Source organism: Myotis nattereri (genome assembly GCF_964212035.1).
Source record: "Myotis nattereri genome assembly, chromosome: X".
Lineage (NCBI taxonomy): Eukaryota > Metazoa > Chordata > Mammalia > Chiroptera > Vespertilionidae > Myotis > Myotis nattereri.
The window spans coordinates 146,342,687-146,919,402 of record NC_138078.1 but is presented as its reverse complement, the minus strand read 5'-3'; the positions used below and the strand labels follow the sequence as shown (position 1 = coordinate 146,919,402).

General features: G+C 41.8%; 7 protein-coding genes, 1 long non-coding RNA gene and 1 pseudogene across 10 annotated transcripts in view; 2 read left to right on the top strand and 7 right to left on the bottom strand.

Moving 5' to 3' along the window:
* The window catches only part of DGKK (diacylglycerol kinase kappa), a gene marked incomplete at both ends in the record, with an annotated part of 212,289 nt that extends 203,591 nt beyond the window's left edge, over positions 1–8,698 (bottom strand). Inside the window, one exon of the mRNA XM_081081872.1 lies at positions 8,108–8,698. Within this exon, the coding sequence (XP_080937998.1) occupies positions 8,108–8,698 (591 nt within the window). The remainder of the gene's footprint in view (positions 1–8,107) is intronic.
* A 50,135-nt stretch (positions 8,699–58,833) lies between these two features.
* Positions 58,834–59,470, bottom strand: LOC308511978 (large ribosomal subunit protein uL1-like; annotated as a pseudogene). Its single transcript has one exon. The product of its transcript is annotated as a large ribosomal subunit protein uL1-like (transcript).
* Positions 59,471–102,883: 43,413 nt separating this feature from the next.
* Positions 102,884–313,507, bottom strand: SHROOM4 (shroom family member 4; the record flags this gene model as incomplete). The annotated part of the gene is made up of 9 exons (XM_081081157.1): positions 313,277–313,507; positions 232,075–232,226; positions 147,724–147,858; positions 142,939–145,414; positions 136,705–136,766; positions 114,328–115,143; positions 109,987–110,167; positions 104,144–104,413; positions 102,884–103,153 (listed from the first exon to the last, which is right to left on the bottom strand). Exons 1-9 carry the CDS (start codon positions 313,391–313,393, stop codon positions 102,884–102,886), a joined length of 4,479 nt encoding a protein of 1,492 aa, XP_080937283.1. The 5' UTR covers positions 313,394–313,507.
* Positions 313,508–329,516: 16,009 nt separating this feature from the next.
* On the bottom strand, positions 329,517–465,727 carry LOC308510874. Of its 2 annotated transcripts, XR_013995445.1 has the most exons (5): positions 465,464–465,727; positions 465,025–465,131; positions 460,115–460,338; positions 459,595–459,680; positions 437,572–437,955 (listed from the first exon to the last, which is right to left on the bottom strand). It is a non-coding gene; the product is annotated as an uncharacterized lncRNA (long non-coding RNA). The 2 variants fall into 2 exon arrangements; XR_013995446.1 differs by lacking the exons at positions 437,572–437,955; positions 465,025–465,131; positions 465,464–465,727 and adding an exon at positions 329,517–329,646 and having other exon boundaries at positions 460,115–460,326.
* Positions 399,896–402,526, top strand: BMP15 (bone morphogenetic protein 15; the record flags this gene model as incomplete). Its single annotated transcript, XM_081081255.1, has 2 exons — positions 399,896–400,223; positions 401,667–402,526. 2 exons carry the CDS (start codon positions 399,896–399,898, stop codon positions 402,524–402,526), a joined length of 1,188 nt encoding a protein of 395 aa, XP_080937381.1.
* Positions 465,728–468,520: 2,793 nt separating the features above from the next.
* Positions 468,521–475,870, top strand: NUDT10 (nudix hydrolase 10). The gene has a single exon (XM_081081983.1). The coding sequence runs from the start codon at positions 468,838–468,840 to the stop codon at positions 469,318–469,320; it is 483 nt and encodes a 160-aa protein (XP_080938109.1). The 5' UTR covers positions 468,521–468,837; the 3' UTR covers positions 469,321–475,870.
* A 66,424-nt stretch (positions 475,871–542,294) lies between these two features.
* On the bottom strand, positions 542,295–543,504 carry LOC308511245 (diphosphoinositol polyphosphate phosphohydrolase 3-alpha). The gene has a single exon (XM_081081254.1). The coding sequence runs from the start codon at positions 543,380–543,382 to the stop codon at positions 542,900–542,902; it is 483 nt and encodes a 160-aa protein (XP_080937380.1). The 5' UTR covers positions 543,383–543,504; the 3' UTR covers positions 542,295–542,899.
* Positions 543,505–564,400: 20,896 nt separating this feature from the next.
* LOC308511977 (erythroid transcription factor-like) lies at positions 564,401–565,907 on the bottom strand (the record flags this gene model as incomplete). Its single annotated transcript, XM_081081788.1, has 3 exons — positions 564,401–564,769; positions 565,234–565,359; positions 565,875–565,907. The coding sequence occupies 3 exons, from the start codon at positions 565,905–565,907 to the stop codon at positions 564,401–564,403; spliced, it is 528 nt and encodes a 175-aa protein (XP_080937914.1).
* A 6,634-nt stretch (positions 565,908–572,541) lies between these two features.
* LOC308511975 (erythroid transcription factor-like) overlaps positions 572,542–576,716 on the bottom strand; it is a gene marked incomplete at both ends in the record, with an annotated part of 8,132 nt that continues 3,957 nt past the window's right edge. Inside the window, 2 exons of the mRNA XM_081081787.1 lie at positions 572,542–572,910; positions 573,379–573,504. Coding sequence (XP_080937913.1) covers positions 572,542–572,910; positions 573,379–573,504 — 495 coding nt within the window. The remainder of the gene's footprint in view (positions 572,911–573,378; positions 573,505–576,716) is intronic.

Sequence of the window (576,716 nt, the reverse complement as noted above, 5' to 3'; positions counted from 1 at the left end):
CTTTATTTTATGACATTAAATTTTTGTAAAAGAAGATGTATGCTGAGAGAATCTAGTAAAGCATCTGGTAAAACAAATAATCAATCCATGGATATCTGTTTTGGTATCTCATTTTCCAGAGTTGTTTAAAGGAACACTTTGCCCAATGTGGAATCTTTAATGCTAAACACATAGGACATACAGTGGGCACTCAATTTAATTTTTAAATAACTAAATGAAGTTTTAAAATGGAAAAACATTTCATTGTATTCACTGCTTATGAATATGACTTTCAAATTTTATGTACTTGCAAAAATTGAGCCCTTTATCACTCTACAGAACAGTGAGCACATGATTAGACAACCACTGTAAAACTTCATTATTGAACTGGCTAAGGGTCCTTCTCTGCTAGGTAGGGTTGTGCATCTGATTTGGAAGTTAATAGTAAGAGTGTCATTACTTTAGAGTTTATCCTCAACTCTTGAGCTTCTATAGTATTAGAGGAGAACAACAATGCAGGTAATCCCCAAATCATTTCTGTTTGGTTTGGAAAAGGGGTATGATTTTCCCCTAAAAGGTTAGCCATCATAGTTTTGCTTTCCATGGACAGGATTTGACTTTCCAGGGTGCACAGATTGACTGATGGGAAGGTAACCAGAAATGGTGTGGGGGACAAAAGAAAGCCAGGCTGGGATTAAAGTTTTACTACCCTTCAGCCTCAGGTACTGAATTTAAGGTGCACTGGCACCATTCTAGAATACTATTACCTTTTCTCTGTATAATACTTTCTAGTCTTTTGAGTGGGGTGGGTGGAGGGCACTTTTTCTTAAAAGACAAAGATTTTCTCTCTCTTTAAAAATCTTCTTAGGGGAATAAAGTTCAATGGTGTTGGTGAGATTATGGCCAACTTGCCTTCCATTAGGATTTCTGTTTTTTTTCTCTTAAAATTATTTTTTTCCCTTTTGGGTGCAGAGAAGAATAAAGCCTATTGATTTTAGTGAAGTTTAGTGAAGTTGATGGTATCTCGTTATGATAGGAGAATTTTTTCTGTAAAAAAATTGCTGGATGAAAAGATTGCTTGCTTTTGGTGAGATTGAGGAAACACCTTATTCGGTTTGGATAATTTCCATTTTTAAAACTAAGTTTTGTGGAAAAGCTATTAAGGGCCATTGGATTTAATAAAGTTAGAGAACCCTCCTTACGAGGATTTTTTTTTCTTTTTTAAAAAATAATAATTTGTTTGGAATAAATAAGATTGGGGGGATCTTCCCTTGTTGAAGCTTTAGAAGAGGATGTTGTGATTTGTTTTTCTTCTTTGGTGGGCAGGGGTGGAGTGGGTTGATCATCAGGAATAATATACATTATCTTCCGTAAGACATTGCTGCATCTTCCTTGAGAATTTCCCCCTTTTAGTCTTTTACAAATTATCCCCTATTTTACTTTTTTCTTTCTCCCTTTCCCTCCCTCTCTCCTTCTCTTCCTCTTTCTTTTTTAAATACTTTTTTTATTATTGATTTTTTTAGAAAGAGAGGAAGGAAAAAGGAGAGAGGGATAGAAACATCAATGATGAGAGATAATCATTGATCAGCTGCCTCCTGTACACCTCGTACTGGGAATCGAGCCCACAACCTGAGCATGTGCCCTGACCAGGAATCCAACTGGGGATCTCTTGGTTCATAGGTGGACACTCAACCACTGAGCTACACCAGCTGGACTCCCTGTTTCTTTGTGTTTGGAGAAAAATGTTCAGGGATGGTGGTGGAATCTTATTCTCAAAACAGGAGGTTTCTCTTTTAAAACAGCCTATTCATTTTTTTCCTTTGCTCACTCCCAAATACAAATGTGTTCACTTGTTTTGAGAGAAAAGGGGCTAGGGACATCTTTCCTTAAGAAGACTTTCTTGGTTTTGTTTCATTACCTTTTCTATTTATCTTTCCAATTTTAAAATTTCCTGTATTAAGAATAAAGCTTTTGGGTTTGGATGAATTTGGGTTAGCTGCCATTAGAAGGATTTCCTTTTATTATTTATTATTTTTAAAAATTGCATTTGTTTTTGTTGCATTTTGACAAAAAAAGTCCTTTGGACTTTGTGAGGCTGGAGCATTTCTCCTCTTTAAGAGGATTTTGTTTTTATTTCATTGGTAATATCCCCTCCACTTACATACATGCCTTTTTATTATTAATTCCCTTTCACATCTTAAGAAAAGTATATTTTAATAATAAGGTTAATGTGCTTTGGTGAGGATGGGGCATCTTCCCTTGAGGGGTGATTTATTTCTATTTCCCCCCCTTTCTGTCAATTAAAAATTCAGGAGATTTAAGATCAGGCAGCCCATCCTTTCATATTTATTTTTTGTTGTTGTTGTTAAATTAAAACATTTGTGTGTATCTAGGGTGGAGAGTTTAGTAAATTTCATTGACTGATAATTTTGAAAGAATCTTTCTGGTGGAGGGGGGCATAGGGGAGTGGGAAATGGGGGACATCTGTAATATTGTCAACAATAAAAAATATTTCCTGTTTTGTTTGTTCTTCTCAAAAGAAAAAAAATAAGAGGTGTGTGAGTGAGTGAAGGTTATTTCCTTTGTTGAGACTGGAGGCCCTAATCTTAAGAGGATTTCTCTTCCTTTTAGTTCCTTTAAAAAATTTTCCCTCTTATTTATTCATTTGTTCATTTATTTGTGGGAAGGTCGTAGGTTTATTATCTTGAAGGTGGAGAAATTATTTCTTTTACCTATTTTTAAAATTGAGATGTAACTCACACACCATAAAATTCACTATTTAAATGTGTACACATCAATGGTTTTTAGTATATTCACAAGGTTGTGCAACCATCACAACTATCTAATCTCAGGACATTTTAATCACCCCCAAATGAACCCTTGTATCCTTTAGCTATCACCCACACTTCCTCCCTCCTTCCCCCTCCACAACCCCCTGCCCCAGCCCCTGGCAACCACTAATCTACTTTCTGTCTCTAAGGATTTGCCTATCCTGGAAATTTCATATAATTGAAAGAAATAACATTAGGGAGCTTTGGTGAGATTGGTTTCCCCCCTCCCCCCGGAAGATTTATATTTGCCTCCATAATTTTTGTGAAGGATTAGACATGGGCTGTGAGGCACAAATAAAGTTTGTAAGTTTCATTATGTTTTTAAAGGTTAGAAATACTATTTACCTTGACATGATTTCTCTTCCTTTTAATTTTTAATTTTTCCCTGAAGGATATAACTTTCATGGGCTTTGATGAGGACCCGTTCCCTTTAGAAATTCTTTCTTTCTTTCTTTTTTCTTAAAATAATTCAGGAGAGGAATAAGTTCTATTATCTGGGGTCACTGTTCCCTTCTCTCATTTTTTTTTAATTCATAAATTTGTTTTTCTATTTTGAGGATAAGGTTTATTTGTTTTGCTGAGGGTGGGGGCATCTCTCTTTAGGAATGGATGCTTTCATTTTTTAATACTTAATTTATTTTTTCCACTGAGGAAATTACAGTCAGCAGGCTTTGGGAAGGTTAGACACCCTATCCCTAACAGAATTTCTATTTATTTTCTTTCCAAAAGAAAGGTCTTTTGGGGAAGTAATATGTTCAGGGTCTTGTGCAGCATCTCCTTCCTTCTCAGGCTCCTGTTCTATGATGGTCCTCTCTGGGAGCATCAGACAGGGATCAGCAGTCACTGCTTTGGAAAAAAGCAATACTGATAGCATGTCAGCTTAAAGATTGTCTTTAGACAAATGAAGATTTTTATGTATCACAGAAAGCCATATATTAAATATTTTAAAAAATTAAATATTTTAAATATTGTTAGGACAAATTGTTATATCTTATTTAGGTGTCAAATTTTATTTTTACCCTCTTCCACCCTGCTGCTTTCTTCAGGGGAATACAAGAGTTAATAATGCAGAATTAAGCAAACTGTAAATTGCCATACTAGCAGAAGGAATTATATAATCCTTATTATAATGCCCCTGAATGGTTTCCTGGGCTCTATGGATTTTCCCTTTTCCTTGGAAGCAGTCAGGGCAATGGCTCAGCTTTTCTTTTTGGGCTACAGATCTGCAGAAGCCCTAGTCATAAGCACTAAGAATTGTTCTCCCAGCAAAGAAAGACCACTGACCAAATATCTCATTATCTTTTCTAGAACATCCTGCTGCAAATGTTCAGGAGTTCCAGAATATACCAAGTAAGTCAGATGATATGATCAAAACCTAGTGAGGAAGGGGGAAAGAAACTAAGAGGAATGAAGGCAATTTCATCTTGATCTTCAACAGGTTGAACATCCACATCTACAATCCCTGCGGGTATTCTAGTCATTTAGGATAAAAATTTATTACCCCTGAAACAAACATCATCTTTGGTCTGTTGCTGCCAGGACTGCAGAGGATAAGGACAATTTCCAAAACATTTTCTGAAATTGTTAGTACTTTTTTTCTTAATTATGGTTCTAACATCCATTCTGAAAATGGAAAGATTGACTGCATTCCCCTGAGGTGTATAAATTCCAGGATATTTAAGAAAGCATTTACTTCTTACTCTGAAATCATTGAGAATGCATTTTTATTCATTTGCAGCAGCCATCTCTGCATCATTGCTGGAAATGGATTTGATAGGTTTCAAGCTTCAGCAAGTGTTTATTAAGCAAAAATAGAGAGGGTTGAATTGTACTAGGTGGTGGGAGGGAGACACAATATCTACCTTTGGGAAGCCCAGAAATAGGCAAGATAATGTATTCAGGTAAAAATTACAAGATATCATATAAACAAATGCTTGCTACTTTGAAAGAAAATGTGTGCAAAAAATACCAGGAACTAGTTCTGTTATGGTTTGGGGTATAATGGTAATTGCTGTGTAGTCATTAGGAGTGGTACACAGATGCCCTCTCTACCCCAGAAATACATGCCACAAAAAATGTATTCTCAGATTTTCATCAATCACCTGCATGATGTGATTATAATTTCCTAGCTGATCAAAATCCAATGAATTGAAATATAAACTGCTTAAACCATAGTTGAATGGAGAAAAACAAACATAGTCCCTATCTTGTAAGTTCCACTCCCCCCTAGAGAGTTATACCATTGTTAAAGAACCAATTCACACATCCTTACTTACACTTACTGCCACCAGGTGGGAGACAACGGTTCATTTCCTGGAAATCAAAATATTTTAGAAAGGAAGGAAATAGACAGGTTTAGTTCCCCGACTCTTATCCTGGTAGCTAATTCTGAAAGAAAGAAAACAAGAACCCCCTTTTATCAGTTTCTACCCTGACTCTTGGCATAGATTTGCAATTAGTATGTTCTCAAAACCCAAAAACAGACTACACTCCAGAAGATGCCGTGTATTTGTTTTTTACTGCAATACCAGTCAGCAAAATTATCTGGGATATCCTGCATTCACATTCAAACACTTGGTTTTGTTCATTTCATTCTTTGACTTATCAGGACAGTTGGATGCTACTGATACTGACTATGCTTGCCATGTAGGATTTTATTGTAAGATGAGAGCTGTATTTTGTTTTGGTCTCTGAATGTGTGTGTATGTGTATGTGTTTGTGTGTGTGTACACATGCACACACACACACACATACGTGTGGCTTGTGTGTTATTTTCCCCCAAGTTTGCCTTGAAGAGGCAGTGTCTGAGAACAATGCCACCCCAGGTAAGATGGCAACCTGTTTACCTTGAATGTTAAGATGCAAGTCAGCTGCTTTCAGGGTGTTATTTGCCTGAGGAGGATACAGCAGACAATGGTCCTATCACTGAAGAGATGTTCCCAACTATAGCAAGCAATTGCATAGCAACACCTAGAGTGCTGGAGAAGGGTTCAGGCAGACGCAATCTGTATCTTTCAAAATCGTTTAGAGCTACTGATGAGTTCATCTACATAAACCCCTTAGTGGATAGTCGAGATTCTTTTTTTAAAATATATTTTTATTGATTTCAGAGAAGAAGGGAGAGATAGAAACATCAATGATGAGAGGGCATCATTGATTGGCTGCTTCTTGCACGCCCCCTGCTGGGGACTGAGCCCACAATCCGGGCATGTGCCCTCGACTGGAATCAAACCCAGGGGCCCTTGAGTTTGCAGGCTGATGCTGTATACACTGAGCCAAACCAGCTAGGGAAAGATTCTTAACCTTATTTTGCAAGATAAGTGCCTGAATGCATGACCAGCTCTACCAAGGGCAAAGTCAAACTCTTGGAGCTCAGGGTCCTCTGCCAGGGCACCAAGTGCCCCTGAGCCAGTCACCTTAATGAGTACTATGTAGAGGAAGCTAACCTGATTACCTTTACCTTGATTCTCCTTATCTGTCTGGCAACAGACATTTTCTAGTCAAGCTGGTGAGAGATGCTTTCCCACTGCCACAGGGCTCATCCCGGAGTTCTGGCCTCCAGTCTGTCTTCTGGAGGCCAATGAGACCACACATTCGCTGGTCAGCCTGGTAATTAAGACCCCAGGTGTCAGTTTCTCAGCCACATTCCCAAAAATGTCACTTAAGAAGGCCACAGGCCAGGTGGACACTACTGGTTTCAAAAAGACAAGAGAAAGCACCATGTTAGAGTGCCCTCCCAGGTCTAGCTGCCCCGCCTTTTCCCTTCTGGAGATCACTGCAGGGAAGGGCCACTGCAAGAAGGGGAGAGACCCACCTCCTGGTGAGAGCAGGGTTGTTAGATTTTTAAAATTGTCTTAGTCTCCTGCAATCCTGTTTTATTTATTTTTAAACATCTGTATTTTTCCCCATTGAAACTTTTCCCTTTAGGTTTTCTCTTTTTTAAGTCATTTAATATTGCAATTATTTTGCAAAGTCAATCTTCCCCGCTCACAACTCAGAAAGCAACCAAGGCTGCTTTCATTTCTATTTTGCGCAATGCCAACCTGTGCCCCCTCCCCCTGCATTCTACAAGTGTGCTGTCCACAGCAGAAGAATTCCAGAGCCTTGTCCCTCCGCCCTGCTACGCAGCAGGAAGAATGGGCATTGTTGGTGTGGTATGTTATTTGTTTGTTTCTGTGTTTTGTTTTTCCTGCAGGGGAAGCTAAATGAAGGTGTATGTATGCATTACCATGATTTTCACAGTCTGGTGGAACGAAGTTTAGGGGAAGAGTAGGGGAAGCACAGAGAAAGCAAGAAAGACAGACAGACTCCGGCTGAAGAGCACTCATTTTTGGGGTCCAAGGCAAACATTGATAACCTTCACCCCCCCCCCCTGCCATCTCCCCCTGGGCCGGTGACGAGGATTCTCCACTTTAATTTTCCAGGCTAAGTGAAACGTTTATGAAGGCATCTCTAAAGAGTGGAAGAGATGAGGATTTCCACTTACACGCTCTCAAATAGCAACTTTTATTTTCACGCCGCTAAACTGGGGCTCCTGTACCATTTGAAGTGGTCTTGGTGCGGGATGCCAGTCATCTCGCTTGTGAAGGGACCCATCTCTATATCAGTGTGTTTGCACCTACCTGCTGGGAAATCCTTCAGACAGATGAACAGCGGCTTCGACATACGCATGCTCTCCCCCTCCTCCCAGGCGAACCCTTCCCTTCCCCTGCAGTGTGCGTGGGCACCGCCCATCCCTTCATCCCTACCCAGAGTACCAGCGCCCAGCAGCTGACACAGGCACAGGGCACCTCCCTGGAGAGCCACCAGTTATGCCCCAGCTGAGGACCCCCTCCCCAGTGATAGGGAGGGTGCCAAGCAGACGGCTGTGGCTCCGCAGCTTGGGCCTCTGCGGCAGTGACCACCACTAAGAGGTGTGTCCCGCTGTCCCCACTCAATCCCATCCCTGTGTATCCCGGGCCAGCTCCAAGCACCTCTTTAGGTCTCTTGCGCTCCCTGGGAGCATCTTCCTTCTCTTTTTCAAGATATAGGTGCTCGCCACACTGTCACTTCTCCCCTTGGGAAAAAAACTGTCCTGATTAACACCCCATGCTGTCACCCGTTTCTAGCCCCAAACAGCTCACTTTCGCTGCCACATGTTGCTTCCCGCCTCCCAACCCCTTCCCACTCCTCCATCCCCGCATCTTTCTGAGCATCTTTTCTGGTCCTTGGCAGCCAAATGGGATGCTAAGGGTACCCAGAGTCCTGAGAGCCCGAAAGCCATTGGCCTCGCCTGCCTCAGGGGGTCTTTTACTTACCTTTATACTAGACAAGGGCACTGGCGTTCGGGGCGATGCCGAGGTCTTTAGACCCGTCTTTGGAGTGATCACCGGACACTGCAGTAGATGAGGTGCTGGACTCGGCTCCGGACAGGACTCTGGAGCCGGCTCAGGGCAGGACTCTGTGGCTGGTTCTGGGACTGGTTCTGAGGCCGGCTCTGGAGCCGGTTCTGTGGCTGGTACTGGGATCGGCTCTGGGGCCGGTTCTGTGGCTGGTTCTGGGGCCGGCTTTGGGGCCGGTTCTGGGGCTGGTTCTGAGATTGGCTGTGTGTCTAGTTCTGTAGCTGGTTCTGGAGTCGGCTCGGGTGCCAGTTCTGTATCTGGTTCTGGCACCGGTTCTGGATCTGGTTCTGTGGCTGGTTCTGGGGTCGTCTCCGGACACGGTTCTGGAGCAAGCTCTGGACAGAACGGTGGTGCCGGCTCTGGCGAAGGCTCGTGGAGCGGTGGAAGAGCCGGCCGCAGCTGCGGTTGCGGCGGCGGCCACGGTGGCGGCGGTTCTGAAGATTCCGAGGGCTGCTCTCCATCCTGAGTCGGGGCAGTGCCCCGGGCCGCGGCTGCCCCGCGGTCCATGGCCTCACACTGCCTCAGGTCCGGTCAGCCTGTGCCCCTGAGCTTGGAGGGCTAAAGTACCCTTGGGCGCCCCGCCCCCTCTAGTTCGACAACCCCTTGCAGGGTGCCAAACTTTACCCCGCCCCACTCCATGGCTGGCTCTGCCCTGAGCTCTGAGTTCTAACCCGGGGCTCTCAGCGTCTCCCAGAGCTGGAACACGCCCCTCGGTGTGCGCACACCTCTTCGTAAGCAGCCACGGGCCAGATGGGCGGGAATCAGAGGGGCTTGCGAAAGCCGACTGGACAGAGCGCTTGATGACCTCCTAGCGACGAAGGGGAGGGGAGGGGAGGGGGAGACAATAGGGGAGGGGGAATAGAGAGCGGGAGTTGGAGCCCAGCCGCGCTTAACCCTTTAGTGACTTGAATGGAAAAAAAAAAAGCCAGAAGCGAACTTGAGGGTCTTTGCCATCCCCTTATCCACTCTGCTGTGAGCTGCTGCTCAGAACAGCTTCCTTCCTGTGTCTGCTCTCTCACCTCAGCAGCAGGTGAACCTAGCCTCGGACCAACCTCTTACCCCCCATCTCCAAACCTCTGTGGGCAAGTAATTCTTTTTGCTAATCCTGGAAAAAAAAATTAACCAGCACAGGTGTGTGTGTGTGTGTGTGTGTGTGTGTGTGTGTGTGTGTGTGTTTTCAATCCTTTCATCCTTTCCATCGAAGTAAAATTTGCCTCCCCGCCTTCATTTTTTGCATTTCTGAGCTTTGCCAGATCAGAGCGGTTTGCCTTTGGTTACGGGGTTTGAAGTGCTTTGGGAAAGGTATGTGACGAGGGAGGGCTGGAGCACTGGTTTTCCACAGCCTTCAGATAGAGCTCTGAGAGCTAGGCAAGAGTGCCCAGGAAGTGGCTGCAGGACTGCGCGCTCTGGCTGCCCAGGTCTCCGCAGTGATCCGGGTGTCTGTATGGCGCGCCTTTACCGTGGGATCCTGCCTTTTGCTTTTAGCTGGACTTCCCAGGCATCAGCAGGACTTTTTACTGAACTTGTTCCTGTGTAGTGTGTGTTTGCTTGTGTGTGTATCTTGGACTGGGGGCAATTCACTGCAACACCACACGTTTTTCACCTCCTGATTCCTAGGAAGCACTCTGACATTAGGGACCGGAAGATTATCTGGCGAAGAGAGCAGCGGTCCCTGCCGCAGCACCCTTCCCACTACATCGGGAGACTTTAGAAGCTCTCTCAATTTTTACGGACACATACATACAAAGCATCACCTCAGTCAGATCTAGACTTTAGGCACCAATATACTGCAAAATTGCGATTAAAAATTGAGAAGACCACCCATTAAACCATTGCTGTGTGGGAGTTGGGGGGAGGAGTACCTATAAACCTAATTTGAAAGATGACAAGTGAATTTATCTCTGACACATAATGCTGCAGTTGTGGATAGCAACCCTCCTTCTGCAGCCCCTCCTCTCACCCTTTCCTCCCAGACTATATCCTCCACTAATTCCTCTTCTTTTTCCTACTGACACTGACCCACCCAGGATTTTCTAAAGCCTGCAGCATTTTTCTGTTCCCTACACCACATCCCAGCAGTAAAAATAATACCAGAGAAGACAGTCTCATCTTGCCTCCTCCCAAGACCAGAATCTCTGATGAGATCTGTATTTCCCAGATCCTCACTGCAGCATCACAGCTTAAGCCCACCCTTTTGGAGAAGGGTTACATTGCTTGCAGCTACTAAGCTAGTGTGGGGACCATCCCTAACCTTTGGAGTAGGTGACACCCTGGGGAGGTGAACCCTATCAAGTTCCCTCACTGATGACAGGCCTCCCTTCAGGAAATCCACACAAAGAGCTCATCGTTTTTACCTTCCTTGGGCTTTTTCTCTTCTCTCCTATCCCACACTCAAGCAGCCAAGCTGCTTTTAACCCTAAGAATTCAGGACTGAAACATACAGATGCCAGATCTGACCAGCCAGTAAAGCTTTAATGGGAACTCACTTCTCACACTTTCAGACTTTGGTGAAATCTCTGTCTTTAGAAGGGACCAATATCTCACATTTAAATCTTGTTTTCACTAAAACCTGGCAGCATATAGTCAGAAGGGCTGAATGCGGAGGAGTCACTGAGTAGGATGGCCTCTTGGGTTAAAGTGATGGGGTGGGGTTTTGGCATAGATAGGGTGTCTTCAAGCAGGACACCAGTAGGGGACAACTTGGAGCTATTGCTTCATATATGTTCATTGGTACTCTTGTCTATAAATCTATGCTTAATCACAGAGTCCAAAATTTATGATGTAAACTCTTGCTGTAAGGTCAGTTTGAGGCTGAATACTAAAATGGTTGTTTGCACATAGCCTTTGTTCCATTAGGGTCGGTTGCTAGAGATATACTGCCTGGATTGTATTATGATTAATTTAATTAAAATTATCTGCACATCACAAGCTACCTTATTGCCTTATGTTATAACAAGGTTTTGCTTTGCTTTTTAGTCTCTCCTCAACCCAGCATTGAATACAATGCTTTATGGAAATATGGGTGGTGGGAATAGTTAGAATGGGTTAATTGATGCCTGACTTCCAGGCATCTTTGCTGTATCTTATTTACACCTTTTTCTCCCCCATAGTCTATGGGTCTCTTAACAGAGAAAACTTTACTTAGATGCTTGTGTATTTTCCTTAAAACCTAACCTGGGGCTGAGACCATAGTAAAGATTCAGGAAATGTCTGTTAAATAGATGATTCATTGCAGGTTACTGGTTAAGATGTCTTTTTTTTTTCTTTTAATGGTATTTTATATTTCAGCTGATTGTTGATCTCTTAAGAGGTTCTTTTCTAACTGAACAACACTGACCAAGAGCTACATATGAACATGAATGATGACCATCTCCACAGAGGCTTGAGTGGATATGGTTGTCCCAGGGCAGACATGGTCCCTAACCTGGGGCATTTGGACATGCTATATAAGTTATCTAATTGTGCTAGATGAAGGATAAATCAGTACAGTGGGGTCATATATTTGCCTATGTAATGTGTTACCTCACCTCCATCCCCAGCACAGAGATCCTTTGATTTCAGGCACACTAGGAGTGCTGGAAAGGAAAAGGAGAGAAAACCTGAAACATGTGCAAAATTAAAGCTTTTCTTCCTCTTTCTTTCATTTTCTTTTCATTATTAAATGAGAGAATGACACTGTAGAACTAGAGTGAAAGCCCCTTTCCCCTGACCAATAGCTTCAATTTCCCTTCCTGAGTCTTAGCAGCTGTCAAACTACTCCCCCAATCTCCTGCCATTTCTTAGAATATTATAAAAAAGATGGAATAAACAACAGTATTTATGGAGAAGGCTGAGGATTCAAACAATTAATTTAGATGTAATTAACATGCAAACCTGTTATTCTTCACTTGCTCTAATCTCCTAGGATTTGACTAAAACAGAAATGGGATTTTAAAAGTTAATAATTTGAATTTATAAATGCCATTTGATTTTAATATATTCTTTTATATATATTCTTGCGCTTCACAACAAATGTGTGAGGCAAAATAAGTCTGGACTTCCATCCTACACTCCACTCCCTAACCTTTTACAGTTGAGAAAACGCACGTCCAGTGAGATTAAGTGATATTGTCTTAGGTCATGGAGATAATTAGTGGCAGAACAGACATTTAGAACCTGTATCACTCAACGTCCAGCTGAGGAAGACCAGAACATAGTGCTGAGTTGGGGGTTGTGAGACAAAGACTGTATAAATCCTCTGGATTGCAAAGTGAAAAGTCTGTTTTAATGCCCTATTATTTCTTGGACCTATAAGAGGAGCCGTTATTCTTACATTTTTACCTTGAGGTTTCTCAGCTCTCTCTCTCTCACTGTCTCTCTCTGGATGGTAGTTAATGATCTGTAACCAAGCTCACTATAGGAAGTCCTGTTTAGGGGAACCTTTTTGAATACATATGTAATAAAATAATCCGCCCAGAATGTACTTGTTATATTTGTTCTGTTTTTATATTTTCTTGAAGTTATGCAGTCCACAGTTAAGATGCATTTGCTGCTACTCTTGAGTTATATGCAGTCCTTTAAGATGCCATGGGGAAGGAGATGAGGGGACAGAAATATTAGACATGATTTGTTCCCTCAATAATTATTATAACTTGGTGGTTGACATAAGCCAAATACAGGTGAAAAACAATCCAAATACAGATACCAGTTTATGGTCATGACACCACCTTTTGTACTTGTTTGTGGGGTGGGACAGTGGGGACAAAGTGTGACGGTGTGGAAAGGAAATTGCAAAGGAAGTCAGGAAATCTGTCCTCAGATTAAGTTTCTACCACTAAACTAACAGCATTATCTTATACAAATCATTTAATTGCTTTGGGCCTCAAGTTTTTTCATTTGAAAAATGGAGGTGGGGTAAAGTTAAACTTGATCAATTAGCTATAAAGTCTGCTTTTGCACAAAATATTAGTGATACTGTGAGTGAATCAAGGAAGGCTTCTTGAAAGGGGCATATCTTGAAGTGGGTCTTAAATGATGTAATTAATTAGATCAGCAAGGAGGAAGCTGATGAGCATTACAGGCAAGGAGAGAGGAAACTTGGTGGTGAAAATACTACAGTCTGGTTGAGGTAAAGGGACCATACCATGGATTGATGAGAAATGAGGTTAGAAGAGAGTAAGTGGTAGAAAGAAGGGGATATGTAAAAGGCTTTGAATGCCAGACTAAAAAGTTAAAACATTTGATTTAAAGGTAATTGGGAGCCAATAAAGATTGTTTTAGTATTGGTGTGACATGGTAAAACCAACCAGTGAGAAAAATCATCCTTGGCAGTGTACTTGGTACTGGAAGCATCTACAGATCTACTTTGTTCCCCTTAAGCAGGTATAGTTAATTTGAGGTCATTTGTGAAAACATAATTCTTGATTTTTGCTGCTACTGCTAGTTTCAGGCCTGCATTGCCAAGGCTTATGCCAAGGCTGTTGGCTGGACCTACTTAACCACCTGCCTATATATTTGGATTCAGTCCATAATGGGTCATTTGGCTTTCATGGATTCAAATGCTAATGGAATTCCTAATTTAAAATTCTAACTGATGATGAATGACCAGGGGAATGAAGGAAATGAGAGAAAGGTCTTCTTAGACAGGCAAGACTGGGATGTTTGTGGGCCCGAAAGCAGACTAAGTGATCGATGGCAATTTGAAGGAGGATTTAAAAAGGGGGGGGGTCTTTTTTGAATCTTTGACTTACTATGGCTTAGATACAGGGGATAGCTGATGAGAAACAGCCATTCAGTCCTGAACTGCCAAGGAGCTCGGATTAATGAGAGAAAACAGATCACTCTGATGCTATAGAGAAGATATAGGTAAAATTTGGTGTGACTTGTCACTGGCATTGATAGGGGTAGGGTAGGAGTTGGGGAGAGTAGAACTGATAGTACTTCTGAGATGATGGTGTTTAGAAAGAGTATAAAAGAATCTTAGAATCCTCATGGTGTGGTGTTAATACTGGAGGCAGGCAGACAGCTGCAATAATCATTATCAATATTTGAAAGTAAGTGTGTGTGTGTGTGTGTGTGTGTGTGTGTTCTGATCTGAAAAAGGAAAGGTGATTATTTTAATAAAAATGGTCCCTGCCCAAAATTACTTTACTACCCTTTCACTCTCAACAAATACTTTCTGGCACCAGCCAGGGGTAGGGGATAGTGATAGAGGAGGGAAAAACATGTAGGGAAAGGAAATTAAGAAAAAGAGAGGTTGACAGGTAGAATTGCTGTGATGAAGATAGTTGGGGAGAAAGGTAGCTTTCTTTTCCTCTGAAGAATCACCTGTTGTTTTCTTAGATGCCCCTTTACCTCTTTCCCTGTGCTAGTAATTTTCCTCCATTACTGAGAATTTGCTCAAAACGCACAATTAATTGGTTCTGTGGTAAGAGGAAATTTCAGGGAAGAGTCTATACACAATAGAAGTGACTTGCAAGGACAAGGTGACACATAATTCAGTTGTCTCGGATGAAAATTAAAGCATTCAGGAGCAATTGTCAGGATGTCCCTGTCATCATTTACCATGTAGTTTTAAGGCCCTATTCTCTGGTTGAAACTTCTGGGACTATTGCATTTCTGGTAGGTCTTAATCCCTTTAGCCACAATCCATATGCCAAAAGGAGGCTAAATTCCCCCTCTCTTTTCTCTCTCAGCTTCACAGACCTCTGCATTAACAAGGCCCTTTCCAATCTGGGTCTCAGAACCTTAACTTGGCCCTTGGGGGAAAATTGTACCTGCCTGAACATTGATTTTATCCAAGATTTCTTGGAATTGCTTTATTCATTCATCCCACAAGTAATTATTAAACATCTATTATGTGGTAGGTACTTGTTTGAATGCTGGGGATTCACCAGTAAATAAGGCAGTCACCATCTCTGCTCAATTAGCACTTATGGGACAGGGACTAGGGAAATACAGACATTAAAAAGACAAGCAAATACATAATTAAAAATGTTTATCTATTCATCCATAGAAGAATAGTACATTTAGACAATGGAATATTATGCAGCTGTGAAAAAAAGAATCTCTTACCCTTTGAGACACTATGGAGGGACCTGGAAAGTATTATGCAAAGTGAAATACTGCTGTCAGAGAAAGACAAGTATCACATGATCTCAGTTATATGTGGAATGTAATGAACAAAATAAACTGACAAACAAAAAAGATCCAGAGATATTGAAGCAGGCAACAAATAGACTAACATATTTCAGAGGGAAGGGTGGGGGTATGGGAAGAGATTAACCAAGAACTTATATGTATATATGCATATCCCATGGACACAGACAATAGTGTGGTGAAGGGGCAGGAGTCGGGTAGAGGGGGTCAATAGGGAAAAAGGGGGACATCTGTAATACTTTCAACAATAAATATTAATTTAAAAATGTTAACTGGAGAGCATTATGCTAAGTGAAATAAGCCAGTCAATGAAGGAAAAATACCACATGATCTCACTCATTCATGGATAATAGAGACCATTATAAACTTTTGAACAATAATAGATACAGAGGCAGAGCTGCCTCAAACAGATTGTCAAACTGCAGCGGGAAGGCCGGGGAGGGTTGGGGGACAGGAGGTAGGGGGGAAAGAGATCAACCAAAGGACTTGTATGCATGCATATAAGCATAACCAATGGACATAAGACACTGGGGGATAGGGGAGGCTAGGGAACTGTCTAGGGCGGGGGGGGGGGGAAATGGACACATATGTAATACCCTTTGTAATACTTTAAGCAATAAAATAAAATAAAAAATAATAATAAATTTAAAAAAATAAAAATGTTTTAGAGAATGATAAATACAATGAAGAAAACAAAACAGGATGATATGATAGGAAGTGCCTAAAAGGTTACTTTGGTCAATATATTTATTCATTCACTTAATCTTATAACATATTCAAAAGTCTGGAATTACTTTACCAATATTGCTATCATAAACCTAAATAAAGTTCAAGATTTTTTTTCCATCAACATTTGATTTGGAAAGTTTTCAACCCTATAGAAAAATTGTAAGAATAATATAGTGAATACATATGTAAGTATCCATTAATATTCACCATTTTTGTAAACATTTTGTGATATTTACTTGATATCTATAACTCTATAAATCTTCCTTCTTCTTCTTCTTCTTCTCTCTCTCTCTCTCTCTCTCTCTCTCTCTCTCTTTCTCTCTCAACCATTTGAAAGTTACCTTAAGCATTTAAGCATGTATCTCATAGGAACAAGAACATTCTTGTATATACACAATATAATTATCATATTTAGGAAGTTTAACAATGATATATTAATTTTCATCATATACACAATGCATAGTAAAGTTTCTCCAATCATCCCAATAATGCTTCATAAAGCTTTAAAAAATATGGTCAAATCATAGATTATATTCAGTTGTTATTGTCTCTTTAGTCTCCTTTAATCTAGAATATTTCCCAGCTTTTATATGTCTTTCATAACATTGACATTTTTGAAGAGTACAGGTCATTTGACTTTTAGACTATTCCTTGATTTGAATTTGCCTTGTGGAAGACACCTCTAAAGAGGCAATTTTTGTTGAGTTTTGAATGAAAAGAAGGATCTAGCCACAAAAAGAGCTGGAGAGAGTAGTTCCAGGCAGAGGGAACAGCAAGCACAAAATCTCTGAGATGGAAACAAGAGAAAGAAGACCAGAGCAGCTGGAGACTGGAGATGGGGAAGGAGCAGTTGTATGAGATGAAGTAAGATAGGTAGGATTTAGATCATCATGAGCCATGTAAATCATGAGAAAGTTAGGATTTTATTCTAATTGTAATGGTAAACCACTAGGAGTTTAAAGCAATTTGGTGATATATTTTAATTTACATTTTCTTTTTTTCCTCTTTAAAAAAATAAATTTATTGGGGTGACATTGGTCAACACGAACATATTTATTTCAGGTGGGGGTTTTTATGCTACAAGATCTGTATCTTGTACCATGTGCCCATCACCCAAATTAAAATCTTCTCCTGTCACCATATATTAGGACCCCCTTCTCCCCCCATGCTCTTCCCTCTGGCAACCACCACACTGCTATTTGTGTCCATGAGTTTCAGTTTTATATACCACATACGAGTGAAATCATAAGGTTCTTAGCTTTATCTGATGACCTCTTTCACTTAGCATGATGTTCTCAAGGTCCATCCATGTTGTCGCAAATGGCACTATTTCACCCTTTCTTATGGCTGAGTAGTATTCCATCGTGTATTGGTACCACATCTTCTTTATCCAGTCCGCTATTGCAGGGCACTTTGGTTGTTTCCATGTCTTGGCCACCATGAATAATGCTGCAATGAACATAGGGTGCATAAATTTTTGAGAATACATGATTGTGAGGTTTTCAGGTATATACCCAGGAGAGGAATTGCTGTGTCACATGGTAGCTCTATTTTCAGTTTTTTGAGGAATCACCAGACTGCTTTCCATAGTGGTTGTACTAGTCTACCTTCCCACCAGCAGTGGATAAGGGTTCCCTTTTCTCCACAACCTCTCCAACACTTATTATTGCTTGTCTTATTGATAATGGCCACTCTAACAGGTGTGAGATGGTATCTCATTGTAGTTTTGATTTGCATCCCCTATAAATTTTCTTTTATAAGTGGTTTTATTTTCTAAAATTTTTACTTTATAAGCAAAACAAATACTTATTTGTCACAGCTGGCACACCCCTTCCCATTAACTACTCCCCAGAGGCAATTCCTTTAGTTAAATGAAAAAACGGAATAAACTAGATAATTATCAGCTCCATTAAAAATAAACCGATGTGCAAGAAAGAAAAAGTAATTATAGTATGCTACATAACTCAATTGTGAATAGAATTTCCATAATTAGAATAGTAGTATAAACACTAAATATTGATACAAGCAAAATGATGACATAACTGTATTGGGAGAGTGGTAGCATTCTATGGAAGAGGAGAATTTAGCTCATTATCACCATCAGCCCCCATGCATACACAAACACAAACTTTCTATGCTACCACTCTCCCAATACAGTTATGTCATCATTTTGCTTGTATCAATATTTAGTGTTTATACTATTCTAATTATGGAAATTCTATTCACAATTGAGTTATGTAGCATACTATAATTACTTTTTCTTTCTTGCGCATCGGTTTATTTTTAATGGAGCTGATAATTATCTAGTTTATTCAGTTTTTTCATTTTCTATATACTTAGCATTCCTTCACCTATAACCTGTTCTCCAATTGCGTAAGCTTCTCCCAATATGAGAAGATGTATTGGCTTTTCTATCAACTTCATCTTCTAGGAGACATACTTTTGAATTGCTCCAAAATGGCCTAATTGCTGCCTAGATTTGTGGCATTGCTCTTATCCTGTGATATCCCTAATAATTTTGGAGTCATTGCTTTATTATCTTCTAGATCTTAACTTTTGAGAAGTCTAAAGCCATCTGATTCCTGAACCTTTAAGTTTTACCTTTAAGTTTTTTCTAGAAGTTGTTAGGGTTTTTTTGTTGTTGTTTTACCCTTAGTATGCAGTGTCACATTGATATCCCTTGGTGCATATCTATTTTCTTCCATTGTGGGCATTTTGTGGGGTGCTTTCAATCTTAAAACTGTCTTTTAATTGTAAGAAATTTTCTTGAATTATTTATTTGATGTTTTTCTCTCCAATTTTCCTGACCTCTTTTTCTGAAAATCATTGTTATCTTGTACTCCATACACTGATCCTGTAATTTGCTTATATTTTATCTATTTCTCTTCTTTTATCTGTTTGCTCTACTTCTGGGTGATCTCCTCAGTTTTATCTTCCAATTCTTCCTCAATGCTGCAATGCAATTCTTACACTACCCAGAGTTAGTGCAGCCTTCACTGGTTAAGTGCACAATTCCCAATATGATAGCCCTCTTTCAGATGATGGCCACAAGTTCAGGGGTCCCCAGACCACTCACACTTCTGACAAACTGGCTACAAATTCAGGGGTTCCCATGACCCCCTAAAGTTTGATAGTTCCTTAGAACAACTCATAAAACTCAAGAAAACACTGTGTTTACAATGACAGTTTTATATAAAGGATGCAAATGAGGAGACCTATAGGGTGAGGTTTGGGAGGATCCCCAAAGTGAAGTTTCTATTCCCTTGCCCTGAAATGGGATCAAGATTCATCATTGTCCTAGAAGAGTTTTTATTGTGGTTTAATTATGTAGACATGACTTATTGAATCATTGACCATGTAATTTAACACAATCTCTAATCCCCCCTTCTTCCCCAGAGGTTAAATTGGGTTGATACCATCTGGCTCAAAGCCCTAACCCTCTAATAACATGGATGTTATTTCCAGCATGAGACTCCCATCCTGAGACTATCTAGGGGCCCACCATGAGTCACCTCATTAACATTAATTCATAGATGATTCCAGAGACCCACCATGAATAACAAAGACACCCCTATCACTCAAGAAATTCCAAGGGTTTAGGAGCTCCATTCCAGGAATCTGGGAAAAAGACCAGACAAATTCCTTATTATACAACACTTACTAATAAGTGTTCAAGAGCAGGAATTTGTAAGAGTAAGTTTTGTTTTCTGAGTATCCTTCTAGAAAAAAAAAATCACTCTGTTCTTGTTTGGTGAATGCAATGTCTTCTCCAAGCTCTTTGAGAATAATAATGGTTATTTTTAATTTCTTTGTTTTTTTTCAGTTCCTGGTTTATTTGTTGGTTTAGATCTCTATCTTTGATATCAGGAGCTCTCCTCAGATATCAAATCATCCTTAGCTATCTGCTCAAATTTATGAATATGTTCCTAGAAAGCTTATTGAAAGGTCAGAGTATTGAGTGAGACTTGTAGACTATGAGTGCACTAGTCTTCAATTGCTGGGTAACAAAATTACCACAAAATTTGTGGCTTCAAATGACACACATTGATTATCTCACACTTTCTATGCATCAGAAGTTAAAGCCTGGTATAGTTGGGTCCTCTACTCAGGGTCTCACAGGTTGCAATGTAGGTGTCAGCCAGGATGCATTCTCATTTAGAGAACTAACTGGGAAAGAATTGCTTCCAAGCTCATTCAGGTTTATTGGTAGAATTTATTTCCTTGTGGCCATATTAATGAGGACCCTAGTCTTTGCTAGCTGTTGACTGAGGCCACCCTTAGATCCTAGAGGCCACACACAGTTCCTTAAGGTCACTGGAAGTTTCTTGCCATGTGGGCTTCTCCAGCATAGCCTCTTATTTCGTCAAGCTCACAAGAAGAGGACCTGGCTCCAGTCTGCCAAGGCAGAACCTCATATCACATAACCTAATCATAAGAATGAATCCCATCATCTTTGCCATATTCAACTGGTTAGGAATAAGTCACAGGTCCCAACAGCATTTAAGGAGAGAGAGAGAATTACACCAAGACATGAACACCAGGATGTGGGACTCACTGGGGATCAGCTTAGGTCTATCTACCACAATGGGTTTTACTGCAACCTTGTCTGGCTGCGTCATTTCATTGGACAACCCCTATATTAGCATTTTTAAATATTTCTTGTTTTTTTTCATAATACCCTGCCTGGAGGTTGTAAGTTTAACTGCCAGCATTCTGAGAATCAAATGGGGTAAGGGACTAGAAGTCTCAATAATCAATATGTAGTCCTAACCGGTTTGGCTCAGTGGATAGAGCGTCGGCCTGCAGACTCAATGGTCCCAGGTTCGATTCCTGTCAAGGGCATGTACCTTGGTTGCGGGCACATCCCCCCCCCCCCGGTAGGGAGTGTGCAGGAGGCAGCTGATCGATGTTTCTCTCTCATCAATGTTTCTAACTCTCTATCCCTCTCCCTTCTTCTCTGTAAAAAATCAATAAAATATATTTTTTAAAAATAATAATCAATATGTAAATTTCTTAATTTTCCTGTTTTCCATATATTATGGCTGTTTAAACTGTGCTCATTGTTAAGCCCAGTCTAGAGACCCTCTGTTTACTCTTAACAGAGAATAAACCTCACATCTTCCAGCTGGGAAGAGGACAGAGACAATCACTAAACTGTGTGAAGTTGTGGATGGGATCTGGGCTCTAACTGCTTAATAAAAATTCAATCAGTACTCTACTTTCAGTCTCACTTTCACCCCAAATTCTGAAAGTATTGGTACTACCAATTGCTGAGCCTTTGGAGATTCTTGCTGTGAATTGTGCTGGTTATCAACTTATCTCCACTGTCAGTTTTGGATTCAATTTCCTCAGGAAATTACCCTTGTATTTCTATTTTCTAGCTTCAAAAACTATATTGTTATAATCATTTCTCCCCAAATTACTGTCATTTTAGTGAGATTTGGCAAAGCAATGGAGGTAAAGGCATGTGTTCAAATTGTTATGGTCAATGGTATGTCTTAATTTATATGTTAAAAAGATTACACTGACCTTTTCTTTTTGAAGAATAGATTATGCAGGAGGAATAGAGAAGTTGGGAGAACAGTTAGGCAGTTAAGAGGGAAAATAGAGGTTGGCAGTAGATTGAGAATTGGGGGGAGGGAGGAGAGAGAGAGAGAGAGAGAGAGAGAGAGAGAGAGAGAGAGAGAGAGAGATGACGCTAATGGCTCCTAAGCTCATGTAGCAGGATGGATGGTGCATTTCACCTATTTTGTGATTCACTGCTTCTCAAGCTATTTTCCAGGGCTGCTATCAACCAACTTCCGTCACTACCACAATTGATGTCACCACAAAACTGACTCATAGCAAACCTAGCATTGTCAGGAACACAGTTACTATGATAAGGAAACCCTAATTTTTTAAAAAAATGTTTTTATTGATTTCAGAGAGAAGAAGGGAAAGGGAGAGAGAGAGAGATAGAAACATCAATGCTGAGAGGGAATCATTGATTGGCTGCCACCTGCATGCCCCCTACTGGGGATCAAGCCTGCAACCTGGGCATGTGCCCTGACCAGGAATCGAACCATGACCTCCTGAGAAAACCCCCAATTTAACCACCAACAGCAGCAGCAACAACAGCAGCAGCAGCAACTCCCATTTATGGAGTGATTAATATAAGCCAGGGTCCATGCCACTAGTAAACACTTTCCATATTATTTTATTTAATTTATTTAATGGTCCTGTGAGTTAGATATCCATCTGTAATTCATTACTATTGAATCTATAAAGTGGATACTTTCCAAATCAGTACCGTTCTGGGGAGAGTAGTTTTCCTAAAAATTGTTTCAGGGTCTCTAGAAGTGATAGAAGGGAACATTGCTCCAGCCATTGCCATTCCTACTTGTTTGGTGTCCACTCTAAACCTGTGGTAGGAGGCATCTGCTCTTTTTCCATACTGCTTCCGCTTTCATTAACCACTTCCTCCCATTCTTGTCTGAAAATATTGTTTCCTTTCAAAATCCTCTCTGGTGCTTGCAGTATTTCCCAAGAATTTTGACTCTTTTTTCAACAACAGCACAGAATAGCAGCATCATTGTACTCACAACTTCTTCATAGAAGAAATGGAGGCTTGGAGTAGAGATGAGAACTTTGCCCAATCTGCAAGCTCCGTGGAATTTCAGAAATAAAGGGCTTGAGGATGAAAATATCTTGAATTGTTCACATAAACATAGCTTAGAGGACAAACAAGAAGAGCAGGGAAAAGTGACTTCAATGCAATTTGAGACTTTTCTTGAGCTTCTTAAGGAATAGAAGAGTTGGAGGAACTGGGAGCAGACAGTATACACTAAAATAACTCATCACTAATTACTTGAGGTTGCCACTCATAGGGGGAAGTCTAGGATGTCTTAATCAGCTTAGGTTGCCATTACAAAATACCATAAACTGGGTGGCTTAAACAATAGAGATTTATTTATCATAGTTCTGGAGACTGGAAGTCTGACATCAGAATGGTTTAGTTCTAGTGAGAACTTTTTTTCCTGGTTTGCAAAGGTCTCCTTCCTGTTGTGTCCTCATAAGATGAAGAGAGAGTAAGACAGCAAGCTCTCTGGTATCTCTTTTTAAAAGGTACTAAGTGAAATAAGCCAGTCAGGGAAAGACAAATACCATATGATCTTACTAATATGTGAAATCTAATGTACAAAATAAACTGACGAACAAAATAGAATCAGGGGCATGAATACCTGGAACAGACTGACAAATGCCAGAGGGGAGTGGGTGGGGGAACTGGATAAAAGAAGTTGAAGGGATTAACTAACAAGCATAGATGCATACGTGGACACAGACAATAGTGTGGTGAGGGTGAAGGGAGGGAGGGTCAATAATAAAAAATTTTAAATTAAAAAAATAATCTCATAATGAAGGCCCACCCTCCTGACCTCACACAAACCTAATTACCTCCCAGAAGCTCTACTCATATAACATTACACTGGGGGTTATGGCTTCAACATATGAATTTTGGTGAAACACAAGTCAATCGATAGCAGAGTATCAAACTCTGCTTTGCTAGGTCCCCATTGAACCTTTCCCCTATCATTATTCAATTTAATGAAAAATATAGTTCTTTGACAACAAAGTCAGCAAACCTAGGTGAGATTTGCATGAATGTCCATGTTTTCCTTGGTATCATTAGCTATTGCAATACCTGAAAAGCTGACTCACTGTTTGCCTTTACTTTCTTTCTGCCGAGTTCTGTTTGAATTTTCACTCCTCTCATTCTTTTGTGCTATATTAAGTTTCAACAAGACATATTTTTGGTATGATGATAAAAGAGGCAACTAGATTGACTGACTACATACTGAAATATCATAGATTTTCCTCTTTTGATAAAAGTTCATTTTTGTGTGACTTGTGAAGGTGGGTGAGCATAAGTCAGAGGACAGAGTTCTTAAAAGAGGTTTGACTTCTTTGGAGACTGACAATTTTGTAGTCTTGACGACATCACAAATGTGCTCTCACTCTTCCATGGAAACCAAAATGTGTGAATGAGACCGTAGAAGTCAACTAATCATCACTCCCCCTTTTACTCCTACCTCTACCACTAGCTTAAGGGCTAAGGTTTTTTCCTTCAATGCCAAGAATGAACATACTAAAGAATAGAAAGGAACATTACAGTGCCATAAGTTAACTAAATAATGTAACTTCTTGGTTATTGTAGTTCCAGTTGCCGCTATAGAATCTTCCATCATTGCCGTAGGCATCTTTGGAATAGAGTTCATTTATTCACCGTGAACCCAGATGCTTGAGCTCCAACCAATCCATGGGTCTCAATTCATGCAGCACTGTTGGTTTTTTATTCAATTATGTTTGTTTTTGGTTTAGTGCCTTTCTAGGCAGCCAACCATATTCATCCTTTCACCAAAGGATATCTATTGAAAAGATAGATATCTATTGAATATCTATTGTGTGCCAAACACTGTAGTAGTATTGAAGGTATAAAGACACAAAAAATATAATTCCCTGCCTTTGGTAGACTTACAGCTCCACACACGATCTCTCTTCAAGATAAATCCACAAACAAATCACTGAAATACAGAGTAATATATGTGATGATTAGATGCCTGGATAAAATGCTAACTCAGAAGAGGAATAGTCTATCATTGCCTAGGGAACCATAAAATTGTTCACAGAGGAAGTGACATTTCAGATATGTTTGAAAAAGGGAAAAGTCATTCTCGGCCTAAGGAATAGCATTTGCGAAGATACAGAAATATAAAGGGAAATAGAATTTTCAAGAATCTGCAAGAAGTTCAGTTTTATTGAAGCAATGTCAGATGATGTTGCTAGCAAGTGAAATTAGTGATGACAAAGGACTTTCCTATGTTATGCTAAAGTACTTCCATTTAGTATTGAATATTTTGGGGCAAAATTACTAACAATTTTCAAAGTTCACTCTAATAACTACATGGAGGACAGTTTGAAAGGAGGCAAGGATGGATGCAGGGAGACTAATTAGAAGGCTGTTGCAAAAATGCAAGTGAGAGGTGATAAGAGTCCAATAAAAGAAGTGACAATATAAATAATGAGGAAGGAATATGATTAAAAGGAAATTCCAAAGACTATTATAATAGTATTTTATGGCTAATTGGATGTGGTTACTGGGAAGAAAGAAACATTTTATGTGACTACAGGATTTCTAGTTTAGGTGACTTGATAGATGATAGTGCCATTAACAGAGATCCATAGATAATTCAATATATGTGGAGGAGAGGAGTGTAGGTTGGATATAAAAATATATATATCATCAATGTGTTAGTTAAAGCCATGGAATGGAGATTTCCCTGGGAAAGTTTGCAGAAACATGAAAAGGGCATTATGAATAGGACCTCTAGAAATAGTAACCTTTAAGGGATAGACATAGGAAGATAAGTTGTTGAAGGAAGAGAATTCTATATAATAAAGAGGTAATATGCAAATTGATCCTCACACCCTCACAAGATGGCTGCCTACAACCAGGCCAGAAGGGGGGTGAGTGAGGGATGACCAAATGACTGAACAGCAGGCTGTGTGGGGCAACCAGGCTGGTGGGGAGGGGCATGAGGGGCGACCAGGCCAGCAGGGGGGGCAGTTGGGGGTGACCAGACCAGCAGGGAGGCAGTTGGGGGTGACCAGGCTGGCAGCAGGGAGAAGTTAGGGGTGACCAGACCAGCAGGGGGGGCAGAGAGGGGCGATCAGGTCAGCAGGGGGGGATGCAGTTAGGGGTGACCAGGCAGGCAGGCAGGTGAGCTATTAGGAACCAGAGGTGCAGGATTTTGAGTCGGACATCCCCAAAACGTCCCAGATTGGAGAGGGTGCAGCCTGGGCTGAGGGGACGCCCCATGCATGAATTTTGGGCATCAGGCCTCTAGTGAATAATAAGAGAGATAGGAAGAAAGCTTGGAGAGATGAGTGTCAAATACTTGGAGAGATGAGGTCAAGGAAGATAATGACAGGAGGAGGGATCACTTAATTCAGTACTTGGGGTATTGGTGACTTTAAAGAGAACATATTTAGTAGAATGGTGCAAGAAGCAGCTCAGGCAAAGTATGCTGAGACACAAATCAGATGAAAGGAAGTGAAGATTATCCCTTTTTTAACTTTGAAATAAGAATTTACAAAAAAAAAAAAGAATTTACAAATATTTCAATAACAGCAAACCTTGCCCTAAGGGTCTGTTGTACACTGAGGTAGGTACATAACCAAAATGATTAGCAGCAGATACTTTTTTAATCTATATCTAATATTGAGTGCTTTTTGTATATTGTGCTGTAGTTTTTATAACATATACATAAATAAAGACATAATAAGGGTATTCTTTGTTTCTGATAGGGTGAGCAATCAATTACAGTTTTGAAGATCCCTTCTGGAGAGTAAGGCCCACAGACCTACTGACTCCTTTGGTTCTAGAAAATCTTCCATCTGCCTAAAAACAGCCCCACTTCTAGGCCAGAGTGAATGTTATCCTGTAGGACATGAAGCCCTCTTGAAAGCATCTGAATTTACACATGCTGGGAACACTTCTTTCTGTGTGCCTTTACTGGGCTTGGCATAAAGACTACTATTCAAATCAAGGCTTGGGATCACTCCTGAGTTTATTAGGGATGTTTAAGGTAGTGATGAAAATTAAATTATGAAATCCATGCAGTGCCATCTCAGACAATGTTGCTCAATTTTTTTTTTTTTTTTTTACTCTGGCACATCTAGGGAGAGATGTCTGATTTGCACTATCAGTAATGGTAATTCATTGATAGTGAGCCAAGGAGTGAGATAATAATTATGGACCACTTTTATTAAATAGCCAGGCACTTTATACCAATTAAGTAAATTACTATATTTCCCAGGATAATAGGTATGGAAACTAATTCAGAGAAGTTGAGTGACTTGCCCTGACAGATTACTCTTTTAAGAAGTGTGATGTCCAGCTGGTGTGGCTCAGTGGTTGAGCATTGACCTATGAACCAGGAGGTCACAGTTTGATTCCTGGTCAGAGTACATGCCCAGGTTGTGGGCTCAATCCTCTGTGGGGGGCGTGCAGGAGGCAGCCAATCAATGATTCTCTCTCATCATTGATGTTTCTATCTCTCTCTCCCTCTCCCTTCCTCTCTGAAATCAATAAAAATATATTTAAAAAAAAGAAGAAATGTGATGGTGAAGGAAAAGGGGAAGGGAAAGAAATAGCTATGGAGAAGGCAGGTTTAATTTGTCATTCACCTAAATTCTTATCTGAACCTTGTCCCTAGAGATGTAGGCTGTGTGCCTGGCCTAATGTTGGGGAAACAATGGGGAGGGATAAGAGATGAAAATGACAGGTTCCCCTAACTTTGAGGTGCTTATGTGTTGTTTGATGAGACAAGAGACAAGCATATAGAAAAGTGAAGAATAGGTGGTGCTTTTAAAGCTGGATTGTAAGGCAGTTGCTTGGAACTAGGAATGCATTTTATATCAGGAACTTGCTAAAGATGGGTACTTTAATAGATGCATTCATAAATCCTATTTGCCTCATGATACAGTTGAAATGCTGTATATTTGTAATGACAACTAGTATGAGAATATTGTTGTACTAATAGTGAAGTAAAATGAACTATAATGTTGAAAAAGGTGTGGATTTTATGCTTGTACTTGAAGAGAAGCTGGTTTAATTAGGAATAGGATAAAGTAAAATGAAGGTTTTAGTTGAGATTCTGGTTAGGACTTCTGGCAGCTTAAAGGACATTAGAGGATACTGCACAGGTATTTTAAAAATCATGTTTCTCTTTTCTTGGGATATATTCCTAGAAGTGGGATCACAGGGTCAAATGGGAGTTCCATTTGTAGTTTTTTGAGGAAACTCCATACTGTCTTCCATAGTGGCTGCACCAGTCTGCATTCCCACCAGCAGTGCAAAAGGGCTCCTTTTTCTCCACATCCTCTCCAGCACTTGTCGTTTGTTGATCTGTTGATGATAGCCAGTCTGACAGGTGTGAGATGGTACCTCATTGTCATTTTGATTTGCATCTCTCAGATGATTAGTGACTTTGAGCATGTTTTCATATGTCTCTTGGCTTTCTGAATGTCCTCTTTAGAAAAGTGTCTATTTAGGTCCTTTGCTCATTTTTTGATTGGATTGTTTATCTTCCTTTTGTTAAGTTGAGTTCCCCTGTAAATGTTGGAGATTAAACTGTTATTGGAGATAACATTGGCAAATATGTTCTCCCATCCAGTGGGCTTTCTTGTTGTTTTGTTGTTTCTTTTGCTGTGCAGAAGCTTTTTATTTTGATGTAGTTCATTTGTTTATTTTCTTTTTATTTTCCATTGCCCTAGGAGCTGTATTGGGAAAGATGTTGCTATGACAAATGTCTGCTATTTTGCTGCCTATGGCTTCTAAGATTTTTATGGTTTCCTGTCTTTTGTCCATTTTGAGTTTATTTTTGTGTATGGTGTAAGTTGGTGGTCTAGTTTAATTATTTTACATGTATCATCTTTTACACACATCAACCATAATTAGAGTTTTTGGTTGAATCATGAATGGAACAAAGAAGAAAATGATAAAGCCACTATAAATTCTTGGCTGCCTGGGGGTGGTAATTTTTATACCTCCTGAACACCTGGTCCTTACTTTTCATTCAGACTATTTTCTCAATACAAGGATCTAGTCACATATTTGCCCCAATTTCTGCCTTGAAATTGTCCTCTCCCATACTTCCTAATCCTCTCTTTTTATCTGGAACTCCTGGGATAACTTCTACCCATTTTTATACCTAAACTAGAGGCCTGGTACATAAAAATTCATGCATTGGGGGGCGGGTGATGTCCCTCAGCCCAGCCTGTGCCTTCTCACAGTCCAGGAGCCCTCAGGGTGTGTCCTACTGATGACTTAGGCCCACTCATGGGCCTAAGCCACAGCCTGGCTTTCCTCTGTGGAAGGCAACCAGCCGGCCAATCAGGGGATGGCACCAGCCGGTACATCTCCCCCTCCCCCCATCACCTCTCCATTGCCGCTGGTTGCTGCCACCCCCCTCCCCGCCCCATTGCCGTCCCCTCCCTCTGCCTACTGGCATGTGCCTTGGCTGGCCTGGCGCTGCCTGCTCGCCTGCCCTTCCCTCCCCCGCCCCCCCACCACTGACCGATCCTTCCACCGTTCGGTTGATTTGCATATCACTCTTTTATTATATAGGATTCTGTTCTCTCTTATGAAATTCCCAACAGATGCCCAATGTGACCAGAAGATTTTTGCTGCTTCTGCTTTTCTTGAATTATCAACAGCTGTACTTGTTAACTCCCACCCTTACCCATTTTGATCCTGATTTTGGTAAGGAAAAATGAGAAGCTTTTGGGTCAGTGGATAAAGGCCAGAATTAAAAGAGCACCTGAGCTTGAGGATATGAGAATATTTATTAAAAAAATACCAAAAGGAGAAATATGAGTGGTGGAAGAGAGACATAGTACTCCTAAGTAGAAGGGGGGAAAGTGTATGGTAGAATATTTCAGATAGGAAAGCTGTGTTATTTTACAGAGAGGTCTTGATGTGGGTGATGGTGTGAAACTGATTGTTCTAAAATCTAAAGAGAGAGTATTCATGCATCAAAAGGAAATTAATAGTGCTAAAGAAATTTATAGATTTAGAGATTCCAGTGAGGCAAAATGATCAGAAATAGTTTCACAAAAAAGAGAGGCTATAATATTGGTCTTCAAGGATGAGTAGAACTCACTCAGAATAAGAGAGAAGGGGACTAAGAAAAAGCAGCATTGTGAATATAGGCAGCAATTTCAGATATAAGAAAAGGTACTTCTGATTGAAATGTAGTTTCTTCATGGAGATAGCTGATGGTAAAGTTGGCAAGGAAGAATGGAGCTAGATTGTGACCTTAAGTTTCAGTTCAAAGTGTTTATAATTTATCACATATGGAATGAAGAACTAGTGATCTTTTCTTAAGCAATAATAGTGACATAATAAAAGTGGAGGTTTATGAGACTTATATCAGCTGTGGTTGTGCAATTAGATTAGAGTGGATAGAGGATTGAGCAAGTGAGACCAGATATGAGGTAGAAGCCCTGACTGGAGTTAATATAAGGAGGTGGTAGAAAAAGGAGAAATGCAAGAGAAATTACCAAAACTTTGTAACTAATTAGATGGAGAAGAGGACAAAAAATGGGAGGAGTCAATAATGACAATGAGGTTTAAGCTAGAGCAAAGTATAAATTGTAAGAAAGGAATTTATCATAGGAAAACTACTGTACACATGCACAAGTTGTTCATTGTGGCATTGTGTGGAATAGCAAAAATTTGGAAACAATCTAAAGGTCGGTGTTAGTCAGGATAAGCAAGGATAGATGTTGCAATAAACAATTCTAAAATCTCAATGATTTAACACTATGAAGATATTGCTCACTTGGCAGTCCAATGTGGTCAATGAGGAGAGGGATCATCTGCTCCATACAGAGGTCCAGTTTCCCAAATCTTGTAATATCACCATTGTTCCCACATGCCCCCCACCCCCGATTACTATGGACAGGAAAGAAAGCAGAGGAATTTGTTGCATATTTTAGCACCCAGGCTTAGAAATAGAGCGTATCACTTACTTCTACTTTCCATAGTCCAGAAGTAGTTATATTGCCCCACTGTGATTTTTTTGTGTGTGTGCCCAGGAGGAAAATAGAATGGTTTGCTAAACATATAGAAGTGTTTCTAACACAAGGTCCTTAGATAGCAATGCCTAAATAAACTATGGGTGTCTTTTCTATGGACTACTATTCAGATAACAAATGAACTAAAAAAACACACCAAAAAAACAAAAAAGAAACTCATAGATACACGGACAACAGAATGGTCATTACCAGAGGGGAAGGGGGTGGGGGGAAGATGAAGTGGATAAAAGGTGTCTAATATATGGTAATGGAAGGAAACTAGATTTTTGTTGGTGAGCATGCAATAGAGTATACAGATTTCTAATTGTAATGTTATGCACCTGAAATTTATATAATTTTATAACCAACGTTACCTCAATAAATTTAATTTAAAAAGAATTAGATATATCTATATGTATTTACATGAAAAAAATCTACAGAATATTTTGTTGATTAAAAAGAACAATTTAACAATGATACATTACAATATGATAACACTCAGATGTGAAAAAATCAACAATGTCATGTTTTTTCTAAGTACATATTCTGTATATGTATGCAAATGTGTAGAAAATATCTAGAAGGATAGCAAAACTCAAACTGTCAACAATGATTATTTATGAGGAGGAGCAGAATGGACCTTGATTATTGGTGGTGTGCAAAATAGACCTTACCTGTAACTTTAAAAGTCTTCACAAGGAAAATGAATTCATACACTAGTGTATATTAAAATTTATATAAAATACATATTTGGAGGTATGTAAGTTTGTTTATTTCTTTCTAAAAAGGATTTGGGTGTGAATTTAGTTTTGACTTGTTGAATTTAAAGAGCTAATGGAATATAAAGGTTGTTGTTGGTGATTAGGGTCTAGCAGGCAGCTAGAGATGCAGGTTTGGAGCTCTGAAGAGAAGCTAGGTTTAGAGATGTTGGTTTGAATGAACTTTTTTCAAATAGAATTAAGTACTGATGCCATAAGAGTGTAAAGAACCTCAAAGGCAATGCTCCTCAAAGCACCAGTTCATACAAGAGGAGACACTTGTGGCAGAATGTAAATCAATGCACTGTTTTCTACATCAAGAAAGCTTTGTCTCCAAAAAGTGCCAGCAGAACTAATCTATGTACTTAGTGATTGACATTCTGTACAAACTTCTTATCTCAATGTGAACCAGGACTAAGAGTTTGCTGATGGGCACAGGTAGATGGAGTATGGTTTGAGTTGAAGTGATTTATGGGAGAGAGAATCTAGAAATATAAGGATGTCAGATGTGAAACTTGGGATATGACCACATTTAGAGGGGATAGGAGGAGGAAAAGAGAAAGAAGTAATAAGACAGTACACTAATATATAGTGTTTCTGAAGTGAAGTGAGAGGAACTTTCAGTGAAAAGAGAATGGTCAACAGTGTAACATGCCGCAAAGAAGTAAAAAATGAGAGAGGAAAAGCCATTGGAGTTGACTGTGTGTGTGTGTGTGTGTGTGTGTGTGTGTGTGTATGCACGCGCGCTTGCGCTCACACGTATGCGCCCGCATGGATACATACATGTGGTTACTTATGTTTGGTAAGACCTACAGTATTATTTTGTGTCAGAAACTGTCATATGCTCTAAAAGTATTATTTCATTTAATGGGTTTACTGATATGGATTTTAGTATTTGATGACATTAAAACTTATTAAAGTTAAAAAAAAAAGTAGAAGAGTATAGGAGAGTGGTGGGGATAGAAGCCAGAGTATAGGAGGTTAAAAAGGGGCAAGTAGATGAATATAGGAAGTTGTTGCAGAGAAGATAGACAGTTGATACAAAGAAGGAAATAGAATGTTGTGTAGAAATGTAGGGAGTAGGGAGCTTACTGTTGTCTTTAGTTTCAGTAAGGTGGGAGACAAGATTGAACAGAGAATGTATGTGACAGATACTATGGGGATGTAATGGGGGAGCCCAAAGTTATTCATAAAATGACTTTAGTGTAATTTTTTATCTCTTCTATCAAGGCTCAGAAGGACAGAAATCACAAATGCAGAAGGCAAGGATTACTTGTGTATTGGCAAAAGGTTAAGGTATTGAGAAATTGATGCTACCAACTCCTAGCCACTTTTTCTTAATCTTGAATTACAATAGGTTGGTTTCTTTCAAGATCCCATTTCAAACAGAAAATTGTGACAGTTAAAAATCCCTCCTCTAGATTGAGATGTCATTGATGTGTTGGTAGAAAAAGCTTTGGAGGTTTCCAGCTCTCCCCTCACCCCAAATAAATCTGAAAAGGGAACCAATTCATGAAGTAGGCCTATGAGTACATTGTCTCTGCCCCTCCATAAATTTCTTTTACACAGAAAGAATGGATGGGAGCCTGTCTGACCTGCAAAGAGACTGAAGATTGGGCAGGACTCAGTGTGGGGTAAAAGTATCACAGTACAAAGGACAATTGAAGAGATTATTCTGGAAAATGAAAGACCAAGCCTGGCTGATTATTAGCAATACAAAGATGGTAGCCACTGAGCTCAGGGATCATAAAATTCCCAATAGTGTTTGTAGTGTGACTTTCAAATAATTTCTATGCAGATAATGTTCAGCTAGTAAGTATTGGAAATTTCAGACCTTCACAGGTTCTTATCACCATTTAAATCCTTGAATAGTTTGAAATCCACTGTGCGTTCTTTTCCACCCCTCCCTGTTTTTCCTCTGTCCTTTTGCTCCCTTTCTTTTATATCTTTTTCTGGGTACATTTAAATTTGTAAGCCATACAGAGAAAGAGCACTTCTGGACAAAGCTGTGAGCAAAGGCAATGAATTGGCTATTTTAAGATGGACTAGGCTAGAGTCAGTTCTGCCACTTACTGGCTGTGTAACCTTGGACAAGTGCCTTCCCTCCTTGGACTTCAAGTTCTATGTCTTTAAAAGGAAGAGCTTGAACTAGATCAACTAAGAATGTACATTAGAAGCAACAGGAAGTATGTTTTCTGAAAATCTGAATGCCTAAGTCCCCTTGTTGTACCCTCAGTAGATATGGAGTAGGGCCCAGGTATCTGTGATCTTGAAAAGTGACCAAGCTGATTCTAATGCCGAACTCAAATTGAGAAGCACTAACAATAAGAGATTGTTCAAGGATTTTGAGCTCTAACATTATCTGAAAAGATGAGGATGGGGGAAGCAATCTTTCACTCCCTGGTAAGGAAGTGATCTATTGTTTACAAAATTCAGTACTGGGGACCTGGGACAGTAATATAAAATTTCCACATTTTCAATATACAAATGTGTTTTTGAAAGACTTAGAAGCTAATGCAGAGAGACACTCAACTGCCTTTCCCAAAGAAATATGGGAAATATGAGAAATGAACAGCAAAATATGAAAAGAAACTGGGCCAGAATAAAAGCAGGGTCTTCTTGAGGGGATAACTATAGAGATGTGTCACTTATAGGCCCAGCCCTCGAGAAGCTTGAGGTTTGTGTTCCATCTTTTTTTAGCTTGGTGACACTTGAAAAGGACTTTTAAATTCACTGACACTCAGGAATTGCTTTGAGGTATTATTGTAAAGGATATTTGCATTATGAGGAGCCTTTGCCAAAGAACCACATTTAAACCAATGTTTATGGGAAAATTTGTGGAAAGATTGCCTACCAGGATATTAAAATCTGGTTTTTGGAGTGCTTATGATAGTGTGGGAAGAACTAAATAATTGAGATCCTATAGTGGAAATGGATATCTGCTATGGGTATTAATCATAGGGCAGAGGGCGTTAAGAAGCAGTGGGGAGAGAGGCTTTGCATAAGCCCTATGTGATATACTGTTACCTTCAATGGTAGCTGGACTAGAGATAGGAGTTTAGGAAGGACAATATGAATGTTCCAGGGTGCAGAATTCTTAAGTATGGACTTTAGTCAGTGGGAAAACTCAGAAGGTTCATGTATTCAAGCTTCATATTTTTAAAAATAAATTGTTGATGAGGCAGTATTTTGTAGTTGTTCCACTGAAAGGAAAAGTCCATCCCAGACAAGTGGATTCACTGTTAAAACAGACATTCTCCATGTCTCTCGTTAGACCCCAAATCCCCAAGGTATAAACTCAGGCCTGAACTAGTGCCAACAATATGGTTTGGGCATGGCTAGAAAAACCAAAGCACCCTCCAGGGTTGGCTGTTTGCCATTATAGTCCCAGTGAGCAGTCAAGAGAAGATTCTTTTCTAGAGAAGATTCTCCCCTAGGGCCTTCTTGTGGTGCACACAGTAGCTGCATAGTCTCTGGATGAAGAGTGGCTTACAGCTTTTCATGACTGGAAGGATGAGTTTCTTGCTCTAAAAAAGGAACCCTACTTTGTGCTTTTCAGTAAGCAGAGCTGCAGTCTCTCAGCTTCCATACTCTCCTATTTAAAATGCAGTTGCTCTGCCCTAGCTGGTTTGGCTCAGTGGATAGAGCATCGGCCCAAGAACTGAAAGGTCCCAGGTTCTATTCTAGTCAAGGGCACATACCTGGGTTGCAGGCTCTACCCAGCCCTGGCCAGGGCACATGTGGGAGGCAACTAGTCCATGTGTCTCTCTCACATCCATGTTTCCCTCCCCTTCCCTTCCACTCTCTCTCTCTCAAAAAAAAAAATTCAATGGAAAATGTTATCAGGTGAGGATTAACAATTTTTTTCCCCTAAAATTAAATAAATAATAAAATAAAATGCAGTTGCTCTGGAAGTATTCGCACCTTATTATCATCTAAAATCTCTTGAGCTGCTTTTAGATGTTCTTTGAGAATCAACTCCTGTTTAGGGGTTTTGTGCAGTGATCCTTAGCAGGGTCCCCAGAGCAGCAACATTAGCATCACCTGGGAACTTGTTAGATATGCAAATTCTCAGGCTCCACACAGGCCTAAACTGTAGGGGTGAAATCTAGTAACCTGTGTCTTACCAACTGCTCTAGGTCATTCTTATGCATGTTAGGGTTTGAGTACCCCTAGTATAATAGAAGAAATTTGGGCTTTGAAGTCTGACAGGCTTGGGTTTGAACTGGACTCTGTACTATTTAAGTAACCTTGAGTAAGGAGAACAACTAATATTTATTGAGCAATGGAGTACTATTTGCCAGTTACTTTCAAGGAATTGTGTGTGTGTGTGTGTGTGTGTGTGTGTAATCCCTATGGAGTTATATATTATTTTTACCCTCACTTTAGAGATTGGGAAGCTAAGCCTCTGAAAGGTTGAGTTGCCTGAGATCTCACAGTCTGAGCTTTTAAAATTCTACTTAACTTGAGCCTCAGTTTTCTTATTTGTAAAATGGAGCTATACTATCCTACTTTGAAGAGTTTAGAGAAATAGAAGGAATATATCTTGGGACCAAGTCTTAATAGGTAGTTCCTCTCAGATGATGCTTTTAGAAAGAACCTTTCTGTAGAATCTACTGTATAGTTGCTGCTTTTCCATAATGGTGTCACCAACAGTGTAACCTGAGTAGCAGGAGACATATGCAACTGTAGGTAGAGCCCCAGAGGTGACACAGAGCCTGTGTCATGCCTCACAATTTGCAGCTTTAATCCAGGTTGAGCCTTTCCCTTACTATCCCCACCTTTCACCCAGGCCTAAAGAAGCTAAGGAAAGCAGCTCTCTCCATGAAAACCCCTCCCCTGCAGTGATTTAGGTAGGCCCCAAGAGATCATCTTATTGGGAAACTGGCACTGGGCTCCACTACTCCATCAGTGAGCCCTGGTAGAAACAAGATTGAAAGAGGCCTCTCCCCTAAATTTACCCAGCAAACAGTTTGGAGATCCATACTCTGCTGGTGGAAACAAGAGGTGACATGGGCTTTGGAAAAACAACACTCCTTTTTTCAGCTTCCTTATATCTTCTATTTGATCTGAGGAGAAGGTATAAGATAGATGCCTTCCTATGATTTCTAATGAAAGATTGCCATGGAGAACAGACCCGACTTCTGCCTATGGCCTGTTGGCTGTTAACAAATAGCTACTGGATTGCTCTCAACATTCTTGTGGCTCTTTTTCCCAGTTGCTGTCCCTATCTTAGTGTTGCACACAGTAGATACACAGTTCATTCATTCATTTAATCATTGTTAGTTGAGCATCTATATCATGCCAGGCCCTATTCCTAGGTTCTGGAGAATCAGAGGTAAACAAAACAAAACAAAACAAAAACTACCACACACACACACACACACACACACACACACACACACACACACACCACACCACACGCACGCTTGTTGAACTAAATTAAATCGAATCAGATTGAATTGCTCAGCCCTGGGCAAGACACTGAGCTAATTCAGCACTGAAAAGGATCCCAACTGATTTCCACAATAATTTATTTCATGAATATTTATTAAGCACTTACTCTGTATGAGGCACTATTCTACTTGCCTAGGGTATAGCAGTGTATAAGGCCTTTGCTTTAACAGAACTTACTTTCTTAAAGAGGAAGACACACAATAAGCAAGTCTATAAATAAGATAATGTAATGATTTTGAAAGTAACCAGTGTTGGGATGGAGGATTGCTTTAAATAAAGTAGATGCAGAAAGGTATTTGACTTCAGACCAGAAAGATAAGAAGGAACCAGCCCTGGAAAGATCTAAGGAAAGAACATTCCAGGCAAAGGGAATGGTATTTTCAAAGTCTTTAATCTGATGATAGCTTGGCTTATTGGGTTTCTTTCTCCGAAAGAAAATTGGAGCAAGGTGGAGAATACTTAAGAGAGGTAGGTAGAGGTTGAGTCATCCAGGACCTGCTAGGCCAGGGTAAGGATTTTGGATTTTTGGTTCTCATGTGATGTGAAGTCATTGGAGAGTTCTAAGCAGTGGACATACATGATATGATTTATGTTTTCATGAGAACCCTCTAGTAAGCTGTGTGGAAAGTACAAGGGAAAGTGTAGAGAAGCTGGGAGACCTGTGAAGTAGAGATGGCAATGTTCTATTTAAATTTTTAAAGTTGTAACAAGTACACAATATAAGCAACAAATTAGAACAACTTGAATATGCATGCTTTGAGTTTACATTAGTGGCTTGCAAAAGTGTCAGATTATGTTCATTTTGCTGCCTCACATCTCAATTAACTGGGACCCATTCAGGTTAGAGCTGAGACCAAAAAGATCTCTCTAATTTACAACTTTTTTCCTGTGTGTGTGTGTGTGTGCACGTGTGACATCTCAGTGTCTTCACATCTAGTTCTCTAAAATTAATTCTGGCCCTACCTAATTTAAATATATATATTTCAAGGAGCAAGAACAATAAACTTGTAAAATTTTAAGTAATCACCGAAACCGGTTTGGCTCAGTGGATAGAGCGTCGGCCTGCGGACTGAAAGGTCCCAGGTTTGATTCCGGTCAAGGGCATGTGCCTGGATTGTGGGCACATCCCCAGTAGGAGATGTGCAGGAGGCAGCTGATCGATGTTTCTTTCTCATCGATGTTTCTAACTCTCTATCTCTCTCCCTTCCTCTCTGTAAAAAATCAATAAAATATATTTTAAAAAAATTTTAAGTAATCATAAATATGTTTATGCTTGCAGAAAAAACTTCAAAACCTTATTTATGAAATCTTGGGTGCATGACCCACATAAACTAGGAGATAATTATTCACATTATCCTTTTTTCTTTTCCAAAACATTCCATAACCTGTTCTTCTAGATAGCAATTTCTCTAGTGTAGTTAAATTTTTGTTTACAGATCATGAACCAATCATTACTAATAATTAACTGTGTGACAGTGAGGCCAGAGGGCAGGGGAATTACATTAAATTTAAGAAATATCTACCTTGTACAAATAAGGAAGAAGTTATGTCCTAGGGAAAATACAAAGATAAATAAGGTTAATCCCTTGCCCCCTGGAAGCATGAAACATTGTGAGGGAAGACATCCAGTACACAACTAGTTATAACTAGAGGCCTCCTAGAATAGAGGTCTGTAAAAAAGTATGAAACATGGAAAGAGCAATTTCTTCTGACTAGGAGAGATGGGGAATTTTTATAGAAATGAATTTTCTTTCATTTATTCATCTAACAGCCTTCATCCAATATTCACTATATACTAGAAACTATGATAGAAGCTGGGACTACCTTGGTGAATAAAAACATGAACAAGCCATTATAATCTAGTATAATAGGGGCTATGAGAGGAATGGCATCATGTCTAGTCTGAATAGGTTTCTTGGAGGTGCCATCTAAGCTGATTAGAAGAAGAGTACAGGTTAGCCAAATAAGCACTGGGGTGGGATTAGGGACAGTGTACTAGGGAGAGGAATCAGCATGTGGTAAGGCTTCAAGGTGTGTACAAGTAGGGGAAGAAAGAGACAGAAAAAAATAGTGTGAATGAAAATAATAATGTCCTGATATTTCACCGGGTCAGCCATACTTTGAATCTGCAGTGAAAGTTTTTGTATATCTACTCCTTAGCAATCAGGTTCTTTTCCACTAGCCAATCTTTTTTAAAATTTATCTTTATTGTTGAAAGTATTACAGATATTCCCTTTTCCCCCTTAAGGGTCCCCCTCCACCCCTCACCCTCCATGCCTTCCCCATACTATTGTCTGTGCCATGGGTTATGTATATATGTATATAAGTTCTTTAGTTAATCTCATCCTGCCTATCCCCACACCTTTCCTCTGAGATTTGTCAGTCTGTTCCATGTTTTCATGCCTCTGGATTTATTTTGTATGCCAGTTTATTTTGTTCATTATATCCCACATATGAGTGATACTTATCTTTCTCTGACTGGCTTATTTCACTTAGCATAATACTCTCTAGGTTCCTCCATGCTGTTTCAAATGATAAGAGATCTTTCTTTTTTACTGCTGCATAGTATTCCATTGTGCAGGTTTTGTTTTTGTTTTTACCCACTCATCTACTGATGGGCACTAGGGCTGTTTCAAGGTCTTAACTATTGTAAATAGCGCTGCTATGAACACAGGAGTTCATATCTGCTTTCTGATTGGTGTTTTGGGATTCTTAGGTTATATTCCTATAAGTGAGATCACTGGGTCAAATGGAGAAAAAGGAACTCTAGTACACTGCTGGTGGGAATGCAGAATGGTGCAGCCACTGTGGAAAGCAGTATGGTGTTTCCTCAAAAAATTAAAAATGGAACTGCCATTTGACCCAGTGATCCCATTTCTGGGAATATATCCTAAGAATCCTGAAACACCAATCAGAAAGAATATATGCACTCCACTAGCCAATCTTAATGACTTGTCTTTGGTTAAGACAAAAGAATATCTATAACAAATAGTACAGTAGTTGTACCATCATTCTTATATTTCCAACTAGTCCTGAGTAGGATGGGAAAGAGGAGTGAGATGACCATTTTTGGGTGTTTGGTGTTTTTTATTTTCCACAGCAGCATCTTATTTTATTAGTTATTTGGCTTCTGGTAATGTCAATAGGATCCTAGAGGACAGTAACACAAATAAAATATTCTTTGAGGGATTTTCACCCCAAACCAATCTTTATGGGTCCGCTAGAGATGATTGCCTTCATTTGATACCAGTAAAGTAGGCTCTTTTATGGAGCTTTCAACATTAATGGAGATCTTATGACTTACAAATGTTGTTCCACAGATAATAAACAATCACTTTTACATATTTCAAAAACATTGTCTTATAACCATTTCTTACATTTTACTATTTCAAACAATCTTCACAAGTACATAGTTTACTATCAATTGGAAATAACAGAGTTTAAAAAACGTTTTTTGTGAAATATTACAGAAATATGCATGACACACAAATGTACAACTTAATAAATTATTTTGAAGTAAACAACTGGATAATCCCCACCCAGTAAGCCATTGGAAATATGGATTTGGAATGTGTGTGTGGGTGCAAATGAATGGATATGCATGTGTAAGCATGTGTTTCTGTGTGTACGTATTAAATGAAACATGGCTGATCACATAGTCTGAAAATGACTGTTGTCATTGTCAACACTATGCTGGACGATTGGCATGCACTGTCACACTTTATTCCAATTTCCCCATGGGGATGAAATGAGGTTCATAGTGATTGAATGGCTTGTGTTTATCCAGCTGGCCCTGACACAGGCCACTCAGCTACAGCCAGGAGAAAGACTGGGCCTTCCAAAAGAAGGCTAGTGTGTAAGGGCATAAACCAGGTTGTGGCTCAGACACCTCATGGAAGGTAGAACAGTTTCCGAAGGAAAGAACTTTAAGTCACATTTACCAAGAGAGCATGGCAAGCTGCTTTTGTAGGTGAGGCTGAGCAGCAAAAGTTTCTATGCAGAATTGATCCTTGCAAGATATGCAGGTTTACATATGGCGTGTACCATTTACCAGAAAATCACTTCAATTCTCTGAACCTCAGTTTTTAAATCTGTAAAATAGTAAACTGTAATCCACAGTGTTGCTGTGAGAACTAAATGTGACGATTGAAAGAGGAACTTTTGCAAACTAGATTGTGTTACGCATGTGTTAGATGTCATTATCATCTCCTAGTCCTATTTCTGTTAAAGCTCTTTTAAAGACCCTTTTTATTATGTGAAAGATGAGGTTCGTCCCTGCAAACTGTAGAGCATAATACACAAAGATATATTTCTTTTCTTGAAAAAATAATAATAAAAGAATGGATTAAAATTTGGCCTTTGTTCTAAAATATGAGGACACAATTTGCATGTAGCAAAGATGTCTTCATGTAGTAGAAATATATTAAGAGGTTTTTTTTCCCAAGAAAAATATGTTGACTAAGAACAGAGTATTCTGACTCCCAATATGACCTTTGGGGTCAGGACACTCTGTGAAGAAAGGTGGAGGGAGAGAACAAGCAACCCCATCTGCCTCCTTCTTCAAAGCAACAAGCAACTGTTAGCCATCTTGGCTGGGAAGTTGTCACTTTTTTATCTTAAGGCAGTTTCTTGAAGAATAAGATCAACCTGCTATTTATCTGATGAGCACTGGGATTTCCCACTTATTTAATTCACTCGGTCTGTATTTATTTTTTAGCCCCAACTATGTGGCTAACTCTGTTCCAGGCAGTACTGTGAGTGACTGCTCTCTACCCTCAATGAGTGCACAGAAAAGGCAAAAATCTATATAATCAGATGTCCAGAGCAAGATGGATGTCATAAACAGGGTAGTTGGGGTCCTGAGAAAGGGGGAATTGTTGGATATGACCTGGAGGACTAAGCATTAATGGAGATAGAGGCAGGAATAAACACTGCTAGGTTTGTCATGTCTCCGTAGATAATTTTATTTTTCAGTTCTCCCTCAACTTTCTATATTGAATGTGCATGTGTCCTCACATGCACACACGCATGCATACGTATCTTAACCATACAAAACCTTTGTGAACATTCACAATGTGTCAGGCACTAAAGTAAGCATTGAGAGCACAATGATGACTAAGGCTGTGTCTCGTTTGGCTCTCCACATCAGGCATTTCTTAAAATAGCTGAACCTCAAGTACTTTTTAGCTTGAATTTTCACCAGAGCCTGATCTCAGACTCTCTAGAGCTTCATTTTCTGGTTTTCCTTTTCCTCATTACTTCGTTTTACCATATTTCCCCCCTTTTGCCTGTGCTTTTTATTTTCAGCCTATTGAAAAATAAATGCAAATATCTACAGCTCATCCCTGTAGATATCACTGAGCTGACCCTTGCCAGCTACAGTTGCCCCAGACTGTAGCAGGTAGAAAATAAAAAATTGCTGATTTTCTTTTCCATTTTCATCATTGTTACCATCAAATATTGCCAGGTTGTCTACAAGTCCCTCACCCATCTCTTTTTCTTCTTTCCTTATTTTCCCTACCCTATTTGTTGCTTCTTTATCTTCCTACCCCCATCTCTTTAGCATCTAGAAATCTCTTATTTTTCAATGGTGAGCTTTAAAGTCATTCCATTCTTTTTTTTTCTGGGATTTTACCTAGTTATCTAATTTCTAGTCTTTTCTCAACCAGATAATTCAATGAGATCTACCTCTAGACAGCTAAAATATATATAATGCTTATTTTCACTGTATGGATTTCATCAGATTATATGTTGGTATGTGCCTCAGTGTCTTCAAAGAATCAAGCCCACTCTTAGTTATACACACTAAGTGAGGTTATCCCTGGTACTGATAAACTCGGAATTCTCTCCTTTTGACTTAGAGATGTATTTCAGAATTTGTTTTATAGCCACCTCTGTTTCTAATTCTGTTTTTCTTGGGCCAATATTAGGATGAGTTTGCATTTCTAAGCACATATGAATTGTTGGCAAAGGGAGGAGGGGTCCTGGTGGTTGAGAGTGGAGACGCCTGAATGCAGCCTCTGCATTTGGGAGGGGGGCAAACTAGGGCTTTAAGTGACCATAGATAATTCACTAAATAAATGATCCACAGGCTAATAATCAAGCATCGAATGTGCTTTAAACACTGCGGCAGGCTGCAAGCTATGATGAAGTGTTTTCTGTAGCTGCTTTTGTGGCGGCTGTGAGGCTGCTTTTCATACTGGAGCAGGGCAGTACTGCGGACATTAACTGGGCTGCAGAGGTCAGCCCTTGAGGGGCTACCAGTGGATCTAATACAGTGTCCAAAGGGTGGGGCAAGCCTCAGATCATTAGAAAAAGCTGGTTGAAAGTCAGAAGTGCAAAGGGTAAAGGGGTCTTGAAAGTCATGGACTTCTGGACAATTAAATTATTAACTAGCCATAGATTTCATTTGGGGACTGGAATGTTCAGAGATCTGGGTTCAGCCTCATCATCATGGACTAGGATTCAGAGTAGGGCCTTAGGGCCAGAGGAATAGAATCTTAAGAAGGAAATGGAGACAAACTCTATCTTGTGCTGCCTAGATTAACATTGAGAAGCAGGAAAAGGGGAATAGGTTTTAAGGAAATGCTGTCTCAGAGGTTATACAAAAGCTTTGTGTTTAGTCCTAGCATTGCCAATGGACAGCTAGCGGGACTAAGGTTGCAGATATTTATGTTTTATCAACTTTAAGATGCATGCTTTTCTTTTCTGTGAAGGCAGGATGGGTTTTGCAATCAATGGCATCTTACAATGGCTCTCAGCCATTTTCCTTTTTCTTTCTTTTTTTTTTTTTTAAAGAACAGATAAGAAACATCAAGAGGAAAAATACAGTGTTCACATTACAAAAAAAGGTTTGAAAAAAACAAGAATGTAGAAAGAATGAGGAACAATAATCCCAACCCTCTCATATTCCCATGACCAAAAGATAATCCCTATTAACATTTTTGTATGTTTTTCTCATCTTTTTCTTTAAGCCTAGATTTTGTCATTGCTGTTGTTGTTGTGACCATATTGTATATCCAATTTTGTCTTGAATTTTTTGTTCTTTTTCGCCGAGTGTCAGGCCGTCAACCATCCAGGCGCCCAAGGCCAGGACGCTGGGCGTAGGCGAGCCTCTTTGCTCTCTGCCACCTAATGACGCAGGCACTACTCGGCAGCCACACCTGCAACGCCTCTAGGGGCAGTTGTCTTGAATTTTTTACAGCCTGAGATAATGTAATAGGACTAAAAAGCTTTTTAAAAATAGCATCCATTGGTTTGGTATTCCATCATAGTCGTGTTTGTCACAAACCCAGTGATTCTAATTGAATCATTTCTAAAAGGAAACATGTAAATTTCCTATGTCATTATGTACATGCCACACACATATATGTTTATGTATGTGTGTGACACATTTTTCATTGTAATGTTTTTGAAATTTGAATTGAACTTCCACTTGATGCCATTTTAGAATTGAAATGCACTAAGTGCCATGCCTAAGTCAATAATAGTTCATTATGAGGACAGGGCTGAGCTGTTATGACTCTAACTGTGAGGGATTGACCTAATGAGGATTCCTATTCCTTTAGATTTTTGACAGCCACATCCCACTGTTGGCTGAAATGGGTGGCACTCTCAAACCACAAATCTAAATGGTTCTTACATATACTGGTGTGAAGGCGCAGCTCATCATCTTGCATTGTATAGCTGATTCCTCGATTCAAAGATAATCTCTTACTTTCATTCCTGTTAAATATAATTTTGTTTCAGTCAATCTACATCCCATTCAGTAGCTCGGCAAACATTTAATGACCCAGGTCCTGTGCTGGGGTCTGGGATACAAAGACAACTCCTGACCTCCATGTATTGTGGGGGGAATAGACAATGAAAAGGTTGATAACTTATAAGCATATATGCATAACCCATTGACACAGACAAGAGTGTGATGTAGGCCTGGGGAGGGGGAGGATGTGGTAAATGGGGAGAAAGGGAGACAAAAAATATAAATTTAAAAAATAAAATAAATTAAAAAATAAAAAGACTTTTAAATGCTAAGTTACAGGTATGTTTATAGTTAAGTAAAAGCACAAAAAATGGATACCCACTCTAACCTTGGGTTTGAAAAGAATGAGACTAAAGTGGTAGATTCACTTAGCCTTTTACTAGTTGTGTGATCCCTCTGTGTTTCATTCTATCAATAAAATGAAGATAATAATATCACCCCTGGAACTGTAAGAATAAAATGAGTTAATGCATGTAGAGATTTTTAGAATACTTCCTGGGGCATGGCACAGGTTGTGTAGGGTGAAGAAGGCATACTTTCCCCTATTCTGTTCACTAAATATAGTTAAAAACCCCAGTAATTATATGTAGAACAAAAATAAGACTGAAAGTTAGACAGAGGAAGGCAGACAAACTAGAGACTTTGGGTTCCAAGAAATGACACAAAAGAAGTCCTTTGGGTTTACTCTTGCCTCATATATCCCAGATTGGTTGCAGCAACGATAATGGGCACAACACCTTCTCCCAAAATAAAGCCTGCTGTCTCCAGACAAAAGATCAGAAAAGGGGAAAAGTAACAAGACAGAAAACTCCAACCAAACACCACAGAAAAAAAATCTGTGGTCCCACTCCCCAACACTGTCAGCAAAGATCAAATCAGAAGGCTAGACTTCCACTCTGGTCAAGCTGGAATGAGGCACCCAACCCCACACGAATCCCTGACAAGAAAATGTTAAAGAATGCTAAATGGAGAACTGGGATTTTTATCTTCATCAAGAGTTAACAAGAGCCCTGTTGCATGGTGTCAGTGAAAATCATGTGGGGAACTTGCACTTTCATTTCCAACTGAATGAGAGGCCTCACTCTAACATTGTTGGAGTAATGTTAGTGGAAGCCTTGTGGAAAGTGGAAACTTTCAACAATATTCCCCCAGAATATCAGTGGAAGTCTATGGAAAACTTAGATTTTAGTTTCAGCATGGCAGTAACAAGTCAACACCTCTAAAATAAAATAAACAGGATCCAGAGTCTCATAACAAAATACCCAAATGTTCAGGTTTCAATAAGAAATGACTTGCAACATCAAGAACCAAGATGATCTTCACTGGAATGACAAAAAACTATCAACCAACACCAGTAACAAGATGACACAGATGTTAGAATTATTTTAAAAATGTTTAAAATTAACTATTGTAAAAGTGCTTTAATAAGCTATTACAAACATATTTAAAACAAAAATAGAAAACCTCAGCAAAGAAATAAAAATTCTTATCAAAAATACAAAAACAAATTTAAAAACTCAGTGGATGGGCTCAAATCAGAATGGAGAAGCCAGAGAAAAAGAATCTGTGAACTTAAAAATAGAGCAAAAGAAAATACCCAATGTGAATAATAAACTAAAAAAAGAAAGTCAGAGAGAGCTCCACTAACTTCCATGTTATTGTAGTTCCAGAAGGAGAGGAAAATATGGGTGGAGTTAAAAAAGTATTTAGAAGGAAAATGGCCAAAATTTCCCCAAATTTGGCAAAAGACATAAGCCTACAGATTCAAGATGCTAACTGAATTCAAAACAATATAAATAAATCCATGCTAAGACATATCAGTCAAACTTCTGAAAATTAAGAACAAAAACAGTCTTGAATGCCACCATAGGTAAATGATGCATTTTAAAAATATTTAAATATTTGTATTGATTTTTTTTTAAAAGAGACAGAGAGAAACATGCATGTGAGAGTGGAACATGGATGGGCTGCCTCCTGCATGCCCACTACTGGGGATCAAGCCCACAACAAGGCATATACCCTGAACTGGGAATATAACCAGCAACCTTTTGGTAAACAGGATGACAACCAAGTGCCAACGAAGTCCAGGGTGTGGTTACAATTGGAGCAGAACAGAAACTCACCAAAATGAAAGAGAACAAGGAACTGTGGGACCACGTGTCTAAATGGACTAGTGACCTTTGAAATCCCCTAAGGATAACAGTGAGGCTTGCATGAGAATGGAATAGATTAGGAGTGGGTTCTAAAGTTTTTAATAAATGTGGAAGAATGACCAGAAGGTTTTCTACATGGTATTGAACACCTGTTGAATGTAAAATACTTAGAAGAGGATAATTTTTACAGGATGACTAAGTCTTTGGAAGCAACAGTAGAGAATCAGAAAGATAGTTGATAATGTTGCCTATGGCATATTTCAGAAGGACTTAAGGAGAAGTGATGCTCTTAGATGAGATTCATCCGTGTATTTGTTCATTCATTCATTCACTAAATAATTATAGATCAGGGACTGTCTGGGGACAGTGCTGGTTAATGCATATGTTACTGATCTAATTGTTAAAAAAAAATGACCCTGTCATTATCAAAATGTTTCAGTTTGGATAAATTACGTAGTCACTATAGTTATAGAGCACTTATGACCTGGTTGAGAAGAAGGATCTTTGTTGGTTCCTCATTCTGTATTCTACCATATTTGATATTTGGTCATTTGCGTGTTTGGGGTGGTCATTCATCTATTGAGCATCCATCAAATTCTAGTATCATCAGCATTATTTCTCTATTTGTTGAAAATATCAAGACCCTCAGATATGTTCTGATTATTCCATTTCCCTGAGTTAGTAATCCCATGAGTAAGGAAAAGAAACATCCTGGCATGGCTAACACTCTGTGAGCTCTGCTTTGTATTTTTTAATATGTTTTAAAAGAAGTCCTTAACAATACATTTAGAAATATGGAGCTGTATTAATATCAAACACACTACTCAATAGTTTGTAAAATACTTTAAAATTTTTTTGAAAGTTAAAATTATATTTGGCAGTTTCCAGTATTATGGAATTTCTTCCAGTTTTCATTCTCACTTACCCTCCTTCCACCTCTGCAAAAAAACAAACAAAACAGCAAAAAACTTCAGTTCCCCCCTTTCTGACCTTGTAATATACTTAATGTCTGCAACCTACAATTTAATTTATCTTTAGTAATTTCTATATTTTGTTTTCTTCCTTTGGGAATTTTGTACCTGCTATTTTCTTTGCCAGGAACATCCTTCCATCCCTTTCCTCACACTCTCTTTTTGCCTTGTGTTTTTTTAAAATATATTTTTATTGATTTTAGAGAGGGAAAGGGAGAGAGAGATAGAAACATCAATGATGAGAGAATCATCCATCGGCTGCCTCCTGCACGCCCCTTACTGGGGATTAAGCCCACAACCTGGGCATGTGCCCTGACAGGAATCGAACCCAGGACCCTTCAGTCCGCAGGCTGAGGCTCTATGCATTGAGACAGACTGGCTAGACTAGAGCAAGCTCTTACCATTTTAAAGTTAATCAGATTATTGAAGATCGGTAGATCAGACACTTATTTTTTAGTGGATTCCTGAGGATTTACTGTATATTAGATCATGTGATCTACAAATAGAGATAGTTTACTTTTTCTTTCCAATCCAGATGCTTTAAAATTTTTTATTGATTGATTTTATTTTTTAAAGTATATTTTTATTGATTTCAGGGAGGGAGAGGGAGAGAGAGATAGAAACATCAATGATGAGAGAATCATCCATCGGCTGCCTCCTGCACGCCCCTTACTGGGGATTAAGCCCACAACCTGGGCATGTGCCCTGACAGGAATCGAACCCAGGACCCTTCAGTCCGCAGGCTGAGGCTCTATGCATTGAGACAGACTGGCTAGACTAGAGCAAGCTCTTACCATTTTAAAGTTAATCAGATTATTGAAGATCGGTAGATCAGACACTTATTTTTTAGTGGATTCCTGAGGATTTACTGTATATTAGATCATGTGATCTACAAATAGAGATAGTTTACTTTTTCTTTCCAATCCAGATGCTTTAAAATTTTTTATTGATTGATTTTATTTTTTAAAGTATATTTTTATTGATTTCAGGGAGGGAGAGGGAGAGAGAGATAGAAACATCAATGATGAGAGAGAATCATGGATTGGCTGCCTACTGCACACCCCCTACTGAGGATCGAGCCTGCAACCTGGGCATGTGCTCTTGACCAGAATCGAACCCGTGACCCTTCAATCCAAAGGCTGACGCTCTATCCACTGAGCCAAACCAGCTAGGCCTCCTATTGCCTTGTTAATTCAGTCCTTACTTTAGCCCTCACCTTTGAGAAGTCCTTTCAGCCTCCAGGAGGCATAAAAGTGTCCTATCCTCGCCCTGGCCAGCTTGGCTCAGTGGATAGAGTATCAGCCTGCAGACTGAAGGGTCCCAGGTTCGATTCCGGCAAAGGACACATACCTGGGTTGCAGGCTCGATCCCCAGTAGGGGGGCGTGCAGGAGGCAGCTGACCAATGATTCTCTCTCATCATTGATGTTTCTATCTCTCTTCCCTTCCTTTCTGAAATCAATAAAGAAATATATTTTTAAAAAAGTGTCCCATCCTCTATGTTCCTATAACAGAATATGTTTCACTCCATGAAACCCTTTATCCTAATTGTGTGTTTAGTTGTCTGTGTCTCAGACTTCATGAAGCCAGGGACTGTGCTCATTTATAATTGTATCCCCAACACCATATACAGTGCTTGCTACAGAGCAGACGCTCAATAAATATATCTTGAATGAATGAGTGACCAAAATTTCTAAACCAAATGGTTTAAGACATTGCTTAGCAACTATGAATATACAAAGAGGATCATGGAGCTGAATATTTTAAATGAGAACTAACGTGGAAAATCCAAGCCTTTTGGTAGCCAAATTCACTTGCTGTAGCTGTTTTTCCCACCCACATGAACATCTCCTTTGAGAGAGCAAATTAAGTATCATGCTTCACTTACATCTATCACAGCCTCACGTAGCATGAAATACATAGAAGCATCTCAAAAAATACATTTCAATTTCTAGATGATGCCAGAGCATCATTTTGGCTGCATGTTATTTGATGCTTTTTCCATTTAATTAATTCAGATAATGAGACGAAAAACCCATTTCTCTTTTGCTGTGATGGCCCAGCCTTTCTTCCAGGCATCTATCTCTCTCTCTCTCTTTTTTAAATCACCCATTTCAGTATCTATCCGTTTCCCATTCCTGGAGATATAGGTGCAGGTGAGGAATTGCATTTGGTTCCAGTATCTCTTTGTTCCTATTCTCCTCAGTTCTGGACACACACAGAGAGTGACTGTATGAGAATGAGTACAGATTCCTGGTCTAAAAACCAAGATCCCACAGTACCAGTAATTTATTGGGCAAATGCCTCTCCTTTCTGAGCCAGTGTCTTTATCTGTCAAGGGGAGGATTCAATTAGTTGATTCCTTCGTTCTAAAATGTATCTGATTCTCTCCTTTGTAGCTTTATTTCTAATCACGCAATATGTAGCTGTCCCTTGGGCCTCCAACTTACATCAAATTCTGTCATGCCTCCAACTTGAATCATAGCAAATAGATCCATGGGAAGCATCCCAATGTATGAATTATTAATGTTCCCACCACACAGCCTCTGTGTGAATATTTACTTATATCACTGGGTATCTAATCCTGACAACAAATCATCATTTGAATGGTTTACTGCTGTTTTCTATTCTTCTCAGTGATTCTGTTCATGTCTTCATTTCACCTTGAGGATTGTGCAATTCGTTCTTCCCCTGAGACTGTGACACTGAAAGCAAATAAAATGTCAACATCTGAATCCAACCTTTAATGTTTTGCTACTGTTGCCTTACAAATTGTTGCATTTTTTCCTCTACTCTCAATCCTCCTGTGCCCCAGATCCCCTAGTCATTCCCACATCCAGTGGTTTGTCTTTTGTTCTCCCCACTCAATAGCTCCAGCAGCTATAGCCACAGTTCTGCTGAATGAGGTCTTTAATATGCTCACTGATCTAGTTATTTCTCAAAGGGGAAAAAACCCTTTCCAATATCTCAGCTCTGTACTAAGGATTTTGATCAGCAGCTATTGCATCCTTCACCTTCTCTCCAGTCTTGGCTATCCAGTATTGCACTCATTCTCACCCTTCCGTAAGTTCCTCTTATCTCCCCTTCCCTCCCTCATACTTCTCCCTCTTTCCTTTCCCACAACCATCACTGCAGGTTTGGTTTCAGCCAACACTTTTTTCTGCCTATAGGTTGGAATAGACATTTATTTCCTCAGAAATCCTGCCGGGAGCCGGTCCATGCTTGCTGTTTCAAGGGACCTGGCATATATGGCATACTGTTCTTAATATGTTTGCTCACCTTCTTGGCACTATGTGTTTTAACCAAGGTCTCTGAGAAAGGTTGTTTCCCCAGGTAGGGATTTTCCCCTGAAGTTAGGGAGGGAATAAAACCTCTTAACTAAGTGCCAGGCGGGTAATTAATCACTTTAACTATGAACAATCATGCTTAAGCTACATAATCTTTACTCCCTGGAATGGAGATAAGAAACGCCCTAACCTTTGTAATAGAGATTGATAGGATTGAATCAACTGGTATAAATACAGATGTAACAAGACAGCAAGAGACAGAGAGAGAGACAGAAATTGGCACAGAACCTACACAGAACGTTCTCTAGAGACAGAAGAACTTCGCTGGAGAGAACATGGCAAAAGATCCTGGACTGAACCTGACTACAGAAATTGGCAAGAGAACCTGACTAGAACCTGGTGACTGAACCTGGCTGGAGAACCTGGACAGAACCTGGCTGGAGAACCTAGCGAGGGAACATGGCTACAGAACCTGGCTGGAGAACCTAGCAAGAGACCATGGACACAGAACCTGGCTGGAGATTCTAAACAGAACTTCGCTGGAGATCCAGATCAGAACTTTGCTGGAGATCCTGGCTAGGCTGCTGATCAACTGAACGCTGTCTCCGTGTCATTCCTTCTTCGCCGACTCCGTCCACACCTTTGGGGACCCCTGGACCTGCTGGGGTTGGACCCCAGCAAAATCCTTTGAGCTAACCACTTTAAAAAATATATATTTTTACTGATTTCAGGGAGAAAGGAGAGGGATAGAGAGATAGAAACATAAATGATGAGAGAGAGAATCATGGATCAGCTGCCTCCTGCACACCCCACACTGGGGATCAAGCCCACAACCTGGGCATGTGCCTTGACCCGGAATGAAACTGTGACCTCCTGGTCCATAGGTCAATGCTCAACCACTGAGCTACGCTGGCTGAACTAGCCATCCACTCTTTATCACCTCAACTGGGGGTGAGTGCCACAACATTGATTTAGTTGAGGATGTAAAGATGATTTGACTTTGGGTGATGGACGCACATTCATATACAGATCATGTATCATGGAAATGCACACTTCAAACTCATATAATCTTATTAACCTTATGTCACCCCAATTAATTTAATTAAAATAAATAAATAATAAAGGTTTGATAAAGTCAAGCTGCAGGAAACACTTAGAATGGAAGTTCTCTGTCTTGTTACAAACCATTCTCTGTACTGCCTTCTAGATTGGAAACAGGGAGATTGAGTATATGCCTTATTTCTTATTCATGATAAGATGGAGGGTGCCAATTTCAACTAGTATTTGCTTTTCTGTAAGGAGGGGTGTCCCAGCCAGTTCAGGGGGGCCCTGGCATGATACATTCAATTCCAAATAATGTGGGGGAGCCTGAGTTGAATGTCGCTGAGTAGCATGCAGCTAGTTATTGGCATGTCAGATAGAAGTGCCCTTTTGAGATACAGTCTGGACCAGCCTTCTGTCTGCTCTACTTGGCTATCCATTTAAACCAACTAACAAGCATTACTCTTCACCAAAGTGACATGACAAATGTTGATGACATATAGTCATCTAATTTGTCATAAAAAAAAACCAAAACAACAAAACAGGCAGCAGCAGTGAAAGGTAAGTTGAATAGTAAAAGGGTAAGGGGTTATATTTCTTTTGACAACCCATATCAGGGCAAACCAGCAGATTTGTTGCTGTAAGGAATAGGAGTTTTCATGGAGCTTGCTTTGATCTAGAATATTCTTTCACTTTTTATCTTGGGTTCCTTCAGTTCAGAGACTGGAAAATGTCATGCTTCTCCTCCCCTAGCTTCTGCTCCACCACACACACACACACACACACACACACACACACACACACACACACACGTAAATGGGATCTATATAAGTTCAAATTTCCTTAAAGGGGAAAACCCCATCATGAGTTTACTCTGGCATTCCTCATTGGCATGGTACTCATTCTGGGCAGTAAAAGGTCAAACTGAAGAGAAATTTCAGGATCTTACACCAAACATTGTGCATTTCTCTAGGATAAGGTTGAGGGGATTAGTTGTGGGGTATCTCTGAGAAAACTGAGATACCCCACAACTTGTTAGATACATGTACAGGGGTGAGCAAGCAGTGTGTGATCTCTATGTCCCCAGGCTGCCCACCTCTCTGACCTTGGGGTAAAGAAGGGGAAGAAAAAATGTAGTCAGAAATGATGATTTCCTCTGCTAAGTCCAGATCTCTTTTTCTACTCTCTATCACACCTACTCCAATCAGTCACATTCACAGGAAAAAATTGTGCTAATGGCCTGGCAGAATTGGGAAGGCAATGCCTCCTTCTAATTAACTAGTTCTAACATAATGAAAGCAGCCTAGTGTACATGGTTTAAGAGACAGATGACTTGTGTTTAAATTCTGGTTCCATAATGTTCTTTGCTGTGTGATCTAGGTCAAATTGCTTAATTCCTTGTATCTCAATTTGATTATCTGTAAAATAATATGGTAATATTAGTACCAACCTCATTGGGGGTGTTGAGAGGGTTAAATAACATAATATATGTGACAACCTAAGAAACATGCTTTGTAATTCATAAGCACTATATGAGAGTTTGCTACTATTATTCCTGGAAAGAGCACTAAAACTGAAGTCAAACTGATCTTCATAATTTATAAGTCACTTCACCTTCCTGTCCTCAGCATTATTACCATAAAATAGGAGAAAGGACTTGTCTCACATCCTCTGACTGGGTTGTTTCACTTAGCATAATACTCTCCAGGTCCCTCCATGCTGTCTCAAAGGGTAATCCTTTTGGGAACTAAATGAAATAATATATATCAAACATCTGACAATTAAAAGGGTTTCAATACCTGGAGAGTTCTTTTTTTATTCACCTATCATTTACTTCTTACAAAAAACCCTATGCTTTAAGCCCTGACAAATCTCATGCCCTTAAACTTCAAGATCCTTTCACTAAGAATTCTAAAATCAAGTGATCTCTGCCAACTCTATTCCATTTCCGTTATTTATTTAGGTAATGCTATTATTGCTACCATTTACTATGCATCTATTGAAATGGTACTGCAGTGGCTGCTGAATGGGGCTATGCCACTTACTCTGAGAAATCTTCACCAACATCCTCTCCCACCCGCAGTGAGTTCTTTTCTCTGTACCCCACAATACCCTATGCCTGCTTCTACCTCTATTACAGTTTGTTGAATGAGTTAATGATGGAAGAAAGACAAAAAGAAGCTTATCTCAGATTCCAGAATATGCAGACATCACCCTGCCACTAATGACTAATGGAATTGATGATTAAGCCACACTACCTTGCCTAATTTTATCCATAAACATGATTCATGTTTGTTTCTGTTTGATTTTCAAGGTGAAATTGTGGATTAAGTTGGATGCTGATTCTTATTAAATAGATATTTATGATGCCCATTCCTTGCCAAGTTCTATGCTACCAGGCACACTGTAATTATAAAGATAAATAAGACATAATTGTTCCCCTCAATTAGCTTAGATTCAAGCTGGGGAGCTGAGAGAGACATGTGAAGAGAAGCCTAAAGATACCAGTCAGTGGAATGTTGTGGGGAAGAGTATAGTCTTGGGGATCACATGGAACCCTGTCTCCTCAACTTACTAGTAATAAACAAGTTACTTAGCCTTATTGAGCCTCATTTCCTCATCTATAAAATGAGGCTTCCAATAAAAGTACTTAGCGCTGGGCTTCTTGGGAGGATTAAATGAGATCATGCATTGCTTACATGATACTTAGGTACACAGTAGGCACTAAATAAGTGTTAGTCACTGGTGTCAAGGCCTGATTTAAACACTGAGAATTCCAGAGTTAAGAGGCAAATAGATCAATGTAGGCTGGAAATTAAGTCAGTGAGACTCAATTTTGCAAGGTGAAATTTCATTTAGGCCTTAATGAAGAGAGTTATAAAGGACTGGGAAAGGACATTCAAAGCAAAGGATACTGTGTGTGCAAAGGTGTGTTGACACAACGTCTATATTGGGGGTGAGTGAATATACTACAGTAAAGGAGGCAGCTCATACAAGGGAGAATTAGGCAACAGGAGGGAAAAAAACTCTAGGGAAAAACAGTATATTCTTAAGATGTTCAAATCCTCTGTCTACCTTTTCTAGCTGTAAGATTTTAGACAAGTTAGTTAACCTCTTTGTGTTCCAGTTTCCTCATCTTTAAAATGGACTTGTCGTGGCTTTCTTCAATCTTGTCCCAATCCTATTCAATCATGTTAGAAGTCATTGTTTTAAGGATTTTATGTGAAATAACCCATCTAATCCTCACAATGAACTGATCATAAAGATGCTACCAATATACTCTTTTTTTGTAAGTGAGGAAACTGAGACAGAGGTGTTACATAACTTAAGAATGTCACACAGATAGCTAAGTGGTAGAGACTATTTGCAGTCCATGCTATTGTTCTTTTATATTCTGTTTAAGAAGCTTGAAAGGACACAGCCCATGGAAGAGCAAATAAACTAAGATCTTAAGTTTATTAGTAACCTCAGGAAAGCTAAAAACTTTCTTTTAGTCCATTTTGGTTTTAGTTTCTGATGTTCGAACCCGACTTAGAGCCCCATAACACTGATTAGATGAATCCTACATGCCCCTCTTTTAGTGATGTGATTTATGAACATTGCTATAAATTTGTAAATTAGTCCCATTGTTTTCAGCAAGTTATTTTAGTTATGAAGTCCATTATCACTTGAATCCAATGAACAGAAGCTATAGTTCTTTTAACTATTCAGTCATGCATTGCTTAGTGACAAGGATATGTTCTGAAAACTGTCGTTAGGTGATTTTATTATTGTGTAAACATAGATTTTACTTATATAAACCTATATGGTATAGCCTACTACACACCTAGGCTATATGATACAACCGATTGCTCCTAGGCCACAAACCTATAGGGCACATTACTGTACTGAATACGGCAGGCAATTATAGCACAATGTATTTCTGTATCTAAACATATATAAACTTAAAAAAGTTATATTAAAAATATGCTATAAAAATAAAAAATGGTACACCTGTATAGGGCACTTATTAAAAAAAGATCTTGCATGATTGGGAGTTGCTCTGGGTGAGTCAGTGAGTGAGTGGTGAGTGAATGTGAAGGCCTAGGGGCATTACTATACACTATTATGTATAGACTTTATAAACACTATGCTTAGGCTACACTAAATTTATTTAAAATTTGTTTTCTTTTGGTGCATGAGATGATGCCCAACCAACTGAGCCACACCAGCCAGAGTTTTAAAATTTTATTTCTTTAATAATAAATTAACCTTAGCTTATTGTTACTGTTTTACTTTATAAACTTAAAAATTTTTAAACTTTTTGACACTTTTGTAATAATGTTTATCTTAAAACACAAACACATGTACAGCTGTACAAAAATATTTTTTCTTTATATACTTATTCTATATGATTTATTTTATTTAAAACAATTTTCTTTTTTACTTTTTGAGGTTTTTTTTTGTTAAAAGCTAAGATAAAAACACACATTAGCCTGGGTCTACACAGGGTCAGGATCATCAATATCAATATCTTTACATCTTGTCCCACTGGAAGGTATTTAGGGGCAAAAACAGACAGAACTGTCATCTCCTATGATAGCAATGCCTTCTTCTGGAATACCTCCTGAATGAATTGCCTGAGGCTCTTGAGTACATGTCACTCTTTTCAGAAGCATGTCCATGATGGTTTGCTTAATTTTTTTTTATCATAGATTTGCTTGTAAGCAGATAATGCACCATGACATTCCTCTCCATTAATGAAAACCTTTCAGTTTTTGAGTCAATGTTTTCAAATATTTTAAAGAGGTTGTTGAGGTCTGCCAAAAATTCTGCTAAGCCCATCACTGTGAATTTTCTTGAGGATTCTTCTTTTCCTTCTCCTGCAGTTTCCTTTTCTCTTCCGTCTTCTTCAGCCATGTGCTTCTGTTTCATTTCCAACAACTCATTAGTCAATTCCTCAGAAACCACATCTAGGAGCTCATCAATGTTATCCTCACCCACACCCAGGTTAAAGCTGTTTACCATCTCAACCATAGCTTTGTTGATGTTTGCAACTTCCTCATCCTTGGAATATCCTTTCAAGGAATGTATGAACCTCTTCAGTGTCTTCTTTCAGATGCCATTCATACATTCTTTGGTGACATCACCCCAAACCCAAGCAAGGTTCTTGATGCAGTCAGAGATGTTATTATTTCAGAATTGCATTTTTCTCAGTGTCTTCCTCAGTTGCAACAATAGCCTGGGCAAAGGTCCTCTTCAACTAGGAAGCCTTAAAATATGCTATAACTTCTTGATCCATTGGTTGAACAAAAGAGGCAGTTTTGGATAGAGGAACACTGCTTTGATGTTGGTATGTAGATCACCAATAAAAGGAGGATATCTGGGAGCATTATCAAAAACAAACAAAATTTTAAAAGATATGTTATTCTTCAAATAGTACATCTCCATTTCACTGGTATAGCAACTCAGGAGGATATCTTGGAAGAGGAGCTGGGCCATCCATGGCTTCTTATTGCTCCTATAGTACATTGGCAGTGTGTGTGAGAGATAATCATTGATCGCTGGGGACTGAGCCTACAACCCAGGCATGTGCCCCTGACTGGAATTGAACCTGGGACACTTCAGTCTGCAGGCCGACACTCTATCCAATGAGCCAAACCTACTAGGGCCCAAAATATCTTTAGCTGACTTCACATCAGCACTCACAGACTTACATTATGTGATGAATGATAATTCTTGAAAAATTTATACCACCCATAACAGTAAATTCAACACCATAATTTGGTCTAGCCTTTTCTTTCCACACCATAAAGGCTTTTTCTTTGGCTGTGATTATCATGATGCAGAGAGGGATATGCTTCTGTGTCTGGTCTTCAATTGAGGTCATTGGTAGTTTTTCCATGTCTAATACAGGCCCTTCTTGAATTTTTGTTAGTTTTGTTGCCTTCAATGAAGCAGAGGCTTTAATAGCTTCTGTCACTTTGTTCTTGTTCTTCAAGATCATAGCTATGGTGGCATGGGAAACGCCTGACTGGAGAGCAATAGCCATCACTGATTTTCCACTTTGTAGTCCTTAAACACCTTTAATTTTATTTCCAGGTCAATCACTTGATGTGGCCTCTTCCTGGCAACATTAGCAGTGGATTTTGTATGCTTAGGGACCATGATGAACAAAACAACAAGAGATTAAATCAAGCACAAGAGAAAATGTTGCAATCAAGAGATTCAGTAAACACAAGATGAATGGGGCTGCTGCCAGCATAACATGGTATACTGTTTTACTTTTTTTTAAAAAAATAAATAGAAAGGGTACACTCTAAAATAGTGATAAAAGTATAGAATTAAAAATACATAAACCAGCAACATAGACATTTATTATATATCATTATTAAGTGCTAGGTACTTATATACTTGTATAGCTATACTTTTATATGACTAGCAGTGAAGTAGGTTTGTTCACACCAGCGTCAACACAGACATGTAAGTAATGCATTGTGCTATAACATTACAATGGCTATAATATCACTGGGTGATAGGAAGTTTCAGCTCTATTATAATCAATGGAACCACTGTCATATATGGGGACTATCACAAATAAAACGTCATTATGCAGTGCATGTGTATTAAGAAATAGTATGTCTATTTTATTTCTCTAATATATGAATTTGCACATATGTGAAGAATAAAACACTATTTTTTTCATCAGAAATATATTCTTTTTTTAAAAAAATAGTAGCAGTCTGGTTTATTAAGCTGTGCCTTTGTACAGGTGCTGGGGCTTGCCCATGGATGTTTAAAGCTTGGACATTCTGCCAGTTCTTTTTGAGCAATGACACCAGGAAATTGACAGCTAAGTGGATATTGTACACAAGTTCATCATCTGTTATCTTCACCTGGCCAACAGTCATTGCCAGACACAGGACCTTCTTCATCTAGCACTTGATTGTGGATTTTACTTCATCAAGTTTGGCCAACATGTTCTCATTGTGGGTCAGCAAGGAAGGGAACTTGCCAGCCTTATTCAGGCCTGGGCTCAGGATTCCTGGGATCTGCTTGATCAGAGATTCTGAAGCCAAAAAGGCATCATACTTCTTGGCCAGCTTCTTGACCAGTTTCTTATTTTTGTTGAGTTTCTTTAACTCCTCGATGTCCATGTGGGGGATTTCCATGGCCTTGGCCTCATCACAGTGCTATTGGTCCCCCAGAACACATGGATTGAAGCCTGATGGTATCTGAGAAAAGTGTTTTTCCTTCTGAGGGTCATAGTTCTTTAAACTGATCTGCAGCTCCACCATTTCCAAAAACTTATCGAACTTTTGCTGGTTCCAGTGCAGGACTTTCTGCACCACCTCACAGAAGGTATCATAAGAGACTTTGCTGCTCATGGTTCCCAAAACTAGAAAAGAGTAAAAGATTATTTCTGTAGCAATTATCACAGCTTCATTCCTTCCTCCCTCTGACTTTCAGTATTTCTGGGGAAGGTGGGGAGGTAAAAGGATAGGGGAACACTGGAAAGCAATACAAATATAGTCTCTGCTTTCCCCTACCAGGAGCTTATCTATACTAATAAAAGGGTAATATGCTAATTAGACCAAACATCTTCTGGACATCTGGCTTCCTTCCAGACAAAGCCATGATGGAGGGAGCCAAGGCAGAGGCAGTTAGGGGTGATCAGACCAGCAGGGGAGCAATTAGGGGACAATCAGGCCAGCAGGGGAGCAATTAGGGGGCAGCCAGGCTAGCAAGTGAGCAGTTAGGGGCCAGCCAGGCCAGCAGGGGGGCAGTTAGGGGGCAGCCTGGCTGGCAGGGGACCAGTTAGGGGGTGATCAGGCCAGCAAGCAGAGGCAGTTAGGGGCAAGCAGGCAGGCAGGTAGAATGGTTAGGTGGGATCAGTTATACCTCAATAAATTTGAGGGAAAAGAATAAAAATATTGAATTTCAAAACCTATTGAAAGAAATAATAGTGTAAAATATTTTTGAATTATATATGTCTGTGGAAAAAAGAAAAAGAAAATCCTTTGTAAATGATCATTAGGTTCCAAGGGTAGCCAATCAAATCAATTTATATTATTTTATTAAATATATTTTTATTGATTTCAGAGAGGAATGGTGAGGGAGAGAGAGATAGAAACATCAATGATGAGAGAGAATCATTAATCGGCTGCTTCCTGCACACCCCACACTGAGGACTGAACCTGCAACCTGGGCATATGCCCTGACCAGGAATTGAATCATAACCTCCTAGTTCATACGCTGCTCAACCACTGAGCCACGCCAGCTGGGCTCAAATCAATCTACTTTATAATATAGCTGAAATATGGAGACACATGTGATGCAGAAGAAAAGAAAGTGATGGTCTAAAATGAGTAACTGAACAAACAATAAAATTGAATAAGAAATTATTTTATGTATTTGGAATGCTAACACTTGAGGATAATCAGATTTAATTAAAGGAAGATCAAGAAGTAGATTGAGAGTTTTATGAAAAATTTGGAAAGAACTTTAGAGCCTGATGATGCTAGTTTTAAACTAGAGGCCCGGTGCACAAAATTTGTGCACAGGTAGGGTCCCTAGGCCTGGCCAGCAATTAAGGCTGATCAGGGCCTTCTGGCTGCCGGCTGGGGCCTTCCTTCCCTGGCTGCTGGCTGCTGGCCGAGGGCCTTCCTTCATTCCATGCCACCCCCTGGTGGTCAGTGCACATCATAGCAAGTGATTGAACTCCCGGTCTCCCGGTCAAACTCCTGAGGGGACACTTTGCATATTAGCCATATATATATATATATATATATATATATATATATATATATATATACATATATTCACTTCAAAACTTATTAGAAAGTTATCCTAGTATAGCTCTGTTTTAACACTACACTTATGTGTATCAACTACAATTAGGATTGCTTTAGTTTCCAGTTTCAATTTTTTTCTTTGCTCACAAAAGCAGCAAATGCATGCAATTTTTTAAATGTAGGAAGTTATAATTTTTTTTAAATTCAGAAATTACAATTATTTACATTTTATCTCAGATTCTTTCTATCTGCCCCTGGTCTTTCATTGTTTATCTTTTTCTCACTACTCTTAGGCAATATTACATATTCTCAGCTTTATAGTCCCACAACAAGGTGTTTCTTAGGAGTAAGTAACTAATCAACCAGAGTGAGAATTCAGACCCATCTCTCACCCTCTGGCCTTCCTTCACACTCACTAGCTTTTTTTTTTATACATGGCATGACCTTCAGCCAGCAAATTGGGACACTCAGTACCTTCCTTTGGGATTAAAACAAGCTGAGGGGCCTATTCCATAGGTGGTGTCAACATTCATTTCTTAATGTATCCTGATCCCCAAAAGTCAGCCTCAGGGAGATGAAGGATGGAAAGTCAGGAGCTAAAGAAGAAAGGGAAAAATCTTGGATGTGGAGGTGGTTCCTGATGTTGATAAAGAGATGCCCATAAGGGAATTTAAATCACTGTTTAGGAGTCAGACACAGCTGTGCAAGTGAAATTACAGGCATCACTCACAAATGGATTTTGCTCTTACAACCATTTAAAAATTGTGCTTACTGCCATTTTTTTATTTAGTTACTAAAATGTAAATTCTGGGAGAGCAGATTCACTACTATACCCCCAGGACCTATAATGGGCATGACATGGAGTAGTAACCCAATAAATATGTTTTGAATAAATCAATGAATGCATACTACTTTTCATTTTAAACCAGAGATTTTTCTAACAGCTTTTCTGGCAAGTCAGTAAATAAGGCCCTTCTGTATAATTCTAAAGAGTGTAGGTCCTCACATGCTGCCTACAGAGTCACCTGGAACAAAGGCCCTTCCCTATGTATCCAACCCCTGAAGTAACTATACCTGAACTGGTCACTATTAAAAGTTTTTATCATTAATTTAAAACCTACATTTTTTCTAACGATTCTTATATCTCAGTGGCTTCCTTACAGGCTTTATTAGATGTCACTGAGGCAAGATTTTTTATTTCCATAGACATTAGTCTTCACATACAGGTATTTGCTTGAATCAGAACACATTTACATATTTATTGCATTTTTTGTAATTCTAATACAAGGTAAAAATGAGACTATTTTCAAACCACAGTTGATTGAATAAGAAGTAGAGTACGTTTTGCTGTCAAGAATCCATTTTCTCGCACCATCAACTCATGCTCAGTCCAACACCCACACCATCAAGGTATGAGACAGAAACTTTTCAATGACATCCCTTTGTGCACTTCTTTGGCTATTTATTTCAACAAGTAGTTTTTAGCAAAGATTTTTTTCAAAACCCCAAGTTTGGGATTTGTCTTGAAATTATTAAAGCATTTCTTCTCTCATTATGTTATTTCATAATAACCTCAGTCATACCTTAAATATGAATGTGGCTTTGATTTAGTTTATTTCTAATTTGGAGGGGAGATATAAATAACATTTGCTTATTAAGGCAGAAGTATTTATAATCAAGTTGTGACTATCTGTTACATTTATAAATAAAATTTGCACATATACATACATATACAGGGTGGAGCAAAAGTAGGTTTACAGTTGTATGTGAAACACAGAGTTTATTCTTGTATTGTTATTTATTATATTATTTTCCATATGAACAACTGTATATGTATATATACATACATTTTTACATGTACATTTATATGTACATATACAGAAGACTGCCACCAAAGTTGCTGGTTGACTGAATCTGAATAACTTGATGCACATTCTACAGATTGGATGGAAATGGATTTTCATTTGCTAATTTAATGGCAAGAGGTGTGCAGGTAAAGAAACTGAGTAAAAGGTGAAGATTCAAATTGGCAAGAGTCCTGTTAAGGTACTTAAATGTTTGCATTGGATTCTTCTCTCAATGCAGGGTTTCAACTGTTTCCAGAAATGCCCAGCCACTCTTTGCCCAAGTCCCCAAGTCTTCCAGCCTCTTTTACCTACATGATTTATTTTTCTCTATTATTGAATTTATTTCCTTGCTTAACTCCTTTCTACTTCAAGTCTCCAAATAAATGGAGAGGGTGCCTTTTATTCAACCTCTAACATGGCCTGCCTGGACTCATATGAGTCAGGAAGATACTTCACCAATACTGCACTAACTAGATGAAAAAGATGGTCCTCATTTGTGCAGTCAACAGAGAGTCAGCAAAGGGATCGTGTGGTCAGTCATCTACCAAGCTGACCACTCAAACCCCTGGCCAAGGCTATACCCAAATCATCTAGGAATGTTCCTACTTTTAAATTCTTACCATGTTTATGTTTTCTAATTATAAAGGCAATCACTGATGATTATAAAAGTAAAACGTTTGGAAACTAAAAACTAAATAAAAACCAAAAAGCATGGCCCTGACTAGTAGATCAGTTGGTTTGGGCATTGTCCTGTTGGGCATTGTCCTGATACTCCAAGGTTGCACGTTCAATCCCAATGAATGTATGAATAAGTGGAACAAAAAAGTTCTCTCTCTCTCTCTCTCTCTCTCTCTCTCTCTCTCTCTCTCTTCTCAATCTAATAAATAAATTTAAAAAGCACAAAGAAGATAATTTATGCAGCTTTGGCTTAACACATTATCTTACTTTTGGTCTTTCATTAGTATAAGCACTTCAGTTACCACTTCAACCTTTTATTGGTAACACAACAATGGTTTATTATTTTTCGTGATAGTGTGTATTGACTTGGCAGTTCTACTTCATGTGCTATTAGTTTTTCTGGTATGGCTGGAAGGTGTGAAATGCTCTCATTCATATGGCTAGTTGGTTGGTGCTAGCTGTTGGCTGGGAACTCAGCTGGACTGTTGGCTGAGTGCTTGGTTTTTCTTCATACAGGCCTCTTTACATTATTGCTTGGGCTTTCTCACAGCAAAATAGCTGGGTTCAGGAAGGAGTATACCAAGTGGTGAAACCAGACTCAACTTCAGAAATTATAAAGCATAATTTCTGCCACATACTATTGGTGAAAATTAGTCACAGGACCAGCCCAGATTCAATGTGGTAGGGGATTATAAAAGTGTATAAAAATGGGAAGTAATGATTTATTGGGGGTCATTTTTGGAGACTAGTTACCACAGAGCCCTTCCTATCCCCTTATCCCAGCAATCTTTGCTCCTCTGCAGCAATAACTGAGTTGATGGTGAGAACAGGATGATGGCAATGGTGGTATGATATATATATGGAAGTCAGGTTGATATGATCAGTTGACTATGCAGCTAAGATCCCCAACATTGAATGGCTCCGAATTTATATTGTTGGATCTGTTTCTAAGTAATTGGCTGTTGAGAAGGTTAAACATCAGTCTTAGCTTAAATACCACTTTCTCAAAGAATTCTTGAGGCATTCCCCCAATTATTTTCTACTTTTACTTCATCATGGTTTTCACAATTTCTAACTTATTATTTCTTTTACATACGTTCATGTGATTATTAGTTTTATGGTGTTTTATTCACAATGCCGTGCATCACATGAAGGCAGGGACTTTGTCTTCTTTAGACTAGCACCTAGCACAGAGTGTGGTAGAGAACAGGTACTTGCAGAATATTTGTTGAATGGATGGATGACTAAAAGGGAACGTGGATAATGTCCTCACCTCTCATTTACTCACACACATGCAATTACAGTAATTTAGTCGAGGATCATAAATAGGAAGCTCTTAATAACTATCTTTACCAAATCTATAGGAGGTAAGTAAAGTGATACAGGGAAATTTCAATCAAAATAAGTTATGTTGGGACATCTGTTTTCTATAAGAGAAGGCATCTCCAGGTTCTATATTGGAAACCCCAAGTTCATTCCCAAGTTTTGTGCCTCTGTTTTCAACAGCTCAAAATTGTTACCTGGACATCTCATTGTTACAGTCAATGAAACCAGTCCTATTTCAGCATTTTTACTTCAAGCCCATTAGCTTTCCATTCCCTGCCATTGATACCAATATCCCCAATAATCTTTGCTGCTTTGTTCATCTTCTCTTTCCCATACCTAGCCAAGGCCTATTCTCTCTTCTATTTTGTATTCATTATTCATTCATTCTTTAAGTTCAACATACATTCACTGAACACATATTATGTGCCAAGCAGGAGAATACAAAAATGTTTATGAGCCAGTTTCTGTCTTTGAGGAATTGATAGTCTCTTTGGGGCATATAATGATTGCTATTAGAGCCTATTAGTGCTACTAGAGGACTGTGATAAAATAGAGGGCAGAAAAATAAACTGTCTCAGGGATTTGAACTTGTGAACGCATTAGGAGTGGAGAGGTCGCAGGAAGGTGAGTCAAGGATCGTAGAACATAGGAGATTACATTTGAACTGAGTCTTGACAGAAGTTCAACCAGTGACCCTGGAGAAGAAATGTAAGAAACAGAGTTTACAAAGTGCGTGCAAAGGCATGAGAGTATGGGGTAGGGGGGCACTCAATATGTATGGAATACAGGTTGCACAAGAAGAAGAAGGGGGAAGATAAGGCTAAAGAAGGGCCATAAGTCTATAAGAACCATGTACAATATACTATGCAGCTGTGTATTTCAATTGAAGAATTTCAAACAGGGCGATAATATGGTTAGATTTACATTTTAAAAATATGTTTTTATTGATTTTAGAGAACGAGAAAGGGAGAGGGAGATAGAAATATTGATGAGAAGGAAACATCAACATTGATTGGCTGCCTCCTGCATGCCTCCGACCAGAGACCCAGCTCCCAACCCAGGCATGCCCCAATAATGAGGATCTGAAATAAAATAGTGGTGAGGAACTTGTGAATAGAGGACACAGTGGCAGAGGAACAAGGAGGAGAAGACTGGAAATAGACTAGGTAATATGAGGACTGAAATAGGATTTATCAATTTGGTGGCATTAGCAAAAACAATATCATGTAGTAGTATAGACTGAAAGCAGATTTCAGTGTGAGAAGTGAGGAAGTAGAGATGGGGTAGACAAATATTTAAAGACACATAATATAAAAAGTAGGAACTAGAATGCCGATCATACGGAAAATGATTAAAATTGAATCTGTTAGTTGAATGTTGTTTTTTAGTAAATGAGACTTCAGGGTCTATATTCACTAAGAAGAAAATGTCTATGAAAACAGAGAGGTTGATTTTACAGGAGAAAAACAAGGGATGCTTGCTAAAGAAGGACACCAAGGAGGTGGAAGGAGGTAGGTGGAATGGAACCCAAGAGGAGAATGGTACAGATACCTCTCACTCTCAGACTGTAGTAGTTATTAGGTGATCTTGAAATCAAACAGCCTTAGGTTAAAGTCCCAAATCTACCACTTGCTATTTGGGCAAAATTGACAAGCAGCCTCAATTTTCTGTTATAAATTGAGGATAACTAAACCTTTTCACAGTGTAGTTGAAAGGATCACATGAGACAGTAAGTGGATAAAATGGTAGCTATTATTACTAAGGAGAATAGAATGGGGGCAAGCTAGAGATAAATTTGACAGTGGAGAGTCAAGAATGGAAGGCATTTGTACCTAAGTCCTCTAACATTCTCATAAAGGTCAGTTGATGAAAGCACAAAAAATGGTGATGGGGAGTAAGGAGCTGAAGAAAAGTGTTATAAAGCTTGGAGAGGAAGGAGAGGATTTGCTGAGGTATAAGATTGCTGAGCAACATCAAGGGACTTGACTTGTCTCCTGTCCTTCAATCTCTTGGTCTCAAATCCATCTTGCATGGTGACACTTGATTAATATTCTCAAAAGGACACATTCATCATTTCACGTATTTGGCATTTTAGGCTCTCTGCATTCAGAGGTCTTTCTATTATACCAGCTTCTGCAACTCTACAAACCAGCTGAACTCTTTACTCTTTTCCTTATGTTTCCTATTTTCTTAATTTTGCATCTTTCTGTATGCTATTCCCTATACTCACAACCTGAGGCTCATTCCTGAAGTTTATAAAGTGCAGACTTCAGAGCCCTGAAAAACTGAGCTCCAATTTGAACTCTGTCACTGACAAGTTATTAATTTTAGGCAAAGTGCTTTGTCAGAGTGATAGAAAAAGTCAGAGTGGCATAAAAAAGGAATGTCAGGGTGGGTGCCAGCACACAAAAAATCATCAATGAATATTTGTTGAATGAATGAATGAGGCTCTCTCAAGCATCATCTTCTTTATGAAGCCTTCCAAGACAACTCCAGGTCACAGGGCTGTATTCTTTGTGCAACTTTTCATAGAATTATGTCTGAGCTTACTTGTTTAACAGCCAACTATTTCTCCTTAGGAAATATCTTGACTCATTTCTGTGATTTTCATTTCGTTTTACCATATGTCCTTCTTCCTTCTCCCTTCTACTTGAAATCAAAGTATTAATATGTGCTGATATTCTTTTTGTTGATTGGGGTTGATATTGGTATACATGAAATGAAGTTTCTGTTTGTTCTTACATTCCATCTTGGGAAACCAGCTGGAAGGATTGTCACTACATTTTAGAAGTATGCGTTTTAAATTTATTGAAAGTGTGATAGGTTGAGTGTAGGAGAGTGACATAATCTAATTTATGTTTAAAAAATTTTCCTCAAGGAGTTCTGATTCCAGTAAGGATGGAGTAAATATATGCCAGCCTTTCTCTCCCACAGAATATGAAAATAAAACCTGGAATGGATTCATGTGCAGCTATTTGAGAACTCTGAAAAGTAAATACCAACAGAGGAAGAACACCAGAAATCAAAGTATTACTGAACCAGCTGTAAATTTACCATATTTCCTCCTCTGGAATCCACTGGCCTAAAGTCAACGCAACTCAAAACATGAAAGTGAGTGCTGTAGTGCAGACAGAGAAATATATGAAAAACACTCTACTTCTGGATCAAAGGTCAAAGAAAGAAAAAAGGAACACTTAGAGCTCAGAGAAAGTAGAAGAAATCCCCTGGTTCTTTTCCCTGCCCCTTTTCTCTGTTCTCTCATGCCCCAGTCCCCAAGTGGCTCCTCACTGAGAGAGGAGGTAGCAGTGAATGTGATGGCAAAAGCAAACAGTAGGAGCCAAATCCAAGAGAAAGAGAAACTTTCCACTCTGTTTAGTGGAGCAATGGCTCTTAGATAGCCAGACCAAACTCCATTGATTATTTTACACTTTTCCTGATCCTGCTGTTGCTTGGACTCTGAATGCAACACAATTACAGAAGTGGTCAGTTTATGGACACGATAAAGGAGGCCTAGGGAACCAGAAAGTACCAGGGAGATATCAGAGATGGAGCATAGGAAAATAATCCCATAAGAAGTTGATGAATTCCTGGGCTCAATCTTCACTTGTGAAACTGTGGGTCTAATCTTCCTTAGCATAACAAATATTTTGAGAACTGAGAATGCACAGATCTCAGTCCAGGTCCTACACTGACCACTGGGTGGTGCACATACAGGATAGATCTAAACACCACTGCAAAGTCTTTGAAAACTAAACTGACATTAAAACCACAGCTTACAAAAAATGGGTTGGAACTTGTGGTTTGAACTAAACAAGGTCAGGTGTCTGCTAAAACAAAATACCAATCTTTCCCATAGGACTTAAACAAGATCCAGAATCCTATAACAGAATATTCGAAATGTCAAAGTTATAATCCAAAATCACCCACATACAAAGAACCATGAAAATTTCAACTTGCATAGGAAAAGAGGCAAACAAGATGGCACAGAGGTTGGAATATGTGACAAAGCACATATTATACAAATGCTTAAATGGAGAACTTCTGGTTTCAGTTCCAACATGTGAAGAGTTTACAATTTATTACTTTTGTACTCACAACATGAGAAGAATTGAACACGCTGAAAATAAATAATTTTTTCTTACATCTATCGTAGAATTGAGGTGACAGGACAATTTATCACCCCCAAAAATGGAGACACAGGGGAATACAGAAAATCACAGCTTACCAGGAGAAGTTTCTAGAGTAGAGCAATGGGAGGAACACTTAAATGCTAACTTCAATGAGATGTAATGGGCTCAGTGTAGAACATCTTTGTCAGGTCTGATCAAATAATCAAATAGATATCCCCTCCCCTGGGAAACTGACCTTGACATCATTTCACAACCAACATTCCCTTTCACTTAGACCACATTCCATTTGCTAACTTTCCCCTCTAGACTTTCCCAGGATCCAGACCCACCCAGAGAATTCCCCAACAAAAAAAAAAAGCCCACCTAGAGTCCTTTGAAACCTCTTACTCCCCATCTCTGGGTGCTGGTGCCATTTGGGGGCTCAGCCCATCTGGTTTCCAGATGGCCTAATAAATTTGTAATTATTTACCACTTTCAGCCTCATGTGTAACTCCTTCAGCGACCCTAACAATCTTGAGAGTTAAAACTTCTGGGGGATATCCAAAACATACAAAGTACTATTAAAACTCAGCAATGAAAAAACCAACTTGTATGAAATATGGGCTGAAAACCTTAACAGACACCTCACCAAAGATAAGCAGATAGCAAATAAGCACAGGAAAAAATGTTTCACATCATATGTGATCAGGGAGATGCAAATTAAAATAACAATGAGATACCAGTACATACCTGTTAGAATGCTCACAATCCATAGCACTGACAATACCAAATGCTAAAGAGTATGTGAAGCAACAGGAACTATCATTCATTGCAAAGTAGTACAGATGGAAGATGGCTTGGTTGTTTCTTACAAAATGAAACACACTTAACATATGATTCAGTAATTGTGCTTGTTGGTATTTTACTAAAGGAGTGGAAAAATTATGTCCACACCAAAACCTGCACATGAATGTTTATAGCAGATTTATCTGGGCAGGTATGGGATTTTTTTTACATTTAACCTGTTTAGTATTCTCTGAGAATCCCGGATCGTAGTTTGGCATCTGACATTAATTTGGGAGCAATTCTCAAAATTATTGTTTTACATATTTCTTTGGTCTCATTCTTTTTTCTCCTTCTGGTAGTCTCATTATGCACATGGTACACCTTTTGTAGTTGTCCCACAGTCCTTGGGTATTCTGTACTGTATTATTAGTATTTTTCTTTTCTTTTAGGTTTTTAAGAATTCTACTGATATATAATCTAGCTCAGTGATCCTTTCCTCAGCTGTGTCCAGTCTACTAATAAGCCCATCAAAGGCATTTTTCATTTATGTTAGTGTTTTCTTATCTCTAGAATTTATTTTTCCCCCTCCGGATTTCTATTTCCCTGCTTACATTGCCCATATGTTCTTGAATGTTGTCTACTTTATCCTTTAAAGCCCTCAGCATATTAATCATAGTTGTTTTAAATCCCCACTCTGAAAATTCCAACATCCCTTCGATGTGAGTTTCTGTTGTTTGCTCTGTTTCTTCAAAGAGTGTTTTATGCTTTTGGAATTTTCTCCTTGAAAGCTGAACATGATATACCAGGTAAAATAAACTGCTTTACCAGTAAATAGGTCTTTAGTAATGTGGTGATGAAGTGTGGGGGAAAGATAAGCATTCTATAGTTCTATGGTTAGGTCTCAGTTTTTTAGGTAGCTTATACCTCTGGACTTTACACTTCACAAGTGTTTTTCAGTCTTTTTCTATCTAGTTAGGTGGGAAAGGATGGTCAGAGGCAGCTAGATTTGGATAGTTCCCTTCCCCATGTCAGTTAAGCTCTGATAATGCTCCAGCAGGTTAGACTCTGGTTAACTAAGTTCACCTGATAGCAGGCCTTATTAAGAATAGAGTGTTCTGTCCTAGCCAGTTTGGCTCAGTGGATAGAGCATCAGCCGGCAGACTGAAGGGTCCCAGGTTTGATTCCGGTCAAGGGCATGTACCTTGGTTGTGGGCACATCCCCAGTGGGGAGTGTGAAGGAGGCAGCTGATCTATGTTTCTCTCTCATTGATGTTTCTAACTCTCTGTCCCTCTCCCTTCCTCTCTGTAAAAAAATCAATAAAATATATATTTTTTTTAAAAAAAGAATAGAGTGTTCTAATAGAGTGGTATATTTCAAAATGGTTCCTTCTCCTGTTGGAAGCCTGAGGGAATTTTTCTGATATTTACTATAGGACACTGGTTGAGCTCTTCCAATATTTTGGTACCCCTAACATAACTGGGTCCTCCTGGAGTTTTGAACTCTTAGAGTTTTTCATAATCAGATTCCAGCAATTCATCAATTGCAGTTCAGATTTTTTCTACACCAGCAGTGGTTTCTGCTTCTGAGTATCTGTTCTGATATGTTGTGATAATCTTATTTGCCTGTTTGTCTCTCTAATGTTGTGGTCAGCAGTTTGTCCTGTGTCCTCAATTCTCTTATAAATACAAGATTTGTTGAGTCTTAAGTCTGTTTAGCTTTTTACTTGTTGGGATGAAGTGGCATTTTTCCAGCTCCTTATAAGGAACTGGTTACCGGAAGTCCAGTTATTATACTTTCAAACTCTAGAATTTCCATTTTCTCAGGAACAATAGTTTCTGAGTTCAGTGTTTGATATTTGTTGTGACTCCCAGAGGACTCCTTCCAGCTGTCTTATCACCCAGTTTTCTTTTGCAAACTATTTTATGCACAGTCTAGAATTTACCTTTACTAAATCCATGAACCTCCTCCCAATTGTTTTTCACCACAATCACCAGTGTTCTAGAGAGTTCCTGTAGACCTGTTGCTCTTCAAGGTGTTCCAAATAAAGTCAGTTTCTTTAGTAAGAGATTAAGATCTGTCTGTTTATGGCTTGCTTTCCCCCACCCTCCCATCCCCAGGTCACATTTCTGAACCAATGCTCTGGAACTGGGGCTGAGAAATTGGCAAGTTTCTCTCTGAGTGACACTCACTCTAGGAGCTGATCCCTTGGAAGGTCTTCTCAGCTTTCCTCTCCTGCCTTGGAACTACCACATCATAAGGCAGGAAAATGTGATCAAGGCCCTAGTATTCTCAGCATGCCTCACTCAAGACAGTCTCCATTCCATAAGTGGGGGCTTGGTGAAAGATGAGAGACACCACCTCCTGCTCACAGTGACCCAGGATCTGGCCTCAGCAACAGGTAGCTTGAGGCAGGATGCAAAATGCTTTGCATGGGAAGAAAGCCTCTCACTGGGAGCTGGGAGAGCCGAAGCCCTGTGTTCTTTTTTTAAATTTTGTTTTATTGCTTAAAGTATTACAAAAAGTATTACATATGTCTCTTTTTTTTCTCCCCTTGACCTTCCCCCAGCCTCCCCTACCCCGCAGTGTCTTATGTCCATTGGTTATGCTCATATGCATGCATACAAGTCCTTCGGTTGATCTCTTACCCCGCCCCCCCAGGCTGGAGTAAAATATCCCCTCTTGCTGAGCTTGGAAGGGGAAAGAAGGGGCTGTTTTTAAATACTACAAACTTACATTTTAACTGATTTTTTTTGCAGATTTTCTTGAATAGATGTTGCTTCATTTTCTGTTTCCAGACATTTAACTGGTTGTTTTTAAAATATTTTCCACCAGTTTCACTGGGGAGGGTGTCAGTGGAGGCCCTCACACTGTCATACTGGAAGTTAATCTCCACTGAGAAGTTTTGAGCTTGATAATGACAGTGTGAGGTATGAATTTCATTTTAGTTACTTTCTATAGGATATATCAGTAGAGAGTTAGGAAGGAAATATTGGGAGAGCAGTTAGGAGTTTATTGTCATGTTCTAGGCATGAGGTGAAAAAGCCTAGGGAAAAGGGGCTGATAAGTTAGAATTGAAAAGGCTCAGGGGGTCCTACCTAGCTGGTTTTGCTCAGTGGATAGAGCAGCAACCTGCATACTGAAGGGTCCCACGTCTGATTCTGGTCAGGGGCACATGCCCAGGTTGTGGGCTTGATGCCCAGTAAGGCATCCAATCAATGATTCTCTCTCATCATTGATGTTTCTATCTCTCTCCCTCTCCCTTCCTCTCTGAAATCAATAACAATGTATTTTAGAAAAGAAAAGAAAATGCTCAGAGTTATTGGATAGTTTAAAAAGGAACAGAAGCCAAAGATGATTTCCAGGTTTCTGACATGTGTGACTAGATTACCAGTGGTGCCATTTACTGCGATAGGGAAGACAATGTGTTTAGTAGACTTCAGACAGTGGGATTGGATGGAAAATATAATTGTTGAAATGTGTTAGAGGTTCCTGTTGAACATCCAAGTAAAGTTAAATTGTCATCGTTCTGGTACATAGGTCTGGAATTTAGGAGAGCAATTTTTATACATGGGAGCAGTGGTATGCTAGGTCCTTCTTGGAATGGCTTATGAGAGACTGCTAAATTTTCAGAGATTTAAGTGAACTGGTTGTTAAGCATAGCAGTTATTAAAAACTAAATTATGTAAATTTATATAAGTAAATAATGTAAAATATATAAATTATAATTTAAAAAAGATAAATACTCAAAACTCATTGTTTCATATTTATTTTCTTATCTATGCTCTTGAGGTTAATTGCATGCATTGTATTTGTATGATGGAAATCTTATATAATGGTATGCTATTTTGCATCACTTCCCATCTTGTGTTCAGTGATTGCATGTTGGTAACTTGAAGTCTGCCATGGTGGAAGCATTTACACAAGGGAAAATAACAAACACTACATACAAACCAGTAAGTATTTTTCTTCAGCGAGCCAGTGGTTAAATACAGGGTGTGGCAAAAGTCATTTTACAGTTGTTCATGTGGCACATAATACAATAATGAATAAATAATAATGCAACAATAAACACTGTGTTTGCATACATAACAACTCTAAGCCTACTTTTGCCACAGCCTGCATTTGCCAGCATACCACTGCACGGGAGCCATTAACATACAGGTGGTGATTAAAACTATATGAGTGAATGTGCTACAGAATGGGATGAAAAGAGGATCCAGAAATTGGACTAGGAAGAGAAGCTTCAAAACTGCAAATCAGAATCTTTCAATGGTTTTCAGGCCAGTAAAAAGGAGGAAAATTATACTTTTCCCATTATATAAGTAAGGCATCTAGTCATGAAGGTAAAGTGTTAGCAAGTTAGGTTAATCTGTCTCCTGGAGATGAGTCAGAGAATGAAAAATGAGCAAGTTGCCTGGACAAAAAAATTCCATCGTGAAATCCAAGTCTTGTTAAGCTAAGCTATAAAAGAACAGGAATGTCTGCATTGCCTAATTGGGCAGGAGAGGGGAGGGCAGATGTTTTTCACATATTAAAAACAAGCTGGCAACATGGCTCTTTTGTTCACACATTTGTGCATTTCCATGAGAATTTATTGAGCACCTTCTAGGTCCCAAACATAGGCTAGGAGCTGTGAACACAGAGTGGATGATATAGTCAAACTGTAAGTACTCTAAGTTGTGGTCAGAGAAATCTCAGAGTACATGGGTTTAAGCTGGATTTTGAAGGTTATTTAAAAAGTACCTGGATGTAAGAGGGTGGGGACTGTTCTCCAAATAAAGTTTAACAGAAATAAGAAAGAGCTAGAGCTAGGAATAATAATACTTAACACTCAAAGAAGTCTTATTCTATCCCAAACACCATTCTAAGAGCTTTGTGTGCACTATCTCATTTAATCCTCAAAACAACCTTATGTGAGACTACTATTACCCCAATTTTACAGACAAGGAAACTAAGGCCGCATCACAAGGAAGTGGAAGAAATGGCATTATGAATCCAGACATTCTGGCTGCAGACCCTACAATTTTAACTAATACCCCACCTACCTCTTGAGTATGCAAGGCGTTTTCATGAGGGTTTGTACTGATAGAGGTCCAACTAGAGTACAGGCAATCCACGAGACAAGAGAATGTCATAGGTAAGAAGTGAGCCAACTTCAAAGGGTCTTAAATTTTGCAGACACTCCCACCAATTTAGAACAACATGACAAACCCAACATTGAATCCTGAATCTGACATTGATTAGTATTGTCCTATTGTCCTCTTGTATGTGACATAGGACAAAGTCAGTGGTGGCTTCCATTTCCCCATCTTTCAAATGGGTGTGTCAATGCCAATTCTGTAAGGTTGCAGTGAGGATTAAATGAATAAAAGTGTATAATATGTCTAGCACAGAGTACACCGTAAATGGAGATCATGACTATTACTTACTTTATGACTTGTAGAGTTCTTAGCATAATCTTTATATGAGGAATCTAATGAACAAAATAAACTGATGAACAAAATAGAACCAGAGGCATGGATACATGGAACAGACTGACAGATCTTAGTGGGGAGGGCGATGGGGGGGATTAGATAAAAGAAAGTGAAGAGATTAGCCAAAGAACATATACATAGCCATGGACAGAGACAACAGTGTGGTGAAGGCCTGAAGTCGGGGCTGGGTAGATGTGCGCAAAGGTGGGGGACATCTGTAATAGTGTCAATAATAAAAATTAAAAAATAAAACAATGGCAAGTTTGTTTATAGAACAAAAAAGAATTAATTTCATGTTCTTAGGCAGTGATTCCTCAGGCCCATCTAAGTGAAACCTCATTCATTTTTTTATGATTTATTCTCCTGGTAACTTGTAGTTCAGACTATTGTACATTCTACAACCTTGGGTTGTGGGTGCCTTCCAGTTGGCAAGTATGAACAAAGATTGGCTTGGGTTAGGGAAGTACCCTACATGTGTGCCCACCATTCCTAGGGGGTAGTGATTCCTTTGGGGTGCTACCATTGCGGTGAGAACAGCTAGAAAGGAAGGAGGCTGGATATCAACTTCTCATCTTGACGTTGGTCCACATGTCACAGCTAGGCTTTGGAGATATCTGCATTGCTCAATCCCTTTCATCTGTGCCTACCTGTCCAGTTCTGGGAAGATAGCAGTGAATAACTATGGAAACATAAGATCAAGGCACCCTGTAGGGACTCTGACCTCTCCCAATTTCCTAGTAAATTCTCTTTCTTCTCTAACAAAATGTCATTTTATTTTTCAAATGTGCGCTATGGAAAATCTTAATCTGTTTGATATCTTCCTGGAAAAACAGTTGTTAGAGGCACATAATGGAAAGCATGACTAGGATTAGCTGATGTCAAGAATCTTGAAACTGCAAATCCTAATAGTCAAGACTCTAAATCAAGGAAGGGAGGAGGAACAAAACGTTTTACTTTTCACATGCAAATATCTTAATGTACAGCTGTCACCCCAAATAGAAAAACAAAAAAAAGCCTCTTCTAGATTCTCAAAGTCTGCCATGGGATCTGTGTCACTTCAATATAAGGAGACTTATAGTGAAGTAGAGTGGATTCCTCTCCCTGGGGTTCTGTCTGCAGGCTGTCAAGTAGGTCTCTGCTGGCTGCTGTCTGCAGGAAGGGCCAGGGGAACCTTCTCAGGCCATAATGGCTGCCTCACCCAACAGGCAAACGAATACATATGGCCTCAAATTTCACAATATTCTGTTTTCTTGCAGTGTTCCCAGGGCAGGTAGTTGGATTGGGAGAGGGCACATCAGGTTAAGTTGCCTTACCTTCACTATGGTGGCTCACTACAGTGATTCTTCTGGCTTCGGTTCTTTCCCACAATTCCCTGAGGGCAGTAGATTCCAAGATTATTCTTGGAGTTGGATTAAAACCTGGACAAGAAGAGAAGATCATAATTAATGGCAACTACTTGGTCAAATCAATTCTTAGGCCCGACAAGGAGTGTGATGGAGGAGTCTGAACCAGACATTCTTGACTCTTCTCTTTCTCTCACATCTCACAACTGCTCTTCCCTTACAACTGGGTCTACCTTTTACATTTACTTAGAAATCGATCATTTTTTCATCCTTTTTATTCCTACCACTTGTTCTAAGCCAACATTCACTCACTATAGACTCTGTAATCATCTTCCTTTTTCTACCTTTACCCTCTATAGTCTGTTTTCCTTATAGCAGCCAGATATTTTAATTCTCAAGTCAGATTATATCACTCTTCTATTCCTAAACCTTCAATGACATTATCTCATTCAGAATAAAAGGCAAATATCTTACAATGACTTACAAATCCCTGCATAATTTGTCCTCTCTTTAGCTCTACAACATCAGGTCCTACTATTTTGCTTCATGCTCACTCTTTTCCAGACACACTGGTTTCCGTGCTGGTCCTTGGACATATCAAGCATACTCCTGCCACAAAAGCTTTGCACTAGCTGTTTCTCTGCCTGGAAAAATCTTCCCCCAAATCCTATCTAATAATAGAGAAACATGGTAATTAGCCATACCTCCACTACCCTTCCCATTGGCTAATCAGAGCGATATGCAAATTAACTGCCAACCAAGATGGCGGCTGGCAGCCAGGCTACTGACACGAACAGGAGGCTTGCTTGCTCCAGTGATGGAGGAAGCCAACCTTCCCCACCTGCTGCTGCTGGGCTCTGAGCTTGCAGCTTAAGAAACATTGTTACAAATATAGAAGCTAAACAAAACCCCAGAAACCTGCTTTCAGCCTGCGGGGATCTCAGAGCTGGAGTCGCAACAAAGTTTCAAATACAGAAAGTAAAAAAGCCCAGAGACCTGCTTTCAGCAGCCGAAGTCTCACAGCTAAAGCTGGCTCTCAGCTCCAGTGACAGCTATAGAAGGTAAATAAATCCAAGAATAGGAAAAAAGGAGAGGCTGGGAGCTTCAGTCACCCGCTAGCCTGAAAACGGCCCTCAGCCCCTCACCCAGACTGGCCAGGCACCCCAGTGGGGACCCCCACCCTGATCCAGGACACCCTTCAGGGCAAACCAGCCGGCCCCCACCCGTGCACCAGGCCTCTATCCTATGTAGTGAAAGGGTAATATGCCTCCCAGCACTGGGATCAGTGGAACAGCGAGGCCTCCTGGCCCCTGGAGCAGCGTGACAGGGGGCACCACCCAAACCCCCTGATCACCCTGCCACTCTGTGTGTGACAGGGGGCGGGGCCACAACCTCCCTATCTGCCCTGCTCTGTTCGTGACAGGGGAAGGCGCCCCAACCCCCTGATCGGCCCTGCTCTATGCCTGATAGGGGGGAGCTCCCCAACCCCAATTGGCCCTGCTCTGTGTGTGACAGGGTGCGGCGCCCCAACCCCCCCATGGGCCCTGCTCTGTGTGTGACGGGGTGGAGCCGCAACCTCCCCATCAGCCCTGCCCTGAGTGTGACGGGGGGAGTACCCCAAACCCCTGATCGGCCCTGCTCTGTGGGTGACAGGGGGGCGGTGCCCCAACCTCCCCATTGACCCTGCCTTGAGTGTGACAGGGGGAAGCGCCCCAACCCCCCAATCGGCCCTACCCTGATCGTGACTGAGGGTGGCATCACAACCTCCTGATCGGTCCTGCTCTGTGCATGACAAGGGGGAGCTCCCCAACCCCCTGATCAGCCCTGCTCTGTGCGTGACAGGGCAGAGCTCCCCAACCCCCTGATCAGCCCTGCTCTGTGTGTGACAGGATATGGATCCCCAACCCCCCTGATGGGCCCTGCTCTGTGCGTGACAGGGGGCAGCACCCCAACCCCCTGATCGGCCGGCTCTGTATGTGACAGGGGTGGCACCACAACCCCGTGATCGGCCCTGCTCTGTGCATGACAGGGATTGGCGCTGCAACCTCCCCATCGACCCTGCCTTGAATGTGACAGGGGGCAGCGCCCCAACCTCCCAATTGGCCCGACCCTGAGCGTGACTGAGGGTGGCATCGCAACCTCTGTACATGACAGGGGGCAGCGCCCCAACTCCCCAATCGGCCATGCTCTGAGCCCGACCAGGAGCTGCGGGGCAGGCACCTAGGGATTGGACCTGCCCTCTGCCACCCGGAGCAGGCCTAAGCCAGCAGGTCGTTATCTCCTGAGGGGTCCCAGACTGTGAGAGGGCACAAGTGGGGCTGAGGGACACCCTCCTCCCCCGGCCAGTGCACAAATTTTTGTGCACTGGGCCTCTAGTACTCAAATAATTCACTTCCTCACCCCTTCAATCTTAATTAAAATAATGCCCTCTTCAGTGAGATTTTCCCTGATATTGCTTTATTTAAAGTTGCAGCCACCCCTATACTCCTTTGGCCTCTTGTTTTTCTTCTTCTTATAGTATTTATCAACTTCTAGTATACCACTTTTATTTTTTTAATTTGTTTATAATCTGTCTCTCCCCTACTATATAAACTTCATTAGGATATAGATTTTTTTGATTTTTTTTTATTATTTTTTTTTTTGCTTTAAAAAACCACCTGTATATCTGCAACAGCTAGCAAAGGGCCCAGCATTAGTGGGTGCTCAATAAATATTTGTTAAGTGAATTTTCTTAAAAGATGCCCATGGTTCAGGAAAATGTTCCCTTTCTTAGTTGGGCCTCACTGATAGCATAAGGGGATTGGATTGGTCAAACTCTCATGTCTTTTGCATCTCTAGAATTAAGTCTGGAGATCTGGGTAAAAACACACAATCTCCAGAGCCAGATTTCTTGGGATCCTATACCTGCTACCATAAGACAAATTACTTTACCTCTCTGGGCCTCTCAGTCTTCTTATCTGAAAAAATGAAGATGATGAAAATAGGGCCTGTCTCCAAGGATTGCTTTGGGAGTTAAATAAGATCATCCATAAATAGGTGCTTTAACATAGTGCATGGCATTCAATAAACATTAACTGTTGCTTTTTGAATGATTATTAGCAAGTAGCCACATTAGCAGCCTTCCTTAGGCTCAAAAACAGCTTCAGTGACTGATAATATGAAAAAAAAGCAAAACACCCTCCATAACAGTGAATGCACCTGAGGTTTATATGCAGCTCATATGCGACTCATACGCATACAGCTGGACTGTTTCCCTCTCCCCACCCCATTAGTAAGACAGAAGAACAGCTTGTTCTCTTATAACCTGATGTCCCTGGATAAGAGGCAGGGAGAAAGAGGAACCATGTGATTGCCAGGACCACCAGCTGCATCTCAAATTCAACAGAGAAGCAGAACATGAGGTCTTATTCACAATCACCTGTAACCCTGGCTACAGGTGGCTTCAACCAGATATGTGGAGTACGTGTGTTCCCAGTGACAGGGGCTCATCACAGAGGTTCTGCTAGGAGGGCAAAAGATGAGGTTCAAAGCCATAAAACATGATTCACAAAACTGGCCTGGTCTTTGGGGCCAGAGATGCATGATATTGCCAGAGTAAGGCAAGTTACTATAGTGGAAACTAGAAAAGGTAACCAATGAATAAGCTTAATAGTAGATGATGATGATGATGATGATGATGATGATGATGATGACGATGATGATATTAATAATAGCTCATATTTCATGTGTATTTATTGTATATCAGGTATTTTATACATGCTTTCATTTAATTCTCTAATTAACTCAGTCATTATCAATGTTAGCTACACATTGAAGAACTTGAAAAACAATATCAGTGCCCAAGCTCCATTGCACCAATTAAGACAGAATTTCTGACAATTTTACAGATAAGGAAACGTAATTTCAGAAAATTTGCTCCTGGTCACCCAGTTAAGAATCAGCCCTGGGCTACAGTGCTTCATGTTCAGTACTACACATTATGTGCCACACTGGGAAGGCTTGAACTAAATACTTGGGGCCAGAACCCAATTTAAACAGAGCAGGTGCATTGTGATTGGACCAGGTATGGCTTAGGCTGAACACCTTGTAGCATGTAGGCATCCCGGGATCAAGTCTGGGATACCATATTCCAGAGACTGGTCAAGCAGTACCATGGGCAACTGCTGCTGTTTAGGGATTTCCTGCCTCAATCAAAATAGTCTCAGTATTAAGTCACCTGTCCTAGTGATAATTATTACAAAGAAATCCAGCTGCCATCTACCCTTCCCAGCTTCCTCTGCCCATCAGTTCCAAGCTTAGTGCAACAACATCAGTGACATTAGATGATTATTTCCTTAAGCATGATATGTGTGCCACTGAAGGTTTACAGGATGATTTAGTCAGTAAACAGGTGATCATTTTTAATTTCAATTATTATGTGTTCATTTTAATGTATATTAGAATATATGTATTTCCAATACATAGTCATGATTTCACAAATATTGCTTAGAACAAGGCTGAATTGATTTAAAATATTAAAAAATGGACTTGAGTTAAAGAAAATATTAAGTAAATAATAGCAGTAGAGGTGGTTGGTACAAGAATATGGTTCCAAAGTTCAGAATAGGATAGATGAATGGCTGAAGAGTAAAAACACTAGAGTCATTCATTTGTTCACTCAATTCTTTACTCATTCAACAATCATTTATTGGATAACAAGTATGTGCCAGAACTCATGTTAGATACAATATAGACGAATAGGAAATGGTTCTTATTTTCAATAAGCTTACATAAAAAGTAAAAATACCATGGCAATTCAGTATAAATAAGCATAATGGGGATATATGGGAGTGGACAAGTTATGGAGACAGGGATAGTTGGATTTGGGAAGATTTCCAAGAAAAGGTGACTTAGCCATGTAAATGGGAGAGGGAGAGGATGCCAAGGTGAGGGCAGTAGGAGCAAAGCATAGAAGTGAGTAACAGCAGATGTAAATGTGTAATGATTGAAAGGGAAGGGTGATAGAGGGAGTAAAATACAAGGTAAAGAAGTAGAGAGAGAAGTCTGGGAAGATCTGTGGGACTGGAGTATTGGACTTCATGAAAAGGGGTTTGAGCCTTATTATTTGGACATGGTTGGCTTTACTTCTGGGACAAAGGGTAGATAATTCAAACCCTAGTCCTTTTTTTTTTACTGTGTGACAGTGGGCAAGTTGCTCTAATCTTTCTGAGCTTCAGTTTTTTTTCATCTATCAAGTGGGAAAATTATTAGTACCTCTTTCTTAGCATTAATTGTAGATAGTTAGATGAGTTGTCATTTATAAATCACTTTTTATGGTACTTGGCACATTAAGTAAGTCCCATTCTTGACTGTTCTTCCCTGGTTTTATTTAGAGATGTTAGCAGCATGTTTATAATATGAATCAGTTTCTATGACCCCCTTATTTTATCTCATGTTCAACAGGTTGTTTGGGGGTTTTGGTTTTTTTAAAAAAATATATATATATCTTTACTGATTTCAGAGAGGAAAGGAGAGGGAAAGAGAGCCAGAAATATCAATGATGAGAGAGAATCATTGATTGGCTGCCTCCTGCATGTCCCTTACTGGGGATCAAGCCCACAACCCAGGCATGTGCCCCTGGTAGGAATTGAACCTGGGACCCTTCAGTCAGTAGGCCGGCATTCTATCCACTGAGCCAAACCAGCTAAGGCAACATGTTTTTAAAGAACATGTGCATATAGCAGACCTTTTACCTATTTTATTTCCCTTAATTTGCACAATGGTTCTGATGAGTGTGTATTGAAAAGTCAAGTGAAAAGGGCAGGGCTGCTACACTACTTGGACTTCAACCAGAGTAGCTATTATTTGCTTTGTTCATACACTTAAGGTGCAACAGGTATCACATTTCTTTATTTTTTTAATAGATGAAAAACCCAAATATGTGGGTTTCCCCAAATATGTGGGAGGAAAAAGAGCTGAAGACATAGAGTCTATATGCTAGGAATTTGCTCCAGTGACCTCTGCTAGCTTGTGAGTCTGGAGGTATTATTGATATTTTTCAAAATTTAGTAGTTTTGTCTCCCCAGATTCTTTTTTTTAATTTGGTAGAAAGCACATAACATGAAATTAGAATCTTAACCATTTTTAAGTGTGTAGTTCAGTAGTGTTAAGTATATTCTTATTTTTGTGAACTAGAGATACCAATTCTTCATTTATTTTTAATCAAAAGAAATACTATATGAATGTGTTCATTTTGTGATGATTTGCTGGTATGTAAACTTTAGATTTATTCACTTTCTGTATGTTACACATCAAAAAAAGAGATTTTTCTTTTTTAAAAGTGATAACATTGAATAAAAATACCAGTAACTGTCTCAGTTCATTTATTGGTGAGTAATCCAGTTAGCTGTAGAAATGAGAGACGATAAGTTTCTTAGATGTGAAGCAAGAACAATATTTTTTAAATCCTGTGTACAATTTTTAAAAAGAGAAGAGATTAGTTCAATACTAAGGCATCTTAACTATCATAAAAGAGAATAAAGAGGTCTTCTTGTCTAGCAAAGATGGCATAAACTCATTTATACCTTGCTCTCCCCTACTAAGTACGACTAGGACTCCTGGAAATAAATCCCTTTGTTCCTGTGGTTCTTGAGACTCCCCATCACCACTGACAGGCATTGGATGATCAAGGAGTTTCTTGCAAGTGGGATGCCTACAGAACTAGTGACCCAGCTTGGAAACTTCTTTGTGTCCATGGATCTGAGAATCCTCTCCCCAACAAAAACTGGCCACATCCTGGGAGGAGGGATCCTGCCACACGTGGCCAAATGCTGAAAGTGTTCTTCCTCATGGAGACTCCCATTCCCTAGCTAGAGGCATCACACAATCTAGCCTGAAAGAAGTAACTTCTGCCTTCATAGGTAGAATCAGCACAGACCAGTGGGAGCCACAGAGGCACCAGATACTCGAAGCAGATCGAAGCACAGTAAAGGCTCTGAAAATTGAACTGTTATTAGAACCAATGTACACAACAGTAGCCCAGGACCTATGTGCTAAAGTTAAATGAAAATGCCAGCTAAAGTAGAGGATTTACATGGGACTAGAGTTTCTAACACAACAGCCAAAATACCCAGAATACGTTAAAAAATCACCTGTCATACCAAGGGCCAGGAAAATAACTTGAATGAGAAAATACATTCAAATGACGCCAACACTGAGATGAATCATATGTTGGAATTATCTGACAAAGATTTTAAAGAAGCCATTATGAAAATGATTCAATGGGAAATTATGAACATGCTAGAAACAAATGATAGAAGATCATAGCAAAGAAACAGAAGTTATAGAAAGAACCAAGTGCAAAATGAAAAATATAATAGAAAAAATCTCCAGGGAATTATGATGAATGAAAAATAGCTAATCCCAAAAGTTATGTACTGTATAATTTTACTTATTTAAAATTTTTGAAATGACAAAATCATAGAAATTATGAACATTTAGTGGTTGTCAGGGTGGTTTTGGTTCAGGGAAGAGTTGCAGAAGGAAAGTGGGCGTGGTGATAAAAGGGCAAAACAAGAGATCCTTGGGGTGATGGAACTATTCTGTATCTTCACTATAGTGATGGATACACAATCCTACACAAGTGAATAAATTGTATAGAACTAAATACATAGATGAGTAAAAGTGATACTGGAAAAATTTGAATGAGATTAGTGGATTGTATCAATGCCAATATCACCATTGTGATATTTTATTATTGTCACCATTGGAGGAAACTGAATGAAGGGTCCACAAGATCTCTCTGGATTATTTCTTATAATTCCATATGATTCTATAATTATCTCAAATTAAACATTTAATTAAAAATTAAAATAAGCCCTAGCCAGTTTGACTCAGTGGATAGAGCATCAGCCTCCAGGCTGAAGGATTCCAGGTTTGATTCTGGTCAAGAGCATGTACCTCGGTTGCAGGCTCTCCCTGGCCCAGAACCTGGTCTGGACCCATGCAGGAGGCAACCAATAGATGTGTCTCTCTCACATCAATATTTCTGTCTTTCCCTCTGTCTCCAACTCTCTCTAAAAATCAATGGAAAAATATCCTCAGGTGAGAATTTTTAAAAAAAATAAGATAACCTATATTTTATTTTATTTGTTATTTTTAAGAGTTTGGTAGATATCTTTATAAATCATTTTTTAATATATTTTTTATTAATTAAGATATTACATATGTGTCCTTCTCCCCACGTTATCCCCTACGCCCCCCCCCCCCGCTTATGCCCTCACCCCCCCGTTGTCCATGTCCATTGGTTAGGCCTATATGCTTGCATATAAGTCCTTTGGTTGATCTTCCCACCTTACCCCCACCCTCCCCTACCTTCCATCCAAGGCCTGACAGTCCAATCAATGCCTCTCCGTCTCTGGATCGGTCCTTGTTCATCAGTTTATGTTGTTCATCATATTCCACAAATGAGTGAGATCATGTGGTATTTATCCGCTCTCCAGTTCCATCCATGCTGTGGCAAATGGTAAGAGTTCCTTTTTCTTCTTCCTCTTCTTAAAGAATACCTTTCGGCATTTCATATAATGCTGGTTTGGTGGTGATGAACTCCTTTAGCTTTTCCTTATCTGTGAAGCTCTTTATCTGACCTTCTATTCTGAATGATAGCTTTGCTGGATAAAGTAATCTTGGTTGTAGGTTCTTGGCATTCATCACTTTGAATATTTCTTGCCACTCTCTTCTGGCCTGCATGGTTTCTGTCGAGAAATCAGCTGACAGTCGTATGGGTACTCCCTTGTAGGTAACTGACTGTCTTTCTCTTGCTGCTTTTAAGATTCTCTCTTTGTCTTTTGCTCTTGGCATTTTAATTATGATGTGTCTTGGTGTGGTCCTCTTTGGGTTCCTTTTGTTTGGGGTTCTCTGCGCTTCCTGGACTTGTAAGTCTATTTCTTTGACCAGGTAGGGGAAGTTTTCTGCCATTATTTCTTCAAATAAGTTTTCAATATCTTGCCCTCTCTCTTCTTCTGGTACCCCTATAATTCTGATGTTGGTATGCTTGAAGTTGTCCCAGAGGCTCCTTACACTATCTTCATATTTTTGGAATCTTTTTTCTTTTTTCTTTTTCGGTTGGGTATTTTTTGTTTCTTCGTATTTCAAATCTTTGACTTATTCTTGGGATCCTCTTGTCTGCTGTTGGATCTCTGTATATTATTCTTTATTTCAGTCAGTGTATGCTTAATTTCTAGTTGGTCTTTTTTCATATCCTCCAGGGTCTCACTAAATTTATCGGTGGTTTCCACAAAATTCTTGAAAAACCTTATAAACGTGGTTTTGAATTCTCTGGTTTGTGAAATAGAGAAAATAGAATTTTATTGTAACTGTGATTTTGCTTTGTTTATGTTACTGCTAGTGTTGGGATAAACTTTGAATATAGTAGCTTTGTTAATATAACTATAATTTTGAAAGTTTCATTTTTGAGCAATTTTGAGGTATAGAACTGAAGATTTGTTGCAGAACTTAGGGTAGCTTCAGAGTTAGTATTATATTTAGCAGCTGAACAATATTGGTTTTTAACTCTATTTTAGGCTTACAAATGATTAGAAATTAAGTGTTTTGTAGATACAATTTTAAAAGTACAGTAAAAAAAATTAGAAAATAATCGGATTAAATTAGAAAAATAAATCCTATATGAGTTCCTACTCAACAGCATTGGCCAGAAGTCCAATATCAATTGTTTTGTGGGATCTTTGCACCTCACTTCAATTATAGAAGAATCTTGGGGTTTAGGCAGTCCAAGAAAAGAATAGGAGGAGTCTGGCAAGAAAGATCTCATTGCTCCTCTTCCAGCCAATATGATCTATTCAGAGATGAGCTCTGTCATTCCTTGTACCCCTTCCATACCAAGTTCTGCTATGAGACATTTCACTGAGGTTCTTAGGACTATGGTGCCTAATACCCAAATCTTCACATGGCTATAACCATCCAGGCCCTGTCACTACCTAAGTGTTCGGTGTGAACAGAGGTAGAAACTAGAAATCCAGTGGTTCTGATTCACTCCTTCCCCTGAAGGAAGCTGTACAACTTCCTCTCTGTCTTGGCAACTCATCCCATGTCCATGATGAGTTTATATGAAACTCTGGTGTGTATTGCAGCCGCCTAGGAGCTTGTTAAAGCCACTACAACCTGAGACCTGCTCCGAACATCCTGGTCCCTTGTTTTGTTTATTAATCCATTCTGCTGAAAAGGTAAAGAAGAAGGTATTTGGTCATTAACTTAGTAGTATATTACCCTCCCATGCACATAACAATTTTTGTTTTAAAAATTATTAGTATTTTTTCATTTTTTAAAATATATTTTTATTGATTTCAGAGAGGAAAGAAGAGGGAGAGAGAGATAGAAACATCAATTATGAGAGAGAATCATTGACCGGCTGCCTCCTTCATGCCCCCTATTGGGGATCGAGTCCGCAACCCAGGCATGTGCCCTTGACTGGAATCAAACCTGGGACCCTTCAGTTCACAGGCTGATGCTCTATCCACTGAGCAAAACAGGCTAGGGCTAAAAATTATTTTTTATGCTACAAGAACTTCCTTTAGGCGCAGGGTAGGTCTACCAATGGAAAATTATTTTAGTTTTTCCATCTGAGAATGTCTTGATTTCTGATTTATTCCTGAAGGGTATGTTTATTGGATATAGAGATTGGCCTATAATTTTCCTTTCTTGTCATTTCATTGCCTTCATTTGCCTTTGAAATAAGACCCAAAGTCTCTGCAAGGCTGCAGTATAGCACAACTAGAGCTATAATTTTAACCATGTTCCATGTTGTATTCTAGGACTGCCATTCACATATGAGAGGATGACTCTGGAGTTGTGTGAGGTGCTGTTTTTCAGCCCATTGCTGAGAAGAAGTGGGATTGGAGGGGCATGACAAGTATGGTGAAAATTTGAATGGCACTGAACAAATGGGAGAGGAAGCTAACAAATTAAGAGGTAGCTGAGTGGTGTTGAGGGCTTAGCTGAGAAAAGAAGTTTGTGGTGGCTTCAATCTGCATATCAGTGTGGTTTCCTTTAGCAGCCTGGACTAGAGGGTAGCTGGAGGCATCAGACAGAAGAAAAGTTTAAGGAAAGCTTTTGAAGTTTTTCTCTAGTGTTTCCTTCAATTTCCACTTCACTTCAGAAATCAGTGGAAACATCCCAAACCACGGTTATCAGTCACTGTGGATAAATCAGGATATATCAGGGCAGAAAAAAACAAACAAACAAACAATAATAACAACAACAACAAAAAAACCCCACCCAATCCATCTGCTTGGTTGACTGGTCAGAAGTTGTTGAAAACAGATGGGGATTACCTCATTGGACATTCATTCTTCCATCCCTTTCAAATCCCCAAGACTGATGTATTAGAACCTAGGACATGGACTCCTCACAGTGCTGCTTCTTTCAATGAATTTCAGGATAAAGCCTTCATCATAGCAGTTGCCTATAGAGTGGCAACAAATAGGAATGATCAACAGGTTCTATGGTACCTGGGGCTCTCTTCTCCCCATTTTTCAAACACAGATTAGGAAAGATAAGGTAAATGGAATTTTTAAATATCAAAGACTGACCTAGCTGGTTTGGCTCAGTGGATAGACCATTGGCCTGCAGACTGAAGGGTCCAGATTTGATTCCGGTCAAGGGCACATGCCTGGGTTGTGGGCTGTATCCCCAATAGGGGGAGTGCAAGAGGTAGCCAATCAAGGATTCTTTCTCATCATTGATGTTTCTATTTCTCTTTCCCTCTCCCTTCCTCTCTGAAATCAATTTATATAATAAAAGCGACCATTATGGCAGAACAACCAGAATGACTGGTCACTATGATGCACACTGACCACCAGGGGGCAGATGTTCAAAGCAGGAGCTACCCCCTGGTGGTCGGTGCGCTCCCACAGGGGGAGCGCTGCTCAGCCAGAAGGCAGGCTCCTGGCTGGCAAGTGCAGCAGTGGCGGGAGCCTCTCCTGCCTCTGCAGCAGCTCTAAAGAGCAGCAAGCCAAGCAGTAAGGAGCAGTGAGCAGGTGGGCGGTAAGGAGTGAGGGGTCCCATACTGTGAGAGGGATGTCTGACTGCTGGCAGGCAGACATCCCTTGAGGGCTCCCAGACTGCAAGAGGGCACAGGCTGGGCCCCCCCGCCCTTCCCACCCCAGTGCATGAATTTCATGAACTGGGCCTCTAGTAAAAATATATTTTTAAAAAATATCAAAGACTTCTCAAGGCTTCCAGATTGAAAAATAAAATATTCTACAAAGAAAATAATTAGTCTGATACTATACTTCTTATCAAATTTGAGTACAAGAAGACAATCAAGTAACCTTTTTAAAGGACTAGACTTGTAATGTTTAAAAGGACTTTGAGCATATAATTAATTTTTCATTTAAATGTACTAAACTAATAAAATATTCTGGGGCATACAATGTCTCAGAAGGCTTGCCACACAAAAATCCTCATTAACAGCAATTTTTGAGGTTTTCAAATTAGAAGAGAAAAAGAGATGCTGCAAGAGATATGGGAAGTAAGGGTGATAAATATCATGGTATAGTTTATTGCTGATATGAAAATTTAAAAAATACTGACCAAAACAGAAGAAAAAGCATATTCATAGTAACTCAAACCTCAGTTTTTAAACCTTATCAAAATGATAGGGAAGGTATGATGGTACCCAAAGGACATAAGAACATTTTCAAATACTTGTATTTTTTAAAGGAAGACATAGGTATTGATAAATTAACATGATTAAATAAACATGCATGTTAAGGGAAATCACAATAAGGACAAAGATAGAATGTATAACTTTTAAACCAGAAGAAGAAAATTCTATCTATTCTATAGAAGGCAGAAAAGAAGAAAAAGATAAACAAGTCAAAAAAGATTCCCAGCCCTGCGGCATTGCTCAGTGATTGAACGGCAGCCTATGAACCAAGAGGTTAAGGTTCGATTCCTGATCAGGGCACATGCCCAGGTTGCAGGCTTGATGCCCAGTGTGAATCCTGCAGGAAGCAGCCAATCAATGATTTTCTCTCATCTTTGATGTTCTCTATTTCTCTCTCCCATTCCATTCCTCTCTGAAATCAATAAAATATTTATATGTATGTAAAAGATTTCCAGTGTGGATTTCCTGAAGATGAAATTATCCACTGTGTAGTTATGGGTTACAGTGGCTGAAGTAAAATAGAATTGAGGCAACAGAACTGAGAAGCTAAGGTGCTATGTGACATGTCTGCATTGCCAGAGATGAGAAAAAATTTATCTTCCTTTGAGATTTCTGTTTTGGGGTTTTCCCATTCTCTGATATCTTTGTCAAATCCTATAATTTATGGAGAATAAGAAAAATAATGGATTTCACCAAAGAGAGCTGTATGGAAAGTAGAATATTCAGGGGACTACCAAATCTCAATTAAGGAAGGAGAAATAAAGAGGGGCAATCACAATATCTCTATGTTTCCATGGGTTGAGCTTGATTTACTGTGCAATGGGGTTCCAGGAACAACTTTGGAAAGGTCTTAAAAGAGGGAAATCAATGTTGGGAAGAGAATTGGATAAGGAACTCATGATTAGAGTACAAGGGTGGGAAGAGGGTAAGGTGATGGTGTGGGGTGGTGCTTGCTTTTGGGTGGTATCTAGGGATTATAAAGATGACAAGCATAGATGGAATTGGTTGCTCACAAACGCTCCAACATTTATGTACATTGCTTTATACCCATAATGAGTTGAATTGTTAGATGTTAAACAACCTGATACCAGTACCCCGAACACCATCATCCCTTCTTCCTTACCCAAGTTAACTTGTTGAGTTCAAAGCAGTGATAAAGCCCCCTCCAGCCATATTCCTCATTCCATCTCTTTCCTTACTTTTCCATCACCCACTTTTCTTTTCACATCCCTATATCACATTACCACTTACTGCCTTTTGGACAATTAGGTGACTAGAGCATATCCACTTACTGTAACCAGTGGTCAACTCATAGGACCTTAGGCAAAGGTTGCCACCTGGTGGTTGGAGACCAAAATGGGACTTGAGTAAAACCTCAGAGGGAAGGTAGGGGAGGGTCAGGGTAAGGGGGAGAGATCAACCAAAGGACTTTTATGCAAGCATATAGGCCTAACCAATGGACAGAGACAACAGGGGGTTGAGGGCATGAGTGGGGGTGATAGGGGGTAATGTGGGGATAAGGACACATATGTAATACCTTAATCAATAAAAATAAATTTAAAAAATAAAACAAAACAAAACAGACTGCTGGGCCCCATCTCCATAGATTTTGATTTAGTAGGTCTGGGTTGAGACTCAAAACTTGAATTTCTAACATGTTCCCAGATGCTGCTGCTATTGGTATTTCAAGGACCACAGTTTGAAAAAACACTGCTTTAGACAAACCTCATTCATATAGGCAGACCTCCATTTGCCCACACAAGATTGATAGAATTAGAGTTTGATTCCAAAGTACATTATTTTTTTTTTTGGCTACACTATTATTGTTGGGAAATGCAGGTGGTAATGCTTGGGTTGCAGTCTCATTTGTAGTCTGTGTCTCTGGCCAGGGTAATCACCTAACAAAGGAAGGAATGGTATCTATTCTTCCTGCATCGATTGTATATACCATGCAAAATTAATAATTCCCCTTCTGTTGGACATTAAGGTTGCTTCCAAATTTTCACATTTATTAAATATTTTAAAGTGAACTTTCTTTTTCATAAACCTCTCTCTTGCTATTTACTGATTATCTCTGGTAGAATAATTTTGATGCATTTTTATGATATTAACTTTTTCCCTTCCTATGTGAGGTGAGGATGCATAGAGGTAAGGGGGATGTGGGAGCCAAGAACTCTATTTGACCAAAACAACTACTATAAAGAAAACTGGACACAGGTTCTTGATCTTCTGGAGATTACAATCTAGCATAAGACTAAAACATTAATCAACAAGTCATACAGATAAATGTACAGTTGTGGTTATAAAAATGCTATTGAGGAGAAATCAATAGTATGGTAGGCAGTGTGACAGTGCTTGACAATTTTGTTCCAGATTATAATGATAAACTTTTAAAAATTGACTACTAACATTTTAAAAATCAATTTATTATTAATATTTTGATGTAGGACCACTCTAAGATGTCTGTCTTTCTTGGTTGGATAGGGGTTATTATTCATTAAAATATAAAGAACACTGTAGGGGACCAGGTTTTGGAGGGAAAGATCACATGTTCAATTTTGGACACATGTGGTTTAAAGTGTCATTGAGCATCCAAATAGATATAAAGCTTTGGAACTAAGAGAAGACCTGAACTGGAGATAAATTTTAGGAATCAACTACACATACATGAAAGAGAGAGAACAAGGAGAAGAGGAACTAGGACTAGACTTTAAGAGACCCCAATCTTATATAATAAAATCCAGTATGCAAATTATCCCCTCGACTGGGAGTTGGACCAGGAGTTTGACCACTCACTATGACGTGCGCTGACCACCAGGGGGTGGTGCGGAACATGGCGGGCATTGGTGATGCGGCTTTGGCAGCAGGCTGCAGTGGAGGCGCTGCCAGCCCCAATGGGCCCCAATGAGAGCAGGACCATGGCAGGATGGTAGAGCAGGTGAGTGGGTGACACCAGGCCAAGGCAGGTTAAGCAGGGGCACAATTGTGTGGGGCGGGGCTACTGCCTGACTCCCAGGCACTAAGGGAGCTGGGCAGGGGGCCTGTACCTGCTTGATCGCCCTATAGGTGAGATGGTAGAGCAGGTGAGGGGGCAGTGCCAGGCCACCCCACAGGCCACCCCAAGGCACTCCACCTGTGCACAAATTCGTGCATCAGGCCTCTAGTATTTAATAATTTTGTTGAGGAGAATAAGCCAGCACAAAATATCTCCAAAATATGAATCCTACAGCAAGAGCGTCATGAATGCATCTCTCTCATAAATATTACTGCCCTACATTTCTGAAGTGTTTAATATGAGCTAGGGCTACTGCGCTGTTAGTGGTATAAATTGGTGCCCTTGAGAAGCCCACAGCCTAAAGGGAGAGACAAAAAGCATAAAAAATTATCTTACCCAGACATCATATACTGTTATTAGTATAATAAAGGAATATTTCTGAAGGAAGTGAAATATGAGTTGTATCAAAGGACAAGCTGCAATTAGTTAAATGGAAGAAATCAGGGGAGGGAGATCAGGCAGAGGTATTTACTTCTGTGAAAGCACAGAGGGATGAGACTGTGTAACATGTTAGGAGAACTGGCAAGAACTAAGGATGAATGTGAGGAGGTGTCAGAAGTCATAGCTGGAGAAGTACATACAAGCTAGATCATGAAGGGCCTTGTATACAAGGAGTCTGGACTGTATCCTGTGGGCAGTAAGGCCAGGTAGAGGGAACTGGCCTTATATGCCATTTGGGGATCAGGCTTAAAGAGTGGTGTTATGTGTACTCTATACTCAGTGCCTGGAAGCAGGTAGGATGTTATTTCTTCACTTTAATAACTACAAAATACCCCCTTTGAAGAACTGATAAAGGAACACTTTATCAAAGTGGGGGTAGGTATAAGGGTTTTGAGTGCCATTCCAGCAAGGTCCAGGAGACACATGGTTTTCCTCATTTTCAGATTGTTTCAGGAACAGACATGGTTTAGGCTATGTTTTGTCAAAACTGGATTTGTTTACCAAAGGTTTTAGTAACTGATTCTTCCATCAGACTTAATAGCTACCAGGCTATGGGGAAGTGACCAAAATTGTGTTCTAAATGCTCAGCCATATCTAATTTATCCAGTCTCATTACTCTTCTCTATCTGCCCCTCTTCACTCTTACCACAATCTACTTTCCTAAAAGAAAATAAAGGTTTTATATTTGTAAAAGGTGTTTAAATATATAGTCATTTGTGAGACTTCTAAATGGTAGCTGTTTAAGCTTAGCCAATATAAGAGATTTCTCTCAATTAGAAGTTACCATTTGTTATATCTACTAACGGTTCTGCTATTTTACTTTTGTCAAACTAAAAAATGTGGACAAATCAAGGTACAAATTCTTATTTTTTTCAGCACTTTGACTTATTCACATTTAACCTCATACATTTTCAAGTTGGAAAGACTTTTCACTCATATGGCCTTTTCCCAAATTATTTACTCTGCAAAAAATATGACCAACACACCACCTGAGAAAGTGAGTTCCATTAATTATCCTTTTTAGGTAGAAAAATCAGTAGCTGGGAGAAAAATGGGAATTCAAAACCATGTTGTTTTACTCAGTTAATAGCAATGAGCAAATCCAGGATGAAGTGCCATATTTAAGAAACATAGTTTACAAATAGAGCATCTTCTCTAAGGTTTACATTGCCCAGTAGGAGAGAAGCTTTTGCCACAACCCTTTAGCCTGTGGCCATGTTTGAACCATGTACAAAATAGGCAAAATTTCCACGTGATATAGGTTGGTTGTCTTTATCAATAGTGGAATTCAACCTTTCTTTCTAAGCTAACTTTTAATCTGACTTCTTTAGTGCTAGAGGTTTGCCATCCTTTTGCTAGACATTTTTAAAAATCACAATACAAATTTTGTTTTGTGATAAAATAAGAATATCTCTGCTGAAAATTAATATGAAATATTTTATTTATTACAGTAGCAAAGAGATTCATGCATTTAGCTTATTAGTAATAGCTGTGGAATCAAGAAAAAATCTGTTTTGCCTCTGTATGGGGTAAAAATGATTATGTATGTATGTATATTTTATACATAAAATATCACATAATTGTGTATGTCCCTTTCATTAGGATAAAATGTGCTATGAATATGCACTTTGCCTATTTCGTTCACTTCTGATTCTCCTGAGCATAAACCAATACCTACCATATTAGTTGAATGAATGACATTAGAGTTACATACCTTTTGTTTAATTTACATACAGTAAAAATGCTGACAAGATTCTGAATTTCTAATTAAGTGTTTAAAAATCACAGAGCTCTTGTAAAGATTAAGTGAAGGTTTTTTTAAGTGTATATTTAGATAGAAAAAAATAGTGGAAGTAAAAATATGTGAAACTGCCTAACCTAGGGTAGGAAATTCAATAATATTTAAGTAGACTCCAAATCTAAAGAGAGGTTTGAAAAACGTAGAGGGTTTCCCTACACTATCCTCAAATTGGAGTCCAAGTAGTCCACATGTAACATCATTTGTACCCTACTGCTCTTGTTTTTTGTTTGTTTGTTTGTACATAGGTATTTATTATTAAAAACACTAGTAAAATTCAGGTAAGATTAACAAATACCTTATGTGGATCAGGAAATACTAGGGACATGTTGAGTATGAATTTATAAATGGGTGACATTATCTTTACTTATCTGTTTTTATTTTATTTTTAATATATTTTGATTGTTGATATATTACAGATATCTCCCATTTCATCCGTTTCCCCCCCTCCACCCAACCCCTACCTCCTCACCCAGGTCTTCACTACCCTATTACCCATGTCCATGGGTTACGCATATAAATATGTAAGTTCTTTAGTTCATCTCTTCTTGTCCCCTATTTTTATTTATTTTAATGTTGACATTATTGTAGGAGTCTCCTCTCCCTCCTTCCTCCATTTGCCCACCTCCAACCTTCCCCACTTCCCCCTTCTTTGGCTTTTACCAAATTAGTGTTCATGTCCATGAGTTATGCATATATGTTCTTTTTTTAAAAAAAATCTTTATTGTTCAGATTATTACAGTTGTTCATCTTTTTCCCACCCATAGCTCCCCTCCACCCGATTCCCACTCCACCCTCTGCCCTTACTCCTCTCCCCCACTATCCTCATCCATAGGTGCACGACTTTTGTCCAGTCTCTTCCCACACCCCCACACCCCTTTCCCCCCGAGAATTGTCAGTCCACTCCCTTTCTATGCTCCTGATTCTATTATATTCACCAGTTTATTCTGTTCATCATATTTTTTATTCACTTGATTTTTAGATTCACTTGTTGATAGATATGTATTTGTTGTTCATAATTTTTATCTTTACCTTTTTCTTCTTCCTCTTCTTAAAGAATACCTTTCAGCATTTCATATAATACTGGTTAGGTGGTGATGAACTCCTTTAGCTTTTTCTTATCTGTGAAGCTCGTTATCTGACCTTCATTTCTGAATGATAGCTTTGCTGGGTAAAGTAATCTTGGTTGTAGGTTCTTGCTATTCATCACTTTGAATATTTCTTGCCACTCCCTTCTGGCCTGCATAGTTTCTGTTGCAAAATCAGCTGACAATCATATGGGTACTCCCTTGTAGGTAACTAACTGTTTTTCTCTTGTTGCTTTTAAGATTCTCTCTTTGTCTTTTGCTCTTGGCATTTTAATTATGATGTGTCTTGGTGTGGTCCTCTTTGGATTCCTTTTGTTTAGGGTTCTCTGCGCTTCCTGGACTTGTAAGTCTATTTCTTTGAACAGGTAGGGGAAGTTTTCTGTCATTATTTCTTCAAATAGGTTTTCAATATCTTGCTCTCTTTCTTCTTCTGGCACCCCTATAATTTGGATGTTGGTATGCTTGAAGTTGTCCCAGAGGCTCCTTACACTATCTTCGTATTTTTGTATTCTTTTTTCATTTTGCTTTTCTGGTTGGGTGTTTTTTGCTTCTTCATATTTCAAATCTTGGACTTGATTTTTGCGATCCTCTGGTCTGCTGTTGGGAGTCTGTATAATATTCATTATTTCAGTCAGCGTATGCTTAATTTCTAGTTGGTCCTTTTTCATATCCTCGAGGGTCTCACTAGACTTATTGAGGGTCTTACTAAATTTATCGGCAGTTTCTAGAAAATTCTTGAAAAACCTTAAAATCGTGGTTTTGAACTCTATATCCAGTAGTTTGCTTTCCTCCATTTCTGTCATTTTTGACCTGTTTCTTTGTCTCCGCATTTTGGCTTCTTTCCTGTGTTGATAGAGTGGTTTTCTGTGCTAGGTGTCCTATAGGGCCCAGTGGCTCAGCCTCCCCAATTACCTGAGGTGGACACTCTTGGTGCACGCCTTTGTGGGCTGTGTGAGCAGTCTTGTTGTAGTTAAGCCTTGATTGTAGTCAGTATCACTGGGAGGAATTGACCTCCAGGCCAATTGGCAGTGAGAATCAGCTGTGTTTGCAGTGGGAGAACTTCTGTGCTGAAGACACCCTTATGAGGCAAGACTTGCTTCAGTGGAGCTTTGGTGCTCACTGAGTCTGCCCCCTGAGTGTGTCCCTTATGGATCTTAGGAGTTGTAATTGGATGGTCCCCCTCTGACCACTGGGTACACTGGCTCTTGGATCTAAGGAGGTGCTAATTTAGCCTCTGCCTGAGGCTACCCAGCAGGAGCTACGAGGAGATCTGCAGATTCCCCTTCCTTGTTTGGGGTTTGGAGGTGCCCATATGAGGCCCAGATGTGAAGCAATGCAAGCTGCTGTGGGGCCTTGGGCCTTCTCTTGGAAGTTCTGGGTCTGTCTGGCCCAGCTGCAGTTTGTTAGGTAATTTTCAGATTGTAAAGGGCCAGGCCATTCATATGCAGAAGCCTCTGAGCACAGCTTGGGTGGGGTGGGTTCACAGGGAATCAACAGGGTGGAGCAAACAGCTATGGCTGATCCTCAGTCCTGCCTTAAGTGGTCCCAGGTCTCAGTGTCCTGAGGTAATCGCTGCAAGCACCTCTGAGAGAAAGCTGCCCTCAAGTTCCACCTGCTATCAGACAGTTCAGTTTCTCCCTGTATGAGTCTGGGTCCCCAGAGACTCGCCCAGAACTGGAGTCGGGGCCATCAGAAGCTTGTGTCTCCCTCCCGATTAAAAAAGACAACCGCATCCTCAGTTGCCAGCCCTTTCCAAGTGTGCCTCCGTACCTCTGCACTTTACTTCTGCACCTCCTCTGAGTCTCAGTGTGCTTTTCTCTTTCCTTCTAGTTGTAGAATTTCCACTCAGCCAGCCTTCCTGTGGTTCTGGATGATGTCCGTTTTGTCTTTTAGTTGTATTTTTGAAGTGTTTGTGCGAGGCAGCAATTTCAGGTGTTTATCTATGCTGCCATCTTGGTTTCTTCCTACTGCTCTTAATGGGGTATTTTCTGGGAAATGGCGGTAGAGACAGCTAATAGATGACATTGTTCCCATTAAGATAAGCCTGCCAGAAAATGATACTTACTATGGTGACCTCCTTAGTCTGAAACACTTTCTCTGCAAGTCCAAGGAAATCCTGACTTGGGGCACAGATCAGATTGGGTAGGAAGGGAACCACCTCCTACTGAGGACCTACTGCATATCCAGCTCTACCAAGAATCTCATTTGTTTCCTACTTTAACTTTATAATAATGGTTAACATTAGTTGAGTACTTACTTTATTCAAGGCCCAGTTTTAAGCACTTTTCATGGATTAACTCAGTAATTCCTCACATCAAACCAATGAGGTATGTGTTTTTGTTACCTCTGTTCCACAGAAGAGGACATCCAGGTACAGAGGAAGTAAATATGCTCAAGAGCTGGTTGGTTCAATTTTTGGTCAGGGCACATACCTAGTTTGCAGGTTTAATCCCCAGATGGGGCCCAGGTGAGAAGCAACCAATTTATGTTTCTCTCTCTCTCTTCCTCTCTCTAAAAAAAAAGTTTTAAGAAAACTTTATATTTAATATTTTAAGGAACTGCCAAATTGTTTTCCACCAGCAATGTATGAGTGTTTTAATTTCTGCATATCCTCACCAACACTTGTTATTTTTGTCTTTTTGTTATAGCTATTGTAGTGGGTGAAAAGTAATTTTTCATTGTAGTTTTTTTTTTTTTTTAATCTTCACCTGAGGATATTTTCTATTGATTTTCTAGAGAGAGTGGAAGGGAGAGGGAAAAACAGAGAGAAAAATATTGATGTGAGAGAAACACATCAATTGGTTACCTCCTGCATGTACCCTGATCAGGGCCCGGGCCAGGAGGAGCCTGTAATCCAACCAATGTACTTGCCTTCCACTGGAATCAAACCAGGGACCCTTTGGTCCGCAGGCCGACGCTCTATCTACTGAGCCAAACCTGCTAGGGCTATAGTTTTTATTTGTAGGTCCTTAATGTTGAACATCTTTCCCTGTACTTATTGGCAATTTGTATATATTCTTTGGAGAAATGTCTATTATAATCCTTTGCCCCTTTTAGTTTTTTATTTTTATTATTGAATTTTAATAATTATTTATATATTCTAAATAAAGGTCTAATATTAGATATATGATATGTAAATATTTTTCCAATTATGTGGATTGTGATTTCACTTTGATAGTATTGTTTGCAGCACAAAGTTTTTAATATTTATGTACTTTAACTAATTTATTTATTTGTCACTTGTGCTTTTGGAGTTCTAAATAATCACTGCCTAACCCCGTGTCAGGAAGATTTACTACTGTTTTCTTCTAAGAGTTCTGTAATGTTAACTTTTACATTTCAGTTTATAATCCATTTCAAGTTAATTTTGCATGTGGTGTAAGGCAGGGGTCCAACGCCATTCTTTTCCATATGGTTTTTCAGTTGTCCCCACATAATTTGTTGAAAAATTATTCTTTCTCCATTTTATCTTGGTATTCTTATCAAAAATTAATTTACCATAAATGTGAGGGTTTCTGTACTCTCAATACTATTCCACTTATTTATGTGTCTAACCTTGTGCTTGTTATCACACTGTCTTGATTACTGTGGTTTTGTAGTAAGTTGTGAACTTGAGAAGTGTGAGCCTTTCAACTTTGCTCTTTTTAGAGATTCTTTTAACTATTCTGAGTTCCTTGCAATTACAAATGAATTTCAAGTTTGACTTTTCAAATTATGCAATGAAGCCAGCTAGGATTTTCATAAGGATTACAATGAATCTGTAGATGAATTTTGGGAGTACTGTCATTTAAACAATATTGTCTTCCCATCCATAAACATGGATGTCTTTATACTTTTGATTTTTAAAATTTTCTTTCAACAATATTTTGTAGTTTTCTGTGTATTTGCAATCCCTGAGGGGTCAGGTTAAGGATTTAGGAATGTGGATAAAGCTCTGGTCAAATGGTTACCTATGAAGAACTATGGATAGGTGATCAAATTCCTTTCCAATAGTTTTCAGCAGGATATTAGATTTCCATTACCTCAATCAAAACACATGAGATAATTTTTTTGTCCTTAGCACCTTTTATTGAAGTATAACCCTTGATGACAATCTGACAGGCATATCAATGTCAGCCAAGAAGGGAGTGGTGGAGGACACAAATGCAGAAACAATTAAGACTCAGAAAAATAATAGCTTCACATGGGATAGATGACCCCCAACAGTTGTACAACAAACACTGATTCTTTATCTATAGAAATTGCCCCCTGCCCACCCCCCTCTAAAGATCTACTAATCTTCAAAGAATATAATATGCTGTTACAGAAATATTATTGGCATAGATAACTCCTTTGGCAAACACAGAGGGAGTCACCAAGCTGCAGATCGGAGGAAGTGGCCAGAAATGTGCCTGACTTCCTCCATCTGAAACTTGCTACTGGCAGAGCAGCACCTTTAGGGAGGCTGGCATTATGACTCTAGTGCCCCTGGACAACTTTTTGGCACATGAGGTTAAATGGAAAACAGAACCTGAACCTGGTCTTGAAAGAGGCTTCTCATCTTTTCACCCTCTTTGTACCTCTGCTTCCAGTTTTTCCCTTGCGAGGACTTTGTTTTCAGTGTCTCTGTCTGTTTCTGTTGGATTCCCATTGAGCATTTACTGCTATACCCTGGCCGAGTCCGCAGCCAGTAGGATTCAAGGAGACTCGATTATCCAAGGATATGGGAGTAGGGAGTTAGAAGGGATGTGTCATAGTAGCTCTTGCACTGATTCCTCTCTATATGTCAACCACTGTACTTACCTATTACACACTGGGGCCTCTATGAGTATTTGAAGGGAGAGGGCAGACGTCAAGACCAATAATGTTTTGTGGAAATCCCTTTGACCTGCCTTCCAAACTTCTACCTTCTGGCAAGCCTTTGTGGAGAGCAGAGCCCAGGACATGAGAACAGAGGAGAGACTCAGCATTTGAAGTAATAGGGACAGATTTATAGCACTATCACTCACAGTTGGACTGCCAAGTCAGCAGTGCTGGGCATTAATTATATTGAGCAATATAATTTTGGGTTTATTTTATTAAGATCTTTGGAAACTGTCCCTCTGTGTATAAGTGAGCATCCTTTTGTTCTGATTCCAACTCTAAAATAATTTGAGGTGGGATGAGGGACAAAAATATGAGTCGATAGTACTTTTAGTGTGATAAAGTTAAGGTACAACCAATCTACCACTGAGTAGAAAAACTAAGACTATGGCCATAGTGTCCAGGTGAGTGATCACTCTTTTCTATGGGCCTATATTTGCAAAAATCTGTTCTACACACACACACACACACACACACACACACACACACACACACACACACTTATAATGATGGACTACATTGGCTTCATCTCAATCTTGCTCATTGTTTATTTTAGAGCCTGTGTTTTTAAAAACATGGCAGCCACAGCCTATATTAAAAGCACTCCTCCACCTTCCTCATCCTTGGCTTGGGTAAGCCTAGCCCTTTACAAGCCATCAGCCTTCCTGAATAAAGTAGATTTCTCCACTTATGGGGAGAATGGCAGGTTGACATTTTAACAGTAGTTCTGACAGCAGCAGTATACTGAGCATACTCATCCCCCTCCCCCATCAGGACACTCTGCTGGCCAAGATTCTTCCATTGTTTCCAAATACAATGAGGAGGAAACGGAAGTTAGGAACCAGTATTTGTAGCAGCAGCAAAATTCCTTGGCAAATTCTTTTGGTCAATTGAGGCACCCCTGCTGCTACAGTTAACCTCCAAAGATGGTGAGGAATTCAGAAATGACTAGAACAGATGTCAGGGATGCTGGGCAGGGCTGGGCAATACAAAGCATGGGCCAGTTAGTAAGGAATAGGGAACTAAGCTGTATAACAGGACAATTTGGCCACAGCTACCTTCCTGCCTTCGCCTGAAGGCTTTCCCAGAACAGAAACTGGCTACCAGTGCCAGGAACTAGGCAACAGCAGCAGCATCAGTTGTTTGTCTGCCTCAGATCCTGGCTGGTTCATGATTTGTACTGGGGGCTGGCCCTGACTGGAGCTTTCTGCTACCATGGATTTTGGTTCCCTGAGCCAGGCCACAAGCTGAGAAAGCAATTCGGTAGAGGAGTTACTCCTGAGCTTATCTCTCCCCTTTCCTTAGCTTGAAGACTTGGAGAAATAGGTGGACCTTGGTCAGTTTCAGATTTCTTTGGTTTCAAGGAAAAATAAGTAAGAAAAAAATGGGCCCTGTTGGTGAATGCTAAGCTCATGGTTATCCATACTTCAATGGAAGTATAGGACCAGGCCATAGTGGAGAAGCTCTGAATTCAAGGTGAGAACTTTCTTAAACACTTGTCAGCTATGGTGGTAATAATTCAAAGCCTTGACACCTGGTTACCTAGCCATGGTGAATTCAGGCTGATCTACAGAAAATGCTTTCCTTCTGGACTAACTTTTCCCTAACTCCCCTCTTCTCACCTTATTAGTTAAAAAAAGAAGAAAAAACAATAAAAATAAATAAAGTCAAAAGGACATTTAAAATATAACAATAAGAACCCCTTCCCCCCAGTAATGAAACATGTATGCAGAAGTCAGCTTTAGCAGAGCTATTCATGGCCCATAGTGTGAAGCCCTTAAGGTAGCCACCTGTAACCCCAGCAATACAAAGACAAGATGAAACAGGAAGTGGTAGGTCCAAAGTCTTAGGACAGGAGGAGAGTCACACTAGCCAGGGCTGACAGTGGGCCTCTTCCCCTTTATGCAGATGCTGGGGAAGGTGGGGATGAGGCCAATTTCATTAAGCCTAGCTCTACCCAGCAGGGCATCTGGGGATCCCAAATCTTTTGCTCACATTCTGTTAAGTAAAATTCCTCCTTCTTTGCTTCCCACTGCAAAGCTTGAGTAAAGCCCTGAAATTCCAGTAGGTTAATGCCCTCAAGACAGTCAAATTTCTGTGGGGAATGACTGGGCGGTGAGCCTTGGGGCAGAGTGGAGCTGCATCGCAGTTTCTCTCTGAGCCTTGAAAGGCTAATTATGGTGTGGGTGGGTGGTGAGTGCATGATGTCTCTGATATCCGAGTACAAAGAAGAATGAAGGCACTTTGCTGGTTCTGTGTGTGCTAAGTGCTTGCTGTGCAAACTGTGGGAAAGAGTGTGGTTGTATGATCACACTCTATTACAGTTTCTACTTCTTGCTTCTACTTCCTAGGGTAGAAGTTTGGGGTCTCCCCAGAGTCTCCTAGCTGGGTGGGTGCACTGCTTGGTAAGGGGCAGTGAGAGACATCCAGGGTAGAGGATATGGAACAAACTGCTAACTAACTGCTATCTATTTGCTAACAAACTGCTAACAAAGATTGAAAGCACTTCCCATTGTGGCTGGGCAGTGATGATGTTGACAGTCTGCTGGCAGAATTAGAAATTGCTAGGCCCCAGGAGTAGGCTCTCCCTGAGACATTTGAGCTGCTCTTCCCCAAGCTTGATCTTCTCTTCTAGCTCTCGCTGTTCAATGATGAGAGCTGATTTCATCTTCACAAAGTGCTGATAATCTTGGAGCTGGTCCTGAGGCAGGTAGCGGGAGACCATGCCAAACACCAACTTCTCCCTCCGGTCCATGTGCTCCTTCAGCTCCTTGGCATCTGCCAACTGCCCTGTCAGCTGCTGCTTCTTCTCTATCAGCACCAACTGGAGAAATACAAGACCAATTAAGGGTCATTTCAATTACCAGTCATCAGCCATTGCTCCACCGGCATGCTGCCACAAAGCAACTACGCATTCTGCTAACTAATCAATCGTAGATTTCCTGCCCTGAAGTCCACCTTCATGAAAAAGATTTTCTTTCCTGTAGCAGGGGGAGAATATACACGAAAGTGATTCTGGCCAGGGGGATATGCAATTCCCTTTTTCCATCTCTACGCTGTCTTTAATTAGTGGACCATCACTGAGGTAGGGGTGAGGGAAGGCTCTGACAAAGCTAGCTCAGGCCCCTTCTATCTGGTGAACAACCATCACTGTGAGAATGCTTTTAAAATGGTATCTGTCTCTGCGTGGGTGTATATCTACACCATGTGCGTAGGCACATGCCTATGCGCCTCTTATTGTAAAATCAAATTTTTATCTAACACCAATTGCATAGGGAAAGGCAGTGCAGTTTGGGTTCATGAATGTATGCAGATTGACCCAACCTGTGGAACTGACAGCCTCCCAATCTCAACTACTTGGTGAGACCTTGCCCTCTAATAGAGAGAGAGAGAGAGAGAGAGAGAGAGAGAGAGAGAGAGAGAGAGAGAGAGAGAGAGAGAAAGAAAGAAAGAGAGAGAGAAATTGCTGCTGCTACTATTACTACTAACAGCATTGATCCAGTGTTTACCCTGTTCCAGGCCCTGTTTTAAAACATTAACTGAATTATCTAATTTAATTTTCAAAGCTTATGTGGTAGGGAGTGTGTTCACCCCATTTTTAAGAGATTGAGACAGAGTGAGGTTAAGTAAGTTGCCTACAGTTACACAGCTAATTAGGGATAGAGCCAGAATTTCAAGACACTTAAAAGCCAGTGCTCACACTCATAGCACTATGCTCTCCTGCATCCCAGACTACCCAAACTTGAAAGAGGAAGCCCCAAGAAGACACATATGGTATTTCCCTCCATCTACACCCAAGAGACTCCAACTCTACCTTCTCCTGGTCAGCTTCTGAATCAATGCTATTGAGAGCATTTTCTACCCGGGCCAGCCGTCCAGAGAGTGACAGCAACAGGTTGACCACTTTATCCAGGTCCCCAATAAACAAACGGTATTTTTCAAACTCATTGGACTTGCAGACAGCTTTTAGGTTGGCCTCCACCTCTTCCCCAAGGGCAGAATTGGCATTGATGTCCTCCAGCAATCCTCGCTGGGCCTCCCGTAGGACAGAAAGTTTTCTGCCAATGCTTTCAATAAGCTGTATCTAGGAGAAACAAAGAGAAGAAAGCAAAGGATGAGGATGGGGACTAACAGAAACTGATAAATTCTTGTAACATATGTTTTTGGATCCAAGTAACAGATGGTGGGCTCTACCCTAGTCACTGGAAACAAAAGAAACCTGAGCAAGTCACATGAGCAATTTCTGTTTTCAGGAGAGTCTTCTCTCCCATCTCTTACAATATGGGAGGAATCTGTCACTATGAAATGTCTTGGCATTAGACAAGTGATACCCATGGGCTAATACCACATGTAACTTCATAAATACTTGCTGAAAAAAATGAAACTAGACTACCTTCTTATACTATATACAAGAATAAATTCAAAATGGATTAAAGACTAAAATTTAACACTCAAAACCATAAAAATACTAGAGAAAAATACTAGAGAAAATGTGTGAGCAGTAAAATCTCACACATTTCTTGTAGCAATATTTTTTCTTATATATCTCTCTGGGCAATGGATAAAAAAAGAAAAAATAAACAAATGGGACTATATCAAACTAAAAATGTTTTGCACAACAAAGGAAACCATCAAAAAAATAAAGACAACCCACTGAATGAAAGAACATATTCACCAATACATCTGATAAGAGGTTAATATCCAAAATTTATGAAGAACTCAGACAATTCAACACCAAACAAACAAACAAACAAAAAAAAACAACAACAGACAATCCAACCCAGTGGTCGAGTAGCGAGTGGCCTATGAAACAGGTCATGGTTTGACTCCCAATCAGGGCACATGCCCGGGTTGCAGGCTCAATGCCCAGTGTACAGTGCAGCCAATCAATGATTCTTTCTCATCATTGATCTCTCTCCCTCTCCCTTCCTCTCTTAAATCAATAAAAATATATTTAAAAAAAACAACACCAGACAATCATTTAAAAAATGCACAAAGGACTTGAACAGACACTTCTCCAAAGAGGACATAAAGACATATGAAAATATATATGGCCAATAGACATATGAAAAGATACTCAACATTGCCAATCATCAGAGAAATGCAAATTAAAACCAAAATGAGATACCACCTCACACCTTCAGATTGGCTATCATCAATAAATCAACAAACAAGTGTTGGGGAGGATGTAGAGAAAAGGAAACCCTCATGCACTGTTGGTGAAAATGCAGACTGGTGCAGACTGGTCACAGCATAGAGTGACCTCAGAAAATAAAAAAATGGAACTGCTTTTGGAACCAGCAATCCCACTTCTGGGATTAAGCAAAACAATCTCAGACACAGACAATAGTATGATGATTACTTGAGGGAAAGGGGTTGGAGGTATAAGAAGGTAAAGGGGGATAAATAGTGACAGAAGGAGACTTGACGTTGGGTGGTGAACACACAATACAATATAGAGACGATGAATTATACACCTGAAAACCTATATAATTTTATTGACTAATGTCACCCCAATAAATTAAATAATAAATACTGTTTAATAAACAGAAATTGGAATGCTTATGAGAACATGGGTTAAAAAAGCATTGTCATCAAGTATTTGCCTATTTCTTTATTCAGTCTCCTTCTATCCATTTAAGTACCTCTGATGTTCATGGCATTGTGCTAGATTTTTACCCCCTCAGCTTAGCTTTTCAGGCCTTTTCAATAAGAGTCTGAGTTCTGGAGTTGCAATAACTACGTTTGACTTATAATTCTGCCACTTCCTAGCTGTGTGACCTTAGGTAAATTTCTTTATGAAGTTTTATTTTCTTTATCTGAAGAATGGGGACAACTGCAATACCTACTTCATTGAATTGTAATAAGGATTCAATGAGATAATGAATGCTAAGGGTTTAGCACAGACTGAATGCTCAGTAAAAGCTGGTTGCTATTATTATTATTATTATTATTATTATTATTATTATTTATTCAGTTTGTCCCCACTCTATCATTCTAATTCCACTCCTCAGAACCTTTCAGGATTGGCTCCTCACCCTCCTCTGTGTTCACAACTCGAATTCTTATGTTCCTGATCTGCTTAGGCAGTTCTACCTGTTCTTTATCTCTTCCTTCACTTTGGCCAGTCCCATTCCTTTTTCAGAGCCCAGCTTTGTCCCTATCCTCCCTGCTGAAAACCCCTGTCCCCATAAGTCTTCTCTTAATAATCTTTTTCTTTTCTGAACTCTCCAGATTGGAGCATTATTATTAGAATTAGAAGCCTATTGTGTAATTTGAAGTTGTTCACTTTCTGTTTCCTGTGTGTACACCTGATTCCTCTCCTACCATTGATTGTAAGTTTCTTGAGGGAAGCACTGCCTGTATCTTCTAATTTGTCTCTCCTATAGTCAGTTCTGGGACTGCACTTACAGGAAAGTGGTGTGGTAGAGTGGAGTTGTGGAGTCAGAGATGCCTGGGTTCCAATTCTACCTCCTCAAAACTGTGTGACCTTGAGTGAGATATCCAGTCCCACTGAGACTTCTGTTTTCTCATCTGTAAATTGGAGAAGTGCCTCCTCTCTTCCTACTTCCTATTCTTGTGAGGGTTAAGTGATATCATAGAGGTAAAATACTTAGTAATTTGCCTGGAACATTAAGCACTAAATACATGTTCACTAATGCTGCTGCTGCTGCTATTGTTGTTATTATATTACTAGAGGCCTGGTGCACAAAATTTGTACACTTGGGGGGTCCCTAAGTCTGGCCTGTGCCCTCACGAAGTCCAGGAGCCCTTGGGGGATGTCTGAATGACAGCAGCAGTCAGACATCCTTAGCGCTGCCGCAGAGGCAGGAGAGGCTCCCACCACCGCCGCTGAGCTCACCAGTTGTGAGCCTGGCTTCTGGCTGAGCAGTGCTCCCCCTGTGGAATCAGGCCAAAACTGGCTCTCCAACATCCCCCAAGAGGTCTGGGATTGCAAGAGGGCACAGGCCGAGGGACCCCATTGGTGCACAGTCAGGGCTGGGGAGAGATGCCGGAGGTTGGTCAGCCAGGGAGGGGCCATGGGAGGGCTCCAAGGGCGTGTCCAGCCGGTCTTGCTCAGTACTGATCAGCTGGACCCCAGCAGCAAGCTAACCTACAGGTAGGAGCATCTGCCCCCTGGTGGTCAGTGCATGTCATAGCGAGAAGTTGAGTGGCCTTAGCATATCATTAGCATATTATGCTTTGATTGGTTGAATGGCTGACCGGTGGATTGGACATTTAGTATACTAGGCTTTTATTATATAGGATTACCTGGGTATTACTACTACTGCTATCTGAGTTTGAACCCCAGTTCTGCCACTAAGTAGTAGAGTGACTTTGAGCAAATAACTCAATCACTCTGCACCTCAATTTTCCCATCTGAAAATAGGGTAACAGTAATACTTATCTCATAATGCTATTATGATAATTAAATGAGTTTGTATATGTTATGTGCTTAGAACAGTATCTTGTATATAAGAAGTATGCTTTGATGTTTTTTTTTTATTATTCCTTCCCAGGAATAGTTTTCTAGATTGTGTTCTTTTCTAGTACTTTATTTAGAGATATCCAAGGTGACCAAGACCAAGAGACCCTGCTATGGGTTCAGAGACTATTGTCATATTTCAGAACTGGTCAATATTCAGGAGATCACTGTGATCTTAGTCTTAAGTAAAATAAGTTTACATTCAGGAAAAATTCCAAAATCCACTGGGAATGAGGGATCAATGATATGAATGAGGCAACACAATTAGATGCCAAGAGGTTCCCAGGTATTTCTTATCTTCTTTTCCTCAAAATAAAACTCAATGCCAAAGATAAAGGAGGGCTGGGGGCCAAATGATCAACCTGGAAAATCAACAACCCATCCCAGCTCTTAGGTTCCATAGGTCTGCCAGAATGAAAGTGGAGACAGCCCTTTCTTGGCATTTGGGCTTTGCAACCTGAACTTCAACCCTGGGGAGAGTGTAGTAGATAGAGTTGTGGAGTCATCACAGACCTAGCTAGAGCTGAGCTGCTTTTCTGGGATATTAAAAATCAATATCATTTCTCACCGTCTTCCTCAGAGACAAAAAATGTTCCAGCCCCCCAACAATCAATTCAAATCACTATTTCTATACTTCACCATTTATGATCATTTCTCTCTTCTTCTGGTCAGACTATTATTAGGTTTGCTCCTAATAAAAAGGTCCTAAGTAAGGCAGGAGAAGCCTGCCATGATCAGGGAACATGGAATCCAAGGAAACAGGCATCTGATCAAGAAATCTTTGATACCATCATGCTTCTAATTCCTTCTCTGACATTTTGTTTCAGATTGGAAAGTGGTGGGGGGGACTTTTGTAAATAGCCTTGAGCTTTCCTACAGGTCATATCCTGAATGAGAAACATGGGCAGATGACTAATTTACATTGAGTTCAGATGTCCACGAAGTGGTAAATTGGGCCTTTCAGGTTGGCATGGAAACCCAGTTGTTTATGAAATAAAATGGGTAAGTGCAGAGAGGGCAAAGGGATTCCAGGAATTAGATTAGACAACCAGACTAGTGGTACTTAGAGGAAAAAAGGGGAGGCTTTGCAATAGCAACAGCATTTCCATTTATCTATTTTTAACATTTTAAAGAGATTACTGCCTCTTTTTGCAAATAAACACTAAAGTTTACCAGCTTATAATTTCTCCTTTTCATTGTTAGTCTGTTCTCTCTCCCAGAAAGTTACACAGGTAATACAATCAATGATTACCATTGGTTAGAGTTCATTGGCTAAAACTCTGATGTGTCCTGGGCAGTGTGTTACTTAACAAGGCTGGCTTGCCCTGGTCGATGTTGCTCAGTGGTAGTGTCAGCCCGAATACCGAAGGGTCACAGGTTTGATTCCAGGTCAAGGGCATGTACCTGGGTTACATGTTCCTTCCCTGGCCCCGGTTGGGGTGTGTATGGAAGGCAACTAATTGATATGTCTCTCTCTCCTCTCCCCTCTCCTTTCCCCTCTCCTTTCCCCCCCTCCCCTCCCCCTCTCTACTCCTACTCCTCCTCCTCCTCCTCCTCCTCCTCCTCCTCCTCCTCCTCCTCCTCCTCTTCCTCCTCCTCCTCCTCCTCTTCCTCCTCCTCCTCCTCCTCCTCCTCCTCTTCCTCCTCCTCCTCCTCCTCCTCCTCCTCCTCCTCCTCCTCCTCTTCCTCCTCCTCCTCCTCCTCCTCCTCCTCCTCCTCCTCCTCCTCCTCCTTCTCCCTTACATTCTCTCTGAAAAAACAATGGGAAAAAATGTCCTCAGGTGAGGATTAACCAAAAAGAAAAACAAACAAACAAGGCTGGCTTATTTCAGAGGGACAGCCCAATAGAAAGACAGTCCTGAATCTACCACCTAGTCTATAACCCTGGGCAACTTAGTCTTCTCAATTGGCAAAAAGGGGACAGTAATGTCTATCTTGTAGAACTGTTTTAAGGATTAGATACTGCAGTGGTGACTATGATTACTACTACCATAATTACTATTATTGACCAGATCAAAGAGACTGGAGTTGTATTTGTGAGAAACCCAGAGAGGCTATTTGATTTTCAAACTGAAAATATAGGAATGTACCAAGATGTATAAAGAACTTAGAGGGCAGGGCAACCTACTCACTCAAGCTAAAATTTCTAAGGTATATAAAAAAAATGTCACCTTTTTTTGAGCCAGTTCATGGTCTACTTCCTCCTCTCCTAGGCCAATCTCTGCCATTTCGGGTTGGTCTTTCAACTTGTTCAACAGCTCTGCCTTGGCCACAGAAATATTGTAATAAGCTGAGTAAGAGGTAGAAATCCCTGGGGCCCCTTGAGGAGGAGAGAAGCGCTGAAATTCTTGCCTGTGGGAACAAAGGGTGACCATTTGAACACCTCTGTTGAGAAGCTGCTGACCTTTCTGCTTCTTAGTTTCCATATTTGTAATACAGTGGGATCCTGCTTTGCCAAGGAGTTGTAAAATAAGAAAATAATAGACCAGGTGGCACTATTCAAATATAAACAGACCACATAAAGGCCATCTAGAATTCAAGTCAAGGCCAATTTTAAGAACTTAAAAGGCTATTTCCTTGTCCCTGACTTCTGAAGCTACAGGGACTTCTTTAGAGATAATTTGGTTTGGTCATTGACAACTCAGCAAAATCCAGAAAAACTGACAGGCCCTTAAAGTTCTGGGCTTATCATCGATGATTCCCCTTGGTTCATGGCCCCAGTATATGAACCCCATGGGACGGTATAGGTGGTAGGGATGTATCTGAGACCTTAGCTATTTGTCTTCTAAGCCTGTTGGCATCCCTCCTACCCATCCTAGACATCACCCACCCCCAGCTCTATCTAGTCTGCTTGCTTACAAAGGCACCCTGTGGCTTTCCTGGACATTCCGATAATTTCTTCTTTCCTGGTGGTACAACTTCTGCTTGAGATGGCCCCTCCACTGCAGATCTCCCACAGCAAAGAGGTCACCCATGACCTCAGCAGTGGTCACCATGTTGGAGGCTGGGGTTAGCACCCCTGCCAGGGACTTGTCACGGCCCACCACATCTCTCATGAGCTCTTCTGAGACTGCCTGCTGTAGAGCAGGCCTTCTGCCTGAGAAGGAATAGCATCTCTCCACTTCTGATGTATCCCCAATGGCCCCAGCCTCCTCCATAGTTGCAGAATAATATGGGGGGAAAATGGAACCAGTGGCACCCAGGGGCTTGACAAGTGTAGCAGCAGACCCTGTTGTCTTGAGTTCACTGAAGCCCAAGGGACTGAGGTGCTGCTTCTCGGAGCGCCAGCCCATGAAGGACAACTGCTCTTCAGGAAACAAGTAGCTCTGGCTCCATGCTGGCTTGGGTTTGGAGTCTTCTGCCATCAAGGATTCTGGTCTGGCATTAGGAAAGAAAAAAAAAGTTGGGCTTCAGGGACAGATGAGCAAATAATTCCACCCATGATTTATGCAAGGGAGAGGCTCACCCCCTCTATATTCTTGTTGCCTACCAGCCGCCCCCACCCTCCACCTGTATGTGTCACTGCCTCTCTGCTAACCTCTAGCTATTTGAAAGGAAAAATAGGAAAAACTCATTAGTCATTTTTGCAGCTATTTGCAGCTCTTAAATAAAGGTCAAAAATAATGGTTAAAATGCTCCACAGCTTTTTACTGATTCATGTTATGCTGTCTCCTAATTCATCACACAAAAGAAATTTGAGCATGCCAGCATTCCTCATCCTAGGTATTCATTTACATGTAGGTTTTTAAGCTAATAACACTGACAAAGGAACACTACTCACTAACATCACACAGGGCTTACTATGTCCCAGAAACTGTCCTAAGATGCCTGTGTGTGAGGAGAGGGGTGTAGATACAGATATAAAATTCAATGCTCATGACAACCATTTTACAGATAAGGAACATGAGGCATTGAAAAGTAAAGTAACTTCCCCAAGGTCACCAGACAGTAAATAAAAGACCCGTGATTTATACCTAGGTGATTTAACTCCAGAATCTGTACTTTTTAAAATAAAGAATATATTCTTATTGATTTTTTAGAGGGAGAGAGAGGAAAAAAAACATCGATGTGACATCTATTGGTTGCGGGGATTGAACCCACAACCTGGGTATGTGCCTTGACCAGGAATCCAACCAGTGACTTTTTGGTGCATGGGACAATGCTCAACCAACTGAGCCACTCTGACCAGAGCCAGAATCTGTGCTTTTAGCCACTATGTTATACTTCCAAGGGGACAACTTGACAGCATATAAAACCCTGCATGTAAAAAATTTTCTGACTGAACAATATCTCTGTTAGCATAGAAAAGAGAACATTCTGAAGGGCATATAAAAGTATAAGATAGTGAATTCCTATGTACAAAAAATATTTAGGGCATATATGAGTGTTATGAGTCAGAAAGTGCTGCAAGAAAGTACGGAATATTTTTTTAAAGGATGTGGCTATATGTCAATAAAACTGGAAAAAATAAAAATAAATTTTAAAGTCATTTCCTTCTGGATAATCTGGAATAGGTTCTTCTTGATCAGTCTAGAGATCTTGGGATGATGTAATAGTCACAGTAAACCAGACTACTTAGGTTCTGGCTACCTGTGATATTCTGCAAGTTACTTCATCTCTCTGTGCCTCACTTTTCTCATCTAAAAAATGCAGGAGAGTAATGGTAATTACTATAGGTGTGTTGTGAAGATTAAATCAATCCATACATGAAAGTTTTAAAAACAATGTTTGGCACATGGTAAGCAAGCAAAAAATATTAGCTATGTTGGGAATGATGCTGTTCCTTTAATCGCTATCACTCAAAGAAGCATCTATAATTGGCTTTCTGTAGCCACAAGCCAGGGTTGTATGCAAACAGATGCTTTCACTCACATCCCATAGTCATTTAAAAAGATCTCTGGAACATATTACAAAAATCTCTAATAATAGCCATTTCCTTCTTTCTGTCCAAGGTGCCAAGGTGAATGGAAGTACATAAAGGAAGAAGAACTAGCAGACTGACAGAGGTACTGTAACTACTACCTCCGGTACACACTGCCCTACAGAAGACAGGAGGGCCTCGTAAAGGCCTGGTCTACCAAAAGAACAAAATCTATCTGAGACTAGAATAGTGAAATAAGCATGGATTTGGGAGGCAGACAAATCTGGTTTTGAATTTTTGCTGCACAATTCTGACTTATTTAGTCCTTTATTTTGCTCAGCTTTAGTTTTCTCATCTGTCAAATGGGAATAATAATGGTGCTTAGGGCTGTTGGGAGGTTTAATTGAAATGATGAATATAAAATGACTAGCAATGTCTGGCACATAGAAAATGCTCATTTGTTCATTTATTTATTCTTTCTTGTGAATATTAAGTGGTAGGTCACCTTCTCTTCACTTTGATAGGTAACAATCATAGTCATTTTCCACAAAATGTTTTCCGATTATAATAAGAATGCTCCCCAGCTAGATGGACAGCTTGAGAAGCAGCCACTAGGGATCTAATAAGAGATTCGCTCAGTGTCTGGGAGCCAGGCCCTGTAAGTGCTGTGCTTGTGGCACTTCGGGGTAGAAAACCTTGATTAGCTCCAGATAGCCAAGTAATGGATCTGCCTGTCAGTAAAAGACATGATAATAAGATACTTCTAATAGTAACAAGGCTCAGGCAGGTTCCTTCTGTAAAGGGATTTAATAAAGCACTTAGAGGAAAGACACCTGCCCCCCATCTTCACTCCCAGAAGAGAGTGGGCTGAGCTCTCCGTGGGAGGCCTGGCAGAGCTAAAAGCCAAAGCTCTTTTGCTTTGGAGCAAAGGGGAAAACCACACACTGTAGTGCATGCATATGAGCATTGGCACAGTGAAGGGAACAGACACTGGCAGTCCAGCAGCCAGGAAGCTCATCCTGTCTTCCTGCCCAGGCAGCTCATCCTGTCAACTACAGGTGTTACTTGATGAAGAAAATGCAAAGAGAGAGGTGAAAGTGGAAGAGGAAAAAAATGTTCTTAGCTATTGTAAAGAATGATCAGGGCATAAAGCACGCAACCCAAGTAACACCTTTGATGTTGGGATGTTAGGAAGAGCTTAGAAGCCCAGGTAGGTCATAGAACAAAGGCAAATCAGGTTTCAACCTGGCCTCTTGTTCTGAAAAGCAAGCATAAGACAAGGTAGAAGAGGGCAGGAGCCAGTCTTCTAGGAAAAGCCTTGTACAGGTAATAAGGGTTTAATGTCTTCTGTCTCAGGGGCCAGAAACTAATGCATACCTTAAAGACAAAATGGGAAATAATAAATATATTTTGATAGTGGTATTTAGGGATAAGAACATGAACAACTACAATTTGCTGAGCACCTACTATGTGATAAATTAACCTCACATTCATAACAACCATATGGAATAGGTATCATCAAGTCTATTTTCCAGTGAGAAACTGAGGCTGGGAACAGTCCAAGGTCATGCAACCAGTACATGGTGGAGGTGGAATTCAAACTTATGCTGCCTGTCTCTTCGGGGACCTAATATCTTTCATAAGCACTTACTTGGAGGGATCAGTGGTCTCCTGCTCCGATGTCCTCCAAAGCCCACCAATGCCATAATAGCAAGGGGGCTGAGCCTTCTCAGGTTGAGATCCCAAGTGGCCCCTTATTGGAGGCAGGTAATCACTGGAATGGAGAGTAAAAGACTCTTGCTCTGCTGGGAGGCTTTGTGTACCCTGCCTTGAGACCTCCAGGTGACCAAAGCCCAGGGTTTGTGGCTGCTCCAGGACTTCCTCAGTATTGAGAGCACAGGAACCAGTGGTTTCTGAACTGAAATACTGGGGTGGCAACTCCTCCTCCTCTCCTCTCTCCTCCTCTTCCTCCTCCTCTTCTACCCCCTCCTCCTCTTCTTCTTCTTCCTCCTCCTCCTCCTCTTCCTCTTGCTGCTGCTGTTGCTGCTTCTGCTGCTGTTGCTGCTGCTGGGCTGCACGGAAGAGCCTATACTTCTCCCAGTTGGGAGGAGGAGGACGAGGAGGAGGAAAGGCCTTCTTCCTGGTTCCCAAAGGATCTAGCTGGGTTTCATCAACTTTGGTAAAGAGCTCCCTCCTAGGCTGCCCCCAGGCCCGGGAGCTCTGGGGATCCAAGCTGATATGGCTCTCTGAGAAGGCACGGCTGCGCAGTGGGTGGGGCATGGAGGCCATGGAGCTCTCCTCCTCATAAACTGAAGTTTCCTCTGTTTTTTTCGAGGAGTGCTTGAAATCTCCAAGGAGGTCAAGAGAAGAGATTGCTCGGTAGCTTGATAAGTCCAATGCTGGGTTCTCAAGGCAAGGATGGAAGGGGGTTGCCCATGAAAAGTCAGCCTTGGAATGAGCCATTTCCCTGCAAAAGAGCAGATGGGGATTGTGTAAAACAAACAGGTTGCAGATGATGCCATATTTTTTAAAAAATATGTTTTTATTGAGTTCTTTATTTAGAGAGCGAGGAAGGGAGAGGGATAGAGAGATGGAAATATCAATGAGAGAGAAACATTGATCAGCTGCCTCCTGCACATCTCCTACTGGGAATCGAGCCCAAAACCCAGGCATGTGCCCTGACTGGGAATCAAACCAGGGACCTCTTGGTTCATGGGTTGACGCTCAACCACTGAGCCACACCAGTTGGGTTGATCCCATATTTTTCATGACATCATTTGTGTAAAATTTAAAATGGCCACAAAACAATGTAATCAATGTAATAAATGTGATAATTATAATAATATATATTATGGATAGCTAACACTGTGTATGTACTAAATACCAAGCACTGCTTTAAGTGTTTTCCATGTCTTAACATATTTAATCCTCATAATAACTATAGGAAGTTATTATTATCCTGATTTTATAGCTGGGGAAACTGAGGCATGGGCAGGATAAGTAACTTGCTTGGGGCCATAAAGCTAGTAAGTGGCAGAGTTTGAACCTGAACAATCTATCTCCAAAGACTGAATACACACACCACCTCAGTCTGTTTGTAGCACTCGGATTGAATGTACTATATCCTTTGGCTTATAAGTCTGGTTATCTTGCTTCATCTGCTGCTCTTGTTTGTTTTGTTTCTAATTATGAAAAATTCAAATATTTACAAACATACAGAGATTGCTAAAATAAATATTCATGTTCCCACCTACTGCTCAGAATAAACACATCTTAATACTGTGCCATTCATTGATGCTTCATGAATTTAGTTTTAAGAAATCAGAAAAGCCTCAGCCAGTTTTGCTCAGTGGAGAGAGCATCAGCCCGCAGACTGAAGGGTCAAGGGCATGTACCTCGGTTGCAGGGCATGTGTGGGAGTCAACCAATCAATGTGTCACTCTCACATCGATGTTTCTCTCTCTGTCTCTCCCCCTCCCTTCCACTCTAAAAATCAATGAGAAAATATGGTGCAGATTAACAAACAAACAAAAAAGAAATAAGAAAAAATACCCTTGTTTTACTCCCCATTTCCATTCACCTATTGCCTCTCTAGATGCAAGCTATATCATGAATTTGACATGTATACTTTCTGTCCATGTTATTATACTTGTAAGAAAAAACATAAAGCATGACATTTACAAATATCTGCTATTTTGGATTTAAAATATCTCCTCTAATGCAATTCCAGTCAGAATTCTCAATAGGAATTTTTAACAATAGAGTTATTAATAGCTTGTAAAATAAAGCAGGATATCATCTTAAAGAGTATTTGCTATAGAAAAAAATGGGGGGTGAGTAAGGGATTAAGCATATTATAAAGAAATTATAGTGAAAACAGTGTGTTACTGATTAGAGGAACAGACTGGAAAGTCCAAAATATATATAATTGACCTTCCATAACAATGAGTTAAAGATCATTTAATAAATCTTTCTTGAGATAACTGCAGAGCAGTATTATTTGGAGCTATACCATGTATTATATATCAAAATAAGTTCCAGATTCAAGAATTACAGGTATATGTGTACAGAATTTTAATATATGTTATATGCCTATGTATGTACTATCAAAATTAAAAAGACTATTGTGAGGAAAAATGAGATTGCTCACATTATAAGCAATAGGAAAAATATCCAAGGTAAATGAGTTCAGGTTTATTTAAATACTAGAAGCCCAGTGCACAAAGTTCGTGCACTCCGAGGTGGGGGGCTCCCTCAGCCCGGCCTGCACCCTCTTATAGTCCAGGAGCCCTCAGGGGATGTCCAACTGATGGCTTAGGCCCGCTCCCTGCAGTCAGACATCCTTAGCGCTGCCACAGAGGTGAGAGAGGCTCCCACCACCACCACTGCACTTGCCAGCTCTGAGCCCTGTAGGAGCACACTGACCACCAGGGGGCAGCTCCTGCATTGAGTGTCTGCCCTCTGGTGGTCAGTGCATGTCATAGCGACCAGTCATTCTGCCATTTGGTCGATTTGCATATTTTCTTTTATTATATAGGATATATATATAAAGTCAAAGTTCTATATAATAAGTCACCACAGTCAGAGGACATCTATTTAGCTCTATAGTATAAAGGGTTAAATCTGCTAAACCAAAAGATCTGGTTTTCTGCTGTAGCCTATAAGCAATCTGCATCATTCTAAGTATTGCCCAGTGACAGGAAATTCCAGCAGTTCAATAAAATCATCAGACAGAATATCCTTCAATAGTCATAATGAAGACCAAGAATATTTCTTTAATAATATTCATAATGGTAGGCAAGCTCAGGTAGAATGGAAAGCAAAATATCCTTCATTCCCCTCATCTCCAGTCCCCATCCTGGCTAGTTCATCACTCATATGGATCAGAAATTCATATCCACACATTCCCTATTCTCTTCTCATTTAGGCCTTAGCCCACCTAGAGCTCCTTTATTTTTTCTTCATTTTTTATTACCTAGATCTCCTTTAGATTAAAAGAATCCCTTGTGTGCAAACTGTTCCACCTGGCATTTTCCCCTCATGAAACAAACAAAAAAACCAAGGTGGTGAATGGAAAGTAAAAAGATGACAAATGCCATCAGGCAGAGAGGACTATCCTGAACACTTATCTAAAATGACTTATCCTTACTTTTTTTATTTTGTTCTTTCTCAGAGAATACATCACCACCTGGTATGTCACATACCTATTTTTACTTATTTATTTTGTGCCACCCTCTAACTATAATGTAAGATCCACATTGACAAGGATCTTGTATGTCTCCTTTATCTGATATCTAGTGCCTGGCACACAGTAGGCATTCAATAAATATTTGTTTAATACATGAATTAATGCCAAAATGGGAAAAAACAAGGGCCATGATACTAATATATTAAAAAGTTGAAGTAAAGGCAAAAATCAACTAACAAGGCAAAGAAGGGCACTATAATATTAATGATTAGAACACATGATGAATACCTAACTACTCCAAATCTTTATGTACCAAATAACAGAGCATCAAAATTTCTAAAGCACAAAAAAAAAATTAAATTTACTTCATTTAAATAGTTTTTTTATTTCTACAGTAAAAAAAAAATTTCTAAAGCAAGTCAAGGGGATGTAAAGTACAGTATAGGGAATATTAGTCAATAATATTATAATAACTATGTATGGTACCAGGAGGGTACTAGACTTTTCTGGGTGATCACTTCGTAAGTGATATAAATTTCTAATCACTATGTTGTACACCTGAAACTAATATAATATTGTATGCCATCTGTAACTAAAAAATAAAAATTTCTAAAACAAAATCTATAGGAAATATAAAGGTAGAAAAAAGCAGAAACAAAATATGACACTCAGCTGATGACAGATATGACAATCAACAACTAAGATAATGGAAAAATCTAAATTTATTTGTACACTAAAAACAGACTCTAATTTTTTAAGGGCCCATTGAACATTTTTTAAATTGACAATATCTTAAGCTAAAAAGTGGAAGTAGTACAGAGTACAGTATCTAATCACAATACAGCAACACTCTAAATCTATAATAATAAAAGCATAATATGCTAATTAGACTGGACAACCAAACAACCTTCTGGATTTCATTCCAGAGGACCTTCTGAATGAAGTCACCACGGCAGGGGGCTGAGGCAGAGGTGGTTAGGGGCGATCAGGCAGGCAGGCGAGTGGTTAGGGGCAATCAGGTAGGCAGGCAGAGGCGGTTAGGGATGATCAGGCAGGCAGGTGAGTGGTTAGGGGCGATTAGGCAGGAAGAGGTGGTTAGGGGCAATCAGGCAGGCAGACAGAGTGGTTAGGGGTGATCAGGCAGGCAGGTGAGTAGTTAGGGTTGATCAGGCAGGCAGGCGAGTGGTTAGGGGCAATCAGGCAGGCAGGCAAGTGGTTAGGGGCAATCAGGCAGGCAGAAGAGTGGTTAGGGTTGATCAGGCAGGCAGGCAGAGGGGTTGGGGCAATCAGGTAGGCAGGAGAGTGGTTATGGGTGATCAGGCAGGCAGGCAAGTGGTTAGGGGTGATAAGGAAGGCAGACAGAGTGGTTAGGGGTGATCAGGCAGGCAGGTGAGTGGTTAGGGGCGATTAGGCAGGAAGAGGTGGTTAGGGGCAATCAGGCAGGCAGACAGAGTGGTTAGGGGTGATCAGGCAGGCAGGTGAGTAGTTAGGGTTGATCAGGCAGGCAGGCGAGTGGTTAGGGGCAATCAGGCAGGCAGGCAAGTGGTTAGGGGCAATCAGGCAGGCAGAAGAGTGGTTAGGGTTGATCAGGCAGGCAGGCAGAGGGGTTGGGGCAATCAGGTAGGCAGGAGAGTGGTTATGGGTGATCAGGCAGGCAGGCAAGTGGTTAGGGGTGATAAGGAAGGCAGACAGAGTGGTTAGGGGTGATCAGGCCAGCAGGCGAGTGGTTAGGGTTGATCAGGCAGGCAGGCAGAGTGGTTAGGGGCAATCAGGCAGGCAGACAGAGTGGTTAGGGGTGATCAGGCAGGCAGGTGAGTAGTTAGGGTTGATCAGGCAGGCAGGCGAGTGGTTAGGGGCAATCAGGCAGGCAGGCAAGTGGTTAGGGGCAATCAGGCAGGCAGAAGAGTGGTTAGGGTTGATCAGGCAGGCAGGCAGAGGGGTTGGGGCAATCAGGTAGGCAGGAGAGTGGTTATGGGTGATCAGGCAGGCAGGCAAGTGGTTAGGGGTGATAAGGAAGGCAGACAGAGTGGTTAGGGGTGATCAGGCCAGCAGGCGAGTGGTTAGGGTTGATCAGGCAGGCAGGCAGAGTGGTTAGGGGCAATCAGGCAGGCAGGAGAAATTGTAGCCTTAAATACTTATAGCAATACATAATAATAAATTAAAATAAATGAATTAAGCATTCAGCAAAAGAAGTTAAGAAAACCACCATAAAAATAGACCTAAGGAAAGCAGAAAGAAAACTAATGGTACCAATCAATATACTAGAAAATAAATGATAGTACAAATAATTAAAGCTAAGAGCTAATTCTTTAAAAGAAAATTAAAATAAGACAGATAAGCCACTTGCAAATCTAATTTAAAAACCCAAGTGCACAAAATGAGAAGAATGCGACTATCTAAACCCACCAGTTACTATAGAAAAACATTGATAAATTTGACCAAAAATAAAAAGCACACTCACATGGTCTTGTGTTAATTCTAACCTTCAAGAAACAGACAACCCCAATGCTATTTATGTTTCCTAGACTCTGGAATCTAGAGAATAGAGGGATAAGAAAAGAATCTTGCACAGTGTCAATACCAAAACCCCAAAACTAGAAGATACATAAAGGAAAACTAGAAGCCATTCTCATATAAGAATATTAATGTATATTTTTGCATTTAAAAACACAAATATTAGGACATCAGTACATATAAGAATTTATTAATCAACTACCAGCATATACTAAAGGCACATTCTTAAAAAATTCTTTCTGAGAAGGGTGCATGATCCAAAAAGCTGGAAACCACTAGTTTGGGACAGCCATTCTTTTTGTTTTTTTTAATATATTTTATTGATTTTTTTTTACAGAGAGGAAAGGAGGGGAATAGAGTGTTAGAAACATTGATGAGGGAGAAACATCGATCAGCTGCCTCCCACAAACCCCCTACTGGGGATGTGCCCGCAACCAAGGTACATGCCCTTGACCTGAATCGAACCCGGGACCCTTCGGTCCACAGGCCAATGCCTTATCCACTGAGCCAAACCAACCAGGGCAGGACAGCCATTCTTAATTAAAGTAGCTTCTAATGTGAATTACTTGGAGAAGTTGTTTAAAATACAAATTCATGAGCCTCAGTCCCTGAAACTGGAACTTCGAACCTCTGGTGGGGGTTCAGGAATCTGTATTTTTAACAATTGGCCCAAGGGATTCTAATACAAGTGGCTCAGGGACCATACTATATAGAAAGAAAAGGCCAGGGTAAAAAAGGATGTATGAGTGTTGTGGTTTAGGGGTGGAGGTTTGAGGGCAGATTTATTTGTTCCAATTAGATTGGTTTCCAGTCTATACAGCCTGTCTTCCACCCGTCACACATACACTCCCACCTTCTATCCCTGTCTTTCTCCCCCTTCCCCATCTTAATCTCCAATCTTGATCTGATAAAATTCATGCAGTGACAACATCTCCAAAGGCTTCATTTGGGCCAATGTCCAGCAGTTGTGGCAAGAAAAACCCAGGCTCGTGATAGTAATCAAATTTACCACTCTTTTCTCTTACTAGCCAGGGTACAAGAAAAGCAATAGAGCAGAGCGGAAAGAACACATTGTCAGAAAGGCTTGAGTCTAAATTCCAGGAAAATTTTAAAATCTGGCTCTATAACCCTAAAGCTGTACAACCTTGAGCAAAGTATTTAATTTACCTCAGTTTTAATAAAATATCTATCTTACAAAGCTGTTGTGAGGGAGGATAAACTATATAAAAAGGACCTAGCAAAAGAGAACAGAATGATGGCTGTCAGAGGGTAAGGGGATTAAGAAAAAAAAAAAAAGCCTCATGGACACAAACAACCGTATAGTGATTACTAAAGGGAAAGAACAGTGGGGGAGAAAGAAGAGGGTATAGGGGGTATAAATGGTGACGGAAGGAGACTTAACTTTGTATGGTAAACACACAATACAGCATACAGATGATGTATTATAGAATTGTACATCTGAAACCTATATGATTTCATTAACCAACTAGAGGCCCGGTGCATGAAATTTGTGCATGGGGGTTGACCCTCAGCCCAGCCTGCACACTCTCCAATTCAAGACCCCTCAGGGGATGTCCGACTGCTGGTTTAGGCCCAATCCCACAGGCCCAATAGCCAGCAGGCAGAGGTGGTTGGGCCTAAACCAGCAGTCGGACATCCCTCTCACAATCCGGAACCACTGGCTCCTAACTGCTCGCCTGCTTGCCTGCTTGCCTGCTTGCCTGATCGCCCCTAACCGCCTCTGCTTGCCAGACTGATCGCCCCCTAACTGCTCCCCTGCTGGCCTGATTGCCCCTAACTGTCCTCCCCTGCCAGCCTTATTGCCCCTAACTGCCCTCTCCTGCCGGCCTGATTGCCCCTAACCGCCTCTGCCTGACTACCTGATTGCTCCTAACCACTTGCTTGCCTACCTGATGACCCCTAACCACCTCTGCCTCAGCCCCCACCACTGTGGCTTTGTCCGGAAGGACGTCCAGAAGATGTCCAGTCTAATTAGCATATTACACTTTTATTAGTATAGATGTCACCCCCAATAAATTCAATTTTAAAAATAAAATAAAAAGGGCCTAGCAATGATGCTGTATACATGAAAGGTGATTAATAAGTGAAAGGACTATGTTTATTGTTAGAGTGAAGTCCCTTACTCAGGGCACTGCATATGGTTGTACAAGTTGTTCAGTGTACAGCCTTCACTGCTGTATGCTTTAGCCTTAGTCCTTGTTCCCATCAAGGGAGCTGGACTGTACCCCCTATGGTTAATGTTCAGACCTGTTTAATAGCCAAGAGATCAGAAAACCTTGGGTCTCATCTCAGCCACATGGCTGCCTAGCCAGGAAGCCCTAGCTAACCAAGGATTTTAACCCTGGTCTCATTTACTCACTTATCCTATCTATTAAAAAGGAAAGATAATAAAAGACAAGTTTAAGAACAGAGATAAGATCAAAAGGACTACGTATTCTAAGTCGTCTTATTTAGGTACTAATCACTCTCAGTCTTACAGAATTTACCCCTGGTTAGCCAACTACAGAATCAGCTGGAAGAAAAGAGCATGCCTTCTAGGAACATTTGGTACACCAATTCATGGTACTGTGGCCCTATCTGAAGGCACTGGGCTCTAGCAAGGCAATCTGGAAGTTATTATTCTCCACATCAATTCTGATTTTAAAAGCACTGCCCTACCATTTACACAACTTATTTAGGGCCAGCCTGAGCCTTGCAGAGTCACTTATATCAGTGGAACAGAGTACATAGGATACCAGAAAGGGGAAGAACAGCCTTCAATATGGTCAGCTGAGCCAATGTGTATACAAGTCATTCCAAGCTCTCATTGAATATTACACTGTGCAAGGGGAATAAAACCAACATAGCCCTTGCCTTCCTGGCACTAATAGCTGAAGCAAACTGGTGAACAGAAGGCTTCTATTGAAGTGTGTCAGGTTCAAGCTGATGATATTGGCCCCCAGAGGTACTATTTTCTCTTTTTTTAATGTATTTTATTGATTTTTCACAGAGAGGAAGGGAGAGGGATAGAGAGTTAGAAACATCAATGAGAGAGAAACACCGATCAGCTGCCCCATGCACACCCCCCACTGGGGACGTGCCCGCAACCAAGGTGCATGCCCTTGACTGGAATCGAACCTGGGACCTCTCAGTCGAGAGGCCGACGCTCTATCCACTGAGCAAAACCAGCCAGGGCAAGAGGTATATTTTCAAAGGGCTCAAGGCTCCTATGTACACAGAAATCTACAACTCCATTTTGGGACCAAGTGGAGGATTCTTCCCTGATGTGGAGGACAAGGAGCTTTATTAAGGGAAAAGAACTATAGTTTCTTACTTCTTACTATGTGTTTGGCACTATTTTAGGCACTTCCATGTATGCATTTCTATTAATCTTTACAGCAACCCCTTGGAATAGGTTCCATTATTGCCAGTTTGTAGAAGAGGATCCTGAAGCTTAGAAAGGATATATCATTTTCCCAACTAATAAGAAGCAGTAGTGCCCAGACTGACACTTGCCTTATTTTCCTCCATGGGGCAATCTCGTTGAAGCAAGGACTCCTGGGGAGGGGCAAAGAGTACTTGCACTACATTCATCCCCAAGTGTCCATGAAGACTTTAGTTCCTTGCTGAAGAAAGGGGAGAAAGCATGAAGGCTCAGTATGGTGTTGACACCAGCAAGGAGACTACATCACAAAAACAAAAATAAATTGCCTGCCAAGTCCTGGGCTGTTCTTCTCTTTTCTTCTTGGCACAGGTTACCTATCTTCTAATGAATAGATTTTCCCCTTATGTTATTTTTTTTTTTTGCCTAATACTAATTGAAAATGAAAACCAATATTTGCAAATACTGAAAAAGCTCCTCCTTAGTTTTTTTTTTTGAAGTTTCTTATTTGGAAATGTTCTTTTTAAATTCCCCACAATAGCTGGGCATTCCAGGATCTCAGCAGTAAGAGTGCACAGGTCCAGCCCCTCTCCCCTTTCCCTTTCCTTAGCAGCCAAAAGATAAGACTGCTCCAAGAGAAACAGCCACTCTTGGGTTATTGCTGAAGGAAATATTTGCAAGATCCAGGAAGTGAGACACAAGGAGGCTGTATGGGGAGGGAGCAAGGGCTCAGAGTTTGTTGTTACCACCCTTCTCTGCCAATAGCTTCACAGAACTTCAAGTAAGGAACAATTAGCCTGGCAAAAGAAAAAAAATGCAAGTAGCAAGGATCCCCTTGAGGTTTCAATAGCACCTAGGAGGCTGATGCAGTGTCCTCTGAAGAGATCAGATAAGTCCTTGTTTTATATGTGCTGTCCTGGGAGAAGCTTAGCTTCCTCTCCCCAATGACCTCAACTTGGAATTTCCAAGAAGGTCTTGCCATTAGTCCCTGGACGTTACGTAGTGTCATACCCATGGTGATAAGGGATGATAATAATAATTCCTGTTTACTGCAATTCTGTCATATGTAAGATGCAGGGCTGCACACTTGACAGACTTGACATCATTCAATCTTTGAGACAATCTTCTGATTTAGGTATTCTCTTTCTCGTGTAAGAAATGAGGCTCAGAAAGGTTAAATAACTGAGGGAAAACAAAGAGAGTAAGTGGCCAGGAGAAGTTACAACTAAGGTCCATCAGACTCCAATGCCCATTCTTCGGCCAGCACGAATACTGCCTCTCCAATGTTCTCATCACCTTCTTAAGAGATTTAATAGTAGACATCTTAGGAGAACATAACACATTGCCAAGGGGCCAAGAAGGTTTGATATCCACAAGAACAATTTAGCTGAGTATCAGGCTGGCCATGATTATTAAGCCTCTTTTCTCTAATATCCAATGGTTCTGAAACTTAAGCATGCTTTAGAATCACCTGGAGGGCTTATTAAAACACAGGTTGCTGGGTCCAACCCCCCAAATTTTTTATTTAGCAGGTGTGGGATGAAGTGGAGAATTTTCATTTCTAACCATTTCCCAGGTGATGATGGAATTGTGGGTCCAGGATCACACTTTGAGATTGACTGCTGTAATCAGTCATTATCTATCAGGTTGCCAACTCACCAGGGTATCTTAAGAGGTATAAAGTCATTTAAAAACATGGGACAAGTGAGATAAAGATTTACAAAATAAAATAATGGGCCTACTGAAGTTCCAAAAAGCTCTGGGAATCCTGATACTATTTAAAGAAATTTGGTGCCCCACCATGGTTAAACAATAGACAGACCTGGTACAGGGGGAGGAGGTGGTGATAGGGGGAAAGCAAGTTTCGCAAGTTTTTTCTGTTTGAATCCTCTTGTATACAAATCATTAATGTACTGAATTTCAAAGATCAAGAATATAATGAATGGACTTAATACAAACATTATAAAGAACATAATTCTGTCTCAGATGGTTTATAAGGCATCCTGGCCATTATGAATTATGAATGACAATTATTATTATAGAGTAGTGCTTTGGCAGGCATATGTTAAACATTTGAGGTTTTAATGTTTTTGGAGTAACCCTAAAGATCCATGAAATGTAGTAATTGCTCAACGTGCAAAGGGTATGAATTTGACTTTGCAAAGTATCACATACTGGTTTGTAGGGCAAGTCACCTAGCAAAGGAGGAAGCCTAGTCAACTGCTTAGCAGTCCCATTTCAATGTGGCTTGATGGGTCTCTATTTGTTGTCAAAGTAGATATGTGAAGTAACCATGGTAAAGAGAAAATGTGCTTCTTTGTTAATAATGGCACTGAAATGCAAACTATTGTTGGTGATGGAAGTGAAAAGCAATGGAAAGGTCTTAAGAAAGTGATGTGTCTGAGCCACACAATGTTTATTGGCAGTGGTAGTGGTTACTGGGTTCTATGTTGTAGTGGTGATGACAAATTTGGAGATTCACTCACAAAGATCTGATGATATACCCCCTTAGAAATGTCAAGGTTTTCACAGATTTAGATAAGCAAAAGTAATGGTTGATGGAGAATTCTAGCAAACCAAATTCTAGCTAATAGTGAGGTCAAGCATGTATAGTAAGTAACACTGTTATTGGTATGGGGATTTTTCCAAAGCCCTTGATGTTGAACTTCCCAGGACTAAATCAAATCATTGTGGGTTGTCTCTTCCTCCGATTTTCTTTTTTTATTATAAATTCCAGCAACTTGACATGTATTCAGAGAACACCATGTGCATTCAACTCCAGCTATTTACATTTTACTAGATGCCTTTCTAATTTTCTTTGTGTAAGGCTAGTATCAGATTCAACATGTGATTTAGGATTTAGCCTTTTTGGTTAATGAGATTACAAATACCCATTTTTGTACATGACCCAGTATTTGTATACTTGCCACTGTTAATGGCTATTTTCTAGTCCACCATGATGATATATTAAATAGGTCAATCTTTTCCGTGATTATAAATAGCACTACTATAATACATTTATTATAATTTATTATAATCTTTAAAAAAATTACTTTTCCTTTTTGGGTTACTTCCTTGGGGGTATGCTGGGTCAAAGAGTATGAGCAGTTTTGTAACTCTTGTCACATATTTCTAGATTGCCCTCTAGGAAACTTAACTAATCTATACTACTCCCAGAACCATATACTGTTTTCTCACATCTTGCCAATAAAGGGCTTTGTAATTTCTATTTATCATTTATTAATTTCTATTTATTGTTTATAATTTAATAAGCAGGTTGTGATACCTTGAAGCTGTTTTTATTTGCTTTTCTTTAAATGGTAGAGAGGGTGTACTTTTCCATGCAGTGATTTTACTGCCTTTATTTCTTCATGTGTAAATTGCCTATTCATTTTCCTCACCCTTTTATGAAGCTGAATCTACAAGCAGACCTTCAATATCTGTATCCATTCTTTATATTTTTTGGACAGTCAACTGTTATCAGTGATACTGACCCCAGACAATTTCCTCATTCTGTTGTTTAGCTTTTTATTACATTTTTGTACAAAGTTTTCCCCCTAACTTTTATATATTTGAAACCATCCATCTTGTCTCTGACATCCTCCATTTAAAACAGACACTAATTTACCTTCCATTCATAGCTGAAATAAATATGCGATTCTACTTGTCTGCTTTCTAGAATTTATTACAAAGTATTGTATGAAATATTGATCTAATTATTCTCTGCACTGATACCTAGGATTCCCAACATCTTTTTAAAAGAAAGAGTGATTGCTTTCTCTAGTTCAGGGTTGCTTCCATTGTGCTCTATATTCTTAGTATAGCTTGAATCTGTTCCTAGAATCTCTCTTTTTTTAATTTCATTGACTTTTTTTCAACCCACTATCATATGGTTTTGATAATTGTCACTTTATGACCAGCTTTAAAATCTGATAGGGTAAATCTGCTATCATTACCTTTTTAAATAAATGTATTATTTGGTATGCTTGCCCACTTATTCTTCCAGATAAATTTCACTATCAATTTGACAAGTTCTATAAAGTATCCCATAATGACTCTAATTGGTAGTGCATTATATCTATATATGTATTCACTCAGGGAGTATTTCAATCATTACTATAGTTTTTCCAAACTGAAGCAGAGTATAGTTATGCACTCATTCATATCTTTATTTCTTTCATTGAGTTTTATAATTTTCCTTGAATAAGTTCTGTGTGCCCAGGATTAATTTAATACGCAAGAATTTAAATTCACTTTGTCATGCTTTTGACAAATCCTTCCATACTCCTGAAGGTTGCATTCTTCTTAGGTGGCAAAGTCTTTCTAAAAAATTTACTCTTCCTATGAAATGAAATTCAACTCTAAATTATTAATTTTCTTTCATTCAATCAGCACATAGGAAATGTGTACTGGATATTCCACACTCTGCTCATGATGTGGTATGACAAAGGGAAGGAAGAGAGTCAGATCTAGGCTAAGAATTCAAAAACCTGGGTAAGTTTTGTTATGTTCTTGCTATATAATCTCAGAAGTAATGGGTTCTGGGGTCAGATGCCTATTTGACCTTGGCCAAGTGACTTTATCTGTAAGTTTCCTCATCTTTAAAGTGAGTTAATAAATGGTAACTATCTCACAGGGTAATGATAAATAATAATGAAATAATTTCTGTGAATAAATGTTAACTATTATATTTTTGTTATTGTTATTAATAATAGTATAATACTTTTCCTGAGTCTCAGCTCCCTTCCATCCTCAGTCAAATGGGAACAATAATGCTTAACCACACAAGCACATGGATTGTTGTGAGGATTAACTGTGGCCATGTTCATAAGAACATCCTACATATTCTAAAGGTTTGTTCAAAATGGATAGGACCACAGGAGGCAATCATAGGTACAGAAACAAAAATAGATAATCCATAAAATACTTTCTTTTGAGTTTTAAATACATCACACTTATGTGGCTATTTATCCCAGCAGATCTACTCACTAATTTTTTTCCCTCCTGCTAATTTTAAAATGTGTTTGAATTCTCTGCACACAAAACAAATAACAGTAGAGGGGGACAGCCAAGAATGTAACTACATGGAATTAAAATTTGTTGTAGGCTTCCAGGAAAAGAGGGTGGCTTTAGAATATACATTTAATTTTCCCACCTACACCCATCCTTCCTGTTGTGACAGAAATGACATAAGAAATGTCAAAATGTGTATATGTAGTGTGAAGGAGTAGAAACTCCATCAGGATTTTACCTCTTAAATGTCATCTCTGCCCTTGAACTTTCCTAGGCCTTCTCATCTTCCCTCAGTTTATAAACTGTGAATCTGCCTCCTCCATCTTCAGTATCAATATTCCTTTCCTTTCCTTTCCACTGACCTCTCCTTTCTATTCTTAAGCTAAAACCAGTCTCCCAAATCCTGACCAAACCTTCATTTAAACCAATGGTTCTCATAGTTAGCTTATCAAATCCCAATTGCCTGGAAGGCTTGTTAAAACACAGATCACAGGGCCATATCCCAGTTTCTGATTAGAAAGAGGCATGCAAATTTGCATTTCTAACCAGTTCTTAGGTGACACTTAGGTTGCTGGTCCTAGGGCCACATTTTGAGAATCACTACCTTAAACCCTATTGCCCCCTCATCTATCATCCAATTTACTCCTACCTACCCCTAGCTAACTCCTTTTATAAAAACACTAGAGGCCTGGTGCACAAATTTGTGCAAAAGTGGGGTCTAACAGGCCCACCCCATTTGGGCCAATTGGACCAGGCTGGCCAGGGGGAGGGGCTGCGGGCAGTTGGTGGGCCAGCCCCGCCCTGACCCCGATCAGGGGTGGGTCTGGCCAAGGGGAAGGGCCACAGGCAGTTGGCCAGCTGGCCTGCCCCTGGTGGAACTCCCGGTTGAACTTCTGGTCAACCTCCCTGTTGAGGGGATAATTTGCATATTAGCCTTTTATTATATAGGACTAGAGGCCCAGTGCACGAAATTTGTACACAGGTAGGGTCCCTAGACCTAGCTGGTGATCAGGGCCGATCAGGGCCTTCCAGCTGCTGGCCAGGGCCTTCCTTCCTTGCCAGCTGGGGTTCTTACTTCATTCCGTGCCGCCCCCTGGTGGTCAGCGCACGTCATAGTGAGCAATCAAACTCCTGGTCTTCCAGTTGAACACCTGAGGGGACACTTTGCATCTTGGCTTTTTATATATATAGATGTTTAAATGTTTTTTTGAAACATTCTTTTTTTAAAGTATTTTTCAAATCACACAGTAACACTAACACACAATCACTGTATTCAAATTAATGAAAAGAAACAGAAACCCTTCTACATTGCTGGAAGAAATGTAAAATGGTATGGATGCATTGGAAAACAGGCAGTTCATCAGAAAGTCAGTAGAACTGCCATATGGTTCAGAAATCCCACTCCTAATTATATTCCCAAGAGAACTGAAAACATATGTCCACACAGAAATCTGTATATAAATGGTCATAGCAGCATTATTCACAACAGTTAAAAAGTGGAAAGAGCCCAAATGTTTACTAATGGATGAATGAATAAAATGTGGTATATCCATACAGTAGAATATTATTTGGCAAGAAGGAATGAAATACTGATACATGCTACAACATGATGAACTGCTAAAGAATGATAACTGAAAGAAGCCAGACCCAAAAGCCCACATATTGTATGATTCCATTTATATGAAATGTCCAGTATAAATCCATAGAGACAGAAAATAGATTAGTGATTGCTTGAAATTGAAGGTGGGAATGAGGAATAACTGCAAATGGGCACAGGGGATCTTTTTAAATTGGATTGTGGTGATGACTGCACCACATTGTAAATTTACTAAAACTTATTGAATCATATACTTAAAACAGATGAATTTATGATATGTAAAGCTGTGTGCACTTCTCCTCCAGGCATCTCCCTTATAGACTATCATGTCATCTATTTTCTAAGTTTGCTAATTTGAAGGTCACTTGTGATTCCAAACTGTCAAAGCCAGTAGCAGTGCTCTCCTTATCCTCGGTGATAGTGCTCTGGCATACTTCTCCTTCTACCACTCCAGCTGCTTGCCTGTTCAGTTTTGTTTGCTGGTTCTTCTTTCTCATCCTACCCCCTGATGGGTAATCCACAAGCATCCTTCAAAGAATCCATTTGTCTCCATCTATAACTTCAAATTCAACATATCCCAATTCAAACTTATCATCTCCACCAAACCAGCTCCCCTTCTCACCTGCCCCAGCTATGTTAGTAACTTTCTCCAAGTCATCAGGATTTGGAGTGATTTTTGACTTATCTCCTTTCTTTCCAAAATTCCAATCACCAAGTTTGCTCTACTTTTCTCTGAAAAGGTGTCACATATTTGTGAGCAAATAATCTGAACAGAACACATGAGAAAAAATGCAAATATCAAGTAAACACATGAAAAATTTTCAAACTAAAATAATCAAAGTAAGTAAATTAAAATTATAATAGGTATAATTTACACCTATTACATTAGAAAAAGAAAATTTTCCATCCAGGTGGCATGGCTCAGTGCTTGAGTGTCGACCTATGAACCTGGAGATCCCAGTTCGATTCCCTGTCAGGGCATATGACCGGGTTGCAGGCTCGATCCCCAGTATGGGGCATGTAGGAAGCAGCCGATCAATGATTCTCTCTCATCATTGATGTTTCTATCTCTCTCTTCTTCTCCCTTCCTCTATGAAATCAATAAAAATATATCTTAAATAAAGAAAATTTTCCATGATGGCAAGATTTTGGGCAACTGGCATACTTATAAATTGCTAACAGCAGTGTAAACCACCGCCTAGCAAAGTAGTTTGGTGAAATCTATCAAAAATAATAAGAATGTTCATTTTCCTTCAACTAGTAATCCCAACTCTGGATAACTGTTTTTAATGAGATAATTCAAAATGAGAAAAAGGTTATAGCTACACAAATTTTTTCTGCAGCATTACTTTATAATAGCAATAAATTGGAAAAAATCTAATTATCCAACAATTTGAGAATGATTAAGGAAATTAGAGCACATTAATCTAGTGAAATATTATGCAGCCATTAAAATTTATACCATTTGAAGAAGCCTGTACAGCAAAATGAAAAATTGCTCACTTAGTGGGGAAAAACAAAGCAGGACACACAAAATCACATCTACATAGTTATTTAATCATGCCAAAAAAAACCCCTCTATACCTGTAGATAAAGGCTGGCATAAAAATGAAAACAATTAGGGTGTTAAGGTGGTAGCACTAAAGCTACTTTTTCTTCTGGTTTTAATTTCTTATAACATTGTTTTTCACAATAAACCAACATTTTCTCCTAAATATCACACACATTTATCTATCCCTTCTACATCACCCCTCCTTCCCAGTGCAGGGCCACACTCTTTCATGCCTGGATCACTGCCCATAATTGGTCTCTCTTCAACCCATCTAGGCTGTAAATGCTGCCAAGTTGTCTAAAGTGCTAGCTACATTTACCATGTCATTTACCTGTTCTGTAACCTTCAATTGTTTCAATGTTTGTGATCCTATCTAGTTTTTAAGGCCTACCTCTCCTTGCCCAATACTTTGCTATTTGCTCTTTTTTTCTGTACTGTTACTGCTGCTGCTCTTCTTCCCTTTCCTCTTCCTACACCTCATTATCACAACTAACATTTAATGGGGGTTTATGGTGCCAAGTTGCATTCTAAATGCTTTACATATATTAACTCATGTATTAATCTTCATAATAATCACATGAGATAGCTACTTTTACCCCATATTATAAATAAGGAAACTGATGGGGCAGGGAGGAGGGGAAGAGGAGAGAGAGAGAGAGAGAGAGAGAGAGAGAGAGAGAGAGAGAGAGAGAGAGAGAGAGTTCCTAAGCCACCCTAACACAGCTAGAGAATGGAAGATACTAAATTTGAACCCAGGCCAACTGACTCCAAGGACAGAACCCTTAACCAATGGAGCTTATTCCTCCCACACACCCTGCTTAGTCTCTCTGCTGATCCTTTCCTCCTGTAGGTCCCAACCTTCAGTGTTCTTATTGTCCAATAAACTCAAGGCACAATAATACTTATCATGTGTTGTCCCTACAGTGTCCCAGGCGTTTCTTGTTTAAACATGTGTTTGACACTTCATCTTATAGCAACTCGCCTGAGTAAGCAACACTTAGCTTGTCCCTTTAGTACCTGTGAGACATTCAGTAAATTATTCAGTACCAGTATGTCTGAACCTCAGATTTTTTCTGAGTCAATGTTCTCAAAGTGTGATTCCAGGGCCAACTGCATCAGCATCACCTGGGGAGCTTGTCAGAAATGCAAATTCCGAGCCCCATTGCACACCTACTGAATCACACTCGCTGGAGGTGAGATTTGCCTATCTCTATTTTAACAAGCTTTTTGGGTGTTTCTAATGCATACTCAAGTTTGAGAACCATCACCCTAGCTAAAATAATTACCTACCTGACAGAGTTTTGGGGACAATAAAACATAACATGTGTATCTTAGCTGGTGGTATGTGGGTTGTTTTGCAAATGGTACTTCATTATTACTGCTACTTAACTCTGTGTGGGTTAGTCTTTCTTGCTCAAGCTGTGGGTGGGCAGGCTTTATGCTTCTTGCTGCTCTTTAATATTTCCCTGCTTGTGTAGAAAAAGGCATTACCTACACTACATTTTAAATAGTCTTCTTACTTCATTGGCTGATTGGTAAGAGAACCATTTTTGGAGAAGCACTGTAGGGTAGTACAGCAGGTCCCTGAGTAACATCACTTTGTTCAATGGCATCTTGTTATGAAGTTATAAAGTTGATTAGAAAAAGAAATGATTCCCAGCTAGGGCCACTATCTGTGTGGAGTTCACATGTTCTTCCTATATCTGTGTAGATTTTCTTCGGGGACTCCAGTTTCCTCCCACATCCTAAAGATGGATATGTGAGGTGAATTAGCATGTCTACCTTGTCCCCGTCTGAGTGAGTGTGAGTCTCTGTGTGTGAGTGGTCCTACAGTGGAAAGGTGTCCTGTCCAGGGTGGCTTCCCACCTTGCTCCCTGAGCTGCCAAGATCAACTCTGGCCACCTGTGACCCTGAACTGAAATAGGTAGGTTGGAAAAGAAGTTACTTTTTATTAATATTTTTTAAATGTATGTATAGCTCACATTTATTTCAATGGTGAATATTAGAAGTGTTTTGGGTCTTTATTGATAAATTTGGTGATGATTTTGTGACCAAAAAATGCCATAGGTATTTAATTCTTGTTTATATCAATTAGCCTATGGTAAAATTGGTTTCATTGCATTGTTTCACTTAAATTTGCAGTTTCCAAGAACCAACTGGTGATGTTAAGTGAAGTCTTACTGTGGAGTGTCTCTGAAGTAAGACTGTCTGGATCTAGTCAGCTTACTATTTGTGAAGCTTTAGGCAAGTGAATTTATCTGTGTGGGCGTCAGTTTCTTCTCTCTGGCAAATGGGGAGATTAACAGTGTCTATCCCTTAAGGTTACAGTGATAAATAAATTCTTTGAATGATGCTCAAGTAGAGAACTGTGCTCAAGTAATTTTAGTTAACATTATTTTTGTGTCATTTTACCTGTTCAGTGGTAAAGGCTCTGTTTCTTCATTTGGCAAGCAAATGACAATACCACTCAGCAACTTCTCTGTGCTAGTCATAGAGAGAAAATCTATGACTAAGGCATGGTCTCCTCTCTCAGTTTTCAGCCTAATATGGGAAACTCTGCAGACCCACTAGAGACTAGAAACAAGTTCTCAAAGGACATGGTACAACCCAGTTCACAGTGAGGAATCAAGACCAGTCATAGATGCCCTAACCAGTTTGGCTTAGTGGATAGAGTGTCGGCCTGCGGACTGAAAGGTCACAGGTTCGATTCCGGTCAAGGGCATGTACCTTGGTTGCGGGCACATCCTCAGTAAGATGTGTACAGGAGGCAGCTGATTGGTGTTTCTCTCTCATCGATGTTTCTAACTCTCTATCCCTCTCCCTTCCTCTCTGTAAAAGAAAATCAATAAAATATATTTTTAAAAAAAGACCAGTCATAGAATCCCATAGCATCCCTATCCAGGTCAGACTCCAGAGGCATGATGCTGAGTGATCAATTTGAAGGGTTCTTTAGGGATCTCAATTGAAGCAGTTATGATGGAAAATGCATGAACTTAGGGGCCAAACTTGGGTCTGAATCTGTTTCTATCACTTATACTAGGTGCATGACCTCAGCTATGTTATGAAACCTCTCTGGACCTCATCTATAGTAAAAAATGAACTGTTGTGGAGAATTAATGAAATCATGGGTGTAAAAACATCCAGACCAGTGATTAATACTTAGTAGACAATCAATAAATGTTGGGTTCTTTCATTTTTCCATTGCCAACCAGAAAACTGATAGGTTACCCAGACTTTAGAATCAAAAGAAAGCAAAAATTATTCCTGACTATACCAACAAATCACAGGGGATAATGTAGGAACGCCCTCCCCCCCAAACACACACACAAAGAACCCCAGTGGTCAGGAGACCCAGATTCTAGTCCTCTCCTTTGGTGTACTCTCCCTAAGTGCCCCTTCAGAGGCAAGGCTGACAGCCTTCTTCCCTATGCCACCTTCATTCTTTTTTTTAATTTTTTAAAAAATACAGCCTTCTATTTTATTTTTTAATATATTTTATTGATTTTTTACAGAGAGGAAGGGAGAGGGATAGAGAGTTAGAAACATTGATAGAGAGAAACATCGATCAGCTGCTTCCTGCACACCCCCTAACTGGGGATGTGCCTGCAACCAAGGTACATGCCCTTGACTGGAATCGAACCAGGGACCCTTGAGTCCGCAGGCTGACGCTCTAGCCACTGAGCCAAACCGGTTAGGGCGATTCTTATAGTTTGAGTTAAAGAATCACTATAATTTAGGAGCTTCTTGTACAATTAGGCCTGGAGAAGAACTGACTGAAAGAGTATATCAAGGAATTTCACAAAAGAGAGGTTCCAGCCAGGCTGATGTAGAGCAACACCGAGAAGGTAACTGCTACTCCTTATGGTCACCTATGACTGGTGGGCTCATCTCTGGGGAAGGTGAGTGCTTGGTGCCACGTTCCCACAGTATGGGAGCACACTCTCCATTTTGGGCATTTTCCCCCTTAAGGACTTTGCCCAAACAACTCTTTTTCCCCTAGCCCAATCCATAAATGCCATTTGTAAAAATGCTCCTTCTTTCAGGAATTTTAATCTATTGTTAGCATGATCTGCCCTTGGACTTTTAAAATATGTATATATTTATTTCAGAGAGGAAGGGAGAAGAGAAAGATAGAAACATCAATGATGAGATAGAATCATTGATCAACTGCCTCCTGCATGCCCCACACTGGGGATTGAGCGTGCAACCTGGGCATGTGCCCTGACCGGGAATTAAACCAGGATCTCCAGGTTCATAGGTCGACACTCAACCACTGAGCCATTCTGGCCGGGCTGCCCTTGGACTTTTAATGGGCAGACCTTAAGTTCTCAACAAGCCCTATAAAAATAAAGGTGGCAGAACCCAAGAAACAAGTACCTCCAACAACTCTGAGACAAAGGCACAGCAGTAGCAAGACAGTCTTACCTCCTCTCCACCCCCTCCAACTGCCTGATGACCATTGGAGGGGTAGGCATAATTTATGCCTTCTCATGTATTTCAGCACAGTCTGGTCCCATATGTCCTTGTGCCTGAGAAGGCCTGCCTCAGGTCCTTAAGACGATGGGCACAATGTTCCACAATCCTGCCTGACCACTGTGTATTACAAAATGTTCTAGCAATCAGTTTGGTCTGTAGCCCAGCTGCCTGGGGCCAGGCTGGATGACATCTTAGTAAACTCCAAACCAGGTTCCTCAAAGAAAACTGAGCAAATAGAAGACCTTACCATTTCTATAGAAAACTCAGAGGTAGCAACTCACCCCAACACCCTGAGCAGCCACTTACCTCCCTGACTGGCTGGTCTTCCTGTTTCCTGTTACTGGTTTCCATTTGTCCCCAGGAAATTCCTGCAAAGCAAAATTCTGATAAGTTAGGGAGCTCTGAGCAGTCAGGTATCTAGATGGCCTCAAAAATGTGAAGAGTTCAGAAACCTGTCCCTGGCCAGGTCCCCCGGATGGTTCCTTCTACTCTCCCATGCAGGTAGAGAAATATGTACCTGGAGGGCTGCCTTTCTATAAGGAGGCCTGCTGAGCTGCTGGGGGCATGCAGAGACCAAGAGAGCACTTAGGGATCTTGACAGTGTAGTCTAGAAACTCAGTGTTTCCCTCTCTTTCTTCACTCCCCTCCCAAACCACGTTTAAAACCAGTTTAGCATGTTTGCTGTTTGCTCTGGCTCTTGTAAAGGAGGTATTTTTGTTTGTTCTGCCTGGTGAACCTGCTCTCTCCTTTTTACTCTACCAACATAGAAAGCATCTTCTCGGAAGCCCTGACCCTTGAGGGGGCTTTGAGGCCTAAATTAGCTCTTGCTGCTGCAACCCTTTCCCAGAGTGAGGCAGAGGGAGATCATGCATTCCAGCGCACTGCAAGGGCCCTTCCTCCTCCCAGATCCACTGGCAGGGGATGAGGTGGGCTTACCTCTGGGGAGCCTGAATGCTGGGTGCCATGTTCCCCACATTACAGGAGTACATTCTTTACCCTGTGTATTTTTTTTTTCCTTAAGGGCTTTGCCAAAACAACTCTGTCCCTTCTCCATGTGTGCCATTTGTAAAAATGTCCCTTCCTTCCTATTCTAGCTCCAAACCTAATACAAATTTGCCTTTGACATTCTCCCTGGTTTTGCTTTCAGTACCTTCTATCTAGCAACCCAGACCTTAGCCCAATAGGAATGCACAGGTATTCCTAAACCTCAGTGATGTTCCAAATTCCCTTTTTCTCTAATGCTATTATTGGTCCCATTCCAAGTTTTATTACCTTTGACCCAGTAAAACAAAAAATTGCTCCCTTTTTGGACTAAGACATCTGGTGTCAGTCATACTGGCTAAGATACTTAATAATTGTGCTATTTGAGAGGAACTATGTCACTTCCCTAAACCTCAGATTCCCCTCTGGCAAACAAGGACTATGCTATCTAGCCTTGCTGGGTTCCCAGTAGTGGTAATAAAGTGGGATCTGCATAGATAACGCCTAGCACAGTGCTCAGCAAATAGGAAACCCTGGATGTTGAGTGCCATGGAGAGGATGAGGTTACTCAGCTTTTACAGGATCAGAGCAGTCCCTGCCTGGAGCGTCTCATGGTAGAGCAGCTCTAACCACTTGTTAGATTTCAGACTCTGCCTTGACACCCTTGTGAGATGTCCCTGCCCTCAAAGACATATTACTTGCTCAGCCACAGTGGGAGCCAGGATTTCCTGTCCATGCCCTGTCTGGCCCTATGGGAAGTGCTCAGTAAATAGCAGTGGCCAAACCAAACAAAGTCCTGTCCCAACTCCCAACCTCCCTCATAGATTTACTTTTTTTCCTGAGCCACTTAGGTTGCTATAAATTGCCCACATCCTTTGAACTAAAGAGGTAGTCACCCCATGGCTTGGTGCAGATGGGAATTGACTGTGGTGAGGACTTGCTGCTCCAATGGAAGATATATTACTAGAAGGTGTCCTGCCATACTGGAGAGAGCCTGGGCTTTGCAATCAGCCTATGGAGAAACAGTGTAATTCAATTAGGAATTTGGCCCTGAAGCTAAACTATATGGATTCAAGTCCCACACTTGCCCTTTACTAGCTATGTGACCTCAGGCAAAATACACAACTTTTAAAAATATCATTTCCCCCAGTTATTTAATGGTGTGATTGTGATAATAACATTACCTATTTCTTGATTACTTTGAGGACTGCATGAGTTGATACATGTAAAGTGCCTAAAGCCATACCTGGTGCACAGTAGACACTCAAATGTTAGTTATAATTGTTCAGATCCTGACTTTGCCACTTGCTAGATGTGTGATCCCTCTGAGCCTCAGTTTCCTCAGCTGTAAAATGGGATCCTATTATAACTTATCTCATACAATTGTTAAATGAAATAACCTGAGAATAGATGGAAAACTAACTGGCATGAAGTATGAGGGATGTGTGTACTGATTTTAGTTCCCTTAACAGCACAAAACAGGAGCCAATTACCTTTTGAACATCTTCCAGGGGCCATAAGGAGGACATCAGCCCTACTTCACACAGCCACCATCACAACTACCTTAGTCGTGTGAGCTGGGGTATTCTAATCCATGCTATAAGCTTACTCATGTCTGGGGGCAGGGTGTGTTCAGGTGGCTGGGGTAAAAATGAGCATGAAGTGGCTCTTAGATGGTTATACACATGTCTGAAAGGCTAGTGTATAAGCAGACCTGTTTAGCTAGTCTAACAAGCATTAGGAACTCAATGTGTCCCTCCCTCAGAGTGCAAAAGGAGGCCTGCATTGCTGCTGCCAATAGATACAACCTGCAAATTTCACCTCCTTCCTTTACAGAGTTATTGACCCTGGGCTGACATTTCTGTAGCTATCATCTTCTTAACCCCCTGCCACCCTCCAACTTCAGTCCCCTTTCTCTATTGTCTATTTGCAGGTTCTTCTTTTAGCAAACAGTTTCTCAAGCTAAGCCAATCTCTCCCTTTATTTTAAAAAATAATAACTCACACTTATGATTACTATCTGGCAGTTACTGTTCCAAGTGCCATACACAAGCTACATCATTTAACCCTCAAAACCAACTTGTGAAGTAGGTACTATTATTACCTCCATTTTTAAAATTGGAAAACTTAGAAATTTGAACCTTGGCAGTCTGATTCTAGCATCAGTGCCCCTAAACCATTATTTTATATTTCCTCTCCTTTTTTCAATATGTTATTATGGATATTTTCAAGCATACAGACAGTTGAACAAGTTTACAATTAACACACATGTATCTACCACCTAGATTCTACAATTAATATTTTACCATATTTGCCTTATCACAAATTTCTCTATTCACTCTTCTATCTATCCACCATCCTATCTTAAATTCTTTATGTATTTCAAATTCTTACAAACAACTTTATCTCCATAAAATTAAAAGCTTAAATGAAATAGACAAATTCCTTGAAAGACAAACTACCAAAACTCATATAAAAAGAAACAGACAACCTAATGACCCTATTAAAGACATTGAATTTGTAGTTTAAAAACCTTTCCACAAAGAAAACTCCAGATCCAGAAGGCTTTGATAATGAATTTTACCTAACATTTAAGGAAGAAATAATGCCAATTCTATACAAACTCTTCCTGAACATGGAAGAGGAAGGTATGCCTCCTAGCTCATTTGGTAAGGCCAGCACCTGGCATAAAAACCAGACAATGACATTATAAGATTACTACAGACTATAATCTTTGATAAACATAAACACAAAAATCCTGCCTTTGACCCAGTGATCCCACTTCTGGGAATATATCCGAAGCATCCCAAAACACCAATCAGAAAGAATATATGCATCCTCATGTAGCAGTATTATTTACAATAGTCAAAATATGTAAACAGCCCAAGCACCTATCAGTAGATGAGTGGATAAAAAAAGTTGTGGTACATTTACACAATTGTACCACATTGTAATGTAATGTAATGTAAATTCCATTACATTGTAATGTAATGTAATGTAAATTCCATTACATTGTAATGTAATGTAATGTAAAACCCATTTACACAATGGAATACTATGCAGCTGTAAAAAAGAAGGAAGTCTTACCGTTTGGAACAGCATGGAGGGACCTGGAGAGTATTATGCTAAGTGAAATAAGCCAGTCAGAGAGAGACAAATGTCATATAATCTCACTAATACGTGGACTCCAATGAACAAAATAAACAAACGAACAAAATGGAATCAGAAGCCTGAATACATGGAACAGACTGGCCTGTGCCCAAGGGGAGAAGGGTGCAGAGATAACTGAATAAAGAAGGTGAATGAAATAGCTAAAGAACAAATATACATACCCCATGGACACAGACAAAAATTTGGTGAAGGCCAAGGAAGGGGGAGACAGGAGAGGGTGGAAGTGGGCAAAGAGGGGAGGAGGGGAGCTCCTGTAATAATGTCAACATTAAAAATTTTAATTAAAAAATTCTTAAACTATGAAAAAATCAAATCTAGTAACAATGTGAATAATATGTCCTGACCAAGTGGGTAATACTAGGCTGTTTCTTATTTCAAAAATCAATGTAATTCACCATATCAGTAGACTCCTGATAAAAGCTCTCATTAAACTAGGAATAAAAAGGAACTTCCTCAACCTGATAAAGGACATTTACAAAAACCTACAGCTAGGCCCACCAGTGTGCCTCAGTGGTTGAGCATTGACCCAGGAACTAGGAGGTCAGGGTTTGATTCCTGGTCAGGGTACATGCCCAGGTTGCAGGCTCGATCCCCAGTAGGAGGCTTGCAGGACACAGCCCATCAATGATGTTCCTATCTCATGGATGTTTCTATTTCTCTACCCCTCTCCCTTCCTCTCTATCTAAAAATCAATAAAAACATATTTTAAAAAACTTGATAGCTAACATCACAACACTGAAAGACTGGAAACAAAGCAGCAATATCTACTCTCACCACCTCTATTAAACCATGTACTGGAGGTCCTAGACAGTGCAATAAGTTCCCCCTCTCCCCTAGAAAAGACATACACAGTGGGCATATTTAAAATTATTTCCACTTGCAGTGATATGACTATCTATGTAGAAAAATGTTTAAAAATTTACCATAGTACTAAAACCACTAAGTGAGTTTGAAAAGTTTACAGGATACAAGGCCAATACATAAGATTGAATTGTATTTCTATATAATAGTAACTAAGAATTTTAACTTGACATTAAGAAAACAATACTATTTACAATAGCATCAAAAACATAAAATCTTAGGGATAAATATAACAAAATATGTGCAACATTTGTATGCTGGAAACTTTAAAGTAAGAGAACCAATAGACTTCAAAAACTTCAGCATAAATACCATTAAATAAAGTTCCATATTTGTTTATAATATTTTAAGGGAAAATTTACTTCTAGTGAAGGGCACAAATATTAAGTGTACATTTGTTGAGTTCTTATGAATGTATACACCTGTGTAACTCAAACTCTTATCAAGATATAGAACATTATCGTCATCCAACAAAATTCCCTCATGCCTTTTCCCAGTCAATCTCTGTACCACCTCCCATAGGAAACCACTGTTTTGAATTATTTTCCATAGAATAGCTGTTTTAGTACTTTATATAAAAGGAATAACAGCGTATATATTCTTCTGTGTAAGGCTTCTTTCACATCTAAGGTTCCTTTATTCAAAGAATATGTATTGAGCAATTTCATAACCAAGTCATTCAGAAGCACTTGCCTATGCAACAACAGTTCAACACAGGAACTAACTTCTGGTTTGAATGCATCAGCCAAAAAGGTGGCACTAAGAAAGCCACAGAGAAGGAATCTGGCAGTGAGCTGGTAAAGACTTAGGGGATCCTCCCAGAAATACCTTGGGAGATGGTGGTAGCTTATGTTAGGGCGATAGGTCATAACCAGGTATAGCAACAGCCAGTCTAAACCTGGGTCTCTGACAGAGAAAGAAATTGGAGAAGAGGGGGAAGGATTTATCCTTTAGAAAACCAGACAGGTCAGATCCCTAAAAGCAAAGCCTGGGGGATCATTTGCACATTTTGGAGCTCCAAATAGTTTTAAAGCAGGAAATGGAATACATGCTGTTTTGTATCAAGTACTGTTCTGACACTCTATATACACAATCTCATTTGATCCTCACAACTGATTTATGAGGCAGCCATTAGGAAACTCCACTTTGGTGATGAGGTAATAAGACTTTATTTAGTACTTGGCATTTTATGAGATAAAAATTCATTTGTCCCTTTAAAAATCACATAACTGCCAATTTTGGTGGTTGAATGACTTGCTTAAGGTCACTCAAATACCAATTATACAGCCAGGGTATAAATCCAAGTTTGGTCCATTTCATGAAGCAAAAGTTATTTTATTCTAACTCTAAAGATGAGGTAATTGCAATTTTGATAGCTGAGTGTCATGCCCAAGGTTAGTAAACTACCATATGGTGGAGCCAAGACTATATCGTTTTAAGAAATTATAATTGTTTTCAAATGATTCACCTTGCTTTCTCCTTAGAAAGAGAATAGTGAAGCTCACCCATGCAAGTACCAAGTCCTCACCTGCACTGTTGGCTTCCTGGGTTTCCAAGCGTTGCCAGGTGCCAAGCTGCTGTCCTCGAGGGTACTGTGCTGGGGATTATGATAGCAAGCCGAACACCGAATGCATTGGTGGTGGTGGCACCGACAGTTGTAGCAGTTTGGCATCATATTTCTCTTTCGCAAAGCCGGGCAGATCTCTCCAGAACAATAAATGCAAGGGTCATGTACTACAGCTCCCTGGACACTGCAGGAGTAAGAGCAGGTCCTGTGGTAATCAAAATCACCACAGTGCAGTGGCTTACAACACATGGATTGTTCTAGTCCTTTGCTTGCAAAACATTCTGAGTAAGTAGGAGTTTCTGACTGAAGGGATGACATGAAATGATATGATTGGTCTGTGGCATGATATTGTTGGTCTGTGGGATGATATGATTGGTCCATGGGATGGCGCCTCAATTCCCTATAGCTGGAGCTCTTTGGCTGGAAATTTTGGTCTATAGGTTTTGGTCTCTGGGTAAAAGTTTTATTACTATGAGTGGTTAAACCTGGCAAATGAGATGTAGATAGGGATTTGCTATTCTCTTCAAAGAACTTTCTTCTGTCTGCAAAGGGCAAGAGGATGGCTTCCTCCCCAGCTTGGGCAGTAGAAGCCTTCAATTCCTTGTTATCTCCTGGGCTGGAAGAGCTTTCTGTGGCTAGTGCCACATGCGGCTGCAGGTTGTGCTCTGGAGACCATCTCCAATGACCTCCACAGACTCCACGGTGGACACTTGTTTTCTCAGAGTCTGAAGAGGATGAATCAGATGCTTTCCACCAGGTGTTCAGACCCAAAGAGGACTGGCCAGGCCTCTGGCTAGGGCTCATTCGGCCCTCCAAGCCTATCCTAGATTCATGGCTCTCAGGGGCTTGGCTAAGGCACTCTGAAGACCTAGCCCTAAGCATCATGTTCTTGTTAAAGAGCTTATCTCTGGGGCTAGGTGGTTTTTTATATGAAGGTAGCAAAGGTGAATTAGAGGCAGGAAGTAGAGGACTTTCTAGGGGCTCCTCGGCCTCTTCCACTTGCTCCTTAGTGTCACACAGCTGTGATAAGGGACTCTTGCTTTTATGGAGCTGGGCCTTCCTCCTCTGAATTTCATTCCGCAGGTTGGTAGCAAAACGCTCACTCTTGCGTCGGTTTTGGATTGAGCGTCCCCGGGTCCCTCCATTTCGCCTACCACCCACCCGGCTACACTCCTTGGGCTCATTGTCCCCTTCTTCAGTTGCCTCTGTGGTGCCAGCTACTTTAGTGGTTGAAGAACAGTCCCTGGTTTGTTGAACAAGAGATCCAGAGGCAGAGGGCTGCTGGCTGGGCAATTCATTGCCTGCTCTGTTTACTCTGTTTGGATCCTGAAAACGTCTTTCTGGAGGATGTCCATCAGCTTCTTCATGAGGGGAGCTGCTTGACCTCTGGTGCCCCGAACCCATAGGCCTATCATCCACTGGCCTGGTCTTTCTCTCTTTGCTGGGCTGGTCCTGAGTTCCTCCTATAGGGGGACATGGACTTTTATTTCCTGTATGGCTGCTATGCAATGGGGACAGAGTCCACTCATGCCCATCCTGTCCAGTTGGGAGCTCCATCCCCTGCCTACCCCTAGTATCAAGGTGCATATGCTGCAAGTGGGATGCAAGCAGCTGTTCAGGGGCACTATGGCGATGGCCTGTGGGTCCTGTGAGGTGTGGAGGGCTGCCAAAAGAAGAACTCTTAGCTATCTCTGCTGAAGCCTTGCTGGGTGGGCTGGAATCATATGATTTTTGAAATCCAACAGCTTTGCTTGAGGCCTCCATCAGTAAGTGCTCAGAGCCCTGTTGATTGGATTCAGGAGGTTGGCTGAGCTCACAATTCTGATGGCCCTCGTTTGTCACTTGGTCTTGTCCACTGAGGCAGCAGAACCTGTGAGGGTTCCTTGGGCATAGCTCAGTATCTAGGCTTGGTTTCTCCTTCTGTTGCAAAGAATCCATAGGCTCAGAAGCCCTGCGCTGCTCTCCATTAAGGAGCTGGGCTCTAGAGGCCTGAAGACTGTCTCGCCTCACTGGAGGTTGTGGTGGGCCCTTGGCGGCCTTGGCAGGCCCTGAGTGGTGAACCTCCTGTGGGCGGGATGACATCTGGGAGCTGGAAGTCAGCTGGCCCCCATTGGTGCGCCGACTACCTCCTGAGGACTCAGCCACATTAGGTCTGCTATTAGGGGTCTTAGTTAACGCTGGGCCTTGCATGATGCAGTCTGTAGAGGCTGGTTCCTCTGGCCTAAGGGGAAGGGCACAGTCAGAGGCATTTGAGCTGGCCGAGAAGGAGCTGTAGGCTGAGTCACGCTGATTAGGGTACATGTTCTGGTCAATAGGCAAGAGGTGACCCTCATAGGTGGCTTGGCCTGGTTGTTCCAGGCTCTCCATGCTGCCAATGGAGCTGCTTTTCTCAGTGCTGCAGTGCCGGGAGAGTGGACACCACTGCACACACACGTCACTGTAAGACACAGGGCATTAGTTAGCCAAATTACCAAATCCTTTTCCCACTGTGGCCAGACCTGCCATGGAAGAAGGCAAGACAACCCAGAGGCACCTATGCCACCAATGAAAGTGAGATACAGCAAGAAAGGAAGTAAGGGAAAGAGATGGACACTGGGGTACTACAGTGATGTGATAAAATGGGAGAGAAGCCAGCATATGGAAGAAGGATGGGGCAAGATCCCAAAGACTAAAAATGTGAGGTCTCCATTGGGGGTTATGTTCTGCTTGATGTCAGTGAATCTAGAATTGCTTCTGACCTGTCACTGTTCCCAGGGAGTCAGCATGGGGCTCTCTGCCAGGAGATACAATCATAGATTATTAACATTAGAGAGGGGCCTTAAAGGTCTGATTCAATTTCAGAAAGCCCATTTTGAAAATCAGTGGCTCTCAAATTTGAGCATGCATCAGAATCACGAGGAGGGAATGTCAAAACACAGGTTACTGGACCTCATCCCCAAAGTTTTAGGTCTGGATAAATCCTGAGAATTTTTGCTTCTAACAAGTTGCCAGATAATACTGGTGTTGTTGGTCCAGGGACCACACCTTTGAGAACCACTGGTATAAAGCAAGCCCTGCAAAGGAAGTGATTTTTTAGGAGGTTATTTTTCAGAAGATCACTCAGTTCTAGCATGTGGCCCAGACAGGGCTGGAATTGAGACATCTCTGTTTTCTTCTTGACAATAGTAATCCTGGCCATTTACCAAGGACCTACGATGTGCCAGGCACTTTAGAGTGTCACATTTCAAACTTAAGGCAAGAAATATCTGCATTTTACAATTAAGGAAACTGAAGCCTCAAGAGGTCAAGTAAACTGACAGCCTCACAAAGCTACTAAAGAAGCAGAGCTAGAATTGGAACCCAGGCCTTTGTAAGTCAATTGTCTTAGCTCTTCTACTTATACCATCTGTTAAATGGGACTATAGTAATATCTGAATCAGTAGGTTGCTTTGTGAGTAAAATTATATAGCAAATGTAAAGCTCTTGTCACAGCCTGGGCACCTAGCAAAAGTTCAATACATGGTAGCGGCTGCTCTCTTGATTGCTATTTCCATGACTATTGTTATCAGCATCCTCTTTACTACTAATATTGATAGTATAGTCGCCCCTGACCATGATGCCGCCCTAATTCTCCATGATAAAGGCAAACTGGGGAGACCAAGTAAAGGGACTAGGGTCAGACACAGTCTTGAATTTTAAATATGATTTCCCACACACAAAGCCAAATTGAGCCAAGTCATGCCAGTAACTCCTATGACTAGAACCACAAAGGTTGCAGGCTGCTCTCAGAAAGGCCACAGTTCAAAAAGCCAGAGCTGAGTAGTGGCAGGAGCTCATGAGACTTTCAGATCAGTCTCCCATAATTCTTGTTCCCTGCACTGCCCCTTAACCACTCTGTTCCCTTGACCTCTGGGCTAGAATCTTTTAATTCCTTGTTGGCAAGGTGACCTGCTACCCACCCCACCACCCTTCCTGCTCAAAACAACCACACCCCCACTCCAACAGGAACAAAGCTCAAAATGTGTTTCTGTGTATTCTTTTAGAACAAAATTGCCTCTGGCTCTGCACTAAGCCTATGGCTTCCAATGCCAAGTAAAGTCACTGAGTGGGAGCCAACTCAACCTTGAGCTTCCCTGAACCTCTTCAACAGAAATCCCTTCTTGGACGATCTTGTTGTGGGAGGGAAAAGGCAGCTAAGGCCAGCAGCTTTACTGGCTCCGAGCTTGCTGAAATAGTTGTCTACCTCTTATGGGAAGTTGTTTCAACAACAGACTATACCACACTCTCTGCATTGAGAGATACTCACTGCAGGTAGACCCTATTATTCAGGGAGATCACATTCTGAAGGTTTTTGGCTCAGTGACAGAGCTGATGAACACTGGATGAGATTGCCAGCGAGTCATGGTAAACAGGGAAGAGGAGCAGAACTGAGCCCTGGAGTCCTCCTCCACTAAGAAGAGGTGAGGAAGAACCATGGAAAGAGACTGCAAGGGAGCAGCCGGTGAAACATATGAAAAGCAGGGAAATGTGTCTCAAAAGCCAAGTGAGTTAAGTATTTCAAGGAAACATTTTCCAGAAAGAATGGGACTGACCCAAAGTTACAGAATTAGCAGCAGACTAGGACTAGAATGCAGATTGGACTCCCACTGCATTTTCCATTATAGCACTCTGGGCTCTATAACATCCAAAAGGTACTAGATCAGAGAAGAAGGAGTGATCACATTACCTACCCTCCAGACCACCTTGAGAGGAGAGTTCCAAACTCACCTTGTGTTGCAGCCGGAATGCCAGGACAAGCTGAAGGCTTCAGAAGGGACATGCATGGTGGTAGCCGCTTCAGGGCATCCCTCCAGCAGCTTGGCCACATGCCATGAGTGCGGCCTACTGACAGGGGCGTTTCTCCTACAGCAAGAAAGGGACAGGAAGTCAGCTTAGAGAACCAGAGCTGAAATCACTTCCCAAGCAGCTTCCGCCCCCACCCCTTTTTTCCCTAAAATGAAGTACAACATCTTGCAAGGAGTTGGCATAGGAATATTAATGGCCCTCTTCAGCTCCTAGTACTCAAATCTCTTTCATCCCAAAGGGTGATCCCTGGAGAAACAAAATGTTAGCTTCACACAGCTATTGTGTTCATAGGTGTATCCCAAGCATGTATAGCGATGCCAAACACATAGTAGATGCTCAGTAAATATTTGTGGAATAAATGAGTGTTGCCGACCAATGAACAGTGACTTTACCCTAAGTTGTCTTTGAGGAAAAAAATCAATCTGGCCAATCTTCCCAATTTTCTCTAAGAAAGGAATAAGCCAGTGATTGAGAAGTTAGAACAACACTGGGCTTCAAATTCTCCAACCTTTGCTTATTCATTTGATAAGAATTTGTTGTATGTTTACTGAATACCATCTGTTTATAGCTCTGGTGACACAGACATGAATCAAATATAGTCTTTGCCCTTGAGAGTTATAGATTAGTGAACAAGACAGAGTTATTCAAATAAAGAGTGGTTAAAGGCCTTGAGAGAGTGAAGGATAAGAGGTGAGATACCTGAGAATGTAGAAAAATGGTGCAAAGGAGCCCCAACTCCTGCCAGGCAAAATAGAATAATGTGGTGAAAGGTGCATGCTAGGCTGACAGGAGATTTCTGCTCAGCAGGTTAGGGGTGAATAAGAGAAACAGGTCTGAGGCCAAGGCTCTGGATGCAACCACAGGGACTGTCTGGTGCTGGAAGCTGAAGCAATAACTCCTGAACTCATTGACTTAAAAAGGACCAATCCCTGTCCTCTGATATATTTCATATGAATAAATTCCACACTTGGATGTGGATAAGAATAGTACGGAGAAGAGCACACGTGGGGCATGGGTAGTGCCAGAAGATAAAGATTGATGAGAGAGAGAATGAGAGAGGGACAAAGGGAGGAGGGGGAGGATAAGGAGAGGGAGAGAGGAACGAAGGGAGGGAGGGAGGGAGGGAGGGAGGGAGGGAGGGCAGGAAGGAAGGAAGGAAGAAAGGAAGGAAGAAAGGAAGGAAGGAAGGAAGGAAGGAAGGAAGGAAGGAAGGAAGGAAGGAAGGAATTGGAAGGGCCAGGTAGATGATAGAGATAAGAGGGAAAGATAATACAAAGAAAAACAAATGACAGAAAGGAGAAAATCATGAGAATGATTATAGAGAAATACATAGTTGAGAGAACTAGATGATAGAGATGAATGACAGGGGAGGAGAAACAGGTGGTAAGTTAGTAGATGACCGAGAGGTAAATGAATGATAGCTTATTTACTTGGTCTATAATTCTCTTCCACAGAACCATACTAGATACTAAGGGTTTAGAGTTGACTAAGGTAAGGGCCCCTGTTTTCAGACGCTTGTTACACAGTGGGATAATTCAGCGGAAACACAGAAAATCCAAGCAGTGCAAGGCTCTAGAGGGCTAAGGCCTAAAAATATAATTCTGAGGAGAATGGCCTTGCTGGGAAAAGCATGGGTTGAGTGGTAACATGCCAAACACAGACAAGGAGGTGTAAAAGGAAGGGCAGGGGAAGCTGTTTGTCAAAGGTCAGGAACCAGAGTCACACAGGTCAGCAGCAGTGACTAAGATTTATAGGGATGAAAGCCAGGTGAGGCTCCCACATTTAACCACATTGTTCTGTTATGGATTTCAGAGTGCACAGCAGGGAGGCTGAAGGCTCAAGAAAGCCCTGGGCAGGGGTTGGGAGGGAGAGCTGGGAACATGCTCATACACAAAGCCCTGATGCTAGAAATCTCCCCAGCATCTGTACCCAGTAATCATTCATTAATAACTATTTATAAGGTATCTCACAGAAATACTATGTACTAGTATGTATTGTGTACCAACTATGTACAGTACCACTAAGCACTGAGGACTCAGTGGAGAACAGGGAACCTCTCTCATTTTGGGCTCTTCATCCACATCTAAGATTCCTGAAGTTCTTTTGAGTCCAGGGTTTAAAAGATTAGCAGTCTTAAAACCACCTTCTCCCCAACTGTCAAATTACTTATTGAGTTCTACAGAGTCTTCTTTTTCTCTGGCTTTGAGCCTCTGTGTGTGTGTGTGTCTCTCTCTCTCCATTCTCACTGAGACTATTCCACATAATCACAATTCTCCTACACATAACCTACCATCAACATCTCCTGTTCTAGTCCAGGCCCTTAACAATTTACATTCAAAATATTATGTCAATCTGCCAGCCAGTCTCCCCATGTTTCACCTCCGGTCACTAGTTTTAGATCATATCATGTCAAACACCAACTGAATTCTAGCACTCTCATATTCAAGAATCTTCAATGGCTACCTATTTCTTACTCTATCCTGCATTAAATATAAACTGGATCAGACTTTCAAAGCTGTCTTTACCCACCCAATCCAATCTCTCATATCTCTGCTCCAGTCACACTCTGCAACCAGTTTTGTGCCTTTGCTGATGGTTTTCCAGTAGAACCTAGCACAAGCTCTGGACTTGAACCACCTTGGTTTGAGTCCTACTTTCAACACTTATTAGCTCTGTTGATTTAGCTATGTGACTTCATTTCTCAGAGCTCTAGTTGCCATGGCAGTAAAATGGGGATAATAGTATCTAATTAATGGGGTTTGTAAAGATCAAATGAGACAATGCATGCCAACTGCTTAGAACAGGGTCTGGTAAGCCCCCAACCAATTTTAGTTATTACTATGACTGTTCCCTTTGCCTAGAATGCCCCCTCCCATTTTGTTAATCTAAATTCCAACTGTTCTTCAAGATACTGCTCAAGTGCCATTTCCTTCAAGGAGCTTGCCCTTAGTAATTTAGTACTCACAATTTAGTCCCTAATAATAATCTGTTTTATATTGTTCATCATTATTTCATATATGTTAGTCTCATCCTACCAACTATACCGAGTCCATAGGCAATGAGGCAAAAATAAGTGAGACAGATCTAGGTTAATATCTTTTTTAAAAATTTATCTTTATTGTTGAATATATTATAGATGTGTCCTTTTTTTCTAGGTTCATATCTTAACTCGACCACTTTGGATGTGTGATTTCATGCAAGTCACGTAACCCATTTGAGCTTCAGAGCTCTTTTCTTATCTGAGAAAGGGAACAATAATCCTTACCTGGCTAGATTATTGTAGGGATTAGATAATATTCTCAAAGCATCTGGAACAGACTTTGATGCATAGCAAGTTGTCAATAAATATGTACTATAATAAAGGTTATCAGCTCAGACTTGTCTTAATGATTCAATAGTACTCCCACCCAGATTTGTCCATCCACTGTCAAAGTTCTGCTGTACCACTCCCTTGCTTCATTTGGAAAATAAAAGGCCCCTACTCTCTTTAGGGCTTTTCCAGCAATGGGGAAAAAAATCCCAACGTATACATAAACAAGGCAGTGGGGGCTTTGGGACCACTTGGGGGAAAATATAAGCTGGGGAAAGAAAATCCCAACAGAGGATCTGTAGCCACAGCTGGAATCTCCTAGCCATAGTTTGGGAAAGGAGAGGAAACTATATAGAGAATCGAATAATTGGTCTATAATTATTCCTGAAGAGTCTATATGGTCTACATTTACATTCCCATCCTAGCTGTCACTTTGGGCAAATCACTTCTCTGAGTTGTAGACTCTTTATCTGTAAAATGGGGAAGATAACCATCCCTTACTCAAGAGTTGTAGTGTGGATGAAGTCCCATATGTGAAATCACTCAGCATAGTACCTGAAATACTATGAAATTTAAAAAGTAACAACAGGGACGATTTATTGAATACTTAACACATTGTGGACCAGTAGTTTTATTGCTAGCTTTACCCAGTGGCCAGATAAGTTTTTATTGCACTAGTACAAAAAAACGTTTTACATAAATGTTAAAGGCACGCTTTAAAATTAAATACCCATTGCTTTTTGAAGTTATTTATTACATGTTCTTACAAGCTAACACCTTTTTAAATTATGATACTTTGTAAAACACTGTGTAATATGAAGCCAGAATTCTCGTGATCCGTCTGCCATGTTTAAGATATGCGCTTTGCATGCATTAGCTGATTCAATCCTCACTCCAACCTTATCTATAAGAGCTATTATTATCCCCTCTTTACAGATTAGAAAACAAAAACCCAGAGAGCTGAATTGCTTTTGCTAAGAGCACACAGCTAGTCACCAGCAGTTGTTAATGAGGCTCAGATACTTCAGCCCATTCTAGGATACCACACAACTACTCTTCCTCAAAGAGCAATCTGTCTCAAAAAGCTTGTATACCTGAGGCATCTCCTAGCCATTACCTCAAGAAGCAATCAAGCCAGGCAGGCCTAGCTCAGTGGTAGAGCATCGACCTATGAACCAGGAGGTCAAGGTTTGATTCCCGGTCAGTTGGGGCACATGCCTGGATTGCAGGCTCTATTCCCAGTGTGGGGCTTGCAGAAGGCAGCTGATCAGTGATTCTCATCATTGATGTTTCTATCTCTCTCACTCTTCTGTCCTCTCTGGAATCAATAAAAATATATATTTAAAACAAGAAGCAGATAGAAAAGGAAACCAGTAGTCCTAGAGTTTAAACCATACCTTCTTTAAGCAGTGGGGAAGTGGGATGAGGAGAAATAAGCAGAGAGGTAAGAAAATGCCAACCACTAGCCAGGTAGCTCTAGGTCTAGTTATGGAGGCAACTATCCCTTTCTTCTAAGGATGGCTCAGGACTAATATCAAACACACGCCCCCTCATTTATTACCCCAAAACTCCTTACTTAGAAGCAAAAAGTAAGGGATACTGAAGAAAGAAAGCAGAAGTAGGGAGAGAGACAGCAGCCATGGTAGCCATGGCTACTAGTTGTACCTACCAGGATAGTTGCCCAGGGTGGGGAGATGGCTTAGGAGAGAGCTGGGTATCCAATCAGCTCAGATGCTGATCAACAATCCTTCCAGCCAGCCCCTAGGACTTCTTTTAGCAAGTTGGATCCTCCCTTAGCTGAGAGCCATCTGCCTTCCAGTTAAGACCTCCTGAGTGTGATCCAAGGGGCCCAGGCACAGCCAGGTCCAGATTCCAAGAACAGAAAAGAGTGGTACTGAAGGCAAGGTATGACCAGTAGCCTGGTTGGCTCTAGATGTAGCCACAGCCTTAGTGAATGAAAGCCAGTGTCAAGAACTTAATAGGAGTGAAGACCCTGCTCAAGAAACCAGGCAGCACCCTGGTGGCAAGGGGAAGGATGAAGGGCAGTTCCAGTAGCATAAACAGCCCCCCTGTTCCTGATTCCAGCCTCCTCTGTGCCCTGGCCCGCCCCCTTCCACAGCTTAGAGGCCAATAAGGAAGCAGGCCCCCAGCCACTGCTAGAACTCAGGAAAGGAGCAAGGAAATGATGTTTGGGAAAGATAAAGCGGTGTCTAAAAAGAATTTTTAAAAATACACGTAACTGAGAGAGAAAAATACCCCAGACACATACACTTAAAAGAATTCCTGTACTTCCTGGACTGAGTTGACCCCACCCAGCCATCTCTGCAGGTCCTCTGGGCCCCCAAAAAAGCAAATCCCAGATCATCCAGGCCTAGTAGCTTCTAGGACAAGAAGAGCAAGTAGCATTACAGCTGATTTTACACAACTGGGGGTATGTGACCTAGAGATTTTCCCAAGGTGAAGGTCCTGTTGAGATATAAAGACTCATAAGCCATTCTGGGCCATATTTACAATGTCTGTGCTTCCTATGGGCACCTGAGCTGACCCAAAGAAAACTCTATTTCACACCAGAGACTCCACCTCCAGAAGAGTGGCACTCAGGGTTAGCATCCCTAGCTCTGCCATGAATTTGCTCTGACCTCTGGCAACCCACTCCCCCTCTCTGAGCTTCTATTTCCTCTCTGCAAAATAAAACGTTGGACTCCATCATCACCAACAACCCTTCTAGCTGTAGCATGACATGATGTAATAGTCCTAGGCCCAAGGCTGGAGCTTCAAATGATGTCCTCACTGACCTGTGCAATAGCCAGAACCCAGAATAGCCCCACATGAGTTTGTTGCACACTCTAAGCCCAACCTCAGGCATCAGAATTTAGTTTCTCTTGGGGATTTCCCTTCATAATCCTCCTGATTCCCACTCCAGTTTCCTTTGACCTCTGGTCCCAATTCCAGCAAATTCTGGCTCCTGAAGGGGCTTACGTGAGCTCCACAGGACAAGAAATATGCTAGGGCCTTTCCTCTCTGGGGAAATCATTCCTGGAGGTTAGAGGCCACTTCCCCTCTCCTCCCTCTGTACCTCCTAGGGAAGTCTGGGGTTGATGTTTATTCCACAAAAGGCAGATATCATTCAAGTAAGTCTATAGACACTCCTTCAGTAGTTATAAGTACTATATAGGTAAAGTTTGGAGATTTTTGTGGGCATATGGATCTGGTGTGGCCTTGACTAGTTTGACCTTGAGCATGTTGCAGAACCTCAATTTACTCATCTGTAGACATTTAGTAAACAGCATATTTTATTACTATTATCATCTACTCAAAATAATAATAGGCAAGATACCATTAGTAGCAAGAAGAATAACTTCTTTAATCCTAATGAAGATGAAAGAAAAAGAATTAGTTCAGAGAAGATACAAAAGCCAAACCTAGTACTCTAGAATAGAGCTTTTCAAACTTTAGTGGGCATACTTATCACCTGGGCATCTTTTAAAATGCAGATTCTAATTCAATAGGTCTAGAGTAGGCTCCAGATTCTGAACTTCTAACAAGCTCTACAGTATGCTAATGCTGCAGGTATTATAATCACACTTTGACAACACACTAAGGAATACAATACCATTAGCAGTACACTAGGGAATAAACCCTGCCCTGAAAAGACAAAGATCAGGATAAACAGTCTCTTCTAATGTCATTACTCAGTCCTGGGTGTCCAGTCTTCCCTAATCTTCTGGTCGCCAAGTACCTTCCCTCTTCCACTCAGTAACCCAGTCTATAAAAGCGCTTTTGATCCCCACTTCCTAACAAAATAAAAAGCAATGAGTTTTATAGCAGTCTGACCCTGTCAGTAGCCAGGGGAGGCTGAAGAAATTAGGACTAGTGGCACAAGCATGTTCACAGGACTGGCTGGGGTAGGGAGGTAGGGTGGGAGAATTATTTGGGTAGTCACCAGAAGAGGTGATAGGATAGGCAGGAGGGCATGAACAGCATATACTTGTGAAATTCTTTGACAAGGAAAGATAAGAGAAAAATGTGAGCAGTTTGGCCAGTATGGGATTTGGGAAAGAAGCTAGAAGACGGGGTGGGAATAAAAGGGGCACCCTCTCACTTAGCAGAGCTGAGATCCAGATAACATGACTAGGTATAGCCTCCTAGGTAGGTAAAGATGACTGCTTATTTTCTAAGAACTCAGAGGATAAGAAGTGGGCATGGGTGCACTGGGGGTAGGCACATGCAGGCTTAGAAGTAGCAGATACGCCAAAAGCTAGCTCCCAGAAGAGTCCTTATAAAGACTGTTGGGAGAGGTAAGAGGAGAGATGAGAACCAATTCTGGAAGGAGTCAATCTCTAACTGTGTTAGTAGGCTGTCAACTCAATATATTCAGATATCACTAACTATTTCTGAGCCTGGCTCCCAGCAGACCCCTCAGGAGAGACCTAGGAGGACAGGTAAGGAGCAAGCAGAAAGAGACTCATGACTCTGCCCTACTCTAGGGCAAGAGGAACAATATGGCCCCTGTTGCTTGAGGTTGTGCTTAGTCAGGATGTCTGGCCTATAACCTACTGCAGGGTCTTTCCTTTTTTGAAAGTGTTTAGAGCCCTGGCTTGTGTGGCTCAGTTGGTTGGAGCATAATCCCTATACTGAAAGGCGGCAGGTTCGATCCCTGGTTAAGGCACATTTGGGAGGCAACTGATTGATGTTTTTCTCTAACCTCTCTCTCTCTCTCTCTCTCTCTCTCTCTCTCTCTCTCTCTCTCTCTCCAATAAAAAAATAATATGTTCAGACAAGGGAAGCACAAAAGAGTGTCCTTGATTAGCTGTTTACTTTTTGTGGCTCTTTCAGTCTCCCCACAAACAGCACATTCCACCTGCCCCACTTGAAGGGATCCAAGCTGGTTCTGGCCAGCTCAGCAGGAAGGGAAGCGTGCACACCGTCCGGTGAACAGAACAATGCATGGCTTGTTTATCTGACAGAAGAGGGGAAACCTGCTTGATCACCATGGAGGGATACAGAGTTATAAAGGCCCACTCACTCCTCACTGTTAGCTAAGGGAACTTGAAGCCTGGTGATCTAGAGATCCTTACTACAAACCCAACCAAGGGGAAATATATATGTATATGTATACAAATGTGCATGTGTCTTTGTGCATGTATGTTTATGTATTTGTATATATATGTATGTATATGTATGTGTATCTCTGCATATGTGTAACCATGTGTATGTATATATAATTTTAAAGAGAACTTTTAGGACAATGGCTTTCTTTTCAGTCTGGAAAAGTTATAATCTGGGTCATCTCAGATATGAGTACTTTATGCAGATGGGGCTTTTGTTACCCAGCTCTGCCTTCCCACCTTTCCCACCTCTCCACGCAATCCTTTGAATAGCCAGGTCAAGATCTTTCATATAAATCTGCTGGATCCCCTTCTCTACCTTCCACCTCAGGATTCATACCTAACCAAAAGAAAGCCAGGGTAGTGAATAGGAAATGAAGGGAATGTTGGGGTGGAAATAAAGACTCCCCCAAATGCTGTGGTGTGTGTCAGGGTGTGCCTTTTGGCTTTGTAAATAGAGAGTGATAACTTCATCTAGTTAGTGCTTTTGCATTTAACCTTCTATTTTCATTTCTCCATTTTCACATTGGAATCTTTAAAACATGGAAGCACATCTTTTTCTAAAGAAGGTTGGAAGGAGGCAACCATATGAATGATGTGGGAGAGTTTTTCAAATATTAGGGGCTAGAAAATGTTTAGGAGTTTAGGAAAACGATACATGGAATTCCCTTTCAGAATGGGCTGGGGAGTATATTCTAGGTTTTCTATGCATAGTCTGATAAAACATACCCATCATGGACTATTTCTTATCAGTTATCCCAAAAGCAAGGAGGGGAATTTTGCACATTTTGCAGCTTCTAGGAGTAAGGGGAACAATCAAGAACTGAATAACTGAAGATAGTTTTTGTCTCTTTCTTGTATATACAAAAGCTAAGAGGGCTGACTGAGACTTCAGAGGAGCACACAGGGAAAATGACAGCAGGTTCATAGAGAACCATCCATAGAGTCAGATTTTGCTGTGATGCTCAATTTCCTACACCAATATCAAGAGCGATAAAGAAGATGGAGGATGTTTGCCCTCCAGCTCTGGTTTCTAGAAGACATATTTGTAGCATTCCTTGGGAAGAAGATTATGGGGATTGTAGATTTAATTTCTTCTCCCTTTAAGCCAAATATCACTAATCTCAAACTCATTATTGGAGATACCACTTTTCAGTGGAGAGATAGAATCCAGAAAGGTTTTTTGGTCAAGTCTCAAAGCCCTTGGAATTACTTCTGGCCATCTGCACTACTAAAGACACGAAGCTGTAGGACAATAACTAACAATAGCCAGGACTCAGATAGAACCAAGACTACCTACTCATTCTGCCTTGAACAAACATGACAATGAAGAAGGGCCAACGTTCAGCAGAGCTAGAGCACAGCGAGCAAGGTGGACAGTAGTAGGAGGTGAGATTGGGGAAGTGCCAAGGCCAGATCATGGAATTTTTCAAAGTCAAGGAAAGAAGTTTACATTTTATTCTCAGTATAGTTAACTACTAGAGGTTGTTAAGCAGGGGACTACCACGATCTAAGTTTCATGAAGATCTCACTTGGTTGATGAATTTAGGTAGGAGAAGAGCAGAATCTGGGGTTCCAGTTTAAAAAGCTCTTATAGATAAGAGATAATGGTGGTTTGTTCAAGGGAAGAAGCAGTAGGCATAAAGAAAAGAAATTTGATTAGGTATCTTGAAGAGGTAAAGCTGACGGTATTTTTTGATGGGTTGTATGTGGAGAATGAGGGAAAAGAATAAACCGTGATATTTGGGTCATCTGGCATTTGTTCCTTCTTAGCACACAATTCATTCCTGAAACTGAGTCATTAGCAGTTCTAAAAAAAAAAAAATGTTGGCAGTTTTCACCATTCTTTTATTCTAGCATTTATAAAGCTTCTATCTACATTTAAGGTGCTTGTAGTGTTACTATGAAACACACCAAAACCAAGAAAATATAATCAAGGTGCTCAAGGTATTTGCAGTGTGATAGGGGTAAATAAAAATACCTACATAACCATTAAACAGAACAGAATGTAATGTTATAAAGGAAATGCTAACAAAAGGAGAGTTAAATAAAAGAAAGCAAAGCTGGTTGAATCGAAGAAGACTTTATAGAGACTCCAAGCTAATTTTTGAAGACTCAGTACAATTTCAATTATAGAAAACTGGAGGAGAGGTTATGCCAGGTTTTGTTTAAACATGAGTGGGGAAAGCAGGAATATGCTGTAGGAAGGACACACAGTTTCTATAAGACACATAGGAAGCAAAATTAGAGTGATACAAGAACATGGTGGCCCTTAAGTGCCAGGTTAAAGCATTTATCTACACTAATAAAAGAGAAACATGGTAATTGGTGTACGACCGCTACCCTTTTCATTGGCTAATCAGCGAGATATGCAAATTAACTGTCAGCCAAGATGGCGGGTGGCAGCCAGGCAGCTTGAAACTAACATGAGGCTTGGTTGCCTCAGTGACGGAGGAAACCAACATTCCCTGGCTGCGGCTGCAGGCCTCTGAGCGGGCAGTTTAAGAAACTCTGTAACAAATACCACCGGGCTTCAGCCAGCAGGATGGCAACATTGTAAGCAAAGGCCAGAAACCTAAGAGCTGGAAAAAGCCTCAGAGCTAAAGCTGGCCCAGAATAAAAAAAAAAGAAAAAGGAAAAAAGGAGCGGTTGGGAGCTTCAGTCACCCCCAGCCTGAAAACAGCCCTCAGCCCCTCACCCAGACTGGCCAGGCACCCCAGTGGGGACCCCCACCCTGAAGGGTGTGTGACCAGCTGCAAACAGCCATCATCCCCTCACCCAGGCTGGCCAGGCACCCCAGTGGGGACCCCCACCCTGAAGGGTGTGTGACCAGCTGCAAACAGCCCTCAGGCCCTCACCAAGACTGGCCAGGCACCCCAGTGGGGACCCCTACCCTGAAGGGTGTGTGACAAGCTGCAAACAGCCATCATCCCCTCACCCAGGCTGGCCAGGCACCCCAGTGGGGACCCCCACCCTGATCCAGGACACCCTTCAGGACAAACCAGCAGGCCCACCCATGCACCAGGCCTCTACCCTATATAGTAAAAGGGTAATATGCCTCCTGGCACCGGGATCAGCGGAGCCACGAGGCCTCCCAGCACCGGGATCAGCGTGACAGGGGTCAGCGCCCAAACCCCCTGATCGCCCTGCGGCTCTGTGTGTGACAGGGGGTGGGGCCACAACCTCCCTATCCACCCTGCTCTGTTCATGACAGGGGAAAGCGCCCCAACCCCCTGATCAGCCCTGCTCTGTGCTTGATAGGGGGGAGCTCCCCAACCGCCCCCTGCAACGGGCCCTGCTCTGTGTGTGACGGGGTAGAGCCATAACCTCCCCATCAGCCCTGCCCTGAGTGTGACAGTGGCGGCGCCCCAACCCCCTGATCGGCCCTGCTCTGTGGGTGATAGAGGGTGGTGCCCCACCCCCTGATGGGCCCTGCTCTGTGAGTGACAGGGGGCAGAGCCCCAACCCCCCTGATTGGCCCTGCTCTGTGCATGACAGGGTGCAGAGCCCCAACCCCCCTAATGGGCCCTGCTCTGTGTGTGATAGGGGTTGGTGCCGCAACCTCCCTATCGACCCTGCCTTGAGTGTGACAGGGTATTGTGCCCCAACCCCCCAATCGGCCCTACCCTGATCGTGACTGAAGGTGGCATCACAACCTCCCAATCTCCCTGCTCTGTGCATGACAGGGGGCGGCGCCCCAACTCCCCAATCGGCCCTGCTCTGAGCCCGACCAGGGGCTGCACCTTGGGCCTGCCCTCTGCCACCCGGGAGCAGGCCTAAGCCAGCAGGTCGTTATCTCCTGAGGGGTCCCAGACTGCGAGAGGGCACAGGCCGGGCTGAGGGACACCCCTCCCCCCCGAGTGCACAAATTTTTGTGCACCGGGCCTCTAGTGTTACATAATCCAAAAGGCAAGAGAAAGCCTTTGGAGGTTCCAGGCTAGAATCTCTAGTATAATGTTGACTAGAAATGATGAGAGCAGACATCCTTGTCTTGTTCTTGAGCTTAAGGGAAAGTATTAAGTCTTTTACCGTTAAGTATGATTTTGGCTGTAGGTTTTTCATGAATGCCCCTTATCAAGTTGTAGCCAACTCTTTTTAATTAAAAAGGGTACATTTACTCAATGGAATACTATGCAGCTATAAAAAAGAAGGATCTCTTACCCTTTGAGACAGCATGGAGGGGCCTGTAGAGTATTATGTTAGTGAAATAAGCCAGAGAAAGACAAGTATCATATGATCTCACTTATATATGGAATCTAATGAACAAAATAATCTGACAAACAAAATAGATCCAGAGACATGGAAGCACACAACACATTATGGAATCTCAGAGGGAAGTGGGGGAGGGAAGAGATCAACAAAAAACTTATATGCATATATGTATAATCCATGGACACAGACATTAGCAGGGTGAAGGTCTGGGGAGGGGAGAGGAGTGGGGAGGAGGGGGTCAATGGGGAAAAAGGGGGACGGCTGTAATATTTTCAACAACATATTTTTTAAATTTAAAAAAACGTGAAAAAAGAATAAAATATTCAAAGAAGCAAAAATAGGAAGAGGAATGATGAACAGACAAAGAAATTATCTTAAAGTTAGGATGAGGGGTCAAAACAAGGTACCAGAAACAGATGACAGGACAGTTTAGAAGCTGGAGATGAGAATATCAAGCTGAAAATGAAATGAAAAACTATTATTTATTTTTCCCTAAGAGTGCTCTTTATCAAACTGTTGGGCAGCATGAGAAAATGAAATGGCATGCTATTATGATCTGACATCCTCTCTCAACTTGTAGACATGTCCTGAAAAAGTGTATCCCAGTAGCACTGCAACACAGTTAAATAAGTCAGAGCGAACTAAATTAATGTTCCTAAGCTTTACACCAAATGTCCATTAATCTGTTTCACAGTAAGGATTAAATGTATTAAATGCATGAAAATGTGATATTTAAAGCTGAAATTATAATAAATACTCAGTGAAACATAATCTCCAAATGAAAAAACAGCAGGTGGTTCATGATCACCAGAAAAAAGAGGCAACTCAAAGTAACATCAAATATAAAGCAGAAATGTTAAATATAAAACCAGATCTTATCCCCAAGGGGGCGGGGGGAGCATCTTCTTTTCCAAAACAACCAAATGAAGGATCAGTAAAGAAGAAATGTCCAAGTATAACATCTCACAAAACACTCCATAACTGATATCTTTATTAAAAAGATAATCTATTAAATATCAGAAAAGGGGAAAAAAGAAGGGAATAATGTGATAGAAAACATGCAAGACAGAATCAACAGGGTTGGACTACTAATTAAATATAAAGGAAAAAGAAGAGTTAAGATGACTGAAACACCTACGAGAATGGTGTTATCACTAATTTAGAAAGGGAAGTGGAAAGCAGGAGCTGGCTTCAGGATACATGTTTGATTTTAGACACAAGTTTGTTTATTGTGCTGTCAAATTATGTAGATAGGCATGCCCAGCAAAAACCTTGAGTCTGGGATGCAGTGCTGGAGAGAGGTTAGGACAGGGTATGGCCATGTAGTCATTATCCACAGAGGGGAGGCAAGCAGCCAAGGCTATTGTAGTAGATGTGATTGCCCACAGTACTGTATGCAAAGGAAAGATGGTGGGTGGCAGATCTCTACTGTACCGCTACAGTTCAGGTGGAAGAGGAAGAAGACGTAATCAAAGAGGCAAGACAATAAAAGAGGTGGGGATGGATACAGGTACACATTTGCTGGACAGAAATCTGTCATGTTATCAAGAGACATAAAAAATATTCTTGCTTCAGCCAATATATACTAAGATTGAATGATACAGAGAATATTGGCATGGCCCCCACACAAGGATGACATACAAATTTGTGAAGCACTCCACATTTTTTTTCCTGGAATTAGATAGCAGTATGGTGGCACAACCTTGTGACGATACTAAAACCCACTGAATTATGTATTTGAAAGTATTTAATTTATGTTATATGAATTATATCTTTTTTAAAAAGCTTGAACCAAATTTATTTGCTTCTAAATTTCTGGGAATCAGAAATTCTGGGGGGGGCAGCAATCTGAATTTTAACAAGCCCTCTCCAAGTGATTCTGATGTGTGCTCAAGTTTGCGACCCATCCCTTTGATTCAGTTTTTCCATTCTTAGGAACCTATCCTAAGAGAGCAATTAGAGATGCACACATTGATTTATGTACATGAAGTGTCATCCACTGCAGGGTTACTTACAATGGTAAAATTAAGAACAGCCTAACCATCCAACATTTAGGAAGAATTAGGTGAAGAACTATACATCTACATGAGACAATAATAGTCTGCTATTAAAAACCATGCTTTTTTAAAATTGTTTTATTGCTTAAAGTATTACAAAGGGTATTACATATGTGCCCTTTTTTTTTTCATAAAAACCATGCTTTTGAAGACTACTTAATGATCTCAGAAAAGGCTCATGATATAATCACAAGTGAAAGAAAAAGTGTATATAAACCTGTACATAGTACCAGCCCAATTTAAAAAATGTATATACATGTATTTATATACAAGCATATACATATTCAAAGTCTAGGATGGAATGTACTCTTACCAGTAGGTATTTATCTGTCTGTAGCAGAATTAAGGGTCATTTAAATTATTTTACACTTATTTAAATTTTTGAAATTTTTTATACTACACATGTATTACTTTTAAAAAGTATATATTTTTATTGATTTCAGAGAAGAAGGGAGAGGGAGAGAGAGAGAGAAACATCAGTAATGAGAGAGAATCATTGATCGGCTGCCTCCTGCACGCCCCCTACTGGGAATCAAGCCCGTAACCCGGGCATGTGCTCTGGCTGGGAATCGAACCATGGTTCATAGGTTGACACTCAACCACTGAGCCACACCGGTCGGGCCTTATGTATTACTCATGGAATACATGGAATGAGAAAAGGTTTCCAAAGAAAAGAACACCATTCTATATACACATATCATGTATCCTGGCAACTGTTTGTTAGAATTATCTGACATATTCCTCAGGAATCTGCAATTATACTTGAATTTCCACTTAACTATTTTAAACATGTGGATGTTGCCCTTAAGGAAATCAGCTCAGAGCCCACCAACTTAGCAAAATGCTTTCCCCGACAAATGCTTTCCTACTTAGCAGTGGCTTCCTCTGTTTATTCTACTAATTTTTTAAAAACTCCATCTGACACTTTTTACCTCAATATTAGCACTGGGAGCTGTTCTTTGCTGTGTGAGGCTGCCAGGGCTGGAAAAACAAGGAGCAAGTTTAGGGGACACAGGCAGAGGAAAAAGGAGGTCAAATCAAAGTCAGCATCAAGGCTGTGCCCATTGAATTGAAAACAAAATAATTTTTGCTCCTCAGGGCCTTTTTGGCTTTAGTTTCTTTCCGGGTGCCTGATGGACTTGGTTGGGACAAAGTTGGGTGGAGAGGGTACAAAGCACAGGGAAATCTGGTGGGTGGGGGTAGCAGCAAGTACCAATTGTGAAGCCATCTAACTGCTAATATTTGTATACCATGTTTACACTTCACAAAGAACTTTCACAGACATCATTCCATTTATTCCTTACTACAGCTTTATAAACTATACTTTACAAAAGAAGAAACTCAGGTCAGAGAAGTGAAGTAAATCACACAAGGCTTGAACCAAATTTATTTGCTTCTAAATTTCTGGGAATCAGAAATTCGGGGGGGGGGGCAGCAATCTGAATTTTAACAAGCCCTCTCCAAGTGATTCTGATGCGTGCTCAAGTTTGAGACCCATCCCTCTAAATGCTGCCATACATCTAAAAGATTTTCAAATTGTTTCTTTAAACTACTGACTGCTGCTTTGACTTATGTAGGGTCTTGTCTTCTAAGGCAGGCTGGGACCCTCCCTCCAACTGCCAGTGGCTTTGTATATAATAGAGAGAAACTGCTCAAATAGAATTTAGGCTCCAGGGGCAGGAACATACTACTTCATAGTGAGGAAGGTCCCAGAACAAAGAGAAAAATTCTCGGGTCACAGCTCCTCTTGTTGTGGGAATATATGAGCTGGCAAGCAGTTGCCCTATAGCTACCTCCCTTTCAGAGGTTCTTTTCACACATTTTCACACAGTTCCACAATACTCTGCATGAGCCCCTGAGAAATTTACTGCTCTGATATATTTATATTTACAAACCTCTAGTTCATAAAGCTTTCACTTCTTTGGTTTTCAATTCGGTTTTTCAAATGGTTTTAAAACAATTTACAAAAAATGCAGAATTGAAATTAAATTATTCTCCTTCTGGGGAACATGGACCGCTCTTCTCCCATCTTCCCAAACACACATGCGCGTGCACACGCACGCACACACACACACACACATACTCAATTATACACATTCTTTCCCCTTGGGATGGAGAACAAACTGATCAGCTATTTTTTTGAAACTTGGACTTGACTTAAATTGGATTTTAAATTTTATCAAGGTGATGTTTGTAAAGCTGAAACAAAACCTATACATGGATATAGATTTAACTTGAAAATGCTAAAGCTGAAAGACAGAATCATGGAATGAAAATTATGGAATATTCAAAATTCTAAGAGTGAACAGAATTTGCTGTATATCCCCTTCTGCACTGACTTCATTCATTTATTTAGTCGTTGAATGATTGATTCATTTGTTAGTCACTGAAAGCCAAGTAAGCACTGTTCAAGGTGCTGGGGCAAAGCAATGAACAAAACAGACAAGACCTCAGTTCTCATAGGTCTCAGTTCAATAAACATATGTCAGATAGTAATCAATGCTATGAAGACAGGGAAAGCAGGGCAAAGGATAGACTGACTGACAAGAGGAGCATGGAGCCAATGCTATTTTAGAGAATGAGGTCAGGAAAGGCCTCTGCTAGGAGGTGATATTTGAGCAGCAACCTAAGTGAACACAGGAAAGGAGCCAGGTGAATATCTGAAGGAAAAATATACTAGGCTGATGCATCAGCAAGGGTGATGGTCTGAAACAGAATTATCTGGCTATGGTGTAAGAACAGCATGAAAGTCAATGTGGCCAGAGTGAAATAAGCAAGACTAAGAAGAGTAGGAAATAAAGTTGGAGAAGAAGCCAGGAGCTAGGTGAGTGGATTATAAGAACTCTGGATTTAATTTTAAGAGTGATGGGAATAGACCCTGTGTCTAGTAGGTGCCAAGGAGTTTAATATGTCTGCACTATGATTATTGCCCTCAAGAAACTTACAATCTATCCATTTAGGTAAACAGACCAAATTTACAGGAGATTTGTTGTTTCACGTATACTTGTTCCCAATCTTAATAAGCCATTTTTAGTAGAAAAGAGTCCCAAAGGAGAAAAAGGTTTGCCTCCTATGCCAATTTGAGAAGGTTCTCCCACCTCACACTTCAGGCATTTTTATCTCAAAACGAGTGTTTTCTATATGTTACAAATATTAAAATATTTTTTAAAATATTTTTATTGATTTCAGAGATGGAAGGAGAGGGAGAGAGAAATAGAAACATCAATGATGAGAGAGAATCATTGATCAGCTGCCTTCTGCATGCCCCACACTGGGGATCAAATCCACGACCCAGGCATGTGTCTTGATTGGGAATCGAACCATGACCTCTTGGTTCAGAGGTTGACGCTCATCCTCTGAGCCATGCCAGCTGGGACAAATAATAAAATATGTAATACTCCATAACAACCCTATGAGGCAAGTGCTACCTTTGTCATCCCCATTTTGAAGAGGAGAAAATCAGAGGCTTGGAAAGGTTGAGTAACTTGCCCATGATCACAGAACTAAATAGTCATAGAGATGGTATTAGAACCTAGGCAGCCCGTGTTCTTAACCATTATTCTAACTGGCCTTGCCTAAAGATAGAGATAGAAGGATGGGGGCGGGGAGATGATGAATCTAAAATTGAAAATAAAAGGGAAAATCTCCCAGATGTTCTAGGTAAGCAAGAAGAGTGCTGGGGGCCCATGGTAGGCCTGGGGGGGAAAAGCCTGATCTAGCCATGGGGGAGAGCTAGAGAAGCAGGCTGAAGGATACTGCATCCACATTGGGGTCCATAAGGAGTGTGAATGCCTAGCATTCAGGCAGGAGTGCTTTGATAATGGAGACATTTCCTGTGGTACACTGAGAGAGCACGGAAAAGAATGCATAATTTCTTAGAGCTTGCAGCCAGAGAAATCTACATAAAGGAGATCATGCTTAAAGTCTGGTCTTTAAGGAAGGATAGGAATTTATCCAGATGAAAAGTATTTCTGTAGAAGGAATAGCATGTTAAAATTATGGAAATGTGAGGAAAAATTTATATCCTGAGGGTAAAATATATGAAGAGGGGTGGTGGGAAGTAAGGCTAGAGCGGCAGGCTGGGCTAGAATGTAAAAGATCTAGGTTGTTAATGAGTTTGGACTTTTCTCACAGGCACTGGAGAGCCAGTGATAGATTTTAAGCAACACTGGCAGAACCAGATTTGCATTTTGTAAAGATGTATACTAGTATGTTAGAATTTTGTAGGGAGAAAAGAAGCAAATGAACCAGTTAGGAAATAAATGTTATAATCCAAGTTCTATAATTCAGGGATAGAGTTAAGGGGGCAGATTTGAGAATTATCTTGTCTAGGAGATAGAACCAACAAATCTTGGTGCCTGATTAGACAGATGTGAGGGGTAAAGAAGAGGAAATCCAGGATGCCTGCCAGATTTCTCATTTCAATGAATGATTCTGTCTGTCACCAATGCCAGCAGAAGAGTAGAGGGGAATTAGTCCAATTTTGGACAAGTTGATTTTTAAGTATTTCTTATTTTTTAAGCAATACTTGCAGAAGGCAAACAATTCATATAGTACAAAGGCATGTATAATGAGAAAGACTCCAGGGGGAAACACAGTAAACAGTTTCTTGTTTTTGTTTACTCCTGAGCAGCAGTATAACATAGTGTTAAGAGAATAAGCCCTGGAAACCAGACTGTCTGAATCTAAATCCTCCATTGCTAGCTGTGTGGCCTTAAACTAGTTATTTAACATCTCTGCCTCACATTAACTATAAAATGGGCATTATAATAATACTGTTCAGAACCTTGCTGTTTCTGCTTAACAATACATCTGGAAGATAAGTTCCTATCTGCATGTACTTTTTCACAGATTTTTAATAACTGCACAGTATTGCACTGTCTGGATTTTTCATAGTTTATTTACCCTTTATCCAATTAAGGAACACTGAGGTTGTTTCTAATTTTTGCTAACACAAATATTGCTGCAATGAATACCTTTGTACATCTTTACATACATGCATGGCTATATCTGTTAGATAAATTCCTACAAACGGAATTTTGGTTCAAAGAGTATGCAAATGTTTAGTTGTTGTAAAGTCTCCTGAAATCCAAAGAGGTTATGCTAATTTGTACTTCCACTAACAATATATTAGAGCAGTGCTTTTCAAACTTTCATGTGCAAACAAATGACCTGGAGATCTCATTAAAATGCAGATTCTGATTCAATGGGTCTGGGATGGGGCTGCATTTCTAATAAGCTCTTGGTTGATACAGATACTGCTGGTCCTAGGATCACATTTTGAGTAGCAAGATATATAGAAAGGTAAAAGTATGTGTTTCTCAACATGCTTGCCAAAAAAATAGATATATTAAATGCTCTGTTTTTTTGCCATTCTGATAAGTGAAAGTTGTAATTTAAGGTGAAAGTTGTTGCTTAAATTAATTTATATTTCTTTAATTATTTGTGTTCTTGAGCATCTTTTCATTTATTTTTTTATAAACCAACTTTTTCTCCAGACTGCCTGCTTAGTTCCTTTTTTCCTCCTTCAAATGGTTTGTTGGTATATTCTTTAGAAATTTTCAATCTCACAATCTCTTTATATATTAAGAGAACCTTTTTCAACATGTAAGGTCCCTTTCTCCATTAATACTCTTCTTTTTTCAGCTCTTTCCTGAATCAGCTTATACATTTATATTTCCATATGTGTTTTAGAATCAGTTTGAGCATGTTGCATTATGATTTGTTTGGGAAACTACTTGATGGAGAAGTGTAATATGCAGTTGAAAATGATAATCTGAAATTTAGGAGTGTGGTCTTCTCTGGATATCGATATCTGGCAGTCATTAGTGATACCCAAAGTCTCAGAGAAATGTTTAAATGAGAAAGAAGGTCTAAGACAGAACTCTAGGTAGTGGTTGTCAAAGTTCAGTCCTCAGTCTAGTAGCACCAGCATTACCTGACAATTTATTGGTCAGAAACTCTCCAGAGGATTTAATGCACACTCAAGTTTGAGGACTACTGTTTTAGGATATATAAGTGGTTAAGAGATAAATTAAGGAAGAAGAGCTAAAAATAATTAGTAGGAATAAAACCCTGAAAAAAATTGTTTGATAATTAATCAAAGGGAAGAAATTTCCAGAAAGAAGAGCTCATCCAACTACTATTTCCAAAAGGGTTTTATACATATCACCTATTTACTCATATAAATCTGTAAAGTAGATATCATTATTCCCATCTTATAGATGAGGAAGTTATGATTAAGTAACTTATAAAAGGTCAGCCAGTGGATATGTTATTTGACACTAGTTCCGTTATATAACAAGGGCTATCTATGTTCTTTCCACTGTATTACACTACTGGAAACTACTATTGAAAAATGCCCACTGGAAAAAGATAAGGAAAGTTGCTCCTTGATATTTTTTTGCAGTCTGGAGGACATAATTCATTTTGGAACTATATAGAAAACAGTCGTGGTACAGGCAGAAGCCAGGTTGTAGTAAGGAGATGGGAGATAAGAGAACGGAGACAATGAATGTTAAGAATACTTTTTAAGAGCCTAAGAAGCCTGGCTGTGAAAGTAAAAAGACTGGTAGTTGGGGAGTGGGAAAAGATGGCAGCTGGTAGGACAGAGGTGAGGGATAGGAAGTGAGTGAGTGACGGGATGAAAGGAGAGAGTGTGGATGTGTGTGGTGTGTGTGTGTGAGTGAATGAGGGACAGTTAAATCCGACAGGAGTAGCAGGGGCTAGCAGACCAGGCTCTCTTGGACAGGGAGAGACTACCACCTCTGCGGGCACTCCCTGGACTGCGGGACTCGGGCACAGAGCCCACGCCATCTTGAAGGGGAGAGCGGCCTCTTCTAGGAACTCATCAACCCCACCACTCAGATAGGCCTTGGACACTGCCCACAACCCAGCAGCCACTCCAGCCAAAATCCTGCTGCCCCACCCACAGACCCACGGACCCTGGGACCTCCACCTCCAAAGGTGCACTGCTCCCACAGCAGTAAGTGCAACTTCCCCTCTCCCCAGTGGCAGAACTCTGGATGCCACATTCACGTGTTTCCAACATTCGTGCATTTCCAACATTCGCGCATTTCCAACATTTGCACGTTTCCAGCGTGCAGGCTTCAGGGCACACCACTCCATAGGCAGCTCTTGGATGCCGCTGTGAACCCCTGCTGGGTGTGATTTTGAACAGACAGGGGCACACTGCCCCACAGTAGAAATTCTGAATTCCCGCATCCTGAGTAACTGCCTACAGACAACCCAGCTGCGCATCTTTAGTGCCAGGGACCCTCAGAGTGCATCAGAGCTCTGCGCTGGCAAACTCACCACCACAGTCGCACATTTCCAATGAGCAAGCACCTAGACCCCATCTATCCACAAGGCGCTCATGGGAGCCGCTGCAAACTCCTGCTAGGTGCAATCTTGGACAAACATGGATGCACTTTCTCCGGCAGTAGAAATTCTGAATTCACTCACCCTGGATACCTGCCCACAGAAACCTCAATTACATGGTTTCAGTATCAGGGCCCTTCAGAGTGCTTCAGTATGCCACACTGGCAAACGCACCACTGGTGCCTCTGTAAACCTCCACTGGGAGCGCGCGCCTATCCACCACAGATGCAGCAGCAAAAACTGAGTCTGCCCAACCCACAGCTGCAGAACTCTGGACACTAGAGTTGCACGCTCTTCCAGTGCCACTGTGAGTCCCCGCTGGGCACGCGAGACTTCAACCAAGGGCATAAGACAGCAAAAATTGGTACACCCCCCTCCACGGCTGCTGCTGACATCTAGACACCACAGATGCACATTTCCAGCTCATAGGCCTACATCAAGACAACCCAAATAGCTCAAGTAGGAAGCTACGCTAGATTACCAAGCCCCAGAGACCTGAGAGATCACAACAGTAGCACCATCCCCAAAAGAATATGGGTAGCAAAGCAATCGGATCTACAGTTAAAACATTACAGCAAAACATTGGAAGACAAAAAAGCAATCCCCAAAGGAAAGAAAAAAAAAGAATCACCAGAAAGAGTTAAATGAAACTGAGGCTAGAAACATATCAGAGAAAGAATTCAGAGTAATGGTTATAAGGATGCTCAAACGGCTGGATGACAAATACATACAACTCAATGAGAATTATAAGGAGCTGAATGAGAATGTCACCAACATGAAAAGGAACCAAGAGATGAAGAATGACATAGTTGCAATAAAGAACACAATGGAAGGTTTAAACAGTAGACTACAAGAGGCTGAGGACTGCATCAGCAAATTAGAAGACAAGGTAGGAAAAAAACACACAAACACAGCAACAATTGGAAAGAAGATTTAAAAAGCAGGAGGAGAGCCTAAGGGAGCTTTGGAACAACACAAAACAAAACAATATTTGCATAATAGGGGTACCAGAAGGAGAGGAAGAGAAGCAAGGAATAGAAAACCTGTTTGAAGAAATAATGACAGAAAACTTCCCTGATATTGGCAAGAAAAAAACTATGCAAGTCCAAGAAGCACAGAATCCCAAACAAGATGAACCCCAAAAGACTGACACCAAGACACATCATAATTAAATTGGCAAACACCAACAACAAACTAAGAATCTTAAAGGTTGCCAGAGAGAGACAGAAAGTTACCTACAAGGGAGCTCCTATTAGAATATCAACTGACTTCTCAACAGAAACACACCAGGCAAGAAGGGAATGGAATGAAATATACAAAGTGATGCAAAGCAAGGGACTGAATCCAAGAATACTATACCCAGCAAGGCTATCATTCAAAATTAAAGGTGGAATCAGGAGCTTCACAGACAAAAAAGGGCTAAGAGAGTTTATTACTACCAAGCCAGCAATGCAAGAAATGCTAAAGGGACTGCTTTAAAAAGGAGAAACAGAAAGGCAAGAAGAAGCACAAACATTAAGGATAAAAATGACAACAAACACTTATCCTATCTAATAAAGAGAGAATATGCAAATTGACCATCACACATCACAAAGATGGTGGCACCTAGTCCCCTCAGCCCTGCTGGAGTCCCCCAGTCCTTTCAGCATTGCCGGGGGGCAGCAGGTGCACAGCGCAGCCGGACCCGCCCTCAGCCCCCCAGCCGCCCAGGGCCGGCCCAAGGCACAGGCAAGCCTTGAATGGCAGCTGCCCAGTCGACGCCCGAGGTGCAGGCAGGCCTCAGATGTCAGCTGCCCAGCAGCCGCCCAGGGTGGGCCTGAGGCACAGGCAAGCCTTGGATGGCCGGGCTGAGGAACCCCCCACCAATGCATGAATTTTCATGCACTGGGCCTCTAGTCAATAATAACATTAAACATAAATGGATTAAATGCACCAACCAAAAGAAATAGGGTAGGTGAATGGATAAGAAAACATGACACACATATTTGCTGTCTGCAAGAGACCCACCTCAGGACAAAGGATTCACACAGACTGAGAGTGAAGGGATAGAAAATTTTTTCAGGCAAAGGGAAATGAGAACAAAGCTGGGGTTGTGATACTTATATCTGACAAAATAGACCTCAAAGTAAAGGCCATAACAAGAGGTAAGGAAGGCCACTACATTATACTAAAGGAATCGATTCAACAAGAAGATATAACTCTGGTAAACATATATGCACCCAATCTAGGAACACCCACATACATAAAACAACTTCTGGAAGATATCAAGGGAGAGATCGATAGCAATACAATCATAGTAGGGGACTTTACTACCCCACTGACACCACTGGATAAATCCTCTAAACAAAAAATCAGCAAAGAACCAGCAATCCTAAATGACTCACTAGATCAGATGTACTTAATTGACATCTTCAGAATATTTCACCCCAAAGCTACAGAATATACATTCTTCTCCAGTGCACATGGGACATTTTCAAAGATAGACTACATATTAGGACACAGGAAAAGTCTCTTTAAATTCAAGAGGATAGAAATCATAACAAGCATCTTCTCAGATCACAATGGCATAAAACTAGAAATCAACTACAACAAAAACAATGAAAAAAAAATCAAACACTTGGAGGATAAACAACATGCTATTAAACAATGATTAGGTTACCAAAGAGATCAAAGACGAAATAAAAAGCATCCTGGAAACAAATGACAATGAAAACACAACAATCCAAAATCTATGGGACACAATGAAAGCAGTCCTGAGAGGGAAGTTCATAGCTCTACAGGTCTACCTCAAAAAAACAAGAAAAACTGGTAATAAATTATCTAACCTTACAGCTTAAAGAATTAGAGAGCAACAAGAAAAGCCCACAGTATCCAGAAGGAAGGAAATAATAAAGATCAGAGCAGAAATAAACGACATAGAGACCGCCCCCCCCCCCCAAAAAAAAAACCACAATACAAAAGATCAATGAAACCACAAGCTGGTACTTTCAAAGGCTAAACAAAATTGATGAACATCTCGCCAGGCTCACCAAGAAACAAAGAGAGAGGACCCAAATGAACAAAATCAGAAATGAAAGAGGTGAAGTAACAACTGACCCTACTGATATACAAAGGATTGTAAAAAAAAAAAAAAAAAAAATACTACAAACAACTCTACTCCAAAAAACTGGACAACCTCAATGAAATGGACACATTCCTAGAAAAATAAAAGCTTCCAAAACTCAATCAGGAAGAATCAAAAAACCTCAATAGGCAGATAACTACTGATGAAATTGAAACAGTAATCAAAAAGCTTCCAGCAAACAAAAGCCATGGACCAGATGGCTTCACAGGGAAGTTTTACCGAACATTCAAAGAAGCACTAAAACCAATCCTTCTCAGACTATTCCAAAAAATTCAAGAGGTAGGCACACTTCCAAGCTCTTTCTATGAAGCCAGCATTACCCTAATCCCAAAACCAGATAAAGACACCACAACAAAAGAGAATTACAGGCCAATATCCCTGATGAACAAAGATGCTAAAATCCTCAACAAAATTCTAGCAAACCGGATCCAGCATTACATTAGAAAAATTATACACAATGACCAAGTGGGATTTATTCCAGGGATGCAAGGCTGGTACAATATCTGCAAATCAATAAACGTGATACACCACATAAACAAACTGAGAGACAAAAATCACATAATCATATCGATTGATGCAGAAAAGGCATTTGACAAAGTCCAGCACCCTTTTCTGATAAAAATGCTCAGAAAAGTGGGAATAGAAGGATCATACCTCAACATAATAAAAGCCTTATATGACAAACCTACAGCAAACATCATACTTAATGGACAAAAACTAAAACCATTTCCCTTAAGAACAGGAAAAAAGACAGGGATGCCTGCTTTCACCACTCCTGTTCAACATAGTACTAGAAGTACTTGCCATAGTGATCAGACAAGAAGAAATAAAAGGCATCCAAATTGGAAAAGAAGTAAAATTGTCATTATTCACAGATGACATGACATTGTACATAGAAAACTCTAAAGACTCCATCAAAAAATTATTAGACTTAATAAACGAATTTGGCAATGTAGCAGGGTACAAAATTAACAACAGGAAATCTATGGCATTTTTATACAGCAATAGTGAACTTACAGAAAGATACATTTTTTAAAAATCCCATTTACCATTGCACAAAAAAATTAAGATACCTAGGAATAAACTTAACTAAGGAGGTAAAAGACCTGTAGTCAGAAAACTACAAGACATTGAAAAAAGAGATAGAGGAAGACATAAACAGATGGAAGAACATATCGTGCTCATGGATTGGTAGAATCAACATCATTAAAATGTCCATACTACCCAAAGCAATCTATAAATTCAATGCACTCCCCATTAAAATAACAACAGCATATTTCACAGATCTAGAAAGAACTCTCCAAAAATTCATCTGGAACAAAAAAAAAAAAAAAAACAAAAAACAAAAAAAGAAAACAAAAACAAAAAAAAAAAAACGAATAGCTGCAGCGATTCTGAGAAAAGAAGAACAAAGTAGGAGGGATGTCAATACCAGATATCAACATGTATTACAAAGCCACTGTTCTCAAAACTGCCTGGTACTGGCACAAGAACAAACATATAGACCAATGGAATAGAATAGAGAACCCAGAAATTGACCCAAACCACTATGCTCAATTAATATTTGACAAAGAAGACAAGAACATACAGTGGAGTCAAGATAGTCTCTTCAATAAATGGTGCTGGGAAACTCGGTCAGACACATGCAAAAAAATGAAACTACACCACCAACTTACACCATACACAAAAATAAATTCAAAATGGATAAAGGACTTAAATGTAAGACGGGAAACCATAAAAAATATTATAGGAATCCACAGGCAGCAAGATCTCAGATATATGCTGAAGCAATATCTTCACCAACATAGCTCCTAGGGGCAATGGAAGCTAAAGGGAAAATAAACAAATGGGACTACATCAAAATAAAAAGCTTCTGCACAGCAAAAGAAACCATCAACAAAACAAGAAAACTCACTGCATGGGAGAACATATTTGCCAATGTTATCACCAATAAGGGTTTAATCTCCAACATTTACAGGGAACTCATGCAACTTAACAAAACGAAGACAAACAACCCAATAAAAAAATGGGCAACAGATCTAAATAGATACGTTTCAAAAGAAGACATAAGGAAGGACAAGAAACATATGAAAACATGCTCAAAGTCACTAATTATCCGAGAAATGCAAATCAAAATGACAATGAGGTACCATCTCACACCTGTCAGAATGGCTATCATCAACAAATCAACAAATGACAAATGCTGGCGAAGATGTGGAGAAAAAGGAACACTGGTACACTGCTGATGGGAATGCAGACTGGTGCAGCCACTGTGGAGGACAGTATGGAGTTTCCTCAAAAAACTAAAAATGGAACTTCCATTTGACCCAGTGATCCCACTCCCTAGGAATATATCCTAAGAAACTAGAAACACCAATCAGAAAGGATATATGCACCCCTATGTTCATAGAAGCACAATTTACAATAGCTAAGATTTGGAATCAGCCTAAGTGCCCATTAGCAGATGAGTCGATTAAAAAACTTTTGTACATCTACACAATGGAATACTATGCCGCAGTAAAAAGGAAGGAACTCCTATCATTTGCAACAGCATGGATGGAGCTGGAGAGCATTATGCTAAGTGAAATTAGTCAGTCAGAGAAAGATATATATCACATGGTCTCACTCATTTGTGGATTATAACAAACAATATAAACTGATGTACAAAAACAGATATAGAAACAGAGAAGCATCGATCATATGCTCAAACCTCAACGGGAAGGTAGAGAGGGTGGGGGTAAAGGGGAGAGATCAACCAAAGGACTTGTATACATGCATATAAGCATAAGCAATGGACACACACAACAGGGGGTGAGAGTGAGGGCAAGACTGGGGGTATGAGTGTTGGGGTCCAGCCCCAGCAGGTCCAGGGGTTCCCAAAGGTATGGACGGAGTCGGCAAAGAAGGAATGACACGGAGACAGCGTTCAGTTGATCAGCATAGCCAGGTTCTTTTGCCAGGTTCTCTCTTTATTCTTCTGTTACATCTGTATTTATACCAGTTGATTTTAATCCTATCCATTCTATTCCAAAGGTTAGGGCATTTGTTATCTCCATTCCAAGGTCACTACTCTATTTTTCTGTTAAGCTACAAGGAAGTAACTGAAGGAGATTGTCCTAAGTAAAGATTGTGTAGCTTAAGCATGATTGTCTGTAGTTAAAGTGATTAATTACCTGCCTGGCACTTAGTTAAGGGGTTTTATTCCCTTCCTTAGTCCTGTTAATCCCTAACTCCAGGGGAAAATCCCCACCTGGGGAAACAACCTTTCTCGGAGAGGTGACCTTGGTTAAAACACATAGCGCTAAGAAGGGGAGCAAACATACTAAGAACAGTATGCCATATATACCAGGTCTCTTGAAACATATGCTGTGCAGATGTTTCTTCCCTGCAGCGACTGTGTCAAACAGCAAGGATGGACTGGCTTCTGGCAGATGAGGAGACAATGGGGGGATAGACACATTTGTAATACCTTAATCAATAAAAATTTTTTTAAAAGACTGGTAGTTGGAGAAGGATGAAGGTTAAGGGCAGGTGATGTTTGTTTGTTTGTTTGTTTATTTATTTATTTATTTATTTATTTTACTGTCTTTTTTATTATATATTTTTTTATTGCTTAAATTATTACAAAGAGTATTACATATGTCTCCTTCTTTTTCCCTCCCTTGACATCCCCCCGGCCTCCCTACCCCCTAGTGTCTTATGTCCATTGGTTATGCTTATATGCATGCATACAAGTCCTTCGGTTGATCTCTTACCCCCCCTTTCCGCCCCTTAACCCTCCCCAGCCTTCCCGCTGTAGTTTGACAGTCTGTTTGATGCTGTTCTGCCTCTGTATCTATATTTGTTCATCAGTTTATAATGGTCTTTATTATCCATAAATGAGTGAGATCATGTGGTATTTAAAATTTCTTTATTGATTAAGCCAGTGGTTCTCAACCTTCAGGCCCTTTAAATACAGTTCCTCATGTTGTGACCCAACCATAAAATTATTTTTGTTGCTACTTCATAACTGTAATGTTGCTACTGTTATGAATCGTAATGTAAATATCTGATATGCAGGATGGTCTTAGGCGACCCCTGTGAAAGGGTCGTTCGACTGCCAAAGGGGTCGCGACCCACAGGTTGAGAACCACTGGATTAAGGTATTACATATGTGTCCTTATCTCCCCATTACCCCCCAACCCCCCCACTTATTCCCTCACCCCCCTGTAGTCTGTGTCCATTGGTTATGCTTATATGCATGCATAAAAGTCCTTTGGTTGATCTCTCCCCTTTACCCCCACTCTCCCCTACCTTCCCTCTGAGGTTTGACGGTCTGATTGATGTTTCTGTGTCTCTGGATCTGCTTTTGTTCATCAGTGTATGTTGTTCATTATATTCCACAAATGAGTGAGATCATGTGACATTTATCTTTCTCCGACTGGCTTATTTCACTTAGCATAATGCTCTCCAGTTCCATCCATGCTGTTGCAAATGGTAAGAATTCCTTCTTTTTTACAGCAGCGTAGTATTCCATCGTGTAGATGTACCACAGTTTTCTAATCCACTCATCTGCTGATGGGCACTTAGGCTGTTTCTAAATCTTAGCTATGGGTGAATTGTGCTGCTATGAACATAGGGGTGCATATATCCTTTCTGATTGGTGTTTCTAGCTTCTTGGGATATATTTCTAGGAGTGGGATTAATGGATCAAATGGGAGCTCCATTTTTAGTTTTTGAAGAAACTCCATACTGTTCTCCACAGTGGCTGCACCAGTCTGCATTCCCACCAGCAGTGCACGAGGTTTCCTATGCAACTCACACCAATTTTCCACAAACACCAGTTTCATTATTATTTACCTACTCATAATTCTGCAATAGCTCCCCATTGCTTACTAAATAAAGTTTTTAGTTTAAAGGCTGTTTTGAACCTTCTTTAGATTGTTCACATTTACCTTACTGACCCCCTATGTAAGTCTTAAGCTGTATTTGGACTCCTTAATATTCCCCAAACCTACATTTCTCTTCATCCTCTCTATGCCTTCTTACACACCATTTAGGAATTGGTCAAGCCACTTACCTTTTTGTAATCTATACAACCACTTACTGCTAGTATCATTCATTTGAACACTCATCTACCTCCTTGCTCAACCATTTCACCTATATGTGTCTTATCATCTTCTACTAGAGTTCAAGGCTAGAGCATACTCCTGTCCTGCTGTGACCCCTACCATATTGTTTAGCATACCACTATGTACATGCTAAGCACTTAAACTAAAAACTATTTATTAAATCAATGAAATTATGTCATGAAAACTTGCTATATAAAATATATTTGGTGAATTAATATTTAGAAAGTGGCTACTTCCTTTTTAACTTTCAAATGCCATATTAGAAACAATACATGTTCACTGGCTTCTAGGCACTCTCTTATGAAATACCTATTTAATCCTTACCAGATGTCTGTCAGGTGGAAATTATTGCCCTGAATTAGCCATAAAGATAACACTATGAGAAGGTTAAAGACTTGCCCAATAGTATTTCCACTGAGGACTCAGAGCCTGCAATTAAAACTCCCAACTCCACTGCTCTATCCTCCATAATACAGATTCCTTTCTTTCATTTTTTAAACAGGGTTCCACAATTCTCAATTGAATTGTAAACATTATTTTCTATAGTCAATGTAAGAACATTATAATTCATAAAATGGGTAAATAATGAATATATTTATATCTCAAGTTTAGTGTCTAATTACAGTTACTATGAATAATGAGAGAAAGTACCTTTGTGTCTCTCATGTAAACTTGTGCTATAATGCAAAGGTAGATGAGATGCAGCAGGGTGCTATATTAACATTCATAATTATGTACTTTATGTTCCTAGAATGAATTGTTTGGTAATAAGGAAAAATGACAATAGTAAGAATTGTGGCAAAAGCACATAAGGTTAATCAACATATAATTGACTCTCAAATAAGCACATTTAAGATGTTTCTTTTATTTGTGTTTGATTTATTATTTAGAAACACTGTAAACTAATCTACCAGAAAATATTTTCCTATTAAAGATGCCTGAAATGAAAACATGTACACATAAAGTGAACTATTTTTTTATGACGCATAGTAGATATATCACTTAAGGGAGATTTTGTTGCACAAATGCAATAACCTGCTCATAATGAGATGTCAGCTTCTTCAGTGATACTTGGTCTAAAACACTCACACACATATACTTTGGGGTCAATTTAAACATATTGGGAGAAAAAGACTAGATTAAAATCTCTCTTTTTAGTATCTCCTAATGCATGCTTTATTAAACATAGCACACCCCAAAGAAACAGGAGGAATGCAGAATACAAATGACAACATTTTCCCTCTAACTGAGACTGACCCAGCTTTACATCAGGAAAGAAGATGCCTTCATTCAACAGATGGCTGTTGGACATCTTAATGTGAGAAGCCAATAACCTTCAGTTCAGTTACAAACAGACCCACACCTAGCACCTTACCTCATCCAGGAGCCAATTAACTTGGTAGGTTTTTCTGCCTAGACTAGCAAGCATCCAAGGTCAAGGAAAGGCTAAAAGCCTGAATGACTGAGAAACACTCTATCCTCTCAAACCAATTTACACTTTCTTTTGCTCTGGGATCCACAGGGGTACAAGGTTACTGCTGAGGATAAATTCACAGGGGGAGGCAAAGGAAAAGGCATGTATAGCCTAAGGATTTTTAAAGTCACACAAGGATCTCTTTAGATCTCACCTAAAATATTCAATTTAAAGCCTCTGAAAATATTACTGAGACAGAAGCAAAGTAAGTAGGTAGGTAGGTAGGTAGGTAGGAACCAACTTAGGTGTTACAGAGAGCAAACTACATATGGAGTCAGATGGACTTGGCTAAAAAGTGGACATGTCAGTTACTTCATTTCTTTGGTACTTCAATTTTCTCATCTGTAATATGGGGATATATTTATTCCTTATACCTCATAAGAGAGCTGTGACTATTAAATGAAATAATGCCAGAAAGAATGTATGCACCCCTATGTTCATAGGAGCCCAATTTACAATAGCTAAGATTTGGAAACAGCCTAAGTGCCCATCAGCAGATGAGTGGATTAGAAAACTGTGGTACATCTACACAAAGGAATTCTATGCAGCTATAAAAAAAGAAGGCACTTTTACCATTTGCAACAGCATGGATGGAACTGGAGAGCATTATGCTAAGTTAAATAAGCCAGTCAGAGAAAGATAAATATCACACGATCTCACCCACTTGTGGAATATAATGAACAACATAAGCTGATGAACCAAAATAGATCCAGAGACATAGAAGTATGGAACAGACCTTCAAACCTCAGAGGGAAGGCAGGAGAGGGTGGGAAGAGGAGGGGTAAGAGATCAACCAAAGGACTTATATGCATGCATATAAGCATAACCAATGGACACAGACAGTAGGGGGCTGAGGGCATGTGCTGGGGATGGGAGCAGCTGGGGAGAGGTCAATGGGGGAAAAGGAGATATATGTAATACTTTCAACAATAAAGAATTAAATTTTTTTTAAAAAAAACCCTTAAGTTTTGAAGTTCTCAAGCCTCAGATTGTAACTTTTAAGATAAATGCCCCATAGTCACATTTGTTTGGGATAAATTTTCTTTATTTGCAATATGTCTAAAGGCACAGACTTAATATATGACTCTTTTTCTTTTTGCATTTAACCAATAAATTTGGGGAAGGTCTTTAAGAAGAGCATAGAATTTTCTGTGCACTCCTCAGTGGGTGATTGTCATGGTATCCAGTGGTCCTAGAACTTGTGTGCTTCACAAGCACCTGGAGGCTTGTTAGAATGCAGATGTGTTTGGCCCAACTTCAGAGGTGGACCTTTGTATTTCTAACCAGCTTCTGGTGACCCAAAGGCTGCTGCTCTGGGACCACACCTTGAGATCCACTGCCTTAAAGGACAACCGAGTAAGAGCCCCCATTACTCTGGCGAAGGAAGGTCTTTTCCCCCATCAGCCAGATCCCTCCTCCTAGTCAATGGTTGGCAAACTCATTAGTCAACAGAGCCAAATATCAACAGTACAACGATTGAAATTTCTTTTGAGAGCCAAATTTTTTAAACTTAAACTATATAGGTAGGTACATTGTTATTAACTTAATTAGGGTACTCCTAAGACTTAGGAAGAGCCACACTCAAGGGGCCAAAGAGCCGCATGTGGCTCGTGAGCTGCAGTTTGCTGACCACGGTGATTATTAGTGAAGGTGAAAAGAAGTAGAATGCACAGGTGAGAAAGAAAGAGAAGGAAGATGCCACTGATGGTGGCATAATTTACCTATGATTAACTTCTTATTGATGATGAAGTTTAAGAATAAAAAGGATCATGTGCCTGATTATACCAACCTTTGGCTACCTTGGGGTTCCTGTAAAACTATAGTCTTTCATATTTACAAAAGAGGAAAAATTTTTATTTGCATATTTTCTGAATGTAACTTAGTGTCTCTAAATTTTGGTGGATTTAATGTAACTTCAGTGGAGAATAATAAACATGGTGAAACTAAAAACTAAAAATAAATAAGTAAATAAATAAATAACATGATGCACTTGAGAACTGATAGCACTGTACCTGGCCAACAGTGTTGGGATAGAGGCAATACTAACATTTACAGAGTCTCTATTAAATCTGAAGGTAATCATGCTTCTGGCTAAGCTCTTCACACTTAGGTGGGAAGGTACCTTGGAAGAACCCTGCAGCCTAAATTTAAAACCCTAAGGATAACTTAGTTTATCCCTTACTAGTCTTAACACTTTCAAACCAACTACTGGGTAAAGTACTGATACAGCACTACCTCAGTGAGCTGCAGAACTATGATAGTGCCAATGGCTTGATTCCCCCAGTAATGCTAATACAGGGAAAAGAGATGGGTTCTGGAGTCACACAGAGAGACTGAATTTGAGGTTGAGCCCTGAAAATTTTTAGCTATGTGTCTTTAGATAACTGAAATGTTCATTCTGAACCTTAGTTGCCTCACATAACACATACTTTGTGAAACTGTGGTGAAAACTCAATAGATGTAAGGTTCTATCACTATTGTATTTTCAGGATCACATGAGGTTTCAGGCCAAGCAAGCTAATCAGATCCTGGGATATAATACATAGGCAACACAGAGCTACTTTCCCTGTCCAGCTGTGGCAAACCTATGGCCACTGCCAGTGTTTACCCTGATGAACAAAGAGAAGGGAAGAAGAAATTCTTCTGATTATGGCCTGAAAAGGCACTTCTAGCAATTCTCCTATTCTTGGGGGCTTATCATAATAGTGATCTTGAATTACATATAAGAGGTCAGCCATACTCCCATCACTTCATTTGTGCTCTCTTTCAGTCACCCTTAAACTTTCTTTTATTAAACCCAAGGCTTCTCCCAACAGAAACATTTCGTAATCTCATGTAAAATTCATACACCAAAATTAGTTTTTAATTTTTGTTCAAAATGTTCCATTCTGTTGGAAGGGCCACTTGTACTTTAAGAAATCTATTCCTAAAGTGCAAAGAGAGATAACCTCAGGTAAGTAACTTTCAATTTGTGTAAATTTAATTCAAACAAATTTTATAACTGAAAGAGAAGGGCAGGTGATATTCTCCCTTTCCTCTAGAGAGAAAACCTATACTGTATAACTTCTCAAAGACTATTCAAAGGCATGCATTAACTTTATACTTAATAAAATTGAAGGATATTCTGCACCTTCATTACAGGAAAAAATGAAGAATATATTTTTACATTAGGAGCCAGAGACATAATCATTTTTAGTTGAACAAAGATGCCAAAAGAGCTAACCAATGCTTTCCCTATGATTAGCTGGAAAGCAATCAATGCACTCTTGCTAGATTGGAGCTTTCACTCAAAATAGAAACTGGCCTGAAGTCCAGAAAGCTGGCAATTCAGAGACAAATCCCCAGAAGGTAGCTTGACACTTGTACTAAGATCCAGGGTTCACATGCTCGTCAGAACCCAGGTTTAAGATTGGAGCTTGAAGAAACTATCTACATTAATCTACATTAATAAAAGAGAAACATGAAAATTGGTGTCACTCCACTACACCTACCAGCCAATCAGATGAGTATGCAAATTAACCCAACAAAGATAGTGGCTAATTTGCATATGTAGGCACCCAGCAGCCTGGGTCCCAGGAACATCATCGGCACCCAGGTCACTCCAAGGTAGGCCCCGTGTGGGCCCTGAGCAGTCTAGGAAGGGCCTGAGCCAAGGGGCTCCTGGGCAGGGCTGAGCTTGTGATCAGAGCCACCGGGGAGGGGGGCTGGCGGGGGGCAGGGACTGCTCAGGCCTAAAGCCTTGGCCAGAGGATTTAGGCCTGGGCAGGGGCAAAGCTGGTGATCAGAGGGAGGGGGCCTAAGCCGTCACTAGGACATCCCCTGAGGGCTCCCAGTATGTGAGAGGGGGCAGACTGGGCTGAAGGACTCCCCTCTATTGCACGAATTTTGTGCACCGGGCCCCTAGTTAAGTAATAACGACTGGTGAGACATACTGAACATCTTCAAGGTTTATGTTTATTTCATCATCTAAAAGAGATACCTATGGTGCTTAAGGTTAGCTTAATTTGTTTTAATAAAGACATTGGAGTTTTTTTAAGACATATTTTCTTCTACTACAGTTTTAGGTTTACAGCAAAATTTAGGGGAAGGTACAGAAATTTCCCATCTGCTCCACACACATAGTCTCCCCCATTATCAACATCTGCCAACAAAGTGATACATTTGTTACAATTGATGAACCTTACACTGACACATCATATCACCCAAAGTCTATAATTTACATCAAGGTTTACTCTTAGTGTTTGTACATTCTATGGGTTTAGAGCCAGGGGTGGGCAAACTTTTTGACTCGAGGGCCACAGTGGGTTCTTAAACTGGACCGGAGGGCCAGAACGAAAGCATGGATGGAGTGTTTGTGTGAACTAATATAAATTCAAAGTAAACATCATTACATAAAAGGGTACAGTCTTTTTTTTTTTTTTTTAGTTTTATTCATTTCAAACGGGCCGGATCCGGCCCGCGGGCTGTAGTTTGCCCACGGCTGGTTTAGACAAATATATAACAACATATATCCACTATTAAAGTATTATACAGAATACTTTCACTACCATAAAAATCCTCTGTGCTATAACTATTCATGAAGATCTCTGAATGAGAAAAGATAACCAAAGAATACCAACATCAAGATAACAGAAATGTTAGGATCATATGACAAAGCAGCTATCAGAGAAATGTTTCAATGAGCAGTTACAGACATGCATGAACCAAAGGAAAAAATATAAATTCTCATCAATGAAACAGAAAGTCTTGACAAAGAAGTAGAAGCTATAAAGAAGAGCCAAATAAAAATTTTAAAACTAAAAACTAAGTGAATAGCTTCAATAGGAGAATGGAGAAGACAAAAGAATCAGTGAATTTTTAAAAAGAACTGTAAAAATTACCCAACATGAACAACAGAAAAAATAAACTGAAAAAATAAAAAGGGTCTGAAGGAACTGTTGGACTATAATGAACACTAGTAACATTAATGGCATCTGAATCCCAGAAGGAAATAAGAAAGAGAGTAGGGCTAAAAAATGTATTTGAAAAAGTAATGCCTGAAAACTCCCCAAATTTGGCAAAAGACATTAACCTGCAATCAAAAAACTTAAGTAAATTCCAACAAGATAAACTCAAAGAAATTCATACCAAGATACATATTAGCCAAATGTCTGAAAACTAAAGACAACGAAAAAATCTTGAAAGCAGAAAGAAATGATACCTTACCTGTATAGGAAAAATAATTTGAAAGACATATGATTTTTCCTCATAAATTGATGCAGCCAGAAGAAAATGCCACAACATTTTTTAACTACTGGAAGAATAAGATCTGTCAACACTAAATCCTATATCCAGACAAAAATATCATTCAAGAATGAAGGGGAAATCAAGATGAAAAAACAAAACTAAGAATTCATCACTAGCAGACTTATTCTTAAAGAATGGCTAAAGGAAGTTCTCTAAATAGAAAGGAAATGACAAAAGAAGGAATTCTGGATTATCAGGAAAGAAGTAACAACACAGAAATATATAAATGTAAAAATAGACTTCCTTCTCCTCTTGAGTTTTCTAAATTATGTTTGATGGTGGAAACAAAAATTATAACAATATCTGTTGTGGTTAGAAATGTATGTAGAGTAAAAATTGAGACAATTTTATTATAAATGAGGGAGGGTAAAGGGATGCAAATTTTTTAGACTTTACTCAGACTGGTAAATGAGAACACCAATAAATGGAGATAAATTATAAATATATATATATGTAATATATATAGCAACCACTAAAAATCTATATAAAGAGATATACCCCCAAACTAGAGGTAAATGAAAATGGAATTTTAATAAATGTTTAAGTAACCCACATAAGGCAGGGAAAAAGAAAACATAAATAAAAAACAAAGAGAAAACAAATTAAAACGTTAGACTTAAGCCCTAACATATCACTAGTTACTGTAAATGTATATGGTGATTAAAAGGCAGAGATTGGCAGAGTAGATAAAAACACATTATCCAACTATATACTGTCAAAAGAAATTCACTTCAAATAAAACATTATAGGCAGGTTGAAATTAAAAGGATGGGAAAATATATGATGCAAATACTAATCAAAACAAAGAAGGAATGGTTATAATAATAGCAGATAAAGCAGGTTTCAGAGCAAAGAAGATTACTGGAGAAAGAGTGGGTCATTGAAAAATGATTAAAGGGTCAATCCATCAAGATGACATAATGAACCTAACTGTGTATGCGTCAAACAACAGAACTGTAAAATATGTGAGCAAAACCGATAGAACTGGAAGAAGAAATAAACAAATCCACAGTTACACTTGGAGACATCAGCACTACTCTCTCAACTATTATTAACAGAACAACTAGCCAGTGGTTCTCAACCTTCTGGCCCTTTAAATACAGTTCCTCATGTTGTGACCCAGCCATAAAATTATTTTCGTTGCTACTTCATAACTGTAACGTTGCTACTGTTATGAATCATAATGTAAATATCTGATGTGCAGGATGGTCTTAGGCGACCCCTGTGAAAGGGTCGTTCGACTGCCAAAGGGGTCGCGACCCACAGGTTGAGCACCGCTGAAGAAAATAAGTGTGGATATAGAAGAAATCAACATTATCAGCAACCTGCAAGATCTTATCTACATTTATAGAATACCTCACTCAACAACAATAGAATACACATTATTTTCAAGTGTTTATGGAACATATACCAAGGTAGACTAGACCTTAGGCTATAAAACAAACCTGAACAAATTTAAAAGAATTGAAGTCATACACAGTATATTCTCTGACCACAATAAAACAAACTGCAAATGAATAATAGAAAACAAATGGAAACTAAAGAACATACTTCTAAGTAATCTATGAATCAAAGAAGAACTCTCCAGAGAAATCAGAAATTACATTAACTAAATGAAAATGAAATACAACATATCAAAATTTGTGAAACATGGCTGAAGCAGTGTTAAGAAGAAAGTTTAAAACAACTAAATGCTTATATTTAAAAAGAATAAAAGGCTTAAACCTAAGACTCTATATATTTTTAAAAACCTAGAAAAAAAGAGTACAATAACCCAAAGCAAACAGAAAGTTAGAAATAGTAAAGATAAGAGCAAAAATCAATGAAATTGAAACAAAAATATATAGAAAATCAATGTGAAAAACACCGATTCTTCAAAAAGTCTAATTAAATTGAAAAAAAACTCTAGCAAAATTGACAAAGAGAAAAGAAAAGGAGAGAAGATACAAATTACCAATATCATGAACGAAAAAAGGGCTATTATAGACTTTGCAGATATCAAACAGACAACTTTGTACACATAAATTAAAAATTCTCACAAAAGAAATCCCCAGGCCCAGATGGTTACATAGAGAATTCTACCAAATGCTTAAAGAAGAATTAGCACACCCGGCTGGCGTGGCTCAGTGGTTGAGCATCGACCTATGAACCAGGAGGTCACAGTTCGATTCCCGGATCAGGGCATTTTCCTGGATTGTGGGCTCAATCCTCAGTGTGGGGCGTACAGGAGGCAGCCAATCAATGATTCTCTGTCATCACTGATGTTGCTATATCTCTCTTCCTCTCCCTTCATCTCTGAAATCAATAAAAGTATTTTTTAAAAGGAAGAATTAGTACAAGTTCTACACAATATCTTCCAGAAAATCAAAGAGGAAAAACACTTCCTAATTCATTTTATGAAACCAGAATTAAAACCTGATGTAAAAACTAGACAAAGATAGCATGAAAATACAAACTACAAACCTCAAATAATGAAAAATTTAATTTAAAAATCCTTAATAAAATATCAAAAAATATAATTTGGCAATATATTAAAAAATTATATAATGTGGACAAGTGAAGTTTATTCCTGTGATGTAAAGCTGATTCAACTAGTCAATGACCTCCCAACGAACAAAATCCAGGACCAGACAGCTTCACTGGCAAATTTTACCAAACATTCAAAGATTTAATACCCATTCTTCTCAAACTCTTCCAAAAATTAAAGAGGAAGGTATGCATTCAAACTGATTTTACAAGGCTAGCATTACCCTAATGCCAAAACCAGACAAAGACAACACAAAAAAAGAAAATTAAAGGCCAGTATCCTTAATGAACATAGATGCACATCTAAACAAAATATTAGCAAACTGAATTCAACAGTACATTGGAAGGATCATACACCACAATCTAGTGGGATTTATTTCAGGGATGCAAGAAGGCTCAACATCCACAAATAAATTAATATATACCACATCAGTAAAACTAAGGATAAAACTTTTATGATTAAATCCACAACCTAGGTATGTGTCCTGGCCATGTGGCTCAGTTGGTTAGAACATCATCCCATACACCAAAATGTTGTGGGTTCAATTCCCAGTTAGGGCACATACCCAGGTTGCAGGTTTGATCCCTGGTTGGTGCGCATATGGGAGGCAACCAATCGATGTTCCTCATATCAATGTTTCTCTCTTTCCCTTCCTCTCTCTTAAAAAATCAATAAAAACGTAAGGTGAGGATTTTTAAAAATTATAATTATCTCAATAGATACAGAAAAAGAATCTGTAAATTTCAACATCCATTTACAATTATAAAAAATTCAACAAAGTGAGTATACAGAGAACCTAACAACATAATAAAGTTCATATATGACAAACCCATAGCACAGGGTAAGTGGCTGCAAATAAAATTTTGTGCATTTTAAGTGGTTGTCTTCTTCTCCAGCAAATTCCATCTATCCTTGGTGGACAGAAACCCTGCTGATTTTCACAGCCAGATGTTATGTGGGCACCTCTTCCTGGCTCTGATGATCTGGGCTGGGGAGCCTGGCCTGGGGCTTGGGCCCCATACTTTCTAGGGGGAACCTCCTGGAGTTGAGATATCCCTCTGTACCCTCAGCCACAAATAAATTAACTATATACACCACATCAGTAAAACCAAGGATAAAAATTTTATGATCAAATCCAAAACCTATTAATGTGACCTGGGAGTGGGCCAGCCCTTTTCATGTCTCCATCCTTCCTACCAGTCTTGATATGAGTTCTTCTATAAATCCTTGATTATAAATCCCTTCTTCAGCTTAGTATTAGTTGGTTATTCAGAATGATTGTTCTTTAATTTAGTTGTATTTCTAGTTTGGTCCTGGGAGCAGATGATTGTAAGATCCACCTATTCCACCACCATCTTGAAAAGCCTTCTTCAATTTCTTTTAACAGTGTCTTATAGTTTTAGTGTATAGATTTTTCATCTTGATTAATTCCTAGGTATTCTATTATTTTTGCTGTAATTGTAAATGGGATTGTTTTCTTTTTCTGCCTGTTCATTATTAATGCACAGAAACATCACAGAGTTCTGTATATTGATCATGTATCCTGTAACTTTGCTGAATTCATTTTTTAGATCTGACAATATTTTGGTGGAGTCTTTACAGTTTTCTATGTGTATGGTATCTCATCTGCAAATATGGACAATTAATTTACAACAATGGTGTCAATAATATACAATGGAAAAAGGACAATCTCTTCAACAAATGGTGCTGGAAAAACTGGACAGCCACATGCAAAATAATGAAACTAGACCACTATTTTACATCATACACAAAAATTAACTCAAATTGATTAAACACTTGACTGTAAGACCTCAAACTATGAAATTCCTAGAAGAACACATAGAAAGTAAGCTCCTTTACATCAGTCTTAGCAATGTTTTTTATGGATCTGAATCCAAAAGCAAGGGAAACAAAAGCAAAAACAAATAGGACTAAATCAAATTAAAAAGCTTCTGCAAAGTAAATGAAATCATCATCAAAACAAAAAGATAGCCTATTGAATGGAAGAAGATATTTTAAAAACATATATCCAACAAGGGTTAATATCCAAACCATATAACGAACTCATAGAACAACAAAAACAATGTGATTTAAAAATGGGCAGAGGGTCCAATTAGATATTTTTCCAAAGAAGACATACAGATAGCTAACAGTCATATTAAAATATTTCAACATTACTAATTATTAGGGAAATGCAAATCAAAACTGCAACAAGAAATCACCTCACATCTGTTAAAAAGGCTATTATCAAAAGGACAAGAAAAAAAGTGTTGGAAAGGATATACAAAAAAGGGAACTTATATACTGTTGGCGGGAATGTTGGTAAACAGTATTGGGATTCCTCAAAAAATTAAGAATAGACCTACCATACAATCCAGCTATTCCACTTCTGGGTATTCACTCAAAGAATACAAAAACACTAATTCAAAAAGATACTTGTATCCCTATGATCATTGCAGCATTATTTAAAGCAGCCAAGATAAGGAAACAACCTAACTATCCATCAATGGATGAATGGATAAAGCAGATGTGGTATATATATACAATGGAATACTACTCAGCCTTAAAAAAGAACAAAGTCTTGCCATTCTGACACCATGGATTAACCTTGAGAGTATCTAAGTGAAATAAGTCAGATAGAGAAATACAAATACCATATGATTTCACTCATATTTGGAATCTAAATGACAACAAATAAACAAACACAACAAAACAAACTCATAAATACAGAGAATAGATTGGTACTTACCAGAGGGAAGGAGGATGGAGGATCAAAACGGGTGAAGGGAGTCAGTTTTATGGTAAAAGATGGTAACTAGACTTTTGGGAGTGATCACTTTGTAGTACATACACATGTTGAATTACAATGTTGTACATCTGAAACTTATATAATGTTATATATCAAGTTTACCTCAATTAAAAAGCCTATCAATATGATATAGCAAAAGGCTAAAGAAGGAAACTCATATAATCATATATTGAACCAGAAAAAAATCAATATTTATTCATGATAACAGCTCTCAGCAAACGTGGAATAAATTTGATAAAGAACATCGACAAAAATCCCACTGCTAACATCATACTTAATAATGAATGCTTTCTCCCTAAGATCAGAAACAAGGGAAAGAACTATATCCACTCTCTCCACTCTTATTCAACATAGCATTAGAATTTATAGCCAACACAATAAGGTAAGTAAAAGTAATACAAAGCATTCATATTGGAAAGAAAGAAATAAAACTGTCCATATTTGCAGATGATGTATGTAGAAAATCCTAAGGAATCTAAAAATAAACCTAAACTAAACAAACAAAAGAAACTACTAAAACTCCTAAGTTCAGCAAATATGAAGCATACAAGATCAACACAAAAAAAAACAATCACATTTCCATACACTAACAACAGACATGTGGAACAACTTTAAAAAAAATACCAAAACATCATCTACAGTTTCTGCACAACAAATTAAATACTTAGGTGTCAATCTAACAGAACATGTGTAGGATGTATATATTGGAAACTATAACAATGCTGATAAAATATCAAAAATCTAATAAATGGAGAAGCACATTGTATTCATGGATTGGAAGACTCAACATAGTAAAGATATCAATTCTCCCTAAATTCATATACAGATTTAATGAAATTCCTATCAAAATGTCATCAAGATTTTTTTATAGGTATATAGATACAATTATTCTAGAAAGTCAGAGGAACCAAGAAGAAAATAGAAAATCCAGAAATATACCCAAACATATATGCCCAATTTATTTCTGGCAAAATTGTAATAGTAATTCAATGGAGGAAAGATAGCCTTTTCAAAAACTGGTGCTACAGCAACTGAAAAACCATAGGCCTAAAAATGAACCTCAACATAGTCTCATAATTACACACAAAAAATCAAAATGCATCATGGATTTCATGTAAACTGATACATTGGATTTAGGTTATATAATTCATTCTTTACTAATTGTACTACAGACTGTTAAGTGCTTGGTTCTGGGATTTTAAAGATGAACAAGATGTAGTCCCTTCCTTCAAGGAACTCAAAGTTTAGTAGGGAAAAGAGATACTTAAACTGATATTTATGATAAAACTAGAGGCCCGGTGCATGACATTTGTGCACTGGGAGGGGGGGGTGTCCCTCAGCCCAGCCTGCACGCTCTCCAATCTGGGACCCCTCAGGGGACGTCCAACTGCCAGTTTAGGCCCAATCCCTGCCGGCCTGGTCGCCCCTAACTGCCCTCCCCTGCTGGCCTGGTCACCCCTAACTGCTCTCCCCTACAGGCCTGGTCGCCCACAACTCCCCTCCCCTGCAGGCCTGGTTGCCTCTAACTGCCCTCCCCTACAGGTCTGGTCCCCCCCAACTGCCTTCCTCTGCCAGCCTGGTTGCCCCCAACGCCCTCCCCTGCAGGCCTTGTCCCTCCAAACTGCCCTCCCCTGCTGGCCTGGTTGCCCCAACTGCCCTCTCCTGCCAGCCATCTTGTGGTGGACATCTTGTGACCACATGGGGCGGCCATCCTTGACCACATGGGGTGACCATCTTATGCAAGGGCGTGATGGTCAATTTGCATATTACCTCTTTATTATATAGGATGTGGTAAGCATACAGAAGGGAGAAACATCAGCAATCCTGTGAAAATGAGAACTGGCTTATAAAATGTAGTGGGGCCCTTTAACAATGAACAGAGATTTACCAGATAAAGAAAGGGTGGGAGACAATTCTAAGCAGAGAAAACAGTATCTGTAAAGACAACAAGTCATGAGAGGACACTGTGTACTCAAGGAATGGTTAAGATGTTCAAGGAAGCTAAAAGCATAAAATCTGAAAGAAACCTATCTGAGATAGAATGGACATGATATGGAACTGATTAGGTAAAAGTGAAATGGGTAGCTAAGAGAAAGGGAGGCTCAAAATGCTTCTCTAAGCCCTACTTTAGGGGACTTGGACTATTAAATGAGAAGAAAAGGAAGATAGGTTCTTATTTTTGGAGGGGGGATATCAAGACATGTTGGGGTCGAGGTAACTGTGTTTCTAGACAAAAATGTCCTTTGGGCAACTGGAAATATGAGGTTAGTATTCAGAAAATAGCTCTGGGCTAGAGATGTAAATGTGAAAGGCATCAGAATTCAGGCAGTGGAAGCCATGGTAATAAATTTTGTTGCATATTGAAAGGACAGAGTGAGAAGCTGAGTGTGTGTCTGTTATGTGCGAGGGACAAAAAGAAATTTACAGAGCAAAGTCCAATGTTATTTCTTTGAGTGCTTGCCATTCAGTCTTCACATAAGTAGTTTAGATTCCCTTTGATGCATTAACATTTAGAGAACTCTGCCTTGAATAAAATAGATGAAAAGGCTGTAGTTCATCCATTTCTCAGCCATTGCTGCCAATTCCCTTCTCTTCTGTCTCAGCATGGCATCTCCAGGGAGGTAAAAATGTGCTGAGGTCAGCAAATAAAATTCTATAGCTTTTTTTGTTAAATTATCACTGACTACAGAAAGTTATTTGGAAGTCTTCTAGATTGGAAGACCTAGCGAACTCCCGCATGCTACAAATGATGCTGTTTTTTCTTATGCTGTCCTCAATAAAAAAAGAAAGAAAGAAAACAGACACCCTGTTGTATGTATCACCAAATGTGTTTTCAGGTATGAACAGCATGTGAAAGTATATTTTTTCAAGAAAAACAAAGTGGCTGATGGGAAGTCTTAGGGTTGACAGGGTAAAATGGGTCAATAGAGGAAACCATGGGACACATTCTTGGTATTCTAGAATAGCAGATTATTTGTTGTAGAGAATAATTTTCAGTACTTAAAGTAGTTATTACATCATTTCTTCCTGTCTTGAAACAAATGTATAAAGACACCAACACACAGCTTCTTTACTTTGCAAGGTGAAACTACCCCATGGACATTAAATTGGTTGTAGAATAAGTTAAGTTGGCATTTTTGGTTTTGGTTTTATTTTTTAAACCATCCATGGCAAGTGTATATTTCTAAGGGTCTGAAAACTACCTTCTCTGGATTGAATCATTTTGATTCTTTACAAAGCCTTTACTTGAATGACTTTTCTATCCATCAATCATTTTATAGCATGTCCTTAAATGCTCACCAAATTCTCTATACCCATCTTTAGCTGTTATGATAAGATCACTTTAACTCTCTGATCTAAAACTGTGTTTTAATATTGCTCAAAATGTTCTGTCCTATGCAAGGCATATAAACCTCTGGTGGGAAAAAACTTTTCAGAAAAAAAAGTGTCAGGCAGTGTTGCTAAAGGAAGTGACCTGCCCTGGGATATTAATTAAAAAACCAGTTATTGTATCCAGCTTAAATCTGTGTCTCCTAACTCCAGCTTAAAAAGCAGAAAAGTGGCCCTAACCAGTTTGGCTCAGTGGATAGAGCGTCAGCCTGCAGACTGAAGGGTCCCAGGTTCGATTACAGTCAAGGGCATGTACCTTGGTTGTGGGCACATCCCCAGTGGGGGATGTGCAGGAGGTAGCTGATCGATGTTTCTAACTCTCTATCCCTCTCCCTTCCTCTCTGTAAAAAACCAACTATATATATATAATTTTAAAAAGCAGCAAAGTGGAAGGAAGAGAAGAAATGCAAAAAAGAATATATCTCCTAATTAAGGAAAGTGACATACTTAGTGATATCACTTGCTGAATGAAGCCATTCTTTTTTCTATAATTTCTGTCTGATATGGAAGGACAAAAAATGATAGGAGGAAATCTGGAAGCAAGGAGGTTTAAAAAGGTAAATTTGGGTTTTCTCACTGGTTAGCTCCTATAGCCAAGACTAGGGGAGTAGCTTATTGTGGCCACAAGAGTGAATTGTGGTTAATCACTGAGCTAGGCAGATCTGGAGGTTTTGGATGTCCCAAGGATGAGAACATGCTGCCAGAGGGTTTTTTTCTATTTTATTGGAATTAAGATTCAGTGTAAATTGATAAAAAGCAAAGTGAAAGAATATTACATCTGGTAGTGCCTTATCTGTTTTTTGTTTTTAAAAATTGCTCTAAAATTGCCTAGGCTGTTGGTTAATGTTTAGCAAAGCTGTTTTAACCTCAATGTCTATGATTTTTTAAGATAAAAGGCATAATATTTTATTTTCACATTGTAGTTAAACAGAAACTGAAAGTTTGGCTTTTCTGGAAAGATTGAATCTGGAAAAACAAAGAGGAAGGAGAGCTAGTATTTCTTAAAATGCCAAATCCCAAGTATCGTACCTATATACTCTCATTTCATCCTCTAAAGAACACATTGAAAACTGACCCAGAAATGTTAAGGAACATGTTCAACCTATTAGTCCACTGCTCGTATTATATTGGAGCTCCTAAGTGTTCTTCCCGAGGTGTTATCCATTCATTCATCAGCTATTTATTCATAAAATGCTATATTCCAGACTTTGGAGCCATGTCCTGAAATCAATGGTGAACAACACAAGGTCCTAACTTTAGGGAGCTTTACCTATTTCTGAACAACTCTTCAATTTGGGGGAGATTTTGTGCCTTTTCCTCCAACCTGTTGGCCTTCTATTCCATATTCTGCCATCTGCCTTATTAATAGGCATTCTCTTTGTTATAGTGCTGTGGTCAACTCAGCTATGAGTCACTTAACAGGGGGGAAAACAAAATGATCAACCAATCTTTTCTCTGACACATGCAACCAAATTAGCGTAGGAAAAACCTATTAGGTCACATCCACTCCATCCCTCAGGGAACACAGCAAAACTGTTCCTTGTATTATGCTACATTATTTTTCAGCTACATTGTCCTGCCTAATTGTAAATAATTACAAATGACTCAGTGGCAGGGTTTCCACTATTTCCTCTCAAAGGTTAGCCCATAATTGAGTAATTTTCTGTCTCAAGATGGTTTTTCTGATAGTCAGCCCTTGTCTTTTCATCTAATTATGCTCTGATCTACCCTGATTCCATATTATGCAATTTCTTGTTTGTTGTTGTATTTGTACCTTTCAACTATAGCTATATGGCTATCACACCCTATTCCTTCTCTCCAAGGGTCAGTTGGCTGACTCTTTAATTTGGTAGAAGAAACTCTGCAACTTCTGCCACAACTACTAGCCACCACAGTATTTCCTACCCTATGCAGAGAATGTCATCTACTATCTTGCAGTTCTGGGTTCAGACTTTACAATCACTTCCTACACATTGGGCAGTGTGGTGGATATGCAGAGACCAAAGATCGCATTGAACTGCCTTCTTTGTTATCTCCATTTTTTATTCATCTAGGGTACATATCTGTAGCTTTTTTTCCAACCACATGTTTTGATGAAGGTAGTAAGACAGATCCAATTCCTCAGAAGAACATCTTAGAAGATTCTGTTGACCTTATCTGGGTACAGAATTCATTCATTCACTCACATACTCAACTTTTATTGGAAAACAGCAGTGTCATACATACCCTGCACAAGTCATTAGGTATAATATGTGAATTTGACATATTCCTCTTCCTCAAGGAATTCAGTCTAATAAAGGAGATAAATAGGTCCTTTTCTTCAATTCACACACCCCCACTGACTTTTCTAAAGAATATTGTTTTCATATACAATTCCTTCCTCCTATTTACCCTTCACTGAACTTGGGCATCTGCTCCTAATGTTTTAATGAAGACTTTTCTGCCAATGTCAACCAATAACCTAATCAGCAAACCCAATAGCCTTTTTTCAATATTCATACAACTCAAATGCAAGAGCATTTAACACTGTTGATTGATGGCTTGCTCCTTCTTGAAATCCCATCCCTACCCTTGGTTTTCCTGATACCACTCTCCCATATATCTCCTCCTACAACTCTGATTACCCTTTCTTTTTCTCTTTTACATCCCATTTCTCCTCTCACTCTCATATGATGCCTCATCCTTATATTTGATTTTAAAAAGAGAAGCACTGAGAAGTGCTCATCTTTCTATCACTTCATCACCAACCTACCTTGCCTTTTTGTCTTCTTAATACAGATGATTTATCCTAATTTGTATCAAAGTTCAATCCCTCACTTCTTTTCTGACCTCCCCAAGGACCTATCTACTGTAATTATCTCTCCTTTTCTATACCATTAATTTTTCCCTCACTACTGGATTACCTTATTACTAGTCAGATATTTAATGTTCATGATTTAAAAGAAAATCTCCCTTTCTTGATCCTACTCGCCTTCCAGCTAACACTCCACTTTTCTGTTTCCCTTCACAGCTAAACACTTAGAAAGACTTACTATCTTCCCTTCTTCACTCAAGCTTTTGTCTCCAACATTCTATTGTCAAGATTGCCAATGACTTCCATATTGTCAAAAATCAAGAATCAATTCACAGAATGAATGTCTCATCAACATTTGACACAGTTGACTACTCCCTCTTTCTTGAATCAGCTTTTTCACTTGGGTTGTGAGACACCACTCTTTTAGTTTCCCTTCCACCACCTTTCAGCTCATTTTTGGTTGCTCCTTATCTTCCCTATCCTGTCTAATAAAGAAGGAATATACTAATTGACCCTCACGCCATTGCAAAGATGGTGTCACCCACAGCCAATAAGGAGGGAATATGCTAATTGACCGCCATGCCCTCAAAGATGGTGGTGCCCACAGCCACAAGATAGCGGTGCCCAGTCCCCTCAGCCCCTCCAGGGCGGCAGGCACACCTGCCTCTGGAGTCCCCCAGTCCTCTCAGTCCCCCAGCCATCCAGGGATGGCCCGAGGCACAAGCAAGCCTCAGATGGCGGCTGCCCAACCGCCCAGGGCCGCCTGAGGCTCAGGTAACCAGGGCTGGCTGAGGCTTGCTGGGGGCGTCGCCTTCCCCTGATTACCAGGTTGCCTCCCGCCCCTGAGGGCTCCCAACTGTGAGGGGACAGGCTGGGCTGAGAGACCCCCCCTCCTCCAGTGCATGAATTTTCATGCACCGGGCCTCTAGTCTCTAAATATTTGAGTATCCCAGGACTCAGTCCAAGGACCTCTCCTCTTTGGTGTCTATACTTAATCCATTCTGGATTTCATCTATTCTCAAAGGGTGACTCCAAGGTTTATGTATTTAACATTAAGTTATTTCTTGAACTTTAGACCCATTTGTGTAATTTCTTACTAAATATTAGCATGTAGCTGTTCATTGGACATCTCAAACTTAACATGTCCCAAACCACGCTTTTTATTTCCTACCTCTCCCCCTCTTCATTGACTTGTTCCTCTTTTAGTCTTTCTCACTTCAGTCACTAGCACCATCCAATTATTCAGGCCAAAACCAAAGAACTTATTATTTCTTGCCCACCCACTCCATACCACAACCCTGCAACTCTCCTAATCCATTAACAAGTTATCCAAAACAAATCCCACATCCAACTACATTTCATTATCTCCACTACTAAAGCTCAAGTCCAACCCATAACCACCTGTTGCCTGAATTATTGTAATTAGCCTCCTAACAAATTTCCCTGCTTCTTCTCTGCCCCCTAGAGTGTATTGCCTATACAACATCCAGGTGTTCATCTCAAAGTCGAAAACAAACCACTATCCTGCTTAGAATAGCTTCCCTCTGCAATTAGAATACATTTGAACTCTTTATCAGAGGTTACAAGACTATGTAATTGTGTCCCTGATTACCTCTTCAACTTCATCTTCTTTCATGCTTCTTTTTGCTCCAGTTTCAGTAGCTTTCTTTCTGATCCTTGACTACATAAAGCATTTTCCCATTTAAGGACTTTTATACAGTGGGGCCTTGACTTACGAGTGTCCCTACTAACGAGTTTTTCGAGATATGAGCCGTCTCTCGGCTGATTTTTTGCTTTGAGTTGCGAGCTAAAATTTGGGTTACGAGCCAGCTTCAGATACCCCACCGCTAGTTGGCGCAGCAAACGTCACAGTGAATGCCACAACATCAGCCCAGCATCACGTGTCTCACTCGTTCACTTTTGATTTGACATACGAGTAATTTGAGTTACGAGCTCCGTTATGGAACGAATTAAACTCGTAAGTCAAGGCCCCACTGTACTTGATATCATTCTGGCCAGAAAGCTCTTTCCCCTAGATATTTATATGGCTACTTCTCTCTTCCTTTAATTCCTATTCAAATATATTCAGAAAGGTCTTCCTTGAATTAGCTAAAGTCTTCCTTATACTCACTGCACCCACCATATCCACATTTATTCATTTTATATGCTCTTACACTGCTTTGTTTTTCTTTATAGCACTTATCATTGATATTATATAATACTAGTGTCCTGGTACATGGATTCATGCACATTGAAAGGAGATTAATTAAAAGAAAAATTTTAATATTGCTATTTTCCCTTTCTCTATAATAGAAGTGTCAACCAAATTCACGATCAACAATGACAGATCAAAACACACGCGTGAAATTGGCGCCAGCGAGAGCTTTATATGTATTGCGCATGCATGAGTCAACTTAGCCTTTTATATATATAGATAAACTTGCTTAATTAGACCTGCTTTCTGATGTAGCTAAACTTTCTCCAGCCCAGTGAAGCACCCCAACTTATCTTTCATGTAATTGCCAGCAACACAGCAGTAAATATCAACATGAAGGAGATTATTATTGTAGATCATGCAGGGAGAACAAAGTGCAAAATATTTAACTGTAGCAGTGTTTGACTACATTCTGCGCAGAGAGAAAACCTGAAGTCATTTTCAAGTTCCACCATTTCCTACTTATTTTCAGTGGGGTCAAGTTTCTAAACTTTCTAAATCTCCATTGTCTTTCTAAATCTCCATTGTCTTGCTAAAAGAAAACAGGATTCTACTGAGTCTCCTATCTACCTACTACAGGGCTTCTGTGAGGATCAAATAAGATGAAGCACGGGAAAATGCTTCACAAACATTTGGTTGAACTGTACAATGTTTGCACCTGGCTACAAAGCAAGTCAGGTTCCTGTGCTGAAGAAACTCCAAGGAGGCTAGTCACTACGAAAAGGAAGCTGGACGTTGCTACATGAAGTCATTACTCAGTGCCCACAGCAACTGTTTCTGGATAGGGCTGGGCTGGGCTGTGGGCTGCATTTTGCACCATGGGGTCTTAGCAGCGTTGGGTGCGATTTGGTGGGGTGTCGCTCCAGGGTGGTGGTGGGGCCTGTGTCCCACTTGAGGGAAGCCAAGTGTTTGTTTGTTCATGCCAGGACCATGGTGCCATTTATTTTTAAATAGCCAGTGTGCATCATGGCAGCTCCTGTGTTGAGCACCTGCCCCCTGGTGGTCAGTGTGTGTCATAGCTACCAGTTGGAGAGTCTGCCCCTTGGTGGTCATTGCATGACATAACTATGGGTCAGAGAGAAAAACGAACATTTAGCTTTTTATATATATAGACTAGAGGCCCGGTGTACAAAAATTTGTGCACTGTGGGGGGGGGGGGGTCCCTCAGCCTGGCCTGTGCCCTCTCGCAGTCTGGGACTCCTCGGGGGATGTCCACCTGCTGGCTTAGGCCCCCTCCCTGGGGGGATTGGGCCTAAGCTGGCAGTCAGACATCCCTCTGGCAGCCGGGAGCCCTCGGGGGATGTCCAATTGCCAGCGGGAAGCAGGCCTAAGTTGCAGTCGTATATCCTTAGCGCTGCTGAGGAGGCGGGAGAGGCTCCCGCCACCACCACTGTGCTGGCAGCAGTCAGCCTGGCTTGTAGCTGAGCAGAGTTCCCCCTGTGGGAGCACACTGACCACTAGGGGGCAGCTCCTGCATTCAGCGTCTGCCCCCTGGTGGTCAGTGTGTGTCATAGTGACTAGTCATTCCCAGTCATTCTGCTGTTAGGGTCAATTTGCATATTACCCTTTTATTATATAGGAAAGAGGCTTGGTGCACAGGTGGGGGCTGGCTGGTTTGCCCTGAAGAGTGTTCTGGATCAGGGTGGGGGTCCCACTGGGGTGCCTGGCCAGCCTGGGTGAGGGGTTGAGGATCGTTTTCAAGCTGGCCACACCCCCTTCAAGGTGGGGGTCCCCACTGGGGTGCCTGGCCAGCCTGGTTGAGGGGCTGAGGGCCATTTTCAGGCTGGCCAGACCCCCTTCAGGGTGGGGATCCCCACTGGGGTGCCTGGCCCACCTGGGTGAGGGGCTAATGACTATTTGCAGGTTGGCCAAGCCCCCCAGCGGGGACCCTCACCCCATGGGGGTGTGGCCAGCCTGGGTGAGGGGCTGAGGGCCGTTTTCAGGCTGCCCACAGTCCCTTCAGGGTGGAGGTCCCCGCTGGGGTGCCTGGCCAGCCTGGGTGAGGGGCTGATGGCCATTTTCAGGTTGGCCACGCCCCCTGGCGACCCAAGCTCCCAGCCTCTCCTTTTTTAGTTTTTTTTTTCTGTGATTTATTTATCTTCTATAATTGAAACTTTGTAGCCTTGAGCAGAGCCAAGGGCAGGCCAGGGCAGGCAGGAAGCTTGGCTTCCTCCATCGCCAGGGGCAACCCAAGCCTACTGCTCACTCTAGCTCCATGGCCGCCGCCACCTTAGTTGGGTTAATTTGCATACTCGTTCTTGATTGGCTGGTGGGCGTGGTTTGTGGGTGGAGCGGAGTGACAGAGTTATGGTTAATTTGCATTTTTCTCTTTTATTAGTGTAGATGCTTACTTGTTTTTGATTATTGTCTAGTTCCCCTGTCTCCACTAGAATACCAGCTGCATGAGGGAAGGGACTATTTTTTTTTACTGGTATATCACCAGTTCCAACAAGAGTACTTGGTACAGAGTATGGTCCTAGTAAATATTTGTCTAATGAAGGAATGAGGAAAGGAAGAAAGAAAGGGACGAAGGGAAGAAGGGAAGGATGGAGACAGGAAAGAATAGTTCCTCTCCCTGTGCATAGCTCTTAAATACATGTTCCCCCAATATTTTGCCCCAGTCCTCTTCCCTTCTCCTGTATACTTTTGGAAAGGTCCCTCCTAACCACCCACCCCGAATGGCTCCAATTAACATCTACCCAAATAACTCACAATCTAATTATTTAGTCCTCGTTTCTTTCCTGTATCTAATAATTATAGTTAAAATTTTCCACTGGGCTTTTCTACTCAGTCTTACAGATGCTTCAAACTCTGCATGTCTATGTCTAAAAACTAAATTCATTCTTTTTCTTCCTTCTGATATAACACATATAAAATATCTAGTCAAATACTCAGTACCTAGTATACAATAAATACTAGTTCTGGTAACTCTATCTAGTCTAATAAACAAGAAACTTTGTACTCATCTTGGGCTCATATTTCTTCTTTTACTGAACCCACCACTTCAATTTTTTCAAGTATTTGAAAATGTAACAACCCGGCTCCCCTGGGATTCTCAGCTTTTAATCCTTACTCCAGTAACCCTCATTGCCCTTGCCTGGCACATATTCATTCAATTCAATTAGCTATTCAATGAGTTTTGAGCTTGTAACTCCACTAGGCACTATCATGGCTATTCTAAAGATACAAGGATGAATAACACACGGACACTGCCCAAAATTAACAGGGGAAATAGATGAATAAACAGCAGTTACAATATAGAATTATCAGTTCCAGACAGAGGAAATAAAAGGATGCTGTTTATGGGATAAAAACAATATAGCCCAGGGATGAAAGAGCTAAAAGAAAGTGTCTAAGAAGTGGTAAAGCCTTGGTTAAGTCTTAAGTGTTGATTAAGAGTTAGGTAAACAAAGAAGAGGAGAGAGCAGTCACCATTCTAGGAAGCAGTAGCAGAATAGACACAGAGATATGAGAGATGATGGTATAGTTGGGAAAATACATATAGTTGAATATGGCCATAACATGTAGTTGAATATGGGTACATATCGTTGAATATGGGCTTATTCCAAAGGGCCTTATTCAACCAAATTAAGGAGTTTGCACTTTATCCTGAACACAATATGGAACTTTGAAGGGTTTTGGTGAGTAAGCGTTTCATGACAAGTTTTACTTTTGAGAAGATTCTGGTTACAGTGTGGAGAATAAATTCAGGAGGTAGGGAACATGGTAAGACTGGAGGTAGATAAACTCGTTGAAAGACTACTGCAGTGAACATACACAAGAGGAGAAATTTGGAAAATTTTCAGTAGGTAAAAATTGCCAAGATTTGATCAATTAGATACAGAAGTGAGTAGTTGAGGAAACTGAATTCACTGTGAACTATTTACATATATAGAGGTACACAGGAGAAGCAGATTTTATCAAGTGTTGGGGGTGAAGGTTAATGAGTTTAATACATGCATGTGAAGTTTTTGAGATATCTGTGGGGGCATGGAAATGGAGATGTCCAGAAAGAAGTGGGATATATGGGAATTGAAATCACTTAGATTGTGTAGTATGAGTGGAGCATCTTTTGCAGAACTTTACAGACTATAACATTTAATGGGAAAGTGGAAGAAGAGGAGCCAAAGGAAAGGAATAGACAGGCAAAGTCAAAGAAAAAACAGGGAAAAGATAGTATTACTGGAGCCAAAGAAAGAGGAAGTCTTGAGAAGGAAGCAATGTTCAATATGTTAAGTGCTGAGGAAAGGTTGTACTGGGTTGAATAGTGTCCCCCTAATATCAATGTTCACTCAGAATCTCAGAATGCAACCTTATTTGGAAATAGGGTCTTTTGCAGATGTAATTAGATAAGATGAGGTCCTACTAGATTAAGGGTAGGCATTAAATGTAATGATGGGTGACCTTATATAATAAGGCCATGCACATGTAGAAACACAGGGGGAAATACTATGTGCAGACAGAGGCAGAGATTAGAGCAATGTATCTACAATCCAGGTAATGCCAAGTGTTCCTGGCAACCACCAGAAGCTAGGAAGAGGGAAGGGGGGATTCTTTCCTAGTGCCTTCAGAAGGAGCATGCCTCTTCCAGCACCTTGACCTCAGACTTTTAGCCCCAGAACTGTGAAGAGAATTTCTGTTGTTTTAAGGCACCAATTTTTACTTTGTTATGCACACTACTACAGAGGTAAAATAAGATAAGAACTGAAAAAAGTTCATTTCTTTAAATAATTAACAGGTAATATTGGTCAGAGTCACTTGAGGGATGTGGTGAGGGATACGGTTAGATTGTTATGGGTTGTGCTTGTGAATGAAAGGTGGTAGAGTAAAAATAGTGAGTGCAGACAATTTTTCTTTTTTATTAACAAATTTTAATGTTGCCATTATTGCAGACTTCCCCACCCCCTCCTTTGCCCACCTCCACCTACTCCTGCCTCCCCCTCCTTTGGCCATCACCACACTATTGTCTGTGTCCATGTGATAGGCATATATGTTCTTTAGCTAATCCCTTCAACTTCTTTATCCAGTCATACTTAGCCCCCTCCCCTCTGGTTCCTACCTGTCTGTTCCATGTATCCATGAAAGTAGTTTAGCTATGAAAGAAGCAAAGAGCAATGTCTGAACATAAGTCTGAAAACGTTTTCTTTTTCAATATGGGAGAGATATGAGCTGGTTTGTAGATGTAGAGGATGGAACCATGGCAAAGAGGACAACAAGCTGACAATATATGAAAGAGGGAAAATCAAAGGAGAGAGGTTTCTTCCGGAAGTGGAAGGGAATGAGGCCCAGGCCACAAGGGAAAGAATCGGTATGTCTAACTGAGAAGATAAACTCTTTTAATATATAAACCTTTGGGTTTCAGGAAGATAAGGATAGGAAAAAAATCATTTAGACCCATTTATACAGGTTCATCAGTGATGGAATTAAGTGTTTGATTTAATTCTGGAGGCAATTAGGGCATTTTTTGAAAAAGGAAGTGGACATGACTCAGACTAAGTACAATCTCGATCTCATAACTCATGAGGTTTACCTGGAGCACAATTGCTGCTGATTGAAATGAATACATAAATGTACTTTTGGGAAATTCACTTGGCAGAACTGCAGAGAATGGGTTGGAGGGTATCCAGACAAAAGGTAATGAGTCCCTGGCAGTAGCAGGAAGAAGACATAGGTGATAGATGAGATGGATATTAGAAACACTGCAAAGGGAGCTCAGAGAGGTCTTGGAGGTAAAAGAATAAATTGAAGATGATTCTGCAGTCATGAGCTTGACATATAGGGGGGAGGAAATATAAAATGGACAGAAATAGAGATATCAAGGTGGAGGTTGGGTGAGGTATAATGCACACTTTGGAATGGAACTCTGCAGCTCAGGAAGAAGGTAAAGCTGGCCGAGGGACATGGCAGTCTCCTGTATTTAGGATAAAGGCAAAACCCTTGGAAGTGAATAAATTCATAAAATAAGAGTTGGCGGATGGAAAAGATAAGGTAAAGGATATCAGAAATGTACTTTGGATATAGGAAGATGTTTCTCTCAAATGCAGGAAGGCTTCCTAGAGGAGGTAGAGAATGTGAGATGTCCTAGAAACAGTGGAAAGAATGCTTGGCTGGTAAGCAGAAGCTGCTGGTTTAGTCATATCCCTGTCACTTCCAAGCTGTGTGGCCTTAGGAAAGTCCTTTCTCATCCCAGGCCTCAGTTTTTCACCTATAAAATGGGGTTGCTGAATACAGTGATTACAGAGATCCTTTTAGCTCTGACATTGCGTTTTCCACTAATCGCAGCTTGACTTTAGTGTATGTTCAGTCTTTGGTTTGGCATAGAGGAATGGGAAACTTTCTAGGTTAAGAAACAACATAGAAGAGGCAGAGGCACATTTAAGAAATGAGAAATAAGCCAATTCGGAGCTAGCTGTTTTTCACAACTTGAGTTATGCAATCTAATGATTATACTGATTGACAATTATTAAGGTACTAAATGATTGATAATAATATCTGTTCTATGTTGTCAAAAGTGCTAGCCACTGAAAGGAAATTTGTATAGTGAAGTTTCAGGTACTTCGATATACTTGGCTAAAATGCAATTTCCATAAGGGCAAGATTTTTTTTTTATTCCTAAGTATGTTAATTTTTTGTTGCAATAGTAAATGAGATTTTTTTAATTAAATCTTTATTGTTCAGATTATTACATTTGTTCCACTTTTTTCCCCCCATAACTCCCCTCCTCCCTGTTCCCGCCCCACCCTCCGCCCTCACTCCCCACCCACTGTCCTCATCCATAGGTGCACAATTTTTGTCCAGTCTCTTCCCGCATCTCCCACACCCCTTTCCCCCCCAAGAATAGTCAGTCCATTCCCTTTCTATGTCCCTGATTCTATTATGATCACCAGATTATTTATTCACTTGATTCTTAGATTCACTTGTTGATAGATGCATATTTGTTTCTTTTTAAATCTGCTGCAGAAGCTACTATATCACCAATGCCTGAAATAGTGCCTCCTAGCATATAGTTGGCACTCAATAAATATTATTTTAATGACTTGAGGTAAAAATATGTATATAATTTAATCTTTACAACAAACTCAAAAGAAGCGTTAGTAATATCATTATGCAGGTGGGGAAAAAATGGCTAAGAGTGGTTCTATAAACTTGCTCAAAGTCACACAGCTAGTAAATACAACAGTTTATAAGCTCCATATGGGCAGAGAATGCATCTGTTTGATTCTCCATGGTATCCCTAGCAGCTAGCTCAGTATCTTGATTACAGTAGCACTCAGTAAATATATTTTGGATAGAAGAAAGCAAGCAATCAGACACATACTTGTGTGAACACAAATATTATTCATTTTGCCGTATACCAACCACATCATAACCCAAATTCAAAATAATAACTCAATCTTAAGAATCCTATAATTCATCAGACTGCCTTGCATGTTTGTTGGTTTAGACATTCTGTAATTTTTGGTTCATTCTTACTTGTAGACTGTGATCATTCCCTTTCATTCCTTTTAACCTTTAGAAGGAGTCTGAAGGTCATCTTTTTAGAGGATTCTTTATACCAGAAGCCAGTAAACTTTTTCTGTAAAGGGTAAGGTAGTAAATATTTTAGGCTTTGAATGCTATATTGGACTCTGTTGAAACTACTCAATTCAGACTTTATGGTATTAACACAGCCATAGACAACATATAAATGGATTAGCAATCCTGTGTTCCAATAAAACTTTATTTACAAAAACAGGTGGCAGGCCAGATTTGGTCACAGACCATAGTTCACCTACCCCTGCTTTATAATATTATTTTGATTCTCCCATTTCTTTCCTTTCCAGGACTTCTCTAACACTATGTTAACTCAAAATTTCTACTATCCCTGATACATTAATACATGATAGGACAACTACAGTTTTAATAAACTTTAACATTTTTAACCCCTTTTATTTAACTGTAGATGGCAGGGATATAATAACAACAGAAACAGGTCAGCTGGGAAGGTTGGGAGGTAGCCTGAACAAAGAGCCAAGATATGGTGGTTCCTTTTCATAATCATGTTGGTCTAAGATCTGGATATCAGGTTTTAGGGAAGAGAAACTAGATACTTTGTTTTTTGATCAGTGTACCTAGAGTTGATCAATTACTTAAAAACAGGCTCACAGATAACCATACTCATAAGAGACTGAATAAAATCTCACATGCCAATTTAGTTGACGATGAAAAATATAATTATCAAGTGGACCAGTTACTCATAGTATCTACTTCCCTACATCAGGATATATATATTTTAAAAATCCTGAGTCTTTCCTAGGGGCCATATGGTATACTAGATGCTGGGGACACAATAATGTATACAAAACAGCCACTCTCTTCATGGTTCTTCTAGTCCAGGGTCAACAATCTTTTTTTCGATGAAGGGACAAATAATAAATATTTTAGGCTTTCAGGTCATATAGCTTCTGTCACAGCTAATAAATTGTCATGTGAAAGCAGCCATAGACAATACATAAGTGAATAAGCATGGTTCTGTTCCAATAAAACTTTATTTATGGGCACTGAAATTTTAGTTTCATATAATTTTCATATGTCACAGAATACTATTTTTCTTTTGTTTTTCCCCAACCATTTAGAAATATATTTTTAAAAACACTCTTAGCTAGCAGGGCATACAAAAACAGGTGGTGGGCCGGATTTAGCCCATGAGCTATGGTTTGCCAACCCCTAGTCTAATAAGGAAGATAAATGTAGAAACAGATTGTTTCAACACAATGTGATAAAGTCTAGAGTTTTATGGGAGCCAGAGAAAGGCCACCTAACTCAACCCAAGGCATGAAAGTATCCTAGACATAACAACCCTAGAACTGAGTCTTAAATAATGTTAATATGAAGGCATTAACTAAGGGAAGAAAGTAGAAAACATGCTCCAAGTAGAAAAGAGAATATAAAGTCACAGAGTTGCTAAACAGAATGAAATTCTTGAGGAATGGTACTCTTCCAGCAATGGTATTACTCCAGTTGAGGAGTGCCAGATGAAGTTATAGGTATGGATAGGAATGAAGATATTAAATGTCTTATAGAATATGCCTCTGGGCAAGGAAGGCTACTACCAAGTTTTCAGCAGGAGACTGATATAATTGAATCTGTATTTTAGAGTTATCTCTGTGGCAACCCTTTAGCAGACAGATCTGAGACAATTGAGAGGCTACTAAAATACTCTAGGGAGAGATGATGAGGGCCTGAACTAGGGTAATACAATAGCAGTGGTGATGAAAAGAAGAGGATAAATTCTGATAGTGTCTACCAGGTAAAATCAACACGCCTTAGTGAGGGAATGCAAGGAGTCATAAATGATGACTAAGTAGATGAAAGTACCATCAACTGCTATTGGATGGGGAGACTTTTATAAGCTTGATAATGAATTCAGATTTATACACATTGCATTTCAGTTTTCTGTTGGGTTTTCCTGTGGATTTTTTTACCAGGCTCCTGTGAATATGAATTTTGGGGAGAGATTAGAACTAGAGGTACAATTATGAACACAGACGTGGTAGTTAAAACCATGAATAAATGTAGTTGCTGAGATTAAATAAGAGTAAGGAGAGTCCTGGGTCATGGTTATCAAAAGGAGACTGAGCCTGGCCAGTGTGGCTCAGTGGTTGAGGGTCGACCTATGAACCAGGAAGTCATGGTTTTATTCCCAGTCAGGGCACATGCCCAGGTTGTGGGCTTGATCCCCAGGAGAGGACATGCAGGAGACAGCCAATCAATGATTCTCTCTCATCACTGATGTTTCTCTCTCTCTCTCCCTCTCCCTTCCTCTCTGAAATCAATAAAAAAATATATTTAAAAAGGGAGACTGGCAGTAGGAAAAAATAATATTTGAGGCCTTGATGGTATTGAAGAACAGGTGTAAAGAGAAAGGGGTAATTAGAAAGGTAGAAGGAGAAGAGATTGTTATGAGAGAGTAAAAAGTAGTCTTTCTCAACCAATTCCTGAGAGCTTAAACCCTAGTACTTCAAGTCAGTGGTTCTGAAACTGTAAGCTTTTCACCTGGAAAGCTTGTTAAAAGATGTTGCTGGGCACCACCTCCAAATTTTTGATTCAGTAGGTCTTTGGTGGTGACCAATAATTTGCATCTCTAACAAGCTCCAAAGTGATACTTGCCAGTGAGAACCACAGTTCTAAAACATCCATCGTGTGTAATGAATTAACTTCTTGCTTATGCATCTAAAACAAGCATGTCAAACTTGCGGCCCACAAGCTGCATGCAGCCCACAGTGAATATTTTTGTGGCCCAACCAATATAACGGTATGTAAGAAATGTTTTAATAAAAATTTCGTAACTTAATTTTTACAATATCCTGTTATACATAATTATTAATAACGAACTACAGCATTTGCTAATGACTGATTACTATAATTGTGTTGCATTAATTTCCCTTAATTTCCACTAATACTAGCAGCGAATATTTTAGCAGACAATTGCCACGTCATTAGTCTTGGACTGACTTGTTTGGTATACCTAACAAGAAATATTTCTCTTTGGGAGAACAAGAAAAATAGGTATATTTTCATTACGTTTGTTAATTTGTGCAGTTATTCAGTGTCTGGTAAGTTAATGTTCAAAAAAATTAATTTTTATTAAACTGTCCTATTATTTTATAATAGGACATTATATAAACGATTACTCATTTATTTCAGCCCTTTGTATTCAGCATGTCTCTATCAAAATAAAATTACGTTTCTATGAAAATTGAAGCTTTTGTTTTTTTGCAGCCCACATAAACTTAAACCTTGTTTAGTTGGCCCTCGTTAGTCTTTGAGTTTGACATACTTGATTTAGAATGCTCCTGGTTTTGTATTAACCTTGAGGCAATTGAGATAATAGTCACTCAAGTTATTTTCTTTGTTCTGTAATTACGTAAGAAACCCTGCCAGAGAAGAATGGAAGTTGTCAGGGGTCCATGAAAGCAGGGACCATGCCTATGTGATACATGACCAAATCACTGGACTCTATTATAGGCAAGACATTCAATAAATATTTGTTGACTGAAAGATTGGCAAGGTCCATAGTATAGTTGGGGGAGTGAGCTGCTGATATTACAAGGGTTTATTGACAGGGGCGGGGAACATCTGACCCGAGGGCCATATAAGGCCCACAAAATCATTTGGTCTGGCCCTGCCAAGGCATTAGGGGTGAATTAATTAAATATTTGGCCAAATATAGCAGGCTAATTTTTAAGTTGATAATTTTGTATGGCCCGCAAATGATGTTATAAATATCCAAATAGCCTTTGGCAGAAAAAAAGGTTCCCAACACCTGCTCTACAAGGACAATAAAATCTTTCAGTATGACAGTAGAAATTGGGGTGGAGAAGATGAAGTGAAGCAAGTGCCAAAGTATAAAATAGAAGTGGGAGAATGGCCTGGAGGCTGATAGATGATATTGGTAAAGAAATAAAAATGGTAAAACCTGCTCGTTTGAATTTCAAAAGTGAAGGGATTTTGCATGCAGCTGGAGGAATAATGCTTTGGAAGTTATCTGTGGAAAGCATTCCTAAACCAGAGCATATTAACATACTGTCCATTAAATTGTGTCTTGCTTTTTTATTTTATCATTTAACATAGTGTCCTGACACTTTACACACATGATTAAAAATTACTTATCTACGTTTTATCTTTCTGTACAGTTCTGTCATTTCCACCATATGTATCCTCTTTCTTTGATACATATTTCTTTTTAGTCATTCCTAAGAATTCTTTGTGTTTGGTTGCTATTATGAATGGAATATATTTCTTCTGATAGCTCCTAATTGGTTATTGTAATCTATTGTTAGTTTTAAATTAAATTTGTGCTTCTTTGACCTATCCTTTGAACTGGTTGTAACACATTACAACTTCTTCATTAATTACTTAAATAAAATCTTTAAAATATGTTCATTTTTATATCATTATGAGAATTAAGATTTTACCTTTTAAAATACTATAACATTTGCAATGAATTATTATCATCCAATATTATTCAAGTAGATGTGAAAGATTTTCATTTATAAGTTTTGCATTTTAGCTCACAAACTGCACAGAATATTCTGTTTGGAGAAGTATATCAGGTGTTGACATCAGAGTGACTTAGCTTCAAAAACAATGTGAATAACTGCAAGATTTTCAACTTGATAACATTTTTATAAAATTGAACTTGGTTATTCCTAGAAAGTTTGAAGAAACTCACTGATAAAAACATCTGACCCTATGTTTCTCTTTGGTAACTGTTTTCAGTGTTTCTACAGTTACAGGTACATTTAGTTTTCAACTTTTCAATAATACTTGGCATTGAAAATGTCATTAGATATTTTGAATTTCTCTGAGATTCACAAATTTATTAAGGTACAACTGTAGTAGTATCCTATAATTTAAGAAACCTTTGTATTTGTTGTATTTCATTTATCATTTAAATTTTATTTATATAATTCATCTTTGTTTTCTTCATTATATTTGCAAGAGGGGTACCTACTTGCTTTATTCAGCCATTAAAAAAACCTACCCCTTGGCTCCATATTATATTGAACTAGAGGCCTGGTGAACAAAAATTTGTGCGTTCGGGGAGGTCCCTCAACCTGGCCTGTGCCCTCTCACAGTCTGGGACCCCTCGGGGGATGTCCACCTGCTGGTTTAGGCCCACTCCCTGGGGGATCGGGCCTAAGCTGGCAGTCAGACATCCCTCTGGCAGCCAGAAGCCCTCGGGGGATGTCCACTTGCCAGCGGGGAGCAGGCCTAAGTTGCAGTCGGATATCCTTAGCACTGCTGAGGAGGCGGGAGAGGCTCCCGCCACCACCACTGTGCTGGGAGCCGTCAGCCTGGCTTGTGGCTGAGCAGAGCTCCCCGTGTGGGAGCGCACAGACCACTAGGGGGCAGCTCCTGCATTGAGCATCTGCCCCCTGGTGGTCAGTGTGTGTCATAGTGACCAGTCATTCCCAGTCATTCTGCTGTTAGGGTCAATTTGCATATTACCCTTTTATTATATAGGATAGAGGCCTGGTGCATGGGTTGGAGCCAGCTGGTTTGCCCTGAAGGGTGTCCCGGTTCAGGGTGGGGGTCCTGCTGGGGTGCCTGGCCAGCCTGGGTGAGGGGCTGAGGGCTGTTTTCAGGCTTACCAAGCCCCCAGTGGGGACCCTCACCCCAAGGGGGTGTGGCCAGCCTGAGTGAGGGGCTGATGGCCATTTTCAAGCTGGCCACACCCTCCAGAGACCCAAGCTCCCAGCCTCTCCTTTTTCTCTTTTTCTTTTTTCCAGCCCTTCCTTGAGCAGAGGCCATGACCGGCTAGAAGCAGGTATCTGGGATTTATTTATCTTCTATAACTGAAATTTTGTAGCCTTGAGCAGAGCCCAGGGCCAGCCAAGGCAGATGGGAAGCTTGGCTTCCTACATTGCCAGGGGCAACCCAAGCCTCATGCTCGCTCCAGCTCCGTGGCCACCGCCATCTTAGTTGGGTTGATTTGCATACTCGCTCCTGATTGGTTGGTGGGCATGGCTTGTGGGTGTAGCCGAGTGGCGGAGTGATGGTTAATTTGCATCTTTCTCTTTATTAGTGTAGATTCTTACTAATGTAATTTTATTCTTCATTTTTAATAATGACATATTTAAGGTTATAGATTTACTTCTGAATATTGTTCTAATGTTTTGGTAAGTCATGATCTCATTTTTGTTTTGTTTTTATTAGTCTACTAGTGTTTCATTGGACTAACACATGCTTATAAATGTGTTCTGAAATGTTCAAGCAGTTGAAGACTTTTGTTTAAATTTGCAAAAGTTTTACATTATCATCAGAGAAGAGGGTAAATATAATTTCTATTTGTAAGAGTTTTCAAAAGTTTTTGTGGAATACCATATAATGATTAAAAAATATATATTCTCAGGGGTTTCAAGATGGCAGCAGAGTAGGTGGATATTCCTGTACTTCCTCCCAGAACCAAGCTGATAATAAAACTAAATTGGGAAACATTCACCCTGAATTACCAACTGAAGACTAGCTGAAGAGGAAACTTTTAAGTGAGGGCAGAAAACACCTTAAGACTGGTAGGAAGGGTGGGGTCACATGAGGGGCTGGCCCAGCTCCCATGGGTGGCAGGTGGAGGGTGAAGAGGGATATCTCAGCTGGGAGGGTAGGGGATATGTCCCTGAAAGGAGTAAAGCCTGGACTCCAGGCTGGGCTCCCAGCCCAGAGGACCAGAGCTGAGAATAGTGGCACACAAAACATCCAGCCATGAAAGGCATTGGGGCTTCTCTCTGCCAGGGAGAGAAGGACCCAGTTGAAGATAAAGCCATTTGAAAAACAAAAACAAAAAACAGAGCACAGGATCTTTCATTTGCAACCACTCACTGAGGCTTCAGTGGAGGGAGGGAGGTGTGGACTGGAGTCACCTGAAAAGACACTGGGGTGAGAGGCACTGGTGGATATGTGGAAAAGTGGTGGCCAGGAGTCCTGTTCTCAGTCATCTCCCCCTATACCACTGAAGCCATTTTTCCTGGAAGCTTAACCCCCCACCCCCACCCCAGCAGCAACAGCCTACGGAAAGGCAAGTACCCTGCCCCTTGGGTACAGCGGTCCCACACTCAGGAATCCTGCTTGCCCCATGCTGCATCTTGACACTGACTGAACAGCTACAGAAACCAAACCTATGGGTCTGGACAGTCTCATGGCGCATCAGTGACAGCCTTTGGGGTGGGGCCATTTCCCCCATTGTCTTTGGAACCTTACTGGTGCTTCTCCCTTATGGGAGACCTGATAGAAACTCCCAGCTTCCAGCAAACACAACTGGACTACATATGAGGGGCTCTGGCCTGCTGAGGTCAGGGAAATATTCACAACAGACTCAGATGTGTGACTCACAGACGGGGGGACATACCCACCATCTTCCCTGAAATCTGAACAACATCATCCCCCTCACTGGCCAAAAACAGCCTTTTCAGTGACTAAGTCTAGCAGTTGGACAGCAGGTGGAGATGGGTGGAGGCAGATCACGAAGTGTCTTGGGATATTTGCTGATCTGCCCTGGAACTAGAACACAACTTGGCCCCTCCCACATGCAGCCAAGCCCTGTGGAGCCAGTCACAAACTATGAATCGACTGAAGCTTCTAAACCCATTGGGAGAGCCAAACGTGGACAGCTTCTGACAGTGGCTAGCCCAAGTACCTCCTGGGAAGCCCAGAAACAGCATACAAAATAGCCAGCCTCTATCAACATAAGAGCAAGATACAAAGGGAGCTCCCAGGGGCACTAAACTCTGCTGAGATGAATACAACTTGGCTTTTTTTTTTGCATTCTTTTCTCTTTTTTTTTCTTTTTTTAAAAAATATATTTTATTGATTTTTTACAGAGAGGAAGGGAGAGAGATAGAGAGCTAGAAACATCGATGAGAGAGAAACATCGATCAGCTGCCTCCTGCACATCCCCCACTGGGGGTGTGCCCGCAACCCAGGTACATGCCCTTGACCGGAATTGAACCTGGGACCCTTCAGTCCGCAGGCCAACGCCCCATCCACTGAGCCAAACCGGTTTCGGCTTGCATTCTTTTCTTTATTTTTTTCTTTTTTATTGCTTCATTATTATTTTTATATTTTATCCTTTATATCTTATTTTTCGCTTTCCTTTTCTTGCTCTGTTTTTTGTTCTCCTTCTTCCTCTTTTTTCCTGTTCTTATTTTTTCTTCTATCTCTTCTTTTTTCCTTTTCATAATATTTTTCTTCTATACCATTCCTCTTTTCCTATTGTTATTTTTTCTCTTGCTTCTTTCCTTTCATATTTTTACCTTCCCCTTTTATTCTTCTCATATTTTTTCTTTTATTATTCTTGTTCTCTTTTCTCTTTCCTAATTCTCTTTTCGTGTGTGTGTGTGTGTGTGTGTGTGTGTGTGTTTTGTTTTTTGTTTTTGTTACTGTAGAGGTATTTTATACATTTGTTTTTTTTATATTTTGTTTTGTTTTGTCAGTGCCTGCACAATAGCTCACACGACATGGTCAAGGCTGAGGCTCAGAGACAGACAGCCTGAAGGGAGATCCCATCCATGAACAGGACAATGACAATCAAGGCCCAATTACAAAGGAGGAGCCCAAATAACATGCACAGGGACATTCCTAAAGCATCTAGCTCAGGAGAACAAAGTCTATACCATTGGGTCCCACAGGACACGTACTATATAAGGCCACCCCACAAAGACTGGGAAGCATAGTTCTACCTACTATATATAAACAAACACAAAGAGACAGCAAATTTTGGGAAATAAACAACTCACAAATGAAAGAAAAGGAGGAAGCTCCAGAAAAAGAGCTAAAAGAAACAGAGGCAAGCAATTTATCAGAAAAGAGTTCAAAGTAATGGTTATAAGGAACTTCAACAGTCAGAGATGAAGAATACCATATCTTATATCAGGAATACACTGGGCCAGCCAGAGTGGCTCAGTTGGATGAGCATCATCCTGTGCATTGAAAGGTTGCTAGTTCAACTCCCCCAATCAGGACACATACCTGAGTTGCAGGTTTGATCCTGGTAGGGGCATATACAGAAATAAACCAATTAATGTTTCTCTCTCACATCAATGTCTCCCTCTCTATTTCTTTCTCTCTCTATCTCTCTCTCTATCTCTCTCTCTCTCGCGCGCGCGCTCTTTATCTCTCTCTCTCTCTTTCCCCCTCTCTCTCCCCTTCATCTAAGCATGTCCATGGGTGAGGATTTTTAAAAAAGAATACACTGACAAGAAGAGAAAAACCAAAGAACTTATAGGCATAGCTCATGGACATGGGCAATAGGTTAGTGAAGACCTGGGGGGGGGGGAGTAGGGGATAGGAGAATAGGGTAAAGGGGGGAAGAGGAGATATCTGTAATACTATCAACAATAAAAAATATATTTAAAATAAATTTAAAAAAAGAATATACTGATAGGAATTAAAAGTAGGTTGAATGAAGCAGAGGATTGAATCAGTGATTTAGAAGACAAGGTAGAACTAAAACCACCAAATCAGAGCAGGAAAAAGAAAAAAGAATTAAAAAGCAGGATTGTTTAAGGGAACTTTGGGACAACATGAAAGATAACAACATCACATCACAGGGGTACCAGAAGGAGCAGTAAATGGTAATAAATAGAAAATTTGGTTAAAGAAATAATAACAGAAAACTTCCCTAACGTGGAGAAGAAAAAAGTCACACAATTTCAGGAAGCATAGAGAGTTCCAATCAAGATGAACACAGAGACCCACACCAAGACACATCATAATTAAAATGGCAGATGTTAAAGACAAAAAAAAAATCTTAAAAGCAGCAAGAGAGAGACAGAAAGTTACCTATAAGGGAGTTCCTATTAGACTGTCAGCTTATTTCTCAACAGAAACACTTCAGGCCAGAAATAATTGGCATGAAGTTTTCAAAGTAAAAAAAAGCAAGAACCTGAGTCCAAAACTACTCTATCCAGCAAGGCTAACATTTAAAATTAAAGGCAAAATAAAGAGCTTCCCAGGCAAAAGAAGGCTAAAGAAGGATATTACCATCAAACCAGCATTGCTTTAAGAAGAAGAAATCAAGAGAAAGAGGAAAGGGAGACAAAATGGCGGCCAAATAGGCAGACATGTCCTGCACCTCCTCACGGAGCAGATAGAAGAAACAACTAAATCAAATAACATCCACTCAGAACTGGCAAGTTAAAAACAGCTGGTGAGACAATCCATGGCTGGAAAGGACAGAGGACACCTGGAGAATGGTAGGATGGGGATGTGAGCTGGAGAGAGAGATGTCTGACTATCGGGATGAGAGGGTCAGAAGGAACCTGTGCTGCACCAAGTCCACGTCTCTTGGGGACACATGTAACATTTGACTGTGTAACAGGGTCCAGAGGGCTGCTGGCAGACAGGAAATCTAGATCTAATTCCACAGCCGCAAGAGGCTGTGCCCAGAAAGGCAGCCTGAAGAACTGCCCTAGCCACGCGGTACTGGGGGAGAGGAACGCACAGCAGCATGGCTGTGTTGCCTTTATATTTTCCTTGCTTTTACTCACTAAACCCAGTTCATAGGACCTTGCAATTACAAACACTCACTGAGGCTGTGGCGCAGGTGGAGGTACAGTATTGTGGAGACTGAGGAAGGCTGTGGAGAGGAGCAGGACAGGGAGAGGTGATCAGGAATCTGGCACTGAGACATTCTGGTCCCTCCAACCCTAAGCAGCCATTTTTCTCCTGAGGAGCCAGCCCCTCCCAGCACCCATGGGCAACTAGTGCAGCTGCACCCAGCCTCAAGCTCTGCAGAGGAAACAAAGAATCTGCATAGCCCCAGGGAGCCCTGAGGGACTGCGTTTGAGGGGCCGTTTGGGCCCTGACACTAATACAGCAACACCCCCACCTAAAGCCCATGTCAGAAATACAACTGAAAGCAGGCAGACAAACAAAGCAGGTAGACTGGCCCCACCTGCCTGAAATCAAGGCTGTGGAGACAGACACAGAGGAGTAGTGGATCACTATGAACTTCAACATGGTGTTGACTACCTAACAGGAAACTGAGAAATGGCAGACAGAACAATAGAGAGGGGTCTTAAACCAGCCCCCATGGGACATTAAAACTCGGCTGAAGAAAACCACACATTACTTTTTTATTTTTTATCTTTTACTTAAGAAAGAAAGGAAAAAAAAAAAACACGTTTTTTCTTCATTTTATTTTTTAATTTTTTTTTACCTTTTATATTTTTGGATTATTTTCTTCACTCTATCTTTATTTTTTATCATTATTTTACTTTATCTTATTTTTTTCTTTTTTGCTACCCTTTTCTTCCTCACTTCTCCCTTTTTCATCCTGTTTCTTGTCTCTGTTCCTGCTTTAGTTTTTCTCTCTCCTTTCGTTTTACCTCTTGTTAAAAACTGATCTTCTTTATTTGCTTTATTGAATTATTATTATTATTGTAGTCTCTGTTAGCTTAATCATATAACTAATATTTTCTCCCCTGCTCCAAGTCCATGCACCCTTCTCTTTCCTGTTTCATCGCTAGCCAATTTTTTATGCTTTTGTTTTTCCTCTATTCTCTTGCTCTCTTCTTCTCCTAATTGCTTAGTTTCACTCACTAAACTCAAGCCTATATGCTCTCTACTCTATTATCCTTTTCCAAAAATAGATGAATGTATAGATAGGTAGATTAAAGACAAAAATTTTTTTAGTCTTTTTATTTACTGATTATTTTGTGTTTTGTGTTTTTTTACTTTTCTTCTTATCCACTCATTCTCTTTCTACCTCCTCTATACTCAACCAAGGCCATTCCCCTATTCATTCAATTCCTTTACATTAATTTCTGGAAAATAAGCTCTGCCTCTACAGATTCTGCCCCCCCTTTTTTTTCTGTGTGTTTGTTATTTGCACTTTTTGGTTTACTTGTTTGTTTTGTGGAGTTTTCTCCCCATATATTTTCCCCTTATTTTTTCTTTTGTCTCTTATATTTTTTCCTTTTCTCAATATCATTTTTTGATCTCTATTCTCTCTCCTAATTCTCTTTTATCTAGTGGTCACTTTTATCAGGGTATCAGTGTTGTGAATACACTTATGTTTTGTCATGTCTTGTCGAGTTGTATTTTGTGCTTTTTGGTCACCATGGTAGAGAGTAAACTACATAACCAGACACCCTGAGAGAAGACTCAATCCACAATCAGGACAATAACACTGAAAATGCAACTACAAGAGAACTGAAATATCCCAAGTAAGGGGCATCCCTAGAATACCCAGCCCAGAAGACTGGAGAGATTGCACAACTGGGTACCACAAAATATCCTATATAATAAAAGGCTAATATGCAAATCGACCAAACAGAGGAACAACCCGTCACTATGACACACACTAACCACCAGGGGGCAACACTCAATGCAGGAGCTGCCCCCTGGTGGTCAGTGCACTCCCACAAGGGGAGCATCGCTCAGCCAGAAGCCGGGTTCATGGCTCTCAAGCACAGCGGTGATGGCGGGAGCCTCTCCCAACTCCACAGCAGTGCTAAGGATGTCCAACTGCCGGCTTAGGCCTGCTCCATGCAGGGAGCAGGCTTAAGCAGTCAGTTGGATATCCCTCAAGGGCTCCAGGACTGCTAGTGGGCACAGGCCAGGCTGAGGGACCCCCCCCCCCCCGAGTGCACGAATTTCAAGCACCAGGCCTCTAGTCTACTATATAAGAGAAACTCAAAAAAATGGGTGACATAGAATTTTGATCTAATACACATAAACCACAAAGGAATAGCAAAAATGGGAGACAAAGAAACAGCCCCCATATGACATAAAAGGAGGAATCACCAGAAAAGGAAGTAAATGAGCAAGTAATTTGGAGGCAAGTAATTTGTCAGTGAAAGAATTCAGAGCAATGGTCATAAGGACACTGAAAAGGATGGAAGATAAATTCAATAACGTGTAAGGATAAAGAGGATGAAGAGCCCTAGCCAATTTGGCTCAGTGGATAGAGCAGGGGTGGGCAAACTTTTTGACTTGAGGGCCACAATGGGTTCTTAAACTGGACTCAGAAGAAGGAGCTGCGGCCGTGTTTCCCGACGTTGCCATGTTAGCACTGCTGCTGGTAAAGGAGCGGAGGGGAGAGCAAGAGAACCCTCCACTCTTTTGGCTCCGCGGGCCGGATAGAACAGCTGAACGGGCCGGATTCGGCCCGCGGGCCGTAGTTTGCCCACGGCTGGGATAGAGTGTCGGCCTGTGGACTTAAAGGTCCTGGATTTGATTCCAGTCAAGGGCACATGCCAGGGTTGCGGGCTCTATCCCCCATGGGGGGCATGCAGGAGGCAGCCAATCAATGATTCCCTCTTATCATTGATGTTTCTATATTTTTCTCTCTCCCTTCCTCTCTGAAATCAATAAAAAATATAATTTTTAAAAGAGGAAATTAAGAAGAACCAGGTGAAAATAAAGAATGACATAGCTGCAATAAAGAACACAATGGAAAATGTCAACAGTAGACTAGAAGATGCTGAGGACTGCATCAGCAAGTTAGAAGACAAGGTAGAAAGAAACACCCAAGCAGACAAACAACTGGAAAAACATTTTAAAAAGCAGGAGGAGAGCCTAAGGGAGCTTTGGGACAACACGAAATGAAACAACATCCACATAATAGGGGTTCCAGAATGAGAGGAAACTGAGCAAGAAATAGAAAACCTGTTTGAAGAAATAATGACAGAAATCTTCCCAGACTTGAGGAAGAAAAAACTCACACAAGTCCAAGAAGCACACAGAATTCCAAACAAGATGAACCCAAAAGACCAACACCAAGACACATAATTAAGTTGGCAAACATCAAGGGCAAAGTAAGAATCTTAAAGGCTGCCAGAGACAGAAAGTTACCTATAAGGGATCTCCAATTAGACTATCAACTTAGTTCTCAACAGAAACACATCAGGCCAGAAGGGAATGAAATGAAATATACAAAGTGATGCAAAGTAAGGGACTGAACCCAAGAATACTCTATCCAGCAAGGCTATCATTCAAAATTAAAGGTGAAATCAGGAGCTTCACAGACAAAAAATAACTAAGGGAGTTTATTACCACCAAATCAGAAATGCAAGAAATGCTAAAGGGATGGCTGTAAAAAGAAGACATAGGAAGGGAGAAGGAACACAGACATAAAGAATGAAAATGGCTACAAACAAGTACCTATCAATAATTATCTTAAACATAAATGGATTAAACGCTCCAATCAAAAGACAGAGGGTAGATGAACAAATAAGAAAATATGACCCATATATCTGCTGTCTATAAGAGACCCACCTCAGAACAAAGGACTCACATAGACTGACAATGAAGGGATGGAAAAAATTTTTTCAAGTGAATAGAAATTAAAAACAAACAAAAAAGCTGGGGCAGTAATACTTATATCTGACATAATAGACCTCAAAGTGAAGGCCATAACAAGAGATAAGGAACGCCATATCCTAATACTAAAGGGAGCAATTAAACAAGAGGATATAACTCTGGTAAACATATATGCACCCAATACAGAAGCACCCAAGTACTTAAAAAAAACTTCTGGAAGATATCAAGGAAGAGATCATCAGCAATACAATCATAGTAGGGGATTTTACTACCCCATTGACACCACTGGATAAATCCTATAAACAAAAAATCAGCAAAGAAACATCAATCCTAAATGACTCACTAGATCAGATGGAATTAATTGACATCTTCAAAACATTTCACCTCAAAGCTACAGGATATACATTCTACTCAAGTGCACATGGAACATTTTCAAAGATAGACCACATATTGGGACACAGGCAAAATCTCTTCAAATTCAAAAAGATATAAATGCAAGAAATGCTAAAAATAATATCAAGCATCTTCTCAGATTACAATGGCATAAAATTAGAAATCAATTACAACAAAAACAATGAAAAAAATCAAACACATAGATGCTAAATAGCATGTTATTAAACAATGATTGGGTTACCAAAGAGATCAAAGAAGAAGAAAAAAGGAACCTGGTAATAAAACACAATGAAAACACAACAATCCAAAATCTATGGGACACAGTGAGAGCAGTCCTGAGAGGGAAGTTCATAGATCCACAGGCTCACCTCAAAAAAAACAAGAAAAAATGATAATAAATTATCTAACCCTACAACTTAAAGAATGAGAAAGAGAGCAACAAGAAAAGTTCTGAGTAAGCAGAAGGAAAGAAATAATAAAGATCACAATGGACATGGACAACAGGGGGATGGGATAGTGAGTGTGCGGGGTGGAGGGGGAGGTTGGCGGTTATTGGGGGGTATGAGGACACATTTGTAATACCTTAAATAATAATAATAATAATAAAAAGAAATAATAAAGATCAGAGCAGAAATAAACAACATAGAGACAAAAAACAAACCCAAAACCATATAAAAGATCAATAAAACCAAGAGCTCATTCTTTGAAAGGATAAACAAGATTGATGAACCTCTAGCCAGGCTCACCAAGAAACAAAGAGAGAGGACCCAAATAAAGAAAATCAGAAATGAAAGAGGTGAAGTAACAACAGACCCCACAGAAATACAAAGGATTGTAAAAAAAATACTACAAACAACTCCACTCAAACAAACTGGATGACTTAGACGAAATGGACATATTCTTAGAAAAAGAGAAGTTTCCAAAACTCAATCAGGAAGAATAAAAAAACCTGACTAGGCCAATAACTACTGATGAAATTAAAGCAGTAATCAGAAATCTTCTAGCCAACAAAAGCCCTGGTCTGGATGGCTTTACAGGGGAGTTCTAACAAACATTCAAAGAAGAACTAAAACCTATCCTCCTCAGACTATTCCAAAATATTCAAGAGGAAGGCACAATTCTAAGCTCTTTCTATGAAGCCAGCATTACCCTAATTCCAAAACCAGATAAAGACACCACAAAGAAAGAGAACTACAGGCCAATATCCCTGATGAACATAAATGCTAAAATCCTCAACAAAATTCTAGCAAATCAGATCCAGCATTACATTAGAAAGATCATACACCATGACCAAGGGGGATTTATTCTGGGAATGCAAGGATGGTACAATATCCACAAATCAATAACTGTGATACATCACATAAACAAATTGAGAGACAAAAATCACATAATCATATCAATCGATGCAGAAAAAGCATTTGACAAAATCCAACACCCTTTCTTGATAAAAACTCTCAGCAAAGTGGGAATAGAGGGACCATACCTCAACATAATAAAAGCCTTATATGACAAATATGACAAAACTACAGCCAACATCATATTCAATGGGCAAAAACTAAAACCATTTCTTCTAAGAACAGTAACAAGACAGGGATTCCCACTTGCACCATTCCTGTTCAACATAGTACTGGAAGTGCTAGCCATAGTGATCAGGCAAGAAGAATAAATAAAAGGCATCCAAATTGGAAAAGAAGAAGTAAAACTGTCATCATTCACAGATGACATGATATTGTACATAGAAAACCCTAAAGACCCCATCAAAAAACTACTAGACTTAATAAATGAATTTGGCAATGTAGCCGCATACAAAATTAGCACCCAGAAATCTATGACTTTTTATACACCAATAATGAACTCACAGAAAGAGAAACTAAAAAAAACAATTCCATTTACCATTGCAACAAAAATATTAGACACCTTGGAATAAACTTAACTAAGGAGGTTAAAGACTTGTACTCAGAAAATTACAGAACGCTGAAAAACGAGATAGAGGAAGACATAAACAAGTGGAAGAATATACCATGTTCATGGATTGGGTAGAATCAACATCATTAAAATGCTCATACTTCCCAAAGCAATCTATAGATTAAATGCAATCCCCATTAACATATCAACAGAATATTTCACAGACCTAGAACAAACTCTCCAAAAATTCACCTGGAATTTAAAAAAAAAAAAAAAAAGAGCCCGAATAGCCACAGCAAACCTGAGAAAGAAGGACAAAGTTGGAGGGATCACAATATCAGATATCAAGCTACATTACAAAGCCACTGTTCTCAAAACTGCCTGGTATTGGCACAAGAACAGACATATAAACCAATGGAACAGAACAGAGAACCCAGAAATCAACCCAAGCCATTACGCTCAATTAATATTTGACAAAGGAGGCAAGAGCATACAATGGAGTCAAGACAGTCTCTTCAATAAATGGTGTTGGGAAAATTGGTCAAATATATGCAAAAAAATGAAACTAGACCATCAACTTACACCATACACAAAAATAAACTCAAAATGGACAAAAGAATTAAACGTAAGATGGGAAACCATAAAAATCTTAGAAGAATCCATAGGCAGCAAAATATCAGACATATGTGATAGGAATATCTTTACTGATACTGCTCCTAGGGCAATGGAAACTAAGGAGAAAATAAACAAATGGGACTACATCAAAATAATAAGGTTCTACACATCTAAAGAAACCATGAATCTATATATATATAAAGCCAGTGATTGGAACTCTGAAATGACCAGAATGACTGGTCACTATGAAGCCCACTGTGGCCAGTGAACTAGCCTGATCAGGGGGTGGGGCCAACTGGCCAACCTCCCGCATCCCCTCCCCCCAGCTGGCCCACCCCTGATTGCCCCCTCACCTGAATAGGGGGTGGGGCTGGCTGGTCAACCTCCTGTAGCCCCTTCCCCCATCTGGCCCCACCCTGATTGCCTCCCCACCCTAATCAGGGGCAGGGCCGGCCAGCCAACCGCCTGCAGCCCCTCCCTCCAGCTGGCCCCAATGGGCCCCCACCACCTTGATCAGCATGTGGCCCCCCCCCCAGCCATCTCTGCCCCCAATCAGCCCTCCCATTCCAATCAGGGGCAGGGCCAGCCAGCCAACCACCCATGGCCCCTCCCTCAGGCTGCTGGACCCCATCATCCCCCCAACCCCATTCGGCCCACTGCCTAAAGCCCCTCCCCATGGCCGGCCCCACCCCCAATCGCCCCCCCCCCACCCCAATCAGGGGCAGGGCCCACCAGCCAATCACCTGAGGCCCCTCACCCCAGCCAACCCAGCCCTGATCGGGCCCCAATCGGGGTGGGCCAGCTGGCCAACCTCCCGCCATCTCCTCCTCCCAACAGGCCTGGTCCTGATCCACTGATTGGGGCAGGCCAGCCAGAACCCACCTGTGCACGAATTCGTGCACTGGGCCTCTAGTAAAACAATAAGAAAGCCCACTGCATGGGAGAACATATTTGCCCATGCTATCTCTGACAAGGGTTTAATCTCCAAAATTCACAGGCAACTCATATAACTTAATAAAAAGAAGATAAACAATCCAATTAAAAAATGGGCAAAGAACCTAAATAGATACTTTTCTAAAGAGGACATACAGAAGGCCAAAAGACATATGAAAACATGCTCAAAGTCACTCAGTACCCGAGAGATGCAAATCAAAACAGCAATGAGGTACAATCTCACACCTGTCAGTATGGCTATCATCAACAAATCAACAAATGACAAGTGCTGGTGAGGATGTGGAGAAAAAGGAACCCTCGTGCACTGCTGGTGGGAATGCAGACTGGTGTAGCCACTGTGGAAAACATTATGGAGTTTCCTCAAAAAGTAAAAAATGGAACTCCCATGTGATCCAGTAATCCCACTTCTAGGAATATATCCCAAGAAACTAGAAACACCAATCAGAAAGGATATATGCACACCTTTGTTCATAGCAACTCAATTTACAATAGCTAAGATTTAGAAACAGCCTAAGTGTCCATCAGCAGATGAGTGGATTAGAAAACTGTGGTACATCTACACAATGGAATACTACGCTGCTGTAAAAAAGAAAGAACATTTATCATTTGCAACAGCATGGACGGACCTGGAGAGCATTATGCTAAGCGAAATAAGCCAATCAGAGAAAGATAAATATCACATGATCTCACTCATATGTGGGATATAATGAACATGATAAACTGATGAACAAAAATAGAACCAGAGACAAAGAAACACTGAGCAGACCATCCAACCTCAGAGGGAAGGCAGGAGAGGTTGGGGGTAATAAGAGATCAGCTAAAGGTCTTATATGCATGCATAACAGCATAACCAATGGACACAGACACTGGGGTGGTGGGGGCCTTTCCTGGGGGTTTGGAGTGGCCTGGGAGGGGTCAATCAGGGAAAAAGGAGACATGTGTAATACTTTAAACAATAAAAAAGGAAAGAGAGAGCAAAATAAGTATAAAGAAAAATGGCGATAAGTAAGTACCTATCAATAGTAACCTTAAATTTAAGTGGACTAAATGCTCCAATCAAAATACATAGGATAGCTGAATGAAGAAGAAAACATGATCCATATACATGCTATCTAGAAGTGACCCACCTCAGAACAAAAGATTCATACAAGCTGAAAGTGAAGGGATGGGGAAAAATATTCCACGCAAATAGAAATTTTTAAAAAGCTGGGGTAGCAGTACTCATATCTGACAAAATAGATTTCAAAAGAAAGGCTATAAAATAGACAAAGAAGGTCACTACATAATACTAAAGAGTTTGATACAATAAAAAAATATAACTCTTGTAAATACATACTCATCCAACATAGGAATACCTAAATGTATATTTAAAAAAACTCTTGGTAGACTTTAAAGGAGAGAGTGGTAGCAATACAGTCATAGTAGGGGACTTGAAGACCTCCCTGACATCACTAGTTAGATTTCCAGGTTTTAAAAAAACACACAAGGAAACAGCCACCTTAAATGACACACTAATCAGATGGATTTAATTGATATTTAGAGGACATTTCATCCCAAATCAGCAGAATATACATTCTTCTCAAGTGCACATGGAACATTTTCAAAGACAGACAACATATTAGGACACAAAATAAGTTTTAACAATTTGAAGGAAATTGATATCATAGCAAGTATTTTCTCAGATTACAATGGCATGAAACCAGAAATAGATTATAATAAAAAACTCAAAAAACATTCAAACACATGCTAAATAGTTAAATAGCATGTTATTAAACAATAAATGGCTTACCAATGAGATCAAGGAAGAAATTAAAATTTTCCTGGAAGCAAACAAACACACCACAAGCCAAAATCTATGGGACACAGCAAGAACAGTCCTGAGAGGGAAGTTCATAGCATTTCAAGTCTACCTAAAGAAACAAGAAAAATTAATAATAAACTATTTAACCCTACAACTTAAAGAATTAGAGAACAAGAAAAGCACAGATTAAGTAGAAGGAAGGAAATAAATAACTGGAAATAAACTTAACCAAGAAGGTAATTAATACACTTGTACTGGGAAAACTATAGGACATTGAAAAAAGATATAGAAGACACAAACAAGTGGAGGCATATACCGTGTTCATGGATTCAAAGAATTTACATCATTAAAGTGTCCATACTACTCAAAGGTCCTGAGACATGGAGGCATGGAACAGACTGACATATCTCAGAGGCAAGGGGGTAAGGGGGCAGGAAGAGATTAACCAAAGAACATATATGCATATATGCATAATTCATAGACACAGACAATAGTGTGGAGAAGGCCTGGTGTGGAGCATGGTCTAGATGGAGGGGGGGTATAGGGGAGGAGTGGGGGACATCTGTAATACTGTCAACAATAAATACAAATAAAATTTATATATATAGCCCTAACCGGTTTGGCTCAGTGGATAGAGCATCAGCCTGCAGACTCAAGGATCCCAGGTTCGATTCCGGTCAAGGGCATGTGCCTTGGTTGCAGGCACATCCCCAGTAGGGAGTGTGCAGGAGGCAGCTGATCAATGTTTCTCTCTATCCCTCTCCCTTCCTCTCTGTAAAAAATCAATAAAATATATATTTAAAAATATATATATATATTTATATATATATATATTCTGTGAATACTTCTCTGACTGTTTTCTGAAAATGTTCTCAGAAAAGGGAGTATTTATTGTCTATAAAATTATTTTTATATTTATTAATTAGATTTGATGAATTAGGCTTTTCAAATATTCTAAGTACTTATATTTTTGGTCTACTTTTTCTGTAATAATTAAATTACATGGAAGTCTCCCATACAGATATTTCTTTAATTTTTCTTCTTGTATTACAGTTTTTTCTTTACATATTTGCATGCCATTTTTTGAAGAAAGAAAAAAAAAGGTCCATGACTACAATATCCTAAATATAGCTTATATCTTTTATTATTATAAAATGAATTTCTTGGGACAAAAATAATTGTATGGTTATTGTTGCTGGTATGTTGTTGTTATTTTTCAAATAGGTAAATGACATGATAAGATGACTTATTTGGAGGATAGATTGATTGGAACGAGCTAAGACCAAAAGATAAGAAGGCAGAAATTATGAATGATTGAATTAAGAAAAAGGTTACAAAGAGGTTTTTAGGGGACTGGATTGAAGGAGACTGGATTGGTGGGGACTGGGGCAAGCGAGAAGAGTTGAAAGGGACTGGGGCAGTGAGAAGAATTGAAGGTAACACCTAGACTTCTGATATTGTTGACCATTATCTAAAAGGCAATATAGAAGGAAGAGCTGGGCTGGCTTTTCAGAATAGGCTGTATTATACAGTTCCTTCTTTTTATATTCATCCCAAAGGACTCAAGCCCAGACCTAAAGCTCAGTGTTGAATCTTTGTCAGTTGATTGCTTACTCAAACCAAAGTCTTTCTACCTTATTCTAAAACATTAGTATAAATACTAAATTTCAGGGAGAACACATTTATTTTATGTGCTAGCCAGCAGTTCTCAACCTGTGGGTCGCGACCCCTTTGGCGGTCGAACGACCCTTTCACAGGGGTCGCCTAAGACCATCCTGCCTATCAGATATTGACATGACGATTCATCACAGTAGCAACATGACAGTGATGAAGTAGCAACGAAAATAATTTTATGGTTGGGTCACTACATGAGGAACTGTATTTAAAGGGCCAGAAGGTTGAGAACCGCTGTGCTAGGAGCTCTCTCATAAATTTGAGGAATAACTTATACTTGCAAGAAGGAGTAACTGTCCTTCCTATACTATCCTCAGGGTAGTCTACAGGTAAAGGTTATGTTTTCCACAAGAGGGCAGCATCACATAATAAATTATGCCACTGAAATTCTCCTCCAATAGGGGCTGAAAAGGAAAGATTGAAAGGGTAAACTACATAGGTTCAGGGAGCCATGGGAACTGCCACACCAATGAAAACAAAAGGGTCCTACTATCTCCAAAGGCCATAATTAAGTGACTGGTAGGTAGTGGCTGATGTTGCTATAGGTAAGAGAAAGAGGAGTTGGAGCTTACCAAGGGAAGATGAGTGAGTGACACACCTGAACACTCTCATTATTATGACTGGCTCAGAAGTCACCTTGGATGGTGTCTACATTCCTGCAAAGTTCTGGTATTTCTGGTATCTCTGTATACTCAGTATCTCACAGGGACTTTATTTCCTGTTCAGATCTTTGTCGCCTCTAAATGATTTCCCAGCAAATCATGTTCTCTGAAGGTTATGTTGCAAAGTACACTACAGTTCTGATGTTCTCCTTATTTAATAGTGTTTGATTATCCCAATTATGCTCTTTTATGCCCTAGGGAAAGAAATTAGACTGAAATTCATTGATAACCCATTATGAGAAAGGCATTTTGCATAAATTGCTTCATTTAATCAATACAACGATGCCATTATGTAATAACTACTATTTCCCATATGACAGAGCTAGGAAGTAACATACATGGGATTATCTGACTCCAGAACAAAAACTCTGCCAAAAGCACCAAGCTACCCCTCCAAGAAGCCTTATTTATAACTTAAATCATGACCAATTGAAGATTCAGTCAGTGACAATGTGTATATTGTATAAGGCATTGCTTAAGATGTCACCTCCTATCCAAGTACATGAGCAGGCATGGCTTAATATTAACATTAGATACCAGAAAGTAATATAATACCGGTAAATGATTGGGACCTTATATAACTTCACCCTTACTAACTCAAAACCCTTTCATTCTTAATTATTCTTTCCTCAGGATAAAGCATTTAGATGTGGAGCATGGGAACAATGGAAGAATTAAAGATGGCTTCTGTGTTTCTGGCTTGGTTAACTGAGGGCATGGTTGTCTCAATCACTGTGATAAGGAGCTTGGAAAGAGAAGACATTTTAGGTTTTGAGCATGTTGTGCTTGAAATGCTTCTGAGACATCTCAGTATAAATGTCCAATAGGAAGTTGGTTATATGAGTCTGGGGCACAAGAGATATATTCATCCACATATAGATAATAATTGAAGCTCTGGAACTAGGTGAGATTTTTGATGGCGTATTAATGAAGTCAGGAAGGATGGTAGTAGGGGAAACACCAACATTTAAGGCAGCGGTTCTCAACCTGTGGGTCGTGACCATTGGAAAACACATATAGCATATCAGATATTTACATTACGATTCATAACAGTAGCAAACTTACAGTTATGAAGTAGCACCAGAAATAATTTTATGGTCGGGGGTCACCACAACAATGAGGAACTGTATTAAAGGATTGCGGCATTAGGAAGGTTGAGAACCACTGAAGGGATGGCTAAAGGAAGAGTAGGTAGGAACCTGGTTTTTTAAAAAATGAACATTAAAACAAAGAGGCAGCAGACCAAATGAGAGATGATATTTGTAAACAGTAGTTCCTACAAAGGTTTAATTTCCAAAATATATAAAGAACTCATAAAACTCAACACCAAACAAACATCCCAATCAAAAAATGGACAGAGGACCTGAACAGGAACCTCTCCCAAGAAGACATACAAACAGACAATAAATATATGAAAAGATGTTCAACCTCACTAGCAATTACAGAAATGCAAATCAAAGAGGACTGGATAAAGATGTGGTATATATACACAATGGAGTACGACACAGCCATAAGAAAAGATGAAATAGCATCATTTACAACAACATGGATGGACCTTAAGAACATTATGCGAAGTGAAATAAGTCAGACAGAAAAAGGTAAGAACTATATGATTTAACTCATATGTGGAATATAAAACTGAAACTTATGAACACAAACAGAAGTGTGGTGGTTCCCAGAGGGAGGGGTGGGGGAAAAAAAGGGGTCCTAATATGAGGTGACAGGAGAAGATTGGACTTTGGGTGGTGGGCACATGGTCATATATACAGATTTTGTAAATTAGTAATCCACATATGAAACCTATATGTTCCTGTTGACTAGTGTCACCCCAATAAAATTTAAAAAAAAGAAAAGGAAAAAATGCAAATCAAAACTATAATGAGATACCACCTCACACTGTCAAGTGGCTATTATCAACAAGATAAGTAATAACAAGTGTTGGAGAGGTTGTGGAGAAAAGGGAAACCTCATTCACTGCTGGTGGGAATGTAGACTGGTACAACCACTATGGCAAACATTCTGGCTATTCCTCAAAAAATTAAGAATACAGCCCAGCAATCCCTCTCCTGGGTATATAACTGAAAAACTCAAAAACATGTATTCACAAAGATATTTGCACCCCTATGTTTACTGCAGCATTATTCATGGTGGTCTAGACATGGAAACAACCAAAGTGTCATGCGATAGAGGACTGGATAAAGAAGAATGGTATATATACATGATAGAATACTGCTCAGTCATAAGAAAGGATGAAATAGCACCATTTGCAACAACATGGATGGACCTTGAGAATATTATGCTAAGTTAAATAAGTCAATCAGAAAAAGCTAAGAACCATATGATTTCACTCATATGTTGGATATAAAACTGAAACTCATGGACACAAACAGCAGTGTGGTGGTTGCCAGAGGGAAGGGAGTCCCATATATGGTGACAGGAGAAGATTTGACTTTGGATGGTGGGTACACTGTGAAATATACAGATCTTGTAACATAGAAACCCACACCTGAAACCTGTATGATCATATTAACCAATGTCATCCCAATAAATTTAATTTAAAAAATGAAAAAATAACATTTAAAAAATGAACAGAGAGGTAAGAAAAGAACAAGTAAATGGATATCTTGAAAGCAAGAAAGGAGAGTTTAACAAAAGTGGGCATACTCCATAGCAACAAAATCAAAGGCTATGTATAAATTGTATATGATGAAGATTGAGAATAATCCACTGATTTTGGCAGTTAGGAAGTAATATGCAGCTTTGACCGAGTAGTTTCAGTGGAGTTCTGAGAGTCAAATTCAGACTGCAATGGGTAAAAAGCAAAATGGTAGATGAAGAAGTAGAGACAGTGATTATAGAATTTCCTTTTGAAAGACTAAGTATCAGCAAAAGAAAGAAGATAGGGTAGTAGCTAGAGGGGAAAGTATTAATTGTGGACGGAAGGATGCTTTAAGTTTCAACTTACCTGGAGTGCCCTTTTCCTTTAGATGGTTTGTTTGTCAAATTCTACCCACCCTTGAGTGCAAATTTCACCTCCTCTATGAAGTCTTACGCTATCAATCTCTTCTGAAGGTCCTCTCTTTCTCTTGAACTCTAATAGCAATATCTGTTTGAACAATCCATTTGACAATCACCCTTCACTCTGTGAAATCTCCTTAATTGCTTTCTTCAAAATTGTGTTGCTAATCAATCACATGTGAATTCTTTCTCCCCAGCTAAACTGTACACTCCTCAAGGGCAGGGTTTCTATCTTAGAGTTTGCCACAGCCTCCAGAATGCCTACCATGGAAGGTAGTAGGGTCTCTTTAAATCTATGTGATTGAACAGTGGCAGCTTGTTATGAAGAAGACAGAAAAACGCTGGGTTAGGTAAGTCCTTGGTGTGCATTGAGTCATTTTGTTCTCTCAATAGCAAATAAGGAGACAGAAACTTGCAGAAGTAAAGTGAATTTATCCAAAAGACACAGGTCGTAGTATGTGACAGTGCCAGGATTTGAACCGAAGGCCTTTCTCCTAATAGTTTTCTTCAGTTGTGTACAGAATTCTGTTCATGAGAAACACCTCTTTCCTTAGTGATATTGATAGAGATATGACTCTATTGAGGCTTTACTACCAACCAAGTGGTTTTGGCAGCCCTTGCACTGTGCAGGAAATTTCCCTTTACCTTACCTCCTGACAATCAGCTTGAGGATCCTGAAGGAGCCTTTGATGAGGATGAGGGCCTCTTGGCGGGAGCCATACAATGGAGTGCCATTGATATTCACCAGCTCATCACCAGTCCTCATCTTCTGGGACAAGGCTGCCTTGCCGCCATCTTCAATCTGTGTTGCAGAGAACAAGATAGAAAGCAGGTGGTGAGGCAATCCTTCCCCAAAAATTCTACTTTCTGGCTCCTCCCAACCTCTGAGCCATAAGTAGTACTGCAGTTGGGCATGGCAGGGCTGGGGCCGGGTGGAGGCAGTGAGGTGGGTGAGGAATGGCTCCAGGAAGCTCCAGGCAGCAGCTAAGAATCTGATCATAGACCATTATTTACTGAAGGAAAAGCTTGGGCAAGCCTTTGAGGAAGGAGGCAACACAGTAATAAAATCTGTCCATCTAGGCTAGGGAGACAAGCACTTCTAAATATGAAAATGATGCTTGGAAGGAACCCCACAATATGAGCTGAAGTATCAGAATGGCATAGAAAAATGTGCACGTAAATTAGAGTCCGAAGAGCTAGACTCCAGAAAAATCACCTCTGGCAAGTCCTTTCCTATCTTTGGGCAGACTTTGAACTCTGACAAACTTGAGTTTGGATCTTGGGTGTAGTACTTCATAGCTGTGTAACCCTGAGCAAGTTACCTAATATCTCTGTGTCTTAAGGGCCTCATAAGTGAAATATAGATAATGAGAGTACCTACCTCACAGGGTTGTTAGTATACAAGGTGTCTGGGAGCAGTAAGTCCTCAATAAATGTGAGAGTTCTGATTATTATAGCAAGGGGATTGACTCTGAAGGTAGCTTCTAGGCCAGTGATGGCGAACCTTTTGAGCTCGGCGTGTCAGCATTTTGAAAAACCCTAACTTAACTCTGGTGCCATGTCACATATAGAAATTTTTTGATATTTGCAACCATAGTAAAACAAAGACTTATATTTTTGATATTTATTTTATATATTTAAATGCCATTTAACCAAGAAAAATCAACCAAAAAAATGAGTTCGCGTGTCACCTCTGACACGCATGTCATAGGTTCGCCATCACTGTCTAGCTCAATATTCTGTGAGTGGAATTGCAAATTCAAAAGATACAAAGTATGCACAAAGTAACTGATCATTTATCTGTGTCTCTTCAACAAGTCCCCAGCACAGTGCTTCCAGTGTCTGGCACATAGGGGGCATTTACCAAAAGCTAGGAACCTGGGTGTTCACTCTTCCACCATAGCCTAGAGAATTTCCATTGAAAAGGCCAATCTTGGCAAGAAGGGGGGCATTGAAAGCAAAGTCATAAATAATAGCCAATGGGGTAGACAAAGGAAAATCAAAGCAGAATGTTCCCCAAGTGTCCTTGCTTATAGCTACTTTTATCCTATATAATAAAAGCCTAATATGCTGTGTCTGGTGGTCCGGTTGGCCATTCAACCAATCAAAGTATAATATGCTAATGATATACTAAAGCTGCTCAACTGCTCACTATGATGTGTACTGACCACCATGGGGCAGACAGTCAGCTGGTTGACCAGTCGCTATGATGTGCACTGACCACCAGGGGGCAGACGCTCCAACCAGTAGGTTAGCTTGCTGCTGGGGTCTGGTGGATCAGGACTGAGTGAGACAGGCCGGACATGCCCTGGAACCCTCCCGCAGTCCCTCTCGACCAGGGGGCAGATGCAGCGAGCCAAGCAGTAAGAAGTAGCGAGCAGGCTGGCGGTAAGGAGCAAGGGATCCTGGACTGTGAGAGGGATGTCTGACTGCTGGTTTAGGCCTGATTCCCTGGGAGCAGGCCTAAGCCAGCCGGCGGACATCCCCCAAGGGGTCCCAGGTTACAAAACGGCGCAAGCTGGGCTGTGGGACTCCCCCCACCCAGAGCACAAATTTTGTGCACCAAGCCTCTAGGATGTTATATATTCCTTCAACCTCAAAAGTGTGTTCTACCTATTGGAACATCAATTCCATCCATGGTATTAGGAGTCATCTCATCTATCCATTAACTCAGTCTTCAAGTTTTTAGTGAGTTTCTACTATGCACAAGAAAACATGCTGGACATACAGAAAAGAGGAAAGCACACACAACTAGATTCAAGGGTGGGTTACCATCTAAAAGTTCATATATCCACACAAATGGTTGAGTAACAAAAGGTCCAATCAGAAAGAGGTGTTTATTTGTTTTTTCCCAAGGGCAAGTTGAGGTGAGGGTGATTAAACCACACAATCCTTAGGGAAAATTAGATTCTAAGTGGGGCAACTATGGGCTGGTCTTTGCTGCAGGTGTTTTTACACTTATTTCTACTATTATTCCAATCTTTCTCTCAGTTTTTAATAGCATTCAATCTATCCCACACCATGGAAGATGGAATATTGCTGAGCTTTAGGTTGGCCAGCTCATGTGCAATTTGGCAGATGCAACCTCCTTAGTGCAGAGAAAAATGTTAATTCAAGATTTCAAAAACCCCATCTAATAAATTGAAATTTTAAGTTAAATCACAGACTGTAATTAAATTTATTGCTGCTAACCCAACAGTTTTTAAATTAATCTTTGTTTGATAAATTATAGGTTAGCCAAGTGACTTTGAATATATATACCTTTGTTCTAGTACCTGGGCCACCACTCAAAACAAGCCAATATTGGTAAATGGGGAACAACTCTCAGCAGATTAATTAGGATTGCACTCTTATTTCCACTGTCATTATCATTATTACTTCACAGTCATTGCTGCCTGCTGCCAAAAAAAAAAAAAATGCTATACTTGAATTTCAGGAGTTCTATTTGAATGACTCATTCCTTTGGCATCCATGGAAGGTTCTCAGCATCAGGCAGGAATTTCAACAGGGACCAGCCATTTGAAAGGGCTTCCTTAGGCTAGCAAACAACCACGAACAGGAATCTAACTAATGACTGCTAATAGATATTTCCTGTTGATGTGCATTAGTCTTAATTCACTCTACTCATTTTTTTATTCATACAACTCAATTATCCATATTACTGTTAGCCACAGCAAGTCTTCCCTTCAATATGTATTGATATTAAATACCACTTCGAGTTAATTAAGCACTTTGTTACATCAGCAAGATCTCTGTTTATTCTAGGCCAGAAAATGAAAGAGGGGTACTTTTTAAACTCATATGCTTAGTTATTGCTGTAGCAAAAGTTCAGGCATTTTGCATTCCCTACTGCCACTTCAGCTGCCATTATCTGAGTCCTTGCCGGAACTCTTTTTCAGACTATAGCCTCAGGCTGACTACGTGCCCCTTTTGCCATTCCATGCCCTTTCTCAGTCACCAGCAGTATCCTCCTCAGGACAGACAATGTCACTTTAGCACAAGTGTGGGATTTGCAAACAACAAAACAACCAATTGTTGGCACCCAGCACAATCTCAGAACCCAGACTGATCCAGAGCAGGGTATGGAACTCTCTTTGGTTGAAGATCTCTTGGACTATACACCAAACTAGTCCTTTCCCAGACACGGGGCATTTACTGAGCTATACAACTGATTCTTTCATACTCCTCCTGATTTTTTGATGCTTTTAAAAAACCATTGTTTGCCGGGAGCCGGTCCATCCTTGCTGTTTCAAAGGACCTGGCATATATGGCATACGGTTCTTAATATGTTTGCTCACCTCCTTGGCACTATGTGTTTTAACCAAGGTCACCTCTCGGAGAAAGGTTGGATCCCCAGGTAGGGATTTTCCCCTGAAGTTAGGGAGGGAATAAAACCTCTTAACTAAGTGCCAGGCGGGTAATTAATCACTTTAACTACGAACAATCATGCTTAAGCTACATAATCTTTACTCCCTGGAATGGAGATAAGAAACGCCCTAAACTTTGGAATAGAGATTGATAGGATTGGAATCAACTGGTATAAATACAGATGCAACAAGACAGAGAGAGAGAGAACCTAGGCACAGAACCTACACAGAACGTTCTCTAGAGACAGAAGAACTCCGCTGGAGAGAACATGGCAAAAGATCCTGGACAGAAACTGGCCTCAGAACCTAGAGACAGAACCTAGCGAGAGAACATGGCAAAGGATCCTGGACTGAACCTGACTGCAGAAATTGGCAAGAGAACCTGACTAGAACCTGGTGACTGAACCTGGCTGGAGAACCTGGACAGAACCTGGCTGGAGAACCTGGAGAACCTGGCTGGAGAACCTAGCAAGACAACATGGACACAGAACCTAGCTGGAGATCCTAACCAGAACTTCACTGGAGATCCTGACCAGAACTTAGCTAGAGATCCTGGCTAGGCTGCTGATCAACTGAATGCTGTCTCCGTGCCATTCCTTCTTCGCCGAGTCCGTCCACACCTTTGGGGACCCCTGGACCCACTGGGGCTGGACCCCGGCATATGGCGCCCGAACAGGGACCCTTAGGTAGGCCCCCCATTCCCCTAGGCAAGCGCCCCGCACTCGGGACGGATAGGACTCCACCATAGGAAGAGGGTGGATAGTCTTCGCCAACTCCGTCCACACCTTTGGGGACCCCTGGACCCGCTGGGGTTGGACCCCGGCAATTGTTCACTAATCTTTCTCCTCCCCTGCTTCCACATAGATTTCTGGGATACAGCATGTCTTTCATTTATTGTTTTGCCTCCTGAGAGCCAGTTCTCCAGGTCAATGGCTCAACCACACATTTGTTTATATAGAAGATAAAACAGCTGTTCATTTTTCTAGCAAGGAAATGGAAAGGAAAGGAAAGGAAAGAAAAAGAAAGAAAGGATGGAGGAAGGGAGAGAATAAGGGGAAAGATATATTCAGGGTGGGGCAAAAGTAGATATATAGTTGTATTATTATTTATTATATTATTTTCCATGTGAATAAATGTAAATTTACTTTTGCCTCACCTTGTATATTCTTCTCTGAAAAGTTTTGTTTTCCCCTTCTAACCACCTCACTCATAATTCTGTCTGGGCCCCAGGAAAGGTGTGAATCAACAAACTTGTTGAGAATAACATGCCCTGTTTGAGGGGCTGTATAGCATCATTTTATGCTGTCCATACAGTAAGGTTGGTCAACTTTCCAGCTTTTCCTGATTCAGAACTTCAGGGTGACTTTCTTGTTTCATTTGAAATGCTGTGAATTCTCAGATTGGACCCAGATGTATTGAAATGTCAGTATAAACATACATCACAAAGCCCATTGTAAGCCATGGTTAACTTCTGTGTTATTTTGGATTGTGCAAGTGATCATAGTGAGTGGCCCAAGTAATTGAACATTGATTGCATAAAGGTCATATAACCAAAAGCCAGCTGGTGTCTAGAAAGTTTGGAAGAGCTGGTTGACCTTGGGCAAGTCCCTTTCCCCTTTTTTGGCCTCTTTTACCCTTACTGGTAAAATGTGGGCATCTGGCTAGATGATCTGTGGGGACCCTTGGAGCGCTGACCTTCAGTGACCTGTGAACAGTTAGCATGTTGTAGCCTTCTGCTGATGCAGAAAATCCCAGATTTTTGCATCATTGTACTTTGCCTTCATCCATGTTTCACTTCTTCAAAATAGACTAATTAATAGTCATCTCTCATTTTCCTGCATTCTTTATTGTTTCAGAGTGGTCCATCAAAGTTGGAACACTTAAGAAGCACAGTTGGGACACCGAAAGAGATTCCCGAAGCCCCATTTTGTGCTAATGAGCTGATGACTTGGAAATTTTTGATGGGTCTTCAAGGTAGCATGAAATGCTCTGATAGCTGGCAACAAAGTGACAAGTTGGCCCCTTGAGAGTAAAGGCAAGAAAAAATTGACTTAACAGCACTTACTAGCTTTCTAGTAGCTTTTATTTATTTATTTTAAATATTTTATTGAATTTTTACAGAGAGGAAGGGAGAGAGAGTTAGAAACATCAATGAGAGAGAAACATTGATCAGCTGTCTCCTGCACACCTCCTACTGGGGATGTGCCCGCAACCAAGGTACATGCCCTTGACTGGAATCGAACCTGGGACCTTTCAGTCCGCAGGCTGACGCTCTATCCACTGAGTCAAACCAGTTAGGGCTAGTAGCTTTTATTTAGTCAGATATTAGCAGATACTTGCTTGGGTCTTTTGAATAAATTTATAAGATATGAGAAAGTGAAGAAAAAAGTTAAATCTGATTTATCTTGAAAAATGCTGTCAGCAAAAGAAATAGCATCTGCAATGATAACCAAATGGTATTGAATGCTTATAACAATGGTGTAAGAGCAGCATTAAAAAATCAATGATATGACTGCAAATACCTCTACTTGCCACAAGAAATTTATTGGAAAATCAGGCATTGACTAAAACTTTCTTGGCCAGTTCTAGGACCTTCTGGCCAAATTACCAGCCCATATTCCTACTTCCACCAGCTAGTCTAAGAAGGCAAAAACATTTACTTGTTTAAATTGATGGTATGTTTGTTTTTGTTCTTTGCAAATAGAAGAGGTCCACCCAGAATACAGTGGCTTCATTGCTTTAAGAAAATAGAATATCCTGTGAAATGTCTACTTAGTACCCTCTAGAAGATTTTCAGGTTTCTAGTAACACTTCAGACACTCATTCAGCAATTTGGTCTTTTCTAGGGAATAAACAGAAAGAAAATATAGAAGTGGAGATAAGCTGCATTTAAGAAGTTAAACTATTCGGAAGTAGGACCACAAAAAAATGATAATTCTGTGCTTATTCTGAAACTTAGTTTGAAATCTTGAGTAGATCACAAGTTGGGGAATGTTTCTGATCTGCCCTCTCTACCCTAATGGTACCCCTTAGAATCTGACCATGCTAGGAGAGACTAATCAGAGTGCCCTGGACAGGGAGATACAGTCTTTGAAATCTCTGCAATGTCTTTGCCATGACTTTCAACAGTCCAATTCCAGGTTGTGGACATATCGGCTGTCCTACCTTGTCTCTCTTGCAGCAACTCTCTCCCTTCAAAATTCCTCTCAAATTTCCAAAGTAGTCTAGAGTAGAAAAACAAGAAACTCTGATATTTCTGATTTCATGTTCTCTACCTTACTCCAGTTTCCCAAAAGGAAAAATAGAAAACAAAAAACCTCTTTCTTAAATAAAGAATTCAAAAACACCAACCAATTAACAAAAATGTAAGCAGGCCCCCCCACCCAAAAAAAAAGTAAGCAGGCCTGGTTCTAAGCAATAATCCCTGTATGGAGACAGATCGAGGAGGTAGACATCAAGAGAGAAGATATTCTTTCCCTCTACCGGCTATGGAGCAGATGCCCAAATTCTACAAGGGGCTGTTCCAAAATATAAAGTTCTGTGAATCAGGCCCATGGGCTCCCCTGACCTTGGACCAAGGGAACTATGCTGTGCGCTACAGCAGACCCTATCCCTATAGACACCTCCCCAATTGCTTAATCATCATCTAGTTTACTAATCCTCACAACAAAGGCCCTCTAAGCTCAAAATCATTGAATATCCCTAGGGATTAGCTCGAGTCAAATTCTAAGTATCTGTGCCAAAAAATCAGTCAGCCAAACTCAGCTCTAGGAATTTGGTGATGGAAAGGGGTAGGGAGTCAAAAGCACTATATCCTACATCAGCAACCAAAAGCCAGTTTGTCTTTGATCCTACCAAGCCAGATCATCCTGTTGTCTTCATAAGTCAGATAAGGGGGACTAAACCTCACTATGCAAGAGTAAACTCAGGGTTTCTTCCACTATCAGCAATATACTTATTGGGGTCCTGTTCACACTTTGTAAACTCTAACCAATTGGTTACACTGAAGTCTCTTGCTGATGTTAATAATATCAGTGTTTGTAAAAAATGTTAGCCGTTGGTGGTTTAGAACAATAATCTCGAGTGGGGTATATATTTCCCAGGTTATGCACAAGATGATCTACTGAACAAGAGATACTGGAACTTCTGTTTATATTTATGCTTATCTAAAAAATTAAAAATCAAGCCTTATTAATATTTAATATTGGTGGTAATAAATTATAACATCCACAAATAAAATTATGTATATTAGAGACACCTGCTCAAAATACTTTTACTGATGCAAATTTTTACTAAAAATATTTGGCCAGATCATAGCCTTAAATGACAGGACTAAAACCATAAAGCTTTTAGAGTAAAACATAAGATACTATCTTCGTGGGTAAAGTTTTTGGGGCAGGATGTAAAATGCAATAACCATAAGAGAAAAAGTGTTATAGTGGAGTTCATCTAAATAAAAAAATATGTTCATCAAAAATTCCACTAAAAGGTGAAAAGAAAAGCCACAGACTGGGAAAAATGGAGGGGGTAAGCATATTGGAAGTTCCACTATTAATTTTATACTTCTCTAGGCTCTCAACGTTTATATGTTACTTTTTTAAAAATGCCAACAGAATTTTCTGGGTAATAGAAGCCTAGGTATCTTTTTGCTCCTTTCTTTATATCCAACTCTATTATAGTAAAGGAAGGGATGTTATTTAAAAGGGAGTTACACAAAATAATATGTGACCCAGGTAGACAATTTTGAAAATAGAGGAAAGCACAGAAAACAATTTAAATAATTCATATTCTCCCAATTAGACATGATAGTCAATATTTTGATGGTTTCCTCCTCAAGTCTTATTTCTTATGTCCATTAAATGTCTATTTTAATAAAATTGAGATCCAGAGACATAGAAACATGAAACAGACTGACAAATTTCAGAGGGAAGGCAGGGGGTTGTGGGTGGGGTGGGGAGAGATTAACCTGGGAATTTATATGCATATATGCATAGCCCATAGACAGGGACAATAGTGTTGTAAAGGCCTGGGAGGGGCGGGTGCCAGTTGGAGAGGGTCAATGGAAAAAAAACAACAAAAACAAAGGGGACATCAGTAATACTTTCAACAATAAAGATAAATTTTTTAAAAATAAATTTTTAAAAGTCTACAACAAACCAGAAAGTCCATCTAGTGGGTGACCCTAGATGACAGGAAAGTCCAACAGCCTTTCTCATACTATCTATATAATAAAAGCTTAAACGAACTTTACAGTGGAATGACCAGAATGACCAGTCGCTATGATATGCACTGACCACCAGGGGGCAGACGCTCAATGTAGGAGCTGCCCCCTGGTGATCAGTGCGCTCCCACAGGGGGAGCACCGCTCAGCCAGAGCTGGGCTGATGGCTGGCGAGTGCAGCGGTGTTGGTGGGAACCTCTCCTGCCTCTGTGGCAGCGCTAAGAAGCAGCAAGCCAAGTGGTAAGGAGCAGCGAGCAGGCGGGCAGTAAGGAGCAAGGGGTCCTGGACTGTGAGAGGGCACAGGCCAGGCTGATGGATGCCCCCCGCCCCCCGCCGCTGCCAGTGCATGAATTTCGTGCACCAGGCCTCTAGTCTAATATAAAAACAATGGAAATAGGATGCATTAACTTATTGACATTTATGAGCTGTGCATGAATGCTTGGAAGAAATGCCCTAATTAAAATATAAGTGGCTGTTAAATTCCACCAGATTACTAGAGACAGAAATAATTCTACTTGGGTTAATATAATCTTTATTTCTCCACTATCAACCCAATCTCGATGTTAAATTATTCCTCAAGATCATTAAAAGTGTCTTTTTAACTTCCCAGCTGAATGTAAATGAGTTACATACAGCCTTTCAGCCCAAGAAGATGTGATTAACTATCTGGAATCTGAGCCATCCCAAAACCAAGTTCACTCAATAACTCATTGCTGGTTCCCTGAAGCCATTTATTTATAACCCATTATGCAAAAAGCCAGACAGTTTCTAAAGAGTACACATACCCAACATTAGTCATTTCTGACTGGATAAAGACCAAAGGACTAACACCCTTTAGGGAAGGGACAAAAGGCTGCCTCTGGAAACCAATAGGCCTGCTCTACTGTCTGGAAGCCAGTTGTACAGTTTACTAAGCACCTGTGCGCCCTCTATAAGATGTGGGTGAAGGGAGAGGTGGCTGGATTTCTCTTTTCCATAGTTGGGTCCCTGCATTCTGCTCCCAGGACATTGTTTGCCTCTGCCCAGGACTCCTTTCCTCAGCAGTGATTTTAATCTTTGCTCTTCGCTTAGCCCTCTGCACAGTGTTACATAAAGAGGGTGTAAAGAGTCATTCAACTGCCTCCCATCCTTCTGTATAACTGCTATCAATGCAAACAACTTCCACAGAAGTAATCTACCAAGGTGTGTGTGTATGTGTATGTGTATGTGTATGTGTATGTGTATATATCAAAGGCAATAGCAATAATATTCTTTACCAACCCTTGGATAGAACCAATTTAATATTAAGTTAGCACACTTACTGCTGCTTTCACAGTGTGCTGCAGAGCTGTTAATAAGTAAGCCATCACACTGTTTGGTACAAGCTACTCTCCAGTTCACATGGTGACTGAGAAGTGACATACCATTTCAGCAAGATGTATCAAATAAAACGAAACTGAATTTCCACAATAGAGAGATGATAGATAGATAGATAGATAGATAGATAGATAGATAGACAGATAGATAGATAAAGGAGAGAGAGAGAGAGAGAGAGAGAGAGAGAGAGAGAGAGAGAGAGAATGCACTCAATTGTTTGTGTGTTGGTGTTAAGTAGGGACTCTTACATCAGAGCACATGGATTGAAATGACAGGATTTGTTTGAGAAGAAAATGAAGGAGATGATAGGCATCTGAGATTAAGATCAGGAAATCACTAAGGGTAAAGCAGTGTGGAAGCTTTTCTCTTGGTAGCAGGCTTGCTTTTCAAGGTAAGGCTGAATGAAAAGAAAGAACCAGATTTTTAGCTCCAGTCCCTGCTCACTTCCACTTCTCTAATTTCAAATACAAGGGTAGAGCCCTCCCCCTTTTCCTTTATGAGGGTATTCCTCATAGCCAAGGTCACTCTGGTGCTTTTCCTTCTCCCTCCAAACTTTCTCTAGCCCTCCCTAACCACCTCTCCTGGGTACACACTCTTCCATTGCCACCTCTCTCTCCACAAGGTATTTGAGCTTGTTTTCTTTGCCTTAGCCTTCCCCCTACATCCCACCAGTGCCTTTTCCTGGAATTCTTATGGGCAAACATCAAGAACCCTATCATTAACATCTAGCACTTATATTCACTAATTAAATCAGACAGGGAGACCAGGAATGATTCTTATCAAGTAAATAGCAGCCATGTCTGTCTTTTTGGCCTCATTTCCTACAAACACTGCAGTCATATTGAACTTTCTGTTCTTTAGAGAGGTCAAGCTCATCCCCACCTCGGAACCTTTGAACTTGCTGTTCTCTCTGTTCAGAACATTATTTTTTTTTCTAGATCCTTATGTATCTCCTTTCATCATTCAAGTGTCAGCTCAAATGTCACCTCTTCAGAGAGGTCTTCCCTAACCATCAATATAAAGTAGATTTATTCTCTTTCTCCAACCTCCAACCCTTATTCTCCATTACATTACTTTGTTTTACTTTCTTCACAAAAGTCATCATTTTGTATTTTTTCACTTATCTCTACATGTTTACTTTCTGTTGGGATACTGAAGTTATAGCAGGAGAAAAGTCAAATAATGTCTTTTTATAGCTCTATCACTGGCAATTAGGAAAACAAATATTTGTATTGAGCACATAGTAGTTGCTCAATAAATGCTGGCTGAAATTAGACTTAGAAGGGACCCCAGGATAGCACTCACCTTATTTGTCTGATTCTGGACAAGTAATATTATTTTCACTTTGCTGATCATATAACTGAGGTTCCTGGATGTTACATGAGTTGCCCAAGATAAAAAATCTATTAGGTTTAATATATTTCCTTCTGCAAGGATGTGATAACACATTTTTGTTTTCCATGGGTCTATTGCTACTCATGATACTTAGCTAGCAATGCAAAGAGTTCTAGTTAAAAAGGCACTTTAAGTCCCCAAGCTTTAAAAAAAAAGCATTATAAAGCATTATCATTATTGACTCAGAATAGTCCAAAAATAATTATCTTTTGAGCTAAATATCTCCTGTTTGTGGTGAGTGCCCAGAGGTGATCGTTAGACTTAATTTGGTGGGAGGAATGAAGCTTTTAAGTAAACTTGGGTGCATGTCAACAATACCTTGTACCCATACATGATTCTCCCTAGTTTTTAACATTCTCAGCCTTAGGAAGTTAATTTAAAACACACACAAGTTCTCACAAACAGACCATGAATGCTGGGAGATTTAACTGCACCCAGCATCTGGGAATTCAAAGTAACATCTACTCCACCTTCCCATGTACAGACATTACAACAGGCCCTTTCAGTATACCATTCCTGAAAAGTTTAAGAGCAAATACAGACGATGGGCATAAACCAGATTCTAATTTGATTTAGTGCTTAGTTAACCAATTCCCTCAGACCCCTTAAAAGGTGTGTGGGGTGGGGGGACCCTCACCAATGTCTGAATGAGAGTTTGCCCTGACTCAATCTCATATAACTATAGCTTTTTTTCCTTAAAGGCCATTTGTTCAATGTTAAGTGGGATTTAGTGTTTATACCTTAGCGAGGTTTTTCATATAAACAAATTCACAAGTCAGAAAAAAAAAAAAACCTTTGTCGAGCCAGGTTTCCTGATGTGGGGGGTTTGGAAAATATGGCCACCACAATATGACTAAAACAAGTTTAAATATCTGTAGTATGCATTCAGCACTAATGAACAATAAGTGATAGGGAAGTTTTGTCAGGTCTGATTCAGATTACCTGTGGCTGCTGTGAATTATATGGAATTACACAGAGTTTAATGGTTCTCTGGCAATTTGCCTTGGCTCAGTGCCAAGGCAGCTAATGCTTCAATCAAACTGCTCTCCCCACCCCCCACCCCAAGAAAATTTCTGTTCCTGTCTACATCTTGAGTGTATCTGTGATGAAGCCTTCAATGACACCCTCATACAAATGCTATTTTTTTCTTCTCTGTCAGTTTCTCTTCCTTCTTTATGGCCGGATGCATTAACTGCCCCTGTAGCTTTGCCGAGACAAACTGCCTGGCTAACGTTTATAAAGAGAAGAGCTTTTAAGGTTTGATTAAAAAGGAGGAGCCAACAAGTGTGACAATGAGAACAGGACAAATCTCAGTTGACCCTATCCCTTTCCTCTGCAGTGCCATCAGCTAGGTCTATTATGCCCTGATGAGCATGGTCCCTGGACCCAACCCTGCAGGGTAACCTAAGATAACAGCCCTCCCTTACCACACAAAAGGCAGGTGACACAGAAAATCATGTGGAATAGCAAGTTACCCTCTTCTCTTTAAGAATAAAATTGGCCCTGACTTTGAGATACAATCGTCCTGTATATAGCAAACATTATGAGTTCTCTCTCTCTCTCTCTCTCTCTCTCTCTCTCTCTCTCTCTCTCTCTCTCTCTCTCCCTCCCTCCCTCCCTCTCTCTCTCTCCCCATCCCTGTCTTCCCACCCTTTCCTAAACCTCACATGGAGTTTCAGCACTAAAACCTCCTGCTTTTTGGCTAAAGCAGTTCCTAAACCCCTTGCCCAATTGATTCCAAAGATACAATTACTGGCCATACTAAGGAGAAAGCTCATTTTAGGAGACTATCTGCCATAGAGCCAGCAGGAGGGAAAGGGCAGAAACCACAGGATTCCTACTCTACGCTGATTGCCACTAACTCATTTCAGCTGCTAAGGGGAGGCCCTGTTGGGGGAGCCGGGGAAGGAAATGGGTTCCATGTACAGTCCACTTTAAATTGTTCACAATTGCGTGCTCAAAAATAGCCTCCACTAAACATTTAGCATGCCCATTAGCACAAATCATGAAGCTTTAGGCTTTGCTGCACTGTTGGCCCAAACTGCCTAAGCTGCTTCCCTATGGCAAAGATGATTAAAGGGCTGGCAAGTCAGATGCACGCAGGAAGGATAAAGGAGCTCCAAGGATGGTTAAACCTGGGCCCAGGAAGAATGGTTTAATATGATTTTTAAGCACATAAAAAACATAAAGGGTGAGGACCAGCTGTTCTCAATTTTGATTGAAAGCAGAGCAAGGGAAAAGAAACTAAAATTGCAAAGAGAGGGACTGGTGTTAGCAAGATGGAAGGACTTCCTGCCAGAAAAAAGTAGGTAAATATTAGACTGAGTGGTGGGTCAATGAAGGTTGTGGAATTTCCTTCTTTGGAGTGGCTCTTCTGTCTGGGCTATTTCTGTGTGGTCCTTTCAGAGAGTGGAGAAGGAGGAAGGAGAGGCAGCCAGAGGTCCAATTCAGTCCCTCTCAGAGCTCAGAATCTCATATTTGTAACACTCAAGGATCTGTAATAGAAATCACTTCACTGAGACACACACACAAAGAAGAAACAAGCAGCTTGTTGCCGATTTCAAATGTTTAGATTTATCCCAAGTCTGTAGCCCTTTATGTGAGCCAAGCTTTTGCCCTGGCCCCCTCAATCTCAAGAAAGAAAGTGAAGACTTGTTTTTGGCTCCCCAAGGCCCCTAAGCCATGCATATGGGAACAATATTTTCTGAACCCCAAAGCAGGACATGGTCTGACAATTATATTTATGGGGACGAGAGGGTATACTATGTGAAATCAGAGCTATCCCAGGAAATCTGGGACGTATGGTCTCCATAGCCACATATTATCTCTTTCGAAGGGTCCCGACACAGGACAGAGTTGATTAAAACTGTGCCATGTGGTTTGGGGCCTGGGTTCTTTCCTTGTCTGCAGCAAGATCAGTTAGGATTGTGAAAAAATCAGGGTCATAATCAGCGCAGTACAAACTGAAATCCCTGCTGTGCATGTTAAAGAAAGAGGTAGTGTACAGTAGTCCTCCCTTATCCATAGTTTTGCTTTTTGTAATTTCAGTTACTTGTGATCAACTGCAGTCTGAAAACATTAAAGGGAAAATTTCAGAAATAAACAATTCATAAATTTTAAATTGTGCACTGTCCTGAATAGCTTGATGAAATCTCTCGCCATCCCACTCCATTCCACCCAGGACATGACTCATCCCTTTGTCCAGCATAATCACGCTGTATATGCTCCCTGCCTTTTAGTCACTTAATAGCCACTGCAGTTATCAGATCAACTGTGGCAGTATTGCAATACTTGTGTGCAAGGAAGCCTTATTTTACGTAATAATGGCCCAAACTGCAAGAGTAGCCTAACGCTATGTCACCATGCCTACGTCACTCACCTCACTTCATCTCCTCACATAGGCATTGTATCATCTCACATCATCACAAGAAAGGTAAGTACAGTACAAGATATTTTGAGAAAGAGAGAGAAAGAATGCATTCACATAACTTTTATTATAGTACTAGAGGACCGGTGCATGAAATTCATGCACTCGGGGGGTGGGCCCCTCAGCCCAACCTGTGCCCTCTCGCAGTCTGGGAGCCCTTGGGGAATGTCTGACTGATGGTGGGGAGTGGGCCTAAGCTGGCAGTCAGACATGCCTCTAGCAGTCTGGGACCCCTCGCTCCTTACCGCCTGCCTGCTCACTACTCCCTACCACTTGGCTCGCTGCTCCTTAGCACTGCCTCAGAGGCAGAAGAGGCTCTGCCACCACCACTGTGCTTGCCAGCTGTGAGCCTGACTTCTGGCTGAGCAGACCTCCCACTGTGGAAGTGCACTGACCACCAGGGGGCAGCTCCTGCATGGAGCATCTGCCCCCTGGTGGTCAGTGCAAGTCATAGTGACTGGTTGTTCCACTGTTTGGTTGATTTGCATATTAGCCTTTTATTATATAAGATATTTTTATTATTGTTCTATTTTACTAGTAATTATTATTGTTAATTTATTACTGTGCCTGATTTATAAATTAAACTGTATCATAGGTATGTATGTATAGAAAAAACACAGTATATCTAGAGTTTTTTACTACCCATGGTTTCAGGCATTCACTGGGGGTCTTGGAATGTATCCCCTCACAGATAAGAGAGGACTCCTGTTTATGTCCTCCCTAGTAATCCCCTCATTCTAAAACTTAACAGGATCAAACACATCCTACATAGGATTTGCCCATTCTCACTCAACTATAAATAATGCCATAAGGTTACAGAGGGGAAAAAATGTGCTCTTGCACAAGGGATCCTATTCATTCATTCATTCATTCATTCATGCAGTGGTTCTCAAAGTGTGGTTTCTGAACCAGTAACAGCAGCATCTCCCCAGAAATGCAAATTTTCTGGACCCACCCTTGGTCTTCTACTAAATCAGAAATTCTGGGGCAGGCCCCAGCAATCTGTGCTTTTGTAAACTCTCAATTGTGGAAATCCCTGGATTAGAAGTCCTAGTGGTGATGTTCACATTGTCAGCCAGCAAAAGTACCATTAATCAACAGGACCAAGGCTACAGGCATGTTTGGTGCAGTACCTCTGCCAATTCAGTGTATAATACCTCTCACAATCTCTGGCCTACTACATACCAAATTATTCCAAGCCTGGTTTTCAAGGAGGTAACTCAGCTTATCTGCTCCAACAGGACTTTTTCAAATAGGCCAAAGGCCCTTTGGGTTTCTCATCTAAATCCTACTCAGACACACACACTCCTTTGAGTGTTCTGTGTATATTTCAGTTCACAGCCCTGATCTGTGCTTCAATTAACTGACTACAGTTCACTTTGAAGACCAACCTGGGAACATTTTCTGTTTAGCAGCATTGTTTTCACTTTTAAACAAACACAGATGAAAGAGTCCCTGCTGAAAAGAGCAGCCTTTAATGTTAGCCCTTATACATCACTGACATTGAACTACAATAAAATCAAACAAATTATTCAAGTTTCTCACCTCCATTTAAACTAATAAGTTATTTGCTGTAATCAATGGACCACCTTTCACAAGTGTTTGCTTGAAAGGAGAAGAAATGCTTGCAGGTGAAATTTTTCAAAGTGAAGGAACCTGAGAACCAAATCTTGTTAAATGCCAACTGGTTCTCCCCCAGCCAATGAAGGAAAAGTGATTGCAGCAATGCCTCCCAGTTAGAAATATTGACTTCTGGCTACCAACGGAGCTGCTAGTTCAGTTAGGGAAACTGCACAGCACAGTTAAAAACAATATACAATATACACCCCTATGTTCATAGCAGCGCTATTTACAATAGCTAAGATCTGGAAATAGCCCAAGTGCCCATCAGTAGATGACTGGATAAAAAAGCTGTGGTACATTTACACAGTGGAATACTGTGCAGCTGGAAAAAAGAAAGATCTTGCTTTAGCTGGTTTGGATGGACCATTGGCCTGTGGACTGAAGGGTCCCTGGTTCAATTCTGGTCAAGGGCACATGCCCGGATTCCAGACTCGATCCCCAGTAGGGGGTGTGCAGGAGGCAGCCAATCAATGATTCTCTCTCATCATTGATGTTTCTATCTCTCTCTCTCCCTTCCTCTCTGAAATCAATATATATATATTCTTACCCTTCGTGACAGCATGGAGGGACCTGGAGAGTATTATGCTAAGCAAAATAAGCCAGTCAGAGAAAGACAAATATCACGTGATCTCACTTATATGTTGAATCGAATGAACTTAGTAAATTGATTAACAAAATAGGTCCAGAGGCATGGAGGCATGGAACAGACTGACAGATCCCAGAGGAGAAAAGGTGAAGGGGATGGAAAGAGATTAGCTAAAGAACGTATATGCATATATACATAGCCCATGGACACAAAATAGTGTGGGGAGGCCTGGGGCGGGCAGGAGCTGGATGGCGGAAACTAAAGGGGCGGGGATGGGGGACATCTGTAATACTGTCAACAATAAAAATAAAACAGGCATACTTCACTTTACTGCATTTCACTTTATTGCACTTCACAAATATTGCCTTTCTTACAAATTGAAGGCAAGACCCTCCACCAGCAAAAGGTCCTTGGGAAGCAAAGATCTCTACATAAGAGAGTGGTGACAAGCAAAGCTTGTCACTGGAACTCAGAATTTAACCCTGATGTTTGATTCAGGGATTAGACTGTACAGACTTTCCATGCCTTAATACCTATCCTCATAGCACCACCAGCAGGGCTTACAGAGTTCAGGGAACTGATAAAGTCAATGAAAACAGCATTTTAAAAAAAAAAAAAAACACTGAAAAATTGCTTTATATTTAAAGAACATTTTGTTGTTTTAAAAATGCACATAAACTCCTTATAAATATAGTTTTAGTTTAAGGTATATTAAGATAGCAACATAGAATAGGGGACTGTGATTTTTAATGATAGGATATCTGAGACTCTACAGTTAAATAATATTTTTCTGAAAAAATTGATACACATGTCCCAACCAGTTATTAGGGGCCTGATCTTCTGTAATTCCTGGAGGATACGCTATAGAAGATCATGAAGCGACTTCAGAGGCTACTGTTCTGCCAGTGAGGGTCGGTGTTCAATGACAACTTGAGACGCTGTTATGCATGGAGATGCTTAGATTTCTGGCTGTATATGTGGATTAGAAGCTCTAAGGAGCATTTGTGGGTTAACCACAACATATGGGGAGGAGGGAGAAAAGAATTTATCACCCCATTGTTTACTCATTGTTTTCTACAGACTCTACTCCTTCGTTTGCTCCTACAGTACAAAGTAAGAAGGATGTTTGGGGGCTTCACTGTGCATGTATCTATGTTATATGGCTCTTTTTGTAACTTTTATTGCTTTATAAGCTCCATCTCTATCTCTACCTCTTCCTATGTAGCCTGGATAAGTTAGTAAATCTTGTGTACTTCCAATATGTGGAACCTCTACTTTTCTACACATTTACCAAATAGTATTGAAGTTATCTCTTCATGGGTCTGTTTCCTCTGCTCTATTGGGAACTCGCTCAGGGCAGAGACTGGGTTTTTCATATCTGTATCCCTGGCATCTATGGGTGGCTTAGTAGATGCTTATTAAACCGTTTGGGAGAAACTTGAACCTTGTAATCTAATAGTGCCTTAAATACAGTATGTGTTCCGTGTACATCTTCTCTGATGATAGTCATTTTAAAAGGCCTCAAAGTATATGGCACTTTATATGGTTTACCAAATGCTTTCACATTGCCACATGATCCCCACCACAAACCTGTTAGGGAGCAAGTCAGATATTATGATTGCCATTTGAAACAAGAAAACTGGCTCAGAGTAGTTAATTGACTCATACAAGGCCACATTGCTAATATGAACTCAGTGGGTACTCTGAATCTACCCTGTTGCTCTCCAGTGCCCATGTTTCTCTACTGTCTATAAAGAGGAAACTGAGAATGTTTGATATCAACATGGTTTCCTGGATTTAGGATTTACTAGATTTTTCTCTCTCCTGCTGGATAAGAGAAAGGTAAAAAATTTACTCTAGAACCTGCTAATAGTCATTATGAGCAGCAGAATCAACCAACCTTGAAGCTAGCCCTTTCCCTGGACTTCCTGTTATGTGAGATAACTTCGACTTAGAGTAGGAGTTTCAGTTACTTGCAGGCTAAGTCAAACCTGGTGTGTGAGACCTGCTTCCCAAGAAAGACAAAGTTCTTTGAAAATAGGGTTCAGTCATTCTCTCACTCTGGCCTTCTCTATAGTAATCACAGCTTGGCTGGCTATAGTGAGTGTGGGGAAGATGAATCTCAGAGAAAGTTTGTCAGAGAGTTTACTGAAACAAAAATTCGCCTGTTGCTCAAGGGACAACCAGTTATGAAGCCATGTTGATGACGCAGAAGCTGGAAACCAAATCAAGAGGGATGCAATGTATTCTCCACCCCAACCCCACAAGAGAGTGTTTCTCCTGGCAGTGTTGGAGCAAAAGGGGCAAGAACATTTATATCACTTCCAACAGACAGTACTCAGGCCTCCTTAGAGAGACTGAAAACCAGCACCTCCCCAGAAGGCAGCAGTCTACAATTACTCACATTAGAACAACAGTTTCACCAACAAACCCCAAAGGGCTTTATAGTACTATTAGAAGCCTGGTGCATGGGATTCGTGCACTGGTGGGGGGCATGGCCTGTGGGGATTGCCCACGGTGGAAGCACTGCTCAACCCAGTCAACTGAGTGGCACTCCTACTGTGGGAGTCCACTGACCACCAGGGGGAAGCTCCTACGTTGAGGGTCTGCCCCCTAGTGGTCAGCGCACGTCATAGTGACTGGTCATTCCACTGTTCAGTCGCTGGGCTTTTATTATATAGGATAGGTAAGGAAAAGTTCCAGATAGATGACTTTATGCCTCAGCTCTATTAAGAATGTATTGTAATTGAGACACACTCTTAAAATATTTCCACTTCCATAGTAATAGAATGGAAATGATATTTGCTCTTTCCCTCCCTTTCAAGGGCACTGGAAATGTGAATAATTAATTCATGAAGTATTATTAAGACCAGGAAAGTGCTTTGCACTAGCTTCAGGTCTGGATTCTGGAGTAGATTATAGGATTACCAATAGAATGGTCCCATCTACCAGCATGTTCTATGTTAAAAAACAAACATGTATTGAGTGTCCACTATATGCTGGCTCCTGAGCTGGGTTTGGGACTACATTAATGAGTAAAACACTGTCTCTGCGCTCAAGTTTCTAGTATAGTAAGAGAGACAGGTGTACAAATTCAGATGTGAAACATGAGGATTTCAGTGTTGTTGAAATCTGTGGGGAGAACTTGTGAGAGATGAGGCCAGAAAGATGAGCTGGGATTAGATGAATTGTGAATGTGAAGGCAATTCTCAAAATATTTAAAAACCAGAACACAAGAGCACTGGCCAAGCAGAATGGATGCAGGTCAATACATGAAACAGTATTCTCCAGGCTCTCTGCTGTGCTGGGCACTAACATTTTAGTTGCTGGGTCCTGAGGAGTGAGAAACAGTGCAACAGGAGGGGTCTTGAGGCAACTCAGAGGAGCAGCTCTGAGTATCAAAGTGTTCCACAATTTGAAAAAGGTGTAGCCACCATATCTGTGCCCCATTTCAATGTCATGTGAATGAGCATGTATGCTACCTTGTGGGCATCCAAGAGCCCAGGAATTCTTTGTGGGTTGGAAAGAGCAATTCAACAGCAGTACAGAGGATGGAATGGATTGGGGCAGAATGAAGTCAGGGAGATAAATAGAAAGGCTTTGCAATATACCAAAGATGATAGATAATGGGGCTTAGTGCAGGGGTAACAGAGCATGTCTTTCTATAAGCAGGCCTAAAAATGCTTGCACAAATCCCCATCTCAACATATCACTTTTGTTCCTAAGAGTTTTTCAGGTTTTTTTTGTTGTCATGGTTCTAATATCCTAGTCCAGTGGTCGGCAAACTGCAGCTCACGAGCCACATGCGGCTCTTTGGCCCCTTGAGTGTGGCTCTTCCACAAAATACCACATGCAGGAGCGCATGTACAGTGTGATTGAAACTTCATGACCCATGCGCAGGAGTCGGTATTTTGTGGAAGAGCCACAATCAAGCGGCCGAAGAGCCGAAAGTGGCTCGTGAGCTGCAGTTTGCCGACGCTGTCCTAGTCCAATGCAAACTTGCGCGCGCACGTGCACACACACACACACACACACACACACAAGCCCACGTGTATACTTGTGTGACAGATCCTGTTTAACTATGAACACTCAGCTAGTGGCTAGCAGGCTATAATTATGGCAGGCAAGAGGCCTGCCAAAAAAAATTCATTCAAATACTGAGGTCATCCTATTCCCAGCTGCAGGAGAGTGGCTACAGTATAAACACCTGCCTTCATAATACCAACTTATATTATGGATAGTCCTCTGTACTCTTCCAAGTACAATTATGTCATTTGTTCTCTTAACAATGGTCCTAGGAGTGGGTAAGACTGATAGTATTTAGTTGCAATGTATAGATGGGGAAACTGATGTGCTTAGAGAAAGGACTTGTCCAACGTCACTCATAATTAGTCAGTGGTAACACTAGGACTAAGATGCATTTGGCCTCTTGGTCTCATATTACTCTCAACTTTTCATATGGCCTCTTTCAGACATGGGTAATTCTAGATCATTCTTGTTCCTACCTCCTGCATACTAATATCCATTCAATACATTCTAATGGACATCTCGGAGAGTATACTGCAAGTGACTGAGCGTCTTCAATCCGGTCTTCCAACACAGAGCTGTTCAGGTCTCACCATCCCATCCAGGAAATGTGCCCGGGGACCCCAGTTCAGTAACTTTATCCTTTAATATTACCCTTTAATATTTAGTCTGTGTTATTGCATTAGTGCTTTCATTATTCTTTCATGTTGTGTTCTGATTACTCCATCTGTGACTTCTGGTTCCCTGGCTTCTTTTCTTCTGCCTGCCTAGCACAAGGCTTGGCACACAAGGGAACACTTAGTAAAGTGTTTGTTAATGGATGGCTTGATCCAATAAAGCCTTACTCTGAAATTACCAGTTCACAACAAAGCACTCTGAGTGTGTGTGTGTGTGTGTGTGTGTGTGTGTGTGTGTTTGCAGCCATGCACCACTCATTCAATGACCCTGAGGGTAACTAAATCAATGCTGTCAAACTGCAGCATCAGCACATAGTTATTTTACATTCCAGTAGGAATTGAAGCAAGGAAACTTTCCCCCCTAATTTTTAAAAAATAAATATTGCTCTAGTTCCAAGTGGTATATTTTTGACATCTTGTGTACATTTCTGAAATAGAGTCCAGATGAGAAACCAGCTCGTGTGTATGTCCATCCCAATCTGAGAACAGTAGATTCCTATTCATGGACAGTTTCATTTCTGAAATCCCAATTGCAGAAAAAAGACTAGGGAGCAAGCGGGTTATAGGAAAGCACAAGGTCAACGTGGGAATGATCGTTAAATAATCTCTTTCGGGCTTGGGAAATAAGACGAGGGCATGAGGAAAAGAAGAATGAAATGCTAAATTTTCATCCCTCCTTTCTCATACAGATTTCTAAGGGATGTGAATGGGAAGGCAGCTGATGGCCGCTCCTAAGAAGGCAAGATACTTGCACAACACCCCTTAGATGTGAGGATGGCCAAAGGCAGGTGAACATTTATGAAGAGGATTAGGTAAAGCAGGTCCCAGAGAACACCACTCACTAGATTACCTGGCAAGAAAAGCCTCCTTATAGTCCCAATGAGGAAAAAGTGATCATTTTTTTCTATCTCTTTTACAACATGCAACATTGCCCAAGTATCTAACATGTACTGGAGGATACTGTGCTTGGAACTTATCAACATCAACTACTTTTCCCTATTGGGATTTATATTTCATTTTACAGATGAGGAAACTGAAAGAAAGAGAGAGAGAGAGAGAGAGAGAGAGAGAGAGAGAGAGAGAGAGAGAGAGAGAGAGAGAATTAAGTTATTTACCCATTATGGTTGACTCCATAATCTGGGTTCTTTCCTTTTCACCTCTCTGCTTTCCCGAGGTATATTCAGTGAGCTCTGGAAACAAGAAGAGAGCTGAAAACCCCTCTCCAGTAAGCCTAAGGTTTCACTTGGTCTTAAATGATGAGTGGAATACACCCTGATGGAGAAAAAGAGAAAAACGGCATTCATTCCTGGCTGAAGGAATAACAGATGCAAAGGGGCTAATATAGGAAAGGAAAAAGCATGTTCAGGAAAATTGTAAATAGTTTTGTGGGGTTACCAGGGGTGAGGACACGTGAGGCTACAGCAGTTGAGGTCAGTTTACATATCATGTAAGGAATGTGGGCTTTCTCCTGAAGGAAATGAGAAAGGTTGGAAGAGAGGGGAGTAGAGATCAGATCTCTGTTTTAAAAAGAGCACTGTGGCAGCCATGTGGACAAACAGTTCAGAAAAGGCACTAACTGGCTGTATGGAAACTGAGTTGGGAAAGTATGACAATAGATAGTCAAGGCAAGAATCAGGGTGGTGAAGCAAATGGAGGACCAGCTTGGAAAATGCTGCCTCCAGAACCGTCACTGAAAGTCAGCCTCAGTCTAACTTCAAAGCTCGGATCCCAGGCTTTGCTACATCTACCCCCACAGCCCTTAAACACTGTGTGTGTTGCTTTGGCTTCAAAACTAGTAACAAGTCTTGCTTTGTCCTTTGGGGCCTCCCTATTTGTCTCCATCTTCTAAGCTGGCGGCTTTGTAGCTCCCTTGGGCCTAGCCTAGCCCAGCTGGCTAGGGAGGGTGGAGAGAAATCAGGTAGGCTCCAAGCAGAAAGAGCCCTGATTAGAACATGTTTCACATTCCACACATTGCATGGCAATTCAAAATCAAATCCTACGGGATTGTTTTCTTAAAGATTTGGGATCAGTTTGAGGCTTCTTCTCTTTCTTTTTCTTCTTTTTTTTATTGAGTATGTTTCTGGACTGCAGCTATTTCCTCTGTCCTTGAGTTAAGTAATAGCAGAGGGGGAGAAAAATTGAAAGTTTTCTCAATGCAGAAAAGATGTTTCTGGAAAAGTCCAAGGAGGGAGGGAAATCCAGTGTGGGGGCCCACAGCAATGTTCAGGGAAGGCCAAAGAATGTGACTATTGGTGGGTGGGGATGTGGGGTATTAGCTAGGGCAAGTGTAGAGAAGTCTGGCAAAACCCTACCTAAGGGAAGTGGCCCCTAACATACAGCCCAGCTCCAGACCTTGGCTCCTCTGCAGTCAGCACTCAGATTGATTTTGCTCTGCCTATTCATCCCAGCCTTGTCCACTAGCAACCACTAATCTTTTTATTATCTCTACTACAGACCTGGTGCATGACATTTGTGCACTGCGGGGGGGGGGGGGGGCGCGTCCCTCAGCCCAGCCTGTGCCCTTTAGCAGTCCAGGAGCCCTCAGTCATCTTTAGCGCTGCTGCGGAGGTGGGAGAGGCTCCCGCAACCGCCACTGCACTCACCAGCCATCAGCCTGGCTTGTGGCTGAGCAGTGCTCCCCCTGTGGGAGCGCACTGACCACCAGGAAACAGCTCCTGCATTGAACGTCTGCCCCCTGGTGGTCAGTGCACATCATAGCAACTGGTCGTTTGTTGATTTGCATATTACCCTTTAATTATATAGGATAGTTTTGCCTTTTTAAGAATGTCATAGAGTTGGAATCATACACTATGTATCCTTTTCAGATTGGCTACTTTCACTTATTAATATGCATTAAGGTTTTCTCCATGTCTTTTCATGGATTCATTATTCCTTTCTCTTCAGTTATGAAAAATATTCTATTATCTAGATGTTCCACAGTTTATTTATCAATTTACCTACTGAAGGGTATTTTGGTTGCTTCCAAGTTTTGGCAATTATGAAAAAAAGCTACTATAAACAAACATGTGTGAGTTTTTTGTGTGGACTAAGTTTTCACCTCCTTTAGGTAAATACCAAGTAGTGTAACTGCTGAATCATTTGGTCAAGAGTGTGTTTAGTTTTTTTGTGTGTGTTTTTTTTAATTAAATCTTTATTGTTCAGATTATTACATTTGTTCCTCTTTTTTCCCCCCATAACTCCCATCCTCCCAGTTCCCACCCCACCCTCCGCCCTCACTCCCCACCCACTGTCCTCGAGTGTGTTTAGTTTTGTAAGAAACTGCCAACATTGCTTGCCTAGTGGCTATACCATTTTTCATTCCTACCAGCAATAAATGAAAGTTACTGTAGCTCCACATACGTGTCAGCATTTTATGTTGTCAGTGTTCTAGATTTTGGCCATTCTAATATGTAAGTGAGGTCATGGTATTGTGTTAATTTGCACTTCCCTGATGACATATGGGACATTTTCATATGCTTACTTACCCTCTGCATATCTTCTTTGATTGGGTGTCTGTTAAGATCCTTGGCCCAATTTATTAAAACACTTATTCATAAAGATATATGTACCACTGTATTCATTGCCACATTATCTATGATAGCCAAGACAGGGACACAACCAAAGTGTCCTTCAATGGATGATTGGATAAAGATATGATGCAATGGAGTACTACTCAGGCATAAAAAATATGAAATATTGCCATTTGCAACAACATGGATGGATCTTGAGAGTATCATGCTAAGTGAAATAAGTCAGATGGAAAAGGACAAGAACCATATGATTCCACTCATGTGGGATATAAAACAGAAAGCCACAAATGAACAAACAAACTAATGAACACAGGCAAAAGTATGATGATTACCAGAGGGGAAGAGGGCTGAGGAGAGGGGAGGCAGTGGCGGTTTCGGGAGCCTCTCCCACCTCTGCAGCAGCACTAAGGATGACTGAGGGCTCCTGGACTGCTAAAGGGCACAGGCTGGGCTGAGGGACGCCCCCCCCCTGCAGTGCACAAATGTCATGCACCAGGTCTGTAGTAGAGATAATAAAAAGATTAGTGGTTTCTAGTGGGCAAGGTTGGGATAAATAGGCAGGAAACAGCTCCTGCATTGAGCTGTTTGAATATATGGTGTCAGATGGAGATTAGATTTGGGTGATGAGCACACAATGCAACATACAAATGATGTATTAGAGGATTGTACACTTGAAACATATAATGTTACTAACCAATGTTACCCCAATACACTTAATTTAAAAAAGAAACAAACTGAAAAAAAGATCTTTAGCCCACTTTTTAATTGAGTTGTTTTTCTTATTGTTGAGTTTTAAGAGTTATTTGTATATTTAGGATAAAGTGCTTCATCAGATGTATCTTTGCAAATATTTTCACCCAGTCTAGTGGATTATCTCTAATTTCCTTGATAATGTCTTTTACAGAGAAGAAGTTTTTAATTTTAATGATGTCCACCTTATCAATTATTTCTTTCATGGATCATGCCTTGGCGTTATATCTAAAAATTCATTGCATTACCCAAAGTCATCTAGATTTTCTCCTGTGTGTCTTCCAGGAGTTTTATAGTTTTACATTTAGGTTTATGATGTATTTTGAGTTAATTTTTGTGAAGGGTATAAGATCTGTATATTGATTCATTTTTGCATATAAATGTCCAGTTGTTCCAACACCATTTGTTGCAAGGACTATCTTTGCTCTGTTGTATTGCCTTTGCTCCTATGTCAAAATATCATTTGATTATATTTATGTGGGTCTATTTCTGGGCTCCTCACTCTGGTCCATTGATCTATTGTCTATTCTTTTATCCATACCACATTGTCTTGAATATTGTAGCTTTATAGTAAGTTTTAAAGTCAGGTAATGTCAGTCCTCCAACTTTGTTCTTCACCTTGAATATTGTGTTGGCTATTCTACAACTTGCTTCTTCATATAAATTCTAGAATTTGTTTATCAATAACCAGCTGGGATTTTGATAGGGATTTCATTGAATATATAGATTTTTTAAAATTTTATTTTATTGCTTAAAGTATTACAAAGAGTAGTACATATGTTTCCTTTTCTTCCCCACTGACCTTCCCCCGACCTCCCCTATCCCCCAGTATCTTGCATCCATTGGTTGTGCTTATATGCATGCATACAAGTCCTTCAATTGATCTCTTACCTCCCCTCCATGACCCTCCCCAGCCTTCACGCTGTAGTTTGACAGTCTGTTCGATGCTGCTCTGTCTCTGTATCTATTTTTGTTCATCAATTTATAATGTTCTTTATTATCCATAAATGAGTGAGATCATGTGGTATTTTTCTTTCATTGACTGGCTTATTTCACTTAGCATAATGCTCTCCAGTTCCATCCATGCTGTTGCAAATGGTAAGAATTCCTTCTTTTTTACAGCAGCGTAGTATTCCATTGTGTAGATGTACCAGTTTTCTAATCCACTCATCTGCTGATGGGCATTTAGGCTGTTTCCAAATCTTAGCTATGGTAAATTGTGCTGCTATGAAGATAGGGGTGCATATATCCTTTCTGATTGGTGTTTTTGGTTTCTTGGGATATATTCCTAGAAGTGGGATCACTGGGTCAAATGGGAGCTCCATTTTTAACTTTTTGAGGAAACTCCATACTGTATTCCACAGTAGCTGCACCAGTCTGCATTCCCACCAGCAGTGCACGAGAGTTCCTTTTTCTCAGCATCCTTGCCAGCACTTGTTGTTTGTTGATTTGTTGATGATAGCCATTCTGACAGGTGTGATATTGTACCTCGTTGTTTTGATTTGCATCTCTCGGATGATTAGTAAATATATAGATTAAGTTGGGAAAACTGACATCTTTACAATATTGAGTCTTTCTGTCCATGAAACATGGAATACCTAACCATTTATTTAGTTCTTTGATTTTATTCATTGAACTTTTTATAGTTTTCCTCATATAGTTCTTGAACATATTTTGTTTGATTTATACTGAAGTATTTAATTTTGGGAGATACTAATGTAAATGGTATTGTGTTTTATTTAATAAGGCTCATAATTTTTTTGCAAAACAGATATTTTAAATAATGTATTATAATAACTCTGGATTCTGTTCACCCACGCATTCTCTTGCCTCATGGGTCCTATTGCTCTTTCCATTTTGTTTTGTTTTTCTCTGTTTAGTGACTTGCCTGGACGGATTCTCTCTGAAGTCTATTTTCTCTGTATTGTGCATCATGCTCATTTTCCCACTTGTTTTGTGTTTATCCTTGGCTTTATAGGAGTAACCTCTAGTTCAGCATAGCTAGTGTTTAACCTATTATCAAATAGAGGGTTTTCTTAAGCACCCAGACTCAATTAGACTTCTATCCTTTGCCAATGTATCTTTGTACAGCTTGTGGAATGCCTTCACAATTCAGGAACTTTTTGATTCTACCCTACATTCAAATACAGTTTAAAGGTTCTATAACATTTCTGGTTGCTCCTACACAGGTTTAACCTCATGCATGGATACAGCCTTCCAGAAAACAAGAGAGGTTGGATCTTAGTAGGGCTTTTTTCGATGGTTTCTTTGCCTAGATCTCTCTGCAAATTATCTGGCTGATCTGCTCTTTTTTGTTTTCTACTAATATATAATTGCTTTTCTACTTTCCACTACTATGATCTCTATGGTTTTCAATAACACCTTTAAGCATGAGTTCATTTCATGCTCTGTTCTGAAGAAAGTCAGCCTCTATAGTCTGTGCTTCTATGCTGGGTGGGGAGAGGGTGATATGGCAACCTGTGTCTTCTGGAGTGACACCTATGCCCTAGAGCTCTAAAAATCCTTGTCTGACAAGTACAACACCTGGGTCCAGGCACTGGACCTTTGAGGGAAGAAATGGGGGTCCCCAGGTTCTTCAACTGCCACTCAGTTTGCTGCACCTATCTAGGATATTGACTCCATCTTAGGAGTGGGAGATGGGCAGGGCAGTCTATCTGGCCATCCCCACCCAGAATAAATTTTCCATGACACAGAACTAACGGGCAGAATAAAAGTCACTTGCAGCCTGCCCATGCCAGAGTCAAACAATAGCCCTACAACCAGGAGCTGGTGAAGAAGAGACCCCTGTTTTTTTTTGTTTTGTTTTGTTTTGTTTTTGTTTTTTTGTTTTGTTTTGTTTTGTTGTGTTTTTTTTGTTTTTTTGTTTTTGGGGGTTTTTTTTGCTCTTCCCATGTAGAATAAATCTTCTGAAATATAAACTTGAAGGAGAGGTAGGAGCAAGTCTTAGCTCAAATGCCTCAGATGCCAATCATTCTTGCCAAGACTCCATAAACTTTCTTAAATAAAAGCTTTCCAATTTCTGCATGCCTTTAAACTAATTTTCAGACACTTAAAAAATGTTGGTAATTTTAACCATTAGAATGATTATTTCACTGGGTCTGCTGAACTCTTCACATGGCCATTCCAGAAGTTGCTATCACAATTATTTATCTTAATTCAATACATATTAAGCAAGCACCTTCTAGGTGGCAGTTGTACTGGGTTCATTTTAAATAACAGGTTCATAAGGTACAGTTGACATACATTAACCCCAAAAGTTTCTTTGCTCTTTATATTGCCATCCACCCTTCTCTGCCCCCTTCTCAGGCAACCATTAATTATTTTTCTGTCACAATAGATTAGTTTTTGTTGTCTCTTTTTAATGTACAAAGTAGGTTGGTGGTAAAGTTTATCCTTACTAAGAAACCCACCTCAGCCAGATTGCTTTTTTCTTGTGAGAATATTTTAGGGATTTCCTTTTTTTTCTCTAGATCAAGATTCCTCAACAGAAAACAATGATTCTAGCAACTACATTCCACTGAAAAGGTGGCCTTGGTTACTAGCTGACCAGATTTGTGTACATAATGTTTATAGATATCCAAAAGAGTCAGCAACATTTCACTTCTGTTTGGGTTGGTAAATCCAAGTCCTTGTATTTAAAGAACTGTGGGCCAGAGCATAAGTGGTACCTTACTCTCCTGAGTTCTTCTCACAATATTTGCTCACATGCCACCAAGGCTATTAAGAAACCTAGTGTATTCTTATGCCCTTTAGGTGAATGGTTATAAACTTCTAGTGGAATCTGAAGGAACCAGGGTGACACAGTTTCTACATGAACACAGGAATTGAATCTCCAAATCATGTACATGATATTGCTCCTTTCACTCTCCAATAGGAAAATGATACTGTAGCTTTAAGTGGCTTAATTGCTATTAACTGAAATTGATCCTCAGAACAATGACTTACTGCTTGCCAAGCACTATACTAAGTGGTATAGAATTGTTAACCTCATAATTCTCACAATAAACCCACAAGATTGGTAAATTGTTTCTCATTTAACACAAGACAAAGCTGAGGTAAGGTGAGGTCAAAGGACTTGACCTAGACCAGTGGTCGGCAAACCGCGGCTTGCGAGCCACATGCGGCTCTTTGGCCCCTTGAGTGTGGCTCTTCTACAAAATACCGCCTCTTCCACAAAATACCGACTTCTAAGCATGGGCCACGAAGTTTCAATCGCACTGTACGTGCGTGCCCGCACGTGGTATTTTGTGGAAGAGCCACACTCAAGGGGCCAAAGAGCCACATGTGGCTCGCAAGCCGCGGTTTGCCAACCATGGACCTAGACCACACAGCTAGTAGATAGCAGAGAAGAAACTCAAACTCATATCTGACACCAAGGCTATCCTTTTCACTCTACTATAATGTCTGATTGCCAAGCTTAGGAATTACCCTCTGCACCCCCAAAATCCTCTCATGGAGGAGAATTCCAACAATATGGCCTTTAATTAATGTGTCACTAGGTGCCACTTGGTTCCCTGTATTTTTATTTCTTCTATGAAAACATACCTCATTGCCTGGCTGGTGTGACTCAATAGTTGAGCATTGACCTATGAACCAGGAGATCACAGTTTGATTCCTGATCAGGGCACATGCCCAGGTTGCTGGCTTGATTCCCAGTGTGGGGCATGCAGGAGGCAGCCGATTAATGATTCTTTCTCATCATTGATGTTCTTATCTCTCACTCCCTCTACCCTCCTTCCTGAAATAAATATATATATATTTGAAAAACCTACATCATCTTTTCAGAGGAATTAAAAGAACTAATTCATATAAATGTTCCTCCTCAGAAAGAACACAGGAATCTTATTAGCCAGAAAAATCTGTGAATGAATTCAGATTCAGGCTGTGATCTTGACTGTTTACATGACAGTGAACAGCATAAACTTTTATTATATTAAAAGCATCCATGATTACTGTCTTGGGATTTTGTAATACTTAAAAAAAAATAATTTCTCACCAATGGCTATCCATGCAATACAGAGTTCTAATTTAGTTGTGCTGTGTCAGAAATAGGCAATGCTACTGGCTGCAATATTTTTACAAGGTCTACTTTACATAATTGAAGCCAGTTTGTGTTATATATATTTCATACAAGATTCCCCTTCTCTAAAATGCTTAAAAGAGATAAAACTGAATAGAACTACTCCGCTCAAATTAGAATTCAAGTTCAAAGCAGTTACTGACTCTCTTCAGTAGAGGGCAGTAGTGGGCAGGGCAAGGCTGGCAGGAAGAAAGACATTAACTTCCATTGTGCACCCACTAAGTGTTCAGGCACAGTGTTTAATGCTTTACAGATAGTATCTTATGAGTTGTGACAATCACCCAAAGAAGTGAATGAATTAAACGCAGATCTGGTGCCCATCATTTCAATACCACCATGCTGTTTTGTGAGAAGTAGTATTCCAAAGTCCCATAACTGAGAACTTATACTGATGAACTAAAAGAGCAGCTCACCCAGGATATAAAAGGTCCTACATATGATGGAAACTTAAAAATCTGGACTGGATGGCACAATGGGAAGCATTTAACAAGGATAACATGTAACAAGTTACAAACTTTGGAGCCAGTGACAGGATGGAAATTATCTACAAGAAGTGGTTTAGATGACTGCAAACCTGACATAATAGGAAACAGTTGAGTAGGCTTTGGTCCAGTTAGAGGCAGATTTTAGTTCCTTAAAAGAAATAATCTTCTAATAGGCAGAGAAACCTCTAAGAGAGAGAGCAACTCAAAACTGGCATGAGTTGCTTTATAGATTAGGTTATAAAGATGACCCCCCTCCCCCCAGGAATCCTTGATACTCAGATTTTGAGCTGGTCAAGTTTCCCAGAATGACTCTTTTATCCTTGTCAACTGAAGGTATTAACGTTTCCCAAGAAGGAACTGGTTGGTTTACAACACTTTGGATCCAAAGCATTTAGACCATTAGAACAACTCTACTTAGAACTTGTCCACAGAACTAAGAAATTAATTATAAGAGAAATTCTGAGATTGCCTCACAAGAGGGAGCCAGTGGTATTCCATTGGAATCTGGGCATTGAACCAATTCACTTGAAGGCTACAAATGTACCTTTTGCTCAAAGAAACAAACAAAAAAAGATAAAAAAGTTTAATCATTTCATTAAACAAGAGGTCCCTGAAATACACATACACAGGATATAATATCAAATAAAGCTTAATGATGATGAAATCCAGAAATGTGCAACCCCAGCCACATCTGAATAAATAACTCAGTTACTCAGTCAGCATTTACTTGGTTCAGCCTGCTGAATGCCAGTCTCTGTTCTGTTTAATGGAGGTAACAGAGATAATAAGGCACAATTCCCATCTTTGAAATGGTCACAATTTAAAAGAGAGATATCCACATAGATAATATACTCCCTAGTATGAGCAATGCTACAATACAAACCTATACAAAAGACTGTGGGACCACAGAAAGGGAATGAGAGTTGGAATGAGGGAAAGATATACAGAGAATATGTCATGTGAGCTAGGCCATGAAGAATGGTTGAGAGTTCACCATGTAGAAAGAACATAGAAACATTCTAGCAAAGGGTAAAACATGCAAAGACAAAGAGATGGTAAGGATCTTGGTATATTTAAAGAAAATAGTTCATCAGATATAGATTGTTTAAGGCATAGGATGTATGAGGAAGTGGTGAATCAACTTCTTGGTATTCTTGCTATGAGTAGATTCTCTTTCAACAATAGCTGAACTGGCCTCCATTGCTGACCCAAGACTTGGCTGTGCCCTTGCCATTAGAAATCTGGTTGTTACAAGACCTCCATCATCTATCTCTTGAGTGTTATCAAAGCCACAGTGAACTGGTACTGAAAAACAGAGATGTTTCTTGAGGACTTCAAGCTGGTAATAAACCATCTCATTATTTTGGTCTCTTCCAGGCAGCACTTCCAAGAATGGAATGATTATTATGAAGGTGTTTACTAGAATCTATGCCCAGATCTGCCAGTGATGAGATCCTAGTACTGAGAGACAAAAAAGGAGTGCCACATGTGCCAGCCTACCTGGCCAAATTAGCTACTAAAGACCTATGTTTTTTCCAGAGGGAAGTGTCCAAAAGGCTTGTCAGGAATCCTTATTGCTGCTATTACAGACCCTTCTTAAAGAGATGAACTTCTGACTTGTATACATGTATATAAGCCAAGCCAATGGACATGGACAACGGGGGGATGGGAGCATGAGTTTGTGTGTGGGGGGGGAGGTTGGGGGTTAAAGGGGGGGATGAGGACACATTTGTAATACCTTAACTAATAATAATAATAAAAAAGAGAGATGAACTTCTGCATTTGTGGGTAGCCTCCTTTTTAAAATGTTTTAAAGAAGTCCTGTTTCTACTGTTAAACCTCTTTTGACATAGCCAAATCTGTTATTTTAAATTGCACTGACCTCAGTTGATTTTAAGGCCCATAAGAGAAGAAACCTTACCTATAATGTTCATTATCATCCTTGGTCATCCTCAAGCAAATAATCAGGTTGGAAAATGGTAAACAACAGTAGAACAGGGCTGGACATTTAATAAAAGCTCTCTAATCACAGCTTGGTTAAGACTGTTCTCAAATGGGTTACTAGAAGAGGCTGGCCATTAAGACTTTTTAAGTCATTAAGACTTTTTAAGTCATTAAGGCATTATTTAATATGACACTCTATATTAAACAGTAAGAGTCTGTCTTGCTATGTAAAAATAAGAAAATTTTAAGACTTGCCTTCATTACCTTCACCCAAGGTTTCAGAAAGACATACACATAAGAGAATGTATTTTTAGAAGCACTGTTAATTGAACCTATCTTTATTCATTTATAACAAGACAGTTGGTTTTGTTAAGACTTATGAGGCAATGAAAAAATCTTGTCACTCTAATTGAAATTTTGGAGTCTTATGCTAAACATTGTTCAGATTATAGATGGATCCATGTGGTACCACATCTTTGATCAACTGTGAAATTGTTGCTCCTAGGGTGATGTGACAATACAACAAAATAATAATGAAACTTTTATCTTCTATAACTATCAGGCATTGAATTCTCAGCTGTATCTCCTGGGGGAACAAGAGAGAGATAGTATTTCTCTACCTACCAGAATCCAAACCTAGCCTGCCAAAAGGGTGACTCTCTATCAGTCTATCAAAATAATGTTATCTAAGGAGCTAATGATATTCTGTAAATCAAGAAGAGCTGGGGTTCACTGTTAAATTTTTGTCCAGGTTGGTTTCTGTGTAGTTTGGGGGTAATTGGAAGGTGACCATAGTCATTTTCTTTAGCAACATTGGGCTGTATTGTTGACAGCTCCGTATGACTTCTACTACCCAACATGACACTGACCAACACTATCAGGGAAATATAAAGTCTTCCTTCATCTTAGAACTGTTCTTTATCATGTCAAATACATGCTGTATTTACTTCACATTATTAGTATGTAATTAAAATTAACATATTACTTTCTTTTCTCTGACTGTTTCTTGATAATAGAAGTCATGTTTCCCTAGCTAAGTAGTAAGATTTAAGGCAGCAGTGTATAACAGTGGGAGAAATGGGCTTTGGAATAAGTCATATCCAAGTCGGAATGCTTCTTCACTAGCTGTAAGTCACAGAAGTCTTAGTCCATAAAGCGGGAAAGGTGCCATCTTCCCCACAGGATGGCCTTAAGAATATATGAAGTGCATGGCACATTTCTATAAATGAAAGTTACCTTCCTCTTTTCTCTTTACTATTCCTACATCTGGTAAGATAACACAAGATGATTTGATTAGGTATTCAGTAAATCTTGACTAAACATAGAGGATAAACATTTTATTCCATGCTTCTTGTGTCCAGTATTACAAGAATTCCTAGTTCTGATCTTCCTCCAGCTTTAAAGCCAGGTTAGTCACTCCTGGATGCACATGGTTTGTCAACAGCAGACTAAGCCCTCAGGAAAATGTGGTCCATAAGCACTTCCTATTCTGATAGAACAGACAGAGTAAGTCTCACTCACACCTTAATCCTAAGGAATGTGCCTTTTTTCTTCTCTTTTGACACACTGGCTTAGAGCCACATCTTCTCCCTGAGGAAAGCAGACAATAGGCAATCTGTGATTGTGTCTGTTTTAGAGCAACAAGATGGTCACCTGTCTTAGTTTTCAGATGATTAACTCCATTAGCCAGATTGCCTTTATAACCAATCTGAGGGAATGTCTGATGTGTCTTAAGGGCTGCTGAGAAGGGTCCCTTCTACAAAGCACAACTCTCCCATCCCTCCTGTCCTTACTGTCTCAAAAGGTTAAAAAAGAAACCTGCCTTCTTCAAAGGAACTCTTTCAAAAACACACCTCTATATCTCCAATCAAGGAAGAGTACTTAAAACCTAAGACAATTCCAAGAGCCCTTTATGTGACAAAATAGATTTAAAATATTTTCTTCCAATGGTGGAAAACTCAATTCCAGTTTTTAATTCTCCTTTGTTCCAGGCAGGCCTTCAACTACTGAAGGAGTCTGTCTGGAAACTGTCAAGTGATCTCAGGGCCTAAATTCAGGCTTCATTAATTTGTATCTTCTGAGTGGACACAAACTAGAAAGAATCTTTTCACTTGATTATCCCTAGATATACTTTTGGGTCTGTAAACTACCCACCTATCCCTTGCATAGCTAAGCCATGGTAACACCCACATAGTCACACACATAGCCATACACCTCCACACAGTCACACACAAAATTGCACGCCCTCACACATACATTTATACATCCCCAGAGCATAGAGGAGAGACAAGGAGCATCTGACAGATGGAATGTCCTGGGAGAAGAGATTGAGCAATGGGGAAAGGTAGAGGATAGTGAAAAGTGAGAGAATTCCCAGGCAAGTACTTCATTCTTTATTGGTCTTTCCCCTGGATCACTTGAACGTCTTGAATGGAAAGTTCATCTTCATTGATAACCCTGAAGTTCTCCACCTTAAACCACTTCCTGCTTCAATTCATGGCCACTCTGCAGAGGTCTGTGACCTCCCTGCTTTGGAGAATGTTTGCAAAATCAAAATGATATCCTACTTTTAAGAGAGCTACTACAGCTGATCTTAGCCAAAGGGCCGAGAAGCGATTAAGAGAGCTACTCTCCCAAAAATAATGGAGGAGACTTTGAAGGGGCCTGAAAGACTGTTACATGGGGTTTTAACCTCGTGATTTTCAGTTCATGTAGCTAATAATTGAAAGAAATGCTTTATGCTAAACAAATTATTATTAGGATTATTCCAGCCGATGTGCCTTTCCTCATTACTTTACAGAAAGGTATCTAATGTATTTCAATATCCCTGAGAGCAAGACTATGAGTACAGTTGCTACCCACTAGCCACGTGAGATGATTGAGCATTTAAAATGATTAGTCCAAATTGAGATGTATTTGTAAGTTTAATATACACACCAGATTTCAAATTTAATATGAAAAAATAATATAAAATATCTCACTAATAGCTTTTTATATTGATTACATATTTAAATGTTAACATTTTGAATACATTGGGTTAAATAAAATATTAAAATTTATTTCATGCCGAAACCGGTTTGGCTCAGTGAATAGAGCGTCGGCCTGCGGACTGAAGGGTCCCAGGTTCGATTCCGGTCAAGGGCATGTACCTGGGTTGCGGGCATATCCCCACTAGGAGATGTGCAGGAGGCAGCTGATCGATGTTTCTCTCTCATCGATGTTTCTAACTCTCTATCTCTCTCCCTTCCTCTCTGTAAAAAATCAATAAAATATATTTTTAAAAAAATTTATTTCACCTGATTGTTTTTACTTTTTTAATGTGACTACTTGAACATTTACAATGGCACATATGTAGCTCTCCTTATATTTCTATTAAACAGCACCAGCCTAGTACCTCACCTGCTACATAGTTGAAATTCTATAAATGTTTGTTGAAGGAACAAAAAATGAAACAAACAAAAAGGACAAGAACCTTAACAAAGGCACAAAGAAATCAACCCTGGGTTTAATCCAATTCCTTTCCACCTCCTTCTGAGTTTCCAAGCCCAAGAGGGGAATTTGTGCTATTGGGATTCCTTATGTGGCCCTTCAAAACCCCTTTAAATAGCATTAAATGGATTTAACATTTTTGGGGAGAAAAATCATTCTTGAAAGAAAAGGCCCTTGACCCATCTGATATGAAGTAAGTATTCTATGCCTCTTGACTCATCTAATATAAAGTAAGCATTTTGTTGGGAGCTGCTCAAGTACTGAAAGCATAAAGAAAACCTTTGGGAGTTGGGTATGATGGAGTTTATAAAACCATTGCTTGGGATTTCATTCACCTTCTGGGACTAAGTAAGATACTCTCTCCCCAGAGACCTTGCTGAAGCATTTGGGAAGAGGAGGGGTGAAGTTATTTAATTTCCCCTGATAGCTCCAAATTACCAGGCATCACAGTTATGGGAAATAGGGAAAATGGTGTTAGAAAATATGTGTGTGTGTGTGTGTGTGTGTGTGTGTGTGTGTGTTTTATGACATTTCAGCAGAGCAAGATTCCCCTTTCCATTCAGAAAGTCTAAGTCTGGCATACAATTGAGCTAGGGACTTGATAAATGTTCCCTGGATCAATGAGTGAATAGTAACACAGAAAAGGAGGCAATGTAGTATAGTGGAGCAAGTACCAACATTAATAGTTGGGGAAAACTGGGTTTGATTACTTGCTCTTCCTCATGTTAGCTGACTTAAATTCTCCAGGCCTCAGTTTCCTCATTTATAAAATGGGTCTAATTAAATGTCTATTTCATTAGGTCATTATGAGGATATTACAGTAGGTCCCCTGGTTACATCAGAGATCTGTTCCTGTGGCGCAACATAACACAATTTTCGCCATAAGTCGGAACGGCCGGGGTCCAACCCCAGCGGGTTCAGGGGTCCCCAAAGGTGTGGACGGAGTCGGCGAAGAAGGAGTGACACGGAGACAGCGTTTAGTTGATCAGCAGCCTAGCCAGGATCTCCAGCCAAGTTCTGGTCTGGATCTCCAGCGAAGTTCTGTTTAGGATCTCCAGCCAGGTCTGTGTCCATGGTCTCTTGCTAGGTTCTCCAGCCAGGTTCTCCAGGTTCTCCAGCCAGGTTCTGTAGCCATGTTCCCTCGCTAGGTTCTCCAGCCAGGTTCTGTCCGGGTTCTCCAGCCAGGTTCAGTCACCAGGTTCTAGTCAGGTTCTCTTGCCAATTTCTGTAGTCAGGTTCAGTCCAGTATCTTTTGCCATGTTCTCCCCAGCGAAGTTCTTCTGTCTCTAGAGAACATTCTGTGTAGGTTCTGTGCCTCCTGGTTCTGTCTCCTAAGTTCTGTATTCTAAGTTCTGTGTCTTGCTGTCTTGTTACATCTGTATTTATACCAGTTGATTCAATCCTATCAATCTCTATTACAAAGGTTAGGGTGTTTCTTATCTCCACTCCAGGGAGTAAAGATTATGTAGCTTAAGCATGATTGTTCGTAGTTAAAGTGATTAATTACCCGCCTGGCACTTAGTTAAGAGGTTTTATTCCCTCCCTAACTTCAGGGGAAAATCCCTACCTGGGGAAACAACCTTTCTCCGAGAGGTGACCTTGGTTAAAACACATAGTGCCAAGAAGGTGAGCAAACATATTAAGAACAGTATGCCATATATGCCAGGTCCCTTGAAACAGCAAGGATGGACTGGCTCCCGGCACGGAACCCACCTACATAAGCACCTACGTCACTCACATGGAGCACATACACAGCAATAATGAAGTGAAACAGTAAAAAAAAAATTAAAAGAAAGATAACAATTCCTGACCTTTATTTGTGGTAAATAAATAATAAAAAACATAAAGCACATATGTACATATGTCAAAATGACAGAACTTCTTTTTTAAAAAAATAAATAAATGGGAGATGGTGACGTAACCACGAAATGACGTATGTCGAGTCCGACGTAACCCGAGGACTGTCTGTAATGGGTTGATGCATGTAAAGCACTTATCTCTCTACCTGGTACACAGTAGATACTCAATTACTCAATAATTGGTTGCTATTCAACCCAAAGAGAGTGAAGAGGCTTTCCCAAAGCAATGTAACACATCTCATCCCCCAAATAACATCATTTGTCTTTACATAATTGTTAATGAAATGTAACTTCTATACAGAATATTTTGTGACATATTAAAAATTCTTATTGCTCCCAAAACGTAAAGATCAGCAACATAAGCCACCAGCAGTATCTTCACAGGGTCAAGTACACAGCAAGTGCTCACTAAACATTTGCCAAATTCATAAACCCAAGGGAAATTATTTGCAACTTTTCATAAAAGAAATAGAACCAGCAGTTTGAGAAAAACACTCAGGATGTGAAAATAAAATAAATCCCAGGAGAAAAGGGCTTTAGAAGAGCACAAGCCAGAATGCTGGAGAGGAAGAAGTTCTGAAAGAGTAAATAGGCTCAAGGCAAGTATAAAGGTGAAGCACAGAATCCAAAGGAAGAGGTCCATGGTAGCCTACACAATGAGTACATAGAGGAAATTAACAAATGGAACAAGGTCCTGAAAATGTAACAGGAATATAAATTTGAGAATTATACTTTATCTTGGAATGGATTTTATAATTTAATTTGTTTAGTAATCTTATTCTTTATAAAATAATCATCATTATTATTTTCTTCAACCACTGCATTTTAACAGCTTTGCTGATATATGATTTACATATGATTAAATTCACCCATTTAAAATGTACAGTTTAATGAATGTTAACATATTTACAGAATTGTGCAACTACCCCCCCCCAACTTCATTTTAGAATATGTCCATTATCCTAAAAAGCAAACAAACAAAAACCTTGTGCCATATGTACTCAGTCCCCATTCCCAAACCTAGCCCCAGGCAACCACCAATCACTGTCTCTACAGATTTTTTTACATATAAATATAATCATTCAACATGTAGGCTTATGTGTCTGGCTTCCTTCATTGAGTATAATGTGCTAGAGATTCATTCATATGATATGACCTGTAAAAGTGCTGAAAAATATTCCATTATATGGATATACCATGTTTTATTTATCCATTCATCATTTTATATGGACATTTGGGATGTATCTGTTTTGGGATGAACATATGTTTTCATTTCTCTTGGGTAAATTGGTATCTAGGAGTGGAATTGCTGAGTTATATGGTAATGCTATATTTAACATTTTGTGGAACTGCCACACTATTTTACAAAGAACTGTACTATTTTATATTCTGTGGCCTCCTGGTTCATAGGCCAACACAACCACTGAGCCACACCGGCAGGGCCTCATTGTATTTTTTAAGACTACCTCAAAGTTGCTCCTGGGTCAGCAATAACTTAATATTCAGAGAGTGATTGGTCAAAAGTTGTGCTTATACCTCTTGAGCCAGTAAGGCTTCAGAACTTGATCACGGATCTCTGTGCACCTTAGGAAATGCTTTTAAGTCAGCTCCATGTTCAAGCAGTGACTAGTAGCTCTCAAGTGCCCACTCAGGTTGCTTTTGAGTAAGTGCAATGTAGCATACCTGCACAGCCTTCCTGACCCTCAGAGATAAGTGTGTTCTTAACAGGGCTCCTATTAGCTGTCTCTCTTTCTCTCTCTGGTTCTATTACATTTCTAGCTGGTCTGCCATTCCATGTGTTGCTCCTAGTTTAATGGGACTACTAGCCTTCTACTAGTTGCTCAATACAACACCTTCAGGAATGAGTTCTCCCATGCTCTGTTCCAAATAAAGTCAGACCCCTCCACAGAGCTACTGAGCTGCTGATCCTCCAGTCTTACTTAACCCTAACCCATTGAGCAGAATTTCTGTACTACTTTATGGGAGTAAGGGTGTCGTGGTGGTCAGATTCTCCCTGAGTGATACTTCTACCCTATAAGCAGGAGCTGGTTGGTGAGGATGGTAGCCCCCACCTTCTTGGTATAACACTCATGGTATGGAACCTCAACCCTACAAGCAGGACCTGGGGGAAGCTGTTAGCATGTGGTCTTCTAAGCTTGCCTCTCCTAGCATTGAACCTCTGCCGTACACATGGAAATTGGGGTGAGGAGTGGTCTTCTTGTTCATGCCAGCCCAAAACAGAGCTTCCACAACATGAAGCTGAGAGTGTGGAAACAGAAATTCTGGCAGCATTTCCTCCCCTTCACCCCCAGGGTGAAACCACAGCCCCACAACTGGGGACTGATGGTAAGGGAGCCCCATGTTCTGAGCTATACCCGCCCAGAGTAAAGCATCTTATAGCATGGAGCTGAATGTTGGCGAGGTCACATCTAGACTCCCATTGTTCTTACTGGACTTGGTAGATTTCCTTTAAAATACTTCTCAATATATCAAATCTCCTAGGTGAATTTCCAGACACTTTAAATGTGTGTGTGTGTTTTATAATCTTCACCAGTTAAGTGGTTGTTTCCCTGGGAAGAGAGTTAGTCGAGCTCTTTGCACATTCTTTCTGGAAATCCTGCTCCCAAACCACTAAGTTTTAAGCTTCTGATTAATCTTTTCTTGACCTCTGGAAAAGAATTCATTTTCAAATTTGCAGATGGCTTGGGCTCAGTTACCAATGGTTTAAGTTCCACACTATAGTCTTCATGCCCACAAAAAAAGACAACACTTCACACATTTATTAAGTGTATGTTCATGTGAGCACTCTCATTTAAGTTAATTTTCTATCTAATACATACTGGCCCCTCATTTTTCCAGCAAAAGGTAGGTATGAGCTGTTTTTCCATAACCAAATCTTGATATCTGAACTTTATCCTTCAAGCATCAGATACTTCATTTTAGCCATTTTGACGTACTCATTCTAAAATGTCTCCTAAATAACTCAGGCAAAATGCAGGCAATCCTAACTACTTGAAACAGAGAATAAAGGATTGCTTTTATAAGAACCATCTGCAATAAATGAAATATATCATAAACTACAGAGAGGTATCAGACATATTAATAGATACTGTAAAGGGAAGACTTCATACTGCCAAAGAGCCCAAATATCAAAATGGTACACACGTTTACCCCACTCACATTTCAGAGAACAATTCAGCAAATAGAGAACAGTCCAGAAAACAGATAGCCTTCCAAATGAAATGGACTGGCCTAGAAATCCACTCTGAACATAGCACTGTCACATCCCTAAACCTTCTCCATGCCAAAACAATGGAAGAATTAATGCTTCCTCTTGACATTTAAGATCCACCTTAAAAGTTGCCCCAACCTAACATTCCAATCTCAATCTCTACTGTTCCCCAATTTGTAACTTTCTCCAACCACATCTGTTTCCCTTTCTACTATCCCCTGGTGTGTTCCCTTTATTAGCACCCAGTCTTACTAGTCTGAGAGCTCCTTGAATTCAGGGTTTATGTCTTGTTTATCTCTATCCCTCACATCCAGCACATGCCCTAACAGTGGTCGGCAAACTGCGGCTCGCGAGCCACATGCGGCTCTTTGGCCCCTTGAGTGTGGCTCTTCCACAAAATACCACGTGCGGGCACGCACATACAGTGCAATTGAAACTTCGTGGCCCATGCACAGAAGTCGGTATTTTGTGGAAGAGCCACACTCAAGGGGCCAAAGAGCCGCATGCGGCTCGCGAGCCGCAGTTTGCCGACCACTGGCCTAGCAGAACAGATATTCAGTACATGTCTTTTGAACGAATAAAATCCTGTCATCTGAGCCCTTCTTAAATGTCACCTCTGCCTTGAGGCCTTACCTTGTCTCAGGTAGAATCTCTCACTTCTTTACATTCCTTCACTTTCTTGCTTTTCACTTCTTTAATGATTCGTTATGTTTTGTTATAATTATTTAAATATCTACCCTATTACTGTCACTGTCACCCTTCCCCTCTTCAGAGAAAGAGGGAGAGGGAAAGACAGACATAGACACAGGATCATACACTTGGAGAGCACGGACTCTGCCTCATTTTAAAAAACTCTCTTGTGGTACTTAGCACAATGTTTAGCACATAGGAGGAGTTCAAGAGGTATTTGCCAAAATGAATTGCTAAAACATTTGGCTATCAGTATGGAGATTTTACTTTAGATCCATACCTCATACCATACACTTCAATAAATTCCAGATGGCTCCAAGAATTAAACACAAAAAAGAAAAAACACCCTGGGGGAGTGGGGAGGACAGAATCACATATTTGTCCCAGCTGTGGAGGAGTGGTACATTTCTGAATATTGAAAAATGAAAGAACCATCAGAGACAGGATGGATGGATTTGAATATATAAATGTGAAAAAGAACACTTTTGCATAGTGAAATATAATAAAGCACACACAAAAATGAAAGCAACAAAATTGGAAAAATATGTGACAAACATAAATGATAAAGTTATACTATCCAAAATACAAAAAATAAAAATATAGAAGGTCAGTCAATTTTTCTTGGTAAGTGCTCAAAGAAAATGAATAAGGGAACAGATGGCAAACTATGACATTAAGAAATGCAAAGCCTCATTAAATAAATAAAAAATTTAAAAATGGATAGTATACTTACATGCCTATTACACTAGCAAAAAATTTAAAATGATAACATTCAGTGTTGCAGGGCTGTGAGAAAATGGGCGTGCTTGCACAATTTAATCTTTTGGGAGTACAATCTGGCAACATATAGCAACAGCAATAAAACAGCTCATACCTTTTGACCTGGCTATTATACTTTTGGTAAGATACCAGGAAGCAATAACTCTAAACAGAAGAAATGCAATTTGTACAGAAACCATTCACTTTCTATAAGAGTGAAAAATTTAAAAGAACTTAAATTCCCAATAATAATGGAATGGCTAAGCAAAATCTAGCATATCAATACTACAGAATACCACAATCTTATGTTTTTTAGTGGAAAGCTATGTACCTATTCCACATCACCAGGTCTTTCCTTTTGTGGTCTCTCCATCTCAGTTGTCTAGCAAGCAACTGTCATTGTAAACTATCTCCTGAAACCCATGCGACCTGCCACCCCCAATTGTAGTTTACTGCTTGTATTCTGCTATAACTGAGGGAATAACAGGCTCCCATTAAATTAAGACTCAGTGGGTCTCTCTGAAGTCAAGGCACGAGGGCCTCTTACCCTGTACGATAGGCTTTGTGGCAGCTGTTTCAAAGCCTTTAAAAAAATGTATTACTGGGGTCCAGGCTATGTTCTGAGTTTCAGGATAAGTGAGACATTAGTGAAAACGGTTTAGCCTTAATTATAGGCCCTTAGTAAAACTGTTTGCATTTCATGAACACTAATGTTTTTGAATAAAACTCTTCTAGTTCATACTAGAAATATTTTCATATGGAAATACCTCTGATCAGGAAAAATAGCCTATAAATTATAAGTCTTGGGAATACATGTGGTCATGTGATGATTAAAGAGAAAGTTAGGGACAATAGCAAATTTATTTATTAGAGTCATGTTCATATGCCTATTATCAACTTAAAATACATTTCTGTAAATGTAGGTTTCTTTGGTTTATTACAGATCACTACTGCTTTGAAATAATAGATAATGTGTTGAATTTCACAAATATGTTAAAATTGCAGTCTTACATTTCTCATAAAATAACCAACCTCAAACATTTCTTATCAAGGATCCATTCTCAAATTTATTTTTTTAAACAAAAGGTCAGTTCTCTGTAAGTTATAGATAGGTTTTACTGAAGACAATACATGATTAGCCTTCAAATCTGAAATCAATGTAGGGCCAAAATACAGACACTAATATAAACATATCAGAGCCTTCTTTTGTGCAAGATCTGGACACCAGCCCTACCAAAGAAGCCAGTAGACACATTAAAGGCAATTCAAAATAAATAGAAATAAGAACATTTTGGGTGGGAAAAGTGACTGATGACAATGTTAAAAGAGAATGAGATCTTCATTTTGAATAGCATAACCAACAAAACAAAACACTCTGATGAAATTTAAGCTGTGAAAACTTGGCTGTGATGACAAGAAGATTTTTTAAAAAGTGAAGAATTTCCCACCTTGGTTCTGTACCCTGGGTGGGGCTAAGGGTGTTAATTTTGCTTATGTGAGGTTGTAAACATCAGTCCTACTAGTTCTGAAAGGAATCCTTGAATGGGGGCCATTGTTTGATTTTGATCATTCTGCAAATCACTTTATTTCTTATAGGTAAAAACAGTTTTAGTGAATCTGTAAATCTTTTTCTTTACCTATAAACATGAGCTGCTTAGTGCTTTGGTCAGCAACAAATACTGTGTACACTCTTAATTAAACTTTCATGGGTCCAAAGATTCCCATATGTTGAGCATCTGAACTAAAAATGCAATGCAGGTTGATGGACAGGAAAGAAAAGAAGAGTTCATGGAACCTCAGAATCAAAAGGTACTTTCAGAATCCAAATCTGCTGATGTCTGTTACCAACACTCTGGCAAACATTTATATGAATTAGGCTGGCAGGGTGATAGATTTCTCATTACCAAAGTTGGGTTTCTTGAACTTTTAGGGCACTGGAAGAGAGCATTTGGACAACAATCATACCAGCAGAAGGCCAGGAGAGTGAGACCTGCAGGAAATATTGGCTGAGCCATTTCCTGAGCATATCAGAAGGGAATGATTTCAATTATTGTCACATAATGGGCCAAATGCTCTGTCTTGCTCTAGCCTCACTGTTTCTCCTTCCAAAACAAAGAGGAGGAAAGAGAGAAAGAGGGGGAGGGAAAGTGGGAAGAAGGCAAGCTAATAGAGGGAAGAAGGGAAGAGCATTATGATTAAGTCAAAGAAAGGATTAACAACTGTAAGAAATAAAGGTTACTTTTGCATAAAATGAAAATATAAAAGGTCAGTGTTCAGGAAATGTTAACACACTAGCTCAGTTACTCTCAGTTCATAGGCCTGAGTCATTAGGCTTAGCAGGCGCGGGGAATAGTGCCATAGCTTTGTCGCTTGCGTTTTTATGAGGCATATCTGTGCTGGTGGCAGCTAGCAGACTGGCAGGGCTACAAACTGGCATGCCCTCAGGTCATAAACTAATTATGGCACAATCATTCACTTGTTCTAACCATTTTGCCAATTACTTCATGAGTTGGGAGGGAGGGACCCTTGTCTAAGGCTGGCTCTGGAAACAAGACCTCCCGGGCTTAAGCCTTCCTTCCTGAGGAGTTATGTGGGACTCTATAGGGCCATCAACAGTCTCAGTAAGCCTAGCAGTCTATCCCTTTGCCTTAATAATCCATTCACTATTTATTAACTGTCTGTGTTGTACAAGACCCAGAGAGGAAATTCAAAAATAAGGGAAAATGGCCCAGCCAGCATAGCTCCGTGGTTGAGCATCAACCTATGAACCAGGAGATCAGGGTTCGATTCCCGGTCAGGGCACATGCCCAGTTTGCTCAATCCCCAGTGTGGAGCTTGCAGGAGGCAGCCAATCAATGAATCGCTCTCATCATTGTTGTTTCTATATATCTCTCTCTCTCCCCCTTCCTCTCTGAAATCAATAAAAATATTTTTTAAAAAAATAAGGAAAAATGTACCTTCCAAAGGCTTAAAGTCTAGAGAGGGTGGGAAAAATAAAAATGATTCAAAACATTCACATGCCTTAGGCCCACCTGCACATCTCAAACCTCACATTTTCCTAAATAGAAGAGGCCTTCTGAATCTAGACCCTGTATTAGTCCTCTGAGTCCATGCCACATGTTCTAGAAAAAAGAAATGAAGACATTTTCTTCCAGAGTCAGTGTAATCTCCCATCTTTTCCCCAACAATGGGAGAAAAGCTTCCCAGTTCTCCAGACTCATAATTCAATTAAGGACTCACCAAAGCCTGCTTGTCTAAGAGAAGGGCCAGTCACTCCCTTTCAGCACAATACCTCCTGCCCGCAGGCCTCTCTCCACAACACCACCCACAATCAAGGTTTCTGATGAGGTACACGCAGATGTGATATATTCCTTTATACAAAAGAAGGCTTACCACACATGCAGACCTACAAATAGCTTTGAGGGCCCAAGCATGCGTACCCCAAAATGCATGTGAACACTTGAAAATGTGTGTACACAGTTTTGCTTACAGAGTCAGAAGAGAAAGTACACAGATTGTGGAGGGATGGTAAAAGTTCACAGCTCAATAACTGGAGGCCCGAGTAGAAAGGAGGACAAATGAGTCCAAAATACCCACAGGGTGCTGCTTTTTGAGACACCAGCACACACATAGCCAGCGGTGACAAGGATTTGCTGGGATTGGAGAGAATGGATTTGTAGAGAGAACTCCGGAAACAGTTTGAGGATCAATAGGCTCCATCAGTATGCCAGTGATTTTACAGTAACATAGTCAAGATCCCAGAATAAATCATTTCCATGCTCATTACTGCTTATGGCAAACATCACCCAATTCAGACTTAGAGGTTCAAAGAGCCCAAACTCTCTGACAGGCATCATTGAAAACATTCCTACAAGGAGCACCCTTTATAAGGTGGAGTCTGGCCAAGCACACAGGCATCTGCTCCTCTCCATGGTCACATATTCTTCTGCTGCCTTCCACCCTCATAGAGGCCCCCACAGTCTGTTTGCATTCCCACACCTGGCCCCACCTTCTAGCAGGGGCCAAGAGCATCATTCCTGGATGAATGCCCAGCCTTTGAAGTCAGAGAGAATTCAGGCTGTTAGATGAGGAGATCCAGATTCAAGACTTCTCAATATACACTTCCCCCTACTCAACATTGCTTACAATAAAGTTGCACTCAAGAGGCACTCTGGCTGCTAGAAAAAGAGGAAGCCAGAGGAGTGGGTGGGTAAGTTGGTCTCTTTAGGCCGGCCTGAGCTCTGTGGAATGTCAGGCTCACTAGAAAGTTGAGTCCCTCCACTAAAGGTGTGACCAAGGCTGGTGTGACCAACCATCTTTGCCTTAAAAACCTATTTCTCCCCAACACCTTCCCCCACTTCCCCACCCACACAAATAAAGTAGCCAGGCCCCCAGGCTTGGTTCTCAAGAGTGTAGTGGAATGTCGCAGTACAGAAGCAGCTTTGGAGACCTTGTACTTCTCTATTTGAGTGATTTCCTAGAATTTGAGGTTGGCAAAGAATAGGTCTGAACATTTGTCGGGATGCAGCCATATTTGAAAGCAATTGTTTCACTTCAAGGCTACAAGAGTCATTCTTCATCATCAAGAGGGAGAATAAATAGTAAGGATCCACTTATACATACATGTTCATAAAGGTAATCCTAATTTTTGTGGAAATCAGGGAGAAATCAAGCCTTCTCCCCTCTCCTAGTCATTAAGGCAGGGGTAAGGAATGTCTGGCCTGAGGATTGTATAAGGCCCACAAAATCATTTGGTCTGGCCCTGCCAAGGCATTAGGGGTGAGTTAATTAACTACTTGACCAAATATAGCTGGCTAATTTTTAAGTTGATAATTTCATATGGTTCATGAATGATGTTATAAATATTCAAATGGCCCTTGGCAAAAAAAGGTTCCCCACCCCTGCCTTAAAGTCATCAGTCAGCCACACCTCTAGCAATAACAATTGAAGTGCAATAATGCATACAGCTCTTGATAGTTTACAAAGTTTTTTCCATTCATTATCTCATTTAATAAAGATTAATCCAGTATGTGCTTTTAACGAAGGGAATGATTTTAAAGTGTATTCCCTTTGACCTAGTAAATTTGCTTCTTTTATGAATGTCCCTTAATAAAATAATTAGACAAGTGTGTGAAGATTTATGTACATAAATGTCCACTGTAGCACTGTTTATATTAGCAAAACATTAGAAGCAAGTTAAATTACTATGGTACTGGTTGCAATATTTATAGCATTCATATAGTCATAAAGTGTGATACTGTGAAGCCATTAAAATGCTTATCTTGATCTGAAAAGATTTCTACAGCATATTGTCAGGTATAAAATGTGGGCTATAAAATAATACATATCGTATGACCTCATTTTTAATATGTGTGTATATATAAACATAGAAAAAGTGTGACATATATGCACCTAATTATCAGTGCTGGTTATCTCTAGGTGGTAGGAATGTATGGTTATTTTAATTTTCTTCTCTAAGCGTTTATTTATTTTCTAAGTTAATTTTAAAACAACAAACAGTATTGCTTTTGATGACATGGAAAACAATAAAGCTATATTCATTTTGAAAAGAAGAAGAGATATGGTATGCAACAACAATAGTAGCTAAAATTTATTGAGCAATTATTATGTACCATAGCTTTAAGCACACATTGTATTTTAACCCTCATAACAACACCAAGAGGTATGTAATATTGTGTAATATTTTCCCCCATCTTACAGATGAGGACAGGAGAGTTTAAGAGACTTCCCAAGGACACATAGAAGTGACAAAATTAGGATTTGAGCTAAGGTTTCTCTTAACTCTAAATCTCATACTCTTATTTGCTGCTCTATCACCTTCCTTCTCAAGGGCCATTTCTTCCTTGAAGTGCTCAGTGTACCAAAGCCAGCTTTTATACTTTCAAGTACTTATACCAGAGAGACCTCAGTAAGACTGTAACTGTTTCCAACTCAGAGAAAGGTTTCAAAGAATATGCAGAACCATTAAGGCTTGATGCCAAAAGCCCAGGAAAAGCAACAACATCCCAAATTGAAGACTCGTCCCTAAAAATTTCACAAAGGCAAGGAGAGTCCTTGTTTGACTTGAACCTCTAATTCTTCCATCCTTCTATTTCTTCACTGAGTACCTATCATGTGCCAGAAACTGTAGGGGTACAAAGATGAGTAAGGCAAAATTATGCCTTCGGAATTACTTGGGAACAAACTCCAGGTTGAAATGTGACAAATGGCCATGGAACCACGGCAGGAACCTTGGAAAGCTAGGAAGCAGGTGGCCAAATCTTCTTTACTACACTATAAAGGAATATTATGTATATGCATACAATTATTCAAAACAGCAAATATTATTGATCAATGACTAGGTATGAGGCCCTGTGTTAGGTGCTGTCACATATCTTACTAGTACTATTATTATTACTACTACTAAGAGAAATAGGAGATAACATTTTATCATGTCCTTACGGATAGTAGCAGAAACTGGACTAAGTGCTTTACATACAGTATAAGTTTCCACAACCAAAATTCTATTAACTTGGATTAAGGTAGAGGTGCGATATGAAAACAAAATGGAACAAATCCAACAAACAAAGCCTCTAGAATTCTCCACAGATCCCTTTATTCACCACTAGGAATTTGATGGTCATCATAGAGACAGAATGATTTCAATACTCAGACACCTGCATCAATACTTTCATTTATTCCTTTCTTGTTTTTTTCTTTTGGCTTGACATAACACAGAGTTAGTATTTCTCAGTTTCTGTAGGTCACGAGTCCAGACTATAGCTTATCTGGGTTGTTTGCATAGCTGAATTCAAGGTGTTGGTCAGGGGTGGGGTCTCATCTAAGGCTCAACCAGGGAAGAATCTGCTTCCAAGCTTATGTGACTGTTGACAGGATTCAGTTCCTTGTGGGCTGTTGCATGCTTGCTGGTTGTCAGCTGGCGGCTACCTTTATGTGCTTGCCACATGGCCTTCTTCATAGGTAATTCACATTCCTGGAAGCTCACTACCTCAAAGCCAGTATGAGAGAGAGGATCCTGTTCCTTCCTTTAGTCCATCTCATAGGTTCACAAACTTACAGAATTACTGTATAGGGTTCTAAATACAGAGTGGTACTCTATTGCAATACAAGGGATTTTCAGAGGGAATTTCCAATAATTGATGGTTTTTGTCTCATGTGCTAGTTTTAGTACCTGACTAAAAGGGCACATGAGATAATAATGATGATATGACTAGTGTATGCCTTAATATAGTAAGTTTCACAATAACCCTATCAGGGAAGTACCATTGACCCCATTTTACCGGTGAGATAACAGGGTTCAGAAAGAGTCAGCCCTCACTGCTTCAGTGTGACAAAGCCCAAGTTTAAACTCAGGTGTGACTGACACCAATGCTTCTCAAACAGCTTCATGAAAATAAAATAATTTGCACTCAACCATGGACCAAATACAATCATATTGGCATTATTGTTTAATTTAATTCTCCTGACAACAACCCTGCAACTTCAGAATGAATGATTCCCATTTAACAGATGAGGAAACTGAGATCCAGGGAGTTGCTCAGGAGCACTTCGCTAGAAAAGAGGACTTCTAGGCTTTAACCCCGGATGTTTGTAGCTTCACAACTTGTAGTCTCTCAAGTCAACCTGCTGCTGAATAGTGCCGGCCCTGCACAGCTAAGGAATCAAGCGCCCAACATTGGTGGTGGTGGTGAGAAGGGGATGCAGCAGCAACTTTTCCTTAGCAGCCAAGTGCCAGAGAAAGCCTCTTTCAAAATTAAATTTATAGGCTTTTAAAAACTCCTACCCATTCTGTTCTTTGTAAATATAATTATAATGACAATGATAACAACTATATGTTTGTGTGTGTGTATGTATATATGTGTGTGTGTGTGTGTATATATATATATATATATATATATATATATATATATATATATAGTTATATTTACAAAAACCGGAACATCCTATCTAATAAAAGAGAAACATGGTATTAGCGTACAACCGCTACCTTTCCCATTGGCTAATCAGGGCGATATGCAAATTAACTGCCAGCCAAGATGGCAGCCGGCAGCCAGGCAGCTGGAAGCGAACATGAGGCTTGCTTGCTTCAGTGACGGAGGACTCCAACATTCCCCGCCTGCCGCTGCCGGCCTATGAGCTGCAACTCTAAGCAACTATGTTACAAATATAGAAGCTAAACAAAACCCCCAAAACCTGCTTTAGTCCGCCGGGCTTCAGCCAGCAGGATCGCAACATTGTTTCAAATACAGAAGGTAAACAAAGGCCAGAAACCTGCTTTCAGCAGCGGAGGCCTAAGAGCTGGAGCCAGAGCTAAAGCTGGCCCAGAATTAAAAAAAAAAAAAGAATAAAAGGAGCAGTTGGGAGCTTCATTCACCCACCAGCCTGTAAACAGCCCTCAGCCCCTCACCCAGACTGGCCAGGCACCCCAGTGGGGACCCCCACCCTGAAGGGTGTGTGACCAGCTGCAAACAGCCATCATCCCCTCATCCAGGCTGGCCAAGCACCCAAGCAGGACCCCCACCCTGATCCAGGACACCCTTCAGGACAAACCAGCCAGCCCCACCCATGCACCAGGCCTCTAATATGCCTCCCAGCACTGGGATCAGCGGAGCCGAGAGGCCTCCCGGCACTGGGATCAGCGTGACAGGGGGCAGTGCCCAAACCCCCTGATCGCCCTGCAGCTCTGTGTGTGACAGGGGGCAGGACCACAACCTCCCTATCCGCCCTGCTCTGTTCGTGACAGGGGAAGGCGCCCCAACCCCCTGATGGGCCCTGCTCCGTGCCTGATAGGGGGGAGCTCCCCAACCCCCTGATCGCCCTGTGGCTCTGTGTGTGACAGGGTGCGGCGCCCCAACCCCCTGATAGGCCCTGCTCTGTGTGTGACAGGGTGCGGCGCCCCAACCCCCCCCACCCCACCCACGGGCCCTGCTCTGTGTGTGACAGGGTAGAGCCATAACCTCCCCATCAGCCCTGCCCTGAGTGTGACAGTGGCGGTGCCCCAACCCCCTGATTGGCCCTGCTCTGTGGTGACAGGGGGCGGTGCCCCAACTCCCCTATCGGCCCTACTCTGTGAGTGACAGGGGGGAGCTCCTCAACCCCCTGATGGGCCCTGCTCTGTGCGTGACAGGGGGGAGCTCCCCAACCCCCTGATTGGCCCTACCCTGAGCGTGACTGAGGGTGGCATCACAACCTCCCAATCCACCCTGCTCTGTGCATGACAGGGGGCAGCACCCCAACTCCCCAGTCGGCCCTGCTCTGAGCCCGACCAGGGGCTGCACCTAGGGATTGGGCCTGCCTTCTGCCACCCAGGAGCAGGCCTAAGCCAGCAGGTAGTTATCTCCCGAGGGGTCCCAGACTGAGAGAGGGCACAGGCCGGGCTGAGGGACCCCCCTTCCCCCCCCCCCCGAGTGCACAAATTTTTGTGCACCGGGCCTCTAGTAAATATATATATGTATATATATATATATATATATATATATATATATAGAGAGAGAGAGAGAGAGAGAGAGAGAGAGAGAGAGAACTACATATGTATATTTTAACCCATTTTTAAATACTATCTAATAATGTTAATAATAACTCTAGGTAGTACCTATTACCTAGTAATAAGCAATACTGTTTGCCAGGCACAAGACTAAGCATAGTGGCTTAAATCATTTCTTCACATTAGAAGACCTACATATAAATAATATTATGTTATTCACAGATGAAAAATAGGCTTGAAAAGGCTCAATAACTTACCCAAGGTCACACAATAAATAAATAACAGAATTTCAGTTCAACGTAGCCTCCTGATCCACACTATATTGCCTTCCTACTTCTTCCATATAGTTACCACAGAAAATATAGGTTAGCAAAAAGAAAAAAACAAAATATCATTAACATATTTGCTTTTCTCTATAGATTTTCAAGCTACATAAGCTGGTGTTTTTATTTGATTTGGTCCTTAATTATCCCACATGTGTCTGACCTCTTTCCCCAAAGAGCTGATAAACCCCTGGCAGTAACTATGCCTTCTATTTCACTTTTCCCCACCGCCTCAACCAAATCCCAGTCCAGAGACCAATGGGTAATCATATCTGTTGCTGATGGACCAGCATGAAGAGACTCAAGAACAATGATGATACCAAAATGCAGCATAATTTTCCAAGCAGTGATTTCCTAAAGCTGGGGCTCAGTGAGAGTTCACTATGTAATCTGAGACAATGCGAGATCTTGGGTAACTTCCCCAAGCTCTAGGCTGACCCAATCTTTTATCAAGCACTAAATCAGCCCAATTGTAAATCAGTAAGAAGACTTCTTAAAGAGTTGAGATGTCTTTAAGTAAATTATCAGATGCTTGGACCAATATGCATGTGCAAATATGTTCTCCACAATGTTATTTATAATAACAAAAAATTGGAAACCTAAATGGCCAATTTCATGGAAGTAGTAAATTAAATTACAGTGCATCCATATGGGGCTATTATTATGCAGTAATTTAAAATTAAGCTTTCAAAAATGTTTCTAATGACAAGGAAAAAGAGCCATAATAAGTTAAGTGGAAGAATTTGAGGAGAGGATATAGACAATATAGCTATGTAGTATGATGATCTCAAATACATATTACTTTTTAATCAAAATACATTACTCTGCTAATGAGAAAAATCAACTTATAAAAAAAATAAGTTGAGTAATAGTGACCCTTTTCACAATGACCTTTCTCTTGCAATTAGTTTTGCCTTTTCTCAAACATGGATTAAGTTGCTACTACATTATCTCAGTTTCATTTGTAAAATGCGGGTGAAAGTAACTATTAATCTCCCATAGCTGCTGAAATGAGATAATGGATGTGGAAGTAATTTTTTCAAACATTAGAGTACTATTCACTTCAGAGCTATTACTGAAGAAATCCTAATTGTGCTGAATTTTTGGTGGTTTACAGAAATCAATCTGTCTTGGAGCCAGCCTTCCTGCCCATTTCCACTGCCATAATTACATTCCTGGCTTTTACCCTCTCATTGCCTGAATTTCCATACCAGGCTCTGAGCTGGACCTCCTTCAGTTCTGGCTGCCTGTATCCACCCACCACAAAGCACCAATAATCATGTTTCTGACCATATTAATCCTTTGCTTGGGCTGCCACAAAGACCCCCCCCCCCCCAGTGCTCTTCACATATCACACCAATAGTTAAACCAATTTTTCTATGGTGTTCTCCAACAATCATCCCACTCCCCATATAGTCACCTTAAAAGACTTCAACATGTTTTTGATTAGCTAGAAAGCATTGCATTACTTAGCAGACCCTCAATGTGTCGTACTTTTCTACTTAAAGTGTGGTCTCTAGACCAGTATCATCAGACTTACCTGGGAGTTTGTTAGGCAGAATCTCTGGTTCCACTCAGACTATTGAATCAAAGTCTGCATTTAATAGTACTCATCATACACAGTGATGTTTGAGAAGCAATGGCCTATAAGGCCCTAAAGCTATCAAGGGAAAGCAAAATGTTGACAGCTGTAATGAACCAACAGATTTATTTACTCTTTTCAAGCTGTCCTCAGTCTCTCTCAGGCATTTGTCCATCTCTCTCTTAGATGTTAAGATAGTTAAAAATAGTAACACACATTTTTCTCTTTCTTTGTTTCAACTCCTATCATCTAGGAGGCCCTCAGTAAGTGCTCATCAACTAAAATAGCTTTAAAGGCCATACTTAAAAGTACCCATGATCAAATTTATTTAATATAGCCTAGCGGACACGGAATTTGGAGCCTGCCAGCTTGAGATCACAAACCAGGCTCCACCACTTTCCATCTGAGTAACCATGGGCACTTTACTTAACTTCTATGTGCTTCAATTTCCTCATCTGTGAAATGGAGATACTGATAGATATTCAAAATGTTGTTGTGAGAATTAAATGAGTGAAGCAATGGTAAGTTCTTAAACAGCATCTGCCACAGTTACCACTACATAAGTTTTAGGTATTATAAATTTTTGGATGTAATTATGATAAGTATTTCAAAATTCAGGCCATCAATAATCATGCTGTTTAAGCCATTAATAAACAGAGCCGTTTCCATGATGGACTGTGTGCTGGAAATTTAATGTGCATAGCTTCACTGAATTCTCACAACTGTTCAATGAGAATGATGGTAGTCTTATTTTACATAAGGCACAGCTTACGTAGCTAGACTTAAATTCAGGTCTGAAGGACTTTGGAGTCCATGTTATTATCTAATGTTTATAAGCAGGGGTTTTACAGGCAATTGATAAAAGAAACAGTTGATGATTTTAAAAGATAATATAGAAGGAGGTAAAAGTTGATAGTCTGACACTTTTGGGTACCCAGATTTTGGAAAAGCGGGATCTATCTCTGTAAGAGCTCACAAGCTCACTGATACAAATAATGAAAATACTATTGTGGATATTGCATTCAGTGACCTAAACATGAAGCAAACAGTTTGTGGAGGATAAGCCAAAGGTCTCTGGGATTTTCTCCTTCAATATTCCAGGCCAAGAAATGGTTAATGAAAACGTGTCTGCTACCTGGACTCCCCCTAAATGAGAATTAGGCACAGATATTTCTATGCTGAATTTAGGGAGTCTGGAATTCACAGGAAGAAGAAAAAGGCTCACCATGTTCTTCTAGCAGCTCCCTCCTGGACTTTGCAACCTCTGGTTCCTCTTTCCCACCCTAGAGAATTATCCAGTCACCACTGCCACCACCACCAGTTAAGGCAAACCTCATAAGAGAAGCCAGAGGGAGGTAATGTCCGGGATTAGGGCCAGAGCTAAGAAAGTAGTATAGTGTTCCCTCCTTGCTGAAAAGATGGGAAGGGGGATGGTGAGAATGGTGGCCTTGTGGAGTCTTCCAAACTCATAACAAGAAGTGGCAGCATCTTGTAAAGAGAAAAGGCTCTGGGGGCAGAGGCATAGCTGTGAAAGTCCCAGTATGGTATCTGGCATATGGGTGAGGACATCTTTGTATAGCTGTTAAGTAATAAATTCCTTGGGTAAGGAAGTGCACAAAAGAGTCCTAAGTCACCCCCTGTATACTAAAGATAGGAAAACTGACACTGAATTCTCTGTGCATACAGGTGAGAGATTTCAGCCACTGAAATGATTAAGATAATTTTAAAATATCAACCAAAAAGGAGGCAGAGATCATGGGACCTATAATCAACAATATGGTATGACAAGCAAAAGATAAGAAAGTGAGGGAGAAACAAACATTGCATTGCAACCTCAAAGAATGCTGCAGCTGAAAATGAGTCAGTGATGGCAGAGATAAGGTCCAATTGGAAAACTCAAATTTAAAGAGTTAGAAAAACAAGCAAAATTGAGTCCTATCTGAAAGCACGTTAAAGCACTAGTAATGAAATCACATAGCATCTAAGCACTACATAAGGGATCCCAAGTTCCCATTTACTCCCCAAGGCTGAGGGAGTAAATGGGAATCTGTGCTGCACTTGCCAAGCCTGGTGCCTCTATACAGGGCTGAATGCACCTGAAGAAAGGAGAGTCTTTTCATAACTGGCACAAAAGCATCATACAGGCTAGCGGCAGCTCAGGAGTCTGTCCTCAGAGGGTTTCATATTGATAAAAATCACATGACTATTGTTTAAATTGTTGACCCCAAATAGATACAGCTATCTCTGACTCACTTGATCTCTTTTCAAGAACATACAGATGGATATTTTAAGAGTTTTACTTAATTGCCTGAAAAGCAAAAACTCCCAACAGAGTTAAGATCCAAAAGGGTAGTTAAAATTTTTGTTTAAAAAACATTAAAATAAACCATTATCATCACCATTTAAGATAATGTTATGTTCCATATTGCACTCACAAAGGGAAAACAAAGGTTGGAATCAGAATTTTTAGGGCTGAAAGGGTCCTTAAACTCTTTACTGATGGGAAAAGAAAGCCTAGAGAATGGTAGTAACTTGCCCAAGATAACTGATCATGGAAGTAACAATCTCGACTGTAGAGTGTAGTGTATTTTGCTTTACATGAATTAAAAACCTGGTGAGGGTGGGGTTGGATGGGGTAAAGTTCTCTGAAGTCAGGCATTGTTCATATTCTCCATTTCCAATTATATACTTGAGACAAATTAAACAATAATCTCAAATAGTCACTTTGCTAAGCCAAAAAATATTAAGGAAGAAAATTACCCATGTTTCAGAAAAGGGAGCCTTACACATAACAGATGGCCCAACTTTGTTTACTAAATGCAAATAAGTAAATGGGAAAAATATAAGTTAGGGGACAGACAGGGTCCTACCTGTATATCTGCATAAGCACTGGGGACAATGTAAACAGCCAGGCTATTGGAATTCCTCTTGTCCTCCCCACTGTAAAGGCTTAAGTTAAACTTATCTTATGCCTGAACACAATCCTCCTTCCCTTACATTTAGCACTTTCCTATCCATCCAACTATTAGAGCTAATTTGAGATCTCCTGGGTATATTCTCTTTTGTAACACAAGGGTCTTCAAATTATACCACATTAAGCTGCAAATTTTCCTTCATTCTACATACTTAAGATCTAAGATAGACTAGGATGATAATAAGAGGCTAACATGAAAGGATGATCTGGTACAGGCATTTTATCTTCATTTTTATAAACCAAAGTTCTCATTTTACTCCACACTGGTCATGTAAATAGAGCTGAAGCCCATTGCAATTTAGGGGTGAGCAAGGAGGATTGGCAGGCAGTTCTATAAATATGCATATATTTCCAATGAGTGCTCTTAGAGGGGCAGAAATGGGAGAGCAATGGGTGGGAGTGGTTGGACACTTCCAAGGAAGCTTTAGTCTGACCCTGGCTACTTATACTTGTAGGATGAGAGACCAAGAGACCTCTCAGCCACTCCACATATAGTCTCAGGAGAAATAAGTGTAAGGTAATTAATGCTTTTAAAAATATTTTTTATTGATTTCAAAGAGGAAGGGAGAAGGAGAGACAGAAACATCAATTATGACAGAAAATCATTGATCAGCTGTCTTTTGCACACCCCCTACTGGGGGTGTAGCCCGCAACCCTGGCATGTACCCTAACCAGGAATCAAACCACAACCTCCTGGTTCATAGGTCAACGCTCAACCACTGAGCCACACTGGCTGGGCAATGCTTTCTTTTTAAGTATAGGTTCTGTCTCTGGGAATATGGGCTCCAAGCTATAAGCTCTGAACAAGGAAAGGGATCTGGAAATCACTGTAGAATGTTTCCTGAAGACACCAGCCTAATTTGTTGTTTCAGCCAAAATAATTGGTCTAGGTATGTCAATAACAGAAAAAAAAAAGAGAAAGAGAGAGAAGATGCTCCCTTCCCTCAATCCTTCAACTAATCCTGCCACCAATTCCTTTTTCATGGTTTGCTTTCACCTGGGATATTGTATGCAGGTCTGGTCATCACTTCTCAGGGATAACAGTAATAAACTGGAGAAGGTCCAAAAGAAGGCTTAATATGCTAATAAATAAAATGAAGTCCAACTTCATACAATTAGTATACTTAGAAAACACATCACCCCCAACCATGCTTCAACACCATAGTGAATACACATGTAAAATAGGGACTGATTTCTCAAACAAATAAAAACCAGTATCCTTATTTTGTAGTCAAACTTTACACAGTATGCACAGTTCATTCTGGATAAAGAGACTAAATAATGACTCATAGACCCTTCTAATCCAGAAGATTGTTAGTAAAAACATAAGAGGTCATAAAAGCTTCACACTACTGTATATTAAAGTAACCAGGATCACCCTCCTATAGAACAGATTTCAGGTGTTAGCTGAAAAAAAAAAGAAAAAAGAAGAATTATTAATTTTGGCTTTATTGGATGATGAAATTAAGGCAAGGCTACTTGATAATACGTTTTTCAATAGTTAAAAACTAGTCTTGTGGGGGGTTTTTAATTCACTTAAGACATAACCGTTATTCAAAAAACTAGAAGAAGAAAAAATAAGACGTGTGGTTCCCATATGGTTCAGTAATAATCACAACCAGTCTATGACTCCCTTAAAGAGTCTGATGAAATATATGAAGGGAGAAGAAAAGGGGGCCCTGTGAAAGGTGTACAGGATAGGGTGGGGGTTGACAAAGATATTATGGGGCCAGAGAGAGAGATCAAGAACACATTTTTACTTTACAAAACCAACTTAGAGACCCTTAGGTAGTTGGCTTATACTCATGTAAAATACCAGCCAATCCATCAAAAGATTTTTTTAAAGTACCCACTAGTGATTTATAGTTAATGCTTAGTGAACTGGAACACTGCAACTGGAACTACTTACATTTTTCTGACTTCTGAAATGTAATTAAATTGGTACACACAGGGAATTAGCAACAGTATCATGATCCTTTAGAGAACGATGTGTTATCCATTGAATTAGTCTGTCTGTCTGGGCAGTAAATCATGTTCTTGTATAACATGCTAGATAAGCATATCTCACTCAACCAGAGAGCTTGGAAACTTCAGATGGAAATCATTTACAAAATATAATTGGGAAACCACATCACTACCAAAATAAGGGAGGGAATAGAGAAAGAAGAGAGGAAGGAGGGAGAAGGAGGAAAAGGTTTTGTAGGATGTAGCATTTTAAAAAAGCTTTCTTAAAACAGAATACAAGGAATCTTTATACTCCAAACCCCACCCAAACACAGAGGTATCTATCTTTCTTTCTCTCTCTCTCTCTCTCTCTCTCTCTCTCTCTCTCAAACACACACACACACACACACACACACACACACACACACACACACATTCTCATATTCTCTCTAATATTTTCTCTCTCTCATACATACTAAAATTCACAATCACTAGGTTGAATGGTGTCTCTAGGTTGAAGTGAGGTATCCATCTAGCCACCTATGTAAAAAGGCAAAATTCACACCAGTTTGTAGAGCATAGCAATAAATGGTAAGTACAAGGGAGAGAGAAGGTGAGAAGTAATCAATATTAAACTAAAAACAATTCCTCTAAGATCAGGAACATGATGAGGAAGCCCACTCTTGAGACTTCTATTCAACACAGTACTGAAGTCCTAGCAAGAAACATTGGGCAAGAAAAAGGGCATACAAATTTGACATGAAAAAGTAAAATTGTCTATTTTTGCAGAACACATAATCTTATACATAGAAACCCTAAAGACTCAATCATTAAAACTGTCACATTGGGGTCTGACAGTGTATGACAAAAATTATGGATATAGGCTCTCAAGACAACCTTACTGGATTAAAATCCTAGTTCTTCCATTTACTAGCTGTGAGACTCTGGGTAAATCATTTGGATTTCCATATGCCTCATTTTCCTCCTCTATAAAATGGGGGAGAGAATAATAGAAATATGTATGATTGTTGTGTGGATTAAATGAGATAATAAATTTAAAATGACTAAGAACAGTGCCTGACATCCAGTAAGTGCTCAATAAATGTTAGCCATTTTTTTTGGTTCGAATGAAGTGCAAAGAAAGCACCCATTATTTAAGGCTGGAAGAGAAAGTAGGATCCATATTATGGAGAACTTGGGGTGTCAGACTTCAAGGGTTGATACTTAATTCAAAATGAAAGAAGTTTTGAATAATAGAGTGCCATAAAGTCAGGCAAATTGGTATCAGTTTGTGATAGATTTATAACAACTCTAGCTACCTGACAATGGAAAGGGATGGCTAGTGGGATAATGTTACCATCAATGGAAGGGTTCAAGCACAGCCTGGTCAACCAAATTAAAGGATGTCATAAATAGTAGTTAGGCAGTGGATCAGGGTTAAACAACTTGAATGGCCTCTAAGATTCCTTTAAACTGTAAGTAGCATAAGTTAAGATAAAGAAACTAGAAACAGTATGGAGGAAAGATTTGTGCAAGGCACTTGCTAGAAGCATGGAGCCATAGCAACTATTTAAGTGAGAGAGGGCAGTATAGGGAGTGTCAATGGCAGGAGGTAGGAATATACTGTTCAGGAAGATTGATGGTCAATGTTAGAGCTGGAAAGGACTGTAGAAATCAACCAGTCAGTCCAGCTTCCTCATTATACAAACAGGAAAACTAAAATTCTCAGATTGGGAAAGTGACTTTAAAAGGTGTAAGCCTAGAGGTAGGGAAGACAGCCAGGAATCCAGGAATTCATAAATAAGGGAATGGAAGAGGGTGGTAATAGGAATCAAAAGGAACAGAGGGTTATTTTGAAGGAAGACTGATAGCATGTGGTGATTGATCAGATATAGAGGATGAATAGGCAGTCACTCCAAGATTTCAATGCTAGCTGAGTAGAAAACAGGAGGCCAAGGACAGAGCCTGTTTGGTAAGGGGGAAATAATAAGTTCCACTTTAGACATATTGGGATTTGAGATTTAAAAAAAGAAAAATATTCAAATAGACACTGTCCATCAGACAGCTGAAGAACCTAGAGCTTTGATAAAAAGGTTGAGGCAAGTCCAGCCAGCATGGCTCAGTGGTTGAGCGTTAACCTATGAACCAGGAGATCAGGGTTCAATTCCCGGTCAGGGTACATGCCTGGGTTATGGCCTTGATCCCCAGTGTGGGCAAGCTGGAGGCAGCCGATCATTCTCTCTCATTATTGATGTTTCTATTCTATCTCTCTCTCCCTCTCCTTTCCTCTCTGGAAAATATATATATATATATATATATATATATATATATATATATATATATATATATTAATGTTAAAGCAAGAGATTTGGGAGTCATGAGATCTCATCATTGCTCTTTTTTTAAAAGACCACTCTACACTTAAGAAAATTTGTTAGCAAAGAGGACATGTGAGATTAGTAGATTTTTGGAGGTCAAGACAGTCAGGCTGGGGGGTTTTTTTTTGTTTCATTGTGTCCCCTCATCCCAGTTTGAGAGGCAACAGGGGCATTGGGAAGAACAGACGCTCTAAAATCCAATAAACTACATTTTGAATACCAGCTCTGCCAGTTACTAGTCCAATGAATTTTGGAAAGTTATTTAACCCTCTTAGCTTCAGTTTTTGCATCTGAGAATTAGGGACACTACTAAGTACCTCTCATACATTATATTACTTAATCCTGAGAGGCTAATTTGCATATTTAACATTTTCCCAGGAAAGCTTGGGAATGACTGGTTCTGTGTGACCCATTTTTTCCAATGCTTTGGCACACAGAACATGGTCATAGAAATAGTTAATATTGGTATTGGAAAGAAATCATCAGTCACAAAAATGGTTCTTCTAAACAAAATTCTAAAGTATAGTGGATGTGGAGTCAGGCAGACCTGGGTTCAAATCAGTTATACCACTACAGGTTTTGTTACTTTGAGAATGTTGTTTGGTCTCTCTAAGCCTCATTTTTTCATCTGTAAAATAGGAATACTATCAATTTATAGTAGTGATGAAAAATTAGAAATTACACATATAAAATTCCCAGGACATTTGATTGATGGTAACTTTTATCATCCCCAGCCCAGAGTTAAGGCTCCTAAGCACACGAAAGCAGCAGTGCCAATTTCCTACTTTGCACTTCTATTCCATTGCCCTTTCAAAATGGCCCTCAAAAAATAAAAGCACACTGGCTATCCCTTTGATTTTTCAAGCACCTATGAGGTCAACCAAAGAATTCCCTCCTGCCCTTTGAACTCTTAATTCATTCTCAAATGATTTACTGGCTGCCTGGCCTCCAAATGACCATGCTAGAAGTCATGTCCTTCCTCTCTGAAACTCTGTCCCTTTGATAACAACAGTGGCCCTGAAGGGGTTTACCATTCCCACACTCTAGGAGCATGCTTCCGAAACAAAATTTTCAACTTCAGAAGGACCTTAATGGGAACAGAAGTAAGGAGCAAGCTAACATTCTCTGCTTTTCCCACTAATAACTGCAAAGGGTGAATCATCTCCTCTAAGACTTTCTCAGATCGTCCGTACTCCTTTCAAACTTACTAAGTGATCCTAATAAGAACAAACACTTCCTGGGGTCCCTTTTGAGGCCTGTTCCTAAAATCTGCTCCAGTAATAGTTTGAGCCAGACTAAGAGAAGCCTTCACACAGTGTGTCTTTTAAACTGTCACAGTACTGCCACTGTGAGTTTCCATCTGTTCCTTTTAGTGGCCTAACATAACCTAATTGACTTCCACAGAGACAGTTAGCCACCAATTAGTTTAGACCCCATTAGGAAGGACAGAGATGGTTCTTTCTGGCCCTTGTCAGCATTCTCAGCTTTGAGTAAAATAGTGAGAAAAGGAATGTCATGGTCAAATAATAAAGACACTTAAGGCATTGGGTATAAATACCAGACGGTGACTCACAGTCAAGGCTAATCAGTCAGAATATGTTAGGGCTTGCTTAAGCAAAAGCGAAAACACACACACACACACACACACACACACACACGCATACACACACAGTATGTTCACATAAAGCTATCTCTTTTCAGCTGAAGCAGTGAAAACACTGGAGTCAGGCAGAAAGCTCACACTTTACTCTCCCCAAACACATAGCAACAAGACGGGTGGCTGCTGTTTTAAGAGTCTCATGGCAACCCTTCCCAACAGCAAGGAGAATGCTGTAATCATCAGCCAACAGGCCTTTCCCACATACAAGCCTCAGGAATACAGTTCGCACACAGGAGCTGCAGCAGCAAGGAACCCAACTGTTAAAAACCAAACTTTAGGCAGCTCTGGGACAAGCAGGTAACTACCCGCATCCTACACTACTGCCATCTCCCTTCTCATTCAAGTTTTCATCCAGGATCCCTCTCATCTTCCTCCAATACCATTATTTCCTTTCATGTGTTCCCTCTGTTCCTAGCTCACCCAATGTACTAGGTATCACAGAAAGACTAGAAAATTTGGCTAGTGCATCAAGCTCTTCATGTCATATCCTCTTTCTAATTTGGGATTGGGAGTGGAAAGGCAAAAATGACCAATTATTGAGCACAAAATTTTTGCTTGAGTCTTCCAGCCAATCATTATGGAGAGTCCATTCTGTGCTCTTTGTTGAGGATGGTAAAGATAACCATTGTCCTTTAGAAGATTTTCATCCAGATTTTAAGCCAGATACAAGACAGCAAAAGTACCCAATGATTTCTACTGGAAAATCAGAACTCCAGCATTCCAAAAGGGAGCAATTACTTCCATTAGGAGCCAACTGAGATGATGCACTTGAAGCTTACAGCTAGAGCTTGAAGGTTAGGCCCAATTGGGTGGGGCAGAGAAGAGAAAAGAAAGCGTTATAAGTATGCAGTGTGAAGCCCAGCCACTCAAAGAACATCAGGGTGGGAAATTTGGAGGCCATAATTTCCCAGGTGTATTGGGAGGGGGGAAGAAAACCAGGTCCTGGAAGAATTTCTAGAAAGTAAGACTAGAGCCAGATGGAGAATGAGCCATACAACAGACTGAAGTAGTTTGGGGGAGAGCCATTCAATAATTTTAAGTGTGTGTGTGGGGGGGGTGGGGGGCGGGGATGATCAAAGGGAGGGAAAGCACTGAGGCGGCCATTATAGTAGTGTAGTTGTTCCAGGAGGAGGCTTCTTCCTGCCTGTCCCAGCTCTTGCAAGATCCTCCTTCAAAGCTGCTCTCTGTCTGAGCTCACTATCTCAGTGCTCATTACTTTGCATCTCTTTTAAGTTGAGTGAAATATCAATAGCATTTCTTATTCTGAATGAGACTTCTAATGTTGTACTGTGTTGGTCAGGGACTTTTAAAAAAGTAGAAGCTTCATTCAAATATTCCAGTTTAGAAGAGAGGCACTATGATACATCATTTCCATTTTCGTAATAGCATCAGTCAGCTTGGCCCCTGCGGTCACTGGTCTCTTCTAAGATCCCAACAGAGGAGCAGGAGAGGAGAGAGAGAGAGAGAGAGAGAGAGAGAGAGAGAGAATGAGAGACCTACCAGCATAGGGCAAAACCTGATTGTCAAGTGCTTTTCTGGGGCCTGTTCCAGATCACTGTCACTTACAGGCTTAGACTAGAGCTCAGCCTTAAATTAGGGCTCCAACCTAGAAGACAGGATGAGAGGTGTAAGAGCCCTGCCTGGGTCTTAGCAGTGGGAATTAACTCTCCCTGATCCTTAATTCTTTTGGCTTTTATTAGTGGCTGGAAGGGGAGAAGGATGTAACCTGAACTCTAATGCAGCTGAGAAGGGCTAAGAGCCAAAACCTTCCTTAAGCAGATACAGTATGTGCAGAGCCTGGGCAGGTTTTAGAACACTGCACATTGCTCCAGCCAACAGCATGGGAAAACATGAAAATTACTTATTTAACTCTTTACATCCAGAGGAGGTGAGTATCATCCTTCCACCAGGCAGGGCTCACACAGCAGAAGTTAGCAAGCTGGCTCTTGTAAAAGCCAGAGCACTCAGGTAGTCTTTTTCACAAAAATGCCCCAGAAGCTAGATATTCAAATCAATTGCAAACATAAATTGCAAATGATTTACCTTGTCAGAGAGAAAAGTTAGGTAAAGGAACCCATGTGCCCTTAGCCTTTTGGCAAGAAGTGAGTTTTGTCTATAGGAGAGAGGGAGGAGTGAATAAACCAAGTCCCGTAGCACCAGCATCTTTACAACATTCTGAGTTTTAGTTTTCAGCATACAGAAAAGCAGATGATGCTACACAAAAGAAGTAATGGCTCTAGAAAATAAATCTAAAAAGGCTAGGGTTAGGAGAGGGATCATCAGGCCCTTCCGCACACAAAGGTAACCTTTTCTGAGAATTACATGTATGTATGCAGGGCATCAGGCCTAGGATTTGAGTCAGATAATCACTCCAAATTTGCAAATAGTCTCTTAATGATAAAGCAATGTTTTCCACCCACATTTGCAGTGAATGAATTTGTGAAGTAAATCCCTATTTCCTCCTCATTTTAACATAAAAATCAGATGAGAGTTTGATGAAGACACCACTGAAGGCAACTGACTAACACTTGCAAGTTTAACAGTGTTTTTTTCAAAGGTCACACTTAAGAACCAATACTGTTGTAGAAATATTAACAATGATATTCACAAATTAGTAATATTACACCATGCGGAGAGTATCAAACTGCTAACAACAAAAATGCAATACAGACTTGAGACTCCAGGAATTTGAGGTTTGCTTTCCAAACCTCCACATTGTGTTTTTCATATAGAGAAAGCAATCCTTAAACATCTTGGCAAGTCAACTGAGGTTTTTTCACAACCTAGAACATTTTAACATTTCAAGCATTATGTCTGAAGTTTGGCCTTTTGTCAGTTTCTTCTATTTTTTGTTTGATTTTGGGACTTTCTCATCACTTGAAAGTACTAAATTTAACTTTAGCCAGTAACACCTGAGGTGACTAGACATCCTGCAGATTAGAAGGGAAAGCAAGATCGAGCTATGACCAAAAAGTCCCATTAAATAACAATACAGGCCTGTTCCAATGTCTACTGGGGCATGTGATTGTCTGGCAATTAACAAATTTTCACAACAATCAGCAGATTAGTAAATTGTCTATGTTAACCCTTATTTTCCTGAAATAATGATTTGTTGTTTTAACTGATCAGTGGCCTTAAATCAACAAATCCTATTTTTTTTTAACTGCCTATGGGACTTCTTAACTTGATTGTCCTACAGACACCTCAGTCTCAAAAGATCCAAAACTGATTAGCCCTCCCAAACCCCATCACCACTTAGAACAGTGGTTCTCAACCTCGGCTGCACATTAGAATCACCTGGGAATCTTTTTAAAATCCTGATTTCTGGGCCTCCTCCTCTGGAAATTCTGTTTCTTTGTTACTGATGTTGTGGCCTCACCCCATAACAAAGTAACAGAATTTCCGGAGGAGGAGGCCCAGAAATCAGGATTTTAAAAAGATTCCCAGGTGATTCTAATGTGCAGCCACGGTTGAGAACCACCGACTTAGAACCTTCTAGGTTAGAAATACTGGATTTGCCTTTAACTCCTACCTTTCCTTCATTTCTTCAGATGCAAATGGTGTTTTATTACCACTAACTTCTGGCAACTTGCTAACGTATAACAGTCAGAACACTGCCGAGATGACTGATTCTCTCAAAATGTGCCCTTTTATTGTTCAGTTCACGTTTTTCTTCAGGAAACTTTTATGTGGCTGGTACTGTGCTAAGGGCTTTATTTTTAATACATTAACTCTATTCCTCCCAAACAACTAAATTACTACCTACTCCCAACTTGAAGCCATTATATCAGCAGTTCTCAACCTGTGGGTCGCAACCCCTTTGGCGGTCGAACGACCCTTTCAAGGGGGTCGCCTAAGACCATCCTGCATATCAGATATTTACATTATGATTCATAACAGTAGCAACATTACAGTTATGAAGTAGCAACGAAAATAATTTCGTGGTTGGGTCACAACATGAGGAACTGTTTTTAAAGGGCCAGAAGGTTGAGAACCACTGCATTATATAGACCAGTTTTCTGAGCTCTTCAGAATAACTGGCTCACACCATTCACCTTTATATCCCATTATTCTGCAACAATCAAGCAGAGATCCACTGATTCATTTAGCCAGCCATACAAACAGTATGACATTGAGCAAGTTACCTAACCTCTCTATGCTTCAATTTATCATCTGTAAAATGGGGTTAATAAAAGAGTTCATATGTGTTCAAATAGAAAACCAGTGCCTGGCCCAGGATATGCATTATGAAAGTATTTGTTAGAAAACAAATAAAATTGGCATTTATGGAATTCTGTGTTGGTTTTACAGGCCTTAGGACGAATAGCTCAGCTCCTAGAACAGTCACTCAGTAAGTTTAGTGAATGAATTAAGTGAGCAAATGAACAAACAACACATCCCCTGCCCTTGGGGAGCTCATGCTGTAATCAGTTCACTGTGGAACCAACTGGTCTCAATCTCCTGTCTGTGTCATTAGCACTTGCACTAACTAAATGAATATCCTTCTTTCTCCCCAGACTATCTATATCCTATATATCCCTCAAGGCCTAATTCCAATTCTTTTCTCTTTTCCCACAAAGCTCCTCAGTCACAGCAGCCTATAATGAAATCTCTTCACACTGAACAAATGCTGCTCTTCTTATCCTACCCCATGGTTTCAGAAATTCAAGGGTTTTTTTTCCTGGGTTTTCAGTAGTGCCTCTCTTCAACAAAACTATCACTTCTAAGGAACAGGTCTTCTATGGTGGCTGTCTCTTGAATTCTCTAGTTTAGGGTTAGGCTCTTTACAAAGTGCTCAACAAATATGTGTTGACTGATGAGTTGACTGATTGATTGGAGGCTTAATTGAGAGCTCTTAGGAGACAAACAAGGGTTAGCATAGCTTTTCAAATTGCTGGCTGTTCAGACATTAGCCAGAAATTATGTCTGGTCTTCTAACTTGTGGCAGTATCAAACTTCACATTAAAGGTATCCTGCCATTTCACACACTTGCAATGATTTGGTAACTTTAGAAACTTCATTTTTTAAGTTCAAAATTATCTTGAGAGAATTGCCGTTTGATAATGGACACCTGTAGAATGCTTTCTATTTCTTTCTCAAATCACATACACATCAAATATTTACATGAAATAAAGGACAAAACCAATCTCCCTCCCTACTGGAAAAAAGTACATATTTTATTATTTTAATTTTGCAAATGAGGAAATTGAGACACAGAGAGGGAAATGAGTTGCCCAATGAAAAATAAATAATAATTGACAAAGCAAATACTGAACGTCATGTCTTTTGAATCCAGGCTCATATCCCTTACACTGATTTGAGATTTAACCCCCCCCCAAAAAAAAAAATCAAAAACCCTTCCTTTGACCTGAACCCCTGAGGATATATTGGTATTATTATTAGTTTTTACACTAAATTACAATTCTCTCATCTCTCTCTCTCATCTCTTCCCTGCCCCTATATTCTTATCCAGTTCTTTTTCTCATTGTTCCTTTCACCTATAAAAACGTGGTATTACAGAAAAAGACTGAGATTTAAAGTCAGACAGAAGTATATTTGCGTGCCAGCTCTTCCACTTACTGTGTGACTTGGAGTCTGCTACTTAACTTTTCTTGAGCCACAGTCCCTTCATCTGTACAATGGGGACATCAATATCTACCTCAAAGAATTACTGTAAAAATTAAAGAATATATATAAAACACCCAGAAACCACAGTATTTGCCATGTAGCAGATCCAGTACCTCTTCTATCCCATCATATCTAGACTACACTTTTGGTTCAAGAGGTTGCTGAGGTCCAACCAAACTACGTTGTCTCTACCCAGTGAGGCACTCCCACACAAGTGGTATATCCAAGTCCTTACCTGGTCCACTTTTCAGTCTGTCTTGATACTCCCTGATTGCAAATTTAAATTAACACAGAACTCTAAACTCTCAGTCAAGTCCTTCAAAAAATATGAGAGTCAATACTGGACATTTACTCACCCCTGGGACTCCAAGATGTCATCATTCACCATATCAGTCAGATAAGGTGCATCAAAAGCTGCCTACCTGCAGAAGTTTTCACAGGAGCTTTTACTTACATAAAACATAAACAAAAAGAAATGGAAAACAGCAAGACAGCCCAACAAAGGCAAGGCTTTAGCATGTCATCTTTTCATAAGCAAAGATGGGGTTGCAGCCATGAGACTCTAACTTATTTCCAGAATAACTAGTTGAACCAGATTTACTCTCAGCTCTACCTCACCTCACCCCAACCCCCTTCCCCAAAAGAAAAATCAATTTCTGATGGACCGTGAAAGGCAGTATAGGAGAACCATTTAAAAGTTTCCTGCCAGAGGCTCAGGAAGAGAGACAACCATACAGCTGGGAATCTGCTGAGTGGCACTGGGGTGGGGGCCAGAAGACACCACAAAGGGTCTGTCCATCACTGGGCTTAACCCTTGATCCTGTCAGATTAGTCCCACCTCCTGCATTCCTCACAGATATAACATTAAAAGACTTGAGTGAAAGTTAACAGACCATGCCGCATGCCATCTCTGAGAACATACCAGGAAATAGTCACTTCTGGAAAGATAGGAAGTAGTAGTGTGGAGAAAAGCAATGCACTGTAAGAACTGCTTGCTGTCAGTCAACCTTCACACTTCCACCAAGACCAAGCAAGGATACTGGAGCCCTTAGCAACCCATCAGTAAAGCAGAAGCTTGCCCCATGGAGAGTCTGAGAAGAAACAGGAGGGTACAGAGAAGTGAAGTAACATGCCAAGATTACTCAACAAGTTGATAAGAGGGTATCAGGAATGTGACAAAGGTCTTGTCCTCCACTAAAACAGGATAGAGAGTTACAGCATGAGAAAATCTCCCTCTAATCCAGCTATCAATTTGCTGAGTGTTTTTAAACTTTATCAACTTTAATTTTGTGACCTTCTCTCACCCCATCCCCACCAGCCAAGAGGGACTAAGCTGGTACAGCAGACTAGACAGGCCCACTCTAACCAAAGAAGGGGGAAAAGTTGGATTTTGGACAGAGGACAAGGCAGCCAATGAATTAACAAAGAAGCAATGGCATTTGAATGAGACAGTTCAGCATGTAGGCCTCAAGCAACTGGTGCTGATGGGTGGGGGCTGGGAACCCAAGACCAGACATGAAAGAAAGGCAGCTTGGATGCATGGAAAATGTGTCTCTGTTGCTACTAGGCAGTGCTCACTCTGTGACATAACATAGCCACAGAATCATACTGTAAGAAGAGGGAGTGGAGATGAAGTCGAAGGGAAGAGGTTAGTTACTTTGAGAAACCAAGTCATCTTGATCCTTGCAACTTCAGTGCTCAGCCAGGATGGCTAGGTGCCCAAGTAAACATACCAGTGTGATGTGAGGAAGAACGGATCATCCCTTGCAAAACTAATGCCTAAGATGATATTTCCACTTGGCCTATTTACACTAGATGGGGCAAAGGAGTGTTAGGAAACAAACCTCTACCCCAACACAATCTTTAACCAGGAAAAATAATATCTCAACTTATTTGTTAATGACTTAATTAATTAAAGTCTTCCTAAAAGGTATACTTCAGGGGAGTACCAGGAGACAAAATATTGACTACACAGAAGCTGAAAGTGATCTAGGTACCCACATAAGCAATATAAAAAGGTCAATTGCTGATAACAAGATAACTCAGGTAAACATGGAGTTCCATTTCAGAAAGAAATTTAACCATACATACATACATACACTGTGTGCACAAACACTCAAAGATATGAGCATCTTTGGTAGAAACCAAACCCACCCAGATCTATATAACAGTAGTAGAAACCCCAAACCCACCCAGATATGTATAACAGAGATATCTAGAGCATTCCTTATTCCTAACTTATGGTTTTTCCGAGAATACATTTTATAAATAAGTAACTTGGACCTTTGAATAGTTTCCTATAGATAGAATATTGTAAATGGTTGTTAGATTCTGAAAGTTCATCAGTCATAAACTATGAATTAAATAGGCCTTTCCAAAACTGTTATGACCCTAGCTATTATCAATAACATATATAAAAGGCCAAGTGTCTGTCTGTCCAACTGGTAGCTATGACGCACACTGACCACCAGGGGGCAGACGCTTGATGCAGAAGCTGCCATGACATGCACTGGCCATCTATATATATAAAAGCCTAATATGTTAAGTGTCCAACTGTTCGACAGTTCCACGTTTGACTGGTAGCTATGATGCACACTGACCACCAGGGGGCAGATGCTCAACACACAGGCATGGAAACTGGAACAGACTGATGAATCTCAGAGAGAAGGGGGGAGGGGGGAGGGTGGGAAGAGGTTAACCAAAGATCTTATATGTATTCTAGAGGCTCAGTGTACAGATTCGTGCACCGGTGGGGTCCCTTGACCTGGCCTATGGGGATCAGGCCGAAACTGGCAGTCCAACATCCCCCAAAGGTTCCCGGATTGCTAGAGGGTGCAGACCAGGCCAAAGGACGCCCCCCCCCCCAAGTGCATGAATTTCGTGCATCAGGCCTCTAGTCCTGTATAATAAAAGCCCAGTGACTGAACAGTGGAATGACCACTCAACCAGTCACTATGACATGCACTGACCACCACGGGCAGACGCTCAATGCAGGAGCTTCCCACTGGTGGTCAGTGTGCTCTCATAGTGGGATTGCCGCTGGGCTAACTGAGATGAGTTGGTGGGAGCAGCCACTCAGCTTACTGGGATGGGCAGGAGCAGCTGCTCAGAGGGCAGGTCCACAGCTGCTCAGCTGACTGGGATGAGCAGTGCTCCCACCACAGGCTGATCCCCGCAGGCCACAGCCCCCACCAGTGCATGAATCCTGTGCACCGGGCCTCTAGTTTAAAAATAAAAGGTGCCAGGTCAAACCAACACTCAGCTTCCCCCAAGTGGGACACAGGCCCTGCCACCACACTGGAGTGACACCCCACCAAATCACAGCAAATGCTGCCAAGAACCCATGGTGCAAAATGCAGCCCCCAGCCCAGCCCAGAAACAGTCGCTGTGGGCACCAGGTAATGACGTCACATAGCAACACCCAGCTTCCTCTACCTAGGGACTAGCCTCCTTGGAGCTTCTTCAGCCCAGGAACCCAACTTGCTTTATAGCCAGGTGCAAACATTTTACAGTTTAACCGAATGTTTGTGAAGTGTTTTCATGTGCCTCATCTCATTTGATCCTCACAGAAATCCTGGACTAGGTAGATAGGAGACTCCTTAGAACCCTATTTTCTTTCATTAGCAAGACAATGGAGATTTAGAAAGTTTAGAAACTTGACCAGACTGAAAAGAAGAAATTATGGAACTTGAAAATGACTTCAGGTTTTCTCACTGCGCAGAATATAGTCAAACACTGCTACAGTTAAACATTTTACCCTTTGTTCTCCCTGCATGATCTACAATAATAGTCTGCTTCCTGTTGATATTTACTGCTGTGTTGCTGACAATTATCCGAAAGAGAAGTTGGGGTGCTTCACTGGGCTGAAAAAAAGTTTAACTACATCAGAAAGCAGGTCTAAGTAAGCACGTTTATTCTATATCTATAAAAAGCTAAATTGACTTGTGTATGTGCGATACATATAAAGTTCTCACTGGTGCCAATCGCACACGTGTGTTTCGATCTGTCACTGTCAAGTGTGAATTTGGTTGACACTTCTATTATAGAGAAAGGGCGAGTAGTGATATTAAAATATTTCTTCTAATTGATTTCCTTTCAATGTGCAGGAATGTGTGCACCAGGATACTAGTTATCAATAACATTGTACCAATGGAACATGTGTCCTAGACACTCTCTCTTCTCCATGACTCTCATCCTTCAGTAATAATGACTAAGTTCCACCTCAATACACTTCCTGATCAGGGCTTTAGTAGCAAGAAAAGGCATTTATTTGCCCAGCTCAGGTGACAAATTGATAGATATGAGGACATGAGGAAATGAAACTATGGGTGCAAGACCCCCAGCAGGAATGACTCTTGTGGGTATTCCAGGTACAGAAAGAAGATCACAGAACCCAGGGATGGCAGCAACAGCAGCTTTTGCAGTCAGTGCAAGTGGCAATGTGCAGGGAGATAAGTATCTGACAGGAGTTGGGGATAGGAACTGCTGTGTCTAAATTCCTACATAGGGGCTCTGTAAGTTGGGGGCTGATCGTATATCACATATGTTCAACATCTTCAGTCTTGGAGACACCTATTTTTCCCCAAAGGAGAAAATTAAGTTTAGAGAGGTTACTCCAAAAATTCCAAGCCAGCAGTTGGGGGAAAAAATAAAATAAATTAAATCTGATGTTTTAGAGTCTGATTTTGACGCTATTCATTAAGTGCCACTTCCTTCTTCTATGATACAAATTCCTTCTCTGTCTTCTTTGTATAAACATATGTACTCCTTGAAATCAAGGCTTCTGTCCTCTCTTTCATCTCCCTTAGAACACTTTTCCCAAGGCAGGTCTGAGCTAGGAGCAGGGCTAGAGGAAATTCTAAATCAATAGTAATAGGTGAAGTGTGTCCCTCCCAAATGTATTATGTGGCTGTTCCAGATGCTCATATAGAGGGCTTGTGAAGGTATGGCTTGGCAGCAGTATAGAAAGATACCTCCACTAAAAGGCTTTGCTTGACATAGGATCAGTGATGGTGAACCTTTTGAGCTCGGCGTGTCAGCATTTTGAAAAACCCTAACTTAACTCTGGTGCCGTGTCACATATAGAAATTTTTTGATATTTGTAACCATAATATAAAAAAGATTTATATTTTTGATATTTATTTTATATATTTAAATGCCATTTAACAAAGAAAAATCAACCAAAAAAATGAGTTCGCGTGTCACCTCTGACACGCGTCATAGGTTCGCCATCACTGCATAGGATCTTCATATGGCATGGACTCCAGAAAAAGACAAATTTGTCTTCAGCAGTAATTTTTTTTTTCAAGAATGATCCTATTCAACTTTGGTCAGACTCTCCTCAGTTATGGTACTCAGCTGTGGGCTCCATAACTCAAGAGGAACATAGATAGGCTAGTGTATCCAGAGTGGGAGGAAGAAACAGAAGAGGAGACTGGATCTCAACAGCTGAAAGATCTGTGCCTCATTAGCATAGAAAAGTGAAACAAGAGGATACAGTCTTTGTCTTTGGACCTCTCAAAGGCTTTCCTAAGACAGAGAAAGCACCCTTGTTCTGCCTGGCCCCAGAAAGTAGTGCTAGGACCTATAGATGATAGTTAGAGGGAGAATGATTGCAGCTCAACTTAAGAAAAAGCTGTCCACAGACAAAACTTTCTAACAGTGAGATGGACTAACTAATATGGGAGTAATCTCCCTAATGACCACAGGAGAATAAGCTCGGGACTACTGCATAGGAGGCTCATGGATTGGTTAAGACTAAGACCCGATGACTTCCAAAAGGCCCTCATCATCTGAGAATCTGTGATTCTAGGTCTCCTTCAAGAACAGCATTAGGTTAACAGTCCTGCTTTGAGTCTGCTTTGGTGTGTGTGTGTGTGTGTGTGTGTGTGTGTGTGTGTAGGGGGGTAGTGAGAGCACCTTTCACTTAATCTCTGCTGTTCTTCATTAACTTTTCTCAGATGGGTCAGCATCTTTCCCCAAACTCCCCCTGCTTCTGAAGAAGCCTAACTATAAAAACTGTGATGTTCCCTCCAGATAATCACTCCATTAACACCAATCTCAAGTCTGTTTAAAAATATCTTGGGAGGGGGGATGGAAAGAGCAAGGGGATAAATAATTTTAATTTTTAAGGGACAACACTTAAGTGTCTTCCCAGCTGGAGTTGAATTATTTTGTTTGTCTGAAGCTTAGATGATGGAAAACCCTCTAATAGACTTCACCTTTTTCACTTCAGGGAGCACACATGTGGATCTCAATAGGGTACCAGGTATATTGTGACAGTCCAGCAGGCCCAAAAGTAGTGTGTACCCAAAGCTCAGCCAAAGTTTATTAGATATACCACCTGCCCTTCTTGTTCTACCTTCCTTCAACCTTCTTTCTATATCTCTGGATTATTTCCTACCTTGTGTCCCCAAATGCCTACTATTTTCTGGGAGAGGATGGCAGTTGAGGAACTGAAGCAGTAGACATCTTTGCTGATTCTAAAGGCAGAGCTGAGGAGATGAGTCATGTAAGTAACCATGCTGGACTAAGCTCCCAAGAAGCACACCCCATGAAGGTCCCATTGTGAATGCCAAGCCCAGTCTGAAACACAGCTAAAAATGTTTCACAGGAACTATGCTTTTTTCATATAACAGGTCCTCTTCACCCAACAAGAACTCAAACTTGCAGCCAAATTTACTGCCAACCACAAGAGAGCCTTAATCTGGCTTTACCAATGTCCTCTTGAAATATCAACTGCGTCTTTGTGTGCTTCTAGAAATATGCTCACAGTGGGGATGAGGAGGGGCTAACAGCAACTTAAAGAGAATGCCCTGCCATCTTCCTAGGCAAAGAGTATTAGAGTTTGCCCAATTCATTCTCACATCATCTTTGATGATAAAAATCAGGCATGTATGCCTAACCCCATTTTGCAAATAGAGACTTGGGTCTAGAAAGGGTAAAATGATATCATGACATCAGTGCACATTACATGGAGGAAGTGAAGCTTCTTTCTCCTCCAGGCTATTGCTCCACTCTGCCTAACTTAGTTCCAGGGAAGTCACTAGCCCCCACTTCTTTCACTGTACCAAATGGAGACTGCTGCTAAAAATGGGCCAAGAAAAGGGCAAATATGTAGGGTGAGCCTGTTTTCTGCCCCATCTGAACCTCCCACACCCAATTTTCTTCCTCCTTTTCCTGCATCTCCACACTGGTCTCCACCCTTTCTTTTCTCCACCTTAGCCAACCTCACGGCACATTAGCAATAACAAAATGAGTATAGGAACCTTATGCTATGCTACAGCTCAGGCTCTCTCTGGGCAGGGGAGAAGAGAGAGAGAGAGAGAGAGAGAGAGAGAGAGAGAGAGAGAGAGAGAGAGAGAGAGAGAGAGAGAATGAGAATATGATAAAATTTGAATCACTGAGGGCTCTAAGAGGCCCTATTTTAAAAATATATATATTTATCTTTATTGTTGAGGGTATTACAGATGTCCCCATTTCCACCCTTTGTCTCCCTCTATCTGGTTCCCACCCCACCCCAGTAAAGTCAGATTAAGGCTCTCTTGTGGTTGGCAGTAAATTTGGCTGCATGTTTGAGTCCTTGGGTGCAGAGGCCCTGTTATATGAAAAAGTATAGTTCCTGTGAAACATTTTTAGCTGTGTTCAGGCTGGGCTTGACATTCACAATGGGACCTTCATGGGGTGTGCTTCTTGGGAGTTAGTCCTTCACCACACTAAAAGGCCCCATGTGATGCAGAATAATTACTTCCAGAACCTTGGAAAGGTCACCCATCCCCAAAGATGATCTTTTCCAGCACAGGGAGCCAACTTCATAGATGGCTGTCTATACTGTAGAGGGGGACCCCTAAATAGCAAAACAGACAATTCTGTTTAGAAAAGAATCCCCACTTCATCCAGATAGGCTCCATGGATCAACAAAGTAGTATAAGACATTAACCAAAGGAACTAGTAATACCAAAGTCATAGACTCAGTTCCCTTGTGGGTCATGTTTCAATAGGGAAATTATAAACATCTCTAACACTTCAGATAATCAATAGTAACTTCTAAAAAACATTTCCTCTTTTTTTGTCACTTGATTATCAGGAGGAAACTATAGTAATCACCATAACTTTGGGCAGTTGAATTCCCCACATTCAGGAAAATCACAGGAGTTGGTAGGAATTGATAATTTCCCCCACCTGATTATTTCCTGGTCCAAACGTTTTTCCCATGACAAATATGAGGTAGACTTTCACACTACATGCACTCTTTTCCCACTAGTCACCTTTTCTCAAATCCATCCACTCTCAAGATTACGCCACATTTTCCACAAGCTATCTCCAAGCATGTATGCCATACCATCCATACACAAATCATTTTTGAGATTCTTTCCCCATGATACCAAAGGAGGTTCTCCATTTTCAACCATGATTCTTGTACTTTACCTCTGTCTCTGCCAACCTGAGATTATCACACGTGGTTTAGAATCGTCAAAATAGTTCTCTCCTACTCCCTGAGCCGAGATTCCATCAGGGAGTGTCTACAACCCAGTCCTGGCCCATTGTGGAACCATGAGCTGGCATAGAAAGGGTCACTGGGGTGGGAGGTTGCCAAAACTGGATACATACCTGAATGTCATTGCCTTATGCCCCTTCACAAACTACAGTACTACCAGAAGATAAACTTAGTCAAGTCACTCAGTGCATTCTGGCCTCAGTTTTTCCATCAGTTTCTCCACAATCTTCCCTGACTTCCTCATAGGGGGCCTGTAAAATGCTAATAAAATAAGGGATGTGGAAACACACTATAAAAGTAACCCTGTGTGAAAGTGGAACAAAGCATCATCTTCCTCAGTCTGAAACCCTTCTGAGGAGCAAAGGGCCTGAGCTAGCATAAAGGATTGGCTACTAGACCATCATCGTCTTATTTAAAAACCACCCACGTGAAACTCATTGTAGACATGTGGCACTTAAGTTCATGGAGGACAAGTGAAGTATGAAGAATCCCAGAGCTAGTGAGTAGCAAATCAAGGATTAGAACCCAAATTTTTGATCTACCAATGTGATTCTCTTTCTATGCCCTTCCATTCCATCACCACCAGTGTGTTCATACTGAAGCTATTTTCAAGAAGAAAGCTATATTGTTCTGAAGCTTAAGGGGAATGAAATGTGCCATAAGGTGTCTTGGCAAGAAAAAAAAATAGGCAACCACTGCACTTGAAAAGAATACTATGGCCCCTTTATATATTGTTGGGGCTAACCAGATTATATATAGCTGGCTTTTATTGTAAGGAGCCAGGCTATTTGGGAGGGATGGGAGAAATTATTTTACCCCCTATATCTCCAAATGTGTGTAATAATGAGGCTTCATATAATAGGGGTCACCTGTACATTCAATGGAAAGGGAATCATTTAAAAGGCACCCTGCCTCTCAACACACGAGTCACTTCCTCAGCAGCTTGGCCAAGGAAACCCTCATCTACCCGCAAATAATCCCCCAGCCAGACCACAAATTGCTGGCTGCCCCATACTTAGTAACACCCCCTGCCATGCTAGCGCTGGCTCACAAAACAATCCAGCAGCTTGGCAGCAAGCACTCTCTGGGGTACTTCTCAGGAAGGGTCACCCTGGGCAGAGGTCAAAAGTGACCTCTCCCAGGCAGGTTGTTTAGGCAGAGAGTGGAAATTCTGTGGGTGGTGTAAGGAGAAAGAGAGGAACTGGCAGATCATGGAGGGCTACATAGCCAGTTGTGACCTTGATGGAAAAGGAGGGTGGGGGCTGATTAGAAGACATCCTGAAGGCCAGGATTCCCTTCTCCAAAGGGGTTGTTTGACAGTGTTTTTGTTTAAAGAAAAGCATATTACTCCCTCCAGAGACTATTGGAAGGGAAGTGCCTTAGGAGGGGGTATGACAGTGGGTTACAAAGGCATCTCAGGCTGGTTAGAAATACAGGACTAGTACAGAGGAAGAGAGTGTTGGATGAAGATCTGGACTAGTTATTGGTGTCAGGGGAGGCTAAAGATCCCAGGTTTCCCTGGCAGCTCCTCAAAAATTTGCCTCAGCATACCTCAGACTGCTCAAGCTGATTGGTACACCCTATGACAACACCATAGGGTTGTTAAAAGTGTGGGTGGGCCCCAAGGCCTTAAGGACCCCTACTCTAGAAATTAACCAGCAGCTCCAATGCAAGGCAAAAACAGCACAGGTTAGGGGGCACTTGCCCCCTACTGAGACATGACCCAGATTAAAGAGCCAAAGAAGAAGTGACATTTGTTCCCTGCTGAGAAGCCACATCTTTCTATCTCCAGCCCAAACCCACATCTACAACCTCGACTGCAATTTCAGCGGGTTGGAAAGGCTTTTCAGGTTGAAGCATTTAAGAGAAATAAAAACAAAACAAAAAAACAACAACAACAAAACAAAAATGGGATCAAGTACATGAAGTTCCTTTACTTGGCAATCTGGCACCTCAAGGTGAGTTGTCCTACAAATCTCTCTTCCCAGTAATAGCCCCAGAGGCCCCCACCCTCAGGCCTACCGGGAATGGTTAGTTTTGCGGGTTCTGGGGCACTTGGGAGGGCTCCTCTCCCTGGTCCTCAGCTGTGACTTGGCTTCCAGCAGATCACAGCCTCCTAAAACAAACAAACCCTGGCGGCAGCGGCGGCAGCTCCAGCACAGCTGCGCTCCATGGCGCAAAAGTTTCCTCCACACTCCTCAACGTGCAGGAAATCTCGCCGGCGCTGGGACAGGACTCGGGAGGGAGGGAAAGGCCAAACCTAAGCGGCGGCGGCAGCAACGCCCCACGAGTTGAATGGATGTGCGCGCGTCCGGCTGTGGGAAGTGAGGCTGACGAGAGTCACCGATGCCTCATCTCCGTTCCCACACCAGACCCTAGCCCTGCAACCTGCCCCGACAGGATGGCCCACTGGTCGACCAAGGGCCACCGCGGCTGAGAAAGCTGCCAAGCCGCCTTGCCAGTCCCTTTAGCCGCTCGCTGTCCCGCAGGGGCGCGGGAACTTTTAAGGAGAAACCCCCATCAGCCACCACTTCCTCTAGTCAAAGTGAGGGGAGCAGCCGCCCCCGACGTGGGGGAGCAAAAGAACCTCCCGAGTGTGTCTGCGTGCAGCGCTCTAGCCTGGGGCCAGTCGTGGGCTCACCCGTGCTCCCGCCACACTCAGGGGTTGTCTGTGCCCGGGCTGGTGGCAAAAGCTCTCCGTGCTGCTAATGAGCCACAGGGGGGCTTTCACCCCTCAGGCCGAGCCAACTTTCAAAGTTGGTCTGAGGGCCCCGTTCTGCAGCCTGTACACCCGTTTGCCCATTCAAAGTTGGGCACCGCTGGGGCAGAGCCGCCCGTTCTTACCTTCGACACCGTGAGCGGTTCGCAGTGTTCCAGACCCCCTTTAAGGGTGAAGCCCCAGGGCGCCCCCCCTTGCAGCTGCACAGGGACGTACTGGAAGGACCCAGGCCGGTTCTCCATCCTCCGCTCGGCTCAGGCGCCGCGGGGCTCCTTTTCCGCGGGGGCTACGTTGCCTCCGCCCCCAGCAGCTCCGCCACCATTGCCCTCCAGCGCTACGCCACCCCGCACCGCCCTGCTCCGCCTACTCTCCCGGCTGGAGACGCTCGGCCGCGAGCGAGCGCAAGGAGGAAATGACACGGAGCTGGAGAAAGGGGGAGAGAGGGGGGGAAAGGAGAAGGAAAAAAAAAAGAAAAGAAAAGAAAGAAGGAGAGGCGGAGGGCTAGCGTGTAATGGACAAGAAAACGGAGCAATAGGGAGGGGCAGTCACTGAGACCTCGCCTATAGGATCACTGGGAAGTGGGAGCAAGGCGAGGCCTCACATCAATTGTTACATTGTTTCATTCAAGCTGGCCCCCACTTTGGTCCTCCTCCTAACTGCTGGGTTCCCCGCCCCTCCAGCCAGTCGTTAGTGTAGATGGCCCGCGTGGCCGAGTGGGCTGAAACCCTGGTTTCCCGATTAGCACGTTCTTGTTCCTCTGACTGCCTTTTTCTTCTGAAGGTCCCCAAGAACCGGTTCCTAGGAGGGTTACAAGACTGCTAATTTGTGGATCTTGCCTAGAGGGATGGAAAGTAAAGCAAGCAGGCCAGCCAACACAGTGGGGCTGTGTGTGTAGGCTGCTCTATGCGTATGCGCTAGGTGTGTAGGGTCATTATGAAACATTGCCCTGGAGCATAGTTTAAATAAAGAAGCACTTTGAGGATGCCCCTTGCTCGGGCTCAGCCGCACCCGGCTCAGTGCTGGCGTGTATGGGTAGCACTGTGCTTGTGTATGTTCCAGTCATCTGGAGTTCCTGGCACGGCCTTGCACTTGCCCCACTGAGATGACCAAGCCAGGAATCAGCAAACTTTATGACTAGCAGTATTGTTTCCACTCCTAAACAAACCTACAGGAAAGAGCATCCATTGATAAGCTGGCCAATTAACAATGTTGTGCCTTTTGGAACAATCAGCTTTTAGGCAGGGCCCAGAACATCTCTGCTCATCTGTTCACACTGGGCTTGTAGACCAGGGGCCCCCAAACACACACACACACACACACACACACACACACACACACACAGTATTAGTCTCAAAACGTGTATTTGTTACTAAATCTTATGCTGACTTCTCATTCTTGACCTGGGCAGGTTACCATTCCTTTCTGAGGTGTCGTTTCTGGAGCCACTTGCAGGCAGTGAGTTTTTAAAGGTCTTCACACTAGCAGGGAAAGTTTTGACAACTCATTTGTGACTCAACAGGATGTTTCCACTCTCTCCTTCCTCCAGCCTCTTGCCCTCTTCTTGTGCAGCATCTTCTTCATTGCCAAGGAACACACTGTGGCACCCTTCCTTCCACAGACAGCTTTCTGCAGGCAAGGTTTCCACTCTCTGCTTCTATTCTCTTACCTGTCACTGCCTCTTCAACACACTTTGGCCTGCATTGTGCTCCAGCAGGCCATTGAAACTTCTCTCACAGGCAATCCCTCTCCCAATCCTTCTCAGCCTTCTGGACTGTCTGCATTATATGATGTTGACCTGACTTTTCTTAAATAAAATGGCAGTTTAGGTGTCTATAGCCCACTTTTTAAAAGTCCTCTGAGATGAATCAAATGGAAAATCACCTTCAGAGTTTTAGACCTGCAAAAATAATTTTGATCATGATCATTTTTTTCATTTCCCCTACTAGAAAGCAGAAATTTTGAGAAAATAGCATCTCAGTTTGTTGATTCTTAATTGTGTGTCAACCTATTACATAACATTCATTTGCTCTGTCCCATCTTGAAACTCAGTCCCCCCCCCCTTTTTTGGGATAAGACTCCTAGCTCTATGATTGTCACTTGGTAGAACTCAGCATGTTTCAGTCTCAGCATATTAAAATCTGTAAAGTTCAGTTCACAGGATATGCAGTCATCACTCAAGGTCTACTAGAATTATGTGTCTAGACTAGAGGAAAGAGATTTAGAAGCAGTAGTCATACATGTGAGCCCTGGCCTTGTCACCAACTAAATTAGTGACCTTGGACAAATCACTGAACTGTTTTCAGTCCCCTTTTGTTCATCTGTAAATTTCAGCTAATAAGCCCCAACCTCCCTACCACCCAGGCCTGTTGAAGACTAAAATGAAATAATACATATGAAAACACTTTGAAAAGGAATAAGTAAAAATCCTCACAACCGTATTATGAAAGTAAACCAATCTATTTTCATTCTAAAACTAACTCCATGCTGGTGTCTTGATGCACTCTTTGGTTTGTCCTTTACCTCTCTTCAGCAGAAGAACATAAATTACCTAACCCCTGGTGCAAACAGCACACAAGTACTAGCAGACATTTTAAATAGCGGATGGCTAGATAATGTTGCTTGTTTACTGATAAAAATCACTGCTAGTAGCAGGGATCTCATTCTTCCCTAGAAGCACAGCTAGTGGGAGCATGATTCATCACTTATGTAGGGTACTGTATAGAACGTGAGGAGTCTGGATTCTAAGCTGGATTTGCCATTAAATGCTGTGTGATATTAAGCAGATCTTTCCCCCTTTCTGTAAATTGAAGAACTTGAGCTATTTGATTTCTTAAATTCCTCTACAGTTTGCAAATTCTGTGACTATTTCCTGGCAAGTGTCTAAACATGGTAGATGTGCAAACAAAGGCTTGATGATGGAGTTGAACCAGGTGAAATTAAATCAGTGGAGAGGAGGCCATGGGTATATTTGTGTGTGTCCAGCAAACATAATTAATTCACCTAAAGTATGTGAAATTGCCTGTGGGGAAAAAGGTAGGAAGTGTAGTAAGCAGGTAGAAATAGGAAACTCCATATCAAGAGAGAGGTGGTCATTAATAATATACTTTTGGATTATAGTTGAAGCCGTTTGGAGAGGATCATCTCATTCAGGGATATCAGAATGATATGAAAATGGGGATGTAGATAGAAGCTTAGATTATGCTAATATTAAAAGTTAAGAAGGATCACAAAGGGTTTTTTAAAAGGAGCAAACAGAGTAGGTGGGCAAAAGGCCAATCAGCAGAAACAGGGAAAGAGAAATTAAAAACAGGTTGTTTACTTCTACCTCATTAAAAAAAAAACACATCCTCACAAAGAGTCTATTATTCATTAGGACTATCAACGGGTTTACCTTTTGGGAAGAAAGAACATTGAACTATCAGTGCTTCTCTGAACTTTAAAGAAAACTTAATTAGATGGACCCTTTGTAAACTCAAATATTCCTCATAGCAGTGTCTTGAGCGCCTCTCTGAATTAAGGACTCTAGTGAGAGTCTAATGAAAGCTATACAATCTCACCTCTAGAAGGCCTCACAGAATCTTCCAATGTTATATACAGTTTGGTCTGAGGCTTATAGAACCCTAACTTCAGAATCCTTACTCTAGTAAAAAAAAAAAAATACATTTTTTTAATTTGGTAAAAAAAATAACAGATAACATGAAATCTATTCTCTTAAAATTTTAAGTTTACAGCACAGTATTATTAACTATATGCACAATGTGCTCCAGCAGGTCTCTAGAACTTTTCCAACTTGCATGACTGAAACTTTATACACCTTGAACAGCAATACTCATTTCTACATCTCCCCAGCCTCTGGCAACTACCGTTCTACTTTTGCTTCTATGAATTTGACTACTTTAGATACCTCATATAAGTGAAATCATGCCATATTTGTCCTTTTAGACTAGCTTATTTTACTTAGTGTAACATTCTCAAGTTTTATCTGTTGTAGCATAACAATATTTCCTTTTTTTTAAAAGACTGAATAATATTTCATTGTGTGTATATACCATTTTTTCTCTATTCATTCATTGATCAATGGGCATTTAGTTTGTTCCCACCTCTTGGCTTATGTGAATAATGATGCAATGAACACAGTAGTGCAGATATCTCTTCTAGATCCTGATTTAAATTCTTTTGGATAAATACCCTGATGAGTATTGATGGAATACGGTAGTTCTATTTTTAATTTTTTGAGTAACCTCCATACTGTTTTTCATACTGGCTACACTATCTTACATTTACACCAATAAGGATTCCAATTTTTCAACTTCTTTGCCAACACTTGTTAATATGGATTTCTGTGTTTTTTTAAATATACAATGGCCATTCTAACAGGTGTGATATGACATGCATTGCATTTGCCTGATTATTACTTATGCTAAGCATCTTTTCATAAACCAGTTGGACATTTGTATGTGTTCTTCAGAAAAATGCTTATTCAAATTCTTTGACCATTTTTAAATCAAGTTATTTGCTTTTGGGAGATATTAAATATTTTTCCATTCTCTAGGTTGCTTTTGCCTTTTCTTCTTCTTCTCCTTTTGTCCTTGCAAAAGCTTTTTAGTTTAATGTAATCCCACTTATATTTATTTTTGCTTTTTTTGTCTGTGCTTTTGTTGTTATATCCAAGAAATCATTGCTAAGACCAATGCCATGAAGTTTTCCCCCTATGTTTTTCTTCTAGGAGTTTTACAATTTCAGGTCTTATATTTAAGCCTTTAATTCATTTTTAGTTCATTTTTATGAGTGGTGTAATATAGGGATCCAGTTTCATTCTTTTGCATGTGGATATACAGTTTTCCCAGCACCATTTATTGAACAGACTATCTGTTCCCCATTGTGTGTTCCCCTTGTCAAAGATTAGGTGACAACATATGCTTGGGTTTATTTCTGAGCTCTCTATTCTCTTCCATTGGTCTACATATCCGTTTCCATACCAATATCATACTGTTTTGATTACTATAGCTTTGTAAAATAGTTCAAAATCAGGAAGTATAATGCTTCCAGCTTTGTTTTTCTTTTTCAAGATTTATTTGGCTATTTGGGAGTTTTTGCATTTCCATGTCAATTTTGGGATTTTTACTTCTGTGAAAAATGCCATTGGAATTTTGATAGGGATTGCATTGAATCTGTAGGTCACTTTGAGTAGTATGGTCATAACATTTGTTCTTTTAAAGAGCTTACATATTTATTGAAACAATGTTTCAACAGAACAATATTCATTCAGTGAGTTAAATTTGCCCTAGATTGAGAAACAATTGCTAAATGCTAGGCACTATGCAAGGCACTTTCCATACATTATTGGCAATGATTACAATGACCCTGAAAAGTGGTATAATTAACTTATTCCAATTGAGGAGACTGAGCCAAGAAGTGGGAAAACCAGGATTTCAAAGCAGGGACGCTGGAAAAGCATTCATGATAACTTGATTAATCATGTCTCTGTCATACTCTCCTTTTTAAGCAGCGGTGGGAATGGATTGGAGTCCTCCATTCTGTTCTCTCCGTGTTTCCATTTGGGAGTACTTCTGTTAGAATAACTCTCTTGGCTTCTTTCCCCACTCCTGGATCAGTTGGTAATTCTGTCTAGTTAAATGAGGAAAGTATTAGAAAGCTTATTATGGCTTTCTATATATCCATGTCCTCCAATCTAGTTTTTAACAGTAATAAACAGATATTTTTAAATGTATTTTTATTGATTTTTAGAGAGAGAGGAAGGGAGAGGGATAAAGAGATAGAAACATCAATGAGAGAGGAAGTCATTGATTAGCTACCTCCTGCATGGCCTCCACTGGGGATTGAGCCTGCAACCTGGGCATGTGCCCTGACTAAGAATCGAACCAGGGATCTCTTGGTTCCTGGGTCGATGCTCAATTGCTGAGCCACACCAGCCAGGCTAAACAGATATTTTTTTCATCTCCGCCTTTCTGCTTCTTGTGTCTCTCAATTGGTCCTGAACCTGGGAGTGGATGAGAAGGGTGTTATTATTTATCACTACTCCCCAAATATATCTACCCAACCCATGTCTACACAGTGTGTGTGTCCATTTATCTGTTCATTATTGTCTTCTGAATGTCTGTATGGGCCTGTTCTGAATGCAACTTGGATTGCCAAAGTGCCTCTATGTGTGTACATCTATGTAACAGAAAGTATGTGTGGGTGTTAGGTCCAAGCTCCATTTGGTCCTCAGGCAGGGATTGATCTTGGTATGTGTTGGGGAGAGGGGAAGAGAGAATGAAGATATATTCCTTGAATTTAGCTTTGAGGGCCTCCTTTCCTTATAATAATTCTTGCCCTTATCCCTTAGAAGCAGGCTCTACCTCAAAAGACTGCTTAATTTTATTTCTCTTTCCTTCCATTCTGGAGCCTCAGACATTTCCAGTCTGTGAGCTAGTAGCCATAATTTCAGAAACCCTTTCTATGCTGGCTCCAAGACTGTTTGCACATTGTTTACAGACTAGGGAAGTTCTCATTTGTCATAGGCAAATGATCATATTAGAGAAATCTATCTTGCATTTTGTGATTGTTATCTAGTGTTCTATGACACATACATCTAAGCTACCTGGTGAGTTTTATCAAGTCATCTTCTTAATTTCATCAGTCCTGTGGGAAAAATAAGGTAAGAGTCACAATTAGAGTCATCATTTTATAGGTAAAACCAAAGGCTGAATAAATTCATTGCTTTTCTAATTGTCCCTCCATGCTTCTTTGGAAAATCAAGTGTTGGTGGGCCCAGAGTGTTCCTGGGCTAATTGACCCATAGGCACAAGGGAACCCAGAGCAATTTTTTTTAATGAAACAAATTTTGTCACAAATAATATCAATAGGTGTTCATTTTTTATCTCATCAGGTGGATCTATTGGACTAATCTACATGGATTTCTAGGGCCCTGTTCTCTCCTTTCCCATATATCCCCACCCTGCCCAGTAATTACCCTGGCTCTTCTGGATGTTTCTCACGGAGGAGAGATCTGGGGCAATGATAATTATCACTGGAGAGGGAAAAAAGTGTAATGTTCCAGGTATTATTCATATATAGATTACATGAAAATAATAGCAAGTTCCTGCCTCCCATCTAGCTATACACCTAAGGGTGTATGTAGTGGGGGTAGGGTGGAGCAAAGGGCAATTTAAGTAGACTATAGTACTAAAGAGTCTTATTCCTGGGGAATTTTGCCTAGGGCTAGGGAAAGACATGGTTGAAGCCTGTTTCTTTTGAGTTAAAATTAGTATAACATTATTTTACAAAATACTATAGCTGGGCAGTATTTTTATTAAATCAATCCTCGTAAGTACATGCTACTAGAGAAAGTTGGAGTTTCCGTTTCTCCTTGGGCAGTTTCATAAAGAATCCTTCCATTGCCAATGTATCCCATTTGGGCCATCCTATGCTTTTATTCACTCAGAAAAATACCAACTCTCTCATGGAATCTCAGAATCTTTGCTAGGCTTGGTATTGTGTTTGAGACTATAGATTTAGAGCCTCTTCATCCTTCTTGAGCTGATAAATATAGACAGTCTCTCTCTCTCTCTCTCTCTCTCTCTCTCTCTCTCTCTCTCTCTCTCTCTGTGTGTGTGTGTGTGTGTGTGTGTGTGTGTGTGTGTGTGTAAGAGGCTTCCATCTGTGGTGGCTGGTGCTCTCTGGGAAGGCCTGTTGGAGCAGGAGTTGGTTTGTTTGTGTTCTAAACTCACACGAATGTCAGCCCAATTAGAAACCTTCAGTTTGTCCTTGGGGCAATCATTCATGTGGTACAGGTTCAGCTGAGTTGTGATGAATGTTTGTCATTGCTCTAGAGGAGTTTCAGCCAGGGATTGACTCCTTCATATCATGGATGTGAAAATAAGATGAACTGGTCAGATCCACTATGTGGGTTTGAAGATGACCTCTACTTAGGACCCAGCTTGGACAGGGACTACCCCTTGCTTTGAACTGTTAGCCAATCTTCTCAACTTCTCAAATGCTATTTTCTGTGAGTTGTTCATCATTCCTTGGTCATTAATAAAATGCATTTTTGGTGAATATTAAGTTCTTACCTCAACTCTTCTAGCTATGAAAAGAAAAAAATTCGCAAGCACATACATACAAAACCCAGCCCTTTTACTTTCAAAAAGTTTCCATCATTTTGCAGAAAAGGTACACTAATTCAATGGGCATTTGAGTACAACAAAGTCCCCACTACATTTTGATGAAGCTCTGGAGAAGTACATAGTTGCAGGCAATATATATATAATTTCCTTCTTTTCTTTCTCTGATACTTTATTTTTACTCTGGACTAAGTAGAAATGAACCCTGTCTATGAAACATTGGCTGAAGAGGAAGTTGTTTTCTTTTGGCTTGAATCTAGAATAATCTAGTCCAAAGAGGAAAGACAAAGACAACTGCCTTTGTCTAGGAGTGTCAGCTGGGCTTCTGCAAAGGATTACTTACTCCAAATATTTTCTTCAAGGGAAGTGGTCCCATGTGTCTAGATGTGTACACATCATACACCCATGTAGATTCATGAACAAAGTCATACATAAGGACTTATGTTCAAATTCGAGGATGCCTGGCTCATATTTTTTTTGAGAGTTTGACAGCTCAGATTGCTAAAGAAAGAGGTTCCTGAATTCTGAAACAGCTGTCAGCAACCTGACAATACTTAATGTTCTAATACATAGGGCAGTTATAATGGTGTTTTTTCCCCACTGGTTTAGATTAAACTTCAGACACCTGGATATCATACTTAATTCCTCTTTTTTCCCCCCAACATCACTGGCATTCACTTACTCACCAAGCTCTGTCATTTCTAGCCCTAAAATAGCTCTCAAATCCATCCACTTATCTCCATGCCCACTGCCACTTCATCATCATCTCACACCTAGACCATTGGAACAGCTTTCTAACTGAGCTCCCTGATGCCTGCTGTTCTCCCCAGATGACTCTAATCCATTCTTTACTTTGCAGCATTTTGAAGCTGGGGAACTCTTCCTCTGTCTATTTTTTTTTTCAATGGTTCCGCATTGTTTCCTGAATAAAATCTAAGTCCCTTGACTAAGATCCTTATTATGTGGCTCCTTGCTACATAGCCAGTACTTTTCCCCTGCTACTTCCTAATCACCCCACCCCAAACACTTAGATCTCCAGAAGTACCAAATTATGGGCAGTTACCCCCAAGTACAACCTGTTCTCTTGTATCTCTAGGTCATTTTACAAACATTTCTTTCTACCTGGAATGCCTTCCACTTCACCCTTGTCCATCTGGCAAATCCCTATACTTTCTTCAAATCAGTTTGAAGGTCATACTTGGTACCTCTAAGCTCTTCTTTCTTGATGATTTCACTTCACCCTTTATGTCACTTCATTGTGGCCCTGATCATTTTTTATTGTATTTGTCTCTTTCCCTGGGCTGGCTGTTCCTCATGGAAGATAAGGATTGCCTGACCTAGAGCAGCCAGCAACTAAGACACTACAAAGAGGCTCCTTTAGTGATTTAGAACCCAAAAAGGGTCCTGAGATTGACCAAACCCCAGGCCTAGAAAGATTTCTACTTCGATGTTGTTTAATGGTACATGTTACTGGCGAACTAATAACAAAAGGAGAAAAAAATGTAAAAATTTGGCTGAGTTATAGAAAAGGAATATAAAAAATAAAAATTGCCATCTTATGCTCCACATACTGGCCTTTGCCATGCCCTCCTAGCTTTGGTTCTTCCTCCTCTGACTCTCACTCTACCCTCTGGCAACATCATAATACAATATCCCCACCCCCCTCACTTCGTGGTGTATCCTACCTCCATACTTTTACTCATGCTGTCTCTCTACCTAGAGTACATTTCCCTTTGCTTTAGGTAACTTCTACCAATACTTTAAGATGTAGCTCAGGCCTCACTTCTTCCAGGAAGCCTTCCCTACTTAACCAGCATATCAGTGAATATGTGCCCACGCATGGAGAGAGAGAGGGAGAGAGAGAGAGAGAGAGAGAGAGAGAGAGAGAGAGAGAGAGAGAGAGAGAAGAGAGAGAGAGGAGATATTTTGCTAACAAGTGATAAAAATACAACACATATAAGCTTAAGCCAAAAGAAATGGGTTAATGATACTAATTGAAAAATTGCAGGGGTAATTTTAGGCATAGCTAGACCCAGGTGCTCAAATGATGTCACCAGCAATCTGTTTCTATTTGTTGGCCCTGATCTCCTCTATGTTGACTCAGTTCTTAGGCAGGCTCTCCTTGCATGATGGCCAAGATATCCACCAAGAGCTACAGATTTGCATCTTACCACCTAGCAACCCCAGTAGAAACATGTTCTCAATGGTTCCAGCAAAAGTTCTAGAATTGAGTCTATCGCTAAACTAATAACAATGGCCAGAGAAACAGAGTTCTCTAATTATCAATATGTGTTGGTCAGATATATCCAGATAAATAGAACCAATTTTTTTTAATATATTTTATTGATTTTTTACAGAGAGGAAGGGAGAGAGATAGAGAGTTAGAAACATCGATGAGAGAGAGACATCGATCAGCTGCCTCCTGCACATCTCCCACTGGGGATGTGCCCACAACCCAGGTACATGCCCCTGACCGGAATCGAACCCGGGACCCTTCAGTCTGCAGGCCGACGCTCTATCCACTGAGCCAAACCGGTTTCGGCAATAGAACCAATTTTTGTGTGATTTGTTTGTTTATTAATTATAGGAATCACATGATTATGGAGGCTGAGAAATCACATGATCTGCTGCCTGCAAGCTGGAGAACCAGGAAAGCTGGTGGTATAATTCAGTCTGAGTCCAAAGGCCTGAGAACAGGAGTGCCAATGTCTAAAGGACAGGAATAGAGTAAATAGATATCCCAGCTCAAGCAAATTTGCACTTCCTCTGCCATTTTATTATATTCATGCCCCAACAGATTGGATGATGCCCACCAGCATTGGTGAGGGCAATCTTTATTCAGTCTACTGATACAAATGGTAATCTATTCCAGAAACACTCTCCTCTCACAGACATACCCAGAAATAATGTTTTACTAGCTATCAGGGTATCCCTTAGCCCAGTCAAGTAAACATATAAACTTAATCATCCTACTAGAGTTGAGTGATGTACCATCTAAGTGGGATGAGATCTGTTACCAGAAGAAGCCATGTTGGGCAGCAAAAGCCCTATATTTTAACACTTAGTTTTCCTCTTACATTCTCCCATATTCCTTCCCTTTCAATGTCTCTGATCAGACAGTATCGTTTGTATTTGTATATATATATATATATATCCTCTACTAGACAGTGAGTTTCTATGTCTATTTATTGCTATCCCTAGAGATAGTATGGGGGCTTGGCTTCTAGTAGGTATTCTCAATCAATAAAGGATGAATGAATAGCCTTGCTGTGCATTTTGAACAGATGATTAATTACATGGAGCCATACTGAAGGCTAATTCAGGCAAATAGTTTAATTTAATAATTAGACAAATTAAATAACTTGTCTCTAATTTATTTGATTGAATACACAATTATTACTGGGTTGCATGGTAAGAGGCATAAATGGCTCACTCAACATTCCAAAATTATGTAATAAATGTCTTCTATGTGTCCGTCACTATGCTAGAGACTAAGATTATCCTCTATTAATTAGCCCTTTACCATTAATGAAAGTCTGTAGTTTATAGTGTGTAGTGATTGTATGTGTGGGCTCTAGGGCTCTGGGTTTAAATTCTAGCACTTGCATCTACCAGTTTAGTTAACCTTTGATCAGTTACTTATCTACTGTGCCTAGTTTCTTCTTTTGCCCCACCCTGTATTATTTCCTACAATCCTTGCAAAAAGCCTTGTAAGGTAAGTTCTTCTGTTATTATCTTCTTTTACAAGTAGAAGAAGAAACTGAAGGGCAGAGAAGTAAAATAACTTGCCTAAAACCACATAACTAGTAAATGGAAAAGCCAGGTTTCCAACCCAAGCATCCTAGCTCTAGAACTCATGCTATTTACTACCTCTTTGTGTTGCCTATGAGCTCAACCTCTCTGAGCCTCAGATTCCTCATGCATAAAATCACCTTAATTGTGCTCACCTCCTAGGGTTGCTGTGAGGATTAGAAATAAGCCAGGGGAAGCATTTTGCACAATACTGGACATATTGAAAGAGCTTACTGTGTAAGAATTGTTATTATTCTGCTTCTCCATTGTTCCAAGGAGCAGCAGGTCTGGACCTTTCTTCCTTTTTGCCAGTGCTATTTCTTGATTCTAATTATTCTGACTACAAATTAGTTTCTATATGAGGGAGGTACTACTGGGTTAGTTACAGAATGAAGAAAACTTTGATGCCAATGATTTTTCTTAGTTCATCCTCAACTGTGATTCTGCACTTCCTCTGCACTTCAGTATCCTGGCTACATGTGTCACTCTCCAGGTTCCCCAACACTGGCCCAGTCTCTCCCCACTCTCCAGATAATCTTCCCAATGTGGGCTCTTGCCAGGCTGGCCATATTTCCTTCCACCTGTCATCTCATTATGGAAAAATGGACTTGAAAAGGACTGAAACAGCAGCCTGAGGGAGACCCTCATGGACACAAATATACCTGAAAGGGATTTTAAATTGTGGCTAGTTATTTCATTTCCCATTGGTAATTTGTATTTTCCTGCCACCTTCACACTATTTTGAGTATATATCTAATCATAGAAACAATAAGAGTCAAGACTAAACTGAAAACATGGAAAGAAAGATAGCAATTAAAAAATCCATCAGTCAGTGATGAGCTTGCACTGTTATAGCTGAAATCCAAATAGGTCTGATCCTTTGGGAAAGCAATTTGGCAATTTGCATCAAGAACCAAAATTATGTTCCTTGCCCTTTGACACTGCAGTCCCTCTCTGGGAATTGTATCCTAAGGACAGACATCAGCAGAAGGAAAACAAAAGTTGATAGGCATCAATGCAGTTTTACTAACAAGAAAATGGAAATAATCTTAATGTTGATCAACTTAATGTATATTAGGGTCTATTAGCAAATAAAATAGGAATAATGAAAGGTTCATTTTATAATGTTAAATAAATAAAACAAAATATAAGATAGGTATGAGGTAAAATTATCTTTATATGGACACAACTTAGAAAGGATTTTATAAATGAGGACACAACTTAGAAATGAAAATTCTAGCATTAGGATAAGGGGTGGAATTACAGTGTTTTTGATTACTGACTTTAGAAGTTTTAATGTGTTTGGGTAAAGGGTGAGGAGTGGGAAGTAGTTGGAGAAGGAATTTCAAATACCGGCTCCATTAACTCTATTTTCTACTCATCAACTTACAACAGCAATTTTCAACTGGTGTGCTGCAAGACTTTTTTTTTAAAAAAATGTTTTTTCTTGATTTCAGAGAGGAAAGGAGAGAGAAGCATCAATGATGAGAGAGAATCATTAATCGGCTGCCTCCTGCATGCCCCCTACTGGGGTTGAAGCCCAAAACCCTAGAATGTGTCCTTGGCCAGAATCAAACCCAGGACCCTTCAATCCACAGGTCAACACTCTATCTACTGAGCAAACCAGCTAGGGCTGCAAGACTTTTTAAAACATGCAATGTCTGACTTTAATCAGAGCCACTGACCTCTCTTCCCTTAGATTGTCGAATAAAAAACTGACAACAGCCAACAAAACAAAAGCCAGCCAGTGTGAATGAATCAAAATTATACCTATTTTTGGAAGATCAGCAAAATATATATCTGGTGTGCTGCAGAATTTTAGCTATCCTATCTAATAAAGAGGGAATATGCAAATTGACCATCGTGCCATCACAAAGATGGTGGCACCCACAGAAGAGGCGGGGTTTCCATAACACAAGATGGCTGCACCCACAGTGGAGGTGGGGTTTCTGTAACATAAGATGGCTGCACTCACAGTAGAGGCTAAGTTTCCTTAACGAGCCTTAATGAGCAATCAGCAGGGGCCTGAGGCTGTGTGGTGCTGGGCCGGGTCAGGGGACCTCAGGCTGCATCCCCCGCCCATCAGGGCTTGACAGGGGACCTCAAGGTGTGTCCCACACACAGCGCTGGGCTGGGGGCCTCAGGCTACTCCTCCCGCCACAGGCCGGAGGACCTCAGGCTTGATGGGGGATCTCAGGTTGCATCCCCTGCCCAGCAGGGCTTGACAGGAGACCTCATGGTGCACTCCCGCCTGCCTGGTGGGGCTTGACAGGGAGCTCAGACTGTGTCCCCCACCCAGTGGGGCTAGATGGGGGACCTCAAGACATGCCCCTCACCCTGGCCTGGGCTGGAGGACCTCAGGCCATGCCCCCTGTCCGGGGGCCAGGCCAGGGGACCTCAGGCTGTGCCCCCCATCCTGGCGCCAGGCTGGGGGACCTGAGGCTGTGGCCCCCCCACCCAGCGGGGCTTGACAGGGGACCTGAGGCTCTGCCCCCTACCCTGTGGGGCTTGACAGGGGTCCTGAAGCTGCGCCCCCCACCTGGCAGGGTTTGACAAGGGTGGGGCCGACTGGGTCTGGATCTTGCCTAACAGGGGTGGGGCCGGCTGGGTCTGGGTCTCGCACAATTTTGAGGCACCGCAGGTGGGCAGGGACTTGACTCTGGGTCCCGCGGTGCCCCCCAGACTCTGACAGGAGGAAGATTTTCATATACATTTTACTAATTTTCTTTCATCACTGACACTCCTATTATAGAGAAAGGGTAAATAGCAATATTAAAATATTTCCTCTAATTAATCCCCTTTTAATGTGCACAAATTTTGTGTACCAGGCCACTTGCCGGGGTCCAACCCCAGCAGGTCCAGGGGTTCCCAAAGGCGTAGATGGAGTCAGCAAAGAAGGAAGGACACGGAGACAGTGTTCAGTTGATCAGCAGCCTAGCCAGGATCTCCAGCCAAGTTCTGGTCTGGATCTCCAGAGAGGTTCTGCTGCTTATTGTCTTGGCGAAGAAGGAATGACACAGAGGCAGCATTCAGGTGATCATCATAGCCGGGTTCTCTTGTCAGGGTCTCCAGCCAGGTTCTGTAGCCAGTCCTCCAGTGAAGTTCTGTCTAGGATCTCCAGCCAGGTTCTGTGTCCATGTTCTCTTGCTAGGTTCTCCAGGTTCTCCAGCCAGGTTCTGTAGCCATGTTCCCTCGCTAGGTTCTCCAGCCAGGTTCTGTGTCCATGTTCTCTTGCTAGGTTCTCCAGGTTCTCCAGCCAGGTTCTGTAGCCATGTTCCCTCGCTAGGTTCTCCAGCCAGGTTCTGTCCAGGTTCTCCAGCCAGGTTCAGTCACCAGGTTCTAGTCAGGTTCTCTTGCCAATTTCTGTAGTCAGGTTCAGTCCAGTATCTTTTGCCATGTTCTCTCCAGCGACGTTCTTCTGTCTCTAGGTTCTGTGTAGGTTCTGTCTTCTAAGTTCTGTGTCCTGTTGTCTTGTTACATCTGTATTCATACCAGTTGATTCAATCCTATCAATCTCTATTACAAAGGTTAGGGCGTTTCTTATCTCCATTCCAGGGAGTCAAGATTATGTAGCTTAAGCATGATTGTTTGTAGTTAAAGTGATTAATTACCCACCTGGCACTTAGTTAAGAGGTTTTATTCCCTCCCTAACTTCAGGGGAAAATCCCTACCTGGGGAAACAACCTTTCTCAGAGACCTTGGTTAAAACACATAGTGCCAAGAAGGTGAGCAAACATATTAAGAACAGTATGCCATATATGCCAGGTCCCTTGAAACAGCAAGCATGGACCGGCTCCCGGCAGCCACTAGTTAGTTTATATGTGCCATGAGATGAAAATGGTTGAAAATCGCTGTCTTACAAGTAAAGCCAATTAAGTATTCAACTTAGTTTTGTCTTTTAATACAAAGATAGACAGTAGCCCCATTTACTCATCCTAACAGATATACATACACAGTCAGGCTCCCTCCTATTCCCTAGCCCTTCCTTTTCTGGTCCCACTGTGGCATGCAGCAGGGCACAGGAGTGAACACACTCATATTTCCATCCTCAATACTCCACTATCAGCTATGTGACTTTAAGCAGGTTACTTTAACTTGTCTGAGGATTAGTTTGTTCATTTGAATAATGGAGCTTACATTTTGGGATGTGAGGATTAAATAAGTTAATGTATGCAAAGTGCTTAACACAGTGCCTAATATCATGTAAATGCTCAATAAATCTTAGCTGTGTGCTACAAGATTGGGATAATCCTAGCACCGACCTCAGAAGACTTCTAGGGATGAAATGGAAGAATAAATGTCAAGCCTCTGGTTTCATAGGTGCTAAATGTTTTGATAGCTGCCATCATGGAAATTGTTGCACTGGGCATTCTTACCCAGTAACAAAATTATCAGATGATAGAGGAAGCATGCTGATATTAAGTGGGATGGTGTCTGGAAGACATACCTGTTAAAATTCCTTCCAAGCAAGCAGTACAAATCCTCGTGATTTGAAGGTCAAGAAGAGCCTGAGAGTGACTCAGCAGGGAAACCATGTGCAGAATAAAGATGAAGCTCCTTTTAAATCCATGAAGAAACTAGAGAGTAAACAAGAGGATTATTGTTGATTGTAGTAATTCAGGGACAGCTCCTAAAAGAATATGCTAAGAGGTCAGAGGCAAATCAGCTAGAAAACCTTGAAAGAAAACTTAGGAGAGTTGAGCAGAATCAGCAGGTGTGATCTGAGCCCAAGAAAAAAAAGAGGCTAATAGTAATAGCTAATACCTAATGTATAGTTAGAATTTACTGTGTCAAGCATTGTGCTAAGCAATTCATGTGCAATATCTCATTTTATCTTCCTTATCATCCTATGAGGTAAATTTTATTATTACTCCCATATTATAATCTGGACCTATGTATGGATGACTACAAAACCTTAAAGTATACCAAGTCCCAAGAGAGAACCTTCTGGAAATAAGCCATTGAATCAGGGTTAGAGTGTCCGAAACTGAATTCATCATTTTTTCCCAGGGAATCCATCTTTTGTTCTGTACTTCCCATCATAGCGCTACCATCCACCCAAGCCAGAAATTTGGGGTTCACTCTTGATTTTTCATTTTCAATTGAATCAGCCACTAAGGCCTTCCAATTTTGCTCCCTATTTCTCAAATCCATCTTTTCCTCTCTATCTCTTGCAAATAAAGCTCTCCTGGTCTATTCTAGTAGTGTCCTATCTGGATTCACTGCCTCTAGGTTTTGCTTCCTTGGTAACAATTTAGCCTACAAACTGCAACCAGAATGATCTTTCTCTTACTTTCCTTTTATTCTACAAGGTAATCTTTCTAAAATGCAAATTTGACCATGTAATTTGCCTACCAAGAACTTCTAGTTGTTCCATAATTTTCCTGTGTGTTGTCCATGATTTAACTCTCCATGTCCTACTGAGCTGTGCCCATTTCTCTAGCTTCATCTCCTGCCATTCTCTATTCCCTGAACTACATGTAGTTCCTCCTTACTCATCTCTAGTCCATGGCCTCATGAGTTTGTTTGTGTAATTTATTCTGCCAAGTTCACCCTTTCCTATACCTTTTCTCTCAGTCTTTGAGTCTGAGCTTAGGCATCAACACTTTCATAAAGCCTTTCTGTACCCCTAAGTACGCTAAGTGACTGTCCTCTACCCTCTGCCCTCCTTCACCCTGTGTGTCTGGTCACTTATGACAGTACATTGAAATGATGCTTGTGGTTCTGGATCATTCCTTGTTCATCTCTACAAACTTAGTGAGTCCCTGATCCATAGTTAAGGTTTTTTTAATCTATATTTTTTATTTATTTCAGAGAGGAAGGGAGAGGGAGAGATAGAAACATCAATGATGAAAGAGAATAATGGATTGGCTGCCCCCTGCACGCCCCCTACTGGGGATCGAGCCTGCAACCCTGGCATGTGCCCTTGACCGGAATCAAACTGGGGACCCTTCAGTCCATAGGCTGACAGTCTACCCACTGAGCCAAACCGGCTAGGGCCATAGTTAGGATTTGATAAATGTTTTTGAACTGTTGCAAGTACCCAGTATCTGTATCCAAGTAATGCTTGAGGTAGAGACCAAAAAGATCTAAAGGAAATAACTACCAATTATGAAGCACCTACTGTGGGGTGATGTCCAACTCTGACTAGCACCCACTAGTACTAGACCCATATTTTCTCTTATTTTTCTCTATAGTTTTAATCACCATCTGTCATATTATATATTACTAGAGTCCTGGTGCACGAATTCGTGCACGGGTGGGGTCCCTCAGCCTGGCCAGCGATCAGGGTCATTGTGGGGGCCATCTCGCCTAGTCCCGATCGGAGCCATTGGGGGCCAGCTGGGGGTTGGGACTGTGGGAGGATGGCCAGCCATGGAGGTTGGCTGTGGGAGTATACTGACCACCAGGGCGCACTCCTGCGTTGAGCCTCTGCCCCCTAGTGGTCAGTGTGCATCATAGCGACCGGTCACTCAGTTGACCAGTCGTAAAGGTCGCTTAGGCTTTTATATATAGAGATACTTATTTAGTTTGTCAAACTTCCCCCACTATAATATCAACTCTACATGGGTAGTAATATTCACCTTTGTTCATTGTTGTATCCCCAATGCATATCAGTGTCTTGCACATACTAGTAGTAAGTTCTCAGTAAATATTTTTGAATAAATATGGAGGTTAGATACTTTGATCCTTTTATTTTATTTATTTTATTTTTAAGTTATTTTTTATTATTGACATTATGGAGAGTAAGCACTTTCAATGTATAATCTCATTTGTTCCTCACAACAACCCCACAAGGTAAGTATTAATGTTTCTATTTTATAGGTGAGGAAAGTGAAGCTCCTCATCACCCACACAAAAAATGACAGAGGTTTTGAGAAACAGATATATTTATTGAGCCTAAAGATTGAAAGATGATTGATTCAAAGATCTTGGTCACAAGATGTGGCGGTGCAACAAAAAATGCCAGCCTAATAAAATAGCAATAAATAAGCAACTCTCTGACAAGCTGAATTGAATAGAAAGACTATACTCTCTTCCAAGGGAGAGACTGTATATTTCTACATTCTACAAATGAAGTCAGTTTTGTAACCTGAATAGCTATATCTGCTGTTCTAAAAGAATCTGGGGGCTTGTAAGGACTTCCATAGAAACATTATGAGGCAAGTCCATTGGAGCAAGAATACCATTTTTGCAGACAAGCCCCTCAGGATGTGCATATAAAAGTTAGTCTGTGGCACAGAGAATTGGGGTGCCCATTATGCGGCCTCTGTAGGTACAAACCACACATACCTCCATAGGGTAGAAGAGAACTAAGCACTTTACAAAAGGTCTTACAAGACTCGTGTAGTCAGGGTCTGGAATTTAACCATAGTGCCTGGATCTCAATACAGATGACATACTCCAGAACTTTTTAATTCTACCTTAAGTTTTGACCTCTGTAGTCACATTTTCAGCTTTTGACCTTTACAGCCCATTGAAGACTTATTTTCAAGTTTCTTACCTAACTATTTTTAGGCTAGGTAAATTAGAAAGGGAGAAAAAACACAGGCTTAAAACAAGGAGGTCTGTTCCTATGTATTCTTTTTTTCCCCCTACATATTCTTGAAACTTTTTTATTTCCCAAGAAAGGAAAAGTTTTCTGAACTTTCCTAAAAGATGACCTAAGAAGTAAGTTTTTTTCCTGCATTTCAACTGTCACCAAAAGAAAAATATCTGGCATTTGTATCATAATACAAATTTATTATGTATCACAATGGATTTATATTTTATTGTGTGCTTTTCACTTACATTAGGGCATTTAAAACTCTTTATTGTTGAGTATTACAGATGCCCTCTTTTTTCCCCCATTGCCCTCTTCCACCCTGGTCCCGCCCCATCCTAGGCCTTCACCTCCCTATTGTCTATGTCCATAGGTAATGCATAAGTTCTTTGGTTAATAACTTCCCATTCCCCCTTCTCTCTGAGATTCATCAGTCTGTTCCATGCCTCTGGTTCTATTTCATTCATCAGTTTATTTTGTTCATTAGATTCCTTGTTCATTTATTTTGATTTTTAGATTCAATTATTGATAGATATGTATTTATTCTCATTTTATGGTTTATATTTTTCTTCTTCTTCTTGTTATTATTATTATTATCATTATTATTCAAGAAGATCCTTCAACACTTCACGTAATACTGATTTGGTGGTGATGAACTCCTTTGCTTTTTCTTGTCTGTGAAGCTCTTTATCTGACCTTCAATTCCAAATGATAGCTTTGCTGGGTAGAGTGATCTTGGTTGTAGGTCCCTGCTATTCACCACTTTGAATATTTCTTGCCACTCCCTCCTGGTCTGCAAAGTTTCTGTTGAGAAATCAGCTAACAGTAATATGGTGCTCCCTTGTAGGTAACTAACTGCTTTTCTATTGCTACTTTTAAGATTATCTCTTTGTCTTTAATCTTTGGCATTTTAATTATGATGTGTCTTGGTGTGGGCCTCTTTGGGTTCATCTTGTTTGGGACTCTCTGTGCTTCCTGGACGTGTAAGTCTATTTTTTTTTCACCAAGTAGGGGAAGTTTCTGTCATTATTTCTACAAATAGGAAACCTATTTGAAGGTACACTAGGGCATTTTAATCATTACAACCCTTTTATAGTGAAGGAAATGGTGACCCCACAAAGGCATATAGCTAGGTGAAGGCCACACAGGTAGAAAATGGCAGAATTTGATTTGTAAATCTCAAGGGGTAGCAAATACCAACCTTGTCTATTCTACCTTTTATTAGAAATCCCCCTTCAAGCTTCCTATGGTAAAAAGTTAACTCATCATCTTTGTCCCCTACTTCTGTTCCCTATCTCAGGATATGGGACCTTTATCCATTCCAGTGTTCAAGTCAGGCACCTGGGAGTTAGCTTTGACTTCTACTCCCATGATGTCTCTTGAATATGTTCCCTCCTCAATAACACTCTGCCTCACTACCTTATCTCAGATTCTCATCTCCTTTCATTGAACTGATGCAATGTCTTCTTCACAGGCTTTCCTGCCTCCATTCTTACCCTACTTCATTCTCTAAGCCAGGAGGACCTTTATAAAGAACAAATTAGATTAAATCATTATAATTCTTCAATAACATCCCATTGCCTATAGGTTAAAGTAGGGCTCCTTAATTTGGCATCACATCCTCCCTCCTTTCTTCCTATATTCCCAGACATGAACCCTGCATTCTACTGACTGAAACTCTTAGTTTTCTAAAATGAACATAAACTGAGCTCACATTTATTGAGCACTTATTATATGCCAGGTTGTAGTCTAAAAGTATCACTTCCTATCATTTAATCATCAGCAATTATCCTATGAGGTGGATAATGTCATCACCTCCATGTGACAGATGAGGAAATGGAGACAGAGAGAGGCTAACTAACTTACCAAAGGTAATTCAGTTAATAAGTGTAAGATTTGGGATTGAAGCCCAGGAATTTTGGTTCCACAGTCTGTGTTCTTAACTACTACCCTACCTCTTTCATTCCTTTCTATCTGCCAAGAATGTCTTTCTCCCCTTCTCATCATCCACAAGGCTAATCTCTTTAAGACTTAACTCAATAATCTTCTCTGGGAAAATTTCCCTGACCACTCCACATTCCTTTGCTACTTCTGATCCCTACCTCAGGCTGAATAAGATATCTCTCTGCTGGTTTCGCTTAGAACCTGTCCGTCCCTCTAATTATAGCACTTGACTCATAACTTACATGCCTATTCATGAACTTCTTGAGGTCAAGAAGCTGGCTTTAGTCACATTTTTTTCCAGCATGTCTGTAGCACAGTGCCTGGTACACTCAAAATGTTTGTTGAGTAATTATTATTATTCTGGAAGACCTCCAATAAATAATTTGGATAAGTTCATATTTGGCAAATCCAGAAGTGGCATCCTTTACTATACTGGAATCCTGAGAGCTTCTAGAAAACTAAGCACAGAAATGTTCTAAACAGCCAAAACCGGTTTGGCTCAGTGGATAGAGCGTCGGCCTGCGGACTGAAAGGTCCCGGGTTCGATTCTGGTCAAGGGCATGTACCTGGGTTGCGGGCACATCCCCAGTAGGAGGTGTGCAGGAAGCAGCAGATCGATGTTTCTCTCTCATCGATATTTCTAACTATCTCTCTCCCTTCCTCTCTGTAAAAAATCAATAAAATATATTTTTAAAAAAAAGAAAAGAAAAAAAAGAAATGTTCTAAACAGAATGGGATGGATCATGAGTTTTATTTGTTAATGTTTTATTTAAATGTTTTCAAAGCTATAGAAAAGTTGTAATAATAAGAATTATACAAAGAAGACTTATATACCCTTTACTTAGATTCACCTATTGTTAAAACAATTTTTCCATTTGCTTGCATTACCATCTATCTGTCTATCTATCTATCTATCATCTACTTATCTATCTATACATATCCATAAATCATAGTTGATTTTTCCTGAACTATTTAAAAGTATGTTGCATATATCATGGCCCTTTCCTGATAAATACCTCAGTATTCTCTTACATAACCAAAATATGGTTATCAATATCATAAAACTTAACATCAATATGATACTTAATATCAAATAATTTCCATATTTCATATACAGGCCATTCCATATTCCAATTGTTGTAATTGGTTGTTCTGTATAGCATTTTTTTTCTGCCAGTACAGGATCCAGTCTAGGATAAGGTGTTAAATTTAGTTGTTATGTACTTTTAGTCCCTTTTGATCTAGAACATTTCCACAGTATTTCTTTCTTTTTTATGACATTACTATTTTTAAGAATATAGTCTTCTCTACACTATGCTTTAAAAATATATAGTGTTCCCAATGGGGAGAAAAGGAGACATATGTAATACTTTCAATAATAAAGAATTTAAATTGAAAATATCTATATAATAAAAGCCTAAGCGACCATTATGGCAGAACAACCAGAACGACTAGTCGCTATGATAAGCACTGACCATCGGGGGCAGACGCTCAACTCAGGAGCTGGCCCCTGGTAGTCAGTGTGTTCCCACAGGGGGAGTGCCGCTCAGCCAGAAGCCAGGCTCATGGCTGGTGAGCACAGCAGCGGTGGCGGGAGCCTCTCCTGCCTCTTCAGCAGTGCTAAGAAGCAGCATGCCAAGCCATAAAGAGCAACAAACAGGTGGGCAGTCAGAAGCGAGGGGCCCAGGACTATAAGAGGGATGTCCGACTGCTGGCTTAGGCCCACTCCCCACAGACATCCCCCAAGGGGTCCCAGACTGCTAGAGGGTGCAGGCCAGGCTGAGGGGACCCCCCCCCAGTGCACAAATTTGGTGCACTGGGCCTCTAGTATATATATATTTGCTCCTCATTGTGCTTTCCTGATGTTTCCTCGTGGTTAGGTTCAAGTTAGGTATTCCAGGCTGGAATACCACATAGTCTATGTCCTTTTTAGAGAATCATACATGGAGGCATATAATGTCTTTTTTGCCCCTTCATTAGTCATATTAATTTTGGGGGGCATATTAATTTTGATTGCCTTGTCATTCCACTATATAGTTATTTCTTTTCGTGGGAAATGGTATTAGAGAGCAAGATCTGGGCACTAGGTGTGTGACTTGAATGAAAGAAAGGTCCTATGGGATCCGGCCAGATAGATAAGGGCTGTCCTTGCCATGGGGAAAATAGAGGAGAAGAGGGGTTAGAAGATGTCCTCAAGAACATGCTCAGTTACTATGGCAAACACTGTAGGTTGGTCACTTTACAGCCTCAAATGTTCATTCCTATGCTAAAGAAACAACCCAGAGGTGTTCTTTGTCCAGCCTTGGGAGATAAATCATTACTGGTTTAAAACAATCATAGCAAGCCTATCCCCATTTGCCTAGTGAGGCCTACTGGTGAGCATGTGACTGCTTGTGATTTATAAGACCTTGCAGCGGTTCTCAATCTGTGGGTGGTGACCATCGGAAAACACATATAGCGTATCAGATATTTACATTACGATTCATAACAGTAGCAACATTACAGTTATGAAGTAGCAACGAAAATAATTTTATGGTTGGGGGTCACCACAACATGAGGGACTGTATTAAAGGGTCGCGGCATTAGGAAGGTTGAGAACCACTGCCTTAGGGAAAGTCTGTAATGGGGTTTCTGAGAAAGACTGTAGTGTCTGATAAAAGCAGCAGACCTTGAAAGAAAACAGCCTCTTTGTCCCATGCCTATCTTTGCTGCTTAGAATGTTGTTTGAGGAAATGATGTTTAATGTTATGGCAGTCATCTTATGGCCATTAATTAATTGAACAAATATTTATTAAGTGCATTCTGTGTGCCAGGCAATGTCCTAGGTACTGGGGATATAAGAGTAAACAAAACAGACTAAAGTCTCTACTTTCATTGAGCTTACATTCTAATGTGGGAGAGAGGAAACAAATAAAATATATGCTATCCTTGATGGTGATTAGTGATTTGTAGAAAAATAAAGCTGGGGAGGAAGAGAGGGAATGCCAGTACTGGGCTTATAATTTTTAATAGGGTAATCGGGGACAGCTCAATTAAGAAGAAATTATTTGAGGAAAAAATGGCATGCTTTGTAAATTCAGGTATCTTCAGACAGGGGACATGGTTGTTTCAGTTTTAGAGAATGTGTGCTATTGAAGAAAGGAAACATCACTACACACCTAGGATAATAGAACATTAACATAGAAAAAAACCTGGGTCTTTGATGACATAATTGAACTACTGAATTAAGCAACCCCGAAATTCACTTGCTTCCATACTTCTTGTTATGTGAGATCATGAAATGTCTTTTTTTTATATTGTTTTTATTGCTTAAAGTATTACAAAGAGTATTACATATGTCTCCTTTTTCCCCCCACCCTTAACAGTTCCCCGGCCTCCCCTACCCCCCAGTGTCTTATGTCCATTGGTTATGCTTATATGCATGCATACAAGTCCTTCAGTTGATCTCTTACCCCCCCTCCCGCCCCTGAAATGTCTTTATTGTATAAATAAGAATTAGATACCTGTAGTCACAGCCCAAAGCACTGTAACTGATACAGGGGTCATTAAGTTTGCTTGGCTGGCTCAGGAAGTAGATATGGGGCAGCTTTGTGATTTCAGCTGTGAAGGATTTGGAAGAAGGGAGTGATAAAGTTGGAAAAATCATTTTGCAACCATTATTTAAAGATTGGTTCAGACAAAGATCAATGCACACTAAACCTGGGGGACATTTTAATGAGAATCAGGTTATAGACTGGTTAGAGAGCAATGTTAAAGGTTGAACGTTACCAGGAGTCCCAGAAAGGGAATTACCAATTGGGAAAAATCAAAGATGGCCTTGAGAACATGAAGATAGGGAAGAATACAACTACCTATCTTAGGAAAAAGGAAAATTATTTGGGAGATGAGAAAGCACATGAGGCAAGAAGGCACAACCTTTGTCATCAAAGCCTTGGGTTGGAGCTGCTGTTCTGATGATGTTGACTGATAACCATGGGTGAGTGGCTTCTTCTCTGAGCCTCAGTTTCCTTGTAAAATTAGGGTTATAATGCCTCCCTTAAGGTAGATGTTGGAGGATAAAATGAGGTAATTTATATTAAAGTTCCCTGGCATACAGAAGTAGTAGGGCTTCAATAAGTAGTAGGGCTTGGTGGACCATATCAGTATAGGGTTTCAGTTTCTTCAACATCAAATAGTGATGATAGTGATGTCTGAATCGTTGCATTAAATTGGATGCTACATGTAAAGTGCTTAGAAGAGTGTCTGGTTGAGTGTTTAGTATGTTAGCTGGTACTATTATATGTTACTCATAACTATCAGAGGGACAATACTGGTAACAGTAATTAACAAATCTCAACTTATAGATTTAAAGACAACCTTTCTTGCCCTTCATCAGAAGCTCTTGGAACATATTATTAAGCTTTATAACACTAAATCCACTTTGTTATAAAAAGCTTAAGTGTCTTACTTCAGGTCATAATGTTGAGAATTAGAACCCAGCCCTTCACTGACTCTTCTTCCTGGCCTAAATTGCTTTGTATTTTCTCTTTACATATAGTACATTAAAATTCTTCCAAATTTGGCTTCTGACTATTGAAGTGCTTGATCAAGTCTCATGTCCCCTCTCCCAGACAAAAGACCTGAGACTTAATCAGAAATATTGAACCACCTTTGGTCACAGCAGTTGCTGGATCATAGGGAGACGTGGCAGGAGCCTGGAGAGGGGTAAGCTAGGATAGCCATGACCAAAGAAGTACTTGAGAGGCTTGTGACTATTTACAAATCTGTGCAGAAGTATGTTAATATTTTAACCCAAGAGTTTTAATCACAGTGCATACCAGCAAAATATTACTCCTGAGCCTAGGAGAGCATTCTTAGCCATCTATTTCGTGTCTACCCCTAATACTACTATAGAGAATTCTTGAATTCCTCTATATCCTCCTGCCAGCTATAATTAGGCATACAGCCAAAGAGATGGTTTAAATAAACCTCTAAAATCTTCTACCATTGACCTTGGAAAAATCTTCTGGTAATACCACTAACACTGGAGTCTTGACCAAATTTCAACCCAGGTGTTACTTGTCTTCTTGACCTTAAGTCATGGTGTTCCATTTCTTCTGCATTTATATTGAAAGCCAAGATGGGTCTTATTGGATATGAGAATTGCAACTCAGTGGTGTGGGTGGAGTTAAACTAGAGGGTCTCCCACTCTATTTTCAAGTAGAAGGTGTCCTGTGGTTTGAGAATAGCCCAGGGTTAAGGTGAATCCTCTCAGCTGTTCACCTTTCTTTAGCATTGTCTGCCAAGTACAGACAGGACCCTGAATCCTTCTGTTCTCCTGCTTTCAAGATTAAACATTAGATTCAGGAAGCTGGACAGGAGAAGAAGCCAAAATATGGAGGTGGGACTTTAAGTATAGCAGGAGAAAGAGCCCAATGTGCCTTTAGGAGGCAGAGATTTCAGTCTCCCATCCAGAATCTCACAGGCTCCCCTTGGTCACCCAAGAAACAGGTGGGGCTACTGCTGGGCAGCCAGGAAACAGAGCTGAACCAAGACACCAGAGTGTCAGGTACAGAGGGGCAACAGAGTCCATCAGTCCCACTTCATCAGCCCTTCTGCATCCAGACTTATCAGACCCAGGCTACAAAATCTTTCGGATCACCTGCTTCCACCCTCTCTACCTGGTGTAAGACCCTCTCCTCAGCCTTCCTGCCAAGTGCTCCCAGCCAGTTTCCAAGTGAACTGGGACGGTCCTGGGAGATCCTTGCCTCAGCAGGCTCAGGATTCCACTTGACAGAATGTTGTTCCTGCCCCCCTGTAACTTCCTCCTATACACCCACGTTCTGCCCTCAGGACAACCAACCAGACAGGACTGCTCCTTAATCTCAGGAATGTCCTTCACATATTTGAACACAGCTACCTCTACCATTCTTGTTCCCTAGCCAGGCTTCAATCTTTCCCAAGCTAAATACCCTCATCTCTTTCCGTCATTCCTATCAATGCCAAGGGAGATGATGCTTATCTTGATGCCTCGGTGAGGCAGCTAATTGGGCAACTTGGGTTTGATTTACACTTGTAAAACTATGGGTAAGTTACTTTGCTTCTCTAAGATTTGGTTTTCCCATGTATAGAATGGTTTTATTTCTGTTAATGCAATGTATTTACATCCTATGCCAGAGGTTGTGAGACATAATTACAGGATTACCCCTGAGTAATCATGGCTCTCCCCCACTCCAAAATCTCAATGTGGTGTTAACCAGTAAGGCTGTGCATAAACTACAAAGAATGCAGCGATTGTTTCATCTTGTATAACATTTAATGAACAAGATGTTGTTTGTGTCATGTCATTTGTTCTTGTCATTTGGTTATATTCTTATTTTTGTATGTTTCATGGTTACAATTTTTTGTATTTTATCTTTAAAATATTTTTTCCTTTATTGGTTTTAGAGAGAGAGGAAGGGAGAGGGATAGAGATATAGAAACATCAGTGAGAGAGAAACATCATCAGTCAGCTGCCTCCTACATGCCCCCTACTGGGAATAGAGCCTGCAACCTGGGTATGTGCCCTGACCAGGAACTGAACCAATGACCTCTTGGTTCCTGGGTGGACACTCACTGAGCCACACCAGCTGGGCTATATTTTATCTTTAATTCCCAAAATGTATTAATGCCTCAAAAGTGGTTCATTCAAGTATAAAAACAGTGATAGAAAACAATAGCAAGTCATGGCAACATTAAAAACACAGTGAACTTGACTATGGCATAAATATAGAATGTGAAGATATATGCACCAGGACAAGTAAATCTAAAAATATGATGGATGTAGAATGCAAAAGCTTTTCATATATTCTGCTATTTTCATGATAAATGGGATTAATATGTGGATTTTCTATGTTAAAAACAACCATTTCTGCTAATGTAGCAGCAGAAATTAGTAAAGAGGAATTAAAACAATGAATATTTGAACACTAACTTATATTATCCAGTGGTGCCACCACAGCTTTCACAACATTTTCATAGAAAGCACACGAACCCTCTGGTAGCCTGTCAAATGTCTCCAGAATAAGCAGAAAATAATGCTTTCTAATACTAAACTGATGAATATTATTACCAAGAGATAAGAAGCCTAAACTACAATTGTATTAACAAAATTGCAGTGATTAGAGTATTTGCACTACATCTAATACTATTTCTAAGAAACTTATAGCACTAATCACAAAGTTTGTGGCAACTATTATATTCATTAAAATTCAGAATAAATTTTTGGCACAATTTCTTTATCACTAGCATTGCTTGCATAATATCATTGGATTGCACAGTGGAAGAACAATTCTTAATATGTGAACACACTAAGTGATATTTCAGTTGGCATATTGATGTGCATATTTAAGGAAAGAGCTAGTGAACTTTTGTTCTAGTTATCACTGAAAAATAAGTCTTCAAGATAAGATAATCTTCAGGTACTTAAAGACAATTTTGTGATATTTGCTAAAGACTGAAAAACATTGGCCTAAAACCAGTGTTGACAAGGTAGCAGCTATGCATGCAACAAAGCAGGGTTCTGCAGCCACATGAATAAAAGAAGCTGTACCTGAATGACAATTCATACTTAGATGTATTCAAAGAAACATTAGTAGTCAATAATATGCCTTTTGATTTTGATTCAGTGTTGAAGATAAGGGTCCAGATTGGGATTATGAAAACATATCCCCCATTGAGTGTTTATCTTTTCATGATGCTAGGTGAAGAAATGGGCAGTAAGTACAAGTCTATCTGATTTATGAAGGTCATTCAAGGGGAAAGATATTCTCCCAAGTTTTTTGAGGGACAAAACATAAAGCATTTCTTCATGACAGTGATAACACCGAAGACCATCTGTATTATTTCAATTGAATGTTCAAGTGGTATATCTCAGCAATATATTTTGTATTTTGAACAGCCTGAGCTTATCACTTCAGGGCTTAAATGTTACTATTTTATGATATCAGGATTTTTTTATATGACTTAAATGTGGCACAAATGGTTCAATCTCTGAATCTGACTTGGTGCTTTTCTTTGCTCATTGGAGAACAAAAATAAATTGTATATCCACATCCACATGCTGTTAGGAAATGTGGAAAAATACCTTTCAGAGCTGAATGCAACCAAAGAAAGGATTAGATCTATTTGCTACTATCTTCCAAGTTGAAACATTCATCCTTTTAGTTTTTATGTGAAATGCTTATCACCTTCATGTCTGATGGAGTATTGAATGTAGCCTTTAGTAAGAAATCATTCCAAATTTCTAGTTTAATGTTCTATCCGAATATGCATATCCAAAACTATCTGCCAGAGCCACCAAATACTTGCTGCCATTCTCAACAACTTTAATTTGTGAATTGTTTTTTTTTTCTTTTAGTAAAAATAAAGGTAAAAAAAGAAACCAAACGGATATGAAACCTGACCTATAGCGCTAGTAATTATTTAGCTAGATATAGTTGTCTTGGTGAAATATTGCAAATAAATTATTATTATTCTCACTGTAACAAGTCAAAAAGACAAATTACCCTGCCCAAGTTTATACAGCTCATGAGAGTAGATCTGTGGTTTGATTCCGGGAGTGTCTGATGTCTAAGTTTCACAGGCTTAATGCTACATCATGCTGCCTTAGGAACTGTCTCTCCACTTGAGAAATGATAGTAAAATTTTCAGGAAGTTTGCAAGGAAGCTGTGAAACACAGCCATCATTCAAAATTAAATTAAAGCCCTAGCCATTTTTGCTCAGTGGATAGAGCATTGGCCTGCAGACTGAAGGGTCCTGGGTTCGATTCCGGTAAAGGGCACATGCCTGGGTTGCAGGCTTGATCCCAGTAGGGGGAGTGCAAGAGGCAGCTGATCAATGATTCTCTCTCACCATTGATGTTTCTATCTTTCCCTCCCTCTCCCTTCCTCTCTGAAATCATTAAAAATATATTTTAAAAAATTAAATTAAATCCCTGGCTGGTGTGACTTGGTTGATCGGGCATCCTCCCATGCAATGAAAGGTTGCCTGTTCAATTCCTGGTCAGGACATAAGCCTGAGTTGAAAGCTGGATCCCCGGTAGGGAGTGTTCAGGGGGGAGCCAATCAATGTTTCACTCTCACATCAATGTTTCTCTCTCTCCCTCTCCCTTCCTCTCTCTCTCTAAAAAAAATCAATAAAAAATTAAATTACATAAGCTTATATTTAAATAAAGATGATAAATATGTATCATTTATTATTTTACTACATTACTATTATATATGATTTAAGGTTATTTATATCAGTTGTAGCTATATGGTGGAAATATATAATGGTGTGCTACAGAGCATCTCTTCTCAACTCTGTATTCAATAATACCACATTGGTAGCTTGAAATTGGCCATGGTGGGGGTAATTACAAGAAAGACATTGGCAACTGCTACAAATTAAGGTCTTTTCCCCCGGGAGAGTTAGTTGTTAAATATTTACCAGCATACCACTGAACTTACGTCCCTTAAGTCTCTACAGAATCTAATAGCTATCATCTCAAGTGGAACACTAAGACCTCTGTCTATATCTCTTAGCCCAAAACAGTATTCCCTGGTACAACTTTGTAATTAACCATTACTCCTCACCACCCTATTCTCATTCTCATATTCTCTCTCTCTCGCTCGCTCTCTCACTCTCTTGTTTCTGTTTCCTGTTTTTATTGCTGGTAACATTATCCATTCACTTTTTCATACATTCATGAAGCTTTTATCAAACATTTACTGAGAGAATTAGGTACTACGAATCCTGAGATTAAAATAAGACATGGCTCTGCCCTCAAGAATCTTAAAATCTAGAAGGGAGACAGATGAGTAAACACAGAATCATCAGATAGCCTGATAAGTGCAGACTGGGAAAGGTTTCACAGAAGTAACATTTAGATTGGATATTGAAGGATGAGTAGACATTATTAGACCAAGGATACAAGGAAGGGCATTCCGAAGACTAGAAACAAGGAGTCAATGTATGGAGGAATGACAAGCATCATAGTCATAACAATTGCCAGACCTAAGCAAATTTGAACAGATAAAGAAATTTCATGGAAAACTTGATTAAAAGCTTTTAGAAAAATTAAAGTATGAATTAGAGTGTCTTGGGAATTAAAGTATGAATTAGAGTGTCAATAAGAATTGAAGCATGTTTTTTTTCAAGATACCATCATATGGCTGAAACAGTTCCAACTATTTTCTGTCCTTATGCTCAATATTAAAATTTCTGAGAGAGAATGTGCTTGGAATACCATGCACCATATGCCTACCCATGCCCTAGTAAGAGTTAGGCATGACTCTATCACCAAGACTGAACCAAATGGGAGAGGAGCAGTTCCCTAGAAAGAAAACCCATGATGTAGATACCAGATGAAATGGAAATGGGTTCTGGCTGAGCAACAATGACAGGTATACAGCAAAATGTTCTCTAATTCAAGTGGCATCTCTGGCTGTAGCTGGGTATCCTCTTAATTTCTAGTTTCTGCTGAAGAGCCTTCCCTCAATTTTATAGTTACTACCTGACAGCCTCTATAATGAACTTGGTATCGGTATAGTAACACTGACTGCTCCCTGTCTTCTTGCAGTTCTAGAGATGGTAGGCAGTTTCTACTCTTGATAATCTCTGGGTGCTTCACTTCCTCCTGTTTGGTCTCTCAGCTCTTCTAATGTGTTTTTCCCACTAAATTTCATCTATTGGACAGTCACATAGGCTCCATTTTCCCAACTAGACTGTAACTGATGTAGTTCATACTACCCTTCCCAGGGTAAAAACTGACAAAAATCAGCATGGGGTGGGTCCACTGGGCTCAGAAGAGCCCACATATAAAGTCTAAAAATCAGGCTATTGCATTCACATATCTGGACTTTAATCTTTGAATCACCAGTGCTGAGCAAGATTGGCAGAGGAAACTGAAAAACCACAGCAGTGTATCAAGGGCAAAAGAAGTAGCTATAAACTGTAACCAAATATTCACTAAGCTGTTGTTTTGTCCTAAACCTCCATGGGGGGTATTTAAAAAATGAGTTTTCCATTGACTTAGTTAATTATTATAGGCTTCTTCTTGTGACCTTGTCCTTTTTTGGAAATAAATGTTTTGCTGTTGTTGTTTTATAGTAGAATCATGCTGTGTCTCGGCTCACAGCATGTGCATGAGGTGTGGTATGTGGACTCTTAGGGAAGCACGTGAGTGCAGAGGACTGGGTGTGCATGCCTTCAGGTCTGGTGACTCCAGTTTAGGTTTTTTATCTGTACTCTTATTTAGTAGGACCTTGACTCTAGACAGTGAGGCTGGAGATATTTGCTGTCTCATCAGACTGGTCTTTTCATTCATCCTCTCATGTCTATTTCTGTAGATGGATAGTCATTACTGGTCAAGAGAATGTAGGGGCAACAGAGGGAGAGACACCTGATTTGGTATCAAGGAAGGGATAAGGCTTTAAACCCTCATAATTCCCTCTAGTCACTCCTAAAACTCCCAGAAAAACTTACACTCTAATCCAAAATAGTATGCAAATGTAGTTTCAGAACAAATTCCCTAGTTTCCCTCACCCAGACCATTTACAAACAGAACAATTATCCAAGCTTCTCCTACATGGAAATTCAGAAGCCTTCACTGCTCCAGAACATCATTTATTTGAGATTCACTCAAATTTCCTTCAGTCTCTGAATTTTGGTTCTATGGCCTTTTGCATGCATATTAAGACCAGTAACCCTGCCTTTGTAGAGTGGGATTAAGCCACAATCAAGTCCTAGATTTCACGTGTTCAGCCATAGATGGTCTGACTTTCTCAGACTTTGATTCCCCTAGATAAAAGTCCAGCAGTATAAGGGCTGTGGAGCCAATGTTGAGTGGCCATAACTATGTGTTCTCTTTGGGAGGAATACAGAAAGGAGACATGAGTAGAGGTCAACGTACCACTGGACTCCTGATCAAAGAATACTAAGATAGAGATGCCAGAGAGTACCACAAAGTCTCCAGTTATGCCTCCAGGAAATTGAACCATATCTTATAGGACACATGATAAATTCTCAAAATTAATCTTGAATCAGAATCACCTGGAGGACTTATAGAATCTCTATGCTCTCACAGAAACATCAAAAGCAATTAAAAAAATCTGTCAGAATCAACTGTGTCAGAACTCTGGAAAACAGTCAAGGGTTTACATCAACCAACTGAATGCTTAATAAAGAAAAATTCAACTTAAAATGGTAGGAAAGCTTGTGGCACTTTTACTTGCCTTTTACCCATCTTCTCCCCAGTACAGTAGCTGTCTTAGCCCATATTCCTAGTGTGGGATCCTGGTCCCTAGTTCCAAAGAAAGAAGAAGAAGTCTTATTTTTAAAGTATTGTGTATATCTGTTCCAACATGTCTGGGGCTACCTAATGGACTGACAGTAAATACTCATTTCTGTTTCACCTAACTTGGAACTCAGGCTAAAAAGCATTAGACATTTAAAAGCTATAGGCAGCAAAATAGCAGACATTTGTCTTAGCAATATCTTTACCAATACAGCTCCCAGGGCAATGGAAACTAAGGAGAAAATAAACAAATGGGACTACATCAAAATAAAAAGCTTCTGCACAGCAAAGGAAACCATCAACAAAACAACAAGAAAGCCCACTGCATGGGAGAACATATTTGCCAATGTTATTCCCCAATAAGAGTTTAATCTCCAAAATCTACAGGGAACTCATACAACTTAACAAAAGGATGATAAAGAATCCAATCAAAAAATGGGCAAACGACCTAAATAGAAACTTTTCGAAAGAGGACATACAGAAGGCCAAGAGACATATAGAAACATGCTCAAAATGATTAATCATCTGAGAGATGCAAATCAAAACAATAATGAGGTTCCATCTCACACCTGTCAGAATAGCTATCATCAACAAATCAAAAAAAGACAAGTGCTGGCTCAGATGTGGAGAAAAAGGAACCCTCCTGCACTGCTGGTGGGAATGCAGACTGGTGCAGCCACTATGGAAGACAGTATGGCGTTTCCTCAAAAAAATTAAAAATGGAACTGCCATTTGACCCAGTAGTCCCACTTCTAGGACTATATCCCAAGAAAACAGATACACCAACCAGAAAGGATATATGCATCCCTATGTTCATAGCAGCACAATTTACAATAGCTAAGATTTGGAAACAGCCTAAATGCTCATCAGCAGGTGAGTGGATTAGAAAACTGTGGTCCATCTACACAATGGAATACTACGCTGCTGTAAAAAAGAAGGAATTCTTACCATTTGCAACAGCATGGATGGAACTGGAGAGCATTATGCTAAGCAAAATAAGCCAGTCAGTAAAAGATAAATACCACATGATCTCATTCATTTGTGGAATATAAAGAACATTATAAACTGATAAACAAAAATAGATTCAGAGGCAAAGAAGTATCGAACAGACTGTCAAACTACAGCAGGAAGGCAGGGGAGGGTGTGGGGGAGCAAGAGATCAATCAGAGGACTTGTGTGCATGCATATAAACCTAACCAATGGACACAAGACACTAGGGGTGGGGGGGAGTGAGAGCATGTGCCAGGGAGATAGGGGAGGCCAGGGGGAAGTCAATGGGGAAAAAGACTAGATATGTACTACAATTTTTAATACTTTAAGCAATAAAATAAATTTTTTTAAAAAAGAAAGGACATTCTAAAAAAAAATTAAATCTACATATACATAAAACCCTAATATGCAAATAGATCAGTGGAACAACTGAACAACCAGTCACTATGATGTGCACTGATCACCAGGGGGCGCATGAAGAACATAGTGGGCATTGGCAGCAGGCGGCAGAGCACAGAACATGGTGGGCGTCAGCCACGGCAGGATGGTGGAGCAGGTGAGCAGGGCACCAGACCAAGGCAGGGAACTGGTCACTGTCATCAAGGCCAGCCTCTGGTGGTTACTGAAAATTCTTTGCTCCCACACACTGCAGTGTTGCCTAGCGCTTGCACCTACTGCCAGTGCTGGCCCCACTCACACCTGCAGCTGGCGCGGGAGCAGCCACTTGCACTTGCTGCTGGCACCCAGCACCATCCCCGATCACTTGGTGCCATCAGTGGGTGTGAGCAGCAGCTGCCAGCCCCGGTTGCCCCTGAGGGTGTCTCCACTTCCGCCTGCTCCTGAGGAGTGATGGGGCAGCAGCCACCACTCACACCCACTGACAGCGCCAGCCCCACTCACACCTACTGCTGGTGCTGGCCCAAATCGCTCCGCGCTGTCAGCGGGTGTGAGAGTGACCAGCGCCATCAGCATGTGGGAGCAGGGGCAGAGAGGGGACGGAGTGCCATGGCAGGAGGGGCTGGGTGGGACCACAGAGGATGGGCCGAGACCCACCCCTGTGCCCACCGTAGCCTTGTGGCCCACAGTTCCTTTCAATGTGCACAAATTCGTGCACTGGGACCCTAGTAAATAAATAAAAACACTGCAAGTTGAACTAATAATGAACCATAGATGCCTGGGGCAAAACATTACTTTTAAAATATACAATAGACCACTCTAAAATCTGAGAACATAAATTGGGGAGTTTCTTTGAGAAATTTGGACATTCAAGGACTATGTATACAGGGAAATTTAGAAGGCCACATGCATGCCTATGACAAGACATGACCCTAAGCTTTTACCTCAGGCTAATCCCTAGACTCTGTGTAAATTTGGCTAAGATGTAATCTGCAAAGACTGAAAGAGGTGTTTGTTTGTTTGTTTGTTTGTTTGTTTGTTTGAAGTTGTGGGCAATCAGGAAATGTCTGTCATATTACTAGGTGAACACAAGCTAAGGAACAGACACTTCATTGAACACACACAACATACCAAAATTTATGGAATGCAGCAAAGGCAGTGTTCAGGAGGAAAGCTATAGCTGTGAATGCTTATATTAAAAAAAAGTGAAAATACCTCAAATCAATAACCTAATTTACACCTTGAGAAACTAAGGGGGGAAAGGAGCAAACTAAACCCAAAGGTAGCAGAAGGAAGGAAATAATAAAGACTAGAATGGAGAGAAATAGAGGATAGAGAAACAGTAGAGAGAATCAATTAAACCAAAGGTCAGTTCTTTGAAAAATTCAACAAAATTGACAAATTTTAGCTATTCTGATAAGGAAAAATGAAATAAATAACTAAAATAAAAAATGAAAGTAGAGACAATACTACCAACATTACAGAAATTTAAAAAATAATTTTAAAGGAATACTAAGAACAATTGTATACCAAAATGTTAAATAAGCTAGACGAAATGAATAAGTCCCTTAAAATACACGAAGTACCTAAACTGATTTAAGAAGAAGTGGAAAATCTGAACAGACCTACAAAAAAGTAAATACATTGAATCAGTAATCAAACACCTCCCAACAAAGAAAAGTCCAGGACAAGATGGCTTCAATAGTAAATTCTAACAAATATTTAAAGAATAATTAACACCAACCCTCTTCCTAAATGGAAGAGGAGGGAGTACTTCCTAACTCATTTTATGAGGCCAGCATTACCCTGATACCAAAGCCAGTGAAGACATCACAAGAAAATAACAGACAAATATCCCTTATGAATATGAAAGGATCATTTTCAACAAAATTCTAGCAAATTGAACCCAACAAATAATGAAAGGATTATACACCATGACCAGGTAGGAAGACAAGAGTGGTTCAACATAAGAAAATCAATCAATGTAATACACTACATAAATAGATGAAGGAAAAATCTACATGATCATCTTCACTGATGCAGAAAAGGCATTTGACAAAATCCAACACCATTTTATAACAAAAGCACTCAGAAAATTAGGAATAGAAGAACTTCCTCAACATTATATAGGGCATTTGTGAAAAATACACAGTTAATACCATAGTCAATGGTGAAAAACTGCAAGCTTTCCCCTTAAGATCGGGGATCTTACAAGACTAGGATGCCCACTCTTACAACTACTATCCAATATTGTACTGAAAGTATTAACCAGAGCAATTAGAAAAGAAAAAGAGACATCCACATTAAAAGATGAAGAAGAAAAAGAAGAAGAAGAAGAAGAAGAAGAAGAAGAAGAAGAAGAAGAAGAAGAAGGAGAAGAGGAGGAGGAGGAGGAGGAAGAGGAAGAAGAAGAAGAAGAAGAAGAAGAAGAAGAAGAAGAAGAAGAAGAAGAAGAAGAAGAAGAAGAAGAAGAAGAAGAAGGAGGAGGAGGAGGAGGAGGAGGAGGAGGAGGAGGAGGAGGAAGAAGAAGAAGAAGAAGAAGAAGAAGAAGAAGAAGAAGAGGAGGAGGGGGAGGAGGAGGAGGAGGAGGAGGAGGAGGAGGAGGAAGAAGAAGAAGAAGAAGAAGAAGAAGAAGAAGAAGAAGAAGAAGAAGAAGAAGAAGAAGAAGAAGGAGAAGAGGAGGAGGAGGAGGAGGAGGAGGAGGAGGAGGAGGAAGAAGAAGAAGAAGAAGAAGAAGAAGAAGAAGAAGAAGAAGAAGAAGAAGAGGAGGAGGAGGAAGAGGAAGAAGAAGAAGAAGAAGAAGAAGAAGAAGAAGAAGAAGAAGAAGAAGAAGAAGAAGAAGTAGTAGTAGTAAAAGTATCTGTACTTGCAGATGACATGATCGTATATATGGAAAAAATGCCAAAAAAAATCCAGAAGAAAGCTATGGGAGCTCTTAAAATAGTTCAGTGAAGTTTCTGTGTACAAGATCAACACACAAAAACCAGTTGTGTTTCTATATAACTGCAATGAATAATCTGAAAAAGAAATTAATAAAGAAATTCCATTTATGACAACATCTAAAATAATAAAATATCTCCGCATACATTTAACCAAAATGAAAGCTACAGAACATTGATAAAAGAAATTAAAGAAGACCTAAATAAATGGAAAGCTATTACATGTTCATGAGTGGGAAGACCTAATGTTAAAATGTCAATATTAACCCAAATGATCTACAGCTTCATCACAATTTCTATCAAAATTCCAATAGACTTTTCTCAGAAATGGAAAAGCAAATCAGCAAATTCATATGGAATTGCAAGGAATTTGGCTATCTAAATAGCCAAAATAATCTTTAAAATGAAGAAAATACTTGGAGAACTAACAATTTTGTATTTCAAATCTTACTAAAAGGCTACAATAATACAAACAGTAGGATGTTGGCATAAGGATAGATATATAGACTGATGGAATAGAATTGAGAGTCTAAAAATAAACCCGTAAATCTATGCCCAATTTGATTTTTGACAAAGTGCCCAACCCATTTTATGAGGAAAGAATAGTCTCTTCAACAAATGATGCTGGAACAACTGGCTATCTAAATGCAAAAGAATGAATTTGAACCTCTACCTCATATGATATACAAAAAATAACTAAACATTCATCAATGACCTAAATATGACTTAAAACCATAAAATTTTTAGAAGAAAATATGGGGGTAAAACTTAATGACCTTGAATTTGACAATGGATCCTTTAAAATCATACTAAAAGTATGGGCAACAAAAGAAAAAATAGGTAAATTGGATTTCATCAAAATTTAAAAATTTTGTGCTTTTAAGGACATTATTTCAAAAAAGACAAAGGAATGGTAGAAAATATTTGAAATTCATATATCTGATAAGGGTTTGATATCTAGAATCAATAAAATTCTACAACTCAATTTATATGTATAAAAGCCTAAGTGACCGGTCAACCGGTTGCTATGATTTGAACTGACCACCAGGGTGCAGATGCTCAATGCAGGAGCTGCCCCCTGGTGGTCAGTGCGCTCCCACAGCGGGAGTGCCACTCAGCTGACTGACAGGTGCCAGATGCCAGGCTCAAGGCTGGCAAGCGCAGCTGCAGTGGTGCCCGCAGTGGAGTGACAGCAAGCCTACCGAACAGCAGCAGTAGGCACACCAGGGCCAGAATAAGCAGGAGCAGTGCATCACCCTCCTGGGGCTCAGGCTCCTCCCTAGCCGCCTGCCACTTCATGCCCTACTACATCCCTCAGGGGATGTTGCACTGCTGGTTTCGGCCAATTCCCGCAGGACATGCCAAGGGACCCCACAGGTGCACGAATCCGTGCACTGGGCCTCTAGTAACATATAAAGACAAATAACTCAATTGTGAAATGTGAAAAGGGTCCTGCCAGGATAGCTCAGTAGTTGAGCATTGACCTATGAACCAAGAGGTCATGGTTTGATTCCTGGTCAGGGCACATGGCCGGGTTGCGGGCTCAATCCCCAGTAGGGGACATGCAGGAGGCAGCTGATCAATGATTTTCTCTCATCACTGATGTTTCTATCTCTCTCTCCTTCTCCCTTCCTCTCTGAAATCAATAAAATATATTTTTTTAAAAAAAGAAAAATGTAAAAAGGATCTAAGTAGACAATTCTTCAAAGAATGTATACAAATGGCAATAAGCAGCCCAGTTGGCATGGCTCAGTGGTTGAGGGTCAACCTGTGAACTAGGAGGTCGTAGTTTGATTTCAGGTCAGGGCACATGCACAGGTTGCAGGCTCAATCCCCAATGTGGGGTGTGCAGGAGGTAGCCAATCAATGATTCTCTCTCATCATTGATGTTTCTATCTCTCTCTCTTCCTCTCTGAAATCAATAAAAATATATTTTAAAAAAAATGGCAATAAGCATATGACAAGATGTTTAACAACATTAGTCATTAAGGAAGTGCTAATGAAAAACCACAATGAGATATATATATATACCTTTTCATACCTATTTGGATGACTATTTTTTTTGTATAAAATGGAAAATATCAAGTATTGGCAAAGTTGTGGTGAAATTGGAACCCACACACATTGCTGGTGGGAATGTAAAATGTTTAAGTAGTTGTGAAAAGCAGTTTGGCAGGTCCTCAAAAAACTAAACAGAATTACCATATGACTCAGTAATTCTATTCCTAGATATATCCAAAAGAAATGAAAACAAGTTTCAAATAGACACGTGTACACCAATGTTTATTGCAGCATTATTCACAATAGTCAAAAGGTAGAAACAACTCTAGTGTTCATCAACAGACTAACATAAACAAAAATGTGGTATATTCATACAATGGAGTATTATTCAACCATGAAAAAGAGTGAAATTCTGAAACATGCCTCAGAAGGAATGCACATTGAAAATGTTATGCTAAGTATAATAAGCCTGACACAACAGACAAATATTTTATGATTCAACTTATATTAAGTACCTAGAAGAAGCAAATTCATAGGTACAAAAAGTATATTAATAGTTACCAGAGTCTGGGTTGAAGAGGGAATGAGGAGTTACTGCTTAATGTTTACAAAGTTTCTATTTGGAGTGATGAAAACATTTTAGAAATATATAGTTTTGATGGTGCCATAACATTGTGAATGTAATTAATGCCACTGAATTGTACACTTAAAAATTGTTAAAATGGCAAATTTTATGCTACATAATTTTACAACAATAAAAAGAGGGGTGGAATTGGATGAGAAAAAAATGACAACAGTAAAAATAACTTCCAAATTGTAAAAAACTAAAAACTTGAAAATGCAAACTAATCTATTGTTTCAGAAGGTGAGCCAGTGGTTGCCTGAAGAGGAAGTGATTACAAAGGGGCAGGAGGAAATTTCAGGAGTGATGGATATAAGCATTGTATTGATTGTGGGGATGGTTTCATGACATATACATTTATCAGAATTAATTAAGATGTACATTTTATATATACAGTTTATCATATGCCAATTATACCTCACCAAATCAGTTTTCTTAAAAAATGGAAACTTATTAAGTAAACAGTTTTGTTAAAGACTTGGTCTACATAATCAACAAGAGAGGCCCAGTCCCTGCTGTCATGGGCCTTACACCCTAGTAAGAAGGATAGGCTTTAATCAAATAATCATACAAACCACTGCTTAATTAGAAACTAGGATATATTCTAGGAAGTAAATTATGGAGAGCTCTGAAAGTGTATTAATGTGGGGCCTAACCTTGTCTGGGAATGATTAGGGAAGGCTTTCCAAAGCAAATGGTCTTTGAATTGAGGGCTGATGGATGAAAAGGTATTAATTATGTATGGATTAATGGAGATGAAGGGATGGATAGGAGACACATTTTCTGTACAGGAAACAGCTTATGCAGAGGTCCTGAGGTATAAAAGACCTTAGTATGTTTGAAGAATTAAAAGATAGCCAATGTGGGTAAGGCATAATGACTGGGGAGAGAGTGGTAGGAAAAAATTCTGAAAAGATAAGCAGGGTCAGACAGTTCAGCATGTGATAAGCCATATTAAGGACTTAAATTTTTATCTTAAGAAAAGTGTAAAGCCATTGAATGGTTTTAAGTGAAGAGTAACATGATCAGATGTGAATTTTGAAAGGAATACCCCAGCTGCTATGTGAAAAATGAACTGTAGGTGGACAAGAGTAGAATCATATAAATCAATCAGGAGCCTCCTGCAATGAATGCTCCAGGCAAGATTGACAGTGGCTTACTCTAGGGTGAAGGTTTTAGAGTTGGCAAGAAGTAAACAGATTTGAGATTTTTTTTTAAGAATTGTATAAAAGAATGGGTCAGAGAGCTTAATAGGAGGCTGATAGGAAAGGAAGGGGAGATTCCTTTTAGTGCCAAAATTAGTTTTTCAGTGGCTTAATTAGGGACATTAAGAGAAGACACAAAGCAGGGAAGGTCTATGACTAAATTGGATAATGAATTAGGATCCAAATCATAGCATTTATTGAGTTATCTATATATATATAAAAGCCTAAGTGACTGGATGACCAGATGACCAGCCAGTAGCTATGACAAACACTGACCACCAGGGGGCAGATGCTCAATGCAGAAGCTGCCCCCTGGTGGTCAATGCGCTCCCACAGCCAACCTCCCGTGGCCAGCCAACCTCCCATGGATCTTCCCCACTGCTGGCCAGCCCTGATTGGGACTGGGTGAGATGGCCCCAATCAGCCAAGAGGGACCCTACCCATGCATGAATTCATGCACTAGGCCTCTAGTTAGTATATTTATACAAGCTCTGTTCTAAGTTCATGACCTATAGTACAACTCCTCACAATAATTCTTAAGAGGCAGATTCTCTCATTATAACCATTCTAGGGATGAGAAAACATAGTCACAGAGAAGAAAAGTAACAGAAACTGACAGGGCTAGAATTTGAACCCAAGCAGGGACTCTGCTTTTAATCACAACATTATGAAACCAGATGAAATGGAAAAGTGACATCGCCTTGGGAATGGAGAGGCCTAGCCCTGACTTCTGGAGAAAAAGATCCAATCTACATTTGGGGGTTTCACTTTGGAAAGACACTCTTGCCTTGCTCAGGGTTTGATTATTAGCAAGTACTCATAGCATGGTGTTTAAGAGAGATTTTGTGAATAATTTGAAGCCAGCATCAGTAAGCTTCAGCTCTGAGATCTGTACAGAGCATCTTATGATCTCTGGCATATCTGCTCCCTACCTCACAACACTCAGCCCCCAGAGCTGAGTGAGAAGTAAAGCTCTTAATTCTACCCTCTCCCTTCCCCCTCAGAGCTGCTCCACTGTCTTCTGAGGAGATACTTTTTTTCCTTCAAGTCCCTAAATGCCAGCCATCCTGTCCTCAGCACACCAGCTACCTACCTCAAAAAAAGCCTATGCCTTCCTCACTAAACACGATGCCCTCATTACAACATTGGCTACTCAGATTATTTGCCCTCAGCCCAGATAGAGCCATGCCCCAGCAGTTTGCACCACTCTCCCTCTTTTCCCCAATGAGAGGCTAGCCAGACAAAGGAAAAAAAACTCTCCAAACAACAATACCTTGCTAATCTGGGTTCCAGGGAAGACGTTCCAGACACCATTTCCACCTGCATTTTCCTGTCCCTGTCCCAACTACTTCACACACTACCATTTGTACAAAAAGTCCATTTGCTGACTTCATTTCAAGGTCATTTTTCGATCCACTTCCTCTTCTTCTCAGATCTCTGGAATGTCTCTACTCAGCCTGAAGCTCTTTCTGCCTACACTTCTGAAGCCTCCTTCCTGGTGGCTATTCCCAGATCAGCCTCCACCTGGAGAACTGCTTGGAACTAGAATGGATCTGGCTTTGCCACATCTCTGTTCAAATTAAAGGTTTGATCCTTTCTTTAGGTAATCTCCTCTTCTCTCAATATGTAGTACATTCTAATTTTATGGTCAAAAGCAAGGCTAAACAGAGCCCTAAGTCTGATGAGCTATAAAGAGCAAATGTGGGGGGCAGATATCATTGCTACCATTGCCTGCTCTGTCTGCCAGGCAGCCTTGAACCCCTTGAGAAGGTCTGGTATGAAGCACACACCCTAATTCAAGGAGGTTAACAATAAACATGAGCCATACTTGTAAAACTAAACTCCATTTACATGAAATTTCTAGAATACCCAAATTGATAGAGACATGGCATAGGTTGCCTGGGCTTCAGGTGCTGGGGAAGAATGGGTTGATTATAGGTACAAGATTTCTTTTTGGGATGATGACAATTTTCTAAAATTGGCTGTGGTGATGGTTGCCTGATTCTGTAAATAAACTAAAAATAATTGAATTCTAAACTTTGAATGGATGAATAATTGGATGGCATGTGAATTAAATATTAATAAAATGAGAGAGAGGGAGATAGAGGGAGAGAGGGAGAGAGGGAGAGCGGGAGAGCGAGAGAGAGAGAGAGAGAGAGAGAGAGAGAGAGAGAGAGAGACCTGGCTAGGGAGCAAGAATGGCAGAGGTAGCTGTGTTCAAATATGTGAAGGACATTCCTGAGATTAAGGAGCAGTCCTGTCTGGTTGGTTGTCCTGAGGGCAGAACGTGGGTGTATAGGAGGAAGTTACAGGGGGGCAGGAACAACATTCTGTCAAGTGGAATCCTGAGCCTGCTGAGGCAGGGAGCTCCCAGGTCCGTCCCAGTTCACGTGGAAACTGGCTGGGAGCACTTGGCAGGAAGGCTGAGGAGAGGGTCTTACACCAGGTGGAGAAGGTGGAAGCAGGTGATCCGAAAGATTTTGTAGCCTGGGTCTGATAAGTCTGGACGCAGAAGGGCTGATGAAGTGGGACTGATGGACTCTATTGCCCCTCTGTACCTGACACTGGTGTCTTGGTTTGGCTCTGTTTCCTGGCTGCCCAGCTGCTTCCTGGGTGGCCAAGGGGAGCCTGTGAGGTTCAGGATGGGAGACTGAGATCTGTGCCTCCCAAAGACACATTGGCTCTTTCTCCTGGGGCAGTCAAGGTCCCAAGTTCACATTTTGGCTCCTTCTCATGCCTAACTCCCTGAGTTTAAAGTTGTTTTCCTGGGAGCAAGAGAGCAGAATGGGCTCAGGCTAATATGGGCTTTGGCTGTTGATGTTATTGTCTCTAATTAACTCTGGGAAGCACTGTTTACAGAGTTACTGTCTGGGTTCTTCCGAGTGTGCAGCTCTGTATAGAGCAGCGTTCTCAACCTGTGGGTCGCGAAGAATGAAAATACATCCTGCATATCAGATATTTACATTACGATTCATAACAGTAGCAAAATTACAGTTATGAAGTAGCAATGAAAATAATTTTATGGTTGGGGGTCCCCACAACATGAGGAACTGTATTAAAGGGTTGCGGCATTAGGAAGCTTGAGAACCACTGGTATAGAGTATATGGGTGAGGGAGAAGGTGGTAAAAGGATGTCAGGTTAAGAATCTGGGTGACTTCCCCCATTCTGTTGCAGATGGGAAAGCAAAGGCCACAGAGAGTAAATGACCTATCCAAGGTCATAGTAAATTAGTGAATTAGTGTGTAATGAGTTAATGACAAACCAAAAATAATTAAATATTACTCTGTTTCTGGCCCAGGACTCTTTTATCTATCTATCTATCTATCTATCATCTATCTATCTATCTATCCATCTATCTACATAGCCAGACCTGTGTTGGATCAAAGAATAGAGGAAGTGTTTTGAAAAATGGTCATAATGTTATGTCGCTTGAGTATCATCTATCTGAAACAGGCTATGCTTATCCCAGCCTCCAAGCCTTTACTTAAGTTATTTCTTTGCCTGGAGTATTGTCTTTCCTCCATTCCTGCCTTTCCCCTTTTCCACCATATCATATCCAACTATCATTCAAGGTCTAGCAGTTCAGCTCACTTTTGCCTTCCTGAGGTCTCTGAGCCCACTTATGTGGCCTTTTAATACATTTTGTAATGGAAACCAAAGGTTTGTTTTATCTTCCAGATAGCAAGACTGGGTCTCAGTCTCTCTTTGTCTTCTACAATCCCCTTATACTGAGGCTACATCTCAATTAAGTGTTCAGAAAAATCCAGATTTAAATCCAGTTGATAAACAGTAGTAATACAAGCCAGTCAAGCAGCTAGCCACATAGTTGTTGCTGTATACTTTTGTTGAAATCACATTCAAATTAGCTAAGATAGCCCAGATGGCATGGCTCAGTGGTTGAGTGTTGACCTATGAACCAGGAGGTCACGGTTCAATTCCTGGTCAGGACATATGCCCGGGTTGCAGGCTCGATCCCCAGTGTGGGGTGTGCAGGAGGCAGCTGATCAATGATTCTCTCTCATCATTGATGTTCCTATCTCTCTCTTCTTCTCCCTTCCTCTCTCTAAAATCAATAAAAATATCTTTAAAAAATTATGTAAGATATATAGTGTAGCTCTCACATCCAGTCTGAGGTCACCTATGCTTTTTAAACCTCACGAAGGCCTCTCTCAGCAGCCCCCTTGCTAGTAAACTTGGCTATCCCTGTACTAGTTATTACAGGCATTACAAAATAAGAAGAAAATACCACAAGTTCTGATCCAGCTTCCACATGGGAAATATGTCGGCAATCTCCACTCACTGTTGTCTCTCTGGTTCCAGTCCAGGCATTGTCCTTTCTTATAGTAAACCCAGCCTCCTTTAGATCAGTCCCTCAGCCCAGTCTGTCCATAAATCTCTCCCACCCTTCTCTCTCCTTTGCATCCTCCCACTCAAACCTCAGTCAGCAGCTGCCAGTAGTAGGGACTCTGAGAACCCAAGTGGGGATTTTCCAGATACTTCACCTTTTCCTCACTGTTAAAAAATGTGTTTTGCTCACTTGAAATGATTGGATTCCTCTTGCTCTCAGTAGCACTGGGTGGATGAGACACTTGTCCTAAGCAGACCAAAAAGGGTCACAGCCTTAGCAAAATCTAGCCACTTGTGTCTCTGGAAATCCTAGTATGTATAAAGTGTAAACATCTCAGGCCCTTTCTACACAGTAGCCCCAGACATTTATTTCCCTCCCTGTTCCCTTTATTCTTGGGAACCAGGGTTGCTGGATCACTGTTTGACTCCTTGTTGCCCTCCCCACATTTCTTATTGATGATGTCTGAGGTAAAAAAAATTGAAGCTTGGACTGGGACATGTTGATCTAGTTCAAGTTCTTCATTTGCTCTGTGAATTGGTCACACTCCTCTCCCAGTGGAGACCTACTATGCACAGAATGGAAACTCTTATCAAGTTTTCACAGGGCATTTATTTTTTTGTCATGTCACTTGATATAGTATTTTTCTTTCTATGCCTGAGACTCTTCCTGCCAAGCCCTAACCACCTCCTGGCCTCTTATAGGGGTATATGCCAGATATCCAACAAACTTTGTAGCCTATAGCCCACATAAGGGAAGGTAGACATCTATATATATAAAAGGCTAATATGCAAAGTGTCCCCTCGGGAGTTCGACCGGGAGACCAGGAGTTTGATCACTCACTATGACGTGTGCTGACTACCAGGGGATGGTGCAGAATGAAGGAAGGCTCCCACAGCTGACAGCCAGGAAAGGAATGCCCCGGCAGGCAGCCAGAAGGAAGTTCCCCATCGGCCCTGATTGCCAGCCAGGCCTAGGGACCCTACCTTTACACAAATTTCGTGCACTGGGCCTCTAGTCTATTTATATAACACCACACTCATACACAATCTAGGAGTTGTGGGCCTTTTAGCACTGGCAGGGTCAACCCAAGTAGCCTTCTCCAACCTTTTGCAGGGGTGCCACTCACCCCACCCGTGAGTGTAAAGCTAAGCCCAGCCAGCATGGCTCAGTGGTTGAGCATCCACCTATGAACCACGAGGAAACTTTCGATTTCTGGTCAGGGCACATGCCTGGGTTGCAGGCTCGATCCCCAGTAGGGGGCATGCAGGAGGCAGCCAATCAATGATTCTCTTTCATTATTGATGTTTCTATCTCTCTCTCCCTCTCCCTTCCTCTCTAAAATCAATGAAAATATATATTTTTAAAAATAATCTTAGCTACATGGAATCTGAGCTTCAAGGTTTGAACAAATGGCTTGGGATATTTTCTAAGTTTAGTTTTAGCATCTACACTGTGTTGTTAAGATGACAAAGCAGGTCCACATCTGTTGCCTCATTTGATCCTCATGACAACCTGGTGAGATAAATATTCTTATCCCCAGTTTTGAATGTGAAAATACTAAAGCACGATAATAACATTAATGACTAACATTCATCAAACATTTACTATATCTAGAGTGTTCTAAGCACTGTGTATGTATTAACTCTTATTTTCCTTACAACAAACTTGCAACCTAGTTATTACAATTATCCTAACTTTAAATATTAGGAAACTGAAAGCCAGAAAAGATAGGGACTTGCCCAAGGTTACAGGGGTCAGTAAGTAGTAGTGCCTTATTTTGAACATGGGCAGCCTGGTTCCAAAGCCCACATGCGTAACACTATGCTATCCAGACTTAAAGGGTTGAAAGGTCAACTCATTTTCTCAAAACCAAAACAATTGTTAAATGATAGATACTAGTCTTTTTGACTCCAAACTATGTGCTCTTTCACTATGTATTCATTTATGCACTCATCCAATAAGCATTACTAATCAGTGCTATGTGCCAAGCACTGGGCAGAAAATTGCTGCCCATAAGGAACACAGGCTAGTAGGGGAAATAGACAAGTACACAGAAAGTAAAACAGCATGATGATTAAGAGCACACCTTTCATGCTCAATGTAATTAGGTTCAAATCACAACACTACTACATATTATCAGTAGGACCTGAATCTTGATATCATCATTCATAATATGGAGATGATAATATCACTACATATCTAATATAATTGTCATAGTGAGGAATGAATGCATTAATATGTGAAATAAACTTAGAAAGGTACAAAGCACATAATGTGTTAGATGCTGCTACTATAATAATTATTATTACTATTATTTATATTATTATTACTTTACTAGAGGCCCAGTGCACAAAATTCATGCATGGGGGGGTGGGTCCCTCAGCCAGGCCTGCACCGTCTCCAATCCAGGACCCCTCAGGGGATGTCAGACATCCCTCTCGCAATCTGAGACTGCTGGCTCCCAACTGCTCACTTGCCTGCCTGCCTGATCACCCCTAACCACCTCTACCTGCTGACCTGATCACCCCTAACTGCCCTCCCCTGCTGGCCTGATCTCCCCCTAACTGCTCCCCACTGCCAGCCTGACCGCCCCTAACCGCCTCTGCCTAGGCCCCCGCCACTGTGGCTTTGTCTGAAAGGACGTCTGGAAAATGTCTGGTCTGATTAGCATATTACCCTTTTATTATTATAGATTTGTTCAATAATAGAATGCCAATGGCTAAGAAAAGGCCCTAAACCAGTGTTTGAGGAAGAACTAGCCCAGTGATGGCGAACCTTTTGATCTCGGCGTGTCAGCATTTTGAAAAACCCTAACTTAACTCTGGTGCCGTGTCACATATAGAAATTTTTTGATATTTGCAACCATAGTAAAAAAAAGATTTATATTTTTGATATTTATTTTATATATTTAAATGCAATTTAACAAAGAAAAAATCAACCAAAAAATGAGTTCGCATGTCACCTCTGACATGCTTGTCATAGGTTCGCCGTCACAGAACTAGAGGATGCCTGGATGGAGGCACAAGAAGAGGTAGGCAGGGGCCAGATTATGCAGGGCCTTGAATGCCGTGCACTATGCCATGCTATGTAGCAGAATGGGATTGTAGCAGGGTCTCTGAAGAGGTAAGTGACTAACACTAACCCCTATATGACTGCTATTTAAAGGAAGAGAAGGCTGGGTCATCAACCTTTACATTCGGTCTAGTGCCCCCAGCATGCAGCAAATCTTTTTTCTTTAGCTTAGGTTCACAAGATTAAATAGATGTGAGTGACCATATTAACTTCTTATCTGTTTTTTAAAAAAATATATTTTATTGATTTTTTACAGAGAGGAAGGGAGAGGGACAGAGAGCTAGAAACATCGAAGAGAGAGAAACATCGATCAGCTGCCTCCCGCACATCTCCCATTGGGGATGTGCCCACAACCCAGGTACATGCCCTTGACCAGAATCGAACCTGGGACCCTTCAGTCCGCAGGCCGACGCTCCATCCACTGAGCCAAACCGGTTTCGGCTCTTATCTGTTTTGAAAGAAACTCCTCCCTTCCTCAGTTGTCAGCAGCCTCCTGCTCCACCAAGTAAGAGCTACAGGTCATCATGTCCCCATATAATTCCTATGGCCTCAGGCAGTGACCCAGGAGTAATAAGGCTACTGGATAATGTCCTTTGATGCTGAATTCTGTAAAGGGAGAGTTTGGGAGTGGGGTAGGTGGAAAGAAAAGGTGTGTGACATTGCACTGGGTGCTGGGTAGTCTGAGGCCAAAGGAGCAAGACACCTTAAGGATCTAGCTAGGAAGTCTTCCAAACAGCTTGAGATGTTTCAATCTGCCCTCAGGGATTGTTTTTTATAAAATATATTAGAACTTGGGCCAAAAAAACCAGTGTCAGTCTTAAGGCCACTGTAGTTCTTCCATTGTATGTTTCCCATCTTCTCTTTTTTTCTAGGTCACCTGTTTGAGCTGATAAGCTCTGGGGAGTATAAGAAGAAATATAACCATCATTCCTCACATTTGGATAATTCTCTATAATTTACAAAGAACTCATACTAGTATATTCATTGAATTCTAAAGTACCTCTGAAAAGGAGGCAGAGAAGAAGCATTTGCTTGGTCAAGATTTCCTATTTTACAGATGAACAAATCAAGGCACAAGCCCACAGTCACACAGCAAGTGAGTGGTGGAGCCAGGACTCTGTATTAGTTTTCTATGCTGTGTAACAAATTACCACAAATTCAGCAGATTATTAGTAAAACAACATACATTTATCTCACAATTTCTTTTGTTGAAATCTGGCCATAGCTTACTAGGGTCTTGTAAAACCACAACCAAGGAGTCATCCAGGGCTGGGTTCTCATCTGGTGGCTCAAATGAAGAGTGTTCTGCTTCCTCATTCATGTGGTTGTCAGCAGGATTCAACTCCTTGTGGTTATAGGATTCATGGCAGCTTTTTCTTCAAAGCCAGCAAGGGGAGAAAGAGTGAGTCTGCTAGCAAGATGGTGTCATATATAACAGAATATAAAGGTGAGAGTGACATGCCATCATCTTTGCAATATACTATTGGTAAGGAGCAAGTCATAGGTGACACTCCTACTTAAGAGGAAGGGATTACACAAGGGCATGAATGCCAGAAAGTGGATATTATGGTTGCCAACTTAACATCTGTTTGCCATAGGCTCCAACTGAGCTTTGTCTGCTTCCAAATCCAAGGATCCTTCTAGTGGAATAGACTATTACCACTAGGGGAGCATGATATCTACGCCTAAATCTATGTCCACCTATTTGAAGGTGCATTTTCCAAACATAGAGTATAATAAATCTAAGAAGCCTGCCTTGTCCTTAAATCTGTGCCCTGGGTCTCACAGCTTAAGGTCCTAAGCATGTGACATAGAGACTTCCCCACACACTTTCTTAACTTGGAAAAAATAACTCACCACTTCTAAAGATGGAATGATGGAATGTTGTTTGGGAACAATTTTGTGTAAACCCTGAGCTTCTTATCATCAAAAAAAACCTTGCATGTCTTTTCATTTTAGGAGACTTCAGCTCTTATCCTAATAATGTTCAAATTACTTACAAAGGCAAAGGGAGTCATGCTGTGCTTTGCTCCTTTTGCCTTTGTGGTTAGGTCCCATTAGTTTGATCCCATTAATGACTGTCAAAGAAGATGTGGCCTCAGAGGAAAGGGGTTAAAGAGAGCTTTTTAAATTTCCCAGCCAGGACCAGAAAGCTCTGTGTGGATGGTTTTTAAAGTTTAAGCTTGCCTGCAAAGAAGCCCTGTAGCTCTCTCCAAAGGCCTTTCTTAATTGACAATAGGGGCTAGGACTACTCAAACTATTCATTTTTTTTCATCCATCTAACAAGTCATTCAACAAGTATTTATTGAGCTCTTCTTTGTGTAAGGCACCATTCTAGATGCTAGCAATACTGAGATCACCATCCCTATACTACTAGTAAAGGAGTTCACAGTGGAGTGAAGACTCAGACAAGAAAACAATCCGCAGTCTGTAGAACTGCTTTAACAAAGATGTGCAGAGCCTGTGGGACTCTGTCTGAAGGGGTTCAGAAAAGAGATATGCTCACTCAAAATTGCAAACCCAATGCTTCCAGTACCAGGCAAATGAAACAAACAGGTGAATTCAGGGAGTGCTGAAGATTATACTAAACTGGAAGGCATTTTAATGTAAAAAATGTAAATGTACCATGTGGTCCTAATAAAATATAGCCTGCAAGCTAGCCATTTGTGATCCCAGCTTAGATAAAGGAGGTAGTGTCTGTGCTTAGATTTAAATGATAACAGCAAACACTTATATATAGGGTTACTGTGTACCAGATATGCTTGTGAACAATTTAAATGAATTAACTCATTTAATCTCCATAACAAGTCTATTAGGTAGGTACTTTTATTAGCCCTATTTTGTAGATGGGGAAGCAGAGACCCAGAGCATTTAGATAATTTTCCTGATGACACAGCTAATAACCAGAGTTAAATTTAAACTCAGCCTGCCTGGCTTCAGAGCCTATGTTCCAAACTACCAAGTCCCTAGACTCTGCTAAAAGATGATTAAGTGTTTAAAAGGTGGTAAGAGAGCATGCCATGCAGAGGAAGCAATATGTGCAAAGATGGAGGCCTGGAGATTCTGAGGGATTCCAGGGTCCATAAACAGCACAGTATTTTTGGAGTAGCAGGATAAGGAGATGGATAGGGGATAAATAAGGCTAGACAGAAAAATCAAGAAAGTACTTATATGCCATGTAATGATCTTATTTATTCCTTAGATATTCATTATGCACTTGCTATATGCCAAGAGTTTACAAGGGATTGTGATGAGTACTGACATAGACCTCAGCACAAGATATCGGGGGTGGATTTTCAGACAAAAGGCATCAAATTCAGCATAAGGGAGTCTGGGAACACTTGCCAGAAAAGAAAAAAAGATTGGATTTATCTAAGTCTTGAAGGACAAGAAAGGATTGACTGGACAAAGGAGATGGGAGAGGACATTGCAAAAGAGAGAAAGCATTTCTGAACTCATGGTAAAAATGACCTTCCTCCTTGTCTCAAGTTTCCCTATTCTTTCTTATCTTCTCATTGATTCACATGTCACAGTGGAAAATAGAAATCCAGAGAAGAACCAGACTAAGAATTGTTCCACAGCATTTCCATATTCCGACATACCTAGCAGAGGAAAGAGGGACAAATTTGGGATAAGAATAACTGAGTTCAGGTTCAGGCACTTTATTCACATTAACTCCAATCATCAATCATCCTGCAAGTTTTCTATTTAATCCTTTATCCCCATTGTATAGATGAGGAAATAAAGGCTCAGAGAAGTGATCTCACCTGCTTAAAGTACACTGTTAGTAAGAGGTATAATTTGGGGTTTCAACCTAGGATTGACTGAACCCAAAGCCTGAGTTCTCATATTCTCAGTCTGAGAACCTTTTCCTTTTCTTTTCTTTTTGGTAGAATATTATTTAAATTTTATTTTATTTCTTTTTAATTGAATTTATTACTTTGAAAAACCATACAGGTTTCAAATGTACAACTCAATAAAACATCATCTGGACACTGCATCATGCACCCACTACCCCAAAGTCTCTTTCAGTCCCCATCCCCTCCTCCACCCCCCCCCCACCTACCCTCACCACCTTTCCCTCAGGCTATCACCACACTGTTGTCTGTGTCTATGTGTTATGTATATATGTTTTCTGGCTAATCCCTTCACCTTCTTTCATCCAGAGCCCCCTCTCTTCCCCTCTGACAGCTGTCAGTCTGTTCCATGCATCCATGCCCCTGTTTCTATTTTGCTGAGAACCTGTTTTTCAACTGAAAGCATGTTTTCTCTTAGTAATGACAGCTAAAAATCATTTTTTGCAAGCTTGGTCCACAATACAAATAATTTCCATCAACATGTCATTCCTCTGAGTTTTGGATTTCTCAGCTGTAAAATGAGACTTTAGTAGAAATTACTACTGTTCACCAATATTCAGTTCCTTTCTACTTTCAGACATACAAGGACATTATACATTTTTGCCCCCTTGAAGTTAAATGTGGCCATTGACTCATCTTGACCAATGAAATATGAGTGGAAGTGGTGTGTGTCACTTTAAAGTAGAAGCATTTAAGAGATTGCATGATTCTGTCTTCTCTTTCCCCTACTACTGGACATTCCAAATGGTAGTGCTTCCATCGGCCTAGGTTTCTATGTGAACATGGCATGAACCAGAGTCCTCCACTTATCAGCAATAAACATGTAGAATGAGTAAATATATATTTTTCATGGTTTTAAGCCACTAAAATTCTGGGGTTGTTTGTTACCTTAGCATAACCTACACTTTTCTGACCAGTACAGAGGTGAATGCTCTCTATCTCATAGATTTGTAGTAAAGATCAATAAATAATGGGAGCTGAAGTGATTTATACATTCTGAGGCTGCGTGCCCATGCCATGTATTATTACTTGCAGGTCCGCAGGTCCTGATGAGCTGTGTTCTAATGGAATTTCACTGTGCAAATACAATGTTTTTAGACACTACATTGAATTTTCTTTTACATTATAGTCAGATCTTTACTTTTTTGCACAGTGCTCTTGTGTGGGAGGCTTCCATTTTATTGATAGGGAGGAAACCAACCCTGAGATATAAAGTTGATTTCTCAAAGATAATGAGTTACTGATAACCAGTCACTTTGTGCAAAACAGTTACTACTAGTTCCACTTTTTTCTATCTAAGCTCAAAGGAACATTTGTGTGTGAAAGAGGAAACCCAATCCTCCCAGATAGCAACTCCAGATTCTACTTCTCCTGGAGTACAGGAAAGACTGGTGATTCTAGGCCTGATAGTTCCAAGCCAATAACCCACCAGAGGCTGGCTTGCAAACGTTAGCCTCAAAGAGCTAGTCATGACACTTGTCATTTAGTGTGACTTGGATGGTTTATGATCATGGGGAAAAAAAGCCTACACTTCCACAGGACTTTTCTCACTGGAGCCCAGTAAGGTTGTCATCAAGGGAGAAGCTCAGGACTAGAGGCAAAGAGGAACCCAAACCTGAGTAACATCTGTGACCAGTTTCCCCCTTGTCCATGAGACTCTAACCCAGTGGTTCTCAACCTTGAATGCACATTAGAATCACCTGGGAATCTTTTTAAAATCCTGATTTCTGGACCTCATCCTCCAAAAATTCTGTTTCTTTGTTATGAGGTGGTGCCACACATTAGTAACAAAGAAACAGAATTTCCGGAGGATGAGGCCCAGAAATCAGGATTTTAAAAAGATTCCCAGGTGATTCTAATGTGCAGCCAAGGTTGAGAACCACTGCAAAGCACAATAGCTATCTTTTTCTTCATTGAACATAGAATTTATTCCTGATTAAGATAATTTATACTTGCTGTTCTCTCTGACTACAATGCTTTTCTCACAGGTCTTCCAATGTCTGCCTCTTTTCATCATTCAGGTCTTAGTTCAAAGCCACCTCTTTAGAGAAACTTATTTTGTCCTTTCTAATGTTATCCCCACCCGTCACTCCCTATGTCCTCAGCCTAATTTATTTTACTTTAGGGCATTTCTATCAACTTGATGTTATATTTTATACTTATTGTGGTGAGCCGGCACGGCCATGGCATACTCAGCGCCACGTTGGGTGCCATATGTGCCGAGCCAGCTCAGCCAGGTTCGATGAGCCTGAGAGGGGGCGGTGAAGGATTGAGAAAAGACAGACAAGACAATAAAGCTGGGTCTGGGTGGGATGCTGTCCTCTCTGATGGAGAGCTAGCAACAACGCCATGGACTACAAGCCATGTCTTTATTTTATAGCCAGATTCCACAAGGCAAAGTAAGGGTATGGTCAAGATATTTACAACATTCTCATGGGTTTCTAATCTACTCAATTACGTGCACCTAAACTCTGTTAAGCCCACATCACTCAGCCAAATGGGACTACAGGTTTGGACCATGAGGTCAAGCTTACAACTATAGCTTTTGGCTATAATTGTGCTGGGAGGGCTTTTCCCTCCAAGCTGGGACTTGCACATGGCCATGAGAGGACTGTGCCCTCTCATTAGTCCAAGGCTTGAACCTCTCCAAACACTGTGGCCACTCTCCAGAACTTAATACTTATATACTTATTTATATTAAATTATGTATTTATTCTATACTTGTTGCTGTTTTTTTAGTTTTAGTTTTTTATTAAATTTATTGAGGTAACATTTTTATATATGTATTTATTTACTTATTTGGTTTATATAATATATTTATTTGTGCATTTTATAGATCCTTTTTGTTCATTTGTTCTATCCCCAGTGCCTAGAACAATGTTTGGGATATAACAGGTGCTCAATAAATATTAGTTGTGTGCATAAGCAAACAATAATTCTCCAACAGCAAAACAGAATTTGTCAAATATTAGTACACACTCTAGCTATGGCTTTTGGAAGTGTCGGGTTTGGGACAAGCAGACAAACTTGCTTTTACATTGGTATCCCTCAGCAACCAAACACCATGCTGTATACTTTCTTTTATACCCTTTTATTCATTCCACAAATGTTTATTGAGCACATAGAAGAAGAATATAGAAGAAAGCACCAGAACTACGTTCCAGTCTTTATTCTTCTGGATGACTTCAAAAATATTACCAAGAAAATATACAGAGTAATATCAAAGAAAGTTCTGAGCAGTCAGGACAATAATAGAGAGAGGTAGGATCCCCACAAGATATTAAAACCTTTCATAAAGTAACAATAATGGAAATGTGTTGGTGCTTATCCAAATACAGATCAATATAACATAAATATAATTATTATTATTATTGTACTAATAATAATAATTATTATTGCCTATATAATGAAGTGAGAAGTACACTAGTACACCAATAAGGGTGTGAAAAGAATATTTCATTATTGGTATTAGAATAATCCTATATAAGAAAAGCCTAATATGCTGTGTCTCGTCACCCAGAGATCGGTCGACTGTTCAACCAATCAAAGTGTAATATGCTAATGATATGCTAAGGCAGCTCAACTGATCGCTATGATGTACATTGACCACCAGGGGGCAGACAGTTGGCTGGTCAACCAGTCGCTATGACGTGCACTGACCACCAGGGGGCAGCGCTCCAACCAGTAGGATGGGGACTGAGTGATATGGACCAGACATGCCCTGGAACCCTCCCACGGTCCCTCCTTGGCCCAATCATGCACTGGTGGGGTCCCTCAGCCTGGCCTGTACCCTCTCGCTATTTGGGACCCCTCAAAGGATGTCGGACAGCCAGTTTCAGCCGGATACCACAGGCCACTCCCCTCAGGAGGGTGCCAGATGCAGGGCTCATGGTGAGTGCTGCTGCAGCAGCACGAGACTCTCCCAGTCGGGAGTGATTGGGTGTGAGCCCGAGGCAGGTGCAGTGGGGCCGGGATGAGTGGGAGCAGCAGGTTGGAGCTGCAGGCAGCATTGGACTGTGGGTTTCTGCCTATCCCGCAGGCCACCCAGAGGGGCCCCACCCATGCATGAATTTGTGCACTGGGCCCCTAGTTATTTAATAATTGGGAAAGGAAAATTTAGATTTACATTTTCTGGCATATGCAAAAGTAAAGAATAAACAAAAACGCAATCATAACAAACTTTGAAAAAATGGATTAGAATTTCTTTTAGATGTTCTTTGGGATAATTTTAACTTTCTCTTATTCAGGTGTTTATCTTTTTAATAGAGTATGACTTGATTTCTTTTTTAGTTTTTGAAAATTTACAAAGAGAGCTCAATAAGATTTATAATATATTTAAAATGTTCTGTAGAGAGGTAAGGAACAAAATAAAAAGTAAAGAATAAATAGTTAAGGAAATATGTACATAAAATATGATAGAAAAATATTAATACTTATATGTATAGGGGCATCAAGAATATACTAGCAAAATAAACTAAGAACATGAAAATAATCCACACAAGAGGACATGTAAAGAGTAAATAAACATATGGGGGAAGTTTCAAAGTCACTAATAGTAAAGGAAATGTGAAGTGAAATAATAAATAGGAAGTATTTGACAGCTATGAAATCAGTCCATGATGGTTTGGTCCTTTTGGAAAGCAATTTGGCAATATGAATCAGAAGTAATCAAAATACTTATATTCGCTGACCTAGTGATTAGCTCCTGAGGGTCAATCCTAAGAGAAAAATTCAATAGAAAGAAAGCTATATGTATGAATTTTTTGTTGTTGTTGTTACTCCTCACCTGAGGATATTTTTCCATTGATCTTTTAGAGAAAGTGGAAGAGAGAGGGAATGACAAAGAGAAACATGTGAGAGAAACACATCGATTGGTTGCCTCCTGCATGAGCCCTGACCAGGGCCCAGGCCAGGAGGAGCTTGCAATCAAGGTATATGTCCTTGATTGGAATCAAACCCAGGAGCCTTTGGTTCACAGGCTGATGCTCTATCCACTGAGCCAAACAGCCTAGGGCATGAATTTTTTTATAATAGTAAGACTAAAGAAAACATCTAAAATTCAACAATGGGGTAAAGGCTATATGCAAATTTAAAATGAAAACTGTGCAGAAACATAGAACTATATGTAAGAGGTGATTATTAAGGCACAGGAAAGTCAAGCTAGTTATTTAAGTTCACCAGACTCAGTAAGTGATAAAGGTGGGACTTGAACCCAAGCAATGCAGCAATCAGAATCTACGGGTGTTTTAGTCTGCTCAGTCTACCATAACAAAATACCATAGACAGGGTGGCTTAATCAACAGAAATTTATTTTCTCACAATTCTAGAGGCTGGCTGAAAGTCAAAGAGCAAAGTTCTGGCACAGTTCATTTCTAGTGAGAACTCTCCTCCTGACTTGTAGACAGCTGCCTTCTCACTGTGTCCTCCCATAGTGGAGAGAAAGAATTCTCTGGTGACTCTTCCTCTTTTTCAAAGACACCAGTTCTATCAGATCAGGACTCCACCCTTATGACCTCATTTAGTCCTAATCACCTCCTTAAAGATCCTATCTGCAATACAGTCATATGGGGAATTAAGGCTTTCACATATGAATTGGGGTGGGGGGGGGAGGAAACACAATTAAATCCATAGCATTCTGCCCCTGGCCCTGCAAAATTCATGTCCTTATTGCATTCATTTCATCCCAACAGTCCAAAAAGCCTTAATTCATTCCAGCATCACCCCTTAGTTTCATCTAAATATAATCTAAATCAGGTATGGGTAAGACAAGCTATTAATTCATCGTGAGGAAAAATTCCTCTCTACCGTTGAACCTGTGAAACCAGACAAGTTAGGTGCTTTCAAAATACAATGTTGGGAAGGCATAGGGTAGACATGCCCATTCCACAAGGGATAAATAGGAAAGAAGGAAGGAGTGAAGAGTCCCAAGCAAGTCCAAGACATTGTAGGGCAAATTCCATTACATGTTAAGGCTCAAGAATAATCTTTGACTAGATGCCTGCCTTCTGGGCCCACAGGGGTGGCAATCCCACCCCCAAGACGCCAGGCAGCTCTGTCCCTACAGCTCTGGTCAAGAACCATGTGGCCCTTTGAAACTGAGGAGCCAGCCTCACTCTGAAACTGAGGAGACAGGCCTGACGATTTCTGAATTACCTTCAGAGTCATTCTTCCCTTTCTGAAAGAATAGTCCATGTTCACAGCTGAAGAACTCTATGGTCCTTCTCCATAGGATATAAGAAGTCTGGTGGTCTTCCTTTCATCTCAATTTTTCTGTCCTCTTTAGTCCCATGTGGCAGTGTTTCTGTTGGTATAAGCCCATCTCTATTCCTAGCTTCTGCTGAGATGACTGATCAAGTTTATGAGTCACACCCATGATCTCCTTAGCAAATATTGTCCAGCCACACCCTTAGTGTTCTCTTCAGAACAAGGTATCTATTTTTTTTAAGGATAGGCTGAGAATTTTCCCAGTTCTGGTCCCTTTCTGTCTAACAACTCCTTAAATTCACCTCTCTCCTCTCACATTTTACTAAAAAAGTAAGGAGGTCCCAAGCTGCATATTCAATACTTTTCTTAGAAACTTTTTTTCTGCTAAATATCCAATTTCATCCATCTCAAGTTCTACCTTTAACAAAACACTAATACACAATGAACAAAGTTCATTGCCACTTTGTAACAACGATAGTGTTCCTACCAGTTTCCAACAACCTGTTCCTCATTTCTGTTTGAGACCTCACCAGAATCACCTTTACCATCCATATTTCTAGAATGTACATCAAAACTCTTCCAGCCTCAACCCATCATCTAATCCAAATCCACTTCCACATTTTTAGGTTGTTACATCAGTATCCTACTTTTAGGAACCAAAATCTGTATTAATCAGAATTCTTCAGAGAAATAGAACCAACAGGATATACAGGGTCTCCCCCAAAAATGTATACACACTTCAACAGCTGATAGCTCAATTTTAAAAATGAAATGTATTTTAATAAACACTGCCTTTGTTCAATGTGTGTATATATTATCTATAATAATAAAAGCATAATATGCTAATTAGACTGGGGACATCCTTCCGGATGACCATCCAGATGAAGCCACATCCATGAGGGAAGCCTGGGTCCTGGGTGCCAGAGGGAAGCCAGTGCTGGCAGCCGAGGGAAGGAAAGCCTACTCTTGCACAATTTCATGCACTGAGCCTCTACTCCAGCAGTTCTCAACCTGTGGTTCGCAACCCCTTTGGGGGTTGAATGACCCTTTCACAGGGGTCACCTAAATACATCCTGCATATCAGATATTTACATTACGATTCATAACAGTAGCAACATTACAGTTATGAAGTAGCAACGAAAATAATGTTATGGTTGGGGGTCACCACAACATGAGGAACTATATTAAAGGGTCGCGGCATTAGGAAAGTTGAGAACCACCACTGCTCTAGTCTTATATAATAAAAGAGTAATATGCAAATCAACCAAACAGTGGAACAACCGGTCTCTATGACACACACTGACCACCAGGGGGCAGACGCTCAATGCAGGAGCTGCCCCCTGGTGGTTAGTGAGCTCTGACCCACAAGCCAGGCTGATGGCTGGCAAGTGCAGTGGTGGTGGCAGGAGCCTCTCCCGCCTCTTAGGCAGCACTACTAAGGATGTTGGACTGTGGCTTAGGCTGGCTCCCAAAGGGAGCCATCAGTCATACAGCCCCCAAGGGCTCTCAATTGCTAAAGGATGCAGGCCAGGCTGAGGGACCCCCCCCCCCAGTGCATGAATGTCGTGCACTGGGCCTCTAGTATACTAGTATATATAAAATTATATATATATATATATAATTTTACATAGTTTATATTTTTATATAATACAATTTATTATAAGGAACTGCCTCACATAATTTTTGAGGCTGCTAAATCCCAAGATCTGTAGTTGATAACCTGGAGACCCAGGAGAACTTATTGTGTATTTCCAATCTGAGTCCTAAGGTCTGAGAACCAGGAGAGCTAATGGTGTAATTCTAGACTGAGGACCAGCAGGATCAAACCTAAAAAGTGTTTATTTTTTCAATTTGAATCCAAAGGCAGGGAAAGACCTATGTCCCAACTCAAATGCCAGGCAGGAGGAGTTTGTTCTCACTCATGAAAGGGTCAAACTCAGACCTTCTCAATGGATTAGATGAGGTCCACCCACATTAGGGAGGGCAATCTGCTTTACTAAATCTATTACTTCAAATGTTAATTTTAACCAGAAATACCCTCACAAACACACCCACAATAGTGTTTGATCAAATGTCTGGGCACCCTGTGGCCCAGTCAAATCAACACAAAATTAACCATTATAAAATTGACCGATTAACCATGAGTTTAACAATTGGCTTATTTTATTAGTGCCTGCCCTTCTTGACCCTCATTGGCCCTTTGTATAACTTTCTTAATTATTTTGCTGTTTACTTTTACTAAGTGTATTTTTCTGGATTCTAAAATTTATTAGGATTTGCATTGGAATTGACTTTGTCCAATTCAGCCTCCACACTACTGCCAGGGCAAACTTCTTCATGTACAAATCAGATAGCATTCCTCTCTTGATTAAAACATTTTGATAATCTCCAAAGCTCTCTAAACTCTTCTGCAGGAATACTAGACTTTTCACAGCCTGACCCCTGCCAATCAATCTCTCCTCCTGCCCCATCTATCTAACTGTACTCTAGTCATCTTTAATAACTTGCAGTTCCCAAAAGTGTGTGATCTCCTTTTCTCCCATTCTTTTGCTCATGCTTATCCCTCTGCTTGGAATATTATATTGATCCTCCTGTGCCAGATAAACTCCTATACATATTGCTGTCACCTTCTTTGTGAAGCTTTCCTTAACCCTGCAGACTAGCTTGGGGCTGTCTTTCTGTGTTCCACAGTTACATCTATTCTGACATTTTTCTCCTCTATATGAATATTTCCTTTTTTAGTTGTCTGCCTTCTGTACTGAATTGCATATTCCTTGAGATCAGATACACAGATTTATACCCAATGCCCAGCATATACTAAGTGACTCAATATATTTATTAAGTAAATGAGTTGTAGCAATGATGAAATGTATAAAGAGGTAATTGTAATTATTCAGGGGAGAGGTAATGAGAACCAGACTTATAGTGGTGGCAAGGAGAATGGCAAAGAGGGAACAGGTTTAAGATACTTTTGAGAGGCAGATTCAATAGGACATGGGGACCAAATATAAAGGCTAGATGAGAAAGAGGAGTCAAGGATGACTGGGTTTCTTGGAAGAGGAAGTGGTATTGGTAATAATAGAAGGGAATACATGGGTGGAGAACTGGCTTGGTAAAGTAAATAAATGTTGTTAGGACAAGAGTAGCAGGTGACAATAGAAATCCAGGTAGAGATGTCCAGCTGGCAATTAGAAATACTAACTGGGGCTTAAGGTTAAGCTAAAGAGACCAAAATCGTTCAGAGACGATAGCAGATACTGTTGGCAATGCAGTAGCCAAAAAATAGTCTGCAGAAAGAAAAGAGAGTTGAGAAGAGAATCATAAGAAAAACTTGCTTTGTGTGGGCCAGAGAAAAAAAATGGAGCCTTGAGAAGCAAAGGGATAGCTGTCAGAGAGGTAATAAGAGAACTTGACATGTGATGGTTCATGGAAGCCTGGAAGGTGGGGGGGCGGGGGAGTTTCCAATAGTAAGAAATCAACATTAAAGGATTGTGAAAGAGAAGGAAGGGCAGAGATTTAGACTATGTGGAGGTTGTTGAAACACCTGAGATAGTAGTACAAGTTGAATGACAGTGCACAATTATGAATTATGAAGCCAGAAGTTTGATGGTAAAAGAAGAGAAACAGATAGAAATAGAAACTAGACCATCAACTTACACCATACACAAGAATAAACTCAAAATGGATAAAAGGCTGAAATGTAAGTTGTCAAACCGTAAAAATCTTAGAAGAAACCATAGGAAGCAAAATCTCAGACATCTCTCATAGCAATATGTTTGCTGATACATCTCCTAAGACAAAGGAAACTTAGGAGAAAATAAACAAATGGGACTACATCAAAATAAAACGCTTCTGCTCAGCAAAAGAATTATTCCAAGAAACTAAAAATACCAATCATAAAGGATATATGCACCCCTATGTTCATAGCAGCACAATTTATCGTACCTAAGATTTGGAAACAGCCTAAGTGCCCATCAGCAGATGAGTGGATTAAAAAACTGTGGTCCATCTACACAATGGAATTCTATGCTGCTATAAAAAAGAAGGAATTCTTACCATTTGCAACAGCATGGATGGAGCTGGAGAGCATCATGTTAAGCAAAATAAGTCAGTCAGAAAAAGATAAATATCACATGATCTCACTCATTTGTGGATTATAATGGACAACATAAACTGATGAACAAAAACAGATCCAGAGACAGAGAAGCATCAATCAGACCGTCAAACCTCAGAGGGCAGGTAGGAGAGGGTGGGGATAAAGGAGAGAGATCAACCAAAGGACTTGTATGCATGCATATAGGCCTAACCAATGGACACAGACATGGAGGGGGGGGGGGGGTGAGGGCATGAGTAGGAGGGTGGGGGAGGCAATGGGGGGATAAGGACACATATGTAATATCTTAATCAATAAAGCAAAAGAAAAGAAACCATAAACAAAATGAAAAGGGAGCCCAGTATATGGGAGAACATATTTGCCAGTGATATATCTGATAAGGGGTTAATATCCAAAATATATAAGGACCTCATACAACTTGAAAAAAGGAAGACAAGCAATCCGATTAAAAACTGGTTGACAGGGGAGATATCAAGATGGTGGCTGGCGGGACAGTGGTGAGTGAGAGGGTGTGAGTGAGTAAGGGAGTGAAAGGGGCATGTGTGCACATGTTTGGTGTGTGCATGTGTGAGTGAGGGGCAGTTAGATCTTGCAAGAGACTGGGGGGGCTGGCAGACCAGGCTCTCCTGGATAGGGAGCCCCTGCCACCACTGTGGGCACTTCCTGGGCTGCGGGGCTCAGGCATGGAGCCCACGCCACCTTGAAGGGGAGAGCAGCCTCTATAGGAACTCAGCCTCACCACCACCTGGCCTTGGACACTGCCCAGGACCCTACAGCCACTCTGGCCAAAGTCATGCTGCCTCGCCTGCAGACCCCAGGACATCTGCCTCCCAGCTGCCAACTCCTGGTCCCCTCAGGCATGCAGCTCTAGCAGCAGAAACCACAAATTGCCCTCCCTGGCTGCCAGCTTCTGGGCATCACAGTTATGCTGTTCCAGCAGAAGGCCCCATGAGCCCACCTCCCTGGCAGACTGCTTCTGGGCCCTTCTGTGAGCCACTGCTGGGTGCGTGCCTCTCCAACCAAGGGTACACGGCCCCAGCAGCAGAGCCTATGACTTCCCTCTCCCCTGTTGCTGGCTTCTGAACACCCCAGCTTCTGGACACTGAGGTCGCGCTGCTCCAGCAGCAGATCCCATGACTACTGCTTCCCTGGCCACTGGTCCTGGGCCCTGCAGTGAGTTGCTGAATGCGTGCCTCTCCAGCCAAAGACACATAGTTCCAGCTGTAGAACTAGTGGCTACCACTTACCTGGCCTCTGGACCTTGGGCCACTTGGTGAGTTGCTAAGTGCATGCCTCTCAGCCAACATCACATGGCTCTAGTAGCAGACCCCACAACTTCTCCATCCTGGGCTGCTGGCTTCTGGACATCTCTGTGAGCTGCTGAGGGCTCGCTTCTCTGGTCAAGGTCATGCTTTTTCAGCCACAGACTCCAAGATTCCTGCATCCCCAGCCACTGGCTCCTGGGCACCCACCCTTGTGATATGCAGAGTGAAGCCACCCTGACCAGAGTCCCGCTGCCTCATTCACAGACTCCTGGACACCTACCCCCCACTGTCACAGGTTCTGTGATCCTCACAGTGATTTGCAGAGTGACACTACCCCAGCAAAAGTCATGCCATACCAGCCAGAGTCACACTACCTCAGCCTCAGGCCCTGAGACACCCTCCTCCCAGGCCATGGACTCTAGGATCTCACAGGGAGCACATGCCAGTAAGACTTCAGGCAACCCTTGCCACAAGAACCGAAACCACAAGCACATCCACAACAGCTTGCACAATGAAGCCAGATGTGAGCCACATTGTCAGAAAATCTGTGATGAGACTTCATCCACAAAGGAGAAACCAAGATTCAAGACCCAACTATATCAGGAGAACCCAAATAGTTCAAGTAGGGGGCTCCATTAGAACACCAAGCTCAGGAGATCTGAGAGACAGCACCACTGGGTCCCACAAATCACCAACTACATAGGATCACCCCCAAAAGAACCTGGGTAGCATAGCAGTTGGATCTAAGACATAGAAACAATTACAATGGGGCAAAGAAACATCACCAAAGGAAAGAAAAAGAGAAATTACCAGAAAAGGAATTAAATAAAATGGAGGCAAATAATTTGTCAGAGAAAGAATTCATAGTAATGGTTATAAGGATGCTCAAATATCTGGATGACAAATACACACAACTCAATGAGAATTATAAGGAACTGAATGAGAATTTCACCAACATGAAAAATAATCAAGAGGAAATGAAGAATGACATAGCTGCAATAAAGAACACATAGCTAGCCAGTTTAACTTAGTGGATAGAATGTCGGCCTGCAGCCTAAAGGGTCCCAGGTTCAATTCCGGCCAAGGGCACATGCCCGGGTTGCAGGTTCGATCCCCACCCAATAGGGGGCATGCAGGAGGCAGCCAATCAATGATTCTCTCTCATCATTGATGTTTCTATCTCTTTATCTCTCTCCCTTCCCTCTGAAATCAAGAACACAATGGAAGGCTTCAACAGTAGATTAGAAGAAGCTAAGGACTAAATCAGCGAGTTAGAAGACAAAGTAGAAAAAACACCCAAGCTCAGCAGCAACTGGAAAAAATAATTTTAAAACAGGAGGAGAGTCTAAGGGAGCTATGGGAGAACCAGAAATGAAACAATATTTGCATAATTGGGATGCAAGAAGGAGAGGAAGCTGAGCAAGGCTTAGAAAACCTGTTTGAAGAAATAATGACAGAAATCGTACCAGACTTGGGGAAGAAAAGTCACACAAATCCAAAAAGCACAGAGATTCCCAAGCAAGATGAACCCCAAAAGACCTTCAGCAAGACATATCATAATTAAATTGGCAAACATAAAAGATAAAGAAAGAATCTTAAAGGCTGCCAGAGAGAGACAGACAGTTACCTACAAGGGATCTCCCATTAGACTATCAACTGATTTCTCAACAGAAACACATCAGGCCGGAAGGGAATGGAATGAAGTATACAAAGTGATGCAAAGCAAGGGACTGAACCCAAGAATACCCTATCCAGCAAGGCTATCATTCAAAATTAAAGATGAAATCAGGAGCTCCACAGACCAAAAAAAAAGGCTAAGGGAATTTATTATCATGAAGCCAGCAATGCAAGAAATGCTAAAGGGACTACTGTAAATTAGAAGAAATAGAAAGGATAACAGGCATAAAGAACAAAGATGGCAATAAACAAGTACCTATCAATAGTAACCTTAAATGTAAATGGTTTAAATGCTCCTATCAAAAGACATAGGGTAGCTGAATGGATAAGAAAACATGACCCATATATATGCTGTCTACAAGAGACACCTCAGAACAAAGGACTCACACAGACTGAAAGTGAAGGGATAGAAAAAAAAATTTTCAGGCAAATGGAAATGAAAAAAAAAAAAAACTGGGATAGCAATATTTATATCTGACAAAATAGACCTCAGAGTGAAGGCCATAACAAGAGATAATTAAGGCCACTACATAATACTAAAGGGATTGATACAACAAGAGGATATAACGCTGGTAAACATATACTAGTACGCACCCAATACAAGAGCATCCAAATACTTAAAAAAAACTTCTGGAAGATATCAAGGCAGAGATCAACAGTAATATAATCATAGTAGGGGATGCTAATACCCCACTGACATCATTGGATAAGTCTTCTAGACATAAAATCAACAAGGAAACAGAAATCCTAAATGACTCACTAGATCAGATGGAACTATCTGACCTCTTCAGAGCATTTCACCCCAAAGCTACAGAATATACATTCTTCTCAAGTGCACATGGGACATTTTCAAAGATAGACCACATCTTAGGACATAGACTAAGTCTCTACAAATTCAGGAAGACTGAAATCATATCAAGCATCTTCTCAGATCACAATGGCATAAAATGAGAAATTAACTACAATAAAAACAATCATAAACAATCAAACATATGGAAGCTAAAAGGTATGCTATTAAAAAACAAATGGGTTACCAAAAAAATCAAAGAAGAAATAAAAAGCACACTGGAAACAAATGACAATGAAAGCACAACCCGAAATCTATGGCAGACAGTAAATGCAATCTGAGATGAAAGTTCAGAGCACTACAAGCTTATTTAAAAAATAATAATAATAACTGTATTAAGTTGTCAAACCCTACAACTTAAAAAATTAGAAAGAGAGCAACAAGAAAAGCCTAGAGTAAGTAGAAAGAAGGAAATAATAAAGCTCAGAGCAGAAATAAATGACATAGAGACAAAAAAAATACAAAAGATCAATAAAACTAAGAGCTGGTTCTTTGAAAGGATAAACAAGATTGATGAACTTCTTGCCAGACTCACCAAGAAACAAAGAGGGAGGACCCAAATAAACAAAATTAAAAACGAAAGAGGTAAAGTAACAACTAATCCCACAGAGATATAAAGGATCATAAAAAAATACAATGAACACTCTACTCCAATAAACTGGACAACCTGACCAAATGGACTTATTCCTAGAAAAATACAATCTTCCAAAACTCAATCAGCAAGAATTAGAAAACCTGAATAGATCAATAACTACTGATGAAATAGAAGCAGTAATAAAAAACATTCCCAGAAAACAAAAGTCCTGGACCGGACAGCTTCACAGAGGTGTTTTGCCAAACATTCAAAGAAAAACTAACACCTATCCTCCACAAACTATTCCAAAGAATTCAGAAAGAAAGAACACTCCCAAGCTCTTTCTATGAGGCCACCATTACTCTAATCCCAAAACCAGATATATACACTAAAATAAAGAGAATTACAGGCCAATATCCCTGATGAACATAGATGCTAAAATTCTCAACAAATTTCTAGCAAATCGGATCCAGCAATACATTAGAAAGATCATACACCATAACCAAGTAGGATTTATTCCAGGGATTCAAGGCTGGTACAATATCTGCAAATCAATAAATGCTGCACCACATAAACCAACTTAAAGATTAAAAACTACATGATCATATCAATAGATGCAGAAAAAGCATTCAACAAAATCCAACACCCTTTCCTGATAAAAACTCTCAACAAAGTGGAAATAGAGGGATCATACCTCAACATAATAAAAGCCTTATATGACAAACCTACAGCCAACATCATACTCAATGGACAAAAGCTAAAACCATTTTCCATAATAACAGGAACAACACAGGGATTCCCACTTTCACCACTCTGGTTTGACATAGTACTAGAAGTGCTAGCCATTGCGATCAGACAAGAAGAAGAAATAAAAGGCATCCAAATTGGAAAGGAGGGAGTAAAACTATCACTATTCACAGATGACATAATATTATACATAGAAAACCCTAAAGACTCCATCAGAAAACTACTAGATTTAATAAATGAATTTGGCAATGTAGCAGGATATAAAATAAATACCCAGAAATCTATGGCATTTTTATACACCAATAATGAACTCTCAGAAGGAAAACCAAACAAACAAACCCATTTACCATTGCAACAACAAAAAAAATTGAGATACTTAGGAATAAACTTAACCAAGGAGGTAAAAGACCTGTATTTGAAAAACTACAAGACATTGAAAAAAGAGATAGAGGAAGATACATGCAAGTGGAAGAATATAACATGTTCATGGATTGGTAGAATCAACATCATTAAAATATCTATACTACCCAAACCAATCTACAGATTCAATGAAATCCCTATTAAATTACCAACAGCATATTGCACAGAGCTAGAACAAATTCTCCAAAAATTTATATGGAATCAACAAAGACCTTGAATAGCTGCAGCAATCTTGAAAAAGAAAAACAAAGTTGGAGGAATCGCAATACCAGATTTCAAGTTATACTGCAAAGCCACTATACTCAAAACAGCCTGGTACTGGCACAAGAACAGGCATATAGACCAATGGAACAGAACAGAGAACCCAGAAATCGACCCAAGTCATTATGCTCATTTACTAGTAATATTTGACAAAGAAGGCAAGAGCATACAATGGAGTCAAGACAATCTCTTCGATAAATGGTATTGGGAAAATTGGACAGATACATTCAAAAAACTGAAATTAGACCACCAACTTATACCATACACAAAAATAAACTCAAAATGTATAAAAGACTTAAAGGTAAGACATGAAACCATAAAAATCTTAGAAGAAACCATAGGCAGCAAAATCTCAGTCATCTCTCATAGCAACATGTTTATGAATACATCTCCTAGGACAATGGAAATGAAGGAGAAAATAAACAAATGGGACTACATCAAAATAAAGAGCTTCTGCACAGCAAAAGAAACCTTCAATAAAATAATAAGAGTGCCCACTCCATGGGAGAAAATATTTTCCAATGATACATCAATAAAGGATTAACCTCCAAAATCTACAGGGAACTCATACAACTTAACACATTGTTTGCGGGTAGTTTTTATCGTACGCTAACAAGTGGCGCGGGCCATTTTTGCTAATTTTTTGCGCAAATGGCAACGTTCAGTAAAATTACGATAACTTTAGTTTACGTATTTATACATTACCCGCATTCTACCGCTAGTCTATAAAAAACGTATTAATACGTGTCCCGTGCTCTACTACACTGGTAGAACGTATAAATACGTAAAACGTGTAAACACGTTTCCCGCATACAATGTGTTAACAAAAGGAAGATAAACAATCCAATCAAAAAATGGGCAAAGGACCTAAATAGACACTTTTTGAAAGAGGACATACAGAATGCCAAAAGGCATATGAAAAAGTGCTCAAAGTCACTGATCATCCAAGAGATGCAAATCAAAATGGCAATGAGGTACAACCTCACACCTATAAGAATGGCTAACATCAACAAATCAACAAATGACAAGTGTTGGCAAGAATGTGGAGAAAAGGGAACTCTCATGCACTACTGGTGGGAATGCAGACTGGTGCAGCCTCTGTGGAAACCAGTTTGGATTTTTCTCAAAAAATTAAAAAGGGAATTACCATTTGATCCAGTGATCCCCATTCTAAGACTACATTCCATGAACTCAGAAACACCCATCAGAAAGAATATATGCATCCCTATGTTCATAGCAGCACAACTTACAATAGCTAAGATTTGGAATCGGCCTAAGTGCCCATAAGCAGATGAGTGGATTAAAAAGATATGGTACATTTATATAATGGAATACTACGCAGGTGTAAATAAGAAAGAACTGTTACCATTTGCAACAGTATGGATGGACCTAAAGAGCATTATGCTAAGCGAAATAAGCCAGTCAGAGAAAAATAAGCATCACATGATCTCACTCATATGTGAAATGTAATGATCAACATAAACTGATGAACAAAAATAGACCCAGAGACATAGAAACATCAAACAGACTGTCAAACCTCAGAGGGAAGGCAGGATAGTGTGGAGGGGGGGAAGAGATCAACCAATAAACACATATGTGTATATGCATAAGCCAAGGACACAGACAGTGGATGGTGAAGGCTTGAGGGGAAGGGGAGAGAGCGGGCAATGGGGGAAAGGGGGCATATGTAATACTTTCAACAATAAAGATCTATTTTTAAAAAAGAAAAAATGGTTGACATACAATAGTTGTTCTTTATTTTTGAATTCTAAGCTTTGTCTTCTATCCAATTCTTCAATTTTCTTTTTCCTCAAAAAACTAACAAAATTGGCCAATGGAAGGAAGGTAGGTTTAGTAGTTAACAGTGAGCAGAGTATAGAGGGAAAGTACAATGGAGTTTTCTTACATCTCACTTCCTGTTCTAATCCAGGTTCTTGTAGAAGAGTAGAAATCTTTTGACTTGTGATATTGGACTCCCAGAAACACTAATCCTAGACATTCCAGAAAATCCCAGCAGGCTAGGTGCGTTTGGTATCCTTATTGGTAGTCCTGAAAGTGGACAAAAGAGGAGGTAACTGCCTACTCACCAGATTTGATATATCTGTGAGCCAGGTCTCTCCTTCCATCCACAGGTACTATGAAAAACCTGAGAGTTTCTGGAGCTATTTGTCCTATTGACTTGGCTCTGATATAGAATCCTAATCTACCAACACCCTGTCTTCTCAAACCCAAAGGGTTTTACTAGAAATGATCTGTCTCTGGAAATAGCCAACCCCCCTGCTGAATTCTGCTTAGTTCTCTACCTTGGGCATCTGGGATGGGAAGTATAAATGATTTTAATCTGCCTTTTAGCTCAACAACAGGATAATTCAAAATTGCTGAAAGAGTATTTTAGGCTCTAAATTAATCATTTCCCTGTACTTGATTATATTCCAAACTGGCTTGTTTCTGCTCCAGTGCAATCACAGCATAAGTTCTGGGCAAAGAGGTAGTGTTGACTGTTTCCTGCCGGTGCCTCTTACTTGCAATTTTCTCTCTGATCCCCTCTTTTCTTTTCAGCACTCCTCCCTCCCTTAGAGAATTCCAGTAACATCAAGCCCTTGCTCAGGGAAATAAAACTCATGGGATAAGGTTCAGTGATAGGCTAACAGAAGTGATGGTTGAATGCAGTGAGGATCTCAATGATTCCCTGAAATCCTACCACATGACTGTCCTCCAACTTCCTCAAATATCCCACTGATTACCATGGACAGCCACACAGCCTCTCTCAAAAATGGCCAAGAAAATTTAGGTAAAAGCATTGATTCATTCACTTATTTACTTATTTAACGGGTCTTTTTTTGTTGTTGAGTACTTCAGCTGAAGGCATTCTAGACAAGGGGAACAGCTTGAGAAAATGCAGGAAAACTAAGGGAGAGCTTGACTGGTGGTTCAATGAATTGTTAATACTCAGGCTTAAATGGAGTGTAGGATGCAAATATGCATGTAAATGTAGATCAGGCCTGAGAAATAGATTCAGGAGAGGTCAGAAAGGGTCTTGCTTGTCATTCTGAGGAATTTGGGACTTTATCTTGAAGGTAGTAGAGAACTGTTGAAATGTGTTAAGCAGAATAGTGACATGATCAGATGTGTGTTTTAGAAAGGTTACTCAAGTAGTCACATTTGGGACAATGTTGAGCAAAACTAAAGACAGTTACAAGATATTATCCAAGTGAAAAACAGAGCCTTAGCCTATAAACATTACAGGAAAAGCCTTCTTTCTTTAGGGGCCATCAGAGAAACTAAAGTGTCGCTTATTTAAAAGCAACTGAGAGCAGTATGATTTGAATACGATTCTGATCAGAATACCCCAAGGGAATTTGCTTTTGTTGGCAGTGGACCCAAGCATTCTATCTACAGACTGATCTTGACTAATTTCTGATTTTTAGGGCGTGAAAAATAGAGTTGATACATGATGCTTTTCCATCAGTACTTATGAGTTTCACCCATTTAAAAAAAAAACAACTTCCTGGGTCCGCCACACTCCTCTAGCTACCATTTTGTCTCTTTTCTCTCCTTTACAACCACACTTCTGGAAGGAATTTCTAGTCTGACTTTTTCCATTGTCACACCTCCTATTCATTCCCAAACCCAAATGCAGTACAATTTGATTAGTGCTACCACTACTTCACCAAACACAGCTCTCACTAAGGTTATCAATGACCTTAATGCTAAAGCCAATGGCCACTTATTTGTTCTCATATTCTTTACTTCTGTGCCTAATTCAATACAGTTAATCATTTACCTCTGGAAACATTGTCTATCTTTATCTTCTGGTCCCAGCATCCTCCTGGCTCTCCTGCCTCCTTGGCCTTCTTACCTCTACTCAACCTTAAAATGCTAGAATTATCTAAGTGTCAGCCTAGGCCTTCTCATTATCACTCTGTATTTTCTCCTCTAGATAAACTCAACCATTTCCATGTCTTCAATAATCATGTATATGCCAACAACTCTCAGTTTGTATTTCTAGATTTCACGTCTGAACTTCAAAATAGTATATCCAATCACCTACATGACATGCATTTGAAATTACAATATCCAGACTCAAACTCATTATCTCCCCTCCTCTCCAAACTTGCTCTTCTCCCAGTGCTCCGCCACTCAGTAACAAGGACCACCATATCTCCAGTGGAGCACACCCGAATTCAATTAGTTTTTAATTCCTCTCCCAAATACAAAATAATTGATATAGTCCAAATGGTTACTGCGTAGTTTGACTCCTGCCAAATTCTACGGCCTCATCTTATGTTCTATGCCCATGCCAAACTTCACTTCTTTCAATTCTTTGAGGATATCCAGGCCTTCCTTCTTTTCTTTCTTCCTTCCTTTCTTTCTTTCTTTCTTTCTTTCTTTTTCTTTCTTTCTTTCTTTCTTCCTCCCTCCCTCCCTTCCTTCCTTCCTTTTCTCTTTCTTTCTTTCTTTCTTTCTTTCTTTTCTTTCTTCCTTCCTCCCTCCCTCCCTTCCTTCCTTCCTTTCTTCCTTCCTTCCTTCCTCCCTTCCTTCCTTCCTTCCTTTTCTCTTTCTCTTTCTTTCTTTCTTTCTTTCTTTCTTTCTTTCTTTCTTTCTTTCTTTCTTTCTTCCTCCCTTCCTCCCTCCCTCCCTTCCTTCCTTCCTTTCTTCCTTCCTTCCTTCCTTCCTTCCTTCCTTCCTTCCTTCCTTCCTTCCTTTCCTCCTTTTTTCCACTCAGAGTGTCCTCTTCCCAGACTATTCTTTTCCCATATCTTCACCTGGTGGACTCCTCCTTAACCTTTATGTCTCCACTTACATGTCACTTCCTTGGATGAACCTTCCTGGACCCATATGATTAATTATACCTTCATCCCACCTTCATCTCCTGCTAGGTTATGTTCCCAGGGAGGCCCAAAATTTCTCTTCATAGCACTCCATTACAATTTTAAATATTTATTCATTTGTGAGGTTGTCTACAAGGTTGTCTAATGTCTGCCTCCCCCACTGGACTATAAAATTCACAAGGACAGGGACACTATCATTAGTATTTTGCTCTTCTGTGTCCCTAACACAGAACTGACACCTAGGAAATAGTTAATAAATGTTCCTTCAGTGAATATACATATGAATACAAATTTTTCTCAAAGAGCATATATTCTTCTGTTAAAGAGGAAGGGCCTTCTGAGTTTAGGAGCCTCTCTATGCAGAATGGATACTTTGAAAGACTGAGAACTGTGAGGACACAGTGACATCCTCAATAAAGTTCCCAATCATTTTTACAGTCATTTTCCAAGTTGGAGTTATTATCCTCCCTTATTCTCTTTTTGACCCAAGGCCTCTCCTTGGGATTTCTACAAACTTTTCTTTAACCTGAGAAGAGACAACAACAAACACCATAAAACAAGCATGTCAAACTCAAAGGCTAACATGGACCAAATAAACAAGGTTTAAGTTTATGTGGGCTGCAAAAAAACCCCAAGAGCTTCAATTTTCATGGAGATATAGGTTTACTTCCAAAAGTATAATATTAAAAAAATAATAAAAAGTATAGTATTAAAAAATAATAAGAGTAATGATAAAATTAATGTTTTCTTCCTAACACTTGGCATCTCTTCTCTGCTACTATCTTTCCTACTTTGGGGAAAATCTTGTTCGCAGTGATTACTTTCAAAACTGACGTCAGTAATTCTGGATCTGACAGGAGACTTATTTCCTTTCATAATTTTAAATAACTGCTCACACTGATATATTGAATGGGGTGCAAAAATATTCATTGTGGGCCGCATGCAGCCTGTGTCGTGAGTTTGACATGCTTGCCATAAAATGTTCGCTAGATTTTCCTGAGAACCCAAAAGATTTGAAGCTGCTTAGAAATTTCTCTGGAGTTTTGAGTTTTCTCCAAGTTTATACAAACAATTTATCTGGGGCTAATTTGGTTGTTTGAAGTTTGCTTTCTTCAACTTTCAGTTTCAGTATGAGAGATGGAATTGGACTCTCCTTATGGCCCAAATGGAGAAGTAAAGCTCAGGGTTTAAGGTAGGAAAGAAGAGACAAGGAATCTTTATTTTCAAACCTCATGATCCCCATTCTTTGTGTCTCAGATTCTGGCTCCCACATCCATGGTGGTTTATGCTCTGATCTTTCCAGAAGTCTTGCCACAGTAGTAGGAGAAGAGAACACTTCTTATGGACAGTGAAAGAGAAACATCCACCTGTGCACTTTCTTCCTGACATCAAAAACGAAAAGTAAGATAAAGGCATTTCTAGCCCTATATGGCTCAACTAGAAAGTGGCAAGGATTTGTTAAAAGAAAGTGACCATTCTAAAAAAATTCCTTATCACCCCTCCCCCCTGTTAGTTTCAAGTGCTTGCCTTAGATCCAAGTTCTAGGTCTTTTCCTTTTCAACACCAAACTCTGTGCTTCCCTTTGTAAAGTGGAGATATAATTGACATGTACTGGTAACATTATATTAGTTTCAGATATACAATATAGTAATTTGATATATGTATATATTATGAAAAGACCACCACAAAAAAATCCAGTTAACATCTACCACCACACATAGTTACAAAATTTTTTGTGATGAGAACTTTTAAGATCTACTCTCTTAGCAACTTTCAAATATGCAATGCAGTCTTGTTAACTACAGTCACCATGCTGTACATTACATACCCAGGATACATAATTATCTACACTAATAAAAGAGAAACAAGCAAATTGGTGTCACTCCGCTACCCTTCCCATTGGCTAATCAGGGCGATATGCAAATTAACTGCCAGCCAAGATGGCGGCCAGCAGCCAGGCAGCTTGAAGCGAACATGAGGCTTGCTTGCTTCAGTGACAGAGGAAGCCAATGTTCCCCGCCTACCGATGCCGGCCTCTGAGCTAACAGTTTGAAACATTGTTACAAATATAGAAGCTAAACAAGACCCCAGAAACCTGCTTTCAGCCAGCCGGGCTTCAGCCAGCAGGACCGCAACATTATTTCAATTATAGAACAAATGCAGATCCCTGCTTTCAGCCAACCGGGATATCAGAGCTGGAGTTGAAACAGTGTTTCAATTATAGAACCCAAACAAACCAGATACCTGCTTTCAGCAGCCAAGGCCTCAGAGCTGGAGCCAAGCCTCAGAGCTAAAGCTGGCCCAGAATAAAAAGAAAAAGAAAAAAAGGAGCAGTTGGGAGCTTCAGTCACCCGCCAGCCTGGAAACAACCCTCAGCCTCTCACCCAGACTGGCCAGGCACCCCAGTGGGGACCCCCACCCTGAAGGGGGTGTGACCAGCTGCAAACAGCCATCATCCCCTCATCCAGGCTGGCCAAGCACCCAAGCGGGACCCCCACCCTGATCCAGAACACCCTTCAGGGCAAACCAGCTGGCCCCCACCCGTGCACCAGGCCTCTATCCTATATAGTAAAAGGGTAATATGCCTCCCAGCACCGGGATCAGCGTGACAGGGGGCAGCACCCAAACCCCCTGATGGCCCTGCGGCTCTGTGTGTGACAGGGGGCGGGGCCACAACCTCCCTATCCGCCCTGCTCTGTTCATGACAGGGGAAGGCACCCCAACCCCCTGATCAGCTCTGCTCTGTGCCTGATAGGGGGGAGCTCCCCAACCCCCTGATCGCCCTGCGGCTCTGTGTGTGACAGGGTGTGGTGCCCCAACCCCCTGATCGGCCCTGCTCTGTGTGTGACAGGGTGCGGCGCCCCAACCCCCCCCCCCCACGGGCCCTGCTCTCTGTGTGACAGGGTAGAGCCATAACCTCACCATCGGCCCTGCCCTGAGTGTGACAGGGTGCGGTGCCCCAACCCCCTGATCCGCCCTGCTCTATGTGTGATAGAGGGCGGTACCCCAACCCCCTCATCCACCCTGCTCTGTGTGTGACAGGGGGCGGTGCCCCGACTCCCCTATCGGCCCTACTCTGTGACAGGGGGGAGCTCCCCAACCCCCTGATGGGCCCTGCTCTGTGCATGACTCGGGGGAGCTCCTCAACTCCCTGATTGACCCTGCTCTGTGTGTGACAGGGTATGGAGCCCCAACCCCCCTGATGGGCCCTGCTCTGTGAGTGACAGGGGGCAGCACCCCAGCCCCCTGATTGGCCCTGTTCTGTGCGTGACAGGGGACGGTGCCCCAACCCCCCAATCAGCCCTACCCTGAGCGTGACTAAGGGTGGCATCGCAGCCTCCCAATCCGCCCTGCTCTGTGCATGACAGGGGTCGGCGCCCCAACTCCCCAATCAGCCCTGCTCTGAGCCCAACCAGGGGCTGCACCTAGGGATTGGGCCTGCCCTCTGCCACCCGGGAGCAGGCCTAAGCCAGCAGGTCGTTATCTCCTGAGGGGTCCCAGACTGTGAGAGGGCACAGGCCAGGCTGAGGGCCCCCCCCCCCCGAGTGCACAAATTTTTGTGCACTGGGCCTCTAGTCCTATATAATAAAAAAGAGAAACATGTAAATTGACCATCCCTCTGCTACACTCACCAGCCAATCAGGAGTGAGTATGCAAACTAACCTGCCAAAGGTGGCAGGTTAATTTGCATACACAGGTGCCAGGCGGAGAGCAGAGCAGGAGAGCAAACAGCTTGGGGGGACATGGCTCCCTCGGTCTCTCCCCGCAAGCTGCTGGGTGGAGACCAGAGCAGGAGAGCCAGCGGAGAGTGGAGCAGCTTGGGGAACTTGGCTCCCCAAGCAGCCAGACGGAGACCAGAGAGAGAGAGCTGGCAGCTTGGAGGACTTGGCAGAGTGGAAGGCCATGGGATGGAGACAGAGCAGGAAGGGAAAACCAAGAGCATGGGGAGCACCAGGAATTCTGGGAATCATAGTTCTGGTGGCAGGCGGATCTAGAGTTTAGGAGCAAGTTACTGTTGCGGTGGGGGATGGAGGGAAAGCAAAGGTGAGAGATATAAGTAAAATCAGAGTGTCTAGGAAAAATTAAAGGGAAGATATCCTAAAACTTCCAGGAAATCTCCACCAATGAAGCAAAGAAAAAAAATGCCTCTATTATTCTGTGAGCAACAAACCAATCTGAATTGGGGTCTCAGACAATTTGCTCATATGATTTCAAAGACAGACAGAAATTCCCAGATTGGAGAGGGCTCCCCTGAGGGCTCCCAGATTGGAGAGGGTGCAAGTTGGGCTGAGGGACCCCCACACCCCCCAGTGTGTGAATGTCGTGCACCAGGCCTCTAGTCTATATCATAAAAGGCCTGTGGTTGTGATGCCATAATGGCAGAACAACTAAACAACTGGTCACCAGGAGGTGCATGGAGCACCTCTCCCGGGCTGGGACTTGTGGCTCACGTAGTGAGGTGGGGCTCGCACAGGGCTGGCAGGGCTCGTGCAGCAGAGGTGGGGCTCACGGCTTGTGCAGGGCAGGTCTGGGGTCCTGCCAGCATGGTGGGTCTGGATCTCATGCAATTTCACACACTGGGCCTCTAGTTTATTTTATAACAGGAATTTTGTATCTTTTGGCCACTTTTAACTACACTGGCTTTGAGTTGAGGGCAGAGCTTGTAGACTTGTAGAACAGGAAAATAGCTATTGAGTCTTTGAAGAGGCCACTCTTTTTTAGAATATATTTTTATTGATTTGAGAGGAAGAGAGAGGGAGAGACAGAAACATCAATGATGAGAGATAATCATCGATTGGCTGCCTCCTGCATGCCCCCCACCAAGGACTGAGCCCGCAACTTGGGCATGTGCCCTGACCGGGAATCAAACCCTGATCTCCTGGTTCATAGGTTGACACTCAACCACTGAGCCACTCTGGCTAGGTGAGGCCACTCTTAACTTCCTTTTCTTCTGTCCCAAGCCATCCAGAATGTTAGTTGTTCTGCCCAGGTTCTATTGGTATTCAGCCATGCCCAACCCATGTGAAGTTGATATGCATTAGAAAATGGATTATACTTATGCAACCAGTCTCTGTGGGACATTCAGAATGACAGTCCCTCTATCTCTAATGCAGGAATTCGATTACCTAGTCATTTGCTATAGTATCAAATAACAAAAAAATACAAGTGGCTACTGGGATCAGAGGGAAGGAGGCCAGAGAATGGAAATATGGCCAGTGGTAAAAATACTAATAAATTGATTATCCAGGAATGACCAAAAACTCCAAAAGCTACACCAGCTAATGCTGTCTCTGAGGCCAAAAGGATCTTCAGAATATATCATCACTAGCTCTTACCTGCATACTTGGCTAAAAGAAAACATACCCTTCTGGTTGCCTAGGAGTGATATGATCTATAAGCAATGATGAGAGTTAAAATTTTGCACTCTTATGCTAAGGTTTCCAAGGTTTTGTTTCTAAATTGCTATCACAGAGATCCCTTTTTGGACATTCCCGCCAGCCTAAGGATCCCAGAAACATCATGAGAGCTCTTGTAGGGACCATTTGGATAGAAGCTTCTCTATTCTTATGCTGAAAACCAAATTCTGAAGACCCAGAATGGGAAGCCAGGCTTTGAGAGTACTGAAGAACATAAGTAAAGACTCCTCAAAGATATAAGAAAAGTCCTGAATCTGGAGTCAGAAGATCTGAGTGCAAATCTGCCTTTCATTATAGCTATATTATCCAGGTTAAATCACTTAACTGCTTCGAACTTCAATTCCTCTTTCTGTAAAATAGGAATGCCCATACCTATTTCACAGTTGTAACTAATGAAATAACACACGCACAAAGGATCCAGTATATGCTCAGATGGCATGACTTGTATCTGATTTTGTTCCTTACAACTGCTGCCCAGCTCTTCCTAAATGTCCCACAGTAGAAATGACGCTGCTCTTTAGGTCCTGCTTTGCAAAACCTTTCAAGATCTCTTCAATCCATCCTTCTTACAATTTTGGGGGCAATATTTGAAATATTCTGGTTCCAGAATGGCATATCTTCTTTTGTCTATCCATTAAAATCCTACTTATAACTAATAATTCAATTCAAGTGTCATCATCATTGCAGATCCTCCTCAAATACTCTTTAGATCTAATCTAAGGATTCAGAGAAGGCATCCTCAAGGAAGTGATACTTTAGCTGAGATATAAAGGCTAAGTGGACATACTCTGGGGAATGGGAGGGGAAGAGAGTATTCCAGGCATAGTAGGTAGTGTATGTAAAGACCTTGAGACAAAGGTACTACAGTTTGTTGGGAAAACTGAAAGATAACCAGAAGGCCAGTGTGGCTAAAGCACAGAGAAGGCCAAAAGCCTTACAAATAGGATAATTACAAATGGCTGTGCAACTAGTGCACTACACAAAGGTGCCCTGTCAAGGGGGCATGTGAGGGCTGAAATCCAGCATAGAGTTGTGTCCACTCAGAAGGGTTATCTCTTTCTAATTTGTGCACTCTTGATTTAATTGTCAAAAAGATGCACAGCCCAGCCAGTGTTGCTCAGTGGTTGAGGGTTGACCTATGAACCAGGAGGTCATAGTTCAATTCCTGGTCAGGTCACATGCCCAGGTTGCAGGCTCAATCCCCAGTGTGCGGCATGCAGGAGGCAGCCAATCGATGACTCTCTCTCATCATTGGTGTTTCTATCTCTCTCCCTCTATCTTCCTCTCTGAAATCAATAAAAATATTTTTTAAAGATGCACAAAGGCTAGCAGCAGCCCTTTCAAAGCCATGCATATTCTGGCTCCTACATACTATCATCACCTGAAACTCTTTCCCACAATCTCTTCTCTGTACTCTAGCTATATGGATCTTCTACATCCTTGGGACCATTACAAATGTTTTCCTTGCTGAACTGGGTTCCACTATCATACACCCATAATGCTTGGCACACCATTGAACTTGATAAGTGTTTTAGTTCAAGGTCTATGATCCAAGGTTAATCTGGCTACCTAAGAGTTTAGACCTGAATGTACTGCACGTAAAGAAGACCTTTCCTGGCCTTCAGACAAGGGAGGCTGGACACCACATGCTGTGAGCAGTGATTCTTGCAGCCCATGCATGGAAGTCGGTCCTTCTTTTACTGGGGCCTCTGGCATCAGTAGGAATGGTGAGAGTCACAAGGACTTATTAAGACAGGCAATAATGACTTTTTTGAAAAAAGGAGTTGAATGCACAGGGTGGGAGAAGTGATTGTTTCATTTCTACCTCAAAACTCAGGAGAGCCTTCTCTGAGGACACATTACAAGAAGAGTCCAACAAAAGTCTGCCCATAAGCCTAGATTTTGGCAAGAATAATAAGCTCCTAGTGCAACGATTTGTTCAATAAATATTTATTGAGTACCTATAATAAATAAGATGGACATGATCATTGATTTTACAGAACTTATGTTTTAGTGTTGTTTTCCAGAATCTCTGTGAGATTACCTTATAGAGTACCCGAGTCTTGTTAAGGGGCTAAAAGCTTATTGTCAGCTTACATAGCGATGTCTAAAGTATAAAGAAAGGGTCTCTAAGATCAACCTAACTTGGGGACCAAATCCCAGTGGACTCCATCATTTGAGAGCTGTACAACCTTGGGCAAGTTTCCTTTTCCTATCTTAAATTTCCTTATCTTTAAATAAGGATAACAATACTTAACTCACAGAGTTGATATGAAGATAAAATGAGATACAATATAATATAAAAGGATGTAGTTTAGTATCAAATTAATAAATATTTCTAAAAATACACTATAATCTCTGTTTTTTATAATATACTATTTTATTTTTCAAATACAGTTGACATACAATATTATATTTCTTTCAGGTGTACAACATAGTGATTAGACATTTATATAACTTACAAAGTGACCATACTGGTAAGTCTAGTACCCTCCTGACACTAAGTTATTACAATATTATTGACAATATCCCTTATGCTGTACTTTACATCCCCATGACTGCTTTTATAACTGGAAATTTGTACATCTATTCCCTTCCCCTTTTTTACCTACCCTAACCCCCTCCCTATAATCTTTGTTTTGTAGAAAATGACTTTGTAAACAACATATCTAGAAAATAGGTCAATTTTTCAAGAACTCAGAACAGTAATCAGAGAAAATGCCGTGGCTTGGGGAAATGGTTCCTATCTTTTATGTCACTATGAAAGTTGTTATCTTCTTGAAATAGAAGCTTTTGTGTTAGTATCTACCAACCTACTTCAGTGCTTAGTATAGTGCCTGGGAGTGCTAAAGATAGAGGACTTGTCATATTACTTTCTGTAGTCTCAGGGTTTAATATAGTGTCTAAAACACTGTATGCTTATTATGTACATTAACACATTTAATCCTCACAACAGTCCTCTAAAGCAATGTTATTATTCTTAATAGATGAGGAGACTGAGGCACAGAAACATCAAGTCAATTGCCCAAAATTACCAAGCTAGTTAAGTGGTAGAGCTGGAATTTGAACCCACGCAGCCTAGCTATAGCCCTAGACCCTTACTTTCTAACACAAGAAAGTGCTTAATTAGATATTTGTTGAATGAATATAATTGCAAGAAAACGTGAATTATAATAATGTAAAAGAAGGAATCCTTTATACATGTATACTTTATAAAATAGCCATCCTCCCCAAAACTAGATAAAAGTTTACTCTTTTGTAAACTTCATGCACTTTACTAGTATGCCCAACACATTAGAATTTTAGAATTTCAAAAGTTAACCCACACCACATATTAAGGATACCTGCTGCTCAAAGCAACTTGGGGTGACCCATTTTGCTGTTTCAAGAACCCCTTTTGTCATGTCAATAATCACCTCCTACAGTGTCCAATTTATACAATTAGTTGTTTGCCACATACTGGCTTTTCTAAAGCAGGAAGGGTTGGAAAATATCCTTTAGTTGACCCTGTTCCACTCACCTATAACCTGCCCCTCCACCTCACCCCACACCTGTAACCATAAGGCTAAAAAGAAAGTTGGTGCCCTCCTCTGGGGATATGGGGCAGTATCATACTTTGGGCCCACCGGAGGGCATTTCCAGGAAATAATCATATTAGCTTCTTTAAATTCTAGTGGTAAGAATGGGGTTGCTTTTGGGATCTTTTTCTGAATATAAGAAAGCTGACCTACTCAATCAGTTGAGTCTCCTGAAGCCCTGTCAGGTGAAGGGATGGAATAAAAATTCAGCTGAACTTTAGATGAATGCTGACCAGATATTTCCTTTGGTCAGATACACTTATATATACTTTTAAATCATAGGCTATTAATGACAAATTTTTACCATTTACTTAGCATTATCTATGTGTCGGGTACTTTATATACATTATCTCTTTTAAATCTCACCATAACCTTGGAAAGTAAAGAATATCCCCAATTTACAATTAAGAAAGCTGAGAAGCAGAGAGGTTAAGAAACAACCAATAACAAGCAGAACCAGGAATTCAAACCCAAATCACACTCTTTCCAGTGTAATATGTTGTTTCTTTTTACTTCTTTTGATCCTATGTCAAAATCGCATTACTAAGAGATGGCAGAAAAATGTTCTTGACAGATGTAATCCCAATCCAATACCACTGAAACATCAAAGAAAACTGTACCCAAAACTCTTATATGGACCCTTTGATAGTTGTCCTGACAACTTGTTCTTTTATTTAGCTATGTTGAATAGAAAAATAGGAAGTTTAAATTGGTAACAGATGGAGGTCAAGGGCCAAAGAGAATGTTGGGGCAGCAGAGAAGGGGGTAAGAGAGGAGGGAGGAGCCGTGTAGACCAAGGGGACAGAGAGGTTTCTTGGCTGCCTCTCTGCAGCTCATGAGGCCAGAACTAGCACATCAGAGAAAGCCAAACTTTCTGATGAGCACAACTTGCGTCAAATGTAGTAACAATTAACCTGTGTCTAGAATTTACTTTGTGCCAGGCACCCCTTTAAATGCCTTATGTATATTAACTAATTTAATCCTTACAAAAATACTGAGGTAAGTCTTTTGATTAATCCCATTTACATGTTAGAAAATTGAAGCAGAGCAAGGCTATGGTTTCCATTTTACAGATGCAAAAACTGAGGCACAGAGAAGTTGAATAACTTGCCCAAGCTCAATCTAATAAATGGTGGAGCTGAATTTAAACAGGATTCTGGCTTCAGAGCCGTGTTCTTACCCATATTATGCTATATATTACCCCTCCCTATATGTCGTAAGGATAAATATTGCTTCAGAAAACGTTTATTTCAAGTACATATGTGTTAGTGCGTGCGCTTATGTTTGTATTGGGTAGCAATGTAAAATGTATTTATTGCTGTGAGCCACAGACAAAAATTTCTAAAAGCTACTGCTCTAGCATTGGTATTGCTGAATGATACATCTTCAACCTTACTAGAGATAATGCACATTGCTCTGTAAAGTGATTGTATCAAGTCACTTCCCCAACAGCAGTGTAAGAGAGTTACGTGTGTTCTATATCTTCACCTGAACTTAATAGCATCACCCTTTTAATATGCTGCCAACTCAATGGGTGTGGAATTGAATCTCGTGTGATTTTAAATTGCATTTTCCTGGTTCCCATTACATTGTTTTGTATGTTCTTGCCAATCAGGTTTTGCCTACTGTGAATCATCTGTTTGGATCCTTAACTTGTATATTATTGTATGCAATCCAAATGCATGCAATATTCTCACAACTTTCTAAAGCAGTGGTTCTCAACCTTGGCTGCACATTAGAATTACCTGGGAATCTTTTTAAAATCCTGATTTCTGGGCCTCATCCTCCAGAAATTCTGTTTCTTTGTTACTAATGTTGTGGCCCCACCCCATAACAAAGAAACAGAATTTCCGGAGGATGAGGCCCAGATATCAGGATTTTAAAAAGATTCCCAGGTGACTCTAATGTGCAGCCAAGGTTGAGATCCACTGTTCTAAAGGAACTAACAATTCAGATGAAATAACTCACACTAGGGTCACCCAGCTAATGGTTGGCTTTTGGATTTTGTGTGTGTGTGTGTGTGTTTTATTATTGGGATTTGAGTCCAGACCTAAAAGACCCGTAAGCCCAGGCCTTTTGTTTTGTAAAGCATGTGTACATGCCAGGGACCAATGCCACGTTAGAAAAAATAAGGAAAAGGAACAAATAATTTTGAGCATGTAGCCAACGTGTTGTGTGATATCCATCCTGTGTCTAATGATTTGTGCAATGAACATAGATTATTTCTTTGTATCCTCATAGCAACCTGTGAGATAAAACATGTTATCTCCATGTTATAGGTGAGGAGAGTGTGGCTCAGGGAAATGAAGAGATTTGCTTTGGAGAAGTTAAATTACAGCTAATAAGAGACAATCACAATTCAAAGAGGGGGTAGAGAAGAGGGAGAAGAGGTGCAGACATGGAGGACAGAGAGGCTTCTTGGCTGCCTCTCCACAACTCATGAGGCCAGAACTAGCACATCGTGGGAGCGCAGTGTGATTACAACGTCCATGCCTGTTTCACCATAAGGATGCCCATCCATAGATATTTTGGGTATGAGGTAAAGGCCTCCTACCAATCAGGCCTGCTGCATCATCTCCTAGAGCCATCGATTGACTTCCTGCCCCACCTTCTCCTTAGAACCCCAACAAACTGCTTCTCCTTGGACAGAACCAGAACTCAACCTATCATTTTTCTGCAGAATCCTGGTCTGGGCAGCCTTAACTAAACTGACCCAGTCCTGCTGCTTCCGCTTAACCATCCAAGCTAGGTAAGCTCCCAGCCAACTTCCATAGATTTATCTTCCATTGCCCCAGCCTTCTCTGATGAAGCCCATTCAGGATCTCAACACCTTCCATGATAAACCAGAAAATTCTAAGTCATGGAACTCAAACAGGGCTGCACATTAAAATCAGCTGCAGAACTTTAAAAAAATCGTGATGCTCTAATAACACCCCAGATCCACTACATCAGAACCTCTGGAGATGGTACCCAGGCATACCTGATAGTTAAAGCTCCCCGGGTGATTCTAATGTACAGCCAAGATTGAGACCCACTGTTAAAGCATCTTCAAGCTCTACCAGCCAAACTCACACAGTGGTTTCCACATTTAACTGTTACCAGGAATTTCTTGGAACATTTGTTAAGATCCAGAAGCATTCTTACCAGTCACAGAAGATAGTTTCACTACAAGTCATCAGCATATCACATTTTGGGAAATTCTGCACTAGAGACAGTACTGCATGGAAGTAGGGTGGTAGCAGGAGGCCTCTGGCCCTTTAAGGACTGATTAAGAGACTTCCTTTAAAGCTGTGAAGTAGAACAAGCTAGTGCTGCTTTTTTTCATCCTAGTGGATAAGGTGAGGGAGCAGGTCCTGGAATGGACTTCTTTTAAATCACCTCAGCCTCTGAATAAGGGCTATCTAGTTACCAGCCCTGGAGAGCAGGAGGGGCATGCTGCCTTGTCCCACCTGTTTTTATTAGTTTTGATGCAAAGAGGCTAAGTTAGGAGACCTCATTTGGTCCAGAAGATCCTCTCAGAAGAAGCAACATAGGACCTACCTGCCTTCATTTTTTTCTTGCCCTCTCCTTTGTGCTTGTGGAGCCAGGATGCAGTTACCTCTGTGACAGGAAAGAGACAGAGTGATATCCTTTGGGCTTGGGCTGGAATATGTTGTTGAACACCAAGCCTTTCAAGATGGTCCTCCTCAGCAGCTTTAGAATTCTTCTTCTCTGGGGACTGGTGCTTTTTACAGAACACAGAGTCCAAATGGGAACGGTAGGGCAGCACTCTACTGGCCCCCTGGCTGAAGCCCCTACCTTGCCCCTGATTCAGGAGCTGCTAGAAAAAGCACCTGGCAAGCAGCAGAGGAAGCCACAGGTCCTAGGGCATCCCATGCAGTACATGCTGGAGTTGTACCAGCGCTCAGCTGATGTGCATGGGCACCCTAGAGAGAACCGCACGATTGGGGCCACCATGGTGAGGCTGGTGAGGCCCTTGGCCAATGTAGCAAGGCCGCTCAGAGGTGAGTTATAATTCCATACTATCCTGGAGGGAGAGAAATCTTGGGGAAGAGTGTAAAGGATCTGTGAGTTTACTGTCAGGTTTCATTGCCTGGTAGGGAGGTTGTTTTCTCAGGATTGGTTTTCAAAGAATGGCAAACTTGGGAAAAGCTGGCTCCAATCCTGCTATCATTTAGAGACCCAATTTAAGAATGAATTGCCTTGGGCCTACCTAAGGAATATCTCCCAGGCCCCAGGGCAATTGAGTGATGTGTCAACTTCTACCTTACAAAAAAACTCTTACTGCTTGTTATATCACTGAAAACTGTAATTGAGAAATGCCCATATACATTCTTGTGGAGGGCTGTTCATATGTTTTATTCTTAAAATACAGCAAAGAGTAGAGAATGCTGAATTGGGGACATTTACAAAGCCTCAGAAAGGACAGAAACAAGCTGCATACTGGCTCAGTGAATATCAATTGTACTTAATCCTTAATGACAGCTACTATCACTAGCTGTCATACAGCAATTAGCCTAATCGTTAAAGATAAGAAAAACTAAAGCACAGAGAGGTTAACTTGCAAAGGTCACAAGGACAGTGGGTGGCAGGGGCAGGATTTGAGCTCAAGTCTTTTTTTATTCTAAAGTATGTTTATAACTTCTCAAGTGTTTAAATGCTGTACCCCAATATCCTTGTATACCAAGTAGTTTGTGTGTTGTTTTTTTTATTTAGATCATGTTGCCACATTGGGATTTTGGTAACAAATATATTTTGGAATTGTCTTTGTTCTCATTATGCTTAATTCTGTTTTAACATCTTCACTAGACACTGTTCTAGGACAGCAGTGGGTTCCTGAAGTACAGGACTCTCTAGGGAAAGCTGATAGTCATCAACTTCAAGGAAACCTTGGGAACACTGTGATATCAAACTTGGGTTTTGCTAGTCTCAAAGATGACAACACACAGGATTTGCACTCCCTCCTCCAAGCAAAACAACTAACATACCCCTAACTAACCTTTACTGTGAGCTTACCAGGTGCCAGGCATTGGGTAAAATACAAACATGATCTTCCTTAATACCACTATCCTATGAGGTAAGTACCATTAACATACCCATTTTATAGGTGAAGAAACTGAGACTTAGAGTAACTTAGTTTAACATAGCTAGTAATTGGTACAGCTGGGTGTGACTTGGGCTCAAATTTTTATTGTACCACACACTGGCTATATGTCCTCTGGCATAGCTTCTCTGAGTCTTAATTTCTTTGTAAAATGGGGATAATAACTAGCTCATAAGGCTATTGCAGGTTAAAGAGCTAATGCTCAATAAACAATGGCTATTATTGTGATCTTGAGTTAAATTTAGGGCTGCTTACAGCTGTCTGCGTGTACTGAGGTTTGTGAAAAAGTTTTAGGCTCGGGGGTAAGAAGCTAATCCTCTGTTATTTCCTCTTACTTATGCAGGCCCCCGGCACATACAGACCCTGGACTTTCCTTTGAAACCAAACCAGGTAGCCTACCAACTAGTCAGAGCCACTGTGGTTTACCGCCATCAACTCCACCTAGCTGGCTTCCACCTCTCCTGCCATGTGGAACCCTGGGTCCAGAAAAGCCCAACCAACGGCTTTTCTTCCTCAGGAATAGGTTCCTCAAAACCTTCCCTACTATCTGAAGCTTGGACAGAGATGGATATCACACAACAAGTTCAGCAAAGACTCTGGAATCACAAGAAGCACCGGATTCTACGACTGCGCTTCATGTGTCAGCATCAAAAAGGTAGTGAGGGTCATGAGCTCCTGTGGCAGGGCACTTCACCTTTGGACACTGCCTTCTTGTTACTCTATTTCAATGACACTCATAAAAGTGTTCAGAAGGCCAAACTTCTACCCGGAGGCCTGGAGGAATTTATGGAAAGGGACTCTTCTCTTCTCTTGCGGAGGGCACGGCAAGCAGGCAGTATCGCATCTAAGATTCCTGGCCCCTCCCAGAAACATGATGGGCCTGAAAGTAACCAGTGTTCCCTCCACCATTTCCAAGTCAGTTTCCATCAGCTGGGCTGGGATCACTGGATCATTGCTCCCAATCTCTATACCCCAAACTACTGTAAAGGTGCCTGCCCTCGGGTACTACACTATGGTCTCAATTCTCCCAATCACGCCATCATCCAGAACCTTGTCAATGAGCTGGTGAACCAGAGTGTCCCTCGGCCCTCATGTGTCCCTTATAAGTATGCTCCCATTAGCATCCTTATGGTTGAGGCTAATGGGAATATCTTGTACAAGGAGTATGAGGATATGATTGCCCAGGCCTGCACATGTAGGTGATAGCACAGATACAGGTAGCTCAAGTTTCCCGAGAAATTGGAATAGGGTTGAAAATAAAGAGACAAATGTCAGTGTTAAAGCTGCAGTGATCCTCTAGCTAATCTATGGGTTCTATTCCTTGCCTTAAGTGTTGTTACATCAGTCTTCTTCCCTGTTTATAATCTCACGTTATAAAAACAGTTCTGATACCAAACATCAGTGTTTTGACCACTAGTCAGAGCCCTTAATGCTTGAGTAAGATGTTCCTTTGGATATGTCCTCTCTATTTTCTTGTCTTTTCATGGTGACTTTGTTAAAAAGGTCACCAGTCCATTATGGGTACAATTTTGGGCATTGTCCCACCAAGACATGGGAAAGGTGGCATCTTCCTAGTGTACATCTTCTGAGGCTCTCTAGATTTGGGGTGAAGAAAGCAAACTGATTTTTTTTATACTCTTCCTTGCCTCCTATATTCTAGAAACTAGTAACTAATCAGAAAGACTGCCTGCCTCTGTGCTTGGATTGCCATCTAAATCTAAACTATTTTTTCCCAGATATATTAGAAAACTTGTAGGCAATAACCTCCACAAAAATCTTTTAAGGGAAACAAAGGGCTTTTCCTACATTATCAGGGCTTTTTCTCTCAGCCTCTGGACCTGGGAAAAGTATCCGAGTTTCCTTCCTGTCCTTGGGTGAGGAGAACAGCCTTCAATAAGATCACTGGGGAAATATGGAGCTGTCTGAGACAGAATCATTTCAAAACCACCCACATCTATGGTGAAGAGAAAGAGGGGAAGAGCTGTCATTACTCATTAGGATTATGTAGAGGGGAGTCATTTTAACCTTTCTAGGGAAGACTAGATTTCACAGGTTATTGTCTTTATGTAACACTTAACCCCCTGTTAATAACTCCATATAGAAAGCTCTCTGGTGTCTGAGAGGCTAGGAATTGGCCTAGTTGTGGGGGTAGAGACTGCAGTTAGGAAGATTAAAGGTCTGTGGGGAAAGGATGCATCATGTTGAGGCCTGGGTCTGACTTCATTCTGGGCTTGCCTGTTTGTGCAAGTTCAGTTTGCCTCTGGGCATGGGTCTCTGGGAGAGATGGGCTTGCTGCCTTGGGAGGCATGGAGCTCTACCTTGGACTGCAGGATACTTTCAGTGTAACTCTTTTCGACTCCTGTGCTGTATTGAAGTGATGGGAACTGGGCTGTTACAAATAAATGATCTTGTTGTTAAAGAGACTTCTTGAATATTTTGGGGATTGGGGAGGACTGGGCAGAAGGAATTTATTTCCTTTAGCTATGACCAGAAGCTGAACTTTAATCCCCACGGCGGGGGCTGGAGGCTCCTCTGAAGTTTTACTCTCTTAAGGCAGCCCTGGATCCCCAAGGGGCCCCTTTGAATAAGCCTAATAAGGCCTTTTCCCTGCCCAGCTGTTTCTTGCCTAGTCTTATGGCCAGTCTCAGTGGGATGGGACTGATTTAGGATGGGTGCATGTATTTGCCAAATATAAATCCTTCTTTCTTACCTATCCATTGTAAATTAACTCATCTCATGACTCCCATCTCAATAATTGGTTCCAGCTAGACTGAATATCTATGTGCATTTACGTTTATAAATATACACATTTTACTCTTTTACCCGAGGAGCTATTCCATAATATCCTTTTGTCCATCTACCCTCCATACAGTATCTTTGGGAATCAGTTCGGACATTTCTCTACACCTCCTCCCCCCATAACATCCCGGACTCAGGCATGTGTCCTATACTCTGTGCTCAGATAACACTATTTGCTTTCCTTTAACACACTACAGTATAACTTTTTTGCCAAAAGATGGAGCTCCCTTTGAGAAGTTCATCTGTGTTTTACCCATTTCTATATTAGTGGAGCCTGGCATGTAGTATGTCCTTGATGGATATAAACATAAGTTCAAACATAGAACAGTGACAGTTTTTTGGATGCGTGAGGGATGTACTCTTCCTGACATGAAATATTTCAATTAGTTTTCTATTGAAATAAATGTAATATATATTTTGTATATAAAGGAACATTATTAATTTTTGCCCCACTTCAAAATCATGATTCAAATTACAATAGAATGTGACAGCTGTGTTCTTGAGTAAGGCAGTTTGTGCAATCATATATGCAGCAAGTTGACATGAGACAGTAAATGTGAGCTTCTAATCTAGCCATTTCCCCAGCCTACCTGTGGTAGGCACAACTACATAATGAGCCTGAAGACAGACTTTCATCACAGGACCAGATTCTGAGTTCAGCATCTCAGTGTCCTTAGGGCTTTTCAGAAAGTCATGATCTCCAAGGCTTGTGAGTCCTAAATACATCTGAAACTTTATTTATGTAGAGCTCAAAGTTAATTGGCCCCATTATCCAGTAAGCCTTCAGTTGTCAGAATAGCCAAAGAAAACACTGTCAGAATGGGGTCAGTTGTAGATGATGTTATGAATTCTCTTTTCTTTTGAAATATTGCTTTCAGCTCAGCACTTTTTCTCAGGTCTGAAGAAGAGATCTATACCTTAAATCTTCTTCTGGGAGGAAGGAGCTATGCTTGAAAGTGGAGGGGGTTGTGTGGATAAGAATCTGTTTGCCATCACAGGAGTCGAAGAATCTGTGGGTGAAGAAAAATGATTATTTGGTCTAGAAAGGAAAGGCAGAGGGCAAAGTCCACCTTGTCCTAGCTCTTTTAGTGAATGGGCCAGAACTTTATTCAATGTATGGGCACAAAAGGAGCAGGCATTTAAAGTTGCTTCTGACCCTGGAGCTCTGTTTGTCGCATTTACTGTGGTAGTATATTACATCCAATTCTGAGCAAAGTTGGGCACCAGGTAAAATTTATTTTCAGTTCCACCAAATACTTGGGTGCCTAATTTGTTAACAAAAGGTTTCACAATTCTTCAGTTAATTTTCCCAATAGCACTATGAAGCAGAAGGTATTAGCCCATTTTTAAAAATAATTGATTTATTGAGATCTAATTTGCATACCATAAAAGCCACAATTTTAGGTGTTTAATTCAGTGATTTTTAGTGCATTCACATAGTTGTGCAAAAATCACTAAACTCAATTTTACCACAAAAGAAATCCTGTGCTCATTAGCATTTAATTTCCATTTCATCATTTCAGCCCTAGTCCCTGGCAACCCCTAATCTACTTTCTTTTTCTATGGTTTATGAATATTTATTTATATAAGTTGAGTCATATGATATTTGGCTTTTTGTGACTATCTTCTTCAACTTAGCATAATGCTTTCAAGGTTCATCTATGTTGTTCATTCCTTTTATTGCTAAATAAAATTCATTTGTAGAATAGGCCACATTTTACTTATCCATTCATCACTTTATGGGCATTTGAGTTGTTTCTACTTTTTGGCTATTAAGAATAACGTTGTCATGGATGTTCATGTGAAAGTTTTTATGTGAACTATATTTTCTTTTTTTTCATCTTATATATATATACCTAGGCATAATGGTGCTAAATCATATGGGAACTGTGTTTAACATTTTGAGAAGCTACTAAATTGTTTTCCAAAATGGCTGCAGCATATTGCAATCCAGGAATGTGAGTGAAGATTCCAACTTTTCCACATCCTCACCAACACTTGTTGTTGTCTCTTTTTTATTTTAATCATATTAGTGGAGGTGAGGTGATATTTCATTGTGGTTTTGGTTGCATTCTCCTAATGACTAAAGACAAATAACTAATTATATTGAACACCTTTTCATGTCTTAATTTGCAACTCGCACATCTTCTTTAGATAAATATCTATTCAAATCATTCACCAGTTCTTAACTGGGGTGTCTCTTATTGCTGATTTGTAAAAGTTCTTTATAGATTCTGGATGTTAGTCCCTTTATCAGATATACGATTTGCAAGTATTTTCCCTGATTCTGTGGGTTGCCTTTTAACTTTCCAGATGGTATCCTTTGAAGCACAAAAGTATTTAATTTGCCCTAACCGGTTTGGCTCAGTGAATAGAGCGTCGGCCTGTGGACTCAAGGGTCCCAGGTTCGATTCCAGTCAAGGGCATGTGGCTTGGTTGCGGGCACATCCCCAGTAGGGGGTGTGCAGGAGGCAGCTGATCAGTGTTTCTCTCTCATTGGTGTTTCTAACTCTCTATCCCTCTCCCCTCATTTCTGTAAAAAATCAATAAAATGTATTTTTTAAAAAAGTTTTTAATTTGGCAGAAACGCAATTTATCTATTTTAATCTTTTGTTGCTTGTGCTTCTGGTGTTATCTAAAAAACAATGAATAATCCAAGGTCATGAGGATTTACATCTATGTCTTTTTCTAAGAGTTTTTAGAGTTTTATCTGTAACATTTAGGTGTTTAATTCATTTTACTTAATTTATGCATATGCTATGAGGAAAAGGTCTAACTTTATTCATTTTTACATAGATACCCATTTGTCACAGCACCATTTGTTGAAAAGACTAATCTTTCCCCATTTAATTGTTTTGGCACAATTGTCAAAAATTGACCCAAAATATAATGTTTTATTTCTAGACTGTCAATTTTGTTTCATTGATCCACAAATCTGTTTTTATGCCAAGATGACACTGCTTGAAAACTGTAGCTTTGTGTAATTTATGTCATTGGGAAATGTGATTCCTCCAAATATTTTCTTCTTTCCCAAGATTTTTAGGCTATTGTAGGCCTTTAAATTTTCATATAAATTTTAGAATCACCTTTTCAATTTGTGAAAAAATACTACCTGTTTCCTTTTTATTAGGGACTGCATTCAATCTGTAGATAAGTTTAAGTAGTATTGCTATCTTCACATTATTAAGTCTTCTGATCTATAACATGAGATATCTTTCCATTTATTTAGGGCTTATTTACTCAACCATGTTTTGTCATTTTGTAGTATATATCTTACATTTTAAATTTATTCTTAAGTTTTTTTATTCTTTTTGATGCTGTTATAAACGGATTTTTTCTAAATTTCATTAATTACTAGTGTGTAGAAATACAAGTAATTTTTCCATGTTTAACTTTTGCCCTGCAACTCTGCTGAACTCATTTATTAGCTGTAATAGTTTGTGTGGAATTCTTGGGATTTTCTTCTTTCTTTTCATCTGAATACATTTTTTGGCTAATTATCCTGGCCAGGATCTCCAATATTATGTTGAATAGAAGTAGTGAGAGCAGACATCCTTGTGTTGTTCCCCATCTTAGGGGGAAAGAATTTAGTCTTAACATAAGTTTGATGTTAGCTGTGGGTTTTCATAGATGCCTGACTTCAATATTCACTTTTAAGCTACAGTAATCAACATAGTGTAGTATTGGTGAAAGAATAAACAAATAGGTTAATTGGATAGAATAGAGAGCCTCAAAATAGACCCACACAAATACAGTAAACTGATCTTTGACAAAGATGGAAGAGCAATTCAATAAATAAAGGCTAATCTTTTCAACAAATGGTGCTGGGATAACTAGAAAACCACATGTAGTTGTCCAAAAAAATTAATTGAAAATGGATCATAGATATAAACGTCAAACACAAACTATAAAACTTCTAGAAGATAACATAAAAAATCTAGGTAACCTTTGGTTTGGAGATGATTTTCCCCCTATATTTTGAGGTTTTCATACATCATTTTATTTCATCTTGGCTTGAATGGGTATAATTTCATTTTACATTTGTGGAAACAAAGGCTTCTGGAGGCTTTCCTGGGGTCAAAAGCATAGCAAATGAGTGGGTAGTCAGATCCTAACCCAAATCTGTCTGATGCCCTGATTATGATTTTTTATTTATTTTTTATTATTTTTAATCTTTAAAGCAGAACATTTGATTTTGACATTTCCTGAGGGTAATGTCACAGCCCATGTAGACATACATAAATATGCACCAATCAGTGGCATCCAGAGGTGGGTCAAGGTGTATGGAAGGCTACCATTTGTGTTATAGGAGGCTAGAGGAAGACTAACTTATCTAATAAAGAGGGAATAAGCAAATTGACCATCATGCCCTAATGGTCAAGGTGGCTGCGCCCACAGCGGAGGCAGGGATTCCTAACACAAGATGGCTGCGCCCACAGTGGAGGCTGAATTGCCATAGTGAGCCATAACAAGCCATCAGCAGGGACCTGAGGCTGCGCCAACCTGGTGGGGCTTGACAGGGGCCTCAGGCCATGCCCCCCACCCTGGCGCTGGGCCAGGGGACCTCAGGCTGTGACCCCCACCCCGGCACCAGGTTGGGGGACCTCAGGCCACACCCCCACCCTGGTGCCAGGTTGGGGGGCCTGAGGCCATGCCCCCCGCCCCGGCGCCAGGCCAGGGGATCTGAGGCTGTGCCCCCTGCCATACGGGGCTTGAGGAGGGACCTCAGGCCACACCTCCCACCCGCAGGGCTTGATAGGGGACCTCAGGCCACACCCCCTACCTGTGGGGCTTGACTGAGGACCTCAAGGAGTGCCCCTGCCCCAGCCCAGGGGACCTCAGGCCACACCCCCTGCCCAGCGGGGTTTGACAGGGGACCTCAGGCTGTGCCCCCTGGTCTGGGCCAGGGGAACTCAAGGCATACTCCCCACCCCAGCACTGGGATAGGGGACCTGAGGGTGTGCTGGGGGACCTGAGGCTGTGCTCCCCGCCTGGTGCTGGGCCGGGGGACCTGAGGCTGTGTCCCCCACCCAGTGGGGCTTGACGGGGGACCTGTGACTGTGCCCCCGATGCTGCAGGGCTTGACGGGGGACCTGAGGCTTTGCCCCCCCACCCAGTGCCAGGCCAGGGAACCTGAGGCTGCGTCCTCTGCCCAGCAGGGCTTGACAAGGGTGGGGCCAGCTGGGTCTGAATCTCACCCAATGGGGGTGGGACCAGCTGGGTCTGGGTCTCCTGTGATTTTGAGGTTCTGTGGGTGTGCAGGAACTTGACTCTGGGTCCCGCAGTGCATCAAATATGGGCTGAAGAAAGCTTTCCTGTCCTGTCCTTTTTCAGCACTACTGGCAGACTCCCTAGGGCAGCGGTCAGCAAACTCATTAGTCAACAGAGCCAAATATCAACAGTACTTCTTCAAAATAGACTCGCCCAGGCCGAAAACCAACTTCTGCGCATGGGCCACGAAGTTTCAATCGCACTGTACATGCGCGCGCACGTGGTATTTTGTGGAAGAGCCACACTCAAGGGGCCAAAGAGCCGCATGTGGCTCGCAAGCTGCAGTTTGCCGACCACGGCCCTAGGGCAATGCAGAAATCCAGACAAGAGAATGAAGTGCACTTAAAATAATAGAGGACAGGCACATATTCTTTTCTGCAAACTTTGGAAATCTATACCATTATTTTTAAGATGCCTGCTTGCATGCCTATCAACTCTCCAAGGTAATAGCCAGTTCACAGTACCCTAAGCCAAGCCAGCCATCACATTTCTTAAACACACCTGGCAAAGAAGAATTCCTACAACTCCAAATTTCAACCATTGTTTCAGAACAGCGGTTCTCAACCTGTGGATCGCGACCCTTTGGCAGTTGAACGACCCTTTCACAGGGGTCGCCTAAGACCATCCTGCATATCAGATATTTACATTATGATTCATAACAGTAGCAACATTACAGTTATGAAGTAGCAACGAAAATAATTTTATGGTTGGGTCACAACATGAGGAACTGTATTTAAATGGCCAGAGGGTTGAGAACCACTGTTTTAGAGCAATAATCTGGGACTTGCTGCAACAGATGTTTTAGTCCAGATCCACATTTTGAGGAGAATATCTGTTCACGTACAACATGGTACATTTGGTTATCCTTCGAATGATCACCACATAATGCACACGTATTGCCTGTGGTCAGGCCCCCTGTCACCTCAGCAACACCTCCCCCTCCGATGACCAGAAGAAATAGCAGAGCAACTGCAGGGAGGCCCAGACAGTAGCCATGTCTAGGCCTGGAGGTCAGGAGCCACAGGATGCTTGGACCCAGCTTGGCCACTGAGCTGCTCTGATGATGATTTTTTTAAAAATTTTGCCTGGGCCATATGCAAAGTGGTTAGAGCATCAGCGCATGCACCAAAGGGTCGAGGGTTTGATTCTGGTCAAGGGCGCACACCTGAGTTGCAAGTTCCATCCCCAGCTCCAGGCACATGGGAGAGGCAACCAATTGATGTGAGACACATCAATATCTCTCTCTCTCCAGCCCCACCCCCCCTCCTTTCCTTCCACTCTCTAAAAATCAATGGAAAAAATATCCTCGGATGAGGATTAACTTATTTATTTTAAGAGAGAGAGAGAAAAAAACATGAATTTGTTCACTTGTTTATGTATTCAATGGTTGATTCCTGTATGTGCTCTGACCAGGGATCAGACCTGCAACCTTGGCATATTGGGAGGACACTCTAACCAAATGAGTTACCGGGCCAGGGCTTGATGATGATTTTTTAGATCAAAAGCATGATCTAAGAATGAAAAATTGATAAGTTGGACTTTATTAAAATTAAAACTTGTTATTCAAAAGACGCTAAGAGAATGTAAACATAAGCCACAAATTGGAAGAAAATAGTTTCACAATCCATATTAGATAAAGGATTTGTATCCAAAACATACAGTACCAATTGCTGGTAGGAATGCAAAAGTGGTACAGCTTCTTTGGAAGACAATCTGACAGTTTCTTACAAAGCTAAACATAGTCTTACCATACAATCCAGCCATCGCACTTCTTATTTATTTAAATGTGTGGAAAAGTTATGCTCACACAAAGACCTGCACATGAATGTTTATAGCAACTTTATTCAGAAATGCCCAAACTTAGAAACAACCAAGATGCCCTTTAATAGGTAAATGGATAAACAAACTCTGGTACATGTATACAATGGAATATTATTCAACAATGAAAAGAAATGAGCTATCACATCACAAAAAGACATGGAGGAAGTTTAAATGCATTTTGCTAAGTGAAGAAAGCCAGTCTGAGAAGGTTACATACTGTATAATTCTATTCATATGACATTCAGGAAAAGGCAAAACTATAGAGACAGTAAAAAGATCAGTGGTTGCCACTGGTTCAGAAGGAGGAAAGAAGGGATAAATATAAAGGACACTGGATTTTTAGGACAGGAAAACTCTCCTGTATGGTAGAATGCATTATGTAGTGGTAGAATGCATTATGCATTCATCAAAACCCAAGCAGAATGTACAATTGAAAGAGTGCAGCTCTCCCACTGGCCTGATAAGCTGCAGTGGCTCCAGGCACAGACACTGAGTTGGTGGCCCGGGTCTGGGCCTCTTGGCCTTGGGCCCTACTGCCCACCAGCATCATTTCCAAGAACAAGGCCAGCCCCATGGGACAGCAGGGTGGCCTGGGGCTGAAACTGTGGGGTGCTGGTGGGGGAGCCAGTTGAGTGGCACTGAGTGGCTCCAGTGTCCTGTGCCAAATCTAATGAGGTTAATGTGCTGCCAAGTACAGGCAATGGAAACATGAAGCCAGTGGTGTTCAGTACGCCTCTGGTGGACTTCCTGATGCAGCTGGAGTATTACATGCCTACAATCCTAGTGCAGTGACTGGTTACTACCTGGACCCTGCTGGCTTTGAGACCACAGATCCTTGCATAACTTGGCTCATCTCCCTAGCTGCTCAGAAATTCATCTCAGATATTGTCAATGATTCACTACAGCAATGCAAAATGAAGGGCACAGCCTTTGGCAGCTCCCAAAGCAAGAACAAGGACCACAGGTACACTCTCACCATGGAGGACATTACCCCTGCCCTCAATGAGTATGGCATCCATGTAAAGAAGCCACACTATTTCACCTGAGCCACCCAACCTATATGTACTTGTATATCCCCTTCTCCCCACAAACAGTCTGTTTTCATAATAAACTTTATTGTGACAAACAAACAAAAAAAGATTGGACCTTCATGTAAACAATGGACTTTAGTTAATAACAATGCATCAATATTGGTCCCTCAATCAAAACAAATGTACCATACTAATGCAAGATGTTAATAATAGGGAAAACTGTGGAGGAGGGAGGGGAAGGAACAGTGGTATATGGGAACTCTGTATGTTCTCTCACTCATTTTTCTTTAAACTCAAAACTGCTATAAAAAAATAAAGACTATCCCATGGAACAGACTGATGAATCTCAGAGGGAAGGGAGGAGGAGGGATGGGAAGAAACTAACCAAAGAACTTATATGCATACTATAGGCCCGGTGCACAAAATTCATGCACTGGGGGGGGAGGGGGTTGTCCCTCAGCCCAGCCTGCACCCTCTCCAATTTGGAACCCCTTGGGGGATGTCTGACTGCCGGTTTAGGCCTGATCCCTGTGGGCCTAAAACCAGCAGTCAGACATCCCTCTCATAATCCAGGACTGCTGGCTCCCAACTGTTCGCCTACCTGCCTGCCTGATTGCCCCTTACCACTTCTGCCTGCAAGCCTGATCACCCCCTAACCACTCCCCTGCCAGCCTGATCGATGCCTAACTGTTTCCTTGCCGGCCCAATTGCCCCCAACTGCCCTCCCCTGCTGGCCTGATCTCACCCCCAAAGGCCCTCCCCTGCTGGCCTAATCTCACCCCCAATGGCCCTCCCATGCTGGCCTGATCTCACCCCTAACTGCCCTCCTCTGCCAGCCTGGTTGCTCCCAACTGCCCTCCCCTGCCAACCTGATCGCCCCTAATGGCATCTGCCTTGGCCCCCACCACCATGGCTTTGTCCAGAAGGAAGTTGGATGTCCAGAAGATGGCCAGTCAACTCAGTCTAATTAGCATATTGCCCTTTTATTAGTATAGATAGATTATAGGATATGATTATAGGATAGGATTGCTTAAAGGGGGGGGGGAGCCTTTTTCAGCAGGAGAAGATGCTCTTAGCAGACAAAAACACATAATCCCTGTATCTGGACTGATAGCCAGCCATATGCACTATACTGCCAAAGTGATCCCAGATTAGGTTCTGATTGGTAGGTTTCTACGCCAGTCGCATCAAAAGCTCCTCCTCCTAGGCAGCCACTGGCTTCTGGCACTTCACCCAGATTTAGTTCTGATTGGTCAGTTTCTATGCCAGTCAGCATCTCTTGGCCTATCTCTGGGCCTGATCAAAGAGGCAGGGCTGATCAGCAGCCCTGTGGAGGCCTGGAAAGAAACAGAGGCAGGGCTGCTGGAGGAAGAGAGAAAGAAAGAGGCAATGGCTGATCAACAGCTGTGCCAGAGGCTGCTTATTAGACCCTGCCTCTCTCTCTGCAGCCCCCTCAGCAGTCAGTGCTGGGTCGCTGTGCCAGCAGGGGCTGCAGTTGGTACTGGGTCGCCATGGCAACCCAGCACTGACTTCCAGTGTTTGATCAAGCCTGAGGTCTTTATGGACCCTGGCTCTTTATATATATAGATATGTGTTACCCATGAACATGGACAATAGGGTGGTGAAGGCCTGGGGTGGGGTGGGAACCAGGTGGTGGGGGCAAGGGGGAAAAAAGAGGGAGACATTTGTAATATTCTCAACAATAAAGATAAAATAATGAAGACTATCAAGGCAAAAAAAAAGCGCTTTTTCATAGGGTGCACTCTGAGTTAGATCAAATAAAGATGAATCATGTGAGTGGGTGTTTCCAATAACTGTCAGGTCATACTGTGACTATTCTTTGGTAATGGGATTTTTTAGAGACCTCATACCTGGTCTGCCCCTTCCAGTGACTGCTAGGCTACTGATTTTCAGAACTGGTATAGTTGTCAGGCTGTTATTTTTCAAGGCTACTGTGGAGCCAAGGAGAGGGTGATTAGAACAGGACAAGTTAAAATGCCACAAAGCTCACTATTCTCATGGTTCATCCATGTTTAAAATAAATGCTCCTTGGATTCTTGAAAGCCTTTGAATAATTCCAAAGTTCTGAAAAAGTTGATTTTGATCATTGTTTGGCAAGTGTTCTTATTGGTTTAATTGAGGAATGGTTTTTTGGAGGTTCCTGATCCAGGATTCTTAAAGTGCTCTTCTATTAGCCCCATTTCACTATGACTTGCCCCAGAGATCCATAGTTCCATGTTGTCTTCTCTACTCGTTCATTTGTTCAACAGATATAAATGGAGATCCCCAGACAAGAGACTATTTCATATCATCTTATAAAATTTTAAACAGACCTAGAAACCAAGGTGTTTATATCCCTACATACACCTGCATACATACACATATGCACCCACCCTCTATCTATCTATCTATCTATCTATCTACCCATCTATCCCATATGAAATTTCATTTACAAGTAGAGTTCATTGCTAGAATTCATTTGCAAGTAGAGTTCATGTGAAGGAAGAAAATGGTGTCCTTACACAGTGTGCTGTTGCCTAATGAAATGCTTCTTTCACTTTCTCATCTTCGTGTGTTTGATTGCTTTTATGTTCAGTGAGCAGAAAGGTGACCTTAAACCTAGTGTTTTATCTGGCCCTGGGAGTGCCGACACACACAAAACACATAAACAACAACAACAACAAAATAGAGAAAGAAAGATGAGAGGGGGTTTGGGTCAGAGAGGCAGAGGCAAAGGGAATTTTACACACCAGAAATTTATTACATACTTGAACAATGTCTGTTTGCTTGAAGGAGCAATACCAAGAGTGGGTGTGGAGGCATGGGCTCCAGAGTATAAGGAGGCTTAGTAACTGTACTACTTTTTAGTTCAGCTGATATCTACCAGGATGCTTTTCTGGCACTACCTACATATTATACCTTAATGGAACCATGCCATGTTTTGCTGCTATTAGCGCTGCTGGCACCTCAGCTGGTAAGTCTAATAGAACTTCACAGTACAAAGCATTAGATTGAGTGTACTTTGTACTTTCTCCTTTTTCCTTTTTTGTAGACCACCTACCAAACTGAATATATTGTTATTTTGAAGTGAGGCTATGACAAAACCATAAGATGGCATGGGTCTGCCAATCATCTCCAGGTGGTTAGGATGACTCCATTCTAGAGAATCCTTCACTGCAATTTTGTTGGGGTTGCCTACACTTGGACCAAGTAATGCAGGTGAGAGCACAGCTAAATTGCCTAAGGCCAGGATTCCTAGGATCCTGATGAACCCCTGCTTTGTCTTTTTAGGAATGGTTTCTATGAAAGTAAGTAAAAACTTTGGGGGTGACACCATAGAGAAGGTAGACATAAGAGCATGAAGGGAGATAAAGCCATTGCTACACAGTTCACTTGCTGTACTTTGTTTCTGCATCAATGGACCTAAATAATTCCTGGCATTACTGATTTTTTGGCTACTTCATATTTTATTGTACCTTACTGGAATGACATATGCTTTCTATCAGGCTAGAAATGATATGGGAATAAGAGGAAAGATCAAACCACTAGTCCCTGTTAGTCTATGTCCATTGTACACTAGAGCCATCCTGCTTATTTCTTAGTAGTAATAGGATCCTATCAGGACAGCATTGCAATGAACAGAAGATGGCTCTGACCTTGGATAGTTCAGTGTAATAATGTGGAAGAACTTTCTTTTCTTCTCCATACCACCCCTCCACCCAAAACACACACACATGCCCATTGTATCTGTCAATAGCTGAGAGAGGAAGAGAGGCTGTGTTTTTACGGAAATTCCCTAGACCTCTACCTTCAATTTAGCCCACAAATTTTCCAATTCCACAGGAATGCAGAGCCCTTCTATCATAGTCCACATCTCCCTGCCTTTCAATTCATACTCCCAATGAGATAGATGACTGTCCCCTACCCTAGAGTACACACAAATTGCTGTATTATCACATTCCACATTCTTTTGTAAGCCAGGAGTGAGTAAATTATTAGGAAGGAGCCCTGTGTGTGACTTCCCTAGCCCTTACTGTGCCCTTCCAGTCCCATAGTCCAAAACTCTCTGTGGAATCCAGCTAAGGGTGTTTGTCAGGTGGAGAAAGAGTCTCATGAGCCCTTACAGCCCTTTGCCACTCCCTCTACCTCACCAGAGCTCTCAGAAGGAACCAAAACTGCTGACACCTAGTTTTCAGATCATAGAACTGTGAGAGAATAAATTTCTGTTTTTTTAAGCTACAAAGTTTGTGGTAATTGGTTACAGCAGCCCTAAGAATCTAATATGGTAAGTAAATATAAAAGTTAGCATTATTGTTTTGTTGGTTTGTAAACTCCTATTTTTCTATATCATTCAAAAATAATTATATAAAAAACTATAAATCTACATTGATTGGAACACAATGTATAAAGATGTAATTTGTGAAAATAACATGAAGGGGTAAGGATGGAGCTTGTGGAAACACAGATCCTATGTAACATTGAAGCAAAATTGATATAAATTCAAACTAGATTGTTATAAATTTAAGATGTTAATTATAATTCCTAGGCCAGTGGTCAGCAAACTGTGGCTTGCGAACCACATGCGACTCTTTGGCCCCTTGAGTGTGGCTCGTCCACAAAATACCACATGCGGGCGCACATTTACAGTGTGATTGAAACTTCGTGGCCCATGCGCAGAAGTCGGTATTTTGTGGAAGAGCCACACTCAAGGGGCCAAAGAGCCGCATGTGGCTCGTAAGCCTCAGTTTGCTGACCACTGTCCTAAGCTAACTAAGAAAATAACTTTAAAATATGCAGGGAAGGAAGTGAGAAGCAAATAAAACAGTTCTCTATAAAAAATCATTTAAACACAAAAGAAGGCAGTAATGGAGGAAATGAGGAACAAGAAGTATAAGATATATAGAAAACAGCAAAATGTAAATACTTTAAATGTAAATAAATTACACTTTCCAATTAAAGGCGGAGACTGGAAGAATAGATAAAAGAAACATGATCCAACTGTATATTGTTTACAAGAGATATACTTCAAATCCAAAAGAAAAAATAGATTGAAAGTGAAAAAGTGGAAATCACTATTCTGTGTAAATAGTAACTGAAAGAGAGCTGATATGGCTATAATGATATCAGATAAAATGGGCTTTAAGTCAAAACTTGTTTCAAGAGACAAAGGACATTATATATTGATAAAAAGGCTAATCCACCAAGAAGGTATGAAAATTATATACTAACTTAAAGATAGTTCTAAAATAACAGTTGGAGACTTCAACACCACACTTTTAATTATGTATAGAACAATTAGAAAGAAGGTCAATAAAGAAATAGAGAATTTGAACAACGCTATAAACCAAGTAGACCTAACAGTGTTCTGAATGTGTGTATATATACAGAACACTCCACCCAACAACAGCTAAATCATTTTTCTCAAGTACACATGGAATATTCTCCAGAATAGATAATATTTTAGTCAAAAATCAATAAATTTTAAAATATTAAAATCATACAAAGTATCTTCTCCAACCACAATGGAATGAAAGTAGAAATCATTAACAGAAGGAAAATGGAAAGATGATTAATTTGTTGCAATTAATCAATGCATATAAACAACTAATGTGCAAAAGAAGAATCACAAGAGGAACAGAATAATACTTAGAGATAAAGAAAAAGAAAAAGACAGCATATGAAAATCTATGGGATGCTACAAAGGCAGTTCTTAGTAGGAAATTTATATCTGTAAATGCCTATACTAAAAAAGAAAAATATCTCAAATAAATAAGAGCAAACTGAAGCCATAGCTAATAGTAGAAAGGAAATAATAAAGATTAAGGCAGAGATAGATGAAATGAAGAATAGAAAAACAATAGAGGGAATCAATGAAATTAAAAGTTGGTTCTTTGAAATGAACAAAACATTGACAAACTTTTAGCTAGACTAGACTAATTTGTTTAAGGAAGAAGATGCAGCCGAAACCTGTTTGGTTCAGTGGATAGAGCGTTGGCCTGCGGACTGAAGGGTCCCAGGTTCGATTCCGGTCAAGGGCATGTACCTGGGTTGCAGGCACATCCCCAGTGGGAGATGTGCAGGAGGCAGCTGATCGATGTTTCTCTCTCATCGATGTTTCTAACTCTCTGTCTCTCTCCCTTCCTCTCTGTGAAAAATCAATAAAATATATTTTTTTAAAAAAAAAGGAAGAAGATGCAAATAACTAAAATCAGACATGAAAGCATGGCATTACTACTGACCTTACAGAAATAAAAAGGATTATAAGAGATATTCTGAAGAAATGCACACCAACCAGACAATCTAGGCAAAATATACATATTCCTAGAAACAAATTACCAAATCTGACTTGATAAACAGAAACTCTGAACAAACCTATAACAAGTAAAGAGATTGAATCACTAATCAAAAACTTCCCAACAAGGAAAAAGCCCAGGGCCAACTGACTTCACTGGTGAATTCTACCAAACATTTAAAAAATTAAACCAATGGCCCTAGCTGGTTTGGCTCAGCAGATAGAGCATTAGCCTGTGGACTAAAGGATACCAGGTTCAATTCAGGTCAAGGGCACATGCCCAGGTTCCAGGCTCGATCTGCAGTGGGGGACATGCAGGAGGCAGCCGATCAATGATTTTCATCATTGATGTTTCTATCTCTCCCCATCTCCCTTCCTCTTTGAAGTAAATAAAAAATATACATGTAACCTTGGTTGTGGGCGCATCCCCAGTGGGGGGTGTGCAGGAGGCAGCTGATCGATGTTTCTCTCTCATTGATGTTTCTAACTCTCTATCCCTCTCCTTTCCTCTCTGTAAAAAACCAATAAAATATATTTTATATATATATATATATATATATATATATATATGTAAAAAATGTTTTAAAAAATTAAATCAATGTTTCTCAAACTCTTCTGAAAAATAGGAGAATACTTCCTAACTCATTCTGTAAGGTCAGTGTTACCCTGAAAATTAAACCAGACAAAGCCACTATAAAAAAATAAAACTACAGATCATTATCCCAAATTAATATAGAAATCTCATTTCTCAGAGGACAGAAAGTTCTCTGTGTCTCAGTCACTGCTATAGAATAGTACTTTACACATAGTAGATCCAAAAGTCTATTTGTTCAGTAAACTAATATCCTTCTAATTTTATTTTCATGCACACATTTTAAAACCACAAAACATTTTTTTTGGTAAAAGCTGCTTAGTAGGGCTCAGTATTGTGTCTCATTAAATGTATTTCAACAGCATCACACCAAGAGCTGCTTCATTGCACTAGGCGCTTCTGTGTGAATAGTATAACAGTTTGCATCCAGCCATTCCTCTGGTATGTGATTTGCTTTGTGCTGGAAATATTACTTTGTCTTTGTTCATCTTGTCATTTTATCATCCTTTTGTTTCTTTTAAGATTTTAGATGTCTTTTTATAAAGCATTTCTTCACTGCCATCATCTTGTTTATCAGATTCCTTATTTTCATCTCTACCCCTCAACAATATAAGCTTTAGAATTGCTATTTTATTCACTGCATTATCCCTGATTTCCAGAACAGGCACTCTATAAATCTTTGTTGAATGAATACAACGTATTTAATTTCTTCAATTGCCTCATTTGTAAAACAGGGAGGGTCATACCTATGCCATTGAATCTTTGGGAGAACAGTAGAGCTGTATTATGATGTGGATGCTAGAGGGCATATGAGATGCTATGACTAGCTAAGAGTGTGGGTGCTACACACCAGCTTCCATAGAAATGCTAATTCAAATCTGTGTTTTGGCGACATTGGCATTGCATTTATATAGCTAAGGCTGCAAATGTTAAATTCAAAAGTGTCAAGTTTCAACTCCATCGGAAGACAATGAATCCCCTAATGGAATTTTATTTGATGAGAAAGAGAAGTGAAATAGATTATGAAACATCTAATTTCTTTTTTTAAAAAAATGTTTTATTGATTTTCTACAGAGAGGAAGGGAGAGGGATAGAGAGTTAGAAACATCGATGAGAGAGAAACACCGATCAGCCGCCTCCTGCACGCCCCGCACTGGGGATGTGCCCGCAACCAAGGTACATGCCCTTGACCGGAATCGAACCTGGGACCCTTGAGTCCGCAGGGCGATGCTCTATCCACTGAGCCAAACCAGTTCTGGCAACATCTAATTTCTAAACTTGAAGAATTACAGAATTTAGATGATGTAGTAGACAAGGGAAAGATTTTAAATATCTAAGCAGGGGGGCAGTGTTATAAAAACGGTGTTTGCATGTAAGTGTATTTTTCAATACAAAGGGGGAACCCAACTGTTCCATGCTGTTATTTTTGGTGGTGATTTTGGTCTGATAAGTAGGAAGAATAGGTAGAATCTTTGTGGGGCTTTCAGTATTAGCAAAAGCTTTTCAGAAATAGTGTTTGGTGGGGTGGAAAAGAGTAGCTATGAAGAACTTATTTGTACACGTGTTTGTTTGCAAAATTATTTTTCTACGTTTCTTGATATGTTAAATGCCAATAATTAAAAAATAGTGTGTGTTCTAATTCCCCTACCCTTTACACATATTCTTTGAGGCTTTCTCTGCTTGGATAACTCTTTGCTTTTCACTCAATAATTACCTTTCTTAGTATGCTGCAGAGAGCTTGAAAAGTACTGATGTCTCATTCAGTGATTCATCCTATTTATTGCCTAATTTGGAAGGACAGTGAAAGCACTCGTAATTACTTTGTGATTTTCCACATTGACAGCTTAGCTAATATATGGCAAGTCCCAAAGTAATTCAAAGTACTTTCAAGTTCCCTGCAGCCTGGCAGAATGCGTGCCTAGAAAGAACATTACAGGGACCTGACCTTAACACTAAACTATCCAACAGTCTCTGCTGTCATTAGTCTCCCAAGCTGAGGTACATAAGATTTCCTTTATCTTCTGCCCCCACCTGACTTGGTTTGTCATTAATATAACCACCTTAAGTCTACAGTCTAGGTCTATACTTTTACATAATGGTATGCTTTGGGAACTTCCCTGGAAGACCTCCTGCCTCCAAATCTCTCCCCCACTGTCTTTCCACTCTGCTTAAACATTCCAGTTTTGTAACTTAATGCCTGTATGACATTACCAAGAACACAAGCTAAATTTATCATAAGGACAACTGTAGCTGGTCTGCTCTCTTTGACAGTGACCACTTATTGCAGTTGCAGGAAAATGAGCATGTTTCACTGCTAGTTGATTAATGTCTGTATAAGCTATTGAGTATCCTGGGACTTTAGTTCCTCTTCTGTCAAATGGACATATCGATCCCTATCTTGCTGACTGCTATTCAGAATCTTTAACAACTGGTATGGCATGGGCCCTAACCAATCAGAATGTACACTTGTCAAAATTGAACTAGTCAGTCATACCGACTGAAAAATCAGCCATAGCTTACAGAGAAGATCAAGATCCACTGTGTGTGAGTACTTATTAAAAGTTGATATTCTTATTTCAAATCAGTAGTTCTCAGTGGATTATAGAAATCTGTATTTTTTAACAAGTTCTCCAGGGATTATAATTATTAGGCAATCTTGGGAAATGCAGAAATAATGCCCAGAACAAAGGACCTTACCCTTGTAGATTAATTTCAAAATAGGAAGAACCAGTAATAAGCAATGGATAATTGAGTACATTAGACAGTATGCATATATGGTGATAAGAACTTTAAGAAAAAAAGTAAAGCAGAGTTTTTGCATGTAGGCATTTCCATGTTTTAGCTGCTGTTGTATATTTGCACTAATTGTCTTGCATTCAGAGAATGAGAGGATCAAGTGCATTATAGAGCATCAACTAGAAGGAATGCTATATATTCACTAAAACAATAAATGCAAAGCAATCCTATATAATAAAAGGCAAATATGCAAATAGACTGAATGGTGGAACAACCAAACAATCCAACAACCAGTCGCCATGACGTGCACTGACCACCAGGGGGTACATGCAGAACATGGCGGGCGTCGGCCGCAGCAGGATGGTAGAGCAGGTGAGTGGGGGTGCCAGACCAAGGCAAGGCACCAGTGGCTGTCATCAGGACAAGCCTCTGGTGGTTACTGAAAATTCTTTTTTTAATTTTTTTAATTGATTTCAGAAAGGAAGGGAGAGGGAGAGAAAGAAACATCAACGATGAGAATCATTGATCAGCTACCTCCCGCATGCCCCATACTGAGGATCGAGGCGGTATGTGCCCATGACTGGAATCAAACCTGGGACCCTTCAGTCTGCAGGCCGACACTCTATCCACTGAGCCAAACCAGCCAGGGCATGCTGAGGTCCTGCCCAGTGTTCACACCAGCTGCTAGCACTGGCCCCGCTCACACCCACTGCCAGTGCTGGAGCCGCCAGTCACACCTGCTGCCGGCACCTGGCACGCGCTGGCACTGTCAGCAGGTGCAAGCAGCAGCTGCTGGCCCCAATCACTCCTGAGGGCTTGTCCACCTCCCTCTGCTCCTGAGGGGCGATCAGGGCAGCAGCTGCTGATTGCACCTACTGCTGGTGCCAGTCCCGTGGTGCAAACAGGCTGCAGGCAGACAGGGGACCAAGGGTTGTGGTGGGAGGGGCCGGGTGGGGGCGTGGAGGATGGGCCAAGACCCGCCCCTATGCTTACCACAGCCTTGCGGCCCACAGTTCCTTTCAAGGTACACAAATTCGTGCACTGGGCCTAGTACAGTGGTCAGCAAACTGGCCCCTTGAGTGTGGCTCTTCCACAAAATACCACATACAGGCGTGCACGTACAGTGCGATTGAAACTTCGTGGCCCATGCCACGGTGCCAAAGAGCCGCATGTGGCTCACAAGCCATGGTTTGCTAACTACTGCCCTAGTAAAACAATAAATGCAGCAACATAGATTAGTTAAATCATGTTAAATAGAAAATATGGAACCAAATTATTTATATATGATGATCATAGCTCTGTAAAAAAGTATGACATTACCAGGGGCATGATCCATAAAAGAAATAATTGATAAGCTGAATTTCATTAAACGTAAAAAAATAAACTTCTTCTCTGTAAAAGACAATATCAAGAGAATGAGAAGACAAGCCACAGACTGAAAGAAAATATTTGCAAAAGACACCTGATAAAGGACTGTTATCCAAAATATACAAAGAATGCTTAAAACTCAACAATATGAAAATCAACAACTCAGATTAAAAACGAGCAAAAGATCTTAAAAAACACCTCACTAAGGGAGATATACTAGTACAGATGGGAAGTAAGTATATGAAATGATACTCCACATCATATGTCATCAAGGATATGGAAATTAAAACAATAATGAGATACCACTACACACCTATTAGAATGGCCAAAACCCAGAACAGTAACACCAAATGCTGGTGAGCATGTGGAGTAACAGGAACTCTTGTTCATTTTTCGTGAGAATACAAAATGATACAGCTGTTTTGGAAGACAGTTTGCTAGTTTCTTACAAAACTAAACATACTTTTACCATGCGACACAATAATCATGCTCCTTGGTATTTACCCAAAGAAGCTGAAAACTAAGTCTGATGGAAAAGAACAAATATAGTTCACTCATATGTGGGATACAAAAACAAAAAGAACAAACAAAGCAAAATAAAAATAGGCTTATAGAGGCAGTCAACAGATTGACTTTTACCAGAGGGGAAGTGAAGTAGAGGGAGGGAAGGTGAAATGGGTAAAGGGGATCAATTGTATGATGATGGATAGAAACTAGACTTTTGGTGGTGAATGTGATGTAGTACATACAGATGTCAATTTATATTGTTACACACCTGAAACTTATATAAGGTTATAAATCAATGTTACCTTAATTAAAAATAAATTTTTAAAAAGATGATTTAAGCAAATAGAAAACATTCCATGCTCGTAGATCAGAAGACTTAATACTGTTAAAATGGAAATACTCCCCAAAGTGATCTACAGATTCAATGCTATCCCTATCAGAATACCAACTATTTTTTGTAGAAATTGGCAAGGTGGCTCTAAAGTTTATATGGAAGCTCAAGAGATCCAGGCTAGCCAAAGTAATCTTGAAAAGGAAGAAAAGTTGGAGGACTAACACATCAATTTCAAAACTTACTGCAAAGCAAGAATAATCAAGACAGTGTAGTAATGAGTGTGCGGGGCAGGGGGGGAGGTTGGGGGTTAATGGGGGGGATGAGGACACATTTGTAATACCTTAACTAATAATTTAAAAAAAGGCAGTGTAGTAATGGCATAAGATTAGATATAAAGATAAATGGAATAAAATTTAGAGTCCATAAATAAACCCTCACATACACAATCAATTAATTTTTTTACAATTAATTAATTTAAGGATGCCACCAAAACAATTCAATGGTGGAAAGTGATCTTTACAACAATGGTGCTGGGAAAATGAAAGAACTAAAACTATAAAACTTTTCGAGGGAAACAGGGTAAATCATTGTGACCTTGAATTTGTCAATGGTTTCTTAGATATGATACCAAAAAGCACCAATATGGCAACAAAAGAAAAACATTGGATTTTTATCAAAATTATGAACTTATCTTTTTTGAAGGATACTATTAAGAATATGAAAAGTAAAGCCCACACAATGAAAGAACATATTTATAAATCATATGTCCGGTAATGGTCTAGCACCTAGAATATATAAAGTACTCACAGGTCAATAATAAAGAGACATACAAATGAAGTACTACTAACATGCTATAAGATGGATGAACTTTGAAAACATTATTATAAGTGAAAGAGGCCAATCACAAAAGACCACATATATGATTCCATTTTATGAAGTATCCAGAATAGATCAATCTATAAAGACAGAACATAGATTTTTAGTCACTGCCAGTAACTGGAGGGCAGGGAAAATGGGGAGTGACTGCCCATTTTCCCAATGGGAAAATGTATCTGGGACTTTTTTCTGGGCTGATGAAAATGACTTAAAACTGTGCTGATTGTTGTACAAATCTGGGAATAAACTGAAAAACATTGAAATTAACACTGTAAATGGATGATTTGTATAGTATGTGAATTATATCTCAAAACTGCAATAAAAAACTGTTACAAGAAAGTTCCAATAAAAATTTAAAATAATGTAACAAAAGTCCCTCTAAACAGAGTCCTGGAGGAGTAGAGAATTAAACAGGTAAATGTAATTCTTTTTTAAAAAAATATTTTTTTATTGATTTTACAAAGGAAGGGAGAGGAAGAGAGAGAAAGATCAATGATGAGAGAGAATCATTGATCCGCTGCCTCCTGCATGCCCCCTACTGGGGGTCAAGCCCACAACCCAGGCACGTGCCCTTGACCGGAATTGAACTTGTGGCCCTTTAGTCCACAGGCCAACGCTCTATCCATTGAGCCAAACCAGCTAGGGCTAAATGTAATTCTTAAGAGTCTAAAATCATAAGAAGCCAGGACTGTGACTTTTATACTGCTGCAGGGCACATGTTTAATAAAGTTCTGTGTGTAGCCAACATTAAAGGCAATCACAATAAAAATGATAGAAAGCTCTTGGAGCTAAATAATTAATCAATTTGCAAGTATGTGGAAGAAGAGATGTTATAAAACCATTTGAAGTCTCCAATAATGTAAACATTTGAGAGGCCTGTCAAATTGCTTTTTGCAGGGTCCTTGAGAATCGGTCAGAATATTACTTATTCTGGAGATGCTCTGGAGTTCAAATAGCTGACAACCAGGCCTAGAAAAAATTAGGACTGCTCTGAATACCCCCCAAATTTCAGCATACTAGAAACCATATCAGGGCTCAGGACATAACTATAGGATCACAGAGCTGTCTTGCTTTCCATAAAGACCTTGGGCATTTTTTCAATGATTTTCCTCCCAATAAAATCCCAGTCTGATTGTGATCCAAATCTACGGGGTTCATTTAGAAGCAAATGGCTGCAGGAATCATTGATTTTGTTTGACTACATAACGAGTAAATTGTTAGATTGACTAAATATGCACTTTACCCAGGTTTGAATTTGGTCTTGCATAAAACCGGAAGTAAATAAGAAACATGCTTTAGAGATCTGTCAGGAAGTTAGTCTAACTCAAATAATTTTCACCAATGGGTTAAACATAAACCTGTAGCAATTTGATTTCTCTGCTGGTAGGAGTATGGTCGTTGATAAGAGAATCACTATTATTTATATTTGTTCCCCCAAACCCTGATGGTGTAAAATACATATACTTTATGGGATATATTAATTTCCACAAATGTCCACATGTAAGACCAAAACTGAACAGCATTTAAAATGAATTCCATGGTCCCCATTATGAAATCACAGACGGCTTTTCATGAGAATTCTTCTAAGAAACTTGAAATATTTTAGAAAGATGCTAACACAGTGGTCATCTCCATGACTTATTTATTGAGTAGTGTAAAGAATACAGCTAGACTTTTTGGTGCTGCCAACTGTAAACTACAATTTAGTAGCTATCTTCCTATCATAAGAACTCTGTTGGGGCCAAGCCAGTCCAATTCAGGTCTCCTCAGGATTCTTACCCATACTGATAGTAAAAGACTTGTACTATATCTGAAAGGAAGGAGGTTCTAAATGTCAGGGCTTGAGGAATACTTAAATGATACTCTATGAATGTTGGAACTTTTGCACGAATATAACAGCTGACATTCATTGAGCCTTTTACTATATTTTGAACCCTGTCCAAAGCATATTTTATGTATTGTCAGTATTTCCTACAATCCCATGAGGTAGATACAATTATCCTCATTTACAGATGTAGAAACTGTGGCCCAGTGAGATTAAATAACTTGCCCTAAGGCCTACAGCTAATAAATAGCCGACAGTTTTGCTATTAAACCTTACACACGTAACCACTATGCAATACTGCTATAGCAGGCGTTCATGTATATTGCTTAGTACTCTTTGGGCTTGGTGAATGTTAAGATAGGGGAAAATGCTCCTGGGAACAGAAAGTGTTAAGGCCAAAAGGATCTTACTCTAACTACCTCCTTTTACAGATATGCATTCAGGCCCTTCTGAGTGCCTACGTATATGACCTAAAGAGGCATCATCTCTTCAATTTTTATGTATTCTCCTTGACAGTGGAATCTGATTTTTGCCTCTTTACTCCTTTGTCACTTGATTTCTAGGACACAATGCTTGCATAGTACTGACAACATTGCCCCTCTCCACTCCTTGAAAAACCCCTCCCTAATCATTCAAACTTGGAAGGAAACATGCACCTCTTCTCATTTTTGTCTGTCATCTTCTCTTCAAGGTCACCCAAGAGATAATGAAGGGAGAAAATTTTTCAATGTTTGTCAAAGCTGAAAGCTTTTTGCCCCCTCAACTCCATTTGAATGGAGCCTTGGCTATGATTTGACCTCAATTATTATCCATTTGCTTTAGAGCAAAATCTCTCTGATTGTGATTTCCTTTTGTTAAATTTATTTTGTTGCTCTTGCTTAGCTTAATATTTCTAGATCATCTTTCAGAAGTCACTGAGTAATTATGATATTGCATCAGAGAACAATACTGTCTCATTTACTTAACTATGGAAAAATTGAACACAAAAAAATTCTACTCATCTGGCATCTCTAATTAAGGAAAAAATGCTCTTAATCTACCTGATTATATCATAACACTTTGCTTTTCATAGGCCATTCTCTTTCCTAGCTGTACCAAAAGAACAAATAGTAGTGTTAAGAGTGCACTAGCAAGGTCAACCTCAGTGGATGTCAGAGGAATGCTCTCTATACTGACTAGGGTTTAATTAGAACTAATTTCTCTTTATTTTGGTTCAGGGCTTTAACAATACGGACATGGTCTTTCTTAATATTTGCATTCTGCCAGCTAGGATGCAGGAATATGGTTTGGGTGTCTATTCTGTTTGACAATCTTATGAAGTCAATATAGTCTATGTACTCTAAGGTGTGGCCACAGCGTTGGCCATGCCATTTTAAAGCTTCCTGCCATTCTCGATGGGAATTAAGAAGAATGTTTCTTTTTAGGACAACTGTGGGATTTCAAGAAGAAAACACCTGGCTTGGGACATTGAGTAGTATAATCTAGTCTCAATAGCTTCCTATAGGAGGGGTCTAAGAGAATTCTGCTTATATCTGCAATATAAGGACCAGTGTTCATTCATTCATTATTGAACATATATCTATCAGGTGCCTACTATTTGGAGGCACTAAGGATATAGAAGGGAGGAAGACAGACAAATCCTCCTTGCTCTTGGGGACTTGCTCTGTTAATGTTCAGCATGTCTGTGAGTACTATGCTCCTTAGTTTTGAGGTCTTCAGTCATTGAAAGGGATCACTTCTCCCTCAAAAGAAGACACTGAAAATTTCCTGTTTTTCCACAAGTAAAACAAAGGTAAGTTTGTTCCCTCCAGGGAAGCTGACTCTGAGCCAGAGCTTAGTGTGCAAGAAGTTTATTGGGGATGATCTCAGAACAGACACCTATGAGGGGCAGGAAAGAAGCAGGACTGGGCAGAGAGAGCTGCTGAACTGTGACACAGTCTCCACAGAAGCTCTAGGTGACTGGATTTAGGACTGCACTCCTGAATTGGAGCCAGAGGTCAGGTTTTTGCACCTATATAAAGCAGTCTTTGAACACATGCCTTGGGCAAAGCAGCTCTCGTAAGTGAATGGCAATTCCCAAAGCACTATCTCTAGGCAGCACTTCCAGCAGCTAGGGGAATAAATTCTTTAGTTCTGAAGGGATTATGCATTATAGCATCCACTACATAAGGACTGATCTCTGGTATATGAAGCCCTATCTTGGTGTCACATCCTGTGATCCTATTACTTCAGGGGACTAATAAAGTCACTGCTGCCTGCTCTGTCAACAGGCATCTTTAATGAGTACTTCTGTGGTAGTGCTGACTTGGGATGCTATTCTTTATGGCTACCTGCTACTCCAAATACCTGAGACGTTGACTGAAGGTCCAACTAATCCCTCATCCTGCTTTAAGCTTCCACTTATATCCAGTAGTCTCTGTGAGGTCTCCCAGCCCAGTAACCTTCCAAGTAGATGTCAGGGTCTTGAGTTCCATCATAGGCCTCTGAAGACCTAATCTGGGTGCAGCTACACCTTGTCTAATCTTGGAGAGCAGGAATTTGTGAATATTCTGGAGATTTGATCCTGTCCCCTCTTAGAGAGAGCTGTAGGTAAATTGATGCAGTGTCTCTGGGATACAAAATTTTATAATGTTTTGCTGCCCTCTGGTGGCCATTTGGCTGATGTGCAAAATAGAACCCAGGGATTTCATTCATACAATACATACCTAGGAAAATACATCTTTAATGTGGGTTTTTTTTTCCTCACCTCACCCCTTGGAAATAAAGAAAAAACATGTCAAAGTTTCAGCTTAGGTTATTTTTAAATGAATTATTCCTTTCATGGAAAGTCTTCTATCAATCTTCCAAGCCCCAACTCAGATGTCCCCTCTCTAATAAACCTTCTCAAGCAACCCAGCAGTTAACCCCTCCCTCCTCTAGGCTGCCCTTAGAAAGTGTATGTGTCCCTCCAGCCAAAATCCAAGAGTGACAGTCATTGGGTGATCTTGGATTCCAAATTGAGGGGGTTCTAAGAGAGCATGAGTTATCTGGCCCTCCTCTGGTCTTTTCATCCAACAGATCTCCCATTCACTTTGTAGCAGCCAGCAGGTACTAATGAGTCAGAGATGCCCTAAGTCTATTCAGCTAATTTTCCTAGACTCTTATTGCAGATTTCCCACCTGCTTTATGTCTTGTCCCTGTCCTACCTGTTGGTGAATTCTGGATTCAGAATTCTGATTTTAATGAAATATTCACAAGCAATTCTAACTGGGAAAAGTATTATCAAGGAAAATACGGAATGTTGTAAGAGCATGTAACAGTAAGGACCAAATCTAGAGGAGAGGTACAAAAGCCTTCCCTGAGAAAGTGGTATCCAGGCTATGAATTAAAGGATAAATAGATGTTGAGAAGGAAAGGGACAGGAATAAAATCTTTTGCAGAAGGAAGAAATAGAGTCAGTGAAGAAGCCTCAGAAGAAATAGCCAGAGAGGTAGAGGGAAAGCATGACGAGAGAATATTAGGAAAGCTAAATGAGAAGTGAAATGTTGTCAGATCCAAACCCAGAGGTGTTGTTACCCCCTTCTGCTGACACTCACCTACAGCAGCAAATATGATCACCACCTTCTACATGAATTTTGGTTTCAGCAGGACAACTTTTTGGCCAAGAACTTCTCTTCTGAGCAGCCAATTTACTAGGAACTGGGGATATGGGAGAAGGATTTGTCTACAGAGGGGCATGAGGACATTTTGGGGGGTGATGGAACTATTGTGGTTATACTATTGTACGCATTTGTTAATTCATAGAAACAAAAAAGGTGAATATTACTGATTTAAAATTCTAAATAACTAAATGTAACCAATAAAAATAATTTATTCTCAAAGTAAAACATGGATTTATTTGCAAAACTAATAATAAGATATATTTTAGTGTAAAAATAATAAAATGTTACTGAGAGTAAAAAAAAGGGGGAGAAATAAATGATTAAATAGAGAGATATTCCATGTTAGTGGACTGGAAGATTCAATATTTTAAAGATGCCTTCTCTCCAAAACTTGATCTATATATTTAATGCAATAAAATATCCCATTTTTTATTGTGGGAATTGATAGACAAATTCTAAAATTTATATAAAATTCAAATATCCAGGAAAACAAAGATTCATTTGAGGAAGAACAAGGTATGAAGTCAGTATAGTGATCTCAAAAACTTGTTTGAATATAAAACACTTGATTAAATAATAATTGTGGCACCGCAGACCATGTGAAATTGACTGGTTTTCCATAGTCTTATAAAAACTGGGCATCTTTCTAATATCATTCTGGGTGAACTTAAATTTGAAAGGAAAAGCATACATCTTCTGGGATATAATATAAGACTATATATTCATGATCTCAGGTTAGAGAAATATTTCTCAAAAAAAAAACACCCCACAAAAACAATATCCAGAGAGTAAATATTGATAAGTTTCACTATGTTCAAACAAATCACTTTTGGGGCAAAAGACAGCATATATAGAATTTTTTAAAATATGAGAAAAGATATTTGAAACACATAACTAACAAAGAACTCTTACCCAGAATATATGAAACACATCTACATACCAATTAAAAAAGAGAGGTGACCCAATACAAAAACTATGACAAAAGAGTAACTATAAGATATTTTTTAAAATGTATATGACACACTAGGGCTGAGAGACAGTACCCAAAGAAGGAAATACTTGGAAGGAGTTCAGACCTCCTCAGATAAGGTATAGTTCAGTCCTCTGGATAGCAGAGAAATGGGCTAGTTTAGCTAGGCCTGTGCTTGTCTACAATCCTTGGATAAGTAGAAGGCAACCCAGTGCTTAGAAGGGCCAGCCGGGAGGGGTTGATCAGCAACTTGTGACTTGGATGTACAGTGAGTGGGCAAAGAGGATGAAAACCCTCCAGACAGCAGGCGGGCTGCACTCAGGATTTCAGAGGACTTGCAGAGACAACAGCAGGTCAGTGTGGACCCCCCAAGCCACAGGCAGGCTTGTGCTGGGGTTTGCAAAGGGAATTAGAGTGCTGGTGTGGGCCAGAGGCTTTCCGGGACCCACACAAAGATGGGAAGACTTTGGGCATGGGTGTGGTGAGAGGCAGTCTGGCAATGATGCCAATGGAAAGCCTTAGGGGTTCAGTTTCTGGGTTGAGAGGACTGCAGACAGATTACTGTCAGACAGAGGCAGCAAGGTCATTAAGGGAGCCTTAGCTTAGGAGCCCCTATGGCTGTGGCAAAAGTCCACATATGCACTCATCCCACCACAGCTAGAAATTAAAGGAAAGCCTCTTCTTCCTTCTATGTCCCTCTACAGCCATCATAGTCACTTAAAAGGAGAAATGCTTTTTTTAAAAAAAAATTTTTTATTACAGTTGACATTCAATATTTTTATACTATGTCCCAGTGCACGGATTCATGCACATTGAAAGGAAATTAATTAGAAGAAATATTTTAATATCGCTATTCACCCTTTCTCTATAATAGAAGTGTCAACCAAATTCACACTTGACAATGACAGATCGAAACACACGCGTGTGATTGGCGCCAGCGAGAGGTTTATATGTATCGTGCATGAACGATCAACTTAGCCTTTTATAGATATAGAATAAACGTGCTTACTTAGACCTGCTTTCTGATGTAGTTAAACTTTTTTTCAGCCCAGTGAAGCACCCCAACTTCTTTCAGGTAATTGTCAGCAACACAGCAGTAAATATCAACACGAAGCAAATTATTATTGTAGATCACGCAGGGAGAACAAAGGGTAAAATGTTTAACTGTAGCAGTGTTTGACTATATTCTGCCCAGTGAGAAAACCTGAAGTCATTTTCAAGTTCCATGATTTCTTCTTTTCAGTCTGGTCAAGTTTCTAAACTTTCTAAATCTCCATTGTCTTGCTAATGAAAGAAAATAGGGTTCTACCGAGTCTCCTATCTACCTACTCCAGGACTTCTGTGAGGATCAAATGAGATGAGGCACATGAAAACGCTTCACAAACATTTGGTTAAACTGTAAAATGTTTGCACCTGGCTATAAAGCAAGTTGGGTTCCTGGGCTGAAGAAACTCCAAGGAGGCTAGCTGTAGGGAGAGGAAGCCGGGCGTTGCTACGTGACGTCATTACCTAGCACCCACAGTGACCGTTTCAGGGCTGGGCTGGAGGCCACATTTTGTGTCATGGGGTCTTGGCAACGTTGCCTGCGATTTGGCGGGATGTCGCCCCCAGCGTGGTGGTGGAGCCTGTGTCCCACTTGGGGGAAGCAGAATATTAGTTTGTTGGCACCAGGTCTGTGGTGCCATTTATTTTTAAATGGCCAGTGCACATCATGGCAGCTCCTGGTGTCAGTGCATGTCATAGCTACTGGTCAGATGGACAGATATCTATATCTATATATCTATATATATTAGTTTCAGGTGTACAGCATAGTGGTTAGTCAATTATATAGTTTACAAAGTGATCCCTGATCATTCAATTACCCACCTGGCATCATACACAGTTATAATTTTTTTATATCACAGAGCATATATTGAAGGATATGTTTCAAGCTGAGAAGAAATAATTGATAAATGGCACAAATACCATAGAATGAATCTAACAAAGTTAAGACCTACATACAAAAATTAGAAAATCTATTCGATACTGTTATAGGTTCACTGCCCAATTCATACGTTGAAATCTTAACCCCCAGCACCTCTAAATGTAAACTTATTTGGAAACTAGAGGCCCGGTGCACAAATTTGTGCCCAGGTGGGGTCCCTCAGCCTGGCCGGCAATTGGGGCCGACTTGCCCACTCCCAATTGGGGCCAATGGGAGCCAACTGGCCGGGTAGGGAATGCAGGAGGTTGGCCAGCCAAGGAGAGACTGCGGGAGGACTCCACGACATGTCCAGCCCATCTGGCCCAGTCCCAATCAGCTGGACTCCAGCAGCAAGCTAACCTACTGGTTGGAGCGTCTACCCCCTGGTGGTCAGTGCATGTCATAGCGACTGGTCGAACAGTTGACCAGTCAACCGATTGGTCAGACACTTAGCGTGTTAGGCTTTTATATAGAATTAAGAGATGGGGTCATTAGGGTGAAACCTAATGTAATATGGCATAATATAATACGGTGTCCTTATAGAAAAGAGAAATTTGGACAGAGAAGCAGACACACATGGAGGAAAGATTATGTAAAGACAAGCCAAGGGGAGAGGCCAACAGTTCCTTCTCTCAGGGCCCTCAGAAGGAACCAATGCTGCCAACACTTTCCTTTTGGACTTCTAGCTTCCAGAACTGTGTGACAATATATTTTTGCCATCTAAGACATTAAGTTTATGGTACTTTATTATGGCATCCCTAGCAAACTAATATAGATTTTGGTACTGAGAAGTAGGGTGTTGCTGTAACAAATACCTACAAATGTGGAGGTGGATTTGGAATTGGATAATACTAGAGTAGGATAGGCCCATAATCAATATGACCAGTGTCCTTATATAAAGAAGGACTTTGTATATAGATATGCACATGGGGGGGGAGGGAATGTCATGAGAAGATTGGAATTATGCTGTGGGAGCAGCAGGGGTGGGAGTGGGGCTGCTGTTAGACAGAGCACCGGGGGCCACAGCAGGAGGGGCCAGGCTGGGGCACAGAGAATGGGCCGAGACCCACCCCTGTGCCCACCGCAGCCTCATGGCCCACTGTTCCTTTCAAGGTGCATGAATTAGTGCACTGGGCCCCTAGTAATTATATACTTTTAAATTAAAAGTTTTTAAAGATGAAAAAAAGCTATGAGCAGTATGGAAAGCTGCAAAAATGCCACAGTGAGGAAGTTGTTCAATTAAAGTGAGAATAAAGCTACAAGCAGATGGTCTTGTTAACTTCGTTAGTTTTGCTGTCAAATATTGTCAGAGTGAACTTTTATGCATTTTCTGGTGACTTGTGGGTACAAGCACCACAGAATGTAAAATTAAGCAGTTGGACAAATGAGGTTTTCTCCATTTGGGTATTTGCATATAAACTGCAGTAGTGCTTTTTGAGAAATGTTAACTGAATGGTTCTGGGTAATTTCCTGTTTTTGCTTTAATTGGATAAGATATTGAGATACAGAGATGATGGACTATTTGTTCAAATAGAGTCAGAGTATGATAAGCGTGAACCATTTTGAATTTTGCAACCATTGTTTTGGTCATCATTCTGTGTAGGGGATGGATTTTCAGTTTGGATGTTAAATCACTGTTGATCTCTTTTATTATAATACTAACTATTACTGCTGTTTTATTTAGGAAACTATAGACCAGCATGGGAGAGGGCCCAGATTAAATCACATGAAGATGACAACCAAGATTAGGGGTCCAAAGGAAAGTGCTAAGGGGCTCTATATCATGGAGTGAGGCAAATATATTTTCACCAGAGGCCCGGTGCATGAATTTGTGCACCAGTGTGGTCTCTTGGCCTGGCCTGCGGGATTGGGCCAAAACCAGCTCTCTGACATCCCCTGAGGGGTTCCGGATTGCGAGAAGGCACAGGCCAGGCCAAGGGACCCTACCAGTGCACAATCAGGGCCAGGGAAGGACGCAGGAGGGCTCCAGGGCATGTCCAGCCCGTCTCACTCAGTCCCAATCAGTCGGACCCCAGCAGCAGGCTAACCTACCGGTCAGAACATCTGCCCCCTGGTGGTCAGTGCATGTCATAGCAACAGGTCGACCGGTTGACTCCCCCCTGGTGGCCAGTGCACGTCATAGCAAGCGTTGAGCGGCCTTAGCATATCATTAGCATATTAGGCTTTAATTGGTTGAATGGATGACCAGACGACTGGACACTTGGCATAATAGGTTTTTATTATATAGGATAAGAGGAAGCTTGTGGACACAGAAGTAAGTAAGGCAGAGTCTCTGCCCTGATTGAGCTCTTACTCTATCTTGGAAAACAGACATTAAACCAGCCACAGTGACAGATTAATATACACAGTAAAAGTACAGGGGTTAGCCGAAGCCGGTTTGGCTCAGTGGATGGAGCGTCGGCCTGAGGACTGAAGGGTCCCAGGTTCGATTCCGGTCGGGGGCATGTACCTGGGTTGCGGGCATATCCCCAGTGGGAGATGTGCAGGAGGCAGCTGATCGATGTTTCTCTCTCATCGATGTTTCTAACTCTCTATCTCTCTCCCTTCCTCTCTGTAAAAAATCAATAAAATATATTTTTAAAAAAGTACAGGGGTTAAAACAGATTAATATACACAGTAAAAGTACAGGGAGCTATGAAAGGATATCACAAGGATTTGACCTAGTGTAGGAGGATCAGGGAGAGCAGCTTGTTTGAATCAGTGGCAATTAAACTGAAAGCGGAAGGGTGAATGAGTTAGCCAGGCAAAGAAGAGTGGGAGAAGTTGGCAGATGCCCCTCAAGCTGAGAGCATAGCTCTTTGAAAGACTTTGAGCCAGGAAGGAGATGGGGTTATTGGAGCTGTTACAAAAAGTCATACTTCTAGTGTGATTAGAGCATAGTGAACAGCAGGGGGAGTTGTGATAGACAAAATTAGAGAGGTAGGCCAGGCATGATCACTCAAAACCATATTGGATTGTTTTTGTGGTGTTGAATTTTATAAGTTCCTTATAAATTATTAATTTTATTAATACATTTCCTTATTAATTTTGGCTATTAATCCCTTATCAGATGTATTGGTGAATATGTTCTCCCATTAAATGGGTTGTCTTTTCATTTTGTTGATGGTTTCCTTTGCTGTGCAAAAACTATTTAGTCCTATTTATTTCTTTTTCTTCTTGGAATATAGCCAAAGAAACCCAAAACACTATTTTGAAAGAATATATGCACCCCTATGTCCATTGCAGTGTTATCTGCAATAGCCAATAAGGTCTGTAATTGAGTTGATAGCATGGTATCATTATAGATTTTCTGGCTTTGACAATGTATCTTGGTTATGTTATTTTGAGGGGGATCTGAGTGAAGGGTGCAGGAGAACTTACAGTATTGTTTTTTCAACCTCTTGCATCTTAAATTACTTAGACATAAATATATACAAAAAATAAGATGGGAGTCAAAATTACAAATAGCTGGTAAAATAAAACTTTATGATGTGATTCAGCAAAGATACCAGCAATTATTTGGACCTATAAGGATCTATATCAATTATTCAAATGCTGTGTATTGCAATGAAGCTCTAATTGTTTAACTCTATTGTGTGCAAAATGATTTTTGTCATGCATCAGGCCACCTGGTGGGGAGAGCCAGAAAAAATCCCTGGCCTATCCTAACCGAATTTCTTTTGAGAAATGAGAAATTACTGGCAGAAATTCAGAGTGCATCTAGTTTTTACATTCTGGTTATAGGAGATGACTATTAACCAAAAGCCTCAGTAGGCAGCTTGGAAAAGGACAGCAACATCTGAAGTACCTATGAGGCTAAATGAGTGCCTTCCCCAGTCTGAAAAGCTTTTAAGCTAGACCTTCCCTCTACCCTCATTCCTTTTAATGTAGGTCTACTCTTGAAAAAGAGCAGATATCCAGAACCAGCTGTTGCCTCACATATTGGAAGGTAAAATGACTGTAACAGAGACCCATACAACTAATATCTGGGCAAAGGTTTTATACTGTTTCCCCTATGGGGAAGCACCAGACTTCCAATGATCTTTTCCTCAGATATGGTCTCCTGATCATTAATCACACAACAATTATTAGATTATAAGAAAACAGTGATAAAAGGGTCATTGTACATGAAGGTGGTAGTAGTAAACTAAAATAGATTACACTATTAAACGAGGCAGCTCAGCATAATAGAAAGAGCATGAGGCATTGAACCAGACCAATGCAGGGTGGAAAATAGCTCAAAGCTTTATTCTCGTACAGATAAGACCCATATTACATAGATAGATCTTGTGATTCTTGGTGTCCCTCTGCTTGTATTTTAGAGTCCATGGGAATACTTTATGTAGGTTGTTTTTTCTTTAAATATTGTCAGTGTTTTTTTGTAGCAATTCAGAATATCAAAATGCTGGGTGGAGGTGCTGGGTGAAAAAAATAGATTAAGAAGTACAAATTGAGATTGTGGAGATGGCGGCGATATAGGCAGACGCGTCCCAGGTCGTGTCCCAGAGCAAATGGAGTGAGCAGCTGAAACTAATAACACCCACACCGAATTGGCGAAATTGCTCAGCTGGTGAGACGGTTTGCAGCCGGGAAGAGCAGAACTCCCCTGGAAAGGTAAAAAAAAACAGGAATTTGGGCAGGAAAGTTTGCCAGACCTCTGAGCCCAGAGAGTCACTGCGTGGCAGACAGCCGCGTCCCTTGGGACAGGCACAGCCCCTGATGGGGGGGGGGGAGGAGAACCACGGGATTCCTGGCGCCGCTGGGGTAATTGAGAGCTGGGTTCTGTGATCACAGAGGACTGAGCCTAAAGGGGGCAGCCTGAAGAGCTGACCAGACCATGCAGTCCCGGTAAGAGAAGAAGCTTACAGAAACCAAGCCTTCCCCGTTTCCGCGGCTGGCGTTTGTTTGTTTGTTTTCACTGAATCCTGTTCATGGGACATTTCAGATACAGACACTCACCTGTGCTGAAGAGAGGGAGAGTGTGCGGAGGAGTGGAATCTGGGGAGAGACTGAGGAGAGAAGGGGGGCCGGGAGAGGTGGCAGCGAATTGAGTGCTGAGAAACTCCTGAGCCCAGGACTGGGGCAGCCATTCTCTCCGAAGAGTGAGACTCCTCCCCCCAGCCCCCAGGCAAGGAGCACAGCCACACCCAGATTCCACCCTGTATGAGATCAAGGATTAAAATAACCTGATCAGTCCCTGGGAGTTAACAGGGTCTGGCCTATAGAGGGATTTTCAATCCCAGCAACAACACAGCGCCAGTAACTAACTATTACGCAGCCGGCTCTGGGCAGTGAACTTCCACTGGACAGAGAGGCCCTATAGCCTCAGAGGCCAACCCCAGAACACTGCCACCCAGAGGCTGACCCACAAACTGACTCTTTGCTAAACACAAAATAAGGCAGTCTGGGAAACAAATGCGGCCTGCTTTAAAATAAGGACTGTGGTTTACAACACAGAGGAACAGTGTATCGCAGGGAAACTCAACACTCTCCTGAATACCTGGCAGGTCTAAGGCGAGCCACACTGAAGAATAGAAGAACCGAGGGACCTTCACTACTGCAATTTTTTTTTCTTTTTTCACCTTTTAACTAAGAAACCAATTTTTTTTCTTTTTTTTCTTTCTTCTTCTTTTTTTTCTTTTTTTTCTTCTTTTTCCATCACCTGATTTTACCCTTTTAATTACTACCTTCTTATTTTTAACCAGTATTATTACTGCTACCATTTTACCATTTTTTAAAGTGCCATTTTATTTTCTCTTTATTTTATTTTGGGATTAGTGTTCTCCATTCTATTTTCATCATTACATTATTGGTTGTTTCTAGTTTGCATTCATCTCCAGGGAGCTGTTGCTGGAATTTGTTGGGATTAGTGGCTGTTCCATAGGAGTATTCTCCTCATATAAAAAGTCTCTTCCCCTCTTCCACTTCATTCTCTCTTTTCGCTCTTTTTCTTTTCTTTTCTTTTCTTTTCTTTTCTTTTCTCGCTTTTATTTTCCCCCCTCCTTTTTCCCAATTTCATTTTTGCACTCCTTTTTTTGGTCCCTACTTTTCTTTTCTTTTTTCTCTTTTATCTTTTTCTCTTCCTTCTTCCTTATCCCCTAATTCTCTTAATTCGGGTGGTCACCTTTATTTGGGGTTATTAATATCGTGAATATATTTGTGTATAGTGCCTGGTACGTGGTGCCTTGTTGTGTTGTATTTTGTGCCTTTAAATTAACGCAGCAGATCCAAGCAACAGCAACCTCCTGAGCACCACACCCTCTGCTGAGGAACAGCAGCTGTACGTGAAACCTCGCCCCACCAGCCAGAAGAGCCACCACAGCTGTGAACAGCACCACCAGAGGAGCTGCTGCCAACTGAAGAGCAGCTGCTACCACAACCGCCCGAAGAGCAACCACAGACCAAGGAGTCACTGCCACCAAGGGAGCAACCACTGAACGACTCAACGTCTAGATATGTCAGTGAGATCAAACATGGGTAGACAAAGAAACCCCCAAAGGAAAGAGAAGGAGGACTCTCCAGAAAAGCAGCTAAGTAATACAGAGGCATGCAACATGACAGAAAAAGAATTCAGAATAAGGGTCCTAGAGTGCATAAAACGGATGGAGGAAAAAATCAACAACCTCTGCAAGAAGCAAGAAGAAACAGATGAAAAAATCGATAACATATGGAAGAAGCTAGAAGAAACAGATGAAAAAATCAACAACTTAAGTAAGACCCAAGAAGAAATGAAGAGTGATATAGCTGCAATGGAAAACTCCATTGAAAGTATCAACAGTAGACTAGGAGAAGCAGAGGACCGAATTAGTGAATTAGAAGACAAGGAAGGAAAACACACCCAAACTGAACTGCAATTGGAGAAAAAAATTAAAAGACAGGAGGAGAGCCTAAGGGAGCTTTGGGACAACATGAAACGAAACAACATACGAATAATAGGGGTACCAGAACAACAGAAGGATGAACAAGGATTAGAAAACCTATTAGAAGAAATAATATCAGAAAACTTCCCTGAGGTGGGGAAGAAAAAAGTCACACAAGCCCAGAGAGTCCCAAACAAGGTGAACCCAAAAAGACCCACACCAAGACACATCATAATTACCATGGCAAATGTTCAGGACAAAGAGAGAATCTTACAGGCTGCAAGAGAGAGACAGAAAGTTACATAAAAGGGATCTCCCATTAGATTGTCAAATGATTTCTCAACAGAAACACATCAGGCCAGAAAAGAATGGACAGAAATTTACAAAGTGATGCAAAGCAAAGGACTGAATCCAAGAATACTCTATCCAGAAAGGCTATCATTCAAACTTGAAGGGGAAATAAGAAGCTTCACAGACAAAAAAAGGCTAAGGGAGTTTATCACCACCAAGCCAGCAATGCAAAGAATGCTAAAGGGACTGGTATAAAAATAAGAAATAAAAAGCTCAGAAAGAAAACAGCCACACAAAAACAGAAATGGCTACAAATAAGTACCTTTCAATAATAACTTTAAACGTAAACGGACTAAATGCTCCAAACAAAAGACATCGAGTGGCTGAATGGATAAAAAAACATGACCCATACATCTGCTGTCTACAAGAAACCCACCTCATTAGAAGGGACTCACACAGACTGAAAGTGAAAGGATGGAAAAAATATCTTTCAGGCAAATGGAAAGGAAAAGAAAGCTGGGGTAGCAATACTTATATCGGACAAAATAGACCTCAAAGTGAAGGCCATAACAAGAGATAAGGAAGGCCACTTCATAATACTAAAGGGATCAATACAACAAGAAGATATAACCCTGATAAACATATATGCACCCAATGCAGGAGCACCCAAATTCATAAAAAAACTCCTGGAAGATATCAAAGGAGAGATCGACAACAATACAATCATAGTAGGGGACTTTAATACACCACTGACAGCACAGGATAAGTCCTCTAGACAAACAATCAGCAAAGATACAGCAATCCTAAATGACTCACTAGATCAGATGGACTTAATAGACATCTTTAGAACACTTCACCCCAATGCCACGGAATATACATTCTACTCAAGTGCTCATAACACATATTTAAAAACAGACCATATATTGGGTCACAAGCAAAGTATCCCCAAATTCAAGAAGATTGAAATCATAAAAAGTGTCTTCGCAGGCCACTATGGCATAGTATTAGAAATAAACTACAATAAAAACAACCCAAAATACTCAAACACCTGGAAGCTGAATAGCATGCTATTAAATATTGATTGGGTTACCAATGAGATCAAAGAAGAAATTCAAAACATCCTGGAAACTAATGACAATGAAAACACAACAATCCAAAACCTATGGGACACAATGAAAGCAGTCCTGAGAGGGAAGTTTATAGCTCTACAGGCCTATCTCAAAAAACAAGAAAAAATGGTAGTAAATCATCTAACTCTACAACTCAAAGAATTACAAAGACAGCAACAAGAAAACTCCAGAGTGAGCAGAAGGAAGGAGATAATAAAGATTAGAGCAGAAATAAATGACATAGAGACCAAAAAAACAATACAGAAAATCAATGAAACCAAGAGCTGGTTCTTTGAAAGTATAAACAAGATTGACTAACCTCTAGCCAGACTCACCAAGAAGCAAAGAGAGAGGACCCAAATAAACAAAATCAGAAACGATAGAGGCGAAATAACAACAGACCCCACAGAAATACAAATGATTGTTAAAAAATACTATGGACAGCTCTACTCCAACAAACTAGACAACATGGAGGAAAATGGACAAATTCCTAGAAAAATACAACATTCCAAAACTCAATCAGGAAGAATCTAAAAATCTCAACAGGCCAATAACTATGGAAGAAATTGAAGCAGTCATCAAAAAGCTTCCATCAAACAAAAGCCCAGGACCAGATGGCTTCACAGGGGAGTTTTACCAAACATTCAAGGAAGAACTAAAACCTATCCTCCTCAGACTACTACAAAAAATTCAAGAGGAAGGAACACTTCCAAGCTCATTCTATGAAGCCAGCATCACCCTAATACCAAAACCAGGTAAAGACAACACAATGAAAGAGAATTAAAGGCCAATATCCCTCATGAACATAGATGCCAAAATCCTCAACAAAATCTTAGCAAATCGGATCCAGCAGTACATCAGAAAGATCATACACCATGACCAAGCAGGATTTATCCCAGGGATGCAAGGATGGTACAATATCCGCAAATCAATAAACGTGATGCATCACATAAACAAATTGAAAGAAAAAAACCACATGGTCATATCAATTGATGCAGAAAAAGCATTTGACAAAATTCAACACCCATTTTTGATAAAAACTCTCAGCAAGGTGGGAGTAGAAGGATCATACCTCAACATAATAAAAGCCATATATGACAGGCCCACAGCCAACATCATACTCAATGGACAAAAACTAACACCATTTCCCCTAAGAACAGGAACAAGACAGGGATGCCCCCTCTCACCACTCCTGTTCAACATAGTACTGGAAGTGTTAGCCATTGCAATTCGGCAAGAAGAAGAAATAAAAGGCATCCAAATTGGAAAAGAGGAAGTAAAACTGTGCTTATTTGCAGACGACATGATATTATACATACAAAACCCTAGAGACCCCATCAAAAAGCTACTAGACTTAATACATGAATTTGGGAATGTAGCAGGATACAAAATTAACCCAAAGAAATCTGAGGCATTTCTATACACCAATAGTGATCTTTCAGAAAGAGAGATTATAAAAACAACCCCGTTTACCATCGCACTAAAAAAATTAAGCTACCTAGGAATAAACTTAACTAAAGAGGTAAAAGACCTCTACTCAGAAAACTACAGGACGTTGAAAAAAGATATAGAGGAAGACATAAACAGATGGAAGAACATACTGTGTTCATGGATTGGTAGAATCAACATCATTAAAATGTCCATACTACCCAAAGCAATCTATAAATTCAACGCACTTCCCATTAAAATACCAACGGCATACTTCAGAGATCTAGAACAAACTCTCCAAAAATTCATCTGGAATAAAAAAAGACCCCGAATAGCTGCAGCAATCCTGAAAAAGACCAAAGTAGGTGGGATCTCAATACCAGATATCAAGTTGTATTACAAAGCCACTGTTCTCAAAACAGCCTGGTACTGGCACAAGAATAGGCATATAGATCAATGGAATAGAATAGAGAGCCCAGAAATCGGCCCGAACCAATATGCTCAATTAATATTTGACAAAGGAGGCAAGAACATACAATGGAGCCAAGATAGTCTCTTCAATAAATGGTGTTGGGAAAATTGGACAGATATATGCAAGAAAATGAAACTAGACCACCAACTTACACCATACACAAAAATAAACTCAAAATGGATAAAGGACTTAAATGTACAACAGGAAACCATAAAAATTCTAGAAGAATCCAAAGGCAACAAAATCTCAGACATATGCCGAAGCAATTTCTTCACTGATACAGCTCCTAGGGCACTTGAAACTAAAGAAAAAAATGAACAAATGGGACTACATCAAAATAAAAAGCTTCTGCACAGCAAAACAAACCATCAACAAAACAACGAGAAAACCCACTGTGTGGGAAAACATATTTGCCAATGTCATATCTGATAAGGGCCTAATCTCCAAAATTTATAGGGAACTCATACAACTTAACAAAAGGAAGATAAACAATCCAATCAAAAAATGGGCAAAGGACCTAAATAGACACCTTTCAAAAGAGGACATTCAGAAAGCCAAGAGACATATGAAAACATGCTCAAAGTCACTAATCATCCAAGAGATGCAAATCAAAACAACAATGAGGTACCATCTCACACCTGTCAGACTGGCTATCATCAACAAATCAACAAACGACAAATGCTGGAGAGGATGTGGAGAAAAAGGAACACTTGTGCACTGCTGGTGGGAATGCAGACTGGTGAAGCCACTATGGAAGACAGTATGGAGTTTCCTTAAAAAACTGAAAATGGAACTCCCATTTGACCCTGTGATCCCACTTCTAGGAATATATCCCAAGAAACCAGAAACACCAGTCAGAAAGGATATATGCACCCCTATGTTCATAGCAGCACAATTCACCATAGCTAAGATCTGGAAACAGCCTAAGTGCCCACCAGTAGATGAATGGATTAGAAAACAGTGGTACATCTACATGATGGAATACTATGCTGCTCTAAAAAGGAAGGAACTCTTACCATTTGCAACGTCATGGATGGAACTGGAGAGCATTATGCTAAGTGAAATAAGCCAGCCAATGAAGGAAAAATACCACATGATCTCACTCATTCATGGATAATAGAGACCATTATAAACTTTTGAACAATAATAGATACAGAGGCAGAGCTGCCTCAAACAGATTGTCAAACTGTAGCGGGAAAGCCGGGGAGGGTTGGGGGGCAGGAGGTAGGGGGGTAAGAGATCAACTAAAGGACTTGTATGCATGCATATAAGCATAACCAATGGACATAAGACCCTGGGGGATAGGGGAGGCTAGGGGACTGTCTAGGGTGGGGGGATAAAATGGACACATATGTAATACCCTTTGTAATACTTTTAAGCAATAAATAAAAAAAAATAAAAAATAAAAATAAATAAAAATTTTAAAAAAAGAAGTACAAATTGACAGTTACAGAGATGTAAAATACAGTATGTAAAATATAGTCAATAATTTTGTAACAACTATATATGGTATCAGATGAGTATTAGACTTATGAGGGATCACCTCATAAGTCATATAAATGTATAATATATTAAACGTCAACTGTAATTGAAACAATTTTAAGAAAGAACAGTTGGTCAGAGCTTGTATGTTAGCATGAGACTAGAATTGAAGCTACCCTTTAGTTCAACTGAAAAAAGAAATACTTCACCTGAAAAATAGAAGATATTTTTCTTTGCAGTTGTGTGTCTGGGAAATGCTCTGAGCACATGGCAGTTAAAATGAAAGACTGTCTCAATTATCTGTACTAATAGCAGAAAACCTTGTCATAGATTATACAATATAGAAACCAATGCAAAAAAAATTGCAAGTGCTTTACATAATTTTCTGGTGGTAGATTCACCTTCTTAATTATGTTTATCATAAAACTTTAGTTTCTGAAATATTCATTAATTGGAAAGTAGGGAGTGGCCTATCTATAACATGCCAGAAGGAAGAGGAGGAGGAGGAAGAGCACAACAACTATTTCCGATGTGTCTGTTTCATGCCAGGAATAAACTAGTCACTTAAAAGAAAACCTATGCACCTACCAACATCATATTCCCAGAATCTCCATCACCTAGATTTCAGTCCTGTTAGTTTTACCATACTTGCTTCATCTATCCTTTATTGCTTAAGTATTTTAAATTAAATTATAGACATTCTTCTACTTTGCCCTTAAGAATTTTGTATTCATCTCTTTAATAAAGGGAAATTTTCCTCAAAAAATTACCAACTACCACATAAAGTAAATTAGCAATAAATACCCTAATAACAATCTCTCACACAGCCCATATCCACAATTGTTGGATTTCCCCAAAATAGTTTTTATAAGTGAGGTGTTTTTTTTCAAACCAGTGTTTACATGTCATATAGGTCTTTTTAATCTCTCTTAATGGAGAATATCATCCCTCACAGACACAATTTGGTAGCATATTTTCATCATAGAGAAGTTTAAAAATTGCAGGCCAGAACATTGAAAAGCTCTCTTATGGCTTCCCTCCACCTCTTAGAGGATATGCTCCTAGCTTGTATTCTAAATTTATATTATAGACATTTTCAATCACATAAAAATTAAAGAGAACTATAATACAACTCTATCGCTAAGCTTCAACAACCATTCACTTTCTGCCATTCTTGTTTTATTTATCTACTGCACATCCTTTACACTGCTATAATTTAGAGGAACATATCAAGTTGCTTCCTTCCACACTAACTTAGGCACATATAACAATACTAATGATGATCATGATGTTGATTATTTGATTACCTGTTTATTGTCTATCCTAGAGTTTTATCAGCATGAAAAGAAGAATCTTGCTTTCTGCTACCTGGCTACCACCTAAAATGGTGCCTGGCTGCCACATAGTAAATGTTCAGTAGCTTTTAAAAATAAATGCAAGAACAATGAAATATCTTGAGCACAGAGAGATTACTTAGAGCAGGGCCTGGCATTAAGTGCCAGCTCTCAGCCAGATAGCTGTAAATAGATCCCATTATTTAAATACAGTTACTTACTGTGACTACGACTGTGCTAAGGAACCCTTGCAGCATTATTCTCTCAAACCCTCAAATTACTTAATAAGTTCCAGTGGAAATATGAACATATTCATCTCAAATGGAAGAAAATTTGATGAACAATGAGATGGCATTTTTCGTCACTCAGATCATTTTATTTAATCAGAGATGGGGATAGTATCTAGTGTTGATTACACTCTGGGAAAGAGCTTTGCACAGAACAATTGGGAAAGTTTTTTAGCATTTAAAATGCTATTCTACTTCTTCATGATCATCTTAGGATAACAAATCAGGACAAACCAAGGCATGAATAATCACTAGAATATTGTTGGTGATTGTGAAACATGCATAATAAGGGAATAGCTGCAGGTGTATGCAAGCATACTATGGAATATCTGTGGAGCAGATATTTTTCAAATCAGGCATGCAATGAAGCTCATTAATTTTAACAATGAGGTAAACCTGGTCTAATATTATGGAATGATCTCCAAGAGAGAAAATTTTATAAGAAAAAATCAAGATAGACTAAAAAGACAATAGTTATTGTCCCATATGTGTTGAACATGAAAATTTCTCGAGCAGATGCGCCTAATTGTCAATTCTGAGGGAAGTACTTAGGTTTTGAGAGTACTAACAAGGTGAAAGGATATTCTTAGACTGTATTACTGGATTTTTCTGCCAAAAAATATATAAAATATTAATTCTCCTTAGTGAAAGACCAACGGGAACACATCTGTGGTTAAAATATTGGGTTTACTGGATCTTACTGATCTTTATTGACCTTCGAGACAATTTGTCTGCTACCTGTTTGCCGTGCTTTACTGAGGACAAGATGTGTATCTAAAACTGAATAAAAAGCGGATAAGGCCAGGTTTCAGTGTGCCTCTCCAAGAGAGAGGTCTCCACCTGGCCCCCCATGCCTTCTAAATTCAAAAAATATATATTGGGTTTGTTGTTCACTGTAATGAGGGAGAATAAGATGATAGAACCTGGGGGATGATAAAAAGGATTTCATGGTATGGTGTTTGTTTAGGTGATTTCAGAAAGCACTCAGGGAGGGAAGCAGATTTTGCTCTGGTTTGGATGTTGTCGGGAAGCAGGGAGATTTCTATGATTGGGTGTCTCAGTAGACCTTAAATAGAAGGAAAGAACAGTAGGTGAAGCTAAAACTGTAATTAGTAAAAAAGCATCACTCATATTAACCAGTATAAGAGGGATGTTTGATCATTTTTGCAATATGGACAATATTCGTGTTTTTGTCTGTATTCAGGTATGACTACTGAGTGGTCTTATTTTTGTTTCGGTCCATTATGCTAACAAGGTGGCCTTGTCTGCTATTGATGTTCTAGGAAATAATTCAATGAGAGGACACTAAGGCCTTGCTATGAGTGCCAGGCAGCGCCTAGCAACAACAAGGCTTAGTTGATATTATTAGACCCAACTCCTGGATGTCAGGGCTGCTTTGCTCTTTCTCAATATCACTTCCCCTCAGCCAAGGACAGACAACATCGACCTCGGAATATTTATCCATAATTGTGCATATTTTACCATTGTCAAGATTCTGATCATCAGGAATTTGTTTAGAGAATGGTGTCTATAGTTGGATGAGGATTAATTTTTCCTGCTTCTTTTGTTGTAGGATCATTTAATGTGACAATGGCTATAGAGTAGCATATACAAATCAGGACAGCCCTAGCTGGTTTGGCTCGGTGGATAGAGCATCAGCCTTCAGACTGAAGGGTCCTGGGTTTGATTCTAGTCAAGGGCACATGCCCAGGTTGCAGGCTCGATCCCTGGTAGGGGGCATGCAGGAGGCAGCCAATCAATGATTCTCATCATTGATGTCTCTCTCTCTCTCTCTCTCTTTCTCTCTCTCTCCCCTCTCTCTCTCTCCTTTCCTCTCTGCAATCAATAAAATATATATATAAATAAAATAAAATAAAATAAAATAAATCAGGACAGAATATGTCAACCAAATATAACACAAGCAGTTACCAGGAAGAAAAATGATTATTGGTACTTGAACAAATTCTTGAAGTTATACTGGTAAATGAATTCAGTTAAGTAGCAGGATACAAAATTAATATTCAGAAATAATTTTTATTTTATACATCAATAAGGAACTATCAGAAAGGGAAACTTAAAATTAACAATCCCATTTACAATTGCATCAAAAAATAAAATACCTAGGAATAAATTTAACAAGGAAGTAAAAGACCTGTACTCAGAAAATTATAAAGACTGAAGAAATTGAAGGAGATACAACTACATGGAAGTATATACTCTGTTCATGGATAGGAATAATTATCATCATTACCATCTATAGATTCAGTGCAATTCCTATCAAAATACCAAGGGCATATTTCATAGAACTAGAAAAAAATCATCCAAAAATTTATATAGAACCACACAAAAACCTGAATAGCCTCAGTAATATTGAAAGAAAGAAGACAAAGTTGGAGGTATCACACCATCTGATATCAAACTATACTACAAGGACATAATAATCAAAACAGTGTAGTACTAAGTAAAAACATATAGATCAATGAAACAGAATAGAGAGGCCAGAAAAAAAACATGCCTTCATCATCAATATTTGACAATGGAGGCAAGAACATACAATGGAGTAAGACAATCTATTCAATAAATGGTACTGGAAAAACTGGACAGATAAATTAAAAAATTAAACTAGACCACCTTCTTACACCATATACAAGAATAAACTCAAAATGGATTAAAGGCTTAAACTGAAGACTCAAAACCATAAAAAATTCTAAAAGAAAACATAGGCAGTAAAATCTCTAACATATCTCTCAGCAATATTTGTTCTGATATATCTCCTTGGGCAAGGGAAAGGAAAAAAAATTAACAAATGGGACTACACCAAACTAAAAAGTTCTTGCATAGCAAAGGAAACCATCAATGAAATTAAAAGACCATCTAGGGAATGGAAGAAGATATTCACCAATGGTACATGTGATAAAAATTTATAAAGAATGCCCTTTTTGGTTTGGCTCAGTGAATAGAGCATCAGCCTGTGGACTGAAGGGTCCCCTAGTCAAGGGCACATGCCCAGACTGCAGGCTCAATCCCCAGTGGGGGGCGTGTAGGAGGCAGCCGATCAATGATTCTCATCATTGATATTTCTATCTTTCTCTCCCTCTCCCTTCCTCTCTGAAATCAATAAAAATATGTATTTAAAAATTATTAAGAATGTATACTACTCAATGCAAAAACAACAACAACAACCAAACGATTCAATTAAAAATTGGGCAGAGGACCTGAATGGAAACTTCTCCTAAGAGGACATACAGATGACCAATAGACATATGAAAAGATGCCCAACATCACTAATTATTAGAGAAATGCAAATTAAAACCACAATGAGATTTCACCTCACACCCATCAGAATGGCTATCTTCAATAAATCAACAAATAACCAGTGTTGGTGGGGGACATGGAGAAAAGGGAACCCTTGTGCACTATTGGTGAGAATGCAGACTGGTGCAGCCACTATGGAAAACAACATGGAGGGTCCTCAAAATGTTAAAAGTGGAACTGCCTTATGACCTAGTCATTCCACTTCTGGGAATATATCCAAAAAATCTAAAACACTAACTCAAAAGAACATATGCACCCCTATGTTCATAGCAGTGTTATTTAGGATAGCCAAGATATGGAAGCAGCCCAAGTGCCCATTAACAGAGGAGTGGATATAAAAGCTGTAGTACATATATATAGTGGAATATGACTCAGTCATAAAAAGAATGAAATCTTACCATTTGTGACAGCATGGGCGTGTCCTAGAGATTATTTTGCTAAGTGAAATTAGTCGGTCAGAGAAAGACAAATACCATATGATTGCACTTACATGTGAAATCTAAAGAACAAAATAAACATTTTACCATTATGCTCTTGAGATTATTCATGCCTGTTGTGTTTGTATGGTAGAAATATTATAGTGTTCTATTTCACATTTTTTTTCTCAAGTCCAGTTGCAGTGACATTACGTTGGAAATTTGAAATTAGTCATAGTAGGAGATATTGGCCAATACTATACTAGTAGTCAAGCCTTTTTTAGCTTTTCTATCTAAACACACCACAGACTTAGGGTTTAAACTACTCTAGCAGTTTGGAGTGGGAAAACCCATTATCACTGTCAGCTGCTATTCTCAAATTGGCCTGCTATGTTTTCCACTGAATATCTGCTGGCTATTTGTTGCTCTTCTGTCCTATGGTATTCAAATGCTGTGACGTTATTTTCTCCTTTAATTGTCACACAGATGCCAACAGGTCCTGTGGGTGTTGGTGGTTTGTTTCCAACCACGTGTATTTTAAGGTATGTCAGAATATCTTGTCATCCTGCTTTATTGCAAATGTTGCTAATAGTAATTTTAGTTTTTCTATTTAGTTGTTATGTTTGTTTTTAAGTGGAGGTTAAGCGAGACTGATAAACTGCCTTACCACCACCATCATTTCTGAATCTATCACCTAGATTTCAGTCCTGTTAATTTTATCATATTTACTACATCTTTTTAAAGTATTTAAAAGCAAATAATTATGGCTACCCTTTCAATTTCCTCTGAAATACAGTGTCCCAAAAATGTAGACACGATTTGATTATTAATTCCAATGGGTTAAATCCGAAAAAGAAACACTGGAATTAATAACTATTCAAAGTGTGTATACATTTTTGGGACACCCTATGTTTTAGTATGTTTCTCTTTAATAGAAGAACACTTTTCCTCAACAAAAATCATCATACTATTACCACAACTGAAAAATTAACAATTCCCCAATATTACCATCTCACACTCAGTACCTATTTGGATTCCTTTCTTTGTCCTCACAATAGTTTTTAAAAGTGGGATATTTTCAAACCAATGTCACTTGTTGCATAGTCTTTAAAGGATCTCTTAATCAACAATGACCTCCATCACAAATTCAGTTTTCCCTTTATTTTTAGATTATGATATGTTCTTTTTTTATTGCTTAAGGTATTACAAATAGTAGTACATATGTCTCTTTTTCTTCCCCATTGACCTCCCCCTGGCCTCCCCTACCCCCCAGCACTTGCCCTCACCGCCCCCCCAATGTCTTCTGTCTATTGGTTGTGCTTTTATGCATGCAGACAAGTCCTTCGGTTGATCTCTTACATTCTTATGGAATTAAAAGCTAATGCATTTTGTTCTAGCATATTTCTGAAAGTTGTTATCCAGAAAAGATAAGAGCATTGAAAAATTATCCTATAACTGTGTTCCATAACTGTACTCCATCCCTCATAGGATATGCCATTATATTTTTTATTAAGCATTTCAAAAAACAATAGGGAAAATAATATAGAACGAAACCCCTTGTACCTATCAGTTACCTTCAATAATCATTGACTTACTGCCTTTCTTGTTTTCATTAATTCTTTTATACTCCCTTCAAAATAACTATAATTAAAAATGTTGGCCCAGCTGGTGTGGCTTAGCAGTTGAGCGTCAACCCAGGAACCAGGAGATCACAGGTTCAATTTCTGGTCAGAGCACATGCGTGGGTTGTGGGCTTGGTCCCAGTGGGGGATGCAGAAGGCAGCTGATTAATTATGTTTCTCTCATCAATATTTCTGTCTCTCTGTCCCTCTCCCTTCCTTTCTCTCTAAAAAAAATCAATAAAAACCTATTTTAAAAACTGTTGAATTACATCTTCGCTACTGTCCTAGGCAGATGTTACATAATAATGATGACACCATCCCAGGGAAACACGTCACAATACATGAAGCCATACTTTGTGACTGGTACTAGAAATAGAGTGGAAAGTAAAAACAAGAGGTGGGGGTCACATCTGCTGCCAACACTACACTGAGAAATGGTTGCACCTACCAACTGTAAAAAGACATTTTGGAGGCAATTGTGAACATTTATATAGGTTTAGGTTTGGGATGGAATTATGGAATTTTGTTGACCATCATAATGAATTTTTCTAAGAACATACCCTTAATTTCTAAAGATGCATTTTGAAGTACTTGGATGTGAAATATCAGGAAGCTAGGGCTTGTTTTAAACACTCCACTAGGGGTCCCTTAACTCCACCTCCAGATAAATTAGGCCCTTTCCTCAATTCCCTCTCTCACTCACAGAAGATCCTGTAATTCTGGTTTTTGCCTCCACAGGGCAATCCAACACAAAGAAGATAAGATTTTTCTGGAGATGGTGGTCAAGTTGCAACAAGGTCATGTGTCTCTTTGTGCCTGAATCTGGGTCTGAGGTTTGGGGGCAGGGTTCAAAGCCCTCAGAATTCAACCCTCAGGAAATTCTCTCATTTTGATTTTTAGTTTAAAAAGTCCTTCTTTGAATCAACAATACCACATCATGGTTTAGAATTCAAGAAGTTACCCAGGATAGATGCCAAATGATTTCCCTAACTCTCATCTCCTATTTGCCTTCCCCACAAGCAGGTAACAACTGTTATTAGATAAATTACGTATCCTCCCAGAGGATATATACACAAGTATGGATATATATATACTTCCTCCCCCCGTTATTTAAAAAATATATATTTTTTTATTGATTTAAGAGAGGAAGGGAAAGGAGAGAAACATCAATGATGAGAATCACTGGTCTGCTGTCTCCTGCATGCCCCCCCCCCCACTGGGGATGGACCCCGAAACTCTGGGCATGTGCCCTGACCAGGAATTGAACCATGATCTCCTGGTTTATAGGTCGACACTCCACCACTGAGCCACACCGGCTTCCCCCACCCCCATTTTTAATACAAAAGTGGTAGAAAACAGTGTACATGGCTTTGCACCTTCCTTTTGTTGTTGTGATAGACCAAAGTGATGACACAGACCCAGAGACAACAGCAGAGCTGGGACAAAGGGATTCTGCCAAGGCCATTCTTAGTTTAAAATGATGTGTTCAGTCAGTCAAACTTTGGCCCAGTAAGTACAAACTTTGGCCCACCAAAAGTTACATAGAGAGGCAAAAGACAGGAACCACAGGAGCTACCCTAGCCTCAGGAAAACAAAATGCCCCAGGGGTGGTGGTGTTCAAAGTTACTATTAGCAGGTCAGAGAGTATTCACTGGCCCAAAGGTCATATAACCCAATTAGGGACTTCAAAAACACACTGTTTGCCCTGACCGGTTTGGCTCAGTGGATAGAGCGTCGGCCTGCGGACTGAAGGGTCCCAGGTTCGATTCCAGTCAAGGGCATGTACCTTGGTTGTGGGCACATTCCTGGTGGGGAGTGTGTAGGAGGCAGCTGATCGATGTTTCTCTCTCATCGATGTTTCTAACTCTCTATCCATCTCCCTTCCTCTCTGTAAAAAATCAATAAAGTATATTTTTAAAAAAAACACATTGTTTATACATACCAGACATTTTGGGATAGTCCTCTGTCCATTTCTCTCATCCACATTCCCTGTGTCCCTCCTCTGGACTCCCATGGTAGTCTGTACAGACTTATACTTCAAAGTCTACAGTGCCTTTTTTATTATATATCTGCCTCTAAAACAAGATTGTGAAATCCATGATTATGGCAGATCATGTTTCATTGGCCTTTACTAGAATATAGTCAGAGGAATTCTTCTGGAAATATGGTGGGAATATTTGAGTATTTGCTAAAGAATTTTATAGAAACCACAGACATGAAAAATACTCACTTCCAAAAGGGACTTGATATAGTGGATGCTATTTCGTAGGCACCATTTGTTGAATTTAGAAATCAGATTCCAAGCAAACTCCTAGGCAACTTTGAGGCTTTCTGGGAGAACCTCATTAATAAAAAAAGTTTTAAAAGCTCCACCTAGTATCTAGCAAAATTCTTATTCCAAAGCCTCACTTAGCATTTCCAGTATCACCTCAATCATTCCTGTAATATGACTTTGGGGTTTATAAGACAAAAGTATTTAACAATTAAATTCATAATGTATCATCTTTTTCTCAAATAAGATCAGGTGAAATTTTCTATAATTACCGAAAATACAAAAATGCATTATGTGCAATGCTATTTTTAAAAGTTAATTCAAAAATATTGTTAAAAATTAAAAGTTTAAAAACTAAGAATGAAATATAAATAATAATTGATTTTCCTTTTACTAAGCACTCTGTAAATGCTTTATCATTTAATCTTTATAAACTGCTCTTCTAAACAATAGGCAATAGACTCTGGCATTTACACTGGATATCTAAACTGGAGAGAGAAGAGGGTACAGATGGCATATAAGGCCACAATATTGGATAAGCTCACCAGGGGGATGAGTGTAGGTAGAAAAGAGAAGAGGACCAAGGATTGAATTCTAAGGCACATTGATTCCAAGAGGTCAAAAGGAAAGAAGATGAACCTGACACAAGCAATGAGGAATTATAGCCAATGAGGTCAGAGAACAGCCAGAAAAGTTTTGTCCTGGATCTCAGGTGTATATGTGACAACTTGACTGGACCACGGGGTTGCCAAATATTTGCCTAAATCTTATTTCAAGGTGTGTATTTGAGGGTGTTTCTGGATGAAATTAACATTTGAATCCATGGACTCAGTGAAGCAGTTTGCCCTCCTCAGGGTGGGTGGTCATCAACCAATCAATCCCTTTGAGAGTCTGAATAGAATGAAAAGAGGGAAGAAGAATTTATCCCTTCCTATCTGAAGGACTGAGCTGAGACATGGATCTTCTTCTGCCTTCTGCATTACAATTCTTGGGTATTCAGACCCCAACTGAAAACTATATCATTGGCTTCTCAGGTTCTTGAACCTTTGTACTTGAACTTACACCATGGGCTTTCCTGGGACTCCAGCTTGGAAACACCACGAGATCAGATGACTTCTCAGCCTCCACAATTGCATGAGCCACTTCCTTAGAATAATTCCCTTCCTGTATGTATGTATATATATATATATATCCTATCAGTTTTGTTTCGCTAGAGAACCCCGAATAATACCCGAGGAAAGTACTTCTAGGTGGAGGGAGTGATCAACTCTGTGCAAAATTAGGAATGGGTCATTATGAAGAGGACTGTGAGACAGGCATCTGATTTAGAAATACTGATGTCATTGTTACCTTGAGCAGAGCGGCTCCATGTCACTAGAAGCTGTATAAGCTTGATTGAAGTATCAATGAGAGAGAATGGGAGGAGAGGAATTGAGGACAGTGAGTGTAGACAACTTTCTACAGGAGGTTTCTTTGCTTTCAAGAAGAGGATAAATGGCCATAAAGATAGGAGAGAAGAAGGGAGGGGATGGAGGGACGGAGAGAGAGAGAGAGAGAGAGAGAGAGAGAGAGAGAGAGAGAGAGAGAGAGAGAGAGAGAGACCTCGACTAATACACTTGAGAAGGAACAAGCCTGTTGTTGAAGTAAAAGTGTATGATGACATGAGGTACGTCAATAAAGAGGGGGCAGTGTGTTCACAGGAATACAGACAGTCAGGGTCACAAAACAGGACTTTCATAAATAATTAACGGGCAGTTATCAAAGGTTGTGGCAGGCAGAATTCTAAAGCTGGTCTCCAGATGTTTCCCAGCATGATCCCAGGACTGTGAACAAGAGGAGTTATCCCTTGCACATGTGTGTTGGTTCACGTGGCTAAAGGGATTGTGTAGATATCATTAAGGTCACTAAACTGTGGGCCTTAACACAGGGAGATTACCCTGGATTACCCAAAAGAGCCTCATGTAATCAAGGAGCCATTTAGAAGCAGACAGTTCTCTCTGTCTAGCAGCAGCGGCAGGAGAAGCAAGAGAAGTTGGAAGCACACGAAGAACTCGGCACCACACTGCTTCCTTGAAGATGGAGGGAACCACATGACGGGAAATACAGGCAGCCTCTGGGATCTGAGAGCAGTCCCCCCACACCCACAAGGATGTGGGGTCTGTCCTGCCACCACACCAGTTGCACCTGCTAGCCACCTCACAGAGCTGCGAGGCAGCTTCCCCCAGAGCCTCCAGGTAAGACCCCACCAAGCTGACACCTTGATTTCAGCCTCAGGAGACCCTACAGACAACTCACCTGATGCATGCCCCACCTCTGCCCACGGAAACTGTGAAATAATAAATGTGTTGATTTAAGCCACCAAATGTGTGGCAATTAGCTATGCAGCAACAGGAAACTAACATTTACGTTATCAGTGTATTGGATCTGTGCTGGTTAAGGCCATTCTCATTTATTCAACAACCAACTGGACAGGAGGAGGAATAATTCCTGGCCCAGCATAACCACGTGTGGCTCTGAGGTGCAAATTAAAATAAGTGCTGTGGGAGGCACAGTGCAGAGGATTCTAAATGGGGTGCAGTGAAGGTTAACTGCAATATGGGGGCCAGACCAAGGCCTGAAGTGGGACAGCAGCAAAAAGGCTACTTTCGGGGAAGCCAGAGCCATGCTCAGACAGTGCGCACAGCCTGGACGCTGGAGCTGCCCATTCTGTCCTGACCTTTATTTTTTTAAAAATGAGTTTTATTGATTTTTTACAGAGGGGAAGGGAGAGGGATAGAGAGTTAGAAACATCGATGAGAGAGAAACATCGATTCAGCTGCCTCTTGCACGCCCCCTACGGGGGATGTGCCCGCAACCGGGGTACATGCCCTTGACCGGAATCAAACCTGGGACCCTTCAGTCCGAAGGCCGATGCTCTATCCGCTGAGCCAAACCAGTTAGGGCTGTCCCTGACCTTTAGATAAGAGAGGACTTTCAGTTCCAAGGTTCTCTGTGGGGCAGCAACAGACAAACACGACCAGGGGACTTGCAGGTAGTGGCTCTGAATTACATTGAAATAAGTCATTATGCAAAGGGTCTGATGTCATAGACATTCTTTGAGGCTTTAGAGTCAGACAGACTGGCTCCAATACCCTATATCCTAGCTGAGTTCCAGAATTCTAATTTATTAAGGCAGTGTGGCAGTGTCTGTGTGTGTGTGTGTGTGTGTGTGTGTGTGTGTGTGTGTGTGTGTGAGAGAAACACCCCCTTGATACACAAATTTGACAAATCGTTACAGACCACTGGGGTTAAGATCCACCTGCTGACTTTTGGCACGTAGACAGCTGGATCAGCTTGAATGATCCCTCTAACCCCAGAGCCTACTACAGTGCCTGGAACACAGAGAATTTCTCACTACATCCCAGCCCCCTATATTCAATAGCTTCAAGTACCCATGCATTGCTGACTTCCTGGTTTCATGATCAATGTAGGCCAGGGGTCCTCAAACTACGGCCTGTGGGCCACATGCAAATGCAAATATTGTATTTGTTCCCGTTTTGTTTTTTTACTTCAAAATAAGATATGTGCAGTGTGCATAGGAATTTGTTCATAGTTTTTTTTTAAACTATAGTCCGGTCCTCCAACGGTCTGAGGGACAGTGAACTGGCCCCCTGTTTAAAAAGTTTGAGGACCCCTGGTATAGGCCTTTCTAATAATCTCTCAATTGTCTGAAATGTCTTCACACTGGGAGAACTCTGGAAGTTCCTCTAGTCTTTGCAAATACAGAGTGATGATGCAAAAAAAATCATTTAAAAATTGATGAATACAAGACTGGAAATTCCATTAACTGTCTTGGAGAAAATCGTAAGTATTCAGGAATATGAGATCAAGTCTGTGAGCCCCAAAACAATGGAATTTTCAGGGACAGCCACACATGTTCAGAGTCACAAGGACTCGGATCCCCTGATCTGACTCCTGCTCCTACTGCCTCTATTCTCTCTCCGTCCAATTCTGTCTCCTCTTCCAGGTTCCCTCTCCTGCAGGCAAATGTACCCTGTGGAGACTTGTAATTCCTAAATTACATTCCACTCTTTCGTTTGCCTTCCTATGAGATAAAGAGTAGAACCGTGTTGTGTTTGCTGTCTGCGCGTCCTGTGTGAAGTCCCCTGCAGAAAATACGGGAGGTGTTGCGGAAGGTCTGTTGAGTTCATTTATTTCATATGGAACCATGGACAGCAAGGCACCCACTGCCACTCTGGCGGCAGTTCAGTCCCTGTGTTCCATGGAGGCACTACATGTGTGGCTTCTCCGTGTCGGGTGCCACGAAAACCCTTCCAGACACTAGGTGATGGAAGGCTAGGAATCTGGCTCATTTGTCCATGTGCTTCTACATCACACACTTTCAGCACACAATGTGGCTTAAAGCAACTACTCCCAGGACTGAGTCATGCATATGCCTTTCCTTACCTGACACCCCCAACTCTAATGTTATTGTAAACTCGGTATTTTATGTAAGGGAGAAGAATTACTTCTTGTGACTAAAGCTCCGAAAATAGAACAGTGACATAGTAAAGGAATGGAACTTTTAAATTTACATTGGTAATTGTCAAAAGCACGACTTTTTCTTTTCTTTTTTTATGTGAGGTATGTTGACCAGTACAGGCAACAACTGTAACAGTAGTTCTTCTAACTCCCATCTCTGCGACTTCCTAGCTGTGGGACCAGGACCAAGTTCCCTATCCCCCTGAGCCTTCATGTCCTCCTCTGTGAAACTGGAACAACGGCATGTATGTCACCAGGATGTTATGAAAATTACTGGTGAGATATATAAATCCCGGAAACATGGTAGACTCCCACAGATTTTTCATCATCTCTTCTGATGTTGCAGTTCAAGAATCAAACAAAACCAAGCAAACAGGATTCCTTTACAAGCACACTGGGAACTGCACCATCAGAAAGTTCGCCCCAAGCAACAAGGCAAGGACATTACCTGAACCCTTTTCTGATAGCAAACATCACCGTACGTGCCTGGTCCTCTTTCTCTAAGGAACCTGTGGAATTTGTGCAACAGTGTGGTGACCCTGAAAAACCTGTTTTGCCTCTGAGGGAGCGGGTCCCATGGTGCCTGGCCTGTGGGAGCACCGTGTCTTGATAAGTAAGCTATGTCCCCTCCTAGGCTGCGCTGCTATCTCTGTGGAAGGGAAGGGCATCCTGCCAAGAACAGGGAAACTAGCTCTGCAACCAAGGAGCCTCCTCAGGATCCACAATCATCAGGAGGCACAAAGGAGCTGTAAATAGCAATTACCGCCGTCATTCACAGGACTCTGAGCGGTCACCTTCCCTGTGTCACAGCAGAAATCAGGGTGGAAGACACCAACCTTTGTCCAAAGGGGCTGGGGAGATCCCTGGGATGAAGAGCTTCTAAAATGCTAGGAGACGGGATGAAAATGTCGGACAGCTGCATCTGTGAACAAAAGAAAGGGAGTAAGACGGGACTGCTGGGGGAAGCGATGGGGGGTCTGGCCACACGGCAGCCCTTGTAGAGTGCGAGCACCCAGGAGCCCTGAGCGTCCACCTCAGGTGGCTGCCTACAAGCTGTCAGAGCCTGGGCAGCTTAGAGCATGTCACTGATCTCAACATTCTCCCTCATGAAAACGGAAATGGAAACATTTCCTATGAGGGTTTTTATTGGGATTAAGTGAAAGAAGATGACAAAGTGCCCAGAGTAGGTCCCCATCATTACGTGTACTATTACTTAACATTAATCTCAACCTTTAGTTCAATTACTTCGTTCCACTGTTTGGCTTTCATTGTGTTTAATTACATAAATGTGCTTTATTCTCAAGGATGCTTTCATTTACACAAAATATAATGAAACATTAGATGTAAATATAGTACCAGTTTGCCCAACTCAACAAGGCAAGGATACTCCCTCTGAGACGGAAGCAGGTGTGGGTGAGGAGCATTCCCGGCAGATGGAGCAGCTAGAGCAAAGGTCCTGAGGAGGGATCCGCAGACAGTGGATCAGATTCTGGCTCTGAAATGTGTCCCCGCTGTCCTGGCCGGTGTGACTCAGTGGGTGGGAGCTCGGATGTCCACGGAAAGGTGGCAGGTTCACTTCCCTGTCAGGGCACATACCCAGGTTGTGGGTTTGATCCCTGATCGGAATGCATATGGGAGGTAACCGACCAATGCTTCTCCCTCACATAGATGTTTCTCTCTCTCTCTTTCTCCTCTCTCTAAAATCAATACAAAAATTGCTGAAACCGCTTTGGCTCAGTGGATAGAGCGTCGGCCTGCAGACTGAAGGGTCCCAGGTTCGATTCCGGTCAGGGGCATGTACCTTGGCGGCGGGCACATGCAGTAGGAGATGTGCAGGAGGCAGCTGATCGATGTTTCTCTCTCATCAATGTTTCTAACTCTCTATCTCTCTCCCTTCCTCTCTGTAAAAAATCAATAAAATATATTTTTTAAAAAATAAATAAAATAAAATCAATACAAAACATATCCTCAGGTGAGCATTTAAAGAAGCTTCCCAGCTGACTAGCAGAGTTTGCACGGCAGCTGACACACGCAGGGTGCTGACACAGATGGCACCTACAGGAAACACTACAGTCTGGAAGCAGAAATGTTTTCTCTATTACTGTCGCTTATTCATTCCGCATATATTCAGCAGTGTCTGTCCAGTTCTATCAGAAAGTGTCCTGGAATGGGGTTGACAGAGACCAATGAAACAAGACCCTTGTCCTCAAGGCTGTCGCAATGCAGTGGGGGAGACAGACTCTTCCTCACATCAAGAGATATTGTCCAGGTGACTCCAGTGTGTGCTCAGCAAAGTTCTGGGCTGCTTGAGATACACCAGTTAACAAGGGACAATGATCGCTAAGATCAGGGAGCTTGTATTCAAGCAGGGGCTATGGGGGAGGCGAGAGATAAGCAATGCACATAACAAAGAAGTGAAGGACACAGTCAGCTAGCTGGTGAGTGGCATACCAAGCAGACAGTTTATGTCAAGGTAAAGGGATAAGGAGCATGGGGGTGGGGGTGGGGTTGGGGGTGGGAGTGGGGATGGGGGAAGCATGCCTGCACTTAGCAATATAAAAGATGGAGGCCTGGGAAGGCCTCTGTGAGCAGGTGAGGGCTAAGCCAGCCTTAATGGAGGGAGCATGTTAGTCAGGCTGATGTGGGTGAGGAGCATTCCAGGCAGATGGAGTAGCTAGAGCTGAGGTGCTGAGGAGGGAGCCAGATGACACGATCTGGACCTGTAGCAGTCCAGGTGAGTCGGGGATGAGTGGCTGAAGGGGACAATCCTAACGGCAAAGTCAAAGAGGAAACAGGGCTCAGGTCTTGCAGGCCTTGAAGAGCTGAGTGGGGATTCACACTCGACTCTGATGCAGGACCAGAGAAGCACTGGGCAGGGTTTCGGCGCTGAATTAGAAATCTACAGAGGGCGCAGCATCAGGGCAAAGAGGACACCGCAGTCAGGGAACCTGAGGGAGTGAACGAGGAATCGGCACGCGCTGCCTCTTGGAGACAGTGGGCTAGGCATCCTCCATCACCTGGACTAGACTCCCCTCCATCTTTGTGTCCACACCGTTGACTGCACATCGGTGCCATTTCTCATATAATCACAACATTAGAATCTGGTATCCAGCCTGAGGTTCATCAGTTAATCCAGGAGATAAACTGGGGAGGTGTATTTTGTTGGACTGCGTTGTCGTTGACAATGTAGTTACCTAGGATGACCCACTATGCAGCCACTTCTGTGGTTCGGAGAAACACAGACAAAAAGAAGCAAAGAACCTGGGGAAATGTGGAGAGGGATTTGAAAGACTCACCCTACCAGCCTCCCCAAGTGAAAAGATATGTACAGAGCTACCTACAGTCACTCCTCTTTCACTTTGAATCTCTCATGAACACTGAGCAGGTACGATGATAATCACAGTCGTCTGTGATCCATGTGGCCTCTGTCATGCTCCTGCCCCCTGTCAATACCCAGGACGATGCTTCTCATGACACCATCTCTTTCCACTCTGCCTGCTCCGTCCTAACTCAGAAAAAAAATGCAGAAATAAACAACCCAACCTTGTTGGTCTCAGAGCAGATCCTCTTACCCTTAGACCAGTGGTTCTCAACCTTCTGACCATTTAAATACAATTCCTCATGTTGTGACCCAACTATAAAATTATTTTCGTTACTACTTCATAATTGTCATGTTGCTACTGTTATGAATCATAATGTAAATATCTGATGTGCAGGATGGTCTTAGGCGACCCCTGTGAAAGGGCTGTTCGACCGCCAAAGGGGTCGCGACCCACAGGTTGAGAACCGCCGCTTTAGACCATGACATAGAAGCTATGCTGTCCTGGGAGCCTGGGTATCCTAGGGAGGAAAGAATGGGAGTGGAGGAAGTCTGTGCCAAAGCCATGACACGCACTGTGCATCTCAGCCGCTCGGAACAGATGGGAAATATGTCCTAGTGAATGCGAGAGGATGGCTTTGGAGTCAGGCAGACCAAGGTGACAATCTCAGCTCCATCCTTACTGCCTTACTTACTTAACCCATCTCAGCCTGTTTCTTAATCTGCTTAAGGGGGATCTTGATACTCATTTTCCAAGTATGTGGGTAAATATATATTTAGTGCATAAAATAATGCAGAACATCAATAAATTACAATCAGTGCTGGGAGTGATGGCAAAATAGAGTATCTTCTTTTCTGTATCTCTTACTCCATTTCATGCCTGCAGGGGGGATTGAACGTGGAGTTGTTAAGTAACAGCTCAAGATGACACACACAATTGCTGGGAGTGAGATAGGCATTCAGGTGTTCTTTTCGCTATATTGTGCAAGAGAAGAACATCCACACGGGAAAATTAACTTTCTTTGAACTCAGTGACTCTGAACAAAGGAACACCTCACCCAAGGACTCAACTCTGAATGTCAGTAATGAATGTCACACAAAAAAAAACATAGCTCTCGATGAAAATAATCCTTTTGACAAGACCTGGTGATATTGTGACTGCACAGGCTGGAGAGGCATGAAGACGCACTGAAGTGCAAACTCTAAGCCATCTGTTCTTTGAAATGCAAATAATAACTGCCTCCTAAAGGTTCAATTGTCTGTCAGTTAAAAAGGATACAATGCTCAACACAGGGCCTGGCACATAGAGTATTCATAGGAAATATTACCTGTCCAGACCTAGAAGAACTTTCCAAAAATACATCTGGAATAAAAAAAAAAAGACCCTGAATAGCTGCAGCAATACTGAGAAAGAACAAAATAGGAGGGATCTCAATACCACATATCCAGCTGTATTATACAGCCACTGTTCTCAAAACGGACTGGTACCGGCACAAGAACAGACATATAGACCAATGGAATAGATTAGGGAACCCAGAAATCGACCTGAACCACTGTGCTCAATTAATATTCGACAAAGGAGACGTGAACATACAATGGAGTCAAGACAGCCTCTTCAATAAATGGTGCTGGGAAAATTGGACATATACATTCAAAAAAATGAAACTAGACCACCAACTTAGACCATACACAAAAATAAACTCAAAATGGATAAAGGACTTAAACATAAGGTGGGAAAGAATAAAAATACTAGAGGAATCCACAGGCAGCAAAATCTCAGACATATGCCAAAGCAACTTCTTCACTGATACTGCTCCTACCTAGGCAATGGAAACTAAAGAGAAAATAAACAAACGGGACTACATCAAAATAATCTTTTTCACAGCAAAGGAAACCATCAACAGAACAAGAATAAAGCCCACTACATGGGAGATCACATTTGCAAATGTTAGCACTGATAAGGGTTTAATCTCCAACATTTACAGGGAACTCATACAACTTAACAAAAGGAAGATAAACAACCCAATCAAAAAATGGGCAACGGACCTAAATAAATACTTTTGGAAAGAAGACAGAAGAAAGGCCAAAAGACATATGAAAACATGTTCAAAGTCACTAATCATCCGAGAGATGCAAATCAAAACGACAATGCGGTACCATCTCACACCTGTCAGAATGGCTATCATCAACAAATCAACAAACGACAAGTGCTGGAGAGGATATGGAGAAAAGGGAACCCTCGTGCACTGCTGGTGGGAATGCAGACTGGTGCAGCCACTATGGAAGACAGTATGGAGTTTCCTCAAAAAACTAAAAATGGAGCTCCCATTTGACCCAGTGCTCCCACTTCTAGGAATATATCTCAAGAAACTAGAAATACGGATCAGAAAGGATATATGCACCCCTATGTTCATAGCAGCACATTTCACCATAGCTAAGATTTGGAAACAGCCTAAGTGCCCATCAGCAGATGAGTGGATTAGAAAACTGGTTCACCTACACAATGGACTACTACACTGTGGTATAAAAGAAGAAATTCTTACCATTTGCAACAGCATCGACGGAACTGGGGAACATTATGCTAAGTGAAATAAGCCAGTCAGAGAAAGATAAATATCACACGATCTCACTCATTTGTGGAATATAATGAACAACATAAACTGATGAACAAAAACAGATCCAGAGACAGAGAAGCATCGATCAGACCATCAAACCTCAGAGGGAAGGTAGGGGAGAGTGGGGGTAAGGGAGAGAGATCAACCAAGGATCTGTATGCATGCATATAAGCATAACCAATGGACACAGACACCAGGGGATTGAGGGCATAAGTGTGGGGGGTTGGGGAATAATGGGGGTAAAAGGACACATATGTAATACCTTAATCAATAAAGAAATTTTTAAAAGAGCTATAATAAAACTCCTTGTCTAAATAAAAAATATATATTACCTGTCTTAACTTCATCCCTTTTCCTTCAGACTCCAGGGAAAGCCCCATGTCAAACTCTTCAAGCAGAGGTGAAATTTCTACTCTAACAGTGTTCTCTCTCTTTATTTCTGTTGGATATAGATGGGTGGCAGTTAATAGTTGTATCAGCCAGCTTTTGATGTATAACAAACCAGCCCCTCCCCCATTTAGTGACTTTAAACAACAGCCGATTCCTGCCCTCACAAGTCTGCGGCTCAGCAATGTTAGCTGGGCTCAGCAGAGCGCTCCTGCTGTTCTCTCTCAGGAGGCCTCCTCATGCGTCTGTGGTCAGTACCCTGTCCGCTAAGTGGCTCTGCTGGGGGTGGCTCATGCTCTGGGATGGTCTCGCTCACATTTCTGGCATTTGGTTCAGGCAGCTGGGTGAAGGGCATGCAAGGGCCATGGGTCTCTCATCACCCACCTAGCCCCAGCTTCTTCATATTTTCGTCATCTTGCTTGAGGAGTGCAAGCACTTGTTAATTCTCAGCTAGCTTCACGTTTGCCATTGTCCCACTGGACAAAGGGAGCTCCATCTGCCCTGCCAAGGACGACGTGGGAGAAGAAGCAGGCACAGAAAGCAGTTCATATTGTAACAGGTTACTATTGCAGCGGCTCATCAAATGACCTTGTGCATCATCGGAGAAATACTAACTGTGCACAAACCAGGTGGTAGAAGGCTAGTCTCTCAGAAATGATTTTCACCGCCCTTTAGAAAACGTCACAACCATCTTCCCTATTATTCTAATGGGCGAATGGTGAACTTGTTTTATGAAATTCTGGGGACAAAAAACTAATTTCAAATTTTCCAGGGCATCGTACTGAACCGGTAAGCTGTGACTCCCTTTGTCCAGTAACATGCTATGTATGTCTTTGCCAGTAGGAATTCCATATTATAATGCTGCTATTCCTCTCCCTTCCAACAGGCATGCACCCAGCAGAGGCATATTGCATAGGCATAATCTCATGTAGAAGTAACAGAATAAACTAGAAAATGGCCCCTCTGGTGAGACAGCAGAGAGGACCTGGTATCGTGGAGTAGACTTGGGATGTGGCTGGGGCCTGGTTGGACCACTCCTCCGCCCAGACATCAGCCCTGTCTCCTGCCTTAGCTACAGGTCCTTCAGATTTACTCAAATCATCGTTCAAAGCTGGGTTCAAGTGTATCATTTCCTACTACGATGTCGTAACCCTATCTTTAGGATCCCATGGTAAAATCTATTTTGGGCTGGTTGATATTGCTACTGTGAATGTCATTTCCCCGTTCTAATTTTATACATATTTTATTGATTTATAGACAAAGAGGAAGGGAGAGGGAGATATGCATCAATGCAATCAGCTGCCTCCTGCAAGGCCCCTACCCGGACTGAGCCCACAACCCTGGCATATGCCCTGTCTGGGAACTGAACTGGCAAATTTTCAGTGCATGGGATGATGCCCAACCTCATGAGCCACCCCGGCCAGGGTTCCCTGTGCCAAATTTACATATGATTATTGCTGGCATACAGGAAAGATCTTGGTATTTTAAACATTACTATTTCATTCTACCACTTAAAGGAATTTATATATACACCATTTCTTAGGTGTTTTCCAAGAACTTATCCATAACATCTGCAAATAAGACGACAATGTTGCCGTCTTAACCAAAACGATAGACTTTTTTCTCTTTGCAATCTCCTTACACTGGAAAGAACACTAAAACAACATTTAATGCTCCTGGTGACAAAAGGCCTATTTGCCTAGATCCTGACTGTAGTAGCTTTTTCTAGTGGTTTAATCACTTGTGTACTTGTGAGCATGGGCACACTGAGGGAGACAGCCTGCTAAAACCTATTTTCTTCACTTGTTTTTCATCGTGGGTGTTTCATTCCTTCATATGTTCCTGACCACCTGTGGATCACTAAAACATGGTCAGTACCAGTTGTGTCTTTATTGGTTCAAGTCAATCTCTTTATGTCTCCATTTAATCATTTTCTTCATATACGACCCATACCTTTGTATCATATTATGCTCTAGATCAGTGATGGCGAACCTATGACACGCGTATCAGAGGTGACAGGCGAACTCATTTTTTTGGTTGATTTTTCTTTGTTAAATGGCATTTAAATATATAAAATAAATACCAAAAACATAAGTCTTTGTTTTACTACGGTTGCACATATCAAAAAATTTCTATATGTGACACGTCACCAGAGTTAAGTTAGGGTTTTCCAAATGCTGGCACGCCGAGCTCAAAAGGTTCGCCATCACTGCTCTAGATACTGCCGATGTGTGTTGCCACTGGGAACGGGATCGCTTCATGAGCTATTCTGGGTATAAATGGGGTGGTGCAGACCCTGGGAAGCTGAACTAAGTTGTTATTTAAACATCGGACTGTATGTTTCATAACTACTTTCCATTTACATCTCAGCCCATTTTCGCTGGAATAAGGAATTATTTCGGTGGAGGAGTGAGGTCTGGGGGATCTTACGTGCCTGGTGCCAGCAGTGTCTGTGGGAAGGGGGAGACCAAGGTGCACTAAGGTGCAGTGTGGCGAAGGTTGGGGGACATCGGAGGTCTTCTCCAGGAGGCTCCTACGACTGCCAGAGCAGGAAAGCAATACAGAAAGTAAGCAGGTGAGGCAAAGCTTCAGGTTGCTGAATTTTGGGCTGGGGGTGGGGCCACTGCTGGGCCTAGACTCTAGGTGGGATGAGCAGGCAGAGGCCTGCGGAGCACCACGTGGCCTTGCTGCAGTCCCATGCCAGGAGGCCCCTAAAAATCACAGTGTAGACTATGAAGGGGTTCCCTTGGGCATGTTTTCCAAAACCCCCACCAGCACTTACCAATGAGAGAGAGAGAAGGGTGGAGGGTGGAGATCCTTGGGTGTCATAAAACACTAGGTGGGGCGGTCCTCCAGCTGTTGGGGGACGTGAGGCAAATGCAAGTAGGCGAGGGGCTGACTGATGAAGACACCGAGGAACAGGGGAGGGGAGGTGTCAACAGGGGTTGCAGAAAAGCGTCCAGGCATGGGCTGTGCCAAGGTGCCTGGCAGGGTGGAGAACCTGGGAAAGAAACAAAACTGCATGACATGACTCAGCAGAGATTAGGCAAGACTGGTGCGAGGCCAGGATCATTTTGGCAAAGCCCGGCCTCGGTAGAAGGAAGCAGTACCGTTCCTTCTGGGCGATGATGAAGATGCACTTGACTCGACTGCGTGCGGGGCGATGCCCATGTGTTTCTTGTGGCTGGCGGGCGGTGCGGAGCGGCACAGCCGGCGCCAGCGCAAGTCCCACTGCGGTGCCTCCAACCCCGCGCCAAGCAGCGTCCCAGCCGGAGAGGGGCGGGCGCCTGCGCACTGGGCCCCAGGCGCCGCTGCGGGAGTCGCGAGACCCCCGCTCCCGCCCCTCGCCCTCCGGCGGGAACGCGCACGTGGGAAGGGACGCGGACGCGCACGCGCACGCGCACGCGCACGCGAGGCCGCCTCACTCCGTCTGGCCCGCAGGGGCGGCTGCGGAGGGGGCGACGCGCGCGGGAGCCGCGGGTGGGCTGCGTGCGGAGCGGCGGCGCCGGCGTGTGCGCTCGGACCCCGGCGCGGAGGGCGGGCCGACTGACGTCCGCGCGGCCGCCCCCGCCCCCGCGCCCCGCCCCCGCCTCCTCGGGTCTGAGGCTCCGGGCTCGGGGCTGCAGCGCTCCCCTCCCGCCCGCGCAGCGGCCCTTTCTCTGCGCAGCGGCTGAGCCGGCGGCGGCGGCGGCGGCGCGACCCCAGCGAGCGAGCGAGCGAGCGGCGCGGCGACGAGCGCGGAGCAGGCAACCTGGAGGATGAAGTGCAAGCCGAACCAGACGCGCACGTACGACCCCGAGGGCTTCAAGAAGCGGGCGGCGTGCCTGTGCTTCCGCAGCGAGCGCGAGGACGAGGTGCTGCTGGTGAGCAGCAGCCGCTACCCGGACCGCTGGATCGTGCCGGGCGGGGGCATGGAGCCCGAGGAGGAGCCGAGCGGCGCGGCCGTGCGAGAGGTGTATGAGGAGGCGGGCGTCAAGGGGACGCTGGGCCGGCTCCTGGGCGTCTTCGAGCAGAACCAGGACCCCAAGCACCGGACCTACGTGTACGTCCTGACCGTCACCGAGGTGCTGGAGGACTGGGAGGACTCGGTGAGCATTGGCAGGAAGCGAGAGTGGTTCAAAATCGAAGATGCCATCAAGGTCCTCCAGTGCCACAAGCCCGTGCATGCCGAGTACCTGCAGAAACTAAAGCTGGGCGGTCCCCCCACCAACGGAAACTCCGTGCCCGGGAGCGACCGCTAGTATGTACCGCTCCCGCGCAGACCCCCTGCTTGCCGCCCGCCCGCCTGCAGCGCCCAGCGCCCGCGCACCCCCAGCGCCCGTGCGGGCTCCCCGGGGGAGGGGGCGCCTTTTGTTTCCGTGGCAGACGCTCACCCTCGCTTGCAAACTGTCTCACTTGCCGGGCACTGTTGGTGGACAAGTCGCCCGTTTCTCGGAAGCGTTGAGCACCGCTTCTTGCCGGTTAACCTCGTTCGCACGGGCTAGTGCACAGGGGCTCTTCTGAAAGGTGCCTTACCTGCCCGCCCGGCCCTGGGGTGGCGCGCGTGTGTGTGTGTGTGTGTGGTGCGTGCGTGCGAGCGCGCGCGTGTGCACTTTGGGCACCAGTCGTGTGGTTTTGTAGCAAACGCGTTTGCAGTCTGATCGCCTTGGTCGCCTGGCCTCTTTCGTTCATGTTCGTTCTTAAGTTGTTTTCTCATTCGCAGTATTAGCCCTTGTCAGCAAGACCTGCTGTGGTGGGAGTGGTTTAAATGAGCCGTTTTGCATTAAAAGATATTTAAGAAATGTGACTTGTTGTGCTCTTGCCGTGCTCGACAATAACGTTATCTTCGGGAATAAAGTGATCTCCTTGCCCTTTTCAGAAATGTCTTTATTCATCTGGACAGAACTTGATTTGCAAAACATTGCTCACAACTGCAAAGTTTTGACCGCTGACTTGAAATGGCCACTCCCCGTGTGGCCCAAATGCCCTTTAACAAAATAGGCTTTAGCGCGTCGGTGTTTCTCAGGAAGGTGTTGTTCGCCCAGCGCGTCCATGAATCTTATCGGGGAAACTACTCCTGGAGGACGTGTAGCTGGTCAGCTTCCAGCCCCCGCTGCCCCGCCTCAGACCCCTCAGAACAACCATGGTTTTCTCGACATAAACTAGCTTTGGAAAGAAAGTTATTGCACATGCTAGAATTTAGCCACGGTCCAGGTAAACTTCCCACTACGGGTAACCACAGGAACGGGAGCTGGTGATGACACCCGCTGAGGGAGGCACCTTTCTTGGTGTTCAGCTGTTACAGACTTTAGAGTGGAGGGACACCTGAGCAATCTCTTCCAGGTTTAGAACTAACGTGTTGTGTCACACGGCAATCTCTTTGGGGTGCTGAATTAAAAACTCTGACATTCGCGGGGATGCTTGCTTGTCATCAGGGCTCCCAGCTGAGATACCTGGGTCTCTTCTGGACCACCTTTATTCTCCGAGGCGTGTCTCCTGATAACCTGCTAATACTGAAGTTAGCAGATCAGATCGTAAATGTGTGTGGGCAAACAGTACTCTGAGAGGTGGAAAAGTGAAGTAAAACATGGTGGTTTCATGAGGGAGAGTCGGATGTGGTAGAAACTACATTGGGGCTTTGAAGTCATTCAGTCCTAGGGTTGAAAACTGCCTGCATCTAAAATGCTGCCACAAACACTTGGGGGGGTTAATTTATCTATGGTATTCTTAGAGATAATGCAAAATCGCATGTGTTGACTCTTATGCTACGTATTTGACAAATTGAAAAATACAGTGTTGATGTTTATCAACACTTAAGAGTTGTTAGCCTGTATTTGCTTTATTTTATTCAGAAATATTTGGATTGCCAAAATATCTTCAATTTGTGCAATGTGTAAAACTTCCAAGGTTTTCTTTTCTAAATTACAACAGAATGCTTTACAGTCATCACACTATAAGTTCAGTTTTCAAAATCACATGGGCAGTTCTTGGTATATGTGCTTCTGGAGTTCAGTCTAAAAAGGTTAAATGAAAAATAAAAGCAAAAAGCCTTTCATTTTGAAAGAGAAATCCAAAACTTCAGACGAAAACAGTTGACATGGTAGCAAATGGAATGGTGTCTATAACCGCCATTCTCCATGAGTTTAGTACACGGTTGGGATTTTCTGCATACAGAAGCATTACATAGCACTCATGCATTACTTATGTGGTGATTGCACTGAAAATGTGCAGATGAATCTTTCAGCTTACACCCCTCTCAGAAAATTGTACATTGATCAAAGATAATTAATACTTTCAGACATGAGGTAGAAATTTGTTTTCAGCATGTTTTTTTAAAGGCTATTTTTTCCCAACTGTACAAGTGCCTATTCTTATCTTTAAAATAAGTTTCAAGAAGACATGTTGGAGTACATTTTCATTTGAGATAATTGTAAAGATTTTAACAGTTTTACATTTAGAAATATCAAATAAATATTAGGGGGGTGTAAGAGCAGGAACAAGCAACTTATAAAGCACCAGCAACCTTAGAGGCACCTTCTGGGACAGAAACTTTAAAGGGCTCTGAAGCTAGAGCTGCACCTCTCACTTCCCATTCCATTGAGTCCAATTGTAAGAAAAAGCAATTCCTCCATCAATAGTTGTTGACTATGCCAAAACCGGTTTGGCTCAGTGGATAGAGCGTCGGCCTGCGGACTGAAGGGTCCCAGGTTCGATTCCGGTCAAGGGCATGTACCTTGGTTGCGGGCACATCCCCAGTGGGGGATGTGCAGGAGACAGCTGATTGATGTTTCTCTCTCATCGATGTTTCTAACTATCTCTCTCCCTTCCTCTCTGTAAAAAATCAATAAAATAAATATTTAAAAATAAAAAAAAATAGTTGTTGACTGGGAAAAGGGAGGTGAAAGTGTGTTTGTAGAGACCATGGGACTAACAGCTGGCCAGAGTTTTCTTTTTTAGGGTTCCTTTTGTGGAAGCACCAAGCAAAACAGTATTTTCAGCATCTTTCTAGTATTGTAATCCATCTTTCTGAATGACTGTTGGCCTGTTAGACTGTAAACTCTGAGGACTAGGACCCAGCCTGATTCCTGCCCATATCCTCAGCAGCTAGAACAGTGGCTAAAATTTGGAGACCCTTGTCATTGATCCAGAGATTAGAAATGTCTACTACTAGTATATTCTTGATTTCTTAGCTTCATGTTAGCTGAGACAATCTGTTATTCCCTCAGGCTCTCATCTGGCCTCACAGCAGAGATGCATTGGATAATTCACTGATGGCTTTTTCAATAAAAAGTGGTTACTGAACCATAGTAGATCACCAATAAACATTTGCTGACTAGAGGAATTGATGAACCAATAAAACTATTAATGAGCTTTTTTCCAGATTTACTTTGAAAGAATCAAGAATATCAACCCAGTGGCGAGTGGAATTGTGAAGCACAGGTGAGCTCTTTCATCAAGAACACAGCTCATTCTATGCTTTTGGACAGTTCTTCCCTGTTTATTACAATGACAATTCTCCAGGTTGTTGCATTACCACTGTATCTGTACAGACTTCTAATTTGGCACTTATGGCCTTTTATGTGCTTTTATGATTATGTGTCTGTATTTTCCACAGACTTATATGATATTGAGTGCAAGGACCTTGTTTCCTTAGTCTTTTTATATATCTAGCATATAAGACATCACTTGAAATATGGTAGATATCACTGAAGATTTGTCTAAAATTTTGTAATGGCACTGAGTGGTAAAGCATTCACCTACTAATTGGGTGTTAGTACAATAAATACAATCTAACATACATGTGACTTTTGTACATCAGGTGTCAAGTGTTTCAAGGCATCTGTGAGATACCAGAAAGCAAAAAAATTCTTACTCATATCTATGTCATCTGAGGCATTATGTGCCTCTTGATGGTAGTACATTATACCACCTATGAAATACATTTGCCAAAATTTTGGACTTAAATGTAACTATGCCTCTAGATACACATCCTAATCTGTAGAAAATACAGGGAACAGAGAAACATACACTGGAGAGATGATAGCAGCAGAATCCAAACTGTAGGAAATTCTATAGGACAGATGACCCAGTTTCTTCAGTAAATGAATGGCCTGGATGAAAGAAAGAAATGGGAGGATGAACCTATAGATTAAAAGAGACTTAAGAGACATATGAACCAGTTGTAATATATGGATATTTTTGGACCCTGATTTGACCAAACTGTAAAATACATTTATAAGACAATCTGAATAATTTGAAAATTGATTTGATATTTGATATCAGTTGGGATAAATGGTCTTGTGGTTATGTTGAAAACAAATGAGTTTTTATCTTTTAGAGATACATTCTCAAACATTTACAGTTGGTATGTTGTCTGGAAATTGCTGCAAAATAATAAGTCTGGATGTTAAATGAATTGAAGGCATTGATGAAACAAGATTGACCTTGACTTGATAATTGTTGAAGCTGAGTGATGGTTAAATGATAGTTCATTATATGTTTCTCTCTACTTTTGTATGTTTGACAGTTTCCATAATAAAAAAGTGAATGTAAAAAGTTATCAGTATTCTTATTAAAGCTAACATATAAGACACAGGGGGAAAAGAAAAAGAGGAAAAAAATTTAGATTGTTTAGAAAATTTTGGCTCTGGAGTGCCACTTCTGGCCCAAGAGGTCAAATGGTGAAAAAGAGATGGGCAACATACCCTGGAGTGGCTAGTATTTCCCTTGCTACAGACCAGTGTTTTTTTTTTCTCTAACTTGGCTCATTAAAATAGGAAGAGTTAAATTCTTATTTATACCTATTAGAGAATAGGAATAGATTCTCATGTTCTGTTAAGCAGGGTTTTTGACAACACAGTCCAGTTCATATAAATGTGAAAAATCAGAGGGGTGGAGTCTCCAGGGAGCAAGTTATGGAATTTTATACAAACCCACAAATGCCCTTTTTGAATAGTTCTTTTAGGGAAATAGTGGCTGCAGACTTGTTAGTTGCACATTTATTAACTTTATATATGAAGGTAGGTATATATGAAACAGGAAAGTAAGTAGTCAACATTTCTGACTGCACTGAACCATTTTCTGTTTCATACTACAGCTATTCCTTCAGTTTTGAACTGTGCTTAGAATTCTGTAAAGGCCAAAACCTTCTAGAACAGAGTCAGTGAAACTTTGCTGAAATCAACAGACATGGGGACTGTCCTAACATTTTACATGGATCAAGAAGAAGCAGGTACAAAGTGAGAATAACATCGGAAGCCCCTTCCAGGGAAGATGAAGATGCCCATTCTACTTCAGCTTGACAGAACTTTCACTTCCAAGGTTCCCTTGTTAGGAGGAACAGAAAAATTCCAGAAAAGTTTTCACTAATCTTTCCCTAGAAGTTGTTTTTTTAGCTTGAGTTTACAGTAAGTTTAGCAGATTTTTTTTTAACTTGGAGGCAAACAAAGCCAGGTGAACAGAACTGTAGGTGGTGGCTGTAAGTTAAAACAAATAGTGATTTGGACTCCAACAGGCCGTGCTCAAAATTGGCTTGACCATCTACTAGCTGTGTGGCCTCTGCTAAGTTACTTTTACTTCTCCAATCTTCAATTATGTCCTCTGTAAAATGGGGATAATCATAGCCCCTACCTTTGTAAACAACTTCGCTTCTGAGAAGCACTTCTTGATCTCCTAGGGTAAGATATACTCCTGTGTTGCCAAGTGTCCCACTGCTTTATTTCACAGTTCTTACAAAAATTACTAGAGGCCCAGTGCACGAGATTTTTTGCACGGAGGTAGGGTGTCCCTCAGCCTGGCCTGCACTCTCTCCAATCGGACCCCTCGGGGGATATCCGACTGCCTTTTGCAATCCAGGACTGCTGGCTCCTACCTGCTCACCTGCCTACCTGCCTGATCGCCCTTAAACCCTCTGCCTGCCTGCCTGATCACCCTTAAACCCTCTGCCTGTCTGCTTGATCACCCCAACCACCTCTGCCTGCCTGATCGCCCCTAACCACCTCTGCCTGCCTGCCTGATCACCCCTAACTGCTCCCCTGCTGGCCTGATCACCCCTAACTGCCTCTGCCTCACCCTGCACCCGGGACCCAGGATTCCCTCCTCTGGCTGGTCGCAGGCACCCGGGACCCAGGCTTCCCTCCCTCTGACTAGCTGCAGGCACCCAGGATCTGGGCCAGCTTCACCTTGGGCCAGCCGCAGCCACAGGGGACTGTGGGCAGGCAGCTTCACCCAGGCCGCAGCTGCACACACCCAGGACCGCGGATGGGCGGCTTGTCCCTCTCCAGGGCCACAGACCCAGCTGCTGGTGCCCAGGACCATGGGGCATGCGACTTGACCCTTTCCCTGGCTGGGCCGCAGGCGCAGCCACTGGCACCCAAGACCACAGGGCATGAAGTTTGTCCCTCTCACGGGCTGCAGCCTGGCTGGTCCCCATTCCTCTCTTCCCAGTGTTGAGTGTCTGAGCCATTACAGCATGATGATGTGAGGTGTGACAACCATTTGCATATTAGCTCTTTATTATATAGGATACTTACTAGCCTGAATGTCTCTACCTTCTAAACTCTGAGGTCCTGTGGCTTAGAGACCCAGACTAACACAGAGCCCAGAACATGGTGACCCATAGGTACTCATAACGTGCATTATTATATAAAAGATTGTCATACCTTTTACTTGTCAAAAATACATCTCCATTATTTTACCAGGTGTTTGTGTACTCAAAAAATGTGAAAAAATGAGACGTCATAAGACCATGGTCTGTACTCAATTTTCTTTTTATTGGGAAGAATATTTTGTCAATAAATTGTGTTTCCATTTTTTTTCAAAACTTCCAGTGCCAATTATGCCTAATTTCTTAACTTCATGAAGTACTGTAAGATATTTCCTCGGGTACTAAACTGGCCCCACAGCTGCATTTGATAATTCACTGAAGGCTTTTCAAATACAAATGATTTAAAGATATGGTAAGCTCTCAGTACCTATCCAGTTTAAGAACTGTTGAATAAATACAAATATGCTAAATATTTTATTTTATGGGTAAAAAACATAGATAGCAATCAGGATTATATGGTAACAAATTCACACAGAGAAGATAAGACAAGGCCAAGACCTGAGTGATTTGACTGGTAAAGATGCAATGTCTAGAGTTAGACAGTTTATTACTTATATACACAGTACAATGAAGAATGAGCCAAAGGTGCCAGCTCCCCAGGTTCTTGTCCCACATACCATAAAAGACAAAACAGAAACAAAAGGGTCTTTATAACTGAAACACAAGTTTGGGATACTCCATTACTGAGGAGCCAAATCTTGAATGTAGTTGAGTGCTTTTATATGCTACAGCTCTATTGTGGCGGGGGGAGGCTCAGAACAGAAAGCCCCATCAGAAACTGGTAGGGTATGAGAAAATGTCTCATGACAACCTCCCAGGGGTGATGAGGAAGTGTATGGGAGATGGCTGTATAGAAGCTCCTTACAGGCTTCCATCTTCTCACATTCTGGGAGGTCACAAGACATTTAAACCAAAACAGCTTAACTGCAGTTCCAGCCTATATGGATACCTGCAAGGGTGCCAGGCCATCATAGAGGGGCCATTTCCCTACTACTCCACTTTCCTTTTACACACTCAGCTAGGAATTCTTTCTATAAACACAGGCCACAGGTTGTGGCCACTCTGAAGATACACAATGGGCCCCATCCAAAATTTGGTTCAGATGTTGAGACTGATGCCACTTACACACCAAGAGGATATTCAAAGATTTACTCACATAACAAGGCTTTATGGGGAGAGCAGGACAGGTTTCCAAAGCTGGTTTAAAAATTCCTGAGAGAGCAAGAAAAGGAAACTGGCTTGGATTTTTATTTTGGTTAAAGGGTGGGGCTAAAGTGAGGGTTCCAATGCACAGTCAGGGGCTTGCATGGTTTGAAAACTCCCTTTGGCACCAAAGGAGAGAGCACCCAGGGTTTTTATTAGCTTGCCCAGATGTAGAGCCAAAGGGGAAGAGTGAGCAGTGAGGCTTAAGAGCTGTCAGTAGTCAAACATCAAAAAGAAAATTGGAGACAGACCCTTTATTACAATTCATCCCTGGTGTTTGATGGCTAAAATGTACAATATTTCTTTAATTGAATTGGAACAGGTTTAATAAGCCATTAAGGTACACTGTGAGGTCTGTAGCCTGAAGTCTGTAAGAAAGGTGAAAGTTCCATCAAATGACTTGCCCAGTATTGTATATTCTGAGAAGTTGATTGCCTTAGTCACAATGTCTGGAATTCTGAAAGGGATATGAACTGTCTTGATGAAGCCTTATATTGTAGCTTGAGTATATGTAGAGGCATGTGTGACATTGATTTTTATTTTCTTATTTGTGAGGCAAGAGCTTCCCAGAATCTACCCAAAAATGGACAATCTTGGATAAGGAATTTATGTTGCTGCCATTGGACAAACAAGATAACCAGCCCATTGGCAAGGGCCTAGGATCTAAAATTTGCAGAGGGCGCCAGGGTTAAATCGAGTGCTAAGATGACTGACTGCCTGGAGTTTGGACAATTGCGCCTTGGGTTCATTACTTTATCTGAGACATACTGGTTAAGGGATGAAAAGCAGCAATAATCATGATTATGGCAATGTATTCATAAAGCATACAAACTCCCATTGCTACCCACTCAGTTGATCCCAATAGGATCCCTAGGTAGCTACGAGGTGACCTATTCCAGCCCTATGGCTTCTGGCAAGGGACTGAGGACAGGGAAAGCCATCCCCACCTGCAAATGTGATATTTCAGAGGACCCAGGTTTTGCTCTATGCCATAGCAAAGAGGTTTTGGTGACTGAGATGAGTTTACAGGGTGTTTCTTCCAAGGCCCAAGGCACAATTAGCTAAATATGGAGGATCACAAGTCCAGGGCCTGAGAGAGCCTCTATTTCCAGAAGACCCCAGTATGTAGCCAGCAATTGCCACTCTAATGACCTACAGGCATACCTTATTTTATTGTGCTTCACTTGATTGCACTTCACAGATGTGTATTTTACAAATTGAAAGCAAGACCTTTCACCAGCAAAAAGATTACAACTTGCTTTATTGCACTATTCACTTTATTGCAGTGGTCTGGAATCAAACCCAAAAGATCTCTGAGGTATACCTGTATAGCATGGGGCCTAGTAGGACAGTTTCTTGCATCAGAGGTCATGGGCAACTTATGGAGATCATGGATGGTCCTGAGACTCCAAGGGGAATGAAAGGAGATTGCTAAGCCTCTACAGTAAAGGAATTTCTGGGGTGACACTAATAGAATTACAATTTGAAAAAAGTCCTAGAGCTTTTTGGGGGGCATTAAAGGTTGGTTTATTTGCAAGTAACAGCATAAATGGCTAAAGTAAAATTTGTAAGTGAAGAATATGTTGCCTCCAGAACTCAAAAGGGCCTAAAAAATGTTGGGCTTATTTTAATGTAGGTGCTAAGAGGGTCGGTAGCAGTTTCTTGACAGTATCAAAGATAGACATCTCTAATTGCTAATTGGATGGAGTCAATAATTTCCATAATACTAGTTATGGGAACCTTAATGAGTCAGACCATAGCATGAAGGCTGAGGTAATCCATTGTGAAGTCCCATTCATTCCTTCCTGGTTGAAAAACAGACCAAATTAGGCTGTTAGATGAAGAAGCAGTCAGAATAATAATCGCTCCTTCTCTATGCAGGTCTTGTATAATGGATATAAATCATTGAAGGCTCTGTTTTAATTTACATTTGGCTGTATCAACTAGATTAAAGGTGTGGAGGATATCCGTGTGGTCCCATTTCTTCAAGCCAGTTTGTACTTGCCAAATATTTAATTTTAATTTATTATTTACTGGGTCATAGAATCCATGCCCACTATTGGCTGTTTTAAGGCAATGGGTGCTATGACCATGGAGAATGTAGTCAAGGCAATAATTATGATAGTTAAGGTAAGGCATACCTATTCGTCCTCTATTTAATATTCAATAGTCACCCTTAGATCATAGGGGTTGCCATATTCACTATTCAGGTTTCTCCAGAGAAAAAGACCTACAGGATGTTTATATATTTAGAAGTAGATTTAGAATTGGCTCACACGTTATGCAGACTAGTAAATTCAAAATCTTCAATGTGGGCTGGCAGCCTAAAGATGAAGGAAAGCTAATGGTGCGGTTCCAATCTGAAGGCTGGCAGCCTGGAGACTCAGAAGACCAGATGGTACATTGTGAAGTCCATAGATCATCTGCTGGAGAATTTTCTCTTGTTGGAGGGGGTGGGGAAAGAGTCAGTCTTTTTGTTCTATTTACACTTCAACTGATTGAATGTAACCCAATCACATCATGGATGGTATCTTCTTATACAAATTTCACTGATTGAAGTGTTCATCTCACCCAAAAACATCCTCCAAATTGACACATAAAATTAACCATCACAAGTCTACCCTTTCTCAACTTGGCATCCATACACATCTTAAATCAAACATAATCACCAAATAAAAACAATAATAGAATCATCCTTCCACCTAACCTGATAAAACTATCCTTAGTACAGCCAGAAACACACTAACCCATTCCACAGAAGAGGATGCAAAGTCCTTAAATGATGTTTTCTCTTGTCCTTGATATCCCATAACTTAAATACTATGATATAAAGTTAACAATATTTAAACACTATGATATAAAATGAATGCATCTCATGTTCCATGATAAGGGGTTAGCAAAGGGAATAAAAGAATAGATAGATAGATAGATAGATAGATAGATAGATAGATAGATGATATAAATATAGACATAAACATATTCATAACAGTAACTAATCACATGGTCACAGCTGGTATTCATAAATACCTTCTTCCTCTATTTCATATTCCCTTTGCCTTCAATAAACACCTCAACTGGTTGTAGTTCTTTACCTGTTAGAGTGACCTAAACCTTCATTCCTGAAGGTTCTGAGCTATCAATAATCCTGCCTGAATTAGGTTGTTGTAGTTTCTATAGACTTTAATCAAAGGCATAGTAATACTAAGAGATGCTCTAAGGCAGGGGTGGGGAACGTCCAGCCTGTGGGCAGTTGTATAAGGACGGGGAAATCATTTGGTTTGGCCCTAGCCAAGGCATTAGGGGTGAGTTAATTAAATGTTTAACCAAATATAGCAAGCTAATTTTTAAGTCTGTAATTTTGTATGGCCCGGGAATGATGTTATAAATAGCCAAATGGCCCCTGGCAGAAAAAAGGTTCCCCACTCCTACCCTAAGGGATCTCCTGTATTCCAGACATGATTTTTCTTCTCTCCTTTGTGAAATAGCAGTCCAGTTTCCCCTTGGTAGTCAGGATCAATTGCTCCAACCAGCACAGTAACTCCCTTCTTTGCCTATTCATTCAGATGAATAAGGAGTCAAGATGGACAAGTTGCAGCCTTAACTTCCAGTTAAATGAAATTATTGTTGTGTCTCCTGGAGGAGGAATCAATCCTCCCTTTGGAACTAAGGCCTCTAGGCCAGCAGAGCATAAGGTTGCGGGAACAGTAAGCAAAACTGCTAGCAGGTCAGTGGGAGTAATAGTGAGCAGTGCTGGTGCCATTTCCACCCATTGATGTATGAATCCATGAATCTTGGCAATGGGAGAAACAGCATCATATACTGGATGCTGACTCAGAGCATATATGACCTCCTGGAGAATCTTGCCCAGCCCTGCAAGTTATTGCCACCTTGCTTGCACTGTAACTGAGTCTTCAAAGGGCCATTCCACAGTTCTATCAAGCCAACTGCTTTAAGATGGTAAACCAGTGAATTCCATGAGCAAGGGCCCATTGCTGCACTTATTTTGCTGTAAAAATTATCAAAAGCAGTGCTATATGGAATATCACGATGGTGGTAAGGCATTTTGTAAGTCCATGGATGGCGGTTTTAGAAAAAAACACTTCATGCAGAGAAAGCACATCTATATCCATAGTAAGTGTCTAAATCAATAAGAATAAAACACTGCCCTCTTTCATGATGAAAGTTGTCCAATGGAATCAACATGCCATGAAATAACTGACTGATTACCCTGGGGAATGGTGTCATATCAGGAACTCATTGTCGGTTTTTGTTGCTGCCAGATTGAGCAGTCAGCAGTGGCCATAGCCCAGTTAGCCTTAGTAAATGTAACTCCATGTGGTGGAGTCCATATATAATCTCCATTCCTGCCACCATGTCTATCTGTTCATAAGTCAATTGGATGATAATGGGGTGACAGGGATGGGTGGAAGGCTGACTGGTATCTACAGAAGTGTTCATCCTATCCACTTGATTATTAAAATTTTCCTTTGCTGATGTCACTCTTTGATGAGAATTCACACAAGACATAAATATCTTCACATTTTGCCCATTCAGAGAGGTCTATTCACATACCTCATCCCAAAACTTCCTACCAATTTTCCAATCATGTTTCTTCAAAGTCATTTTATGATTCAGCCAAATCATTGGCCCTTGAATTGATAGATAATCACTTATCTAGCCATTTTTTCTTTTAAGAAAGGTGAACAACCAGGTGCACTACTCAAAGCTCTGCCCACTGGGAGCACTTCCCTTTACCACTATCCTTCACGGGCTATAGTGTTATAGTTGTCCACTTTCAGGTGCACCTGTATATCCTGCAGAAGCATTAGTAAACCAGGTCTGAGTCTTTTCTTTCTCTGTCAACTGATTGAAGGAACTCCCCATTAGTCCAGAAGTACAGTCTAGGAGAGAGAAGGCAGTGTAGCTGGAGTAAGAGCCATGGGCATTTGGGCCAATTTTATAAAACATGTTTTTATTGATTTGAGAGAGAGAAGAGAGAGGGAGAGAGAGACATCAATGAGAGAGAACCTTTGATCTGTCACCTCCTACATGCCCCCCCTCCCCACTGAGGATAGTGCCTGAAAACCAGGCATGCCTTGATCAGGAATCAAACCAGTGACCTCTCAGTGCATGGGGTGAAGCTCAATCAACTGAGCCACACTGGCCAAGGCTTGGGCCATTTTTTCGTATAACTTACTTGTTCCCTCAATGCCTGCATATTCTGGATCATATATATACCATTTTTATTTCATGATGAAGCATTGCCCTACACACCCAACTTTATGGTGAGGTGGTTAGCTCAGTTTGCATGGTGACTTGGTGGCCCATGGTTAAGCATTCACACTTTCCTAAGGCTCAGTAGCAGGCCAATAACTGTTTCTCAGTTCTAAGGGCCTATGTAATGATTCATCTGAAAGTGACTGACAAAGGCTCTACATACCATCCCTCCCTGTTACTAACAATTTAGGCACCTTGATCCTGCTAGATCATATGGCCCAAGTGTAGCAAAATAGCTTGCACTGCAGCCTTTTATTGCAAAATATATTGCAGAACCTTCTTTTGTTCTGGGCCCCACTGAAAAACAGCAGCTTTGGGGGTTATTCAGAAATGGGCCAGAGTAACACACTCAAATGAGGAATATTCTGCCTCCAAAATTCAAAGATGCCCAGGGGCATCTTTGAATTTGCCCTCTTTCTTGGTTAGAGGATGGGCCAGATACAACATCTTATCCTTCACCTTAGAAGGGATATTTCAACATGCCCAATATCACTGGACCCCTAAAAAGTTCACTGATGTAGAAGGCCCTTTAATTTTTGTCAGACTTATTTCTCAGGACGGGCTGTGCTCCCCAAAGCTCCCTTTGCCATTCAACTGTGTAGCTGGCAGTCTGGGGACATTAGCCAGGCTTCTTGCCTTTATGTTCTGGAATTACTCAGCCTTGGTTTTGGGGTTCAGTCCTGAATTGTAGATAAATTATCATACGCTGTGTGATACTATATCCAGATGGATGTGCTGTATCCAGGTGTTCTCTTCTGGTATGCAAATTTGATAAGTGTTCTTGGTTAATTTTATGTGTCAACTTGACTGGTTCACAGGAAACCCAGATATTTGGCTAAATATTGTCTCTGGGTGTATCAGTGAGGATATTTCTCAATGAGATTAACATTTGAATTGGTAGACTAAGTAAAACATATTACCTTCCCCAATGCGGGTGCACATCATCCACTCTGTTGAGGGTCTGAATAGACAAAAAAAAAAAAAAGCAGAAGAAGGGAGAATTTGTCCTCTCTCTGCCTTACTGGTTGAGCTGGGACATCAGACTTCTTCTGCCCTCAGACTGAGACTTGTGCCATCAACTCCCCCTGGTATTCAGGCCTTCAGATATTTCCTGGGACTCCAGCTTACAGATGGAAGATCGTAGGATATCTTAGCCTCTATAATCACTTCATAATAAATGAATGAATAAATTAATTAATACCCTGTTGGTTCTGTTTCTCTGGAGAGCCCTAACTAATACAGCTTTTTATGCGTAGAGTGGTCCTAGAGGAATAAATATTAAAAATGAATTTTCTGAATTGGTCTAGAGTTTCTGGAGTTAGCACTCTATACTTGTTAGATTTGAAGATGCTAATTACTATTTCTAGTAGTAAAGAGTACACTGATAGAACGTGGCATGATCTGGCAATATGTTATGCAAAATATATGTATTACATATTCCTAATCAACCACTTATGAGAAGCAAGGAGCTGGGTGACTGTATCATATACTTTTGAATTTTTTTAAATTAGTTAATATAATGAGGTAGGCTGGTTGCTCCTAATGCCACTGGATAAAGTGGTGAAGCAAAAGGGTAGGTTCATGGATTTGAATTCACAGCTCAAACACCATGTAAATTATCTGAAAGCTTCTAGGTCTGCTCTGAAGGAGACCCTTATCTCCTGCAGCTGCAGGGCTGAGATTGCTAAATATCAACCACAGAATCTCATCTAGTGATTAGCTAAATTATAACACAAATAGAATTCCCAGCCTCTTGGGGTTCCCACTGTTAAAGTAGGGGCATTGAATAGGAAGGAATGGGATCGCCCTAGCCAGGTTGGCTCAGTGTATAGAGTGTTGGCCTGCGGACTGAAGGGTCCAGGGTTTGATTCCAGTCAAGGGTACATGCCAGGCTTGCGGGCTGGATCCCCAGTGGGGGGCGAGTAGGAGGCAGCAGATCAATAATTCTCTTTCATCATTGATGTTTCTATCTCTTTCACCCTCTCCCTTCCTCTCTGAAATCAATAAAAAGGTATTTTTTAACAAAGAATGGGATCTTATAAATTAGGAGGGAAATATATGGGAAGACCTTAATAAAATTGGGACAGAAAGCCCCTAAATTCTGATGAGTCTGCTTTGCCAGTGAAAGCAGCTTCCCCATCTATAATGCAGGTTGGCTCTTTACCTTCAGTGGTAGCAGCTTTCCCACTCCCAGTGTTCCTGGTCCTTCCACCCCAATTTCAGGATATTAATTCTGCATTGCCCAAGGCAGTGGTCGGCAAACTGCAGCTTGCAAGCCACATGCGGCTCTTTGGTCCCTTGAGTGTGGCTCTTCCACAAAATACCGACTTCTGCGCCTGGGCCACGATGTTTCAATCTCACTGTACATGCGCGCCTGCACGTGGTATTTTGTGGAAGAGCCACACTCAAGGGGCCAAAGAGCCACATGTGGCTCGCGAGCTGCAGTTTGCCGACCACTGGCCTAAAGAAACTATAAAATGGCTTCACCCAAGGCAGTTCCCATGCAAGACTCTGATTATCCTCAAGACCTATCCTCACTACCCCTCTTCACTTCTAGACCTATAGCTAGAATCAAGTATCAGCAGGCCCCTAAAGGTGAGGTATAACATATGACCCATGAACAAGTGTGCTACACTCCAAAAGAATTGAACTGGAATTTCAGTCACTGCCTGGTTAAGCTTACAATGATCCACTATCATTCTCCAAGATCCACCTGTCTTCTGCATAGGCCAAATAGGGAAGCTATATGGTTATATAGATATATGGATGTGGGTCACCGACAGGGGTTGTGGGTCTTGTGCAATTTGCTACCATGTTTATCTCTATAGAGCCTGAGACTTGATCACCTAGTCAATCTACTGCCAGGCACCACCCTGCCTGTCTGTTGGCTTTTGCCCATGAGTCACTGAACAGGTAATAGGGTGCATTTTGAGTGTTTTCAAGGCAAACACCATGGAAATACACTGTTGAACAGAGTTCCCTTTTCCATGTGCACTTGTATCCAGTTTTCTTTGAGACCGCACAGCAGCAGTGGTCCAGTACATCAAATTGGCCTTGAACGTAGCTGACCCATCTGCAAACAACGTTAGGTATCCTCAGAATCCTTAAGTGTACTAGACCCCCCAAGAAGCCCAAGCTGCTGGCACAGACCACGTATGTCCATACATGTGAGACAGTCTCATCTGGAAGGTGACCAGTCACTTTTTTTCATACAACTGTGAGATTCCCTAATGCTTAGCTTACTTTTCCCCTGAATACACCACATCTGCTTAATAATGGATGCTTCTGAGTAATAGCCACTTTGTTGGTGTTCTCATTTCTGAGCCATCCCCTGGTAGGAATATCAGGGTGTAACAACACTGTTGTTGCTTTGTTAGTCTCTCAGAGTCTATCAGCACCCAATAACAAGGCAGTAATAGTCACTCAAAAAGTGTATACCAGGTAGTCATCTGCTGTCCAAGACCCCAGGGAGCACTGCTGCCTGGTGACCTGGTATTTTTGTCACTAACTTGAGTCTGCATAATTGTCAATTACTGACACTTGTAGCTGAAAGGGCTCCGTAGAGCTGAATGGCCCAAGTGGAAGTTTGTAAGCTTGCTAGATAGTTTCTAGGGCTTGTTGTTCATCAGGGCTAAGTTCAAAGATGGCTACTTTTCAATGATCTTATGTAATGGGCTGAGCAGGGTCCTCATGTGAGGTATAATGTACCTCAAATACTGAGTAAGTCTATCTAATGTAGTGTCCCCTTTTTGTTTGCTGGAGTTTTTAAGGTCATCATATTTTCTTTATCAGGTCCAGGGATTGTTCTCTGGGCATCAGCCCACATGGTTACCAAAAACATTACTTGAGTTTCTGGGCACTGATTCTTGTTAGGATTACTCCTCCAGCTCTGGTTACTCACATATTGTATTATCTATCTAAAGCAGTCTGTATGCTGTCCTTAGCCCTTCCAATCAGAATAATGTCATCCATGTAATATTATTAGAACAACTCTGGTGAGGTTACAGTCTTTTCTAGGTCTCAGCCTACACAGTATGAAAAATCGTGGGAGAGTTTAAATCACCTTGTGACAGCACAGTAAATATATATTTTAATTTGACCCACATGGAGACAAACTGGCTTTCATCATTTAGATCCAGTAGAATACTGAAGAAGGCATCAGCAATGTTCAACACTGCACATCAGAATCTGAACATCTGCCTTAACTTGGAGTGGTGAACACACAATACAATGTACAGATGATATATTGCAGAATTTTACCCCTGAAACCTATATAATTTCACTAACCAATATCACCCCAATACATTTAAATAAATAAATAAATAAATAAATAAATAAATAAATAAATAAAACTCTAATCACATTTTTTTTTTAAATCATTCAGTCTGAACAATGGACTCATTCCATATTCACAAGTTCTGGGGGTAAGATGTGAACATCTTTGGAGAGGGCATCATTCAGCGTATCATACTGGCCATGCCCATGGGTGCTGCCAAGCACCACAGGGGCTTGTGTGCTAGGGTCCAAAAGAATTGAAAAGGTATGGCAACCTTGGTTGCCATTAAATACCCAATACACCTTGACCAGTGCATAAGGCCTTCAGTTTCTCTTAGGGAAGAAGTGACCTCAGTCTTTGTCCTAATCCCTTTTGTTCTTAAAGGGAGCAAGGTCTGGGTAAAGCAATGTTGAAGGTGCTGTATCAACACTAATTTAAATAGCACAAACTTTGGCAAGGTCCTTTTGGTCATCCTCCTGTTTGTGCACAGTAAAGGCCAAAGCTGACCAGGGATCTCTGCCTGCTACAGTCAGGACCTTTAAGTTTTATAGTCCTTTAGTGTTTCTTTCTTTGGTGCAATGAGCTGGATGTTTATGCTCCCCCAAAATTCGTATGTTGAAATCCTAACCCTCCACTATGATGATATTTTCAGGTGGAGATTTTTGGGGGGTGATTAGGTCATAAGAATAGAGCCTTCATGAATGGGATTAGTACCCTTATAAAATAGACCCCAGAGAGTTCCCTGACCCTTCCAAGATGTGAAAACATATCAACAAGATAGCCATCTATAAACCAGAAAATAGGCTCTTACCAGACTGAATATGCTAGCACTTTGACCTTGGACTTCCCAGCCTTCCAGAACTGCAAGAAATAAATGTCTGTTGTTTAAGCCACCCAGTCTATAGCATTTTGTTATAGCAGCCTGAACAGACTAAGACAACAGGCAAATTATCAATCTTATCTTTGGAACCCCCTCCCCCTCTGGCATAATAGCCAGGTCCTATGGTCTCGAACTTCAATTGTTGTTGTTTTTCCTCCTCATTAACACAAAGGAAAATTTCCTAATTCCTTCTCCAGGCTTCCATTCTGATAGTTTGTTGGACAGGATCTGGAGGCTATCTCTGGGGCACAAGAGAAGATTTTATCATCCCTGATAGGGTAGAAGTAGCAACTGAACAAACCAGTCAATCTGACCCTGTATGACTATCTCATCACCTGAATTCTCATGTTTTCCATTACAACTCAAGCTGAGGTTACAGTGCCCCTAAGGGAAGTCTTAGCTTTCCCTGCTCTCATCCATGTGTTTATCAGATGACAGAAACTCAACTCACACAGACCACTGTTTTATTATGAATACTAGAGGCCCGGTACACAAAATTCATGCACGGAGGGGGGGTTCCCTCAGCCAAGCCTGCACCCACTTACAATCTGGGACCACTGGCTTCTAACCACTCACCTGCCTGCCTGATCATCCCTAAACTCTCTGCCTGCCTGCCTGATGCCCCTAACTGCCCTCCCCTGCCGGCCTGATCTCACCCCCAACTGCCCTCCTCTGCTGGCCAATTTGGTTCTGATTGGTCAGTTTCTATGCCAGTCAATGTCAAAAGCTCCACCTCCTAGGCAGCCATTGGCTCCTTACATTCACCCAGATTTGGTTCTGATTGGTCAGGTTCTATGCCAGTCAGCATCTCTGGACCTATCAACAGGGGCCTGATCAGAAAGGCAGGACTGATCAGCAGCCCTAGTGGAGGCCTGGAGAGAAATGGAGGTGGGGCTGTTGGCCAGGGGGAGAGAAAGAGAGGTAAGTTCTGATCAACGGCTGCCACAGAGGCTATGGATCAGACCCTGCCTCTCTCTCTGCAGACCTCTCTCTGGGCCTGATCTGCAGTCCCCTAGGCCCGTGGTCTGCAAACTGCGGCTCGTGAGCCACATGCAGCTCTTTGGCTCCTTGAGTGTGGCTCTTCCTAAGCCTTAGGAGTACCCTAATTAAGTTAATAATAATTTACCTACCTATATAGTTTAAGTTTAAAAAATTTGGCCCTCAAAAGAAATTTCAATCATTGTACTGTTGATATTTGGCTCTGTTGACTAATGAGTTTGCCGACCACTGCCATAGGCAGTCAGTGCTGGGTCAGGGCGCTGGCAGCTCCTCAGTCAGTGCTGGGTCGCCACGGCAACCCAGCAGTGACTTCTGGTCTGGTCGAGCCTTACGACCCTGGCTCTTTATTACATAGAATACAGACCCACTGCAACAACCCTGATTGGTCTTTACATGTTGTTCTTCCATGCATATGTCATCGGCCAAAATTCATGTGACCATGCTGGTTTGGAGCATGGGGTTGGTCTTTAGGTAACACAATGATTTCCATTCCTTCTCACCCATTAATGAAAACTAGCCTGGCTCCCTCATGTGCTAGTCAGAGTGGCCAAGCCTCTGTAGTCTCATTGGGCTTTTGCTCAAACCTATGTCTAATTTCCCACATTCCTGGTCATTGTAACAGTGGAGCTTAACATATCTCTGAGTAAATGACTACTCTTGATTAGTATGGAGTAATTTATCTGTGATTGTGGCCACTCATCAGACAGTAATGGTTTTGCTTTCACAATGGCACAAAAGACTGAGCAACAACCATGGAATACTTTTTTAGCTTTATGGTGTCCCCTGCTCATATCTCTAACTGCAACTACTGATGCAACTCATCAGGGTTTTCATGGATAATGATCAAGTACTAGTTGTCCACCTTGTCACTGAATACTTCAGTAATTAAGTCTGCTACTGCCCACTAAGGTCTTGTTCCACACCTGGCAAGTCAACCTGAGGAATCTTACCCATCTTTTCTGTAAAAGGGCATTGTGACCTTATAGGATTGAGTCAATCTGTCATAAACAGGTGCAGCCAAAGTCTCCTGTAGTGCAACCTCTTTTACTGTGAGATATATGGCCAATTTTTGTAAGAGTTACAAATTTTCTATCAGGGCCCTAGCTGGTTTGGCTCAGTTGATAGAGCATCAGCCTGGGGACTGAAGGGTCCCAGGTTCAATTCTGTTCAAGGGCACATGCATGGATTGTGGGCTCGATCCCCAGTAGGAGGCATGCAGGAGGCAGGTGATCAATGATTCTCTCTCATCATTGATGTTTCAATCTCTTTCTCTCCCTTCCTCTCTGAAATCAATAAAAAATATATTAAAAACAAACAGCAACAAAAATTTTTCTATCCCTAACATGCTGTTTTTAGTTTGTAAACACAATTTGTCTTTGACTTACACAGGGATTTAATGAAGCTGACATTATTTCAAGAAACTTTACTTGGCAATCAGCACCTGAATTGTGTTGTAGCTTATCAGTCACTCCTGCTAGTGGGCAGCCAAGGCCACTGAGAATAAGACCTTAAATTTGCCAACCAACAAAACATCATTGTAGAGTAAAACACTGAATGCCAGAGGAATTTTTTTAATACTGTATAAACATTCAAATTTCAAACATGTATCACATCTTAAACCAATTATACATTTTTACAACACAATCATTTTGAACCCCGTCACAAGTTACTTTAACTTTTTTTCATCTCTCCCTGGAAAGTTTTCCCACAGTGTAGTAGGTACTTTTTTTATTTTTGCAGAAACACAGAACAGAGCGTTTTAACATAGGCTCTTCTAGATTTATAGGGCAGCTGGAAGCTCAAGGAATAGGGGAAGAGAGTGGCACAGAGGAAGCAACTTGCACTGTCAGCATGTCTTTACATTTAATTTTGGTTTTAAGTGGCCATTTACTGGACTTCAGCAAATGCACTTTGAATAATAATAAAACATCAATTGAGCAACTGGTTTTGACCCTACTTCTAGCCACTTGACCTCCAAATATTTATCAACAGGTAATAATACTACTGATCCCTGAGAGTCCTGTCCCCTGACCTGGCTCACACAGCCCCTGAGAGAGGACCCTTACTCCTCTCTTCTTGCTCACTTCTTAGGCAAGGCTGCACTATTAGACGTGGGGATTCTTATCTTCCCTAACATGGTCCAGGTAATCCCTTAGTGCAGTGGTTCTCAACCTTCTGGCCCTTTAAATACAGTTCCTCATGTTGTGACCCAACCATAAAATTATTTTCGTTGCTACTTCATAACTGTAATGTTGCTACTGTGATGAATCGTAATGTAAATATCTGATATTCAGGATGGTCTTAGGCGACCCCTGTGAAAGGGTCGTTCGACCACCAAAGGGGTCGCGACCTACAGGTCGAGAACCACTGCCTTAGTGGGAGGACTCTACTTCCCATTTTGCCCACAACATAGGTGAGGACATGTGCTACCAAATGCTAGGGAATCTATCTTCTGCCCTAACCTGGCCTGTGCAGTCCCACATTTTCTAAGAGGACATCATAAACTTACCAGACTCACATTAGGCACAGAATTTGTCAAACTCACTAATAAAAGCAAGGCAAGGACAAGGTCACAGTCTCACAGATATGACCAGAAATGATGCAATAAGTCACTTATAGATTGAGACAGTTTATTACTACACTAGAGGCCGAGTGCATGAAATTCAAGCACTGGGGGTGGGGGTCCCTCAGCCCAGCCTGCCCCCTCTCATAGTATGGGAGCCCTCAGGGGATGTACTAACGACGGCTTAGACCCAGGGAGCAGGCCTAGGCTGTAGTTTGGCCACAGAGGATTGGAGCAGGTGCTGTGTGTGTGTGTGTGTGTGTGTGTGTGTGTCTGCTGGGGGCCTGCCCCAAGTCGAGCTGCGGAGACTTGGAGCAGTCTCCGTGTGTGTGTGTGTGTGTGTGTGTGTGTGTGTGTGTGTGTGTCCTGGGAGCCTTCCCCCTGCTGCTCTGAGGAGGCTCAGGCTCAGTGCAGGCGCCCCGTATGTGTGTGTGTGTGTGTGTGTGTGTGTGTGTGTGTGTGTGTGTGTCTGTCTGTCCGCTGGGGGCCTGCCCCAAGCCACACCGTGGAGGTTTGGAGCAGGCGCCCTGTGTGTGAGTGTGTGTGTGTGTGTGTCTGTCTGCTGGGAGCCTTCCCCCAGCTGGGCTGAGGAGCTCAGAGCAGGCGCCCCGTGTGTGTGTGTGTGTGTGTGTGTGTGTGTGTGTCCGATGGGTGCCTGTCCCCAGCCACACCATGGAGTCTCAGAGCAAGCGCCCCGTGTGTGTGTTTAGTGTGTGTGTGTGTGTGTGTGTGTGTGTCCCCTGGAGGCCTGCCCCCAGCCAAGTCAAGGAGGCTCAGAGTAGGCGCCCCGAGTGTGTGTGTGTGTGTGTCCTCTGGAGGCCTGCCCACAGACGCTTGAAGAGGCTCGAAGTAGGCACCTGATGTGTGTGTGTGTGTGTGTGTGTGTGTGTCCACTGTGGGCCACTGTGGGCCTGCCCCCAGCTGCACCACGGAGGCTCAGAGCAGGTGCCGTGTGTGTGTGTGTGTGTTCGCTGGGGGCATGCCCTCAGCTGTGCACCGGAGGCTTGGAGCAGGCGCCCCTCTGTGTTGATCTCTCAGGTTGGGCAGAGCCCAGCCCCTCCTCCTGAGCTGGTCATGACTGTGATGGAGTCTTGACCTCATTTGCATATTACTTCTTTATAGATAGATAGATAGATAGATAGATAGATAGACAGATAAAGGAAGATTAGCCAAAGGTGTCACCAGCCTGTGATCTTTTTCTCACACATCATATAAGACAACAGAGAAAAAAGGGGGCCAGGAGACTACAGCACAAGTTGTGAGGTACATTGTTGCTGAGGAGCCAAATCTAGGTAGTAGCTAAGTGACTTTATATTCAACAGCTCTGTTCTGAGGATCACAGGACAAAAAGCTTTCTATCTGCTTAGAACAAAGGACTAAATGAGAAACTGTGTCCTGACAGTCTCCTAGAAAAGATAGGACGGTGAGTGGGAGATGAACTTGGAACAGCTTTGTACAGACCTCACAATCTCTTCTGTCCCATGAGAACCACAAGATGTTCTTATAGGATTCAGATTAGCTGTAGTTCACACCTTTGCTTATATGGATGCATGCAAGGGCATCAGGTTCATTATGACAGGGCCATTCCCTACAGGTAAGAATCAAAGATATAAACCCAGTGATTCATCGAATTCCTAAGTATAGTTAGAGTTTTCACATTCATAATGTGACATATATCCTCATTTTCCTCCTTCTTCTTTGGCCACTCATTCAGTTTATTTCACTATCTCCTCTTTCTCTTTTTTCTTCCCTGCTACCACTTTATACAGAGTTCAAAATCAACACCTATAGCGCTTTGTTGTGCTTTTCTTTTCATGTTGGCCCTCTTAATAGGTTGTGAGCCCTATCTCAGCAAGCCTGGGTTCATCCTACAGTCTCTCTTCAGAGGCTCTGCAGGAAGACAAGGCAATGTGGTGCTGGGGGTGGAGTAGCTAACAAGTGGAGGCTGAGAACTCACTTAGATTGGTTACTCACTATGCAGTTACAACCAATCACTTGCAGTTTATTCATAAGAACCATCTGGCTGTGGTGTGATTGTGAACCCTATGTGTTTAAAAGCCCATCTGCTACCTGCTGGGAACTGAAGCTGGACAAGCTGCTGGGAAAGGGGGCTGACCTCCCTGGTGTTTGGAGAGAAAGAGAAGTGATGAGTAGCTTAGGCCCAGTGAGGAATGCCAGGGAAAGCACAGAACTGTTTCAAGGTGGCTTTAGAGGGTTTGGCACAGGTTGAGCAATGCCCCTGTTTTGCCCCGACTCCAAAAAGGGCTCAGCATTGCTTTATGTGTTAGCTGACTTTTTACTGCACACAAAACAATGCCACACAAAACAATGTTTATCCATGCACCACTAAAGTCAGCATGGACACTGACAGTGGCCTGTGTGCCTGCCATGCATTTGGCGCCTCTTCCTTGAAGGGATGCGCAAGCACTTGGCATTTGGGACTGGCCTGAAATCCCAACTCTCCCACCTACTGCTGTCTGGCTTTGTAACACCTGTCGAAAGCCACACTCCGCTTCCCTGCGAGGACTCAGTGAGGTTGCACGTGCAATCTCCCAGTACAGCGATTGAGCCCCAGCGACAGGGCAATAATAATGCCTTTATTAGGTCCGGACTTTGAGAAACAGAACCAATGGCCATGACTGTACTCAGATCTGGGAAGGAGACACTTTTATGCACATTGTCTCAGGTGCCCTTTTCTGGCCACGAAAAGGGAGAGACAGTGCAGTGCCGAGAGGGGGTAGAAGGAGAAATAGGCCCAAAGTCAGCAGACTCATGAGACAACATCCACCGTTTCTCCTCCGTCCTCCCAGACAGGCTCCTGTCTTCTTCCATCCAAGCTGCTAACACGGGGATCACCTGAGTTGGAAGCTCACTAGACCTCACCTACTCTCGCTCCAGTTCTACTCCATGTCCTACCTACCGGGTGGCCAGCAGTGTTCTCTGTGCTAGGATAGAGCAGTGAACAAAATGCAACCTCTAGACCCTATCACGCCCATCTGGTGGGTGAAAGAGAAAAACATCGGCTTACAACATCGGCCAAGGAAAGGGCAGAGTTGCAATGTGGCAGCACAGAGAAGAGGCCCCCATTCTGGAATCTGCTCATAAACTTCTCTGGGCCTCAGTTCCAGGGTCCTCATCTCTAAAACGGTTACGTTAATCATACTCATCTCCGAATCGCGTCCTCTCTCCAGGATGAGATGCAAAGGGACCTAAAGAGACCAGCTATACTCCAGGAAAAGCCATGAGCTCTGTGTGCTGGTTTAGTCACACATCACAGGAGGGAAAGCATTCCAGGATCCCTGGGAATCTAGTCTGCCCTGCAGCCATGAGTAAGGAGGTGGGGCTTGGGGGCAGGATGGGTGCCATGTCCATCCTTTCTTCTGTGTCTTCACGTCTGCAGGAGGGGCTTCGTTGTTTATTATGTGTTCTGTGCTCTGAGGGCTTAGAAATGTACATGATAAGGAACTGAAGGGCTTCCTCACCCTGGCCTGCTAGAGAAGGTGGTACCAGCAGCAGCCTGTCGCCCTCTGGTGGACATTGCCAGTAATGCTACCTCGTTGGGCGCTTTTACCTGAATACCTGAGAACTTCAAAGGGGATGGGTGATGGCTTCTTCCTCAGAGTCTCTGGGAAAGAACCCTAGTAGTTGGGGTGCTTCCTCTACAATAAGTGTTCCAGGAACTAAATAAGATCTTGCACGACCTCGCATGCCCAGAAAAGAACCTCTACCATTACATTTCCAGTCTTTAGCGGCTTCTGCTCAACCAGCTTCAACTGTGACTTAGGAAATGGACATGGACACATCTTTTCTATTGCTTTTTATCCTTATCCTATGAACTGAGCTTTCTCGCTATCATAGTGCCTTTCCTCCCACTGGTATGCCCGGTCCTGAGGCGGGCACAGGGACCGATACCTGGTTTCAGTCCTTGTGGCGCTCACAGCATGCTGGAGGAGACACACAGCAAAACAAGGAACTACCACAATTTAGGGTAGGTGCTCAGGGCAATGGTGGAATTCAAGATGTCCTGATAATACATGTGGAGATGGAGCAAGATAACGCCTTTCAAAGGAAGAGAGTTGCTATGAGACAAAACAAACAAGTCAAAGTGGAACTAGAATTTTCCAGAGCACTCAGATGATATATATAAGGTCTTGATGTTAGAGAGAGTGCAATGCATGTGAGGAACTTACTCCTATTCTGGCCTCAATATCAGATCAAAAATTGTATTTCTTGTTGTTCTTTGTACATATTTTGAAAGTAAGGACCCTCATCAAATCATTTTAAACCACGAGTGCTCAGAACAGAATCTGACATATCAATATTCAATAAATATCTATGTATGTATAAACCTAGGACACCCACTCTATGCCAGGCACAGAAGTATAATTACTATGGCTTTCTATAAAATGCACTCTTTCTCAAAAAGCATAGGAATTAAAATGTAGTTAATTCTTGTTAATAGTAAGGAATTCAGAGAATTGTACTTACCACTGCAGTAAAAAGGAGTGGGGAAACACCTAACCAATTTCTTTGAAAATTCCTGAACAGTCACTGTGCCTGCTGCCATACCCATGCACTCACCTGTTTAAAAAGTCATGAACTCTATCCCAGGTATATGGCAGAATATCCATGTGTGTTTCTACATGTATATACTTGGGTGTGCATACAATACGCTTTGTAATTTATACACAACACATGCAAAGCAAACAACAGATATATATTCTCACATGTGTACTCACAGAAATGTCATGACCCTCCCCATTTACCACCATACTCCTTGCTTCAAGGCCCTATGACCCATTTCTCTAGCCATATATGTAGATGTCCCTGGAAGTGCTCTGGAGCCACTAGTCAGTGCTTGGAGACCAGGACATTTTGTATGTGCTCCTTGCCAAGTCCAGCTTATTAGTCACCAAAGTTGTGGTTGGACTGGCTCTAGCGGTTTTTGTGATTAAAAGATGTCGTCAGCAAAAACCATCAGGAAAATGAGAAGATCCAGGTTTATTACTAACCTTGGGCCACACGGAGGAGAGAGAGAGAGAGAGAGAGAGAGAGAGAGAGAGAGAGAGAGAGAGAGAGAAAAGAGGAGAGAGGGAAGAGGGGATTGGGGAGAGAAGGTCCTGGTGTTCTGTTTTCACAGGGATTGAAGGTGAGAGCCACAGGTTTCACTAACCCACTCTTCCCCTGTGAACTGAAAACATTAGAGCATCAATTTAAAGAGCCAGCAGAGAATAAAAATTAGCCCAAATGAGCAGTTATTGCAATCAACCAACAGTTCTAAAACAGAGAAGCTTTTGATGGTGGGGATGCCTGGCTCTTTATCAAGTCCTCTGGCTGGGCCTGTTTATTGGAAATAGCCATCTTCAAAATGGATGCCTCTTGGACATGAAATCCCAGGGCAATGAAAGCCTAAGTCAGGCCCTTGCATTACCAAGCAGGAAAAAAATGTCGGTGCTCACACTAGGTACCTGGTGAGTTTGAAGGAACCGATATGTATTAGACAATTACACTGATTCTGTCCTTGTAATCCTGAATGCCATGCATGCCTTTCAGGAAACCGGACTTTAGGAAGAGAGACAAAGTCCATTTAACCACAGCCGGGAGGATAAGTGGGCAGGATCTGCAAAGGCTCCTCTCAGAGGAAGTGATCATGAAGTAGACACTGGACTCCCCATCTACACAGGAGGAGACTGAGGGACAGAGAGGTTGTGTAAGTTGCTCAAGGTCACACAGCAAGGCAGAGACGGGCCCAGTTGTCAACCCCAGGTTTGTCAGGATCCGGGGCAAATGCACTTTGCGTGACTCAGAGCTCACTGCTATGTCAATATCACCTGTTTTTATTCCCACCTACCAGTTACACTTTCTGGGGCACTGCTTCCTGAATTAGCTTTTAAAGAAACTCTACTACATACTTTATAAGGATAAGCTACACAGTTTGGAAGGTCCAGGGGTAAATGAAAATAAATGATGAATAGGACAGTATATTCCTCAATTTTGCTCCCAGTGAGCCAGTCTGTTTACTGGATATGTTATTTTAATCCTTCAGGTGTAACACAGCATTAGCACAATGTTTAGTTTAACTTGTACCATGGATTTTAATCCTGACCACAATCCAGGAGGCATGGACTCTGACTGTGCCAAATTGACAAGTGAGGAGACCTAGGATCCCAGATTCACTAACTTGCCTGGGAACACACTGTGAGTCAATAGGAAAACTGGAATTCTGACTCCAGAGCCAAGCCCTACCAGCAAGGAGCTCTCAAGTCACAAAGGTGCTCTGAGCCTCTACTTCCACATCTGTAAATTGGGACTAAACATAGGTCCTCTGCACTGAGTTGGGAGACTTGCTGCTGTAAAAAAAACATCTGCTTTCTTGCTGTAGTCTCTGGGCCTGTGTGGGATTATCCAAGGATAGGTGTGTACTGACTTTTAAAATATTTGTTCCTAGAAATATTTCCTCTAGTTCCCACATTTTTAATGGATGGCCCAATAGGTTATTGATCTCTTTCCTGAGTTTAATTTTGTCTGCATCTTAGTCTGCTCCTGCAGGTGATGAATCCCTTTGTGTTCTTTTGAGAACAGCCAAGAGGCTGACTATAGACAGTTTATCATGAGACAGTGGGGAAGCGCCTAGGCAGAGGTAGCACAATGCCAAGGAGCAAGGATGCTGGGTGATGGAGATTCTGGGGAGATGGTGGCTGCACAGGTTTTCAATCTGACCAAACACCCATATAAAAAGGGAATAATTAAATAGCCAAAACCAAACATATGTGTACATCATTGACAACAAATTCACAGGACAAGTTATCCCCCAGATGCCCAAATTTAAGTGCACAGGGACAAACCACAGGCCCTTTAACCTCAATAAAAACCTTTATTAAAAGAATAAAGCCAACATTTTAGTCTTCCAAGATTCATGGTATAAAAGGCAAATGAGCAAAGGGGGATCTCAACTCAGGGGCAAAGGCAGACCCTTTGGAGGGAGAAGAGGGCCTGGAAGCAAGGGCCAACAGCAGGTTAAGTGCTAGGTGGGGGCGTCCTGGGAAGAGGGGGCTTTCAAACTCATGACTTGGTTGGTGGCTCACAGAACTCTTGGAAACCTCACAGACACCCCCGAGCGAGCAGCAGCCCATCCCCCACAGTGGGTGGCTGTGCATTCCTCCTGGGACTTATGAGGATGCCCATGGAGGGTCACAGATCAGAAGTGGCAGGGCAGGGAGGGGTGCTTTCTGCTTCAGCCTGCTCTCCTAGAGTGGCAGGGCTCCCAGGATCCAATTCTAGCAAGGCCCGTCTCAGGCTAGCAGGGCTAGGAGGGGAGATGGGGGCCAGGCCAGGAAAGTTCGGGGAAGAGGAAGGGGAGCTGTGGTCAGAAAAATCAGTTGGGGGAGAGGAGGGGCCCTGGCCAGGAAACCCAAGAGAGGAGGGGGAGGGGGCGGGGGCAGAGGGAGAGGAGGAGGAAGAGGAGGTGGAAGAGGAAGAGGAATTTCTCTGACGAAACAGCCCCTGGCAAGGTAAGAGCCTACCAGGAGGTGAGGGTGAAGAGGCCCGCATACGCAGTGCTCGCCCAGGTGGCCTGGATGGAGGGCTTGAGGAGCTTGAGCTGCTCTGCCCAGGGGACCCAGGCCTCTGCCCAGCAGGCCCAGGGAGCGAGGGGCTGCTGGTAGCTGGTGATCTTTTCTGCGTGGGGCGGCCCCTGGGGACAAAGCCAGGAGTGCTGCTGCTGCTGCTTGGGCGAGCAGAGCTTCTTGGGCGGGCCTGGCCACGGAGGGCTTGGCTCCGCTTGGATGAGGGGCTTTGGAGGGCAGGGCCTGGCCTCCTGGAGTGGGTGCCTGGCAGAGCAGCAGAGCCTCCAGGAGCTTGGTGTGGCCTGGAAGCACTGTGGTGGCGACCAGAACCTCGCGCGGATTCTCGGCTGCAGTGGCGGCGGCGAACAGGACCTGGTGCTGAACCACGGCTACAACTAGCGGTACACGACTGGGATGCTTCATTAAGGACACCAAAACGTGGCCCCGCGGCTGCAGGACGGCGGGGTGCAGGGCCTGCCACAGATGCAGATGCAGATGCATGCCGCCTGCGGGGAGGTGCAGGGCCTGGTGCAGCAGCGAGGCCCTGGGCAGCAGGGCCTGACTTGGGTGCCTGGCTGGGGCGGTGGGCAGCAGGGCGTGGCTTGGGTGCCTGGCTGCGGCGGGAGGGTGCAGGCCCTGGCCCAGATACCGAGGCAGATGCAGAGGCAGATGGACGCTGGCGGCGGCGGCGGGGTGCAGGGCCTGGTGCAGCTGCGAGGCCCCGGGCAGCAGGGCGTGGCTTGGGTGCCTGGCTGCGGCGGGAGGGTGCAGGCCCTGGCCCAGATACCGAGGCAGATGCAGAGACAGATGGACGCTGGCGGCGGCGGCGGGCAGCAGGGCCTGGTGCAGCTGCGCGGCCCCGGGCAGCAGGGCCTGGATCCCCTGCACCACGGCAGTTGGCAGAAGTGCCTCGCAGGGTGGGGCGGCCTCGCAGGGCAGGGCCTGGGGCCGCTGGCAGGGCCTGGCTTCGCAGGACAGGGCCTGGCTGAGAAGCGGGACTGCGAGGGGCTCCGCGGCTGCTGCGGCGGCTGGGCGGATCCCTTGGAGGGGAGGGCGCCGAAGGCACGGACCTCGGAGGCGCGGGAGCCCCTGCAAAGAGACAGCGCCCTGGAAGCTTCCGGGGCTGGGCCGCCACCCTCGGCTACCACCCTTCTGCCCGCGGCCCGGAGCTGGGCCCGGGGTGCGGCCCGGACGCCCGCAGGCCTGGCCGGCGCCCCTCAGGGCCTGCCCCGTGGCGGCCGCGCTGCCCGCGGTTCGGTCTGCAGACCCAGGTGAGCCTTGGCCCGCACACAGCTCGGTTCTGAGTGGGGACTTGGGGCCCTGGCGCTCGGGACGCCCACTTTCTGCACACAGGCCTGGAGGGCAGCCCCGGCGCCCCCGGCTATGGAGGTGGCACCTCTGACCCTCGGGCACAGGAGGAGGCACCTGTGGTGCCGCCGCGCCGGGCGCCCCCCTCCCCCACGGAGGCCGGTCTCTCCAGACCAAGGGCCCCGAGGCGCCGGGATTCCCCTGGTCTCCAGGGACCGGTCTCCTTCGGTCACTTTGTTCTTCGGCCCTGAGGGCACCTTACCTTCCTGTTCCTTCTGCTCCTTCTCCAAGCACGACTGGGTGGCCATGGCGACAAGTCCTCCGTCAGACAACGAGTTGTCGCTCCGTCAGGGCCCGAGTCCTCCTGTCAGAGCCCGAGTCCCCTGAGAGCCCGAGTACTTATTCTCGGAGAGCCGACCCTCCCTGCCGAGAGCTGGAGCTGGAGGTGGGCGTGTCCTGGGGAGTCCCTTCTGATTGGTCAGTCGCAGCCACGTGACTATCCGCTTCTCAGTGAGCGGCAACCCCCGCTGGCGACAAACTCAAACTCAAGGTGCTTCCCCGCCAGCCCCCACCCCCCCCAACCGGCAGCCAGCGGCCCCTCCCCCTCCCGCCTCCCCCTCCGCCCTGCTCCCCACTCAGGACCGTGAATGCCCCGCCATCCCTGAACCCTAGTGGGTGTGTTTGGGGGTGGGGGCCGGGCGGAGATGTGGCCACGTAAACAATTCCTGTCGCCCCAAGTCAGCTTACCTTCTCGGCACCACCCTGGTGGCTCAACCTGGGGGGGGGGGGCGGCTGGAGAGAAACACCACCCTGGCCGACAGCAGACGCCCCGCCAGCTGTGCCCCTGCAGCCTGGTCCGCACACCCGGTCCTGCCGACCCACTGGGCCGGTCCCAGCCCTCCCTGGCCTCGGGGTGACCCCACCCGGGGTCTGGGGGGACAAGAGCGCTGGGGCCCACGCTGCCTTGGCTGCGGAGGTCCCGCACCGCTGCCGGCACCGGCCGGGCGGGGTGGGGTCCGCGGGGCTTTCCAGGGAGATGCCTCCCCTGCCTTCGGTCGAATTGCCCGCCATTCCGGGCGATGCCATCCTGCAATGGGCATCGTCATTGTCCGGGCTGCGTAGTAATCCGCTGATGAACGCTCCGCCGCGGATCGGCCTCCTCTCTTATTCCTGTTCACGGAAACATGCCGCCACGACGCTGTCCATGTCATAGGCTTCACGTTCAGAGTAGGCAGCCGACTTTAATCATTAGTCCCAGAGGCCGCCTGTTCAGCGCCCCAAGCAGAAGAGCAAGTGTAAGAGAGCCGGCACCTCAATTCTCACCCGCCCCTAAGCAAGACCTGGGACGCTACCTACATGCCGGTAGAAGAGCCATTCACACACATCTCAGCCTCTTTTATTTTGTGGCAGGGCGGACTTCTCCGTAGATGCTGTCTGGGCACCTGCTTCTGGAGTCCAGAAAAACACCCTTGCCGTATCAGTCAATAAATTCCCACGAGGCCATTTTTAAGTAGAAAACACTCCGGTCACAGAAGAAGCTTACATTTGCCAACCTCCAATATTCACATCGCTTCCACTTTTCACTCTTCTAACACATCACTGTGAGGCACACCCTTCTTAATAAAAATGGTTCATGTCCTCAATCGTGTCCTTGTTATGAATAAATACCCAGAAAAGGAAATTCTTGATACAGGCCATACACTCTTGAAATCCTTTCATCAGAATAGTAGCAAGATGTTCTCCCGGAAGTCACTGTCCAAGCCATTGCTCCCAAATGCAATGGCATGCTGACCGGACCGGAGGAGCAACGGGAGTGAAACACAGTGCAAGATGGACTGGGATGGTACTGGGAGCGTTGAATAATAAGCAATGGGAATGGATTTGGAATGAAATGCAGAAAGCGAGCCCATACGGACTCTGCCTGCAGTGGACACAGGCATGAAAGAGGAAAATGGAATACAGACTTGAACCGGATGTGGAATGGAAAATTGAGTGGGATGGAAATGGAATGGAATAATGGGATTGAAAGGCGAGTGCAAAGAAATATCCACTGGCAGGTGGAATAAAAATGTACGTGCTGTTATGAGAAAGGGAATGGAATGGAATGGCATGTGCAGTGAAGTAAAATAGTAAAGAAAATGGGGGGGAAATCAAAATTAAGTAGGAAGGAATCAGAAAGGATCAAAATGTGCAATGTCATGAAATCAGTGGACTATGAAATTTGCACTACGGACAAAAGCTCTGTAAAGGAGTAGAAATGAATGGAATGAAATTTAGAATGAAATATAGAATACACTGTGATGAGGATGGAATAGACAATGAAAAAAGTTGAAGTGGACTGGAATATGGAAAACAAAAATATTGATGAAATAGGAGGTGTCCTTGAATGAAGAATGAATGAATGGATTTGGCTTTTTGAGCTTTTACCAACTATTCATACAGCCACACCATTGGCCTTTTCTCTCTACCACACTTTCAGAAGCAAGCTCTTAATTTTAGATTTTTATCTCTTATGGTCACCTAGCTACTTTGAGAATTTCCCAAAACATCCAATTCTGGTTTTTTTTGTTTAACACTTTTCCCTCAGTTTATATTTCCCTTGTCACATTTTACTATAAGCAGCAAGCAGAAATTAGGCCACACCTTAAAGACTTGGAAATACCCTCACACATATATCCATGCTCATCTTTCTTCAACTTTCCACCTGACTGCAACGTGCAATACTTTGAAGCGTTCTGCCACATTAGAAATCCCATGCCTTTCCTAGACTTTGTAAAATATGTTCCTTCCTTTGGAGGCAGCCAATCACTGTTAGACTCTCACACTGATGCTTTTCTCTCTCCCACTCCCTGCCCCTCTCTCTAAAAATTAATAAAAATCTTAAAAATAATAATTTTAATAAAAAGAAGACCTACATAAGTCAGAGATATATCATGTTTATGTAATAGAAGACAATATTACCTAAGTGAATTGATCAGATAACTCTTGTGGAAATGATCTTTGGATTGAATGAAATCCCAATTAAATTCCAGCAGTTTAATTTATTTGAAATTGGCAAACTTCTTCTAAATTATATGTGGATAATGAAGATCCAAGAACAGACAAGTTTATATAAAACAGGACTTTAACTACTAATCAAGTGCTCCCTTCTGAGGCCTCAGACAAGGACATTGTTAAGCAGACACAAACCATTCCCACTCTGCCCTATCTGAATTCCAGCTCTCCAGAGTGCCTGAGCATGTCCCAGTAGTCAATGTTCTATGACACTACATGGCAAATGGCCAGAACCCATTCCATTCATTCATTCTTCACTCAAGTACTTCCACTATTTCACCAGTATTTTGTTTTCTATATTCCAGTCCATTTCATCTTTATTTTTTGTTTATTCCATCTTCATCACAGTGTATTCTATATTTCATTCCATTCATTTCTACTCCTTTACAGAGCTTTTGTCCATAGTGCAAATTTCATAGTCCACTGATTTCATGACATTGCACATACTGATCCTTTCTGATTCCTTCCTACTTAATTTTGATTTTCCCCCCATTTTCTTTACTATTTTACTTCACTGCACATGCCATTCCATTCCATTCCCTTTCTCATAACAGCACGTACATTTTTATTCCACCTGCCAGTGGATATTTCTTTGCACTCGCCTTTCAATCCCATTATTCCATTCCATTTCCATCCCACTCAATTTTCCATTCCACATCCGGTTCAAGTCTGTATTCCATTTTCCTCTTTCATGCCTGTGTCCACTGCAGGCAGAGTCCGTATGGGCTCGCTTTCTGCATTTCATTCCAAATCCATTCCCATTGCTTATTATTCAACGCTCCCAGTACCATCCCAGTCCATCTTGCACTGTGTTTCACTCCCGTTGCTCCTCCGGTCCGGTCAGCATGCCATTGCATTTGGGAGCAATGGCTTGGACAGTGACTTCCGGGAGAACATCTTGCTACTATTCTGATGAAAGGATTTCAAGAGTGTATGGCCTGTATCAAGAATTTCCTTTTCTGGGTATTTATTCATAACACGGACACAATTGAGGACATGAACCATTTTTATTAAGAAGGGTGTGCCTCACAGTGATGTGTTAGAAGAGTGAAAAGTGGAAGCGATGTGAATATTGGAGGTTGGCAAATGTAAGCTTCTTCTGTGACCGGAGTGTTTTCTACTTAAAAATGGCCTCGTGGGAATTTATTGACTGATACGGCAAGGGTGTTTTTCTGGACTCCAGAAGCAGGTGCCCAGACAACATCTACGGAGAAGTCCGCCCTGCCACAAAATAAAAGAGGCTGAGATGTGTGTGAATGGCTCTTCTACCGGCATGTAGGTAGCGTCCCAGGTCTTGCTTAGGGGCGGGTGAGAATTGAGGTGCCGGCTCTCTTACACTTGCTCTTCTGCTTGGGGCGCTGAACAGGCGGCCTCTGGGACTAATGATTAAAGTCGGCTGCCTACACTGAACGTGAAGCCTATGACATGGACAGCGTCGTGGCGGCATGTTTCCGTGAACAGGAATAAGAGAGGAGGCCGATCCGCGGCGGAGCGTTCATCAGCGGATTACTACGCAGCCCGGACAATGACGATGCCCATTGCAGGACGGCATCGCCCGGAATGGCGGGCAATGTGACCGAAGGCAGGGGAGGCATCTCCCTGGAAAGCCCCGCGGACCCCACCCCGCCCGGCCCGGTGCCGGCAGCGGTGCGGGACCTCCGCAGCCAAGGCAGCGTGGGCCCCAGCGCTCTTGTCCCCCCAGACCCCGGGTGGGGTCACCCCGAGGCCAGGGAGGGCTGGGACCGGCCTTGTGGGTCGGCAGGACCGGGTGTGCGGACCAGGCTGCAGGGGCACAGCTGGCGGGGCGTCTGCTGTCGGCCAGGGTGGTGTTTTTCTCCAGCAGCCGCCCCCACTGGAGGTTGAGCCACCAGGGTGGTGCCGAGAAGGTAAGCTGACTTGGGGCGACAGGAATTGTTTACGTGGCCACCTCTCCGCCCGGCCCCCACCCCCAAACACACCCACTAGGGTTCAGGGATGGCCGGGCATTCACGGTCCTGAGTCACGGTCCTGAGCCAGGAGCATGGCAGGAGCAGGGCGGAGGGGGAGGGGCCGCTGGCTGGTGGGGAGCAGGGTGGGGCATTCTCGGTCCTGAGGGGGGGGGAGCAGGGTGGGGCATTCTCGGTCCTGAGGGGGGGGGGAGCAGGGTGGGGCATTCACAGTCCTGAGGGGGGGGAGCAGGGTGGGGCATTCACGGTCCTGAGGGGGGGGAGCAGGGTGGGGCATTCACGGTCCTGAGGGGGGCGGAGCAGGGCGGGGCATTCACGGTCCTGACTGGGGAGCAGGGCGGAGGGGGAGACGGGAGGGGAGGGGCCGCTGGCTGGCGGGGGCTGGGGCAGGGGGGGGTGGGGTTGGGGGGGCTGGCGAGGAAGCACCTTGAGTTTGAATTTGGCGCCAGCGGCGGTTGCCGCTGAGAAGTGGATAGTCACGTGGCTGCAACTGACCAATCAGAAGCGAGCACTCCCCAGGACACGCCCACCTCCAGCTGCAGCTCTCGGCAGGGAGTGTCGGCTCTCAGAGAGTAAGTACTCGGGCTCTCACTGGACTCGGGCTATGATGGAGAACTTGGTCTCTGATTGTACTCGGTCTCTGACGCAGAACTCGTTGTCTGACGGAGGACTTGTGGCCATGGCCACCCAGTCGTGCTTGGAGAAGGACCAGAAGGAACAGGAAGGTAAGGTGCCCTCAGGGCCGAAGAACCAAGTAGCTCCTGCCCCTGCCCACACCCTCAGGCCCAGCCCTCTGTGCCCTTAGTCTCCAGCTACCCATCTACATAGGGTAGGGGTGCCCAGCTCCGTGGCACCGCAGGTGCCTCCTCCTGTGCCCGGGGGTCAGAGGTGCCACCTCCATAGCCGGGGGCGCCGGGGCTGCCCTCCAGGCCTGTGGGCAGAAAGCGGGCGTCCCGAGCGCCAGGGCCCCGAGTCCCCACTCAGAATCGAGCTGTGTGCGGGCCGAGGCTCACCTGGGTGGGCAGACCGAACCGCCACGGGGCTGGCCCTGAGGGGCGCCGGCCAGGCCTGCGGGCGTCCGGGCCGCACCCCGGGCCCAGCTCCGGGCCGCGGGCAGAAGGGTGGCAGCCGAGGGCGGCGGCCCAGCCCCGGAAGCTTCCAGGGCGCTGTCTCTTTGCAGGGGCTCCCGCGCCTCCGAGGTCCGTGCCTTCGGCGCCCTCCCCTCCAAGGGATCCGCCCAGCCGCCGCAGCAGCCGCGGAGCCCCTCGCGCTTCTCCGGGCAGTCCCGCTTCTCAGCCAGGCCCTGTCCTGCGAAGCCAGGCCCTGCCAGCGGCCCCAGGCCCTGCCCTGCGAGGCCGCCCCACCCTGCGAGGCACTTCTGCCAACTGCCGCGGTGCACGGGATCCAGGCCCTGCTGCCCGGGGCCGCGCAGCTGCACCAGGCCCTGCACCCCGCCGCCGCCGCCGCCGCCAGCGTCCATCTGTCTCTGCATCTGCCTCGGTATCTGGGCCAGGGCCTGCACCCTCCCGCCGCAGCCAGGCACCCAAGCCACGCCCTGCTGCCCGGGGCCTCGCAGCTGCACCAGGCCCTGCTGCCCGCCGCCGCCGCCGCCAGCGTCCATCTGTCTCTGCATCTGCCTCGGTATCTGGGCCAGGGCCTGCACCCTCCCGCCGCAGCCAGGCACCCAAGCCACGCCCTGCTGCCCGGGGCCGCGCAGCTGCACCAGGCCCTGCACCCCGCCGCCGCCGCCAGCGTCCATCTGCCTCTGCATCTGCCTCGGTATCTGGGCCAGGGCCTGCACCCTCCCGCCGCAGCCAGGCACCCAAGTCAGGCCCTGCTGCCGGATACCGCAGCCAGGCACCCAAGCCACGTCCTGCTGCCCACCGCCCCAGCCAGGCACCCAAGCCAGGCCCTGCTGCCTGCCACCGCAGCCAGGCACCCCAGCCAGGCCCTGCTGCCCAGGGCCGCGCAGCTGCACTAGGCCCTGCACCCCGCCATTCTGCAGCCCCAGGGCCATGTTCTGCTGTTCTTAAGGAAGCATCCAAGTCCAGTACAGCTAGTCCTAGCCGTGGTTCAGCACCAGGTCCTGCTGGCCGCCGCCGCCGCCACTGTCCCCATGAATCCGCGCGAGGTTCTGGTCGCCACCACAGTGCTTCCAGGCCACACCAAGCTCCTGGAGGCTCTGCTGCTCTGCCAGGCACCCACTCCAGGAGGCCAGGCCCTGCCCTCCAAAGCCCCTCATCCAAGCGGAGCCAAGCCCTCCGTGGCCAGGCCCGCCCAAGAAGCTCTGCTGGCCCAAGCAGCAGCAGCAGCACTCCTGGCTTTGTCCCCAGGGGCCGCCCCACGCAGAAAAGATCACCAGCTACCAGCAGCCCCTCGCTCCCTGGGCCTGCTGGGCAGAGGCCTGGGTCCCCTGGGCAGAGCAGCTCAAGCTCCTCAAGCCCTCCATCCAGGCCACCTGGGCGAGCACTGCGTATGCGGGCCTCTTCACCCTCACCTCCTGGTAGGCTCTTACCTTGCCAGGGGCTGTTTCGTCAGAGAAATTCCTCTTCCTCTTCCACCTCCTCTTCCTCCTCCTCTCCCTCTGCCCCCTCCCCCTCTCCCTCCCTGTCTCAGTCCTCCTCCCCCTCCAGCTCCTCCTCAGCCTCCCTCTCCTCCTCTCCCTCCGCCCCCTCCCACTCCCCCTCCTCTCTTGGGTTTCCTGGCCAGGGCCCCTCCTCTTCTCCAACTGATTTTTCTGGCCCCAGCTCCCCTTCCTCTTCTGCGACTTTTCCTAGCCTGCACTCTTTCTCCACTTCTAGCCCTGATAGCTTCAGAAGGGCCTCCCTAGAATTGGATCCCGGGAGCCCCGCCGCTCCAGGAGAGCAGGCTGAGGCAGAAAGCACCCCTGCCCACCCTGCCACTCCTGATCTGTGACCCTCCGTGGGCATCCTCATAAGGCCCAGGAGGAATGCACAGCCACCCACTGTGGGGGATGGGCTGCTGCTCGCTCGGGGGTGTCTGTGAGGTTTCCAAGAGTTCTGTGAGCCACCAACCAAGTCATGAGTTTGAAAGCCCCCTCTTCCCAGGACGCTCCCACCTAGCACTTAACCTGCTGTTGGCCCTTGCTTCCAGGCCCTCTTCTCCCTCCAAAGGGTCTGCCTTTGCCCCTGAGTTGAGATCCCCCTTTGCTCATTTGCCTTTTATACCATGAATCTTGGAAGACTAAAATGTTGGCTTTATTCTTTTAATAAAGGTTTTCATTGAGGTTAAAGGGCCTGTGGTTTGTCCCTGTGCACTTAAATTTGGGCATCTGGGGGATAACTTGTTCTGTGAATTTGTTGTCAATGATGTACACATATGTTTGGTTTTGGCTATTTAATTGTTCTCTTTTTATATGGGTGTTTGGTCAGATTGAAAACCTATGCAGCCACCATCTCCCGAGAATCTCCATCACCCAGCATCCTTGCTCCTTGGCATTGTGCTACCTTTGCTTCCAGGGGTGGGCAAACTTTTTGACTCGAGGGCCACAAGGGGTTCTTAAGCTGGACCGGAGGGCCAGAACAAAAGCATGGATGGACTGTTTGTGTGAACTAATATAAATTCAAAGTAAACATCATTACATAAAAGGGTAAGATCTTTTTTTTTTTTTAGTTTTATTCATTTCAAACAGGCCGGATCCGGCCCGCGGGCCGTAGTTTCCCCACGGCTGGCTTAGGCTCTTCCCCAAAGTCTGATGATAAACAGTGTCTATAGTCAGCCTCTTGGTAGTTCTCAAAAGAACACAAAGGGATTCATCACCTGCACTAGCAGACTAGGATGCAGACAAGGTTAACTTTGGGAAAGAGATCAATAACCTTTTGTGGCATCCAATAAAAATGTGGGAACTAAAGAAAATATTTCTGGGAACAAATGTTTTAAAATCCAGTATATACTTATCCTTGGATAATCCCACACAGGCCCAGAGACTACAGCAAGAAAGCAGATGTTTTTTTTACAGCAGCAAGTCTCCCAACTCAGTGCAGAGGACCTATGTTTAGTCCCAATTTACAGATGTGGAAGTAGAGGCTCAGAGCACCTTTGTGACTTGAGATCTCCTTGCTGGTAGGGCTTGGCTCTGGAGTCAGAATTCCAGTTTTCCTATTGACTCACAGTGTGTTCCCAGGCAAGTTAGTGAATCTGGGATCCTAGGTCTCCTCACTTGTCAATTTGGCACAGTCAGAGTCCATGCCTCCTGGATTGTGGTCAGGATTAAAATCCATGGTACAAGTTAAACTAAACATTGTGCTAATGCTGTGTTACACCTGAAGGATTAAAATAACATATCCAGTAAACAGACTGGCTCACTGGGAGCAAAATTGAGGAATATACTGTCCTATTCATCATTTATTTTCATTTACCCCTGGACCTTCCAAACTGTGTAGCTTATCCTTATAAAGTATGTAGTAGAGTTTCTTTAAAAGCTAATTCAGGAAGCAGTGCCCCAGAAAGTGTAACTGGTAGGTGGGAATAAAAACAGATGATATTGACATAGCAGTGAGCTCTGAGTCACGCAAAGTGCATTTGCCCCGGATCCTGACAAACCTGGGGTTGACAACTGGGCCCGTCTCTGCCTTGCTGTGTGACCTTGAGCAACTTACACAACCTCTCTGTCCCTCAGTCTCCTCCTGTGTAGATGGGGAGTCCAGTGTCTACTTCATGATCACTTCCTCTGAGAGGAGCCTTTGCAGATCCTGCCCACTTATCCTCCTGGCTGTGGTTAAATGGACTTTGTCTCTCTTCCTAAAGTCCGGTTTCCTGAAAGGCATGCATGGCATTCAGGATTACAAGGACAGAATCAGTGTAATTGTCTAATACATATCGGTTCCTTCAAACTCACCAGGTACCTAGTGTGAGCACCGACATTTTTTTCCTGCTTGGTAATGCAAGGGCCTGACTTAGGCTTTCATTGCCCTGGGATTTCATGACCAAGAGGCATCCATTTTGAAGATGGCTATTTCCAATAAACAGGCCCAGCCAGAGGACTTGATAAAGAGCCAGGCATCCCCACCATCAAAAGCTTCTCTGTTTTAGAACTGTTGGTTGATTGCAATAACTGCTCATTTGGGGTAATTTTTATTCTCTGCTTGCTCTTTAAATTGATGCTCTAATGTTTTCAGTTCACAGGGGAAGAGTGGGTTAGTGAAACCTGTGGCCCTCACCTTCAATCCCAATGAAAACGACAAGGCCCACCTACTTCTCTCCTTCTCTCTCTCTCTCTCTCTCTCTCTCTCTCTCTCTCTCTCTCTCCCAGGTGTGCTGTGTCATTCCCAGATCTTTTTAGTAATAAACCTGGATCTTCTCAGTTTCCTGATGGTTTTTGCTGACGACATCTTGCAATCACAAAAACCACTAGGGCTAGTCCAGCCACAACATTTATGACTAATAAGCTGGGCTTGGCAAGGAATACACACAAAATGACCTGGTCTCCAAGCACTGACTAGTGGCTCCAGAGCACTTCCAGGGACATCTGCATGGATGGCTAGAGAAATGGGTCATAGGGCCTTGAAGCAAGGAGTGGGGGTGAGGGACAAATGGAGGAGGAGGGTGGGATGGTAAATTGGGAGGGTCATGACTTTTTTGTTAGTGCATGTGTGAGAATATATATCTGTTGTTTACTTTGCATGTGTTTGTGTACACATTTTATTGCATATTGCATGCACACCCAAGTATGTACATGTACAAACACAAATAGATATTTTGGCATATAAATGAGATAGATTTAATGACTTTTAGTAAATCATTGTTAAACAGGTGAATGCATGAACATAACAGCAGGCACAGTTGCTGCTCAAGAATTTCCCCCCCAAAAATTGGTAAGTTGTTTCCCCACTCCTTTTTATCAAAATGGTAAATACGTTTCTCTGAATTTCTTACCACAACTATATTTTAATTTCTATACTTTTTGTAAAAGTCTGCATTTTATAAAAAGCCAATAGTAGTTCTACCTCTGTGCCTGGCATAGAGTGGGTATCCTTGGTTTATACATACATCGATATATATTGAACAGTGACTTGCCAGATACTGTACTCAGCACTCAGGGTTCATAGTAAATTGGTGAGGGTTCTTATTTTCAAAATACATACAGAGAACAACAAAGAAATACAATATATGATCTGATATTGATGCCAGAATAGGAGGCAGCTCTTCATGTGTATCGCACTCTAACATCAAGACCTCATATATATTATTCCAGTTCCCTGGTAAATCCTTTTTTTTAAAATATATATTTTAGCCTGCCCGGCGTAGCTCAGTGGTTGAGCATTGACCTATGAACCAAGAGGTCACGGTTGGATTCCCAATCAGGGCACATGCCCAGGTTGTGGGCTCTATCCTCAGTAAGGGGCATGCAGGAGGCAGCCAATCCATGATTCTCTTTCATCATGGATGTTTCTCTCTCCCTTTCCCTCTCCTTTCCTCTCTAAAATCAATAAAAATATATTTTAAATATATATATATATATATATATATATATATATATATATATATAATTGATTTCAGAGAGGAATGGAGAGGGAGAGATAGAAGCATCTATGATGAGAGAGAAGCACCAATCGGCTGCCTCCTGCACGCCCCCCACTGGGGATCGAGCCTGCAACCCAGGCATGTGTCCTTGACCAGAATCGAACCCAGGACCCTTCAGTCCACAGGCTGACACTCTAGCCACTGAGCCAAACCAGCAAGGGCTCTGGAATATTCTTGTTCCACTTTCCACCTGACCAACTCATCCTTATTTGTTATGTCTCATAGCAACTCTCTTTTGAAAGGCGATATCTTGTTCCATCTCCATATGTATTATCAGGACATCTTGAATTCCACCATTGCCCTGAGCGCCTACCCTAAATTGTGGTAGTTCCTTGTTTTGCTGTGTGTCTCCTCCAGCATGGTGTGAGCCCCACAAGGAATGTGAAACCAGGTATATGTCCCTGAGCCCGCCTCAGGACCGGACATACCAGTGGGAGGAAAGGCACTATGACAGCCAGAAGGCTCAGTTCATATGATAAGGATAAAGGGCAGATAGGAACATCCATTTTCTATTCATATGTCACAGTTGAGCAGACACAGCTAAAGACTGGAAATGTGCCCGGCTGTGGTTGCTCAGTGGATTGAGTATTGTCCCATGGACCAAGAGACCCCAGATTTGATCCCCAGTCAGGGCATATGCCCGGTTGCAGACTCGATCCCCAGTATGGGGCGTGCAGGAGGCAGCCAATCAATGATTCTTATCATGGATGTTTCTCTCTTTCTCCCTCTCCCTTCCTCTCTGAAATAAAAAATATATTTTTAAAAAAAAAAAAAAAGACTGGAAATGTAATGGTAGAGGTTCTTTTCTGGGCATACTAGGTAGTGCAAGATCTTATTTAGTTCCTGGAACACTTATTGTAGAGGAAGCACCCCAACTACTAGGGTTCTCTCCCAGAGACTCTGAGGAAGAAGCCATCACCCATCCCCTTTGAAGTTCTCAGGTATTCAGGTAAAAGCGCCCAACGAGGTGGCATTACTCGCAATGCCCACCAGAGGGCGACAGGCTGCTGCTGGTACCACCTTCTCTAGCAGGCCAGGGTGAGGAAGCCCTTCAGTTCCTTATCATGTACATTTCTAAGCCCTCAGAGCACAGAACACATAATAAACAACGAAGCCCCTCCTGCAGACGTGAAGACACAGAAGAAAGGATGGACATGGCACCCATCCTGCCCCCAAGCCCCACCTCCTTACTCATGGCTGCAGGGCAGACTAGATTCCCAGGGATCCTGGAATGCTTTCCCTCCTGTGATGTGTGACTAAACCAGCACACAGAGCTCATGGCTTTTCCTGGAGTATAGCTGGTCTCTTTAGGTCCCTTTGCATCTCATCCTGGAGAGAGGACGCGATTAGGAGATGAGTATGATTAACGTAACCGTTTTAGAGATGAGGACCCTGGAACTGAGGCCCAGAGAAGTTTATGAGCAGATCCTAGAATGGGGGCCTCTTCCCTGTGCTGCCACATTGCAACTCTGCCCTTTCCGTGGCCACACTGTGTTGTAAACCGATGTTTTTCTCTTTCATCCACCAGATGGGCGTGATAGGGTCTAGAGGTTGCATTTTGTTCACTGCTCTATCCTAGCACAGAGAACATTGCTGGGCACCCGGTAGGTAGGACATGGAATAGAACTGGACCGAGAATAGGTGAGGTCTAGTGAGCTTTCATCTAGGGTGATTCCCTGAGCACAGAATCCAATCACACTAAGCACAGACTTCAGACCTGCACAGTTGTGAGCTAATAAATGAGGGCTGTTGTAAGCTTCTTAGTGTGTGGTCATTTGTGCCACACCAATAGAACTCTTACATAGATTCTGGTTCCTGGACATGGGGTGCTGCCATTGCAAACACCTAAAATTGTGGTCATGGTTTTGGAAGTGTATAGTGGTTGAAGTGTAGAAGAATTTTGAGGCGCCTGCTAGACAAAGCCTAAATTGTCTGAGGAAAAACACCTTTATTTCCTTGGACTGACTGTTAGTGGAAATCAGCTGAGTTTCCAAACTGCTTTGGGACTCTAACTCCTTTTATTTCATCCTGTATTAAACCAGAAGGTGTATAGCTGTAACCCTATGCCCAACCTACCATTATCTGTTGGGAGACAATAGTTCGTTTCTAATATAAGTTTACTTTTTTAACTTTCTTTTCTGTTTTATTTTTTTTATCCTCGGCCAAGGACATTTTTCCATTGATTTTTAGAGAGAGTGCGAGAGGGAAGACAGAGAGAAATATCAGTGTGAGAGAAACACATCGACTGGTTGCCTCCTGCATTAGCCCCGACCAGGGCTGGGGAGGAGCCTGCAACCCAATAGAGGTATGTGCCTTTGGCTGGAATCAAACCTGGGACCCTTCAGTCCGCTCTATCCACTTAGCCAAACCAGCTAGGGCAATAGCTTGGTTCTTTTGTGTTATAGGTCCCAATTTGGAGAGGGAGAGATTGTACATCAGGAGTTGGACTACATGGATGATTACACCCAAGAACCTCATCCATGTTTGAGTTAGATAATTGAGTTGATGAGATTTTGAACTATGAGCTCTGAGATTTATATGAGCTTTTGGAATTGAGCTGATGCCATCATACCATGAGAAATTTAAAAACTGTGGGGTTGGGTAGAGGAATATTATATGTGAGACAGACTGGATCACTGAGGACCAGAGGGCAGACTGTGGTATGCAGAATTCTAAAATCACCCCTAGTGGTTCTTGACTTTGTATAATACCCTCCCGTTAAGAGTAGCCTGTGACTAGGATTACATATAACTACTGTCATTGTTATATTATATAGAAGAAGATATTTTGCAGATGTATTAAGGTCCCAAATCAGTGGACCTGCAAACAAGGAGGTACCCTGGGTGAGCCAGGCCTGCTCAGGTGACCCGTTAAGCTGCCCTGTGCACTTCCTGAGACACTCAAGTGTGAGAAGGTTATGGAGGGATTGATGTGGCAAAAAACTTCAGACCATCTCTAGGAGCAAAAAGTGGAACTTAATTCTGTGATTAACTTGAATGACCTTGAAAATCTATTCTTCCAAAGAGCCTCCAGAGAAACACGGCCTGGCTGTCTTAATCAGCCTAGGTTGCTGTAACAAATTACCAGAGACTGGGTGAACAAACATTTATTTCTCACAGTTCTAGAGGCTGGGAAGTCTAAGATCAAGATGCCAGCAGATATGGTGTCTGATGATGGTCTACTTCCTAGCTTCAGATGGTCACCTTCTTGCTGTATCTTCACATGGAAGAGAGCTCTTTTATTTTCATCCCCTTATAAGGCACCAATCTCATCATGGGACTTGACCCCAATACCTCATCCAAACCCAATTACTTTGCCAAAAGCTCCACCTCCAAATACCATCACATTGGGAATTAGGGTCTCAACATATGGATGTTAGAGGAACATAAACATTCACTCCATAGCACTGGCTGATTGATTTCTCAGGCTGATTTCACCCTGTCAGAAACTGAGCAAAGAACCCAGCCATGCCATCCATGGGCTTCTGAACACACAGAACGGTGTACTAATAAACAAACTTTGCTTTAAGCCACTAAGTTTGTGGTAATTTGTTATTCAGGAATAGAAAATTAATGTAGATGGAGCTTCTGGGTTATATATTTTGAAAACATTCAAAATATAAAGTATGAGAGAACTCACCCTTTCAGATTTTTTTCTATGAACATAAACACACATATATACTATCTTAAACAGGAGCACTGAAAAATGAGAGGGCACTGAACATATTGTAATGGGTTAGAGAGGAACTTACTTAGCGTAAAGTTTGAGATTTTAGAGAACAAATCAATAAGTGAAAGATATATAAGTATATACTAGAGGCCCGGTACATGAAAATTCATGCACTGGAGGGGGGTCCCTCAGCCCAGCCTTCCCCCTCTCACAGTCCAGGAGCCCTCAGGGGCGGGAGGCAACCCAGCAATCAGGGGAAGGCGACGCCCCATCACACCTCTGCTGCTGCCTCTGCCGGCAGTGCAAGCCTCGGCTGGCCCTGGTTACCTGAGCCTCAGGTGGCCTTGGGCAGCTGGGCAGCCCCCATCCGAGGTTTGTCTGCTCCTCAGGCTGGCCTTGGGCGGCTAGGGGGCTGAGGGGACTGGGGGTCTTCGGAGGCAGGCATGCAGAGTGGCCAAGCCTGCCTGGGGGCGGGCCCAGCCTTGTCACACACCTGCCACCCCAGTAGGGCTGAGGGGACTGGGCTTCACCATCTTGTGGCTGTGGGCACCACCATCTTTGAGGGTGTGGCAGTCAGCATATCCTCTCCTTATTGGCTGTGGGTACCACCATCTTTGCCACAGCATGAGGGTCAATTAGTATATTCCCTCTTTATTATATAGGATTATATATACTAAAAAGAGCAAGGAATAATAGGAGCATTTTCATTATTACTAAGTCAAGGACTATAGATCATGACTAAGGCCCAGTTTCCAGAGAAGAAGAAAGAAAAGGTCTCAAAGAGAAAACTTAAGTAACTTCCAAGAGGAAAACTGGATCCATGAAACTGTTGAAAGTTGGCCTATAGAATAAATGGATATAATTTGGAGTTTGTACCCCTAAATGACTAGGACAACTAGAGGGTGTAGTGACCAACATAGTCAGGACAAGGTGTCACAATCTGCAAGGTTACCCTATTCCAGGAAATGGCATTATCATTCACTATGCCCCAACTCTAGGAGTCATCACTGATTGTTGTCCTTCCCTCATGACATCAGAACCATTCTAGTTTTTCCAGCTGAGGCCCCAGAAATCATGGAGCAGGAAGGAAAGAAAAGATCTCAAGCTATTCCTGCTCTACCCTATCAAAATTCTAGCTCTGCAAAATCCATGAGCATAATAAAGTGGACATTGGTTCACAACATTCTATTAGGGAATGGTTGATGATCAGAATACATTCCATTAATATAGTCTTAAGTCCATTCTGTACTTCATCAGTATTTCATTTTCCATATTCTATTTTTACTCGATTCCTATTCAATCCTTCATAGCCTTGTATCCTTCATTTCATTCCAAATTTTATTCCATTATTTGATGTTTTAATTTACAGTGCATATTTCATGGTCCATTTATTTCAGGCCATTGCATCCTGGAACAGAGACAAACCATTCCTACTCTACCCTATCAGAATTCTAGCTCTATGAAATCCATGAGCATAATATAGACGTTGTTTCACAACACACTATTAGAGAATGGTGGCTGATGAGAACACATTCTATTCATTTATTCTTCATTTAAGCACATCCTGTACTTCATCAGTATTTCTTTTTCCATATACTATTTTTACTCAATTCCTATTCCATCCTTCATAGCCTTGTATTCTGCATTTCATTCTATTATTATATTTTTTTTTAAAAAATTTACAATGTAGGCCCTAGCTGGTTTGGCTCAGTGGATAGAGCATCAGCCTGTGGACTGAAAGGTCCCAGGTTCGATTCCGGCCAAGGGCATGTACCTCAGTTATAGGCACATCCCCAGTAGGAGGTGTGTAAGAGGCAGCTGATTGATGTTTCTCTCTCATCGATGTTTCTAACTCTCTATCCCTCTCTCTTCCTCTCTGTAAAAAATCAATAAAATATATATTTTTAAAAAAATTAAAAAAAAATTTACAATGTATTATTTCACAGTCTATTTATTTCAGACCATTGCATATTCTATAGTTGTTCCTATTTTAATTTCTATTTTCTCCTATTTTCTATATTTAATTTCCCACTATACTCCATTTCATATCTTTCCTCAAATGTTTTTTATTCCCTATTCCATTAGATATCTCCATTTTTCACTCCATTACACACCATATTCCATGCAATTACAATCCCAGTTTCTAATATCATATCATGTTGAAGTTCATATTCCATTCCTTGTTTCATTTTTCCACAGCAGTCAATCTCCATTTCATCCCTTTCTGCATTCCATTTCAAATCTATTATCCACTCCATGTTAACACTCTAAATATCATTCATTCTATTTTTGAGTCATGTTTCAGTAGTTGGTTATCCACTCCAGTAAATATCCCTTTTCATTCTGGAAAAATTACTACAACAACAACTTTCAGAAAAACCACTTCTCAATATTTATATAAAAAATTACAGATATACCAAGAATTTTCTCTTTAGGGAATTTATCCACAGCAAGTTTACAGTTGAGGATATGAACAATTTTTAACAAAAAGGATGTTTCACATTGATGTGTTACGGAGTGAAAAGTTGAAAACAATATAAATGTTGGCTCATATAACATTTGAAAATATAACCTTTCATAAAAAAATTATTTTGTAGTTACACAATACTCTTGTGAAAATTTATATATAGACAAGTAAAGTGTATTTTCTGAGCCCCAAAAGCCAGTTACAAAGCAGTATATATACATATATAATTCTATTTGTATAAAACAAAAGAGCTATCAATGATTTATGACTGGTCTTTTTACAAACAAAATAATTAAACATTTCCAGTATTTGCCATGGGTATGAGGGAACTTCAGATCTAGTTTTATCACATTTGTTTCCTGTTTGGGGTACTGAATACGCAGCCATTTCGGGCTGGGTGGAAAAAGTGGAGGGATTACACAAAGAAAAAAACCACACATAGACACAAAAAAAGTATGGTGATTAGGAGAGGAAAAGGGGGTAGGGGTAATACAAGAGGATAAAGGGGGGATAAATGATGATAGAAGGAGACTTGACTTGGGGTGGTGAACATATAATACAATATACAGATGATATTATAGAATTGTACACTGAAACATATGTAATTTTATTAACTAATATCATCCCAATAAATTCAATAACAAATTTTTAAAAAGAAAAATCAGCAACAGCCAGTGTGGCTCAGTTGTTTGAGCCAGGGTTGAGGGCTTCATCCCCAATACAGGACATACGGGAGGCAGCCAATCGCTATGTGACACATTGATGTTTCTCTCTTCTCCCTTTTGCTCTCCAAACAGAGCAATAAATTATTTAAAAATAAAAATAAATCAGTTTCCAAATATTGAACATCAAGCCTCTGCATCGCAGTATATTTATATGAACAGAAATAAGAGAGTAGGCCAAATAGGTGGAGGAGCATTCATCAGCGGATTACTACGCAGCCCGGACAAAGGACGATGCCCATTGCAGGACAGCATCGCCCGGAATGGCGGGCAATTCGACCGAAGGCAGGGGAGGCATCTCCCTGGAAAGCCCCGCGGACCCCACCCCGCCCGGCCCGGTGCCGGCAGCGGTGCGGGACCTCCGCAGCCAAGGCAGCGTGGGCCCCAGCGCTCTTGTCCCCCCAGACTGCTCTGCACGCAGACCCCGTGTGGGGTCACCCCGAGGCCCGGGAGGGCTGGGACCGGCCCTGTGGGTCGGCAGGACCGGGTGTGCGGACCAGGCTGCAGGGGCGTCTGCTGTCGGCCAGTGTGGTGTTTTTCTCCAGCAGCCGCCCCCACTGGAGGTTGAGCCACCAGGGTGGTGCCGAGAAGGTAACCTGACTGGGGGGTAGGGGGGGAGGGGGCGACTCGAATTGTTTACGTGACCGCCTCTCCGCCCTGCCCCCACCTCGAAACACATCCACTACTAGGGGCCCAGAAAAGGGATGGGGAATTTACTGAGCTGAACAGGGTGGGGGAGGGGTTGCGTACTCCGGGGAGGGGGGCTGCTGGGAAGGAGGGGAATATGGAGTAAACCCTCGAGTTTGGCGCCAGACCAAGTTGGCTTGCAGGGCTCTGAGAAGCCCATAGTCACACGGCTCCAGCTGACCAATCAGAAATAGGGGATTCCACAGGGCACGCCCACCTCCTTATTCCCCCAGCTCCAGCTCTCGGCAAGCTGAGTTCGAAGCCAGAAGTCAACAGGCAGAGTCCGCAGGCTTTGTCTCTGGTCTCTGAGCGAGGACTTGTGGCCATGGCCACCCAGTCGTGCTTGGAGAAGGAGCAGAAGGAACAGGAAGGTAAGGTGCCCTCAGGGCCGAAGAACAAAGTGACCGAAGGAGACCGGTCCCTGGAGACCAGGGGAATCCCGGCGCCTCGGGGCCCTTGGTCTGGAGAGACCGGCCTCCGTGGGGGAGGGGGGCGCCCGGCGGGGTGGCGGCGGCACCACAGGTGCCTCCTCCTGTGCCCGGGGGTCAGAGGTGCCACCTCCATAGCCGGGGGCGCCGGGGCTGCCCTCCAGGCCTGTGGGCAGAAAGCGGGCGTCCCGAGCGCCAGGGCCCCGAGTCCCCACTCAGAACCGAGCTGTGTGCGGGCCGAGGCTCACCTGGGTCTGCAGACCGAACCGCGGGCAGCGCGGCCGCCACGGGGCAGGCCCTGAGGGGCGCCGGCCAGGCCTGCGGGCGTCCGGGCCGCACCCCGGGCCCAGCTCCGGGCCGCGGGCAGAAGGGTGGTAGCCGAGGGCGGCGGCCCAGCCCCGGAAGCTTCCAGTGCGCTGTCTCTTTGCAGGGGCTCCCGCGCCTCCGAGGTCCGTGCCTTCGGAGCCCTCCCCTCCAAGGGATCCGCCCAGGCGCCGCCGCCGCCGCGGAGCCCCTCGCGCCTCTCCGGGCAGTCCCGCTTCTCAGCCAGGCCCTCTCCTGCGAAGCCGCACCACCCTTCGAGGCCCTGCTTCCTGCTGCTTTTGTGCACCCAGGCCAGGCCCTGCTCGCCGCCACCGCCATGAATCAGCACCTCGGGACGGCCGCGGTAAGTCTGCGCCAGACCCTGCACCCCGCCCCCGCCGCAGTGCATCCACTCCAGGCTCTGCTAGCTGCCTGCGGCGTGAATCTGCACCAAGCCCTGCACCTCGGGGCCGCCTTAAGTGCGCGCCAGGCCATGTACCCGAGGTTGGCCCTGCACGCCGCCGCCATCGCAGTGCATCTACTCTAGGTCCTGCTATCCGCCGCGCACCCGAGCCAGGCCCTGCTCGCGGCCGCCGCCGCCGCACTGAATCCGCGCCTAGCCCTGCTGTCCGTGGCCGCCGCCGCCGCACACCGGAGCCAAGCCCTGCTCGCCGCCGCCGCCGTGCATCCACTCCAGGCCCTGCTCGCCGCCGCCGCCGCCTTGAATCCGCGCCAGGCCCTTCGGTCCGTGGCCGCCGCTGCGCATCTGAGCCAAGCCCTGCTCGCCGCCTCCGCAGTGCATCCACTCCAGGCCCTGCTCGCCGCCGCCGCCGCCGCACTGAATCCGCGTCTGGCCCTGCGGTCCGTGGCCGCCTCCGCAGTGCATCCACTCCAAGCCCTGCTCGCCGCCTCCGCAGTGCATCCACTCCAGGCCCTGCTCGCGGCCGCCGCCGCCTTGAATCCGCGCCTGGTCCTGCTGTCCGTGGCCGCCGCCGCCGCACACCGGAGCCAAGCCCTGCTCGCCGCCGCCGTGCATCCACTCCAGGCCCTGCTCGCCGCCGCCGCCGCCTTGAATCCGCGCCTGGTCCTGCTGTCCGTGGCCGCCGCCGCGCATCTGAGCCAAGCCCTGCTCGCCGCCTCCGCAGTGCATCCACTCCAGGCCCTGCTCGCCGCCGCCGCCGCCGCCGCCGCACTGAATCCGCGTCTGGCCCTGCGGTCCGTGGCCGCCTCCGCAGTGCATCCACTCCAGGCCCTGCTCGCCGCCTCCGCAGTGCATCCACTCCAGGCCCTGCTCGCCGCCGCCGCCGCCGCACTGAATCCGCGTCTGGCCCTGCGGTCCGTGGCCGCCGCCGCGCATCCACTCCAGGCCCTGCTCGCCGTCTCCGCAGTGCATCCACTCCAGGCCCTGCTCGCCGTCTCCGCAGTGCATCCACTCCAGGCTCTGCTGGCCGCCGCCGCCGCCTTGAATCCGCGAGTGGCCCTGCATCCTGCCACCGCTCGCGTGCTTCCAGGCTAGGCCCTGGTCCCGAATGCTCTGCTTCTGCGCCAGGCCCCGCTTCCCGTAACCGCGCATCAAGCCCTGCCCTCCGCAGGCGCACCACCGGGATAAGCCCTGCCCTCCGCAATGGGAGCACCACTGCAGGCTTAGTCCTCCGGAGCCGGCGCCCCACTATGAGATCAACCCCTAGCAGTCGCCCCTTTCTCCCTGGGCCTGCTAGGGAGAGGCCTCCTTCCCTTGGGTCGGCCTTACGAAGGCTTGTGTTCCAGAGCAGCTCAAGCTCTCCAGATCCTGAGGTCCCAAGCCCTCCTTCTCAGCTGCGTGTTGGTGCAGGCCTTGTGAGTGCCTCCTCACCCTCACCTCCTGCTAGGCCTTTCCCTTCGCAGTTTATTGAGAGTTCCTCCAACTCTCCCTCCTCCTCTTCCTCCTACTCTTCCTCCTCCTCCTCCCCCTCTTCCTCCTCCTCTTCCTCTCCCCCCGCCCCCCGCCCTACCTTCCATGGGTTTCCTGGCCAGGGCTCCTTCTCTCCCCCAACTGATTTTTCTGGCCACAGCAACCCTTCATCTTTCCATAATTTTTATGGCCTGGCCCCCACCTCCACTCCTAGCCTTGTTAGCCTGAGACGGTCCTTGCTGCTGGAGATTGAACCTCTTAACCCTGCCTCTCCAGGAGAGCAGGCTGAAAGAGAGAGCAGCCCTCCCCTCCCTACTTCTCCTGAGCTGTGACCCTCCATGGGCATCCTCATAAGACCCAGGAGGAATCCACAGCCACCCACTGTGGGGGATGGGCTACTGCTCTGTAGTTATCTGTGAAGTTTGCAAGTGTTGTAGTCATTAACCAACATAAGTAGTTTTGAAGAGCTTGTTTGGAGAGGCAGTTTTAAAGCCTCTCCTCCCTATAGCTGTACTATGTAGCACTTATCTGCTGTTGGCCCTTAATTCCAGGCCCTCCTCAACCAAAAAAGGCCTGCCTTTGCCCCTGAGTTGAGAGTTTTCCAAGTTGTCTTTGTAAACTGAAACTTTTCAATAAATAAAAACATGTTTATTTCACTTTAAATATAATTGCATTTTTATTGTGCAAATACTTTTACTCCTATGTCTTATTTAGACTATTAAAGTTGTTAGCATGGTAGCTGACGCTTTGGAAGTGAAAGGGAATAAAATACTATCCTAGCAATTATTTATTCCCACTGTCTAAAATGGAGTTCTGTTCAGAAAATTCCCATTTATATGCTATATACCCTCTTCACATTGGTGATTCACAACTTGGACAAGAAAGTGGGGGCAAGGTTTAACCCAAGGTGATTGAAGAAAAGGAGGGGTGATAGAGGTATCTAGGTTCAGAGAGAGGCAGGACATGAACCTGTGTATGTTGTGGGGTTGGGGGGAGGATACTTCCTCCCCAGATGGGAATAGGACACACTGAAAGGATGACTCAGGATCAGGAAGGGGAGAACAGTAGGAGAAAGGATCCCAAGGGAGAATGTTTCAGTTTCTAGAGGAGGAAAAAGTTTATGTGTCAGGAACAGGGGCTCCTGAGGTCTGTGTGGGTGAGGGGAAGGTCTGGGAAGGTAATTCAAGATTAATGACTGATGTAAAAGTGGTCAGATATTTAGTTTAAAAATATGCTAATAGATAATCTTATTTTTAAAAATAATTGTGACTAACTGTGTTCAGGTATTCAAGGGTGAGTGTGTGTGTGTCTGTGTGTGTGTGTGTACATTTGGAGAGTACAGGATGGACATACTGTGAACCATGCTATGAACAGGATATATATTCAGTTTTTGGAATAACTGGTGATAAGGCCTTATCTTCTAAGTTCTACATTTTCTACCTTGACCATATCATTAGTTCTGTAATGTAACTCAACTCAGCTGATTTTCAAGAAGTTCAGTAAAACCCTAGCCAGTTTGGCTCAGTGGACAGAGCGTCGGCCTGTGGACTGAAGGGTCCTGGGTTCGATTCCAGTCAAGGGCACATGCCTGGGTTGTGGGCTCGATCCCCAGTGGGGAGCATGCAGGAGGCAGCTGATAGGTGATTCTCTCTCATCATTGATGTTTCTCTCTCTCCCTCTCCCTTCCTCTCTGAAATAAAAATATATTTTTAAAAAACTTAAAAAAGAAGTAAAGGAATAGAGTGTGTGTGTGTGTGTGTGTGTTTATCTCCTATATAATAAAAGACTAATATGCAAATCAACTGAACAGGGGGAACCCTATAATGTGCACGGACCACCAGGGAGCAGACGCTCAATGCAGGAGCTGCCCCCAGCCCACAGGCCCCAGGCCAGCCAAGGCGGGTGCCAGTGGGGGCCCCGATCACCCCACCGGTTGCCCCACAGATTGGCCCTGATCGCTGGCCAGGCCTAGGGACCCTACCTGTGCAAAAATTTCCTCTAGTATTAACATATGCAAACTTAGCATAATTATTACCTGTTATAGTACTTAACATATGCAAACTTACCATTGAGATTGATGGGCAATTTGGGATTTCACCCAGGGATGCCTCTTTCCCTAGATCCGTTTCTTCTGTCTCCTGGCTGGCTTGCCAATTGTTGCTTCACAAACTGGCTGCTGTGCCTGGAGAGCAAGGAGAGGTGGAAAAAAGAGGCAGACCAGTCCAGATTTGTAGGCAGCAGGTTTAATAAGCAAGGGAACTTACATGCGAAGCTTGTCTTGAATGACCACAAGATGAGTAGATCTCTGTACCTGCCCATCAGAATTTTGAAGTTTACAAAGTCTTTAATGAGGTTCAGTCACATACACTGTCCGGATGGTCTCAACAGCACATTGCTCTCTCAAGACAGTATCCTTGCCCTAGCTGGTTTGGCTCAGTGGACAGAGGATTGTCCTGTGGACTGAAGGGTCCCGGGTTCAATTCTGGTCAAGGGCATATGCCTGGGTTGCGGGCTCAATCCCCAGTAGGGGACATGCAGGAGGCAGCTGATCTGTGATTCTCTCTTATCACTAGTGTTTCTATCTCTCTCTCCCCCTCCCTTCCTCTCTGAAATCAATAGAAGTATATTTAAAAAAAAAAAAAAGACTGTGTCCTTGCCCAGCTGGTGTGCTTCAGTGGTTGAGCATCTTTCCAGGAACCAAGAGGTCACAGTTCGATTCCCAGTCAGGGCACATGCCTGGGTTGTGGACTCGATCCCCAGTAGGGGCTGTGTAGTAGGCAGCCAATGGATGATGTTTCTATCTTTCTATCCCTCTACCTTCCTCTCTCTCTAAAAATCAATAAAAACATTTTTTTTAAAGACTGTGTCCTTGACAACAGCTCTGATCTGTGGTAATGATGGATGGGAAAGCAGTACATTTCAAGGACGGAGGAAAAAATGAGTCTCCAATTGCCCAGGTCTAGCTTATAGGTCAACAGGTGATCACATCCTCTTGTTACCCCCTCCAACATACTTATTCTTAAATAATTTTTTAAAAATATATTTTATGCCGTAGCCAGTTTGGCTCAGTGGATGGAGCATCGGCCTGCGGACTGAAGGGTCCCGGCTCCGATTCCGGTCGGGGGCATGTGCCTTGGTTGCGGGCACATCCCCAGTAGGGAGTGTGCAGGAGGCAGCTGATCGATGTTTCTCTCTCATCGATGTTTCTAACTCTCTGTCTCTCTCCCTTCCTCTCTGTAAAAAATCAATAAAATATATTAAAAAATAAATAAATAAAAATAAATAAAATAAAATATATTTTATTGACTTTTTACAGAGAGGAAGGGAGAGGGATTGAGAGTTAGAAACATCGATGAGAGAGAAACATGGATCATCTGCCTCCTGCACATTCCCTACTGGGGATGTGCCCGCAACCAAGGCACATGCCCTCGACCGGAATCGAACCCGGGACCCTTCAGTCCGCAGGCCGACACTCTATCCACTGAGCCAAATCGGTTAGGGCTTATTCTTAAATAATTTTACAGGTGATCAAAGACTAGAACAAGAAGTAGACAATTTTAATGCAGCAAGTCTCAGCCTCCCAATGCCAGAGGGCCTACATTTGTTCCCATTTTACAGATGTGGAAACTGAGCCTCAGGAAAATTTTGTGACTTTTGAGATCTCATTGTTAGTAGGGCTTGGCTCTAGGGTCAGAATTCCTAGGTTTGAATTCCAGTTTTTCTATTGACTCACTGTGTGTTCCTGGACAAGTTAGTGAATCTGGGATCCTAAAGTTTCCTCATTTGTCCATTAGGCACAGTAACAGTGCATGCCTCCTAGATTGTGGTAAGGATTAAGCTGGATGGTGTGTATGAAGTGCCTCCAACAGTGTCTGGTACAGAGTGAGTTCCAAGTAAAGATGGGTCTTATTCTGACTAGGATTATGATCATGTACTCAGATATTTATTATCTCAACAGCTAGGCATTTAACACTGTACTGATCTTTCCCAGGCGGCAATACTTTAAAATAAAATTAGCCATTTCAAAAAATGGAAAGGACATTTATTATTGCACTTACTTTATAACAGGAACACATTTCCACAGGCTATTGAGCAACACTTTTGCCAACACCAGAAGCCACTGCATAAAATTATAAAAAGCCAAGAGTTTAGTTTCCAAGGTACAAACTCTAGGAATTTAACAAATTTGAATTTGAAGTAGTTATGCAAATGTGTCTGAGAAAAGTGGTTTTCCTCCAGGCATCATTTGCATCTTAATGCATTTTAATGGATGAATGGAATATACATGGGATTAACATTATTGACTGCAAGATGCTTTTATACATTACATGGTATGCAGATAACCGGTAATAATCATGGTAAGTTTGCATATGTTAAGTATTATTTTAATACTTATACATATACTAACTCTAATCCACAGAACAACCTTAGGAAATATGTGTTCACATTGAGCTCACTTTTACAGGTGAAGAAATTCAGGAACAGAAGTTACATAAGATAACATATGAAGGAAAAGCACACTGAGGTGTGAACTCTGTCACAGTCCTTTACAAAGTTATGGACTTCCTCTGTGAAATAAGCTGCATGCTATACACAGAGTACTACTGTTCTGCCAAGTGTAAAGCAATAGTTCAAACACATTTATCTGCTGCTGTTTAGTATGAGAAATGGTGTTATTGTATTGTGTAAAATTACTCTGTACACCCAAACTTTGAATGGTAAGTGAAAAATTCCAGCTCAGCCACATGAACTCAAAGACACATGTGAAAATGATTATAGCAAGAGGTTATAACATTGTACAGGGAAGATTAATTTTCATAGAATCAGGAGCAGGGAATTTAGAAAGTGACAACAACATTATAGGGCTCTTTCTGGGAATTTCTGCAGTCTCCCTGGAAGTTGCCTGCTGATCACTACTACGCTGTACAGGGCTGGTTTCATGGCATGTGCCCAGTGCAGTTGCACAGGCCCATACTTAATTTAATGATGTGCTGTCTGGAAATTCTTCATGATTTTTGGACAAAGGACATCATATTTTCATTTGGAACTACACCATGTAAATTATGTAGCCATTCCTAATAGTGTATTTAATAGAATTTTTAAAATAGTTCTTTACTGTTGAAAGTATTATATATGTGCCCCCCTTTTCCCCCCTTAATAGAATTTTTAAATGTCTGGACAAGCAGAACAAGAAATGTAGCTGGTGTCTGTGACTTAAAACAGATGATGTTGTCTTAACAGTGATCACCGGGTTTTATTAATTCTACATTTTTATTCTGATGCTCTGCCATCTTGGGACCTTGCTGACTCTGGAAGGTACTGGCCCTCCCAGGGTTAGCTCATTCCTAGAGATAGCATTCCTTCCATATGCAAACCAACCAATCCAAGCCCACCTCCTTGGGCTATTCACTTGAGCCATTATTCTCCTGCCCTTACCATCCAGGTACCAGGCAACTAGGGACAGCCTCTATGCCCCAGAGCCCACTGAAATTATTCAAATTAGTCAATCCTAAACCTATTTACACCTCCTTGGTCGTTGCTTCCTGTAGAGCAAGCATGTCAAAACTCGCAGCCCACGGGCCGCATGCAGCCCACAACGGATATTTTTGAAGCCCAGCCAATATAATGGTATGTAAGAAACATTTTAATAAAAATTTCAGAAATTTTTACAATATCCTGTTATACATAATTATTAATAATGAACTACAGTGTTCGCTAATGACTGATTACTATAATCGTGTTGCATTCATTTCCCTTACCCGCCTTACCCACAGTCGCACCATTTCTCTCCACTAATACCAGCAGCGAATATTTCAGCAGCCGGTGGCCACGTCATTAGTTTTGTACTGACTTGTTTGGTGTGCACAACAGGAAATATTTTGCTTTCAGAGAACAAGAAAAATAGCTTTATTTGTGTTGCGCTTATTAATTTGTGCATTTATTCAGTGTCTGGTAAGGTAATGTTCAAGAAAAAATATTAATTTTTATTAAAATGTTCTATTAGTTTATGTTAACGATGATTCATTTATTTCAGCCCTTTGTGTTCAGTGTGTCTCTATCGAAATAAACCTACATTTCTAGGAAAATTGAAGCTTTTGTTTTTTTGTGACCCACATAAACTTAAACCTTGTTTATTTGGCCCGTGTTAGCCTTTGAGTTTGACATGCTTGCTGTAGAAACTACAATAAAGACCAGGGATCAAACCTGAAACCTAGCTAAGTGCCCAGTGAATCAAACCCTATAAGTCCTTCCACAAAGTCTACTGGATTATTAAAATGAAATTAATAAATTAAGATGACTCAAGAATGGTATTATGACGGTGATCAACTTTGAGTTCATTTAAATATGTGAATAAGTTGCTAGGGCTATGAAAATTATGGTTAGTAAAATGTATGTAGATGTTTTATACTTTGATAAAATAAATGACAGTAATATACCAACAAAATCATAACTTGGTAAGAAGAGAGGAAGTAGAAAGCATACGTATGTGATTTATCTTTCAAAACAATAAGTAAATGGATATCACCAATAGTTGAAATGTACCTTACAAAAATGGAAAACATCAACCTTTTACTGTTTTTATATTTCTGTTGAAAGGCATCCGTTAGAACAAAAATATACTATTCTGAGAAAAAAGAAGACATACTTTTCTGTGAATAACAAGTTTGGATAACATTTTATCATTCTGTATAATTTAGCTTATGAAAGTACATAATTGGTTTTTTAAAAATGACTATTTTTTATTCTATTTATTTTTTGACAGTATTGATGTAATTTTGGTTAAATATGACATGCAATTTACTTAGCTACATTTATATGTAGCAAAGTTCTTATTTTAAAAATAAAAGCACCAAAGTTACAGCATTCAGTTTTACCAGAGATTGCATTATTTTCAAAAGCTTGATTTTCAGAATAACAAACTATTTAAATTACATTATATGTCCACTTTATACTTATTACTGGCCTGTAGAATATTCTTACACAACCAAAAATTATATGTAGAATGATATCCCCACCCATATTTTTCTCACATACTAGGTTTTTCCTCAAACTTCCTGGAGAATGAGGATTTCCAGAAGAAATTTTCTAAACTTTACACAGGAAAAACAAAATTTCTTAAAGAAAATACATTAATGTGATCAAAAAAATTAGTTGAGTGATACAAAATTCTTATTCATAACATTTAGGAAATATCATATAGTCTAGTCTCCCTAACAATTAAGAATGATCTTTTATTTACCATACCCTCTTTAAAAAGTTAGCTTTTCTTTTCCCTAATTTTTTACATGGGTGGGAAAAGATATAATTTCAGAAGAGACACCTACATACTTAGATGGTATTCTTGATTTCAAGTAAATATCAAGGCAAATGTATGTGTTCTTAATATGACAACCAAAAAAAGTTAGTCAAAACAAAATCTTATCTATAATCTTTAAAAGAGATTGTTCTGGTGTCCTATACTTTGAGACATCTATAACAGGTGAATATTTAAAAAAATTAATTTACTTCATTGAGATGTAACATGAAATAGATAATCTGGCCAGCCCTGTGACTAATAATGACATCAAATTTATAGCTTAAAATATTTCAAAAAGAAATTTCCTTGCCAAAACCGGTTTGGCTCAGTGGATAGAGCGTCGGCCTGCGGACTGAAAGGTCCCGGGTTCGATTCCGGTCAGGGGCATGTACCTTGGTTGCGGGCACATCCCCAGTGGGAGATGTGCAAGAGGCAGCTGATCGATGTTTCTCTCTCATCGATGTTTCTAGCTCTCTATCTCTCTCTCTTCCTCTCTGTGAAAAATCAATAAAATATATTTAAAAAAAAAAAAAAAGAAATTTCCAGCAGAGGTGGCTTCACTGGCAAATTATACAAAATATTTTTTAAATAACAAAATTCTACATAATCAATTCAAGAAAAAAAGCAGAGTGAACATTTTCAACCTTATTTTAACAACATGAACATAGATGCAAATTTCCTCAACAAAATATTAGCAAATGGAATCCATCAATACCTAAAAATAAAAATGCACTACAAGCAACAGGGGTTGTTCCAGATATGCAAAGTTGGTTCAATTTTAGAAAATCAATGGAATTCATCATATTGGTAATTTAAAGGAAAAAAATCACATGATCTGATCAATTGATGCAGGTAAAGTTTTGAAAAAAATCTAATATCCATTCATCATGAAAAATCTCAGCAAAGAATAGACAGGAATTTTCTCAACCTTATAAAGAACATTTTCCAAAACTGAGAGCTAACTTACCACATAATTACAAAATACTGGATAATTTTCCTCTAAAATCAGGCACAAGGAAAGGCTCTCTTTATTCACCACTCCTATTCAACATAGTACTGGAAGTCCTAGACAGAGCAATAAGCAATAAAAGGAAATAAAAGTACACATTTAGTAAGGAAGAAATAAAACTGTCCATTGTGGAACACAACAAGATTTTCTACAGGAGAATCCTAAGAAATATTTTTTAAAAGCTGTTACAATTAATTAGTGAGATTAGTACGATATAATCTTACTAATAAGATCAACAGATAAAAATCAATATTCTGTCATTGACCTTAAAAAAGTAGGTCTTTCCATTTGGGGGGAATAAATAAACGAAAGTCAAAATTTAAAAACAGCATTTATAATTGCTCTTAAATAAATATTTAGGGAGAATTATAATGCACTTGTATCTGAATCTGTATGCTTACATTTAGAAAATACTCAAAGTAAATCAAAAGTCCCAAATAAATGGAGAGATATACCAAACTAACACATTGGAAGACCCAATTTGATCTATAAATTTAAGGTAATTTCTATCAACATTTCCATATATTCTAAAATATGTATGGAAAGGCTAAAGAACTATAATATGTAAAAATATTGAAAAAGAGAAATAAAGTTGGAGGAATCACACTGCCCTTTTAAAAGACTTTATACATCTACAGTAATCTATCCATGTGGTATTAGATGAGAGACATACATACAAATCAATGAAATAGGATAAAAAGTACAGAAACAGCCCTAGCTGGTTTGGCTCAGTGGATAGAGAAGCTGCCTGCAGACTAAAGGGTCTCGGGTTCGATTCTAGTCAAAGGCACGTACCTTGGTTGCAGGCTCCTCTCTGGCCCAGGCCCTGGTCAGGGCTCATGCAGGAGGCAACCAGTCAATGTGTTTCTCTCACATGGATTTTTTTTCTCTGTGTCTTTCCCTCTCTCTTCACTCTCTTTAAAAATCAATGGAAAAATATCCTCGGCTGAGGACTAACAAACAAAAAAGGAATACAGAAACAGGAGAGAGTGACATCACTGAAATGGTGGTTTAGGAGATCCTAGCCTTCATATCCCCATAAAAATCAACTATCAGACCATAATCCACAAACAAAAACAGCCCTGGGAGAGCTCTGGAATCCACTTAAAAAAACTTCAGCAACATAATGGATTCAAAAAACTTGAGCATAACTGCACAAAAAGGGAAGAAAGAACAGCTCCAATTTGCCTGCATCACCCCATCCTGCAGCCAGCACTGCTCAGTGCCAAGAGGGATTGACTCCCTATGTATAAAGAGATTCCCTTACCAGGAAAGGAAGAGCGGGATGTTGAGGGACCAGTTTCCCCAGCCTTTTGGGGCACCTCATGAAGGATCCACTTCAGTTACACCCCACCCAGAGACTGGCAAACCTGAAACATATGGAGGTGGATAGAAACAAGGAAGAAAAACAGGGGCTATTAATAGCAGCTGCACAGTGGGAGCAAGCAGTTCCCAGTGATCTGCTCTGCAGAAGCCCCCAGCAGCTTTCTCCACAAATAAACCAATGGCCTGGTCACCTTCTGTCACAGGCCTTTACTTTTTGCACACCCAGGGAATGACTATGCAGCCACAGGAGGGCATGTGAAAACCCAGGACCCCTGCAGTCGCTTGTGGGCCTAAATCAGGCCCTGTTTTCTGTCATTGACCAGAAACACTATGCTCACCTGAAGCTAATCCCTGAAGCTGTGCATCTGCATACCAGAGCATGTCCCCCGTCCCATCACTGGCCTCCACCGCCATGTGCTCATTGCAAGACTCAGTAGCCACTGATGTTTACCCTGCCAGCCAAGCCTCCTCCCTGCAGCTGACAGAGTGCCCCGAGTTGGTCCTGGCCCTTGTTGCCTGCCCTGGCCCCCATCATTACATGTGTGTTTACAACTGGTCCCTGCTACTCTACAGGCATCTGCAGCTAGCCCCTACAACTGAGCATGTGCACACCACTGGCTCTGGCCGCTACTGCTACCTCCCCTGGTCCCTAGCCACTGGACCTGGAAGCAAGGCTGAGGGCCCAACAGCCATTATGAGCTCTTCAGACGCCTCCCTCCCCCACAGTGTAACTGGACAATCAATGAATCTGTGCTGCCTGTCACTACCTGAGCCAATTAAGCAGAGACAGGGTTGAATCATATATGAACGTTTATTCCAATACTGCCGGCAGTATGGGAGAGCAGCAGGTCATCCACAAAAATCTGCTCTGCACCCCCACCATAAGCCAGCTGCTTATATTGGGTAGAATGACAAAGATTACAAGGGGAAGTAGGCAAAAGGTATGCCAAATGGGGAGTTTACAATTCTGGAGCTTTGCAAAGGCCTGCAGGTATGCAAAGGCTGGGGGTCTTCCAGAGGCTCGCAGCTCTGGTTTCTGCAACAAGGTTGTTAATCTTTCCATGGTAACGGACAGCTCTCTGGTGGGGAGGATGGGCTGCATTTCCGGGTAAACTCCTACGTCCCACCAGGTTAGAATGTGCCTTCTTTAATCAGAACAAAACAATCACGGTTAACAGAGCATGATTAATAGTTTTTACAATTATAACTGGTCCCCAACATTCTATTTCTGCCCCTATCAACAGGACTTGCCAAGGAACAAACAGTTGTGGGTGCTGTGGACCCCAATGGCCTCAACTGACAAGTTACCATGCTCCCCCCACCCCCGGAGCTGTTCCTGCCACAAGATCCCACACATGGCATCCTGTACCACTAGACCTGGGGTCACAGCATGCTCCAGCATACCCCCACCCAGGAAGGTCTTTCTTTACTGAAATCTGACCATAAAGTCTGGAAGAAGTGACCATTTCTTCAAATGCACAGACACCTACACAAGACTGCAAGGATCACAAAGAATCAGGGAAATATGACACCACCAAAGGAACACATACATCTCCAGTAACTGGCCATGATGAAATGGAGATACAGGAAGTACCCAACCAGGAATCTATAATAATAAAAGTGTAATATGCAAATCGACCAAACAACTGAATAGCAGAGCGACCGTCCGGACGACCACGCTATGACACGCACTGGCACCAGACCAGCCAAGGCATGTGCTATGCGATTGGTTGGGGGGGCCCTGCCATTGCCCCATGATCACCCCTCAGAGGGAGGCCCAGGCCACCGGCCAGCGACGCTGTGGCAGGTGTGTGGGACTGGCCAGCGATCGCCCCGCAGAGGGAGGCCCAGGCCAGCTAAGCAATTGCACAGCAGGCCTGTCACCTGCAGAGGGAGGCAACTGGTGGCGGGGGAGGGATGGCAAGCAGTGGCAGCGGTGGGCACAGGGCCAGCTGCTGGCAGCCGGAGGAAGGAAAGCCCTGATAGGCCCTGATTGCTGGCCAGGCCTATCCGAGGGGTCCCAGATTGCAAGAGGGTGCAGGCCAGGCTGAGGGACACTCGTGCCCTCCCTTCCCATGCACAAATTTTGTGCACCAGGTCTCTATTTTAAAATAATTGATTACAGATGCTTAGAGAGCTGCAAGAGAATACAGATAGGCAATTTTATTTATTTATTTTATTTATTTATTTTTATTTTTTTTTCAGATAGGCAATTTTAAATATCAGGAAAACAATACAAGAACAAAATGAGTCCACCTACATCTTATGCTCATATACCCTTCATCCTTCTTCAAAGTCATCACTAATCTCTGCTTCTATTGTCTGATTTTTTTTAGACTTTGACCCCCCATCTCCATTTTATAAGGACTCTCCAGTGACTTTTGCATTTCAATTATTGTACTTTTGGACCACAAATTTTTATTTGGTTCCTTTTAAAAATTTATCAGTCTGTTCCATGTTTCCAGGCCTGCGCATTGAGCATCTTCCCCCTGGTGGTCAGTGCGTGCCATAGCTACTGGTCGAACAGTCAAAGGGTCGGACACTTAGCATATTAGCTATATATATATATATATATATATATATATATATATATATATATTTGTTTGTTTTTTATTGATTTCAGAGAGGAAGGGTGCTGATGAGAGAGAACCATTGATTAGCTGCCTCCTGCATGCCCCACACTGGGGATTGAGCCTGCAACCTGGGCATGTGCCCTGACCAGGAAATGAACCATGACCTGGTTCATAGGTCGACACTCAACCATTTAGCCACACGTGCAGGCTGAACTCCCTTTTAGATTCCAGACTGATCAATCTCTATTGGTCTCACACTCTAATTGTTAACTGAGTGTTTTAGAAAGTGCCCTGGGCCTTAAATTCTTCTGTGCTCTGATCCAAATAATGCCAGTACCCTCAGGCAGGGCCAGAGATATTGGCTTGCCCTCCTCACCCAGGGCAGAACCTCTTCACCATGGAATGGGCACTGGTGTTGAAACTGTGAGCTGGTGTTCAGCTACTTGGCTTCCACTGCTTGCTCAGTATATTTTCCACAGCAGGTGTAGGGGTAAACACACATACATTTTTTTAAAAATGAAATTTTCCATGGCACACCCCTCCCATTTCTTAAAGCATACAGTTTTGAAAACATTTGATTGTGAATTCTTTTAAAAAATATATATTTTATTGATTTTTTACAGAGAGGAAGGGAGAGGGATAGAAAGCTAGAAACATCGATGAGAGAGAAACATCGATTCAGCTGCTTCTTGCACGCCCCCCCCCCCCCCCACTGGGAATATGCCCGGAACTGGGGCACATGCCCTTGACCAGAATCGAACCTGGGGCCCTTCATTCCACAGGCCAACGCTCTATCCGCTGAGCCAAACCGGCCAGGGCTGATTGTGAATTCTTGCTATCAAACAGAAAGAGACTGTCCACCTGGCTCTAGCAGAGCCTAACACTAAACACCAAGAATTGCAGTGAAGAAATATTGGTTATTTTATTGATGAATGGTGCTATCCAGGAGAACAGGAAGCTAATAAATGCTCAAAAGCCTGAACTCCTTGATGGCATGTAGGTTATAGATTATATAGGCGAAATCACAAGACACCATGGGTTAGGGTCCTGGGTTGTGCTGGGAGCTGTTTGGTTGGAGGAAAGGTAAGGGTAATAAATCCTTCCTTTGTGCCTTGAGGACAGTTCTGAGGCCTGTTCCTGTGTCCCTCTGTGAGGTTTCATGGGAAAGTAGCCAAGGGAGTCATTCCACCTTCGGGCTCAGGAGCTGATCCATAACTGAGGTAGGCGATGTTATCTTTAGCCCGCCAGAGGTCCAGATCTTGTGATCATTAGTCAGGTCTGAGCTATTGTCTTCTGCTGCCTTGGGGGTTGCTGATTATGGGGGGGGGAGGGGAATAGGCTAGGTCTCTGAAGGATATTTATATAATTGTATGTAAATCTTTTAAAAATCTAAGTAAGCCTTTGGCCAGTTTTACAACCTAGGAATGTCTTTCTCAAGGATTTGGGAGCCATCTCTTTGAAATATAAGTATCAAGGAAGATAGCACCCCTATCCCTGCATCTCCTTGGGAATTTAACTTTGGTGTCTGGTTCCAAATTATAACTACCCACTTGTCATAAAAATACCAGTTTTATTATTCTTTTAGATAAAGGCAATTAGCAAGGACAAATGGCCACTTCAAATACCCGGTGAATTAAAGATAAACTATATGTGATAAATGGTACTGTTAAGTCCTCTTACTTGAGGACTAGTCACTGTTTATCTTGAGAACATGTATGGAAGGGACTGTGTCTGCCTAGGCTATGTAAACTGGTGAGATTTTTTTCTGTCTTGGCAATTTCTTTAGCAGATTGCCTGTATACATATCACAGTGTAATACATATGCAATCATAAAAGTGTTTTCTTTCTATTCTACTTTTGTGGAGAGGCTTTTGGGTTGTCAGTAGCTTTTGTTTGTTATGTTTTTTTCCAACAGTGGCGCCTGGGGGGATGGGAACTGCCACTGGACTGCAGATTCTGCAACCTGAAGCTAGAGGAGACAGGAGCTGCCATTCAGCTGCTCTGATGTTAAATCTGCTGGAATTGGTCTTCTGCAACATGGAGATGCATTTATTGAGACATGTTTATGGCCCAGCCTATGGCCTATTCTGGAGAAGATTCCATGTACTTGAGAGGAACTATATTTTGTTGTTTGGTGGAGTGGTCTTTAGGTGTATGCTAGTCTAGTTGTTTTATAGTGTTGTTCCCTTGTTGCTACTAGTATCCTGGAGCTACCAGGCCCCTCTTAATTGCTCACTATTCAAATGCCCATTGTTATCAACAATGCCCTTCCATCCACATGAATTTTACAGGTTATTTTGCAAATCAATTCAGTCCCTTCAGGCAAAGCTGCTGTGTTTAGTTCAGCCATGGGCAAACTGGATCCCCTTTTGAAATGAATAAAACTAAAAAAAAAAAAAAAGACCATACCCTTTTATGTAATGATGTTTACTTTGAATTTATATTAGTTCAAAAAAAAAAAAAAAAGACCGTACCCTTTTATGTAATGATGTTTACTTTGAATTTATATTAGTTCACACAAACACTCCATCCATGCTTTTGTTCCGGCCCTCCGGTCCAGTTTAAGAACCCATTGTGGCCCTCGAGTCAAAAAGTTTGCCCACCCCTGGTTAGTTAGTTCTTATGGCCTGCCTCTCCAAGCAGGCAGAAACTCCAGACAATTGTATCTGAACTGAGGGGTGGGTATAGTAGGTCACATGTCACACAATAACAGCCACTGGGGCCTGGGGGGAGATGGTAGCCCCTGGTTATTTCAGCTTGCTTGTCTCCATGTAGAAACTTCACCCTACAAATAGATTGGGGCACCGCATTATTGGATCAGGGCCCCACTATTTTTGGCCTGTCATGCCTGAGGCTGACTCCTCACGCTACAGCCTGGAGTTAGTCCTCCAGCCCCAGGCTTGCCTGGAATAGTGCTTCTGCAACATGGGACTGAAGGAATAAGACAAGGGTTGCCTTCTCCACTTAGGTTGAAAGTATGGCCTTAGGCCAGACACTGAGGGGACAGGGAACCCCCATCTTCTCGTGCACATCCATATCTGGAGTAGAGCTTGTCACATGGAGCTGCGAGAGGTGCAACAGTTTATAACCCAAATGAACACAGATTCTCACTAGTTTTAGAGATTTAGTAGATTTTCTTGAACAAATGTTTGTTCATTTGCTGTATGCCCTAATGATAATTTCTAGGGAGTTTATGTGTGCACACGTGTGTGCATGCACATAATTGTCACCAATTAAATGATGTTTCACTGAGGAGTCAGCCTGTGTTAGGGAACTAGTCTAGCAATGGAATCTAGGGAAGATCTTACATATGCAGTTGTTATAAATTGTATTCTTTGCATTACATGTACCTCACACAATCTGGTAATCTTCAGTAAAATTCATGAAAAGTTGTGGCCTTGGCCTGACCTTGGCCAGGTGGCTCAGTTGGTTGGAGTGTCATCTCCGTACACCAAAAGTTTGCGGGCTTCATTGCCGGTCAGGACATATACCTAGGTTTAGGGTTCGATCCTAGGTGGAGGCACATGTGGGAGGCAATTAATCCATGTTTCTTTCTCTCTCTCTCCTCCTCTCTTAAAAACAACAACAACAACAAACCAATCAATAAACATATCCTTGGGTGAGGATTTAAGAAAAAGACTAAAAAGTTATGGCCTGGTCTCTGGTGTGCAGTAGGAAATAAGGAAAGATGAGAGCACATTTTGGGATTAAAAGGTAGAAGAGGGGAAACAGAATTCTATGCCCCAAGTCCAAAGTGGTGGTCTCCTTGTTTCCCATTTGAAAACCATGGTGCCCAGAGAGCAGTAACCTCATGAGGCAGGAGGATGCAGAAAGGAAGTAACATGGTACCTTGCTGAGGCTCCAGACACAGTGAACTTTCTAGAAAGCAAGGTAATAGGAGGCCTACTTTTAGCCAATATATTGCAATCATGTTGTTTATTAAAGCAGCACCCCCTCTGAGATGATGCCACACCCCACCAGCATCAGTGCTTGGTGAGTAGAAAGTTTGTGTGGGAATTAGGAAAAAAACAGAACAGGCCAATTGTGCCCTGCATCAGGAATTGGTGAGCAGAGAGCTTGATCTGGATTTCAGACCCAAGTCTTGTGCCATACCTGCTGCCCTTGTGCAGAATAGAAGTAGCACAAATTCTGTAATGGTCCGTGTGGTGTGAACTTAACAATAAAAGGGGCCATGGATTTTAGAAAGTCTGGTGGAAGGGGCTCATTTGTGCCAGTTGTGTCTTGATTATACATATTTATACTTCAAAATGAAAAAAGGCTAGAATACACACACATATATAGAATATCCTAATATATATATATATTTTAACAGCTGATAACTCAATTTTGATAATGAAATATATTTTTAAAAACTGCTTTTATACTTATTCAAAGTATGTATATACATTTTTGGGGACACCCTAAATATTTTAATTTTCAAATGTGGTTATTCTGCATAGGGGGAATCATGTATTATTTTTTTATTTTGGTGGAAATTTTCTTTGAGATGAATTTATTTTATTTTATTTTAAAATATATTTATTAAGATATTACATATGTGTCCTTATCCCCACCCCCCGCTCATGCCCTCACCCCCCTCTCCCCTGTTGTCCATGTCCATTGGTTAGGCCTATATGCTTGCATATTAAGTCCTTTGGTCGATTTCTCCCCCTTACCCCCACCCTCCCCTACCTTCCCTCCAAGGCCCGACAGTCCAATCAATTCCTCTCTGTCTCTGGATCAGTCCTTGTTCGAGATGAATTTATTTTATAATCAGGAAAAAAATTGAACGTTATTTTAAAGATAAATTGCAGAATGAGGAGTTATTGTCTCATTTGGAACCTAAGCTTATGTCCACCACTGGGGCTCAAAGTTTTCTGGTCATCTTTAGCATACTGATGGGGCTAAAAGTCTTTTTGCATTTGGAACTAGGAGATCTCCAAGGGAAAAAAAATCACACTAAGTGAAGAGCAAGTCTGTAATTATGTTTAGCTCAGAAACAAAACTTAGGTTTTAGAAGGGGAGGAGTCTGACTGGGTTGTGGATTTATCTTCTTTTTTAAAAAAATATATTTTTATTGATTTCAGAGAGAGGAAAGGAGAGGGAGAGAAAGAAACATCAATGATGAGAGAGAATCATTGATTGGCTGCCTCCTGCATGCCCCTACAATGGATCAAGCCCCCCACCCTGGCATGTGCACTGATCAGAATTGAACACCAACCTCTTGGTTCATGGATTGATGCTCAACCACTGAGCCACACCGACCAAGCCTGTGGATTTATCTTCTGAGCATCCTTTCCCACTTACATCTCAGGGATAGAGGGGAGCCTGAAAGTAAACACTGAAGACTGAAAAAAATTTTTTTTCATTTTTTTATTATGGAAATTTTCAGATATCTACAAAAGTAGAGAGAATAGCATAATGAACTCTGAAATATCCATCACACAGCTTCAACAATTATCAACTTATTGCCAATTCTGTTTCATCTATATACTCATTTATCCCACCCCCAGATTATTTTGAATCAAATACCAGTAGTGTCTCGTTTTATCTGTAAAATTTACAGTACACTTCTCTACAAGATAAGGATACAAAAAAGAAACAACTGCAGTACCATTTACACCTACAACGCCCCCTAATAATTTGGGGAGATGTGTGTAATTTTAAATTCTGCAAGAACTGGGGGGAACAATCAATGTATTTCACTGGTACCATGAAGAAGAGTGTAACACTAAAATCTTTTTCCCGTGTAAATGCTCTCTAATGCAAAAAAACAAAAACAAAAACAAAACGCTTTGCGGTCATTGCAGGAAGCTGGGGAAGAGTGCTGACATCATAAACCCCATGGCAAAACTCCATAAAATTCCCTCTAGACATTTTTGTCAATTTCTTAAAGTTGCTTTCCTAGAAGCAGCTGACCCAAGTACTCTCCTTCTAAATCCTTTATTTTCTGTTCCCCACTCACAGAAGTTTCCCACCACCACCACCCCTAATGCCTTTTCCAAGTGATAAAAATTTAGCTGTCTCTGTCCTCTGCATTCTCATATGCAAAAAAAAAAAGGTGGAATGAAGGGCTAGCAGTGTGTACTAGCGAAGGGGATAAAAATGATGGCAAACCGAATCAGTAAGAGATGCAAAAGAAACCTAGACAAACTAAGAGGCCTAACTAACTTGGAAACTGCCTATACTGCAGTCTTTGTTGGCTCTGGCATCAAATAATACCGTATAATGAAATTTTAAAATGAGAAAAACTCTTTTCTTCAAAGAGATGTTACGATTACATGAAAGAAATGGTTAGGACATTGCAAAAACATCGAATTTAGTACTTGTATATCGTTGTAAAATTTATTTTTATAAAAGCTCACAATATTAGCTTATGTTAATTGCATTTACTTTTATAGTTAGTTTTTGAGCAAGTGATTTTTTGAATAAACTTTTAAGCAAATTAGCAACAGTACAAAAACACTGAAGTTGTTAGGCAAAGAACTGAGTCTACAAATTGTTGTCCTAAGTGATGGGGTAATCTTAAAACTGTGCTAGCTACTGTGTGCTATGACATAGAAATATGAGTAATAATTCTTGTCCTTCAACATCTTATAAGTGCCTGGAAGTTTCCAAAATACCTGATACAGAAAAGCCACACACATGGTGCCTAGCCAGCATATACACTTCTATAAGCACCACAGTGGAAGGGGAATGTTTTGCCACATAGTGATGACAAAATATAAATTATATCAAAGAACCTTCAGTGTTGTCAACCATATTTCAAGTAGTGTCTCAGATGCAAACTATGCAAAGAGTAAGGAAACGTCCTTGCTCTCAAGGATATCATAGTCTAATCGAGAAGGCAGAAACATCATAAAAGCACAACAAAAGGCTATTGGTGCTGAATTAAGAGCATGTCCACATACACAGTACAATAACCAAGGCAAGAGGAGTCAGTAGAATAGCCAGGGGAGGGCTGTCCCAAGATGTAGCAGGAAACCCAGATGCGCTGTCTCCTTGGAAACATGGAAATGGTTATCTGCGCTTGACAATGCCATAGATCGATGCTTCACATTGATGATTCTTTGAAAGCAACCCTGAAGATCTTGCTGTTCATCTGGAAAAGTAAAACAACATATGATTAACAGGCTTATACTAATTTAACAATTCCTCCAAAGGACAAATTTACAAGGGGCCTATTACCTGCATCATTCACTTCACATTTGGAAAGTACTCAAAGAGTTATCAATGTAGATGCAATGTGGGTCTGAATAAGCAACTATGGGAATTACAGATCAGTATGTATTACTGAAACAAAAAAGTCAAGAAAGAAGTGATATTCGTTTTGTAAAAGGGGGGTGGTCATCTAAGACAAAAACTCCTAAATTCCATGTTCTAGTAGACTCTAGGCTTATGAAAGTAATTCAGGCTGGTTCCCACCCAAAAGTTTGCTGTATAGCCCTGACCAGGTGGCTCAGATGATAGGAGCATCATCCCATATATCAAATCAAGTTTTTCATTATCCCCAATTTTGTTTAAAAAAAACTGAGCCCTATCCGGTTTGGCTCAGTGGATAGGCCTGCAGACTGAAGAATCCTGGGTTCGATTCTGGTCAAGGGCACGTACCTCGGTTGCAGGTCCCTCTGCAGCCCTGGCCCTTTTCCGGGTTGTGCAGGAGGCAACCAACTGATGTGTTTCTCTAACATCCATATTTCTCTGCCTTTCCCTCTCTCTTCTACTCTCTCTAAAAATCAATGGGAAAATATCCTCAGGTGAGAATTAAATAATAACAAAAAATAAAAAATCTGAGCATCAGATAGTTAAATAACTTGACTGAAGTAACAGAGAGAGCAAGAACTGGAACCAGTTTTCAACCATAGGACTGACTTCAAAGCCCCAATGTAGTTTCTACCACATCCGACTCTCCCTCATGAAACCACCATGTTTTACTTCACTTTTCCACCTCTCAGAGTACTGTTTGCCCACACACATTTACGATCTGATCTGCTAACTTCAGTATTAGCAGGTTATCAGGAGACACGCCTCGGAGCATAAAGGTGGTCCAGAAGAGACCCAGGTATCTCAGCTGGGAGCCCTGATGACAAGCAAGCATCCCCGCGAATGTCAGAGTTTTTAATTCAGCACCCCAAAGAGATTGCCGTGTGACACAACACGTTAGTTCTAAACCTTGAAGAGATTGCTCAGGTGTCCCTCCACTCTAAAGTCTGTAACAGCTGAACACCAAGAAAGGTGCCTCCCTCAGCGGGTGTCATCACCAGCTCCCGTTCCTGTGGTTACCCTTAGTGGGAAGTTTACCTGGACCGTGGCTAAATTCTAGCATGTGCAATAACTTTCTTTCCAAAGCTAGTTTATGTCGAGAAAACCATGGTTGTTCTGAGGGGTCTGAGGCGGGGCAGCGGGGGCTGGAAGCTGACCAGCTACACGTCCTCCAGGAGTAGTTTCCCCGATAAGATTCATGGACGCGCTGGGCGAACAACACCTTCCTGAGAAACACCGACGCGCTAAAGCCTATTTTGTTAAAGGGCATTTGGGCCACACGGGGAGTGGCCATTTCAAGTCAGCGGTCAAAACTTTGCAGTTGTGAGCAATGTTTTGCAAATCAAGTTCTGTCCAGATGAATAAAGACATTTCTGAAAAGGGCAAGGAGATCACTTTATTCCCGAAGATAACGTTATTGTCGAGCACGGCAAGAGCACAACAAGTCACATTTCTTAAATATCTTTTAATGCAAAACGGCTCATTTAAACCACTCCCACCACAGCAGGTCTTGCTGACAAGGGCTAATACTGCGAATGAGAAAACAACTTAAGAACGAACATGAACGAAAGAGGCCAGGCGACCAAGGCGATCAGACTGCAAACGCGTTTGCTACAAAACCACACGACTGGTGCCCAAAGTGCACACGCGCGCGCTCGCACCACACACACACACACACACACACGCGCGCCACCCCAGGGCCGGGCGGGCAGGTAAGGCACCTTTCAGAAGAGCCCCTGTGCACTAGCCCGTGCGAACGAGGTTAACCGGCAAGAAGCGGTGCTCAACGCTTCCGAGAAACGGGCGACTTGTCCACCAACAGTGCCCGGCAAGTGAGACAGTTTGCAAGCGAGGGTGAGCGTCTGCCACGGAAACAAAAGGCGCCCCCTCCCCCGGGGAGCCCGCACGGGCGCTGGGGGTGCGCGGGCGCTGGGCGCTGCAGGCGGGCGGGCGGCAAGCAGGGGGTCTGCGCGGGAGCGGTACATACTAGCGGTCGCTCCCGGGCACGGAGTTTCCGTTGGTGGGGGGACCGCCCAGCTTTAGTTTCTGCAGGTACTCGGCATGCACGGGCTTGTGGCACTGGAGGACCTTGATGGCATCTTCGATTTTGAACCACTCTCGCTTCCTGCCAATGCTCACCGAGTCCTCCCAGTCCTCCAGCACCTCGGTGACGGTCAGGACGTACACGTAGGTCCGGTGCTTGGGGTCCTGGTTCTGCTCGAAGACGCCCAGGAGCCGGCCCAGCGTCCCCTTGACGCCCGCCTCCTCATACACCTCTCGCACGGCCGCGCCGCTCGGCTCCTCCTCGGGCTCCATGCCCCCGCCCGGCACGATCCAGCGGTCCGGGTAGCGGCTGCTGCTCACCAGCAGCACCTCGTCCTCGCGCTCGCTGCGGAAGCACAGGCACGCCGCCCGCTTCTTGAAGCCCTCGGGGTCGTACGTGCGCGTCTGGTTCGGCTTGCACTTCATCCTCCAGGTTGCCTGCTCCGCGCTCGTCGCCGCGCCGCTCGCTCGCTCGCTCGCTGGGGTCGCGCCGCCGCCGCCGCCGCCGGCTCAGCCGCTGCGCAGAGAAAGGGCCGCTGCGCGGGCGGGAGGGGAGCGCTGCAGCCCCGAGCCCGGAGCCTCAGACCCGAGGAGGCGGGGGCGGGGCGCGGGGGCGGGGGCGGCCGCGCGGACGTCAGTCGGCCCGCCCTCCGCGCCGGGGTCCGAGCGCACACGCCGGCGCCGCCGCTCCGCACGCAGCCCACCCGCGGCTCCCGCGCGCGTCGCCCCCTCCGCAGCCGCCCCTGCGGGCCAGACGGAGTGAGGCGGCCTCGCGTGCGCGTGCGCGTGCGCGTGCGCTTCCGCGCCCGCGTCCCTTCCCACGTGCGCGTTCCCGCCGGAGGGCGAGGGGCGGGAGCGGGGGTCTCGCGACTCCCGCAGCGGCGCCTGGGGCCCAGTGCGCAGGCGCCCGCCCCTCTCCGGCTGGGACGCTGCTTGGCGCGGGGTTGGAGGCACCGCAGTGGGACTTGCGCTGGCGCCGGCTGTGCCGCTCCGCACCGCCCGCCAGCCTCAGGAAACACACGGGCATCGCCCCGCACGCAGTCGAGTCAAGTGCATCTTCATCATCGCCCAGAAGGAACGGTACTGCTTCCTTCTACCGAGGCCGGGCTTTGCCAAAATGATCCTGGCCTCGCACCAGTCTTGCCTAATCTCTGCTGAGTCATGTCATGCAGTTTTGTTTCTTTCCCAGGTTCTCCACCCTGCCAGGCACCTTGGCACAGCCCATGCCTGGACGCTTTTCTGCAACCCCTGTTGACACCTCCCCTCCCCTGTTCCTCGGTGTCTTCATCAGTCAGCCCCTCGCCTACTTGCATTTGCCTCAAGTCCCCCAACAGCTGGAGGACCGCCCCACCTAGTGTTTTATGACACCCAAGGATCTCCACCCTCCACCCTTCTCTCTCTCTCATTGGTAAGTGCTGGTGGGGGTTTTGGAAAACATGCCCAAGGGAACCCCTTCATAGTCTACACTGTGATTTTTAGGGGCCTCCTGGCATGGGACTGCAGCAAGGCCACGTGGTGCTCCGCAGCCCTCTGCCTGCTCATCCCACCTAGAGTCTAGGCCCAGCAGTGGCCCCACCCCCAGCCCAAAATTCAGCAACCTGAAGCTTTGCCTCACCTGCTTACTTTCTGTATTGCTTTCCTGCTCTGGCAGTCGTAGGAGCCTCCTGGAGAAGACCTCCGATGTCCCCCAACCTTCGCCACACTGCACCTTAGTGCACCTTGGTCTCCCCCTTCCCACAGACACTGCTGGCACCAGGCACGTAAGATCCCCCAGACCTCACTCCTCCACCGAAATAATTCCTTATTCCAGCGAAAATGGGCTGAGATGTAAATGGAAAGTAGTTATGAAACATACAGTCCGATGTTTAAATAACAACTTAGTTCAGCTTCCCAGGGTCTGCACCACCCCATTTATACCCAGAATAGCTCATGAAGCGATCCCGTTCCCAGTGGCAACACACATCGGCAGTATCTAGAGCAGTGATGGCGAACCTTTTGAGCTCGGCGTGCCAGCATTTGGAAAACCCTAACTTAACTCTGGTGACGTGTCACATATAGAAATTTTTTGATATGTGCAACCGTAGTAAAACAAAGACTTATGTTTTTGGTATTTATTTTATATATTTAAATGCCATTTAACAAAGAAAAATCAACCAAAAAAATGAGTTCGCCTGTCACCTCTGATACGCGTGTCATAGGTTCGCCATCACTGATCTAGAGCATAATATGATACAAAGGTATGGGTCGTATATGAAGAAAATGATTAAATGGAGACATAAAGAGATTGACTTGAACCAATAAAGACACAACTGGTACTGACCATGTTTTAGTGATCCACAGGTGGTCAGGAACATATGAAGGAATGAAACACCCACGATGAAAAACAAGTGAAGAAAATAGGTTTTAGCAGGCTGTCTCCCTCAGTGTGCCCATGCTCACAAGTACACAAGTGATTAAACCACTAGAAAAAGCTACTACAGTCAGGATCTAGGCAAATAGGCCTTTTGTCACCAGGAGCATTAAATGTTGTTTTAGTGTTCTTTCCAGTGTAAGGAGATTGCAAAGAGAAAAAAGTCTATCGTTTTGGTTAAGACGGCAACATTGTCGTCTTATTTGCAGATGTTATGGATAAGTTCTTGGAAAACACCTAAGAAATGGTGTATATATAAATTCCTTTAAGTGGTAGAATGAAATAGTAATGTTTAAAATACCAAGATCTTTCCTGTATGCCAGCAATAATCATATGTAAATTTGGCACAGGGAACCCTGGCCGGGGTGGCTCATGAGGTTGGGCATCATCCCATGCACTGAAAATTTGCCAGTTCAGTTCCCAGACAGGGCATATGCCAGGGTTGTGGGCTCAGTCCGGGTAGGGGCCTTGCAGGAGGCAGCTGATTGCATTGATGCATATCTCCCTCTCCCTTCCTCTTTGTCTATAAATCAATAAAATATGTATAAAATTAGAACGGGGAAATGACATTCACAGTAGCAATATCAACCAGCCCAAAATAGATTTTACCATGGGATCCTAAAGATAGGGTTACGACATCGTAGTAGGAAATGATACACTTGAACCCAGCTTTGAACGATGATTTGAGTAAATCTGAAGGACCTGTAGCTAAGGCAGGAGACAGGGCTGATGTCTGGGCGGAGGAGTGGTCCAACCAGGCCCCAGCCACATCCCAAGTCTACTCCACGATACCAGGTCCTCTCTGCTGTCTCACCAGAGGGGCCATTTTCTAGTTTATTCTGTTACTTCTACATGAGATTATGCCTATGCAATATGCCTCTGCTGGGTGCATGCCTGTTGGAAGGGAGAGGAATAGCAGCATTATAATATGGAATTCCTACTGGCAAAGACATACATAGCATGTTACTGGACAAAGGGAGTCACAGCTTACCGGTTCAGTACGATGCCCTGGAAAATTTGAAATTAGTTTTTTGTCCCCAGAATTTCATAAAACAAGTTCACCATTCGCCCATTAGAATAACAGGGAAGATGGTTGTGACGTTTTCTAAAGGGCGGTGAAAATCATTTCTGAGAGACTAGCCTTCTACCACCTGGTTTGTGCACAGTTAGTATTTCTCCGATGATGCACAAGGTCATTTGATGAGCCGCTGCAATAGTAACCTGTTACAATATGAACTGCTTTCTGTGCCTGCGTCTCCTCCCACGTCGTCCTTGGCAGGGCAGATGGAGCTCCCTTTGTCCAGTGGGACAATGGCAAACGTGAAGCTAGCTGAGAATTAACAAGTGCTTGCACTCCTCAAGCAAGATGACGAAAATATGAAGAAGCTGGGGCTAGGTGGGTGATGAGAGACCCATGGCCCTTGCATGCCCTTCACCCAGCTGCCTGAACCAAATGCCAGAAATGTGAGCGAGACCATCCCAGAGCATGAGCCACCCCCAGCAGAGCCACTTAGCGGACAGGGTACTGACCACAGACGCATGAGGAGGCCTCCTGAGAGAGAACAGCAGAAGGAGCGCTCTGCTGAGCCCAGCTAACATTGCTGAGCCGCAGACTTGTGAGGGCAGGAATCGGCTGTTGTTTAAAGTCACTAAATGGGGGAGGGGCTGGTTTGTTATACATCAAAAGCTGGCTGATACAACTATTAACTGCCACCCATCTATATCCAACAGAAATAAAGAGAGAGAACACTGTTAGAGTAGAAATTTCACCTCTGCTTGAAGAGTTTGACATGGGGCTTTCCCTGGAGTCTGAAGGAAAAGGGATGAAGTTAAGACAGGTAATATATATTTTTTATTTAGACAAGGAGTTTTATTATAGCTCTTTTTAAAATTTCTTTATTGATTAAGGTATTACATATGTGTCCTTTTACCCCCATTATTCCCCAACCCCCCACACTTATGCCCTCAATCCCCTGGTGTCTGTGTCCATTGGTTATGCTTATATGCATGCATACAGATCCTTGGTTGATCTCTCTCCCTTACCCCCACTGTCCCCTACCTTCCCTCTGAGGTTTGATGTTCTGATCGATGCTTCTCTGTCTCTGGATCTGTTTTTGTTCATCAGTTTATGTTGTTCATTATATTCCACAAATGAGTGAGATCGTGTGATATTTATCTTTCTCTGACTGGCTTATTTCACTTAGCATAATGTTCCCCAGTTCCGTCGATGCTGTTGCAAATGGTAAGAATTTCTTCTTTTATACCACAGTGTAGTAGTCCATTGTGTAGGTGAACCAGTTTTCTAATCCACTCATCTGCTGATGGGCACTTAGGCTGTTTCCAAATCTTAGCTATGGTGAAATGTGCTGCTATGAACATAGGGGTGCATATATCCTTTCTGATCCGTATTTCTAGTTTCTTGAGATATATTCCTAGAAGTGGGAGCACTGGGTCAAATGGGAGCTCCATTTTTAGTTTTTTGAGGAAACTCCATACTGTCTTCCATAGTGGCTGCACCAGTCTGCATTCCCACCAGCAGTGCACGAGGGTTCCCTTTTCTCCATATCCTCTCCAGCACTTGTCGTTTGTTGATTTGTTGATGATAGCCATTCTGACAGGTGTGAGATGGTACCGCATTGTCGTTTTGATTTGCATCTCTCAGATGATTAGTGACTTTGAACATGTTTTCATATGTCTTTTGGCCTTTCTTCTGTCTTCTTTCCAAAAGTATTTATTTAGGTCCGTTGCCCATTTTTTGATTGGGTTGTTTATCTTCCTTTTGTTAAGTTGTATGAGTTCCCTGTAAATGTTGGAGATTAAACCCTTATCAGTGCTAACATTTGCAAATGTGATCTCCCATGTAGTGGGCTTTATTCTTGTTCTGTTGATGGTTTCCTTTGCTGTGAAAAAGATTATTTTGATGTAGTCCCGTTTGTTTATTTTCTCTTTAGTTTCCATTGCCTAGGTAGGAGCAGTATCAGTGAAGAAATTGCTTTGGCATATGTCTGAGATTATGCTGCCTGTGGATTCCTCTAGTATTTTTATTCTTTCCCATCTTATGTTTAAGTCCTTTATCCATTTTGAGTTTATTTTTGTGTATGGTCTAAGTTGGTGGTCTAGTTTCATTTTTTTGAATGTATATGTCCAATTTTCCCAGCACCATTTATTGAAGAGGCTGTCTTGACTCCATTGTATGTTCTCGCCTCCTTTGTCGAATATTAATTGAGCACAGTGGTTCAGGTCGATTTCTGGGTTCCCTAATCTATTCCATTGGTCTATATGTCTGTTCTTGTGCCGGTACCAGTCTGTTTTGAGAACAGTGGCTGTATAATACAGCTGGATATGTGGTATTGAGATCCCTCCTATTTTGTTCTTTCTCAGTATTGCTGCAGCTATTCAGGGTCTTTTTTTTTTTTATTCCAGATGAATTTTTGGAAAGTTCTTCTAGGTCTGGACAGGTAATATTTCCTATGAATACTCTATGTGCCAGGCCCTGTGTTGAGCATTGTATCCTTTTTAACTGACAGACAATTGAACCTTTAGGAGGCAGTTATTATTTGCATTTCAAAGAACAGATGGCTTAGAGTTTGCACTTCAGTGTGTCTTCATGCCTCTCCAGCCTGTGCAGTCACAATATCACCAGGTCTTGTCAAAAGGATTATTTTCATCGAGAGCTATGTTTTTTTTTGTGTGACATTCATTACTGACATTCAGAGTTGAGTCCTTGGGTGAGGTGTTCCTTTGTTCAGAGTCACTGAGTTCAAAGAAAGTTAATTTTCCCGTGTGGATGTTCTTCTCTTGCACAATATAGCGAAAAGAACACCTGAATGCCTATCTCACTCCCAGCAATTGTGTGTGTCATCTTGAGCTGTTACTTAACAACTCCACGTTCAATCCCCCCTGCAGGCATGAAATGGAGTAAGAGATACAGAAAAGAAGATACTCTATTTTGCCATCACTCCCAGCACTGATTGTAATTTATTGATGTTCTGCATTATTTTATGCACTAAATATATATTTACCCACATACTTGGAAAATGAGTATCAAGATCCCCCTTAAGCAGATTAAGAAACAGGCTGAGATGGGTTAAGTAAGTAAGGCAGTAAGGATGGAGCTGAGATTGTCACCTTGGTCTGCCTGACTCCAAAGCCATCCTCTCGCATTCACTAGGACATATTTCCCATCTGTTCCGAGCGGCTGAGATGCACAGTGCGTGTCATGGCTTTGGCACAGACTTCCTCCACTCCATTCTTTCCTCCCTAGGATACCCAGGCTCCCAGGAGAGCATAGCTTCTATGTCATGGTCTAAAGCGGCGGTTCTCAACCTGTGGGTCGCGACCCCTTTGGCGGTCGAACAGCCCTTTCACAGGGGTCGCCTAAGACCATCCTGCACATCAGATATTTACATTATGATTCATAACAGTAGCAACATGACAATTATGAAGTAGTAACGAAAATAATTTTATAGTTGGGTCACAACATGAGGAATTGTATTTAAATGGTCAGAAGGTTGAGAACCACTGGTCTAAGGGTAAGAGGATCTGCTCTGAGACCAACAAGGTTGGGTTGTTTATTTCTGCATTTTTTTCTGAGTTAGGACGGAGCAGGCAGAGTGGAAAGAGATGGTGTCATGAGAAGCATTGTCCTGGGTATTGACAGGGGGCAGGAGCATGACAGAGGCCACATGGATCACAGACGACTGTGATTATCATCGTACCTGCTCAGTGTTCATGAGAGATTCAAAGTGAAAGAGGAGTGACTGTAGGTAGCTCTGTACATATCTTTTCACTTGGGGAGGCTGGTAGGGTGAGTCTTTCAAATCCCTCTCCACATTTCCCCAGGTTCTTTGCTTCTTTTTGTCTGTGTTTCTCCGGAACCACAGAAGTGGCTGCATAGTGGGTCATACTAGGTAACTACATTGTCAACGACAACGCAGTCCAACAAAATACACCTCCCCAGTTTATCTCCTGGATTAACTGATGAACCTCAGGCTGGATACCAGATTCTAATGTTGTGATTATATGAGAAATGGCACCGATGTGCAGTCAACGGTGTGGACACAAAGATGGAGGGGAGTCTAGTCCAGGTGATGGAGGATGCCTAGCCCACTGTCTCCAAGAGGCAGCGCGTGCCGATTCCTCGTTCACTCCCTCAGGTTCCCTGACTGCGGTGTCCTCTTTGCCCTGATGCTGCGCCCTCTGTAGATTTCTAATTCAGCACCGAAACCCTGCCCAGTGCTTCTCTGGTCCTGCATCAGAGTCGAGTGTGAATCCCCACTCAGCTCTTCAAGGCCTGCAAGACCTGAGCCCTGTTTCCTCTTTGACTTTGCCGTTAGGATTGTCCCCTTCAGCCACTCATCCCCGACTCACCTGGACTGCTACAGGTCCAGATCGTGTCATCTGGCTCCCTCCTCAGCACCTCAGCTCTAGCTACTCCATCTGCCTGGAATGCTCCTCACCCACATCAGCCTGACTAACATGCTCCCTCCATTAAGGCTGGCTTAGCCCTCACCTGCTCACAGAGGCCTGCCCAGGCCTCCATCTTTTATATTGCTAAGTGCAGGCATGCTTCCCCCATCCCCACTCCCACCCCCACCCCCACCTCCATGCTCCTTATCCCTTTACCTTGACATAAACTGTCTGCTTGGTATGCCACTCACCAGCTAGCTGACTGTGTCCTTCACTTCTTTGTTATGTGCATTGCTTATCTCTCGCCTCCCCCATAGCCCCTGCTTGAATACAAGCTCCCTGATCTTAGCGATCATTGTCCCTTGTTCACTGGTGTATCTCAAGCAGCCCAGAACTTTGCTGAGCACACACTGGAGTCACCTGGACAATATCTCTTGATGTGAGGAAGAGTCTGTCTCCCCCACTGCATTGCGACAGCCTTGAGGACAAGGGTCTTGTTTCATTGGTCTCTGTCAACCCCATTCCAGGACACTTTCTGATAGAACTGGACAGACACTGCTGAATATTTGCGGAATGAATAAGCGACAGTAATAGAGAAAACATTTCTGCTTCCAGACTGTAGTGTTTCCTGTAGGTGCCATCTGTGTCAGCACCCTGCGTGTGTCAGCTGCCGTGCAAACTCTGCTAGTCAGCTGGGAAGCTTCTTTAAATGCTCACCTGAGGATATGTTTTGTATTGATTTTATTTTATTTATTTTTTAAAAAATATATTTTATTGATTTTTTACAGAGAGGAAGGGAGAGAGATAGAGAGTTAGAAACATTGATGAGAGAGAAACATCGATCAGCTGCCTCCTGCACATCTCCTACTGCATGTGCCCGCCGCCAAGGTACATGCCCCTGACCGGAATCGAACCTGGGACCCTTCAGTCTGCAGGCCGACGCTCTATCCACTGAGCCAAAGCGGTTTCAGCGATTTTTGTATTGATTTTAGAGAGAGGAGAAAGAGAGAGAGAGAAACATCTATGTGAGGGAGAAGCATTGGTCGGTTACCTCCCATATGCATTCCGATCAGGGATCAAACCCACAACCTGGGTATGTGCCCTGACAGGGAAGTGAACCTGCCACCTTTCCGTGGACAGGCGAGCTCCCACCCACTGAGGCACACCGGCCAGGACAGCGGGGACACATTTCAGAGCCAGAATCTGATCCACTGTCTGCGGATCCCTCCTCAGGACCTTTGCTCTAGCTGCTCCATCTGCCGGGAATGCTCCTCACCCACACCTGCTTCCGTCTCAGAGGGAGTATCCTTGCCTTGTTGAGTTGGGCAAACTGGTACTATATTTACATCTAATGTTTCATTATATTTTGTGTAAATGAAAGCATCCTTGAGAATAAAGCACATTTATGTAATTAAACACAATGAAAGCCAAACAGTGGAACGAAGTAATTGAACTAAAGGTTGAGATTAATGTTAAGTAATAGTACACGTAATGATGGGGACCTACTCTGGGCACTTTGTCATCTTCTTTCACTTAATCCCAATAAAAACCCTCATAGGAAATGTTTCCATTTCCGTTTTCATGAGGGAGAATGTTGAGATCAGTGACATGCTCTAAGCTGCCCAGGCTCTGACAGCTTGTAGGCAGCCACCTGAGGTGGACGCTCAGGGCTCCTGGGTGCTCGCACTCTACAAGGGCTGCCGTGTGGCCAGACCCCCCATCGCTTCCCCCAGCAGTCCCGTCTTACTCCCTTTCTTTTGTTCACAGATGCAGCTGTCCGACATTTTCATCCCGTCTCCTAGCATTTTAGAAGCTCTTCATCCCAGGGATCTCCCCAGCCCCTTTGGACAAAGGTTGGTGTCTTCCACCCTGATTTCTGCTGTGACACAGGGAAGGTGACCGCTCAGAGTCCTGTGAATGACGGCGGTAATTGCTATTTACAGCTCCTTTGTGCCTCCTGATGATTGTGGATCCTGAGGAGGCTCCTTGGTTGCAGAGCTAGTTTCCCTGTTCTTGGCAGGATGCCCTTCCCTTCCACAGAGATAGCAGCGCAGCCTAGGAGGGGACATAGCTTACTTATCAAGACACGGTGCTCCCACAGGCCAGGCACCATGGGACCCGCTCCCTCAGAGGCAAAACAGGTTTTTCAGGGTCACCACACTGTTGCACAAATTCCACAGGTTCCTTAGAGAAAGAGGACCAGGCACGTACGGTGATGTTTGCTATCAGAAAAGGGTTCAGGTAATGTCCTTGCCTTGTTGCTTGGGGCGAACTTTCTGATGGTGCAGTTCCCAGTGTGCTTGTAAAGGAATCCTGTTTGCTTGGTTTTGTTTGATTCTTGAACTGCAACATCAGAAGAGATGATGAAAAATCTGTGGGAGTCTACCATGTTTCCGGGATTTATATATCTCACCAGTAATTTTCATAACATCCTGGTGACATACATGCCGTTGTTCCAGTTTCACAGAGGAGGACATGAAGGCTCAGGGGGATAGGGAACTTGGTCCTGGTCCCACAGCTAGGAAGTCGCAGAGATGGGAGTTAGAAGAACTACTGTTACAGTTGTTGCCTGTACTGGTCAACATACCTCACATAAAAAAAGAAAAGAAAAAGTCGTGCTTTTGACAATTACCAATGTAAATTTAAAAGTTCCATTCCTTTACTATGTCACTGTTCTATTTTTGGAGCTTTAGTCACAAGAAGTAATTCTTCTCCCTTACATAAAATACCGAGTTTACAATAACATCAGAGTTGGGGGTGTCAGGTAAGGAAAGGCATATGCATGACTCAGTCCTGGGAGTAGTTGCTTTAAGCCACATTGTGTGCTGAAAGTGTGTGATGTAGAAGCACATGGACAAATGAGCCAGATTCCTAGCCTTCCATCACCTAGTGTCTGGAAGGGTTTTCGTGGCACCCGACACGGAGAAGCCACACATGTAGTGCCTCCATGGAACACAGGGACTGAACTGCCGCCAGAGTGGCAGTGGGTGCCTTGCTGTCCATGGTTCCATATGAAATAAATGAACTCAACAGACCTTCCGCAACACCTCCCGTATTTTCTGCAGGGGACTTCACACAGGACGCGCAGACAGCAAACACAACACGGTTCTACTCTTTATCTCATAGGAAGGCAAACGAAAGAGTGGAATGTAATTTAGGAATTACAAGTCTCCACAGGGTACATTTGCCTGCAGGAGAGGGAACCTGGAAGAGGAGACAGAATTGGACGGAGAGAGAATAGAGGCAGTAGGAGCAGGAGTCAGATCAGGGGATCCGAGTCCTTGTGACTCTGAACATGTGTGGCTGTCCCTGAAAATTCCATTGTTTTGGGGCTCACAGACTTGATCTCATATTCCTGAATACTTACGATTTTCTCCAAGACAGTTAATGGAATTTCCAGTCTTGTATTCATCAATTTTTAAATGATTTTTTTTGCATCATCACTCTGTATTTGCAAAGACTAGAGGAACTTCCAGAGTTCTCCCAGTGTGAAGACATTTCAGACAATTGAGAGATTATTAGAAAGGCCTACACCAGGGGTCCTCAAACTTTTTAAACGGGGCCAGTTCACTGTCCCTCAGACCGTTGGAGGACCGGACTATAGTTTAAAAAAAAACTATGAACAAATTCCTATGCACACTGCACATATCTTATTTTGAAGTAAAAAAACAAAACGGGAACAAATACAATATTTGCATTTGCATGTGGCCCACAGGCCGTAGTTTGAGGACCCCTGGCCTTCATTGATCATGAAGCCAGGAAGTCAGCAATGCATGGGTACTTGAAGCTATTGAATATAGGGGGCTGGGATGTAGTGAGAAATTCTCTGTGTTCCAGGCACTGTAGTAGGCTCTGGGGTTAGAGGGATCATTCAAGCTGATCCAGCTGTCTACGTGCCAAAAGTCAGCAGGTGGATCTTAACCCCAGTGGTCTGTAACGATTTGTCAAATTTGTGTATCAAGGGGGTGTTTCTCTCTCTCACACACACACACACACACACACACACACACACACACACACAGACACTGCCTTAATAAATTAGAATTCTGGAACTCAGCTAGGATATAGGGTATTGGAGCCAGTCTGTCTGACTCTAAAGCCTCAAAGAATGTCTATGACATCAGACCCTTTGCATAATGACTTATTTCAATGTAATTCAGAGCCACTACCTGCAAGTCCCCTGGTCGTGTTTGTCTGTTGCTGCCCCACAGAGAACCTTGGAACTGAAAGTCCTCTCTTATCTAAAGGTCAGGGACAGCCCTAACCGGTTTGGCTCAGCGGATAGAGCATCGGCCTTCAGACTGAAGGGTCCCAGGTTTGATTCCGGTCAAGGGCATGTACCCTGGTTGCGGGCACATCCCCCGTAGGGGGCGTGCAAGAGGCAGCTGAATCGATGTTTCTCTCTCATGGATGTTTCTAACTCTCTATCCCTCTCCCTTCCTCTCTGTAAAAAATCAATAAAACACATTTTTAAAAAAATAAAGGTCAGGACAGAATGGGCAGCTCCAGCGTCCAGGCTGTGCACACTGCCTGAGCATGGCTCTGGCTTCCCCAAAAGTAGCCTTTTTGCTGCTGTCCCACTTCAGGCCTTGGTCTGGCCCCCATATTGCAGTTAACCTTCACTGCACCCCATTTAGAATCCTCTGCACTGTGCCTCCCACAGCACTTATTTTAATTTGCACCTCAGAGCCACACGTGGTTATGCTGGGCCAGGAATTATTCCTCCTCCTGTCCAGTTGGTTGTTGAATAACAGGGAATGGCCTTAACCAGCACAGATCCAATACACTGATAACGTAAATGTTAGTTTCCTGTTGCTGCATAGCTAATTGCCACACATTTGGTGGCTTAAATCAACACATTTATTATTTCACAGTTTCCGTGGGCAGAGGTGGGGCTTGCATCAGGTGAGTTGTCTGTAGGGTCTCCTGAGGCTGAAATCAAGGTGTCAGCTTGGTGGGGTCTTACCTGGAGGCTCTGGGGGAAGCTGCCTCGCAGCTCTGTGAGGTGGCTAGCAGGTGCAACTGGTGTGGTGGCAGGACAGACCCCACATCCTTGTGGGTGTGGGGGGACTGCTCTCAGATCCCAGAGGCTGCCTGTATTTCCTGTCATGTGGTTCCCTCCATCTTCAAGGAAGCAGTGTGGTGCCGAGTTCTTCGTGTGCTTCCAACTTCTCTTGCTTCTCCTGCCGCTGCTGCTAGACAGAGAGAACTGTCTGCTTCTAAATGGCTCCTTGATTACATGAGGCTCTTTTGGGTAATCCAGGGTAATCTCCCTGTGTTAAGGCCCACAGTTTAGTGACCTTAATGATATCTACACAATCCCTTTAGCCACGTGAACCAACACACATGTGCAAGGGATAACTCCTCTTGTTCACAGTCCTGGGATCATGCTGGGAAACATCTGGAGACCAGCTTTAGAATTCTGCCTGCCACAACCTTTGATAACTGCCCGTTAATTATTTATGAAAGTCCTGTTTTGTGACCCTGACTGTCTGTATTCCTGTGAACACACTGCCCCCTCTTTATTGACGTACCTCATGTCATCATACACTTTTACTTCAACAACAGGCTTGTTCCCTCTCAAGTGTATTAGTTAAGGTTCCAGTGATGGCGAATCTTTTGCGCTCGGCGTGTCAGCATTTTGAAAAACCCTAACTTAACTCTGGTGCCGTGTCACATATAGAAATTTTTTGATATTTGCAACCATAGTAAAACAAAGACTTCTATTTTTGATATTTATTTTATATATTTAAATGCCATTTAACAAAGAAAAATCAACCAAAAAAATGAGTTTGCATGTCACCTCTGACACGCGTGTCATAGGTTCGCCATCACTGCGAGGTTCTCTCTCTCCCCCTCCCTCTCTCTCTCTCTTTCCCCCTCCCTCTCTCCCTCTCTCCCTCTCTCTCTCTCTCTCTCTCTCTCTCTCTCTCTCTCTCTCTCTCTCCCTCTCCCCCTCCCTCCCTCCCTCCTTCCCTCCCTCCCTCCCTCTCTTCTATCTTAATGGCCATTTATCCTCTTCTTGAAAGCAAAGAAACCTCCTGTAGAAAGTTGTCTACACTCACTGTCCTCAATTCCTCTCCTCCCATTCTCTCTCATTCATACTTCAATCAAGCTTATACAGCTTCTAGTGACATGGAGCTGCTCTGCTCAAGGTAACAATGACATCAGTATTTCTAAATCAGATGCCTGTCTCACAGTCCTCTTCGTAATGACCCATTCCTAATTTTGCACAGAGTTGATCACTCCCTCCACCTAGAAGTCCTTTCCTTGTGTATTATTCGGGGTTCTCTAGAGAAACAAAACTGATAGGATATATATATATACAGGAAGGGAATTATTCTAAGGAAGTGGCTCATGCAATTGTGGAGGCTGAGAAGTCATCTGATCTCGTGGTGTTTCCAAGCTGGAGTCCCAGGAAAGCCCATGGTGTAAGTTCAAGTACCAGAGAAGCAGAGAAGCCAATGATGTAGATTTCATTTGGGGTCTGAATACCTGGAAATCCATAATGCAGAAGGCAGAAGAAGATCCATGTCTCAGCTCAATTCATCAGGCAAGCAGGGCCGAATTCTTTTGACTTTCCCCAAACTTAATTTCTAATAGCCTACTATTGAGCAGAAACCTTACTGATAAATACAGTCAATTAATACATACTTTATGTTATATATATTATATAATGTATTTTTACAATAAAGTAATCTAGAGAAGAAAATGTTAAGAAAATCATAAGGTGTAGAAAATACATTTCAGTAGTTTTCTGTATTTATCAATAGTGTAAAGTTGATATAAAGATGAATCATCTGTTAGTACCTACACCAATATTATTTGATGATACAAAACACTGTAGAAGTTTTTATTAATGCTAAACATAAAAAATGAAAAGATAATGAAAAAATTAATTCATGTTTATTTACAGGTATAATGATTTTTGCATTGATAAAGAAGCAGCAATATGAATGTTTTATATTATCCTAGTGTAATTTATGTGATTGCTTTAGCCTATATGCTATAAGTAGCTTAGCCTATATGCTAATGAATAAATCATTATAAAAAAATTTTTAAAAAATATTTTATTGATTTTTTACAGAGAGGAAGGGTGAGGGATTGAGAGTTAGAAACATCGATGACAGAGAAACATTGATCAGCTGCCTCCTGCACACTCCCTACTGGGGATGTGCCCGCAACCAAGGTACATGCCATTGACTGGAATCGAACCTGGGACCCTTGAGTCTGCAGGTCGACGCTCTATCCACTGAGCCAAACCAGTGAGGGCTAAAATTTTTATAGGATACCTTATTTCAGTCATTCATAATACAGTATTGGAAGCACTGTTACATTTTTTAAAAAATCACCTATGATGATAGACTGATAGGCAGTTTCTCTGATTACAAGAGAGGCATACTATACAGTAATGTCATTCTTTTTTTAGTATATGTTTTTAGTGATATTAGAGAGAGAAGATGGGAGAGGAAGAGAGAAAGAAGCATGGTTGAGAGAGAAACATTGATCAGCTGCCTCTTGCATGCCTCCTACAGGGGATCAAACCAGTGACCTTTCGGTGCATGGGATGATGCTTAACCAATTGAGTGACACCAGCCAAGGCAGTAATGTAATTCTTTGAAAGCAAAGTTCTAAAACATTAGGAAAACTAACATATTATTACTTTTATATTTCATACTAGAGGCCCAGTGCACAGGTGACATCCAGCTGGCTCGCCCCAATGGGGAGTGGGGCTGCAGGAGCCCTTGATCAGGGCAGGACCAGCTGGGGGGAGGGGCCACCTCCTCCTCCCCGCCATGGGGCCGGTGGCCAGCCGCGGTGTGTGTCATAGCGACCAGTCATTCGGGTTCCGGTCGTTCTGACGTTCTAGTCGCTTGGCTTTTATATATATAGATTACTCACCTTATGCCTACATAAGGCTAGGCTATCCATTTCAATATAATTCTTATGATGTTATACTTAATGAATAATTAGGTGATGACACAAAAATGTCTCATATAGTTCTTGCCATATAGTTATTAGATTTTTACATGAAGGCACTCACACACATACACAACAGATAAGTTTATCAACTGTTCACATTTCTCTTCATTGTGAATGGCACCATGTATGATTTGTAAGTGTGTAAAGGTTTTTTTTGGTGTTTTTTTTTAATCTCAAGAATATTTTTCCATTGATTTTTAGAGAGAGTGGAAGGGTGGGGGTGGAGAGAGAGAGAGAGAGGAGAGAGAGAGGGAGAGAGAGAAACATCAATATGAAAGAGACATTCACCCTGACTGGAACCTGCAACCCAGGTACATTCTCTTGGCCAGAATAGAACCCAGGACCCTTCATTTGAGGGTGGACTCTCTATCCACTGAGCCAATCCGGCTAGGTCTGGTTTTTAAAAAATTTGTTTTTATTGATTTTAGGGTGAGAGAAAGGGAGAGGGAGAGATGGAAAGGTGGATGAGAGAGAAAAACATCATTGATTGGCTGCCTCCTGCAAGCCCAAAACCTGGGCATATGCCGACAGGAATCAAACCCGGCAACCAACTGAGCCACACTGGCTGGGTATGTGCATAAATTTTGATAAATTTCAACTTTTTATAATAGATTTGTATATATTTTATGGTAGTGTATGATAAAATAGACTAGTATCTATATAGTGTATTTTGTATATTCATGGCATATATAACTTTTTCTTAATTTTTCAATATTTCTAGGCTATGCATTTGAGTTTTTTCAAATTGTCACCAATCTCCAAAATTTTTTCCAATATATTTATTGAAAAAAATCTCCATATAAGTGAAACCATGCAGTTCAAATCCTTGTTGTTCAAGGGTCAACTGTAGTTGTTGCTGTTGTTTTTCAGTTGGTCATAGTGCCCATCTTCTCTTTCTTCCTTTCTGGTATAGTGGAATAAGTGCCCTTACTTCCATCTCAGATAAATCTCTCCACTTGTGCTCTGTATGCCCACTTCTCTAATCCTTTAATTCTCCTGAGGGAAGGTATTAGCCTTAGTAGTGTTTCTTTCCATTCCTAGTATAACATGGAGCAATCAGGCAAAAAGAAGATAGTGGGTTTGTTTATGGCTATTTCCATGAGAGATAATTGTAATGCATGTGTTTGTTCTTTATTTATTTGAATTTCCAGATACTCCCTTGCTCATTTGTAAGTATGAAAATTATTTCCTTGCCAAATGTGAATGTTTTGTGTTAATATTTTCTTTCTATTCAAGAATAATCAAGAGTAGTATTGATAAAAATGATTGCTCACTAGGTCCTGATTAGTATAGTATTTGATATAATAATTATTATTGTCCAATTTTACAGATGAAGGAAGTAAGGCTCGAACAAGATTCTGTTCCAAGATTAAGAAGTGGGTAAGCACAGATTTGAATTCATATGTGCATTCCAGATTTTGTGTTTTCTCCATCACAATTTCAAGTAACATAATGAAGGTTCTGAGATCAACTATCAGAGCTGAAGCCCATCATGTACAGCTTTTTATACAAATAAAATCTTGAAATTTCACTGGATGTTGACGAAGGTTCATTATAACTATCTAGAATGGACCAAGGTCTAATTGTGGTTCAAACAAAGGTTACTGGAAATTAAGTCTGGTGGTGTGATTGATATATGTAGTCTGCTAGATTATTGAGTTGGAAAAGATACTTTTGTTTGTTTGACTGATTTTGATATTGTTATTTCAGTAATACTTTTTAGTTGTGAAAATGGGAAGTCATGAATGTATTGAGATAACGGTAGGCCATAATCTACAGGTTTAATGTAATGCCAATTGAAATGTCAATGGAATTTTACTTGCAGAAATTGATATAACCATGTTAATATGCAACTATTAGAATAATGTTGAATGTGTCATTTAAGAACAGTAAAATCATTTTCAAGAGTATGCCATTTCATTGTCTGGATTTATAATAATCTAAAAGGGTAATATGCTAATTAGACCAGGCATCTTCTGTACAAAGCCATGGTGGCGGGGGCCAAGGTAGAGGTGGTTAGGGGTGATCAGGCAGGTGAGGGAGCAGCTAGGGGCATCAGGCCGGCAGGCAGAGGCCGTTAGGGGCGATCAGGCAGACAGGCAGGCGAGCAGTTAGGAGCCAGCAGTCCAAGATTATGAGAGGGATGTCCGATTGCCAGTTTAGGCCCAATCCCGGAATCAGGCCTAAACCGGCAGTTGGACATCCCCTGAGGGGTCCCGGATTGGAGAGGCTGCAGGCCGGGCTGAGGGACTCCCCCCGCTCCCCCGCGCATGAATTTTGTGCACCCAGCCTCTAGTCTATACTATTAAAAAGGTAATATGCTAATTAGACTGGACATCTTCTGGACATCCTTCTGGACAAAGCCACATTGGCGGGTCTGAGGCAGAGGTGGTTAGGGGCAATCAGGCCAGCAGGGGGGAGCAGTTAGAGGGCGATCAGGCCAGCATGGGGGGAGCGGCTCGGGGGCGATCAGGCCGGCAGGGGGGGAGCAATTAGGGGGTGATCAGGCTGGCAGGGGAGCAGTTAGGGGCATCAGGCCAGCAAGCAGAAATGGTTGGGGCAATCAGGCAGACAGGCAGGTGAGCAGTTAGGAGCCAGCGGTCCCAGATTGCAAGAGGGATGTCCAACTGCTGGTTTAAGCCCAATCCCAGGATCAGGCCTAAACCAGCAGTCAGACATCCCCAAGGGGTCCCGGATTGGAGAGAGTGCAGACCAGGCTGAGGGACTGCCCCCTCTGTGCACGAATTTTGTGCACCAGGCCTCAGTCCTATATAATAATATGCAAATCAATCAAACAGTGGAATGACCGGTCGCTGTGATGCGCACTGACCACCAAGGTGCACACACTCAACGCAGGAGCTGCCCCCTTGTGGTCAGTGTGCTCCCGCAGGGGGATTGCCGCTCAGCCAGAGCCTGGCTCACTGCCAGCGAGTGCAGCGATATTAGTGGGAGCCTCTCCCGCCTTCGTGGCAGCGCTAAGGATGTATGACTGATGGCTTAGGCCAGTGGTCGGCAAACTGCGGCTCGCAAGCCACATGCAGCTCTTTGGCCCCTTGAGTGTGGCTCTTCCTAAGCGTTAGGAGTACCCTAATTACGTTAATAACAATGTACCTACCTATATAGTTTAAGTTTAAAAAATTTGGCTCTCAGAAGAAATTTCAATTGTTGTACTGTTGATATTTGGCTCTGTTGACTAATGAGTTTGCCAACCACTGGCTTAGGCCATCAGTTAGACATCCCCTGAGGGCTCCCGGACTGCTAAAGGGTGCAGGCGAGGCTGAGGGAACCCGCCTCCCGCCCCCTGAGTGCACGAATGTCATGCACTGGGCCTCTAGTTATTAAATACTTTACTAATGTTGCTTAAGTATTACTTGCAAATTGCTTTGAACTTTGACCCTCATCTTTTAGCTTCACCAAAAGAGGAAACAAAAATGACCACAAAACTTGCTTTTGTAATAGAAATTTAATTCCTAGTCCAGTGTTAATGCTTAACATTGCTTAGGGTTGAAGGAAAAAGAAGGTTTTAGGTTATTAATCTTGGCTGAGCACAATTTATGTACCAATTAAATACTTCATCTTCTTTAATTTTCATAACATCTTTCTATTGAGGGGGAGGAAAACTAATTTTCCTTCTACCCTTCTAAGATCTTCTGGCTGGCCTAATAATCAAATTGACATGAGAGATTAACAGAAGAAAATAATCAAATTTCTCGCATATGTACATATGGCAGTTCCCTAAGTCTATGGAGACCCTGGACTAATGGGGCAGTTGAGGCCTCTTAGCCATTTTGGACTAAGGTGAGGGAGGCAGGGGTCTATGATTGCAAAGGGAAAGCAGATAATTCATAGACAGACAAGATAGAGCAAATACGTGTTAAACAAGCTCTTGCCAGGCCACCCAGAAACAATGGGACACAAAGGGGAGTCCAACTGACTTTGCTAGATTTTTCCTTGCTGGCCACACTTAGTTCATGTTTTGATGCTAAGGCGATGCTCTCTTTCAATATATTTTTATTGATTTCAGAGAAGAAGGGAGAGGGAGAGAAAGAAACATCAATGAAAAGAGAATCATCAATCGGCTGCCTCCTGCATGTCCCACACTGGGGATGGAGCCTGCAATTGAGCATGTGCCCTGATTGGGAATAGAACCATGACCTCCTGGTTCATGGGTTGATGCTCAACCACTGAGCAACACCAGCCGGACTAGAGTATTTTTTCAGGTGTTCATGAAGGAAAACACCTGAGCCTTCCAGCTGTTGTTGACTACAGTGAGCACTCAGAAAACAGTGCTGCTTGTGGTGAGGAGCCTCTGGGCAGTGTGGAGGCTCCGCCACGGAGCCTGGCTCAGCCCTGTGCCACCAGCTGTGTGGCCTTGGACGAGCCACTTAACCTGTCTGGGTTAGGAAGTCACCTAACTCCAAGCATGTTCCGCTGTGAGGGTTTGTTCCTTGGAAGAACAGATCCCAGATGAGTGGGTGTGTTGGGGAGGGAGTTGGCACTGTGGGGAGCTCACCACCTATGGGGTCTAAATATACCCCCCCTAGAGATTATTTTGTCCTCCTAATCTCCCCCCTCCTTCTCTACCATTTCCCACAGGGCTGCAGGCCGAGCTGGGCTGAGAGAGATAAGAGATGAGTGACAGGAGGGCCCATGGACAACCCCACGGTCCCAGACTGGCCTTCTGCCCTTCTTGCTGGCTGTCTTTCCAGCCCCACTCTTGGCCTCCTGTTCCTGTCCTGAACATGTCTTCTGTCCCCTGGAGGTGGGTCCCTAACTTACAGACTGAAATTGTATATATTGATACCTCCACAAGCAAGTGTACAGAGCTGCTCACGCTGTCAGCCACTCGGAGGCACTGTGACAGGGCACAGGATGTGCGATACGCTCACATACACATGCTTGCACACAAGTGCTGCCCTTGCCACACCCACAAAGACCTCCTGACACGCAGTACCTCAGGTCACACTGCTAGGTCTCCACATTCCATCCTACACAGCGCTTGGTGAGCATCCCGGAAATGTTTATTGAGCAAATGCTGTGCCTGGTACACATGCTGTAACACCGCCTCACAACCACCCTGCATGGTGCACAATCACATGAGCACAGAATCACATGTTGCCTCAGCACACCCCGTTGCACACATACCCCCACGTCCTCTCATACAGTCACTGGTGCCCCCTATCTCACAGTTGCCTCATGTCGTGCATACCATCTCTCAGAACCTCACCCCCATGGTCACCACCTCACAGAGCAGTCGGCCACTACACAGTCTCTGCCCATGACGTGTGCATGTACACGCCATATCATACACCCTGGTTGCTGTCACACATTGTCTCACATACTAGTACACTCTTATACTTGCACATCATAACCCATTATCATGAAGGGTGACACGTGCTGTCTCACACGGCCTCACGCCATCACCAGAGAACCACAGGCACCATTGCACTCCCCACCTACCACGTCTCTTTATTCAGTCCCACTCAGACTCACACATCCAACTTCAAGACTCTGATGATTTATTTTACAAATCGTTGAAGGTCCAGACCAGAGCTGTGGGGGGCCCAGAGGTTGGGTTGTAGAAACTTCTGGCTCCACGCGGAGAGGGACCCTACCCCTGCTCTGAGTCATGCTCTGTGTCCTCATGGGCTGAGTGGCGCCTCCACAGTGCTGGTGGTGGTGGGAGGCATGGGGCCTGTGGGGAAGGAGCCTGTGGGTGAACCCAACAGGGGCCCGGGGAAAGGCATGAGGTGGCTGACAGGCCCTGACAGCACCCCGGGGCCCAGGCCTTGGTAGAGATGGGCAGTACCAGGTGGGCCCAGTCTAAAGCCTGAGGCCACTTCCCCACAATTCCCACCATCGCTGCCCCCAGCCACCACCGTGAAGCCACCAGCCAGAGCATCAGCTGGTCCTGTGCCTCCCAGGCTCGACACTGGCTTCTTTTCTTTCTGTGATGGCCTGGGTTTTCTAGACTTTATACCACTCTTCTGCAAGGTCCGTGGTCGGTTCACCTGATGAAAGAGAGGCCATGAGTGTTCCCCAACCTCAGACTTTTGCCTCTGTGTCTCCACCAGGGACACCCTTTCCACCCCACTCCTTAACAGTCGGGAACTGGGTCAAGGACTAGGGGAGCAGGCCCCAGCTGTGGCCCAGATAATGCCCTAAGGAGTCATGAGCTTGTGAGGCCCTAAGCAATGGAAAGGCTGAGGGAGCCTCTAGCCATAGGACTAGCTGATGGCTGGAGGGGAGGGGGAAGGAAATGAGAAATGGAGGAGAGAGAAGGGAGCAGGAGGGAAAAGACAGGGAGGAGATGAAGGTGTAGAGAAGAGAAGGGTGATAGGGAAGGAGGAGGGAGTAGAATAACAGGGAGAAGAGAGAAAGGGAGATAGGAAGAATACAGGAAAGGAAAAGGAGAAGGAAGGCCAGGTTAGTGGGATGGGGGTGCAGGGGGCAGGCTCCAAGAGGCAGGGCACACCTGGTGTCGCTTGTAATAAAGGCCGCAGGCATTGCACACGGGGTCTCTATTGGCATTCAGCCGCCACACTGCCGCGATGGTTGTCTGGCAGTTGGTGCACTGGGCACCTGCCCGCTTGCTGACCTTCTGGGGGCAGCAAGAAAATGAGGGTCAGTGCACTGGTGGGTGGAGGACCCAGAAGGTGAGGGTCAGGGTGCAGGCATGGCTTCCTGGACAAGGCATAGACTGAGGGTGCTCTGAGGGGCGAGGACATGGCCTCCTGTCCCGGGGCTTTCCAAATGGCGTGGGGTGCTTCATCAGTGGTTCTCAGCGTTGGCGGACATTGGACTCACTTGGGGAGTCGAAAACAATCCTGATGCCCAGGCAGCGCCCCAGACCAAGTAAATCAACCCATCTCGGGAGGGCCCCACGGTGATCCCAGTGTGTAGCCAAGGATGAAAACTGCTGTGCAGGGAGTGGACGGCGTGCCTGCTTGCAGCCCGAGGGTGGGCTGAGGGTAGACACTCCAGTACAGAGCTGGGTCCCTGAGTGGATGGGGCAGGGAGGGGGGATATGGGTTCTCATAGAGTGTGAGGGCAGAGATCCCTGCCCGGAGTGAGAACAGAGTACCTGGGTGAGGGGAGGCCGGCCTGGGCTCTTACCCGGCGTCTTTGGGGCTCGTTCTGCCTGGTCATCGTCTGACCACCGGCATTGCACAGGTGGCACTGTGGAGCGGCTTTCGCTCTGCTGGACTTTCGCTCTGCCGGACTTTCGCTGTGCCTGGTACACATGCTGTCACACCTTCTCAGAACCACCCTGCATGGCGCACAATCCCAGGCCTCTGGTGAGGTGGACAGGGGGCAAGAGGGACCAGGCTCAGCCCAACTTTGCCTTGGACCCCATCCCCCTCCTCAACCTCCCTGTCCCTTTGGGGGAGATTCACCACAGGTGGACAGGGGCAGGGTTCCTTGGAGGTTGGCGGAGGAATAGACCTCTGGATTGTGGGGGCTTCTGGTTGGAGGAAAGAAGCTCCTAGGAAAGTCGGGGGGCCTGTAGGCACTGCTGGGGACAGGGATGGAGGAAGGCACCGCAGGCCCCAGCGCCAACAGGTCCGGACACAGTCGCTGTGTCCTGATGTTCTCTAGGAAGGTGCCTCTTGCATAGGAATCTTGTGAGACCTGGGGAGGGGTGTACTCCCAGGTGGGGCTCACAGTTGCGGGAGGGTAGAGCCCCGTGGTGCGATAGGCCCAGCTGGTGTATGGTGAGCCTCTTGGCGTCCACTCCAGACAGCAGAGGCATGCATTAACCTGGAAGACTGTTTGGGGTGTGGGTGGGAATGGGAAGGAAGAAAGAAGGGAACAGAAGGTCTGAAGCCATCCTGCTTTCAAGATGCAGTGATTCCCAACAGCCCCACATGGTGGCCAGCCTTCCCACCTTCCTTCCCATAGGTTGCCAGAGCAGCTGCTGGCCATTGGGTGACTCCTGGGTCTGAGCCCCACTGGTCACTCTGGCAGCTGCAGTCACCAGCAGCCTTTTCCCAATGGGCTTTTAGCATAACTTTGTGGAGCCCCATGGGCCACTCAACTAGGGTCACCCCCACCTCCTTACCGTATTCATTCCCAATGAGGCAGTCTGGGGATGTACGTTCCCAGGTCTGCACATACACAGGGAACGTGACCCACATAGCCTCGTGAAGGCTTCTGGCCATTTCTAAGATGGCTTCTTTGTGAGATTCTACCCTAGCTATGGGTCTCCATGGCAACCCCAGCAACATGGAACCCTGCCAGGATAGCCAGTGCAGCCGCTGCCTGCATGTGCTCCAACTGGGGCTGGGGATCCAACCTAAACCCAGCTGCATGCCCTTGTCTGGGAATCAAACCCGAGACCCTTCGGTGCACAAGCCCATGCTCTAACCACTGAGAACACCAGCCAGTGCTCATAAGAGGGCCCATGAGAGGTTCCTATGGGCCAGGCCTGGAAGTTGCATATGCCACTCTGCTCACTCGATTGATCAGAACTGTCACATGTCCACCTGTCATTGCAAGGGAGGCTGGGAAAGTGAGTGAGTCAGGAAGAAAGGGGAGCAGGGTTGAAAGGCCTATAGCAGTGCCTGCTACAGGATTCTGTAGACTCCCCAGAGCTACGCTGTTTCATGTGGTGGCCACTAGCCACAGTCAAGACAGTGGCTCCTGTACAAGGTGAGGGCAAGGCTTCCAGACCAAGGCTGTCAGAGGGAGTCACATCAGGGCTTCCTATACGGGGTCAGGAGGGTGTTTCCAGAGGGCAAGTTTAGGGGTTCCTATGAACGATCAGATCCGAGATTCCTGAAACGGGTCAAGTTACGGATTTCTGTTGGAAGTCAGGGAAAGGTTTCTGCAGAATTCGGTTATAGGCTCCAGCACTGTTATAGGCTAGGCTTCCTGTAGGCCATGGAGTAAGGATAGGATTAGGTCAGTAAGCCCTGTACAGCAAGTATGTCAAACTCAAAGGCTATCACGGGCCAAATAAACAAGGTTTAAGTTTATGTGGGCCGCAAAAAAAAAACCACACAAAACCTTCAATTTTCATAGGAACATAGGATGATTTCGATAGAGACATGCTGATTACAAAGGGTTGAAATAAATGAGTCATTGTTAACATAAAATAATAGAACATTTTAAGAAAAAGTAATATTTTTTCTTGAACATTAACTTACCAGACACTGAATAACTGCACAAATTTATAAGCGTAATGCAAATCTATTTTTCTTCTTCTCTGAAAGCAAAATATTTCCTGTTATGCACACCAAACAAGTCAGTACAAGACTAATGATGTGGCAACCGGCCGCTAAAATATGTGCTGCTAGTATCAGTGGAGAGAAATGGTGCACCTGCACATAAGGTACGTAAGGAAAATGAATGCAACACAATTATAGTAATCAGTCATTAGTGAATGTTGTAGTTCGGTATTCATAATCCTGTATAATAAAAGCCCAGAGACCGAATGGTGGAACGACCAATCGACCAGTGGCTATGACATGCACTGACCCCCAGGGGGCAGACGCTCAACGCAGGAGCTGCCCCCTGGGGAGTCCGTGCACTACCACAGTGGGAGTGCTGCTTGGCTGACTGGAGGCTGGGAGGTAGGTTCATGGCCACCGTGGGACTGAGGCCTACTCGGCCGCCTCAGTGCTATTGTCCCTGAGCCTGGCCCTGACCGGGTCCCCTGGAGAAGCTAGTGCTCCAGCGCCACGGAAGATGCCAGACCAGGGAGCAGCCACTCAGAGGGTGGGTCCACAGCCACTCTGCAGACTGGGATGAGCAGGCTGATCCCCACAGGCCACACCCCCCAACAGTGCTCAAATCCTGTGCACCCGGCCTCTAGTTATGTATAACAGGATATTCTAAAAATTAAGTTATGAAAATTTTTTCCTTAATTGTTTTATTGCTTAAAGTATTACAAAGGGTATTACATATGTGTCCATTTTTTCCCCCCGCCCTTGACAATCCCCTGGCCTCCCCTACCCCCCAGTGTCTTATGTCCATTGGTTATGCTTATATGCATGCATACAAGTCCTTCGGTTGATCTCTTACCCCCCTGCCTCCTGCCCCCCAACCCTCCCCGGCCTTCTCGCTGTAGTTTGCCAGTCTGTTCGAGGCTGCTCTGCCTTTGTATCTATTTTTGTTCATAAGTTTATAATGGTCTTTATTATCCATAAATGAGTGAGATCATGTGGTATTTTTCCTTCATTGACTGGCTTATTTCACTTAGCATAATGCTCTCCAGTTCCATCCATGCTGTTGCAAATGGTAAGAGTTCCTTCCTTTTTAGAGCAGCATAGTATTCCATCATGTAGATGTACCACTGTTTTCTAATCCATTCATCTACTGGTGGGCACTTAAGCTGTTTCCAGATCTTAGCTATGGTGAATTGTGCTGCTATGAACATAGGGGTGCATATATCCTTTCTGACTGGTGTTTCTGGTTTCTTGGGATATACTCCTAGAAGTGGGATCACGGGGTCAAATGGGAATTCCATTTTTACCTTTTTGAGGAAACTCCATACTGTCTTCCATAGTGGCTGCACCAGTCTGCATTCCCACCAGCAGTGCACGAGGGTTCCTTTTTCTCCACATCCTCTCCAGCACTTGTCGTTTGTTGATTTGTTGATGATTGCCAGTCTGACAGGTGTGAGATGGTACCTCACTGTTGTTTTGATTTGCATCTCTCGGATGATTAGTGACTTTGAGCATGTTTTCATATGTCTCTTGGCTTTCTGAATGCCCTCTTTTGAAAAGTGTCCATTTAGGTCCTTTGCCCATTTTTTGATTGGATTGTTTATCTTCCTTTTGTTAAGTTGTATGAGTTCCTTATAAATGTTGGAGATTAAACCCTTATCGGTGATAACATTGGCAAATATGTTCTCCCATGCAGTGGGCTTTCTTGTTTTGTTGATGGTTTCTTTTGCTGTGCAGAAGCTTTTAATTTGATGTAGTCCCATTTGTTCATTTTCTCTTTAGTTTCAAGTGCCCTAGGCGCTGTATCGGTGAAGAAATTGCTTTGGCATATGTCTGAGATTTTGTTGCCTTTGGATTCCTCTAGTATTTTTATGGTTTCCTGTCTTACATTTAAGTCCTTTATCCATTTTGAGTTTATTTTTGTGTATGGTGTAAGTTGGTGGTCTAGTCTCATTTTCTTGCATGTATCTGTCCAATTGTCCCAACACCATTTATTGAAGAGACTGTCTTGACTCCATTGTATGTTCTCGCCTCCTTTGTCAAATATTAATTGAGCACATTGGTTCAGGTCGATTTCTGGGCTCTCTATTCTATTCCATTGATCTGTATGTCTGTTCTTGTGCCAGTACCAGGCAGTTTTGAGAACAGTGGCTTTGTAATACAGCTTGATATCAGGTATTGAGATCCCACCTGCTTTGTTCTTTCTCAGGATCGCTGCAGCTATTCGGGGTCTTTTTTTGTTGTTGTTGTTAAAAAATATATTTTATTGATTTTTCACAGAGAGGAAGGGAGAGAGATAGAGAGAGTTAGAAACATCGATGAGAGAGAAACATCAATCAGCTGCCTCCTGCACATCCCCCACCGGGGATGTGCCCCCAACCCAGGTACATGCCCTTGACCGGAATCGAACCCGGGACCTCTCAGTCCGCAGGTTGACGCTCTATCCACTGAGCCAAACCGGTTTCGGCGACGGGGTCTTTTTTTATTCCAGATGAATTTTTGGAGAGTTCGTTCTAGGTCTGTGAAATATGCCATTGGTAGGTTATGAAATTTTTATTAAAACGTTTCTTACATACCGTTATATTGGCTGGGCTGCAACAATATTTGTTGTGGGTGCATGCGGCCTGCGGGCCACAAGTTTGACATACTTGCTGTACAGTGTTTGGGCAGGGGGTCCTGTGCCAGGTGAGGCTGTAGATGCCTGTATAGGATGAGGTCTGGACTTAAAGCAGGGGGTCAGGACAGGCGCCTCACCACAGGTTCAGGAAAGGATTTTCCATGTAAGTTCAAGACTGTGGTTCATGTTGAGAGTTGGATCACAGGTTCCTGTGGACTCTGCGGGGTGGGGCGTGAGGTAGGGATTGTTGTGCAAAGTGACATCCGGGGCCATTGTCAACAATGTAAGCAAGGCTCCTGAACTTAATCAGGATTCCCAAAGAGTTTAAAGATGGGGCTTTCTTTAAAAAAAAAAAACAAACAAACACACACACATATTTTTATTGATTTCAAAGAGGAAAGGAGAGGGAGAGAGAGATAGAAACATCAGTGATGAGAGAGATTCATGGATCGGCTGCCTCCTACATGCACCTCACTGGGGTTCGAGCCTGCAACCTGGGCATGTGCCATGATCAAGAACCCAACCATGTCCTCATGGTTCATGGGTTGATGCTCAACCACTGAGCCACACCAGCCGGACTAGAGTATTTTTTCAGGTGTTCATGAAGGAAAGCACCTGAGCCTTCCAGCTGTTGTTGACCACAGTGAGCACTCAGGAAACGGTGCTGGTTGCAGGGTGGAGGCTACACCACGGAGCCTGGCTCAGCCCTGTGCCACCAGCTGTGTGGCCTTGGGAGAGACGCTTAACCTGTCTGGGTTAGGATGTCACCTGACTCCACGCATGCTCCGATGTGAGGGTTTGTTCCATGGAAGAACAGATTCCACTTTAGGGGGAGCAGTTCACCCAGGTGAAGGGGTGTGTTGGGGAGGGAGTTGGCACTGTGGGGAGATCCCCCCGGGGTCTAAATATTCCCCCTAGAGGTTATTCTGTTCTCCTAATCTCCCCCTCCTTCTCTACCATTTCCCACAGGGCTGCAGGCCGAGCTGGGCTGAGAGAGATAAGAGATGAGTGTCAGGAGGGCCCATGGACAACCCCACGGTCCCAGACTGGCCTTCTGCCCTTCTTGCTGGCTGTCTTTCCAGCCCCAATCTTGGCCTCCCGTTCCTGTCCTGAACATGTCTTCTGTCCCCTGGAGGTGGGTCCCTAACTTACAGACTGAAATTGTATATATTGATACCTCCACAAACAAGTGTACAGAGCTGCTCACGCTGTCAGCCACTCGGAGGCACTGTGACAGGGCACAGGATGTGCGATACGCTCACATACACGTGCTTGCACACAAGTGCTGCCCTTGCCAGACCCACAAAGACCTCCTGACACGCAGTACCTCAGGTCACACTGCTAGGTCTCCACATTCCGTCCTACACAGCCCTTGGTGAGCATCCCGGAAATGTTTATTGAGCAAATGCTGTGCCTGGTACACATGCTGTCGCACCGCCTCAGAACCACCCTGCATGGTGCACAATCACATGAGCATAGCCTCACATGTTGCCTCAGCACACCCCGTTGCACACATACCCCCACGTCCTCTCACACAGTCACTGGTGCCCCGTTTCTCACAGTTGCCTCATGTCGTGCACACCATCTCTCAGAACCTCACCCCCATGGTCACCACCTCACAGAGCAGTCGGCCACTACACAGTCTCTGCCCATGATGTGTGCATGTACACGCCATATCATACACCCTGGTTGCTGGCACACGTGGTCTCACATACTAGTACACTCTTATACTTGCACATCATAACCCACTATCATGAAGGGTGACACGCCATCACCAGAGAACCACAGGCACCGTTGCACACCCCTCCTACCACGGCTCTTTATTCAGTCCCACTCAGACTCACACCTCCAACTTCAGTACTCTGATGATTTATTTTACAAATCATTGATGGCCCAGACCAAGAGCTGTGGGGGGCCCAGAGGTTGGGTTGTAGAGAGACTGCTGGCTCCACGCGGAGAGGGACCCTTCCTCTGCTCTGAGTCATGCTCTGTGTCCTCATGGGCTGAGTGGTGCCTCCACAGCGCTGGTGGTGGTGGGAGGCATGGGGCCTGTGGGGAAGGAGCCTGTGGGTGAACCCAACAGGGGCCCGGGGAAAGGCATGAGGTGACTGACAGGTTCTGACAGCACCCCGGGGCCCAGGCCTTGGTAGAGATGGGCAGTACCAGGTGGGCCCAATGTCAAGCCTGAGGCCACTTCCCCACAATTCCCACCATCGCTGCCCCCAGCCACCACCATGAAGCCACCAGCCGGAGCATCACCTGGTCCAGTGCCTCCCAGGCTTGACACTGGCTTCTTTTCTTTCTGTGATGGCCTGGGTTTTCTAGACTTTATACCACCCTTCTGCACGGTCCGTGGTCGGTTCACCTGATGAAAGAGAGGCCATGAGTGTTCCCCGACCTCAGACATCTGCCTCTGTGTCTCCACCAGGGACACCCTTTCCACCCCACTCCTTCAGAGTCAGGAACTGGGTCAAGGACTAGGGGAGCAGGCCCCAGCTGTGGCCCAGATAATGCCCTAAGGAGTCATGAGCTTGTGAGGCCCTAAGCAATGGAAAGGCTGAGGGAGCCTCTAGCCATAGGACTAGCTGATGGCTGGAGGGGAGGGGGAAGGAAATGAGAAATGGAGGAGAGAGAAGGGAGCAGGAGGGAAAAGACAGGCAGGGAGGAGATGAAGGTGTAGAGAAGAGAAGGGTGATAGGGAAGGAGGAGGGAGTAGAATAACAGGGAGAAGAGAGAAAGGGAGATAGGAAGAATACAGGAAAGGAAAAGGAGAAGGAAGGCCAGGTTAGCGGGATGGGGGTGCAGGGGGCAGGCTCCAAGAGGCAGGGCACACCTGGTGTCGCTTGTAATAAAGGCCGCAGGCATTGCACACGGGGTCTCTATTGGCATTCAGCCGCCACACTGCCGCGATGGTTGTCTGGCAGTTGGTGCACTGGGCACCTGCCCGCTTGCTGACCTTCTGGGGGCAGCAAGAAAATGAGGGTCAGTGCACTGGTGGGTGGAGGACCCAGGAGGTGAGGGTCAGGGTGCAGGCAGGGCTTCCTGGACAAGGCATAGACTGAGGGTGCTCTGAGGGGCGAGGACATGGCCTCCTGTCCCGGGGCTTTCCAAATGGCGTGGGGTGCTTCATCAGTGGTTCTCAGCGTTGGCGGACGTTGGACTCACTTGGGGAGTCGAAAACAATCCTGATGCCCAGGCAGCGCCCCAGACCAAGTAAATCAACCCATCTCGGGAGGGCCCCACGGTGATCCCAGTGTGTAGCCAAGGATGAAAACTGCTGTGCAGGGAGTGGACGGCGTGCCTGCTTGCAGCCCGAGGGTGGGCTGAGGGTAGACACTCCAGTACAGAGCTGGGTCCCTGAGTGGATGGGGCAGGGAGGGGGGATGTGGGTTCTCATAGAGTGTGAGGGCAGAGATCCCTGCCCGGAGTGAGAACAGAGTACCTGGGTGAGGGGAGGCCGGCCTGGGCTCTTACCCGGCGCCTTTGGGGCTTGTTCTGCCTAGTCATCGTCTGACCACCGGCATTGCACAGGTGGCACTGTGGAGCGGCTTTCGCTCTGCCGGACTTTCGCTCTGCCGGACTTTCGCTGTGCCTGGTACACATGCTGTCACACCTTCTCAGAACCACCCTGCGTGGCGCACAATCCCAGGGCTCTGGTGAGGTGGACAGGGGGCAAGAGGGACCAGGCTCAGCCCAACTTTGCCTTGGACCCCATCCCCCTCCTCAACCTCCCTGTCCCTTTGGGGGAGCCTCACCACAGGTGGACAGGGGTAGGGTTCCTTGGAGGTTGGGGGAGGAATAGACCGCTGGATTGGGGGTGCTTCTGGTTGGAGGAAAGAAGCTCCTAGGAAAGTCGGGGGGCCCGTAGGCACTGCTGGGGACAGGGATGGAGGAAGGCACCGCAGGCCCCAGCGCCAACAGGTCCGGACGCAGTCGCTGTGTCCTGATGTTCTCTAGGAAGGTGCCTCTTGCATCGGAATCTTCTAAGGCCTGGGGATCGATGTACTCCCAGGTGGGGCTCACAGTTGCGGGAGGGTACAGCCCCGTGCTGCCATAGGCCCAGCTGGTGTATGCTGAGCCTCCTGGGGTCCCCTCCAGACAGCAGAGGCATGCATTAACCTGGAAGACTGTTTGGGGTGTGGGTGGGTATGGGAAGGAAGAAAGAAGGGAACAGAAGGTCTGAAGCCATCCTGCTTTCAAGATGCAGTGATTCCCAACAGCCCCACATGGTGGCCAGCCTTCCCACCTTCCTTCCCATAGGTTGCCAGAGCAGCTGCTGGCCATTGGGTGACTCCTGGGTCTGAGCCCCACTGGTCACTCTGGCAGCTGCAGTCACCAGCAGCCTTTTCCCAATGGGCTTTTAGCATAACTTTGTGGAGCCCCATGGGCCACTCAACTAGGGTCACCCCCACCTCCTTACCGTATTCATTCCCAATGAGGCAGTCTGGGGATGTACGTTCCCAGGTCTGCACATACACAGGGAACGTGACCCACATAGCCTCGTGAAGGCTTCTGGCCATTTCTAAGATGGCTTCTTTGTGAGATTCTACCCTAGCTATGGGTCTCCATGGCAACCCCAGCAACATGGAACCCTGCCAGGATAGCCAGTGCAGCCGCTGCCTGCATGTGCTCCAACTGGGGCTGGGGATCCAACCTAAACCCAGCTGCATGCCCTTGTCTGGGAATCAAACCCGAGACCCTTCGGTGCACAAGCCCATGCTCTAACCACTGAGAACACCAGCCAGTGCTCATAAGAGGGCCCATGAGAGGTTCCTATGGGCCAGGCCTGGAAGTTGCATATGCCACTCTGCTCACTCGATTGATCAGAACTGTCACATGTCCACCTGTCATTGCAAGGGAGGCTGGGAAAGTGAGTGAGTCAGGAAGAAAGGGGAGCAGGGTTGAAAGGCCTATAGCAGTGCCTGCTACAGGATTCTGTAGACTCCCCAGAGCTACGCTGTTTCATGTGGTGGCCACTAGCCACAGTCAAGACAGTGGCTCCTGTACAAGGTGAGGGCAAGGCTTCCAGACCAAGGCTGTCAGAGGGAGTCACATCAGGGCTTCCTATACAGGGTCAGGAGGGTGTTTCCAGAGGGCAAGTTTAGGGGTTCCTATGAACGATCAGATCCGAGATTCCTGAAACGGGTCAAGTTACGGATTTCTGTTGGAAGTCAGGGAAAGGTTTCTGCAGAATTCGGTTATAGGCTCCAGCACTGTTATAGGCTAGGCTTCCTGTAGGCCATGGAGTAAGGACAGGATTAGGTCAGTAAGCCCTGTACAGCAAGTATGTCAAACTCAAAGGCTATCACGGGCCAAATAAACAAGGTTTAAGTTTATGTGGGCCGCAAAAAAAACACACAAAACCTTCAATTTTCATAGGAACATAGGATGATTTCGATAGAGACATGCTGATTACAAAGGGTTGAAATAAATGAGTCATTGTTAACATAAAATAATAGAACATTTTAAGAAAAAGTAATATTTTTTCTTGAACATTAACTTACCAGACACTGAATAACTGCACAAATTTATAAGCGTAATGCAAATCTATTTTTCTTCTTCTCTGAAAGCAAAATATTTCCTGTTATGCACACCAAACAAGTCAGTACAAGACTAATGATGTGGCAACCGGCCGCTAAAATATGTGCTGCTAGTATCAGTGGAGAGAAATGGTGCACCTGCACATAAGGTACGTAAGGAAAATGAATGCAACACAATTATAGTAATCAGTCATTAGTGAATGTTGTAGTTCGGTATTCATAATCCTGTATAATAAAAGCCCAGAGACCGAATGGTGGAATGACCAATCGACCAGTGGCTATGACATGCACTGACCCCCAGGGGGCAGACGCTCAACGCAGGAGCTGCCCCCTGGGGAGTCCGTGCACTACCACAGTGGGAGTGCTGCTTGGCTGACTGGAGGCTGGGAGGTAGGTTCATGGCCACCGTGGGACTGAGGCCTACTCGGCCGCCTCAGTGCTATTGTCCCTGAGCCTGGCCCTGACCGGGTCCCCTGGAGAAGCTAGTGCTCCAGCGCCACGGAAGATGCCAGACCAGGGAGCAGCCACTCAGAGGGTGGGTCCACAGCCACTCTGCAGACTGGGATGAGCAGGCTGATCCCCACAGGCCACACCCCCCAACAGTGCTCAAATCCTGTGCACCCGGCCTCTA

Bases quoted from the DNA above. Each gene is read 5' to 3' on its own strand.
- NUDT10 (XM_081081983.1), top strand. From the start codon at position 468,838: ATGAAGTGCAAGCCGAACCAGACGCGCACGTACGACCCCGAGGGCTTC.
- LOC308511245 (XM_081081254.1), bottom strand. From the start codon at position 543,382: ATGAAGTGCAAGCCGAACCAGACGCGCACGTACGACCCCGAGGGCTTC.